Source organism: Triturus cristatus, chromosome 2_1, assembly GCF_964204655.1.
Source record: "Triturus cristatus chromosome 2_1, aTriCri1.1, whole genome shotgun sequence".
NCBI classification, from domain to species: Eukaryota; Metazoa; Chordata; class Amphibia; order Caudata; family Salamandridae; genus Triturus; species Triturus cristatus.
The window spans coordinates 679,292,626-679,869,341 of NC_140581.1; the positions used below are offsets into that span (position 1 = coordinate 679,292,626).

At 45.5% G+C, this 576,716-nt stretch overlaps 2 protein-coding genes and 1 long non-coding RNA gene across 12 annotated transcripts in view; 2 read left to right on the top strand and 1 right to left on the bottom strand.

Annotated features, from left to right (window-relative positions):
* Nucleotides 1-50,450: 50,450 nt before the first annotated feature.
* On the top strand, nt 50,451-348,669 carry ACE (angiotensin I converting enzyme). Its single transcript, XM_085632599.1, has 25 exons — nt 50,451-52,160; nt 149,808-149,975; nt 190,760-190,853; nt 191,365-191,508; nt 198,051-198,242; nt 198,745-198,842; nt 202,737-202,909; nt 205,480-205,703; nt 210,081-210,225; nt 210,683-210,781; nt 221,986-222,108; nt 222,332-222,543; nt 242,282-242,418; nt 244,618-244,776; nt 248,044-248,137; nt 255,458-255,601; nt 265,357-265,548; nt 296,387-296,484; nt 297,206-297,375; nt 325,188-325,411; nt 327,130-327,274; nt 330,675-330,773; nt 335,225-335,347; nt 342,147-342,328; nt 347,268-348,669. Exons 1-25 carry the CDS (start codon nt 51,945-51,947, stop codon nt 347,462-347,464), a joined length of 3,852 nt encoding a protein of 1,283 aa, XP_085488725.1. The 5' UTR covers nt 50,451-51,944; the 3' UTR covers nt 347,465-348,669.
* A 91,002-nt stretch (nt 348,670-439,671) lies between these two features.
* On the bottom strand, nt 439,672-514,215 carry LOC146865751 (uncharacterized). The gene is made up of 4 exons (XR_014976694.1): nt 514,118-514,215; nt 449,703-449,778; nt 443,772-443,847; nt 439,672-439,866 (listed from the first exon to the last, which is right to left on the bottom strand). It is a non-coding gene; the product is annotated as an uncharacterized LOC146865751 (long non-coding RNA).
* Nucleotides 514,216-537,165: 22,950 nt separating this feature from the next.
* APC (APC regulator of Wnt signaling pathway) overlaps nt 537,166-576,716 on the top strand; it is an 858,190-nt gene continuing 818,639 nt past the window's right edge. For 7 of the 10 annotated variants that reach the window (XM_085632601.1, XM_085632600.1, XM_085632606.1 and 4 more), the window contains exon 1: nt 537,166-537,260. The gene's annotated coding sequence lies outside the window, so the exon portion shown is untranslated. The remainder of the gene's footprint in view (nt 537,261-576,716) is intronic. The other 3 variants (XM_085632603.1, XM_085632609.1, XM_085632604.1) reach the window with 2 other exon arrangements.

Consider the following 576,716-nt stretch of genomic DNA (forward strand, 5'->3'; position numbering starts at 1 on the left):
AAGAACAATAAGAAACATGCCAAAATTACAACAATCAGAAACCATTACGACAACAATGTCTGAAGAACCTGTAAGAGAAAACCTGCAAGAGAAAAAGTAAGGTTAAGTAAAGTTAAGTAATCAGCCAGTAGCAGAAGTGGAGGTATCCATGCCAGCAGTGGACTGAATATGAATAAAGTTCTTGAGCTCAGCGGGATCATGGAAAGTCCAGGTGTTATTTTGGTGGGTAACTTTGAAGAGGCATGGATGAAATAAACCATATCTGGCACCGAGAGAATGCAGAGGAGCCCGGAGATTCAAAAACTCCTTCCTTCTCGCAGCAGTAGCAGCAGAAACATCTTGAGAAAAATATAGTCTTTGACCCAGCCAGGAAACTTGGCGTTTAGCTCTAGCCGCCGAAAGAACCAGAAGGAGATCCGTAAATTTCAGAAAAAGAATAATGACTCCTCGTGGCTTAGTTGAAGATGACGAGCGAGGACCAAGTCTGTGAGCTCTCTGGATAGTCAAGGAAGTAGTAGGAGAAATATCTACAAGTTTCAGCAGAAAGGAGGAGAAAAACGAGACAGGATCATCTCCTTCCAAAGATTCCGGCAGGCCACAAATACGTAGATTGTTCCTCCTATTTCTGTTTTCCAAATCCTCAGTGTGTTGTTGGAGGGATAGGACAGATTTCTCTAAAGAGGCAATGCGCTGAGAGTTGACTTGGACCTCCGCGACCTGTTGCTCCACAGAAGATACTCTATTGTCCATAGTTGACCATTTTGCCTCAAAAAGCTGCATTTTAGTATTGGTTTCCTCCACAAACGGACGCAATGCGCGTATTTCCTCCAGCAGAAGTTCCATGGAAATAGGAGGAGACGGCTTATCAGGAGGAGGAGGGGAATTCTGTTTCAAGCGTTTCGATGAGACGGTGGAGGGGGAAGATTTGTGTGAATTTGGCTGCTGCAAAGAGGAACGGTAAGGAGCTGCTGCCGCCATTTGGTCCAAGACAGAAGAAGAGTCAGATAATGAAGAAGAGGGAGACGGAACCATGGAAGGACTCTTCGAGGGTACAAAAACAAATTTAGGAGTACGTAATTTCCCCATAGATATCCAGGAGCTCAAAAAATGATAAAAAGCAGTCCAAACACAGACTTGACCAAAGCGATGAAATTCTCACAGGAGGGTTGAAAGAGATAACAAAAATATTGCCAAAAAATGACAGCCAGGAAAAATCTTGAGGCACATCAGGATTAGGATAGACGCAAGAGACGCCAAAGCAAGAGCATCACTCACAGGAAATGGCAGGAAAAAGTCATTGAACGCTGTAAAATGGTGAAGGTTAGAGCCAACAAGATAAAGTACAGAGTCAAATGAGCAAACCAATCAGCAACTGCACTTCTTTTCCCCTGACGTATACATGAAGGAGAAAGAAATTCTTGACAACCCTCCTAAGGCTTCAGTTTGAACTGAACGAAGAAAAATGTGAGGCATATTTAATTTCCAACAGGCTTTCCGCAGACCAAAGCATAAATGTTCAGCAGGTAGAACTTACAGCCTCAGGAAGAAGCAAAACGGAGAACACGCATTGAGAGACATATGGGATACATAGCGTGGGTAATCCGCCACTTCCATAGGCGCGATACAAGCGTTGCAGCATTAATAAACAAGAGGAAATGCAGCACGTTCCATTCTCACAGAAGCCCTTCATCGACTACAAGATGGCGGCCGCGCTGAGGCGCTAAATCAGCAAGGAAAAAACAAGGCATTTTCATGTAGTTCAAAAGTCACCTTAGGCTCAACAGGGGCACGGCATATTCCGCTGCTGGGACACGCGGAGAATACGGTGCCGAGGGTCTAAAAACGCCGCAAAAGCAGAAGATCCGTCCCGTCACGGCGGAGCTCCGGAATCAGGCGGCCATCTTAGACGCCGTCCAAGCCACGCCCCCCAACCTTCTTGAGTAATGGACAATTCATCTTTCACATTTCTGAACTTTTGATATTCCTTGTCATGTGTGAGAGTTCGAGTGTGCTATTTCCTGGATTGATGTGCAATAATGTCTTTTAGTATCAACATGTCACTATCTTTGCTCTTTGCAGCAATGGTTTGTTCCAATTAAATAGGTGCAGGTGTATTGGACTTTTCGATGAAGTTAACGTAGGCTTCAGCCGCTTTGGAAGAGGTACTGTGGCAATATACGGGCACATGTGACAAATAGTCAGCAGGACTTTGATCTTACCCTGGTCTGTGCACATAAGTGCAGTCATATTGCTGTAGTCGCAAATCCCAGCCTTCAATTCTAAGAGGCATCTTGGATTTTGGGTTGCCAAAGATAGTAAGAAATGCTTGATGATCCATTGCAAGAGTGAAAGGTTTTCCATATAGGAATACATGGAAATGTTCACAAGCCCATACAACTGCTAAACTTTCTTTCTCAGGTTGGAATAGACCTGTTAATTTTGTCATAAACGTCTGCTTGCATATGCCACAATATGCCTTTAAGCATTTGGGTGTTCATTGTGTTGGGTAAGGATCACGCCCAAACCCACTGGGCTTGCGTCAACAACAACCTCTGTAAGGAGCTTGGAGCTTCAGATCAAAGTAGGCAATTTTAATGGCGTTCTGAATTGCATGCTTGATTTTCTTAAAACTTTGATCACAGTTGTGTGAACAATAAAATTAAGCATTTCTTTTTTGTTAAGTATCTTAAGGGAGCATTTACTGTGGCAAAGTCAAGTATGCCTCTGGAATAGTAACTGGCCATGCCAAGGAATGAACTTAATATGGTAACATCGTGTGGTGGATTGGTGGCTGGCAAAGCTTATTTTATCTGAATCCGGTGCCATACCCCCATCAGAAAGGATATGGCCAAAGCATTTGAAGTCAAACCTGCATCAGCAACTATACAAAACACTTATGTAAGAGCTTTATCATGTTCCTTTTGGGTAGCTCCGAAAACTAATATGTCATCACTGTAGTTGAAAGCATTCATAACAGGTTTGTATGATAGATCAAAGACATGCTGAAAAACATTGGCAGCTGATGGCACACCAAAACCTAATTGTTTATATCTAAACAAACCAATATCGGTAGAAAAGGTGGTAATGTACCTGCAATTTTCTTTGAGTTACAATCAATAATAACCTTTGTTTAGATCAAGGCGAGAGAAGACTTTGGCACCATTTACCTGTGTGATCATGTCGGCAATGTGTGGGCCAGGATGTCATTCTCTTTCAATAGCCTTGTTAGTTTGACCTATATCAACACAGATGTGCACAGCTCCTTTACTGGCACTACCACTGTGGGTGAAATCCACAGAGCTGGACTAGTAGATCGCGCAATGATATCATGCTTTAATAATGTCTCAAGCTCTTTCTCAACAGATTCTTTTAGATGAAATGCAATGCATCTATGTCTTTGAGCAGTATGACAAATGCCCTTATTGATAAGCAGTTGCACTTTCATGATCTTATGTTTTCACTTCATTGGCAAGATTTTTCAGGTATTTGATAATCTTTTCGTTATCTGTTCCTTCCAGTGCATTGAAGTAATCATCAAACGATTCTATCCAGGCAGTCCATCTGTCACCAATATTCTGCTTTTTAGTAGTGCCGAATGGACGTGGTGGTTTCAGGAAGGCGGCAGCCATATAACCAGTTGTGTAACTTATTGACACTGAGAGTCTATGCTGTTGACCTGGTCTTGCACCATTCATACCATCGACAACTCCTTGCGATGTTTTTGTTTCAGGGTTGTTGCGGCTAATGAGAAAGGTTACAGCTTATTTTGGATTGGCCATTGGAGCTTTTCAACACTTGAAGGACTAGAATTGTGCAGAACACACCCAGCACTTTCAGTGGTGTCTGCTTAAGGGATCAACAGCTCCTTATTCACAGCCCCGGGTATTCTACTTGGGTCACTGTGCCCACAGAGGTGGTATGATGACTCTCTTCACCCAGCTTTTGGTAAGTACCACAATAATCTCTCAACCTGCTTTTCACTTCCTTTAGTGGTTTTCTGTATTGGGCTATCTTTGCTGTTAGCGTTTTCTTGCCCTTGTCTGTCACTGTTGCTTCAAGCGCTTCCCTGTACCTGGCAGTTGCTGCCTTTAACATTAACATCGGTATGTCTTGTAGCTCTGTGTTACGTTGTAGTACAGTACCTCTTTCGCATGCTTAACATCGAGTTTCTGGTCAAAGATGAGTAAACTTCTTAGCGAGGCTTTCGTTATCTTCAAATGCTTCATACTGGCTGTAGTGGTGCTTTGACTCCACATACAACAAACATCGATCGTCACTATGACTGAGGCACGTGTGGCACGCAAAAGAAGTTTGTTGGACCATGCCAAACTTTCTGGAGAGCACTGTCCATTTCCAGGTAATGTATCTCCTATCTTATTGTCCGTTGTAGCATCCTCCCCAGCCTGGGTACTCGTAAAGGAATACGCCACACACGGAGCTTAGTATTACACATCTTTATTCCTCAGAGTGTAACTGCAAACTCAACATTCTAAACATGAACACTGTACACCACACCTGACCACTTACATCAGTTCTACGGAGTCCATCAAGAACCAAAAATATTCAGTCATCGCTAACTCACAAGACACTTCTTAAAGTGGAAGAAGCAGTGGTTGTACAGCAGGTCAGTGGGTTAATATGCTTTATTCACATAAAAAGAATTCCCTACGACATTATGTAGCTGTTCCTCTGCAGGCCAATGTTCCAACTAACTTCACTGGAACACCACCACCCTTACAGGAATATGGAACCCAACACGGCATCCCACGTTCATCCCAAGGGTAAGTACTATACAAGTATAACACATCCCCTTCCCTTCCCTTATCATCACCAAACAACAATATGTTACAAAAAAAACATCCATAAGGAAAAAACATGAATAATCCTGTTAGACTTGGCATCTTTTGGCGTGTTTTCCCTGAGTTTTTGCTTTCTGACCTCCTGGTTTTGACTCTGTTTTTGCTGGCGTACTCTTTCTGCGCAATTTTCTCTCTGCTGATCAGTAGTAAAGTGCAAGTGCTCCTGTGGTAAATGGTGTTATGGATTGGTGTTTCCATGATTGGATACTTGATTTACTTGTTAGTCCCTAGTAAAGTGCACTGAGTGTGCCAGGGCCTGTGAATCAAATGTTACTAGTCGCCCTGCAGCACTGATTGTGCCACCCACGTGAGTAGCCCTGAAATAACTGTCATGTCGACTTGGCCAGTTCGCACACTTGCCAGTCCCCCACCTTCCCTTTTCTTACATGTCAGCCACCCCTAAGGTAGGCCCAAGGTTCCCTTGCAGGCCGGGTGCAGTGTATGTGAAAGGTAGGAAATGCCCTAGTGTGTGTGGCATGTCCTGATAGCGGATTACGGCCAATTTAATTTTTTGCTCTTGCAAGGCTACCTGTTCCCCATAGGACAGAATGGGGAGTTTGTTTATAACATCTTATAAACATAAGTGGCCCGGGGAATTAGGTGGGAAAATAAAGTTTAGTATGCCTGAACACAGAATCTAAAGATGCATCCTTTAGTGAAGGTGGTTTTTACATTCGGTGTTTGAAAATACCACATTTAAAAGTAGGTATTTTCTTGCTCAGTCATCCTGTGTGCCTCTGCTGGAATGAGGATTGCCTGTCTGGGTTTTAGATGACAGAAGGCAGGGGAGCAGGAGTGGCTCCAGATAGTCTAGGTGGGTCAAGAACAAGCTGAATAGGCCTGGGCTGCAATTGGGGAAAGGGATGAGATTTCCTTGCACCTCAATGGGCCTGATCTGCCTCTGACCATGCAGTCTCCACCTCCTGCCAGGAAGTCACACCAGAGAAGGCAGAACTGGTATTGGGAACAGACACTCTCTGCCTAAGAGATCAAAGGATTTTGGGATAAAAATACTGGGGCCCAGACCCCTGAACTTTAGAACTCTTTTGGATCAAGAAGACAGCCAAGAAGAAGAGCTGGAGAAGCTGTGAGGAGGAAGTGCCACATTGCTGTGTGCTTTGCTGTGTTGGCCTGCAGTGGCTGCTTCTGTCTTGGGCAGTGAAAGGACTGGACTGAACTTTCTGCAATCTACTTTTGTGAGTTTCTCCAAGGGCTTGAGGTAGAGCTTTCACCCCGTTCAAGAAGTCTCAGGAACAGCAAAGACTTCAAGCTCTTCTGCCCGTGGCACTGGGGACTGTGTTTTGTGCTGCAACTGAAGAGAAAGCAACCCGACGCCGTCTACGACGCAGCTGCTGACTCCGTGTCCTAAAGGCACCACAGAGGGCAACGTCGCACCATGATCCTAGTCTCACAGACGATGCCTGCTGATGCCGCCACCGAGCTGCTGCTCGCAACGCGACCTGTGAGCACCGCACTCTGCACCGCCTCACTTCACTACAACGCCTTGGTATCCCTGACGTCGCCACTCCATGCCAAAATCTACGCCGCTGCTTGCACCGTGGTTTGAGGGCACCACTCGTAAAGTTACACGACGCACCGCCCTCATCCCGCACCGCAGCCTTGACCTAACGACACCGGCGCCATCGACTCTAGTTCGTCAGCCAACGACAGTGCTTCAGCAACGACGACACTGCTGCTTGCACTGTGACCTGCCAGCACCACAACGAGCACCACATTCACCTTGCACCGCGACCCTGGTCTCACCAATGACACCATCTCACGCCACCACAGAGCCGCTGCTTGCACCGCGATCTGAGGGCACCGCACGCCGCACCGCTGTACTTTGCACCGCAGCACCCGATACCAGCGCTCCTGACTCCAACAGAGAGGAGATAGATCTGCAACGCGTGTGACTCCGAGGGCCCCGACGACTCCTGCACCGACCTCCGGAACCGACGCCTGCAGACGCCGTACTTTCGGAAGCTCAACGAGTGGTCACCGATGCCCTGCAATGCGAAAAGGTACTGTTTGCGGGTCTTCCCGACACCGTAGCTGGCCTGCGAACTGTTTGGATTTGTTTGTTCACGACACCATGATAGCCCTGGACAGAGCTATCGGCATCAAGGAACTGTTTTTCAAGCATATTTTGATAACTGAAGATTTTTAATGACTGTGTTGTGGATTTTTTAAAAATCATTTTTGGTCTTGTCTTAAGTATATGAAAATATTGGATATTTTTCTAAACTGGTGTTGTGTCCTTTTGTAGTGCTTATACTGTATTACTGTTGCCTCTAAGATAAGCCTGACTGCTCGTGCCAAGCTACCAAGGGGGTCAGCAGGGGTTATTTTAGGAGTGTAACTCCCTTATCCTGACTAGAGTGGTGGTTTCTGCCTGGCTTTGGCACTTGCCCTAGCCTACGAAAAATGACATTTCTAACAAATCCAAACTAAAACCAAGAAGTTCAAGCAAGAACATAATCATGAAGATACCTTGGAAGGTGGCAAACTCTCCTACCTCTTGTTCTTTCCATTGTGGTATCATTGTGACCCCCATTGACACAAGCATCTCCTCTGTCCAGAGAAGATGCACTTAGGCCTGAACTCGCTCGGGAAGAAAGGGTCAATTCCTCATCAGACATCATCATGTAAGCACTATCAGAAGGCTGGGTATTATGCTTCAGAACTACATCACAACTGTAAAAAAGTGGGCTCCCAGGTGTGCTAAACCCTCTGCCCCCTGGTATTCGGATAAACTTAAAACTCAGAAGCTGGCATGTAAAAAACTTGGACAGGTTTGGAGGAAGGATTACAAAACTTCGGACAAAGAAATCTATAAACTTAGTCTTAAATGTTATAAAGACTTATTGCTGGAATCGAAAAAGGATTTCTACGCTCGTGAAATCCTCCAAGCAAGATCGAATGCAAAAGAACTATTTAAAACAGTGAAAAAACTAGCGAGACCCAATACGCCGAAGACTATCAGTAGCCCAGGTTTGTGTAGTAAATTGGCAACCTGGTTTCAACAGAAGGTGGAGGGTATCTACTCCTCCTTCTCCTTAGGCCAAAATGGAACCGGAACCCCCTCCTACAATAAGAGGCAGTCAGATCTCTATACTGGGCCGACCTTCGATCAGTTTCTCCCTTTAGAAAGCATAGAAACTCTTAAACTTTTGAATTCTATCAGTTCTGGCTCCCCCACAGATCCTTGCCCGCTCCCGATTGTGAAAACTGTCTTGGAGATGATAGGGGCTGTTTTACATCCTTTGATCAATGACATCTTGATCATGGGGCACTTTCCGAAGTTTGGAAAACTGCTTCTATTCTCCCTTTATTGAGAAAGTCCACTTTGGACCATACAGATCCCGGCAATTACAGGCCGATCTCGCGGCTTCCATTGCCAGCGAAAATAATTGAGAAGGCTATGAACAGCAAGCTTAGCACCTATCTTCAAACTAATCAAATGCTGGATTCAACGCAATTCGGTTTTAGAGCCGAACATAATACTGAACTGGCTCTAATTAAGTCCTTAGTTGAAGTTATGGAAGCTTTGGACGGTGGTGGGAAGGCTGTGATGATCTTGTTGGATCTGTCGGCAGCCTTCGACACGGTCCACCATGTGGTTTTGATGGACCGTTTGTCGGAGGTGGGAGTGCAAGGGTGGGCTTGGAAACTGCTACATTCCTTTCTCTCTTACAGATCCCAGACTGTTAATTTGGATAACCATAAATCTGACTCCTTCTGTCTTCCTTGTGGGGTCCCTCAGGGATCCTCGCTAAGCCCCACCCTTTTTAACAGTTATATGATTCCGCTGGCAGGTCTTATAAAATCTCATGGCTTTCAGCTAACCTCATACGCGGATGACACTCAAATAGTGTTATCATTTAAGGATGGCAAGAAAAATGAAACAGGAGTGCGCTTTCATGATTGTATGAAGGAGATAGTTGGATGGATGGCCTCAAACTGTTTAAAACTAAACTCATCCAAAACCGAGATTATTGTTTTTGGAAATAACCCCAACGTCTGGACCCCTGACTGTTGGCCGGCAGAACTGGGCAGCTGCCCCCCACCCTCGTTGAAAGCAAAAAACTCGGGCGTAACTGTAGACTGTAAATTGACTTTTTGCGATCATATAAGCACCGTGGTCTTCGCCTGTTTTATGTGGTAACGAATTCTAAGGAAAATTAAACCTTACCTTTCCGAGGGGAATTTCAGGACGGTGGTCACGGTGCTTGTTATGTCAAGATTGGACTACTGTAATGGCATTCTTTTGAATGCCCGCATACATCTGGTCAACAGGTTACAGATGGCTCAAAATGCGGCTGCTAGGCTGCTATCAGGTATTCCAAAATTTGTTTTGTTAAAGAAAGAACTAATCAGGCTACACTGGCTTCCTGTGAAGCAGAGAGTATGCTTCTAGGCCCTTTGTACAGGCTTTAAGCCCCTCAATGGGTCCGGTCCACAATATCTGCAGGACAAATTCAGATGGTACGTTCCTAGTAGGACCCTTCGTTAAAAAGGCCAGCTGGGGCGGCAAGAGCTTTACGGCCTGTGCATCCTTGGCTTGGAATGATCTGCCTTTCTTCTTGAGGAATGCTTCTAGTCTTCTCTTGTTCGGGAAGGGTTTGAAAACTTGGCTTTTTACTCAATGATTTCTTCCCTCCCCTGGCTAGGCAATTCATAGCGCCAGGACACCTTAGGGTAACCGTTGCGCTCTACAAATTTTATTAACATAACATAACATAACATGATGTTTTGATACAACGCCACACACCTATAGTTCCATCTCTCACCATTCTCAAACACCACCACATGACGTAGTGTACGTACTACCCTGAACGGACCTCTAAATTTAGACAGACCACCTCCACACCTACCGCTCCTCAGCTTTACCCAATCACCTTGACAAATGCATTGAGACAGTCTGTCCTCCTGAACTGATACCTGGTCGCCTACTCCATGAACTATTTCTTTCATCACGTGGGAACCAACTTTGTGTCTGGCAATCTCCCACGCATCAGCTCATAGGATGTCTTGCCAATCACTCATGCCCACTTGAGCGACATGCCCACACCATTTCTGAGACCGAAATACCAACATCTCTTCTACCAGCTAACGCCATCTGAATGGCCCCTATGACCATGCGGTTTGCCCTATCAACCATACCATTCCCTTGGGGACTGTAAAGGGAGGTTGTTAGAATACAAATGTCTTAGCTGTGTTGTTTCTATATTGCCCTGCATAAATTAGCATTTGCTGCACCATTTTATGTTTGGCCGCCATTTTAAACCATGAGCGAAACTAATCTCTCTCTCTCTCTGCGAGAAGCAGCTTTGGTAATTTACGTTTTCTCCAAGGTTGGGCCTAGATGTACTAATGAATACACTGTTCTTATTAGCGCATACCTTTCCCACTAGATAGACGCCTGCTCCCACTAGTCTAGCAACGGGCACAGGCAGAACGACCTTGGCACAGAGATAGTGCATGCCTTGTCTCAGGATTGAAACTTATCCTTCTGTACCTCCCTTGTGTAGCTGCCTCCATCTGGAAATTTCCAGTCTGGGCGTGCCTTCTTTGGTTCTGAATTGTACAAAATGTATCACCATGTTATCTGATGTCAGTCCCTGTGCAGCAATCCTCAGAGACTGGGAAGGTTGGGCTTCGCTCAAGTGTACCTAAATAAATACTTGGTTTGTATTCTCTACTGTCTGACCGACTCTTCTTTTGTATGGAAGGCTGAGAGCTGGTCGCGAGTGACCCGGGTGGCCATAATCGTGTCACTTACTTCAGTTGGCACCCGAACGGGGACCCCATCGGGCGAGTGGCCCATCCCCTCCTGAGGACAGGGGAGGGAGGTAGAGGTCGCCGTTGGGTTGGACGGACGAACCATGGATCCCTGCACGAGAAAGTACCTGAACTTGCAGCTGCCCTTTCTGTCCCGCCAAACGGTGCCTCGACCAGCGGTCATCCCGACTGGGGTCCTGAACAGCAAAACCCTTGGATCTAATCGTTCAGTCTGAAGAGTCGGCAGTGGAGAATAGATTCGTTTGACATATGTGCACCAGGTGAGTTTGTTTTGGTTCTTTGCGGATATGGTACCTTTTTGGTGGTATTTGGCGAGTTCTGAGGACCGATTTTGGTACGAGGTGTTTGTAAACACTTTGCCAGGCAACATAACGAATTTGGCTAACTTTTGGAAATGCCGGGATTTAGGCGATTCAAGGTTTCTTGTTGTCGTTGTTGCACTGCAGATGCCCGATTGGAAGAAAGTCAGATAGCGCCTCCAGAAATCAACCCAAACTTTGATAAGTATGTTGAAGGAACATGGCCCAAAAATGGGTCATTAGGGTCATAAGGACCAACTCTATGCCTTCCCAAATAATGAAAAGTTAGACAGCAGAGAATACAAACCAAAGTTATTTATTTATAATCACAGCTGTGGAGCCCGGTCTGACCAGCCTTGTCAAAAGACTGCTGAGGGACTACATTTCAGCCTGAGCACAAGACATACCCACCCAGTAACTTTGCACAGAAGGCAGCAGAAAAAGAGGGGGCACACAAAGATGAGCTAAGACTCTGATACCGGACACACACTATCTCTCTGGCAAGGTCATTCTGTCCGTGCCTGCAGCTGAGCCAGTGGGGGCAGGCTCCATCTCATGGGAAAGTTATGCAGAAGTACAAACAGTGTATTAATTTATACAGCGAGGCCCAACTTACAGAGACACAGGGAATTCTACACAGCTGCTACTTGCAGTGCCAGGGAACAATTAATTGCAAACATGGCCTAGAATTAGCGGCTACGTATAAAATGACGCCACAAAGGCTAACGTAACAATGAATAAATATGGTAGCACCGATCAGACGTTTAATTTAATTCTAACAGGCCCCCGTTTTAGCCTTAGCTAAGTCATTTTATACCATGGAGAGAAACATCTCTATTCACACTAACAATATTAATACTCAGAACTGTTCAAATGTTCGTTATTAAGCAGGGAAACTATAAGAGACATATTGACCTAAAAAGTATCTACATCAACACTCATCAACCCTTCTATCTCCTTCTGAAGCCTGATCTTAGCATTTGTGTTGCCTGGATGTCCTTTCCTTAGCAGTCAATGTACTTACGCAGCAGACGCAACAAACTGGGAGACAGTGCATACAAGGACCTATTTTTCGTGTAACATACTTTTACTTTGTACCTGATGAAATGTGCGAACAAGAAAAGAAAGGCAACATGTGCAAACCATCCCCTTGGATGCTAAGTATGAATTTGTGATCCACGGACGAAGTGAACATTATGATACAGGATCTAAGACGGCCTATTGTCATGTTCAGTCTGTAAATGAAGTTATATGTTCTCACCCACCTTAATCTACCCCGCCCCTGGATACAAAAATGAACTGTCATATTAACTATCATGACAGGTGCATAATGTACACATTCATTTGCAGTGCAGAAATCAGTGAATATCATATCTGGGACTTTAGAACAGAATCGAAGGTACACCAATCTAGACACTTGTATCATTTTATGTCCTTCTGTGCTCCCCTGTGCAGGGAGCCAAAGTAACAAACATGTTCACAAGAGAAACATGTGCTGTATGTGCTTGAGAGTGCACAGGATACTTCTCATTCAGGGAGTAGGATGTTCCTAACACTGTTATTAGCACAATAACAACTAGGGATGCAACTTGTACTTTCTATGTACCGACCCCGCTCTGGACAGGAAGGTGGAAAAGGCTATTTTCCTCATCAATTTGGTGACCAAAGGGATACATGGTGATTGCGAGAGAAATGTAACACAATGGAATTGGTGACCAGGGAACAGGAGGAGGGGCAAAACTCTCCTTTCCAGTGTCTCTCAGAGAGCCATCACTGGTAGGCTCCTATTGTTCATCTGGCGTAGGCGCTATTGAGCACCGGAGGTGGAGCTGTTCATCTAGCTCAGATTCAGATCCAACGTTGCAGGGCAAGGTAATTCTTTCTATAGAATCACAGTCCCTTGCCCCGTTAGTTGACTGTCCAAACAATGCACCAATCTCTAGTCCCCTACTCTATCGCTGGTACCTTAGACAGGGTACCCGCACCCTATTCTTCATCCATCAAGTCCATCCCTACTAATGATCTACACACCTTATTCTTCATTCCTACTAATCCAACTTTCCCTTGGTGCACTGGTCCTCCATCAGGCGTATATTGTACCTTGTCACTCTAGGCACAGAGGGGTCAAGGGAAAAAGGGGGTCAAACTCAAAGGGGACCAAGGAGCAAAGTCTCAAACACACGCAAACCCACAGGCTAGGCTCAATGTGTTGGGACAAAAGCAAAGGTGGATCAGCAGGCTGGCGCTCCTGGATAGCCCCTCTTTCTTTTCTTGTTCGGTGGTACTGCCTCGTCCAGCACCTTCTTTGTTTTTTTTGCGCTGCAGCTTTGCCTTAGTCGTATTCATGTATGTTCCATAACAAGCAGCCAGGCTGTGCCTCCTTAATGTGACTGCAGGGGGTACCAGACCTATTAGTGAATATAATATGAACTTTAAGTTAACTGGCAAGGATAAAACTTTATATGATTTCTTTTTTGTCTCTCCCAACACAAAGTAGTGGGTTAAGCCTTTAATTCTTTTACTAAGCTCTGAAAAAACAATTTGGACATACTTTGGATCATTGCATATGTCCATTCCTATATTATTCATATGAAAAACCTCAAAGAAGAAAATGTGTGGTGCAAAATTATTGGGAGGCATACAGGTAGGCCTGGGCGGTAAATTCGTTCTGCTCGCGGAATTTGGGTAATTTCACGTTCCGCGGAGAACGCGGATTTGCCAAAAGTTCTGCGATCCACGGCTTTGCGTAATTTTTTGCTTGTTCACCCTTTCAAAACGCGTGTCCGCAAGATATTTCTCCCCGAGCACGCAAACAGCGTTCGCGAACAAGAAAAAAGCATCACAAACGGGCGGAACAAGCAATTCCGCATGTTCGCGGAACTTTCGCGTGCTCACGCAGATTTTTTACCATTTCGCGGAGCTTTGAGTAGCGCGACTTCGCAAATTCTACCCACCAATACATACAGGTACCCTTCCTAGTAATGTGCATCATGTGCACCATACAGAGCACAGGCTGAGCAATGTCAAATCCTGACAATGTGCCTTACATTCAATTTAGATGTCGTGACTTCCAGTACCCACCCAGCAGGGCCTGCTACAAACATTCTTTCATTTCATTTTAATTATTTTCTGCAAACGCATTGTTCCTTCCCACATCATCTATTACAACCCAGTTACTCAGGCTAACTAATAAAGGACTTGTGATGTCTCTAAAACTGTACGTAGTGTTGAGGTAACGTGAGCAATAATGGTGGTGCCACCTGGGAATTCAAACAAAAGCCACCGACACATAGTTTCCCTTAAGGCATCAGTCTAGTCTACCCATCCTTTCATCTCCATTTCAATTCCAATTCTATCAATTTTATAAAAGTGTGACACATTTTTCTAATCATGACAATTTTTGCGAATACTGTTATTTTATAGCCAATTAGACGTGCACTGGTGAGGTCCTGTGAAAGGAGTGGCTAAAGCAAGTCCAACCAACTGACTTATGGAAAAGGCCACCATCATGACCTTACCTAGACACCTCGGGCAGGCTCAAAAGACAGTAAGCGCACAACAAGCCGTCTTGTGTACTTACAACACAAAACAGCATACAACACTATATGTACCAAGCACAGAAGCCAAAGAAGAACAAAAACACAGTTTCAAGTGTTAGGCATTCAGAGTTAAAGCTCATGCACCCCATTTAATGTGTTAGTTCGCCAAGGAGCTAATCTCCTACCCCCTTCGACAGTAGGTGACCTGAGAAGGAAACCTCCTGTTGAAAATACTTCCCCCTTTTAAAAACAAACTCTCTGGTCAGTCAAAACTAAAGATAAGAAAAAATTGTTAGAAATTAGTGTCTCTGATTGGCAGAGGTAGGTACCTTTGTTCAAATAGGGACACTTCCCTCCAGTCATCGTAAGGGGAATATACACTTTGGATAACCCTTGCTCGCCCCCTTGGGAGCTTGGCCTGAACAGACAGTCTTATCCCACAGGCAATGTGTAAAGTATTTGTATCAACACTCACAGTAACACAGTGAAAACACCATAAGAAGACACCACACCAAATGCATATCCTCAGTCTCAGTCACACTGAAACCAAACCGGCAATCCACAACCAGGCAGTAACACACAGAAAAGTTGGACAAACAAATAGCTACTTTCTGAAAATGCCAGTTGCATACACAGACTTTAAAACCCATCCTTACTAAAATGAGTGTTATCAAATTCTGAGTCCAGGGATACCATACTCCAATTTTCTACCTTATCCCTATGGGAGGATATGCTTGTAAAATTTTACAATGCATTCCCCATTCTGTCCTGTGAGCAAGATAGCCTTTTAATAGTGAAGAACGAAATGGGCAGTATGTCACTATCAGGGCATGTTACACACACCAGTACATATCCTACCTTTCACATACACTGCACCCTGCCTAGGGTGGTACCGTGGACCTACCATAGGTGTGTCCTGTGTACAAACTGCGCACAGGCACTGCTGTGGCAGGCCTGAGGCATCTTTTTCCGGTTACTCATGTGGGTGGCACAATCAGCGCTCCAAGCCTACTGGTAGCAATTTATTTACCAGCCGTGGCACAATCAGTGCACTTCACTAGGGATCTACTAGTAAAACAAATATGCCAATCAGGGAGAACCAAGCACAATATCAATTTACACAGAAAGCACTTTCCCTGTGACACTGATCAACAATGGCAAAGTGCCCAACGCATCTAAGGCAGCAAAAACTAAATCCAGTACAGCATCAAAAACATAGGGGGTAGAGGCAAAAAGTCAAGGAAAACCACGCCAAGGATGCCATGTCGCACACTATTTAACTGCACTGTCCCTACAACTCTGCTGTGTGTCTGAAACAATGAACAAGTATCTACCTCCTTTTAAAACCTGTTTATGAATGCTCTGTCCTTCTTCATAGTCCTAAGAAGCACAGCAGAACCTATTACTCCTACCAGTGTATGTGAATCCGAACAAAGACCTATCATTGAAATAAATAGTACCGTTCAAAAATGTATTTTACATCAGTGATAGAAAAGATATTGAGCAGTAGAAAGAACCATTAGCAGAAGCATAGCCATGGCTAGAACAGCAGGATGTTGCAAAACCACCTTTTCATGAACTTTCCACCGTTCAGCCACAAAATTGTACACACAATCAAAATAATGGGACTATTACTGTCTACAAGTCGTCTCCTCACCAACACCTTCCTCAACCAAATCCTGTATCATACACAACAAGGCTTGTGAAATCTGTAGGAATCCCAGCTCTACATCGCCTGTTGCCCACAAAGTGGATGGCATATCCGCAAAACTCGGGGGGGGGGGCGTAAACACAATTCACTACTTACATTAAGGCCCGTCATCAGACATTCACCTGTCTGAAAGCAGTAACAGTAGGATGCCAAACCCATCACATGCTCACCACCATTGGACATTAACTAAAATGGAAAACCGAATATGCAAACAAGCAATAAACCCCACCTTTTTTTATTTTGAAAACACAAATCCTTCCCACTAAAATCTGGAAACAACTTCACTCTCTCATCTTTCCCCTTTCCCGATTAACTTACATTACCTAAGGGATCACACAAAATCTGTAGCACAGCAGTTTGTAAACCCTGCTCCTAGAAACCATGTGTTGTTATAGAAGGTTCATTATTTTACCACATTCCACTCAACTTCCTTACGAATTCACTATTACCCTCTTTCCTTCCTTTCCCACCTCAGATCACATGTACAAACCTACACGTACCTCCAATTTCAACCAGTCATCACATTTTGATGTGGCGCAAGCATGTGCGTTAGCAGAAAAGGACACTGGGGTAATAAGCGTGCCAGGGTACCAACCGTTATAACAAGGGAAGACACTTGTACCATAGCCAACACAGCCTGAACGTCATAGCAGGTGTAGAAACAGCAAAAATAGAAGAACAGCAGAATATTGAAAGCAATGAAATCAGAGTTATATTTGCAAACTGTCATTTCTGAAAACAATGCCATGGCTGTGTCCTGCTGGGCCCTTTCAAACTGGGCATACTCACTAGGAATCTGATATTTAACACCATCTGGTGTACAGCAATCTATTCTTTAAAATTCACTTATTCAAATTAATTTTTTTATTTTCCACATTTCAAGGGAGCACCTGAGCTTGAAAAACTTCTGAGCACCTTTTATTTCTGCTCGTGGAACAACACATTGTAACTCACTTCCATTCCCTGCAAGCAACTGTTTCTGAGTAAACCCTCTCGGTACCATCATTTGTTTTTCTCTTCCAAATCCGTCTCCCTCCCCCATCTTCTCACTTCTCTGTCTGCTGCTGCTTCGGTCTCCCTGCCTAATGAGCCCCCTCCTTGGAAAAGCCTTTCTTATCTCAAGAAAAAAACAGTAACCCTTCCAATGCTACGAGCGTGTATTTCACCTCTCCTACAGCCTCTTTTAAAATGTGTGTCTTCAGCACAAATAAACACCACCTTTAATGTTCACAATGCTTTTTTTTTTTTAATTAAATGCACATTCTATAACGAGGTCAAATCTACATGAATTAATTGCTTGAGCATTCCTTACACTTTCCATCAGACTACAAAAAACATCAGCATCTGAGCAAGGCTTATTCATTCATTTATTTTTTTCTTGCATGCCACTTTTCAAATGCAACTTCATGTCTGTAGCTCAAAACATCTTTTACCCTTTTATAATGAGCAAAGTAAAATGTAAGATCTGGGTGCCATCAGTGTACCTCTTCTTTTCTCTCTCACTTTTTATTATCACAGCATGCTCTTTAACTGTCTTATTTCACATTCTCCCCCATTACGCATTCCTTCGTCCTTTCTCAAACCATTCATCCTATGCACAAAACAAACATATATATTATTACTAATATTTGCGCCGGCTGATCTTCTTCCAATCATGCATCTGCAGAACAACAATGATAACAAGAAACCATTCCAGGCATTTTCAAAAAGGAGCCAAATTCATTATTTTGACTGACAAAGCAATTGCAAGTGTTTTTTTTTTTTTTAAAAGGACAGTCCTCAGCCGTACCAAAAACAAACTGATGGTGCATCATATTCATAAAACACACTCACAGACAAAAAAGAGCTCTCAAAAGCAGTCCTCAGACTGCGCCATGGCAAGTCAGTCCTCAGACTGAACCAAAAAAAGTCAGGCTCTAGCCTGAACCAAAACAAGTCAGTCCTCAGACTGAACCAAAAAAAGTCAGGCTCTAGCCTGAACCAAAACAAGTCAGTCCACAGACTGCACCAAAACCAAGACAGTCTAGAGACTGCACCAAGATAAGTAGATAGGCTCTTGCCCCAGACCTTTTCAAGAGTAAACCAAATTCCCAGGTGGCCTGGCAGAGCATTCGCAAACACTCTGTATCTCAAGGGTCCACAGACCCACCAAGTTCAAACAAGACGCCGCTGCACTTACCAAGAATTCAAGATTAACTCACCTGGTACACACAGGTCAAAGAAGATTACTCTCCACTGCCGACTCAAGTGTTCCACCTTCTCAGGACACCAGCCCGGGTGTCAGACAGGCGGGCAGCTGCGAGTGCAAAACGCTATCATGTAGGGTACCCTGATCCGCCCATCCGACCAGACAGAACCCCATCCTCCTTACACCCAATCACGTGTGAGGATGGGACACCCGATGGAGGGGCCCCACGTTCGGGCGCCAACTGAAGGAAAATGGCCCAAAAATGGGTCATTCGGGTCATAAGGACCACCTCTCTTCCTTTCCAAATAATGAAGAGTCAGTCAGACAGTAGAGAATACAAACCAAAGTTATTTATTTATAATCACAGCTGTGGAGCCCGGTCTGACCAGCCTCATGAAAAGACCCCCGAGGGACTGCCTTTCACCAGCATAAAGGTGACAATTATACATTTCAGCCTGAGCACAAGACACACACACCCAGTAACTTTCCACAGAAGGCAGCAGAAACAGAGGGGGCACACAAAGATGAGCTAAGAGTCTGAGACCAGGCACACACTATCTCGCTGGCAAGGTCATTCTGTCCGTGCCTGCAGCTGAGCCAGTGGGGGCAGGCTCCATCTCATGGGAAAGGTATGCAGAAGTACAAACAGTGTATTAATTTATACAGTGAGGCCCAACTTACAGAGACACAGGGAATTCTACACAGCTGCTACTTGCAGAACAAGGGAACAATTAATTGCAAACATGGCCTAGAATTAGCGGCTAAGTATAAAATGGCGCCACAAAGGCTAACTTAACAATCATAACATATAGTAGCACAGATGCGACTTTTAATTTAATTCCAACAATGTGAAGCATGTTCTTGGCCCTATTATATTTAGTACGCTATTGCACAAATATATGAGGGACAATGCCGAGTAGAAGCGCCGTTGATGGGCACTTTTGATTAACCAAAAATTGGGTTTTTACAGGAGAAGTTGTTAGCAAAAAGAAGTAGGCAGACTATGTTTGATTCTCTCCGAACATGGCAAAAGGAGGCTAAAAAGAGGCGAATGAAAGCAGAGAAAGAAGCCCGGAAGGGGAGAAGGAAAACATTGACTCAGAAAGCTGTAGCACATGATAGAGAGAAACAAGAGATGAGAATTGACAAGAAGATAGGAAGTTTTGAATATTGATAAATCGTATGTGACCCAAGAAGAAAATGATACGTTTGTGGAACAATTGTTAGATACTCGAACCCCACCCCCATATGCCCCGCAGAGGATATATACAGCTCTTCCCTCACAGGCCCAGCTACCCGGATCTTCTGTCTCTGGTGTTTCTGCTTCTGTTACTGTTGATCAGACTGCCTTGGCCACGACACCTTCTGTCCTTTCTTTGTCCTCGCCGTCTGTGGCCACTGTGACTGTTAGTACTCCTGCAACACCTATTGCTTCAGCATCTCTTTCAACAGTTCTTACACCTGCGACACAGCCAGCAGCAACGTTAGTGCCTACTACCTCTGTTATCACTCCCACTGTGTTCTTCCATTCCCTACATTACAGAGTAGTGGGACACCAGTACATGGATTTGAGGATAGAGACTAGACGAAGTTTAAGGAGCGAATGGGTACGTATGTGCGATCGGAGATGGGAGATGCAGAGAAAAAGGTAGTGGCTAATCAGGCTGCGCAATGGGCCCCAAACACCATTTATGGTGTGGAAAATGTATGGAGTGTGATGAAAGATTATGAGCCTTTTGTACAACCGCATTCCCTTAAGCATATGACTGCTACTTTGATCGGTCTTTAGAAGCAGTGCTTCAACGATGCAGCACCACAAATTCTATATGATATTAAGGATCATGTATATGTTACTGATATGGTGCCTGGTCAAGTTTTTGTAATGTTGCGATGTTGGTTGCTTATCAGGGTAGACTGCTTGAGAAGAGTCCCACCCCGGTATCTTAGTTTCCGATGCGGGAGGTTCATCCTATCTATCATCCTGAAATATCAGAGCTAAGGGATAAGCACAATGTTGTTACTAGACCAGGGGCAGGGGCCTTTTTCCAAGAACAATGGGTTTATACTCCGTGGAAAAGGAGTGAAGTCTTGTCTCTTAAGACTCAGTTACCTGATCCTAGGAATAATCCAACTGCTTATTATAAAAAATTGACTGAATCTGCCTCTTCGACAGTGATGACACTTGCTGATATTGAAATGTGTTTTTGGCTCACTAGTTCCGGTTGATATTTGGGGACTAGTGCACACACAGGATCATGCTAAGAAATTGGGTGGTACCTGGGATCAAATCAAAGTACGGGATCAGGAACGGAAGCCAGGTGATGTGCCTAGACCAGGAATACTTGCTTTGCTCAGCCGTATCATTACGTATATGCATTCTCTTTTCCTGATGAGAAAAGTTGATTGAGACATGTTATCGGCTTGCCGTCCAAAGAAAGATGAGAGTGTGTCTGATTTTTGCACTAGGTTTGAAGGTGTGTTTATGGACTATAGTGGACCGGATTTATCGATCGAAGGTGGCGTTCAATTGTTTGTTAATAGATTTGTTACCAATTTACTTCCTGAGATTGCACCTCGATTACAGGTTTCCGAGAGCACCTGGTCCATATCTTCCCCTTCTGTTATTTTGCATATGGCACAGTATTACGAACATAGGGAAAATGAGGATAAGGAGAATACGGAGAAGAAGCACAAGAATTTGCCACCCAGCCTTTGGGCGACAGGTGACACAAATGTGGGACTGTTACAGATTCGATCCGTGTTAAAGATAATGCTATTTTACCTCACATTCCTCAGTATAAAATACCGCAGGTCGGTGAGCGAGCTTTATCGCAAATTGTACAGGACTTTATTGAGAAAGGAGTGGTTGAGGAGATGACTGCTAATGTTTGTAAAAGCCCTATTTTTCCCATTCCCAAAGGGCACCTTCGGTTCCTCTGATGATCATGCAGATGTTTATCGCTTTGTATTTGACTTACGGGAAGTTAATAAAATAGTGATTCCCCAGCTTCTGGTGGTCCCTGACATTACGACTCTTTTGACAATGATTCCTTCATTGCTAAATTCTTTTCTGTCATTGACTCAGAAAGATGTGCGCGCTTTCATAGGTATCACTTTCTATTGCAGGCAGTGGATACCTAGCTATTCACTGTTAATCAAACCCCTGCTTGCTTTAATACTAAAAGATGTGCATGAACGCCTGGCCTGGATGCCTGAATGTCAGCAGTCTTTTGAGCAATTGAAAACTACGCTTTGTTCGGCTCCAGTACTTGGCACCCCCGACTATACTAAGCAGTTTGTATTGTAGGTCCATGAAATGGCTGGTTGCGCGCTTTCTGTTTTAACACAAATATTTGAGGATAAGCAACGGCTGTGCTCGATCCAGTCACACGAGCCCTCCTGAGCTGTCTAAGACGGTCGCTGCCATGGCTGTCTCGATAAGGCAATCAGTTGGACTCGTACTTGATACCGACCTCACAGTCATGGTACCCCATGCTGTGGATACACTTTTGAATAAGACAAAGACACAGCACCTCACCAGTGCACGTCTGATTATGAGTTAACGCTGTTTGCAAAACACATTACGATCAAACGATGTGCCACCCTCAATCCAGCCATGATACTACCCGCCCTTCTGAGGATGAGGAGATTTACATACATGATAGTATCTTCCGGACGGAAGAAGAGACGAAAGGACGGGTAGACTTGACTGATGTTCCCTTATCTGACCCTCAAGGGGAACTATATGTCGATGGCTCGTTTTAAATTATCAGATGGCACTACAACTGCTGCTTATGCTATTACTATGCTGCTTACGGTAGTTGAGACAATACGAGTTACCTATCAGTCGGCCTAAGCTACAGAGCTCGTTGCCCTTATACGAGCCTGCGAGTTGAGTGAGGGACTGGTTCTTAATATTTATACTGACAGCCAGTACGCCTTTGGAGTCGCCCATAATTTCGGGCGACTCTGGGCAGAGAGAGGGTTCCTTACTTCCCATGGTACAAAGATTCAGCACGGTCATCTTATATATAGTGTAGTGAAGATTGATATCTATATACGTACAATGCTAAGTCAGCACAACCGCGTTAGATGTTAGAAAGCCATCTTGCCGCTTTTGCTGCTTTTGCACATGACTCTATAGTCACATGTTATTAATTGAGAAATGCTTGCTCGACTTTGCTTCACAGGAGAACTGTCTGTTGTTCACATCCCGAACAGTGAGCAGCGACCTTGGTCTGAACATTGTGTAAAGAAACAGTCTGGGTCGCTAGACAGTGCATGTTGTTGGGTTCAGGTTGATCGCCCACTATTTAGCCATAATACGCACGCAGCTGCAAATACCTGAAAGTCGGGTGCTTTTAATATTGCAGTGTTGCATGTTTTTCATTACATTCGGAAGAAGAGCTTTCCCAAGAGCAGAGTCTAGCTGATCCTGTAATGTGAATCCACTAAGATGATCTTTACGGCATGGGGTTCCCCATTCAAGCCTAGAGACCTTTTATTAGTCTAATAATAACCATATTAGTTCACTAGCGAAAGGAAGGTGGTTGTCATCCACTGTCATTTTATTATGGTTACTCCTTTCATTATCTATGGTATTGTAACTATGCTGATGGTTTTGATCTTAATCATTTGTCTGCTTATGTTAGCCAAAGTACTGCATCTTAGGACACAAGGTTTATACAATAAACTCTTTAAACTTTACTGTGTCTCTGTTTATTCTGTTGTGGACTGATATGAGAATAATTACGAACAGGTATTTCTGATTCCCACCATTCCTGAGAATACCCTAAGTCGCTTGTTCTGGGTTGTCTATACATTGGGACCGCCGAGATAAAACTCGGATAACGAATGGGACACTGATGCTGGTCGGATAAGGGGTTCTGGGTTCTGAGGTGAGTTTTTGGTACACCACAATTCACTGAGGTCCTGGTTTCCTGTGCATAGTTCTGTGCATAAGCACAATCCCTGCAACAATAGGCTTCTGTCCACTTTGACACTCCCTAAGAAATTAGCAATAGTTAAGTGTAGCGCCCACATTACGGACAATGTAGGTAAAGGAAATGCTTTTGCAGATCAGACAGCGAAGGAAACAGCCTAGACTAGGATGAAAAGAATGTTCGTAGCAGGCCCCGGTAGGTGGGTGCCCTAGGTCGCCATGTTTGAAGATACACTTGAGAATTTGAAGGAAAAACAGAGTGAGGCCACAGAGGAGGAATTAGCAGTGTGGCAAGAAAGTACAGCACAGTTGAACGATGAGGGATATGGGATTGACAAGTCAGGCAAGCAAAGATGGGTGTTCCCAGATGCATATGTTCTTCCTGTAGTCATAATGGCCCATGGCCTGGCCCATATCAGTTCTAAGGGTATTTGCAAGTTTGTTAGACCCTGTATGACAGACATCTCCAAAACTGCTGCACATTTAGTGAAGTATTGCATGGTGTGCATGAGGCACAATCATGGAAAGGGTACCCCTACACCACCTGGTTATTTTGCACCACCTACTTTCCCTTTTGAAGCCCTTCAATTAGATTATATCGAATTGGACAGGGTCAATAATTTGAAGTACGTGTTCGTGGCTGTTTGTGAATTCAGTAAATGGGTTGAGGCTTACCCCACTAAAGACAATACAGCCATTGCGACTGCAGAGGTACTCCTGAAGGAGTTCTTTCCTCATTTCGGCTGGCCCCATTTGATCTGTCGTGATAACGGAAGTCACTTTAATGCCAAGGTCCTACAGTTAATTTGTGACGGTTTGCACATAAAACAGAAATTCCATGCTGCAAACCACTCGCAATCATCAGGTTTGGTTGAGAAGTACAATGGTACTCTCAAACTGAATTTAGCAAAGATTCAGGAGACAACAGGTTTACAGTGGCTAGATGCTTTACCATTAGCTCTTTTGTCTACAAGAACAACAGCACATTCTAGAACAGGATTGTCACCCTACGGGGTTGTGTTCGGACGCCCGGCAAATGTCTTAGGCGTCCCGCGCCCTCATAGGTTTTCCGATATTGAGTATCCATTGTTGACAGACTATCTTTGCCAGTTAACTGACAATTTGCGTTCTATTCACCAACAGGTCCATGAGTCCCTTCCACCTACACAAAGAGGGGCCCGGACACAATTTTTGGCCTGGAGATTTCGTATTAACTTCCAGAGGAAGAAGAGTTTGGAGCCCCATTGGAAGGGACCTGAACAGGTCCTCTTGGCCACTCAAACTGCTTTGAAAGTCGCCGGCCAAAAGAACTGGATTAACACCAGCCATTGCCGCAGGATAACCTTACTCTTGCCCTTTGATCAGTGGGTGAGGGATGGCATTGGGGACACTGAGCGTGAGAAGGTGCCTCAGTTTGTCCCCTTCAGCGACGCAAAGTTAACGTGGACCCAAATGGATGCAGAGAATAATGACGTGCTAAATGCAGCGGTCCCTCCAGAAATTCGAGCTATTAAGGAGCCGCTTTTTGTTGACCCCTCTGTGTCTGGAGTCATCAGGTATAATTTGCATCCTTGGCTGAGGCATTGTGCACCAAAGGAGAAGTCAGATTTGCCGGGAATGGACTGTGTAAGTTAGGGTGTACTTTGCTATAGTACCAACGGGGTTAGTTCAGGGTGTTGTGAGATTGCTGCACTGTTTTGACATTTTACAGGATGGATCAAACGTGCTCCTTAGGAGTGGGGTATATTATCCTGTGCGACGTGGGATTCATCATGAGCTTAGGACTGAGCAAGCTCCACTGCCGGCGCTCAAGAGCGCCAGCGTTGATGAACAATAGGAGCCTGTACCAGTGAGGGTCTGACGGACACTGGGAACACTTACTTTCATTATCAGTTTATTTGCATTCCTTTTCTTACATCATAATGTATCCATTTGGTCGACCTATTGAGGAGGAGGAAAAGTCATTTGCACCACCGCATTTCCTGCGGGGTTGGTCAACAAAGAGTAAAATAGTTTGCATATTCATTTTTGTGATTACACTAATAACAATACTTGGAATGTCCTGGTTTCTAGAGGAGATGTATCCTGTACATTCCTTGGTTGATACAACACTCACTCCCCCGAGCATGTTTTTGTCACTTTGGCTCCACACAAAGCAGTACATAGGTTGTCCTACACCGATAATGGTACAGATTTACAAGCCCCTTGCGCCACTTTTGCGTCACTTTTCCAATGCTAAAAGTGACGCAAAAGTGGCGCAAGGGGCTTGTAAATCTGCCCCAGTGTTTTTATTCAAATGTTGCATCAAGCTCAAAATGTCTGCAATACAACTAATTGTTGGGTTTGTGGGATACTCCCTTCAGTCACTCATAAGAGCGACAATTTCTGTCCCTACCATTGTCATATATCGGCAGCTGCGAAGGTTGGTTTCAATTGTTTTGACTGGTATATTTCCAATTTCAACTTTCTGCTTTAGATATGGCGCCTATTGATTCTCACACTGCGGTTGAATATATGCGCTTCTTAAGTAAAGAACACTGCATGGTTTCGAATGGAATTGGCTGATTTCCAATGGTTTAACACTTCTGAGTACTTCCAATCGTTCTGGAGTCAAAATGTTACTGAAGATAAGCCGATACCTGTGTCAGTGGTTAATACGACAGCTTGTTTTTGTGTCCAGGGGGCAGGGAAGATAAAGGTGGGTGAGAGTGAGTGTATTTTCACATAACAATTGAACACGACAAATAGTCCGCCTTTGATTCTGACCCATAATGTCTATTTCATTTGTGGGTCGCAAGCTCACGTGTGGCTCCCGAGGGGATGGTCAAGTACATGTTATCCTTCTTTCCTTCTCCCCCCTGTATATGTTGCCCCATCCAACTATCACCAAAATCATCGATTGCAATGTAGAAGTCCATTCCTGTCCCGAGTCAAGAGGATAGTTGATACACAAGACATAGATCAGACTGACATTACCGCACAGCAGTTTGAGGATGCTTTGAAGGGCCTACTACCTTCTTGGGGTCCCATAGCTAATAGCTTGCAAATTCGCAAGCTAGCAAGAGTTGTTGCAGGGGTTATCAATACGACTGTGGGGAAAATGACAAATATCACTGCTGAGCTCCAGGCTACGAGATTAGTCGCTTTGCAGAACAGGATGCTGTTAGACGTCATCCTTGCAGATTGGGCAGGGGCCTGTCGTGTCATTTATAGCAGCTGTTGTGTTTACATGCCTGATCACCCTCCCAATGTGTATGCACCTATACAAAAAGTGCATAGACTTTCCTCTGACATACACCAAGAGACAGGTACGTGGACCCTATCGGGGTGGTTCTGGAATATGCTTACAACATAGGATTGGAAGATTCTCATCTTTTTGATTGTGGTTGCTAATATTATTTTTACATGTTGCCTCTGTATACACTGTCTCCCCGCTTGTTGCTCCTATTGTGTAAGTGTTCTCACCCCTAAACAGGAAATATCAGTCCATGATACTAGTGCTGCGATCATGTTGCAGAAGGACATTGAGGACATCATGCAGATCAATGAGGGTGTCTTTGAATATTGATTATGTGAGTACCAGCTCATAGTGATGTTTCTTATCCTTGCAACATGTTATACGTTTTTTGATAGTAACATAAAATTGTTAGCATCTGCTAAAAGGAGGGTCTGATAGAATAAAAATGTCTTAGCTGTGTTGTTTATATATTGTTCGGCATAAGTTAGTATAAGCCAAGTCAGTCAAGAAGGCTTTATTTCGATATAAATATATCTTGAAAAGCAGAAAAACAGTAAAATACATTAAAATAGTAAAAAGGAACCAGAGCATGGAGAGGTAAACAAACATTTCATACTGCTACAGGTGCCAATAAGTTAACTAAAAGCCATATGTATTTGGTTAAAAAAAAGATTAAACAAGATACAGAAGCCTAGATGATCTGATACGCCAGGCCCATCCTAAGAACTTGGCTAAACCACAAGCAAAGAGGGGCCGTGGATCATTTTTTGAGATTCGTAGAGCCTCTAGATAGTGTCTGGTTCCCAAGACTCTGCATAGTGGCTTAAGCCATCTACTCCGGGGGGCTGCATAGGCCGGACATTCAAACAGGAAATGGGCAACGGACTCAGAACTTTTTACACAAAAAGGACAAGAGGAAATTGTCTGGGATGGAACCTTCCACTTGGAAGTTAATTCACCGACAGGGAGTAAGCCTATTCTAAATTGAAAGTAAAGTGCTCTATCCTTACGGTTTGAGATTATATCCAAGTAAGGTTCACAGAAGTGGACATCCTTAATCAGAAGAAAATCCATGGCGGACCTACACAGATTAGCATTACTACTTCTGGTGTCGGCTACCCAGCTCCAATAGATCTTTTTCAACTCAGACTTGGGGGGTGCAGTTCTATTGTACCAGTCCTCACCACGTCCGAGGCTAAGAAGAAGATGCTTAACTTCCCTCAACCAAGGGATCTTGGCCCAACCTGGTGACCCCAACACGTCGGTTAGGCCGTCCGCATAACTGGATAGTTCTGATTTTCTCCAGATTCTTGCCCATAAAAGAAGAGGGCGGAGCCTAGCCTGGTCACTAATTGACCGGGTTCCCGTGTCTAATAGCAAAGGAAGGGTTGGGGTACTGTTCGGGAGCCCCATTAAATCTTTAAGGAATTTGCTTTCAGAGCGGGATAAATAGACCATCTTATGAACCCCCCACAGTTCAGCCCCATATAGAGCAGCGCTAACACCCCTTGCCCTGTAGATGTCTAAAACGGGAGCGATGGGTTTCAGGGATGAAGCACGATGTTCCTTAAGGAGGGCACCCACCACCCTCTTGTGAATCAACAACATCTTTTGGTGGTGGCATTTCCAGGTCATGGAGTCACAGAGACGGATACCGAGGTAATCGAACTCTGAGACTCTCTCAAGGGCGACGGAATCCAGAGTCGGAGGTTTGGCCAACTTTTTCGGGGGATTAAGGACCAGGTACTTTGTCTTCGCTGTGTTGATGACTAACCCTCTTTTATCGCAAAAAAACTTAAAGTTAGCTAATAAACTCTGCAAGCCCGCCGGAGTTTTAGAAATCAGGAGGGTATCATCTGCAAATAGAAGGGTAGGTATTTTTCTGCCAGCCAGGGATGGTGCATCTGCAGGCTGTTGTAGCAGGTGCTCCACCACTCCATTAACATACAATGAGAACAGAGTGGGAGCAAGAACACATCCCTGGCGAACCCCTCTATTTACAGGTATGCGTGCTGTTTTTTGTCCCTGATTACCCCACCTGATTTGTGCGAAATTATCAGTATGGAGGTTTATCAACAAACCCAACAAATAGGGTGGAATACCCTGATCATCAAGCACACTCCATAGTTGGCTGCGGGGAACTAGGTCAAAGGCAGTCCGCAAATCTATAAAAGCGAGATACAGACTGCCCTTACCCAGTAGAACTACTTTCCAATATAGCATCAAAAGTCGGAAGGATTGCTCTATTGTCCCCGTGCCCGATCTAAATCCTGCCTGGAAGTGTGAAAGAATACCCTTTTCCTCTACCCACTGCAATATCCTAGTCAAGATCACTTTCCCAGCCACCTTTTGTGAAGTATCTAAAAGGCTTATTGGGCGGTAGTTGGCTGGGTCATTCCGACAGCCTTTCTTAAAAATTGGGACGACCTCAGCACCTTTCCAGGAGGTCGGGAATAATGCCCCTTTAAGACAGGAGTTCAATAGGGCAGAGATAAGTTTTCCCCATTCTTCTGAGTTGAAGCGTAGCAAATCTCCAGGTATACCGTCCGGACCTGCTGCTTTGTTGGGCACCAGACTATTAATCGCCACTACCACTTCCTTAGATGTATACAGAAGCTCGTCCTTAGGCTGAGAGGAAACATGAGGGTGTCGTGCTCTCAAACTATCCCCCTCTTCCTGAACCATTAGATAAAGTTGGGAGAAGTGGTCAACCCACGCACTCTCTGGTACGTTACATGTAATCATTGAGTCCACTGGTTTTTCCCTAGATCTTAATAGGTCCCAAAAACCCTTTGCATCTTTCCTAGAGCTTGCAGCCTTCAAGTCCCACCAAAACTGATCTTCCCAGACAACCTTAGCCTTTATTAAGGCTCTCCTATAGTTGCCCCTAGCGGTACAAACCAGGGCACTATTCTTGGATTTAACTGCCTTTAGTAGTTCCGATTTAGCTGCTCGACATGCAGCTGAGAACCACCCAGCAGGAACATTCCTACCACCTCTCTCATTAGCCCCCTTTCCCACATTGTTGGCTATGAATAACTCGCCTATAGCCTGTGTAGTTTGTACAAAAACTGCAGATACCTCCAGCGCACTGAAAGAGGGAGAATCCCGGCGGGGTATGAATTTAGCTAGTATAGATTGTACCTCCCGCATCTTACCCTCATTGCCGATGAAATTCTTCCATTTCAGGCGCCTGCCACAATTAGAGGAGCACACTTCATGTGTTGATTTCCACACATGGGGAATTAAGAGAGGGGGCTGCCCTTCCACAGAGGGGACAAAGATAGAGCTAAGGGGTTATGGTCACTATCAATGGATGGCCGGACCTCCATATCCACCAGAAAAGACCACAAACGAAAGTTCAACATAATATAGTCAATCCTGGAGGAATGGCCTATTCTATTAAACGTGTGAGCCCCCAATTGGTCTGATTTGGATCTACCATTGGTTGCTCTAAGACCGTGCTCCAGACAGAGGGCATTGAGGTCAATTGCGTTTTGAGACCACCTTTTAATTGGGGCAATTGAGAGCGGCGGAATGCCTCTCCTTACATCATCGTCACTAATACCCAACATGTCATCCACATCAAGAGGTTCAAATGTGCAGTTAAAATCCCCAGCTAGTAAAACAAGAGAATCTGGGCCACAGTTCTTGAGTTCCTCGTCAATGCCCGTTGAGGAAAGAGTAGGTAAACCACCCCTAGTGCCTCTGACATAGATATTAAATATTTCGAGCCCTCCTCCTCCACACGGGCCTCTAACTGAGAGTCTCTGGAGGTCTGGGGAAGAAGTGGCTATGCATTTGATAGAATACCGCAGGGAGATGCTTGCCCAAATTAATAGACCACCGGAGGGTCGCCCCTTACCTCCGTTCGGACGAACAGCTGGTACAAAATAGGTGGTATAACCCAGCTTGTGCTGTGGTTCCAGGCACCAAGTTTCCTGGAACAAGCAAATCCCAAAGGATTCGATAAATGTATTCCAGTCTGGGGTATTTATATTCCGAACTAGACCGGCGATGTTCCAGCTAACTACCTCCAGGGGCAACCCTCCCTGCCCTGAATCTAATGTTCTTGTAGTAGGGATAATGACAAAGGTAGTGTCTATTTCACCAACAGGTAGAGCCACAGCATGAGGGGTTTGAGAGTCTTCGACGGGCGACTCCCTACAACGCTGGGGCACCACCTGTATTTCTCCCCAAGGAGTAGGTAAAGGGGAGAGAGTAACAATGGAAGGGCTCACCTGCCGCTCTTCGTTGGGTAAACTATCAATTTGTAACTCCCTGGAAACTTCAGTATACAGTTCCCGTGTAGGGGAGATTACCTGTCAATAATTCTGCTTAGCTTGGCTTGGCTTGGCTGAGGCTATTGTTAAATAGACTAAATTTAGAGGTGCAGCCACGGGATTGTCTGCTCTCCCAGCCCTCCCACATATGGAGTCCAGTTTGCCTCACGGGCAAAGTTGGGGGATTAAAATAACTAAGGTCGGAAGTGCCTATTGTGCCCGTGCTCCCTACTAAGCTGACTTCGTTCGTAGGTCCCCTGCAAATATAGTTAACAATCCTTGGGTCTTCAAAGTTCACTATGATACAATCCCCATTTATCGATTTTTTCCTAGTGCCAATCCATCCTACTCTACGTACATGGATGATCCGGCCCTCCCAAAAGTCGGGCAAGGGTCTATTCTCTTTGAGCCAGAATAAGGTCTTGTTAAATAATTCAGTGTAAGGCTCGCGCTTATCCGGGCTAAGCACCGGTACCCCGGTCAGCACAACTACGTAGGGCTGGCAGTCAGGGGGGAGATTTATATTAAGATCCTTCCCACAAGAAGGGCCCTCACTTGGCTGTAGCACCTGGCCCTTTACCGTTTCGACTGGATTAACAATTGGGTTCTCAAGAACATTGTGAACTACTGGAGAAGTAACTACAATAGCAGAATTTTCCTTGTCTGTGCAAACTGAGGCTGGAGGGTGTGCCATCTTTTTGCCTGAAGTAATAGTTGTAACCCTAGAGGGCTTGAGTTTCTCTGCAGACTTAGAGAGAGAATGGCTAGGGTTACTGGAAGTATCTACCGTCAACACAGAGGAGCACAAAATACGATGAGTCGCTTCCAAAGCAACTGCTAAATTATCAACTATGGTGACTGAGCTAGGTTGAACAGTGGACAGTACCTGGTTGTCAAGACCCCCCCCCCCCCTAGGCCATCATCCCTTATTCTTAACTGCAGTTTTAAAAATTATTTTAGTGAAAAAAAGTTATCTAGGGTTGTCTGCTCCATTTTATCTATTCGCTCAGTTAACCCTCTAATTTTATCAAATACTGGAAGGAGTTGGGATTTCATTATTTCCTCCATTTTTGTGATCAAGGGAGAATCTACAGGGAGAGTCGCTACACTACCAGCAGTCTGGTTTTTGGGAGCAATAGTTTCAAGCCCCTCAAAAGTGCCCTCTTCGATCTCCTCTTGTAAAGGACTTGAGGCCCCCCTTACTACATTATTGGGAACACCCCTCCTAACGCTTGCTCGCCTCTGGTTCTTACATGTTTTGGATGGTCTGCTTTTTAGTGGGGAGTCAAATTTTCTCCTCTTAGTGGAGACTGGATGTATTTCTGACTGCACCCCAATAGCCGCCGGGGGGGGTGACATTGGAAGAGTGGTGGGGTCAGCCGGATGTGAAAAAGAAATGGCAGACTTAATTACTGCTAAGGCAGGGGCCACATGGTCTTGGATATTAAGTACGTGTCCGTCAGATTTTCGAGCCCTTCTATGTTGGCTCTCAAGGCCGCCACTCGAGGATGGTCCAAAGGAGGGGGGACAAAATGGAGCGGGTCCACTGTTCGCTCCGGAGAAGGTATCCGAGCTATCGGGCCAATCGAAGATCGTCTATCACAAAACGGGCTTCGAGAAAGCCGCCGCTCGGCCATAGTGATTTCTTTGTCGATGACGTTGGCCACACGGGTGATAAACTGGTCCATGGTGCCCACCATGCCCCCCTCGCTCCCCCTCAAACTTTTACCTGAACGTGTTGACATTACTAATATAAGAACAGTCCGTAAATGAGTTCAAAACAAAACCCTGTCAAAAGTTTAGACAGTAGATTGCAGTGGGGAATACATGAGGATAACAGACAAGTATCAAAGCGGGGGGTCCCAGTCACTAACAAGCCACCAATACGTGGGAGAGCTTCCTCAAATAAAGTCCAGTAAACACCACCCTAATCCGAGTCCACAACTTTAGGCAAATAACGACACAAAACTGTAACAGTACCTGGAGTGGAACAAGTGCGCTAAGTCCAGGATTAAGAAGGTGGGCCCGGCCGGCCTCCAGCGGCCCCGGACGGCCACAGACGGTCCCGCCCTTGTCCCGGGCTTCTCCCGGCGCCGCCCACGCACGATCCCGCGACGCGGGGTATGATGACGATTTTAAAGCGCCTCCGGGCGCTAATCCGGTGACGCTGCTTCCGAGGTGGGCCCGGGGATCCTGGGTAGTGTAGTCCTTTCACGCCCTCCCTCCACGCTGCGGCCACGAAGGATTGACACGCAGCGGCGGGAGGGGGGGAAGGACAGAGCAACAACAGGACACTCAGGGACAATGTCAGCTAGGCCCCAGGTACGAGCAGGGACAGCAAAAAGCCACATTCAAAAGACACCCGCTCCGCCGGGTATGATGACGATTTTAAAGCGCCTCCGGGCGCTAATCCGGTGACGCTGCTTCCGAGGTGGGCCCGGGGATCCTGGGTAGTGTAGTCCTTGCACGCCCTCCCTCCACGATGCGGCCACGAAGGATTGACATGCGGCGGCGGGAGGGGGGGGAAGGACAGAGCAACAACAGGACACTCAGGGACAATGTCAGCCAGGCCCCAGGTACGAGCAGGGACAGCAAAAAGCCACGTTCAAAAGACACCCGCTCCGCCGGGTATGATGACGATTTTAAAGCGCCTCCGGGCGCTAATCCGGTGACGCTGCTTCCGAGGTGGGCCCGGGGATCCTGGGTAGTGTAGTCCTTGCACGCCCTCCCTCCACGATGCGGCCACGAAGGATTGACATGCGGCGGCGGGAGGGGGGGGAAGGACAGAGCAACAACAGGACACTCAGGGACAATGTCAGCCAGGCCCCAGGTATGAGCAGGGACAGCAAAAAGCGACGTTCAAAAGAGAAAGTTAGTATAAGCAGCACCATTTTATGTTTGACCACCATTATGATCCATGAGCGAAACTAATCTCTCTCTCTCAGCCTCTGCGAGAAGCAGCTTTGGTAATTTTTGTTTTCTCCAAGGTTGGGCCTTCCTGTAGTAATGAATGCACTGTTCTTATTAGCGCATACCTTTCTTTGGTTCTGAATCATACAAAATGTATGGCCATGTTTTCTGATATCAGTCCCTCTGCAGCAATCCTTAGAGACTGGGTAGATTGGGCTCTGCTCGAGTGCTCCTGAATAAATACTTGGTTTGTATTCTCTACCGTCTGATCGACTCTTCATTTGTATGGAAAACTGAGAGGTGTCCGCGAGTGACCCGGGTGGCCCTAATCGGTCACTTCCTTCAAGGTGTGGTTGTGCTTAACACCAGAAGTTTCCAGAAATCCTCGCATCTCTTGAGAGGTAAGTTGTGTGCCATTATCTGTAATGACCACAGCCCTTCTTCACACCAAATCTCCTTCAGCGTACCTACAGTTGCTTTGGTTGTAACCTCTTGCATTAATTTCACAACTAGCCACTTGGTGTACACTCAATCGTTGGGCCAATAAAATCCATGCAAATGTTATGCCACAGCTTCCTAGAATCTATTATGCGTCCTAAGTCTGCCTGTGCTCCCACTTTCAAACATTTTTCACTCTCTTTGTAAACACTGCACTTCTCGACTCACCTATCAACTTCAACATCCATCCCGGGCCACCACCAGTCCACGAGCAATCTCTTCTTTGTTCTGGTTTGGCCCAAGTGCTCCTCATGCGCTATCTCTATAAGCTTATCCCTCAAGCCTCAGGGAGAAACAAGTTGTTCACCTCTCATTACAACAGCATCACCAACCACATACAACTCATCCAAAGGTTTTATGTAAGGCCTAACACCAAGAGACACAGCACTCTCTCTCCTTCTCCCCTGCACTACCAAATGCTTCACCTCCTGCAGGGTATTATCTGATTCCATCTCCGTAGTCCATTCCTATTTTGTTATGGCACGGGCACCTACAACTCTTAAAACTTGGCAACGAGCATTACACACTGGCGGGCATATTCTCAAGGAGCCATCGCCAGGTTATTGGCACTTTATCGCAGCCAAAGTCGCGATAAATTTATCACCCCATTCACAAGCTGGTTCTAACAGCTGATACCACCAGTTTACCTGCGATAGAAGCTATGAAAAACATCGCCACAGATGACCCCGGCATCTATCGCTAATGAGATGCAGTGTAGGCATTCCCGAGCAAAAATCCGCAACAACATCACTCCGCAACATTCTCAACGACCAGCCACATTGGTGATAAAATCCCAAAACAGGCGTTAAGGTGTGTTAAGAGCAGGAAATTAACACCTAGTCTGACCTAGTGTAAAGTCGGACGACAACCTGCACCATCAAAGGAAGCCCAGGGCAGAGCCACACATGAAGAACAACAGATGCCATGGAGCCAGTCACCATGCATCCCGGAGCCCCGAGAGGGCAACAACACCCACCACCACCACCCTCAGGACTGCCACCCCCGTACCCTCCCCTCCCCCCGGACCACCACAGAGGCAGCGCAGACAAAGACAGCTGACCATCTGGAAATGCACCAGCCTCACAGACCCAACATCAGATAATGTGAATGCTCACTTCAGGCTCAAAAGGACAACCATCCACCACATCCTGAACATCATTGCCCACAGGCTGACGGTACCAACACAGCGGACAACCAACATCCCTCCGCAGACAAAGCAGCTGGCTGTGCTGCACCTGGTGGCCCCTGGGACATTCCAACTAACAACCGCAAGAGTCAGAGGAGTCTCACAGCCAGCCCCATCCATGTTCCACACACCTGTCCTGGATGCCATCATCAGCTAGGTACCCCAGTACCTATACATCCCCCACAATGCACAGGAACAGCTGGAGACAAATCAAGGACTGGATTCCCGCACGTGTAGGGGGCAATCGACTGCACACATGTCCTACTTGTGCCCCCTGCCGACACTGCACACAATTACCGCAACAGAAGCACATGCATAACATCAATGTGCAGGTAACAGTGGACCACCGGGGACTCTCCACCAATGTCGTATCCAACTACCCAGGCACTGTGCATGATTCATACATCTTCCGACAGTCCAACATCAACCAGCGCTTCAAGGATGACACCTATGGGAATGCACTGCTCGTTGGCAAGTACCAAATAAACACACAACACACCTCAACTCCACAATCATGCAACTCACAACTCTGGCAATGCACATGTCACAAAATAGCATACAACATGCCAAACATCATGCCCACCCACCATACATAACAGCACAACTTACTGTGGCAACCTGGGCTAGCCATGTACATGAGCCATCAACGGCATGGCACCTCGGCCACACAGTAGTGGAATGTGGGGAGAGGTGGGAACCAGGCATGTGCAAAGGAGGCAAGTGACCCATGAATGAGACTGTACACAATCCCAAGTGTGGCGGAGATGTGTTGGACAGACTGCATTATGCAGACCACAGACATATCCATGTCTACATGCACTGCTGGTGTTTGGAGTGCAGTGGACGCAACATGTCACCCCAGCCAGTGGGGAAGGTCGCGGAAATGAGCCTGTGACGTCCCCCCCTGGAAGCGTGTGCGGAGTGGGCTGCCCCGGCGTATGCCAGGCCAGCATAGAGGTGTGAATAAAAAGCACGTAGCTCTGGGCATGGTTCTCTTCCAGAATGCCCAACGTGTCTGTCAGGGCGGCACCTCCCACCCCGCCACGAGGCCGTCATCGTGGCCATTAGCGATGTAGCCTGCGACCCTGTGCGCCTGCTGCACCCCGGTCTGCTGGTCCCCGACCCCATTCTGCCCACCCCTGCGCAGCCAGGCCTCACTGCTCACCTGCCGACACAGGCGTGTGTCAAAGAGGGCCCACCACGTGCCGGCACAAGCTCCAAGCCCGAGGCCCGCGACCTTGGCAGCCTCCTCAGACCATCCCGGCCCCCGCGACACAGGCCCGCTTTACTCCTTTCTCGTTGACGTACACTACTGCTGCCTCCGGCCTACACTACGGTCAAGTAGGTCACGCATTTGGAACTGAGTCTTGATTATGCAGTGGCAGAGTACACACTTTATGGCTGATTTTATCTCACTGTACTCCCTTCGATCTGGTGCCAGCAACTCTGTGCATAGCATTCGAACAACACCTGTCAGTTGTCCCTTGCTGACTACTGCCTTCAGCCCACACCGCAGTCGAGTAGGTCACAAATTTGGAACTGAGTCTTGATTTCTGCATGGCGGAGTTCATATCATCGTACGCAAGGAGACGAGTAAGAACGCGGTTCAGTCTGGAGGAGAAAAGGATCATCATTACGGAGGTGATCGAACACTGCCGACAACTGCTCTGGTGTCACTAACTCTGTGTATCGCGGGCCACCGACACATGGCTGTGGGCCCCTGCTGACCGCTGCCTCAGGCCTACATTGCGGTCACACATTTGGAACTAAGTCTTAATTCTACAATGGCCGAGTACACATATCAATGCAGAGTTCAAATCACTATACTCCCTTCGATGTGGTGACACAAAGTATGTGCATGGCATCCCAACCACACGTGTCTGTGGACCCTTGATGACTACGCCTATGGCCTACACTGCGGTACAGCAGGCCTCACACCAATCCAATCCAGTCCGTACCATGCAGTACACAGCATCGTCGCTGGCTAAACACCCACTCAGCTCTGGTGCTTCGACATCCGTCAACCACAAGTCATCCCCACATGCCATTTCAACGTTGTGTGTTAGAGTTCCAGGATGAGCTTGCTGAACAGTGGTTGGCCCGCACTGACCGCTGCCTTCGGACTACACAGCGGTCAAGTAGGTCACACATGTGGAACTGAGTCTTGATCATGCAATGGCAGAGTACACACTTCATGGTAGATTTTATGTCACTGTACTCCCTTCGATCTGGTGCCAGCAACTCTGTGCATATCATCCCAACGACACATGTCTGTGTGCCCATGCGGACCGCTGCCTCCCGCCTACACTGCGGTGGAGTAGGTCACACATTGGGAACTCAGTCTTGATTTATTTATGGCAGACTTGAAGTCATTGTACTGGCCTCATTGCAGACTGCATCCCCTTTCAGCTCCGGTGCCACTAAGTATGTTCCCCGACATCCATGGACACTTTTTGGTTGAACTTTGGTGGCGACTGAGTTTATGGACTGGGGGTTGTCTTCATCATCATATCGGTGATACTGACTTTGTGGCAAAAACTAAGCTGTAGCATTCCACTCCTCCATTTGCTGCTTCCGGCCGGCTTCCGCCCTCTGCATCATGCCCTGGAGGACATCTTCCACTGTCCCCAGCAAACCTCCGCTACATTCACCTTGGACATTGACGAGGACCAGCTCAGCTCGCATGGCCCTATCTCCTTGCACAGCAAATCACCTTCCCGTGGCGGTGTGCCTGTGCCGGCCACAGTGCATCTGGGGCCACTAATTCTGTGCAGCTCAAGTCATGGCCCCTGTCTGATAGCATATTGGATGGCCTCTGGGTCGATGGACTGGGGGTCATCAAGGCCATGTGTCTGTGTCCCTGCGCTGTCCACTGCCTCCGGCCTCAACTGCGGTCCACCTGGGCTCACACATCAAATCGTGCCCTGACCTGCCCGGACGCCGCATCATCGCAGAATGCACACGCCACCACCCCCAGGCAGGACCAACTCCAAACAACAAGTGGCAGAGTCGGAAGTGTCTTACTGCCAGACTATCAGAGTTGCTCACACCTGTCGTGGGTGGCATCATCAGCTTGATACCCTGCTCAGCTCTTCAGGTGCCACTAAATCAGTACACAACAAATCATGGACCAATCTGCTTGCATGTTGGGTGAACACAGTACTTTCTCCGGCTACCACCATGATGCTTCACAGTTGTTTCTGAAATGCTGGTGTTTTCTGTTTCCGCTTTAATTGTGATCACTGTCACCCCACACACATCCAGCACATGCGTCACTGTAAACATGACCATGCCAATAGAGGTGTTGAGCACACGTGCCCGTAGCCAGTTCAACTAACTATCTGAGTGTGTCTGTTTGCTCATGATGTCTGCCCAAGGGACCAGGGCCCTACAACATTACATTGTGCTGTGTACATAGGACACAGCCATGTCACCGCAGGCAGCGGGTGAGACATTGCACATGTAGTGTTGCGGGGAGTCTACTCATGCACAGAACTATGCACAGGAAACCAGGACCTCAGTGAATTGTGGTGTACCAAAAAACTCACCTCAGTACCCAGAACCCCTATCCGACTACCAATGATTAGACAATCAGGACAAGCGACTTAGTACTCTCAGGAATTGTAGGAATCAGAAACACCTTTTCGTTATAATTCTCATAACAGTCCACAACAAGAGTAATCAGAGACACAGTAAAGTTTAAAATGTTTATTTTTAACTAAGTGCTCTAAGGTGCAGTACATTGGCTAATATAAGCAGGCAAATGATTAAAAACAAAAACATCAGCATTGTTACAATACCCTAGAAAATGAAGGAAGAAATCATATTACAAATGATAGTGGAAAAGAAGTCCTATAATACTTTGTGAACCACCCTCCCTTGGCTAGTGAACTAGTTTTATAAACTAATAGAAGGTCTCTAGGTTTGAATGGGGAACCCCATACCTCAAAGATCAGCTTAGGTGAATCACATCACAGGATCAGCTCTGCTCTCTGTGCCTGGAAAGGTTTTCTCCAAGTGACTGAATCATGCATGCAAAGTGCAATATTAAAGGCATCCGAGTTTCAGATATTTGCAGCTGTGTGCATGTTGTGTTTAGAGAGTGGGCCGATCAACCTGAATTCAACAGCATACATTGTTATTTGACCTTGACGGCTTCTGCACACAGTGTTCAGACTAAGGTCACCGTGCACGTCTAGGCATGTGAATAACAGATCATTCTCATGTGAAGGAAAAGCAAGCAAGCAGTTTTACTTGTAATAACAGCTACCTGTAGTGTTGTGTGCAAAAGTAGCAAAGTGGCAAGATGGCGTTTAGCTTCTAAAACGCTTATGCTAACATAGCAATGTGTGTACATAGAACCCTGTGTCCACTACAGTAGCTTTGTCGTCCCACACTCAATACATAAGAGGAGTGAACTGGGCCGGCGTACGCCAGTCCAGCGTTGGGGTGTGGGTGATTATCTTGTGGCTCTGGGTGTGGTTCAGTACTGGGAATGTGCAACCGCATGTGTCTCTGCCACAGTGTGGGTCTCCCTTGGGGAGTGTAGGTGGTCCCTGATGGGCCTTAGACAGCCACGTATGTGATCTAGTTTGGCTTCCATGAGGTAGTATCCCACCCGCACATGTTTGGCCGCCCCCTTCTGGCAGTCTGACACCCGGCCTTGGAATGCGATGTGTGCTTTGGTAGGCTGCTGGGAGCCAGACGGGTTGGTGGGTGCGTCCAGCTGTGTTGTCTGTGCAGGGGGTGAGGTATCCACGATGCAGCGGTGCTGCCCTGCTCCTGGAGGTCGATTGCCTAAGATGTCCATGAACTGTTGTAGGGTGTTGGTGTTGAAAGTGTGGAGGTCCTCTTCAGCATCACTGTAGAGTTGTCTGGTCTGCTCTGCTGGAGGTGTTGCTTGTCCCTCTGCAATGTGAAGGGGAGATGCTTGTTGACATTGTGTTGGCACGTATGTTGACGCATTGTTCAAGTTTACATACAGACTGCATGACAATGTACATTGGGACTGTTTGGGAGGGGCGGACTATTTGATGGGGGACAGTGGACATTTGGACTACATGACGTTGGTGAGGTTGTACACGTACATTTTCATCTCACAGTTTCCTGCTATGTCAGATGTGATTGGCCATTTTCTATGCACAGGCGGACCCAGTTGTGTCCTCTGTTCTGCAGTGCAAGTGTTGCACTGTGTTCCACATTGTCGTCCATGTGGATGGGCTGTCATTGCTATGTGTGTGTGCTGCATTGTGGGAGAGTCACACCTGCAGCTGTGATTTTGCTGCCCCTTATCCCTTGGAGGCGGTGTGCCTTTGGATTTTGTGCTTTTAAGGTGCTATGATGTTGGCGACTTGGGTCATTTGTGCTCTTGGACGGTTTTTGTACTCTTGTGCATTATTTGTCTGTAGATGTATTGTTGACGTCAGTGGTTGTTTGTGCATGTGGATGTGTCAGAGTGTGACCTGCTCCTTTCCGGTTGTGGTCCACACTCAGCCACCTCAGTGTTGTGGTGTGCACAATGTTATGGTGATTGTACTCCAGCCATGCTGCTCGTCATGTGGTGTCATTTGCATTGTCAGTGTGGCTCTCACATACGCATCTTTGCTGTGTTTCACACAGGTGCATGTGTGTGTTGTGGAATTGGCGATGTGTGGGGTGTGACCCCTTTGGGCACATGGTGGACGGGAACCTACTTGATGTTTGTATGTGTGCTTCAGTGTGCCACAGTGATAAGGGACATGACCCAGGGACATTGTGGGTGTGCGGTGTGCTACACGTCGTTGTGCATGTGTGCCTTTGTGCCCATCACCCCCGGCCCCCAGTCACTGTTCGTTACTCACCCTGTTGATGTTGTGTCAGGTCATGTCGAGCAATGTCCGGACTCCCGACTCCTTGCACGGTCTCCACACTGACGACTGTGGCCACCATTTTTTCCAGCTCCTCCTGTGGCGCAGGACTCCTACCTCCATTCGCCGTTGCTGCTGTCCTGTTGGCAGCGGGTTTCTGCTTGGTTTGGCTTTTCACATCGTGCCAGCGCATCTTGGCCTCCTGGGCACTCCAGCTGCATTCACAATGGAATGCCATTTTTAGGTCTCGCCTGACCAGCGCTTTAGCGCTGCTCTGGCGAGACTTATAGTAAGCGCGTTTTGGAAGTGCAAACAGTGGCTTTGCAGGCCTCCAAATACAGTGCATGTGACCCGTCCGGGCGCGCGCACCATTTGGAGTCCTGCAACCACTTGTTTGCTTTCACTTTAGCCGTGATTCATCGCACCATTTGGCAGCCTGCGTGCCCGCCCCCACTCCCCCTCCCACTCCGTCAGCTTCAGTGCGCGCTTGTTTTCTTTCTTCCTCTTTAACTTTGCATCTTCTTTCCCCGTTCTCTTTTTGTATCTTACTCCATCCTCTTTCCGTTATATTCCACTTTCTCTATTTCTTTCCTTTCTCCGTCTCACGCTTTCTCTTCATTTTGACCCCTATATTTCTTTCTTCGCTGGTATTCGTTGTTTTTCTCTTTGGTTGTATTTCACTTTCTCCATTTTATTCTTTCTTCGCTCTCTGTCTCACACTCTTTCCTTTTTCTTTGAGCTCTATATTTGTCTTACTTCCCTTGTTCTTTTTCTCCCATTCTTTTTGCATGCCTCGCTCGTTTTTTTCTCTCTTTTCACCTCCCCTTTCTACCTTGCTTTGTTTCTCTCTCTGCCCTTCTCTGTTTAACCCATCCAGGCCCCCGTTGCCTCCATCTAAGCCTCTCTCTTCCTATTTTTTAAGTTGTGCGTCGTTGCAGTATCTGACTTCTCCCACACTCGGATACATCGCCAGGTAGGAGGCAGCACGCGCCTCCCGAGGACGTCTCGTGACCATCTCTTTGTTCCATGATATAGTTGAAATTGATATGCCTACAACAGGCTTCCTGGAAATAGCATATATTTCCAAATCTTCCTGAAATAAGACGGCATCCGCCTAGGCGCTGCATTGAACTGCATTAAAATTACAGTTATGTAGCGCTTGGCACCCCTGACGAGAGGCGGCAGCGCTATATGTTGTGTTAAGTAAATGAAGCACGTGCCGTGCTGATCAGTGTTGATCAAGGTGGGATAATGGCATTTTAATGGCAGCTGGTGTGTGACAAGTGTATGACCGGTCTCAGTTTGTTACAAACACCGATGTCGTGGTCCAGGTATATCCACACAGTGCGCACAGCCCGGCTGCCCGGGGGAGGGGTGAGGAGGGGGTGTGCTGAGCACGGCTCTGCAGCTGAGTTCTCCGTCTCACATTATCAGGTACAACATTAAACTAGGGGAAACCGTACATTAGTGCAGCCTACCAGCTGTCCTTAATCACGCGCGCCCATGCGTGCAACAATTCACTGTCCCCCCCCCCCCCACCCCGCCCCACTGCCCTCGCGAAAAATATTTCGGAGTAAAAACCTAGCACAGTGGTCAGATTTCTATCCTTGTGATATAGATTTGCCCACGTTTAATGCACACACGAGTGAACTTTTCTTACTGACTCCTGTGGGTACGTGTAGTTTCTTCCTTCTTATGTAATCACCTCACGTGCAATATTGTATATATCTTGTTTCACATATGTTATTGGGGTATCTGTCTATTAGGAAACAACTGATTCATAAAATGATAATTTATTTTTCACTGAAACATTTTAAGTGTATTAATGAGAAGAACTAATTAACAGATATAAAAACACTCTGTGTAAGATCTAGGCAAACGCAGGCGCAGAACAAAACTCTCAGCAACACCCAGGCTTCAGACAAGTCCATACCTTTTTTTGGAGAAAACCACTCCATCCCTAAAGGTTGCACTTTCTTCCTCAGTTCCATATCTGTTCTTTTCCCCTGTCTCTGTTCCTCTGTTTCATTTCGCCTGTCCCTCCTGAAGGCTTTGAGTTAATCTTACAGAGTGCATAAAGTGCTGGGCAAACATTCAGCATAACTTAACTAAACACACACACACGCAATCACTCTCTCTTTTCGCTCCCTCCCTCCATCTTCCCTCTCTCTCTCTCGCCCTAACTCTCTCTCTCTTCTTCTTCTTGTTCTCTCTTTCTCCCTGCCTCTTCCCCCTCTCTCTCCCTCTTCCCACCTCTCTCCCGCCTCTCTCCCTCCCCCCCCTCTCCCACTCCCCCTCCCACTGCACGCCTCACACTGCTGCATGCCGCACACTGCTGCACACCGCACGCTGCTGCACGCCGCACACTGCTACACACCACACACTGCTGCATGCCACACACTGCTGCACGCCACACACTGCTGCATGCCGCTGCACGCCACACACGGCTGCACGCCACACACTGCTGCACGCCACACACTGCTGCACGCCGCACACTGCTGCACGCCGCACACTGCTGCACGCTGCAAACTGCTACACGAAACACTGCTGCACGCCACACACTGCTGCATGCCACACACTGCTGCACGCCACACACTGCTGCACGCCGCACAATGCTACACGAAACACTGTTGCACGCCACACACTGCTGCACGGCACACACTGCTGCATGCTGCACACTGCTGCATGCCACACACTGCTGCACACTGCTGAATTACTCACTGCTGCATGCTGCACAACACTGCTGCACACAGCACACTGCTGCAGCCGCACACTGCTGCACGCTGCACACTGCTGCACGCCGCTGCATGCCACACAGTGCTGCATGCCTCACACTGCTACACGAAACACTGCTGCACGCCACACACTGCTGCACGCAGCACACTGCTGCACGCCGCACACTGCTGCATGCCGCACACTGCTACACGAAACACTGCTGCACGCCACGCACTGTTGCACGCCACACACTGCTGCACGCCACACACTGCTGCACGCCGCACAATGCTACACGATACACTGCTGCACGCCACACACTGCTGCACTGCACACACTGCTGCATGCCGCACACTGCTGCACGCCACACACTGCTGCACACTGCTGCATTACTCACTGCTGCATGCTGCACGACACTGCTGCACGCAGCACACTGCTGCACGCCGCACACTGCTGCATGCCACACACTGCTGCACGCCGCTGCACGCCACACAGTGCTGCATGCCTCACACTGCTTTACGAAACACTGCTGCACGCCACACACTGCTGCATGCCACACACTGCTGCACGCCACACACTGCTGCACGCCACACACTTCTGCACACCGCACACTGCTGCATGCCGCACACTGCTGCATGCCTCACACTGCTGCACGCCTCACACTGCTGCACGCCACACACTGCTGCACGCCGCACACTGCTGCACACCGCACACTGCTGCACGCCGCACACTGCTTTTATGCAAGTTTATGCTACTGACATTATAAATGACAATGCCTTTTATTTGTTTTAAAACCAAAACATAAATAAAAGGCATTGTAATTTTACAATGCCAATAGCTCAAACTCTTATAAATGCGAGACCTATTGCATTGCAAATGCTTGTTCCATCTGTGTTGCCAATGACAGGGTGGAGGTGACCGACAGTTGTTGTCAGTGCTCTGTCACCTCCGTGACGACGATCCGGTTGTCATGCGGACTGTACCCCGTCTTCCTCCTCCTCTTCTCCTTGGCCTTCCCCGAACTCGAGGTTCCTTGCTGGTGGTCTGTGGGGCTTGTGGGTTTGTATTGACCTGGGCACTCATTCCAGGTGCATCTATGTTGCTACGCAGTTTATTTGTTTATGGTGCGGTTTTCTTGTTCAGTTTTTATATTGCCTTTTTTCGCATGACGCGTGGGAATTGCAGGCCTGTCGCTGGTTATCGCTGATTTTTGTATCGCGGTTGGCCTCATCGCAACTTTATAACGTTCGTTTTTCGCATTTTTGCGGCATCGCGTTGATTTTAGCGTGGCCATTTGACGCGTTATCGGACTATCGCATGGTGCTTCCAGGTTGGGAATACTATGTTAACATTGCGTTGTTTTCCCACGATAGACTGCGATATGCAAAGTTGCATTAAGCAAAACTTGCAGTGGTTATCACACGTTCTTGAGAATATCCCCCTGGGTACGCAGCTACCGGCTCGTCGCAGGGACTGCCTCGCACAATTTGTAGCCAAATTCTTGAAGCGAAAGAATGAGTAGTTATACAGCAGGAAAGTGGGTAAAGATGCTTTATTCACATAACAAGAATTCCCAATGACACCAGGTAGCTGTTCCTCTGCCAGCCAAGCTCCAACTGACTTCACTGGAACACGACCACCCTTACAGGAATCTGGAACCCAACACAGCATTCCACATTCCTCCCAAGGGTAAGTAATATACTGGTATTGCCACACTACTATGGGGAATGTAAATTAAGAACCCTTCACTGTGTATTCTGTCCTCTGGGCGTTTTTTTATATAATTGAGGGGCCACATTGCAATGGTCTTTCATGCCAATACTCGCCACTGAACCCTAATAGCAGTGACCGTCTTCCCCTTCACAAATATACTGTACTGTGCTTTCCTCTACTCTCATGTATATTGTTCGATTGAGACGATAATTATTGCACTGCTCTACCTTTATGAGTAAATCTTGAGCTCAGTGAATGCCACTATAAAATGTGATTAGCGTACCTTAAGGAGTACTTTGCTTTTCTTTTGTGAGGCCTACCTAAAGACAGGTGGAAGGAGCTTTTACCATTGCTGGTATTAGGGTCTTCCATTGCTATACCCTTGAGCCTGCCAGCTCAGTTTCTTAAGCTGCCATCCCCATTCACCTCTCCTATTTGGAGCGCTTCCCATTTCCTTCTCCGTGTCACAGTTCTAATTTTTCCATTTATGGCCTTCCACTAAATTCATTCATTCTCAATTTCCCTCTTCCTCCTAATGCATCCACTATAGGGGCCTGTGTTTTACCTCATGGTCACAGGTTGAAATCTTGGCAGGTTCACTCAGCCTTTTATCCTTCAGAGGTCGATAAAATGAGTACTATTGAGTTGGGTAACAAAAAATATGTTATTCAGCACCACGATGCCCACGGGGTGAACGTGTGCTTTGCTAATACACGTTATGTTCTGTGTAAGACCTGGCTCTATTGGCGTGGGTCTCCCCTGCATTTTTTGCTTTTGCCTCGTGTGTTTTTGCTGTATGTCGGACTTCGTTTTGCTGGTCTAGATGCTTTGGGCACTTTTCCACTGCTGGTCAGTGCCAAAGTGCAAGTAATACCTTTGTAAATTACTGCTATGGGTTGGTGTGTCCGTGATTAGCTATTTGATTTACTAGTCAGTCCCTAGTACAGTGTACTGTGTGCGCCCGGGGCCTGTAAATCAAATGCTGCAAGTGGGCTTTCAGCCATGATTATGCCACCCACATAAGCAGTCTGTAAATGTAACTCTGGCCTGCCATTGCAGAGCCTGTGAGCAGTCTGGTACTGCCATGTCAACTTGGTAAGTGCACTCACTTGCCAGGCCCTAACCTTCCCTTTTCTTACATGTCAGTCACCCCTAAGGTAGACCCTGTGGGCAGGGTGCAATGTATGTGAAAGGTAGGACATGCCCTGATGTGTGTGGCATGTCCTGATAGTGAATTACTGCCAATTTTGTTTTCCACTATTGCAAGGCTACCTGTTCCTATAGGACAGAATGGGGAGATTGTTTATAACATCTTATAAACATTACTGGCCCTGGGAATAAGGTAGGAAAATAAAATTTAGTATGCCTGAACTCAGCATGTTAAAATGCATCTTTTAGTGAGGGTGATTTTTACATTCTGTGGTTGAAAAGACCACTTTTAGAAAGTAGGTATTTTTTGCCTAACCATCCAGTGTGCCTCTGCTAGGTTTGTGTATTGCATGTCTGGCTTTTGGATGACAGGGGCTGGAGAGGGGCAGTGGCTCCAGAAGTCTGCTGACTCAGGGCTGGGCTGAATAGACCTGGGCTGCCTTTAGAATAGGGGGAGGAGATTTCCTTTTACCTGCATGGTCCTGGTCTGCCTTCCACAATACCGTCCCCACCTCCTGCCCGGAAACTGCACAGGTGAGGACAGAACTGGTTTTGGCTGGGTACAGACACTCTCTGCCTTCAGCGAACAAAGGATCTTTGTGTATAAAAAGAGGGGCCCAGACCCCAGACTTTTAGATCACTTCTGGGAATCAAGAGGAACCTTTGCCAAGGAGAAGAGCCAGAGAAGCTGAAGAGCAATACTGCCAGCAGCGGTCCGTGGAGGGAGTTCCGTGGGGTGGAAAGGCGGGGCGTGGGAGGGGCAGGGTGGGGGGTACTAAACACCGGAACATGGATAATTGGAGGTATGTAAACAATTAAATGAAGAAAACGAATTTCGTAGCGCGCCCTGCATCACAAAATGCGGTGCAGCGCGTGATACGAAATTTGTTTTATTTATTTAATTGTTTACTTACCTCCAATTATCCATATTCCTGTGTTTAGTACCCCCAGCCCCGCCTTTCCACCCCACGGAACTCCCTCCATGGACCGCTGCTGAATACTGCCCTGGTGCAGTTTGCTGTCTGGGGTTGGCCTGCAGTGGCTACTTGCTGCCAAGGAAAGGAGAAAAGGGCTTTGATGTTTGCTTTGTCACCTGCTTGAAAGAAGATCTCCAAGGGCTTGAAACTGAGCTTGCCTCCTGTTCTGAAGTCTCAGGGGCACAAGGACTTCACCACCAGCTCCCCTGAATTTCCTTGCTGGGAATTCTAACCTGCAAATAGGTGCCTGCTGCTGTTCTGGACATCTATGGACTGTTTGCCGCTGGGAGCTGATAAAGCAATGCAACTTCGAAGAAGCGAGACGCATCCGCACCTCTTTTCAACGCATTGCCGAAGAAACCGTCGTAGCGCCTGCTGCAGCTTGAGAAATCACCGCACGCCGCATCGAGTGCGCTGATCTCCAAAGTCCGAGATCATCGCACCGAGTTCAACACAAGGCCTGCTGTGTGACTGCACGAGTTTACGCATCGTCCCGGATCGTCGCATCACATCGAGGCACCAAGTCTGTCGCATCGTTGGGGGACACAGTGCGAAACCGAAACATCACCTCCCCACGCAGTAAGAAACCGACTCATCACATCCTCTTCGGTAAGAAACCGACGCATCACGTCCTGTGCGCTGCAGTAAGAAACCAACGCATCACCTCCCCCCAAGCAAGGAACCAACGCATCACCTTCCCTGAGTGTAAGAAACTGAAGCATCCCCTTCCCCGCGGCCCGTTTTGTTTGTTTGCGTGACGCATCCCAGGTACTTTGTGAGAAAAGTGTTGATCTGCAATTTGCTTTGAACTGAACTACTACCATCTGAAAGTCATATTTTTATTTCTGTATTGTGGATTTTCATCGTTTGGTCTTCTTTTGGTTTAGATACAGATTACTTATTTTTCTAAACTAGTGTGGGGTCCATTTGTAGTGTTTTCACTGTATTACTGAATGTGTTCACAAATGCTTTACACACTGCCTGTCTGCTCATGCCAAGCTACCAAGGGGGTGAACAGGGGTAATTTAGGAATGTATCCCCCTTACCCTGACTAGAAGCAAGGGTCCCTATTTGGACAAAGGTACCTACCGTTGCCAACTAGAGACCCCCATTTCTAACATTCTGTTATGTCTCTCTCTCTTTCTCTTTGAGTCTTGTCTTCCTGTCTTTCTGCGCTATTCTCAACTCCTTCTCCTCCTCGCTCATTTATCTCTCTGTTCTACTCCCATTTTCTACTCTCTGCTCCTCTTTCTCATTCACCTCTCAATGTCTCTCTCTTTTTTCATGAGTTTCTGTTCCCTTCTTTTTTCCCATCTCTTTTTCTACCTGCTTCTTCTTTCACATATCCTTCTCTATGCCCTACTTTTTAATGGCCCTATGGTTTTTCTCCCCATTCACCTCTCTCCCATTAGTCATAGCATTCCTCCTTCGCTCCCCCAGTGTCCTTTTTCTTTGCTCTCTTCCCTCTCCTCTCTTGTATTTACACCTGGTAAGTTCTCCTCTCCTGTTTCCGATTCTCTCTCCTCTTCTCTAGCACTCTTCCGCACTCTCATCTTTCTGCCCTTTCTTCTCACTCTTTCATATTTCTGTTCTACCTCCCCGTCTGCCCATGTGAACCCCCATTCTCCCTGCTGCCCTGCTCTCTGTCCTCCTTTCTCATTGTCCACCAGTCTTTCCCCATCTCTACCAGCTGTCCTCTTCTCCTACTCTCCTTCTCTCTGGCCTTTCAGTCCTCACACTCCTCTTTTCCCCATATCCCTATTTTACCTGTACCCGCTCTTCTCTTCCCATCTCCCTTCAGTCTCTTCTTTTCTGTCCTTTCTCCTCCCCTCTCCTCGCTGCCCTCTCCCATCCATCCCACCTCTCCTCTCTACCCCTTCCCACATTCCCATCTTTCCCTCTCTCGTTGCCTGTTCTTCACTGACATTGCACTCTCTGTCCTTCTCTCGTTATATCTCTTTTCTTCCATTCTCTGCTCCTTTCTCTAAGTCTCCCGTCCCTCTCTCTTCTGCTCTCATCTCACCTCTCCGCGTTTTCCTCATTCCCATCGCTCACCCCCTTCTCTTTGAGCTCTCACCCCACTCTCCCAATCTCTTCACCTCGATGCCCGTTTACCCATTCCCATCTTTCTACCTATCTCTCTCGTTACCTCTGCTCTTTTCTGTCCTCTTCTGTTCTTCTCTTTCACTCCATCCTCTCTCTGATTCTCTCTGCCTGTCTCCTCCCGTCTATCTATCTGTTCTTTCCTCACTCCCCTCACCCAGCTGCCCTTCTCCTCTTTCAGTTCTCATCCCTCTCACTCCCATCCTGCTCTCGTTCCTCTCTGCCCTTTCACTCTCTCCCTCGCTCTCCTCCTCTTGTCATGCCTCTGCTCTCGTCCCTCCCCTCTGTCCCTCACAGCCCTCTCTCCCGCTCCCTGGCACACATGCCTCGCTTGCTCTGGAGAGGATGCTGGCTCTCCGGCAGCCTCTTGGACAGCTGCTGCCGCCGCTGCACTGACGACCTGACGTACCCAGGTGCCCGGAGCCATCAGCCTATCAGCAGCAAGAACCCGAGCTGCTGCTCCCGCCTCCTCCTCCCCTCCTCCATCACCCACTCGGCTCCTGCATCAACTCTGATCTGACCGGCTTCGTTTCTCGGTTCATTCTAACGGAATTTTCTTGTATCCTTCTTGCGTTTCATCCTTATCAATTTGCCCTTTTCACCCTTTCTTAATTGTCTTTGTTTTTTCTCACTCCATTTCCAGAGAGTCTGCTGCACATGCTCTTCTTTCTATTTTCTTTACCTTATTTACCTTCTTGGCTTTTTTTTTGTCTTCCTCTTATCGTCCATTCCCCTCTCGCTTCTTTCTTTTTCATCGATTTCTTTAGCCCGTGTTTGGTGTCCTTCGTTTCTTGTTTAGTTAATTTCTCTCTTGTTTCTTTCTTTGTCCCGTCCTTCCTTCGTCCGATCCTCATTCCTTTCTTGCTCCATTCTTCCTTCCTGCTTACCTTATTTATTTCCTTGTTGTCTTCCTCCAGCCTTACTGCACTCTATCCATTCATTCGTCCCATCTTTCTTCTTTCCCCGCTTTCCCCTGCTTCTTACCATTCTTCTTTTTCTTGTTTCTTCTTTCATTCTTCCCTAAGTCCTGTTGTTCATCGGTTTTCCTTACCTTCCTAATTTCCTCCTCTCCTTCCTTCACCTTCCTTCATCCGTGCCTACGTTCCTCCCTTCCTTTTAATTCCTTTCTCTGTTTTCTTTTTCTCATCCTTTCTTTTCTTCTTTCCTTCTTCCCTACACCCTATCGTTCTTTGTTGCCTTCCGCACCTCCTTACTTCCTCCTCTCCTTCTTGCATCCACCTACTTTCCTTCCTTCTTTTTAATTCCTTCCTCTTTTACCCTTTTTCTTGATTTTTTTTTTGCTTCTACCCTACATCCTACCTATTGTTCGTCGCTTTTGCTTCCCCTCCTTACTACTCCCTCTTTCCTTCACCTTGCCGTATCTGTCCCTACTTTCTTCCCTTACTTTTAATTTCTCCCTTTGTTTTACTTTTCTCCTATCCTTCCTTTTCTTGTTTGCTCCTTCATTCGTCTCTACATCTTATCATACTTAGTTCCCTCCATTCCTTCCATCAACCTTCCCTTATCCTTTTCCTCGTTCCTTCCTTCCTTTGTGTTAATGTGTCCTTCCTTCTTGTCTCCCTTTCACCTGTCCTGCTTTTCTCGTTTCTTCCTTCATTCTCCACCTCCTCACTCATCCCCCCCACTCCCCGTCTTTTCCGATAGGGCCGTTTAATGTCCTGCCACTAAAGTCCACTGTCCTGAAGGAAAGGAGGAAAGACGTCGACCGAACACCACCATCCTATCTGGGGCCAGCTCGCCTGGCGGGACTTTGCACCTGAACTAATCTTGCGGCGCGGTGCCCCCAGAGGGAGCCTGCGCACGAGGGCACTGAAGGGCAAGCAGATGCTGCCTTATCTGCTGGGGGAGGCCACTCTTATGGGCAGGGCGGGCGCAGGGCTACGGTTAAAAAGTCCTGGCAGCCCTGGGAGCGTCGCTTTGCTGTGGTGAGGAGGGGCAGAGCCTCACACAAGCACAGAGATTGGCAAAATGGTGTTCCCGGAGTGGGGGCTCCTGCTGCTGCTGGTGCCAGGCGCCCTGGGGCTGGACCTTCCCTACTTACCGGGTAACTACTCGACGGACGAGGCCGGGGCGCAGGCTTTTGCCAATGACTACAACAGCACGGCCGAGATTATCATGTTCAACAGCGTGTCTGCCAGCTGGAACTACAACACCAACTTGACGGAGTACAACCAGCAGCTGCAGGTGAGGGCCGGGGCGCGTGCGCACGCTCCGTGTACAGCGCCTGGCAGCGGGCCGCGCGCGCCTCTAGGTATCACAGGGAGGAACTGGTTTCCGTTCAGTGGCTCTCTTAGCCACCTGCAAATATTCTTGCGCTGTGCACCACATACAGAGACTTATTACCCCCACACATCCCTTTTCCAATTCACTTTGTACATGTGTTCTGTTTCTGGAGAGGTAGTTCAGTGGGCTGATGAGCGCATAGAAAAGATCTGTGTTAGCCAGCCCCTTCATTTGACAAAATGTTCCTGGTGGGTGAGAGCAGGTCTCACCGGGACTGTGTGGTGCACATCGCGGTTATAGCAGCCCCTGCATTCCACCTGCCCTACGCCGCACAAGCCCTCCTTAAAAAGTCCAGGGCATTAGCAGACGTTGTCACAGTGCAGCATAACGTATCATGATTTTACATACCACAGGTTGCCATAATCTCTAGCCTAACAGCATACCATACCGTAACATAATGCAGCAAAGTGTAACACGACATAATATAAACATAGCGTGTCATAACAGAAAATAGTATAACACAGCATAGCACCACCACAACGTAGCATTATTTTTTTTATAAAAGTAAAATAGAAGCTGATACCATAATGTAACATAACATTACTATTAGAAGCAGCTTGTTTTATTTTCTTAGTAGTGTGAAACTACTCAGAACGTGCAGAAACATTACGTTAGTGGAAAAAATATATCACCCTCCAATAAGGGCTAAGAAGCGCTATATCATGTAATTGGAAAACAAGCCTAACGTATGCCTCTGTATATAGCTAGGCATATGTGCCTTCTGCAGGGATTTAAAGACCCCGTACCACGAGTTTGATTTTAGAGTGTGGACATCTCAGCCTTTCATCCTTCTGGTATTGCTACATTGGGAAACACTACAGAACGATTGTGATCCTGCATAACTTTGTAAGATGTACATTATATAATTATTAAATCAAACAGACACATTTCAAGTAAAGTTAAAGGTGTATACTACAGCACCTATACATAAAAGTCTCAAAAGTACTGAAAGGCATAAGTTAGTTTTTTTACTGCTATAGACCTTTCCTCCAGTGCTTAATTTCTAAAAAAAAAAAAAAAAACAGAGGTGCCAGGGCCGTCGTCAGGAGTCCACTGCAGTTTGCACCACCTGACAAGGGCTCTGGCACTTAGTTTTTTTTTTTTTACAAATTAAGCACTGGAGGAATGGGCTATAGCATTAAAAACACAACCAAACATGCCTTTCAGTAGTTTTGAGACTTTTATTTATAGGTGTTGTAGTATACAATGACAGTACCAACAAAACTACTAACCATCACACGCCTACAAGTGTGACAATTCAGACTATTCCACGCCACCCAACGTTATAATAATAGCTAGGGTGGCAGTTTTTAATAATTTTTAATGTATATTCAATTATGAAGCAAGTGCTGTCGTGCTCATCTCTAAATTTGACAATCAGCGCCACCATGTGGCAGACTGTTATAAGTGCTGGTGTTGACAGCTAGGTGCCAGTGCCGAGCAATGGAAACCACCAGCTCAAATTAAGCACTGGTTTCCTCAAAAGTAAAGTCAATATTCCTGAAAAGATGCACAGAACTATGTCATGTGTTATGGCGTAATGGTAGTCATTCAGCACTAGGTACATTTCAAAATATGTTCGATATATATTGTTTACAGATGTGGTTAACAGCATTGCACCCTTAACTTCTGTTTCAAACTTTACAGTAAGTGTGATTTAGTGGCAATGACCCTGATTACAATTGGCCTAGTCATTTGCAATATGTGTGATATCGCCTGACACAGACCATATCGTAATTACAGATGTTCACCTAATACTGCATGTCCACACATGTATGCAGGTTAGTTTCAGCACGAGAAACCTGGGGCTAGTAAATACCAGGATATAGGGACTGGTATGGAAAGCACTCAATGCCACCTGTTATGCCCCGTTTATTGGGCAAAACCATAATTAGTGCTATTTAGAGTATGGCATGCAATGTTGTTGTTTTTATGACTGACCAAGGCTTCTTTTATGCTCTATTTATCCTGCACTGGTTTATTTGCCTCAAGTAAGTGTGATGCACATTTACTAAAGCGCATTTTATTCTGTGAATGCACATCCACTGATCTAAATAAATATTCTTTGGTGCAGTTTTACATTCATAGGTGCACATATACCTAGCGGGTTCAACCATTTATTGCTTAGATTGAATGTACAGTTCCTTTTCCCGATGCACATTCATTAGAGAAAATGCACATTTGACTGAGCTCAAGTTGACATGTGCCACATATATTGCATTGTAGCGTGGTTGTTTTCTTATATAGCCCTATACCCCTGAGGAGCCTGCAAAGCACTTCTTGGTGGATGCGTCGAAAGCTACTCCATAGGTTGCGCTTTGTTGGATGGGTGCTGGTTTACAGTGTGATCTGGATAGAAAGAGTACTGATATCAAGCCTGGGGACCTGTTCAGTGGTCCCATAGTGATTTTGCATTAACGCAGCTGTGCTTCAATGTGGATGATGGGTGCCGCATATAATTGGTAATGATTATACATGCCACTGTTGTGTCTGGTTGGTGTTGGCTTATAGTCTAAACCAGAGGAAGGCATTTTGGTGTGGGACATGATTACTGGAGGTGCAACATTATCGTATTGAAGATACACTTAATCTTGGAGTGGAGCCAAGAGGAATAAGGTATGATAATATCTACCATGAACAGAGATGTGTGCCTTCTTGCAAGGCAGGTCAATCAGTTTGGGGGCTAGTTTTGACGGGAGGTTCTAGTCTGTGTATCACCAACGATTTATTTAGATTTCCCTGTGAGCAGTGAAACATCCTTTGAAGGAGAAGCACATAGGTCAAGCGGTTGGGGAGCTGGAGTAGTGTGGTGACCTAGTTGTGGGTGCAGTAGTTGTCTTGTTGCTGCTTTTTAGGTCTCGGCTAGCGAAGGCTGCGCTTGCGCAGTCTCGCTCGCGAGACATAATGACTTGGAGAAGAGGGGCTTGAACACGCCCCTCTTCTCCCCTGTTCTCCATTGGCTGGCCTCTTGAATGCTGGCCAGCCATTGGAGAAGAGGTCCGTCACTCCGAACAGGCCCCGTCCTTTTCGGATTAGGGGGCGTGTTTTTTCCAACTTTTCTAATTATCTCCTCCAGCCAATGGCAAGAGGAGAGAAAACCAAAACACGCCCCCGAATCCGGAAACGCCGCTGCCTTTCTCCGAGGCATTTCTGCTTCGCCTCGGAGAAAGGCAGTGGTGTGCTCGTCCTCTCCCCCACTCCTTTCCGGAACAAAAGAATCTAATGCATGAATGAAATCGGCAGGCTACAATGAAATTCACGCACAACCATAGTTACAACAGGGTGCAAGCTGTTGTTTTTTTTTTTGAGATATGAGGCTATGTGAAGATTCATAATGCGCGTGTGCGGAATCGGGTTCTCAGAGAACTGACTGTCCAATGGTTTTACTCGGCGTGCGCGTGAGTGGTCAGGGCCTCAGATAGGCGGCTGTGTGGGGGCTCACACTGCAATGAAATTCACGCACAACCATAGTTACAACAGGGTGCAAGCTGTTAGGTTTTTTTTTGAGATATGAGGCTGTGTGAAGGTTCATAATGCGCGTGCGCGGACTCGGGTTCTCAGAGAACTGACTGTCCGATGGTTTTACTCGGCGTGCGCGTGAGTGGTCAGGGCCTCAGATAGGCGGCTGTGTGGGGGCTCACACCGCGCGTGAGTGAATAAGGCCTCAAACCGATGCTGTGTAATGGTTTTTACACTGCGCGCGAAAGAATTGGACCTCAGAGAGGCGGCTGTGTGAGGGTTCACACTGCACGTGAATGAACAGAGCGGGTCTCTCTAGTGGCTGTCTGGCTAAATAATCAAACCGCGCTTCTGTACAAGGAGTTTACTTCCTGCAGTAACTTGACAACAGTTACGGACAGCGAGCGCCCCGGGGAGCCTGTTCCGCTATGACATCTGTGAGAGAACGCTCCATGCCTTACTCTCATCAAGAGATCCCTCTTCACCGGCGAAATCCTCTCGGCTGTGGTCCCTCATTGGTTTCCTGTGTCGGCCTTCCAAAGCAATGCCCGATGGCACCATTGTGAGGCCTCCACTGATGCTGTCCCCAAAACTGTGCCCTCTACAGCTCAACCCGGAACTGCCCTCAGACCACCGCTTGCTTCCCTTTCCAGGCGCCCGGGCGGGATTGTGAATAGTTGGTGGCCTGCATTGCGGTTATGGCTCCTCAATGCACCCCCCACCCAATCTTTGGGGCAGCTCTTTTCCTATTCTGCTGCAGGTCGCCTCTCGGGTCCTACCGGCGTTCTGAACTAACGCCAATGATTGTAACCCGCCAGCCGTGTGACTGGGCTAGGCGTGCCCCTCACACACGTGTTTCCAATTCTGGAGTCAGGTGTTATTCAGCACGAGCCTAAAATGGCCTCCCCTTCCCTCGCCAGGTTGGGAGGAAGGCCTCAGTCTCGAGCGGAAACGGCTTTTCTCATTTCAAATACCACATGTCGTCGTATAACTGCTGTACGTTAGGGTGCCTGGAAATACTTTCCTTGTCTCTCCACTTCACATTTTCGTCTCATAAAAAGGAGACTAGTTTGGAGCCTGCTCAGGACAGGATGTCCTTCCTGTTTAGCCGTGAAAAACGAGTGCCTAGTCCCACCGTCGGGTGCAGGCAGGGCTTTGCGTAACAGTGATCTGCAACAAACACCTGCCCCAAGCAGGAAATGCGGGAAGGGGAAACGATCAGGATTCAGACACTCTGGACCTGGATATAGAACACGAGTGCCACACTGGCACCGAGGTTGGAATAAAAAGAGCAGATGCCAGAATAAAAGGTGTCACCTCAAAATGTGCAAATCCCGCCACCTAAGTTCCCGCCCAAGCAGTGTCTCAGACACTCCATTGTTGTTCATTTGTCTGATGCACAGATGGGTGCTGACGTCTTTTCTAACGTTATTAACTAGATCGTACCTTTAAAGGAACTTCCAGTAATTCAATCACTCAGTATTTGTAAAACGCACTGATCTCCACGGTGGTATCCAGGCGCTGAACCGAAATACATCACAGCGAGGATCCATGAATGTGCTATTTTCGGGTCTGTCTGTTTGGGTCTTAAACCCTCTTGTGACGTCATTCTTTCTTTAAAGAGGGACTGAGCTCAGGGTCAGCAGCTACAAGAAAGTATTTTATCGACAGCACAGTGGAGGGGCCTTTGTACATGGGTGACTAATTGAAGCACGTCATTAACACAACAAATAAATAATGAAGGTAGGGGCTGGGGGGGGGGCGTGCGCTCTCCTTGTGCACCCCAAAGGATATTTGGCGATAGCCTCATTCATTTCCGGGAAATGTAAATATATGTTTACCCCCTCAGTGGGTTTTGAGGCTCATTCTAAAGCTGGGGCGTTAGTCGCCGCGTGGTTAATAGAGCTTGGGGAATGATGGTGGGGGTAGGGGGGACTGACAAAGCAACCCTTCCTTTCTTTTCAGGGAGCTCTCTTAAAAGCGAAGAATGGAGGGCAGTAAAAGGGGAGCTTTTTTAGGTAGGAAACCTGCACAAATAATAGGTCTCGCATTTGAGAGAGATTAAGCTATTGACATTGTAAATAACAATGCCGTTTCTTTAAATGTTTTAAAAACAAAAACATAAACAAAAATAATGTCATGAGCAATGCCAATAGCTCTAACTTTAACAATGCCGAGACCATTGCATTGTAAATGCTTGTTTATAGTCGTTTGAGGAGGTAGAGTGATGCGTCCAAATAAAATCTGTTTGCATTTTCTAGTTGAGATCAAATCAGATAGATGGCGGCACTTTGGTGTCAAGCCTAAATGTGAGAAAATGCACCAGAGGGTTGGTAGGATTAGAAAAGGTGATTCTGATAACTTTGTTCGTTTGAAGGGCGACTGATAGATGCAAATCCAGGAATACTTCCAATGTCTTAATTTTTTTAAAGTCCTTATTTGTCATTTTCCACATAACACAAAAGACAAAGAAAACATTACTTTTCCACAGATCATGATATTAACTTCAGGTCGCTCACCCTCTCTTGAAAGGAAGGGTTATCAACAATCTTGGTATTGTTTACTTTTCCCTCACAACACAATCTTCATTAGGCACTTTTCTGAAGGATCCAATATTCCTTCTTACTGTGCAAGACCTCATCCTTTTTTATTAGGTTTCGCCTGCACAGAGCTTGTGCTGTGCTTGTGAAGTCAACTCTTTTTAATATAAACGTAAGAGGGGCTTACATCTCCCCCTCTCTTTTTCGTCTTTTCATTGGTTCCTGTGCTTGCCACTTACTTTTCCTCCTTCTATTGGCTGCAGCATATTTTCCCACATTTACCAATGCTTGTTCCTTGTTTGCTTCTCTTATCAGTTTCCCGTAGCCGAAATACTGTTAACATCTGCTTTGGTGGAACTATTTTTTCATAAAGTTTTGCCTCTTTCTGATTTTTCATCTTGCAGCAGATTTATATAGCACAACTAATCACTAGGAAAGATTAATCTATTTACCCAGAATCACAGGATGTTGCTCCACAAAGATTCAAACCGGGATCCCTAGCTCTTGAGTCAGCAGCTCTGGCCGCTTGCCACATCCTCTTCACTCTCTGATACTTGTAAGGGAGCTCTTTCCTTCACCCCTGACAGTGATTGATAAAAACAGCGAATTATTCATCACATAGGCAAAACCGATGCATTACCAATGCTAGTTAGCTATGCCATCAAGGCTCAGTGTCTTCTATATCTGCCCCTTCTCTAAAGATAACCATATCTGTCCTTTGGGTCTATGAATAACCGTCACCCGGAACATTGAATATAGTATTGATCATTTCAGCCTAGGCTGCTAGGGCTTCACCGCCTTTTAATCCCTGCCAGTATTTCTCATGAGGGGCTCCTCTTCGAGGGCCCTCTCTGTCATGTCTTTCACCCAGGTTTACACTTCAGGCACTCTGAAATTCAAGCAGTGCACTGCAATTCGACATTTTGCCAAGACCGATCCTAAAATCACAATCCTGCATCACATCTTATCTTTTCTGGGTTTTAGGATTATTCCCAGAGGAATTGTTTTATAGTGATTTCTGGGATATTACCCATAGCTGTATGCAGCCTCTCCACCACAATGTCCCAAAAGTCTGACACCTTGCTGAAAGGCCATGCCATGCGTATGAAGGGATGCTCCCTCTTCCCACATCTCGGATATGCAGAGAAATGCTCATTTGCTTATCTGACATCAAACCCTGGGACACTCTCCCACTACCTTTTAGAATGATTAGGGAAGAACCAAACTTCAGAAAAAATCTTACAACCTACCTATTCTGTATGTCTACTCTACTGGTACTATGTGACGGACGTGAAATTTAGCGCTGGGTGGCCCAGCGGTTAGCCATGCACTTTATTAATGCCTAGTATAATGTAGTATAGGTGTATGCTCTCAATCTTATACAAGGTCATGTATGTACTATGTAGGAAATGGAAGTGTGTCAATGGAATCTAGCTTTTCTTGACATTTTTTTAACCTGCAGGGAGGTTGCTTCCAATTTCTTATCTGTTAATGGTTCCTGAATGTGTTCCTCCCATTATTGCACTGCCTACAATGGTTGCCCTTTTCTCTTTACCTTCAAAGCCTTACATCATTGTGACATCAGTGTAGGACTCCCTCCTGAGTCTAAATCACTTCAAGTGTTGGTGATGACTCAGATACCCCAGTGAATTCTTTCCAGATCTCCCTGGCCATCCTGGTCAAATTAAGATATTACAAAAACTGGCCCGGTTGCCCTCCTAATGCTCCTGGGCGTCCTCATATTTTATGAAGGTTTCTCCTGCCACCCAGTGTGCAACACCCCTTCCTCCATTGTGTTACAGCCATGTCATGACCAATATGTTGGAAATTTTACAAGGACTAAATCTCAAGGCCTCTAGCAAATTGGGGCCATTTCAGGACTCTCTTCACTGCTTCCTCCAAGGCTCTTCCTGTTTGCTGCACCATCTATAAAACACCAGTTTGCTTCTTACTTCAGTTGATGTCATCATGGGAGGAGCACGTTTCTGCGTTCAGGTGCCTGTTAAAGGCTAATTCTTTAATATTCTACCTGTGAGGATCTTGGTTTGGATCACTTGAGTTTCACATGGTTGGTTAACATCCATAGGTCCATGGCCTAGAGAGATGGTCTATGCTGGAGCAGTCCAGGTCAAGCTGGTTTTCCAGCTTCATGGTGATCTAGGTATTAGCACTACAGTAAAATGCAAGGACTTGATGATGATGGTAATTGAGTAATGGAAGCAAAATGATAGAAGCTCGCAGCACCACAGAGTTGGTGCCGAAGGGAGCCTGTGAGTATGGCGGCTTTATCTGCCAAGAAAGTTAGAAGGAGATTCAGCCTAAAATGATTCCTTACATAATAAGATATTCTAGCCTCTGTAGTTGAGTGGAGCGATATACAGCAGATAATCCCAGAAGTAATTTGTGGCAACTCCATTCCTGTCAGCTGTGGTTTGTAGGTGGAAAGGAGGATGTATATTGTTCCTCTGCCAGGATTTAAGCCAGTTTGTCAATGAGAGCAAAGGTTGTTTTCTTCCAGGAATTGGACAATTTAATTCAATGCAGTTCTTCCAATCAGCTTGCACTGGAACCTCCTATTGGAGATTGGTCAATATCAAGCTGAATCAGTTGCATCAAGGTTCTTCTGTTTGGTTGTCTTAGCGTTGAGATGTATTGAGGTCATTTAGATTGTTTCTGTTTAGGGAGTTGTCAGTGATGCTCTGTTCTAGATAGTAGTGTTAGTGGAGAGTTGGACGTATTTGGGAGCTCAACATGAACAAATGTCTGATGGTGAACAAGCCAGAAGGCTGATCTTGGGTAGGCCCTTTAACTGCATAGAGAAGAGTTGTTTGAAAGTTGCCACAATGTGTTGTCTGACAGTGTATTTTCTCTTGTATGGTCTGAGGATAGAGGATGCTGGGTGACTGACTTCAGGGGTATATCAGTTTTCGAGACAGGGTGGTCTGCAAGGGCATTATACAGGGGATTGGTAGTTGTGTAGGTCATTTGGTGAACTTCTGAGGGGATCTTGAAAAGTTCCTGCTAAGAGGATTTTGGTTTGAAACTCCAGTGGTTGTCATGGTCCTTTTAGGTTTTTTTGAGGACCAATTAATCCTTCTGTGGTGCTGAAAGATGAGCTTGCCAGTGCAGTCATTTGACTTTTTCAGTTAATGTTCCAAGGTTCTGTTTTCTGTCTGTGTTGAACCACAGTGCCTTTGGTCCATGATTCAGGAAAAGGGAGGTCTTGAGTGGTATAAATCTATACGGGCCTTTGTAAAACCTTCTCTTCTTTTTTGCATTTGGGATACTAAGGATGTGATGAGTTTAGAGGGGAGTGTGCTGAAGGTGAGCTTGTTCTAAAGTATGTAGCAGGTATATTGCTGCCTCACAGTGCAGAGGGAAGTCCTTAGGGAAAAGAGAGAGAAGGAGAAAGGATGGGAGAATGCAATGCAGAGGGAATGGGGAAGGAGGCTTGCAGATCAGAGCAGGTCTTCCCTGGGCATTGCAATAGTTCTTTACATGCAGCTGGTCATGCGCATCAAGTCTAAATGTAGGGAGCAGCGAAATATTGAAAATGGTAAAAGCCGGAGGGATCTGGAGATGAAATTAGGTTGTGTTTTTTATGGACAAGGAGACAGTGGGAGGGATAGGGATGTTAGAGAGTTAATAATAGGCGCATAGGTACTAGGACAGGTCAAAGAAAGCTCCTTAGAGGCAGGAACTGGCCACTCACTTCATAATGTATAAAGGCATACCTCTTACGAGTCTTCCTGTTACAGTTACATTTAGCTGAAAAGAGGGCAGGAGGGAAGATGGGAGTGGTTTAACTAACGATTGAACGGTACTGGTGGTTGTTGCTGCAGAGTACCATCTAATTACTAGTGTGGAATTTGCACCTCTCCAGTACTGCTCAACATGTAATCAAACCATGATGAGCTCTTTAAAGTGCCTGGAAATAGATCAACATGGATGAAAGGACCAGCTACCAGATCCTAACACATGTACAAATACACAGCGAGGATCCTTCATCACACTTGAACTTGCGCAAAAGTCAGAGAATGCAAGAATCTATCAGAATGTAATAGAGAGAGGCAGTGATATTTTATTGTATTGTTATTTGGATAGCACTTGAGAGGCCCAAAAAGCATAGATATGGCAGAAAGATTGCTTTGTTTAATTTTTCTAGTGCTTTGAATCCATTCATAACATTGGGGCGTATTTAAACAGAAACTGAACAAAACAGTGTATATTCTGCCATCAGGGTTTATCACATATTCTATTTAATGCCCAGGCCTTCAAAGTGTTTTGTGTTCATAGGTGCTGCCTTAAGCAAAATGTGATGTGGGTGCTGTTGGCACAACTGTAGTCTGAAGTTTATATGTATTTTTGCTTACTCAGAGGCTGTTTTAGGTTGATTGAATGCCTGAATCCCTGAGTTTGCACATCTCAAGGGTAGCTCCCTTTATCTCTGTGCACTTTCTTAGCCCTGTATTCTATATTATAAATGGAGATCACTCCATAGATGGTAGGTATTTGTTTGAGCAGCCTTGTGTATTCTCACGTCTCTTCTACACCCATTAGTAAATACAGCTACATGCTTGATTATGACACAGTTTCAGCAATTTCAGATCTATCCACACAACAAAACACTTCAAACATAGGCCAGACTGCACTCACACACTTCTGTCCTTCAATTAGAATCTAATGCTTAAGCAACCTGGCTCTCAATCAATTTCTTTTGTAAGTCACTCTGAGGCATAGCAATGAAACATTTTTCTGGTCCTGACACATAAAATAAAAAAAACTCTCCATGTAGGCCACATGACGACACAAACTGTTCCATCGATAGCACTCTATGGAGTAGTGTGCTACTACTCGCCAAATGCACTTTGGTGCCTCATTAGGAGTAAGACACACTGTATAAATACAACTACAATAAAAATCAACAAACTTGAACCCTACAGCACTATGAGACCATAATAATGCCAATACAGGAGCTTGCCTTATCGCCACTGATGTAATCTGACCATAAACTAACCTATCCATAAGTTTTCTATAAACATTCATGCCCTGATTCACGAAGGTAAACGTACACAATTTGTGTAATTTTACAATTTTTCAATATTCACAAAACTGCATTTTAATGTTAAGTTTAGGACTGCGGAGACTCTGCAGTAGGGGCAGAGAACTCCAAAATTTAAAAGATAGGCGTTTTCTGCCCCGATTGCAGAGTCTTCACAGTAATAAACTTTCCATTAAAATGCAGTTTTGTGAATACTGAAAAAGTGTAAACTTACACAAAACGTGTGTGTTTACCTTTGTGAATCCGGCCCACAGACTTTAGTTAGACCCTGATTCAAAGTTATTCTGACCCATGCTCAAACGGATCTTTGCACACGGATCAGCATTTTGAGTTGCTTACCAACTACCACACTCTGCAAATTTCTCCTCACATATCTCATCAGAAAAAAAGTGAGGGAATCTCAAGATAATACATTTAGTGGGTGCATTCAGGCACAAAATGCTTGGCCGGTGGCAATATTAGAGGAAATTATTCAGAAATGGTGGGTTGTGTCTCTTGCCCTTTGGTAATGGAGCATTTTTACCGGAGGGATAGCTCTGGTGTCTGACATATGACCTATGGCTAAACTAAACTATAGCTCAGCTATGTGAAGCCTGCACAAAAAATGTAGGTCTTACCAAAGGCACACTTCTGCCGCATAAAGCAAACACCTATATGATCAGTTTCCAAGATTAAATTGTAAACCAGCTGTAAAATTTGCTTTGACATATTCCATGTGTGTTTTTTAGGTCTCGCCTAGCTATTGCGTAGCAATCGCAATGCGAGACTCTAGTAAGGGGCTCCCAAAAGTGCTCCCAAAAGTGCTCCCAAAAGTGGATTGCATGGCGAGCACGCGCACAATCACGTGCATCGTGCCGCCATGCAATCCGTTTGGCATCGTACTTCAAAGGGTCCGCTCCCCCGCCTGGAATGCGCTCCCCCGCCCCCGCCAAGCGCGCACGCCACGCTCCGCTGCGTCTCGTGACAAATTTGCTTTCACTTTCGCACGGCGGGCGCTCGCTCGCGTCCGGACCACTTTAGAAGCCGGGCTTGTTCCTGGGTGATGTAAACATTTTGAATTTTTGGCTGGGTAACTCACTGGGGAACTTGTGTGTTTACATTTTTCTCCAGCTAGCATTCTTCATAGACTCAAAGAGTTTTTAATGCATTCTGCCACGTTAGGCATTTCTCCATAATTTAGCGTGACTAACGATCTACATTGGCACTGGAATTCTATGTGTGGTTAATAGACGCTTGAGATACTGGGAAACTTCCAAAGACGTCAGCCTGTCCTAAGCAAGCGACAGAAAAGAAAAACAAGGTAAGGCACCAGAGGTAAAATGGAATCCAAGATATGCATACCATCTGAACCAAAGCTTTTCCAGTGCAACGCTCTAAAAGGCGACTGTCAGATTGACAATAATTTGTGAGTAAGATTAGACAAGTTGCATTTCTGGCAACTGTGCTTTCAATCTCGAACGAAGCCCGTCTGACGTTTTTATTTTACTATTCCCAGATGAGAACGCAGTTGTGTCCAGGCACTAAGCCAGGGCACGTAAAAAAAAACAATGCCATTGGAATTAGATGAGGTCTTTAAAAACCATCCAAGCCCTTGCCAAGATGGCAGTGTTGTGCAAGAAAGAATATTAAACAAACATAAAGGCAGTCAAGCAGACAATGGCCAGGTGCAGCCTGGTACAAGTGTATCTCTGCTTTATGGCATTATGATGGTGACTCATTGGCGCGGATCGAAGTGTACACTTTACTCGTACTATAGGAAGCCCGTCCGGTTGGAAATAAATACCGCCTCTACCCACGCCAGGTGATGTCACGTGTTCTAGTTTTTGTAAGCACAAAGCTTTTACTTGTAAAAAGTTTATTTTAACGACACGACAACCAATAAAGTTTACTTGAAGGTCTAACAGTACTTCATAGCAGACACCAAATCATCCTAGGCAAAGCCAAGCAAAGTCTTCTTGCCATCTACCAAGTCTACATTAGCCCATGTAGAGGTATGAGTAACCCAACGACAGCTCTTTCAATGCTGAAATGCTAACCTTACCTATTGCTAGACATCAGAGTACCAGAAATTGTCCTATCACTGTTCTCACAAAAGTTCTGCCCTCGCAGTCCTAATAGGCCCTCCAGCATCAATACAAACCCCTTCATTGCTCTCCTAGTGACTCTGCACGGTTACTTGTAGTTATGGTAGCTGAACTCAAATCTGATGCTATTTCTGGTGAACCAAATACAGAATTCCAACTACACTAAGCAGCCACAGGGGTTAAGCTGTCTTTAGGTTACCAGCTTTTAGAACCAAAAGTGAAACGGACAAGGACCAACCCCAAGAGCCAGCATGACCTGCTCATCCCTGAATAGCTACTGGTCATCTGGCCCGCCCAACTTGTGATGATTCACTGGCAATTATATGATGGTCACTTTTGTGAAATCAGTGTGGCTTATGGAGCGAGGAAGTGTGTTAGGAGTGCAAGAACATGTGAACACTATGCATGAACTACCACTGAAAGTATCAGACTTCAGGAGCTCTACGCAGCCATTAGCGAGTTTGCAAGAAATACCACACAGCTGTTTAACAAAAGCCTGCGGTGAGAACAGAACAATGACAGTACTAGTAAGCCTCAATTTACTTATACAGTTTTCTTTCTTGCTAGGCTTGCAAAAAATCTGCAATATCTCTGTAAATGCTCGTTCCTTTGAAGAGCCTTTTACTTTCTCTCTGAAAGCAAGTAGCTGAGAGGAAGGCAACAGTTGGGGAAATGTACCCTCAGGGTCGCCCTTGTATTTTAGGTGAAGATTCTCATGTTCTCAGTGGGATTAAGGGGTTGCAGTCTGTAGAACCCTGTAGAACTTGCCCTGCACTAGCAGTTTGCATGTCCTTCTTTGCCCACAAAAAAAAGAATGCAACATCCGCACAGAGGCTTCCCCAGAATGGGGAACTGCACAGTCTCTTGGCACTATTTTGTTCAGCACATATAGTGCAATGTGCATGTTATTTAGAATAGCAAGCACAACAAGATGATGGACGGAGTGCTGAAACTTTTCAACCACTCACCCCCAGTCACAAATCTGGGTTTAATCAATCATTCTTTTGCTCACTATGCCACCCCAGTTTGGACCCAGCCATATGCAAATCAGTCTTCATCCTGTGCCTTATGGGAAAAGTCCACCCCAAACTGCTAGACCAGGTCCTCCCTAGACCGGAAACAAGCATCCTGGGACCGGTTTCAGGGTTTCATCAGTCAGGCTAGCTTGAATCCAGTGGCACAGTGAGCAACTGACCCACGTCTTGGTATGCCCTTGGCCACTTAGAGCACACATAGAATAGGCTGCGCTGTTCAAAACATTGCATGAATAAGTAGTCAATTAGCACGTGGGCAGTGAAGAATTATGAAATATTATGCATTTGTTTTTTACTTCACTGCTGGCCTGGCCTTTACTATACCGTTTTATGGATGATATTTTTAGGTCGAGCCTGGGCAGCGCATGCGCTGCTCTGCGAGGCATACTATATTCAGGTATAACTTGAAGCTCCACCCACTCTGCTCATTTTTCATTGGCTTGTGTCAATTTCCACTGTAAACTGTGGCTTTTCATTGGTCAATAGGCTCATTAGTCCCTCATTAGTACTGCCTGGTCTCATTTTGTAACCTTCCATGAGGAAACCCCGTTACATGGGTTGTTACTCAGTAGGCTTTAATTACAGCCTCCGAGCACTATTTTTTAAAAATAGCTTTGTCCTGCCTGCTGTTCCAGGCAGGACACGCTCTCCAACACTTTAAAAATCTTTATAGCACAGGCGGTGAACGCATCTGCTAAAGTTTATGCTCTTGGCATTGTAAATGACAATGCCTTTTATTTAGCTGTTTTAAAAACACAAATAAAATGCATTGTCATTTACAATGCCACTAGCTCAAACTCAAGTAAATGCGAGACCTATTGCATTGCAAATGCTTGTTCTCCGTGGTAGTGTCCATGCAGAGGAAGTGCACCAGCTCTCCCCTTGTGTAGGCATCGTATGGCTCTGTCCTGCCACTTCAAAATAGTTACGTTTGGTAGCAAAATGCTTATAAAATCTTATTCTGCTGTCAAACTAAGTCTGGGTCTGTCAACAGAAGCATAACTCTGGTGTTGGGTGTAATAGGCCACCAATGCAAAGGCACTGATTGGGCACCTCTTGTTCCAGTGTTACAATGAAAAGCTGGTAAACATGTTGCCTGCCTGGTGTCTTTCGTGTGCTCAATTCATGGTTGTCTCTTCCTCTAGCTAGGCCTGGTCAATTGTTATAATTAGTATACACATAGTGGAACAACCAATAGCGAGAATATGGTCATTCTTTTCAAAGGAAGTTTTCAGAAGTGTGTTACAAATGTTTCATTTTTGATAATGCACATGGCCCCTGCAGGATTTAAAAACAACAATGATATTTTAGTGGATTTGGTACTTCCTGCTCTGGGGGCTTCAGAACACAATCGGAAGCATGATTGCATGTATTATTACATCTGCTATTAAGAGTCTACTTTTCTGTTTATTTGTGATTTGTTTTGAGGGCACTGCTCATCAGCCACACATTCTATATGTTCTGAAGCTTGAAGGAGTGCTTGCACCCTTTGCACTTATGAACACAAACTTATTTCAAAGCTACTACATTTTTTGCCAGTTATTTAGGCCTGGTGACTTTGTGCATGGATGTGGCTCAGCCATCCCATATGAGAACTGCTCAACGTGGAGTGCTAACATCTATTTTGTATTGATTTAGGATAGTGCAGATTCCGGCCAGAGAAATTTACAGAGGGTAACATTGCCAACTGGTTTGCACTCACCAAGTCAAACTCAGAAGGAAAGAAAGATGCATTAAGGCTCAAACCTGTGACTTGCAGTCCCACATCTCGAATTCAGGGGCATTAACCTGCTAAGCTGAAGGCTTAATCGTAGTGGGACTGGGTCTGAGGCTCCTCCTTTCAACTAGCTTTCTTCCCAACAGGACATAAATCTTGATTCCAAACTCAACGTAGTTGTCAAGGGAACCCTAACACTCTCTCCTCTGGCAAATTCACCTGCTCATACAAACTGACCACCGAATAGAGCTTGGATAGACTCTGTCAGAGCCAGACTGGACTACTGCAACATAGATTACACAGGCAACCCTAAAGGCTCAAAACACCAAACTGCAAGGAGTGTAAAATCAGGCAGCCAGAATGGCCCTGGATTTACGAAAACTTGACAACATTAAGACAGCCGTAAAAGAGCCCCTTTACTCCCTGTGGAATCCAAGATCAAACTCAGAGCACTAGGCTTTCTGCACCAATTATACTGAGGCAGAGGTCCAAAATTCCTTCAAGAACTCAGTTATGACTACACTCGAGATCCCATTCGACACTTCTGATCGAACACCGCCACTACAAAAGACTACTGCAGGAAGATCCTTGCATGTACTGATTCCACAATTAAAGCAAAGTCTTTCCCCCCCCCCCCCACCCCCACCTGAACAGAATCCTGCTACCTCCACTTCAGGAAAATACTGAAAAACACAATTTACAGAAGGCGTTCAATTAAATCCTATGGCTGCCTGGCAACTATTGAAGAGTGTCAGCTCTAGGCTCTTCTGAAGCTGATGTTTTCGTTTTTTGCATCAATGTTTTCTTTTCTTTTTTTCTGCGTGCTCTGAAGTGGCCTAAGTTACTTTATAAACCTTCTAAAAAAATAAAACACACTATACATAATATCACATAACATCACTCACTCATTTTCATTGTACGTCCTTTCTGCACATCCTGTGTGGCGGGCCGCTCTAAACAAGGATCAGGAGCGGGAGGCACAGCAAGCAGACTGCTGTCCCCTTGGGGTGATTTCCCCTATCCTTGACCCATCTCAGACCCACACATACAGCTCTAAGCATCTTATGAGGAGCGATAGCTTCAGTCTATAGGAAGAAGCAAGGTAGGCAGCAATTCAGATGAAAAAGACCCGTTTGTCAAGTGTTTACCTATTTTCACATGACAGTGATGCCAACTCCCTGCCTCTAACCACTGTACAGCAGGCGAATGTCAGAGAGAGAGAAAGTAACAGAATGCAATATTTGAGTAGTGCACGGTCTCCGGTGAATCCTTGGGATGAGTGCAGAAATATCAACGTTGCACGTTTTACACACCCGCTGATTCAGTGCCAACTTCAAACCTTCTGTAAGTTCAATGATTTTACATTATTCCCAACTAGTGGTGTGTGACTGCTTAACTCGTAAAAAAAAAATGCCAGGGACCAAGGTCTCAAAGGCCACTGCCCACTTCCACCAACGGTGCCACACACTGTCATCAGGTTGTCAGGTGGGTAGGGGGACAGCATAGACTTCGATTAACAAAAAGAACCTCAGGGGTAGTAGAAGAGACATCACAGTCTTGCCCATTTTTCCCTCAGTCCCTTGTCAGCCTCCTATTTGCTTCTGAGGAACAAAGGAAAAGGCAAGGAGTGGAAGCTTCAGAGAGTAATTTGGGCTTTAAAACCCCCGGTTAACTTTTCCTCAAGCCCCTGCTTTAATAACCCTTAAGACCAGGCGCAGCAAGGACAGTACCACCGATAGCAAAGGGCAAGTCAGTGGTAGCAACTATTACTCCTGACTACCCCTGTTTGAAATTCATGAAGCCAAGGTCATGGTAAGCCTTGGGTAGTGAATGGTGCTTCCTGATTCTATTTTTTTAGGTCTTGCCTACACCAGTGGCACGTATCTGTCGTCGGAAAGTCTATTGTGCACAACAGAATACCAATAGTTACAGTGGCCTTAGAGTCAACCCACTGTTTTTCATTGATTAGGTCTCTTGTCAATTTCATTTGCTTGCTTTCTGTGGCTTTCATTCCTATTCTTGTGTTTGTCCCTGCCTCCCCTGGACGGTAGTTTTTTTACAATCTTTTTCAGTGAATGACTTGTATTCTCCGTCCACTGTTTGCATTCAGGGTACTACTTTCAAGTTGGTTTGCCAAAAGGCCTACTGTCGGCTTGACAACAACTTTACAGCCTGCAAACCGCTTTCCATTGTTTGGCTTTCGTTGTCACTCTCATTTACTTTCTTCTTATGTAATGGCTTTTATTATCCCAGTTTGACCATCTTGTGTTTGTCCTTCCTCTGGAACCTCGCCTCTTAAGAATCTCTCTTATTGCCTGGCTTCTATCCTTCCACTGCTTACTTTAAGGGAGCTTTTTTCCTCTTTGGTTAAGAGACATCTTAAGGATTCAGGGTCGCTTGAGCAAGGTATATTTTGGGGCCCCCTGTTTGAAGCATCTTTGAATTTATACCCCCTTTTGGCTCATCCATACCTCTGCGATGCCAAACAATATTCAATTATATGTTAAACCTTCAGAAATTGGGGAGGGGAAACAGCCAATAGTCCCTACTTCTTGGTGTCCACCAGTTCAAAGTAAGTTTTAAAAAGTATTAATAAAGCCATTTGTTTTAGTTTGGGACCTAGATTTTTTTTCTTCTTGCAACAGCAACATTTAGGTGGAATTTAAAGTGTCAAATCTGTTTATTACTTTCGTTGTAGGAAACACACTTGATTTTTAGATGTTTAGTGCATAATATTAAAGACTAAGTAAGAGATATGCAGATAGAACTCGAAATTGCAGCTTTAATTGCCGAATATTTGTTAGCACAACTATAACCCCCTTCAAGATTGACATTCTTGCAGCGACAGTTATAGTCAAAGCACTGCTCTGGGGATTTTCCCAATTCCATTATTAAAAATCTAATAATGTTCTCCTAATGTTTATCTCCTTCCTTGTCCCTGAGCTCCTTATTATATTTAAGCACTTCTCTGGTTAGACAATTACATGTAATCCTGCTGAGTAAAAGAAATGGGATGGGTATGGTCCAAGAGATGTCAGAGACATAAAAAAACATGGTGAAAGATGTGGAGTAGAGGCAGAAGGAGGTAGAGTTTGAGATGATGTAGAATGATATATGAGGTAGGGAGAGAAGTAAAGTAATTGGAGAAAAGTGAAGTACCTGGAAGGAAAGATAAGGAGAGGTAGAAAGAGGAAGCTCTTAGTAGAGAAAGACAGGCAGAGAATAGGTACGCTTTGAGAGTGTGGGGGAGAGATAGAGAGAGACAAAGAGAAGGGAATGTAGAGAGAGGCAAAGGAGTAGAGTACTCCAAGGAGTAAGGTAGGAAGAGGTAATGTAGAAAAATGAGAATTAGAGTGAGGTAAAGGTGTGAGAAGTAGATAGAGCCAGAAAGGTGTAGGGCATTTACAGAGATGAAGGAAAGGGAACAGAGGAGAATAAGAGAAAGAGGAGAGATGAGGTAGTGAACTAATGGTGGGGAAAATTGAGACGTTAGGTAGTGACCGAGAGAGTGGGGAGGTATAGAGAGAGGTGAGGGAGATGTGAGATAGAGAGAAAAATGAGATGCAGAGGTGAAGTTGAGTGGAGTGGTGATGTAGAAAAAGGGCAGAGAGAGTGATTGAGAGAGGTGAGGTAGCATAGACATGGAGTGAGAGATAGATAGTTGAAGTAAAGATACAAATGAGGTTGTCTGTGACGTGACGTACATGGAGGAGAGCTACAGGGAGATCAGGTAGTAAAATTCAGTGAGGTAGAGAGAAAGCAATGGGGAAGAAAAAGAGTTGAGGTGGAGAGAGGAGATTGAGAGTGATACATATAGGCACAGAGAGTGTTAGAGAGAGGAGCCAGGTCATGAGAGAGAGGTAGAGATGAAGACGAGTGAAGTATTTTGTGTGTAATGAGGAAGAGGTGAGATAGTAAAAGGCATGGTAGTGAAAGCTGAGATAGGGAAAGAGAATGGAGGTACATAGGGCCTGATTACGAGTTTAGCAGTGTGGGAGGGGACCCCACCCCACCGCCCTGCTCCCGCACCGCCCCCCAGATTATGACATTTTTTAGTCACTAGTGGGCAGTTCTTGGCGTTCCCACAGTGGTGCCTATGTAATAGGCACCGCAATGGGATCGTCAAAGGCAGTACCTGTATGGCAAGGAATGGTGCAGTCCATGACGTGCAGGTACTGGGTGCATGCACACAAGGGACACCACGTGCCCCCCCCCCTGCATGCACCCCATGACCCAGAAGCAACAGGAGGCCCTGTAGGGCCCCCTTTGTTCCCTCTCCACCACGGTTTTCATGGAGGAGGAACTGCCATGAAAACTGTGGTGGAGAGGAAACTCGTCATATGCTTGACAGGACCGCGGCAGTCCCGCCAAGCATATGGCAGCCTTAAGACGGCTGGGCCACTGCCAGTGATGTTTGATCACTGGCGGTTGTAGCAGTGCAATGGTGGTCCGACCGACCAACTGGTGATGGGGCGGTCGGACCGCCGGTGCGGTGGTGATGCCCCCAAGAGTCTGGCAGTCCTCAGAGCGCTAGACTTGTAATCAGGCCCATGGAGAGGTGGAGATCTACTGAAAGAGAGAGAGAGGTTAAGGGACAGAGTTATGTGAGATGTGGTGGGGTGAAGTAAGGAGAAAGAATTGAAAAGGAAAGCCCGAGGAAAACCACTGACTGTCTTAGAGTGCGAGGGATGAGGCTGGGCAGGCCAGGCATGTGCACAAAGTGGCAGATTTATTTTTTAGCACAACGCAGGGCAGCAACCAAAGTTGCTGTGTTGAGTTGAGCAATGAGGAGAAAGCTGCTCAGAACCATACTATCAACAAGCATTGGCATAGCCAATAGGTCTAGCCTTTGGGACCTTATAAGTGTTTAGCCATGCAACAGTTGCATAACCAAATACTTATAAGGTCCCAAAGGCGAGACCTATTGGCTATGTCAAGCGGCCGTGCGGCCGCGAAAGTGAAAGTAATCGCGGTAAAGCGCGGCGCCCACGCACATGCACTGTAGCTCTAGGCTAGCCTGGTAGCACTCTTTGGAGCCCTCTCAATAAGTCTCGCCAGACCAGCGCATGCGCTGGGTCAGACGAGACCTAAAAAGGCCTGCTACTGCTCACTACCCATACGCTAGCATATGACCGTAACCAAATCAACGTAGTCTTTATTTCGATAACTTCAATCATTAAAGACACAGTGAAAAATACAATACATTATTCCACATACATCACTAGCAGCAAGGTTAGATAATCCAATTAAAAAAGGACAAGTTAAAATATATAAATAAAATAGAGTTAAAAATATATATTGTTTAAAAAAAAAAAAGAATTAAACATTTCGTATAAAAGCACATATGATACCCATATAACGCCCATATATGTAACAGCATGAGTGTAATGGTTGCCTAAAACTATACAGATAGTGGACCCAGATTCAGGTAACATAGGACCCTAATCTAATTTTACAGGTTTATTAATATTATTTCTGCGAATGGCCCACATCCAACTCAGGTACTTGGCCATTGCAATAGCTATGACTTCCCGAGTATTTGTTTTCAAAATGCGGAAGGCCATTAAACTTGATCTTGTGCTCAGATTAGAACAAATCGACTTTAGCCATTTGTTTCTTGGGCGTTAATATGCAAGGCATACATATAAAATATGCATTATGGTATCTTCCATCAATTTGCATGAGGCACATTTGGCATCAATTTCATTTTGCCATTTCCTAATGAAGGTATTTATTGGCAAAGAACCTACTCTGAATTGGTGGAACAGTTTCCTGTCGCTGGGACTCGTAATGAAATTCCAATAAGCTTCAAATCTCGATTCTATTTTGTGTTCCAAGAAAATACCAGTAATAGAGGTATTTTGTACTAATGACAATGAGTTTTCCTCATATTCCAATAAGCTTCCTTGTAGTCTTTTTTGGATGGAAACCTACTATTCACTGGATCCTCCTACAGGTAGCAAAGCCCCATATCGGCAAATGAGCTCTTTATCCTATGTAGCCATTTAATTTTGCATGCCGAATCAGTTTCTTTAACATATTTCAATGCGTTCGCATATGGTAGTAGCTCTGGTGTAGTCCAGAGCCTTCTCCAATACGCTATAGGTCTGTAAGGTGCTAACTCCTCCAGTGTGGTACAACCCAGATCTAAGGTCAGAGGTATAAGTGGCGTGGATTGTGGAAGGCCTGTCAATCCTCGCAAAAACGTATTTTGGCCTAGGGTTAGCGATGTTATATTTTCAAAGGACCCATAATTCAGCACCATACAGTTTCGATGCTCTAATCTTTGCATTGTAAATTGTTATAGCTGGGCCTAGTATAAGAAAGCCGAAATTCTAATAAAAGGACACCTGCAAGTTGGGCATGTCTTAAGGCCAGTATATCAATCTGTGGTTTCCAATTTAGCCTTTTTCACAAGGTTACGCCCAGGTAGGTAAATGTATCTGTTTGTTCAAGTGTGACGTTATCCATTAGTGCTCTTCCTTTTACTGATTTATATCTGTGTAAAACCATACATTTTGTTTTGTCTACATTTACCACTAGATCATGATCTTTGCAGAATACCGTAAATCTATCCAGCGCCCGTTGCAAGCCCGATTGTGTCTTAGAAAGAATTAAGGTATCGTCCGCAAACATTAGTAGTGGAATATTAGTGCCTGCTAGTGAGGGAGCGTCTGTAAATATTTAAAAGCCCTATTGATAAAAAGCGAGAAACGGGTAGGTGCCAAAACACACCCTTGGCGTACCCCTTTGCATACGGGGAATCGTTCAGTAACCTTCCCCTGGGACCCCCAGCGTACCTGGGAATAGTTAGACTCATGCAATTTAATGATCACAGAAAGGAGTTCATGCATTATGGGGCATGGGGCACGAGGTCCTTATTTTCAAACGCATGCTCGAACTTACAAAAAGCTATTTACTTCTCGCATGAAGGCCCTCATGCCCCATAATGGACAGAGGGACAAGGCATGATGCACACGCCCAGAGGGGATGGGCATGAGAAGAAACAAAGCCAGTAAAGTCAAACATGCGAGCTTCCAGTGTGTTGTTTGTGCCCAGGAAGAAGAGGCTGAATGCCTTGAAACGCGTTGGCAGTGAGAAATGAAATGCGGGGCTGGAAGGCAGGCTGCATTTTCAAGCTGGATGGCTGAACACCATCGAGTCCATTCCTAAATGCTTCAGGGTACTTTGTAGATATATATATATATATATATATATACACACAAAACTTCCAGCAACAGCAAGTTAAATTTTTTCCATATCTTAAGTGAAAAAAAAGAACAGAAATGTTGCAAAACATGTTCTGATTGAGTAATTTGAAGTGCACCAGATACAATTGACGATAGGAGGTGAGTCTCAAACAAATATAAATAAAGAGAAAAATAGTACATTCAAATGCACTTCTCTGCATCATTTGGCAATACAATGATCATTTCAGATTTGGGGATAAAAACCTTTGGAGGTCCACCCATGCAACTGTCTTAACAGTGGAGTGCATGACAAAGTTTTGTCGGCTTACTCCTATATTTTCACATGTTGTAAAATGTTTATCCTAGCAAATGGCAGCTGTTTTAGGCCTCTTCTGTCCTCCCACTGGTAGCATAGAAAGATGCATGGAGCTAAAGATGGCGTGTCCCTCGGCAGGGTACATTAGGGCCAACACTCTGGGAGATCACAGTACTGTGATAGAGCAGTCGGGATACTGGTGATCCTGACTCTTCTAAGTTTAGTAAAGTCTCAGCCATTGTCATGGAGCAACCAGCTTGCCAACCAGGCCCTTCCATTGCTTTTTACTTACCCCTTGATTTAGAGAGACCCTTCGTATGGACTACCTACGTGCCACAAGCTCCTCATACGCCCCCACCTTCTAGCGCTGTTCTGGTGTATCCCAACTTCTCACAATTCTAGTCTCTGTGCCCCCTGCTCCTCTCAGTGTAGACGTGCACAAAACTCTCCATGATGGCCATCCATGTACATGTATCTCATCATGCAGCTTTTCCAAGTGCCCCCGTCTGGGGCAATAGTCAGACGGCGCACATTGGCAGCTCTTTTGTAGGGTCATTTCATAAGCAAACTTTGAGAGTGATATTTAAGACATCTCACTAGAAATTCACAAAAATCATGCTATAAAATGAGTTATTAGTCCTTTAAAATAACATAGAGTGTTCTTAGGATGAAAATACCACCTCGACTTTAATACCCCCCTCCTGAACTCTTCTAAGGATGGTCAAACTCACATAGTGCTGAAAAGTAAGGAAATTCCATTGGATTCCAGTTCCAGCAGCTATATCTGACCCAGATGTGGGATCTGGCTGCCCCAGAGAAAAATGCTGAATTTTTCCTGGTGTCATTTTCAAACACCAGGACATAATTAAGCAGTTTCTGCAGGTTGCCTACATTCCGTTTGGATCAGCCACCTACAGGCAACAAGGGGACTTACTTATTTTAAAGTCCAGCAGGGCCAAAAACAAAGGCCTGCTTTAAAGGGCCATCAGCCCTTCTTTTGTTCAAGTATCACCCTGGCTGGGAGCCATCTGGAGCCCAGCACCTAAACACCAATGCAGTGGAGGGAAACAAAGGCACACAGCTTGCTACCGCTTCACAAGTACTTAGGAAGCACTATTGGAGGCAGCTTTTTCTCTTTGTTCATCTCTCTATGTTAGAGAGGTGCCAGCTCTGTAAGAATACAACATTTATCTGTCTGTTTGAGTAGCTACACAAATATTGATTTAAATGGTCCCTTATGTTAGTTTATTTAAATCACTTCTGGTTCTACTCATCCCAGTGTAGATTTTCAGAGTGCTTTACATTACACACAGGGGGACAATAAATAATACAAGTGTGTAAATAAATGCATAGGACATGTTACATAAGTGGATGGTTGCTATAATGTGTAGGAATCACACATCGTCCATACTTGAAGGCATTTTATGATAAACGCAGGCACAGAAGGGAGTGGAGTCCTTTACTCACTAATCTGACAACTGCTTTTCATGTCAAGTGTGTGAAATTCAGCGGCTACTGCTGGAAAACAAAACTGTAAGTGTCAAACTGATCAGAATAAACAAGGCTGAACGGATTACCTAGACATGCCGTGAAGCAGCCTGAAATCTTTGAAAGGAAGCGAACAGTCTGATCTGTCGCCGGACAAAAACATCAGGCCAGACATCCTCCTGTCTGTGACCGGCAGGACCACCTACCAGCTGCCTGCTCACACATCCATGCCATCAAAGCCCTGGGACAACATCTGCCAGGGCACGGGGAGGGGCCACGCCCGATTTCCGGCCCAGCTGCAGAAGGTAGGGCAGAGATTACAGGTTGTGAGGCAGCCGCCGGAGCGTGTAAACTGCGCGCTGTGCCTGGCGGTCTGAGGACACGTGCATTTTCACCTGAGCGCAAAACGACAGGCGGTGCCCTCTGTCTGCACCTGCAGGCAGGCCGGAGGGCGGGGGAGTGTTTGGAGGCGAGACCATACATTCATGGTGTTCTTTATTTTGGCATCACCATGCAGTACACTGTGTCCTAATGTACCCACGTGGCACGTTTGATGTTTTACAAGCATCTTGTATATACAAAGAAAAACATAAGAAACCACAACACACACGCTCCCATATCATACGACCAGCATGGTATTAAAGTGCTCCCCACCCCCTATGACGTGGCATAATACAGCACAACGTGCCACAATATAACAAAAGCTAACATACCATAGGGCTTGATTTGGATTTCAGCAGAAGGGTTACTGCATCACAACCCTGGCGGATATCCGGTCCGCCAAAATAAAAATCCCATAGGATATTATGGGATTTATATATCGGGGGACGGGATATTAGTGACCATTGTGACAGAGTAACCCATCTGCCGAAATCTAAATCAGGACTACAATATGGTATGACGTAATATTACTTAACCCAGGGCTTTAAGCGGGATAAAAATGTGGTGGTCCCTGAAAGGGGCGTGGCCTATATAATTAAGGGCTTTGCTTAAACACATACACTAAAATCGACTGGTACACGTGACCATTGCTCTGTGCTATTTGCAGAGAGGCCAAGGATTGGAAGGCTAGGACTCGGAAGACCTTTATGTCCCTGACAGGCACAGTTTTCCAAAACTCATTTGTGCCCCATTATAAAACCTGGATACGACTGAATTCCAATCATGCGCTAGACGAGTGTAATATGCTGCCTGAAAAAAAAAGTAATACAACATCCTGGAATCATGGGGAATGCAAGATTGACTAAAGCTTGTGAAATATGAGCAGCAACGACATGGATTACTGTAACGTTTTATTACACTCAATGTTCAGAATTAGATCAGTTTTCTTGCATGAAGAGTTAAGGATACAAATCAATACAGGGCCCGAAAGGGTCCCTTTTTAGGTCTCGCCTACGCAGTGTGCAAGCACTGCTTTGAGGGACCTCATGGAATCAGCTGTGAGGGACCTCATGGAATCACTCTGTACTTTCTTGGAAACTCGTGCATGTTTTGCACTGTTTCCAATGAGTACTCGTGCATGCAGAGCGTTTGCCTTGCGGGAGCGAGCAGCGGCGCCATCTGGTTGCAATTATCGGGCCTTGCTGCTCGCTCCCGTAAGGAAAACGCTCTGCATGCACGAGTTCTCTTTAACTTTCGTGGCCCAACATTTGCTTCTCACTTTGTCCTCCTACGTCTCCTCACACGGCCCACCTCAGACTGTCTCGCACGTCTAACAGCCACCCTCACCGCACACTGTGCAGGATTCTTACGCTCACACCAACATCTGTTCTTACCACTGTCTGTCCCACACATCGCGCACCACTGTCTCCTCTTGCGTCACGCTACGCCAATCTTCTCTGCCAGGCCCCTCAACTGCCCATAGTTGCCCGCTTCTCCCACTGCCCTCTAGTGGCTGCTTCTCACACTGCCTTTGCTGCCTAGATCTCGCTGCCCACCGTTTACTTCTTCTTACACACACCAGTGTCCGAAAGTCCGTTTCTTACACTGTACGTAGTGTCAGCCTTTTTAATCGCCCACCCTGGTTTTATCCTCACACTGCCCTCCAAAGTCTGCTTCTAACTTTGCCAGCAAGTGTCATCTTCATCTCTGCCCAGAAGTGTGCTTCAAACCTGCTCGCAATTGTGGAAGCGGAGTTTAGACTCTGTGTTAGAAACAGAAGTGTGTGGCGGAAGTGGAGGCCGTCCGATTCCTCGCATGCACCCATTCAGTGGCTGGCCTCACAGCTGAGTCTGCCAACAACAGTGAAGCCATTTATGTTAGGTAGGATATTGTGTGTGAAGGAAACACCCCATCACTCCCGTGACCTCACAGTTTCCCACAGGTCTAGGTAGGGCCATGGGGTCTGAGTACACCCCCTCCCATATCTGCCCCTGGCGTCAGATGAGCTCAAAGGTCCCTCAAGATAAGAGTCAGGGCGCTCGCTTGCACCGTCCGCGGAATGAGATATGCCTTGAAGAGGAAGGGAGTGTGCATGTGACGGGGTGCGTTTGCCCACATGGAAAGTGCCATTCAGTGGTAGTCCGTTTTGTGTTTTAGGCCCGTGTGCAAGAATGGATATTGTGTTTAGGGGGTTGGGGTGCATTTAGCGGCTCACATGGGCTACCTTAGCACCGAGCAGATGCCATGCTTTGGCGCTGGACGGTGGGGAAGGTGTTACACCCCCTGGAAAAAGGGATACTGGAGTCTACAGTACCGCGCCATATTCTGTAACGCTGTGGACAAAAAGGTATGGCGCGTACCGAGTGTGGCAGTTCCCGGGGAGCAGGGTCTTTGTGTGGGGGGGGTGGCGAGATGACACCAGGGCCCTCTGCCAGACGGGCGAGCCCTTTCCCTCTAGTGACTCGTATAGTGTCTCGGGACGTGGGCTTCACAGTCACGATGGGCATGCTGTCAGTGCAGTCAGTATTAGCAGAGTATCTGCAGCTTGGTGCTGGCAGAAGTTTACTGCTCAGTGCTGACATTATGACCAGTGTGTGTTTACTGCTTAGTTTCATCAGCATTTGCTGTATGTTTACCACGCTGGGCTGACAGTATCAGCAGCATGTTTACTTCTCAGTGCTGACAGTATTATCAATGTGTGTTTACTGCTTGTTGGTGACAGTATTAGCAGCATGTTTACTGCTCAGTTCCATCAATATTCGTATTATGTTTGCTGCTCAGGGCTGGCAGTATTAGCAGCATGTTTACTGTCAGTGCAGGCAGAGTGCCTGCTCCTCGGCGCAGGCAGTATTAGTAGTGTGTTTACTGCTTGTTGCTGTATCCGCAGTATGTTTACTGCTCTGTTCCATCAGCATTTGCAATATGTTTTTACTTTCAGTGCAGGCAGTACTAGCAGTGTGGATACTGCTCGATGTAGGCAGTACTAGCAGTGTGTATACTGCTCGTTGGTGTGTTTACTTAACAGCAAAAAAAATATATGGTCCATGACAAACATGGCTGCTGGCCCAATATCCCTGAATGTAGCCTGCCACGCAATCACCAATGTTTTCCCTCACAGAAAAACACAGAGCCTTATAATGATAGTGCTCTAACTCAGAAACCACCTGTGGAATACCAGTACTTGAACATATAACCTTTGCAGCAAGAATCAAGACCCTAACCACTAAGCCACAGGCCTAAAACACAGTCCCCTACACCAATGGAGATGCAGTTCTAGCCCTATGCACCCACGGGCCCCAGAAGCTACTGTAGGTCTATTTAGGGTGATAACATAGCCCCTTACCTCCCTTCAAAACACCAGGTCACAATCCCAGTCGACAGAGAGCACTCAAATAGCCAGAGCCACTCCCACAAGTACAATCAAGTGGGGCAGGTGAGTATTCATTCTACCCTGCGTGGCTACCGGCTGTGGTGTAGTACAGGTCAACCAAGAACACCTTGCTGTTGTCCCCGATCGAGGAACGATGCTGCTCCGAGGTGCTGTGCCTGCAGTATAAACAAGCATTGGCATAGCTAATAGGTCTCGCCTTTGGGACCTGATAAGTGTTTAGCCATGCAAAAGTTGCATAACTAAATACTTATAAGGTCCCAAAAGCGAGACCTATTGGCTATGCCAATGCTTGTTTTTTGGTAGGCACGAAGAGCCACCCTCCCCGTGTAATGCCAGCTGCTGCAACAGGGGGAGGGACGGAGTCTGAGGAGAGAGAGCAGAGGAGGAAAGAGCAACAGAGAACCACTCTGCCAAGTAGGTGCGAACGTTAGATTGTAAGGATGAAAGGGTTGGTTAGGTGTGGCCCAAAGAAGAATTAGAGGGTATGTTTCACTTGTGCGGCCGCTAAAGTGAAAGTAATCATTTCGCGGGCGCTTAAATGTTCGCAGTGGCCACGCGGCTCACTGAGAACTTCAAAGCGCCCGCGAAATGTACACGCAGGCTGCCAAATGGTGCGCGTGCCCGGCGCACATGCACTGTAGTTGGGGGTCTGAAAAGCACTCGTTTGCACTTCCAAATCACCGTTTTCTATAGCTCTCGCCAGAGGAGCGCTAAAGCGCTGGCTCAGGCGAGACCTAAAAAGGAAAGAGAGGATTAAAGAAAACCTCCGTCTCGTGGACGGAGGCGTGTGGAGCCGTCAGCGGACTGGCAAGGAAGAGACTGTGCTGCCGCTCCGCGCTCCTTTTATGGGGGCCATTGAACCGGGAACAAGTTCTAGCACATCCCGGCAGGATCTGGGACCTGTTTTGCCATTACTGCCCCGGAAGCACTTGAAAGCTCCTGGGGCATCTGCCCAAACATCCAATTACCACCCAGGGGTGGGGGGGCGGCCGCGTCATCAGTCGACACTAACCCTGCCACTACGAGAAGTGTCCCGGGGACTGGCACACACTGCCAAATTTGCGGCGTGCCCGAGTTCCCAGTTGGCACCTAGTGAATTGCTTTGGGTTCTTTTCACTGTAGCAGATTTTTTAAATGTTTAGTCAAGATTCAAAATGCAAGCCAGACAATGCTCGTTTGACAATGCTTGTTTGTATAGTGCTCGCTCACATAGCTTTATCACAATTTGGGGGAGTTGTTACAGATAGAGGATGGGAAAGCACAACACCCAGTTGTTCTCAGTTACAGAAGTATTAGTCTGTAATAGCTATTTTATTCCATCTTGCACATTACTGAGAACTTGATTACATACTTGAAACAAAAGTAAACGCAACCACCTACTGGAGTCAGTAGTTGAAGTGCATTAAAAAAAGTATTTGAACTGTATTGCTACACGCAATGGCGTTGTGGTCAGTGAGCATGGGGCGGGGTCAAAGGCGTGGCTAAAAAATAAATGTTATATAACTTATTTCAGTCTTTCACCTTCAGATAACTACATAGGAAATAACGCTCAGCTTAAATGAAATATAAATGCACTATTGTACATTATGAACACAAACCTCTATTAGTTAATGCACTGCACCAGAGAGCCACAGAATTAAATCCAGGTTGGTGCAGTGGAGAATAGTGACTTGTGTATGTTTAATCCTACATGGTCACAATCTATGACAGCAAGCACTGTGAATATGTACGTCATTATTTGAAACTTGCATTACAAATGGTATAAGATAGGCTGCTGCAAAATGCACAATAAGGTTTAGGGTTAAGGAACGCTCCCAAAATATAGAGTTTAGTAATACCCAGGGTGTACCTACTGCCATTTTCTTATTACTGTCCATTAAAAGCTCATACTGCGCAGCTCAGCTTGTAACTACCATGCATACCACTTAAAAATAATAAATCTGTGTCATCAGGAGGCTTTAAGTAAATCCATCAATTGAAGCCAATACCGTCTTCCAAATAACCTTTACATTTGCAGATTAACCAGATGCACATATTTACATTTCTTTCAGGCCACAAGCAGCTTGGCGAGAAGGCTTGTTTAGTTGTCTGCCTCTCCCTCGACTTCACAGCACACAAGAATCCCTATCTTACCCTTCAGCTGGAGAATTTCAACTGTCGGAAGTAACTGTCCGGGAACGGTTCTTTTCACAAAATGAAGGGGAACTGCTTTCCTTAAACAAAGAAAAAGTATGGGCATGTCAGTGGTTAATTTGTAAAACAATAAGTGCCAGGGCACTCGTCAGGAGGCAGCTTTCACCAGCCCATTTCTCCTGTTAAAGCTGCCTAAAACAGAACCACCTACTAACCATGGAAGTGGGTAGAGGATGTGGTGTAATGACCAGAGCTGCCAACTTGGGAGCTGGGAAACAATGTTCAAGTCTCGGCGTTGGCTCAACAGCCTGCGAATCTGGGCAAATCACTTCATCTCCCTGTAAATGAATTTGTCCTTAATTGCCCCCCAGATCCCAGCCCCCACTTCGACCACTGACTGCAGTAGAGCAGGGGTGCAGTCCCTCCATGTCAGTCCCAAGGTGGGTCATGGTGAAGAGTACTGTTCTCTCTGGAGGCTATTGAACACTTTGACTTGAAGTTTACTGGGAAGGCCTATACTGTAGTCAATGAGCAAACATGACCAAAGTGAGAGCCATGGCAATCTGGCGTGAGGACATCTTACTGTGTCGGATGCAAAGATGACAGACTTCTGACTTGGCTAAACTGTTCACATTATCTTCAATTGTGACTGCATAAACATAAAGAACACTGGAACCTATGATGAGAGGGTAGTTGTTTGAAAGCAGTGTACCCAACGGCAGCTCCTCCGTAATGGTGGAGGAGCGTCGCCCCGCTGCCAGCACAGCCAAAAGATGATAAATAAAACGATATGTTGTCGTTTTATTTATCTCTGTCGGAGTTAATTATGTCCGACAGGAGAGGTGAGCGTGGGCCAGTGCTGGGAGGAGTACTGTGCCTTATAAGTGCAGGAGTGTTTGGCCTGCCTTCCTAGGCCAGCCAAACACACTTGCAAGCTTATGTTTCTTCAACACGGCTGTATTGCACAGCAGAGTTGGAAAAACCAGACAGGCTCCCAGGCACAGTCTGAGCGGCAAACGAGGATGCTCAGGCCAATCCTGGCGCTGCTCTCGAGCTAGAGAGCAGTGTCTGGATTGGGTGGGGAACCTGTGCCCTGAGGGACCATCCCCTTCCTGCTTCCAGGACGCGAAGATAGGAGGAACATGGCTGCCCGCAGCGGGAGCAGAGCGGAGCGGGAGGTAGGTGTTGTGTTTTATTTTTTATTCACCAACCTCTCTTCTCCCCCCCTGCCCCTGCCACCCAATTGGTTTACCCAAGCATCAGACAGAGGCAAATCCTCAGTTTTAAGCAGACATACAATTTATCTCCATTGATAGCCAGGGATGTGCGCAGTTGAGTTCCCAACCCCTCTCCACCCTGAAGCACCGACGACGTCTTTGTTGGAATGCTCACTAAAGTCATATTCATTAACAATTCAACCAAATTATGCAACAAAAATTGGCAACTTGATACAAGTATTGAAAAAAGGCAAATAATCAACTTAACACATCAAACAATAAATCCTAATAGTCACAATACAGATACTTCAAAAAACTCAACACTAAATTCAACCCCACATTTCCATTCCATCCAGACACATCAGAACAAAACCACCTGGATATGCATCGATGGCAGAGGATCACAGACCACTCCCCAACAGGGTGGTAGTTCCAGACCCGTCTCCCTTCCCACAACAACCCAGGGAATGAGGGGTCCTACGCCCAACTGTGGAATTGGGAGTTAAAGGTCTGTGCCCTGCATAGCTACACGGTGTCTCTACCCCCTCACCCTGGCGACTGGTAAAAATGTTAGACAATGAAGAATCAGCACAGCAAAACATCAGTGTTATCTAGCCTTTGTTACAGACCCACTTTCTTGTAACAGTTAGTCACATGTTTCCTGTCCAGCCAAAATGCAACCAAGAGACATAACTGATAACAAGCATTTGCAATACAATATGTCTCATTTTAGTGAAAGGTTGTGCTATTGGCGTTGCAAATGATGAGGTTTGTTAGATTTTTTTTTTTCAAAACAAATCCCAGCAGTAGCATAAGTAATAAAAGAAAATCCAAGAAGCAAGGAAAGGGTGCAGTACCACAGGCTGTTACTAGGTGTCCCTCTGGAGTTGTAAAGGGACCTCGATTAGCGACATAAGGGATTGCACCCGAATATTATAAAAAAGATAGATTGCAGCTGAGCATATGTTTCCATGTGTTTTTATTAGAAGTAAGATTTTGCCTAGCAAACACAAACTATCAAAAATCTTCTAACTTAATTTTAACCTTCTTGGGAGTTCCAGATTTGGCCTCCTCCCTCTACCCAGGTCTTTAGCGACTGATTATTTGTATTTGGACAAATATCACCTTCTTGACACTTTGCTTCCTCCTCACATATATTTTTGGGAGTTGGTTTTCCGTTTCTGTCTAGGAAGTGCCAATGATGACACAGTGAGCTAATGGGTGAGTATCTGCCAACTGCTCCCAGGGTGTTGCTTATGTGAGGCACTTCCTCGACTCACCTCACTTTTTTGATTCAAACACTTGTCAAACATCACTTTGATACACCAGCCTGCTTTTTCATCTATTTTTGTGTTTATCAAATAGACACATATGCATTGCCGGCTCTAGGGCGGTGCCACCGCACCGGGTGCTGGCTTTTCTTCATAGCGCCGTGCTTGCAAGTTTAATATGTCTTTCAAGCACCTGCTGCAGCATTTCTTTCCTTCCAGCAATTACCAGGCCTCACAAAAATGTCAAGATAACTTGTGTGATTAGTTATCTTCCTGGAGAGAAATAACGTTTTGTATAGTTGAGTTTTTGACTTATGTAAAGTTAGTGCAGAGGGTTAATATGCCTGCTGCAAAGAATGTGTACCAAGTAGATTACAGAGTGCATATAATGTAAACAGATCAGCAGGTTACTGCTTTTAAAAGAGACATCCTTTTGTTACTTGCAATTTATAATTTAAAGTCCTAATATTCAACAGTCAGCTATTAACTTTCATCGTAGAACTGCATACACACTGCAAAGTATACATTAGAACATTGATTAATGTTGCATAAAGGGTTAATTGGGCTAGAACTCAATTCTTATTATTAAAGAAAACTCCCAACTATGCGGTTTCTTTTTCGACTCTGAGCTTGTGCTTCTCCACACCAAGCACTCTTAAACTATACTGCCCACCAGTATGGATGACATGTGACTCCTACACTTTTAGTCCTTTGGCTTATGTAACATTTCCTATACACTAATTTACACACGTATGATTGATTTTGTCTGTGTAATGTGTGTGTGATGCAAAGTGCTCTGACACCCTACACTGGTATGGGTGGCGCCATATAACTAATTCAATGCATCTGAGAGAGTGTGGTTATGGAGACTTGGTCACTGTTAAAGGGTGCTAGTGAGAGAATCCGTGGTGGAGGTGGTCGGGGGGGGGCAACAAACTTTGTCGCACAGGGCGCCACCAGCGCTAAAGCCGGCCCTGCACATATGCGGGGTATATGATTAGATATCAACCCCTGGCTCGCAAAGATAAAGAAGTTATGTGACATTCCCCCACGATTACTACGTAGCTGTGTGTTGTATAACATGGGCTTTGTATTTTGAATATGCCTTACTACCAGTCTGTCCCGCAATACGCTCTTGAAGTGCTTTTGTCTCAGGGTTGGCACACTGCACAGGCTGCAGGAATGATAGCTACGCCTATAGGTGGGAAAGCCAACAAGTTAACAGAACGAGCTGAACCAGAGAGGAATCAAGGGCCTGGCTTGGCTTAGAGGCTGTTCATGAGCAGAGCCCTGGAATTGTTTGCTAAGTAAATCATAGAACAAACATCTTGTAAAATATGATAAAGTCTCTTCATAATTCTTTAAAATGGAGAAGCTTTCACTAAAATGTCACTTTATTTCACTGCACTGAGAAGTACTTATTAAAAGTGATGGTTTTTAAACATGAACTAAGAACCACTACTGCCCACTGCCCTATGGTGACAGTGCCATTAGTGAACTAAGAGGCAAGACAGTTGTCACATGAACCCGTTATGTGGACCAGATTGACATAGAAAGCAACATTATAGTCCGTGGCACTGGAATTATGAGATTGTGCAGCCAAAGTGTTTTTTGCATAATGATGATTTGTCACATTTTCCACGTAAACCGGTCCAAGGATGCTTGGTTCCAGTCCAGGGAAGACCTGGCTTGGCAGTTCGGGCTGGACTGTTCCCATGAGGAACAGGGTCAAGACTGATTTGAATATTGTCTGAAGTGAGCTAAAGAATGATGATGGATTTAACCCAGATCTGTGCCTCGGGGTGAGTGTCTGAAAAGTTTCAGCGCTCCGTCCATTCTCTCCTTGTGTTTGCATCTTCCACTTAATCCATCATCTGCTGCATAATTGCATGACGTGTTGCCCTTTGCAAAGGTAGCCATCATATCTTAAGAGTATCTGATCTGGAGAAATACAAACTCAGGATTCAAAACATAACGTGGTGGTTGAGGTTGTATTTACTAATAAGTATTTAACATTATCCTTAGGAACCCTATTTACCAACATTAGCATAATGAAAGATTGGTGAAAATTAATGCAAGTAACACAAGCATTGATAAATGCATTAGGTTTTGCCTAAGTTAAATAATAATGAGTACTAAAGCAGTGCAATAACGTGCAATACAAAATAATGATATTACAATTGCAGTACATACAAAATCTCTGTTTTGTTGTTGGACATTAACATTCATACCTAGCATTACACATTGCCTTTTAAGCTGTATACTGCATGCCAACATTCTAGACAAGGTTTTCACACTTCCTGCTGCTGTAGAGTTTTTAAGTGAGAGTGTGCACATAGGCATTGCGTATTCTTCCAAGAGCTCACACCCGCCTTGAAATGCATGGACTCCAGTGGCACATTCTATGGTTTATTAATCAAACAATTGATGGTGGATGAGCAAGGAATACAGAACTATTTAAACCTGACAATGAGTTTGCCCTCTGAAGTGTCTTTACTTCTGGGGGAGGTGGTTCGCTGAGCACCACTGTATGTAAATCTTGGAGTCCGAGTCCGCAGTCACGGCTGTGTATTTTGGTCCTCTAGTGATCTCCTTTTGGTAGTTAACATTTTCTTTGTTCTCCAGTCGTTGATACAACCAACACGGAAACAAATATAGCATGCTCACTGGCTTGGCAACAGCACAACAGCTTGCAACAGACTCTTGAGTAAATGCCTTATTGTTAGTTTGTTACGTTCGTAATTTCCCATAGAGACTGGTTTGATGTATTGTCCACTATCTACAGAGGTAATCATATCAACATATTCTGAATATTATAGAAGTCACTGGTGAATGAAAGAACCATTTATCTTACATCACTTGACCACAATGCTTATAGATATATTTTGTTAGCAACAAGTCCAGGGAAAGCTAATTTAACTGAAGAACTAAAAAGATGTGTGTGTACGGCAGTGAGTGATGTGTGAGTGTGACAGTGAATCAATGTGTCTGTGTTTCATATTGAAGAGATGTGTGTGTACGGTAGTGAGGGATGTGTGAGTGTGGTAGTGAAGCGATGTGTCTGTGTGTTTAATATTGAAGGGATGTGTGTGTACGGCAGAGAGTGATGTGTGAGTGTGGCAGTGAAGTGATGTGTCTGTGTGTTTCATATTGAAGAGATGTGTGCGTATGGCAGTGAGTGATGTGTGAGTGTGGCAGTGAAGCGATGTGTCTGTATGTTTCATATTAAAGAGATGATGTTTACGGCAGTAAATGATGTGTGAGTGTGGCAGTGAATCGATGTGTCTGTGTTTCATATTAAAGAGATGTCAGTGTACGGCAGTGACTGATGTGTGAGTGTGGCAGTGAAACGATGTGTCTGTGTTTCATATTGAAGAGATGTGTGTGTACGGCAGTGAGTGATGTGTGAGTGTGGCAATGAAGTGATGTGTCTGTGTGTTTGATATTTAAGAGATGTGTGTGTACAGCAGCAGTGAGTGATGTGTGAGTGTGGCAGTGAAGCGATGTGTCTGTGTGTTTCATATTGAAGAGATGGTGTGTCCGGCAGTAAGTGATGTGTGAGTGTGGCAGTGAATCGATGTGTCTGTGTTTCATATTGAAGAGATGTGTGTGTACGGCAGTGAGTGATGTGTGAGTGTGGCAATGAAACGATGTGTCTGTGTTTCATATTGAAGAGATGTGTGTGTACGGCAGTGAGTGATGTGTGAGTGTGGCAGTGAAGCGATGGGTCTGTATGTTTCCTATTGAAGAGATGGTGTGTACGGCAGTAAGTGATGTGTGAGTTTGGCAGTGAATCGATGTGTTTGTGTTTCATATTGATGAGATGTGTATGTACGGCAGTAAGTGATGTGTGAGTTTGGCAGTGAATCGATGTGTCTGTGTTTCATATTGATGAGATGTGTGTGTACGGCAGTGAGTGATGTGTGAGTGTGGCAGTCAAGCGATGTTTCTGGGTTTCATATTAAAGAGATGTGTGTGTACAGCAGTGAGTGATGTGTGAGTGTGGCAGTGAAGTGATGTGTCTGTGTTTCATACTAAAGAGATATGTGTGGACTGCACTCATGATAGCAAGCTTTTTAGTGTAAAAAATAAAAATAGTTTTTCCATTTGGAGCAGTCCTCTTGTACATAAATCATATATTTCATTCCAAAAAATAAATCAAGCGACAAAGAAAACATGTGGCCGAGTAAAGAGAACAGAGAGCGCAAGTTTACAAATACCAATGTTTTGCGGCTAAACATGGTGTTGTTTGCTATTTAGTTTAAGACAGTTTATAGTTGTATTACTGGTAAACGTGCCTTGATTTCCTGTAGTAAACAAAGAGGCATGTTCGCACCTCTTTGTTTCTAGCATGGCCGACACTCTCAGTGAAACAAAAATGCCTAGACATTCCCCACCTTACTACCTTACATTGAAGGTTTCCGGGTGTGCCTTTTTGAGGGGGAGGGGCAGTGGATCTGTAGCACAAAAAATACCTTTCTGTTTCCGTGGACATACCAGCTGCCATCCTTTCAACTAAGAAAGTATGTGTCATTAGGCACTGATGAAGGCGCTGACAGTGTGACAGATTCTGAACTTTGGTAGCACTGCACCTCATGCACACGTCTTCATATCACAGAAAATGCCGCCCTCTTCTGCCGAAATGGTAACCACAGCAGGAAAAACAAAAGAATGGGGTGGAGGCGCTAACGTGGGTGCTGATTTATGTCGATGAGCTGCGTTTGACCTGCAACCTTAAAATAAATTCTTTAAGATACAGGCAAAGTCAACATTGTGCATTATTCTTCTGTCCTTCTTTGCTGAAACATTGCAAATAACAAATAGCGAAGGGCGGTAGGTGGTGGTGGATCGTACGTCCTAGAGAAATGTGATCGTATACATTGCCCATACCATGATAAAACTATAGCAGACGTGTGTGCGCACACCCAACCAAAGCTTCTAGCCAGGATTTAACGGCGCAGGCACTTCTATGAAGTGCTTGATGTGAATAATAAGTGCGCATTGAAGTGAACGCACTCCCACAGCCGAGGCAGTGTTCATGCCTGAAGGTAGATTTACTCTAACGGCATTGCACTTTAAAGAGACAGCAACAGTACTAAGGAACGAGACACTCGGAAAACTGCCTCTAACATCTGACCTCGGTCTTTGAACGTACAGCAAATGTAAGGAGATAAGACATAATTTACAAGCATGGTAGGCTCAACCTAAAAAAAAAAAGCATTGGGGGAAGCATGTCCTGCCTGCAAAAGCAGGCATGAGAAAGGGATTTGACAAAATAGTGCTCAAGGCTGTAATTAGAGCGTACAGAGTAGCAACACATGTAACAGGGAGTGTCCTCATGGGAGGTTACAAGAAGAGAAAAGGCAGTACTAAAGAGGGACTACTAAGCCTACTGGCCACTGAAAAGCCACCATTTACAAAGTATAATAAGAGGAGCCAATTAAAAAGATGGGAGGAAAGTGTGTGAAGCTTTAAGTTCATACCTGAATACAGCATGTTTCGAAGAGACAGCGCTAACGTTGCCTATGCGAGACCTAAAACTGGAATCTGCTGATTGTGCAGAAACAACTCGCTGAATAAAGAGGAGAGCTGGGAGGGTTGGAGTCACAGCAGTGATCAAACCACAGTTTGATAGGCCATGTCAATCTGATCAAGCTTTAAAGGGCCTCCAGTTTGCTTGATCCGGCTAGGCCCGGATGTCAGCATTCTCTGCTGATACTTCTGCCCACCTAAGCCTGCGACCCCAGAACCAGATGTTGCTCCCAGGTTAAGGTCACAGATCAAGTCTGAACCTCATTCGGTGTGGAGATACTCCTCAATAAGGCTTATAGCAAGGGCCAAAACATCAATAACATGAAGAAGAGGGGGGGTGGCGAATCCTCCCTCACCGCCAGATAATTCCACAGAGATGCTAAGCTGGGTACTCTTCTTCGTATTTCTGTATGTGAGAGACATGTTTGACATGCCTTGAAATTCTCAGGGTCTGCAAAAGGTTTCACAAATAGCTGTGTGACATCAGCAGACCTGTAGTAGCAGTTGTGGTGGTCCAGAACTTGTGTACAGTAACATGACACGGTTCAGAAATAATGCTGACCCTCGGAGTAGCCACTTGATGTTAGAAAGTTCCAAAATGAAGTGCGATGCAAAAGAAATGACTTGAATCAATGCAGGACAGTTCCACTGATTCCACAAACAAGAAAAGTACTGCGGTATCAAAGGCATAATACAACATAACATACCTGAAATTTGGATTTACATGTGTAACTTAAAATAGTGTAGCACAAAGAAACATAACATAACATAGCATAACATAACATACCTTAGTATCAGGAGAACTGGGTATGATCATAAATTACTGCTATAGTACTGACTTTGGTCCCAATATAGATGTATTTGCTGTTCCATTGTTTGTGGAACCTGTAGACGATTGGCTTAAAACTATAGCCTCTAATGAGGATCCGGTGACAATGCTCCTGAAATTCCTTAATCCAGAGACTCTTTGGCTACAAGGCTGCAACCTAACATAGGCTGACTGTGTAGGAGAGAGTGGAAAGTGGACTCACAGCACACCATAGCTTGTAGCGGGTAAATCCACGGCTTGTAAGCCCACATTATAGCAAGACATGCCATCACCATGAAGGAACATGCTTACCACAAATCGTTGGTGAATATCCGAAGGCTTGTTTTTTTAATCACTGGACTGTAAGTTCACCAGCTGGGCTATCAGTTTTTGTAGAGTTCATCTTGAAAAAGATTTGGTCCAACCTCATCCCATCTAGGTGGAATGTAGATCTCAGTTAACAGAAGCCAGCATATTGCTGAGGAACCACAGCTGACCATCCAAAGAACTAGATACTACTTCTGTTCCCCCCACACACAAAGACGGGCTATGTCCTCATCTTGCCAAAACTCTGCTACTGTCTTGTGGAACAAATGCCCCAAGTTCTCATAGCTTTCAGGACATTTTGCTCGAGTTAGTAGTTGGCCATTGTCAGGGGGACAGCACAGGCTACTCTGCAGCTGTGGTGCAGTGGGTCCCCACCATTCGTGAGGGCCTTTGAATAGTTACTTATTATATTGCATGGACTGAGCCCACAAGCAGCATTGTAGACAGCGGTCGACAACTTGTAGCAAAGACAGCTGTCGACAACCGGTAGCAAAAATGCAGTCCTCACCATCTTGTTTCAGCACAAACAGTTTTAGAGAGTGTACATAGGCTAATCCGTTAGACATGGCGCGTCAAGCTACTGGCCTACAGAGTCCACTTTTGAATGCACTGAGCAATCTATGTAGTGTTATTGAAATATCCTTGAACCCCGAGAACCCTTCGCCCCCTCATCAGTGAACTGAAAGCAATGCTACCAGTTGCAGGTGCAAACCCAGATGCGCAGTGGCATTACCTGGAAGCAATGCTGCTTTCCGCTTGCTTTCCCTGCTTGCCACTCTTCCATTAAGACACCTTCCACCGTCTATACACTGCTCATTTATAGAGAGGAATACAAACTAAGTTGTCCTGCAGAGCTGCATCCTGGGGTTGATTATGGTAATGAGCGAACTTATTCAAATATGGCATTCGTCTGTCGCTCTGGGGCTTTCCTTGAAGTCTGGCTGTATCTGAAGCTTGGCCTCCTGGGGGAGGACGTGTCCTTGATGGAAGGTTTCTTGTCCCCTCCAAGTGCCTGGCTGCCTTCGTGAAGGGTGGGGCCTCCACCCCGTCCAGTATTAGGGGGCTGGATCTTTCATAGTGCTCTTTTCGAAGTTAATTGGGATCAGTGTTAGCAAAAATCCAGTTATGTTTCATGTTGAAATCTCACATGCACGAGTCTCTTATTTTATTGTTTTCTTCCTATGCTCGCTTCTTTCTTCCACTCTATTTTCTTAAACTCTTTCTGTGTATTCACTTTCTCACTACCTTTGTCCCATTCTCTTTCTTTTTGCCTTTCTTTGTTTCTTTCTATCTTTTTTCACTCATTCATTTTCTGCCCTGCTTCATTTGCATTTTTGTTTAGTTCTCTAATTCTTTTTTCCAGTCCTGTTATTTTTACCGTATTCTTTCGTATTTTTGCTGCCTTTTAAGGTCTCGGCTACGCAGCGTGCATGCGCTGCATAGGAGACCTTTAGCCGTCGTTCTGCTCTTTTTCGAAGCACATACTCGTGCTTTTGGCGGCATACACCTTGCGGGACCACGCAGGAGCGTGCCACAAGCATGAGTAGGTGCTTTGAAAAAGAGCAGACTGATCAACCAAGCTCGCGCGGGCGCTGCAAGCTTTTTTCTTTTTTAACTTTTAGCGCGAGGCGTGTACGCTTCTTTTAAATGGTTGCTTACACCCACAAACATCAAACGTATATTTGCAGTGCACCCGCGCTTCACGTATGATGTTCCCCCTTCAGAGTGTAGACTGCCAGAACATAAAATTATCCACTTGTCTGAGCTCTGCAGAAACCGGTGAAAGGCGAACAGCGGGTGGCTGGACTACAGAGCAAAATGTGGTAACTGTACTTTAAAATGGTGGCACCCGTTGCTGCTTTCACCTTCCCACACAAATACAGCATTTCCCTTAAATAGAAGCCGCGCCTGTCACTGCTTCTGCTCACTCTTCAATACAAACACAGGAAACGAAAACATCAAGGTACGCCTGGATTTAACAAAGGCATACTGCCTATCTTTTTATCTTTTTCCTTTCATACACTGTCGGTTCTATTTTTGTGAAATATTCTTAATTAAATTTGCATACATGTGCGGTCGCGGTACTTCAATGTTCTTAGAGGCACATACGTCAAAAACGTTCAATGTTCACATATCACAGTGTCGTAGATGTGCTTGCATCTTTTAAAAACATCAACTGTTGTTTACTTTCATTTAAAATAAACTTGCGTTCTGTCTCTCGACCTTTGCAGTCTCTGGTTTTAATTCTTCTGCTTGGGTCACCTCCCGGAACTAAAATGCAGAGCGAAACACACACACACAATTAAGACCTCACATACAATCCAGGAGGTAGTGATGGAATCACCCGGCCCATTCACACATGCTGCTCACGCACCCACGCTTCCCAAGGGCGGGCGCGCCCGAGGGCATAAATAAAGGGGCGCAAGACCGCTCGGGGTCTTTGGCCCAGTGCAAATCTACGAGTGTGTGTGTCCAGTTATTTACTGTGGCCCAAGTCTGCGGCCTAGTTACTCCCACGGCATCCCCTAGACCGGGATACCACACTGGCGACGAGGCGGGTCTGTCCCACGCCTCGCCATACTCCTGCACTTGCTGCCCGGTACCTGTGATCCTGCCACTGCCGTTGCCTGCGCAGCTCGCGCCGGTAGCACCGTTCCAGGCCTGAAGCAGGTGCCCACCCCATGTGGAGTCATCTGCAGGGAAGCTGAACCAGGCTCCTGGTGCGCCGCCTCGGCAGGCACGCCCCCACTGCCAGCGGCATCGCGGAGGAGTTTTTGTCGCGCGCATGGAGCAGCACCCGAGGTGAGGCCTACCCTGTGCGTGAGAGCGAGCGAGCGCCGCCCAAGCCCAGCGCTGCGCCGCCTCCGCTCACAGGCTCCCTCACTGCCGCTGCCCGGCCATGCTCCCTCTGTCACGTGGTTGAGCCGGCGGGCAAAGCTCTGCACCTATCACAGCGCGCCCTGCTAAGTGCAGGCGCTCGCACGGAGGGAGGACTCGACTCCCGCGAGGAAGGGACCTTCAGGCCAGCACCCCTACCATCCTTCCGAGTTTCTGACGGCCTGCACACGTGGGGGGGGGCCTGGAGAACAATGTCAGCACCAAAGGCAACTTGTGTGGCCACACAAGGGGGAGGACACGCCCCTGCTCAGAGAAGCAGGAGAAGAAATATAACCAAGCAAAGAGACACCACCTGGCAGTCAATCACGGGTGTCAGGGAAAGGGTGCACAAAAGGGATACCTTTCTTCTGGACTAGCACCTGAGCCTACCCAGTGCCCACACGCGGCCGCGGCCACCAACCTCGGCCTGCAGACACCTGGGGTGTCCAGCGTCACTGTGCCAACGGAACGCTCCCGTACCTACCCTACTTCACCCAGCGCCTACAGCCTACTGTGCTTTGATGCACCAGGTGGCAGACCGGCTGTAGAGAATGAGCAACCCTGGCGCCAGTGGTGGGGGTGCCCCCAAAGCAGCACCGCCCCCTCAGCAGGCCGCCCAACAAGCTCCCGCTCCGCCCGGTCATGGCACGGCTGCCCCAGTGCCACCTTTCAGTGAGCTCTCAGACCCGTCCACCGCAGCGGCGCGATGGCGCTCCTGGATTGGTCGGCTAGACCATTATTTCATTGGTGTGCGGGAGGTGGACGCGAGAGTGAAGAGATCACTCCTAATGTGCTATGGGGGAGCAGAGTTATATGACCTCTTCGAGACCTTGCCGGATAGAGGGGAGGATGACGACTACGCTGGGGCTGTCGCGGCCCTGAACCGCCACTTCGATCCTCAGACCAACCCAGACGTCGAATGGTTCAAGCTCTGGCAGGCGCGACAGGGAGAGGCCGAGACCATCGACATTTTCTACGCCCGCTTACGGAAGCTTGCAACCTCGTGCACACTACCAGACCAGAGGGCAGAAATTCACGCACAGCTCATTTAAGGATGTCGGTCAGTCCAGCTATGACTCCTCATTCTACGACAGCCAGGCATCACCCTCGACGAAATTCTGGTGCTCGCCAGGTTCCACGAACTATCCAACGTGCGTGCGGACGAAATGGAAGCGGCCATCAATCGGCCCACTGCGACTCAGCGGACACCCACAGTCAAGGAGGAGAGAGTAGATGTGATTTAAAGACGGCCGTCCCAGTCAAGAGGAGCCATGAGGCCTCCGCAGACGAACGCATGCGGTAACTGCGGCCTAGACCACCCTCCTGGGGGGAAATGCTTCGGTAGAGGGAAAACGTGCTCGCAATGCGGAAGACTCAACCACTTTGCAAAGGTCTGCAGGAGCGGAAGAGGACGGAGCAAGGCCCCAGGCCCGCGTGGAGTCGCGACATAGGTACGACAGCTAACGCTGGAAGATCCAAAAGACCAAGTTGACAACACCCCGCCAGGGTTCGACTTCGGGACGGAAGAAGATGAAGCATTCTTTGTGTCATTGAGAAGGGACAAAGCGCCGACCGCCATCACCGTAGCAGGGTCCCCCGTGAGCGCCCTAACAGTCACCGGAGCATCAGTCAACGTGATGGACAGTGACCAGTACGAGAAATTATCACTGCGCCCACCACTTCTACCGTCCAAAGCATGGATATGCACGTACGACAGTGACGAGCCGCTCTCTCTACGGGGAGTCATGGAGGTCGAGGTCACCAGTGAGGGCCAGAGTTTGAACACGAAATTCCATGTCACCGAAGGGAGACGGGGCACCTTACTCAGTTGCCACACGGCGGAAGACCTGGAACTTGTGTTTTTCACAAACCAGGTACATGACCTGCATGCCCGAGAGATGCTCAAAGACTTCCCCATGCTCTTCGAAGGCCTAGGATGTTTGAAAGGGAAGGCGTTCAAGTTGCACATGGATCAAACGGTCCGGCCCATGGCGCTGAGGCATCAGAGGGTGCCGTTCCACCTGCGGCCGCAGGTGGAGGAAGAGCTGAAGAAGCTGGAGGACCTGGGGGTGATAGAGAAAGTGTCGGGCCCCACCCCATGGGTGTCCCCCCTCGTTGTGGCCCCGAAACCAAAGCAGCCGGGGACCATTCGATTATGCGTTGACATGCGCCTACCGAAAAAGGCCGTAAAGGGGGAACGTCATCTCACGCCCACGATGGATGATATCGTAGCTGACTTGAACGGCGCCAAATGGTTCACCAAACTGGACCGTAATGCGGGGTATCACCAGCTGGAACTTCACCCCGACAGCCGGAACATCACAACGTTTTCCACCCACGTTGGGTTACGTCCCTACAGGAGACTGAGTTTTGGTGTCTCGTCAGCCGCGGAGATGTTTCAAAACGCCATAAGGGAGACACTCTCTGGACTGCAAGGCATAATAAACTTAAGTGATGACATCCTTGTGTTCTCCTAGATGCTCGAGGAACACAACAAACACCTCCGAGCCACACTGCAGCGACTTGCAGACAAAGAACTCACCCTTCACAGATCTAAATGCTCATTTTATCAGGAGTCAGTGGACTTCTTCGGGTACATCTTCTCCGTGTCCACACGAAAGCGGGCCAACCATGGGCCTGGTCCGCCAAAGAAGATCTGGCATTTCAGGCAATCAAGAACATCCTCATTCACAAGCGAGTCATGGCGTACTTTCGCCCGCATCGATGCACGGAGGTTGTGGTGGACGCCAGCCCCGTAGGGCTAGGGGCCGTCCTGATGCAGGAAACCGAGTCAAGAGAGTGGGTTCCCACCACATATGCCAGTCGGGCGCTGACTGCCACCGAGATGGGGTATGCACAGATAGAGCGGGAGGCTCTGGCCATAAAATGGGCGTGCCAACACTTCCATCTGTACCTGTATGGGCACGAATTTCAGGTGATTACAAATCACTCTTCGCCGGCACCGCTCGGCTTGCCCCACCACGGATCGAGAGATGGGCGGTGCAGCTACAAGCATACCGTTTTGAAGTGATATTCAGACCAGGGGACAACAGCCCAGCTGATTTTCTATCGCGGCACCCTGGCCCACCTCAGCCACTTCATGCACCGGCGGATGAGGAGTACACGGAGGAGTTCGTTCGCATGATCTCCCTGGAAGCATGTCCTTTTGCACTCGCGCTCGAAGACGTTTGAAAGGCAACAGAATCCGACGAGTGTCTCGTCAAGGTCAAGAACGCGTTGGCCAACTGGAACTGGCGCCACTTTCTGGACGGTGTCAGCTCCCTCATGGCGGAGGAACAGCTTTTCCGGCAACAAGTGTGGAGGGTGCAAAGTGAACTCAGCGAAGACCCTCATGGGGTGATCGTGAGGGGTGCCTCCCTCATGATCCCGAAGAGTCTGCAGAAGGAGGTGGTCCGTCTAGTGCACCAAGGTCATCAGGGTATCTCCATAACCAAGGCCAGACTTAGGAGCAAGGTTTGGTTCCCAGGGATGGACGCCATGGTGGAGGAAGTCGTACACAACTGCCACTCATGCAGCATCACGCCCCACCCAGTGATCACCGAAGACCCGTGTCTTGAGCCGTGGATGGACCGAACACACTGGTGCTGGTTGACTCACATTCCAAGTTTCCAGTGCTGGAGGTAGTGTCATCAACAGCATTCTCCCATGTAAAGACAGCGCTGGATCGCACGTTCGCCATGATGGGTCTGCCGGAAGAGATCAAGTCCGACGATGGACCACCGTTACAAGGCAGAGACTTCCAGGACTACCTGACCACCCGAGGCATCCGACACCGGAAGATCACTCCGCAGTGGCCCCAGGCGAATGGCGAGGTGAAGCGGTACGATGAACCGAGCTCTCAGGATTGGGGTGGACAAAGGAGACAATGCCAAGCAGTGCCTGTCGCAATTTCTCAGCACGTATCGCCAAACCCCGTACTGCACCACCTGGTGTGCGCCTGGTCATCTACTGTTTTGACGGGCTCCGAGAGACAGCGTGCCTGCAGATCGATCATGGAGTCCACCAAAGCTAGACCAAGGTGCAGCGCAGGACGGAAGGAAGGCATCTAACGACAAGGCGAGCCAAGCTCGAAGGGCCCAGTCCATGAGTATTCAGGTTGGAGATAGAGTCCTATTAAAAGACCACCACCCAAGCTGGAAGTATCGCACTCCATTTGAAAGTAGTGGGAAGTAGTTAACATTCAGCTTACCATGGTATCGGCTATGCGGGGAACCCGTTTGGTCACAAGGAACACCTCATGGCTCAAGAGAGTCTCCAAGGACGTGCTGGCGGCTGACCAACCCATGGAAGAGCTGGAAGGTGGAGAAGGAATAGCCCCTGCGGAAGACCCGAGAAGTCAGCCGGAGGAGTTACAATCACCACCCAGAAGAGAATCAAGGGCAGTGGAGGACGTGAGGAGTCCAGAGGACGCTGTCCCCGCACCGGAGAAGGATTCCGAAGGGTCAGAATCAAGACAGAACTCCCGGAGCGAGAAGTATGGTCTCCAGCTGAATCTGGAGTCTGAGAGACTTTGCGTGGTGTGCTCAGAAGGACTGAGTGGTTTCCTGTGAAGAGTCGCTGTATCTAAAAGATTGGAGGGATGTAGTGACGGAGCCACCCGGCCCGTTCACACGTGCTGCTCACGCACCCACCCAGCCAGAAAAGGGACCTCTGTTGGTCACAAGGTTATGCACCCTTACTTATGCAACTGCTATGATATTTGTTAACCAAAAAAAACCTAATAAACATTATTATCTGCAACGCCATTAGCTCAAACCTTCAGTAATCCGAGACCTTTGGAATGCAAATGCAAGCATTGGCATAGCCAATAGATCTTGCTTTTGGAACCTTATAAGTATTTAGTTATGCAGCACAATATCCCTGGTGCAACAACATCAACCGTTGCATGGCTAAACACGTATAAGGTCCCAAAGGCGAGACCTGGCTATTCCAATGCTTGTTCATTTTTTTTCTGTTGCGTTGAATTTCTTGCCTTCTTTGTTCTCCTTTTCTTTCTTTTCCGTTTACTTTTTATACTCCTCAATCTCTTGTGAATCCTTTCAGTTTGCTTTCTCGCCGTTTGTCGCTTTTTAATCTAACATTTTTCACACTCTTTAGTTTTCACTATCATAGTCACCGTCTCTCTTTCTCCACCACCACTCATCATACCTTTTTTAAACATTTTATTTTGGATTCTCAACCTCGTCTTCTCATCCATGTCGTGTCTTCTATCTGTGCGTCGTGCCTGTATCCTTTCTACGCTCTCTTTAGCAGGTTACTTCGACTTGTAAATGCTGCGATGTTCCATCAGTGCTCAAATACGCATGCATGTGTCTACTCTAGACCCTCTTGTACCCTCTCTTTTCTGTCGTTTCCTTCCTATCAAGCGTGGTCCTTTGAGTCGCGCTTATCGCTCTCCAAAAGGCAGCGTTTGGCAAACAGTCTTTTTCATGCAAAAACATAAATTTGCTGATTGACACATAAACATGTTTTCATTTCACGCGGTGCGAGCCACGGAGCGTCCCCTGGTGCCATCTGTTGTCGGCGAGATAAGCCGCCCCTGCTGGGCCGGGGACCTAACAGCTACCCCTGGGTAGTGTTGTCACCTTTCTCACAGAAAAATAACGGCCACTTGTTTGTACGAGCTATGCGGTTAGAGAAGGGTCAGGGCGTGACCTTTGAAGTCTGTGCTTGCTTTAACGTCATTTACGAATCGTTAAGACGCGTGCACATTTAGTGTACCCCTATCTTTTAATTGTATGCTTTAAGTTTACATGTAATTGTTCAAAAATACAGATTTTGGTTATGTTTCTGGTGCTATACTGTCTTTGCCTGAAAATACTGGCCAGGTAGGTGAAATATTGGTCAAGAGGCGACCCTACCCCTCGGTTGGCGTTAGGGTTGACATTTTTCTCTGAGAAACTGGAATAACAGTGTGTATGAAACCGCCTGAATTTGCTTTTAATACACGAGTCTACCTCGTTTTGCTTCAAACCGCATGTAGAAATGAATTGTCAGTGACTCTAGACAGTATTAACATTCTTTTGAATTTTTTTCATCTTATATTTGTTGCTTTCATTTGTATTTGGAAGGGAAATTTACCCGATTCCAATGGCTGTCCTGGTTTTTTGTCTTGGCATGAAAACGCCAGTCAAACCAGTAAACTACTGGCCCAGCAGAACACTAGCTGGAAACTTCAAGTCTGCTGTTCGGTGTCATGACCTCTCGCTGACAGAGCCCCGCCTCCCTTCCAAATGACACTCTCTGGTGCAAGACTATAGCCTTGCTGCTACACAACGCTGCTGTGCGGGTCCGAAGCACAGCACCGGATGGGGTACAGTTTAGTTACTAACCTGTCTGTCGGCGAATATGGACAATACAGTTCTAGCCTCACCTAAGGGTTTAAGTGGGTAGGGTCCCTCCAGGTCTCAGACCCTTTAGTAATTAAAAATGGACATTGAAAAGGGTCCCTACCTTCATGTCCTTAACTCTACTGACAAATAACACTGATCGATTTCTGAACATTGAATGTAAAAAGTTAATGCGCACCAGCTATTTAGTTCCCGTTTAAATTTCACATGATTTACTTAATCTTGCATCAAAATACTAGTCGTGTGGCACACTACAGAGATCACAGAAATGTAGTTCAGAAGTTTAAGCCACGCCCTTAATTACATAGGCCATGCACCTATCCAGATACACACAGACTTTATCCATCCCACGTAAAGCTCTGGCCCACCTAATACTTATGGGACAACTCTGTTATCATGGGCTATCAGTTCAGTTCATCTCTTTAAAGTTAATTCCCTCACTAGACCTGCCATAATTGTGAGTGCTTAGAAACAGGACACATCTCAGTACTGAGAAGAAGGCTGATTTTAAGCCAGCATTCACATGGGTAATCAGAGCATTGCATGGGGAAAACATACAAAGCGCAAACCTGGTGTTGTACAACGAGACAGCCTACATCAAATAGCAAGTAAACAATAATCCCATCTAGTTTTATGCCACGACTCATCTCGGCCATAAAGCATGTCAAATAAAACAAGCATTGGCATAGCCAATCGGTCTCGCCTTTGGGACCTTAAAAGTGTTTAGCCATGCAACAGTTGATGTTGTTGCACCAAGGATATTGTGCTGCATAACTAAATACTTATAAGGTCCCAAAAGCGAGACCTCTTGGCTATGCCAATGCTTGTTCTAGAATGGAGCCGATTTAAAATTGATAAACTCATTGTGTTTTTTTCCTGATGGAGAGGGACTTTTCTGTGAAGAGGCTAAGACCCTCCTTCCTCCTGAAGTGAAACCCCTTAGTTTAATAGTGATACAGCACGCCCTATGTTTCAAAATTCTCTCATCACTAACCTGGTAGGCCAACCTGGGACAAACAAAAGATTACCCCCTCCCACCAGGCTCGGCTCCAGGAATTTTGATTTGGGTGGGCCAAGGGTGCATTTGAGTGGGCCACAGCGGCAGTCGCTACTCGCGGGAGGGGTTGGGGAGAGGAGTAGTGGGTTGGGGGGGGTCGTGCATTGAGGTCGAGTGGGGGGTTTAATTTAATGATATTCATTTTAAAAAACAGGAACAGAAAGCCGGCAGCCAGACTCCCTCCCCTAAGCCAATCACAACGCTGCAAGCAATGCTGTGATTGGTCAGGGCGCCACCCAGCCAGGGGCTTATGTGGCTTAACAGTCTTTACGCACTCAGGAGTGGGCACACCACTCCTCCCCTGCTCTGCTCGCCATTACAAATACTATTGTGCAAGACGGTATTAAGAAGGGGCGTCCCTTCCTAATAGAGAGCCGCATTTGTATGTATCAATGTTTTGCGCCCGCAATTAAAGTTGCATAACACTCGCAGTTTACCACCTACTTCAAATAGGTGGTAAGCCACTCGGAAAGAGGAAGGGGTCGCCAGGGGACCCCTTCCCCTTTGTGAAAGGATGTGAAAATATTTTTTAAGAGCATGACGGACCACTGCCTGCTCTTAAAAAATGAAACAGACGTTTCATTTTTCTTTTTGAAATGCATCCCATGTAAGGTCCCTTTGATGGGAAGAGGAGGTTTCTGAGGTGGGAGTATCAGGCAAGTAACACTACTCAGCCTCCCTCGTTGGCAGCCTTCAGAGAGAATCTCTCTTCATTACTACCTCCACCTGACCCAGGACTCTGCAGCACACACCCTTCCAGGCCTGATTATCCATTCTCTACCATCCATCTCTCGTGCATCTTATCTCACAGCTGACCTTGGGCCCCAGCCCCATATCAGCCACCGTCCGTCTCCTTTTTAGGTCTCGCCTAGCTATTGCGCAGCAATCGCTATGCGAGACTCTAGTAAGGGGCTCCCAAAGTGCTCCCAAAAGTGGATTGCATGGCAAGCACGTGCACAATCACGTGCATCGTGCTGCCATGCAATCCGTTTGGGGAAGCGCTTCAGCCCACTGGCACCCTCGGCATCATATACTTCAAAGGGTCCGCTCCCCCGCCTGGAATGCGCTCCCCCACCCCCGCCAAGCACGCGCGCCACGCTCTGCCGGGCTTGTCTTGTTGTCCCTGTGCCGAAGCAGCAACAATTGCTCTATTCGAAGGTGGAGACGAAAGTGAAAGCGGACCGTGCTGGTTTCAGAAGCTCCCAGTGAAGAAGAGGCTCGTATTTTAAAACCCGCATCCAGTAGCTAAATTTGACATTTAACATTTCTACATTTCTTGAAGTATCCGCCACAGTCTGAGCTTTTATTCAGTTCATTGCTTCTCCCACGAGCCTTAGAAGGGAACACTGACGTGTCATTTCAAGGAAAGTTTTGAAAACGTGTTTTCTTTCTTCTGGAATGATTTCAGGCGGCCTTTGTTTCATAACGCATGACGTTGCACAACTTCGCAGACTCCTATAATGTCTCCTTCTTTTGGGGGCGGGGCACACGCCTCGAAGCGCACCAGCTCCTTTCATGCAACCAGCGGGCCGTGGGGGGCTGATCATTTATTTAGAAGTTCACATTGAACAGGTTATTAATTATATGACAAGTGCGGACTACCCGCGGCGCAACACCTCGTCTCTGCTGAATATTTCATTTCATGAAAGCAGGCTCTCTTCCCCTCACAGTCTGTACTCGCCTCCCAGCGTTTTATTTCTTCTACACCAAACTCCCTCAGATCTTCCCCAGCACGGTCAGTTCCGCCCTCCCTCGCAACGGGAACTCTTTCTTCACTCCTTCATGGCTTTATCCCTGGTGTTTCCTCTTCACTGTCTCTCTGCACCGATGGCTCAGCTGGTTCTCCGTTCCGTCATGCCCTCTCCCCTCTCTCATCTGTCCTCTTCCACTCGCCTCCACCTCTCTCTCTCCTGCTCATCTATCTATCTATCTATCTATCTATCTATCTATCTATCTATCTATCTATCTATCTATCTATCTATCTATCTATCTATCTATCTATCTATCTATCTATCTATCTATCTATCTATCTATCTATCTATCTATCTATCTATCTATCTATCTATCTATCCTCTTCTTCTCCTCGAGCTGGCTCTCATCTTTCCCACCTCTTGCTTTCTTTTGTCTGATCCTTTTTCTTGCCCTTCTCTTCGCTCGTTCTCTCTTCCACTCCCTCTCACATCCCCTCCCCATTTACGTCACATCTTTCGATTTCGCTCTCTCTCTCAACCGCCGCATCTCACGGTCTCCCCCCATACCGCACCTCAATGGTGCATCTCAATTTGTGCTCTGTCTCCCCCCCCCCTCATTTTCTCGCCATGTCTATTTTCCTTCATCTCTCTATCGCCCCCTTCTGTTCGGCTCTTCTTCCTTCTCTCCACCCCAAGCCTCCTCTCATCTCACACTCTCCCTCGCTCCTCTTTCTCTCATTCTTTGTCTCCCACCTATTTTTCTTCCCTTGTTCCTCTACATTGTATTGTCACTTTTTCCTCATGTAACTTTTGCTTTTGTAACATGCCCACTTGTAATTTTCTCCTCATGTAACGTTACTGTCCCTATTGTGAAGCGCTCGGACACCTTCGGGTAAAGTCTGCGCTATATCAAAACGCATAAATAAATAAATTGTATGACCTCTTCGTCCCGCTCTCTCGTCTAACACTGTTTGTCTCTACATACATCTCTCTGCTCTCTTTTTATTTATTTTATTATAATTTCTCCGCCGGGCTTGTTAAACCTGCAAGCCCTTGCCACGTCTTGCATACACGTCTGCTTCCCTCTATGTGGGAATGAATAACCAAGAAGACGGTCAGTTTTATTGTAAAATTCCCTACTCTAGCACCATGAATACATTCCACGGCCCCCCAAGCCACAATTAACTTCAAAAGCACACCAGGCAGGGACTACACAGCATCAATGGATCACAGCGCATCACCTCTCCGTCTTCATCCTTCAAATACACTCGCACTACAAGAAAAGACTTAGGACAAAGGGTGTGCAAAGAGAAGAGACAAAAGCCAGCAGTTAAGATGTCAAATTATGGTTTCCTGAAATTGTATATGTAACAGAACTTCCACGAAAGCCACATGGTCTGAAACGATTACAGAATCAATGAAAAAGTAATAAAATAAAAAAAACAATAAAAGGGCTGGCACATGCACACACAAATCTTATATTTAGGTTGCTGCACTGGCCTCTGTAGATAAAAAGAGGTGAGCGGAGGTTAATTAAAGACATACTTTGAGGGGGTCATGGATGGGACTTTGCTGTCCAGCAACAGAAAGGACAGCGAGGATGTCCGTCCTGTGACTTGTGTGATTTTGTCAGATTAGCTGGTGCAATGCCAGCGCTAGGCACACGCAATGACAGTTCATGATACAATGGCGTGGAAGTGCCAGAATGCTTCTTCATTCGCCATGGTTACCTAGCATAGATGGATTGGTATGTTGTGTACTCTAGATAATAAAACCTGCTTTTCAAGGATAGAAATGTTAACGAAAAAAATTATTTCAGCGCAAAGAAAGCATTTTTATGAAAGTATGGGAAGACTGTATATATATGGCATTTTATATTAGACAAATACTGATCTTGGGTGCCCTTCATTATCCTTTTACATTACACTAGACTGTATTCAGAGGCCATCCAATGCGAGTCCATAAAATATTTCATTTCGAATCTTCCTAAAATGGTTTCCATACCACTCAACAGCTCATTTTCTTTTTTGCTTTATGAAGATTCAGTACATTTAAGATCTGATCTGCTTCGAATGAGCAGGCCTGAGAAAAGTTTAATTATGCGTTTGACAAACTTGGCGATCATTTGAGTACACGCTAACGTATACTCAGCGTAGTACTTCTATATACTTACTCCTCTACTGGATTTGTGAAGCACAAACCTAGCTACGAAGCAACAGTGCCGTCCAAGAGACCAGTTTACAATACAAGAGAAGGCTAGGAGAGGGGAAGAGTGGGGAAGAGTGGGGGGGGGGGGGATTTAGCGGATACTCGCTGGACACAGACAACACAACTGCGGGGACACTATAAAAGGGAGACCAGAGAGGAAGGAGGCACTTAAAAGAAAATGGCGGATGGTGATGGGATGAGTATGAAGAGACAAGTTAATAGTTCAAGAGATCAGCCTTGAGCTCATTCTGGAACTGCACGAGTGATGCAGAATGTTGGACAATGTGGCATAGTATTCCACATCCTGGGACACAGCAGAACTAGAGTCCATTTTAGGCGTAGGTTTAATCAATGCCGCTGTTTAACCTGTTGCTAACAATATACAAAGAGTGAGGTTTGGATTACACCTTTAAGCTATTGGTTTTCTCCAATCAGCCTCTTGCATCTACTTACCGGAGACTACGTCAAATACTCATGGGTCAGCACAAAAGAGAACTCATATGACCTAATGCTACTGGCTGTTTCAGTGTAGCCTTCAACTTCTACTCTAGTGCCTGAATCGAACTGCAAGATTGACTGCTCAGGAACTAAAGGCCTCTATTGGCCTCTCCTGCTAGCTCTCTTCCATGTGCCTCGCTCTAGTATGTAAACACTGCATGCTTTAGCACATTAAATACAGACCTACCTGCTTTGACAATGAGTGTTTCCTTACTGCAAGTCCTGGAGATGCCACTGCTGAGGGTTGTCAATGTTCCACTAGAAGTACTGTTCTTATGTGCAAGGTATGGTGGATTGTTAATAGACTTACTGACGATTTATTCTGTTCTAAATGTGATACATACATGCAGAGGAAGCCAGTGTAGAACTCTGCATCTCACAGTAATTGTATTAGGTTTGAGAAGATATCCGGTGAGAAAGTGCTCTAGAATGTACTCAGTTGGGTCTCTGAAACGCCAGCAGATCATTGCCATGGTGTAGAGGGGACAAAACCAACACCTATAAGGTTGTCCTGAGGACTTCTTAGTGGCACATCTTGGCACTGCCCCTTCCATCTTGGGTCGGGCACTCTCCCAACTATGTAATCTATCCATCAGCTCCTTTATGGTTCCAGATGGCTGGAAGCATGCTCGTGTTGTCCCTCTCCATCACAAACCAAAGGCAGACTCAAATTCGGAACAATTACAGGGCTATTTCTTTGCTCCCAGTCCAATGCAAAATTCTCAGAAAAAATGGAATTGACCAGCTCTCTATCCAAGCAGAAAAATAGCTGATCTGAGCCCACACAATCTGGTTTCTGGTCCAAGCACAGTATGGGGTCTGCCTTAGTGGAGGTCTCTGATAAACCCTACAATGCTCTTGGAAAAAGGACACTCTGCTGACCTTATCTTGCTTGATAGGTCAGCAGCTTTCAAGACCGTCTCCCACTCTGTAATACAAAGACACTTCCATATGGGTATTTGTTAGAAGACTCTCTGATGGGAAGGCTCCTTTCTCTCATAGACCTCAGACTGCGAATACACCGCCATTTAAATCCAAGTCAAACAAAGTCACATGTGGCGTTTCTCGGGGCTTGTCTATGAGAACCACTTCAACATGAACATTTTCCCACTCGCTCCCTTGTTCCATCATTCAGTTTCAATCTGGTATCTTAAGTTGACACCCAAATGAATGTATCCATTTCCAATAATCCTGATATTACTCAATCTGATTTTTGTCTCTACTTGAGTGCAGCCGCTAGTTGGATAAACAGCTGTGTCTCAAGCCCAACAGTTATAAATCGGAATCCTACTTTTTTTGCAAGGAGGCAAAAAGGCTTGAACTTCAGCTTGGTGGCCTGCTGAGCTCAGCTCTCCCAATGCCAACTCTTCCCAGAACAGGAAATTGCAAGTTCTCTTTGATTGGGACTTATCCTTTGCTAAATACATCACTTTGGTTTTCAGTACGCATTTCAACCACCTTCAGTTGCTCAGAATGTTTTTTCTCAGGATTCGTCTGCAAAACCATAGTCCATGCCTTCATTACATCTCACCTGCATTATGGCAATATCATTTATCTGGGCCTCCTGAATTACCTTACATATACTACAGATCATCCTGAACTTCACATCTAGGCTGACCCTCAGTTGCCCTCCCCTACTCTACATGTCTCCCCATCTTCAGAGCCTTCACAGGCTCTCAGTTAAAAAAACATTCTCAATTTAAATGCCTTTGCTTAGTCCACCACGCCATTTACAACACAGGCCCAACATACCCTAGACCCATTTACGCTACATCATTCTTCCTGTACATTCCCTAGAGATACATTTACACTATTTCATCCCTCATGTAGGTTGAGGTTCACTTTTTCTCTAATTGTAACAGTTCCAGTCATTAAAAAGGCCATCCATGGTGGCAGTCTATGTTGGCTTCCAAACTCTAGAATAATCCCTGGCTTTATTAAGGAGTATCCCAGATCTCAGGCTTTTCAGGGAACAACTCAAGAACTAGCATTCAATTACTTTTCTGTCATCTCTATCGCCTACTGTCACCTAACCCTTCCTGGCCCAGTTTCTAGCACAAAGGGGTATTTGAACAATTTACCAATCATTAATATTAATGAATAATTTAAACAACCATGCCTGGATGGTGGCAAGATGGTCCTCTAATTGATTAATCTCACTGCCAGGTGCGATTCCCAGGTACAGCTTGGTGTTTGTTGTCCAAGTACTGATGGACAGTGGTGTTTTGCGGCCAGCAAGACTACCAAATGCTACAAGTGGTGGTTGAGTTTACCAGTGAACGGGAGAAGTCTTGAGAAAGAACAAATGTAATTGCAATGGTTGCGGATTTGGAGTGGCTCAACTGGACCTGCTGGGCTCTCTTATTCAGTTATGCAGTGTACTGGTACACAACTATTCTATCAATGCCCATTCAAGGTCAGAGGTTGCGGAATAGGGCATAGTGATAAAAGGTGTAAAAGGTTCCAGAAAGGACTAAAACATAAAAGGTACTCATTTTCTGACATCAGAAGAGGACCACAGAGCGCTTGGAGGTAGGCTGCCTCTGTACTGCATTGTGGGCCGAGGCAGGATTAGTAATTTTCTAGGATGACACTTGTTTTGACCTTCTCCTGAATCTGGGCGACAACAGATCTCAATTCCCTGGGAATTGTAGGCAAGTGATCAGTCCATAACTAGCAACAGCATCTGGGTTCAAGTGGGCCTTCTTCAAGGTACACTGACAACAAGGTGAGGACACGGCCCTCTGCCCAAATATAACTTTAACTGGTGCTAGTATGTCACTGATAAGAAAAACTTGGTCCTACAAATTCATTGTTCTCCCAAATACATTACGTACAAGTGAGTTAGAAAAATATATATATTTTTATTAATGTTATTTGGTCCATGTAGCACAAAAACACATAAGAATCAATACAAGCATTGGCATAGCCATTAGGTCTCGCCTTTGGGACATTATAAGTGTTTAGCCATGCAACAGTTGCATAACTAAACACTTATAAGGTCCCAAAAGCGAGACCTATTGGCTATGCCAATGCTTGTTCATCATTCCCGGTAAAAAACATTAGTAAAATCTCCCTCAAACTTAAAACATTAAATATAACAGTAAATATAATTAGCACACACTTTAAAATATGTTCCACAGTGGCCCTAATGACCCGACTGCTAATTAAAAAAACAAAAACAGAAAGGCCATAGCGCTGGTGTGAAAGTCTTTTTTGGCGCCACACCACTGACATCTTTCTCGATATCTTTACTACCACCCTCCAACAATGCCCTTCATCTCTCCGAAGCCCCTCCCCCTCATGACCTTCTCCTCAGACTATCTCACTACCACTCTCCACCAGTGCCCCTCATCTCTCCCGAGCCCCTCCCCCTCATAACCTCCTCCTCGGATGCCCTCACTGCCACCCTCTACTAGTGCCCCTCATCTCTACGTAGCCCCCATGGCCTACTCCTCTGATTACCTCACTGCCACCCTCCAACAGTGCCCCTCATCTCTCCATAGACTCTCCCCCTATTTACCTCCTCCTTGGATGTCCCCATTGCCACCCTCCAACAGTGCCCATCATCTCTCTATTGCCCTGCTCTCATATGCATTTCATTTGTTGCATAGCGCTACTCGTAGTGTAGGGTTTCACAGTACTTTACATCATGCACACATTATACAGAGACAATGAATCATACAAGTGTGTAAATCAGCCTATAGGGAATGTCACATAAGCCAATGAAGATTACCAGGTGTGGGAATTACGTCATCCATACTGGTGAGCAGTATGTTTTAACAGGGTTAGGTCTGGAGAAGCACAAACACAGAATTTAAAGCCTACCCAGTGTATGTATATCTGCCCAAACAAACTCTTTATAGCAACATCAGATTAATGAAAGACTAGGGAAATTCTAACTATATCGCAAAACATACAAAAATGTTCTAATTATACCATTCCGGTTTGCATGCAGCTCTTGGATGACAGTTAATAGGTCAGTGTCCTATGTTAGGACTGTAACTTCTGATCTGCAAGTAACACAAGAATCTCTGTAACAAAGGCAGTAACCCACTGAGCTATCCACATAAGCTACAGTTTATCTGCATTTCAAAACTATAAACAGACAAAAGATTGGGCTCCAGCAGGATCATTAATCACCAGAGTTATCTGGACATTTTAGTAGTTGTCTTGCATTTGTGGCAGGGGCAGTTATGAAAATGATACAAACTATTTAAATGAAATATACGCAGCATGCACGAAGTATGTGTCTTGCTGGGCCCTCACAGAATTTAAAAATATGAACAAATAACCACACATTCTCGAAGCATACATGAAGTATGTATCTTGCTGGCCCTTTGCAGATTTAAAAAAAAAACGGACTAGCCACACATTCTCTCAGCGGCTCTATTGGAACTCTGTCTCACAGCCCGATCCGTTAATCTCCAGCGCTGAAAAGAAGGAAAAATCCACGCACCACGCAAAGGTCGCCTGGTGCTAAAGAAAGGATTTGTCCCCTTCGCTGCCCCCATTCTACCTGCACGAGTGGGCGGGGGAACAGCCCACCTTCCTAAAAGGAGATGCGTGATTGGGGGTGCCAGTGAGAGCGCCCAGGCCCAATCACGCAACTCATAGAAGAAGAAAGTTTACGTTCAGATGAACGTTTTAAATTATAGTGCCGATTTTCTGTTGGCCTTCTTGATGTCGCTGTGAAGGCCAAGGTTCATGTTTGGGTGGCAAAGGCACTTACATTAGTTAAATGATCTGCTAAGTCATGAGCTGGGGAAGAAAACAATTATAGATAGCTCACAATATTCAATCTAACATTTGAATATAAACCACAACATCCAAATTATAAATCACCAAATCTTTACTTCATTTAGACAATTTAATTACAATTTTTATTATAGTATTAGACTCAAGGTTGCTCCAGAGGGAACGTGCAATAGGTGCAAGTGCTGAAGGGTGAGTATGTGAGGAGAAGAATAATAGAGCATAGTTGTAATAGAAATTCTTTGAATTTACAGAAGTGAACGGTTTGTAATTCACCGTCACGAACAAAACCTGGTCACGTACACAAATCACAGCAATTCATGTTACATAATTAATTAGAGACAATTCAATCGTCTGGCACGAAGGAAATTGGCGTGTCCCAGGTAGGAAAAGGGGGCGTCGACGTTTCGACCCGACTAGGGGGCCTAGAGGGAGATTTGAACCTCGCCCATGCGGGTCTTCATCAGGACCAGAAGGGCAACCTGAGTGACTCCTAAAAGCAAGAATGTGCCTAGGGAAATTAAAAACAAAGAAGGTGATCAGGATGTTGGGCAAAATTAAGTTGAGTTGTTAAGGGGGGGTGGGCCTGAAGGCCGCTTACCTGAAATATCAGGGGCCCAATGTTGTTAGGGACAACGTCGACGCCCCCTTTTCCTACCTGGGACACGCCAATTTCCTTCGTGCCAGACGATTGAATTGTCTCTAATTAATTATGTAACATGAATTGCTGTGATTTGTGTACGTGACCAGGTTTTGTTCGTGACGGTGAATTACAAACCGTTCACTTCTGTAAATTCAAAGAATTTCTATTACAACTATGCTCTATTATTCTTCTCCTCACATACTCACCCTTCAGCACTTGCACCTATTGCACGTTCCCTCTGGAGCAACCTTGAGTCTAATACTATAATAAAAATTGTAATTGAATTGTCTAAATGAAGTAAAGATTTGGTGATTTATAATTTGGATGTTGTGGTTTATATTCAAATGTTAGATTGAACATTGTGAGCTATCTATAATTGTTTTCTTCCCCAGCTCATGACTTAGCAGATCATTTAACTAATGTAAGTGCCTTTGCCACTCTGTATGAATCATTAATTTAGGACCACTGTCTTTTGTATCAAGATTTTACCCAGGTCCTTAATTCACTGGGTCACCCCATTTTTGTAATGGCTACCATGTTTGGGTGGGCCTGGCCCACCCGCTAGAACCGGGCCTGCCTCCCACCATGCCATCGGAATTGAGAAATAAAAAATAAAAAAACTTTCTCAAAACCTATTAGAAGAAAAGTTATGTCAACACATTCCTCGCAATACATAATTTCATTGCTGAACAGCCCAGGCACAGTAACTCTGTGCTCAGCTCCTCTTCTCATAATTCATGTAATACTCAATCTGTTTACCTTCTCAGCCAATCCTTGCTATGAGATGCTTATTTATAATCTAAATATGCTGTTCCACGGCTGAGGGCTAGCCTCAGTCCCAGATGGTGGTCCATCTTTAAGTGGACCACCTTTCAACATGAGACTGCATCCCCAAGTCCAGGCCGTGACATGACAACAGCTGGAGTCAGGATCAGGTAGAGATCATAGTTAGGCGCGGGCACCAAACGAACAAGCATTGGCATAGCCAATAGGTCTCGCCTTTGGGACCTTTTATGTGTTTATCTAGAGCTATTGGCTATGCCAATGTGTTAAAGTTATGTTGTAGAAAAGTGTGGCTGCTGTCTAGCATATTGAAAAATTGTAATAAATAAAAAAAAATGTGTTGGTTTCTCTGGTGCACTTCGACAAGTGCAGTTTTCTACATTTATCACTATTAAATTCACTGACACTGTGGACTACATATGGATTCAACAAACCTTGGAATAAGTTTGAGCACATTAGGAGTTGCACAATTTTACAGGAAGCCGCAACGTGTGATAAAACATGGATGAGTGGAAGCTCTCAAACACACCAAAGATGGACCTGTGTGCCACAAGTGAGCAGAAAGGGCTCATTCAGAATGTTCTGCACAATATACTCCTTATACAAGACTTACCAAGAAATATACAAACTCCAACTGTAGTGCCAGAGATAAAACCCTGACATGGACCAAGGGTGTCTAATACAGTGGAAGAGTTGGATGCAACCGTGAGGGACAGATTTGAGGTGCATTAGAGAGCTGTGTGCGGCATGAGGGACAGATATGAGATGCACTGGGAGCTGTGTGCAGCGTGAGGGACCGATTTGAGGTGTACTGGGACAGCTGTGTGAAGTGTGAGGGACAGACCTGAAGTACACTGGGAGAGCTGTGTGCAACATGAGGGACAGATGTGAGGTGCACTGGGAGAGGTGTGTGCAGCGTGAGGGACAGATATGAGAAGCACTGAGAGCTGTGTGCAGCGTGAGGGACAGATTTGAAGTGTACTGGGACAGCTGTGTGAAGTGTGAGGGACAGACCTGAGGTACACTGGGAGAGCTGTGTGCAGCATGAGGGACAGATGTGAGGTGCACTGGGAGAGCTGTGTGCAGCGTGAGGGACAGATTTGAGGTGTACTGGGACAGCTGTGTGAAGTGTGAGGGACAGACCTGTGGTACACTGGGAGAGCTGTGTGCAGCATAAGGGACAGATGTGAGGTGCACTGGGAGAGGTGTGTGCAGCGTGAGGGACAGATGTAAGGTGCAGTGGGAGAACGTAATGCAACCGTGAGGGACAGATCTGAGGTGCACCAAACACCACTAGCAGAATGCCAGTGTGGGCCGTGTTTTTCCTTGTGCTTATGTTGTGCCAGGAGCTCGATCTCTGAATTAACATAAACCTAAAACTCATCATGGGAATATGTTTTAATATCATAACTGTAGAGAATAAGTGAAGCTGTTCTTTTAGCCAAACCCCAGTGTTAGGGAACCACAGCAAGGAGGAACTGGTTTGTGCAGAACGTCAGTTGAAATAAGGATGCAATAACAGTGGCAGTAATTTATTATTGACCAACCCCTTTTTCCCCATTAGTTGGCGTTTAATGTAGGGTAGTGGTTTACAGGGTAAAATAGCTTATTTAAGCACCTCACGTTCCTTATCAAACAGTCCCCAATTAAAATATAAACACACTGAAAGGCAAATACACATTAACAAAATACATAACAATATAGTGCATAAAAGCTTAGGAAATATAGGAAAGCGTCTGCGGAAACGCTAATTATAAACAGTTGGCCCCAAAAACACCACTGTGAAAGTAGCAAAAAAGGCGACTGAATTTTACTGTGTGGTAACAAACTCACACCGTGCAAGCAGAACTGTGCTGAGAAACTCACAAAGCCTCTGGGTCCTCAACACCCTCTTATTATACACACTTCTAAATTTCTGGCCTCTAACTACATAGTATTACCAAAGCACAACTGAAACTTTATTAAAAAACACGGCAAGCAGAGAAGTTAAGGAGAATGTAGCATTTAGGCAACCTTTCAAGTTGAATGTTTTAGAAATGCATTGACACCTTGCTTCAAAAAGACTACCAAGTGTAGCCGCCATCCAGTCTGGAATGGTTTGAAACGTCCCAACAGTTACTACTTGTGGTCAAATGGGAGCCTGCCCTGGCAGAATAAAGAGAACTGTTGCCTCCTTGTAAAGATCAGTATCAACGGTAGGAAATGCAAATGTGGCTTTAATGCAGTTGCACGTATGGGTGAAGTTTGAAGAGCAATCTGGGATGTTCGTACCAGTGAATAACCAGAGACAGGGCGAAAAATAAGATTTGCGCAAGCATGGGGAGCTTAACTAATTTGCCATGAATTAAAGTGTGGTGACCCGACGCTGTAACTTAAAAAAATGTTTTTAGTGACTTATTGTTTTGGTGTTGACGTAGGTGGCGCTGCGTGTTCAAAGAGAAGGGAAATCCCAAGAGAAAGTGTCTCTCTTCAAAGGATTTCCCTTCCTGCTACAATGACGTCACGCCTTAAGCAGTGCCCGCGCATGCTCACCTGAAACACCAACAAAAACCGGGACGTCTGGTCACCCTACCTTTGACCTTTGAGGCCCAAAAAGAGAGCCCCCTGAAGACCCCTTTCGAGGCCCCCCCAAAAAACTGGGGGTGCTCAGACCTCCACAGACCCCCCCCCCCCCCCACTTAAAGCCCTGGCTGAGGCTAAATCAGACTGAGGTGTGACTGATGAGCCACGAAGCCTGTACAAAACGACCCCCCCATTGCGCTGCAAAGATGCTCATGCACGTTAAGGAGCCATAAAGCTTAATGTCTGGGGCGGCTATCTTCAAGTTAATCATTGCGGAGGGTCCACAGTCCAGCTGGGTCATATCTCACAGATAAACATGGGGCCTGCGAGGATACATTAAGATTTCAAACTAAGCAAAGGCCGAAGAAACACATTTGTGACCTTTGAACCCAAAATTATTTTTGGAAACTGTCAGTTTGTTTATAAGCCACAAATCCTCTTTCTCTTGTGTATGCAATCACCATTCTTGCGATTGAGTGGCATGCTGCATCTCACTGTCTTGTTTGAAAAAAGTGCCGCCGGGGTTACATGGCACTCTGATGGGATACACTGCAACTAATGTCCTATGACCTATTAAATCATAAGATGCTCTTCTTAGACACATGGAACGACAGCAAGAAATCAACACTAGAAACATTTTGCTAACCAAATCACAATATTGGACTTTGCTTCGCCTGTGAAAATACATGTGTGAACCTCATAATTTACTCTCACGCATACAATATAATACACATATATTGGTAAATGAACAGTGATCATAATTTTTGCAGATACAGGGACCGAGGCTCAGGGCAAGTAAATAATTTGCGCAGGGTCAAACAATTGGGTTAAACACAGATTTCTGAAACCAAACTATCCAGCTTTAGGTGCACCAACCAAAGGATACTGAAACCAAAAGAAACAGGCTAGCAGAATAAACACGGGACGTACTCCTCAAAATGGATATGCACTAACTGGGCATGTGCGTGCAATTTAAAAGCTTTCACAAGTTGTGACGGGCTGGGAAAGGGACACTTTTCAAGCACTGTACTCGTGCTAGTGGCAGCATCCACCTTGCGGGAGCGAGCAGCGGCCATATGTTTGTAATTAACGTGGCCGCGCCGCTGCTCTCTACCGCATGGTGGATGCCACCACAAGCACAAGTGCAGTGCTTGAAAAGTGAAGACTGATGGCTAAAGGCCCTCCTAGAGCAACGCATGCGTGCTGCCTAGGCGAGACCTATCGGTATCCTACAATATGTCAACAGGCAAAAAGAGCACTCGTGCACAGCAAAATGCGGCACTTCTGTGTTCCCACAACAATATGATTTGTCTCTAAGTTAGACTGAATGAATAGCCATGAGCAGACTCGCTTTACTACTGAACCTTTGCTTTGATTGTGCCATAGCCTAATTTGTGGTCTGAAGGTGAGTAGCGGGTTAAAGCCTGCGCATGGCCACTAAAAAAGAGTCATGTGATTGAAGTAAAAATGAATAGATGGCCAAAAGATTTGGCCGTCAGTTCTGGAGGCTCCAGCATTCCTGTACACAAATCATGTACTAAGGAAAAAATAAAGTGAAACATAGAGGACACGCTCGGCCCCACTGGGTTTCCCAATGAGGTTTCTGTTTTTCCGCCGCCAGCCCTCTCACCCCGGCTTTGCCAATGCGGACTCTCCACGCTGGTCATTTCCACATTAAGTAATGGTGACACGTTGGATGGCACCGCAGGCGCCCGAGGGAGATTGCAACAGGAGGACGAGGCGCCGCCTGTGGTCCGTAAATAAGACTGCCGTAATATCTAATAAAAACTGTAACTTTGCTAATTATTGTGCACCTCCGGCCAGCGTGTTGCTAAGCAGTTTGCGGCTGAAACAAAATAGTGCTGACTGCCTACATATTGAGGACCATGTAACGCTGCAAGCAAACAATCCAGTCCAGATGGGCCGTCCCAAAAAGAGACAGGGCAGTAACAAAAAAGCCTAATTTTCAATCGGAGGCCAGCGTTTTTCATTGGCTGGCGTCATCCTTTATGGATGACGCCAGCCAATGAAAATGATGGCCGGGGCTTCAACTTCACTTCTGAAATATGCTTGATTACAAAAAGCCTCGCAGAGCGAGCAGCACATGCGCGTGCTATAAAAAGAAAACTATAGGAGAGAGCGTGTCCTGCTTGCAACAGCAGGCAGGACAAAGCTATTTAACAAAATAGTGCTTGGAGGCTGTAATTTAAGCCTACCGAGTAGGAACCCACGTAACAGGGAGTGTCGCCATGGAGATTACAAAATGAAACATGGCGGTACTAAGGCAGGACTACTAAGCCTTTTGACCAATGAACAGCCACAGTTCACAGTGGACAATCACACAAGCCAATGAAAAATATGGGCGGAGAGTGGGTGGAGCTTCAATTCCCTGTCTGAATACAGCATGCCTAGAAGAGCATTGCATGCGCTGGCCAAGCCAACCTAAACAACAAGGTGATGGATGGAAAGCTTGAATTAATCTCAGCCACTGGTAATTGCTCGGGCCACATTCCAAACCATCGTATCTTTTTTTTTTTGGCGAAAAATGTCCTGGATTGCTTGTCTTTCCGTTCAGGGAGGGCCTTGCTTGGTGGTTCAGGTTGGACTGTTCCCATTAGAGCATGGTCAAGACTGAGTTGCATATAGGTAGGTTCAAACTGAGGTGGCATGGTGTGCAAAATAACGTTGGACTGGGATGCGGCTCCTAGTAATAACCAGTGGCTGAGATTAAGTCACGCTTTCAATCCCTCACCTTTTGTATACTTTCATCTGCTGCCCTAGGTGGGATGTATGCCCTGACATGGGCCCCGTGCACACTATCACTGGAACTAATCTTTATCCAGATGATGAGTCCACAAAAAAAGTAACCAGTCCTGGATTGCTTGATTTCCAGCTCAGGGAGAGCCTGACTTGACAGTTCGGGCAGGACTGTTCCCATTGGAGAAGTGTCAAGATTGAATTTCATATAGCTGGGTCAAAACTAAGGTGGCATGGCGTGCAAAAAAAACGATGGACTGGGATGCGGTCCGAGTAAATAACAGTGGCTGAGATTAATTAAAACTTTCCATCCATCACCTTTTGTATACTTCCACACAAATACATATCCATTCCCATGCTATTTACATGCAATGGGGGCGATAACCATTTACTACTAGTCTTACCCTAGTTATTATTATATGATGACCGCCTTTATTAGGGAGGCAATTTAAAAAATGTCTTTTACTGTGCACGTTAAGGAGCTGGATTTGCCGGAAACCCTTTCAATACAAATTTTGTTTACTTCATGTAGAACTAGCGTGATTAAGTGGTTCAAGGCGCTACAAAGGCTTTTCCAAGAATAAGAGACACCCCTCAAAATGCCAGGGACATTATTGGTGATGTAGACGGGCCTGAACAGGCCATAAGTAAATTGTAACAGGACCAACCCTCCCATGGCCCTTAATGGATTTAATTTAAAACACTGAACCAATGCACGTGGCTGTCAGTAAAGTGTATAATGTTATACCTGTTGTTAAAACTTTTTTTTTATTTTTTTTAACACTTTTTCTTGGGTGTAATATGAGTGTGTGTTAGGCGGTCTCTCCATGTTATCTGAATCAGCTTTGAGGAGAATCAACACACTGAGTAGTGAATGTTCCGAGCTTAACTGCAATTCCAGTAGACCAATCACAAATGGTTTATATTGGTTCTTAGTTTTTATAAATTGAATTTCCATTTTAAAACTAAGAAGTTATAACCAGGCTTGTTCAAATGGGTAGGTGAAGTTGCCAACTGAAAATTATAAACAGAAAAATAAAACTTAAACTGCCAGGTCCAAGAAGCAAATGGAAATGTGTCCATAGGTGTTAGTTTAAGGCACCCAACCAATAAGCCATCACTTATGTAAAGGTAGCTTTTTCGTGGTGACCCCTGTGAAATTGTCACCGGTAATGTGCATATTGCTCTGAACTACCACGTGTAAATCCCCTTTACTCACTGGCAGCCCACCCCTCCCCATCTCTTTTACCAAACTAGCTCCACAGCAGGTTTTCCTCGCTGGATCGGCCTGGAAGCCCTTCTATAACCTGCGGTGCACACACACAGTCCCTGCAGCACAACAAACAAAACGTACAGGCAAAGAGTCCAAGTGATATTTGTTTGGCTTCAGTGAAGCATAAAAAATATACAATGTGTGCATTACAGTAAAACAAAACAATGAAGAAAGTGTGCCAGCAAGAGAGTGAAATTATTTCTTTACCGCTTTGGGCTTACTGGGTGTTTTGTGACCACATTCCGGCTTGGTGTGCGGGGATAGACTGTGCACAGACTACGCTCACTACCCACTCGGGCATACTGTGGACACCTCTCCATGCAAACAGAAATGTTCTATGACCCCTACCCCACCTTATCTCACCCAACATCGAGTCGGTCCTGACGGTATTTGAACATGTACCAGCAGCCACTACACAACCCGCTGAGCTATTTTACCTGCAAAGCAAGATTACCAACCCCAAATGCTCGAAACTTAAGATTGTTTCTTAAACAATTCTGTCTTGTTTTTTGGGGAAAAAAGATCCAACCAATTATATTTTTGCAGGAGATGTTTGAGCAAACTTCTCACAAAACAATAAAAAAAGAATGGAGTAGGGAGCAAACATTTTGTAAACTTCACGTCATAAATGTACGTAGTTTCGTCCACGAGGAAAACAGTCTGTCCCTCTCTGCCTGCGATTGGCATCTCGCTGCCGCGCTCCTGAAAAGGTGGGTGTTGTAACAGTTTACCGCTATGTCTTCGGTGAACTCCCACCCATTTCATCATCAGCGTACACTCCTTACCTGCGGTCTTCACATCCCCTGCTGCCTCGGATACCGGCTCCTACTGCCTGGGACCTGTCTCACGTCCCTGGGTTACACATTGACACCTTCTGGGGGCAGGAGTGCAGAAGCACCGCGACTAGCAAACTCAGAACCGCAGAGGAGATAGGGGACTTGTTTGTAAGAAACAGGGAACCACCCACCACTAAGTTTTATTTGCGTCATTTGAATTCATAAGTCAAAGAAAGATTTAAATGGCAATAAAACGCCCAGTTTATAAGCGGCAAAAAAGAAGCCTTGTTTTCAATGGGAAGCCAGCATTTAGCATAAACGCTGACACCAGCCAATAGGAATGATGGGCAGGGCTTCAAGTCCCCTTCTGAAATCTACCCGATTACTATAGGCTTTGCAGAGCGAGGAGCGCATGCGCGCTCCAGCGCTAGGTCTGCGAGACCTAAAAACCTCCCACCAGCTGGCCTGTGCCACAGGCCCCACAGGCAATAGCTGATTGCCCTCCCTGCCAATCCAACCCTGGCTGGATTATGCTCATCATTGGTCATCGGGTACCATCCCTTTTACCTGCACCACATGTTTTAGTTATGCAGTCTATTCACCCTTCTGGCTAAACCTGTGCTCTCTGTCATGAGAATTTGACAGTTGAAATATTCCATGTCGCCAAAGCTGGAAGAATGAGCTGGAAGAGGTATTGCTATTTTAATGTACATTGAAGTTTTAAATGATCTGCTGATGTGTGCCTCTGAACAATAGACAGGTAGCGCCACCATGTGGCTGACTGTCAGAGACAAGTGCTGGTGCTCACACATAAGAGCCGATTCTAAGGCACTGGCAAACACCGAAGTATATTGAGCACTGCCGCTCTGAAGGTTGCAGAGACTGGAGAAGTGTTGAGACTGCTATGCTTCAATGGAACCTGCCCTACCTCATCTTAAAAACTGCAAAGGCTCAGATGCTTGGAGCCCAATGACTTGCAGCCTGAGACAATGTGGCTACTTGAGACCTGATGGTACCCAGACTGAACCAAGATGGATTGACCCATACAGAGATCAGCTCATCAAGTCTCTCTCCCTGTCCCTTGTGAAAGGATCAATGATGCTGTGCCTAAATCTTAAAGAACTACGATCCCTTTAGAGCCGATGAGAATCACTTTCTTTTCTATGAGTTGCTTGAGGCAATGTTCCTCCCCTGAGGCCTAATAGCCACACTTATCACCATGGCCAGGGCGGGCGCAGACATTCCCATGCACTCCTTGTATTGGATTGGATTGCAGCAATTATATAGTGCTTGTTACCCCTATGTGGGGTGCTGAAGCGCTTGCCTCCCTGAGTAGCATGCTACACCGTGTGGGGTGTGTGGTTGGAAAGATGTTGCATTTGTTGCGAGCCTAAGTAAGAAGTGTTTCCATGTAGTGCACGATGACCACCAAGGTGCAGGTAACTATGGGAGGCAGCGCATAGCAGTGTGTTGGATGAAGAGGTGTGATAGATAGAAGCAAAGTTTTATGATTTTCAGTATGCTGTTAGCGTTGAACAACAGCTCTGCAGACCCCTTCATGGTACATCATATAACATAGTCTGCTTGGCTGGTTACTGCACTGGGTTGTCCAATCTGTGATTTTGTGTATAGGTCTGATCAAGAGCTGGCATGGTTGCGGCAAGAAAGAAGTGGAGAGATCTTTATGGGTGGACAGTTTTATTATCATCCTATATCTGAGTGTCTATGTGAGATGTAAAGAAGCAGTCAGACTTTATAGATATTTGGGACCTGCAGTGAATGGACTATATTAAAGTCCTCCAAAACTGTCTGGTAATGTGTGCCAGATCTCTCAGTTATACAATGCCTGTTCATTTGGTGATGTTTGGGTTTTTGCCTGCACAGTGCTGGCACTGGACAATCCTCATAGCAGAGATATGTTATTTGAATGTAACAGGTGTAAGTTACATTATGCTGCTGATCGCTTGCTGCTGCCTTGGTATGTCTTATTAGGAATGTCGCTTTATGAGTTTCCCCGGTCTAAGTGAAGTGGCAACCTTCATAGTAGAGATGAATGGCGTTCTTGAATGTGTGGATAAAACAGATGCTATGTTATGTTGTTCACTCTTGCATAGCACTTACTACCCTTTTCATGGCGTGAAGCGTGTCCTGTAACTAGGTTCCCTTCTGTAGTGACAGGCAGCAAAGTGATTGTGTCTGCTGATTTTGGTGTTTGTGAGAGTTCAGTAGACAGGTGTTTAGTGTTTAGTTCATAAGTGGTTTGAGTTATTTAGTGGGAATGTAAATTCCATTTGATCTGCGGAGCCATTTGCATTGTCTTGTGTGTGTGAGTGGGTTGTTCTGCTTTGGGTGTTAGGATATTCATTGCTGGCTGGAGTGTGGTGTGCTCTACTTATGCATCACATTCCAATGTTTACTTTTATTCAGTGATGGCTTTATCATTATGACCCATAGTATCTATCTGGAGGGCTTTCTAGGGGAGTGGAGGTTAGGGGCAAAGAGGGTACAGGAAGCTGTTAGGGGATTTCAGGGTCTCTGAAAAGCGGGGTTTGAGGTGTGGTGTTTTGGGGTCTTAACGGTCAAACCTGAAGGAGCCTTATGTGCCTTTGTAGAACAACTGTTCATCCATTTCTGCCTCCTACACTTCCTGAATTCCAAATCAGTCAGTGTCCACCTTGGACGCTGGAGAACTAGGGTCTCCTCGCTTTCCTGGTCAAATCAACTTGTGCCTTAATCTGTCAAAACTGCGAGCACCTGGAGGTGCAGTAAGATGTGCATATGTACCACATGTCTACATTTAAATATGGGTGTAGGGGTAAAAGTGGACTTGTTGGACTTAAAGCACTTTGTAGATACTGTAGGTATTGTCCCACAAGTATATATATATACATTTACTTTTTTTTACTTAACTCTACAAGTACATACCATGACTATATATATCTCCACATAGCTGACCAACCCTGTTACATGTGCTTGGTGGCAACTAAAAAACAACAGTTGATGGACAGAATGCAGAACAATGTCATACATTCACCCCAGTACAGAGATCTGGGCCTAAATCCATCGTTTTTCTGCTCACCATGCCATTCCAGTTTGAACCCAGCCATATGCAAATCAGTCTTGACCCTGTGCCTCATGGGAACAGTCCAGCCCGAACTGCCAAGCCAGGTCCTCCCTGACTGATTTGCATATGGCTGGGTCCAAACTGGAATGGAATGGTGAGCAAAAAAACGATGGATTTAGGCCCAGATCTCTGTACTGGGGTGAATGTATGACATTGTTCTGCATTCTGTCCATCAACTGTTGTTTTTGCATTTGTCACCCCGAGTGGGACGGGTATGCTCAGACGTGAGTCCCGTGCTCTCCATGCCACTGAAATCAAGCTATCCTGGCTGAAGAGGGGTGAAACCCCGAACCCGGTCCTAGGATGCTTGTTTCCAGTCCAGGGAGGACCTGGCCTGGCAGTTCGGGCTGGACTGTTCCCATTGGGCATAGGGTCAAGACTGATTTGCATATGGCTGGGTCCAAACTGGAATGGCATGGTGAGCCAAAAAACTATGGATTTAGGCCCAAATCTCTGTCCACGGGTGAATTTATGACATTGTTCTGCATTCTATCCATCAATAGTTCTTTTTGCATTTGTCACCCCCCGAATGGGACGGGTATGCTCAAATGTGAGTCACGTGCTCTCCATGCCACTGGAATCAAGCTATCCTGGCTGAAGAGGGGTGAAACCCCGAAACCGGTCCTAGGATGCTTGTTTCCAGTCCAGGGAGGACCTGGCCTGGCAGTTCGGGCTGGACTGTTCCCATTGGGCACAGGGTCAAGACTGATTTGCGTATGGCTGGGTCCAAACTGGGATGGCAAGTTGAGCAAAAAAATGATGGATTTAGGCCCAGATCTCTGTACCGGGGTGAATGCATGACATTGTTCTGCATTCTGTCCATCAATAGTTCTTTTTGCATTTGTCACCCTGAGTGGGACGGGTATGCTCAGACGTGAGTCCTGTGCCCTCCATGCCACTGGAATCAAGCTATCCTGGCTGAAGAGGGGTGAAACCCCGAAACCGGTCCTAGGATGTTTGTTTCCAGTCCAGGGAGGACCTGGCCTGGCAGTTCGGGCTGGACTGTTCCCATTGGGCACAGGGTCAAGACTGATTTGCATATGGCTGGGTCCAAACTGGAATGGAATGGTGAGCAAAAAAACGATGGCTATAGGCCCAGATCTCTGTACTGGGGTGAATGTATGACATTGTTCTGAATTCCGTCCCTCAATAGTTCTTTTTCCGCTGGTGGCAAATAAGGCAGTGATTGGTGCAAAGACCTTAAACCACTGTATTCTGAAAATGAATGTGTTTAGGTGATAACTTGTAAAAAGAATATTTGTATTTAGACATGGTGTTGCACTTTGTTGTGATGATATGTTTATTTGTTCTGTTGCATTTTTGTGGCACGTTATTGTATTGCTTTGTTGTTGTGCTGTATTACGATTGTTGTCTTTCATTCTATTTTGTTTTGCCTTGTTATGTTTTTCTTGTTTTGTTACTTTGCTTTCTGTTTTTTATATGTTTTGTGTTCTGTTGTGTGCTCTAGTTTCTCTAGAGACCGAAAGAAATACTGCTACATTTCCAACTAAAGCAGCACATTCCTCGAAGGTTTAATTGACAAACAACCATTTACCACTATCTGACATGGTTCTAGCTCGTCAACTATTGACAATACCAGTCAGCCCAAAACTGTGGCACAGACCAAGACTTAAGTTAGCATTTCCAGTGGTGACTTGATGTGATACTGCCTCTGGTGTTTCTGATCCCAACATACAAAATATCTACAATGTGATCCTAGCTAAGCGCAGGCGTTGACCTTCACGAGCATCGCAAGTTACCAGCTTTTCCTTCGCCTACGCCCAACTCTGATGCGTAATGTGGGTCTCAGACAGGATGTCTTCTTTTCTCGCGAGAAACGTAAAATTGTGTTGCAGCATTACCTCACAGCGTGTTGTATGTGAATACACACCTTGCAGCGATTTTTCAAATAAGTTCCTCAGTATTTGAGATGGAAATGGTCGTCAAATTGTGTACAAAAGATTTGCAAAACTGTTGATTTTCACGCAAAAGTCAATCTTGCGCAGAACTTCATAAAGTTCAGATTCATTTTTGCTAGAACTATGCAAAGGTTGCAAGAGAAGATTTTTGTAATCTTGTACACCACTGGAATGAAGTCTACAGAGGAAGGTAACACATTTCTTTGGATTTTTTTAATGCATTTTTTCCCACAGCCGAATAAGTCCTTTACGTTTATTTGTTCTTTTTTGTCGCTGCATGCAGTGACACATGTACACTAAAGAGGACGGTCACACAATAAGTGAAAACACAGATATATTCGGTGGACTTTTAATACATCACAGTAACAATGTGACGGCTAACATATTCTGCACGTCTCTGCTGCTTTTTACCATCATGTTTCTGCTGTAAGGAAATTACTATGAAACATTGCAATCATTCCATTGCAGCAAAAAAGCAGACGTAATGATAAAATGGATATTAACTGCTCCAGCGCAATTTTAACATTCCATTAACTGACCGGGGTCATCCAACTGAGAGGTTTAACTTATTTATTCAAGAAAGTGTATTAAAAGTTACAGTAGGTTTGTGAATAAGCAAAAATTCCAACAAACATGCAAGTCAGCAGTTAAGAAAGGTTGTTTGGTTGGAAAAGACCTATTGTGCTCTTAGCAGAAAGTTAAACGGGCCAGGAGCCCACATTGAGTACCATTGGTTGGCTTTCTTGTCACTCTCATTTACTGGCTTCTGTTTTAATGGCTTTCCTTATCCCAGCTTTTCTTTCTTGTGTTTGACCTTCCCGTAAAGTGTAGCCTCTTTAGCATCTCTTTGACTGGCTGGACTCTATCCTTCCACTGCTAACTTTTAGGGAACTCCTTTTTTAGGCCGAGCCTAGCTCAGCGCGCATGCGCTGCCCTATGGAGAGGCCTCTTGGAATCACTCCAGACTTTCTCAAAACTTGGGTGTGTGGTTTTCCAACTTCAACACAATCTATTGGCTTTTATGTGTGGCTTTCAGAAATGAAAGCACGCGATTGGCCAAAGGCGGGTGCATATCCTGCTTTTTCTCTAAACGTTGACTCCCATGGCCTTTGGGTCTCAGGAGCGAGCAGCGCAGCGCAGGCTGGCAGATGCATTCCTCCCTCGTCATGGATAATTAAACACAGCGCGGTCGCTTTCACTTTAGCTGCTGCGGTTGTTTTCCTTTGCTGCTTTGCTTGGTTTTTTTTGCTCTCCCGTTACACTAGCGAGCAGAGAGACTGTGACACGTGTATTAACTAGCTAGCTTCACTCATCCGCAGTGTGTACTAGTGGTAGCCTTTGAAAGCTATAAAGGGCGCTGTTAGGTGTGTTTCTACGGTATTTTGAACCAAACAGTGCACGCGCTCTGGGGGGCGCTTTTCTATCTGGCAGCCATCGGGCTTGTCCTTGTGCACGCCCAGTTCCCCCGGGCATGCATGATGGTGGAATCGCTGGTGTCCAAGCAGTGCTACCCGCCGCTGGGGCCGGAGCCTTCCAACGTGTGCGGTTCTCTGCAGAGCCGGGACAGGTTTGCGCCGGTGCGCGTGGATGAGAGGCCGTGGAGTGGCCCCTATAACCTGCGTAACTTGGACGACCGGGAGAGGTGGCCAATTAATTTCTTCAACCAGACTAGCCAGTAAGAGGCGCACAAATTGCAGAGAGCAGATGACTTTGAGCCTGAGGTACAGCATGCTTTACTTAATTCTGTATTTGTACAGGTCTTTCAAGCTTCCCAGGTCCATGCGAGTAACTCATCTGCTCAGCTTCCTTGCTTTTCATTCTGAGACTTCTAGGTCTGATCATGCCATTAATAAATCAGGACTACAAGTCCCAGAATGCAGCAAATCGGATTCAGAGGCTAATCACTGGACGCTTGGGAGCCTTGTTATTTTTCACACTCCTATTTCAACATTTATATACTTTACTACAACTACGTGTGGGGCTGACTGAGCGGGTGCCTTTGTGGGTAGCCCGCTACCATCAAAAGTCCGGTAACGCTAGATATATGCACCCCAGTTTGATTCTGCATAAAGTGGGATTGGCGTGTACATTGGGACATGATAGTCACCCACAATTGAGTGTTCATATACCCATCCTCCAAAGTACCGGCAAAGAATATAAGCAACCTGCACAAATCGATCTCCTTTGCTAGTGCCATTTTGGAGTGCGAGAGGTCTTGTGGAAATATGGATTTTCCTGGTCAGTTATGTCCCCTATCTTGGACCCCAACGGTTCTATGTGCATGTCACAAGTACATGTATGTTCCCTCCAGTTCCAGTTTTGATGACGCAAACACATGTGCGTCCACCGTCAACATGTCCTCTGTCAGATCCGCCATGAATGGGCTGGATATTCGCTTCCTAAGTATGAAAGGCCACCGACTTTATATGGCTCAGTTACTCCATTTTTACAGTTCAGGCGAGTAGGCCCGATTCTGTCCTCAAGCCTTTCCCTGCTCTCTGCCTCTGACAGCTTCAGCTTGAGCTCGCATCTGTATCCATGAACTTTGTCCTACTCCCTGTGCGGCTAACGGTGCCTGCCTCGGCCAGTTTTGCCTGCCTGCCAAGAAACCGTATTTCACCTTCGAATTATCTACTTTGCTCCTCAGCCAATGCATTCCTGCCTAGTAGTTTAAGTAAACATTCTTCCAGTTACCGAGCAAAAGACTCGGCTTCTCTGTCCTCATGCAAGTGATTCATAGCCCTGTTACTATGGAATATTCTTACCCCCTCGCATTCAGTGTAGACACTTAGACGCTTGTACACGCACGCACAGTCAGTATAGAATAGATTCTGTCCGAGAGTCCTTCTTTTGTGGATAACATAGTTCTTTAAACATAGGATGTTAGATATGATTTGGGATTAGGTTGACCTGACTCCCCAGACTTTTCGTCTCCACATGTAGAGCTAATGTCAAGTCCCCTTCACCCCCTAGTTACACGTCAATTACACGTCATACTGCTGCGCGCGCATCTATGCCAAGTATTATCTTATAGATCCACCTATACATGACATCATAACCAATCATGTTCCTTCTTACTCATTATTACACCCATTTTCGGTTACGCAGACAAACGTCAATGTCCTTATCAGTTGTTACGCCTACTGTATTTGCTTCCCTATAACGTATGTACTATAAAAGTTACTTTTTGTCAATAAAGTATGTACTTCACTTCCTGAACCCCGTGGTGATGGAACTTGAAGCATCCGATTATAATCGATTATTGGAATAAAGCCCATTCAGAAACTCTAATATCACGGATTCTGCCTCTCATTATACTGAGCTATTTTATTATGATTCTGTATCAAATTCAGTCCAGGTAAAGGAATTTTTATTTACCACATGATGGCGCCCGAACAGGGACACTTTCTCATCTCACGCGCCGGCGGTGAGTTGCAGGCCCGGTCTCCTGCCGCAGCTGGACGGACAATAACGCGTACCAGCAGGATTTCCTGTATCTCCCTCCGGTCAAGCGGGGGCGACTGAGACTGCGATGAACACCCAGACGAGGCGGTGAGAAGTGCGAAGTATCCCGACCAGAGCCTAGCTGAGAGAGCAAGATCCGAGGTATACAGAGACCCACCAGTTCGAAGTCAAGCCCAGTTTCCGACGAGGCGAGTCGAGTCCAGTCCGGTTCAAGTTCAAGTTACCGAGGCCTTCCGTTTCCGAAGCTACCCGGTGAGTACCATTACTGGGGAGGCATTTCTGACGTGCACATAGGTTGTGCCGGTCAAGACGGGTTTGGGTACACAAATCCGGTCTGCACTGTTTTAGCAGTGTATCTGTACTGTTTAGCAGTATATCAAGTATTCCGAAGTGTCTAGTAAGTGTCAAGAATTAAGCATGGTGATTTAGTTATGCAGACGATCATCATTGTTGTTTCAGTTAAAGGTTTAATGTTTTAATGTTTAATATGTTAAACGTCCTGCATATTGTGGTATGAATGGTTGTTCATTATTGTGCTTTTGTATTAAGTGTGTTCAAGAGTAAGTATCAGATCAGTTGTCAATATGCCGCTCTTTTCGAAATTAAGACAGATCACTACTAGAAAAGGGGTACTTGAAGAAGCCGTCCCTATTCCTCCTAGGGATACTCCAGGGCACTTCATGTATCACAAACATGGCTTAGACGCTATATTATTTCTTGATTTATGGGTAGACTACACCAAGGGATTACCAGAAAGTCAGAGATGGCCCGCAGCGGGAACCTGGGATGCAGAGTGCATCATGAAAGTCGAGGAAGAATTATGGAAAAGAAAGGTCAGACAGTCACAGAAAGACGCTGTTGAGTTATGGCGTAAAGAGTCTCATAGACGTACAGAAAAAGCACGTAGACAGGAAGAAAAGAGTAAAGAAAGTTCAAATAAAGTTCAAGAAAATCTATTAATTGAGGAAGGTATCCGAGTGAAATCAGAACAAGTAGATAGACAAAGAAATGCCCTTGTGAATGGTATGTATCCCCTTCTAGCCGAAGGATTACCTAAGGCTACTCCAGAGATACCGAAAGACTTGCCACCCCCATTATTTCCAATTAAGGTACATCCTAAGGGGCATCCTAGAACAGCAGAAGATGTTTTTCTTTCCTCATATTTAGATGACGTAGCTCCCGAGTATGCTAATTCCGCCCCACATAGACCGCATACCAGGGAGGTCCAACGCCAAGATCCAGCACCCGTATCCCTACAGCAACAAGTCGAGTCACAAGTTCCGGCAAGCACATCTGTTTCCGCATCCGTCCCTACAGGTACTTCCATGGCTGTGTCCACACCTATAGTTGCTGTGTCACGTTCGACGAATCCTTTCACACCCGACGCCCCAGATGGGGCCACGGGAGGTGCTAGCAATACTTTTACGCCACCTAGAATAAATAAACTTGTTTTTCAAGAGTCAGCGCATTCACGTACACCCAAATTCGTAAGTGAACGTGCGCTTAAGGAACTTCTTATAGATTGTAGATATGACCCGGTGGTCGGTAAAGAGGACGAAATGGTCCTGGCATCATTACGTATCAGACGAGCCGCAGGGTATTTAGCGAAATTACCAGGAATGACTGCGCATCTAGATAAAATATATCATTTTGTTCAAACAGGGCGAGATCCAGAATGTATTAACAGAGCTATGGAATTCCAGAAAGTAGAGATACAGGGGGAACTGTTACGTTTCCTAATAAACTGTGTGATCAGAAATCAAGACCGACCGGGGGTAGACCCGGATGCAATGCATATTCTTACAAGATGGAGCCAGAATATATCAGAAGGGAGACACGATAAGCAAAATTGTATAATAGCCATGTGCCGAAAGATCCGTAAAGAAATAGAACGGATACACGAAGAGAGATTACAGACAGACGAGTTCGAACAAAGCGAGGAAGAAGGGTCAGGACCGCCCGCAGGACAATTGGACACCATAGCCTATGTAGGTAGAGGAAGATCTTGTAATAGGGATCAGACTAGATGTCACACTGACTCAATACGTCCAATATGTCCAGAAAATAACAGGAATTTCCAAATACCCATAATTAACATAAGGTCTAATGAGCATTCGTTCCAAACCGCCGACAAGCTACTCCGAGAACGAAGGGGTTATCATTTTCTCGATTCTATGGATGAACAAGATTTAGCCAGGGCAGCTGTCCACTGGGTGGACAGTCCCGGAAAATATAGTGATGCTACAGTAGTACGCACATTTTTGAATCTCACCCCAGATGAACAGAGGTTAGCTGGGATTTATATGATTCAACAACTCATTATACTATATCGGAGTCAGCATTCGGACCCTGGTCCGTTACCTGACATATTGACTGAATTGCTTACAAATAAATGGAGAGGTCCAGGTACTGAATTAATTAAAGAAATTCTAATGTCAAGAAAGCAGTATATTCTTTTTGTATGCTCAGAGCATACCTCATTGCCCAGCAAGGAAAGAACAACGTACCACATGGATAGACAGAATCCCTTACGAGAAGTGCACCCAATAAAAGGCGAGGGCGACGAGTTTAGGCGCGTATTTGTATATACGCCCATATCAAAAATAGAACTGTTAGAAATGAAGAAAGTGGTACCTAGTCATGACAAAGACCCAGCGGGTTTTCACCGAGAAATTAAAGACATGTTACTCATGGGAGAGTATACCTATCCCGACATTATGACGATATTAAAGGTGTTGATGCCTGCTGGCATTTATGAGAAACTCAAGGAAAAAGAGTGGGAGGTAGGAGACCAAAAGATAGAATGGTCAGTGTTAGAAGCGGAAGAAAAGGCCCGAACTGCAGGAGCAGGACTCGGGGATAAAACTAAAGCACTACCAGGTTTATTAGTACAGGTACTGCCACGTTTATTAACTACGAAAAAGGAAGATTGGGGTACAATTTCAGCCTGTAAACAGAAGCAAGATGAAGACACTAGCGATTACTATGCCCGATTCGAGAAATGTTTTGGTATAAATAGTGGCATAAAAGCAAGTAGCGAATCATACCCGCATCTGTTTGTAACAAAATTAGTGGAAAATGCCCTGCCCCCAGTAAAGAATAGAGTATTAAAATTCGAGAGTACCTGGCAAGGTAACACTCCAACACAAATGTTACAAATGTTACAGTACCATCACAATAGAATTAAAGAGGAACAAGAACATGAACACAGACGCATGAAAGACACGAAAATGAAAATGCTAGTTTCCCAGACAGTACCAGCTGAAGGACATAAAAAGGGTATGACACATTCCGATTCAGCAGGACCTGTAAAAGGGACATGCAATTATTGTAAAAAGCCAGGTCATTACGTACACGATTGTCCAGTTTTAAAACATAATATCGCCATAGGTAAAACACAAGAAAGACCACGGCCACTCAGACAAGATCAGAATGAACAAGGAGCTATGCAGCATGCCCAGGCCATGCCAGCCGCACAACAGCCAATACAGTTTGTGCCAGCTGCACCACCGTTGCCTGCTGCTGCCACACAGACCACAACACGACAAATGTATCAGACTGCACAGTATGAATATCCTGAGTATCAGCGTTACGCATGAACTAGCCTAGAGAGGGAAGTTGACTTACCCCTTATTGAGATTCCTGTAGATCAAGAAGGACCTTATGTACATAGTGAATTATTAGGTCAAGATAGAAAATTCTTACTCGATACAGGGGCAAGTCGAACAACTATAAAACGTAGTGAAGTTCCAGGGGCACCCCTCTCAGGCTCTCAGAATATTTCCCTTGGTTTTTCGGGAAAACCTATTGTTAATGAAGTATCACAGCCTCTTCCACTTACGATAGGACCTTTGACACGAACTACAGATTTATTGCTTACTAAATCATGTCCAGAAAACTTGCTAGGAATAAAAACATTGAAAGCCCTAGGAGCCGTAATATGTTGTTCTCCGGAAGGAGTAAGGTTGTTTTTACGTGATTTTAAAGGTCACTATGTATCTAGAGACATGGATCCCCGACTGCAGACTTTACCTACACATCTATGGGCACAAGGCCCTACTGATGTTGGTTGCATGAATATTACACCATATCGAGTCACACTAAAGGCAGGAGTGGTGCTACCACGAATGCGACAATACAAGTTACCACCAGATGCTGTAGTGGCTTTACTACAAATCATTGACGAGCTTATTGCCCAAGGAGTAGTTGTAGAAACAGACTCCAATGTATGTAATTCACCGATAATTCCGATTCTTAAACGAACAGATCCTACAGCTCCGCCAGTATATCGATTGGTTATTGATCTGCGCGAGTTAAACAAATGTATTGTGCCACAATTTCCTGTGGTCCCAGATATCTCGTCATTATTGACAGCTATTGATTCCGAAGCAACATTCTTTACTGTAATTGATCTCAAAAATGCCTTTTTCAGCGTCCCAATAGATCCGGAAAGCCAATATTTGTTCGGATTTAGTTTAAATGGGCGTAGCTTTAAATTCTCCCGCGCACCTCAAGGATTTACAGAAAGCCCCAGCATCTATAGCCAAGCACTGAAACGAGAACTTGACAGTATCCACATGCCAGTTAATACTGCTCTGCTTCAATACGTCGATGATCTGCTGATCACCGCGAGGAGCGAACCGGAATGTGAAAAAGCATCACTGACAGTTTTACAATTTCTAGCCGAAAAGGGGCACAAGGTGTCCCCTTCTAAGCTGCAATTCTGTGTCCAGCGAGTCGTTTATCTTGGACACTCGCTGTCCAAGGAGGGAAGGCAGCTTACACCCGACCGCATTCAGTTAATAGCTAACATGTCAATACCCAAGACACAAAAGGAGGTGCGGGCTTTCATAGGCCTCACTTCATATTGTAGGCAGTGGATCCCTCAGTATGCATTTCTAGCAAAACCACTCATTCAGTTAACCACACAGGAGGCAGCCACATCGACTGTTCTCCCTTGGACTCAGGAACACACACAAGCTTTTGAAAGCCTAAAGAAAGCTTTATGTCAAGCACCCGTTTTAGCAACGCCATGTTACAGAAAACAGTTTACACTCTTTGTTACAGAACGCGAAGGTACTGCCTTGTCAGTACTCACACAGGAACAAGCAGGAGCACACAAACCATGTGCTTATTTTTCTAGTACATTAGATCCCGTAGCTCAGGCTTTGCCTGCGTGCCTGAAATCAGTAGCAGCGACAGCTTTAGCAATCAGACAAAGCGATGCCATAGTATTAGGACATCCATTAACAGTTCAAGTACCACACGCAGTAGAGGTTCTTGTAAATAGAACGCAAACACAACACTTGACTATAGCGCGACTTACAGGATACGAGCTTACATTGTTTCAGCCACATATAGAAATCAGACGCTGTAACACATTGAATCCTGCCACACTTCTACCTGTAATAGGAACAGACCCACTAGCCCATGACTGTATTGAAGTTATTACGATAACAACGAAACCCAGACAAGACTTAACCGATGTCCCATTGTCAGACCCAGACCTGACATTGTATGTAGATGGTTCATGCATGAGAACGAGTACAGGAGAGTTAGTGGCCGCTTACGCAGTCACAACCGATACTGAAGTCATTGAAGCTAATCGTATAAATACTTTGTCAGCTCAAGCCGCAGAGCTCATCGCTCTGACACAAGCCTGTATTCAAGCCACGAATAAAAAAGTCAACATATATACTGACTCACGTTATGCATTCGGAGTTGTACACGACTTCGGCGTGCTGTGGCGAGAGAGAGGTTATTTAACTTCCCACGGTGCCCACATTCAGCACGGACCCCTCATTCATGCATTATTAGATGCAATACATCTACCCACTGAAATATCAATTATGAAATGTAAGGCCCATACGAAGGTTACTGATATCATTTCCCAAGGCAATGATCTAGCCGACAGAACAGCTAAACTGACTGCTCAAACTCAAACCCCCGACATGACAAAGACAATAGTCCCGACACCGACACATTGCATGACAGTTAAAGACCCTACTCTTGACGTAATTGACATACAGACACATGCTACACCAGACGAAATAAAGAAATGGACTGAATTAGGAGGGATCCAAACGGACCAAGGATGGATGATGAAGGAAAAGTCTGTATGGTTCCTTCCTGACTCAATGGTCCAAGTTATAATCAACACTATACATAGTCCAGCACATTTAGGAGAAAAAGCTATGCTAGACAGCATTCAACACATTTGGTTCAATAAACATTTACGAGCAGCAGCAAAACAAAAGGTCCGTACATGTATGATCTGTTGCCAATTCAATCCAGGTAAAGGCATTCCGATGGAACAAGGTGGATTCCATCCACCTGACCACCCTTTTGAAGTGCTCCAAATGGATTATATCCAAATAAACAGATGTAGAGGTTACAAATATGTTCTGGTACTAATGAAGCAGGTGTCCCTTCTGTTAGGGTATACCTGGAAATTCCATTGTGTGCGACATCCTGAAGCAGCAGGCCTTGTAGAAAGACATAATCAGACATTAAAAATTTGCGCAGACAAAGGTATAGACTGGATGGTAGCCCTGCCGGTTGCCCTCTTTTACATGCGAATTGTAGCTCATTCTAGAACAGGCTTATCTCCCTATGAAGTGGTCTTTGGTAGACCACCAAATATGTGGGGCACTCCAATGCCTAAAAGATAATAACATGCTGACAGATTACCTGGCTTCCTTGATGTCTGCACTACTCTCTTGTTGTTCGCAGGTTGCTGCCGCCTTCCCTGACAACACCCAGGTCAAAGAATACTCCATCGCTCCTGGATGGAAGGCGCCAAAGTCAGTGCTCTGGACCACGGGGACGGCCGTTAAAGTCAAAAGGCGGAAAGGATGATTGCACCTTCACCACTCTTTTACAAAGGAAAAAAAACTTTGAACTTGGATTTTGGATTTTGAACAACATTTTCTAGAGGAGAATGCCCAGAAGTTTCCACAAAGCTAAATTGTGATCCAAGAAGTCAGAACCCGTTTGATCAATTAAGTCCACTAGGTGGTGAAGCGGTTGAACATGTATTCTGGCTTGCATAAGATCTTGGACAATAACATTGATAAAAAAAAAGAGAGAGAGCAAGATGTGCATCACGATAATATGTATCAGCTTAATACTACATGCTATTTTTCCTCCTATTGCCTCACTTTTACACTCCTCCACTAATGATACCATAAAGCACACATTTAGTGATCTGCCATCCTATGAGCTATCATATCGACTTGCCTTACGCAACAATACCTTTATTCAGATGCTGCACCATTCATATCAGACTAGCAATGCTACAGACTGCTGGGTCTGTGGCCGACTCCCCCCCTATCAGAACTATAAGGGAGTTTTGCCCCTCTTTCTCTATCCGTTCACACACAATGGCTCCTGTGGAGCATGGTTTAGTTTGATTAATTCCCTAGATTCGAATTCCGCAGTTTATCAAGACAACTGGGTATGGGGAAACCTGAATTTAGTTTTTGCTTAAAGTCTGCTACCCTAACAAGGAGGGACTTCCCAAAAGAACAGGAACTGATCTAAGAAATGAAGTATATGGATTAGGTAATTTTACACTTAACCTCATGATCCTGAACGTTGAATGTGAAGCTACACCAATCTTGCCCGCCATGTCCGTATTCCCAGTAAAAGGGGAATTATGTATAAGAAAGAATGGCTCCATACACATGGGCCATAGTAAATGCACCACTGTAATAAAATTCAGTGATCAAGGCAAGTCTACATTTAGAGCTTCTCGTCATTCCTACTTTATATGTGGCCAGACCGCATATATACGCCTACCTCTAGATTGGGACGGTACCTGTTACATAGCATTCCTCCTACCACCTGTTTTCCTAGCTCCTCCTGATTATCATAGAAATACTCATTTAGTACACAATAGACAGCAGAGAGATCTCCCAATTGTCGATTACACTGAAACAGCATGGGAAAAATACACAGATTTCAATAAAGGTTTCTTTCCCTATATAGGTACAGTTACCAATAGTAAGCTGATACGTAGATTAACCAGAACCCTTGAAGCAGTAGTGAACGAAACTATTTCCGCCTTAGGCAATTTAACAGAAGAGCAGTCTGCTATGCGGATTGTTGTGCTTCAAAATAGTCTTGTCCTTGACGTTATCCTGGCCGATAGGGGCGGAGCTTGTAGGGTCATCAAATCAAGCTGTTGCATTTTTCATACCAGAAAATTCGCCATCTGTATATAAAGCCATAACTCGCCTTCATAAGATTGTAAACCAGATACACCAGAACCCAGGCACTTGGACTTGGTCCAGTTGGTTTTGGAGTGTGATATCAGCCTGGGGATGGAGAGTTTTATCCTTCCTAGGTATTGGCCTTCTCATACTATTCAGTTGCTGTCTATGTCTACAATGTGGACCAGCGATTTGTGGTCTGTGTGCCACATCGTGTATTCCACCACCAAGATTTCATTTGTCACGGAAGAAGAAAGAAGAACAAATGATGCTATATGAACAGATCAATGAAGATCGGTATCTCTTGAAGGGCAAGTAGGGGACAAGGAGGGAATGTGGAAATATGGATTTTCCTGGTCAGTTATGTCCCCTATCTTGGACCCCAACGGTTCTATGTGCATGTCACAAGTACATGTATGTTCCCTCCAGTTCCAGTTTTGATGACGCAAACACATGTGCGTCCACCGTCAACATGTCCTCTGTCAGATCCGCCATGAATGGGCTGGATATTCGCTTCCTAAGTATGAAAGGCCACCGACTTTATATGGCTCAGTTACTCCATTTTTACAGTTCAGGCGAGTAGGCCCGATTCTGTCCTCAAGCCTTTCCCTGCTCTCTGCCTCTGACAGCTTCAGCTTGAGCTCGCATCTGTATCCATGAACTTTGTCCTACTCCCTGTGCGGCTAACGGTGCCTGCCTCGGCCAGTTTTGCCTGCCTGCCAAGAAACCGTATTTCACCTTCGAATTATCTACTTTGCTCCTCAGCCAATGCATTCCTGCCTAGTAGTTTAAGTAAACATTCTTCCAGTTACCGAGCAAAAGACTCGGCTTCTCTGTCCTCATGCAAGTGATTCATAGCCCTGTTACTATGGAATATTCTTACCCCCTCGCATTCAGTGTAGACACTTAGACGCTTGTACACGCACGCACAGTCAGTATAGAATAGATTCTGTCCGAGAGTCCTTCTTTTGTGGATAACATAGTTCTTTAAACATAGGATGTTAGATATGATTTGGGATTAGGTTGACCTGACTCCCCAGACTTTTCGTCTCCACATGTAGAGCTAATGTCAAGTCCCCTTCACCCCCTAGTTACACGTCAATTACACGTCATACTGCTGCGCGCGCATCTATGCCAAGTATTATCTTATAGATCCACCTATACATGACATCATAACCAATCATGTTCCTTCTTACTCATTATTACACCCATTTTCGGTTACGCAGACAAACGTCAATGTCCTTATCAGTTGTTACGCCTACTGTATTTGCTTCCCTATAACGTATGTACTATAAAAGTTACTTTTTGTCAATAAAGTATGTACTTCACTTCCTGAACCCCGTGGTGATGGAACTTGAAGCATCCGATTATAATCGATTATTGGAATAAAGCCCATTCAGAAACTCTAATATCACGGATTCTGCCTCTCATTATACTGAGCTATTTTATTATGATTCTGTATCAAATTCAGTCCAGGTAAAGGAATTTTTATTTACCACAGTCTCATGGTATATCTTGGAGGAAGAGAGTTATTCAGTGAGACTACTCACTCAAGACCTAGCTCTTCCACTGAACCTCAGCAGCGCTGATTGGACCTGCAGCACCCCAGCGCCGCGAGGCCCTAGAGGGTGAGTAGTCCCGCTTAACAAATACTGATTGATTGACCCCCTTGTATCGGGAGTGTCAGCAGGCTTTACGTTGGTTGATGCGATCATTACTGTTTTCTTTTACTGGGCATGCTGCTGGGAAAACACTTCTAAGCATTCCCAAAATGTTTAAAAACCCGGAAAGTGAGCCGAGGGGTGCACATGCTCTGTACAGGATCACAGAAATTGGTAAAATGGGGACGCTGTGATTAAAACCGTGGTCCTCCGTCCTGACATGTTCAATTCTGCCACTAAACCAATCTCCACCTGAATAATACCCAAAACATCCCGAAGAATTACTAATACCAAACAAGAGACTCTAACAGTTAATGCACCCATCGGACACCTTTCTGAATTAAACGGAAGGGTGCTGTTATGTTTTTGTTTGTTGGCCCTGGCTTCTAAATACTTAATATCTAAACATTGGCAATTCCAGAATGGCAATGTTTAATTACATAATTAAACTCTAGCCATGTTCCGAACACCAATTGCAAACCCGTTTCTTGTGTACGTGGTCAGTGTGTATCGATAGTTGAGCAGTGTCTGGCAGTCCCGCCACAGACACGTGAGAGGACGCTTTCAAGCATGGATTGTACTTTTACCTGCGCTTTTTTTAAGGCGCTTGTATCTAATTGTTATACCAATCTACAATTCGTTTTTGCCAACATTTCCAGGCGCTCGTTTATTAAAATTCGAAGTCAATTAAAATGTGTTTTTCATAAAAATGGGAGTCTGCAACAAGTGGACAAAGCTCCATCATTGAGTTCATGTCATTGTTTTAGACAGTGTGCTGTTCAGTTCCCATAGATGTGAAAAGTACAAGCATCACCGTTAGGGTGACCCGGATTTGCCGGGACAGTCCTTGTTCTCCATCAGCTGTCCTGGTAGGTTTCTGGAAATTTAACTCACGTCCAGGTTTGAGAGAGGGTCGACTGAAAACAGTGGGGGTGCCTTTTATGTTTTCAAAAGCAGGGATAGTTAGACGCTGTTATTAGAAAGCTATTTAATTCACAGGCATGCTACTGGCTTTAAAAATTGCATTTTATGTTCTTACAGTCTTCTGTAATTCTCTGCCGAGGAGCGCTGTCATGCTGTGCGCTTGGTTGAAGCAACATTGTAGTCCTTCTAATTTTATGAAACATTCTGGTTTTTGGTTTTACAATTCTGGCTACCCTAATCACTGGGTTTTCTAAGCTGGTCTGCAGAAACGGCGGTCTGTGGGCTATACTGAAATTACCTTTGACTTTTCCTACCTGTCGTTTTCCCCGGGCTGGGCCTTAGAGCTTCTCTCTTACGCGTTTTGCTACAACTCTAGACCGGGCCCACCTTGATGCCCCTGCAGGCACAGAAAATCTAACATCATTTGCAAAATACACACAGATGATGAACGTAATGCAGAGCAAATCAAACATTCATCCCCAGTCAAGAGATCTGGGTTAAATCCATGTTCTTTTGCTCACCATGCACCAGGCCCAGCCATATGCAAATCAGTCTTGACCCTGTTTCTTATAGGACCAGTCCAAGCCAGGTCCTCCTTGGACCAGACTTCAGTAGTCCACTGCAGACTGCACGAGGCGAGAAAAGCTGAACTCCTGGAGAGGGAGGCGGATGAAGAATTTTGGGGGGAACCAAATGGCACATTGCAAGACTTGGGTAATTGGAATGAGAGGGGAGATAATGTACTTAAACCATTTTATGACCGCACCCCCTCTTTAAAATCATGACGTAGATTAGAAATGGTGGAGATTATGCCGTAGTTCCATGGACGGTCGGGTAGCTGCCAGGAGACCAACAGCCACGTGCCACCTTCATCCAGTCATGGCATGTTGGCCAACAACACGTTTGTTTTAAACCATGTAGTTTAGTTCTTAATATCGTAAGTATTCAAAAATGTTACCATCCAAAGTGCTCATGAGGAAGAACCTAATGTTAGCTGAAGGTGCCACACATGAGGTGGGCCACTTGTTAGCCACACATACAAAGTGGTGTGTGTTTCATAATATCGATTTGCGAAACAATATTTATCACGTTTGCAATAGAATGCAATATTTCTTGAACAGTCTATGCCACAAAGTTCACAGAATCCAGATGCCTGGCTGGGCGTCGCTTTCGACTGGAATGGCGACGTCTAACCTCTGCTCTAGGGTGTTGTAGACATCGATGCTTTTAAAAAGCCTCCGAGAACCAACTTTGAATATATTCACACCCTTGTTTTATACTTTATCATTTTTTGCGCAAATCACGCAGTGATTATGACGAATAAACGCGAACAGCATTGGCATTTTTCCTATTTATACTCTGCCCGCTGTTGCGCTAAAATAGTTCCCTTTGTACTTAACCCCTTGAGTGCCCCGCCCTTTCCCCGCCCTGTGCCGGCCCTTTCATTAGCGGGCGGGGTTCATGACGAGATAGTCTCGTCATGGGCACAGCGCACCGCGGCCCATGACGAGCCCATCTCGTCATGGGCACTCAAGTGGTTAAAATGAGTTAATGTGCGGTGAAATACCGGATCTTGTAAACACAGTTTCACCGCGCATTATCCTCTTCCCAGCTATTTATGGAAGCTTGAATGTCTTGTGTTTTAGCCAGACACCACGCTGGTGGTTTATACTGGAAACTTTAAATGTGTGTGTGCCATCCGCTTTTGATGTGACTCTGTGGCAGAGACAGTTTTAACACTGATAGTGGCATAAAAAAAGAGTGATGATCAGTGGTTCACGATTCAGTCTTTCTTCAGCAGAAGTACATATATTTAATTAAGATTAATTTCCGGGTTCCAAAGGGAAGAAAATATAGGCATACCCGCGAGGCAGCTCCTCGAAGTAAAGAAATCAGTTATTCCTCCTTCCACAAGCTCTTCAAAAGAACAAAAACAAGCATTGGCATAGCCAATAGGTTTTGCTTAGTAGTTAGTTATGCAGCACAATATCCTTGGTGCAACAACTTTAACTGTTGCATGGCTACACACTTAAAAGGTCCCAAAGGTGAGACCTATTGGCTATGCCAATGCTTGTTCTTTTTTGCTGAAGCAGTCCATGAGAGTGCATGTGTTTTCTAGTTCTCTCAGTTGCGTGCTTCTCACACGCTGCCAGATATCACCCTCCCTGCGCTCCATGTTGCTTTCTCCATCTGTTGCAAGCTCTTTCTTGTATGCTTCTCTACTCGTCGAAACTCTTCCTCCCCTACACTACTTGATGCTTTCTCTCTAGTAGGCTCCCCCCAGCACCCTGTGTTGCTCTCTCTCACTAGCTATTTTTCCCCTCCCCCACTTAAAATCCATTGCTTTTATTCCACACCTACTCTTCCGTTGGCCCCCACACCCACCAACTTTTTAAAATGTTCATTTAGTTATTTTTGGGGTGATAACTCACTGCATCCGCACACAGGAGAATCTCTGTCCCCCATTTGAAGTGCAGGTGGGTGCTACCTGCACAGAAAAAGATGGATCGTGGGCTTCAAACAACTGCTCCAACTTTCAGTAATGCTCTGCCCAGAGGGTAGTGCGAGTTCACTGCTGCCCCGAGAGCAGCACATTATTCGTGATAGGGTGCACTGCGCTGCACAGCGCACCTGTTTAAAAGTGTGCCATGGCACAAACAGGGACAGGGCCCATTTTATAGACAGGGTGCACTGTCCCTGTTTGCCCCAGGATGCCCCTTTAAACAGTTTTACTGCTTGCAGACAGGGAGCATGCACCCTATTACAATTAATGAACTGCCTCCATGGTGGCTGGCCTGATGGAAGTGTATTCAATGAAATACAGAGTGTCTGCTTACTAGTTGCACATGATTCACAGTACACGCGACAGCCACCGGCACGTTGGAGAAGGGACATAGATCCTCCTCCAGACGAGTGCAGTGAGTAACTGTACCTGCCTGCAGGGAGATGTTTAGGGGTTTCATGGGACCCTCTTTACCCTCTCCAGAGGGCTGTCTTCAGGTGGGAACACTGGCAGTCCTCCACCTTTTTGTGGCGCACAGTCAGTGCTCCGCCTAAGTGACTGTTTCCTTCTGCACCAGCGTCCGTAATGGGTTATTGACAGAGAGGCAAAATGATTTCCACATTTGTATTGGGCCACGCAAATGAGGGAACCCCCTCTCAAGGTAGCACTGGTGTTACCTGTGCACTAGCACTATCAGTAATACAGAAGGAGCCTCACAAGAGCATGTAGCCCCTTCTGTAATTTCATAGTGCCCAGGAGGTAGATGAAGGGAGCGCACATGCCAGTACTGACCCCGGGGCAGTATCCATAATACAGCCCCTGGTGTCTGAGATTCGTGAGCACTTTGTGGAACTACACACCCAAACAGGGATTACAGTTGCCCGTTGAATGAGCACCTATCTGTTAAATTTAGTGTAAATTGGTCATTGCAAGCAACAAGCAAGCAGCGAATTTGAATTGAGGGTACATGTAAACCATCTGAAACAAATATGCACTATGTTCGACTTGGCATTCTTGGCATGGTGTCCCCAGACCTTTTGCCTCTACCCCCATTATTTGTGATGGTATAGTGGATTTAATTCTTTTTGGCTTAGATGCTTTTGGGCACTTTGCCACTGCTGATCAGTGTCAAAGTGCAAGTGCTCCCTGTATAAATTGTGATATGATTGGTTATCCATAATTGGCATTTTTGATTTACTTGTAAGTCCCTAGTAAAGTGCGCTGAGTGTGTCAGGGCCTGTAAATCAAATGCTACTAGTGGGCTTGCAGCACTGGTTGTGCAACCCACGAGTAGCCCTGTAAATATATCTCAGACCTGCCACCATATTGTCTGTGCGTGCAGTTGTAAACTGCTATGTTGACTTGGCAAATGCCAGGCCCAAATCTTCCCTATCCTGACATGTAAGGCACCCCTAAGATAGGCCAGGGTGCAGTGTATGTGAAAGGTAGGACATGTATTGATGTGTGAGACATGTCTTGATAGTGAAATACTGTGTATCTCGTTTTTCACTATTGAAAGGCTATCTGTCCCATGGGAGTTGCTTCGTAACATTTTACAAGTATGACTTTATATAGAGACAAGATAGAAAGTTGGAGTTTAGGCTCTCTGAACTCAGAATTTATTAATGGACCTTGTGGTAAAGGTGATTTTTAAATTCTGTTTTTGAAAATGGCACTTTTAGAATGTGGGCATTTTCTTACTTTACCATCCTGTGTGCCTCTGACTGTTTGTGTATTCAGTATCTTGTGTTTGAGTGACAGGAGCTGTGGATGTTCATTCACTCAAGACAATCACTGGGGGGGCAGAGGGGGTTGAGGTGTGCCCTGTCTTGCCTGGGTTACTCATCGCTGGGAAGAATAGACCTGGTTTGTATTTAGAGTGGTGGGAGGGGTTTTGCTTGCACCTGAATAGTCTGTGTCTCCTTCTCACAATGCTGTCTGCGCCCCCTGTGGTCACGCTACACCAGGGAGGACAGAACTGGTTTGGATTGGGTTCAGAGAACCTGGCCACAAAGAGAACAGTAACAAAATGGAATGTAAGGATTGGAACTAAAACCCCAGGACTTTATATAACTTCAAGTAAAAATAGGACCCTGCCAAGAAGAAGAGCGGAAGGACTGTGTGAGGAGCACTGCCTTTTCTGAGTGAGGGGTGGGTTGGCATGCAGTTGCTGCTTCTGTGTGTAGCGGAGAACAAGGACTGACTCTTTTTGCCTTGCTGTGGTATCCTACCTGTGAAAAACTCTCCAAAGACCTGTATTTGCTGCCTCCTGTTCTGGGAAACTCAGGGACATCAAAGTTTCTGCGTGCTGTGTTCTACAAGCTTTACTATGGGCAGAGCTCTGTGTACTGTGCTCTCCCAGCTTTACTTTGGCACAGCTCTATGTGGCATGCTTTGCAACCGTTAACTTCAAAGAGCTTTGTGTGCTTTGCCAGTGCTCTGTGTGCTTCACTTTTGCCAGCACGCTGTGTGCCTGGCTCTAGTACAGCACTGTGTACTTACTGCCTGAAAGTTCGGGGGCTCTATGCAGCAGGCCTTCAGGAAGGAACAACCTGCCTGGGGTGCCACCCCGTACACCGCCTGGGGCCAGAGTCTGGAGCCGATCTAGTCCTGATGCACAGGAAAACCTGTGATCCCTATGCGGCTGCTCCACCAAAGCCGCAGGGCACTAGGTGTTGCCTAGCAACTGCCTGATGCGAAGAATAGAAGGCATGACTCCGCTGGATGCCGGGCAGCCCGAGCACGACAAGGACGTGCTCCAATAACCAGGCGCTTCGCCGCTCGCACACCAGGGAAGGAAACCCATTGCGGCTCCTGCTCCGTGAAGCAGTGGCGCCGACCTAAGGAATATGCTGGCCCCAGCCAGGTGACCTGGGTGAGTGCCCTTCCCCCATCCACCTTGTCTCCCAAAGCCGTTGCCGCGGTGCTGCGGGACCACGAGCAGCCGCACGGTCATACAAGGAAGGGGGTGTACATCCAGATCAGCTACCACACAGTTGGTGGTGGCGCACCGGCCTTTGCAGCCTGGGATCCAACCCCGGGTGGCTCCAGATACTAATCCACGCACACATGCATAAATTGACCCGTTGGTGAACGGCCTGTAATGGGCTTACATTGGCTGGAGAAATCTAAGGCCCAGTGTAGAATCAGTGATGCAATTATGGTGATCTAAAGTGTTTGGCTTATATTTCCTAATATGTTTGCCTATTTTTTCCTGTAATGAAATGATGGTCATCTAATGTGTTTGGCCTCTTTTTTCTTAATGTGTTTGGCCTATTCTTACCCAGTAATGAAATCATAGTGATTTATGTCCAGTGCAAGAAATGAGTATTTGCATCCGTGCACTATATATGATATTATGATTATTGTCTAATTGTGAGAAAGTAAATATTGATTTATGTCATTGTGGTCTATGTTTTTTATATATAATACATGTGATATTTCTATAAACTGATGTGGAGTCTCTATTGTGGTGTGCCTGTGTGTTACTGGTGTGTGTTTGTTGCGCAAACACTTTACAGATTGTCTCTCTGAAAAGCCTAACTGCTCTACTAAGCTACCAAGGGGGTGAGCAGGGGTTATCTTGGGTGTGTAACTTCCTTACCCTGACTAGAGTGGTGGGTTCTGCCTGGTTTAGGTGGATACCCTAGCCAACCAGAAATCCCATTCTAACACACTACATTTGCCATTTATATGAAAAGGCAGATAAAGTTCCTATTATTTAACATTGTTTGCAGGTCGATTCTTTTCTGGAAGTTTGTAAGCAAATGAAAAATTGATTTATGACTCAAAATGCACCCTGGGCTACCTCTGTACTCGCCACTGAGAATGTAACAAGCACTCTCCTATTATGGTCGTTTAATGACAGAGAGCGGCTGTGGTGACATGAGAGCAACCACAGGACCGAAGACCAGGTGAAATACAAGTGTTATGCAAACACAGAGGTGGATGTATTGTACCCAAATCTACTCTGCCCGTTTTTTGACTGTGATATATATGACTTGTTAAAAAAATCTGGTTATTTTGATTTCCTATTGGCTGAATCTATAGTTTATTGTAATTGTCCTTCCTATCAATTATCAGAAATATTTCTTAGGAATTACATCGTTACCCTGAAAGCTGGGTTTTAAAACCATTTTGCAATATCAATTGGCAAGCATTTTAGGGAGGCTCTATTGCCTGGATTTTGCCTGTGTGCCTCTTTCCCTTACTCTCTTTTGCTGTTCATGTCTCATAGTTTCTTCCTGCCTTTCTTCATTTTGTATCTCGCCTCCTTTCCTGCTGGCCTGCTCTTAGTTTCTTGGTCCAGTTCTCTCTATTTTTAGGTCTCGGCTAGGGAAGGCTGCGCTTGCGCAGTCTCGCTCGCGAGACATAATGACTTGGAGAAGAGGGGCTTGAACCCGCCCCTCTTCTCCCCTGTTCTCCATTGGCTGGCCTCTTGAATGCTGGCCAGCCATTGGAGAAGAGGTCCGTCACTCCGAACAGGCCCCGTCCTTTTCGGATTCGGGGGCGTGTTTTTTTCAACTTTTCTAATTATCTCCACCAGCCAATGGCAAGAGGAGAGAAAAGCAAAACACGCCCCCGAATCCGGAAACGCCGCTGCCTTTCTCCGAGGCATTTCTGCTTCGCCTCGGAGAAAGGCAGCAAGGCTCAGGGCACCGCAGTCTGTCACCTTCATTTCCGGCTCCCAGAAACAGCCGCTCAATGCCGCCAATCTATGAGCCTCCGCCGTCCTTGCTTCCCTACTTTCGCGCCTAAGCAAATTAATATTATGAAGTGGCCAGGCTGACAAGCAGAATGTATCTGCGTGGCTATGGTCCCAATGTGGTGGAGGAAAGTATACATGGAGGGCGGTGGCTCTGCAAGGCGCCGGGTGTCAATATGGGATCGGTGGGGGTACACAGGGCTAAGGGTAACTATTAAGGGGGGTCTCTGCAGGTCTGCGGGTTCTATGTGTGTGGGTAGTGTCCGGGCGGCAGACTCCTCCTCCCGCCCCCGCAAACTCCTCCCTTTCATCCGCCCCCTCAGGCTTTGTGCCTCTACTGCTCAGACTGGATGCTGGAACAGGCAGAGTGTGCCTGCCACCACGGTAAAGGAGGAGTAGCGTCTGGGGGCGAGAGGAGCCCCCGCACTCCAGAGAATACTCCCGCACCGCATCCTCACCGCCATGAGGCCCCACTAGTAGCCCCACTCTCCATCACCTTACAATCGTTAGCTGAAGGCAGCAGCAGCAGATGCGAAAGGACCCCTCAAGGACAAACACCCCCCGACCCCCAGGCTCGGGAAAGTAGCGCCTAGAGACGGAATTTCCATTGCCCCCGCCCCACGAAGTGAACTCTCGTCAAGCACAACTGGACTCCCTCCATCGGGAAGAGCCCGAGAGGCAGCCCTCTCAGTCCCTTTGGACAAGGATCTCCATACTGCCTCGTATCTCCGCGCCATCAGAGGATAGCCTCGGCCCCCTCCTTCCCCGCAACCCCCAGACCCTCTGCCATTCGGCCCCGTGCTGTATCGGCTTTGTGACCGTTACTGAGCAGCGCCGGGCGCGGCTGGTAGCGACGGAATACGCCACCCGAGAGCGACAGGCCTTCGGGAAAGAGAGAGCGCTAGATTAGAAAGACGAGTAAGGTACAACGGGGAGTACCACCCCCCCCCCCATCCAATAACACCAAGACAAAGCTTGCCGTAGTGGGAGCGTGCGCCAGCGATTCTCAGGGGAGACCCCGAAGGTAAAGCATACTCCGATAGTGCCCACCTCCAGAGGAAGAATCAACTAGTCTGGTAGAAAGAGAGGACCACCTCTTTGGAACAGAGCTGTCAGTGGAGAAAGAGACTGTCCCTCCTCTTCTGACAGACCCAAGACAGCAAAGGCTCAGTGACAGCTACCACTTACCCTTCCCCGAGACCTAGGATCCTCCCTTGAAGACATGACCCATCTTCCACCAGGTAAAACATAACAGTCCCCTAGTGGTGATCTGTCCCTCCCGCCACCACACGCACCCACACACATTACCACAGCCAGCATCACCAACAGACACAAAGTGCTCATCTTCATTCAGCTCCCCTCAAAAGCACGATTCACGACGCCACGTTTCCCGCCGCATGCAGCACCCATAGGCTGCTTGTACCCAGACTGGCCCCATACCAGGAATTACGTGTGGTTACCCTCGGTCTGCGGCGTGTACGGAGATTGCCTACCGTTGCTTGGTGAATTTCAGCTCCACACAAGAAGAGACGTGACCAGTGTGCCAGGAGCCGCATGTTAATTCTACAGGTCAACGGTTCTTAACTTGTAGATTTCTGTGGCCTCCCACTTAATTACTACTGGAAGCCGGAGACACCCGCGTAAACAATTTGAACCTCAAAATACAGAAACAAGTATACATCGAACATACACAAATTAAGAAATATTTTATTTATTTCACAAATAAACGTGAGAATCAAAATTATAATTTTAATGCGAACGTTTAATCTTTTCCAAATCTAGTTTTATTTCTAGAACACTAAGCAGCATACTGGCCACTAGTATCTCACGTTGTCTTCTTTCCCCATAAGGCGTGCTCTCTTTTCGTCAACGCACAGCAGTGCTGCTTCGGTTGAGGCCTCCAGTCGTCCCTACTTGAAATCCGCTTGCTGCACTTGTTCTACTTCCACAGATAAAGAGAATACGGACTTAATTTTTAGTTTTCAGTTTCAAATGCCATCACTTTTAATGAACGTTTTAAAACTTTCCATTTTGCTTTTCATTGATCTGAGGATACTTAATTTTATAATAAATAGTGCATGCTAATCCAAAGACTACAACTCCCATCAGGAAGCTAAATGCAAGCCCAGCACTGAAAGCATGCTGCTGTGTCAACATGGGGCGATTTGGCCACCCCACCAAGTGGCAGAGGCCAGCATTTCATTACTTCTCCGCTTGCCTTTCATGGGCCTGAAGCTGCATAGGCTCGTGAGCGCTCTCAGGGAATGCACTGACCCTGTGGATAATTGCTAAGAAGTGAACTAGAACGCTGCACAGAGCTGCACAAAGTTCACCTGTGTTAATGCAGTTTCACTGCTGACGAGGAGCGACGGAAAGGAACAGACTTAGCCTGCAGCCTTACCTTCCCTTTGTTTATAAATGCCAGCCTTGATAGCAGCCATGCCCAGACATCAATGACTTTCCTGGGTACACCTTTTGTTTATTGACTTTATACCTGCCTGTTATTCATTTACTGATTTTGACTACTACATTGCTGGAACCCTGTGGAGGTAAAGCATATTCATTTATTAATCCTCAATGTCTGTTCCTCGTTCGTAAATGCTATTGGTTCTTGATCTCACACCTATATCATACCTCCCCCTTCATGTAAGGAGCTCTGATACCCTCAAGGGTCATGTTTGCGCTATATAAAACTTTATAAATAAATAAATGTTGTTTCAGGCAAAAGATAGGACCCTCAATATCTGCGCGCGTTGTACTGCGGCGACGTCAGCTATTCCACATCTATTAGTTTGCTTCCAGTAAACACGTTGCGCCTGCTCTTGTTTTTCAGATCAACGCTTCTCTGTTGGAGCAGGAGTTTTCAGAGGCCTGGGGCAAAAAGGCCAAGGAGCTCTTCAATGAAACCTTCCAGAACTTCCAGGATCTAAAGCTGAAGAAGATCATTGAATCTGTCCAGACTTTGGGGGCGTCTAACCTCCCCCTTACGCAAAGGCAACAGGTGAGTGTCAACCGATTCACTAACACCTGGCCCTGAAAGCAGGTACACTGAGAGCATCAGATCGTTAGGGATAGGAGTTCTACATTGCAAACCTTAACCTTCAGCAATTCCAGCTGTGCTTCATTTCAGAAGAGTACAAGACAAGCAGGGCGAGAGTAGCCTCTCCATATGAAAGTAGCAAGCAAAGATGAAGATTCACTTTGGTACTCAACATGGAACCGCCTCAACTGCGCTTTTCTCCTTTTCTCCTTTTACGTCATCACATTGAAATAAACCTTCCCTGCATACTTGCTCTATGATGCTCTATGGTATCATAGAACCATGTCTGGAGTACCACTACTGATTAAATGAGCGCTGCAGCTCAATCAGTCGGATTGAGAATATTCAATGGTTCCATCACAAATTGAGGGCCTCGTTTACAAGTTATGACGCAGGGCAGCCCTGCAAGTCCCTCTGCTGTGCCGCCCTGTGTCAAAACCGAAAGGGCAGGCATGCATCGTAGTTATGATATACGGTGCATTCCTGACCTTTCCCATTGGTACCCTGGTTATCTGCATTGTAGTAATGATTATTTTTGTGCAGGAAGGGGGGCCGTCTTGCACAAAAACAGCCCCTGGAGGCGTTTTTCTCCTTCTATTTGTGCTGCAGAATGTAGCACACATAGAAAGAGGAAAACATGAGGAGAAATTTAGTTATTTCTCCTCATTACTTCTTTACAAGTCCTTGTAAATCTGGGAATGCGTCAGATTCTATGGGTGTTCCGTGGGAACACAAACCGCAATGCCCATCGCCTCTTTGACGCAGAGTAAGACTCCATATCTACAAGGCCATGAAAAGGCATGCAAAGTGGCTTTGTGTGGCCTTGCACATATCGGTCTCCACTCTGCCCCGCTGGAGCATAAAAGAAAAGTGATGCACCAGAGGCTCAATGGGCTTGTAAATAAGCTCCTGTGTCTTTACATGCCAATTATTGTGTGTGCCTACTGAAAAGGACCTCACATGCAATAATTTATTGGGTACACCTGTAGTTCAAACTTTGAGGTCTGGCCATAGAAATATGTATTAACTGACATTAAGAATGTGCCACGGTGTCCATAAATGTAGAAGTAACTCAAATTTAGCAGACAAGATAAAATCAAAGACCTGTCAGTAACAGTCAGGGCTCATTTGTCTTTATATCCATTGTTTACAGAACTGATTCAATATGTTTCAGTAGTCTAAGCGGACCCTTGCATGGTCTGCATCAGCATGCAATGCTTTCTTAATTCAGTCCATCATATTCCATTGAAATGTTTTGATAGCAGGTATTTCAGTCTTTTTACTGAAAAATCAGCTTTTCCATTAACAGGTGGTAAATTATTCACCTGATCATTAGGCGTTTTACTGCGTTTCAAATAGACATCAATTTTATAGCAAATGAGCACACATTTTTTACGTTGAAATGTAATTGCAAAGGGCCTGACTTAGAGTTTGGCGGAGAGGGTACTCCGCTGCACTTGGACCGCCTTCCTGATGTACTCCGTAGCCCTGACTCACATACAGCTGTCCTCCGAACTCTAAATCAGGGTCTACGATTGTTGGGGGACTGCGAAGGAACATGCAGAAATAATGTATTTGTGCAACAAATCTCGCACTGAAATGCCTTTTGAGTGAACGCATAGAGGGTCTGTATAAAAAATCCTGAATGCATTTATGTTTTTTGCTCCACCTATGTATAGGGGTTTGAATTAACAGGGGCCATCTAGCCTTCTCCCGGTCTATCCTCAGCCGCTGGCACACCTTGCATATGGACTGAATCTAGTGCACCCACCCAACAGAAGATCCCTGTCTGTACCTCTGTATCCAAGAGTAAAAAGAAAATTCATTAGACCAATGTAACTACAGGGTTCTTTGAGTGACACATCATGTTGAAATACTTTTCAGTGTTGAAGCAAAAGGTGCAATCCTTCACCCTTTATTGGGAATCTCATCCTCAAGAGACTGACTGCCTGTTGGGATATTCAAACACAAAGTTATCTGATCTGTTACTTTCCTGACGTTTGCACTGTATTACTCAACCTCTGTACAGTGCTTTGTCATGAACAAAACAAAATAAAAGCAGCTTAAGGAAATGCCCTGCTCCATTTCTTCATATGCTTTATTGTTCGTCATTTCCTCCACACATAAAAGGAAGGCTTCTGGTGAGGGAAGCCCTCCATGTATTTAAAGGAATAGCAGGCTTCTTGCTGGCAAAGGATGACTGCCAGCGTTTACTGTCCGCTATGGTCACCCGCATTCCATTCCCTGGTCCAGGCAACGAAAGCCTAGGTTGTGAAATGTGCGAACGTCATTATTATGCACAGAGGTGGTAGGAAATATAATTTTACCAGCCTAACCTTTTAATAACTACGATGACTTCCCCAGGCAAAAACGAGCCATATTTACATGACCAAATACTTTCTAGCTATTTTCGAATTTTTTACAAAATTAATTATTGAGTTACAACTCAAGCATGGCCAAGATGTCTAGCTCCTACTAAGGCTCTCGCCAACCCTATTGCCCGCTAACTAATGATTGAGGTTCCCCAGCAGCTTTTCGACCGGCTGTCTTGGACAATAAGCTGACGTGCCCTAGAAGGTGAGGTGGCGGCCTTGATGCCAGAAGACAACTGGAAGCCTTAATGCTTGGGGGGCCTGACTTTAAGCACCTGGCCACTCCCACAACCAACCGCTATGCTGCCGCTGTGCCTTTGGTCCTGCCACTCTCACAATGGAAGGTCTCCATACATAGGGTAAGGTGAAGGAACACGACGACTGCAGACTGTGAGCTGTGACTTTACCTACATCTGTGATCATGAGGTGAAAACGAGGTACTGGAGGCAACCCTGGGCTGCAAGTAGTCGAAGCAAGAGGACTGCCTGCAAATCTTGGAGAACACGGAGGCCTCAATGAAGGAGGCACTGAGGACAGAGCCCCTATGAACCACAACTCCTTGTGGTGAGTGTAGCGGAAAATCTCACTCGTTGACATCTCTCGAGGGCTTTTGGGTTTTTCATAGAACACCCCACTCAATCCCCCCAGAAGCGTATCCAACCCGGGACACTTCTACACACTAAGCATGCAGCCATAATCATCTTCAACATAAACCCTCATCCTTACCCCATTCCCGGATGCATCGCCATTGCACTAAGATGGATGCACTGCCCTAGCCACCGTGGGTGCTAAGTGCAGCACAGTCTATCTAGTGTACCTCCCTTCAGCACCTTGATCACACATTCTGATTTGGGACCCCGATTCTGTTGAAAAGTGGTTTATTAGCGGTAGTAAATATACATTTACCACTGGCAACAAGGCTACTAACACAGTCGGCTCAGAGTAGGTCTCATTATTTCCATCAATCAATCAATCAAGGCATTTATAGAGCGCACTACTTACCCGTAGGGTCTCAAGGTGCTTGGGGGGGGAGGGGGTGCCATTACTGCTCGAACAGCCAGGTCTTCAGCTTCTTCCTGAAGGAGAGGTGGTCTTGGGTCAGGCGCAGGTCGGGAGGGAGGGAGTTCCAGGTCTTGGCGGCCAGGTAGGAGAAGGACCTTCCTCCTGTTGTCGCTCTTCGGATGCGGGGGACGGCGGCGAGGGAGTGTCTGGCTGATCGGAGGTGGCGTTTGGGAGCGTAGAAGTTGATTCGGTTGTTGAGGTAGCTCGGGCCTTGGTCGTGAAGGGCTTTGTGTGCGTGGGTGAGGAGACGGAAGGTGATTCTTTTGTTGACGGGGAGCCAATGCAGGTCTCTCAGGTGTCCGGAGATGTGGCTGTTTCGTGGGATGTCGAGGATGAGTCTGGCTGAGGCGTTCTGGATCCGCTGGAGTCTCTTCTGGAGCTTGGCGGTGGTACCGGCGTAGAGGGCGTTGCCGTAGTCCAGTCGGCTGGTGACGAGGGCCTGGGTGACGGTCTTCCTGGTCTCGGTGGGGATCCACCAGAAGATCTTCCGTAGCATGCGTAGGATGTTGAAGCACGCCGAGGAGACGGCGTTGACTTGCCTGGTCATGGAGAGGGAGGAGTCCAGGATTAAGCCCAGGTTGCGTTCGTGGTCTGTCGGTTTGGGTGCGGTGCCCAGGGCGGGGGGCCACCAGGAGTCGTCCCAGGCGGAGGGCGAGGGGCCCAGGATGAGGACCTCCGTCTTGTCTGAGTTCAGTTTCAGGCGGCTGGTCGTCATCCACTCGGCTACATCTTTCATCCCTTCGTGCAGATTGGCTCTGGCGGCGGCGGGGTCGTTGGTCAGGGAGAGGATCAGCTGGGTGTCGTCGGCGTAGGAGATAGTGTTGAGATTGTGTTGGCGTGCGATGGCCGCGAGGGGGCTCATGTAGACGTTGAAGAGGGTGGGGCTCAGCGAGGATCCTTGAGGGACGCCGCAGATGACTTTGATGGCCTCTGACTTGTACGGTGGTAGGCGGACTCTCTGTGTCCTTCCGTCGAGGAAGGAGATGATCCATTCCAGTGCCTTCTCCTGGATTCCGACGTTGCTGAGGCGCTGTACTAGGGTGCGGTGGCAGACCGTGTCGAATGCCGCGGAGAGGTCTAGGAGGATGAGGGCCGCTGTGTCTCCGTTGTCCATCAGGGCTCTGATGTCGTCGGTGGCAGCGATGCGGGCGGTCTCGGTGCTGTGGTTGGCTCGGAAGCCAGACTGTGAGGGGTCGAGGGATCCATTTGTCTCGAGGAAGGCGGCCAGCTGCTTGTTGACGGTCTTCTCGATGACTTTGGCTGGAAACGGGAGGAGCGAGATGGGGCGGTAATTCTTGAGTTCGGTGAGGTCCGCTGTGGGTTTCTTGAGTAGAGCGCTGAGTTCGGCGTGCTTCCAGCTCTCAGGGAAGGTGGCGGTGTCGAAGGAGGTGTTGATAATGTCCCGCAGGTGGGGTGCGATGACCGCGTCTGCCTTGTTGAAGACGTGGTGAAGGCTGGGGTCGGTCGGAGATCCGGAGTGGACGGAATTCATCATGCGGACGGTGTCTTCGGTGCTGATCGGAGTCCAGGCGCGGAGGGTGGTGGTGGGCGGCGTTGCTGTGGTCGTGGCGTGCGTCGGATGAATGCTGAACTGTTGTGTATGTCTGCGATCTTGTTGTGGAAGTAGGAGGCGAGGGAGTTGCAGAGGTCTTGCGATGGGGTGATGTCGTTGTTTCCTGCGCTGGGGTTGGAGAGCTCTTTCACGATGTTGAAGAGTTCTTTGCAGTTGTGTGCGTTGTTGTCCAGCCGGTCCTTGAATGCAGTTTTCTTGGCGGCGCGGATCAGTTGGTGGTGCTTCCGGGTGGCGAGCTTGAGGGTGGTCAAGTTGTCCGGTGTTGGTTCCCTTCTCCAGACTTTCTCAAGGGCTCGGCAGTTCTTCTTGGAGCTCTTGAGTTCGACGGTGAACAATGGGGCCTTCTTGCTGCCGGGTCTGCTGGGCGGGGTCCTCAGAGGGGCGAGTTCGTCCGCGCAGTTGCTGATCCACTTCATGAGGTTTTCGGCGGCCTGGCTGGGGTTCGCTGAGCTGGCAGGAGGGTGCTGGCTCAGGGAGGCGGCGAGCTGGTCGGCTGTGATCTTGTTCCAGCTTCTACGGGCAACCTGTTGCTGGTGGTGGTGGATCGTCGTTCTTTTGAAGGTGAAGTGGACACAGCTGTGGTCCGTCCAGTCAAGTTCTGTGGCGTGGCTGAAGGCGATGTCTGTGCTGGATGAGAAGACGGCGTCGAGTGTGTGTCCGGCGAGGTGGGTGGGGGTGGACACCAGCTGCTTGAGTCCAAGGTTGGCGAGGTTGTCGAGCAGGGTGCTGGTGTTGCGGTCGTTGTTGTTCTCCAGGTGGAAGTTGAGGTCCCCCAGGAGGATGTAGTCAGCGGAGGGGAGGGCATGCGGGCTGACGAAGTCGGCGATGTCCTCGCTGAATTGGGTGCGTGGTCCCGGGGGTCGGTAGATCAGGGTGCCTCTGAGGGTGGTCTTCGGGTCGGTGTGGATCTGGAAGTGCAGGTGTTCGGCGGTGGTTAGGGAGTTGTCGGTGCTGGTCGTGATACGGATGGTGTTCCTGTGGATGATGGCGATGCCTCCTCCCATCTGGTTGGCGGTGCGGTGCCTCCGGGTGATCTTGTAGCCCTCAGGGATGGCGATGGCGATGTCGGGCGCTGAAGAGGCGTTCATCCAGGTCTCCGTGAGGAAGGCAACGTCCGGGGCTGTGGTGTCTAGGAGGTTCCAGAGTTCGATGGCGTGTCTGTGGACGGAGCGGGTGTTGAGGAGGATGCACTTGAGGTGGTTGCTGCTGGTGTTCGGCTTGCCAGGTGCTGGTGGCGGGCAGGTCCGGATGCAGGTGAACTTGCAGGCGTGACAGCTGAAGGGTCCGTGGGAGCGACGTGGGGTGGCTTGGTAGCATCCTGGGAATCGGCCGGTGTTGAGTGCGATGAGGGTGGCGGCGGTGTACGTCAGGTGAGTCGGCCGGGGTCCTCGTGGGCCAGGGGTCCTGGCGCTGGGCGCGGTCCAGTCGCGGACGGGCGCAGACGGGCTTACCTTTGGCGCGCCTTCGGCGCACAATCGGCGCGCCCGCTGCGCGTGACCGCTGCGCGTTCGCACGGTCGCCATATATGGCGAAGTGCGCGGGGGGGCGGAGCAGCTGGGAGGCGGGAGCGGGAGGGTACAGAAGGAAAAAAGGGGCGTGGTTAGCGGCGGTGGCGGGAAGCGGGGAGCGGGGAGGGAAGACGGAGGGCAGCTACACGGACAGCAAACAGCAAAACAGGCAATACAGGCAATACAGAAGTCAAAAATAAACAATTTACAACAATTCTAACAGCGATGACACCAGGGTGAGAAGCGGCGAGCACGGACCACGCCGCTCGAAGGAGGGGGCGTGGTCACGCGGCGGCAGCCGGGCAGCGAGGCAGTTAGGCAGGGAGGCACACGCAGCAGCTGGTGGCCGTGCGGCGCGGGGGTGTCCTAGAACTAGGTCACACTCACCTGCGTCGCACGGTCGCCATATATGGCCAAGTGCGCGGGGGGGCGGAGCAGCTGGGAGGCGGGAGCGGGGAGGGTACAGAAGGAAAAAAGGGGCGGGGTTAGCGGCGGTGGCGGGAAGCAGGGAGCGGGGAGGGAAGACGGAGGGCAGCTACACGGACAGCAAACATCAAACAGCAAAACAGGCAATACAGGCAATACAGAAGTCAAAAATAAACAATTTACAACAATTCTAACAGCGATGACACCAGGGTGAGAAGCGGCGAGCACGGACCACGCCGCTCGAAGGAGGGGGCGTGGTCACGCGGCGGCAGCCGGGCAGTGAGGCAGTTAGGCAGGGAGGCACACGCAGCAGCTGGTGGCCGTGCGGCGCGGGGGTGTCCTAGAACTAGGTCACACTCACCTGCATCGCACGGTCGCCATATATGGCCAAGTGCGCGGGGGGCGGAGCAGCTGGGAGGCGGGAGCGGGGAGGGTACAGAAGGAAAAAAGGGGCGGGGTTAGCGGCGGTGGCGGGAAGCGGGGAGCGGGGAGGGAAGACGGAGGGCAGCTACACGGACAGCAAACAGCAAACAGCAAAACAGGCAATACAGGCAATACAGAAGTCAAAAATAAACAATTTACAACAATTCTAACAGCGATGACACCAGGGTGAGAAGCGGCGAGCACGGACCACGCCGCTCGAAGGAGGGGGCGTGGTCACGCGGCGGCAGCCGGGCAGCGAGGCAGTTAGGCAGGGAGGCACACGCAGCAGCTGGTGGCCGTGCGGCGCGGGGGTGTCCTAGAACTAGGTCACACTCACCTGCGTCGCCCGGTCGCCATATATGGCCAAGTGCGCGGGGGGGCGGAGCAGCTGGGAGGCGGGAGCGGGGAGGGTACAGAAGGAAAAAAGGGGCGGGGTTAGCGGCGGTGGCGGGAAGCAGGGAGCGGGGAGGGAAGACGGAGGGCAGCTACACGGACAGCAAACAGCAAACAGCAAAACAGGCAATACAGGCAATACAGAAGTCAAAAATAAACAATTTACAGCAATTCTAACAGCGATGACACCAGGGTGAGAAGCGGCGAGCACGGACCACGCCGCTCGAAGGAGGGGGCGTGGTCACGCGGCGGCAGCCGGGCAGCGAGGCAGTTAGGCAGGGAGGCACACGCAGCAGCTGGTGGCCGTGCGGCGCGGGGGTGTCCTAGAACTAGGTCACACTCACCTGCGTCGCACGGTCGCCATATATGGCCAAGTGCGCGGGGGGGCGGAGCAGCTGGGAGGCGGGAGCGGGGAGGGTACCGAAGGAAAAAAGGGGCGGGGTTAGCGGCTGGTATCTTGGCTTTGAGCAGGCAGGCCTAACTTGTTATGTTATATTTTGTTATGTTATGTTATGTTACAGGGTATTTGTAGAGCGCGCGGCTACTCCAGGGAGTGTCCCGGCGCTGTCTTAACCCCTAGGCAGAGCAGTAAGAAACATAACAGCATAATGTCTCTTCTACTGTTGGAAGAGCCAGGTTTTTTAGATTCGCCTAAAGCTAAGGAGATCCTGTTCCTGTCTAATGGAAAGTGGCAGACTGCTCCATAGCTTCGCGACTGCCACCTGAAAGGAGCGTCCCCCCTTATGTGGGCGAAAGAACTTTGGCACGATCGTCAGTTGCTGGGTCAACGACCGCAGGGTTCTGGACGGTTTATAGAGCTGAATTTTATTCCTGATGTAGGGGGCCCCGATGTTGTGAAGAGCCTTGAAAGTCAGCACCAGGGCTTTAAAACGTACCCTCTTTTTCACTGAGAGCCAGTGCAGGGACTTTAAGTGAGGGGTCATGTGTGACCTGAGTCCGACCATAAGTACGGCTCTTGAAAATAGTCCGGAAGGCCCACGTACAGCATGTTAACATAGTCCAGCCTGGACGTAATCAAGGCTTGGACCGCAGTTTTCCTATGTGAGATAGGGAGCAAGGGGAGGAAATTCCTCATCATTTTTAGTAACCCAAAACAAGTGCTGGCCACGGATGTATGATGTAACAACGCGTACCATTACAACGCGGTACGTTACATCGCGGTTTTAACAACGCAAGTCGTTACATCGACTGGCGTTGGAGGGCGCTGGACATAGGAATAGTGTGAATTACTATTCCAACTCCAGTCTACGTACAGTAGGGAAGGTGTTGGAAAGTAATTCACACTATTCCTTATCCAACAGCGCCCTCCAGTGCAAGTCGGTGTAACGACTTGCGTTGTTAAAACCACGATGTAACCATACCGCGTTGTAATGGTTGCGTGGTAAAGGATGTTTCCCACTGGCCACAGATTGGACCTGGGACTTCATGGGCATATCAGAGTCCAGTTTCACCCGTAGGTTTTTAGGTCTCGCCTGATTCAGCGCTTGCGCTGATCTGGCCGAGACATTTTGTAAACGGGCTTTTTCAAAGTGCTGCCGTGGCCTAAAGCTACAGTGCACGTGAACGTGCATGCGCGCCCTCCGCTGCACGCGATCGTAATCGCGATTGCGATCACTTTCACTTTCGCGGCCGCGTTGGCAACATAAAAACATTGACCTGTAGAATTAGCTTAAGTTGTTTAGTATTGTGATGTGAAGAGTCTGTGTAGGTGACATGAAGATGAGCTGCTTTCTAGTTTTTGGCGCGAATCTGTTAACGGAATGATGTACGGTTCCGTATTCAGGTGGTGGTGTTGACACACTTACAGAGTTCTTGTAGGTACTTTTCACATGTTCCCATGGAGACTAAGTAGATCTTGGCAGACGTGTTTGGAGATTCAGTCCTCTATTTTCAGTCAAGTGCCGTGTTTTCTCCTATTTTTATCTAAAATGAAGGCCTGCTGCATGGCAATTAATGACCCAGCCTAATGGAAAGGTAGCTATCAGTAGCGCCCGCATCACTGAAATAAATACAAAGCAGGTTAGATCTGCGTCGTTTCGCTTTCAACATTGTATTGAGAACCTGACAATCCGCCGCGGACACTTTTAAATGTGGCACTTGAAACACCATGATACACACTTTTAAATGTGGCACTTGAAACACCATGATACATAATGCTAAGAAAACGTTTTCCGTGTTGCTGCACTTGCCCGCAAACAATTGGTGCCTTTTTTTATCTAACGTCCAAGTAGCTGGTTGAATAGCAATTGTTTACCCCCACTCCCATAATGAAATGTAGCCCTGGCTCATCTCTGCCAGTTGGAAACGAGCCACATGCAGAGAGAAGTTGTTTGCACATGTGGATATTTTGGCTCGCCTCCAATTTTCCTTGCTACCAAGGAGCTTTTTATTGCCACAAAGACTTGCTTGTGTCTGAAGGCCTTACAATGGTTAGCTTGCGGATCATATCAAAACAGTGTGTTAATTGGCTGTTTCCCTTTGTTGCTGCGAACGAGTTTCATGGCTTAACATGGTTTGACCAAGTGGTAGGTGCATTTTAAAATCGCCCGTCTGCAGTGTAATAGTCTAAAGTGACTTGACACCCTGGAAGTTGTTTTCACGATGCTCTGTTTTTTCGTTTCCCGTATTTAGGTGATATGTGAATATTATATTGGGAATAAATGGAAATTGTGTTGACAGTTTAAAAACAATGTTTCAATACATAAATAAGACCTCGGTGGCTTTCAAGTTTAATTGTGCATTTTAGTGGTGGCTGCCACCGAGTAGCATGGGTAGGGTTGGGGAAAATAAATAAATAAAATTACCTTGCTCCAGGACTGCCGCCTTGCTTAACGTCATCCGCTTCTGTTCATGCTTGAAGCAGGAAACAGGCCCAGGCTCCCCAAAGCCAATTACAACGCTGCGTTTTGATTGGTCTGAGCACCATGGTTCTGCGCTCAGTCAGTGGGAGCCTCACCAGGCTGTGCATTACAGCCTGGTGGCTAAACATTCATGCGCACTGAAGTGGCCACCACTCTTCACCCTCACCCCCTGCTGACTGTGACACAGCCAAGCCCCGCCCAGTAAACCTACCTGACAACAGAAAAATAAAATAACCTAGTTATCATTTTATTTTTCCTATTTCTGCTGCTCAAACTGTAGAGGAGTGCCACCCAACCGCCTTAGCCGAGGAGTCTCCGCTGCTTTAAGGATATGCAGTGCACTCGCTAAAGTCTGTAGTGTTCTGTTCCCTTATTTCTGACCACGGGAGCTGTGCATGCAATTTTCACTTGCGCATATGTGAGATTATTTGCAATTCTTATTTCTGTTCCATTTAATTAATGTTTGCTTATATAAGAGGTTTCCACAGTGATCATAGTATATGAGTTTGCATTAAACTCATTTTAAGAATATTTCCAGTATAAAACCAAGAAGAGCAGGTGGGCAACACATTCGTGTTTTATATTTATTGTATGTTGAAGAGCAGCCTTTAATTTGGCCTTTTGGTGTCCTTTGGACTACCGTAGACCCATGAGTTTTCTACTTGCACCCAGGTATGATGTGCAGGTCAGCACTTGAGCAACTATTTTGCGTTTCCTTTCGCAACTTTCCTCATAAATCCGTGGCCTTCAGGATGATCTTCATCTTCAAAGCCTGGCTCCATTCAAAATAAACTTTGCATAAGTGTTCCTTAAATTGACATTGGCATCCACTAGCAGCAGCGTCAACATTGTCCTTGGTTTCTAACTTGGTGGCCTCGTTTTTGACTGGTGTGATTTTTGGTTTCTTACTTCTAATAAGAGCTGATAAAGCTTATTGCCGTAAATGGGTGGTAATCGTGACAGGATGGATTGCCTTCGCTAAGAAATTGTTAAACTGGCTGTGGCTGTAAATAGTTCAGATGTGTCCCCTGGCCTATTGTCCGTCTGTGACTAAATGTTTCACAGTGCCAGACGTGTGCTCCATTACTTGTCAATATTGATCTGGAGGCAGAGCACGCTGTGCAAAAACCGTGGTGCAGCATTTAAAAGCTGGCAGGGAACCAGCTTCATGCCAGTAGTGTGAAAAACAGCTTCTTCTAGTGCACAACTACCAGAAACCGTCAGAGTGACTTTATAATCCCGCCGGGATTCCAGTACCCCCCTCTCCTAATACAACGAAGAACGAATTTGTATTTTACGTTCCTTCGCTATGCCGTACTTTATAATCATTTTTCAAAGGGAGCGATTCGTGTCCGTTGGTAGCGCCTATTACCGCAGCGCTACAAAACCGAATACAGGAGCTGCTGGTTTACACAGAAAACAAGATATTGATATTTCACCCATGTGTTTTCTTCGTGTGAGTTGTATAAAGTAGGTCCCTGTGGCATTAAATGGGTCTTGCACAGCTTGTCTGGTCTGCCACCGTGTGCGATCTCTTAGTCTTCGTAGTTGGACTTGTTCGATTCACTGGCCCTATAGCTTCATCCCACCCCTCCCAGTCTATACTTTAAACATGAGCAGGCACACTTGGCCGGGTGACTCATTTATCCAACTGTTGTTACACGATTGTAGGAAACGTACTTGCAAGGCCACTATGATATAAAATGCAACCTGGTACCCCATTTAAAAAATAATGTACTTTTACTGATATTTACAATGCATATATTTTGAAAGCATATACGTGTTTATATTCCTCTCTTCTTATTTGTAATAGCCAGGATACCTTTATTGAAGTATATTTCACACAACACATGGCACTCCCTTTATTTTCAGTGTCGAAGCCACCTTCCACCAACACGTTTTCTTTATAAACAAACACTCGTATTTTCACCATCTGCTGTTTGATTTGACTACCTATATTTATTGCTCGATCTCACACAATTCTACTCCATGCCATTCCATGCCTTACAATCCCACACCACTCAATTCCACATCCCACAATAACATGCCACACAATTCCACGCTACACAAATCCACACCACACAATTCCACACCACAACACACTGTTCCACTACACGCCCAAAAATTATACAACACACAATTCCATGTCTCACAGTTCCACGCCACATGATTTCACTCTACGCATCCCAATTTCACTCCACTGCACATAATTCGACTCCACTCCATGCCACATAATTCCCTTGCATGCCACAGAACTTCACTGAATGCCACATTATTCCACTCCACTCCATGCCATATAATTCAAATCCTCTATACATAATTACGCTTTATTATATGTCACATAATTTTACACCACTCAATGCAACACAATTCCACGCCATGCTACACAATTCTATGTCACATAATTCTACTCCACATCACATAATGCCACTCCACATCATGCCACATAATTTGACAGAACACCACATAATTCCACAAAGTGTAACATAATTCCACTCCTCCCTACATGACTCCACTCCACACAATGGCATTCCACATCACACAATTGCACTCCAAGTTACACATCTGCCCTTCATGCCACACAATTGCTCTCCATGCTGCACAATTCCATGTCTCACAATTCGACTCCACGCCACAGAATCCCACGCAACCAAGTTCCACGCAACGTAATTCAACTCCACACCACATAATTTCATGCCATATATTACCCCTCCAAGTCACATAATTCCACTCCACATATTTTCAATCCAATTCATACCACATCATTTCACCCCATGCCACATAATTCCACACCACTCAAGGCCTCGCAGTTCTATGCCACACAATTCCACATCTCATAATTCCACTCATGCCACAAATTTCCACTCACACAATTCCATGCCACATAATTCTACTCCATACCACATATTTCCACTTCAGTGCACAACATATAATTCCACATCATGCCACATACTATGCCACACAATTTCACTCCCTACAACATAATTCCACTCTGTGTCACATAATGCCTCTTCCCTTTCGCGCCACATAATTCAGCTCAACATATTTCCACTCAACTCAACACAATTCCTTGCCATGCGACACAATTGCACATCACATAAATCCATGCCACATAATTCTACTATATGCCACACACTTTCACTCCACACCACATAATTCCACACCACGTCACATAATTCCACTACCCATCACTTAATCCCACTCCACACAATTGCACTCCATGTCACACAGTGGCACTCCTCACAATTCCATGTCTCAAAATTTCACTCCATGGCACACAATTGCACGCCATACAATTTCACACCACACAATTCCATGCCACACAATTCCATGCCAAATAATTCTGCGCCACTTAAATCCAATCCATGTAATGTAATTCGCCTCCATGCCACATAATTCCACGGCACGTAATTCCACTCAACACCACACAATTCATTACCATGTCACATAATTCCACTCCATGCTATATGATTTCCACTCCACTCAGTGACACTCCATGTCACCCAATTGCACTCCACATCACACAATTGCATTTCACGCCACACAATTCCACGTTGCACAATTCCACTCCAGTCAACACAATTACACTCCGTGCAACACAATTCTGCACCACACAATTCAACTCCATGCCACCTAATTGCACTCCACCCTCATATTTCCAATCCAAGCCACATAATTCCACTCCATGTCGCATAATTCCAATCCTCTCAATGCCGCACAATACCATGCCAAACAATTCCATGCAACACAATTCTTCTCAACATAATTTCACGCCACCTAATTCTACTCTACACCACATAATTCCACTAGTCAACACCCCACAATTCCATGCCACACAATTCAACTCCATGCCACATAAATTCACTCCATGCAACATCACATGACTCCACATCATGCTACATAACTCCACTCCATAAGACATAATTCCACTCCATACCACATAATTCCACATTGTACCACACTGTACCACCTAAATTTAATCTCCCCAAACCAACATAATTTCACACCACACAATTCCACACCACACAATTCCATGCCAGACCATTCCATGTCACATCTCATAATTCTACTCCACGGAGCATAATTCCACTCCTTGCCACCTAATTCTATGCCACACCACTTGATTTCACACCATGTCTCATAATTCCACTTCACGCCACTGAATTCCTCTCCACACAATTGCACACCACGTCACATAATTGTAGTTCACGCCACACAGTAACATGTCTATCTCAGTGAATGCAAAATAATTCCACTCCACATAATTCCATGCCACATAAAGTGCTCTCCACTTCTCATAAATCCACACCACATAATTCCATTCCATGGCACACAATTCCATGCCACATAATTCCATACCACACCCCATAATTCCACACCACACCATATAATCCTACTCCACGCCATGCCAACTAATTCCACACCACATCCCTTAATTCCACACCATGCCACATAATTTAACTCCAGGTAACATAATTAATTTCCATACAATTGCAGTCTATGCCACACCACGCCAATCAATTCCACATCTCACAATTCAGCTCCATGCCACACAGTTCCAAGCCACTCAACATACTTTCATGCCACATAATTTCACCCCACACATCATAATTTCACTCTGCATATTTCCACTCTACTTGACACCACGTAATTCTACTCCCCTCTACATTTGCAGAACAAGCATTTGCAATGCAATAGGTCTCGCATTTACGCAAGTTTGAGCTATTCACATTAAAAATAACAATGCCTTTTATTTTTGTTTTCTTTTTTAAAACTTAAATAAAAGGCAGTGTCATTTACAATGCAAATAGCTTAAACTCGCGTAAATGCGAGACCTATTGCATTGCAAATGCTTGTTTACGGTGGTGACTGGGCTTACTGGTGGGGAACAAATTCTGTGGCCACCATTGGCGCCATTCGTCGCCTGGAGTAGGTCCAAAGAGAATGATTTCAGACTTGTCTGTATTGCATAGCAGTTGATTTTGCCTGAACCAGGCAAACACTTTAGCCAAGCATGCGTTGATATAATTCCCTTTTAGCGCCTCGTCCTTCTCACAGGTAAACAACAACTGAGTGTCGTCGGCGTAAGATATAATTTTTGCCCCATGTTGTTCTGCCAGGGGTGCAAGGGGGGCCATATATATGTTGAACAGGGTTGGGCTTAGAACAGAACCCTGTGGTACTCCTACATTCAGCTGAGGAATGAGGGCTGAAAAGGGGGGGACCAGACTGTTTGCTGGCGGCTTTCCAAGAAGGAGGAGAACCACCTAAGAACCGTGCCCCAATGCCACATTCATGCGCAGAAATAGATCATGGGGCACGGCATCGAAAGCCCCCGAGAGGTCCAGTAGTATCAGCACTGCCTTTCCTCCTCTATCAAGGTTGGTCTTAATCATCTGTGAGACCTCCAGCAGGGCCGTCTCAAAAATAAAGTTAGCTCTAAACCCTGTCTAGCTCGGGTGTAGAACATGGTTTGCCTCGACAAAATCAGTGATAGTGATATTCACATACTTCTCCAATACCTTGGAGAAGTAAGGCAGCAACGATCTCAGTCTGTAATTGTTGGCTATCAAGGGATCAGCTGAGGGTTTTTTTTTAAAGTGGGACAATTTTTCTGTGCTTCCAGTTTTCTGGCATCACTCCCTCAGACAGAGATAGATTCAAGACCCAGTTGACGGCTGGATTCATTACCTCGGCAATAGATGCCAGGGTTTTAGCAGGACAAGGGTCCAAGGGAGATCCGGATTTCAAAACCTTCATAATTTTAAGTGAAGTGGCCATAGGAATAGGTGGAAACTCCAAAAGGGTTTCCTCCGAAGTTGGACGCGCAGGGGAGGGCATGTCAATGTTACTCTTGCTGTCAAGGGGCAAAACACCGAATGAATCCTGAATAGTTTTGATTTGTTAATGAAAATATTACGCAATATGACTCGTCCATTCATAGGTAGGGGTGAAGGGGCTTTTTGTTGCACTGGGGGAAGAAAAGTCCTTGACAATCTTGAACAATTCCTTGAAGCAGTTCTCAGCTTGTTCAATTTTTGTGGCCAAAACATTTTTCATTTCCTCACGGACTTTGGCATCGTGGGCTTCAGCGCTACTTTATAGGTGAATTTATTCAGAGGATCAATGTTTCTCCTCCATAGACGTTCTAGACATTTACACGCGCTTTTGCTTTTCCTTAGTGACTCAGTAAACCATGGAGCCCAGGCTCTACCGTGTTTGGCGACTCTGGTTTTGGGCGGGGCTAGTTGCATAGTCGACTCCTGGAACCAGCCTTCCAGTGAGAGTGCGTCATGCTCTAAAATGCCGTAGATGGGTATTGGATCTTGGCTAAGTATGGCAGCTAAAGCCTCCGGTGTTATCTGGTCGAAAGTTCTAAAGCTTCTGGTCCGCTGCTTACAGTAGGACTGAGACCTTCAGACAGGTATGTAAAGCATTTAAAAACACCAATTCAGTAAATGCTTAAGACACCACACGCAATAAAAATACAAAACCAATTTATAAAAATAGGAAATATTTTTATCTTTAAACTGACACTAAACCAAAAAATCTAATGTAGGGAACCAGAGATATGAATTTTCAAAGATTTAGCACTATATAACACATAGTAACCTATGGCGCCTATTGTGACATCTGGTCGCCCTAGACCGTGACAAAGTCAAAGTTTCAGACTGACCGTGATGAAGCCCTGTGTGCCTACCCCTTGCGGTAGGCCTCGGTCACAGTTTTTACCTTCTGACGTAGAAACTTTCCAGGAGCTTTTTCTGCCGGGGTCCTTCGATGCTCTCCACCAGTTTGGGTTCGGTGAAGTTTGCCTTTTGACGAGCTTCCGGTCAAACTATGGAAGTCGGACTGCCGGAACTTTACAGTAGTTCGGACCAGAGATCCAGGCCGGCTCACGGTTGAAGGTGGGTGGCTTTACTCTCATGGTTGAAGCCAGTCAAGTCTTTTACCTTTGGAATTGGAAACTTATATGGAGCTTCTTCCGCTTGGGTCCCTCGATGCTTATCACCAGGCTGGGTTCGGTGTGGGTTCGCCGGCCTGACTTTTGATGAGCTCCCAGTCAAACTCTGGAAGGCAGACCTCCAGCACTTTTCAGCAGGACGAGTCTGGAAGGTAGGCCGGCTCGCGGTTTAGGGTTCGCCAGCTTTGCTGGCCAGGTCAAGTTGGTCCACTTATGGAGCTTTTTTCCAAATTTGCTCCAACCTTCTGAAACTTTTTCTTCAAGTTCATTTTAGGGTCCCAAAGTGTCCATAACACAATCCAAGGCTCTGGAATCTCCAAGATGGTCCTTGGAAATTTGGGGCTTCAGTTCCCACAATCCACTTGAGCAAAACCCTTACAAACTCAATGGACGCACTCTACGCTGGGGATTCTTGGTGTTGATGGCCCAGGTGAGCTCTGCTAACCTGTAGCTTGCAGGGAGTCCACTCTTTAGTCTTCTTGAGGCAAGTTAGATCCACAGGGCTGTAGTTCCTGATTGTGCAGCAGGTGCAGTCAGTCAGAGTGCAGGGCCTGGTTGGTGCAAATAAAACTTCCAGCATGGACCCTTCTTCTCTAAGTTTCAAGTAGCAGATCTGAGAGGGTCTGCCCCTCTCAGATACTTATTCAGTGTTCTCTGGGGTCACACAGGAGGACACTCCTATCCAATTAGGTGCATGGCCATTTCCTCCAAAGTGTGGCACAATGGTCTCCCAGAAAGCACTATTCTTCCAAAATTCAATGTGGCTGAAGTCTCAACAGAGAAGCAAGAACTAGCTAAACCCACCTCAAGGATGGCTTATTTCCATAGCTCTCCTCCCCCCTACATCTGCAAATGCCTTCCCTAAGCCTACCATCTGGCTGGGTTCAGAGTGGAAGGGGGTGGATTGACCTGGCTGTCTCTTCCTGTCCCCTTCTACCTTTGATGCTGATGCTTTACAACCCCGCCCCCATGCTCTGCCATTCCTGTGGAGAAGGGTCCTCTTACAAGAGATAGCCTTTCTCCCTGGGTGCCCCATATCACTTTATCAAAGCAGCCCGGCTAATCCACTTAGCTCTGACCAATCAGGGCAAACCACTGGAAGGCTGAATTTTGGCTTACAGACAAGAACGTCTTTTAACTTCTTTTCTGTACATTTTAGTAAAAATACAACAGAATATTTTTGGATTTATCAATACCATTCTCCCACTCTTTGAATGATATTTTTCAGTTGTCCCTTGCAGTAGTTATGCATTGATAGACTACTGCAATGTTAACCTAAGTGGCTAGGGATCTACAATGGGGAAAATTAAATGTCCAATTTCTCCAAAACCAGGGCCTGTAACACTGCTTTTATGAGGACACTGCTTATAGCTACATGACCTCCCACCCCTGGGACACCTAGGGGTGACTTTAGGGTTTTTGAGTATACAAAAATAATGTATATCCTCACTTCACAGTGCTCCTAGCACAGTAGTCGATGTTGGGAAGCACTTTACTACAATGAGGGAAGTGGAATGTGCATTTCTTCTCCAAAGCATGTAAAAACTCTATTATCAGGGTCCTCCTAATAATTAACTGATCACCCATCCCTGGGGCACGCATAGGAGAGAACCTGGGGGTGCTTAATGTACCAAAATATTGTAGTTTATCACTTTTTGAGTGCCCCTAACACCAAAGTCGAGTTTGGGCACAATTTACATTTAAAAGCAGTTCTGCAACGCAGGGCTGCATTTAAAATGACTTCAGGCTCCCAGCAGTGCACACATGCAAGTGCAGAAAGGGCTGCTGGCCTCTAAACTGCCATGCCCTAAGATATGCTAGGGGTGTAAAGGACGTTTTAATCCCGCTGCCCTATTATGTACGAGGGCCTTATAATGGGAGGTCATGCCAATCATAGGGGTACCCTAATCAATAGTGTACCCTAGTGCGTGTAGGCGTTTTCACAGCATTTTAAATGTTAGCAGCATAGCACTTGGCCTGGTTAGGCAGAGCCCAGGGACAATCAGAGTTAAGGTACCACCAGTACCAGTCAGCAGAAAATGGGGGGCACAGGATGACTTTACAACAGTCTCCTAGTTTTAGGGTTACCAGCGATGCATTAGCCTTTTGCCAGGGCCTGAGCATCAGTGGTGGTGTATGACCCTTGACCATCATACAAGTTCACAATAGTGATAAGGCACCCTGGGCTAGGCAGCTCAACCTTGCCTTGCCTCTTGTCCAACCTTTCAACTTCTCTTCACAGTGGCAGTCACGGAAAAACCATTCCAACCCCCCACCCCCTCCCTCAGAGAGTGCACAGGAGGTTACACTGGACGCCATGCTATGTGAAGACACAGTGACAACAGCGGCTGAGGTGAAATCCATCCGAACCGACCTGCTATCCTTTCAAACAGAAATATTCCATGGGATGGAAACTCCCGTAGGGAAAACCCTATTAAGCAGCTGCTCAAAGGGTCAGACCTGAGTCAAACACTCTGGAACTTCGGGAGAAAGACAACTGACCTAGAAGACAGATGACGCAGGCAAAATGTTTGATTGTCAGCGGTGAGTTAGGAAATACGGCATGTGCACCTTTTTGGTTACATTTATGCCTGACATCACGAATAGTGGTTTAGCTAGACCTACTGCCACCCGGGGTGGACCCTAAGTTTGCCTCCCGGTGCTGGTAAGAGTAGGGGGGATGGCGGCCGATGGATGACTTTGTTCTCGGTGAGTGGGGTGATGTTGGTAGCCGACAGACACGACTTGCTCAGCTGCCCCCAAAAACAGTGCCGCCCAACACCCTCCGAGCTACACCACTGATCACAAACATCAAAAGAAATGCCTTCAACCCCCCTCTGGAGTTCCAAGAGAGCACAGAATCCGCTCACGCTGCCCAACAAAAGCTGATGCACTAAAACCCATTATTGCCTGCTTCATACGACACCACCTGGACCGTCAACGGATATTCTTAGCTGGAAAACAAAATGGCTAAGTGCTACATGAGAAATACGAAATGTATGTCATGGCCAATGTCTGCAGAGTCGGCAATGATTTCTTCATTTGGGCCGGCAAAGGACATGACCTCCACTGCGGTGACAGACAAATGGCTGCACACCCGGGTGTAACTCTGGCCCTAAATCTTTACCCCTTTCATGCTTCGCAGATCCCTGTAGCAGGCCCCCTCCACCTAACTGCCCCCCCTCCATCTGAGAAACCGTGAGACGCGACAGGCCCCGGTATTTGTGACCAACAGTGACCCCAGCAGGCCATCAGGAGATATGTTGTCCTTGTGATGGTGTGGGCCCTGGGCCCACATGCTAAGGAATAAATGACACAGACATCGTGGCTACCGTTATTCAACTGGCCCCGAGCACGTGCACTCGGGCCCCTTTATTCACCGGGTCACGTCACTCGTGACGCCGGTGATGGATGGGTGTGGGGTGTGTGTGTCCACTCCCATAGGGGAGTGGCTACTACAACAGTGTCTGTCGAGACACTAGAACGTGTCCCGCAGGACACTACATTCCTTCCCAACTTTATTGACGAACAAATAAACATTAGTCCAACCTGTGGGGAAAACAATTAACTAAACCACCACAGGGTCCATCAGTCTTCTGAGACAGGTGGCCGGAAGACGTCAGCCGTGGGCTGATGACTCTGCCTGCAGCAGGACCTTATCGGTCGGCACTCGTAGTCTAACCTGAAGGATTCAGGACATGACCGCTGCCTTGGAGACGTCCGCTGCCTAGCGTCAGTTCACTTGTGATGACATGTCCTGCATGGCTCCCCTTTCGTTGACGTCGGTGATGGTCTGTGGTGAATTCAAACAGTTCTTTCAATGGGATGCGTCATGAGCATGGATGGAGTTCACGGTGACGGTTCGTGGAGGCGTTGTCTGATCACTTGTCTCTGTGGACCCTTTTGGCTGCAACCGATGACCCGTCGGTGGGGCAAAGTCTCTTTTCCCTCTCCCGCCTGGAGAGGCCCGTTGCCGGGGTTGCTGCGGGACTGCAGGAAGGCTACGCTGGGGGCTGCTTGTGTGCCAATTGGGGGCAGCTACAGGACCACTGAGGAGCCGTTACTTGGTCGCATGCACAACCCTCTGGGGTGGAGATGTCTTGGCCGATGCTTGCTCTCGCTACCGCGGTTCTCGGGTGTGCCTGGGTCACAGGTAGCCTCTGGTCTCTTTTCTCGGCTGGTGTGGCAACAACTGGTGACTCCAGTCCATCGGTACTCTGGGAGTGGTGTTTGACGCATGTGCTGATGGCGGGCGTGATGGCGACTGCCAGCCATGTGGTGACTTGCTGGAAGAGTTGGATGTCAGGAGGGACTTGGCAACCCTGTGCCTCCGCCTTGCTGAGGTTGAGTTTCAGTGATGGCGTGACACGTAGAGGGTGTAGATCCTCTCTTGCCTGGCTTGGAGCTGCTGCCGACTTCGTCTTAAGGCGGTGTGAGGAAAAAGACACTCGATACCAATCTTCACCCATGGCATCTGCGGCCAGTGGCAGATATGCCATTTGACTTAGACTGCTGACACTCGGGGGTGGATGGTTGCCTGGGAAGACGTCGGGATGATACACAGTTTGCGTTTGCTGCTGCTTAGGTTCGGTTCTCCCTTGAGGCTGTATCCAGGGACGTCGGTTGACGCTCACCTGGGGAAGCGTTGGGATGATACTCGGGTTGCGCTTGCTGCGGCTTACCCTTGGTTCTCCCATGAGGCTGTATCCAGGGACGCCGATTGGCGCTCACCTGGGGAAGCGTTGGGATGATACTCGGGTTGCGCTTGCTGCGGCTTACTCTTGGTTCTCCCTTGAGGCTGTATCCAGGGACGCCGATTGGCGCTCACCTGGGGAAGCGTTGGGATGATACTCTGGTTGCGCTTGCTGCGGCTTACCCTTGGTTCTCCCTTGGTGCTATCGCCAGGGCCGTCGGTCCGCCTTGGTGTCTGTCTGGTGTCTTTGGAGGTGTTCTTGGGTTGTGGTGCGATGAGTCCTTGTGCTTCTTCACTCGTTGTCTTTGACACACCTGCGGGTGTCCAGCTCTTCTGGGTGACACGATTTTCACTTTTCTTCTTCTGCTTCTCCTCCGGGTGCAGTGACATGCGCGTGTTCTAACAAGGCCAACGGGCCTATTAACTTCAATGGTCTCCTGACCAATCAGGCGAACCTTCAGTCGCTCCTCTCGGCTGCATGGCGAGCAGCCATTCATCGTGGATGCTCCTTCTTCAGGCCGCTTCTTGAGACTCCTGCTCCGGGTGTTCCCTCTCCAGGGAATGGCTTCCCCGGGCAGTGGTGAGCTGTGGTGGCGGCTGGCCACTTGTGGTGTACGGCTCTCCTCTCGTCAGCCTTGGGTCACTGACGACTCCTGCTTGAGGCGGCGTGAGGGAGGACACTGTGCTGCGTTTGGCCTCTTCCGGGCTTCATTGCTGTGGAGATGTAAGGGATCTCCCTGCCGATTCCGGCAGTGCTTCTTTTCTTCAGAGATGTTTTTTCCTGGGTATTCATGCTTCTGGGCGCATGTGTCCCGCACTGCGGACTGCGCACACTGCGTCTTCTTTGGGGCGCCCTCTTCCCGCACCTGGCGTGCCTGCATTCCCTCCTTGCGGTGGTGCTCAATCACCGCCAGGGGCATGTGGCGCTCCTCTCACCTGTGGTGGCGGTGGACCGCCGCTGGTGGCGCTTTCTCTGTACCAGACTTTCTTGCGCTTTTGGCAGGGAGGGTTCCCTTGAGCCTGTGCTTGATCAGCAAACCTTGCTGAGGACGGTCCTTGCCGCTTGGTTTTTCCATGTTACTGTCACCTTCCTATGGTGTTTGTCAGTTTCTTCCCGTAGTTTGCCGATAGGTGGTAGTCCATCCTGCCTTGGTCAGAGGTAACTTTGACCTCTATCGGTGCCCTTGCATTGTCTCAGCACATTACCTTTCCACTTTCCCTTGGTGGGCTAGTGCTCCCACTGGTACCTTGCTGGCCTGTGCCCCTGTCTGTAATAATGGTCATTCGCTCCTAGGGGCCTGTGCGGCTTACGATGCACATGGGTGTGTGTGTGTGCTGGCTGACCGGCTGTGGATGGCTCCTATGGGTTTGCATCCTCCCTTGCCACATTTTATTTGTTTCACTGTGCACAAGAACAACATGGGGCTGCTTGTCCACTTTTTCTTTTTATTAGTGTGCTCCAGCAGTGTGTCTTGTTCACGTACTGCACGTATCTATTCCGTCTGCAGTGGGTGCAAAAACTGTCCTTGTGGTGCATGCATGGGCTCAGACGCTTTCCTGCGCACACCTCACATAGTGCCTTTGGTGCCTTTCTCGCTGCTACCTCATGCTGCTGTTTCTCCTGGCCCTTAATTTATTCATGCACCTACTTGCCACCCGGGCAGCTCTTTCTTAGCCACTTCTTCTCGGTGGGTCACAGCAGCCTCGAACTGTCTCTCTCCGAGTAACCTTAGGACTCTCTAATCATTCTGTCCCCGTTCTGTTGCTCGTTACTTGTTAAACGGCTGCATTACCGCTAGACGGCCACTAGATGGCAGTGTCTCTATATTTCAAGCGTGATCTAGGCTGGTTTCTAGATGCCTGAGGCCTCGCGCTGTCTTTGTTTTTTTTTCTGTCACCAGCGCGCGAAGTCTTCCCCCGGCTACATCAACTCCTTGAGACTCCCCGCGCTCTTGGTAGCGCTCATGGTAGGTGCCTACACTTTATTTTTTTTATCTACTGACAGTTGCCTTTTCTGCAGCACTCTACCTTCGTTGCAGCCAGGGCCTCCTTGGGGTGCCACGTCGTTCGTTTCATCCGGATTTACCCCCACAGCTTGGCACACGCTGTGGGCTTTACTGTCCTGCCGCTTCCTCTGTCCGGTTACTCCTCCACTTCGGCTGGTACTCCCGGTGCTAATTACACTTGCGGGAAGCGTACACGCTTCGGCCGAGTTGCTGGGCAACTATGCGGTGACACGCCGCTTACTGTGTCTTTGCCCGCCTGCACTTATTTCCGATGTGCAACCTTGCTGTTTAGCTATGCTGCGGAACTGGAAAGACTCCACTGTCGCTGCGGGCTTTCGCGACAGCCCAGTCTGATATTCGTTGCAGTCGCTCAGCTTACACGTTGCACTGGAGCGGGGAAGGGGGCCTGGCTGCAGCTCATGACGGCCGCGGGCCACCCTCTTTCTTCTCTCTGTACCCCTTCCGCCCTCAGCAGCATCATTTAGTGCGCGCGCTGCACGGGGGGCGTCGGAGCTATGGCCTGGGTGCTACGCGGCCTTACTAAGGTCTAGTGTTGACCTCAGCTCATCCGGGGTGCTTCTCTTTCGCTTTGCAGTCCCCCGCAGTTGCTCACCTTTGGCCTGCTCCTCTGGCGTCACTTGGCCTCCGGCTATCGGCGGCTGAAGTCTCAGCAGTCCAGCCCCGCCCGCCTTGTCGTCAGCTCTCCCCGGGCTTTACCTCGCCGTTTTCACAGGCAGCAGGCTCGTCTCATGCGGGGTGGACTCTTACTTGGCTTCTTTCTCACCCTCTCGGATTGGCAGGCGCGTCTAGCGCTTCGGCGCAGGGGGGCACAGTCGATGCAGGCACTGCAGGAACGGGGTGGGCTCCCGAACCCCTCTCACGTTCAGAGCTCTTCACACGCCCCGTGGGCGAGTGGGTGCTTCTCTCGCCTGCTCCAGGGGGTGCCCTCGCCACAGGCAACGTTCTCCCCCTTCCACCACCTTCAAACAGGCGGCTGCACACGCGGGATCATCCCGCTCGTCGCCACTGTGATGGTGTGGGCCCTGGGCCCACATGCTAAGGAATAAATGACACAGACATCGTGGCTACCGTTATTCAACTGGCCCCGAGCACGTGCACTCGGGCCCCTTTATTCACCGGGTCACGTCACTCGTGACGCCGGTGATGGATGGGTGTGGGGTGTGTGTGTCCACTCCCATAGGGGAGTGGCTACTACAACAGTGTCTGTCGAGACACTAGAACGTGTCCCGCAGGACACTACAGTCCTGTCTCCTGGCGCAGCCTCCAGGGACATTGTGAGCACTTAGCCCGCAACCCCCATGTTTGGGGCAGTGTACGTTTTCATGGACCCCTCAGAGTGAAACCTTAGCAAACGATAGTGCACCCGAATGGTTATAAACCGCCCTCTAATGAGGCCATCGTGATCCCCGGTGCACCTCCTTTAGTACTGCGTAACCTGGCCATATAGCTGTAAAGTTTCGCAAAAGCGAACTCAACTTATTTTACAAGGAAGGCCAGCCTACAGTTAGGGAAAAAAGGTGGCACTCTTCAGGCGTGGTTCAACACCTAGAGGTGAAGGGAGGTGCGAGAACAAACAACAGGAAACATGCCCTTGATTCTAAAAAGATTGTCACGCCCAAAAGTCTTGCACTAAAAGAGCTGCAGCTGGCACAATTAAAAATGCCAGTGGTAAAACTACCAGGGCTGCGTATTCTTGAATCTTTCGTACTGTGATTCACCAGGCACACTCTTACGCTAACCGTAACAACAAGGGTAACTAATAACAGAAAATGGAAATGAGAATTTCAGCGAGCTAGACGGCTGTTATAATTCACTGGTGATAATGCATAGCTACTTAGGTTCTGATATATGGGATCCTAATTCCTGACAAAATTGTCTGATTGTGATTTAACGAGGATATCTTTGCAGGTCAAACAAGAAGAGAAAAGGTAGCAGACCGAATACACACTGTGGGCTTCTGCGCAGGTCCCGCGATCGGCCCCCAGTTTACATTAAGCACGAATGGGCTTCAGCCTGTGATGGCTGGCTGACCCGAATCTGAGTGACTCAGAGCTTTTAAAATAAACATAACACCACACTGAAATGCGTTAGAGTCATGCCTGATGCGTGATACTTGGCAGGACTGCGTGTCCATCGGAGCAAAGACCGGGCCCGGGCTGGGATGGGGTCTGAGACCGCCCAGTGCTCAGAGCCGCTCAAATGCTAAGTTTATCAATTGGGAAGGCACGTGGGACACCCTGGGGCCAAGCCGGCCTTCCCTAAAGTCAAGCAGACGCGTAGTTAAAATGTTCAGCATCGGTTGATTGGAGCCGGCCTGCCCGATGCCTAGCATTCCTGTTCCTGACCAACAGCAAATAACTTAATCGCGCCACACAGAGCCGGACTATGCACTAGTCCATGCCACCTCCCTGCCACCCCTCAAGAGATATAGTCAGTACCTTGCGCCCAGTAACGTAAACATGTAATGGCGCCTACACCACCCAGTGCCGGACTATGCCCTAGCCCATGCCACCTCCCTGCAACCCTTCAAGATACACAGTCCGTACACTACATCACACCGGCCATATGTAAACAAAATGCCTGAAATAGGCTTACGAAACTCCCCTCACCGTAGAATAACAGTCTGTCTTCTCGGCTCACAGCCGACGATCTTCCCCAGCCGCGAACAATTCCCAGGTTGACCTGCCATGCACTTGAAACAGCTGCTGCTGTCCCCGCTCGTCCACCGGGCCCCCCCAAAACAGATGCTGCTCCGAAGTGTTGCGCCTCTACAGCCATGTCCCTTTGGACTTTCTAGCGCTGCTCATCGGCCTTCAAGCGCTGCCTCTGTTTAGGAACTGCTATCCATCCTCAGCTCACAGCCGACGATCGGATCCCAAGATGGACGAATGGATTGAAGTCCTGAAAAGACAAAAGAAAAAGAATAGTTAGGGCCTCCGCCGGAGGCCCGGACCCATCGTGCGAGGCTCCAAGGCTGGGGAGCGGCGAAAAAGAGAGGCCATCCTCTCCGCTCCCCAGCCTCTTATACCCTTAATGGAGGGCAAACCGGTCCCGACAGGCTTGCCCGATGTTGCCCGAGCGCGTGAACCTTACTAGTGCTTCCGGTTGACGCGGGCCACCAGCCAATCAATGGGAGGCCGGGGGCGCTGCGTCACTATTGAGCGCGGCGCACCCCGCCTCCCACCAATGCATGGGACCGGCGTGACCGCCATAATGGCAGCGTTCCCGAGTCCGTGCCCTACCTCGCAAGGAGTAGCATATTCTGGCTAGAAGGCACCAAGGACATAGAAGGATAAAATGAGGAGGACAGGGTCAGGCTGCTGAGTTACCAGACCCCCACATTTCACTCTTCGTAGGGCTGAACCGACATGCGTTTCCTCGCCTCAACTTCCGATACTCAAGGGGCGGGTCAGATTCTGGTCTGGCCTGCGCCATGGGCGGGAGAGTACTGCACCCTGAGCCAACGGTTAGGAAATGCTGCTATGACTCATCAGTGCTGGACACTGGCATCACCAGTCAGCAGTGGCAGGCAGTGCAATGCAGGAGTTATAAAATAAGACCAATCCCTGACCTGCCATAACTAGGGTGACCAACTGGCATGGGTGCTAATTCAGGACGGTGAGTGTAAAAATTCAGGACAAAGGGTCAAAATTCAGAGCAAAAATTCAGGACAAGAGGTCAAATAAATTTCAGGACAAAACTTCGGAACATAAGGTAAGTTTTACAGACACATCAGTGGAGGTCGCGCAATAGAATATAATTAAGCCCATTCATATCCAAACATATTCATTCATTTGCAAACCTATCCATCATGTATCCTTCCATCCATCATTTCACTCATCCATCCCTCTATCCACCCTTTCACTCATCCATCCATTATCCATCCATCAGTCCACCCTTTCGCCCTGTCCATCGGTACACTCATCCATCCACTCTTCCATCCAGCCATCCATTCACCCTTTCAGTCATCAATCAATCCTCCCTTTCTCTCTCTCCATCAACCCTTTCCCTTAGCCATCCTTCCTTCCACCCATCCATCTACTCTTCCACTCATGAATCCATCCATTGACCCTTTCAGTCATCCAGCCACCCTTTCACTCCTTCACTCATCTATCTATCCTTTTGTCTATCTACCCTCCCTTTCACTCACTCATCCATCCTTACATCCACCCGTTCACTCATCGGTCCATCCATTCACCCTTTCACTTATCAATTCATCAATCCATCTATCATTTCACTCATCCATCCACCCATTAAGTCACCCATCATCCACTCGTTCCCCCATCCATCCATCCTTTCACTCATCAATCCACCTTTTTACCCATCGATCTACCCTTCCACCCATACATACATCTTTTTACTGTTTATCTCATCCATCCTTCCACTCACTCACTCATCTATGCATCCTTTCTCTCATTATCCATCCCTTCACCCTTTCATTCATCCATTCACCCTTTCACTAATCTATCCAGCCATCCACCCATCCCTTCACTTACTCACTCTCCCACCTTTTCATATTAATTATGAGCTGAGCCTTCGTCTGCAGAGTTGCAGACAGAAGAGGCCCATCAAGAAATTCACCCTTGCTGCAGTTCCTAAAGCAATGGGTGGGGCGGGGGAGGGTTCACTGTGCCCCTGTACATAGACAATCTGAGTCATGAGTCATGCATGATCCACAATGCCATGCCATGAGGTGACTGTGACATGGTGTTGTTTCCAGGGCATTAAGTGGGATGAAAAAAACTGTGGGGTCTCGCCAAAGGGGGCGTTCGATGTAATTAAGGGCGTGGCTTAAAACACGTAATCTAAAAATCTGTGATTAATATAGTGTGCTGACTGACTGGTATTTTGCCTCTTCTGTCATTGTATCTAGATATATAACAACAAGTAACGTTACACCTGCAACAAGCCAGAATTATTGGCTTTCTCAATGGTTGTTGGTTGCGTAAAATAAAAAAGTAGCAATCTTGGCTTCCTTGAATATAATATTGAAAATGCATCAGTTCTAAAATGAAGAGACTGTGAAAGAACTCTAGCCCCTTCTTTTTAACTTCTTTCACCAGCTCCTTTTCTTGAACTGGATTCTCATGTAGCAACATTGGCGTTTTTGCACATTTCTTCTGTCTGACAGAATGCCCTGCCCTAGACAGAGGCTGGAGGAGGCCCACCACATGCTTTACCAGCCTAGACTGGACCATTGTCATTCTGTATGTGGCAATCAGCCAGCACAGAGAATGACAATGGGCAGGTGGGGCTGCTCTTGTGCTCCGAGAAGGAGTGCAAGCGGCCCCATCAGGGGGCTGAGGCTTCATGCAGAGAACAGTGCTGTTCCCCTCAATGCCCAAAATTACAGACAAAAGGCGTCCGTGAAAGGGATCCTCACGGACAACGGACATGAGGTCCAAATTACGGACGGACTGTGAAATTTCCGAACGGTTGGTCACCCTACATCATCCATAATAACATAAAGATGCACCCTCACATACACACACAGACCTTCACGCACACATGCCACAGCATATGCACAGAGTAGGAACTCACATAAATCCAATGACATCACAAGTTGCTAAAACAACACAAACATGCATACCTCTCACCGTCACAAACCATAAATTAAAATCATATATGCTTAAAACATGTGAAAATGGGCAAATGTTTGGATCCGTAAAACCTTTGTTATTGACTCCTATATTTGCTGAGTCAGCATTGTACAGTGGCAGAAGAGCAGGCAGCCCACCCAGTCTAAAAAAAAAATAAGACACCTTCCCCGCTCTGGGTGTGGTGTACACTTCGGTAAAAGTCCCTAATAAAATGAAGGCAAAAGACTTTGGAAAATGGAGCGCTTTTGCAGCATCAGCAAAGCACTATGGCGAATAATGAAAAACTGACCTCAGATTCTAAGTTTCCTAAATTTACTTGAGAACACTCATCCACAGGCTCAACTACCTCAGTGGTATTAGACCAGAGCCAGTTCTATCAAAGCTGTGTTTTGAGTAAATCTATTGCGGGCTGCACAACTTATGAACAGAGAGGAATCCTGTCCCTTGTGCGGAAGATGACACACCAGCGTCATGCAGATGCGCAGGAACACTAAAATCAGTTGGGGGGAACTGACCCTGGCATATGCATTTGTTGAATTTGCCACACTGTTCACAAATATAATGTATGTTATACCAATTTGGATTTTTTTTCATTTGTATATTTCTGGACCCTATCGGGTTTTTTCAGTGTACCTAATGGTATGAAATAGTAGCAGTATCTTCTGATAAATGTCAGACGTCTTACATTAATACCTTTGGACGCCTTCATTTATCACTAGTATCTGAACAAAAGCAGAATGCCATGAGCACCTATTACATTACACATGGTCACATTAGTTTGTAGACACCGGAGATTAAATGATGTGCCAGAATAAGATGGTGTTTAAAACTGAATTTATTTTTTATTTCATTGTGTGTGGTTTACTTTTTTGCCTTCGTAACTGCATATGACATAACAAAGACCTTACAGAATAGTTTGTTCTTCTCAGCCACCTCTTCGACCGTCACCACACTCAATGGCCCCCAGCCCCCATAACCCGATTTGTATACTTTACACTTCAAGTCTGTAAATAAAAACCGCCTGGAATTGCGCCAAATAAAGAAGGCCCCACTTCCAGACAGTCTTTGTTTACACTTCTTTGCTAAGGCATTTGCACCCCACCACCCCCTCCCCCGTGTGATTCGAAAAAAAACATAAGGCGACATCAGGGGTGCTCTCTTCTTCATGATGACGTGAAATGAAATGTGTCAGTCGTATACGACCTCTCCAGCAGCCCAAAGCATCACAGTTTTACCCACAGTCCTTGCTCGTTAGTAAACGTCTGCAAAGCGGAAGCTGCCTTTGAGGTACAGTTTCAGCTGCAAGTGGTACATGTGGGCATCGGGCGCAGAAGATAATGCGGAGCTGGAGGTCTGAGTCCCCTACAAGCCACAATCTTTGCCTTCACGTCTGATCGCAAGGTTTCCAGAGGGAAATCTTCATCATGAGTTTAGAAGAAGCAGAATTCATGCAATTCTGGCGTCCACTTAGTTTATATGTCTTATGCAACAATGATACATTCGCCACGGCACAGAGAACTAACTGGTCAGGCCGCATCGTGCAAACATAGTACTTGTATGTACCTGTACAGTTATATATTTCTCCCTTTGTCAGTTGTCAGAGAACGATACCAATGATCAGCACCAAATAATTAAAATACAACAGTGCCACTTAGTGGCCTCTGAGAAAACAGCAGTCAAGCTTGAGACATACCAGGGGTTTTTTTTATATTTATACAGCATTCAGAAGAATGGTGAAACAATAAACACTACCAACTAAATAAGAAGGGTCCTATGATGTAAAGGCGAGACCAGAGGCCCGCAAAAACTCTTTACTGCTACTCCTCTGTACAGCACTATATATAAAGCATAATATTCCAGCTACCATGGTTTCGAATCCATCTGACTGCATACCAACCCCCTACCTTCAGCCATCCCCCTTTAGAAGCTGTGCCTTGACAGTAAAGTATTTTGCATCCTAACCTCTGGGAAGCAGGGTGATTGAGTATTTTTTAGTACCACAGAAGTGTCTTAAGTGTAACAGTACGATAAAAAGGATGCGACAACACCCTCCGCACGCTTCACAGGATCTACAAGTGGATCCCGACCGAAACAAGAAGAACGGTGACACAGCCCCTCGTGAGCAGCAGGCTGGACTACGGCAACACACTCTACGCCGGAATACCAGCCAAACACCTACGACGACTACAGCGCATCCAAAATGCCTTCGCCCGACTGATCGTCAACGTCCCCCGCCGCAGGCACATCACCCCCCACCTGACAAACCTACACTGGCTCCCCGTCGACAAGAGGATCACCTTCAAACTCCTCACCCACGCACACAAAGCACTCCACGACACCGGACCAGCCTACCTGAACAGCAGACTCAGCTTCCACACCCCCACCCGCCAGCTCCGCTCCGCCAGCCTCGCCCTCGCCGCCGTCCCCCGCATCCAACGAACAACCTCCGGCGGCAGATCCTTCTCCTACCTCGCCGCCAAGACTTGGGACACCCTACCTACCCACCTACGGCAGACCGACGACCTACTCGCCTTCAGAAGAATCCTCAAGACCTGGCTCTTCGAGCAGTAGCGAAACTCCCCTCCCCCTCTCAGCGCCTTGAGACCCTCACGGGTGAGTAGCGCGCTTTACAAATACTATGATTGATTGATTGATTGATAGTGATGTTTTGGAGCATTAGGCTGAAGTTTATGTGGTTATTTTACTAATGGTAGTATTGACAGATGATCTTTAATGTATTATTACAATTTTCAAACCTGCGTGGTTCTGCGAGCTCGAGTAAGAAGTTTGGAGTGTTTTTTTTATGAATAAACAAAGCAAAATATAGGAAGAGTGAAAGTATGATAATAGATTCCATAGCCCGTTGTTGAGGAGAACGTGTGCGTGCAGGGTTTCTGCATGCGGATAAGTGCAAGCCTAAGGTGGCTGGGTGACGTGTTTTACAGGATCTCACAGGTAGGGCTATTCTGATGTTTCATTTTATCACGTATCAATAGATGGGAGTGGCAGGGAGATAAAATTTGCGATAAATATACCGCCCCAATCACAAGCTGGTGCTGACAGCCGATATCACCAGTTTTCCGGTGATAGCATCCTCAAAAAACATTGCCACGGATGACACTGGTAACTATCGCTAATGAGATGCAGATTAGGCGTTCCCGAGCAAAAAGCTGCAACACCAGTCCTCAACATTTACAACGACCAGCCTGATCGGCGATAAGAACACAAAACATGCGATAAGGCGTGTTAGCTGCAGGAAATTAACACCTACTCCGACCTGGTGCAAAACCGGACGACAACCAGCACCATCAAAGGGAGCCCATCCCAGAGCCACACCTGAAGAACAACAGATGCCATGGAGCCAACGATCATGCAGCTCGGACACCCAAGAGGGCCACAACACCCACCGCCTCCCACCCCGTACCACCCCTCCCCCCGGGGCCACACCCCGGGCACCCCCCACCTCCCCCGGATCAAGAGAATGCACATCAACATCCCAAAATCATGAACAAACTCATTCGCCTGATGCCGCAGAATCACAACAACTAACAGCCATGTGAGTACAGAAAAAGCAGAATCAATCATTCACCATTGATAGTCCAAACAAAATATCACAATCAAATTTCACACCGAATAACTATTTGTAAGAGTCATGGCGGGTCATCGCTGGACAATCTGCAAGTGACAGCCTCTAAGACAATATCCCAGATAAGAAGGTGTGTCAGGCACTATTTTTCACAGGGGTATGAGAGGCAATATATTAAGAAGCTCTGCAGTATGTACATCAAGTATAAACAATTAATGAGTCCACGTCGTTGCTTGTATTCCTTAGTTGTTTTTATTCGTGATGCACTTGAGGTTCAATACAGCCAACACATTTCACCCAGACATGGGCTTCTTCAGGGCAAGGCAAATATAAGTCGGAGCGCCTCTGGTTAAGTTTACGTCAACGGTTGGTGTGGTCCGTGTTGTGACTGAGAAAGTTTGAGCTAAAGAAACCTCTCAGAATTATAACTGAGATGATCCAAGGTGTAGGAGGAAACAGTAATCTGCCTCCTTTGGGCTGATCCGTGGTAGGGATATTGATATTTGTTTAAGAAGTGGCATTCCATGTTCGGGTAGTCATCAGTGCCGGTCCTTCCTCGTTGGTAATGGGTGAGAGGGTGTGTCAGGCACTCATCAAAGGACAGAGAGAGAGAAAGAGAGAGACTGAACAAGGAGCACAAGGCCAATCATGCCCTTGGCACATACATGCCAACTGTTGCGTGTGTCTCGCAATCGGTATACCCAAAACCTAAGGCCTGGCAACAATTTGAGCGCGAAGGACACATAACATTTCAGAAATGCAAGCACTAGTCAGACTAAAATTAGGCATGAAAGCTCTTTTGTCTCAATACACAAGGCGGAAGGACATCCGAACCTCCAACCTTGGTCTCCAATGCGCCCGGCACCCCGTGATTGAGATACCATACCAGACTCTTGCAACTCCCACACCACGAACTACGCTAATGAAAGAGCAACTTGTCCACATCCCACATACACTTGTCCCTTCTTGAGCTACACCTGCATGGCATGCCCCCAACACTCCGAGTTGTGGCATATTGTCCATAGAACTGCTGCCGGTCTGAGGAGTGCCGGTGGTACGGGACCAACAAACGCAATGACAGGCAATCCCGGGCACATGCACAACCCCAGTCACGTGAAACTGTACTGTGCACGAATGCTGCATCTGTTGGGAGCTCTACCAATGGCAGTTTTGTCAATCAGTTACTGTCTGAGTTTCCTGGTTGAGTACGTCACATGCGTCCAGCCATGGTTCCACTGTTGATCATGCACATTTGAGTGGCCCATGGAGATCTGCCTATCCAGCACAACGGTAGCTGAACTGAATTACGACTTGTGTGTGCGCCCCCTGTTGGCCCACGAACAGGAGTGCTACCGGGATACCCGGGCATGGGATGCCTTGATATGCGGTGTCTGTGCCGGCAGCAGTGGATGGGGATTTGCACAAGTCATCGTGTGCAGTGACCACATCGAGGCGCTCCCCTTTTGGGCTGTGTTGTGGATTGGTGAAACTGCGTGGTCGGAGCACATCTGTCCGGACCAGTTAATGGAGTGGCTCACACTCGCGTTCCTTGAATTAGAGAACGACGTACTTTTGGAACTGATTGCCTATGAAGCAGTGGTCGCATTCATGGCTGACTAACTACCTTCCTGAAGCCACAACTGATTGTCACCCAGAGCCCAGGTCCCAACACCATGTTGCATCGTGGAGGAATGGTCCCATGTGCCAGTACCACAGTGGACATGTCTGCATTCGCTCGGACTCAGAATGCATGTGCGTGCACCTACGCATGTTGCCACACACCTGTGCAAGGTGCTGCAGCCCCATGGGCAGAGCAGCACAGTGTCGTTTGGCAAAGTTCCTAAATCCGACATACTGCTGGAGGGAGACTACACACATGGCAATGTAGCACGACATGTGACCTTGTTGGGCCCTTTCACCTGCTCACTGTCAGCAGAGCACACAGTCGGCGCAGTCCGGTGGTACAGCTCCATGCAGATCCCATGGGCTGCGAGTCGTGTCCCCTGACACGGGGCAATGTGCAGACGCCCAACATCACATGACACGATCAGCAAAGCAAGGTGGGCTGAGACCATTGTCAACCGTAAGGATATGTGTTCAACTTCTGCCACCCCATTCCTTGCACCTCAACATGTTCCCATTCTGCCTGTAAGTGTCTTAAGCATGTGTCTACCTGTTGGGACCCATCACTTGCGCGTACTGACATGCACATGCTAATAAAGCCTACGCAACTTCACCAGTGTACAACTGTGATGAGTGTTGATAAGTATGACAAATCGTGTGCCTCAATGAACATTGTCCCTACACAGGGAGGGACAGACTGCCTCTGGTACATAGGTGGTGAATCCCTATTGGCAGCTCCACCTCTGTGAGCCACACATTGTGTTTGGGATAGTTGCTGGTAGACCTGTGCTCTTACGTGTCTTCAGCAATGTGAGTATGGTGTCCAACGTCTTGCCATGTGGATCAATATGATCCATGAAAACAGACTGTGTCCACACTGATGTCTGCGAGTACGTCATGCGAAGAGATGTTCTGTAGCCACATGCCATGGGGGACACTACTTCAGGCGGGCTACCGATTCTGACATTTGCACACACAGCCCTATATGATACATGGACGTGGGGCTACGTTGGGGGATGAGATATTGTTGTTCATGTGCAATGAGGCCACAGCTAGTTCACACCTTCACAGTCATCTAATTGGCCATGTGGGTCAGCCTCAAACATGCAAATATATGACATTTACCAGGGTGTACCTTTTAGTGCAATCAACGTCCCTACATTCATCCATACTTGTACACATGAGTGAACATAGACATGACACATCTGTGTGATTTGGTATGTTTTATTCACATTCTGGGGAGTGTCGAAGCTGGAGCAGTACATGGCCAGTTCAAGCCCACATAACATGGTTGCCCAGTGGTGGGCCAAACAGAGTCCTTGGGGGAATGCAAAGTTAATCTGAAGAGGAAGAGTACAGCCCTCAGCCAGATTGCTGGGTCATTGGTACAAGAGCAGATATGGCAGTCCATGTCGGGGTCCAGGTGAATGTCGCAGAGTGTTCCGGGGGACAGTGGGAGGCGTTGTTCCAGGGCATGATGCATAGGGCTGAAATATGCAGGGACTGGCCATGTGGCGGGTACAGATGCTTCTGCCTCCTTCCTCACACAGTCATTATACTCCACATCTTACTCGTCTGAGACGTCTTCTGTGTCCGGTGTGTCAGGTGTGTGTGGTGGTGTTATGGCCGCATCACTGTGTGCCAATGACACATCAGGGGGCGGAGATGTGTGTGTCGAAGTTCCTAGAGCAGTCATCTGGTCATGGCTCTGTGGCAGCAATGGCAAGATGAGGATCTACAAGGCCTGAAAGATCCCAGATACATGTCGCTGGTGTTCAGCCATGGTAGCCCTACTTCCAGCCTGCATCCGCTCCATGGTCTCCATTGTCCACCACATCTGTGCCAACTCTGTGCTGTCATCGCTGGAGCCTGTCGGACTAGACATTTCTTGTATCTGAGTAATGGCCCCAGCGAGGTCAGCCAAGGATTGTCGGTGAGCATGGTGCGGATTGGGGGTGTCCGTTAGGGACTGTAAGTGGTCCCTGATGGGACTCAGACACCCACATATGGCATAGAGTTTGGCTGCCACAAGGTCGAACCCCACCCGCAGCTGATCAGACATCTCCTCCTGACACGCTAACAGACGGCGTTGGAATTCCATGTGTTGGTCGTGGGGGTCCTGTGAGCCAGCCGTGGTGGTGTGTGCTTCCTGCTGTGTGGTCTGTGCAGGGTGTGGGCTCACCGCGATGAAGCTGGGCTGCCCTGCTCCTGGGGATGGGGTGCGGAGGTTGTCCACGAGCCGTTCGAGGGTGTCTGGGCAAATGTGCAGGGTGTCACCCTCATCATCACTGTAGAGATGTGTGGTCTGCTCTGCAGGAGGTGTTGATTGTCCCTCTGCAATGTTAAGGGGAGATGTAGGTTGACAGTGTGTTCCATGTATGTTGACGCATTGTAGATGTTTACATACAGACTGCATGACAATGTACATTGTGACTATTTTGGAGGAGCTGGCTATTTGCTGGGGGACAGTGGACATTTTGACTACATGACGGATGTGAGGTTGTACTCATACATTCTCATCTCACAGTGTCATGCAATGCCAGATGTGATTGTCCAGTTTCTGCGCACAAGCGGCACCAGTTGTGTCCTCTGTCCTGTGGTGTGGTGTTGCACTTTCTACCACATTGTCATCAATGTTGATGTGCTGTGATTGCTATGTGTGTGTGCTGCATTGTTGGCGAGTGTGCCCTGCAGCTCTGATTTGGCGGCCCCTCATCCCTTTGAGTCGGTGTGCCTTTGACTTGTGTGCTTTTCGGGTGCTGTGTTGTTTGCGACTTGGGTCATTTGTGCTCTTGGACATATTTTGCACTCTTGTGCATTGTTTGTCTGCAGATGTGTTTTTGATGACATGGTTGATAGGTGCACATCGATGTGTCAGAGTGTGACCTGCTCCTTTACGGATGTGGTCCACACTCAGCCACCTCAAAGTCATCTCATGCACCATGTCATGTATTGTGACTGCAGCCATGCTATCTGTCATGCAGTGTCACTTGCATTGTCCGTGTGGCTCACAGAGCCGCTGCTTTTCTGCATTCAGCACATGTACATGGGTAGGTTGTGGCATTGGTACTACGGAGGGGGGCCCATTTGTGCACATTGCGGACGGGGGCCTACTTGGTGTTTCTATGTGTGCTGCAGTGTGCCAAGGGTATCAGGGACATGTTCTACACTCATTGTGGGTGTGCAATATGCTGCGCATGATTGTGCATGTGTGCCATTGTGCCCATCTCCCTCCGTCCCTGTTCGGTACTCACCCTGTTGCTGTTGGGTCAGGTCATATCGAGCTGTGTCCAGACCACCAACTACTTGCACCATCTCCACACTGATGACTGTGGCCACCATTTCCTCCAGCTCCTCTTGTGGTGCAGGAGTCCCACCTCCAGCCGCCTTTGCTGCCTTCCTGTTGGCAGCGAGTTTCTCCTGGGTTTGGCTGTGCACTTCATGCCAGCGCCTCTTGACTTCCTCCATTGACCTCCACGACACTCCAACTGCATTCACGTTGTTGACGATGGACTGCCATATTTCCGTTTGTGTTGCCAATGACGTAATCGAGGTGACGAACGGTTGTTGGTAGTGTTCCATCACCTCCGTGACGATGATCCGGTCTTCCTGCAGACTGAACCCCGTCTTCCTCTTCCTCTACTCCTTGCCCTTCCCGAGCACGGGGTTCCTGGCTGGTCCTCCGTGGGGCATGTGGGGTTCGGGTTGTCCTCTGCATTCGGTCCAGGTGCATCCATGGTGCTACGCAGTTTGAATGGGTTTTGCTGTGGTTTTTTTTCCTTTTATAGTGCATTTTCCTGCATTACGTGTGGGAATTGCAGGCCTGTGGCTGGTTTTCGCAGATTTTTGTATCGCGCTTGTCATCATCGCAGATTTTTTTGCGTTCGCGTTTCGCATTTTTGCGGCATCACATTGACTTCATCATGGACATTTGATGCGTTATCGTGAGCCTATCACCTGGTGCTGCTGGCTTGGTAATGCCGCGTTACCAAGATGTTATTTTCCCACGATAGACTGCGATGTGAAGAGTTGCATTGAGCTACTTTTGCGGTAGTTATCACACGTACTTGAGAATATCCCCCAGTGAGTCATATAAGGTGAAGTATGTACTGGAGGTGTTTTGTAAGCAGCAGTCATGAGATGAGCTCTTGTGTTGCAATTTATCCCGATGAGGAAAGGGTATGTCCAAACGTGGGTCCCGTGCTCGCTACCCCCAATGATTTCAAGCTAGCCAGGTTGATGAGGGTTGATGCCCTGAAACCGGTCCCAGGATACTAGTTTCCGTTCCAGGGAGGACCTGGCCTTACAGTTCAGGCTGGATTGTTCCTATGAGGAGCAGGGTCGAGACTGATTTGCATATGCCTGGGTCCAAACTGGAGTGGCATGGTGAGCAAAAGAACGATGGGTTAAACCCAGATCTGTGACTGGGGTGAGACTTTGACAATGTTCTGCATTCTGGCCATCATCTTTTTGTGTTACAATGAGATGAGCTCTAACATAACTCGTGATTTGTTACAAGATGATGTAAAAGGTAAACAGAGGTAAATAGTTCAACTAAAGCAGATCAAAGGCATTAAGTAAAGTTTAGGCCACAATTTCCCATGTTCTACCTCCGTCACTCTCTCTCTCTTACGTTTTTGTCTTCTTCCCTCTGTCTATCCCTTTCTCTGCCTCTCTCAGTTCAGTTGCACTCAGCAGAGCAATGTTTTGTGGCCCTGACCTCTTCCTATCTAAGTACTGGCGCAGCTTTGCAGGTTCAAAAGGGCTGAACACAACTCACTCACCAGATGCAATACTTATGACCTCACAATATTTATACCAGTAAACGAAAAACACACAAAAAGCAGCATGTAATTAAATACCAACACCTACTCAAAAGTATAAAGAATACTAAATTCATGGCCGTCTCTTTCAAAGTGGTATGGGTAATGGATATGCTTCTCAACTGTAATATTATTTACGATATTTGTAATCGCATCTCTCACACCTGGGGTGAGAGATTAAACATTGTATTTGGTGGCACGTTATGGTTTGCAGAGCAGTTCTGTGAGTTCAGGATTTCGGTCCTAACAATTTGTGAATTTCAGTGTTTTTTCCAGGTGTAATTCTTAATCATAACTGTACTTTAATTGTATTTTTTTGAGTGAATTTCTAGTTTTTTTAAAAAAAAACATATATTCAATAGTTCTAATCAAAGCTAGCTGTAGCTTCCCTTTCCCCTCTGTTTTTTTCAGTGAAATTTAGTTTCTTACCATGTTCCACATGCAAGAGTTGCACAGTAAAAGCTGCAGCAATAGAATTGCATGAATCTACTGCCCCTGACATTTGTCTATTCTTTTATCAGTAATTTATGCATGAAAGGTCAACAAAGCCCAAACAGCTTAATTCCTATCGGAGACCATAGTTAGCTGTGGTTTCAAGACACTGCTTTTTCAAGCTATCGAAAATAAGCATGTAATATAAAAATATATGTTCGGTGACATGTGTAAGGTGGTCTTTTAATGCCATCTCAAGGCTCTGGTGACATTTAAAAACACACAGCCTTCCGGTGTGTATCACATAAAGCAGTATTTGACTTGTTTTCACTTACACTGCCCTCTCTTATCTCTGCAGTACAACACGATCCTGAGTCAAATGGACAGCATCTACTCCACCTCCAAGGTGTGCCCGCCCAACCAGAGCACCGGCTGCTGGTCCCTGGACCCTGGTAGGTCACTGTGTTACGCCCATACACAGGATGGGATTCTGTGCTTCGGTGCTGGTCACGCCTGCCGTCCCATCAGTGCAAAGGAGGGCTGATGAAGCAAGTCTGCTTCTGCAACCGCAAATTCAATGCGGTGCACTCCTGCCCAGAGCTGGAAAGGCATATAGGCAAGGTCACATCAAGCAATAGGTCTATGCCTCCAAAGCCTGGTGGGGCTGGGGTAGCGTCACTCACATTCACACTATGACTGATTTTGACTTGCCCCTTAAGACCTACCACAGACAACACCCTACCGGGGAATCTCAGATTTCCCTATACAACTGCTTTTAGCGCTAAACACTCTTGTATCAATCACAATTTAGTTTACAGAAAAGGTTCACAGGCCACACAGCATACCCACGCCCTCCTGTAATGATGGACAAATATCTTAATTGTGATCAGTTTCTTCCTATTAAAAACACTGATCCCTGTTGCCTCTTCACCATTTTTTTCTCTTTTGCATCTATCCTACCAGACCTGACAGATATCATGGCCAATTCCCGGAGCTACAAGAAGCTGCTGTATGCGTGGGAAGGCTGGCACAACGCCGTGGGCGTTCCTTTACGGCCAAAGTATGAGGAATTCGTGCAGCTCAGCAATGAAGCATACCGACCAGATGGTAAGAAGGTGATGGTGCCCGGCTGATGTGAAGGGCAGGCCTGTCAGATACTTGTGTGGGGCTTTGGTCTAAAATTTATAGCTTTTCACCTTTCAGACAGGAAAAAGAACAGGTTTTGGCAAAGCCGAAAGGTCTGCTATTGGCTGTCAGCCTTTTGGCTTTGTCACTTCTTGTCTTATTTTGTCATGGGGTTTACACACCCTTTTGATGGGTTCTCATCAACCTCAAAACAAAATGTCCAAAAGCAAAACAGTTTTTTTAGGTCTGGAAAAATCTCACATTGCCATATTAATCCCTGGCAAGGGAGGAAACAACTATGTGTCTGGGTGTGCTGTGCTTCTTGTGAAATGACAGAATGCTTGTTGCTCGCAGTGACGTTTCCCATGTCTGAAATGGGTTGACCCATTTGCCCACACTGTAATCAATCAATCAATCATAGACATTTATAGAGCGCTCTACTTACCCGGAGGGTCTCAAGGCGCTGGGGGGGGGGGGGTGCTGCTACTACCCGAACAGCCAGGTCTTGAGCTTCTTCCTGAAGGCGAGTTGGTCTTGGGTCAGGCGCAGGTCGGTCGGGAGGGAGTTCCAGGTCTTGGCGGCCTGGTATGAGAAGGACCTTCCTCCTGTTGTCGTTCTTCGGATGCGGGGGACGGCGGCGAGGGCGTGACTGGCTGATCGGAGGTGTCGTTTGGGAGCGTAGAAGTTGATGCGGTTGTTGAGGTAGCTCGGGCCTTGGTCGTGAAGAGCTTTGTGTGCGTGGGTGAGGAGACGGAAGGTGATTCTCTTGTTGACCGGGAGCCAGTGCAGGTCTCTTAGGTGTCCGGAGATGTGGCTGTGTCGTGGGATGTCGAGGATGAGTCTGGCTGAGGCGTTCTGGATCCGTTGGAGTCTCTTCTGGAGTTTGGCGGTGGTTCCGGCGTAGAGGGCGTTGCCGTAGTCCAGTCGGCTGGTGACGAGTGCCTGGGTGACATTCTTCCTGGTCTCGGTGGGGATCCACCGGAAGATCTTCCGTAGCATGCGCAGGGTGTTGAAGCATGACGAGGAGACGGCGTTGACTTGCTTGGTCATGGAGAGGGAGGAGTCCAGGATGAAGCCCAGGTTGCGTGCGTGGTCTGTCGGTTTGGGTGCGGTGCCCAGGGCGGGGGGCCACCAGGAGTCGTCCCAGGCGGAGGGCGAGGATCCCAGGATGAGGACTTCCGTCTTGTCCGAGTTCAGCTTCAGGCGGCTGGTCGACATCCACTCGGCTACCTCTTTCATTCCTTTGTGAAGGTTGGCTCTGGCGGCGGCGGGGTCGTTGGTCAGGGAGAGGATCAGCTTGGTATCGTCGGCGTAGGAGATGATGTTGAGGTTGTGTTGGCGTGCGATGGCCGCGAGGGGGCTCATGTAGACGTTGAAGAGGGTTGGGCTCAGCGAGGATCCTTGAGGGACGCCGCAGATGACTTTGGTGGCCTCTGACTTGTACGGCGGTAGACGGACTCTCTGTGTTCTTCCGTCGAGGAAGGAGATGATCCATTCCAGTGCCTTCTCCTGGATTCCGACGTTGCTGAGGCGCTGCACTAGGGTGCGGTGGCAGACGGTGTCGAAGGCCGCGGAGAGGTCTAGTAGGATGAGGGCCGCTGTTTCTCCGTTGTCCATCAGGGTTCGGATGTCATCGGTGGCAGCGATGAGGGCGGTCTCGGTGCTGTGGTTGGCTCAGAAGCCAGACTGTGAGGGGTCGAGGGATCCGTTCGTCTCGAGGAAGGCGGCCACTTGCTTGTTGACGGTCTTCTCGATGACTTTGGCTGGGAACGGGAGCAGCGAGATGGGGCGGTAATTCTTGAGTTCGGTGGGGTCCGCTGTTGGTTTCTTGAGTAGAGCACTGAGTTCGGCATGCTTCCAGCTCTCAGGGAAGGTGGCGGTGGTGAAGGAGGTGTTGATGATGTCCCGCAGGTGGGGTGCGATGACGCCGTCGGCTTTGTTGAAGACGTGGAGAGGGCAGGGGTCGGTCGGAGATCCGGAGTGGATGGAGTTCATCATGCGGACGGTTTCTTCGGTGCAGATCGGGGTCCAGGCGCGGAGGGTGGAGGTGGGGGGCGGTGGTTCGGTCGGGTTGGACGTGGCGTTCGTCGGTAGGGTGTTGAAGCTGTTGTGTATGTCTGCGATCTTGTTGTGGAAGTAGGAGGCGAGGGAGTTGCAGAGTTCTTGCGATGGGGTGATGTCGTTGTTTCCGGCGTTGGGGTTGGAGAGCTCTTTCACGATGTTGAAGAGTTCCTTGCTGTTGTGTGCGTTGTTATCCAACCGGTCCTTGAATGCAGTTATCTTGGTGTCGCGGATCAGTTGGTGGTGCTTCCGGGTGGCAAGCTTGAGGGTGGTCATGTTGTCCGGAGTTGGCTCCCTTCTCCAGGCTTTCTCGAGGGCTCGGCAGTTCTTCTTGGAGCTCTTGAGTTCGTCGGTGAACCATGGGGCCTTCTTGCTGCCGGGTCTGCTGGGTGGGGTCCTCAGTGGGGCGAGTTCGTCCGCGCAGTTGCTGATCCACTTCGTGAGGTTGTCGGCGGCCTGGCTGGGGTTCGCTGAGCTGGCGGGAGGGTGCTGGCTCAGGGAAGCGGCGAGCTGGTCGGCTGTGATCTTGCTCCAGCTTCTGCGGGCGACCTGTTGCTGGTGGTGGTGGGTCGTCGTTCTTTTGAAGGTGAAGTGGACGCAGCTGTGGTCCGCCCAGTGGAGTCCTGTGGCGTGGCTGAAGGCGATGTCTTTGCTGGAGGAGAAGACGGCGTTGAGTGTGTGTCCGGCGAGGTGGGTGGGGGCGGTCACCAGTTGCTTGAGTCCGAGGTTGGCGAGGTTGTCGAGCAGGGTGGTGGTGTTGTGGTCGTTGTTGTTCTCCAGGTGGAAGTTGAGGTCCCCCAGGAGGATGTAGTCAGCGGAGGGGAGGGCATGCGGGCTGACGAAGTCGGCGATGTCCTCGCTGAATTGTGTGCGTGGTCCCGGGGGTCGGTAGATCAGGGTGCCTCTGAGGGTGGTCTTCGGGTCGGTGTGGATCTGGAAGTGTAGGTGTTCGGCGGTAGTCAGGATGTCGTCGGTGTAGGTCGTGATGCGGATGGTGTTCCTGTGGATGATGGCGATGCCTCCTCCTATCTGGTTGGCGGTGCGGTCCCTCCGGGTGATCTTGTAGCCCTCTGGGATGGCGATGGCGATGTCGGGCGCTGAAGAGGCGTTCATCCAGGTCTCCGTGAGGAAGGCAACGTCAGGAGCAGTGGTGTCGATGAGGTTCCAGAGTTCGATGGCGTGTCTGTGGACTGAGCGGGTGTTGAGCAGGATGCACTTGAGGTGGTTGCTGCTGGTGTTCGGCTTGGCGGGTGCTGGTATGGGGCGGGTCCGGATGCAGGTGAACTTGCAGGTGCGGCAGCTGAAGGGTCCGTGGGTGCGTCTCGGGGTGGCACGGTAGCATCCCGGGACTCGTCCGTCGTTGAGTGCGATGAGGGTGGCGGCGTCGTAGGTCCGGCGGGTGGGCTGGGGTCTGCGGGGGCCAGGGGTCCTGGCACTGGGCGCGGGCCAGGCGCAGACGGGCGCAGACGGGCTTACCTGTGGCGCACCTTCGGCGCTCAGTCGGTGCTCCCGCTGCGCGGTCGCTGAGGGGGCGTCATAAGAAGGGAGCCGGGAGGGCGGGTCAGCTGGGAGGCGGGGAGCGCGTGGTCCTATCAGCAGGCGTGGGGGCGGGGTCGCGGCAAAACCGGCGCGAAAATCGAGTCGGGCGGCCCTGCGGCGGCTGGGGCGCCGGGCTGGATCGGCGATCGAGGCGGGCGGCCCTGCGGCGGCTGGGGCGCCGGGCTGGAGGCGTCAGCAGGTAGCAGGTAGGCAGCTGGAAGGAGGCAGGCAGCAGGCAGTGGGCGTGGGGGCAACCAGGCCAAGGGCACAGTGGTCGCACTGTAAGCTATAGCGGGGTATTAAGAAGAATGCAAATGACACAATAGCAATGTATGGAGAGGGCTGGTTGAAAGACCTTATAAGCAAGTTTGTTATGCATCTTATTTTGGTAAAATCAAACGGTCTTGGCCAAACCGTAAAAACACATCTTTTATCAACACCGAAACCGACCCTGCGTCAGCTGCCACATCTTCCCCATTATTTCTTATATAAATGAATCTCTTACAGGAGCGCGGAGCCCTTAAAAGCACGGGTTCCGTGGTAAAGATCCCTAGCTGCCCTCCCTTTGTGACTCCGTTTGTTATATAAATATTATGATTGAATAACACTCAGTTCACCCATTAACCAATTTATCAAATCATCTATTAAATCAGCCACCCGTCAATCAATGAAACAAGCAGTCCACGTACCAGTCAGTTCACCCTTCAATCTATACTTCATTCAACTTATTGATCCCTCAATCAATTTATATACAAATCAGTCCAAGTAGGCAGGAATTCCTCAATGGTCCATGAGTCCTGGGGATTTTGGGCAAGTGGGAAGTTTAGGCAATTTGGTCTAGAAATCTACCCATTTCTCTGGTTTGCCTGCGGAGTTGATTTGGGTGATTTTTAGGGCCAGGTTCACTCTGCAATGATCCAAAAAGAGGGTGAATTTCTGCTGATTCGCTTTTCTGCAAACATTTTCTCCCAACTCTACTCCTATCCCTTTTTAGGTCTCGCCTGACCCAGCGCATGTGCTGGTCTGGCAAGACTTATTGAGAGGGCTCCAAAAAGTGCTACCAGGCCAGCCTAGAGCTACAGTGCAAGTGCGCGTGCGCGTGTGCTGCTCTTGACCGCGATTACTTTCACTTTCGCGGCCGCAGAGCCGCTTGGCCGCTTTGATGTTTGATCGCCACCAATTTCGCGGCCGCACGGCCGCTTGGCATAGCCAATAGGTCTCGCTTTTGGGACCTTATAAGTATTTAGTTATGCAACTGTTGCATGGCTAAACACTTATAAGGTCCCAAAGGCGAGACCTATTGGCTATGCCAATGCTTGTTTGGAATGCCTCAAAATATATTGGGATGTCACCTTTTTGATAATTCTTTAATCTCTGTATAGTATCAGTTTTCTTGAAAACTTTCAAACTGCAGTGGCATCAAACTGGACATGATACACACACATCAAAATGTGTTCTATTCTGTGGTGTGACTCCAGAAAGATGTCACGTGGACCACTGCATATGCAAAAAATGGTAGTCTAAAAAATCACCAGGACCAGCAAAGTCCCCTAGACAGTGATCAACATTTCTTCTGTGTATCATGTGTAGGGCTAATCATCGGATGTGCAAGACGCTGGCAAAAATAAATGACTGTGTTTTAACTCAAACCTTTGTCTATAATATAAAAAAACGCTTTGATTCCAAAATTCCATGCATGTTCCACACTACCTTGCATTGCATTTGCAATTTGGGTGCATGTGATCTCTTGACTTCAGTTTTCAAATAAGTCTGGTCTTTTTGTTCTGAACTGTTCGGAGTGTCCTGATCAATTCAGTTCTCCAGGACAGCACCACCCCACTTCCAGCCTGCCCCCTCCCTCACACACGCTACTTCACTCCATCGTCCTCTGATATTGCATGTGGTTTGCTTTGCGTTGGTTGCTTGGGTTTACTCCTTGGGGTCATCGAAAAGGAGGAAACACAAAATGGTGCCTGTTAATACACACCACAGTCGCATACAAAAGGACTGAGTTATGGACTCTACAGAGACAAGAGATGTGTTTTTGATGTGCTTTGAGGATTTGGCTCGGCAATGACGCTCAGCATCCTGTGATTCTGGGCAAATTGCTTAATCTCCCTGTGCCTAACAAAAATGAATGTGTCCTTGTGGAATGAAACTGGTGCTCATGTGAAGCGTTCTGATACCTAATACCTTCGGGTCAACTTCGCGCTATATCAAATTCTGAGAAAAAAAATTAGTCAGTGACATGTGTGTCACTAATCATTTGACGTGTGTCATATTGTGCGCAATAAAAGTGCTACACAACTATAACAAGATGTTGATGGTGTGCCGCCGATGCTTTGACGATGCGCTGCTAATACGCTGCTGATGTGTTGTCACGTGTTGACAAGATGTTAATGATGCATTTAAGCACAGATTAAGAGTCAATATGTTGATGATGTATTGATGAAATGTGGTTGATGTGTAGATATTGGACCTAGTTCACAAAGGTAAAAGTACGCTTTACTAGCCACTAAGGTATTTTACTAGTAGTATCTTTACGACTGCGGAGCCTCTGCATATAAAAATATGGGACTGATCTATTTTATTATGTGCGGGGACTCCGCAGTCGTAACAATACTACTAGTAAAATACCTTTGTGAAAAACAAACAATCGTAAACTTATACCAAGTCTTAAGTTTACTTTTGTGATTCAGGCCCCCTGTGTCGATAAGGACTTTTATTTATTTATTTAATTATTCTTTTATTTTGGCTGTTCCTTACACACCAAACCTAGCACTAATAAACAAGAGCTTGATTAGGTATTGAGGACATGACAGTGGTCAATCATGTATTGATCTTGCATTAATGCTGCATTTGTGACATACTGACCATGTGTTGAGTTCATAATTAACATACATTGTATTTTTCTCTCCTCCCAGGATTCAGGGATACTGGTGCCTACTGGCGATCTTGGTATGCCTCCCCTACGTTCGAGGACGACCTTGAGGCGCTCTATCACCAGCTGGAGCCCCTCTACTTGAACCTTCATGCCTTTGTCCGCCGCAAGCTGTACGAGCGATACGGCGCAAAATACATCAACCTCAAAGGCCCTATTCCCGCTCATCTTTTGGGTAAGGAGCCTCGTGGGAGGGTGGTGCAGTTCAAAGCCTGTGCTATAGTGCCTGGAAGGCACCACATGAATCTCACTGCACAAGATTGACTTCTTGAGCTTATGTACTGCTAGTTAATGACCCTGACCTGGGTGAAAACTTTATAATATGCAGCACTAACATGTAGCGAGATAGTTTTCGTAAAAACAACCTGATTAGCAGTGGGCGGTGGGTTGTATGCACATTTCACAATCTATTTTACTTTAACAGCAGAAGTTTCAGCCTGATTTCTGCAGTGACTGCTCTGCTGCCTTATTGTTAAATGAAGCTCTCAAGCCCACATATGTGTGATAAATAGTCAATAAGTGGCATAGTTAGTCACCCTCACACTTAGGGATTGAAGCTGTGTTGTAATAGATGGGCTTGAGGTGCAATCAGCAGTGCTGATGGTGGCAGAGGGGTCCTCAGCAGCTTCATGTTGTTTTGTTTCCATCTTTGTGACCCCTGCTCTCCTCCCCCGCAGGTAACATGTGGGCCCAGCAGTGGAACAATATCTACGACATGATGGTGCCATTTCCTGATAAAACTAACGTGGATGTCACCGCTGCCATGGTGGCGCAGGTACAGCAACAGTATACCTTCCTGCTATTAGGTGCCCTCTTGATAACAACTACTCATCACACTTTTACCATCAAACACCAAATCTGCCCCCTCTAATGCAGACTCATGATTTGTTTCATCTTTGCTTTCCTCACTTCCTACCACAACAACACCACAACCACCACCACTACTACCACCACCAAAACCACTAATATCTCCCGTACCCAGAGGTAACATAGGTAGCACCAGTAGTCCCCTGACTTGTCATGCTGCATTTTTTAATTGTCCTGTCATGTCACATTTCTTCTGCTTCTTTCACTAGTGACTGCATGTGCTGGCAACTGTCCCTCTGTCTTGCACAAAACCAATCCTTTAAGGCATTTATCGCTTTCTATGTGTGCTGCAGAATGCAGCGCTCATGGAAAGAGGGCGTAATGAAGTGAAATAAGGTTATTTTCTTTGTTATGCCTGGTTCAGGGAGGCACAGCATTTTGGCACATTTTCAGGTTTACTCATCTCAGTACATGTAGTATTAAATCAAAATCCATTTGTGGATGCATGGGAACGCCCATGCTCCAACCATCAAACACCTCCCTGACACAGGGTAATGCACAGCCGCCCTGTGTGCTAACTTGCATTATTTTTAGGGAGAAAGTCAGCACAAAACCACCCAACTCTGATTTGCACGGTTTTGTAAATCACAGAAAACATTTTGTGTCATGGTTGCACCAAAAGAGAGGGGCATCCACTATTGCAAAATGTTAATGGGCCTAAATGAGATAAGATAATAGCACGAGAAAAACAGAGAAACAGCAAACTGCAGTTAACAATATTGTAAGAGAGAAGCTGGAAAAACAATATTGTAAGAGAGAAGCTGGAAAATGAACGACTAAACAGAGAAAGTTATGAAGCGAAAGGAGAAAAGTGGTAAACCAGATTATTGAAAATACTAGTAAATGGAAAACAGATACGTAGAAAGAAGCAAAAAATCAATAAGAAAGAAACAGGAAAGCAGTAAGAAGGCAGGTGGAAATTAGTAAGGAAGAGGTGGAAAATGGTAGGAAAGATGTAAGAATAGAAAACGGACACGAAAATGGCAAGTAGATGCAAGAAAATAGAACCCAGAAAATGGCAAAGTGGAGAGGAAGTATAAAATGGTAATTGGAATAGCCGAAAAATGGTAAGACACGAGAGACAAACAGGAAGACTACATCAAAAGAGAAAGTTGAAAAAAATATTATAAAGAAAACAGAAAATGGTAAAACAGCGAGCCATGAACAGGGAGATGGAGACATAGGAAAAAGCGAAAAGTGTAAGAGGTAAGCAGAGAAAATGTAAGAAGGGCACAAGAACACTGTTAAATGTAGAAAAGAAATGACAAAGTCAGAGAAAGGAAGATAATAGTAAGAAGGAAGCAGATAAACATTAGGAAGTAATCTGTAAAATAAAAGGAAGGCAGAAAAATAGTATGATGAGATGAGAACATTTTAAACAGACTGCAAAATAGTCAGAAGAGACATTGAAAACAATAAGAAGGAAACAGGAAGATATTGAGAAAGTGTCATGCAGATGGCAAGAAAGCATTTATATAGTAAGGCTGAAGAAGAGAAGTAAGAGAGACACGGGAAAAGAGTTAGAAGAAATCAAGAAAATTAAACAGGAAAACAAAAGTTAGTAGCACAGGAGTAAACTATAAGCAGTAAAACTAAAAAATGGAAGCAGAGAACCAAGATGGGCGCTGGAACATGATAAAGAAGTACCATGGAAATATAAGTTTAGAATCAGGAAATCTTTAAAGGAAAATCAAAAATAGAAGAAGTGGTAACTCATATAATTCATACCCTAAAAATGCATGTTCAAAAAAAAATAAACAAACAAAACAAGTAAAAGTTAAGTAAAACAGGCATATAGTAGAAAAGACGAAAAACTTGTATTTTGGAAACTTAAGCGAAGAGTGGAAAGGAAAAACAGGGATCTGCAAAATATGAGGAGCGAATAGGATGAATTCCCAACTTCTAGCCTCTAAATGGACGAGATGTTAGAGAGCCTCTTAGACAGACACATGATGTCAGTGGATAAATGGGAAGTGTGGCAGAGAAGGAAATATATGACCCGGAAGTGGATCAGAGAGGAGTTTGGAGACAATGAAGTGAGGAGCTCTGGGGTAAAGAGAGAATGGGCAGAAACAAAGTAAACCAAGCAACCCATTGAACCACGGCGGAAGCCTTTGCTATGATGTGAAAAGTAGCAGACCATAAATAATGCTTTAGAAAAAGAAATAAGAATATGAGAAACTGAAATAATGCTGCTAATAAGGTCAGTAGACAAGGAGAGCAATATGGATTAGTAGAGCTCGTTTGTTACAGCCCTTTTCAGTGTGGCCTTGGACAGTGCTTAATTTGTAAAACAATAAGTGCAAGGGCTCTCGTAGGAGGCCACTACAGCTTGCCCAACCTTTGCCCCTGCCATTCTGCCAATAATAGTAACAACATAACTACTAACCACCACACTCCTGCAAGTATGACAATTCGGACTATTACAGGCCCCCAAAGCTATAAGAATGGCTTGGGCAGCAGCTGATAGTGATTTTAAATATACATTGAATTAATAATTAACTGTCGGTGTGGTCGTTTCTGATTTAGCCAGACAGTGCCACCTTGTGGCAGATGGCCTCATCCCCCGGTGTTGACAATTAAGTGCAGGTGTCGGGCACTGGTACCCACTGGCTCAAATTAAGCACTGGCCTTGGACATTACCGACCCTCACAGAGACTCATTCTCCTGGATGTGATCTCTTTGCTGGTGTCTTGCCTCTACAGGCCTGGGATTATTCCTCGAGGGACCCATTGCTTTCCCTTCAACATCCTGACTCAGTGCACTTCGCTATTGCTTTTTGTGCTGTAGAGACAACGTTGACTGTCCCTTCATCTATCTGCTCTTTCTTCTTTCAAGCCCCCACAATCAAACTCTGCACCTTTTGTCAGGCAGGCTCCCTGCTCCAGCCTTCCAACCTCTTTCCTTCAATATCATCCTCCAACCCTCTTCCTCTCCTGCTTCCCTCCTTATTTCTTCCCATCCTCAATCACTGCCTCTCATACTCCACTCCCCTTGCCCAGCCTCCTTCCTTCCCACAATTCTACTTTCCCTCCTCAGATCCTTTCTGCTGCTTGTCCTCCACCTCTCACATTCTTTGAAACTTTCCCTCTAACTTCCTCCCTCTCTCTAGCCTCCCATGCCTTTTGACTCCCTCCAAACAGCTTTTGTTTGCCTTCATCCTCCCAGTCCTTCTTCCACATCATAACCTCCTCATTCTCCCTTCACCAATCAGCAGAAAAAGATCAGAATTTAAGTAGTAACTGGTTTACATCTGGACAAAGGCTCTCAGGAAACTGTACAAAGTCATCTTATGGGTTTTTGATAAAAAATCTAAATTCTTATCCGGGAACAAATACAATATTTATATTTGACTTTCTGTAAAATGTTATTCTAATTGACAGGTGCCCTATGGATGTTGTAGTAGCTACTTTCAAGCCCTTTTGTCCTATTACCAGCCGTGGCCGCTGCAGGTAAGAATGGTGGGGCCAGTTGAGGGAGGTTTTCAAGAGACGACCACGAGGGAAAATTAATTATTTATTTAATTTTCCCTTGTGGTCGTCTCTCGAAATCCCTCCTCACCTGGCCCCCGCCCCACCGCTCCTACCTGCAGCGGCTGCCTATTACTGTCATAGCAGGCCGAACTACTTCCCTAAAAGGATATTTTATAAGAATCATGTAATACTCTCCTATGTGCACCTGCCATGGACGTCCTCTGCTGTTCACCAATGAGTTTCCGATTCTTCCTGTTTGAAGTTGGTTTCAGGAATCCCTGCTCTCCTTGTCCTCTAATAAGTGTGTGCCTTTCTCTGTGCTTCTGCAGAACTGGGATGCTAGATACATGTTCAACGTCTCAGACGAGTTCTTCACCTCACTGGGCCTTCTGAAGATGCCGCCAGAGTTCTGGGAGAAGTCAATGCTGGAAAAGCCGAAAGATGGGCGCGAAGTTGTGTGCCATGCCTCCGCCTGGGACTTCTACAACCGCAAGGATTTCAGGTGAAGCAGTAGGAGGAAAAGAAAGGAGATCCACGCAGGAAGTGAGGGACTTGGGAAACAAGGGGGTCTTAACATGCAGTACCTTTCAAATGCAATTTCCTGAAAGTCAAAGAACTTGGGAAAGTACCTGCCTTCAGCAGGCTCAAGTGATGGCTTTCTTTGCTTCCTAGGACACAACCCCTCAAAGCTTCTGCTCTGAGCACCACAAAGCAGAGCCTGGGATGTAAAACTTTAATGGTAAATGTCACTCAGTATTAAACCTTCAAAATTGTTGGATGGTACTTCGATTTATAAAGGTTTTAGTGTAAAAATCATAAAGGAAAAGCACAGATAATACAATCAACAATCTATAGGGGGGCGCTTAGTTTCAGCTTTTGGTATGTGGGGAACCAGTCACTTATTTGAGAAGGCTGGAAAAAGTCAAACCGTTGGTCTCTTTTCTGCATGTCAAGCTGTAAAGAAGAGGTTTGCGATGAAGGTGTCTAACATGTACCTCAGACTCTTCTTTGGAAAGACTTCCATGCCATGTTTTTGCCTAGGACCTCAGTCCCACCCCTTTTATGAGTGAGGGCCTGGTTGCAGGCAGGGATCACTCTGATTGGCGATCAGTCTTTGGGTTTCCTCTCTACTTCTCCTTGCCAACCTTAGGAAGAGGGTCGTGGACCTAGAATGGCACCGATCCCGGGTCCTGCCTTAGTATAAGTCAGGCCGCAAGTCATCGGGAATGGTACCATCGTGGTGGGAGCCAGATAGAAGGGAACTTTATGGAAGAGGGAGCAATCACAGGCAAAGTCATATTTAGAAACGCAGAGTTGTTGAGTTTGGTAGTTAAATGGGCAACTGATGTTTAGTTTTTCCTGGCATCGTTATTTTACTCAAAAACTGTCCCGAGTGTGGAAACAGAAAAAAAGACTATTTGCTCCAAGAACATCAAAATGCATAAGTCCATTTTTTCGAGCGTCTCAATGCACTATTATCGCACAGGTATAGAATAATTATGGGTGGAATTCTGCACTTCTCAAAAGTCTCTGAACCACAACTAACAATGGAAGAGTACTGACACAGCGGCCATCCCATGTAAGGCACTGGCATTGGCAATGGCACCCAATGGACTTGCATTCTCTCTTTTTCCAGGGCTGTCAATGCAGCACCTGTTTCTTCTTAGATAAGAGGCAGACACTGCCATTAGCAAGAAAACAACAAGATGAGACACTGCCACTGGCTTTCTTACAAACAGAGCCATTTATAGTCACTGCGGATGCAAGGGGGCACAGTAAGTGCCAGGAAGGTCATTGCCCATTGATTCTGCTATAGTAGAGGGTAAGTTCGACAGGACATTTGTGTGACATAATTACCACAAACCTCTATACTGTTGATGAGTTAAAGAAATCGTTTTGTGGGATATCCTCTCTTCAACTCTAACAGAAGTGACAGGCCGCGTGCTGTCGAGCTTGCTTCACCTCACACCTACAAACACCCGACATGTTGCTGCTGTTTGGAGGTGTGGATATGATATTGTGAAGAATCACAGTTGCCAGAGTTGTGACTTTATTCTGGCAATTATTTGCCACAACCAAGCTACAGAGGAGAACCTCCCACCCTGAGGAATTCCACATGAAGATCAGATCCGGGACAATCAAGGGTCTAGAGCCTTTTAGCCCTAGGAATCCTGGGGTTTACCACAGGAACTAGCCAGGGTGGGGCACAAAATCTGTGGCGGATCTCTATCGCTTTCCTTGTATCACTTTTAGTAGGTAGTTACCAGGAAGGAAGGGTTGTGGCCCATCGCCCACGCAACTTGGAATTCCTCCAACGTTTACATATTTGTAGGTATGTAAAACACCAGTTTATGGAACACCTCATCCATAGAATCAGTGCCAATACATGGAGACAAATGGAAGAGGGACAATGTATTTGCTTTTATCCTTAACACTACATGTACCGGTGCCGCCAATGGTCTAGAGGGGAGAAACGGAGCCCTTCTTTTCAGTCACTCAAGAGACAAAGATTAAATAGATGTCTCACCCACAGTTTTTACCCAAGCACCTCTTTCTTCCAAAAAACAAACACTGGCAAAACAAAAAACAGAGATCTCTGATTAAGGAAGGGACTCTCCTGGACCAGATAATAACAGAAAATAATTAACAAATTGAGAGTAGATATCCAACGGTAGACAATAATACAAAGGTCTGTGAACTAACAGAGCTTTTTAATTTCACAGATGGGCCTCAAGAACAGGCGAACACTTTTCCCAAATTTTACCACAAAGATGTCAAAACAGTGGGTGCACTTCATTGGTCAAATGAAAAAGAACAGAGGGGCCAGTGAACTGTTGGAGTTCCTTGTTAAGATAATACACAGAGGTGTCTGAAATGGGGGTGGGTCCTGAGGGCCAGATGATGCGATACCCAGGTCTGACAAATCAGGAGAACCCTTTCCTCACCAAATGATAATGAAGAGAGCGGTCTCTCAAGGGGAGAGGGCAGATTCGTGTTTGGATGGTGAGAAGGCTTTCTTTTGTCAGTTGTACACTTTTAGAAGAAGGTGGGGTATGTTCCTTTTTCTTCCAGAATAAAGCAGTGCACCACGGTCACCATGGAGCAGCTCTTTACCGTCCACCACGAGATGGGCCACGTGGAGTACTACCTGCAGTACCAGCACCAGCCCGTGACCTTCCGCAGTGGGGCCAACCCGGGCTTTCATGAGGCCATCGGGGATGTGATGTCTCTGTCAGTGTCCACCCCAGCGCATCTGCATAAGATCGGCCTCCTGGACAGTGTCACCAATGACAATGGTAAGGTCTCCTGGCTGGATCATGTTGCGCGCATCGGGGCGAGCTCTTCTGATAACTCTGTGATGGCTAACCTCAGACTGTGGCCTGCCTTTCTAGCGCAGTGTAATAGAGCTCTATAGAGCTCAAGGAATCATGAAAGTCCCCGGCGGAGGTTGTATCTCAAGGGAGTTTGATTAGAGAGCGATTGGAGAAGGGCACACAAACATTTCAATTACATTTGTTAACCTCTTTGTCATATCACTCCAAAGAGGTTAACTAATTTGCTTCAACCAACATTACCAGACTCACACTGCGGACTGGACTCTAATTTCACACTGAGGAGTGAGATCTAATTTCAACTTATTGGACTCTAATGTCAATCTTATGCATAGACTATGATGTTACTATTAGGAGTGGACCGCAGCTGATCACTGAACTCCAGACTCAAACTGACAATCTCAAATTGACAGCTAGACTCTAACTTCACTCTCATGACTAGTTTCCTGTATCACACTCAGTGCAATGACCTCACATTTCTCACCTCAAACGAAAGACTGAACTACAGATTAACACTAAGGAATGGACTGTAGTCCCCCAACAAGGGGTCGACTCTTATCCCACTCTAAGAACTAGATTCAAATATCACACTGAGAGCTAGACTCACTCTAAGAACTAGACTCAGATATCACACTGAGATCTAGACTCACTCTAAGAACTAGACTCAGATATCACACTGAGATCTAGACTCACTCTAAGAACTAGACTCAGATATCACACTGAGATCTAGACTCACTCTAAGAACTAGACTCAGATATCACATTGAGAGCTAGACTCACTCTAAGAACTAGACTCAGATATCACACTGAGAGCTAGACTCACTCTAAGAACTAGACTCAGATATCACACTGAGATCTAGACTCACTCTAAGAACTAGACTCAGATAGCACACTGAGAGCTATACTCACTCTAAGAACTAGACTCAGATATCACACTGAGATCTAGACTCACTCTAAGAACTAGACTCAGATATCACACTGAGATCTAGACTCACTCTAAGAACTAGACTCAGATATCACACTGAGATCTAGACTCACTCTAAGAACTAGACTCAGATATCACACTGAGATCTAGACTCACTCTAAGAACTAGACTCAGATATCACACTGAGATCTAGACTCACTCTAAAAACTAGACTCAGATATCACACTGAGAGCTAGACTCACTCTAAGAACTAGACTCAGATATCACACTGAGATCTAGACTCACTCTAAGAACTAGACTCAGATATCACACTGAGAGCTAGACTCACTCTAAGAACTAGAATCAGATATCACATTGAGAGCTAGACTCACTCTAAGAACTAGACTCAGATATCACACTGAGAGCTAGACTCACTCTAAGAACTAGACTCAGATATCACACTGAGATCTAGACTCACTCTAAGAACTAGACTCAGATAGCACACTGAGAGCTATACTCACTCTAAGAACTAGACTCAGATATCACACTGAGATCTAGACTCACTCTAAGAACTAGACTCAGATATCACACTGAGATCTAGACTCACCCTAAGAACTAGACTCAGATATCACACTGAGAGATAGACTCACTCTAAGAACTAGACTCAGATATCACACTGAGAGATAGACTCACTCTAAGAACTAGACTCAGATATCACACTGAGATCTAGACTCACTCTAAGAACTAGACTCAGATATCACACTGAGAGATAGACTCACTCTAAGAACTAGACTCAGATATCACACTGAGATCTAGACTCCCTCTAAGAATTAGACTCAAATATCACACTGAGAACTAGACTCCATTGTAAAAGTGAGACTCAGATTTCACACTGATTGCTGATTACTTTATTGTAGGGCTTCTACGGCTGTGCTATTTTTGCCTGCAAGGAATGCTTTATGTGCATGTGTGTGTTTGTGTCTGGGAGGTAATGCTCATGATTTTAGCACCTGTGAATGATATCTGTGGAATCATGAGGTATTGTTGTAAAGTATGTTTCCTGTTCTGTGTTTAGAAATGCAGGCAGGTAAAGGAGGCATCACTTGTGTCACATAGGCACAGTCATTGGTGCATGGTTGTCTTGTGTTGGTATGGTTCATGGTGTGTTCAGTACTGATGGGCTCAGTGAGCTTCTTATTTGGGACCCTTTTAGTGTCTTGTTTTCTCAGACTGTATTGTGGCGTGGTAGATGTGCTATCTGTATGGCATTTGGAGGTGTGTTGGTTGAGTTTGATGTGGATTGAGCAGTGTGTTCCTGTGTTCTGTTGACTTGGCATTAGGTAATGTAGTTGCCCTTCTTCACGGAGCCACTATCTGCAATCTTTACCCTTTGCATATTAAGGAGCATGTTGGGGTAGGTGAACCAGGCACCATTCTCCCGATCTCAATGGGAGGCTTGCAATCAATTACTTACTTCCCATCATTAGATGCAGAAAGGACCAATACAAATGAAATGGAAAATGCATTATGTCTCTTTAAGCAAAGAAGTCTTGATTTTATTTTGTGCTGCAGAGTGATGGGCATCATGAAGAATTGTCAGGTTACAATGTGCGGGCTCTGGTGAGGACATTCTCCAAATTACTGGTTAGAGAGGAGACTTTCAGATATCAAAACAATTTCTGGAGTTTAGAATTTCAGACTTTATTTGGGTGAAGTGTTACTTACATCTAAAGCTTTATATTGATGAAATCTTAGATTTTAGGCCATGTCACCAGTACTTCCCACAACATGACCAGCATTATGATGTCAGGTTCATACATTACACTAAAATGCGAACTGTTTAAATAGTGCAAAGATTGAATTAAAGTAAAAACCCTCTATGCCAACACCGAGCTCTCTTTCTTCGCAATGTTTCCGACCAGGCTTTTTTTAGAATCTTTCCCTTGTTCACACTGTCCATATATTTTGTGGCACTTTTTACCTTTCTATGATTAATCACTACCCCCACCTTTATTGCAGTTCTATTTGTTTTGTTTCCTGTCCCTCCCCTTTAGTCTTACTTTGTTCCTCTGTCTTTCCATCTCTCCTTCACCATTTTTTCATAATATTTTCCTCATTATTCTCTTCCGATGTCCCATACTTGCCTTTCTTTCCCTTGCAAAAATTGCAAGCTACATCTTTCTTATGATCGCCCATTCACTGGATTATTCTCTCTCCTACTAAAATACACTCTTTAATCTCTCCTCTCCTCTTTTTAGCCTCTTGCCCTCTAAAGAGGCCAGTCTACCGATGCCCCACTCTGCTGTGCAAACCCCCATACCCTTTCCTATGTCAATAGCAACAGATGCAAGGTACTGCCAGAGCAACATTAAAAAAACACTATTGACAATTTAAACAAGTGAGGGGTGTCAGCTGCTTGTCAATGAGGTGGAACTACCATACTTTTTGTTCTCAATGTGAAATATTAGTTGGAGCAGTTTGCTTCAAAGTGACCAATTACAACAACCCAGGACAAGCTGGTATAAACACAGCTTTGTCCAAGTAAATGCCTTTTTCCAGCAGCTCTGGGGGTGGCGGGACACCAGACCTCATTTATGAAGGGGCGTACATCCTCCTGTACAAAGATAGTTACATATTCCATATCCTTTGCCCGCCTGGTGGAGCTTTTACCAGTGTCAAAGTTTCTCTTTAACAAACAGGGAGTGTAAGCAGGCTTGCCCCACCTAGTCTTCATGATTTATGTCAGCATTTGAGATCTCTCTCACTTGTTGTTCTTCACAGTGTTTCCGGTGCTGACACAATACCTCTAATGCCAGGGATCACAATGGAAGTGCCAGGGGTGCCAAAAGTTTTACCAGATGTTGCAGCTGAGACTTCAGTATAGCTAATGCCAATTGTCATTTGGCGTACAACACATCCACCATGTTTTGAGAGAGAACCCTGTCTGCCAAACTCTATATAGCAGTCTCTGTTGTTGAAGCTAATTTTGTACTGACTTGTGGGCTCTAGTGCTGCAAATTGGATTTAAATCTCATACTGAGAACTGTACACTATTGTTATGCAAAGGAAAGACTCCAAGTTCACACTGAGAAGAATGAGTAATTAACACAAATTGCTTACGACGACGACTGGAGTTCAAACTTATAGTGAGAACTGAACTCCTATCCCAATCTAAGTAGTAGACCTAAATCACAGCCATTGGAGTAGATATTCACATACTTATTGTAAAAGCACTATGTGTAAAGACATTCTCTAAAGATAGAACAATGGTTAAGACTTCCTGCAAGCCTTAAGATAGGAGATACTCCCTCGATTCAGGGTTTCGGGCTAATGCTCGTCTGAATGAATAATTTCTCCTACACTAAACAAGACGCGAATATTCCAACTGGAGTCTGTCTCCTCCTCATCTTAATTTCATCCTCATTCTTTTGGATACAGAGAGTGACATAAACTACCTGCTGAAGATGGCGCTAGAGAAGATCGCCTTCCTGCCCTTTGGCTACCTGATCGACCAGTGGCGCTGGAATGTCTTCAGTGGCCGAACGCCAATGAACCGCTTCAACTATGACTGGTGGTACCTCAGGTAAATTGTGGTCTTTCAATGTTACTACAGATTATTATTACAAGATACTAATCATAGCAGTTAGGAGACAGTGCCTGTGTGTCTTCACTATCACTTGAGACTTTGCTCGTCAAAACATGAAACAGTAAAGTCCAGTGTGGTATGGTGGGTGATTTTCAGGAAGAGGTAAAGAAATAAAGAATGGATATCTTGAGACAATCATCAGAGTATAGCAAACATAATTGCAAATGTATGTGTTGCTTGTGAAACACCTTTAAAAAGGAGCCTATATGGTCTTAAAAGCTAGAGACCTAAAATCTGTGATAGACTAACAAATTATCTAGCTGTCAAGTCTGAAAACTCTAACAACAAATAGAAAACTTGGCAAGAATGTTGGAGCATGATTTTATTTATTTATATGTTGTATTGTTCTACAATGTTTAATCTTACTGTGCCTCTTTGTGCCCCAATTTTTCAGAACAAAATATCAGGGAATTTGCCCACCATTGGCAAGAGATGAAACCCAGTTTGATGCTGGTGCCAAGTTCCATATTCCTGGAAACACCCCATACATCAGGTAAGTGAAGATGTCAGATTCAAGGCGGTGGAGTTTGGCCCCTACTATGTTAACTCTGGGAAGAAGAAGAAGTTTTAAGATGAAAACCCTCCTGTTAGCTGGAGATATATTTAAGAAGAAACAGGTCATATGAAGATGTTTCCTTGGGTAACCACTGAGCCTCATATATAACAAACAGAAAAATCAATTAGATAAGTTCAAATTTATTGAAGAAAATTATCGCTCATTGATGAGAGAGAAGTTCAAAAGCCATGCATATTGTATGTTGTCAACAAGAATCGTTGATAGGTTTAAAATATTCATGGTAGTAAAAAGAAGACCTGCCAAAACGTTTCGTTCCACATATTCGGAACTTCTGCAGGGCAACTGTCACTCAAAAGACCTCAATATTATTAAGGTCCAAAAGTAACATCATTTTTCTTGTGTGTTAAATGTAGAATTATACTTTGAAAAAGCATGCCTTCCATCTGAAGCATGTAATCATGTAAATGTACTACATTGAGTCAACCAAAGTATGGTAAATGTATCACTTGTTAATGCAGTGTTTCACCTGTTCTTTGTGCATTAATTCCATACCTAAATAGATAAACGTATCAACACCTCTAAGCTTGTTTCTGTTCCGATATCGACTGTGCAGTGGCTGTTTCTCTTCATAGGCAGAAGAGCAACACCCCACCTGCTCGCGCAGCGGTAAACACAGAATAATAAAATGGTAATTACCATTTTATTATGATGTGTGCCAACGGCCCGTGCTGCTGGAGTGTGAGGGAGGGGGCGAGGCAGATTCCTGCAGATTGCAAGATGTCTCCCAGGGCTTAGTGCACATGTCATATTGGCCAGCTGCCTACAGCCGGCCTATCAAACATGCACACTTAAGACCCAGCAATTCCAGGGCAGAGAAACAGCCGGGGGATTGATGGTACAGGCCCCCAGCCTCAAAGTGAGTGCTGAGTTAGTCTGCTCCAACCAATCCTGGAGCTGCTCTCATGTTTAAAACAGCATGTGAGCAGCTCCAGGATTGGTTGGATTTGAGTTGCACTTGAAAGGAAGTCCTTCCCTTTCCGTCCTGCTCCTCATCACCCCCAGGATCGGTGCGGGTAGAGGAGCATCGGACAGAGGGCCCGGCAGCCAGCAGCATTTATTGTGAGTGCCCCACCATTTATTAATATCGTCAGCTGCCACTGCGACTGTGTATTAGAAACCTTTTCTCATATCTCATAGCCTTTATTTTCTCTGTAGTAGTTGTAAGTCATTTGAAGTATCTATTAAAAATGGCTTAAAACATTGTTGCTGGTCAACACAAATTTAAATGTTTTTTTCTCAACCTTGCAGATTTTCTTTGCTTTGTGCAACTGAGTTGGTACTTCTCTCACAAACATCACAGGTGCTACAAATAAATAAGTCTTGACACAAACCTTGCCCTTGACTCAGGACATATTTCGTATTTCACTTAGTTGGTACTATACTGACCATCACAGCTTCAGCCAAAAAAGGCAATAAAAGGTTTGTGCAGGAGACTTTTCTAGCAAACATTGTTTCTGTCACTATTTTATATTTTTTTTAAATGTTTGCCAATATTGTGGACTTCAAGATCCATTAAAATTTTGGAGTTTAAAATAAAATCTCATCAAGTTAAAACCTTTGATATTGCACTTATCCCTACAATAAACCAAACATATAAATCCTTGAATACCAGACAGGTGGCAACCCTATGAAGATCCCTCCGTTTTCAGCATTCTTGGGGCCATATGTACAAAGAATAGGAAATCTGATTTTCTGATTTGCAATTCTTATGGAATCGCAATTAGGAAATTACAGTTCTGCAGCGTGAATTCTTTTCTGGATTAACATGCTGTGCATTAGTCCGCCATCTAGTGCTTGGGTCTTTTTTCTTGTTTTGGTTGCTGTCGACCACCATTTGGTGCCAGGTACGTCCCCTGTGTGACATCAGACGATCTCCTGGAGGTTGACATGCTTGGTAGCCATCTTCAGATTCTCTTTTCCACCATTGGGTCTGGAAGCAAGACGGGAAGCTCCGAAGATTTTTCAGATTTTTCACAAATAACTTCAAGAAAACCGAAAAAAGGCTACCGCGAATCCTATCTTTTACCAACACCGTAACCGGGGACAAGAGTAGAGCTCCAGCGAAGACACCACAGAGGACCTCATCAGTCCACAAATGGCGAGCTAGGGGACATGGAAAATACCCCCTTCAAGTTTTGTCCCAAGTGCCACCACAAGTACGCTCAACGCGACGTCTGCAAGCTGTGCCTGCCCAAGGATCATCAGGACAAGGACTGTGAGGCCTGCGCGGCGTTTCTGTCGAAAACACTCAGAAGCCGCCGGAACCCAAAGAGAGGCCGACTACGACATGATGTCGCAGACCACGAAGAAAACATCCCTCAAAGACCTGGGTTTCTCCAGCGACGAGGAAGAACGTGGAGTACCAGCAGAATTGACGCACGAGGATGTAAAAATTCTAGAAGGGGACTCTGAAAAAATCCACGCCCACAAAAAAGCAAGCGAAAAAACAAACAAAACGGATAAGATAAGACACCATATACATCCGTCGGAACTGAAGGGCTACGGACACAAGGCGCAGCCCAAGGCAGCCCCGACGCCGACCAAAAAGGCGATTGAACGTCAGCCGCGACTAGAAGAACCCCACGGAACCCAACCAAAGGTTACCAAGGAGGGAAAATCACTGAAGACACCGAAGCAAAGGGTCTAACGCGAACCTGAGAAGAAAAGCACTATGCTGTCGAAACCGGACGTGGCTGATAGTAAGAGAAAATCTCCGGCCTCCGACGCCCAGAGAGCTCTCAAGGTCGAAAAGAAAAGGAAAAGACTCGAGGACGAAACAGCAACGCTCCTCCAAAAGAAGGAGTTTGACACCTCTCTGAAGGATTTTTGAATCCCTAAAACCACCAAACCAGAAAATGTCAACACCGAAGAGGCGGAAGATGCAGAGGGAGAAGAAGAAGGTATCTTCGACTCACCCCCAACCCCAGAACCCCGTGACGTAGAGCCCAAGGAATACGGGGAGCTACCGGATGAAGAGGAAATCTCCAAACATTTCGAGGATTCATGGAACGACCTTGACACCGAGAGCCCCGCGGAGGAGGTATGCAGTTATCCTACGAAAGCATCACCACCGGACGATATAGCTTTCTACAATGGCTTTGTCAAAAGGGCAGTCGACAAATTCCTCGAGGAAGAAAAAGGAGACACATGTTTTCTCTTGGAAACAGTAGCCCCTGCCATCAAGGGGACTCAATACCTCCCTATGCTTCCTATCATACTGGCTCAAGGCAAATAAGCCTTCAAGGAACCAGCTTCAAGCAAAGGTGTAACACCCAGGGTAGAGAAGAAATATAAGGCCTCCTCAAAAGACCCTAAGTATATTCAAGGAAACACGGTGCCAGATTCAATTATTGTCACCACAGTCAGAAGAAGGGCTAATGCAGTCTCCAATACCGGCCCTCCACCAGAAAAGGAGAATAAGAGAATGGACATGGTGGGGAGAAAAATGGAAAAGGAAGCGGCAAAACAATGGCGCATTGCAAATTCAAACTCCCTACTAAATAGATACGGCCACCAACAATGGGACGAAATAGAGGAGATCCTCAATAAACTGCCTGAAGAGGACAAGAAAAGAGCAAGGTCTATTGTCCAGGAAGGTAAAAACATGACCAATACATGCCTTAAGTCAGCCCTTGATGCTGCAGACACTGCCAGTAGGCAAATGTGCATAGGCACCATCCTCAGAAGACATGCCTGGCTCAGAATATCTGGATTCAAACAGGAGGTTCAAATCTCTATCATCAATGGACCATTCACTGGGGACGCTCTCTTTGGGAAAGAAGTGGATGAATCCCTCCAGCAGATTAAAAAGGACAACAAGACTGCTAGGGCGATGGGAGCCCTACAGTCGAGAGGTTTTTTAAAAGAGGTGGTTTCAACAACAGAAAGACCACAGGAAGAGGTGCATTTGGTCAGGAACAGCAAATGTCACAGCAACCGCAAGGTCAAAGCCCTGGTCAACAATCAAGTCAACAGGGAAACTACCAAGGCTGGCAACACAACAGCAGAAGTAGCCCTTTCGGGAAAGAGGTAGAGGCAGAGGCCAAACCCCCAGAGGAAGAGGAAATGGCTCTAACTGACTCACTCACAGAAAAGAACCCACACAAAACACCAGTGGGGGAAGAATATCCTTTTACCTCAAACAGTGGGAAAATATCACAACGGGCAATGGGATATTAAATTTGGTAAAGTACAGGTATTGAATGGGGCTAACAAAAACACTACCTGCAAACCTACCACAAACAAGACAGTTTGTGAGATCAGAACTAACACAGCTAAATTCAGAGATCAAGGAACTATTCCAAAAACAAGCAATAGAAGTAGTACCAAAACAGGTATGTTTCAAAGGAAACTACTCGCCGTACTTCCTACTACCGAAACAGGACCTAACTCTAAGGCCAATCCTAGACCTAAGGTTCATAAACAGGTTCATACTACACAATGCTTCAAAATGTGTACTCTTCAAGAAATAATCCCACAAATTCAAAAGGGAGACTACATGGCAATAATAGACCTCAAGTCCGCCTACTTGCATATCCCTATGAACAAAGGACACAGAAAGTACCTGCAGTTCCTACATAACGAAACACATTATCAATTCAAAGTACTTCCCTTAGGGATAAAATCAGCTCCACGTATCTCCACAAAGTGCCTAGCCGCAGTGGCGGCACACCTGAGAAGGGAGGGAATCCACGTCTACCCCTACCTGGACGACTGGCTCATAAGGGCACACTCAAATCAAACATGCCACAATCATGTTCAAACAGTCATTTAAACCCTACAGGAGCTGGGTTTCTCAATAAACCACAAAACCAGAAAGGGAAAAAACCTTCCTAGGAGCAAGATTAAAGTCAAGGAGTGTGAGAGCGTACCCTACACAAAAAAAGATACAAGCTATCCATCAAGAAGTGGCTCTCTACCAGAGGGGACAATCTCTGACAGTGGGGAAGATCGTAAAATTGATGGGCATGATGGCATCATGCATCCCACTTATCCCTCACGCCCGCCTGCACATTTGCCCATTCCAGGAATGGCTTACCAACAGCTTGTCTCAAGACACAGGGAGTTGGGAGGATCTAGTGGTTGTTAAACAAAAGGTGCAAGCAGAGATACAATGGTGGACATCCAACAACATAGCACAGGGAAGACCTTTTAGGATCCCAACTCCATCTGTGACAAATCACCACCGACGCATCCCTCAACAGTATGGGAGCACATTACAACCAGCTCAAAGTACATGGTCAGTGGAACGAACAGGATTCCATAAAGCACATCAACTTGCTGGAGATGAAAACTGTCTTTTTTGCACTGAAAGCATTCCAAAAGCACATCCAGAAGAAGACTATCCTAATCCAAACAGACAATACAACAACAATGTTCTATCTGAACAAGCAGGGAGGTACAAAGTCCTTTCCCCTGAGCAAACTTGCACAAGAAATCTGGAAATGGGCAGTAGCTCAAACAATCAACCTACAAACAGTACATCTACCAGGAGTAGACAACATTACGGCGGACCAGCTCAGCAGATAGAACAACTGCTTCCATAAATGGGAGTTGAAGCAGAAAACAGTACAATGCCTTTTCAACCTCTGGGGAACACCAGTGATAGACCTGTTTGCAACAGTGCAGAACAAGAAATGCCAACTCTTTCCCTCGAGGTTTCCACACCACTTGTCAAAGAGGAATGCACTTACACTCAACTGGTCACAGACATTTGCTTACGCCTTTCCACCAATACCCCTGATGCAAAGAGTGCTAGAATAAGCAAATCAACCAGGAACAAACATGATCCTCATTGCCCCTCAATGGCCAAGGCAAACATGGTACTCAACCCTGCTGCAACAATCCAAGGGCAAGATGATCAAAATCAAAGCAGACAAGGACCCACTAACAATGTAACAAGGCCAATTCTTTCACCCGGAACCAGCAACACTGCATCTAGCAGCTTGGCACCTGAGTCGATAAAATTTGGCCACCTGAAGCTGCCTCTACGAACAATGGAAAGTCTAAAAGAGGCAAGGAAACAGTCAACAAGACAATGTTATGGAGCAAAATGGAAGCGATATACCACCTCGTGCACAGTGCACAGACATAATTTTTTTTTAACAGTTTTTATTGCTTTTCAGTAAATTAGGACGGAAAACAAATAGAAGAGCAAAAGACAATAAGGGGTTCAGTTACATACCCCAGTTGTTGAGCAGAAATACATGTCAAATCAGGCTATTTAAGGCACGTCTATGGTGCCTTAGGCTACCCATATCTCCTGCCCAGGTACTTTGCAAAAGTCACTGTCCAACCATTGAAAATTCCCATCGCTAACTATCCCCCACCCCTCCTCCCAAACGGTGCACAGACATAATATCGAGGTTTTTTTCGAACTGCAGAAATATCGAGTTGTAAATATCGGAGGGACAGAATATCGACATCAAGACTATTGGCGACCAGAATATCGACCTGAAGGTAAGAAATATTGTTTTTGTTAATATCGTAGTTAGTAATATCGTTTGCAAAAATATCGTTGTTAATAATATCGATGTTTATATTATTGTTATGTATTTTAGTATGTATTTTATATGTATGTGTTCCACATTTTTTAAGTTTTGTATTTTTTTTAATATATGTATTACATTTTTAGAAGTTAGTAATTTTTTTAAAGTAAATTTTGCATTTTAGTACCGTAGCGGGTTGTGGGTTTGTAGGGGAATAGGGTGGGAAGTAATTTAATTATAGCAAATTAAATAATCATTTTTGGAAATTAGTAATTATTTTTAATTATATTTTGCGTTTTAGTTCCGTAGTGGGTTCTGGGTTTATAGGGGAAAAGAGTGGGAAGTAAGGTATTATAATTAAGTAATTATACATTTTTATTTATTGGTATTGATAATTAATCTATTGTAAATTAATTATTAATTGGTAATTACTTTTTATTAATTGATAAATATATTAATTGTGTTCATTTAGCTTAGGAGCAAGTTGTGTGTTTATAGGGGAATAGGGTGGGAAGTACTTTATTATAATTAAGTAATTATTAATTTGTATTTATTGGTATTGATAATTAATTTATTGCTAATTAATTATTAATTGGTAATTGATTTTTATTAATTGATTAATTGATAATTATATCAATTGTGTTACTTTTCATGCGGAGCGGGTGGTGCATTTATAGGGGAATAGGGTGGGAAGTAAATTAATTATAATAAAGTATTCCTTCATTTTTATTTATTGGTATTGATAATTAAGTTATTGTTAATTAATAATTGGTAATTCATTTTTATTAATTGATTATTATATTAATTGTGTTAATTTATTTTAGGAGTGGGTTGTGGGTTTATAGGGGAATAGGGTGGGAAGTAATTTAATGTTATTAAAGTAATTATTAATTTAAATTTATTGGTATTCATATTTAATTTATTGTTAATTAGTTATTAATTTGTTATTTAATTAAAACACTATTTAATTGATAAGCATGTTTATTTTAACACTCTACTATCCAACACTTTGCCTACAGTTATACCCTCTGGAGTGGGAATAGTAATTTTTACCACTTCGCTAGCCAGCACTGCCTACTATTGCACTCTCTGAAGTTGGAATAGTAATTTTAACCCCTACGCTATCCAACACTTTCCCTACTGTTGCACTCTCTGGAGTGGGAATAGTAATTTTGACCCCTACGCTATCCAACACTTCCCCTACTGTTGCACTCACTGGAGTGGGAATAGTAATTTTTACCCCTACGCTATTCAACACTTTCCCTACTATTGCACTCACTGGAGTGGGAATAGTAATTTTTAGCCCTACGCTATCCAACACTTTCCTTACTGTTGCACTCACTAGAGAGGGAATAGTAATTTTTACCCCTTCTCTAACCAACACTTTCCCTACTGTTACACTCTCTGGAATGGGAATAGTAATTTTTACCATTACACTATCCAACACTTTCCCTACTGTTGCACTCTCTGGAGTGGGAATAGTCATTTTTACCCTCCCGCTATCCAACACTTTCCCTACTGTTGCACTCTCTGGAGTTGGAATAGTAATTTTATTCCCTCTGCTATCCAATATTTTCTCTACTGTTTTAGTTAATGTAGTGTATAATTTATTTTAAAAAGATTAAAAATATTGTTATTTTTTAATTTGTTATATATATTTTTTATATTTTTATTTATATTATTGTTGTATGTGTATATATGTATTTATAAATCATAAAATGTTTTTTACCAGTTTATAAGTTATTAAAATAATTATTTATGAATATTATTAAGTAGGTATATATATTATATTTTATATGTATATGATTAATTTATATGTATTAGCTATCATTTTTAAACATTTTAAAGTATTTTTAACTATGTTTCTTTTAATTATATGTATTATTTACTTTATTTTACATTATTTTTTTAACATTAAAAAATATATATTTTTAACAACGATATTTTTTTTCAGATATTTTTGTACTTACCATGATGTAGATAGGATGTCGATATTCTTGACTTCGATATTTTTGTCACAATATTTATGGATCTCGATATTGTGGTAGTCGATATTTTGTCAGTGATTCAGCGATGCACTGCTAATAATAAAATCAATTCCATCAACACACAAGAAACAGTCAACACATACCTAACTGACTTTTTGGACAACAACATCAACTACTCAAGCATAAAGGTGCATCTGGCTGCCACAGTAGCATATACAAGAGGGAAAATAAGCAAAGGTTTCTTCACAAGACCTGTAATTAAAAGGTTTTTAGAAGGATCAAAAAGAAGTGCCCCACCTGGAGCAACACCAGTTTCCGCAGGGAGCCTAAAGACAGTACTTGCTCAACTAATGGCAAAACTCTTTGAGCCCATGCATGCAGCAGACCTCAAGCACATTACTCTAAAGACAACTTTTCTCATCACTATTACTTCCCTACGGAGAGTAAGTGAGCTACAGGCTTTAACAAAACAAGAACCATACTTGAAAATCCACTAGGCTAATGTAATCTTAAAAACAAACCCACATTTCTTACCAAAGGTGGTATAAAAATATCACTTAAATAAAAATATCATCCTACTAGTTTTCTTCAAAAACCCAAAAACAAAAGGAGAAAGAAGCCTCCAGACCCTAGATGTAAGGAGAGCATTGCGGTATTAGCTGCAAAAGACTGAACAAATATGCAAAACAAAACAGTTGTTTGTCGCCTATGCACATACCAACACAGGATTACTGGTCACAAAGGCTACAATTGCACGATGGATAGTTCAAACCATCCAATCATGTTATGCCCATGCCAAAAAAGAACTAACAATGCGACCAACAGCTCACTCCACTAGAAAGAACGGAGCAACCCTAGCTTTCATGGTTAATGTACCCGTTGACAACATGGGCATCACTGCACACTTTTACGAAACATTTCTGTGTCTTGACATACAAATAAGTAAGGAAGCTCAAATACAAAATAGACTACAAAATAGAAATATGAACATAAAAAAGAATCCAAAGATGGCTACCACGCACATCTGTTGTCACACACGGGACGTACCAGGCACCAAATGGTGGTTGACAGCGACCAAAACAAGAAAAAAAGACCCAACCGCTAGATGGCGGAATAATGCACAGCATGTGAATCCAGAAAATTCTTTAGGCTGCAAAACTACTCCTACTGGTACGTAACCATTTTGTTCCTAATGTACAAAAGAATGATTTCCTAAACAGTGATTCCTAATAGGTTTGCAAATCGACCTACCTCATGAATACTAATGAGGTAGGTTGCAATTTATGACCCATTAGGAATCGCAGCCATCACATGGATGGTGGCCTGCTAAGTTGAGAAGACCACCATGTCTGTGATTGCTTTTTAATAAAGCTATCTTTTTTTTCTAAAAAATGCAGCCGGTTTTCCTTAATGGAAAATGGGATGTATTTAAAATTAAAAATGTTTTACTTTGAAGCTTAATGCTAAAATGGGAAGGGGTCCCAATGCAACCCCTTTCCTTTTGTGAATGGGTTACCACCTCCTTCAAGGGGTCAGTAAACTATTAATGTTTTGCGACCAGAAATCAGTCGCAAAACATTAATCCATACCATCGATATTTGGTATTTGGAAGGGATGCCCTAAACACGCCCCTTCCAAATAACGAATCAAAATTTGTTGCTGAATCGCATTATGTGCTTTGTACATATGAAAAGTCACTTTTGCAGTCAGAAACGGCCTGATTTTTTAATCGGGCCATTTCAGAATGCAAATATGATTGGTACTTTTGCCCCTAATCCCTCAAAGGGCATCACTGGAGGAATTTAGCTGAACAACGGCTTATGCGTCAGCCAATGGCCTTCTATAACGGTAGTCCAATAACTGAACGCTTGGTGGAATCCTTTATTTGATGCCAGCTAATTGTGCCTGCAGGGTTACTCATGGAGGTGAGAAATATCTGGAAAGATGTGAGTAATGGCTGGTCACAAGTATTGTGTATGAGAGGCATCCTCTATGGTATCACTTATAAAAATAATAACTGATGGATATAAATGCTTGAATCTGTCTTAGCCCCTGGTACTTACTTTGAGTAGCATTCTGTCCATTGTTTTCGTCCTTTAGTACCATTATTTATTTACTTTTTGGCAAGTGTTATATTGCGCTGTCATTGTCACCTAGACGTTACTTCAGATCACTGGTTTCTTTGTCATAGAAATGATCTGTGCAGTGGCAGCTTGCAGAGGGAGTGCTGCGGGGCGGTGGGGCAGGGGAGGGGCAGTGTGGGGGGTAGTGGAGTCGGACATACAGTGGCCAGGAGCGCAAGGTAAATAGTTTTATTTATTTATTTATGTACTTACTTTACTCCTGGCTGTCGTATGTCCAACTCCACTAACCCCCACCCTGCCTCTCCCCTCCCCCGCCCCTCCCCACCACCCCACAGCACTCGTTCTGTGAGCCGCCACTGGATCTGTGTAGTTGCCAAAACTGTGAAGGGAAGATGTGAGGTCACCATCTCCTGTACTCTTCAATTGCAGTAGTTCTCATGTCTCTAAACAGCTGTGTCCCTCATTTCTATTGAGTAAGATGTCAAATCCCCTTCACCATTCACCTGGTTGTGTTTGTCTTCCTGCACCTCACTGATGTTCATCTTTTGTTGGATTTTCAGATACTTTGTGAGTTTTGTCCTGCAGTTCCAGTTCCATAAAGCCCTGTGTGAGGCTGCAAAGCAAACTGGCCCGCTGCACACCTGTGACATATATCAGTCTCAAGAGGCTGGCCGGATACTTGGGTAAGAGCCAGGGTTGACATAGCAGGGTAGGGCCAGGGTCAAGAAGTAATAGTAGGGGAGGCAATCCACTATGGAATTAAAGCTACCAACACAAAAACATGCCATTTTACTGGTCTGACTGAAGTAGTCAAGTAGAAGAATAGTGTTTTTTGAGCGATTGCTAATTTCTGTGGTTTTATTGTAAAGCCATTGTGTATTTTATTTTCTCGGGTGCACTTTGCAGCCAGGCGATGCAGGCTGGATCCTCCGAGTCCTGGCAGTCGATCCTGAAGACCGTAACGGGAACAGATAAGATGGATGCCGGTCCACTGCTGGAATACTTCTCTCCCGTGACCAAGTGGCTAGAGGAGCAGAATAGAAAGAACAACGAGGTCCTGGGATGGCCTGATTTTGAGTGGCGCCCGCCAGTGCCAGAGGGCTACCCTACCGGCATTGGTAAGTAAGGCCATTTGACAAAAGTTGCATCAGGAACATGTGCGCAAGAGAAGAACGCCATTGAGTGCAAATGAGTCTGTTTAGTTCTAGTTTGTCAACGCATGATAGAAAGTGCTACTGAGACAATTTAAGCTTCTCAACAACTCAACTTTGCTAATAAGTGTGGAATTCCGTCTATCCGTGAAGTATTCTCTCTCTGACGGCAACCCAAGATTTCTCACAATTGATGCATATATTTTGAATAAAATAACGTTTCATTTTTAAAGAGTTCTTGACCTGCACAATTGCATTCTTTGTGAATGCCATTAATGTTTTTTTCCCCAAAGAAGCTCTTGCCAGAGGAGAGGCAGTGCTCATGAAACACTAAATTAGGCCCTGTGTCTTGTTCGCATTGTCTTCAGGCCCAGGGAAAATTAATATATTCATGTGTGGCCTTGAGCTACCGTCTCAAAGTTGAGGTGACAATTTGCCATGCATGAAATGACGGGAAGTAATTTAATCAGTACCTTAAAAGGCGGTGCTGGAATAAAACTGGACTGGGGGTAGCAGAACCTCAGAATCTTTAAACTTTAGTGAGATAAGGTCTGTTTTCAGCCCTCTGGCTGTTACAGATTTAGGTTTTTTCGTCTGGATTTTCCTGGCACGGCCCTTGTGGTCTACAATTGATATGACAATTCATATTTGAAAATCCAACGCCATATGCTAACCTCCGTTCCAAAGTTGGTGGTTCTTTTAATATTATGGAAAAATTTGGTGAGGATTTTAGAAGTCCTCTTGCTTCATTGACATCAAGCGAGAACAGAGGATAGAGCCTCTGCTCATCTACACTCTGGGTCCTTGATTTTCTAACTCATCTTGTGCAAAATAAAACCATATATTATTACAGGAGCAGTGAACCTTCACTCTATGCATGACTGCTCTATTCCCCAACTAAAACTGTAGTGGCAGTTCTTCAGGGGGGATTTCATGACCGTCTGCCTCCTGCTATAGGACTATGTTTTGCTCTGAAACTTTAGGAACAGAAGGTGCCTTGCATGCGGTTTTTGATCTACAGCAAGAGATCATGGTAGAGACAGGCTGAGCTCGAGGGCACACTGCCGGGTATCTGAACTGGAAAGAATACTGCCAAAGATCTGAGAGGGAAGACACACTTCCAAAGTTCTGAGCAGGTTAGCACACCACAAACACCTGAACTGAAAGGCACACTACAGAGGACCTGAGCTGGAATGTATACTGCCAAACACGTAAGTTGTAAAGCACACTGCAGGGGACGAAGCTGAAGGCACACTGCCAATTATCTGAACTGAAAAGTACACTTCAGGAGATCTGAGACGGAGGACACACTTCTAAAGACCAGATCTAGAAAGTATACAATCAAACACTGAGCAGGAAGACACTACATGTCCTGCTTGCATAAATGTTGTATGGTTTCATTGTGACTGTAGACTTGTTGCGGTACCCCATGCATATAACCTCTAGCATACAGGTGTTACTCTTCCCAACTTCACATACCACGGGGTACTCCATCACACAACCTCTAGCAACAGGGTGCTACTCTTTTCCCAGTTCGCACCAACACACACACAAGTGTACTACATTTGTATCTCTTGTAACAGGGTACTATTCTTCCCCTCATTCGCGACACTTTGACATGCACAACCAGCACATATTTAACCAGAAAAAATGACGCACAGATGGGTACTACACTCTCTTCCCCAAACCTCTGGCTAGAATCCATATGGAGTAGAAAGTAAATGATGAAACAGCACTCCTAAACTAAACCACAGGTGGATAATTCCAACCTGTCTTACAGTACTTAGCATTAGGAACATCATAACCAATAACATAATCTGCAATTTCCAAACAACAGAAGCCAACTTATACAGAAACTTACTAACCCAACCCACACGCATTGCCAATAAGATGTATATGGCACATGGCAATATGCCAGACTCATCAACCAACTGTTGCCCCACCCAATGAATCTCACAGTTAGTAAGAAACAGGGTACATTTCATAACAGAAACACACTGAATAATACAAACTCCTTGAATTCCAAACAACCCTGCGAATAATTAACTGAATGTCCTAATTTAACATCGCAATTGGACAAAGGTCAGGCTTGTGGTGCTTTGAATTCATATGACTTCAGGACACAGCATATCCTCGTACAACACAGTCTCATTTCTATTTCCACTGTCCTACTTCTCTTTCTAACTTAACCAGGAGGCCTGGGTAGTCTTTCTTTAACGTCCCCAGATTAGTCCCATTAACCATCAGCTTACTATCCTTTTTCATGATGTCAAAGTCTTCTACATAGTTAATGCCTCCTCTCCCACACCCAGATCTGGAATTGAACACATTGTTGAGACTCTCTCATAAGCAAGTTGTGCTGCTACAACGTTGTCGAAGGAAACCTGTGGGTTCCATGCCCTAGCTGTCCCATGAATAAGCATCCATGACTGCATGCTCAGTGTGCATAAATGTTGTATGACGTCATTGCGAAAATGCAGTCATGTGGTGCTAGGACCTCCCGTCTGAGGACCTGAAACTCACTGTGACTAGGATCTCAGCTTGAAGTCACCAAAACATCAGAAGGAAAGAACTCAACTGGGAAGCACACATATTGGGCCCTCAGCTGGAAGGCACACTGCAGGCAAGCTTCACAGATCTCACCCAGAATCAGATTCTGCTCTGTGTGGAATCCTCTCTGCCGTAAGGTATGTTTAGAACTCAGAACTTTGGACCCAGTACATTCTTAACTGACAACTGCAGGGCATGAAATGCTCTCAACTGTCATCTTTATGTGCCTTCTCTGGGCTCAAGTTTTCCGCCCAGTCGGGAGAGCAGCATGGCAAGGATGAGCCACTGGTGATTGTTCTTTCAATGGGTTCGGGGTGCCAGTTCCAACTTTCTGTTCTGAAAAGCTGAACTTCCATTTCAGCTTGGATCACTGGTTAAAGGTATTTCAATGGTGTGGTGGAAGGTATAGCAATAGGTATTCTGGGATCTACTTAGGCCTTAAGTGGGGTGAGTGCTGATGACATGCCCTGGCCCAGACTCCACACTCTCCAAAGGTGTTCAGCAAGGAGAAAAGAGATAGTGACTAATTTCAGTACAGACCTTAGAAGCTGAGTCACCAAAATGGCATGGGTAACTTAAGTGACATTACGCTCTCCTTGGCCCAAGATGGCATCCCACTTTTGACTCCTGATCCCTCCCATAGCCTCTAAACAGACCTAAAAGCTAGTGAAAGAAAATGGGGCTCTTGGAGCCTTCAACTGCTTGTATAACCCCAGAAACAGGGGTCAAGCTAGGGGAAGCGACTGCTACATCAGACTATCCCTTACGGATTTCAATTGAACAAATGATATACTCTTATCAGACATTAATTGTTGTAGGAATAAGACACTAGCTGGGAATTAAGTGAGTGAGTGGGCTTGGGTACAGTAGCGGCTGGTAAATTTAGAACGTAGTGGGGTGTAAATGATGTCTGATTTTGACAGTGAAAAAAATTTGCTAAATTGCTCCAGGTGGCCGTGGGGATCAGGGAGGTCTCTGACCAAAAAAGTTCACAAAAACAATAGAAACTGAGCATTTTCCTTCACAATTAACTCACACATTGACCTAAAAATCTATATGAATGCTGAGCTACTGCAGTTCTTCTTTGACCCTCAAGCCCAAAGCAACCTGAGCTTTCATGTTGCTTCTTCCTGCCACACACTCTCTAATTTCATGCACCAAGAGTGAAAGACAAAGCATTAACCTAAGAGGTAAACAGTAGTAAGAGATACCCATCTAGTGGATGTATTGAATACAATTACACTAGAAAACTTAGGATCAATCCTGGCTTTCCCACTTGGCCCAAATATGCGAACCTAGGAAAATATTTGAATTCAGTAACCCTCCTTTTCTTCCATTATCACATATCGGAGAACCTTCAAAAATGTAAGCTCAGGATGTGCGCTGTACAAAAATCTCTCATGTTCGATTTAATAGACTATAATATTGCTTCATGTATAATAAGAATCTAGGCCCAAATAAAGGTGGGCATTACAACAGACTTCCCTTTTAGTTCACTAATGGAATCGTCGTCAGGGGTAAGGAGGCGTATGTTTCTAAGATCATGTTTAAAAATACGGGAGGTAATGTGGCTCAGTGGCTACAGCTGCCAACAATGCAACATGGAGAAACAGTATTGAATCCTGGCAAATCTTTCTGTGCCAAAATAATTAATGTATTGTGTGTCTTTTGCCCAACTCACTTATCACATCCTCCAAGAATTAAGGACAAACCGATTAACATTTTGATGCCAGAAAGAGCTACCCATCTAGTGCCTAAATTGCACAGTGTGAACTGGAAAATCTGTGCTCAATCTCGGCTACTCTGCTTGACTAGATTGTCTTATCACAGACAAATACTTTATTTACCAAGCCACCTTATGTTCACTGTCATTCATCAGAGTACCTTCAAGTACATAAATCCAGCGTGTGTGATATAGCCCAACACCCCCCCGTCATTGGGCAATTAAAGACAACCACATCTGAGGTGCAACTGCCCCTTTACAGCATTGGGCTCTGGTACCAGAGTATCTGCTGCACTACCGATAACTCTGAAGAAGAACCACAAATGATTAATAATAGTGCCATCTGTTGTGCTTACGGGTTTGTGCTCTCGTGCTGTGGTCTCTTTTAAGTGGCAGCATCCCTCCGCCACCTCATTAACCCTTTGGGTGCCAGGGCTTTTCCCCATCCTGTGCCTGGCGATTCCCTAGTGGGTGGGTGTCATGACGAGATAGTCTCGTCATGGGCACAGCGCGACTGTGCTCCATGACGAGACCATCTCGTAATGGGCACAGAAGAGGTTAGAAGAATCTACAAGGACAGATGCTGTCACCTCCAATTCTTGTAATCCACCTTTTTCACCCAGCTAAGAACTTTAAAAACAGAAACAGACTCCAGAAGCATCAGTGCTCTACCAAACTAGACCTATTGGTAATGGTCAATATTTGATGTGAATGCAGTTCGGTTGAGAGAAATACCATGGCTGTGCAACAGGAGGTCCATTTTCCAAGGCACACTATTCACCATAGATCCTCTGGTACCTCTGAAGAATGGAATCAGAAGCTCTAAGTATGCAATTGTCCGGGAGAGCAGTCATATTTTAACAATATAATTTTTTTTAAGTGTGCATCATTTACCATGAATAGAGCTCTGTTTAGTTATCAATACCAGCAGAATGACAAAACAAGCAGGTTTGTGGTGCTGCCTAAAACCCAGCTGCTTTCCTGTACATGACAATTGTCGGCAAAATACATAGAATGGCTGATTAATGTGTAGAGTGTCCTAATGCCTGGGCTTTCTGCCAGTGACCAGGACACACAGGAATAAAACATTTAAAAGCAGTAAATATGCTATCAAATAATAAACTGGAGCGCTTGTGACAAATATACAGCTAAGCAACTGCCCAGTTGCTACTGTGTTAGAAAGCGTCAGAATACAAAATGTCTCACTTTAAACTGAACCACCTCTAGGCACTTGGGGCAACCAGGGGTATTAATTTCAAGTCTGTGAAAGATGCAGAAGTGAAAAGACTTACTAAAAATGAGATGCAACTTCAAAACTGTCCAAGCAAAGTCGCATAAAAAAAGCAACATGAATGTGGAAAACACCTTTAAGCTCCGGACTCTCACTCACCCTTCCACACGCTTTCTAGGAGGTAACTGCTATATTCCAAAAGCTGTGTGTCATATTAGCATTGATTTATATAATGGTTTCACCTTTCCAGAGGTTTTTTATTAATGATGCACTCTCGTCACTCACTTCACTACCAGTGACCTCAGTCCGGGTGGCACCAGAGCGAGGTTCACAACCCTATGCCCAATCAGAAGCTCAGATAGGAAATTTTCCCTTTACTGTGGCTTCTGATGTACCATAAGGGCACATGACAGACATGCCCCATATCTGACATATGTCAGATATGTATTGCACTGTGTGAGGATGGGCTATAAGAGCAGACGCCTGACACATGCGCATTACAGCCCTGGGAGCCCTCCTCTGGTGCAAGGTGATATTGCAGGTTTCACATGAAAACAATCGGTGAGATAATTTATTTTCATTTAAAAGCGTAATAGATGAGAAATGAGATGCATCATGAGGCAGTGATGGTTAGGGGGTTGCCACCCCTGTGCCCTCTATGGAGGAGCCACCATTGCATAGAATGATAATGCAAGTGGCCTCTATGCAATGCTGGTCTGGGAAGAAGGACGATGGGGAAAACCGCTGAGATCCAGATAGTGAGGCAGATGGGTGTGTGCTCCACAGTAAAAGGAAGATAGACTGCAAAAAGTTGGCCATCATTTGATGACAAAGCAACATCTTGCAGTTTGCTTCAGCCACCATTCAAACATATTTTAAAAATAGCGTCCTCAGAAATTGGCGACGATGATGCAGTGCTGGACAAAAAAAAGACACATAATTCAAATCCTACACACCCATCTTACAAAATTGCATAATTTATCCTTTGTAAGAGAACTAGCCCAATTTGCAGTTAAAACATCTAAAAGAAAATTCATACATAACAGAGTCCAAAAGCGGTGGATCCCATGATCGAGGTTCCAGGACAAATACTGCTGTGGTTCTCGCAACCAACAAGAAGCAATTACTAAATTACATTTTCTCTTAGATTTGCAACATTTTAAATTTAGGCTTTGCTCAACATCCTGGAAGAATACTTTAAAAGGCTTTTGAGCTGAGCAATGGTGACGGTACCCAGATTTCCTTCCTTAGCTCAAACAATCTTAGTGAATGGATAATTTTCCCATAAAACAGTGTTTTCTTTTTCTTTTTTCATTTCAAAACTTTGAGTGCACATGAAACTCCTTAGCGAATTCCCCTCACCCTTTGTCAGCCAGGATTCCCATCGGACCACACCAGCCAGAGCTTGCATACAAGTACGTTTTTGATCCGAACTCTATTCTTAGAGCATGTGCAGCTGCTAGAGGATTAAAATTACACCACTTCCTCAAGATTTGGCCTTCCATTTTTACCAGAAAGTCCCACTTTACTATATCAATTGTCTCTATACCATACAACACGGTCGGGATATTTTTGCTCGGTAGACTGAAAGTAAATGTACAAAATGTCTACGGCCCACAATATTATAAAATACATGAAGCACATTAGCATGAGATGTAGCCTTGCTAGAGCTATGGCATATATAATCTTTATCACTCAGATTGCTGTAAATACATTTCCCCAGGTAGGTTTACATTTTCACTACCTCCAGCTTCTCCATATCAAGGTGTCAACCTTTTTAGTTTATTACCCTTACAAATCAAGACTTTACTTTCAGAAATATTAATTTAAAAAAAGTGAGGGTGAATAAACTGCTTTAAAGATGATGATTGATTACTCAAACTCTTGAGTGTTAAATCAAGGATAGCAATATGATCTGTATGTAACAGACACAGGAACGAACAAATTCCAATCCTAGAAGGGTCTCCATTGACGCTACCTAGGTGTTGAGGCAGGTTGGAAATGTATAAGGAGAACAATATAGGTGCCAGCAGACAACCTTGTTTTAAACTATTCTCGGTGTTAATTATAGAATGCAAACCCTTGTCACCTCCAGAAGCACTTGGAACTAAGAGGCCCATTAGTATGTCAGGCGGATCGCCACCGCCCGCATGGCGGTGGCGATCCGCCCGACATTTTCTCCCGCCCGCCTGCCAATTCCCCCCGCCATATTACTATGGCGGGGGGACCCCGGCGGACGGAAAGACCGCCCGCCGGTTTTCCGCCGGTAGGCAATCCGCCCGATTGCCTACCGGGCGGAAAAGCTGTTGATATGGTGGCGGTGTCTGTTAGACACCGCCATCCATATCAGGATGCATGCAGGGATTTGCCTTTCCGTGGCGACAACGCCGCCACGGAAAGGCATGCGGTCTTTCACATTGGGGGCCTGTAGCGGGCCCCCAGGTAATTTTGGGTGGTGGGGGTGCACATGGGGGTACCTATGGTACCCCCCTGCATTTGCATGTGCAACGTGGCAGGGACCGCGTGGTGACTGTCACGTTGTTCATGCAAATGCACAACTTGCATTTTTGGCATTGCGGCGGGCGGTGCTTCCTGCACCGCCCGCCGCAATGTTAAAAATGCAGGATGTGCCCGCCAGTGTGGCGGGCACATCCTAATTGTATCTGCGGGACCACCGCATACATTGCGGGCAGTCCCATTTCCCGGGGCTATGGCGGGCGGACAAAGTCCACCCGCCATGCTAACGGTGCCCTAAAATGTCAGCAAATTGTCTGGCATACCTAATCTATGCAGTTTTTTCCAAAGCGTTGGATGATCCACTCAGTCGAATACCATGGCGAAATCTATACAGGTCTCTTAGGCTTGGTTTAGACTTGGTGGCCCTGCACAGTAACATACTTTATCACAATTGATTGCAACATTGAGTTATCTAAGGCGCAATGGTTTTATCCTAAAGCAAGCTTGTTCAATTGGTATTATCTTTTCGTCTTCTACTCAGAGAAGTAACTGTTCAAGAATACTTTTGGCAAAACTTTTTCTACTGTGTATCTGAGAGCAATATGATGATAATTAGAGGGTTGATTGAAAGAGCTATTTTTGTGCAAAGGAACTATATACCTCTCAGAACAGGATGAGGAATTATACAATGCTGGCAACAGTATTTGAAAACTGGGATTATAAATGACACCCATAACATGGCCTTAACCTTAATTACAGAAATGGGAATCTCTTCCAGGCCCATCGCACCGTAAAATCGCAATACTGGATTTAACCCTTGATCTGTTTCATGGAGGGGTGCCCGTATATGGAAAAGGAATTTGAAACAGGCACAGAAAGTCCAAATAGCAGCTTTGCTACGTCATTAGACACACATAACTATGATTTTTGCAGCGTGAATCTTTTTCTGGATTCACATGCTGTGCATCATTCCGCCATCTAGTGGTTGGCTCCGGAATTGTCTTTTTTGGGGTTTTATGTTCTTGTTTTGGTCGCTGTCGACCACCATCTGGTGCCAGGTACGTACCCTGTGTGACGTCAGACGGTATCCTGGAGGTCGATGTGCGTGGTGGCCATCTTCAGATTCTTTTTTCTGCCGTTGGGTCTGGAAACAAGACAGGAAGTTCCGAAAAACATTTTGAATTTCCCCCCAAAACTTCGAAAAAGAAGATTAACGAAGAAAATCATTTATCTTCGACGTCAACGAAGAAATATAATCGATCATCAACGTGGTGAGTAAGGCAGAACCAGAGGACCACTCCAGTACACAAATGGTGAGGTAGGGGCCATGGAGAATACCCCCTTCAAATTCTGCCCCAGGTGCCACCACAAGTATGCTCAACGCGACCCACACAACGTCTGCAACCTCTGCCTGCCCGAAGACCACAAGGACAATGACTGTGAGGCCTGCGCAGCGTTCCTACCAAAAATGCTAAGGACACTCCAAAGTCAAAGACAGGCCCACTACGCCACAATTTCGCAGACATCAAAGAAAACCTCCCTGAGAGTCCTGGGCTTCTCGAGCAACGAGGAGGAACATGGAACCCCAGTGGAGTCGACGCACAAGTGATCGGACGTCGAGGTCCTGGAGGGGGACTCCGAAAAAATCCATGCCGAGAAAAAGGCTAAGGATCCGAAAAAGAAGACGGAGAAGGTAAGACACCATAAAGATCCGTCGGATCCAAAGGGCCACAAACATAAGGCACACAAGGCAGCCCTTACGCCGAGCAAAAAGGCGATCGAAGGTCAGCCGCGATTGAAAGAACCCCATGGAACCCAAACGAAGGTTACCGAGAAGGGAAAATCGCTGAAGACGCCGAAACAAAGGGTCGACACAGAACCCACATAAAAGGGCACTACACTGCCGAAGACTTAACGTCGGCGTTGGGAAGAGAAGAAAATCTTTGGCCACTGACACCGAGAGGGCCCTTGAGGTCGAAAAGAAAAGGAGTAGACTCGAGGAAGAAATTGCAGCACTCCTACAAAAGAAGAAGGACTTCGATGCTTCACTGAAGGATTTTCGAATCCCGAAAACACCGGCGGCCGAACCAGAAAACGTCAATGCCGAAGAGGCAGAAGACACCGAAGGAGAGGAAGAAGGGATCTTCGACTCTACGCCGACCCCAGAACCTCGAGGCGAAGAACCCGAGGAATACAGAGACATACCTGAAGAGGAGGAAAACCCTGAAAATTTTCAGGAAGAGTGGCACGACCTCGACAATGAGAGCCCTGAAGAAGAGATTTGCAGCTAACCTTCGAAAGCTTCACCTCCAGATGACATTGCTTTTTACAATGATATTGTCAAAAAAGGCCAGCAAATCAATTTGGAGTACCCTTAGAAGAGGAAAAAGGGGACACATGTTTCTGCTAGAAACCCTGGCATCAGCTTCAAGAGGAACACAATACCTGCATATGCTGCAAAGTATCCTGGACCAAGGCAAAGAAGCATTCAAAGAACCAGCTTCAAACAAGGGGGTAACGCCCAGAGTAGAGAAAAAGTACAAACCCTCCTCAAAAGACCCAAAATATATTCTGGGAAGTACAGTACTGGACTCTATTATTGTCACCACAGCCAGGAGGAGAGCCAATGCAGTCTCCAACACAGAGCCACCACCTGAAAAGGAAAGTAAGAGGATGGACATGGTGAGGAGGATAATGGAGAAAGAGGCAGCAACACAGTGGTGCATTGCCAACTCTAATGACCTGTTAAACAGATATTGTCAAAAAAGGGCAGCAAATCAATTTGGAGTACCCTTAGAAGAGGAAAAAGGGGACACATGTTTCTGCTAGAAACACTGGCATCAGCTTCAAGAGGAACACAATACCTGCATATGCTGCAAAGTATCCTGGACCAAGGCAAAGAAGCATTCAAAGAACCAGCTTCAAACAAGGGGGTAACCCCCAGAGTAGAGAAAAAGTACAAACCCTCCTCAAAAGACCCAAAATATATTCTGGGAAGTACAGTACCGGACACTAGTATTGTCACCACAGCCAGGAGGAGAGCCAATGCAGTCTCCAACACAGAGCCACCACCTGAAAAGGAAAGTAAGAGGATGGACACGGTGAGGAGGATAATGGAGAAAGAGGCAGCAACACAGTGGCGCATTGCCAACTCTAATGACCTGTTAAACAGATATGGCCACCAACAATGGGATGAAATAGAAAAGAGTTGCTGAACAAACTCCCAGAGGAGGATAAAAAGAGGGCAAAATCTATTGTTCAAGAAGAGAAAAATGATGTGGCTAACACCTGCCTAATGTCAGCCCTAGATGCAGCAGATAGTGCAAGCAGGCCAATGTGCACAGGAACCATCCTCAGAAGGCATGCCAGGCTCAGAATGTATGGCTTTAAACAAGAAGTTCAGACATCAATTATTAACAGTCCATTCAACGGAGAAGCTCTGTTTGGCAAGGAAGTGGGCGAATCCCTTCAGCAAATTAAAAAAGACAATGAAACATCAAGGGCATTGGGGGCCCTGCAGCAAAGAGGTTCTTTTAAAAGAGGAGGATTCTCTAACAGCAAAACCACAGGAAGAGGCAGCTTTGGTCAAAGACAGCAGATGCCACAACAATCTCAGGGACAGAACCCAAACCAACAGGTGGGTCAACAGTCTAGCTAGCAAGGTAGGCAACAACAGCAAAAACAACCCTTTCGCGGAAGAGGGAATGGCAGAGGAAGAGGCCAATCCTCTAGAGGAAGAGGAAATAGGTCTAACTGACTTTATCACGGAAAAGGACCCACAAAAAACACCAGTGGGGGGAAGAATATCCTTTTTCCACACACAATGAAAAGGATCACAACAGACAATTGGATATTAAATTTGGTACAATACGGATATTGCATAGAGCTCACAAAGACACCACCTGCAAATCCACCCAAAACAAGAAAATTATCCAGATCAGAACGAACACTGCTCAACGCAGAAATCAAAGAACTATACCAAAAACAGGCAATAGAAAAGTTACCAACACAAGAGTGGTACAAAGGAAACTACTCTCCATACTCCTAGTCCCCAAACAGGACCAGACTCTAAGGCCAATCATGGACTTTATATTCATAAACAAGTTCATACTAACACGACACTTCAAGATGTGTACCTTTCAAGAAATAATCCCACAGATTCAAAAGGGGAATTACTTGGCAACAATAGACCTCAAGGACGCCTACTTACATATCCCTAAGAACAAAAGGCACAGAAAGTACCTAAGATTCCTACACAATGGAACACACTACCAATTCAAGGTACTCCCGTTCGGCATAAAATCTGCTCCACGGGTGTTCACAAAGTGTCTAGCCGCAGTGGCAGCACACCTGAGAAGAGAAAAAATCCACGTCTACCTCTACTTAGACGACTGGCTAATAAGGGGACGCATGAAATAAACATGTCACAATCATATAAAAAAACAATTCAAATGCTACAAAGCCTGGGTTTCTCAATAAACCACAAGAAATCTTCTACAACACCAGAAAGAGAAAAAACCTTCCTGGGAGCAAGACTGAACACAGCAAATGCCAAGGCTTATCCCACACAAGCCAGAATACAAGCTATCCATCACGAAACAGCCCTCTACCACATGGCATCATGTATCCCACTCATCCTTAATGCTCGCCTACACATGCGCCCATTTCAAGAATGGCTCACCAACAGCTGGTCACAAGGCACAGGAAGTTGGGCAGATCTAGTGGTTGTTACACAAAGGGTGCAAGCAGAGATACAATGGTGGGCATCCAACAACATAGCACAGGGGAGACCTTTCAGGGACCCAACTCCATCTGTTATTGTCACCACGGATGCATCCCTCAACAGGTGGGGTGCACATTTCAACCAGCTGAAAGTTCAAGGTCAGTGGAGCGAACAGGACTCCACAAAACATATACATTTTTGGGAGATGAAAACAGTTTTTCTGGCACTCAAAGCATTCCAGAAACATATTCAGGGGAAAACCATCTTAATACAAACAGACAATACAACTACAATGTTCTACCTGAACAAACAGGGTGGAACAAAGTCCTTTCCCCTGCACAAACTTGCACAGAAAATCTGGCATTGGGCAATACCCCAAAAAATCAAACTACAGACAGTACACCTACCAGGGGTAGACAACATTACAGCAGACCAACTGAGCAGGCAAAACAACTGCTCCCACGAATGGGAGTTTAAACAAACAACAGTACAGTATCTATTCAACGTCTGGGGACACAAGTGTTGGACCTGTTTGCAACAATGCAGAACAAGAAATGCCAAAGCTTTGCCTCGGGGTTTCCACACCACCTATCAAAGGGAAATGCACTTTCACTTAATTGGTCAAAAACATTTATTTATGCCTTTCCACCTATACCCCTGATGCAAAGAGTGCTAAAAAAAGCATAGGAACCAGGAACAAATATGATTCTCATTGCTCCTCATTGGCCAAGGCAAACATGGTACTCAACTGGAAGTATGACGATACATCGCAAACTAAAACAACGCATGCCTTTACATCGCAGTTTTTAGTTCGCATGTACCGTCATAACGCAAGATTTTAGAACGCAAACCATTACTTCGTATTTCCTTTGAAATGCATACAAAATCCCTTTACAACGCACCCAAACCCCCCGCATGTTTTTACATCGCAATTGTTTTCCCGAAATAATCCCCCAACAGTAATACACTACCCTATATACCACACACTCCACAACAGTACCCTACTGTACAAAACAATACACTACCCTAAAGCCTAAATCCCAAACCCTTAATCACTACCCTACAGTATGACCCCCTGACACGACCCTAAACCCTAAGCCCTAAAACAGTACCTACACAACGACCCCCTGACACTACCCTCAACCCTAAGCCCTAAACCCTAAAGCATAAAACACTACCATACACTACGACCCCCTGACACTACCCTCAACCCTAAGCCCTAAACTCTAGACCCTAAAGCCTAAAATACTACCATACACTACGACCACCTTACACTTACCTCTCTCCTCATGGTTCCTCTCTCCCGGTTCCGGTTCCAGCATCGTCTCTTCCTCATCTCTGTCCCGGCACAGGTCCATCCCAGGGTCAATTACATCACATGCTTTTTGAAGCGCATTCGATGTAATGGGACGCGTCGTATTGTGTACGCATCGTAACGTCGCTTGCGTTGTAACAGCCGCGATGTGATGGCTGTTCGCCGCTCAAATCTCCTAAAACTATCCAAAGGAGAAATGGTCAGGATCAAAGCAGAGAAAGACCTGCTGCCAGTGCAAGAGGGCTAGATTTTTCAACCGGAACCAGCAACGCTACAACTAGCAGCCTGGCGCCTGAATACATAGAATTTGGGCATCTCAATCTACCGCTCTGAACCATGGAAATTCTAAAAGAAGCAAGAAAACAGTGAACAAGAAAATGCTATACAGCATAATGGAAGCGATAAACCACATGGTGCACCGCTAATAACAATGCTAATTCTATCAATACACAAGAAACAGTTATTACATATCTTACTTACCTCTTGGGCAGCAACATCAACTTTTCCAGCCTTCAAGTGCCCCTTGCTGCCATAGTGGCATACACAAGAGGAAAATCATGCAAACTTTTTTTTACAAGGCCAGTCATCAAAAGGTTCTTAGAAGGAGCAAAAAGAATAGCTCCACCAAGAGCTGCTCCTGTACCAACATGGTGCTTAAATACAGTACTTCTCAACTGATGACAAAACCCTTTGAGCCCATGCATGCAGCGGACCTCAAACATATTACTCTCAAAACAACCTTTCTCGTTGCTATAACATCACTACGAAGAGTAAGTGAACTACAAGCATTAACTATACAAGTACCTACCTACAAATCCACAAGGATAAAGTAATCTTAAAGACTAACCCACAGTTTTTGCCAAAAGTGGTATCTAAGTATCACTTAGATCAAAACATTCTCCTGCCAGTTTTCTTCAAGAACTCAAAAACTAAAGCAGAGAGAAGCCTCCATACCCTGGATGTTAGGAGGGCTTTACTGTATTATTTGCAGAAAACAGAACAGATCAGGAAAACAAAGCAATTGTTTGTTGCTTACGCACATACCAACACAGGATCAGCTGTCACAAAAGCAACTATTGCAAGATGGATAGTACAAGCTACCCAGTTATGTTATGCCGATGCCAAAAAGGAACTAACAATGTAACCAACAGCTCACTCCACTAGAAAGAAAGGAGCAACGCTAGCCCCTATGGCCAATGTACACATTGATTCCATTTGTGCTGCAGCAACATGGGCATCACCACACACCTTTACAAAGCATTATTGTGTGGATATACAAATGAATAAGAAAGCTCAAATTGGACAAAGGGTGCTTCAACACCTGTTTGCAAGGTCTTCCTTTCACCACATCCTCCAAAACACATAAGAAATCACTACATAATCTGATGCACAGCATGTGAATCCAGAAAAGGAGTCACGCTGCAAAACGAAATGGTTACTTACCAGTAGGAGTAGTTTTGCAGCTTGAAGAATTTTCCGGATTCACATGCGACCCACCCGACCTCCCCTATAAGGAAAACAAACAGGTGGGTAAGCAAAGGACTACATCAGTATTTTTACAAAACCATCTCAAGGATTACCAAACATAAGAAAAACAGAAAAAAGAATCCGAAGATGGCCACCACGCACATTGACCTCCAGGATATCATCTGACATCACACAGGGGACAATTCCTGACCCAACCACTAGATGGCGAAATGATGCACAGCATGTAAATCCAGAAAATTCTTCAAGCTGCAAAACTACTCCTACTGGTAAGTAACCATTTCAATATATTTACTCCATTCCTCCTCTTTAATTGGGATTGGAAGAGACTTAACTCTATTCCCTCAATATTCGGAGATAATCTCCCATAATTTCTACATATCGTCTGGGACATGGCTTCTGGTTGGTCAATACATTTACGGTCATTCTCCATCTTTTTAAGGGGAGAATTTAATTTCTGTCTTCTCCTTTTCAGGAAACTGATTAATGTACCGCTTTCAACAGAGAAGGATACAAATGGATTACTAACTAATCCATTTATTACCCTGTTTAATGGACAAATGATTAAAAAGCTGACACTACTTGGCAGATTCTTGGTGTATGTTTCATTTTTGGCCACAAAATGTTTCATCTACCTTTCTTATTTATACTGTCAGAATATATGAATTGCACACATGGGTTCTTTTTAACTTATAGATCAAATTAGGTCTACAGTGCGTTCTAACATTGGATTTTCAAACTTCAGTTTATCTTCTTAAGTCTTCTAGGACCCTACTGCATCCAAAATAAAATATATCTGAAAAGAGAGAACTTTATGATCACTATAAGTATTATCAATAACATTTATTTCAGAGATCAAACCAAAAGTGGAGTGAGGGGCAATCGAATAGTCAATAATAGAGAAGTTACCTGGAGTATCATTCTTGATTCTGCCATTAACTGTCAGATATTCCTTATTTCTTGATAGATCCAGGAAAGTAAGACCTCTTTTACCTGCTTATATATCTGCAGGAAAAATGATGGGGCCATTTTTAAGGCTGCTTATTATTCCAACTTTGCAAAACTCTTAGAGCATGGTTTGATTCTTTGGCATTAAAGTCAGCAACCAGTATTACATATTTGCATTACTCGTGCTGCAAAATTCTATTGAGAAAGAAAACATTTCGATAATCAGCTGCATATGGGAGGTATCAGGTTGTGTTCTGAGAAGCACAGAGCATGTCCCGTACCATTTTATTTTACCATATAGTTTCTTTGAACGGTGTCTTTAAGGACACTGGAGGGCCAGGAAAAGGGTTTGGTAATCTGCAAATACTTGTCAGGGTTACTTGAACATGGTAGATTGTGTATTTAGTAAGTCTGAGATATACGGAGTTGGAACAGTCTACTGGTTGTGATGACCACATGCCTGTGTTTAACAGCTGTGAGTGCCACTGGTTGTCTGGTAGTAGTAAATGATAGAGCCTGAAACTGGTGCTGATGTTGAGTATCATTGTGGAGACAAGGTGTACCCCAAGGATTCTGGTTTTGCTGTATTATTTGACACAAATCTATTGGTAGGAAACTTTGAGTTTCCTACCAATAGATGGTGAGGTGCAGGGAAAGAAAATGTAGAGTGCCATTGTCCTCTAGTAAGGGTGCAGGTATTTAAATTGGAAGTGCATTTGCGTAGCAGAGTGTTAGCCCCCCCCTCTTCAAAGGACATTAGGAAATATTGCAGCCAGGTTGACGTATATTAGCAAAGCTCCATGGTCAGGACTAAAGTTTCTTGGAAGAGCTCTGAGCTGTGGTATTGTTGGAATGACAAGGTGTGATGGAAGTAAACTTTGAGGTGAATTGTCAAAGGTTAGTTCTGACCATTTGGGTTTTGGAACTAAAATCGCTTGAGCATCTATTGAAGCATGTGCTTGGGACATGAGCTCTTGCTGTAGGTCCTGACTGCACTGAAAGAAAACACATGTTTTTATTAGCCCCACTTTAGATTAGCAATTTATGGTGCAATTCAAAATGTAGATGGATCTCAAAACTTTCACTTGGTCCACATTCTCCTGCTATAACATGAGGGTCTGCACATCACCATGGAAGGCTAGTTTATAGCAATGTCCTAGGTAGCATTGGACTGGTATTTGGCATTGTAGGCCAGCATCAACGGCATTGAATGGTTGTGATTGGGATCATCTACTGGTGAAGCAGTGCAGGACTACATTTCATTGGCAGAGCAGTCTAACAGATCGCTGTACTGTAATATAAGGAACACCCTAAGTCAGGATCAACATGCATTGGCAGTACTTTGTGTTGGCACCTTCTAATGGATAAACACAGACTCTGCAGTTCAAGATAAACCTGTTGAGACAAAGTGCCCTGATGGATCACTGTGCAAGCATAAGAAGGACTCTTTAGATCATGTTCAAAGCACGTCAGCATTGTATGTGGTGATCTACTACTGGAGGGGTACTTCTGGTGTAGATCAAGAATACAGAGCTTAAGCAAATATATTTGACGGATCTTTGGAGTGAAATAGAAGGGTCCAAACTGGGGTGACGTGGCGGGCAAAATAACGATGGGTTAAACCTAGTTCTGTGACTGGGGGTGAATATTTGAAAAGTTTCAACACTCTGTCCATCAATTTGTTTTGTGATGTTGCTATGTGCCCAGACGTGGGCCCCTTGCTCGCTGTGCCATTGGATTTAAGCTAGCTTGGCTGATGAGGGATGATAGTCCGAAACTGGTCATAGGATGCTTGTTTCTGGGCCAGGGAGGACTTGGCTTGGCAGTCTAGGATGGACTGTTCCCATGGGGAGGTGGGTCAAGACTGATTTGCATATGGCTGGGTCCAAACTGGGATGGCGTGGCGAGCAAAATAATGATCAATTAAACCGAGATCTGTGACTGGGGGTGAGTGTTTGAAAAGTTTCAACACTTCGGCCATCATTTATTTTTATGAGGTTGTTATGTGCGCCCTAAGTGGCTAAGGGTATGTCGAGACGTGGGTCCCTTGCTCACTGCACCACTGGATTCGAGATAGCCTGGCTGATGAGGCGTGATACTCCAACACCGGTCCTTGGAAGTTGATTTGCATATGGCTGGGTCCAAACTTAACAGTGTTTGAAAAGTTTCAATACTCCTTTTATTTTTTAATGTTGTGTTGTGAAACATAAGGGAACCACAGACTCAAAGAGATGAATTAGATTTTAACCAATACTTCCACTCACAGGGCATTTTGAAATACTTTCCTGTTCCTTAGATTTCTTAACAAGGTCCTGTTGTAGAAGAGGGATATTCTCTGCAGTTTAGAGGGTACCTGCTGCATGTCTCTTAATGTGGTATGTACTGCTTAAAATAGGCCTCAAGCGGACGGGTTGGCTTAGATGTCAGCTTTAGACACACCCAGCAAGACATCTTCTCGGCATGGTCTTCAGACTCTGTGATAATCCATTTATTGACAGATGTGGTCTTTCTGCTCAGGTTACTGTCTTGAATTCCAAGTAGCTTGATTTAGAGTGGGTGTCACCTAAGTATGATACACCCCAGCTATACCATGTGTATTGTATCACATGACAATCATATAGCCTCAATTAAATTTTCACACACCACATTGCAAGGCTTGCAAATTCAAAATGGACCCCTCTACTGTAGCAGCAATGGGGATGTAAGTTATGGCTAAGGGGCTTTGAGTCGGCAGCCTGTTGGATCCCTGCACGGAATAGAAGGGATGCTGTCAGGATTAAGATACCGCTATGTTGTATTGGAATCAAGAGAGCACTGTAGGATAGGGGCAAGCTTTGTTGGCAGATCTTTGTAATGGATCCACAGCAGTGCGTGGACCGGATTGAGGTTTGTTGAGTCCCACTGGTTGTAATGAAATGAAATGCAATACCAGTATTTGTAAAGCGCACAGCTACCTCCGAAGTGGTGTCCCGGCGCTGGGGGCCGTAGGGAAGATTAAGCGAGCTATTGCCCAGAGTCACATGGTGCTGAGCTAACCTGCCGTCAGTACTGGGGATCGAACCGTGAACCCCATAGTCTGGTGTCAGGCACCCTGGCCGCTGCGCCACACCTCTTCCACATTGTAGTATCACTGTATAGCACGCTATTTCTTGTGTGGTCTGTGAACATTTTCCTTCCATAACACGGGACAGCAAAGACCAATTCCTCCCCATTTAAGAAAAGCTGTAGATGACACAACCCTTAAATTTATTTTCTTTTTTTCTGCTTCTCCAGAGAAAAATGCAGATGAGCAGCATGCAAAGGACTTCTTGGCGCAGTACAACAGCACAGCAGAAGTAGTATGGAACGACTACACTGAGGCGTCATGGACCTACAACACTGACATTACTGAAGCCAACAAGCAGATCATGGTAAGAGGCGCTGTGGCCAAGGCTGGGGATGTCTGGGCCTGCAGGATCAGCTTCCGGGGGATCCCAGAAGGCGGTTTGAGTGTCAGCGCACAGACTCCCTGGAGGGGAATGGGGAGCTTTTCCAACAGGCAGATATCTTCTCACTCGCAGTGGCAGAGTCAGAGGCCTAGTTATCGTTGCCTGACATCCAATGCTATTCTATGGGCTCTCGTGATGTGGGATGCGCTAAGGCCACAGCGCATTCTGCATTATACAATGTTATTAGAGTGCACACAAACCAGATGGACTCTGGATTTTATTTCAGCTCAATCAATCAATATGAGTTCTTATAGAGCGCAGCTAATCACCCATTAGGGTGTCAAGGCGCTGGGGGCTGGGTAAGCTAACCAAAACTACTGGGCTTAAAGCATGCTCTAAATGTTTTCTTACAACTCTCAATCGCAACTAGTAGCAGTAATAAAAAATCACTGAAAATCGAATCCAAAATCCAACTTTTATTTTTAGTACTGCTGTGCAGCGGTACTGGGTAAAAAAAAAGTCTAATCCACTTTGCTAGGGGACTAGAAAATAGGCAGATTTATTCCATGGATGTGGAAGAAAACAAACAATATTCAGGCTGTCTGTACCACAAAAGCATGCAAAACGTGAAACACCTAAGCGTGGGCTGCCATCATGGTTCTAACACTTGGGCCTATTTTGGTTGGTTGAAACTACCCTTTTGTGCCAGCGCACCATATTTGGTAACCGTTGTGTTTGAGAAACTAAATAATAAATCATCAAAATCAATCAGTCATTCAGCATCGGTCCAACTGTTAGGAACATTTTGATTGGCAACCGGCAGCCTATCAAAACAGCTCTTACAAAGTAACCTTTCTGGATCAAGGCTACAAAATAAAATCACAAACAAATACGTTTTTAAAAGAACAACAGTACTGAAAAATTGTGAAGAAATTTCTAAACTGTGTTGTAGAAAAATGTATGCTGTATTTGCCCACAATGATTGAGTTGCGAAACAAGTCGAGACAAAGGCCGACCTGTTGTGCTTAGCCCAAGTTCTATTGTGCTATCTCAAGCACAAATCTAAAGGTTGTTTATTCAGCAAACTCTTTTTTCCTCATCTCATCTTTCGTAGATCTTTCATCAGACAGCTGCTTCGACGAGTTGTGATAATAAGAGCTGCTCCTCTAGTCTTAAACGTCTATCCAGATCCAAATAGATCCCCAAATTAAAAGGAGTGTCCGAGTTCCCATCTCCCTGAAACAAAGCCAGAGTGCAACTAGCTTTTTTGCAACTACTAGGGCTAGGACATCTGCTTCAGTAATTGCTCATTTAGTCCTTTTATCCCCGAGAGAGCTCAGGGACAATCCTTTTGTTTTAGCATGAACACCGCCATTGCAAATACCATGGTGGCTCTCATGGTGCTGTTGTGTGGTTCACACATCCATTCTTCTCACAAATACACTAGAGCTCATCCAACAAGAGGCAGCATCTTTTCATGGCAACTTCTTGCAACCTCACTTTTGCGTGCAAAGCTTTTGGCCAGGAGTCCTAACTACAACATTAATTTAAAGTAAAAGAGAGGACATGTGATTACCTTTTTTACTAAGAGGACCACAGAACCAATCAAACAAAGCAAATATTGCATCTCAATCTGCACTCAAAACAATGTGGAAAAATATGACTACAACTTATTCATGCCATAGTTTTGGCATAGTCTAATTTAACCTCGGGGCCTCATAGCATTTCCTGATATCACATGAATAAGGTACCTGGCATAACTTGGTTATCTCATGTGATCACATGGTCTCGTAGCATTACATGATAGAGCTCCTGTGATCTCATATTGTTACATGGATAAAGGGCCTTGTCTGATTTGGGTCCCTCATATATTCTTAAGGTTTTACATGGGCTAGTTGGCCTGGCATGATGTGGTTTTTGCATATGGTCTCATGATAGTTCATAGTCTACTGGCATCACATTATATGTTTATCTCATGTGATCTCATGGAATAACTTATTCTGGCTGACTCATGTGATCCCATTTCCTCACGAGGCCTCCTGCACTTGCATAATTAACGGTGATTATAGATGGGCAAGGTCCTTGGGCCCCCGATGCGGTTCAGTTCCTTTGTTTCGTTTGTTTGCTCTGCTCCTCTGGGACATGCCATTGATTCAGTGTTTCTCCCCGCATGCTCTACAGCTGGATAAGAACCTGAAGATGGCGAACCACACCCTGCAGTACGGAATGCAAGCACGGCAGTACGACTATACAGACTTCCAGGACCCCAGCGTGAAGCGCATCCTGAAGAAGCTCAGTGACATCGAGAGAGCAGCTCTACCTGAAGCAGAGCTGATTGAGGTAATACAAAGGAGAACTAAGATAGAAGTGGGAGATGGGGTGGAGAGGAAGAAAAAGCAGTGCGGTAAGATGGTGAAAGGCGGAGCTCAGCTATTGGGACTGCAGGTGATGTAGTTCCAATTGTTGCTGTATTTTACTTTTCACAATGGGGGGGCACTCGCCCCAATTCAAACGATAAATAACACTAGAAGCCCTCGGATCCGAGCAATGGACAACCAGTTGTCCCAATGAAAGAGAGCTAGTGGACAAACAGTGCTGTGGAACAGGGGTGGGGTGTCCCTTTTTTAGGAAGGTTTCCCTCACACACCAAAGGTGTCATGCTTCATAATGGGGATACCTCCTCGTGTCACGAACCTAGTCATGATGCAGGCTACAACCCCCTCACTACGAGGGAGGAACTCAGGGATGTTTTAATGAGGAAAACAGGTATTACTAAGACCCAATGTGAGCAATTGTGTGAGTGATGTGATGCAGTGCTAACAGTGGAAAAAAACTCTAAAACTAGCTACAAGATAAACCTACCATAGTTTATTGATGCTTCCTGGTGCCAGGATTAAAACCAGAATTAGGTAGTGTGGCTGCCGTAATTAGAGACAGCTGCACTGACAAGGGATCAACATGTTTCAGCCGTATTGACCTCTAATAGTGTTGTGGCCTTCTTCAGGATCTCTTACTTAGCTACTGCAAGCGTGTGAGAAAACAATGAAAAATAAAGCAGGAAAGTCATCTTTCCTGCTTCCCAGACAAACGCTGCCGCTATCACGCAAAAGTGAGCTGGTTGGATGGGCGTTTGTACTTAGGCCATGTGCCAGGGACAGATGATGTAAGATACCTGACGTTTGCAGGTACACGGGTGAAACTGCAGAACAGCCAGATCACTGGTTTTGTATTACACTGCGTCGCATTTATTAGTGCACCCTTATTTTTCATTGTTTTCTTACACACTTGCAGTAGCTAAGTAAGAGATCCTGAAGAAGGCCACGACACTATTAGAGGTCAATACAGCTGAAACATGTTGATCCCTTGTCAGTGCAGCTGTTTCTAATTACGGCAGCCACACTACCTAATTCTGTTTTTAATCCTGGCACCATGAAGCATCAATAAACTTTGGTAGGCTTACCTTGTAGCTAGTTTTAGAGTTTTTTTCCACTGTTAGTCAGCACTGCACCACCTCACTCACACAATCACTCACATTGTGTCTTAGTAATACCCATTTTCCTCATTAAAACATCCCTGAGCTCCTCCCTCGCAGCAAGGGTGTTATAGCCCGCGTCACGACTAGGTATGTGACACGAGGAGGTATCCCCATGATGAAGCATGACACCTTTGGTGTGTGACGGAAAACGTCCTTAAAAGGGATACCCCCCCCCCCTTTCCACAGCACTGTTTGTCCACTATCTCTCTTTCATTGGGGCAACTGGCTGTATTTTTCTTCCCAGTCAATTCCAATCCAGTTTCCTATTGGCGTTTCGCCAACTTTATGGATGGTTTAATTCTGGCTCAGAGACTGCCAGCTTCATTTGATTTTGAGTCTTGCAGACATTATCTCTCAAACTTCCCACCTCATATCCTCTTAGAGAAGCTTTACTATTTATTGACACACCATAACTGGCAAATATTGTTGCTTTTTCAATTTGTTTCAGTTTTTATTCATTTAGCGAACTAAGCGAACTAAACAAGTGAAATTCTGCATACAATGGTTGAATAAGTGAAATTTTGTGGTTTCCTTTCCACTTTGCACTTTAGCATCAATGCAAAAAGTGGAAAAACTATACCTTGCAATAATGAGACTACCATTGTACGAAAATTACATTTCCAGGAACATTTTAGGCTGATTTCTCCTTGGCGTACCCTTTTGGCCCTCAATAGTGTGTCAAGGTACCAGCCACCTCCTCACAACACCCAGAAGCATTACATCAGCAGAAAACCAATAAAGTGGAACTGAACGGAGACAACTAGCTCATGCCCCCCTTAAGCGTATGTCAGGTAGAAACTGAATGGAAACCAAAAGCTCGCTCTCCCTGTAAGCCATTGGTTAGATAGGACCTGAACTGAAACCACCACCTCATGCCACCTTTAAGACTTGGTTCACATTGAAACTGAACGGAGACCACCAGCTCACTCACTTCAAGCCTTGAGTGATGTGTAACCTAGGTGCAGATACCACCCATAAAAGCTAGGTCATGTGGAAACTAACATGCGACCACCACCTACCATCTCATGCCTTGCATTGGCCTCGAGACAAGACATCTTCTGGGCTATTCTCTCACATTCACTCATGACCTGTGTTATGTGAGATCAGTTCATCCCCCCCATCGGCCACTCAGCGGTCACCAGGGGAGAACATTCTGATCTAAATTTCAGCCTCAAGTTGAAAGTCCTATGAGCCTTCTACCAAGCAGTTATCAGATATTTTATATAGCGCTTGTTCCTAAAGTTATACAGCTTCATGGCACTAGTAAATAAGAGGTATTGCTATTACCCACGTTGAAGGAGCTCAATTTACTGACCTTGTATGGATGAAAGGCTGTTTGGAGCATGCTGGGTTGTGAATATAGGTAATGCTCGACAAACAGATATCAGGAGCTATGTGTTAACTATCTGAGCTGTTTTATTAGTTTATAGACCAAGGGCTTCATCTACCGATTTAAATATGTATTTTCAAATAATTTCACAGCCCTGCATATGTGAACATAATGACCTAAATGTTTGGGTAAAACATGCACTTTTGGTTTATTCATGTCTTGGATACTGTTCAAACATTCAGTAGAAAAGGAACGTTTTCCATGGTTTGCTCACCTCTGTAGCCCTATAGCAAGGTTTGCTATTGCAGTATGAATGCACAGGTAGTTGCAAACCCATTCTCACGCCCTCTCTTGATGCACGCATTCTGGGATGAAAAACTTTCAAAAACTGTCTGTCCATGATGAGTCGCAGCTGGGCAGAGCCCATAGAAAGAGCCACCGGCTCTTCATTCCTCGATCCGGCCCCTTACTCCCTGCACCACATCACATCCTGGAACATACGTCATATATTCTGGGGTGGTTCATCAGTTCACCACCGTTGTGGAAGATGCAAACATTTGGTCAAGGGAAGAAGCTAAGTCATAGGGAACTGGTGACTATATTACCAGAGAGTAACAATAATGTTACACATTTAGATAGACCAGAGAACTTTTTTTTGCACTTCACATCAAAAGAGTATTTTTTAGTGCATTTTGATTCAATTGTTTACTTGTCCTAACTAGTCTGTGTATTATCTCTGCAGTACAACCAGATCCTCTCGGACATGGAGACCATGTACAGTGTGGCCAAGGTGTGCCGAGACGGGCAGACCACAAACTGCCTCCAGCTGGATCCAGGTGAGACACAGTGGCCAGGTCTGAGGGACCTTTCATATGCAGCTTTGGTTACTTCAAAAGTCAAAGCACCTAGGGGCAGATTTATGTTAGACTTGCCGCCGTTGCGTCACTTTGTGACGCAGCGGCGGCGTAAACCCTGCGCCACGTTGCGCCCCATTTACATCGTGACGCATCTATGGAGATGCGTCACGGTGTAAAGCCCTGCGCCACATTAAACCTGCGTCAGGTTTAATGTATGCAGGGTGGGCGTTCCATCGGAAAAAGCCTCGGAAAAGTGATGCAGTGAAATCTACAAGATTTCACTCAGTCACTTTTCCGACGCTGCTGTGTCAAAACCTTGCGCCTGCTTGAAGCAGGCATAAGGCATGACGCAGCATGTTAGGTATGGGCAGCCCCTAAACATTGCTGGAGTTGCGTCGTGCTTGCGACACGACTCCAGCAATGCGCCGCCCTTACGCCATCAGATGCGTCACGCATCTGTTTATCCTTGCACCACGATGCGCTGCATTGTAAATGCGGCGCATCTGTGGTGGCGCAAGGGTAAACTTGCGTGACGCATCTTTCCTGGCGCATCCCTGCTGATTTGCAGGGATGCGCCAGGAAACATAAATCTGCCCTTTAGTATTCTGGGACTTTGCCAGGGTCCTCAGGCCTGAGTATTGAAGAAGCGTATGTATTCTACTCTCAAGCATCCTGCGGACGGTTTATCTCCTTGGTCCTCAGGGCTAATACACCAGTAAATAAATTGGTGCAATGGTCTGCACCACATGAACGCTTGTAAGAAAACTTAACCCCTTCAGCGCTCATGACGGAACCACTCCGTCATGAGCCACGGGTGCCGTGTGCTCATGACGGAGTGGTTCCGTCATGCTGCGGCCGTTGGCCACTGCTCCTCCCACGCTGCGCTGATTCCCCGCCTGTGCGGGCGATTAGCGCAGTGGGCGGAGTCATGACGGAACCACTCCGTCATGAGCACAGCTCAACCGTGGCTCATGACGGAGTGGCTCCGTCTTGAGCACAGCGCCACAGCGCTGCCCCCAAACCCCCCCCCAGCACTGCGGCGGAATTCCTGCCGCAGCCAAGGGGTTAATAAACCATCCCCATTTATTAGGTCTCGCGAGCCAAAGGCTCGAAGAGACATTTTATATGTGGGATTTTCAAAGTGCTACGCACACTTTTGGCTGGCCTAAACCTTGAGTGCACGAGATCACATGCACGTGCACAGCTGCTCCTCTGCTAATTGCATTCCCCCCTCCCTTCTCACCCAGTCCTTTGATGCTCTGCTCGATTACTTTCACTTTCGCCGCTTTGACCCTTGCATTCCCCCCTCCCTTCTCACCCAGCCCTTTGATGCTCTGCTCCCATCTCCCTCCTCCCTGGGCGTGAAGGGAGACAGAGATATCCTCCTTAATTGCTGTTTCCCCTCCTGTGGACACGTTATTGATCAGCTCCAAACTCCGATACATTGCTCTCAAGTGACCATCTGTCAGAGGAAACAAGCAGCAGGCACTTAAATGACCTCTATACATAATTATGCTTTATTATATGCCACATAATTTTACACCACTCATTGCAACACAATTACACGCCATGCTACACAATTCTATGTCACATAATTCTACTCCACATCACATAATGCCACTCCACATCATGCCACATAATTTGACAGAACACCACATAATTCAACAAAGTGTAACATAATTCCACTCCTCCCTACATGACTCCACTCCACACAATGGCATTCCACATCACACAATTGCACTCCAAGTTACACATCTGCCCTTCATGCCACACAATTGCTCTCCATGCTGCACAATTCCATGTCTCACAATTCGACTCCACACCACAGAATCCCACGCAACCAAGTTCCACGCAACGTAATTCAACTCCACACCACATAATTTTATGCCATATATTACCCCTCCAAGTCACATAATTCCACTCCACCTATTTTCAATCTACTCCATACCACATCATTTCACCCCATGCCACATAATTCCACACCACTCAAGGCCTCGCAGTTCCATGCAACACAATTCCACATCTCATAATTCCACTCATGCCACGAATTTCCACTCACACAATTCCATGCCACATAATTCTACTCCATACCACATAATTCCACTTCAGTGCACAACATATAATTCCACATCATGCCACATACTATGCCACATAATTTCACTCCCTACAACATAATTCCACTCTGTGTCACATAATGCCTCTTCCCTTTCGTGCCACATAATTCAGATCAACATATTTCCACTCAACTCAATTCCTTGCCATGCGACACAATTGCACATCACATAAATCCATGCCACATAATTCTACTATATGCCACACACTTTCACTCCACACCACATAATTCCACACCACGTCACATAATTCCACTCCACATCACTTAATCCCACTCCACACAATTGCACTCCATGTCACACAGTGGCACTCCTCACAATTCCATGTCTCAAAATTTCACTCCATGGCACACAATTGCACGCCATACAATTTCACACCACACAATTCCATGCCAAAAAATTCTGCGCCACTTAAAGCCAATCCATGGCATGTAATGCCAAGCCACACAATTCAAATCAACATAATTCGGCTCCATGCCACATAATTCCACGGCACGTAATTCCACTCAACACCACACAATTCATTACCATGTCACATAATTCCACTCCATGCTATATGATTTCCACTCCACTCAGTGACACTCCATGTCACCCAATTGCACTCCACATCACACAATTGCATTTCACGCCACACAATTCCACGTTGCACAATTCCACTCCAGTCAACACAATTACACTCCATGCAACACAATTCTGAACCACACAATTCAACTCCATGCCACCTAAGTGCACTCCACCCTCATATTTCCAATCCAAGCCACATAATTCCACTCCATGTCGCATAATTCCAATCCTCTCAATGCCGCACAATACCATGCCAAACAATTCCATGCAACACAATTCTTCTCCACATAATTTCACGCCACCTAATTCTACTCTACACCACATAATTCCACTAGTCAACACCCCACAATTCCATGCCACACAATTCAACTCCATCCCACATAATTTAACTCCATGCAACATCACGACTCCACATCATGCTACATAATTCCACTCCATGAGACATAATTCCACTCCATACCACATAATTCCACATTGTACCACACTGTACCACCTAAATGTAATCTCCCCAAACCAACATAATTTCACACCACACAATTCCACACCAGACAATTCCATGCCAGACCATTCCATGTCACATCTCATAATTCTACTCCACGGAGCATAATTCCACTCCTTGCCACCTAATTCTATGCCACACCACTTGATTTCACACCATGTCACATAATTCCACTTCACGGCACTGAATTCCTCTCCACACAATTGCACACCACGTCACAAAATTGTAGTTCACGCCACACAGTAACATGTCTATCTCAGTGAATGCAAAATAATTCCACTCCACATAATTCCATGCCACATAAAGTGCTCTCCACTTCTCATAAATCCACACCACATAATTCCATTCCATGGCACACAATTGCATGCCACATAATTCCATACCACACCCCATAATTCCACACCACATCACATAATTCCACTCCACCCCCATACTTCCTCTCCGCAGAATTGCACTCCATGTCACACAATTGCATACCACGCCACACAATTCCATGTCTCACAATTTCCCTCAACACCCCACAATTCTAGGCCACACCACACAAATCCACACCAATTAATTCCATGCCATACCACATAATTACACTCCATGGAACGTAATTCCATGCCACATAATTCCACTCCACTATTAATGAATCCACTCAATAACATAATTCCACTTAGCGGCACATAATTCAAGTCCACCACATAATTTCATTCCATGCCACATATTTCCACTCCATTCCATGACACATACTTCCATTCCTCTCAACACAATTCCATGCCACACAATTCTATGCCACACAATTCCACTCCACACAATTCCACACCACACCATATAATCCTACTCCACGCCATGCCAATTAATTCCACACCACATCCCTTAATTCCACACCATGCCACATAATTTAACTCCAGGTAACATAATTCATTTCCATACAATTGCAGTCTATGCCACACCACGCCAAAGAATTCCACATCTCACAATTCAGCTCCATGCCACACAGTTCCAAGCCACTCAACATACTTTCATGCCACATAATTTCACCCCACACATCATAATTTCACTCTGCATATTTCCACTCTACTTGACAACACGTAATTCTACTCCCCTCTACATTTGCAGAACAAGCATTTGCAATGCAATAGGTCTCGCATTTACGCAAGTTTGAGCTACTCAAATTACAAATAACAATGCCTTTTATTTTTGTTTTCTTTTTTAAAACTTAAATAAAAGGCAGTGTCATTTACAATGCCAATAGCTTAAACTCGCGTGAATGCGAGACCTATTGCATTGCAAATGCTTGTTTATATAGTCCTCAATACTGCTATTTAACGTGAACAAGAGCAGTTCAGGAAGTGGCGCATAGTCCTCGGACTAGTCTGCAGTTTATCACAGTGTCTGCTTGAAGAATTGTAGGCTACTCTGCAAGAAAGCTTATAGTATCGGAAACAAATATCAAACCTTAAAGGGAAACTAAAAACACTTCTTGTATAAAGCTGCATGACCGTCATCCCCTGCTCCCAAGGGGTTTTTCTTCCGTTAGATTCATTTTTGGCAGGGTAGTTAATATGATCAACAAGACTGTAAACTGAACTACCACTGCCAGTTGCTACAGGAATGTATGAGTTGTCTAATTCCCCTTATAGGTGATTTTGAACTATACATGTTATCCAGGATTAAATAGCGCACAATGTAACATCCCTGAATCATCCTGTCTTCTTATTTTTTTCCAGTGCAACGTCTGTAACTTTATTCCAAGTTTAACAGCTGAAGGTTAAGTCTCGGGAACTGCCATCTTTCTTACCCCTTACATTTCTCTGACCTAATTCCAATGGAAGTGAAACATATGCCTTCATGTGTAACACCAATAGTAAAAGACACGTAAATCCTCAAACACATAGTCATATACGAAGAATTCGATGGCCACTCTTCCTAGGGGTTAGAATGTTAAGAATTGTTTTCAGCTAAGGATTAGGAAGTTAGCAACAATGGTCAAAGATGTGAATATTGGGAGACGGCCTCAAGTAAGGATTAAATTGCTGAGAGCAGACCTTAATGAAGAACACTTCTCAGCTAATGTTTTATTGTTAGGAACAGATTGTCACATAAGGATCAGATTGTTAGAGGCGATCCTCAAAAAAGGTTTACAATGTTAGGAAAATACTTTTATCACCACTTTTCAACAATTTATTGGAAAGGAAGGATCAGATCTCAACATATAGAATTATAGATTGGTAACTGTAAATAATGGGGATTTTTTTTTATTGAGGGGTTCAGAGTGACGTTAACTAGCCAACAAGAGCTTAGCTTGAGTTGTCTATGATGTGACTCAGCTGAAAAAACCTCCCCTTTAGTCACATAATTTTACCCATCAATAATGTTATTTTGTATATGGTCCCTGGATCACCTACTTCCAAGATATACACAGGGCTGAAGGAGGGATGGGGGAGCCAAAATAATAAAACAAAAGAAGCTGGCATCCTGCTACCCACCCCAACCACCTTTAAGATACCCCCACATTCCCTACAATAAAAATATGTAACTGGCCTCCTGCCACCCACACCCATTACCCTCTGAAAAACGCTTAATTTCCCTTCCCAAATCTGTGAAAATATCCCTGACCTCCTGCCAACCACCACCCTCTGGATACACCCTACAACAGGCTCCTCCCAAAACTGGACAGAAGAAATACCTGGCCTCCTGCCACCCTCCACCACCACCCTCTGCAAAACCTACCTCAACCGCCCAAATTGAAATATAATTGCCACCACCCTCTGCGCAGTCCTTTCCCGTGCCAGCCCAAAGATGCACTTTCTATTCTCACATTGAGAGCGGAGAGCCGGCACCATCCTGACAAGGGGCACTGTGGAAACCACTTGTCAGCATCACTAAATTCCTCGTCCAAGAACAGGTCAGCAGAAGCCCGCGCTGACAGGGGAGAAGACACTTGGCACAGGAGCAGTGCCACCTGCATTCTCTCATCTCCCTCGGCTCTTTGGAGACCAGGGAGAGATGGGAGAAGGTGGGAGAAGACGGGTGAGACTGACAACCACCATTCCACTGCTGCGCCTGGGCCACCGGAGACAGTTAACCACTTTGGACCCTTCTCTACAATTGTTGATATAATTCTCAGGCATAGATTATCAAAATTAAGAACACTCTTCTTAATGTATAGAATGTAGGTGGATAACTATGAACTACAGGGATGTTTTTTTACCGAGGGATTCAACAAGAGCAAAGCTCAGATTCCCTGTGTGTCGTTCAGAACCCCGAATTGAAAAGTCTCCCTCTAAGGCACAGCTTATAATTGCATCCCCCCAAATCCTCAGTCCCTTTTCCAAAGTATACTCTGGGATAGGGGAGCAATGTTTGAGCCATACGTGGTCTCTCCTCCAAATGCTAAAAAAAAAACTGGCCTCGCACATTCGCCTTCACCATTCTCAACATATACCCTCCCCCTAATGCTTGTGGAGACCCAGGAAAAGGTGGAGGGAGGTGGGTGAGACTGCTAACTGCCCTTCTACTGGCTTGCTGAAGTCGCTTGAGACCCAGGCGAGGCAGTAGAACAGAGGGAAGAAAGTGCTTCCCTGGCTGAAGTCTCAAGAGAGGGTAACCACTTTTGTTACCCACTATTGTTACGTCACAGCCGTGAATAACCAGATTTTGATGCAGTTGTTTACGGTTGAGGCTTCTAATGGAAACCGTATTTCACAAGTATTAAGTTATTAGCATTAATTCTCGATAAAGGGTTTTAAATTTAGGAACAATTTCACAACAAATTATTCAAATGTCTCCTCTGCGGTTTTACATGTTAAGAACAGATTCTCAAACAGGAATTAGAATGTTTGGGGCAATTCTCAACAAACAATTAGAATGCTTCTACTATATATCAGGATGTTCCAACACTTCTCAACACTGTATAAGAATCTATCAAAATAAGGATTGGACTCAAAATAAGGAGCAATTCTGAATCAAGGACAGGAATGTTTGCACCAGATTATTAGGATGGTGTTCGAATTCTAGGTACACTCTCACAACAAAGTGTTGAAAGGTTACTGCCATGTGCTCCAGGATCAGCTAAGCTCTGGGTCTAGGGGCAGAAACAGCAGTTCATGCTTTGCCTTCTCTTTGCTCTGTTGACAGATCTGACCGAAATCCTGTCCAAGTCCAGGAGCTACGACGAGCTTCTGTTTGCCTGGAAAGGTTGGCGGGATGCCTCCGGCAAGAAGATTCGCAGTTTATTTTCCAAATATGTGAAGTTGAGCAACAAAGCGGCCGTCCTCAACAGTGAGTGTTTTCATCCTATGTACCTGCAATGTGCATAATGTGCCCCAGTGAACATGTACTTTCTGCAACCCATGACACGTGTATCAGGAGTCACAAAGCGTCAGGGACCGACAACATATTTCCAGGATTCTGGGAATTGTCTCATTAGTTGTTCTTGGGAAGAAGTGAAACAATTTTGTTTAGGGATGAAAACGGCATCTGAGTTAATGCAGAGACACAAGCCTCAAGTGTTGGATTGCGAATATACTGCCTATTTTGACACTGCGAACGTGGGGAAATTTGACCAGGGTCCAACCCTGATTCCTCGTTCAGGTATCTTGACAGAATGAAGAGCCGTCACACCTCAAATGTTTCTCCTGTAATGGTGGATGGCCTTTTTGTTCTGTCAAATGTGCAGTGTCTCATTGATCATGTTCTGAATAATGCTGTCAAGATTCAGCTACGGTTTCAGCTTTTCAGACATAATCAGGGAAAAGTGAGAATTCCATTTTCTCAAGCAAAAACACACCTGTACGTTTTCACATAAGAGAAATAGACATAATAGGTAGATATTTAACTTTTTTCATTACAGGAAAATTATTTCTCCCTGTAGAGATCCTGCATTCTTTACACCTCCGCCAGTGTTAGGGTGCTTGCTTTCCCTTCGCACACTGGAAATGGATTTACTTTGTCCCTTAATAGGAGTAAATCTCCGACTGCTCTCAGGGCAGGAATGTCTGGCCACCCCCTCACTCCGGAGATTTACTCCCACAGAAACCTCTTTATGACTAAATCCAACTCTGTGAAGTGCCAAATGAAGCTAGTTGTTGTGTACGTCTGCCGCACATGACAAATAGCCTTGTGAATATTGCTTTCTCCTCACACCAATTTGCTGCAAACCACTGGCTCATTTAGGCACGTTTTTTGCAAAAACACTGGCAAATCTGGTGTAGATTGCATTTCAGACAAAAAGCGAAAACATGCCATTATCTGCATATTTTTCTTTAGAAAGAAAAAATTTGGGGCAAGCCCAAATCCTCTCATTAAAGTTCAAATTGGTGAAGTGCTCATTAATTTGGTCAAAGTAACATCTGCTATTTACAGTGCTTGGGAACTGGAGTATTACCGTATACAAAAGAAAGATATTATCATTATTATTATTATTATTATTACTTTATTCCTATTTATATTATTATCACATTAGAAATATTTCAAAAACATATTTCACAAAGACATAGATTCCAAAATATCTCCCTGCATAAGATGCAACTAGAACGCAATCCCACTATCAAGCACTGGTGCGCAAAGATAGTAGGAATGGAGTTAGAATAACACATTATTCTAATGGTAGAAGAGAGTTTAGCTGTATTTAATAATTAACTACAGGATTTTTGGCATGGGGATATCTGTGTACGGACAAGATTTTGACAAAATATGTTGTAAATCTATGTTTTGATGTGAAGTTAGCTGTTTCATTCACTGGCTCTTACAGGTGAATATTGTGACCCTTATTTTTCAAATATTTGCAAGCTCCTACATAAAATGCGGTGGATTAGCATCATTAGACTGCATTGTGAATGACAGTAGAATGCGGCATCACCTCAACCTCCACCCATCACGTTCCATTTTCTTTACGGTTTAGAGTACCTAATAATCATATTAATACATTTTAACAGCGCACTGCTACTTCAGAAGAAGCATCTCAGCGCTAGCCGAGGAAATAATGCCTTCTGGCACTAGAAGGGGATCAGGAGATTGATTAAAGAGAAAGGTCTTTAGTTTCGTTTTTTATGGATTCAGAGGGAGCCGCTCGTTAAGCAAGAGGGAGGGTGCACTGTGCATGAGGGTGCACGGTGAATGAGGGTGCTCTGTGCTGCAATGGTGCCGCCAAGTGCCGCTGGACGGAGAGGGGACTGTGCGATCCCTGGACGAAGACGGGAGGAGGAGCGATGCACTCTCCCCCCTGGAGCTGAATGCAGCTACACCACGACTTCGATGCCGGCTTTCTGCCTCGGAGGTGAGCGCTGTGAGTGCCCGGATGCACAGTCGGTGCGATCCTTGCACCTGGCACCTGATCCGGCCCGCAACTGTCTGGGCCCGGGCCAGGATTGCGTCTCTGCTCTCTCCCCCCACCCATCTCCGGCGACCCAGCAGCTGGCGGCCCGGGGAGCATTGGCCGTGAATCATAGCCCTCTCCCTTTGGTTGGGGGACCCGAGCACTGATCACGGCAGTGGAGCTGCGCAGCGGGCGAGGGGCGGCCTACTGCATATAAAGCATTGAAACGGCTATCTGGGTGCGGCGGCAGGCACAAAAACGGGCGAGACATGCAGGGCAATGTTTATATACTAACTCTCCTGAACTCTGAGTCAAACTGGAATCGGTGCTGCCTGACTGCTCCTGATGACCCTTGATCGTTGTTCTCTTCTTGCTGGACTGCCTTAAATATATATATATATATATATATGTATATATATATATTCACTGAAAAAACCATAGGTTTCACACATGTTATAGTTAGCGGAAATTTTACTGATAAAAAACCAATGAAATTCCCCCGTTATAGTTAGTGCAGGCAACTATAACTCACGCGACCGCAATCCTCTGCTGATGCTAATACTGTATTTAGACACTTATTTGCCCATGTCTTCTTCCATACATTTTTAGCTATACATATATTACAAATATTTTTTTTTCATAAAGACACATATGTCATCAGCAGAAGATTGCGGTCGCGTGAGTTATAGTTGCCTGCACTAACTATAACGGGGGAATTTCATTGGTTTTTTATCAGTAAAATTTCCGCTAACTATAACATGTGTGAAACCTATGGTTTTTTCAGTGAATTTGCAAGGTTTTTTAAATGCTAATTCCTAACTATAACGTGTGTGAAACCTATGGTTTTTTCAGTGAATTTGTACGGTTTTTTAAATGCTAAGTTACTTTACGCCATTCGTGGCGTGCGCGCCCACTTAACGCAGTTCGTTCCGTGCGCGCACGGTGCGCTTCGCGCACCGTGCGTGCACAGTGAGCACGCGGTGCGCTTCGCGCACCGCGCGCCCACTTTACGCAGTTAGTGCCGTGCACGCACGGTGGGCACGCGGTGCGATGACAAAGCAAGAAAGCACGTCAACAAATCTGTTTCTGCTTTCCTCCGTGACTATGGTATGGGTGCCATTTACCACAACAACTTGCGTTATGACATGCAAGACATTTATAGAGGAGATGGTGTGCACTTCAATGATGAAGGGAACAGAGTCTTCCTCTTGAACCTTAGACTCTGCATCGGTACTTACTTGTAGGTACCACTAAAAAATCATTTCATAAACACAACGGCTCTTTTTAGAGCCCCCTAATATCTAAACACTTAAATCTGATTTTCATTTTTTTTTTTTTTTTTTTCCTACCGTACGCTTACCGTAAGCTTACCGTACGCGTACCCCGTGATTTTTTTTAAAATCAATAAATGTTTTCTTTGTACTTTTCTGTCCTTCTTTGACCCCCTTACAAATGTTAGGGGGTCTGTAACTCTCCTCATTGCCCCCTTTCCTTGTTTTCACTCTTTTTTTTCAGAGTGAAATACACAAAATGGCGGCCGCCGCTTCCTGGTTTCGGCCGATTCGAATGTTTACTAAGATCTAAGAGCCAATCAGAATCGCGCTCGCGCACGCCACCGTACGCTTACCGTAAGCGTACGGTAAGCGTACCGTAAGCGGGCTCAGATATATATATTGATTTAAAGGCTATTTTCTCAGAATCTACTGAACAGATTTACACCAAACCTACAAAAGGCACTTCCTTGACCTAGGGACTACCTCTCTGCCAAATTTTGAGTAATTCTGTTCAGCCGTTCGGGCTGTAGCTCGTTCTAAAGGTCCTATGGAAAAATGCATGGGAAAAACGCGTTTTGGGACCCCCCTTTTATCTCAGCCCCCGCTTGACGGATCCCCCCGAGACTTTCAGGGTAGGAGCGGAGCGTAGCGCCCCACCTATTTTGAGAAATTCGCGAGGATTCGTCGACCGGCGCCAAAGTTATTCAAAATAGAATGTTGAGGTTTTCCTATGGAAACGTGGTCCTAACTATAACTACCTACTGGCGACCGCCAGTAGGTAATATATATATATATATATATATATATATATATATATATATATATATATATACATATATATATGTATTATATAATTGCCCAAGCCTAATTGCTGTTAAAATGTTATCCTGTGTGAATTTACTATTAGTATATATAGAACTCTAACCACTAGTATATGTAGTAGACTTTGGACATTCTACCATTCCTATGTGATTTTAGAGTTTTTCTGTTTGTATCTCTTCCTTGAGTGAACTTTAAAACTTGTACATGTGTAATTGTTTTCCTGTTCTTATCTCTTCCTTGAGTGACTTTACACCTTGTACATTTGCAATTTTTTTCTGTTTGTATTTCACATGCAACTCATGTAATCCAAAGTCCTTATGTAACGCAACTGGTTCTTTTATAAAGCGCTCTGACACTTTCGGGTAATGTTCGTGCTATATAAAATAGCATTAAATAAATAAATAAATACATTTAAAAAATGAAAGGTATGAAAAGGATCTTCCCCCTCTTGTGGTATAAATACTTTAGAGACTTGCAGCTATCTAAGAGATCTAGATTGGTGACACAACTTGAGCCTTTTCCTAATGTAGATAGAACCATTCTGGGATAAGGGTCTACAGGCAAACTTTAGGGCTTTGAATTGAGGGCATTTGATCATCACAGGGAACCAGTGCAAACGCTGTGACAGATTGCCGTAGGAGTATTTTCAGAATTAGTATTGATGCTGCATTCTGAATGATTTGAAGCTGGTCAATCAAATAAGCCGGGAGGCCCAAGTAAAATATGGATGCTACTTCTACCCAAAACAAGCAAAGCACACAAAATGTTTTATGTGTTAAGTGTTTTTTTCATTTTGACAAAATTGTTGGTTGAAATATTCTGAAAATCAGTTGGGGTTTGGTGTTTAGGCAATCTACTCGACTGAATCACTGGAATCATCAACCATTCACAGAATAATGCAGTCTGTACCAGGGCTAGATTAAAAAGTGTATTACTCTGCAGTTTGGTGAGAGTAGAATCCCACAATCACAGCACCAATTCTGCCTATAGGCAAAACATTTCACCCACCACTATCTGCTAAAAGGTCAGTTTATCTTGTGGATATTGAAACAACTCCACCCATAGCCTATCCCTAGCATCAAAGTATGCAGCTGCTAGGGATTGTATTACAGCTTCTTTACTTATGTTTGACTGCCGCTTATGGTTTCATTCCCAAACACATAGACACCACGAATGTGCCAACATGTAGAACTATTCAGGCACACCCAAACTATCCATTCTGCTAGTAAGTACTCACCTGTAACTCCAATATGTAAAATTTTATCATAGTGTCACTAGATATTTTTAAATTTGAAAGTGTTTGTTCCAACTCGACTGTTCTACTTTATATTTCACAAAACATTTCTTTGCTATGATTTAATTTCTTTAGAGAAATTGTATTTGCTTTTCATGCTGCACTGCATCCAATAGAAAGGACTCGATCCAGTATCCTGACTTGTCAAATAAATATTTCCATGTTTCACTTTTTCTGTGATACTTCTTCACTTTCAGTTATCTCAGTGGGGTGGGACATGTTAAGTCATCTTGTCAATATGCTACAAAAGAGATTTTATTTGTACTGTGTTGTTGATTCAACAGTGGCCCTAGACAGATTTAGACTGTACTATCTGGAAATCTCACGATTGCTGATAGAGAAGATAGGACTCAGAAAATCAGACACGTGGTTCTATGTTTTAATTTTCCTCAGCTCCATTCTTCTTTTCTGCTTCACTTTTCACTACCATATTGTGCTTACCATGCACTCTTCACCAAAATCACCAGAAAGGGAAGAAACCTCTACTCTAAGGCACAGCACCAATCACATTCATGAGGGCTGACTCACTAAAATGGTTGCCTGCACCTGCACTCAAGTATTTGCGTTAGTAACAAGCAGTACAACCAAATGTCTTTCGGTATAAATTGTGTGCCTTGCCTTCAGTTAGATAAATAAATGTGAGAAAGTGCCATCTTTCTTGCATGGTATGCCCACACTTTTTGCTGAATTGCTGAATGTACTTTGACTTAGTGTACCCTGGATTCCTGCCAATCAGGTGCCCAGGGCCTACGGTCCTTCCCTAAAACCTAAAACCCAAATTGGCAAACCCTGGCCATATGTCAGCCCCTGGTAAATGGTACCCTAGGTACCCAGGGCCTTGTGACCAGAGAAGGCCTCTAAGGGCTGCAGCACTTATTGTGCCACCCTTAGAGGCCTTGTACCCTAACACACATCCCTGTGTGCCATGCGCACAACCTACACTGCCCTGGCATACATTAGCCACTTGTCTAGCTGGGTGCCCTATGCCAGTGGTGTGGGCACAGGAGCATGAGTCCTGTGCCCCTACAGTACCCAGGTCCATTCCTGGGCACTGTAGGTGCAGTGCTGCCATTTAAGAGTATATGGTGCTGAAAGCTCATCAAACACGAACTCCACAGCACCATAATGGCACCACTGAAGACTGAGAAGTTTAGTATCAAACTTCTCAGCACATTAAACCCGCACTTATGCCAGTGTGGGATTTAATGTACAAAGCACTACAGAGGGTATCTTAGAGATGCCCCCTGAAACCTAACCTACAATCCACGTCTTGTCTGAGAGGCTGTCTAGGCTGCCACACAGCAGACATGTTGCTGGACCCCTGGGTGGAGCCCCTGCTCTCCTGGGCCTGCAACAATGCACATCCTGGGCAAGGTGCTAGGTCTCCTCCCCCAGGATGGGCAGGGGGAAGCTTCAAAGGCATGCCGCCTTTGTGAGCTTCTCCAGGCCACTTGCTGTACTCAGCAACTGGCCCCCACCGGTTCTGACCCCCACTCTGGCGGGAAGACTGGCCGGAAACCCCAAGTAAGGACAGGGGATGTGCCAGCTTCTGCCAACCCCACCCCTCAGGTGGGAGGGGTGAGGTGAAGCACATCTCCGGGCTCTCGCCATCTTGAAGATGGGAAGCCCTGCCCAATCAGGACTAGGCTACTGCCCCCCTCCCACAGGAGAGTGGCAGGATAGGGGGTGTACCCACCCCAGGGCAGGGTCCCATTGGTCCCTGCTCTTTACCTCCCTGTAACGCCCCTAAATCTAGTATTTAGGGGCACCCTGAACCTACCTTCCTTAGATTCCAGATTCTAAACTAGCAAAGAAGAACAAGAAGAAAGAAGGCCTGCCGTGCAGCTGCTAAGAAGAGAAAGACACCAACTGCTTTGGCCCCAGCCCTACCGGCCTGTCAACCCTCAAACCTGCTCCTGCTAAATCCCGGCACCGCTTGTGGCCAGCAACCTCACAAACCCCGGAGGACCTGGCTACCTTGTGACTCTGAGCACCTGGGACTCCCACGAGCAGTGGCTCTGCTCAAAGCAAGTTTCTAACCCCTGGTATCAACCCGGAACCGCGAACCCTGCACACTCTGCACCCACCAAGCCTGGCCTGTGCCGGAGTGAACAAAAACCCCGAGGACATCCCCCTGGCGACTGTGACCCCGAATCTGGCACCCAAGGACCTCCCTCGACGCTCCTGACTACGCCTGCAGCCTCAGAATCAGGGACCCCCCAACCGCATTTAACTGAGGGTAAGATATCCCGACATCAAAAGGCACCCCTGCACCGGGCGCCCTGCGGCCCCCTGTGCCTGACTCCTGGGTACCTACCTATCCTCCAACTAACCTCTCGAAGTGGTGGTGGCACCTGAAGAATTTTCATCCCCAAGCTTGCAGCCTTTGTTCATCCTGGAGCTTTCCCATTGAAATCCATTGAGCGCCCAGTGCTGGATCTTGGTGCCGAGTACTGACCCTGAAAAGTACTTACAACCTTACTTACCACTAACTCAATATTCTCCCATAGGAAACCATTGACTGTTTTTCTGTGAAATTTCTTCCTAAGTGTCGATTTTTGCAAACTACAAATATTCTTTAAAAATCATACCAATTGTGAAAACTTAATTACTTACCAGTTTTAGATAGATGCCCCAGTACTGAGCCTAGGAGCCCAGCCCTGGATTACAAAAGTAACAAGAACATACTTTACCCTTAACTTGAATTTTCTTCCATAGGAAACCATTGACTGTTTTTCTAAGTGTCGATTTTGCAAACTTATAAATATTCCTTAAAAATCGCCTGTATAACTAACGCAGTTTCTCAACTGCTTACAGGTGCTTACAGGTGGTACACTAGTGCTGGATCCAGGATCCAACACTGACGTAGAACAAGTAACCATAACCCCACATACCTGCTAAGTGAATTTCCTTCCAGAGGATAACATTGGCAATTTGATCAGAAAACGTTTCTGTCAACTTTTAAAATAGCAAAATATTGCTTAAAAGTCACAACAGTAACTAAATCACTGGTTTCCAAGAACTGTCCCAGGACTGAATCTAGGATCCAGTCCTGGAGTTAGAAAAGTAATCCTGAAAGTAATCAATTGCATATAACTTAAAATTCCCATTGAGCTCAATGTATTATTGTGTTTGAAATTGTGTTGCCTATTGCAACAAAACTGTAACTATTATCTGCAAAAGTCAATTGCCTATTGCAAAGTATTTAACTAAAGCATCTCATTCTGAGAAAGTATATTTTGATACCTATTGTTGGTTCTAAAATAAAACAACCATATATTTTTTATATACACCATTGGCCTAGAATTCAGTTCATGAGTGTGTGAGACCATTTGCTGACTGAGTGTGTACAACAAATGCTTTACACTGTCCTCTAATACTGCCTTACTGCTCGACCAAGCTACCACTTTAGAGAGTAAGGTTATATCTAACTTTAACCTCTGCCAAACCTCTGGGGACTGTGGACTCTGTACACACTTTACCTATTTGGGAACAGTATATACAGAGCCACTTTCTAACAATAAATACATCTATAATCATACCCTGCAGTGCTTGGAGCGGATTTGTTTTTTAGCAATCTTAATGCATGTTTTTATAGCTGATGGCTGACCTCATATCATGTCATGTGTGACAGTCTGTCCAGGATCTTAGACAACACTGCTTTACATGCTCAGGCTTTAAGGTCAGTACTTATGATCGCAAAGCTACAAGTATAACAATGCAAAATGTAGTCATGACAGTGGGCACACTGTCTCCTTAACCCTCCACCTTAGCCACACACAATGTTCATCGTCCGGTCATCATGCACTTCAAAAGTATCCACTCCACTGGCAACCATTGCTCTAATTGCGGTCAAGCAGATTTAATGTAGACAACAGCCATAATTCAGATAAACTGTTGCAAATTGTTCACTAGCAGGTGCATAAAGCAGGCCCCTGCGGTGCTGGGGTGCCTTCAGGGGCCCCCAACTTTTCAAGGGTGAACAGGCATTCAGCCCAAGGCTTAATATATCTATCAATCTATGTGAGATGCAGTCACCAATGGGTAGTTATAATTATGACCACTTTTTCATAGGAAGAGCATATTTTTGGTTTGCTTATAACTTTTGTGCAGCTTGAGATATCGTCACAAAACTTTCCCCAAAACAGCCTCATTCACCTCAGCTCCTTTCTGGAAAGTTTCAGGGTGATCCATCAAGCAGGGGCCGAAAAAAAAGGGGGCCCCAAAATGCATTTTCCCCATTCATTTTTCCTTTGGAGAATTAGACCCAAGTTCAGATCTGGATAGAAGTTCAAAAGCCTCAGCTCTCGCTCTTTTTGTTCCCTTCTAGATTATCCTGATAACGGCGCCTATTGGAGGTCTTTCTATGAGACACCTACCCTGGAAGCTGATCTAGAGCAAATTTACCACCAGCTGCAGCCCCTCTACCTCAACTTGCACGCCTACGTCCGCCGGGCACTCTACAAAAAGTATGGATCCCAGCACATCAACCTCAATGGTCCCATCCCAGCACACCTGTTAGGTGAGACCAGGGAATAAAGATACTGTGAGGGGATGGGGAGTGGGGATAAATGGGGTTATTGTTTTTTCTACAGCTCAGAAGTTGGCATATGCATGTGGACATGGATTTAATCTAGTGACTGACACTCGGTGTAAATCTTGTGTATTCTTAGGTAGGTGGAGTTGCTTCTATTAATACTACTGATACTGCATTGAATTAAGAAAACTGGTTCTGATGGTGTGTGTGCTACTCACATTATTTGATGAGGTGTTTGGTAGATAAGATTAAAGCTATGAGGGTTCCTTAAAATATGTTGCTTTGCCCTTGATCTTCATATTGTGTGGTTGAGTATGGGTTGGTACAGAAGAGTTGCATTAATAATAGCTATCTACCTGTCTATAAATATATACATATACATCTATATCTATATACACACACACATACACACACACACATGTATGTATTTCCACTGAAAAAACAAAGCTTTACAAAAATGAAAAAAACACTGATATTCGCCAGTCATAGTTTAGTTAACTAAATATAACTGGTGCCCCCTTCATGCTCTGCTTATGACTTGGGGCTAGTTTGTTCTTTTTAGGTCTCGCCTAGCGTTGCTCGCTGGCGAGAGATATTGTGAGAGAGGGATTTCAGAAAAGGGCTTGAAGCCCCGCCCCTCATTTCCATTGGCTGGCGTCATGGCCTGCCATTGGAAATGAGCTGTTTGTGTTGCCTCCCTTTCACCTTTTGGTCCAGACGATCCGGACTGGATCGCCTGCTTCACGGCTGTCGTGAAGCAATTTCTTATCTCAAGACGTGTGTTATATAAACAAGGCGTGAGATCCAGTCCAGATGGGCCGTCCCAAAAGAAGACCGGGCGCAGCGTGTTGATTTTTGCAGCGCGCTTTCGCTTTAAAGTGAAAGCGCGATGCAAAAATAAATAGTGGGAATGGCGAGCGCTTTGTTTCCTTGTTTTATTTTTTTGCGCTTTCACGTTAAAGTGAAAGCGCGATGCAAAAATAAACAGCGGGAATGCTGATCGCTTGGTTTTCTTGTTTTATTTACATTCATGGGCTGTTATCGTCTTTAGCACATGTGCATTTGCTGTATTCGCCCCTGCCCCTGATTGTACCCTGCTACCCCTCCTCCAGTTTCACATGGGGGTCGATAGGGTTACGGCTGGTTCCCCTCCATCCCACACTCCTCCCCTCCCCCTGGCTCCCCATAACAGAAGGATACATTCATTTGTTTTTTGATTCACGACCGCCCAAGTCACAATTATCATATTTATTTCTCCAAAAGGCTATCAGGACAAAGATCCCTTTCTTTCAACACCGTATTCTAAAAGCAAAGTTTTGAAGTTATGGCAACAAATATAGCACATAACGCACAGAGTGACCGTAGTCCAATGCCCTCCCTCTACTCACAGATGCGTGGCGCCCAGCAATGCCCTGGCAAACCTCCTGTAGTGCCCCTGTGCATTACTCACGGACATGATTGGTCTCCATCTTGACCCTGGTGCATGCATTAGCATTCGTGCTCTCTGCTCACTGTTCGCGTGGTCCCAGATTTTTCTCAAGTGACAATTCCACCCAAGCTACCTTTTTCCCTGCATGTCCTCTGTGGGGTTACTCTTGTCAGCCTCCTTGGACTTCCTGTCAGTTATCACTGCACGGTCTTGCGCTTTGCTGCGCCAACCTAGTTTGCCTGTTTCCCAGCATGCTCTTTAATGACCGGTGTGCACGTCTCCAGCTTTACTCCTCTACCACCCCTCTCACTTCTTGCCCACTACTTTTGATCTTGCACCGTCCCCATCTTTTGCTAAGTACTGGTGCTCCTGGTTACTTGCATGGTCTCCAGTTTATCATCGGTCCACCTATTTAACTTCCTGCTCTTTACATGCACTCCCGGACAGTGGAGTGGGAAGAGGAGGGGGGATGTCTGGCTGTGCCCCATCCATCTGGTGACCCACCAAGGCCACTGGCATTATGGTGCAGGAGATGGCTAAATTATGCAGCAGAGTGGAATGAATTATGCAGCAAGAAAAGGCAAATTATGCTGCATAATGCAGCACAGTTTTAAATAGTACTTCATTATTTTGTACTATTTTCACTTATTAAGACTGTCTGGGCATTGGGTGTACCTCATTAGCACCAGTATAATACCCAAATAAGCAATAAGCAACAGAAAGGTGACCAGTCAACCTTTGTAAATGGCCTTCCACTGCGTGATGACACGTGGTGCTGCGTTTTAGTAACTTTTGAACCGTTTGAGCTAGAAACAAATTTTGTTATTATTAAACTCTGCAGATTATGCAGCAGATGATCGATTATGTGGAAAATGCAGAAATCTATAATTATGCGAAAATTGCCTCCATATAATTGCATAATTTCAGTCGCCCTGCCTATTACTCGTGGTCGTGGGTGTGTTATTTGCCCACAACGTACGCAGTCTCTGGCATTGCCCCCGCTCCTCCACCCTGTCTGTTGGGTGATTTGGTTTGAGTGGGTACTCGGATGCTGTGCCACAGGGCGGGAGGGTGGTGGCGGCGGTGGTTTGTCCTCCGGCCGGTGCCACCCACCCCCTCCCAGTCCTCGGACTGGCCCGCCTGGTCACTCCAGCTGTGGCTTCCTAGTTTTTTTTGCCGCTTCTGTTGTTGCCGTCAATGGGAGGGGGGAGGGTCCGGAGTACAGGTGCGGGATGCACACGGGCAGGAGGGGAGGGCCTGTGTAATTAGATACAGAAAGCTCTCGCACAGGTAGCCCTGGACACAACATTATCGGCTGCCTGCGTCCTTCTGGGAGCAGCTGGGAACTTTTTAAGGGTCGCATATTCTGTGTTTTTGCGGCCCGGTTTCCTCCTGATCTGGTGTTTGGGGCACAGGCACCATGGCCAGGCAGCCCATCAATCGCCCCGTAGCTCGTCCTGGTACTACACCTTTTAAAGAGAGAGAGGTTCCTGGAGAGATCTGATTGGCTGGAAGGGCTGTCGGAGCAGGAGAGGAAGGGACACCTGTACAAGAAGCTCTGCTGTGTGAGTAGGTGATGGGGGGAGGGTTTCACACGTAGACTGCCCCCCAGGTTTTGCAGGAGTGCGTTGGCTGTGTTTGTAACTGTGGCTGCATATCCTACTGGCAACCAGGTGTCTAGGAAACGCCCCCCGGGAGAAGACTACTTGCTGCGCATGCGTGTTATTATTGCACAGGTGTGCAGATGTGTTTGGGTATTAGGTGTGAGATTGCACTGTCAGCTTATTGAAGACTTGTGGCTACACTGTACTGGTGTGCAACCAAACTTTACAGGTGTGTGTGAAATGGCTGTGTAGTTGTGGGACCACGCTGTGTAGGTGTGAGTGATTGACTGCTACTTTTTGACCCGGTTATGCAGGTACGCGACGCACCCCGATGGTGTCACTATTTCTTCGGTAGTGTGATTTGCAGTGTGTGACTACAGGTGTGTGCCTGCAATACACAGGCAAGTGACTTCCTGCCCAACTACACCATCTAAGTTTGAACCTTTGCCAGGCACAAGGGCCCTTTGTGCAGGGCTTCAACTGAAACAAACAGGAATGTAGCCATCATGCAGGTGTGTGTCGTGCACTGCACAGGTGTGTGGGGACATGGTGTAGTGTGAAAAAGGCAGGCACAAGCCTGCACAAGAGGCTCAGAATGCCCCTGCAGGTGACTAAAGATACAGAGTACCTGGTTGTCTGGACGTTGAGGCAAGTGGTGGGAATCACAGTGTCCTCAGCGGGGAGGTGAGGGTGTTGGTCACGTGACCCAGGGGTGATCTACAGTTATAGAAAGGTGTGAGGAGTTTGGTTCCTGTAGCGTGTAAGTGTTATTTCTATGTGTGTCTCAGGTTGCTTTGCAGGTGTTTGGTAGTGGGTGCTCTGGAAGGGGATACATAACTGTTTAGTGAGTGGGCGCTTCTTAGGCCTAAGAGTGGTCATGATGGACATGTGTGAGAGTAGTTCTCTGGGTTCACGGGGGTGGCTTTTCTACGGGTATGCAAGGGTGGTGGGTGCCCTGCGTGTCTGCAGGGATGCAGCTCCCATGGCCCCCCAGGATATTTTGCATGTACGGGAGGATGGGGCGTTGCAGATTTGTAAGGGTAGGGATAGTGTGACTCTGGAGTTTGTGGGTGGATGATCTGCAGGCGTGTTTTAGGTGCTCTGTAGGTGTGTGAGTGCGTCTTCCCTAGTTACATTGGTATAGGTACTTTGCAAGAATGGGTGCATGGCAGGTGTGTGAGGTGGCTGTTCATTAAGTGGTTGGTGAGGCCAGGTGCTATTCCTGTGATTGTGGGTGGGCACTCTCAAGGCAGTGATTTGACACTGTGACTCCCAGGGTATTCTGCAGGTGTATAAGAGTGGGTGTTGTCATTATGGAGGGAATGGCTCTTCACAGGAGTTGAGAGTGGTTCTTTCAGTGTGTTAGGTTGGTGAGTACAGTTGGTATGCAGGTGATTGAATGTGTGTACTTTCCAGGCAGTGAGCTGGTGTTGTGCCAGAGCGTTCTAGAGCGTTCTGCAGGTGCGTAAATGTGGGGTGTTGTTTTTGTGTGTGGGAATGGCATTGAAAATGCAATAGGTCTCGCCTTTGATTAAGTTAAAGCCATTTGCTTTGCTAATGGTATTGTATAGCACAGCAAATGGCTTTAACTTAATAAAAGGCGAGACCTATTGCATTTTTAATGCTTGTTTACTAAGGCTGCTTTTTGTTCCCAGCAGGCGCGGCCCATGCAGGTAAGAGTGGTGGGGTGAGAGCAGGGTGGGAAGATTCGACGTACGACGATGAGGGAAACTTAATTTACATAAAAAATAAAACCATGGTTTTCTCTTTTTTTATTTACGTTTCCGATGACGAGGGAAACACCGGTTAGGTCCTGACTCTGCCCTGAACGTGTGCAGGAGGTCTGCATAGTTACACCCCCTCGCTACTGCCAGGCTTGCAGCTTCCCTGCACACTAAAAACCTGAAATGGCAGCCATTTGTGCCTCCTGACAACTTTGAATTAGTGTAGCAAACAAAACTGCTCCTTGAAGAATTATGTAGTCGAAAACTACATAATGGCGATCTTATAGCTGGAGTCTCCTATTGCAACATACAGCTCCTTCAAGCACTATGAATGCTGCAACATAAAAAACACAGGGAACACACGCTCAAAAGGCAGTCCAAATTACAAACGGTTTTCAGTGGAAAATATATCTTAATTTTTGTTACTCTGGTCTGGCAGCAGCTTCCACTTCCTCTCTTCCACTAAGCACATACCTTACATAAAAAAAACCTTTAGAAAAGTTACCTGCCAATCTCATGGACAGTAATGATGCCTACCCTCCAATAATAAAATTATTTAAAATAATTTAGTTACCCTACCACTCCACAATATTTTCAAAATTAAAATTTGATAGCTAATTTTCCAACTTAACGTTCACCCGTATAGCACAAAATGTAAATAATGGTCATTGGCACCCTATACAGAGCGAGCAGGCTAATTTACAAGAAAAAACATACATTTTGGGAATTCCTATGTGAAATTTAGTCTGCTGTGTGCCAGTACATTGGTAATGTCTATGAAACTGGCGTGCTTCATTTATGCCAGTGGCAATCAAGGAAACCAATGTGATAACTGTGCAGAAAAGTAGTTGTTTATTCCACAGGCACCACATCTCAGTACTGGGAATCAACTGTTGTCACAACTGTGAGAAGTTGGCCTAATGTATGATGTCACTAGTTCTAGTGTACACCTTATATCAGTCCAAATACCCTTATGGTGATTGGTTGAAAAGTCAACCTTATAGACCAGCTATCCTAGTGGTAGCATGGACAAGAGCAGTCTTAGGCTAAACTCTGAATGGCATGTGAAGCCAGCTGTGATACCATATATAATCCCTTGAATACCAAATGAAAGGACACCACAACAGATATATATATAAAATAAAGTGTATTTATTCTAAGCAAACCCTCAGCACTCTTTATGAGATTAGAGGTAAGTACAACACAGTCTTATTTATGCATACAGTAAGTCACACAGGTAAGTAATACAGTTAGGCCCTAGGGGCCACGCAAACCATATACTAAGTAAGTGGTATAAGAACCACTGTCACGGAAATAGAATAGGCCTGGGCCTAGGGAATCGCTGGGGCTACACTACACTAGCGTTAGTTAGGAAGTGGGAGGCCCACGGGATTCGTGTGCAGAGTGGAAACACTCACGCGTAATGCGTAAAAGTCAATAGCAATATTACAGTTTGGAAATAGATAGATTTAGGACACTTCCGGAGTAGCTAGGAAGTTGAGACTTGAAAACTAGACACTAGGATAGTCACTATCCTGATGAGCACCGGAGTACCCAAGTTACCTAGCCCACAGGCTGCGGGTGCATAGGGGTGAAGATGTGTCGTTTTCGTCGTCGACTCCTATGGATGCCTGAAGAAAGATGCTGACAGGCAGTCAGGGGAGAGTGTCCGGTGGATCCCAAGGCTGGGATCAAGAAGAGAAGAAACCTGCAAGCAGAAGGGACAGAGTCAAGGTCACTAGCCAGTGACCACGTGGAACCAGGAAGGAACCAGGCGATGTCGTGAAGAGTTGCAGGTGAAGGTGAAGCTTGTCGCTGCAGCCAGGAGGACCAGGAAGCGTCGAGGACGACCAGGACCAGGAGGCGAGCTGTCCCACGAAGGCTCTTGCTGTCGGCGGCGTCGAAGTTGGACTAGGACTCACCAAGCCTTGGCAAGCGGAACCCACGAAGAACAAAGGACTTGCTTCTGGTGCAGACCAGGAAGGTCTGGGGTGCTTCTTCTTTGCAGAGAAGCGGGAGCCAGTCTGGAGGAGCCAAACCAGCGCAGAAGCTTTCAGGGTGCGTCGTCACAGAGGCCACTAGCTAGCGGGCAAGCAACCGGACAGACGCGGCAAGCAGGAAAATGCTGAAGGGCCCCACGCAGGACTCGTGGAGTGTGGGGGGCTGATCTTCGGTGCAGATGGTGCTTGGGGTTGGGGCTTCTCAATCCCCAGTGCACAACTTCGAGGGTACCTCAGAAGCTGCGCTGTAAGTTACTAGCCACTTTTCCCAGGTAGCCGGTCCCACGTCGCTCGTCGCCTCCACGGATCTCAGCTCTGCTGCAGATGTGGATGAGGGTCGGAGAAGTCTGGAAGTCAAGGCTCTGGTCGGGCTCTGCAGTCGGTTCCTCGTAGAACGGTCGCAAAGCAAAGGGTAGTCTCTTGATGGTGCCTGTTTGCACAGGGTAGCCACTCCTTGGCTACAAGGGAGATTCTTCAGTCTTCTTCTTTCGTCGAATGTCGAAGGTCCAGAGTTTCTGTTCAGTTTTGCAGGTTCAGGATAATCTAAAGTCTTGAGGCCCAACTCCCACTCTTATACTAATCTGGGGGGCTGGGATACCTGCTAGGTCACGCCTTATGGGTGGGACCTGGGAGGGGGTGGTTACACCCACTTCCCTTTGTCCAGTTTCGCGCCAGAGCTGGGGCTGGAGTGCCCCAGCGCCGGTTTGAACTGGACTATGCAAGGAACACCTTGTGTGCCCCAGGCATGTCTCATTCCTTTCAGCCCACCCTGCCCCAATACACTAAAGGCTGTCTGGGGAGGTGCTAGCACCTCCCCAAGCAGGAAACCTATTGTCCAGGCCTCCCTGGCTGGGATCACTCCCAGCTGCAGGAGGTCAGACTTGTGTCGTGGCAGCAGCATCCATTTTGTGATGCTGAGGCTTTGGTCAGAGGCTAACAGTTGAAGTATGATTTTAACATGTCTTTCCCTCTAGAAGGGGGGAATAATATTCTCATGTCCAGAAATGGCATGGGGGTATTATTCCCTAGTGGTAGACACCTTACACGACATGTTTTGATAAAGCCCAACCATAGTTACCATAACCGTCTAAGATTATAAGGCACTTTAAGAGTATATGGTAGGCTATATCATAGAACAGCTATAAGGACAAGGTTCCGAAAGCTGCAGACAGGCTCAGCTCATGCTAGAGCACCATCTCACATGTTACCAAGCACTCTGCCTCCAGGATTGTCAAGGCCTGCCATAGGAGTGACTGATAGGTACACATGTGTCTATATGTAAGTTAGGTATAGGAATACTACACCTAAGCAAGGGGTGATTACACGACCTTGCCCCAGCTGAGTGATCAGCCAGTTGTGTCAAAATGGAAGGCCAGGCCAGGGGTGGCATAATACATGCTGCAGCCCCTGGTAGGCCTAGGGTACACCTATGCCCTGGGTACCTAGGGTACACTGTACAGGGGCCAATAAGGTGATCCTATCCAAATGGGTTATGCACCTAAAGTACATAGTATTAATTTAGAGAGAGAACAGCAGGGCTGTGGGTCTGATTAGCAGGCCCACAGCCACATCTAAGTCGAAAACCAGTAAAGCAAAAGCAAAAAGTGGGGGTGAACATAGAAAGCAGACCCTACTCTCCTACACAACCCCCCCCCAAACTTAGGGACATTAAACTAACCTTGACCAGTTGAGTCTTCATGTTCTAAGTGGAAATATCTGGAGAGTCCATCTGCATTGGCATGGTCAGTCCCAGGTCTATGTTCCACTGTGAAGTCCATCCCCTGTAGGGAAATGGACCACCTAAGAAGTTTGGGATTTTCACCCTTCATCTGATTTAGCCACAAGAGGGGCTTATGGTCTGTCTGAATCTTGAAGTGAGTGCCAAACAAGTATGGCCTCAGCTTCTTCAGGGCCCAAACCACAGCAAAGGCCTCCCTCTCAATAGCTGACCAACGTTTCTCTCTAGGGGTCAGCCTTCTACTTATAAAAGCAATGGGCTGGTCTTGACCATCTACATTCAGTTGTGAAAGAACAGCTCCCACACCTAACTCAGAAGCATCTGTCTGGACAATGAACTCTTTGGAGTAGTCTGGACTTTTCAGAATAGGTGCACTGCACATGGCCTGCTTCAGGTCATCAAATGCTCTTTGACAGCTTACTGTCCACTGAACTTTCTTTGGCATTTTCTTGGAGGTCAAGTCATTAAGTGGTGTCACTATGGACCCATAGTTCTTAACAAACTTTCTGTAGTACCCAGTCAGGCCCAAGAAAGCTCTGACCTGAGTCTGGGTAGTTGGAGGAGCCCAGTCCTTTATGGTCTGGATCTTGCTCTCCAGTGGTTGAACCTGACCCCCACCAACTAGGTGGCCCAGGTATACAACCTTGCTCTGCCCTATCTGGCACTTAGTGGCCTTGATAGTGAGGCCTGCCTTTTGCAGGGCCTCTAAAACATTCCTCAGGTGGACCAGGTGATCCTCCCAGGTGGAGCTAAAGACAGCAATATCATCAAGATAAGCTGCACAATAATCATCCAACCCAGTAAGGACTTGATTCACCAGCCTTTGGAAAGTGGCAGGTGCATTCTTCAAACCAAAGGGCATTACCACAAATTGATAATGTCCTCCTGGGGTCGAGAAAGCAGTTTTGGCCTTTGCACTCTCAGCTAGTCTGATTTGCCAGTAGCCTGCTGTTAGGTCAAATGTGCTCAAAAACTTAGCAGCTGCCAGTCTGTCAATGAGCTCATCTACCCTAGGTATTGGGTGGGCATCTGTCCTAGTGACAGCATTGAGACCTCTGTAATCCACGCAAAACCTCATCTCTCTCTTACCATCTTGGGTGTGAGGTTTTGGCACAAGAACTACAGGACTAGCCCAAGGGCTCTCTGAAGGTTCAATGACTCCCAGCTCCAACATCTTTTGTACCTCAACTTTTATGCAGTCCCTGACATGGTCAGGTTGCCTGTAGATTTTACTCTTCACAGGCAGACTGTCACCAGTGTCCACCTCATGGGTGCACCAGTTTGTCTGACTTGGGGTCAGAGAGAACATATGTCTGTAGGCCTGCAGAACTTGTCTGCAGTCCTGTTGCTGATGGACAGTGAGGCTGTCAGAAAAGACCACACCATCAACTGAGCCATCATCAGGGTTCTGAGTCAACAGGTCTGGGAGAGGGTCACTCTCTTCCTCCTGCCCCTCATCTGTAGCCATGAGTAGCCCCATGTCTGCCCTGTCAACATATGCCTTCAATCTGTTGACATGAAGCACCCTGTGGGGGCTTCTGGGAGTCCCAAGGTCCACCAAGTAGGTGACTTCTCCCTTTTTCTCAACAATAGTGTGGGGTCCAGACCATTTGTCTTGGAGTGCTGCTGGGGCCACTGGCTCCAACACCCACACTTTCTGTCCTGGCTGGTAAACAGTCAGTACAGCCTTTTGGTCATGCCAAGCTTTTTGGAGTTCTTGGCTTGCCTCAAGGTTTTTAGAAGCCTTCGTCATATACTCTGCCATCCTGGAGCGGAGACCAAGTACATAATCCACTATGTCTAGTTTGGGTTGTCTGAGAGGTCTCTCCCATCCTTCCTTCACCAAACACAGGGGTCCTCTTACAGGATGCCCAAACAAAAGCTCAAAAGGGCTGTAGCCAACCCCCTTTTGTGGGACCTCTCTGTAAGCAAACAGAAGGCAGGGTAAAAGGATGTCCCATCTTCGCCTAAGCTTGTCTGATAATCCTTTTATCATTCCCTTTAGGGTCTTGTTGAATCTCTCAACAAGCCCATTGCACTGTGGGTGATAGGGTGTGGTGAACTTATAGTTAACACCACACTCCTTCCACATTGCAGTCAAGTATCCTGACATAAAGTTGGCACCTCTGTCAGAAATGACCTCCTTTGGAAAGCCCACTCTGGAGAATACTCCAAGCAGGGCCCTTGCCACAACAGGAGCTGTTGTGGTCCTCAGGGGAATTGCTTCTGGGTACCTGGTGGCATGGTCCACTATCACCAGTATGAATCTGTGCCCAGATGCTGTTTGTGGGTCCATTGGTCCTACAATATCTATGCCCACTCTTTCAAAGGGGACCCCCACCACAGGTAGTGGTATGAGGGGGGCCTTTGTGGTGCCACCTGATTTGCCACTGGCTTGGCAGGTGACACAGGAGCGACAAAACTCCTTAGTATCTTCTGACATATGGGGCCAGTGAAAGTGAGGGACAAGCCTGTCCCAAGTCTTGTTCTGGCCTAAATGTCCTGCAAGGGGAATATCATGGGCCAAGGTTAGAAGGAAGCCCCTGAACTTCAGTGGTATGACCAACCTCCTGGATGCACCAGGCTTGGGGTCTCTAGCCTCTGAGTACAGTAGCCCTTCATCCCAATACACTCTATGGGTACCTTGAGCATTCCCTGCAGCCTCAGCAGCAGCCAGCTGTCTGAGGGGTTCAAGAGAGGGGCAGTCTAATTGAGCCTGCCTCAGATCTGCCCTGGAAGGTCCCCCTGTCCCAAGAAACTCAACCTGATCAGGTTCAAGTTCTTCTAGGACAGTTCCTTCAGGGCTCTCAGAATCATCCTCCTGGGAGGGCTGATCCACCACCTGAGGCAGGGGGGAAGGCACAGCCTTAACCCTACTGCTCTTTCTCTTGGGTTGTGACTGGTCCATAGTTTCAGGATCCAGCACTTGTTCAGTGTTGCACTTTTTGGCCTGTGACCTGGTCACAGCAAGGACATGTGCATCTATCCCCAGCATTTCTGCATGGGTCCTATACTCCACTTCAGACCAAACTGAAGTTTCAAGATCATTGCCCAGTAAACACTCTACAGGAAGGTCTGAACTAACAACAACTTTCTTGAGGCCAGTTACCCCTCCCCAGGAGAAGTTAACAATAGCCACACTATGGGAGGTAGTGGCATTGCTAGCGTTGGTCACTAGGTAATTTTCACCTAGTATGATCTGTCCAGGGTCCACAAAAGCAGGTGTCACCATTGTGACACTAGCTCCAGTGTCCCTGTAGGCCTGAGCCATTCTTTGGTTGATAAAAGGTGTCTGTCTGTACTTGCCCAGGTTACTGGGGCCTACAGTAGAGGACAAAGCTAAGTCCCCATCACAGATCAGAACAGCCTGAGTAGGTACTCTGACTAGGCCAGAATCCTCCTCAGTTCCCAGGGTTAACCCTACTACACCCTTTTGCTGGGAACCACCACTTACAGCTGAACTAGGGGGTACAGTTGCCTTAGGGGCAATGGTGGCTGGGGGCTTATCCTTTTTGGTGCACTCACTAAACCAATGTGAGTTGGACTTACAATAGTTGCACCATGGTTTCTTTTGGCCATCTTTCTTATTATCCTTTTTGGAACCACCCTCCCCCTGAGCCTTTTGGGGGCCTGGTGAAGACTTCTGGTCTTTTTGTTTCTGCTCATTACCCTTCTGGTCTGCCTTTTTCTGATCACCGCCCTGGTTCTGGTTTTTCTGCTTAACTCTAGTCCTGACCCATCTATCTGCCTTCTTTCCCAATTCTTGGGGAGAAGTCAGATCAGAATCAATCAGGTGTTGATGCAATAGCTGGTTTTGACAGTTGTTAAGTATTTGCTCTCTCATGATCAAATTATACAATCCTGTATAGTCCTTAACCTTACTTCCCATTAGCCAGCCTTCCAGAGCCTTAGTGGCACAATCTACAAAGTCAGTCCAGTCCTGAGTCTGTGTCTTCTGGGTATCCCTGAACAACAACCTGTATTGTTCAGTGGTTAGGCCAAACCCATCAATCAGAGCACTCTTCGGGACAGTGTAATTATCTGCATCCTCATCACTAACTGTGAGGAGCTTGTCTCTTCCTTTCTCAGAGAAGGAGAGCCACAAGATAGCTGCCCACTGACTTTGGGGTACCTGCTGTACTTTGCAAGCTCTCTCCAAAGCAGTTATCCATTTGTGGATGTCATCCCCACACTTGTAGGGAGGGACAATCTTGCTCAGGTTTCTATTATCATAGTGCCTGTCTCTATCTCTAGGAATGTTGCTGCCACCAGTGGGTTCTAACCCACTTAACTTTTGCTCTCTAGCCAGAGCAAGCTTCTCTTTGGCAAGGGCAAGTTCTTCCCTCTGAATCCTCAGATTAGCCTCCCTCATTCTGGCTGCATGCTCCTTTCTCTCAGGTGAAGTCATTCCCCTGTGAGAGGAAGCATTAGAGATGCTAGAGACATGGGAGTGGATGGATTCCCTTGAAGGGGATCTTTCCCTCCTGCTTCTCTGTGAATGCCTACTTGTGGGTCTGTATGGGGGGACCCCATGCAAACTCCCATGTAAACTTAAGTTAGCCTGGCTAAGTCTCCTTACTTGGCTCTGGCTGTCTACCTCCCCATCTGAAGCCCCATCTGACTCCTCTGTGGTGGGTAGACCCTCCTCTGTGCCTAGGGCACCTGCCTGAGATGCCCTCTGAGCATCATACTCCTCTAGGAGTTGTCTTAACTGAAGGAGGGTAGGGTTTGCACCCTGTTTTATTCCTCTGGAGGTACACAACTGTCTCATCTCCTGGAATGTTAAGGTATCATATCTAGAGGGGATCTTTTGCAGACCTGATCCTCCTGAGAGAGCATCTACTTGATCTACTCTCAGAGACATGATCTAGTGAGGGTGTGGTGTGTGCACCTACCTACACTAGTTGTATCTACTAAACCTTTCTAGTAGTTGTAGTCAGGGTGTGTTATTCCCTTCAACCTACAACTACAAAGTCCAGTAGGACTTAAGTATAATAATCTATGTTATATGTACCTAGACAATATCTGTGTGATCTTTCAATTTAGTATCTCAAGATTACAATGGTATTACAACAGCAAGCTCAGATCCCAACCGCTGCTCACCAATGTGAGAAGTTGGCCTGATGTATGATGTCACTAGTTCTAGTGTACACCTTATATCAGTCCAAATACCCTTATGGTGATTGGTTGTAAAGTCAACCTTATAGACCAGCTATCCTAGTGGTAGCATGGACAAGAGCAGTCTTAGGCTAAACTCTGAATGGCATGTGAAGCCAGCTGTGATACCATATATAATCCCTTGAATACCAAATGAAAGGACACCACAACAGATATATATATAAAATAAAGTGTATTTATTCTAAGCAAACCCTCAGCACTCTTTATGAGATTAGAGGTAAGTACAACACAGTCTTATTTATGCATACAGTAAGTCACACAGGTAAGTAATACAGTTAGGCCCTAGGGGCCACGCAAACCATATACTAAGTAAGTGGTATAAGAACCACTGTCACGGAAATAGAATAGGCCTGGGCCTAGGGAATCGCTGGGGCTACACTACACTAGCGTTAGTTAGGAAGTGGGAGGCCCACGGGATTCGTGTGCAGAGTGGAAACACTCACGCGTAATGCGTAAAAGTCAATAGCAATATTACAGTTTGGAAATAGATAGATTTAGGACACTTCCGGAGTAGCTAGGAAGTTGAGACTTGAAAACTAGACACTAGGATAGTCGCTATCCTGATGAGCACCGGAGTACCCAAGTTACCTAGCCCACAGGCTGCGGGTGCATAGGGGTGAAGATGCGTCGTTTTCGTCGTCGACTCCTATGGATGCCTGAAGAAAGATGCTGACAGGCAGTCAGGGGAGAGTGTCCGGTGGATCCCAAGGCTGGGATCAAGAAGAGAAGAAACCTGCAAGCAGAAGGGACAGAGTCAAGGTCACTAGCCAGTGACCACGTGGAACCAGGAAGGAACCAGGCGATGTCGTGAAGAGTTGCAGGTGAAGGTGAAGCTTGTCGCTGCAGCCAGGAGGACCAGGAAGCGTCGAGGATGACCAGGACCAGGAGGCGAGCTGTCCCACGAAGGCTCTTGCTGTCGGCGGCGTCGAAGTTGGACTAGGACTCACCAAGCCTTGGCAAGCGGAACCCACGAAGAACAAAGGACTTGCTTCTGGTGCAGACCAGGAAGGTCTGGGGTGCTTCTTCTTTGCAGAGAAGCGGGAGCCAGTCTGGAGGAGCCAAACCAGTGCAGAAGATTTCAGGGTGCATCGTCACAGAGGCCACTAGCCAGCGGGCAAGCAACCGGACAGACGCGGCAAGCAGGAAAATGCTGAAGGGCCCCACGCAGGACTCGTGGAGTGTGGGGGGCTGATCTTCGGTGCAGATGGTGCTTGGGGTTGGGGCTTCTCAATCCCCGGTGCACAACTTCGAGGGTACCTCAGAAGCTGCGCTGTAAGTTACTAGCCACTTTTCCCAGGTAGCCGGTCCCACGTCGCTCGTCGCTCGTCGCCTCCACGGATCTCAGCTCTGCTGCAGATGTGGATGAGGGTCGGAGAAGTCTGGAAGTCAAGGCTCTGGTCGGGCTCTGCAGTCGGTTCCTCGTAGAACGGTCGCAAAGCAAAGGGTAGTCTCTTGATGGTGCCTGTTTGCACAGGGTAGCCACTCCTTGGCTACAAGGGAGATTCTTCAGTCTTATTCTTTCGTCGAATGTCGAAGGTCCAGAGTTTCTGTTCAGTTTTGCAGGTTCAGGATAATCTAAAGTCTTGAGGCCCAACTCCCACTCTTATACTAATCTGGGGGGCTGGGATACCTGCTAGGTCACGCCTTATGGGTGGGACCTGGGAGGGGGTGGTTACACCCACTTCCCTTTGTCCAGTTTCGCGCCAGAGCTGGGGCTGGAGTGCCCCAGCGCCGGTTTGAACTGGACTATGCAAGGAACACCTTGTGTGCCCCAGGCATGTCTCATTCCTTTCAGCCCACCCTGCCCCAATACACTAAAGGCTGTCTGGGGAGGTGCTAGCACCTCCCCAAGCAGGAAACCTATTGTCCAGGCCTCCCTGGCTGGGATCACTCCCAGCTGCAGGAGGTCAGACTTGTGTCGTGGCAGCAGCATCCATTTTGTGATGCTGAGGCTTTGGTCAGAGGCTAACAGTTGAAGTATGATTTTAACATGTCTTTCCCTCTAGAAGGGGGGAATAATATTCTCATGTCCAGAAATGGCATGGGGGTATTATTCCCTAGTGGTAGACACCTTACACGACATGTTTTGATAAAGCCCAACCATAGTTACCATAACCGTCTAAGATTATAAGGCACTTTAAGAGTATATGGTAGGCTATATCATAGAACAGCTATAAGGACAAGGTTCCGAAAGCTGCAGACAGGCTCAGCTCATGCTAGAGCACCATCTCACATGTTACCAAGCACTCTGCCTCCAGGATTGTCAAGGCCTGCCATAGGAGTGACTGATAGGTACACATGTGTCTATATGTAAGTTAGGTATAGGAATACTACACCTAAGCAAGGGGTGATTACACGACCTTGCCCCAGCTGAGTGATCAGCCAGTTGTGTCAAAATGGAAGGCCAGGCCAGGGGTGGCATAATACATGCTGCAGCCCCTGGTAGGCCTAGGGTACACCTATGCCCTGGGTACCTAGGGTACACTGTACAGGGGCCAATAAGGTGATCCTTTCCAAATGGGTTATGCACCTAAAGTACATAGTATTAATTTAGAGAGAGAACAGCAGGGCTGTGGGTCTGATTAGCAGGCCCACAGCCACATCTAAGTCGAAAACCAGTAAAGCAAAAGCAAAAAGTGGGGGTGAACATAGAAAGCAGACCCTACTCTCCTACAACAACAACAACACAGTACCACCTAGATGACATAAACACATTCAAATGCTTCCAAGGTTCTGATAAAAAATACTTGCACACTACATATTTTCTCCCCTTACAAAGCCAATTATACCACACACCCATTCAAGGGCAATGAAGGTTTGAAGATGAAATGGCAGGTAAGCATTAGAGGAAATGGAGACGGATGGGCTATTTAAAGTATATATAATAGCATAGATAATGCCCTAGGGATTTTTTGATGGATGCCCGACAGGAAAAGTATGTGGCACTGGGTTACACTCAATCAAACACACTGTGGCCTGATTATGAGTTTGGCGGATGGGATACTCCGTCACAAACATAACAGATATCCCGTATGCCAAATGAAAAGTTCCACAGGATACAATGGAAATGTAATTTTGCAGACGGGATATCTGTCACGAAAGTAGTAGAATAGGCTGCCGTATGCACCAGGTTCGATCCTACTGACTTTACAGTGTTCAATTGTCGCTTTCTCTTTCTTTCCGTTCTTTCTCTCTTTTCTTTAGCGCTATGACACCCTCGGGTATTTGTGCGCTTTATACAATTATTTTCATTCATTCATGTTTGTGATGGAGTAACCCTGTCTGCCAAACTCGTCATCAGGCCCTTAATCTTTGAATCTCTGTGGCGGCACAATTCTTATCTTAGTGTGCCCACCTTATAGCACTACCTCTGTTCCTCCACACCACCTTCATTCACGCGATTCACACTCATGCCACAACACACCACCGCTCTCCCCTTGTTCGATACTGTACCATCACCCAACTGCACATAATTCTTGCCCATTCACTTCACCACTTTAGGATCAGAAAAGGCAGACTTTCCCTCGCGTACATTCCTTGGTAATTTGAACTTGTCTATATGTTCCTCCTTCACCTTCAACCTTTCAACACACCAGGTCTGATTGAAATTCTTTATTACAACCATTGTTTTTTGTGTGCAATATGTGACATGTCCGTCTTACCCACGGTGTAAAGCCAACCTAGGTTTTCTTCAACTGAACAATTCACATGGTGGAAAGCCCGTCGTGTTCTGCTCGCCACTATATGCTGCTTCTTTTATTCCAGTGGCAAGCAAGGAAACCAATGAGATAAGGTGCAGTAAAGTAGAATTTTATTCCACTAGCTCCCTAGGGCAGTGCAAACATCCGATCTGGGCACCAGCTGCCTTCATAGTCTAACAACAACACAGCACCACCTGGATGACAAACACATTCCAATGCCTGATGCGCTTACATTTCTGATAAAGACAGACGTGTACACTACAGAAGCCCCCTGCAAGCCACAGTAAACTCAAAGCACCATTATGCGGGCGATGTGCTCACTATAGCCTGTCTCTCTGAGAGCCTGATCATGGCTCAAGTGGAGCGGTTTTTGCCGGGCGATACCGCTCTACTTCATTCCAAATGGGCCAGTGTTTTCTGATCCACATTTATCGGGTAATTCTCCGGTCTAGAATTGTCATTTTCATGTCTAGAGACACACCTGCGGCTAAAACCTGGCTGGACTGGTGTTTTCTAAGGGAAAGGCTGTGGGCAGAAGCCCGGCCCATGCCTGCCCCCCTACAACACTGTGGCGAGACTGTCTGCCTACTGCACCCCTCCCCCCACCTCCCTGGATCACAACACGGGAGAGGTGGCAATGCTACCCCCACACTGGCCCCTGGCTTCCCTGTCCCCTTGCCCAGGGTGTGACTTCCACCCACCCTGTCTGGTTGTAGCTACCCCGGCCCCCTGACCCAGGGATGCTACAACCAGAAAGGATGGATGAAAGTCCCCACCTGGCCACAGCGAAGTTCTGGGTCAGGGCACTGGCGTAACACAGGACCCCGCATCCCCAGCGGTGCGGGGGGCCCCAGGCTTCAGGGGGCCTCTTCAGCACAGTAGTCGGGCCTGAGAGCTCCGGATTCAATCCGGAGCGGAGCCCCTCTATGTACCTTGCAAGGGGGCCCCCTCAACTTTCGTTACGCCAGTGGGTCAGGGGCTGAGGACCAGAACAGAATGGGTCCCCGCAGCCCCAACACGAGCCACATGTGAGCAGAGGAGACTGCCCCTGGACTGGCCCCCTCCTCCTGAGTCCTGCTGCGGCACTGGGTCTCTCAGCTCCGAGCAGATGGCAGAAGAAAGCGGGACAAACGCCCATCTAAGAAAAGCGATGCGGATTTGGCCCAGGTAAACTGGTTCTGCATAGTCAGTCCCCATTTCGGCCATGGAAACGCATATATAGCCGGATTTTGGAGCAGTAATAAAGGCCCGACTATTTCGTCTCCCTGGTACACACGCACCCAGATCCGTTCAACTTGTACTCGGGGCCTTTAGCCAGCATTTGCCACTGACTGTGCAGTTGAGTTATGAATGATTTTCCAGGACAGTATCTTTTTGGGATGTTTACAGCTTTAACCTTCATTGACCAATGTACACCACACTTCTTCCATAACATTTTAGTGAGAAAGAAAGACCATTCGATGAAGAAGCATGTGGGAAACATTAATTTTGGGATCCGGAATCTTTTTTTCCCGACAGTCTGGACGGTGAACCCCTAGGGGGCACACACGGCCTAGATAAGCAGTGTTTTACGACAACATTAATGTGAAGCTGCAGTGTCGAGCTGCCGATGTGCCTTGTATTGTTAGTCAGTATTAAGAGCATGAGCCATATGTCTTACGTTTTTTAGGTCTGGTGTTAACCAGCACCTTTTCATTTTTAGGTTTGGGTGAGCCAAGATTTTTTAATTTTACTAAAATTGTATGTATAATAATATAATTACGTGTAGGTATTTTCAACTAGCCTCTCCATCTATTGGTCGGTTATTGTATCATTCCCATTCATCGTACAACATGGGGCAGTAAGTCATTGGCTAACTTCAGTGTAAGTGTTGGCATTCTGTACTTTAACAAGGAACAATTCAACACTAAGCTGTTCCATTAAGTGGCAGGAACTACTAAGTAAATGTGTGCTTTTAAGATTGAAAAACGATTTTTGCTTTTAGCCAATTTGTTTTAGATTGATAAGGGTTCAGCTGCATGCCCACAAATAAAGTTTTGGAAAAATCATAGCAAAAGAAAACAAGCACTGGTAAAGCCAAAAGGCTGGCCACCAACGCTTGTTTGGGTCTGACGTTAGACTAGACCTTTGGATGTTTCAAAAATTATATGGACATTATACTTATAGTGCCTTTCAGCCAGCCCCTCCCCCATCAGTCTGTTGTTGTGTAATTTACAATTTTCTTCCCCTCTCTACTGCATGGGTCGATGGTTCTGCCCTTTTCAGCCCTTGACTAACTTCACTGTGAGTTGCTGCCCTTTCACAAGGAACACATCCACACATACAGCAGTGCCCTTCAGTGCCAGGGACTACTATGGGAATGTTTGCTTTTTGACACCAAAAAGTAGTTTACGCTTTTAGCCAATTATTGTTTTTAGATTGACTAGGGTTTTTCAGCCTACCAACAATAAAGGGTTTATAAAAACCATGACAAAACAAAATAAGCAATTTAAGAGTCAAAAGGCTGGTATCCTGTGGCAGACATATTGGCTTTGCCAATGCGTGCAGTGATCTTAGGTTTCAGTTGTCCCTCTTAAGTGATCCCTGGTTCAAAACTTCCTGCTGTCCGTTTTGTTTGCTCTTACTATCGGCAGGTCTCTCCTGAGTAATATCAGGCTGCAGCTGTCACTATTGTTTGATCACGCTCACAACAAGCATTTCCAATGCAATAGTTCTCGCATTTGCAAGAGTTTAAGCTCAATGCCTTTTATTTATCTGTTTTGATAATTAACACATAAATAAAAGGCATTTTCATTCACAATGCAAAAAGCTAAAACTCTTGTAAATGTGAGACCTATTTCATTTCAAAGAAGCGGCCGCCATTCTCCCAGGCTGCTTGGAAAGTGAAAGCACTTACGGCACGCCGAATGTTGCAGGAAAGCATGTTGTGCCTGTGATCGAGTGGCGTACCATCAACAACAGATACTCACCTTGGGCCCATAAACACACACACACTGTCAAGTAAACCGCTGGACTGGGGTTTTTATATGTTTCACAATATTCAGGATTAGTCTAAATACCTTCACTAACCCTTCACAGATCAAAAAGTTCTTTCCTCTGGTCTATGGGCCATTAGTTGAACTAATTGATTGTGATAATGACATAAAACTAATTACCTATACTTTAATTAAAATGAAATAACCAGAGACTCCTTTAAGATTTAAAAAACTTTATCTAAATTTTAGAGCTAAAAATACAGTACAGTCGCCTTCACTCATTAGGAGAGAAAATTCAATTGATTAATCATCAAACACATACTTCGGACTCATGCAATGACTTCTGCACAGAAAGGGAGAGCGCAGAGAGAAAAGAACAACTACAAATACACAAAATAATAATTACCAAGAATGGTGTGAAGACCAACCCCCTGGCCAAAGGGCTGGTAAGGGTCCCCCGGGATAGTTCAGGCGACAAAGACTTCAGGACAGGATTCAGGACAGGATAGTTGACCTCTCTAATACCGACGATTGCGCCGCACCCCTCTCTGATACTCTCTTCCTCCTTGAGATTCTTCCGCGATCTTCTTATCTAACCCCAATTAAACCAGTATTGAAAGTTCTGCATTCGGCTTCTTCATCAGCTACACCGACAGTATCTCCCCTCTTCAGCATTCAGCAATTCACACTCTTGTGCTAACTAACTAAAGTTACCTTAATTATACCTTTTGTTCTGGATGTTCCACCCACCAAAGTTTCAATATCGTAAAAATTTGAAATCTAATTGGTCAGGCAAGGGGGGATGATCATCACACCATACTTACTTGTCATCTAAATCAGTCTAGTCATTGTTCATAAATCCATCCCCTTAATTTTTATTCACAAATTTTATTTCCCACCTGCATTCACATTACATTTGCAACATTTGTTAAAACTTCAACATGTACATCCATTCTGTTGAACTTTTCACCCTTCCTTCTCAGGCCAAGTTACTCTGCGACCTTGGCTGCTTTTCAAATTCAGTGCCATCGTTCCGGGTTCACTTTCAATGGACATGCGCAGTTGTACAGTTCAGTCACATGGCTCAGCTTACTTCAGTTATACACGAGAGGCCCAAATGCACACTAATAATAAAGTCAAAAAGCAAAATGTTACTTTAAAAAATAAATGGTTTAACTGCACACCACCCATCTCTACTCTATTCCCCTTTATTTATTAATACTTTCCCCGCATTAGCATTCGTTTAATAGCTTGTTTTCTTTTCAGCAAAGCAGATGCCATGCATGTGAGCCTTTAAGCCGCCATGTTAGTGCCTTCTGCTCATTCGCAAGAATGCTCATGCGCAAGAATTTCCCTCCAAGCATTAGGTCGTCATACTGCGTAGATGCAGTTGACACATGCACAGTAAAGACTCGGCGTTTAAAGCGTTTTTAGTCCTTCGACCGTGTTATTCGCATTAGTAAACACATAAGCAAGCTTCACTAACCCGCGTGTTTGTGTGGTTCGCATAAACAATTTTATTTACTTGTTAGCAGGTTAAAGGAGCGGATTGCGTCCAAGCAAGTCTCTTTTCTACGAGTCCTTGCTCCATCACCTGCAGTAGGAGAAACTCATTAAAGTGCTTACAGACTAAATAAGACGTGAAGCAACAGAAGTAGAATGGCCAGTCCTCATGGGAGGTTACAAATGAAGACACAACAGTACTAAGGAGGGACTAACAAGCCTATTAACGAATCAGAAGCCAGCATTTACAAAGGACTATGACACAAGCTAATTAAAAATATGGGCGGAGAGCGAGCGGAGCTTTAAGTCCATACTCAAACACAGCATGCCTCGCAGAGCATGCCCAAGCTCGACCTAAAAAAAACAGTCTTAAAGCTTCATGCTGTCTCATACTTCCCGATTCTACCTGCAAAAACTGGACTCCAGATTTCCGCGGCTCTGGCAAACACTTTGACTTGAATGACAAGAGGCCCTCTGGTGGACAGTGTGAAAGCTTGCATGGAAAGCTCCATGTACCATTTCTTCCCAACTAGATGGAAACTTGCACAAACACTACATTCAAACCAAAGAAAACTCTAAGCTCACTCAGGTGCCCAGTTAACAGAATGTAGAGCAGTGCTTGAGACGCATACCACTGCGGCACTTCCCCTTCCACCTTCTGCAGAGCCTGTGGCTCCTTAGAGAGAGTGGGTGTCGGAAGCTCACAGCTCAACAACCAATCAGCAGCTCAGTAACAGACTGTCCAACCCAGTGCGTTCTAAAAAAATGAGAAGTACGTCAATTATACAACAGGGCGTAATACTACTCACAGTAATAGGCCTCTGTTACACAGTTCTTTAATTCCCTATAGATGTATGCAATGCGTATAATGCCTGCAGTACCCTGCTCTATCTCACTGTGTCTGTATCCCCAATGCATCTATGCAGGGCATTACTTATAGCAATCTTAGGAAAGAATCAGCTCAGGTGCGAGTCCAGTATTATAGCTATAAGATCAGTGGTACAATGCGTGGGACCTGTACAACTGATCATCCTTATGTATTGATAAAAGATAATTTCCCAAACTGGCAGTTCTAGGACCAAATATAGTGTCTTCGTCTTTCAAACACAGCCAAGTGTTACCTGCCTGGGTGAGTGCTGCTCAGTATTGTGGTGACCATACAACGATCTTTGTGGTCACATGGCAGAGTTCTCTGTCACAGAGGTGCCCCTGCCGTGTCGGATTTGTGATGTGGCAGGCCAGATCCGTGGCAGATCCGTGGTTCACCCTCTGGGACGTTGGGGAAGTTCACAGTTGCAGTGGCAATGTCTCTGGACACAATCCTGTTGGTGGCCGAAATCAGGTCACGGTGGTGATAATAGTTAATGCCGCTTCACGTAGTTAAAAAAACATGAACTACGTAGTTAGGCCAGGTGCGATTCTAAGCTTCAGTCAACACTGAGCACACTCGCATATACAAGAAAACTGCTTCTGGGTGTCCCTGGTACTGAGAGCATGGCTGGGCGTTCACTCCTGGACAGACTCTCCTCCTGCAGGACCAGGCACTCTCCTTCCCTCTCTGAGCAGGCAGGCTTCCAGTTGCTAGGAAGCCCCAGAAAGCTGGGCAGACTAAGGCGATATCCCCTCACCTCTGGGATACAGAGTTTAGGCCGGACACCAGACTAGGTCACTCAGCAGCTTTTTGACTACTCTGCAGAGCACCCCCTTTCTTAGTCAATAAGAACTTTGAATAGGAACAAAGTGAGGTGGTTTGGATCCCACTTTATACTCATTTTTCAGAGAGGAAATGTGGATCGTCTGTTTAAGTCTTGGAACTGGTTTATGTTTGTTCCCTTTCAATTGTCATTTTCTGGCTGTAGTGCAGACAGCCTTTTTGCAAGGTGATGACTTTCACGCTAGATAGTGATGATGCTGACACTCCCCGTCCTCTGCCGTTTACTAAATGGCTGTACATAGGAAATCTAATCAGCAATCCCTTTCTCAAAGGTCTGCATAGAAATTCTAATGGTACCCCAACCTCCACCCTTACTCACTTCATTGTCAGAGTATCCACCTTCCACTCACAGGGATGCAGGGAATACATGTCCACCCTCCACCTTATCTCACGCCATATATCTTATCTCCATCTTATGCCATGTCACCCACCGGTTACAGCAACCATATTTACACTACACACACTATTCAAACATGCACTCAACTCACACATGACATGACAGCACCAGGATCATGTTGTCACATCACAGTAACATTTTAGGCAAGTGAGCTGATCTCCTCCAGGTCGGACTAACCATCTCTGCCAAGAACTATTGATCCTCAAAAATCAATTTTCTGCCACCACCACTGTATGCCAACATCCCAAGACGTAGACAGCAGTCGCGGGTCTTGGAGGGAATGCTGCGGGGCAGTGGGGTGGGGCGGGGGCGTGGCAGGGTGGGGTGTAGTAAACTCCGCATACGGCCAACCACAGTTACGTACATAAATAAATATATTAAACGAATTACATTGTGCGCGCTGCAACGCCATTTGCGTTGCAGCACGTGCAATGTAATTTGTTTTATTTATTTATTTATGTACTTAACTCCGGTCGGCCGTATGCCGGAGTTTACTAGCACCTCCCCCACACTGCCCCCGCCCCGCCTCACTGCCCCGCAGCACTCCCTCCAGGAGCCGTGACTGGTAGACAGTAGTCCATGTTGCTACAGAGGTTATGCTTGGTGGGTCCCTCTGGTTCCCCGATCAGGTTTTGGACCTAGGGTTTACCATGGTCAGGCCTAGGCATCAGTGCATGTGCTAGATTAGTGTGGTGGCTGGGCCAAAATAGCAATCAGGATAGCAGTTTCACATGCAGTCAGGAACCAAGGGCAGGGGTGCAGGCCATTACCACGTGATATTCCGACCCCAACAACACTCTTCGTTTCTTTTAATAATTGTATGTTTAACAGTTTAGGGATAGTGGCTATTTGTGTATGAAGGTTTTTGTCTTACCCGGTAGGATCTCTCCATATACACTCTTTCTTGGGATTAAGTATGAAAATCAAAAAATGCTTGTTTTAATTTAGTTTGTATTATAAAAATGATGTTTACAGTTCTATGATCAAAGGGATGAGTTCTTGTAGAAGTGGTTCGTGTATTTTTTCCTTTAGCTTTGCTCTATCTTGTAGTGCCCTTTTCAGATTTATGAGTTATTCTCTAACACCTTTCAATAACGTAATGGAGGTTCTGATGTATTCCTAAAGTGGCCATTGTTTTCCTTGGAAAGACTTACCTCAAGTGCCTAATTTGTGAAACAAGAAGTGCTTCGGTCCAAAGTTTTGATGAGAAGTCTGCATTTGGCGCTATGCATATCAGGGGTGCCAAATGCCAGAACTGAATAGTCTTGATTCCACCTCATGCCTCTTTCATCCACCACCAGACACTCCCTACCCCTTCATCTTACTCTTGCAGGTTCTTTCTCATCCCGACTTTCTACCTTTGTCCCTATTTTTCTATCTTTCTTTTCCTCTTTCTTTCCCCCTTTTGTATTTTCCTCTCTCTTCCTCTGGGTGGAAATCTGATGAGAAAAGACATGTCCCGGTCCCCAAAAATGAGTACTGGTGTACTCCACCTGCAACCACCATCTCAAACTAAGGGGCTCATTATGATGGCGGAAGGACCACCCACCCCCGGGCTGGCGGTGGCGGTCCTTCCGCCAAGGACCGCCATCACACAGGAAATTCCCACCGCCAAATTAGGATGGCGTGGGAATCCCAATGTGTCCGCGGCAGACGGAAAGTGCGTCCGCCACGGTTCTGCAAGGCGGTCCTTTTCTGCCCGCCTTGCGGAACCAGGACACAGGGCAGCATTGTGGCAGTGCCTTGCAGCCACCTCCGTAGGGATTTCGAAATCCCATTCCGCCTGTCTTTTTGCAGTGCTCATCCCGCCGCAAAAAGACAGGCGGAGGCTGGATTCGGGGTCCAGTTGCGGGCCCCCTTTGTGATGGGGGAGGTGCACAGGGGCGGTGCCCATGGTACCCCCTATATTTCCATGTACAAGGTGGCAGACACCGTGTGGTGCCTGCCACGTTGAGCAGGGAAAAGCACGACATGGCCATTTAACATTGAGGGGGGTGCTGCAGCCAGCAGCACCCGCCGCAATGTTAAATTGCAGTATGCGACTGCCACAGTAATGGTTGTATTGTAATTAGGGGTGCGGGACCGCCGCCTTTCAGGCGAGCGGTCCCAATCCCGCTACGATGGCGAGTGGACTCAAGTTCGCCCGCCATCGTAATCAGCCCCTAAGCACTGTGTTTCACCCTGTGCCAACATTGATACTTTCAGGAGTCCAGTTGGTTTTGTTACTAACCTCCTGCTCACGGGCCTAAAATACTTAATACAGAAGGACCTCCCCAACTACTGACTAGCAGGTTTATTGTCAATGGAAGTAATTTACTCCAAAAATATGTACCCGAGAAGAATGTAGACTTCTAAACAAATAGTACAACTTCCAGATTTTTGGGTATGGAAATTTATGATTTAATCTCCAAACATTTTAACTAAAGCTCTACTTGCACGCACTCCTCCACCATGAATTGAATCCCAGACTCAGATTCACTCTGCATGATGCCAGAATCACCGGCTACCTTAATCATATTGCCCAAACTTTATTATTATTAATTTTTGCAGTTTTATATAGCATAAGCTCAACCCAAAGGTACTGGAGCACTTTCACATGAGCACCAGTTACATTACACAAGGTCGCATACATTTTTTTGTTCCCACAGTAAGAATTGGTGGTTTGCCTGGAATCACAGGATGTTGAAGGGATGCTGAGATTCAAACCTGGTTCACACTTTCAAAGTTGGCAGCTCTGGGTGTAACTTCACATCCTCTCTCTTACTAAAACATCTTCTAGCCAGACACAGCACAGGCCTAGAGTCACTCCGCTGAGTGCTTATGCTCAGTCATTCGGCAGGATCCTCCCTACCCCTTTACTCAGTCTGTTGGTGTAGTGGATTAATCTATCAAGTGCAGAAGACTGAAGACTGTCTTTAATTCTATGTATGTATGTAAGTATGTATGTATGCATGTATGTATGCAGGTATGCAGAGGCGCAACTAGAGCCAAATTTCGGGGGGGGGGGCTAAGCCAAAATTTCAGGGGGGGCTGAATCTTTAAACAGTAGGCAGAGTGGCGCTGATTTCGGGGGTGGGGGGGCTGAATCTAGGCAGAGTGGAGCTGCAGGGGCTCTTAGAAGGGGTGAAACAACAGCGAGGCCTCATTAACATGCAAATGGTCTTTTTAAAGACCTGTGAAGTGCTCGGGCGCGGCTTTGTGTCTGCCCGGGAAGCGGTCTCATCCCGGGCTGCCACACACGACGGGGGGGGGGCTGAAGCCCTTTGAGTTCAATGGGTGTTGCGCGCCTGCAGGTATGTATGTATGTGGTATTTCTATAGCACAAACCTAGCCAGAAGGCTGTACTTGGTCATATGTTGGAACCTGAGCAGTTCATCATTTGAAAGTCAATAAAAAGATCACTGTATACTTGGACATCAACAAGTATCAATTATTTGTTCCAGCATCCCACTTTTGCAGCCAACTAAATCCTTACGAAAAAGATGCATGTATGTTAGCCATGCTGATACGCACAGTACCACACACAAGGTATTGCCCAAAATCAACCAGCTGCCTCGGTCTGACCAGACTCCGTGTAATGCCCAGAGCTGCCCAGCTCAGTGGATATGTCCAGGGGCAATGCCATTTCCTGAGACAAACAGCTGTCCTGATGTGCCTTGTGTCGTGTCTAGCCAATCAATTCAAGGGAGAACTGAAAGTGACTGCAGCACGTACCGCCGAGTAATCAACTGCAGAGACATCGGAAGGGGAAAGAAGCAACCCTCCACGTAATGCACTGAAGCTGCACCTGGCCTTACTGCTTGGCCCCATTAAAGAAACAAGACTCGCTGTGGTGAAGAAGGAGGTCCTGCCGAGACTGCGCTTCCCAGGAGATGTCCGTCTGAGAAGGTGCCCCGTCATGTGGCTGGAAATCCCTAACTCCACGAGGCCGGCGATCAAAGCATCGGAGGAGCTGTGCGAAGCCAGCAGCCTGAGAAACTGATTTGGTTTCTTAAAGCGGCATTGCCACCTGCCGGCTGTTGATGGGACCGCTTCTAAGAAAAGAACAGCAAAGTCGGTAGCGTGGGGAAGCTGCTGAGGAGACAAGATTTTCAATGGTAGCTCTAACAGTGCTAAAGGAGAGTGCAGGGAAAGATAGTCTGTATGCTGCTACAATATAAAGAACAATTGAGGCAAAAGTGAAAAAGACGGAGTGACAGTAGGAGGTGACAAAGCAGGCTCTACTGCAGTGGTGTCCCCGTGCTAGATGAAGCTCCCACAGGGCACAGTGCGAGAAACAGCAGCACAAGTGATGGGAGGAGAGCGCTAAAGAAAAGACTGTGCACAATAGTGAGATCACAATAAAGACTGCCAGGGCATGCAGAGACTGCAAAAAGAGAGGTAACTCCATATGTAGACGTTGAAAAGGAAAACACAACACCAAGCAAGTATGCAGCAGCACAGGAACAGCTGCTTCAGTCTCAGAAACAGAAGACTGAACAAAATGTGCAGCAAGCACTTCCAGTGGAGAAAACAAAAGTCGCAGTCGGAGGCGCGCCAAGCAGGAGTAACCAGGAAGAGGTCGAAGAGATGACTGGACAGACCACCAGGATCACGGTTACCCCGAAGAGGGCAGAAGAGTGCCAAGTCCGAGGTGCGCGACAGACGCACCCAGAAACTTGACTGCATGGGCAAGTGCACAGGAATGCAAGACTTCCTCGAAGAGAAGGAGGCATGCAGAAGGCATCAAGGAGAACCACAGCAATATCCCCGAACAAAAGATGGTGCCAATGGAAATTCCAAAGAGGAAGTACAAGTCCTACTGACGGGTCCACAGGAAAGATGAGACCGTCCAATGAAAGTTCCCAAGAGGAAGTACAAATCTTACTGACAGGACAGTTCTGAGAAGGGTCCACAGGAAAGATGAGACCGTCCGATGAAAGTTTCCCGAAGGGGAAGTACAAGTCCTACTGACAGGACAGATCTGAGACGGGTCCACAGGAATGATGAGACCGTCCAATGAAAGTTCCCGAGAGGAAGTACAAGTCCTACTGACAGGACAAACCTGAGACAGGCTCACAAGGAGGGTGAGACCGTATTGGCGCCCAACGAGATCCATGTGACACCACCACGAGCCACGCGGCAGGACGCCACCTCCAAGTGTGATCCTGGTTGAACGAAAGAGAAGAGAGTGACATGATGTCACTCCGCGGAGAGAGAAGGAACAGTGGCACAGCACCACAGGGCAAACAACCACCACAGCTGGGCAGGAGGAATGGAGCAGAGCGACAGGGCAGAAGATTCATACTACCACCGGAGGAGCACACCCAGAGACACCAGACAGCCACCAGCCGGACCGACACCCCGGGAGACAGCCCACGGAGAAGGCCCAACTGGTCGCAGCTAGCGCAAACCGAGGTTCTCTCCAAAGCGTCCCAGTGAGACCGTCCAGTCCTGATGCCAGACCAATGTCCCTGGTGACAGCCCAACGAGGAGAACCAAACATAAGCCGCCAGTGCGACGCAAGCATCTCTCCAAAGCTTCCGCGCGCGACCAGTCAGTCCCGAACACCGACAGGATAAGTCAGACGACATCCCTTTGTCTCACCACAGATGACAGAAGACAACCTAAGCAAGATAAAGGCAAGCTGCGAAGTCCCTCCAGCTTTTCTCGCTCCACAGACTCACCCAAGACAACAGACCGCCACCTGCTGCCCAACTGAGAAAGAAGTACAGTTCATCATCACCATCAAGGAGCATCGCACCACCAACGCGAATCCACACACTCCAAACAACTGGAGTTCCATGAGTGAGCCACCCAGGAACCGTCTATGTGTGCCCCCGTCAACCTGCAGCATACCGAAGTAGAGCGCACCCGGTCATTAGAAGATCCACCCCTGGGACCACACAAGACTAGACCGTGGCTCTGTGGGAAGCTCTGCAGTGGCTCCTCGATACACACAGGACGCAGGGAGGCCACAGTCGAAGACCGGAAGGCCTCACACATAGAGATCCTCCAGAGTGGACCTCACCACAGCTCCCAATGCACTGATGCTGGACTCTGTACAAAGACTTCGACACTGCGAGACCAGGCCGGTCTAAAGCACTTCGCCAAGGACAACTAAAACATCATGGCCGTGCAATCCAAACCTCCAGTGACGCCTGGCTGATGGCCTGAAGAAACTTAATCAGTGCTATTTAATGTTTGTCTATTTTTCTTCCAGGTTGGACTTTTTGTTCTTTTCTTTTCATTAAGGTGGGGGGGGGGGGGGGTTATGTCGTGTCTAGCCAGACACATTCTAGTGTTCTGCCCTCAAGTGTAACACACCTTACACACACCCACCACAGGTGTCACCAGTCAGGTGACCCTGTCAATAAAAGAGGCCGGGCACACGAGCTTGAGACCAGTCCTCAGTGCCATATTCCCCGTGTCCGTGTTGTCCTTTCTGCACCATGTGGGCCTAGGGCCCAGAACGTAACATCGTGATTACCCACAAATGCCCCTAAAGCCTCTCATCAGCGGCTTTCATTTTGGAATCAAGCCTGAAGTGGAAGCTGTTCAGATGAGCATGCTTACTCTAGCAAGCCCAGTTTCCGTTTATAGTTTCAATGACCCCAAGCAAGAGCCCAGAGTCATCTCAGTACTGCCTGTGTCAATCTTTTAGTGACTGATATCCAGAGACACTCATTCTGTTCAATAATCACAGATAAATGCCAACCAAGCTTGTTGCTTTTTACTGTAATATGCTGCTTCCCCCATGTCCTCACCCATTTTATATACTCAGAATGTATCTAAAGGAGTTCCCTTGTGACCACCCTCTTATCTTTGTTCCTCCCACTCTTTGTCCTGCCCCTCCACCCCTGCATTTTCCTGCCCTGCAGGCAACATGTGGGCCCAGTCATGGAATAACATCTTCGACCTGGTGATCCCGTACCCCAGCGCTACCAAGGTGGACGCCACGCCGGCCATGATCAGTCAGGTGAGTGAAGCACACATGGGGCAATCTGTTCTAGAGCAGTACTTTTCCAAGTCTGTGCGGTGAGTATACCTGGGAGACTTTTGCTGCTGATCCTTCCATAACACAATGCAGACCGCCCAAGGTTGTAGAACTGCTTTTAAGAAGCGGAGTGGGAGGAGCCCCATATCTCAATTACATAATGTACAAAAGTGTTGTAAGCAAATGAGGTTCTGGAACCTACCAGCCTCCCCTGTGCCTCTGAAAGGTCCATGGGATATGGACCTTAAAACATCCACTTCTTCGACAACACCTCTGAAAGTCATCCTTACAAAGCAGGGGTGATCCGCATACATTGTGCATGGGTGTAGCGCTCACCAGTGTAGCTGGCACACTATTATAGGGGGACACAGGAGTGTGAAGGGCCTACTACACTCCAATTGTGTCAGTCTTTTGTTACTTAACTAGGGCTTCATTTTCTGTACTTGCATCGGGGTTCAGCACACCATTACCACATTGCTGTTATTTTGTGATGCATTGAAGGCAGGCAGGACACTACTGTGTTCATGCTATGAATGGAATTGTTTAGTTCTCAGCATTTTTCCCAGCATGTGGTTTGAAACATTAATGTATGGTGAGGGAAAGGAAGGTTTCCATGGTATATATGTTTCTGAATGAAGTAAGTGGGTTGTTGGAGGAGTGTACAGTCGGCAGATGGTTCACAGTCCCTTCTTTTGCTCTCTAGAAATGGACGCCATTGAAGATGTTCGAAGAATCAGACAGGTTCTTCCAGTCACTTGGACTCATCCCGATGCCCCCAGAATTCTGGGCCAAGTCCATGATCGAGAAGCCCAAAGATCGAGAGGTGGTGTGCCATGCCTCTGCGTGGGACTTCTATAACCGGAAGGACTTCAGGTACTCGGGGATGGCACAGGGGGCAGAGGTACACAGCTCCTGTGAGGCAATGGTGCTAGCTGAGGAGACAACGGCAGCTGCTGTGTCACGTCTCACTCTCTGCATGGGACTTCCGTGCCCGGAAGGACTTCGAGTACCTGGGGGGGGGGGGGGGGAGGGAGGGGGGTCATACTAGGGGCAGAGGTACACAGCACCAGGAAGGGAATGGTGCTGGGCAAGGTGGCACCAAGTGGTGGTCTGCCATTCCTCTGCCTGGGGCTTCTAAAACCGGAAGGACTTGTGTACTTGAGGAGGTGACACTGGGGGAGGAGGTAGGCAGCAACAGGAAGAAAATGGTGCTGGGCGAGGAGGCACAGGCAGCTGGCATGCCGCATCTCACTCTCTGCACGAGACTTCGATAACGGAGGGACTTCAGGTAGTTGGAGAGGGTCTTAGAGGGGGGGATACACAGCACTCAGGAGAGACAGTGGGGCACTTAGACGGACTTCAAAACCTGAAGGGCTTAAGGTACTCACTGGAGGACGCTGGGGACAGGGTGTAGTGCACCAGAAAGAGGATAGGATGGGAGGAGGGAAACCGATAGGTACCTCTAGAAAAGGGAGAACTTTAGGTACTTAGGAGAGGGCCTTATGGAATGGGATACACAGCACCTGGGAGTGAATGACACTGTATGGTGGGGCACCCAGAGTGCCTTCCATAACAAGAAGGGCTTCAGATACTCAGGGAAGGGCACTGGAGTTGGTGGTGCACAGGTCGAAGAAGAGGATAGGACTGATGGAGAGGAACTGAGAGGTGTTTCTATACAAGAAAGACTTAAGGTACTCGGAGGAAGGCCGTAGGAAATGGGGTACACAGCATTGGGGAGAGGTTGGTGCTGGACGGTGGGGCACCAAGAGGGCCTTCTATAACAAGAATGGCTTTATTTACTCTGGGGAGGGCACTGGAGAAGGAGGTGCACAGCACCAGGAAGAGGAAAAAACTGCCCATGGAGGCAAGTGTAGTCTCAGACAATGACATGATTGTTGTATCTCTTGGGATTTATTTGGAGTATTCCTTCATGTCCTATAATGCACACATGAGGACCATCATTTTCTAGTCTTCATTTCCCTACAGCGTATTAAGTCTGTGATAGCTAGTTAGATAGGATGTGGTGGATATGCTTTAAATAATCTGCACATCAATAGTGTCTCCTTATTGTAATAATATAATGATTCAAAAACATAAGACCAAATATCAGGTGCAACCTTGGTGCCTAATACTCATCCACCTAGAGCATTGATTCCTAAACTCACAGTGTGTGATATAGGTGACATTTGAAAAAATGACACCAGAGCACAACATATATGTGTTACTTTCATCCTCTTTTGCATTGAGCACTCTTCAACAACACTATTATTGCATGCACAAGTGATTCAACATCGAATTCCGATTTTGATTCGGAGAATTACTTACGTTTACTTACGTTAGGACTGAGACAAGCAAAACGCTTGGATGGAACTTATCATGGCTCCAAGTGATTATCTGATGCTACTGCGTTGAGATTTGGGATACTGAACGATCATACTTTGTGCTTCAATAAACAATTTGACAAACAAAGTCAACGAATACAACTGTTTAGTATTTTTGGATTTGAGACACGTTTTGGTGAAAAGCAAAAATATTGTAAGGTTTATTGATTATACAAGAGTTGCGTAGGACTACCAGAGAGCCTTGAGAAACCCCCGCTGGGGCGAAACGCACGTCGGCTGTTGTATTTGATAAAGAAAATAATAAATTGGATTGATCTATAGCTACGCTGCCATCCAACGATGTTGAATCACTTGTGCATGCAATAATAGTGTTGTTGAAGAGTGCTCAATGCAAAAGAGGATGAAAGTAACACATATATGTTGCGTTCTGGTGTCATTTTTTCATAAGTCTGTGATAGGCACAGACTTTACTAAATCCAGACAATATATAAAGTCACACATCACTTTGAAATTCACCCCAATCTACATAGAGTGAAACTTTTTTCTTTTCTTTCACATAATCTCTCTAGCAAGACAGTAATAAAGCCCCTACCGACCAATATATTTTCTTTTTTTTTTGTTTAAATCTGGTTTTATTGATTTTAAAATTTACATCTTCATGAAAGACAAAATGCATCATATAAAGCCAACCATACATTGAACCATCTAGTAATATCAAATAGACATTTCGGTTGAGTAGAAATAGATCGAACGTGCATGTCGATGACATTATTGACACAGTTATAAGCTGAACCTCAACAGGGTAAAAGCCACCATACATTAGTGATGTGGTTCCATTAATGTATTGTACAGAGTCTTCGCAGATCATTCAGCGCGAGTAATTGCACAGCCGACCAATATATTTTCTTGACATGAAACACCCTGTCACAGTCCTGTTCCACAGAGCTATGTTTGTTCTAAGGATTAGCAAATCAACACATTGCCATCACAAACGACCATTTGTGCATTCCCTGGTGTCTGCTAAACTGTACAAATATGTTAGAAATGGGGTCTCTAGTTGGCAGTGGTCTGAACCCTGTTAAAGTGGGAACCTTCACTCTAGTCAGGGTAAGGGGATTACACAGGTAAGATAACCCCTGCTCTCCCTCTTGGTAGCCTGGCACGAGCAGTCAGGCCTATCACAGAGGCAGTGTGTAAAGCATTTCTACAAACACACACAGTAACACAGGGAAAACACTACAACGAAACACCATTTTAAGTATTGCATAAAGTGTTGCCAGTGTATACACTCGATTTGCTTGCAAAAGCAGACACACAGCAGCATCCTGCATCCTAAGGTAAAGATTTGCTAACCTGTATGTTGAATAAAGTTTTTGAAATATTATGGTTGAAAAGAACTAGAAAAAAGGAGAGACAGTCGACTATTGATAGCCATTATCTGTAAACACATAGGGCATAATTACCACTAGGCCCTGTAGGATGCAGTATTTATTGCACCCGAGGTGTTCAGGATTTATTGGGTGCAATATTTATTGCCTGAGGAATGACTTGCAGAGTTTGGCGCTTCCCTCATCAAATCTGCATGAACATGTAAATACTGGGCCTTTTCCCTCTGTTAATTTCTGGCTGTTTAGAACTGCTGAAATTTGACGAAGGGTTCAAACTTTATCACGTCCGGTATTTACCAGGTGAAATTAACATGACAAAATTCATAATTGCCATCACCGCGCAAACAGGTGTGTGCATAGGGAAGGCAATTTACTGGGCACCTAATATCGGGCTTTAAGAAGTCATGAGTTTGCGGGTTTGCTGGACCGTAATGCTTTCAGATTGTGATACTTCGTCAGATATTCCATTGACTGCGCTGCTTTCATCTAACATGATGCGATTTCATTCCATGTTATGGATTTTACTAGATTTTTTAGGAGTTTGAAGATTAAAAAAACAGTTCAAGGTTATCATATCATTTTCCGCCAGTCGTCCCAATTTTAATCCCACTTCTAGCCATCAAGTTGCGTTGATTTACGATGTGCTTTAACCTCAATGAATTCAAACCCTTAGTATATTTGCCAGAAGAGGTCGCTTCACCATATACTAAAAGAGGAATCTAGTTTACCACAAAAAGTTTGAAAGACAAAAAAAGGAGAGACAGTGATGAATGAAGCGGAAAACTCCTGAATATCTTTCCTAGTTTGAGAGAGCTTTTGATACCTAACAAATTAAAATGAATATACTACTTACCACGTAAGCTTCATTACATGAAGGGATAGCCCTCCCCATCACCGTCAACACCATCCGAGATGCTCCTGACTCCCTCCATCGGTCTATTGCTCACCACACCACCCCAGTTTGGACCCACACATATGCAAATCAGCTTGACCCTCCTCCTCATGGGAACAGTCCAGCCCGAATTGCCAAGCCAGGTCCTCCCTGGACCAGAAACAAGCATCCTGGGACCGGTTTTGGGGCATGGGGAGCAAAACAACGATGGATTTAGGCCAGATCTCTGTACTGGGATGAATGTTTGACATTTTTCAACATTCTGTCCATTAATTGTTCTATTGAATCACTCCATAACAGCCTTCATAAGGCAAGAGGCAAAATGTAAAGAATTATCCAACTCTTAATGGTAATGTTCAACCAAGGTTTCAGTGGACAGCCAGGTCGCTGCCCTGCATATTTCAAATATCTCTGCCCAAGTTGCCGACACACTCCTTATTGACTTTCCCTGAATGCAACCTGGACCTTGCATCTGCATCACTGTGTAGGCTTTTGAAATTGCCTGACGGACCGACCTGCTGAGTGTCACTGTAAATGGCTCCCCGCCCCTATTTGCCGGATCAAACGACACAAGCAAAAACATTTGTCTTCCTGAGTTCTTTGGTCCTGTTTAGAAACAATACGAGACGTCTCCTAGTACCCAAAGACAAAGAAATCCCATACTGAGCTATTCTTGATAGACTGGGAGCGCATGTGGCGCAGCGGCTAGAGCTGCTGACTCAGGAGCTGGGGATTCGTGTTTGGGTCTCGGCGCAATATCCTGTGATTCTGGACAAATCACTTAATCTCCCCGTGCCCATGGACAGCGTCTGGATACCCTCACAGGTGATAGGCCACACTTTATAAATCTACAAACTTTAACAGTTCTTGATCCCTATAAAACCGAAATCCAACCTTGGGCTTAAATTTGAGTCTAATTTAAGGATCACCCTGTCTGAGAAAAATCTAATGTAAGGAAAATAAGCTAGGAGATCCCCAAGTTTCCTCCATTCTTCAAGTTGAAGTGATTGCCACTGAATACAATTTTGACTGTGATCCACTGTAAGTGGTCAAATCTAATGGCTCAAACGGAGGCCTTTTCAGGCCTTTTCGGGTCCATTGGTAGAATCCAACTGGGAACCAACAAAGGCAGAGTTGGTCTTTTGAGTCTAAAACTTTTCAATAAACTCTTATACAAAGGAGAAGGCTTGGAAAACCTGACAAAGACTCAGCAAACTACCTAATGGGTACCTAACATGATGATAGGGTTATGGGGGACAATCCTTTCTAAAAGACTTCTTCTAGGAACTCTAGCACCTAAAAAAGGTCGCAAGTTGCAGCCACCAAACCATTCATATCATGCAATCTACTCAATATTGTGAGTTAAATACTAGGGTAAATGCCTTTCTAGACTCCTGAATAGAGAAAGCCACTTTTTCCGAACATCCAAAACTCCGTAAACCCTTCCCATCAACTTCCAAGGCAACAGATTTAAAACCTGCAATGGCTTAAGAAATAACTGAGGAAATCTGATTGGAGAAGGTGATGGTGGAAATCGAACATGTTTCAGAATTGCTGAGTGCATCAGAGTTGCAACCAATTCCCTCCTTGGCCATAAAGGAGCTACTAAGATCACCAATACCTTCTCCTCCCAAATCTTCAGACGCACCCTGGAAAGAAGAGGAAAAGGATGAAAACATATAGCAGTCCCTTCTGCCACTTGAAAGACATGGCATTCACTGCCCATGCTCAATTCTTCACAATCTCTGTGCAATACTGGTGGGTCAGTGCAATGGAAGGAGCAGAAAAGAGATCTAGTCTTGGTTACCCAAATTCCCCTACTAACTGGTGAAATCCCTCCCCAAATAAAAGTTTACTGTTCATGGAACGTTTCTGTTGAGGTTGTCTACCTGTTAGTTGTCTTGGTCTGGAATATACATTGCTGCCAGACAGAGACTATAAGCTTCCTTCCATAGTCATATATTTTGGGTCGCCTCTGCTAACATCTTCAACCTGATACTGCTTGGCGATGTTTGTGACTCTTGACACCTCATTTTCCGTTCGCACTACAACAGCTTTCTCTTAAACCAGGGGAGCTAAGGCATGACTGGCTCTTTCTACCACTGCCAATTCCCTCCAATTCGAAGAGTGACTGGATTCCGACTGTCCTTCACGTGAATCTCTCCCAGGGTAGCTCCCCACCCCATTGACTCACATCTGTAGTGACTACAATTGGAGTTGAGGGATTTAGCAGCACACCCTTGATGAAGTTGTCCATCTCAAGACAACACTCCAGATGTTGTGTTAGTGCAAGTGATACGAGGATCATGGCCTCAAAATTCTGTGATACTGGTGACCATTGAGCTAGAAGTTGGAGAAGAAGAGGTTTGAGGTGGAGGCGGTCCAAGGAACCACAGCTGTTCCGCCATTAATTCTTCTACTTGGAAAATAATCTGGCAGATGCCTGCTGACGTGGTAGGAGATGAGTCAACTCCCTCTGCAAGGAGAGGGCTCCTGATTCCAGCAGAGATATACGTGCCCTAAAAGTATCGATTTGGGTTTGAATGATAAGTTTCACTTCTTCTGGCTGCAGATTTGACCTCTGTAGGTTTAAGAGAAAACCTATATTGACAAGATACTCAGAAACACTCTTTTTGTTGTCTAGAGTGATAGAAACATAAGGAGAAAACGATTAACCAGTCATCCAGGTAAGGCATCAACTGAATACCCTCAAGATGTAATATTGAAACCACTGAAGCTAGTACTTTCGTAATCACTCTTGGGGATGTAGACAGACCAAAGGGAATGGCTCTGACCTGGAAATGGAGCCCATGCACCGCACACCTCAAGAGAGATTAACTTCTCCTGTGAATGGGAACATAAATATGGGCGTCTTGAAGGTCCAGAGTCATCATGTTGTCCCTTGTTCCAACAAAAATCACCTGTTGAAGTGTTTGTTGTCACGAAAGGAGTTTTTTCAACAAATTGGTTTAACCGCTTTAAGTCTATAACTGGTCTGAATGACTTGTCTGACTTGGGCATGAGGAACAAGACTGAACACATCTCCTGCTTCCGTTGGGGGTAAGGAACCTCCGCCACTGCTCCTTCTGCAAGAAGGTCTTCTACCCCATTCAACAGATAGTACCTTTTTACTAAATCATTTCAAACAGGTGTCTCACGAACCCAAGGCTGTGGTTCTGCTTTCAATTCTATGGAATAACCATCCTTTACTATTTTCAGCATTCACTTGTCCTTCATTAAACCCTTCAAGTGACCAGGTAGCTGGAAAGTCTCGCTCCCACCATGATGACCATGATTAGTCATGCTTTTGGATTTTGGGTTTGTGGCATCTGCAATCGGGATTTCTCCCCCAGTGCAACCTTGCAACCTCTGGCTCGAACTTAAAATGGTCGTCGAGCTTGCTGTGTAGACTGCCACCTTTCTTTGAATAAAACACCTCTGCTGTCTTCTGGATTAGGTAATTTAGCTCTAAACCAGAAAGTTTCTGACACATCAAGAAGGGACGATGAATGAATGATCTGTGATTTGCATCCAACCTCCTGGATGTAACAGTTGCCCCAGCTGCTGTCGATGGCGACCACAATAAGTCAAACATCGCGCCTGCCAAGAACGTTACTAGGAGTTACATATGCCCCATATTGCAGTGGGATTCTACCCTTTGTGAAGAGAAGACGGGCAAACACCAATTTAAAATCCTACAATAAAGTCTGATACAACACTATAGGTAAAATTCAGAGTGTGCAAATTAATGTAATTGATCCTTTATCTTAAATGACAAAGCCCCTTAAAAATGTTTATGCTGACAAGAGTATTATGGTCGAAAGTGGTTCTTTGAAAGGCATTTAAGTGGGGGGTGTTAGCTGGCTGGTCATTATTAAAATGCGCTTTTAGGGCCCTAAAATGACACGTATCTAAGCGCTCAAAGACACCGCTTTACATCCAGAAAAGAACTGACAACACCCCCAGAATTCATCACACATTCTATGACAATCACCCTTAAGCATTTGTTTTTAAAAAGGGTACAATTTAATTCTCTGGTGAAACGAATTAATTAATTGTGAAAAGCATTCAATATCATGTGCAAAGTTGGTTTTAAATTGTGTGTTGTCTAATCACTCACATTCCACAGGGATGCAAGTAAATGTTTTTTTTGATAACCAACTTTATTGATTTTTCAGAGACATATGCAATAAGATGAAAGATCAACAGCCAGCTCAGATCCCAGTGCATATGAGTAACATAGCATCCGTAAGGCATGCTCTTAATAAGCAATAGAAGTAGAATAAATAACACCCACCACATCCTGCAATTGTCTAAAGAAAACATTAGTCGTCTATCGCTCCCACCAACTTACCCCACACCCTGCGATATTTCTTCAGATATCCCCTGGCCTCGTACAAAGACCGCTCCTGCGCTGCGCACCAGTCCACCCCCGGCGCCATCGTGTCATGGCAGGGGCAGTCGAGTTCAGCCAGTTCGCCGCAATGTCTCTTTTAGCCACCATCAAGGCTGTATTCAGGAAAAGTTTGTTGGCTCCAGAGCCATCCAACCCTTCAGTAATTCCCAGGAGTGCAGTTGTGGGGTTAAGAGGTACCTCCAAGCCTAGGACCTCAGCTTCCCAAAAGCGTGTGATGACAGAGCAATGCCATACCATATGGAAGAAATCAGCCTGTGGGTGTTTGCAGCGTGGGCAAGATGCTTCGGGGTGAAGCCCAGCACGGTGAAGGCGCAGCGGTGTGAGATAAGCAGTGTGTAAATAGTATATTTGGACCAAGCAAAGCTGTGCTGATACTGTGATTAATTTGGGGACCATTAGCGCGTCCCGGCATCGTCTAAGGACCCAAGCCATCCCTCCCATCTGTCCCTGAGCTGTGAGAGTGTGTTGGGGGTGTTATTCATGAGGTAGCGATAAATATACGGGAGTTCCCTCCTTTCCCCAGATCATCACCTGGGCTTCCAGCGGACTGTATTCGGGTATAGATGTGCCCTCTGGGATGTGCGAGCGGATAGCGTGGCGCAACTGCAGGTAGCGGTAAAACTGCAAGGTATGCAGGGAGTAAAGGTCTTGGAGACCCTGAAAGGTACGCATGTTGCCCCCTTTTCAGACATCCCAAAACTGCGAGATCCCAATTAGATCCCATGCTGTAAAGCCGGATAAGCCGGCAACCCCCCTAGCTGAGCAACCTGCCAAAGTGGATTGTATTGAGTCAATGTGCCCGACCAGTGAGTGTGGCACGGAGAGGCCCGCCAGGCCAGAAGTACCCGCGTGTGACCTCGGGTAGGCTTCTGGGGACAGTGTTTCTGTATAGCATCCCCTGAATGTTGGGCAGATCTAGGGTGTGTAGTTCCAGCCGATAGGCCGGATCCGACCAGCCCCCTTTAAACATTCATGCAAGGTAAGGAGCTGAATAGCTAGATAATAAAGGTACAGGTTTGTCATCCCCAAACCGCCATCGAAGTGCGGGATACAACACTGGGCGAGGGCCAAACGGGGCCTCTGACCCCACCATAGGAATTTGATGGCCAGGCTGTCCATTTCCCGGAACCACGCACGCGAAAAGGGAAGGGGCATGTTCTGAAGCATGTAGAGAAACCTGGGCAGTATCATCATTTTGAATAAGGCGACTGTGCCCATTGGGCTCAGCGGCAGTGTTTGCCATCTGAGGAGATCAGCCTTGGCTTTCTTCACTAATGGAGTTACATTGAGCGCCCAGACGAGGTCCGGGAGGAGGGCCACCCATATCCCGAGGTACTTGGACTACCATCAAAGGGGAATTGTAGACTGCCACTCAAAGCATTCTCTCGAAAGGGGAAGGGGGACCAAGACAGACTTAGCGGAGTTCAGTCAAAGGCCAGTGGTCTGTTCAAAGAGACTCAGTGCCCGAAGGCACCAGGGTCCTGATTGCGAAGACTCCGCCAGGTATAGGAGGACGTCGTCCACATAAAGGGCTAGTTTGTCTTCCTCGCGTCCGGGCCATCTCCACCCTATGATGGGCACGTCGGAGCGTATGAGACATGCCAAAGGCTCCATTGCTAAGGCAAAGAGATGGGGCGAAAGGGGGCATCCCTGCCTCGTACCCCTTCGGATGGGAAAAGACTTCGACAGGGCTCCATTAACTAGTACTCGGGCCCTTGGTGGGCAATATAACGTCCTCACTAGCTTGCAAAAATAGTCCCCAAAACCCATTACTGCCAACACCGCTTTTAGGTATTGCCAGGCCACAGAATCAAAAGCTTTCTCGAAGTTCACGAGAAGAAGGGACAAGTACAGAGTCAGGCACTGGCGGTTCGCTAGGGCTAGGTGAAGACGCCTGAGGCAGTGTCTGGTGCCCCGCGAGGGCATGAAGGCACACTGGTCAGGATGGACCAGTTTGGCCTGGTACGGCCGCAAACGGTTAGCCAGAACGGCTGCAAACACCTTGAGCTCCGAGTTGATAACGGTAATTGGAGCAGTGCTTCAAGGGGGCCTGAGACTTAGGGATCACCATGATGGTGGCCATGTCGGTTTCGGTACGAAACGAGCATTTATCGGCCACCTCCGCATACAACTGCAACAGGTGGGGAACCAGCATGTCCCAGTAGGCTGCATAAAACTCCTGTGGGAGTCCATCTGGTCCGGGGGTCTTACCGGGAGCCATGCGAGAGATTGCCTCGTTGACCTCCTCCGGAGTGGTCGGGAGGTTTAGCACCTCTGCCTCAGACTCACTAAGACGCGCAAGAGTGTTCCGTTCTCTGTGAAGCAGTTCCGATAATAAGAGACCGGATGGCTGCGCAGTGTATTGGGCTGTGTAGTATGCAGCTTGAGCCACCACCGCCAGAGACCGGCATTGGACCTCGCCATTCAGAGCTATCACTTCGGCAATAATGCGGTTGGCCATCGGGTATGTGGCCAGCTGATGGAGGAGCTTCCCATTTTTGTCTCCACATCCGTAGACCCACGCCACCGAAGACCTCCAGAGCAGTTTGGCAGCTTCGAGGGACGTCTGCCTGAGCTCATCTCGCAGGAATGCCAGTCTCCTGTTCAGGGCCGCGGTCCTCCCCTCGGGCGATTGGTTCTCAAGTAGGGTTACCTGAGCCTCCAAAAGGGAAAGTCGGGACTCCTGCACAGCCCGTTGAAGCTTGAGCTGGCCTTTGGCGAAGCCACGAATGGTGGCCTTGCCAGCCTCCCATAGAGTACCAGGGGAAGGAACAGAGCCTTGATTAGTGATAAAGTATTGGCGGAGCTTGCTGCCCACCGAGTCTCAAATCTTTGTCCTGGAGAAACCAGGCATTCAGCCACCAGATCGGTCGTAACGCATCTGGGAGTTCACCCAACCACAGCGTCACCGGGGAGTGGTCGGAAATACCCCTAAGGAGTATAGTTGTCTCCTTGATTGTCCGACAGTCCAGAGCCGGCATGAAAATGTAGTCGAGTCGTGCGTGAGTGTGGTGGGATGCTGAGGTGTGGGTGTAGTGTCGGGCCATGGGGTGCCAAAGTCTCCAGGCGTTGCAGACACCCAGGCTAGTCGCCCAGTTCGATAAAAGCTTGGCCTGAGAAATTCTAGAAGACGAAGGGGCTCCCACCATGTCAAGGGCAGGGTCCATGACTGCATTAAAGTCTCCCCCTATCATGGTCATTCCTGGGGGCAGGGCGGCTATCAACCTCGCAAGTCGCTTGAGTGTGGGGGCCATCATTGATGGTGGGGAATATACGGGCAACAAATTTAGCTCTCAGTCTCCTACGGCTCCCTCCAGGGTGCCATAGGTACCTTGAGGGTCAGTTGTGACCTTACGCTGAGCGAATGGGAGGGTGCGGCGCACAAGATGGCTACTCTTCTCGATCCCCAAGTCAAGTCGGAGTGCCAAATCCCACCATAGCCATATCCCGCCAGGAAGGGGCATTTATTGCCCACTAGATGGGTTTCTTGGAGGAGCAGTACGTCGACATTGTGGCCAGAGCGCAGGACCGTTGTCCGCTTGACCTTGTCTAGCAGTCCGTTGACATTCCAGGACATTACATGGAGCGACCCCTTCCCACTGTGGATGTCAGTCATGGGGGATATGAGTGCAGTGGGAGACGTCTCGTGCAGGTGGCAGGCTCGAGCGGAGTGTTCGGCCTATGTGAAGCATTGGGCTTATCTCTACAAGTCTGATAGTGTGTGCATTTGTTTCGCTGTTGGTCAGGGAAGCAAGTGTGGTGTATGACATGTATCAGCGAAGAGCCGGGACAACAGACTCTATGGAACATGCGGTCATCGTGCTGTTGATCAAAGCAGTGAGTGTGAACAAATTGCAACAAGGAAAAACTAGGACAACGGTCCCCTCCCCAACCCTGCCTCCTCCCCCCTCCCTATACTTCAGCAACAGAAGCATCTGTCAACGCTAACTGAGGAAACTAGAAGAAAACCAAACTAAAACGCTTGGGAATGGGGAATCGTGGCGGACCCCTGCTCATAGCAGGATGTTCTGTGGTAGTGTCCATCGAGAGATAGAACTGATGATGAGCTGAAGTGCAGCGCCAAGGCCGCGGAACCAATTACAGCTTGAAGACATGGTGGACTCAAGGTGGCCCCTTGGGAAGGACCAGGCTTCGGGAGAGATCTGTGTCCGTAGAATCCAGTAGCGATGGCTGGAGTGAGGCTCCCCCTGGGTACGAGCAGATCGAAGAGCTAGTGTGCCGCAAGGCGAGGAGGTCACCCGGGAGTGCCCCAGATGTCAGATGATGAGCGGGACCCAGCGGTGAGTCTGATCGTGCTCGTCGCAGACCTCACCTCCTGCATGAGCGGGTGCGTGGTGGCTGCGGGTCAGGCATATCCCGGCGGGCACCCTCACTACTGTCCTTGGGAGAGGTGCTCCGTGCGTTGAGTCACAAGGGGCGCTCTTCTGTCACCCATGTCCAGGTCTCTTCAGGGGAGTCGAAGAAAAAGGTTTTGTTTTGGAACACTACCCGGAGGCGGGCCGTGAAGAAAAGCCTGTATTGGATGTTGAGGGCACGCAGCTTTTGTTTTACTTCTCCAAATGAGCGACGTTGGCCCTGGACCTCATGGGTGTAATCGGGGAAGATCATGATTGTCTGTCCCTGGTATTTGAGGTGTTGCTGCTTCCGTGCTTTGGACAGGATGGAGTCCCGATCTCTGAAGTTAAGGATCCACATTATTATCGGCCTGTGGGACGCACCCGGCGGAGGCTTGGGCGCGAGAGAGCGGTGGGCCTGCTCAATTGCGAACCATGGGGAGAGGGTGCCCTCGGGTCTCCACGAGCGCAACCAGCACCCAGCAAAGTCAGATGTCCGGCCCTGTTCCGCTCCCTCCAGAAACCCCACCAAGCAGAGGTTGTTACTCTGTGACCTGTTTTCAGCATCTTCGGCAGTTCCTGGGTATGAGTCTGAAGGCGAGCAACCTGGTCTTTAAGGTGTTGGACGTCGCCCTCTACCGTGAATATACGAGACTCAGTTTCCTTGATCGGGCCGTGGCATTATGGAGGTCTTGATGGATAAGAGTCACATCAACCCGAACCTCCTCGATCTTGCCCTCCACTGAGGATTGGGAGGTACTGATGGCTTGAAGGATAGTGGACAGGTCTGCAGGTGTGGGGGTGCCTTCTCCCGCAGTCCCCCGTCACCCCAGAATCCATGACCGTGTTTTGATCCATTTTAGTCTGGGTTTCGGCTCTCAGTCTCTTCCCATGATTGCGGCGCAGCAAGGCTTGGGGCCAGTGCCACCGCCAGGCACTCAGATGAAGGGCGAGCAGATGTGGGAGCTTCAGTCCAGGGGCGTCCCAGGGCATACAGCAGCTGGGAAGAAGAGAAGGAGAAAAGGAAGGAGGGGAGGGGGAGGGGAGAACGGTCCACCCGGTCCCCTGCCGCCCGACCGACGGCTGAAGCCCCTTCACAGCAGTCCCCCTCGACACCCCCAGGCCGGGAGTCGAGCGTGCAGGTCCCACCTCCGGGACGGGACAAGCACCGGGTCCGAGGCGCAGGATCCAGCCCAGGATAGAGTGCAAGAGTATTGGTGAGATGGGATGCAGGGAGCAGGCCGTCCGGGGGGGGCCAAGAAGGGAGGCCTCGCTCACTCCGCCGCCCGATATGGCAGCCGAACCCCTCTGAAGGGCACCCATCTACCCCAGTACCACAGCCCCATGGTGATGCCACAGAGAGGGGGAGAGGGGGGGAGAGTTCACCAGTCCCCCACAGCAGTCCAGACTGACAGCCGAGGCACTCCACACAACCCGTTGCTACCCCCAAGGAGAGAGCACGTGGGCCAAGAGAGTGCTCCACGTGGCGGCGACTGGCCCGGAGTTCAGTGACCAACGCTCAGACCAGGCGCAGGGCGGTCCCCGTCAGTAGTGGTCCTCGGTCACCAAGAGTGCGAGGGGGGGAAGGGGCAGGACACCCTCCCCCTGCCCTCCGCCCACCCCAGGGTCCACGATCAAGTGCCTCAGATAGGCCGATCCAGGCTGCCTCCCAGCTCCTCACCTCGCCAAGCGCACTCCAGAGCAGGTCAGTGGAAGGGTCCCCAGTCCACAGCTGTCCCGGTGCAGGCAACCCGCCGGGGTACGCACCCGGTACAGTCGTTCAATCTCCTCCCGTGGCCACAGCTGTCCTCGGGCCCCCGCCGAGCGGTCGGCCCCAGTGTGATGCCGCAGGAAGAGGAGAGGATGGGGGAGAGAGGAATCCCCACCACCCTCGCTGCTGTCTGTCTGACAGCTGAAGGGTTCACTGCACCACCGCGGCACCGGTGAGAAAACGAACTGGACGAGGGTGCTCCGTCAGCCAGAAGCAGGCCCGGGGTCCAGGGCACAGCAGCCGCCCAATGTGCGAGATGCAGTCTCGGGCTCGGGCGGCCCTATCCACCGGTGGGGACGAGGGCAGAACACCGAGCTCCTCGCCGCCCGATTTACGGCCGATCTCCCTCTTTGGCGCTCCGGCCCCTCAAGAGCCTCGTACGATCGTGACAGGTGGGCCACCTCAGCCGCTCTCCATGTCTCTCACCGCCACTCGGCGCAGCTCCGACCGATCAGTAAGCGAATGCGCCGTCCCCAGCCAGGGTCGGAGCCACAGCCCCTCGAGGTCTCATATCCCAGCGGGGCACACCAGGCAACTACAAATCACGGTGGCACCAGAAGAAGCCGGGACACTGCTCTGGCGGGTCCGCCATCTTTGATGTGCCGCGAGTCGGGACCGCTTCACAAAGGTGGCCTGCTACGTCCAGACGCCACCTACACCACTTCCAAGAGAGGAACTGGGGCCCAGGGCAGCTCAGCAGCAGGATTCTTAGGTAGGCACTCGTCGATGGTGGCGGATGAAGGAGCAGATGACGGAGGGGTCCGGAGCACTTCTTGAAGCTCCTGGCCACGCCCCAGCAAGTAAATGTTTTATGCTCTAAAATAAGTGGGCAAAAGAAGTCGGGGTTTAACATGGACACGCATCTACACTCCATTCATTAGATGCCTGTTAAAACCTGCCATGTTCCAGGAGTCTAAGGTTCTACTTATGTTTACATGATTCTTTAATAATTCAAGAGGCACCCTAGTTTCATCCTTACTATGGCATGATGCCACACCATTTAAGAATGTACTAATCCATCTTAAGTACCTCTCCTCTTCAGTATGAGAAGTACTAAATATATATCTGATGTTGACAGCACTAATGCAACAGTGGTCCGTGCTGATAAGCGCAGTGGGGCGGGGTGAGGGGGGATGTCAACAGACGACAGAATAGGAATTATTTATTTAATTAATTAATTTTCCCTATTTTATCATCTGTCCACTCCCCACCACTTCCACCTGCCCAACGATGCTTACCTGCAGGGGCCGCAGCTGCACTAATGTCTCTGCCATTAATATTGACTCACTCCACCGCTACTTATCCTTAAATGCTCAACCTTTAATGCCTTCTGTAGAACAACAGCATCATTGTCTGCCTGGGATGGTAATGATGGTGAATTGCCAAAGTTCTTAAAGTGAATTAAAAGGGATTGTCTAAACCTGTGTACCAGAAGTCACTTCAACATCTTCAGTAATAGCATTCTGAGTGACTTATAAGTGTCTTATATTTAGGGTACCTATTGTGCACATGTGCTGTTTGGCCACGTAAAAATTACTTACCCCACAATATTTTCCCACAAGTTTTTGGCAATAAAATTCTTTATCTCTATTGGTCCTGTACGTCTGTTCATTATGATGATAGCACAGTTTGACTGATAAAGCATTTAGAGCACCATGATAAATGGGGTGGGGCATTGCCTGGATTGTTTAAGAAAACCTCTTAATTTCCGCTCACAGGATCCCTCCCATTAATGATGCTAAACACCTAGCCCTTACTATAACTTTATCAGTCTGCACTGTGCTCAAATGCATTATCATTTATGGACCCCCGGGGTACTTTTTTACAACTTTTTGGACTGCAGTAGCCACTTGCCTATTAAATACTCACTCAATCAATCAAACAGCATTTGTAGAGTGGAGCACTGTCAACCCCAAGGGTATCTGGGCACTGTGTATCCATCAAAGAGCCAGGTCTTGAACCTCTTTCTGAAGTTTGCCAGTGAGTGGGCTGTACAGAGCTGGAGGGGAAGGTCGTTCCAATTCTTGACAGCGATTGTAGGAGAAGGAGTGGCCACTGCTATGGCTGCGACAGATGCGGGGGGGTGCGAGGGTGAGTGAAGAGGAATGCAGGTGTCTAGTGGGTTGGTGGAAGTTCAGTCGATGGTTTATGTAGGATGGTCCTAGGTCGTGGGGGCTTTGCAGGTATGCGTGAGGAACTTGAACATCTTTTCTGGATGTGGATCCAGTGAAGGTCTCTCAGGTGGGGGGCAATGTGGGTTCATTTGGGGAGGTCCAGGATGAGTCTGGCTGCAGCATTCTAAATAGTCTTGAGTCTTCTGAGTCGCTGGGTGGAGATTGAGGTGGTTGAGGTGGCTTGTTACGAGGGCCTGAGTGACGGTCTTTGGATGGAAATACTGATTGCCTACTGGTCCTAGGTGATTTCAAAGTACATTTTGATAATGTGAATAAAAGAGGGGTCCAAAATATGGTTAATTCCTTCGCTGCCTTCGACCTGCACATATTGATTACAGACAACACTCACTCAATAGGACACATTTTGGTTCTAATTTTTGGACACCTACCTGTGCTTCAATTCAAAAACTTTGTAACTTAGGTTTGGTCAGACCATAATTAATATTACTTCACATCAATTTTAACGATGTGGTATCCATAGGTAGAGCTCAGTCATTTATTTACAGGAGAGCCTAATCTAAACTGAAGATGGAATGTTTGGCACTGTCTAGCAAAATTCTAGTCCCATGGCTGACGTTCAAACACCAAACGGGTCAATGAATGGATATCTTCATCATAGGACACTCTTCTTCCCGCCAAACTCAACGAAGAACACCCTCTGCCCCTTGGTATTCTGAGACATTCAGAACTGCTAAGCAGGCATGCAGGAAACTGGAAAGGTTACGGAGGAAATAGAATATTCTGAAAAGCACCTTAACATATAAAGCCCAACTCCAGCAGTATAAAACGATGGTTAAAAAAGCTATAGCTGCCTATAATCATGACTAAGTATGGCACATCCATCAGCAATGGCCAATTGAATTGCTCCTTCCCAAGAGTTGTGCAATATTTCATCAGACTTTTTTCAGGACATGATTACTAAACTGCTGCACAGTTTAGGATAAGTTCAAATGAGGAACAATCCGGTCCACATGGATCTTAATATACCATCTTGGTCTTCTTTTAAACTGCCATCAGTTGGACAGACTGCAAGTATTCTTGCTTTTCTCATGTCAGCGTCTTAGACGTTTGTCCAATACATCATTTACAGAAATTAGCTAGCCCTATTACCCATGTATCTACTGATTTATGTAACTCCTCTCTTCGACCGGGAATAGTCCCTGCTATATGAAACAAGCATTGGCATAGCCAATAGGTCTCGCCTTTGGGACCTTATAAGTGTTTAGTTATCCAGCACAATATCCTTGGTGCAACAACATTAATTGTTGCATGGCTAAACACTTCTAAGGTCCCAAAAGTGAGACCTATTGGCTATGCCAATGCTTGTTGGTTCTGTTACAGTCTATTACCTGATGACACCCAAGCCTTGACCTTCTTGCGTTCCTTCATGCGTCACCTGTATGAAAGCACATTCTATCTCACAACCACAAAGCCCTTTCAGCCTAATGGGCATTGAGCGTCTGGCACCAGCACAGTCTTAGTAAATCTATCCTAAAGTATTTCCGGGCATGCAAAGCCTCTGCACATAGTGTTCAGCAAATTAATAACGGAAAGTTGGCCAACCTAATTTAGTAAAGGGATCCAATCACGTTGTGCTATTCCACTTCCTGTCCTAATGTATTCAATCCAGAAAAACACACATTTCTCAATTCTCTCTTGCGTCCGGCCAGTAGTGATTAATTTGTAAAAGAATAAATGTACTGGAGCCCAAAGGTTTTCTCTAAAGTCTGTCTCTGGTGCTATGGAATGTTAGGGCTGCTGAATACCACGGCTGCCTAGTTTATCCCTTGGTAATTGTTTTCCTGAATTCTCTTCCACATATTTTCTTCCTTTTCTGCCTTTCTCGCTTTTTTTCTAAGTCAAATTTTGATGATGAAAAATAAGTCCCAGTCCCCAAAAATGTGTCCTGGTCGGCCAGCAGCTCAAATTAAGCACTGCACAAACCCACCCTGGACTCAGTATGTGCTAAAAAAATACCCAACATAAAATACATTAACTATGGCTGTCTATAGCCCTTTGGTCGGTAAGAGAAAAGATACGTTTTGCGGGTCATCTTTCAAACCTAGATCAATTTCTAGCAGCTAAAATCCCTCTGTAGGGCTGGAGTCATTTTGCTTGCATAACCCAGCTGTGCTGCTGCATCGGCAGTACAAAAAACACATGTTTAATATAAAGCAGTAACCCGTGATGGAAAGTATGCTAACTTTTTGGTCGACTACCAAGAGCATCCGAGTTCTTGAATAATTAGCGTCCGAAAAGCAATCTGTTTTGATTGTTGCTGCGTTACCAACAATTTCCAACAGCCACATACGTACCCACTTAAAAGGGGAATTTGCTTTTCGCTAAACAACCCTGGGAGATTATTGATTTGTGAGCAAGTGGCGCTGATTTGCAACAAAATGAAACACGCAGGCTCTGGCCACGGCAAACCCCTACTGTCCCAGCGCAGGGAGAACGACTGTGACGTCACGGCCTCATTAGCAGGCAGAGAAGGCTAGCACAAGCCAAGCCGGGGGTCTGGAGCAGCTGAAGGAGAGGATGTGGCAAGGAGTGAGAAAGAGAAACAAGCTGGGTTTGTGAGAAGTGTCACTGGGAGCTTGTAAAACCCGTGCAGGGAGAGGGCAGGAGGCGCGGCGCTATGGCTGCAGCTTTCACGGCAGCTCTGCTTCCCAGCCCCGGTCCCGTTTGATGTGTCTGGGTCTGAGAAGGGGCTTTTGACAGAAGCTGACATCCCGCTTCAGACGGACAGCCAAGGGTGTCTGACAAGGCAGAAGGATCACAATGCCCAGGTGCACCGCAGCCTTGTGTGTGATCTTGGAGTGTGCCTTTGCTGGAGGACTGAGCTACAGGACCTAACACCCCAGACAGCGGCAGGGAACTAATCCTCGGGCTGGCAGTCGCTTCTTCGGCGAGAGGAGTTAAGAAATGGCTTAAGCTAAACCTCGGTCTGTGAATGGCACTTGGGACACAAGCCTTGGTAAAACAAGCGCTAAAAGACAAGCAGCGAAAGTTAAAGCGACGCTGAGGGCACCACTCAAAGGAGTGTCAGTGGCACGCGGCCGGAAGTCCATGTATGGCGCTTACCTTGCGGGAGCGAGCAGCAGCAGGCGCGATAATTGCTAACAGATGGCGCTGCTGCTCGCTCCCGCAAGGTAAACACCATACATGCATGAGTACTAATAGGAAACAGTGCAAAACATGCACGAGTTTCAACTAAAGCCTGGAGCGATTCCAAGAAGTCACCCAAAGCAGCTCTTGCGCGCTGTGTAGGCGAGACCTAAAAAAAGCATTGGTCACTCCACTATTGACCAAGCCCATGCTTGATCCATCTATTTTATCCAGATATCATCTCATTTCTTTACTTCACAAAGATCACAGAATCTGTGATTAACATGCAATTTATGAGTTTTTCAGAAGCCCAGCAGCATATTCACTTGGCCCAATCTGTTTTTTTGAAAGGCTTAAGAACAAAAACTGTTCTAGCAAAAGCCACTAACAATATTTACCTCATTTCTGATCATGGAGGCGTGGCTGCATTGATCTTGCTTGACTTATCAGCCGCGCTTGGTACCATCCCTCATAGCATTTTGCTGGGCATTACAGACAATTCCTATAAATGGTTTGCGCCGTTCTTACAAGATCATACGCAAACAGTCTGCCTGGCCAACTATTGGTCTCCAGCTAAACTCACCACCACATGTAATTAAGGGCGTGGCTTAAAACAAGCAGCGAAAGTTAAAGCGACGCTGAGGGCACCACTCAAAGGAGTGTCAGTGGCGCGTGGCCGGAAGTCCATGTATGGCGCTTACCTTGCGGGAGCGAGCAGCAGCAGGCGCGATAATTGCTAACAGATGGCGCTGCTGCTCGCTCCCGCAAGGTAAACACCATACATGCATGAGTACTAATAGGAAACAGTGCAAAACATGCACGAGTTTCAACTAAAGCCTGGAGCGATTCCAAGAGGTCACCCAAAGCAGCTCTTGCGCGCTGCGTAGGCGAGACCTAAAAAAAGCATTGGTCACTCCACTATTGACAAAGCCCATGCTTGATCCATCTATTTTATCCAGATATCATCTCATTTCTTTACATCACAAAGATCACAGAATCTGTGATTAACATGCAATTTATGAGTTTTTCAGAAGCCCAGCAGCATATTCACTTGGCCCAATCTGTTTTTTTGAAAGGCTTAAGAACAAAAACTGTTCTAGCAAAAGCCACTAACAATATTTACCTCATTTCTGATCATGGAGGCGTGGCTGCCTTGATCTTGCTTGACTTATCAGCCGCGCTTGGTACCATCCCTCATAGCATTTTGCTGGGCATTACAGACAATTCCTATAAATGGTTTGCGCCGTTCTTACAAGATCATACGCAAACAGTCTGCCTGGCCAACTATTGGTCTCCAGCTAAACTCACCACCACATGTAATTAAGGACGTGGCTTAAAACATGTAAACTGAAAATCTGTGTCTAGCATAGTTTGCCGCTTGACTGGTATTTTGCTGTTCTGTCATTGCATCCAGATATGATACAACAAGTAACATTATACCTACAACAGGCCAGTACTATTAGCTTTGTCAATGGTTGTTAGTTGCATAAGATAAATAAGCATCAACTATGGCTTTGTATAAAACATTGAAAATGCTTCAGTTCTGAAATGATGAGCGTGTTGAAGTTACATCTAAGTTTTGAGCAGTGGTCCTGTTGCAAAATTGAGATTTTTTTTCAACCTGAGTGTGAGGGCAAAAATAGAGAGCCCCATAGGGACCTCTCCCTGCACCTGCTTTTAAGAACGAGACCCGGACCACTTAAAGCCCTGGGTGAGTGGGCACTGTATAAAAACTGTAGCATAACGTATGGCTACTAAACACACTGGTGGGTGTCAGAGTACTGCATGGCCTCTAATTGGAAGTGGTGCCTAGACTCAGTGGGCCATTGAACCTAAGCTGGGAAGGAAGGACATCAGAAAGATGGGAGGGGCGAGGTGTCACTAAGAGAGATAAGAGGTACACTCAGAGCGGAATGTGCAGGCAGCAGCGAGGCTCAGTCACTGCTTGCTCCGCTGACATGTTGCTCTGCCACAGAGGCATGAGTCAGCCGGCCCCTGGGAGCACTGGACCACTAAGCCTGCTGGAGTCGTCAGTGTCATGTGATAAGCACTAATCCTCTCTCCGCCGCTGCAGTCAGTCACAGTCCCTCCTTGCTCAGCAGTGGTTTAGAAGCTGCTCTTATGTTATCTCAGCAGCAAAAAAGGGTTGACCAGTCAAACTGCCAATTACATTTCAGTTTCTAGCTTCTTCCCTTCCTTGCTTCCCTTCTCCCTTCCTCTGTTTGTTTTTCTTTCTTTCTTCTTTACTTTCTGTTCTTTTTTTTATATTTGTTTCTTCATATTTTCCTTTTTAGGTCTCGCCTAGCTTTGCAGCGAGCATGCGCTGCTCGCTGGCGAGAGATATTGTGAGAGGGATTTTCAGAAAAGGGCTTAAAGCCCTGCCCCTCGTTTCCATTGGCTGGCATCAACGTTTATGCTAAATGGTGGCCTGCCATTGGAAATGAGCTGTTTGCATTGCCTCCCTTTCGCCTTTTGGTCTGGCCCATCCGGACTGGATCGCCTGCTTCACGGCTGTCATGAAGCAATTTCTTATCTTTATGAGGCTGTTATACAAACAAGCCATGAGATCCATTTCGGATGGGCCGTCCCAAAAGGAGACAGGGCTCCGCGTGTTTACTTCTGCATCACGATTTCACTTTAAGTGAAAGCGCGATGCAAAAATAAACAGCGGGAATGGCAAGCGCTTGTTCCGGACTGTGGCTCGGTGAAACCTTAGGACTGGAACAGACGAGAGCCATGCAAGTCAGTGCTGAAATACAGCAATAAGCGCAGGGGTCGAGCAGCTGATGCTGGGCGGAGCTAAAGGACAGAAACAGAGCAGGATGGAGATCATAGCAGGCCAGGAGTCCACTGCTACAGCTTAATATGAGCTCCAAGCTGGATGGAGCACGTAGCGCAATGCAGCCCCGGGCTGCGGCACTAGGCGGGAGGCAGGTAAAAGCAGAAGCTCTTTAGCTGAGTGCCGACTTCCGATTTGATCAACAAAATACACACCTACGTGACGTAAAAGCTGTGGTGGTTGACTTTTACAAAGGGCATTCTGAACAGTGTGAAGCACTTATCTGCAGCAGGAGGGAAGTATGTTGGGCTGTAGGCGCTATAAGCAGTAAGCGCATAGACTCACTATTGGTGCAGAGTGGAGGTATTTGAACTCCCTGTCTTCGGGGTCTGTGTGCTGCACGAGTACACAGATGCACATTCTCTGCAGCCTGCCGCCTCCTTGCAGCTGTGCGACCTCGAGGCACTCTGGGTATTCCAGGATATTTATGTAAAAAAAAAAAATCAAGTGCACCCTGGAGTGAAACCAATGTCTGGGCACGCTGTGAGACGGGAACTCGGGCTGCTGCAACTTGTTGCAGAAAGGATCAGGAACAATTATTGGTAAACATTTTTAAATCAATATAATAGGCAAAATGTGAATACTAATTACATACTACGAACAACAACACAAAACTAATTCGCTATGGACTAGCACGTGAGGCATTGCTGTTGTCCAATGCCTTGGTACTCCTTTTATCGACCTTTGAGGAAGGAAAGGCTGAGTTTGCCCTGCCAGTAGTTGAAATCATGACGCTGCTCTCGTTGACCTCTAGGTGGCTGCTTGGAACTTCTCGGAATCGGCTGGAGAGGTGCGTGCTAGGCTGGGTCAGAGTTTATCCGCTGGTGGTTTAGTCGGACTGTGGTCTGAATATTCTGGGTCCACCTCAGGTCGATTGGACCACATATTGCTGATCGGGTCCAGCAATATCTGCATTTTTTTGGGTAGGTCATGGTACATGCAATTAGATAACTATTTACAAGGAGGATCAAAATATCTCTAGCCGCTTGAGGTCCTCACGGGTGATTTGCCACGCTTTATAGATCCTTGATTGATTGATTAAGAAATGCAGGTCTGTTTAGAAAGCTTTGAATCCGAATTAGCGGATCTAATTTAAAAATAAGGAAGGTAAAATGCCAGATCACTGGAGAAAAGTAAATACTTTTGACACCCTCCAGCTACAACACTGCAGCTCATGCACTAGTCATTCATGGCTCGATTAAACTGTGCCAGTGCCACCCTATCTGGAGCTCCCTAAACATCTCTGGCTCAGATGAAGGAGTCTTGCATGGTGGGGCCCAGCTCATAGCTTCAAAGAGTAGAGTCCGGCATTGTTCACTGGCGCAGAAAGACCGACTCTGGCTTCTATTCCGGCCAGACTAAAACTCCACGTCTGCTGCCTGACATGCACGGCTCTGCACTAGGGCCCTCCACCAGGGCCCTACACCAACGCCCACCACCTGGGCCTACCATCCACCAGGCCTGGCGGGGCTCTCACCCATCTCTGGGGGACGGAAGGGGCCGTGGAGCAACAGCACACTTCAACTTGTTCAGCCAGAGACCCTGAAATGTAAAATATTCACAACACACATTAATCTCCCACTGGTGCTGTGTCCCTTCTGTAAACCGCTCTTCCTCCCACTAGCAAGACTCAACCAGAGCGTCTCCTTTCTAGAAAACAGATGGAGACGCATCTCTTCTGGTTTCACTAAAGTTAATTGGACATCCATTTACTCTCTCGTGATCCCCCACGGCTCCTTTCAATTCAGATATGACTCTGGACTACACCATCCAATGACTCAAACATTTTTTTGCCTTGTGACTTTTACTGCTGGATGTAAAGCGCACTGAGTCCCTACAGGTGTAGCAGCTCTATAGAAACATGAAAAAAAAATAAAGGCTGAAACACCAGGATGGGTGGAAAGTGACGTATGATCTTCTTCGGACCTCCTCCTACAAAATGCATGGAAAGCTGCCTCTTGGGCCACGTGTGCGCTACGCACCCCCCCCCCCCCACCCCTCCCACCCAATAGAAGAAAATGAACCCAAATGCCTGTGACGTATTTCTCGCTGGTTGCTCATCTACTCCGAGTCTTAGAAGAGAATTAGTTCATATTGTGAGCGCTACAGGCCACCTAAGAAGGAAATCAAAATAACATGGTTTTAGGATCAGAGATAGTGCTGTGGTGTAGCAAGTGTGTCGTGGTCCCTAGTGCAAGGAAGACAATGGGCCCCCTAGCACGTGAACCCTGAAATACAACAATAATCAGGGTTCAGCGGGCCCTTCGTGCCTCTAGGCCGGTGCCACTGCACCTGCTGCATCAGTGGAAGCTACGCCCTGCTTGGCGCAGCTGCTGAAGAGGGGAAGTGAATGATCTGCACCGTGCTAATGCAGCTTATGCTAGGATGGGGAAGTGCCTGGGAGCTTTCCCTGCTGAATTACCGAGAGCTGCTGTGAGAAGCAGGACTTCCTGCATTTTTAGGTTTTTCTTGGAGAGTCACGCAAAATTTGTTTTCTTAAAAACTTATAAATAAATCAAATATATATATAAATGCATATCTCGCTGGCCTTTTGATAAGCCATGTTTATCCGTTGGTCTGTTGAGCTGTCACTCACATTTTGTTTCTGCCCACCACAGCATACAGCCTGGGGCAGCCAGTCGGCTCACTTCTGCTTTTGACTCCCCAGACTATGAGTAAATGCAGCAGTAAGCACACCAATCACACATCCATCACAGCTCAGATGTTGTATTATTTTGTTTTGCAGCATTTGTATAGCGCTTACTATCCCAATGTGGGATGCTGACGTGCTTGTCTATGTGAGTAACACACTACACCATGTAGGGTGCCTGGCTGGAAGTATGTATTCTTTGTTTTGATCCTGTGTGTGAAGTGCTTCCATGTCATGCATGATGACCACCGAGGTGCGGTTATCGTGTTATGGGACGCTGCAAGTAGCAGTGTGATGGATGATGAAGCGTAAGAGATTGATGCTCGGTTTTATTATTTTCAGTATGTTTGTAGCTTTGAACAGCTCTGCAGATCCCTTTATGATATTTCTTATGATGTAGTCTGCTTAGCTGGTTGCTGTACTCGGTTGACGGATCTGAGATGGTGTATAGTTGTGGTCCTGAGCTGGCATGGTTGGAGGGAGAGCGAAGTGGAGAGATCTGCTGGGATAAGCATTTGCATTATCATTCTATATCCGAGCGTCTTCGTGAGATGTAAAGAAGCAGTGAGATTGTATAGATATTTGGAACCTGCACTGAATGGACTATATGAAGGTTCTCCGGATTGTCCACCAGTGCGTGACAGATCTCTTCAGTTATTCCATACCTGTTTATTTGATGATGGCTCGTACTTTGGCTGCAAAGTACTGGTGATGGACAACCCTCATAGCAGATACGTCTTATGTAAATTAAAGAGGCATAAGTTACAATTTGTTGCTGAACACTGTGTATTATGGTTTTAGTGTTATTGTAGACCATAACTGTTACATATTGGGGTACATAAATATATAATGCCATAGCGAACCGTAGGTCACTCATTTTTGTTTTTTGCCTACCTGCATAAGTCTGTTGACAAAGAGGGTGCAGTTGCTAATGTGTGTGATATAACTGAATGGAGTACAGAAGCTATTTCTAAACAAGAGTGGTACCAAGGTATGAATGAGGATTAAGTTTTATAAAAAGTCCTATTGTTTTTTTCGAAAGGTTGCAGAATAGAACATTCCATACCAGCTTCGGTCAGAACGTATGTAAAAGTATTGGGTGAATTATCTGTGTTAGATAATAACAAAATATCAAGGGAAGGAAAACTTGTCCATTTGGAGGGTTTTCATTTTAACCTTTTCAAAATGGCACATTAACCATTTAGGGCAAACCTTGACTAAGAAAAGGTTGAGAGAAAAGGTTTGGTGTCAGGCATGAACAAGGAGATTTCTGAGGGGGCTGAGAGATGTTTGGATATTTACACTTTAAAACTGAGCAGATGCAAGGACTATGAGGACTGTCTGAGGTAATTATAACAAGTATATGCAATGCAATAGGTCTCGCATTTACGCGAGTTTAAGCTATTGGCATTGTAAGCCTTTTATTTATGTTTTAAAAACAAAAATAAAAGGCATCGTCGTTTACAATGCTAATAGCTCAAACTCGAGTTGTCGTGAGGGTTTGGGGTGCCAGCGGACATGTCTAAGTTAGCATTAGCCCGTGCTTTGCATCACCGCCATCTTGCCGCTACTGCACACGACACTACATGCCTTGGTTCCCGTAAACACTTTTGCTCGTGCTGCTTCACATAGGAACTGTCTGCCTTTCACTATTTCTGTTGTCGTCTGTACATCGTGTTCAAGGCCAGAAAACAACTCCACTTGGTTAATCGACTTAGGTCCGTCCCACACACATATAGACATAACATGGAACACAGCTGCGCTTCTGAATTTTCAGGTGCTTATAATATTGCACGGGATGCAAGTTAACAACACTTGGAGAAAACCTTTCCAGATGAAGAGTTGTGCTTGTCCGGAGATGTAAATCCTATCATCTAAGACTTGAGGTAGGGGGTTCCGCTGTCCAAGCTCAGAGGTCTTCCACTGATATAATAAACATAGCTTGTAGCACAGGGAGGGTGGTAAAGCGCTACAAGGCTTCATCCACTGTCATTATAATATGCTATTCCCGTTCGTATTATATGGAATTGTAACCATGCTGATTATATTGTTTTTATGCATTTCTTTGCTAATGTTAGCACGTGTACTGCATTACAGAGCATGTTAATTGAAATAAACATTTTAAACTATACAGTGTCTCTGGTTACTCACATTGTGAACAGGTATGAGTTTCTAAGCGTAAGAGTGTCTTGTTTCCACAAATTCTGAGAGGCCCTGAGTCACATGTTCTAGGATATCCAATCATTGGTAGCTCCGCTGTAGTACGGAGAACTAAATGGGATACTATAGCTAGCCGAACAGGGGTTTTGGGCACTGAGGCGTGTTTTTGGTACACCACAATACACCGAAGTCCTGGTTTCCTGTGCATAGTTCTGTGTATGTGCAGAATCCCTGCAACAGAGTAAATCGCAGACCTGTTGCATTGCAAATGCTTGTTTATATTTATCTTCTTTCTCTTTTTTGTTCATCTTCTTTCTTTCTTCTTGATCCCTTTTCTCCCTCCCTCTCGCTCTCTCTGTGCTTCCTCCCTTTCTTTCTTTCATTCTTTTTTCTTTCTTTCTTTTTCTTTCTTTCTTTCTTAGCTATTTTTCTTTCTTTTATTCACATTCCATACTTTCCTGCTTCTTTCTTATCTCTTGTATGTCATCCCTGTATGTTTTGTGTTTCCTTCTCTCTCTTGGGTTCCATTGCTCCTTTTTATCTGTCTATGCATATTGATGTACTTTTACATTCTCTTTGATCACTGTAGGATCAAGCAGTGCACCGTCGTTAATATGGATGACTTGATCACTGTTCACCATGAGATGGGACACGTCCAGTATTTCTTGCAGTACAAAGATCAGCCTGTTTCCTTCAGGGAAGGAGCCAACCCTGGCTTCCACGAGGCCATTGGTGATGTCTTGGCGCTGTCCGTCGCCACACCCAGCCACCTGCAAAGCATCGGCCTTCTGGACAAAGTGGAAAGCAATACAGGTGCTGACATTGTGCCTTAGGGGATAGCAATAATCCTAATTGTCATTATCCATTGGAAGCATCCCTCAGATTTGAGCGATAAAGGCCTATCTGCAGTACCGACTATCATTTAAGCACTCACTTCTAGTAGACTGCAAACTTTGCGCCCTTAATAAATTCTGCCGGATTATTGGTGTATCCCTTCTCAAGAGGAAATGTCAAAACTTGAATGGCCACTTCTAAGATGGTCAGATGGATGGACAATGTAATCTATTATGATGAGGTCTGATCTCAGAGGGAAGAAGGGTGATGCCGTGGGGACTAGAATAGGTTTGCATTAGGAAGGCCCACTCTTATACAGGTTTGATGATGAGGTATGATCTTGGAGGGAAGCAAGTGATTACTGATTGATTTATTGATTGAGTGTGATGTTACGGGGACTAGAATAGGTTTGCATTGGGAAGGACTACTCTTATACAGGTTTGGTGTTCTGGTCAAAGAGAGAGCTTGGTTTTGGAGCACATTGATCCCTGGATAAGATGGTATTGCGTTGAAGAGAGGGTGTGGTACTTTATAGGAGGAGATTTGCTTTTAGAATGAGAAGGTGATATTACAAGGAACTGGTATATTCTTGAAAGAGCAGGTTTGTACTTTAGGATTGGAGTTGTGGTTGTGACGGGAAGAGTTTTCATCTTGAATGAAGGATACAATCTTGATGAAGGTGGTGTTGTTATGAAAAAAGAAGATTTTGCGGTGTCTTCTTTGTCAAGATCAAACTTCTTACTTCATGGCAGGAATCAGTATGATCTTTAAGAGGTACTGTGACCTCAAAAAGATTACTTTAATGGGATCATGATCATGACAGAGGAAAGTTTGACACATTTTTAGGGAGGAGTGATCTTAATGGTTGAAGTTGGGTTTTAATGAATGTTTAATAATCATAGGAGTAGTACTGAAGGAAGAGGTGTGATCTTGAAAGATGAGGAGAGGTAACATTGAATAAAAACATGGGTTCTTAAGGTAAGAATGGGGTTATGGGTGTGGCGTAGCAATGAGGGGAAGAGATGTGATCTTGAAACACGAGGATTAGTAACAAATGAATATGTTTAATGCATGGATGCGATGTTATTTAAAAAAAAAACAAGTGTGATCCGAAGGGGGACATGTGATAACGAAGCAGGAGGTGTGATCTGAAGGGAGATGATGGTATATATCGATGGAGGATGGGAGATCTTGAAGGAGGAGGCACAATCTTAAAAAAGGAGGTGCAATAATTAATGGGAAAGTGTGATCTTAAAGGAGGAGGTGTAATCTTAAAGGAGCAAGTGTTATCTTCTTGACCCAGGTGCTGTGATCTCGGTAGTGGACGTGTGATCCTAAATGAGGTATGATCTCAATTGTGGAGATGTAGAAATTAATAAAGTGGTGCAATTTTAAATTAAGAGGTGTAGTCTTAATGCAGGAGGTGTGATCTTTAAACTGGAGTTGTACTCTTGAAGAAAGAGGTGCAATATTAAATGGAGGAGCTGAGACCTTGATGCTTTGTTGTGGTTTCATAAGGGCAAACAGTGATCTAGTAATTGGTTAGACACTGGTCGTGATGTCGGGTGGCCATTCCCAATATGAGGTCACAACTGCTTGTGTGAGGTGGTGAATGAAGACAGAGAAGGTTAATTTAATTTCTTTGCTGCATTTGTGTTCATACATGTTATGCCTCATGTGTTCTTCTCTAACGGCAGAGAGCGACATTAACTACCTGATGAGCATGGCCCTGGATAAGATCGCCTTCCTGCCCTTCGGGTACCTCATGGACCAATGGCGGTGGAAGGTGTTTGATGGGCGGATCCCGGAGACAGAGTACAACCAGCAATGGTGGAACCTCAGGTGAGCCTTTGTCTTTGAGTATAGTGGGACAAGTAGAAGTGTATTTGCATCTTGAAACCACTTGTTCCTCCAGAAAGAACCATGATATCAAGTTCAGCCAATCGAACCCTCAAGCCTGATCAATGAATTTAGTTCAGGAGTGAATTGAGTAGCATGCTGCCTGGTTCTCCGATACTCATCTTAGTGTCCTACTCAGCACTTAATGTGGTGTATTATCATGTCTAACCAAGAAGTGAAGCATTAGCTTTTGAGATTTCACAAATTGTAGACTCAACCTTTGGAATATGTAATATTTGTGTTTAATTGGAAGTATCTGAAAGTGTAGTCATGGAATGATCAGGTGAAGTTTAATTATTGTCACATCCTAACAAAATATATTCACCTTGAAAAGATAAGTGAAGTCAGTTTATTATTAATTATAAATAATTTAAGTGATGTCTTTATGGAGCTGATGTGCACTGCTAGATGAGAATCAAAACTTGAAGTCTGCGTTATCTCTGAATGAAAATATTTCAGAATGCACGTGTCAGCGTGTCTATGGAGTCTGCAAACAGAGTAAGACCTCAGCTGAGAGTGAAAAGTGCTACTCACATGACAATTGCAAGTCAAACGTTGAGTGGTGCAGGTCCAAACATACCTAAAAGACGAGTATGAGCAGGGCAGGTCTCATTTATATACAAACAAGTTGTGAGCACTAACAATACCTGTGATTCAAATGTGAGATGATATAAAAAAAAATGGACCCAGCTGTCTCTCTCCCTCCCTACTTGATTGACTGAAGAGAAGGTGATTTGTCTAACTGGCCATGGTGCCACCCTATATTTAATATACACATGAAAGGTGCCATATGCCTCATTCAGAGGGTCCAAGCCAGGCGAGAAAAAGCCATTATGAGCAGAAAATACCTCCTTGCCAATATTTGAAGTTCTTGATCGAAGATGAAGAGGTTTACAGGCACTGGAAAGCAAGACACTAAAATTACCCTGAGCCAGAGTAAGGTAAGGGACGTGCACATAGTCTTCCAGGCAAACAAAGACAATAGAAAAATAGCAAACATCAGGGAGACAAGGCAACTAAGGTTGGTGATGAGCACAATGGGAAATAGGGAATTTAAGAGCACTGCTGATCACCCGTCTCAGACCAAAGGCTCTTTATATATGGGTTAGGCAGGAAATTAAATAGAAGGGATATGGTTAGGCACCGTCTCGGACAGGAATATAGGTTACTACTGTAAAACCAAACACCACATAGTACACTTACCATGTGTCCACTACCACGGCTACACATACAATGCATTCACTTTTATCATTTCAACGTATACCACAACAGCGCATTAAAACACACCTCCAACACATCTATTCACATTCACTAATATATATGTACATGTGTACATATATATGTGTGTGTGTGTATATGTATTTAAATTGACTGAGAAAAACAAAGGAAAAAGTAACCTTCTATTTAGTTGAAAATGTCAGTTAAAAGTACAATTTTTAGCTAAAAAAACAAAACACAGTTAAGTGAAGTAATTATAACTTGGGCACCCCACCTTGCACAGTGATGTAATTAATAATTTAATGTCAGATGTCGTCAGTGATATTATCAATGATATCTACAACTTGTCATGAATAATGTAATTTGTGAGGTTATAAGCAGTTCCTGACAAGTGTGCATGTTATAGTAACTTCTGTTAAATGTAACTAGTGATTTTCAGTATTTTTTTTAGTCCAAAATGGTATTTTCTAACTGAAGTTTTCACCTAACTATAACATCACTATATTCTTTGAGGTTTTGTTCAGTGACTTTCTTAGGTTTTTTAAATATAAAGTAAGGTATTGCCATGCCAGACTATAACGTCCATTTTACCATTTGTTTAAGTACATTTCTAGGTTTTTTTACTGTGAAGTAATATTTTATAACCATACTTAACAATCCCAGCCCCACACAGTGCACAGCCCTTGGTTACTGAAGGTGTGGGGGCCGGCGCTGAAACCCCACAGGCGACCAAATCGGGAATGACCCATAATGCCCCTCATTGCTGGCCAAATCCAGACCGCCGCGCAAAACCAACAGACGCCCACCCAGCTTATTTTTGTCTTTTGTTTTGGTCACACGGTAAACTTGTCTCAATCCTACTGTAATTTTGTGGTATTCCAGCAAATTTGTGAAGAGTTTGCTGATTACCACGAAAGCACCACGAGTCCACTGCAACATGAAATTTTTTTTTTTACTTTGACTCTGAGGAGACTCCTCTAGGAACCCTCCATAAGAGCCAGGGGGTTAAGGGTACCACTACCCTTCCCTCTTATATGTTGTTTGATTTTAATATTCATGACACAGGGGCTGAGCCCCTGCATTCTAAAATGGTGGCCACAACATTTCACTTCTTGATTTAACTATCAGACCCTGGCGCTCAGTCTCGTGGGACTGGTCCCAGTCGTGTCGGACCAGTCAATCAGAATGCTTAATTTTTCCTTTTTTTCCCCTTAATTCTCACTCAGTACACTAGATATCTATACATTTTGAATCTTGAATCTTTTTTTTAGCATTTCGTGAAGATGCTCTAAGGGTGCCAAAGTTACTAGCAAGACAAAAAATTCCTGCCCAGTGGCTACAGTCACTGTGTAATGTATATATATTGGTACAGTGGTGTTTTCAATGAGGTCATAGAACATACCCATAGTGATGTAATATGGGAGATTATTAGCACTGCATGACGATAACGTGAGTTATAGTTACTTTTGGACACGAGTAAGCAGTTCTTTGATGTCATCTGCCATTCAAGTTTGAACAGCCGACATGCCTCTGCAGGGGCCGAGCACAGAAGTGTCAGACTCTGGAAGAATTGAAAGCCTACTTGATTGGCCAGCTTCTCCTTCCCATGCAGTCAGAGAAAATTGTTCTTTTACATCCCTCCAGCATTACTTCCACCGTGATATGGTGGTTTGAGAAGGGCACGACGTTTCACACATTTTGACAACAAAGATCTCCTTTTGAAAATACCTTAATTTAGGGAAAACACATCAGGTTAAGACTGGTTCTTGGCAAGGTAGTTCTTTATAATCACCTTGGACACTGCAGTAAAAGGCATCAGTGTTCCTACGTGAAGTAAATTTAGACCCGTTTTCAGCACATTCCCCTGGGTGCAAAATGTGTGCAAATTCACAGAATAGTAAAAGGGACTAGGCTAGGGATCTTCGTCAGTGAATAATTAACATAAAAACACCTTTCACCAATACACTCATATTACTAGTCACTATGTTAGTTTTCTTTGACCATCAGAATGCTTGTGCTAGGCAGCAGTTTCAAGAGTATGGTCTAAACAAAGCTGCGAGTGCAGACAGGAGAAAATCACTTCTTATCTTCATATTCACTGCTTGTGTTCCTCTGCTCCATCCAGGCTGAAATACCAAGGATTGTGCCCACCAGTGCCCAGGTCAGAAGAGGATTTTGATGCCGGTGCAAAGTTCCACGTTCCTGCCAACGTCCCCTATGTGAGGTATCCTGATATAATACCATATTGTGCATGTGCGAAAAATAAAACTGCACCGGACACTCATGTGATTGTCACAGTATATACATTAAAATGGTCATACTTACAGGTGACATTGAATACTCGATGACTGACTATGGCATCATGAAATACAATGAAGGCGTGTCTACTCTTCTCCTTCGTAAACCTAAAAGGGTCCTCCAGTGAATAATATCACAATATGTTTGATAACCCCATTAGGTAACCTTAAATACAGAATGATCAAAATTACCCTTACAAAAGACACTGTTCACATCAAACACACATGGATCTCTAACCCCGGCAGCCTTATGCATTCCAACCCAATGACATGCACTATTCACCTTCAAAACAGGCGATCCATCGCATTCTCATCTGTGCACAATTCATGCTTCGCCTTGATGCAGATTTCACCGACACCATAGCCATTCACATCCTTTACTACTAAACAGGTTTAGAATAATATTACAATTTGCAATGAGTTCAATTATTCCAACTATGTACTGAGAAGAGAAGGTGTGAGAGCTTTTGCAATGGTGTTAAGGCTATAACTCCAGGTATGGGTCTAAATATGTGTCCATGTATAAAGATACAGAAGGGGGTGTACACCACCTGTATATAAATGGTGAGACTCCCCACACTACAACCTTGTTATTGTGAACTACTTAACTTCGATCATTGGTACATAGAAGTCGCATTTCTTACACTTCAGGTTGAGTGGAAACAGTTGCCCAGTAAATAAGCTCTTTGTTAAGCACATTTAGACTCATGCCTGGAGTTATAATCCTCCATCTGTTGCACAGGTCTCTCAAGCACTCTGCTTCTGGCACACAGAATTAATATCTGGACTGAATACATCTATTGTTAATCCAGTAAGTGCTTCATTATTTAGGTCCCGTCGATACTTCTTGACTGGGCTATTAAGAATAGTGTCTTGAATTTGTCATATGGACACCCAAACCACTTGACAAATGTAAAGAGCACAACACAAAGAACCGAAGAGTGCACTAACATTGCCAAGTCTCTTGGATCCAGTCAAGACACCAACCTCACCCTTAACGAAAACAGTGGCAAGAATACAATGAATGCAAAAAGAACAATTGATGGGCAGAATGCAGAACAATGTCATACATTCACCCCAGTACAGAGATCTGGGCCTAAATCCATCTTTTTTTGCTCACCATGCCATTCCAGTTTGGACCCAGCTATATGCAAATCAGTCTTGACCCTGCACCCAATGGGAACAGTCCAGCCCGAACTGCCAGGTAAGGTCCTCCCTGGACTGGAAACAAGCATCCTAGAACCGGTTTCGGGCTTTCAGCCCTCATCAGCCAGGATAGCTTGACTCCAGAGACATGCAGAGCACGGGACCCACGTCTGGGCATACCTGTCCCACTCGGTTTGACAAATGCAAAAAGAACAATTGATGGACAGAATGCAGAACAATGTCATACATTCACCCCAGTACAGAGATCTGGGCCTAAACCCATCATTTTTTTGCTCACCGTGCCATTCCAGTTTGGACACAGCTATATGCAAATAAGTCTTGACCCTGCGCCCAATGTTAACAGTCCAGCCCGAACTGCCAGGCCAGGTCCTCCCTGGACTGGAAACAAGCATCCTAGGACCAGTTTTGGGCTTTCACCCCTCATCAGCCAGGATAGCTTGACTCCAGAGGCATGGAGAGCACGGGACCCACATCTGGGCATACCGGTCCCACTCGTGGTGACAAATGCAAAAAGAACAATTGATGGACAGAATGCAAAAAAATGTCATACATTCACCCCAGTACAGAGATCTGGGCCTAAATCCATCATTGTTTTGCTCACCATGCCATTCCAGTTTGGACCCAGCTATATGCATATCAGTCTTGACCCTGCGCCCAATGGGAACAGTCCAGCCCGAACTGCCAGGCCAGGTCCTCCCTGGACTGGGAACAAGCTTCCTAGGACCGGTTTCGGGCTTTCAGCCCTCATCAGCCAGGATAGCACGACTCCAGTGGCATCGAGAGCACGGGACCCACGTCTGGGCATACCTGTCCCCCTCGTGGTGACAAATGCAAAAAGAACAATTGATGGACAGAATGCAGAACAATGTCATTCATTCACCTCAGTACCGAGATCTGGGCCTACATCCATCCATACAAAGAAGGCATGATACCAGCTCTATCTACTGAATAAAATTAAACCATTCCTCCCAGATGGTGACTTCAGAACTGTTGTTTAAGCCCTCTTATATTTGGATGGTGGTAACACCCTGCTCCATGACCCCCTAGACTCCAAACTGGCTCCTGTTCAGGACATCCTACATGCAGCAGCAGCATGTCTCATCCAGGGCCTGGTGAAATATGATCACATCATGCCACAGCACCATCTTTCAAACCAGCTGCCAGCTGATTCATTTACAAAGCCATCCAGATCAGCACCCGGTGTATCTTGAGGACAGGTTCACCATCGCTAAAAGCTGTTGGCACACCTCCAGCCAAGACACCTCTTAGAATAGAGATAACAAAATGTGAAAAAGAAAAAAAATCAAGATAATGGGCTTATTCCATCTATGCTTTCAGGATCTAGAACAACACCCCAATATCTATCAGGACCGTCCCAACTCTGCTCCAGCTCAGGAAAGGCCTAAAAATGCACCTCCTTAAAGAACACTTCATCATAACACACAGTTCTCAGATCAGCAATCGGTCATATCACTTGTTGAAGATTAGCAACTGAGAAAATCGGGTATTTACAATCTACAGATGACATAGTCATTCTGAGTCAGGCTCCCATCAGGCTATGAAGGGCAATTAATGCTTTGGTAGAATATAAAAAGCAACAAAGCTTAGAGAGGAACTTAAACAAAATACAAATAGTATGCCTGGTTGATAAAAAATTCAAGTCATTCACTTGGCGTGCAAAGGACAAATGCACAGAAGTAGTATTTTTCTACAAGTATCTTGGCATCTACGTCAGCTGACAACAACAAACAACACCTGGCCTCCTTACAAGCTAAAGCGCATTGACGTTGTTTCAAAAAATATTTAACTGCTCTGCACATCTGCACCTGTAAACAGTCATGGCAGCCAAGCTTTTACCTGCGGTGGCATAAGGATCAGAAATTATGCATAGAAAGGAGGCAACCGAGCTGAATTCATTACAAACAAAGTGTATACAGCTGTCTTTCGCTTGCCCAAGTCAAACTCTCCAGCTCAAGTTCAGCCAGAATTCAAGTTAAAAAAAAATCAAGAAACACAAAACTTGAATGCCTTCTTCAAGCTATGTTTGTCATTTCGTGCTGCGGACAGCGGAGTTCTGAGCAACTTATGCTGGCATTAAATATAGGCACAGATGTGGAAAAAAAATAAGCAAAATCACGGGAAGGCCACTTACATTTGGCAATGGAAGGCCTTGGCTTTAGAGAAGCATGGGCCATCCCCATGGGAAGGGCAGCCTTCTCCCGGATAAGCAATGCCGCAACATAAATCCTGTCATTACTGCAGGATAAATCCTCATTAGCAAGGGAATGTTATGCTTGGCCAGTCACCAACACTTATCAGATGCTGGAGCCCAAAGCATATCTGACAACTCACTTTTCATTGGCTTTAAAATGTCACTTCATGATGTTTAGCTTTGATACAAAGGATCTTATACCATCTTGGAAGAGTTGCCTGATCAAATCGAATTGCCGTTTATGTAGATATAAACAAGAATCAATCACTCACATATTCTGCAGTCTTCCAGACAAAAAAGGAAGACAAGCAGTCATCACCTGGCTGAGCACAGCCTCAACCCCCCTAACTTGCCGGGTACAAAATTCCTGACCTGGGTCAAGAAGTTACTGGGCGATTTATAGTATTAAGGTACTCTGAGGAAAACTAAATTGGGTCAAAATGACTTATAACTTAAAGCCTTCGCTCCCTCATCTGTATCAATGAGCTGATGGAGGTTTTACCAAATCACAAAAACTATGGTTTTGTACATAAGTGAAACTGGGAAGTTGCCAGGTACTACATGGCTTCGATATTTTACTTTGCTGTAGTTTCTTATCTCATGTTAAGGTAACAAGTAACTTATACTTGTAATTAATTTTACCCAAAATAGTGTACACCGAGTGGAGTGAATTGACACCACGATTTTTTTTATAGTTTTTATCAACTATGCAATAAACTTACTGACACTTGTTGACTGTTCCCTTGCATTTGACCGTGTACAACCGTTTACTGCTTTTGGCTATGTTTCACCAATACAAATACTCTATACATACATACATATACACATACATACATACATACATATAATCATACATACATATTCTTTGCTGAGATCTGTGCAGTGTTTTTGATAAATATGCTTACCGGGGGCAATGAGGACCCTAGAAATTGCATCTGCGGTCTTAATGATGTATGGGTCTTGTATCAGTCACCGTGTTGTGTTTTATTCAAACTTCAGGTACTTTGTCAGCTTTGTGATCCAGTTCCAGTTCCACGAAGCCCTATGTAAAGCAGCCAACCAGACAGGGCCACTGCACAAATGCGACATCTACAAGTCCAAAGAAGCAGGAAAGCTTCTTGGGTAAGTAATGAGAAGGTGCATCCCTGAGTGTGTGCTCCGAGGGACCACTCCATCTCGTATCATGGAGCTTATTCTAGGGACACCATACAAACATTAAAGGGTAGGCAGGATTTTTAGGGCTCGGGGAAGGGTGGTGTTAAGAGTTAGTAAAGGGATTTTAGGATTCAGGCAAACATGAGCAAAGGGGTAATAAGAGGGGGGTAGAGCTAGCTCACGGCGAAGATGGCCGCTTAAGTGCGCAGCTCTACAGGACCGCCAATATATCCGGCAGGAATCTGGCATCTGAAATGCCATGCTGACACTAGGGCTGGTTGTCGCTCCGGAGGAGCCACAGCACGAAATGCGCTGACTCCGATCTCCGTAGCTGCCTGCGAGGAGAAGTGGCGACCCTCAAACACGGCAAGACGAGAGTAGGCTGTAATCCCCGGACTCTCGTGTGGATGCGAGGTGGCCTGACGTCCTGAGCCGCAGCGCCTTTCAGTGCCCAGCGACCGGCCGGAGTGTGGGGTGTCATACCGGCACACAAGGGGACTGGAGTGGAGACGCCTTCGGCCAGAAGTAGGTGGGCGGTGGGCACACGACGTGTCGCGGTATGCCAGTATGCTGCAAGACCTGGGACTGCGCTGGAGACTGCTGTGGAGGAAGGCGCGGTAGCGGTTTCCAGATGGGAGTTGTGGTGAGAGGGAGCGCTGCTGCTAGGTAGAATCGAGGTGTCCTTGCTGAGTCCCTGCCAAAATTCGGTCGCTGCGCTGTACAGATTGACATTGAGACTGCCTGCCTTCTGGAGGGCTTGGTGCACTGCTTCGAGTGCGTAGAGTCCCGCCATTTTGACTGTTCACGTCACTTGGGCTGGACTCAGTTAGGTTACTGCTTGGAGGCCCCCAGCTACCCTGCATGGTTTAACCTCTGCACACGTTACTGGGGAGCCAAGCGCAGATCAACCCAGATAACAAACTGGCAGTCCCAGAGATCTAGTAGCTGCTTCTGGGGTGATAGTGACGCACTTTGCAGGTCTCTCTACTACCTTATCCTGTGGGTGCGCTGTCGTTGTACATACAGACATGAGCTTCATGGAGAGTTGGACACTGGGCAGCACCAGGATCTGGTCATAAGCTGGATGCACTTACCTGTGAAGAACTGAGTTGCACGTTGGATCCTGTGTCAGTCGTGATTGCGCTGTCTCCCTGGTGTGTATGTCATCCTCGTTTATAGAGTAGTGCAGGCTCCTGGTTGGTGTTGCGATACTCTAGTTTCCTCTCTGCTGCTTAAAGACTCGACTTGGATTAGGAATTGAGCACTGGTAGTCATAGTTGCTGCAACGAGAGCAGATTGGATTGTTAGAATTGGCAGGGGAGGTGGAGTTAGTTACCCACAATTAGATACCACTTGGTTTAAAGACTGACACAGTAATACCCCCCCTCTGACGCGATGCGCAAGGTGGACAGAACACAGCCGAAACTAACGTTTGACCAGCGGAAAACTAAAGGGTGCAATCCCACGACAGACAAAGGAGATTTCACTTCTGATTCCCCTCAAGAAGAAGCGGAAAGTGATATTCGCACAATGCTTGCTGCGATGGAGAAGGGTTTACACGGTAGTCTATCGTCCTGGGATCCAAGATAGACTCTCTCTCCTACCGTATGGACAAAATGTCCGAAAGGCTTGACAAGCATGCAGAACGGTTGGATATGTCGGAGCGCCGGATCACAGAAGTTGAAGAGGCCCAGACTACGTTAGATACATAACATAAACAATTGAGACGGGTGATACAGGTTCTTCAGGACAAGACAGAGGATCTTGAAGCGCTGTCTCGGCGCAGTAACCTTCGGAATACAGGTTTGCCGGAATCGACCCACACTGGCAACATGCAACAATTAGTTGAGAAATTACTAGTTTTGCTGCTTGGTAGTGACACTTTCTCGCCTATGTTTGTAGTCGAAAGGGCACATCGATCCTTGGGACCTCAGCCGGCGCCTGGTGCAGCCCCGAGACCGATCATTGTGAAGTTGCTTAACTACCAGGACCGGAACGCGGCACTGAGGGTCACCAGAGACAAGCAACCGCTTCAGTACGAGGGTTCTATCATCTCGCGGTTCCTGGACTTAACGCAGCGGGTACAAGAAGCACACCAGCAGTTTGCCCCCTTGAAGAAACAACTTCGGGATCTAAACCTAGATTGCCCCATGTTGTACCCGGCTAGAATCCGAGTCAATCGGCAGGGCCAATCGCGAATTTTCACCGACCCCAAAGTCCTACAGAAGGCCCTGAAAGACTGGGCTGGGGACAATCGGCGTAGTCCGGAGAGGAACTCTAGTGAAGGCGCAGTTGGTGGCCTACTGGACGAACAAGATTGAATTTTGGCCTCCAACTAATACAGATAAGCATGTCATCCAAGGGGATATAACTGAAAGAACAATTTGCACCTATTACGAGGGCTGTAATTTGCAGTGATTGTGTTATTTACAGTAATACTACAGGCATGGTCTTGAATTTATGATAAGATATATGATCGTGCGTCACTCATGTCACTCATGCTTTTCCGAATTTACAGATAGCTATTGCAGTTTAACTTGTTGGCGCATGAGGGGTTGGAGTTTTCACTACAGTTTCAGATGTTTCATATTTGCTGACGGAATGTAGGGCATAGGCTGGATTGAGACTCATTACTCCAAGCTTATAAATATTTTGGGAACGAGTTACCTCTGCCCCCGAGTGAAGCACACACTTGGGGAACTTTATTTGAGGGGGTTGGAGAGGGGGGGGGGTTTCAATGATGGTATGGGGGGGTGGTCTGTATTTTTCTCGTCCGGGCGTGGTTGGGGATTGCCTGGCGTGGGTGGGGATGGATGGGAGTTAGTTCTGTTTGACAATAGAGTAGGACACTACTTACTGCATATGACAAGTACGAGTGTAATATATTCCTATGGCTAATATAAGTAACCTGACTACGCCTGATCACGTCATGGGCTATAGAACCTCTCAAATAATGGGTGAGATGGGTAGAATACGTGCTCTTACATGGAATGTAAGGGGTCTTAATGATCACAGAAAATTGCGAATAGTGCTTGCGCATTTGTCTAGACACAAAATAGATATTGCACTACTGCAGGAAACGCACCTCGCCCTTGACAGTCCCATGCTACGCAATAGAGGATTACAGGGTTGCACCCATGTGGCGGGATTTACTACGCATGCCTGGGGAGCAATTACCTGGGTTTGCCCCCGTTCAACCTTCATACTTGAACCCTTGGTAATGGACGTGGACGGACGGTACGTTATATCTAAATGTCGAGGGCTGGGAATGGAGGTAACTGTTGTCAATGTTTACGGCCCTAATTTTGATAACCCCAGCTTTTATTCTGCCCTGTTCGATAAGGTACGACACTGTGGGACGAAGCAACAACTTTGGGGTGGCGACTTCAACTTAGTGTTGGACCCACACCGAGACCGCTCGGGAGGCCCTGTAAAGAAAACCACAGCAGCAGCTAAGCTGCTGACAGATATTATGCTTCAAGATGACTTACAGGATGTATGGAGGCAAAGATTTCCTGATAAAGGAGGTTACACGCCCTATTCAGCGTTCCACGACCTACACATGTGAATTGACTAATGGCTGGCCACTGGCCAGCTGTATGACCATGTGCGAGAGTGTGAGATATTTCCCCGTAAGCTCTCAGATCACTCTCGGGTGTTGCTGGCCTTAGATGTCACAGCTGTCTCAGAAATTAAATCTGCTGAGCGAGAGATACTCCCAACAGATGTATCCATAGCAGAACAGTTCAGACAAATTTATTCTAACCTATACACCGTGAATCCTTGATGCGCCCTCTAGAGAAAGATGAAATTCTTTTGGCAATCGCTGATATGAAGATTGGCAGTGCCCCAGGGGCTGATGGTTTGACAGTTGCCTTTTACAAGGCTTAATTGGACTTGCTCTTGCCACACCTAATTGCCCTCTTTGACGGTATGTGCGTGTCGGGAACGATGCCGCCCTCTATGAGAGAGGCGATTATTGTCACCATTCTGAAAACGAACAAATCCCCTGAGGAATGTTGATCATATCGACCTCTCTCTTTGCTTAACGTCGACACCAAAATTTACACAACGATACTGGCAAATAGACTAGTCCCTTTGATCCCGACATTGATTGCTCCGGAACAAGTGGGGTTTTTTCCGAGCCGTAACCTTACCTATAACATTTGCACGGTGTTTGGGGCGATCCAACATATTAAATCGGACGTCGCAGCAGTCGCAGTCTTCCTCGACATAGAGAAGGCCTTCGACTCTGTTGAATGGCCCTTCATGAGACAGGTACTTTCGAGGATGGGGTTGGGTGAAGTCTTTATACAGCTGCTGGGAGTACTGTACTATAAGCCTACAGCCAGAATTAAGATTGGTGATCTAGTGACAGACTCGATAAATATCACTAGAGGTACAAGGCAGGGTTGCCCGATTTCTCCGCTTTAGCGGAGTCTCAGGACTGCGCGTAAACTGGTCGAAGTCCATCATATTTCCGCTCATCCTGTCCATGGCTCAATTCGAACCGGACTTTCCACTACAATGGACGATGAACCTGGTGCAGTACCTGGGTATACAAATACACACAAACTCGGATGTTGTCATCAAGGAAAACTATGGTGTCCTGCTTAGCAGGTTGGAAGATAACGTGGAAGGCTGGATCAGACTCCCATTGTCTCTCCTGGGTAGAATTTCTATAATGAAAATGGTTGTCCTCCCTGGCCTTCTGTTACTTTTTACCAACATCCAAATGGTCCTCCTGAGTGTATTTTTAAGACCCTCACAACATTGATGATTAGATTGGCGTGGGCGGGTAAACAACCCAGGGTTAAATGGCAAATAATCACGCTGCCTCAGCACATGGGAGGACTAGGAGCGCCTGATCTAGAATTATATTACAGAGCGGCGCACTGTGCGAATGCCCATCACTGGATTCACGGCTCACCTGATATTCCTCACTTGCGTATTGAGAGAGCGGTGACTTCCCCTCGCCCATTGCCCAAGCTTCTCTTTTCCACCCCAGATCGTAGGACCAGTATTCTAGACTCAACCAACACGACGGTACATGCATGGCACCACCTTTTAAAACTGCAGGCTGGAGCTATCTTGTACTCGCCCCTGACCCCGTTGGAATGGTGTCATTGGTTACCTCCATGCCGAGACATGGGTGTTATACGTTCGCCTAATGCTATGAAGATTAGCACAATAGGAGACTTATTTGAGGAAGGCATAGCCAGGGGATAGGACAGTTTGGACAGGGAGGGCTATACGCCCACACTCCTAGACAGGTTCCAGTTCCATAGAACCAGAAAAGTGCTATGTCGCCTTTTGGGCAGCGATCTGGCTGAGCTTCCAGAGTTGGTAGCCCTTACACTCATCATAAAAACTGACAAACAATTTACAATCTTAGCATGTCCTACGGGATGAATTATTATACTAAAGCCCGCTTGGCATGGCAGAGGGACCTAAATAGGGACATTGATGATCAAACATGGAAGTACTGCTGCACCAGCACGAAACGTGTCTCTCTCAATGGCAGACACCGGTTGATACACTTTAAATATCTTAATAGGGTTTATTATACTCCGGAACAGCTTTGTACATACAGTTTGCGGGAAAACCCAGGATGTGAGCATTGCAGTGTCAGTGTGGCTGATTTTATACATCTAGCATGGCACTGCCCAGTGATTGCGAGGTTTTGGATAAAGGTATTCTCAGAGATAGCAGAGATTACGGGGCACGACCTTGAGCCAGAGCCAGCTCTGGTGCTGTTAGGACACTCTAAAACTGTACCTAAAGGAATACGCAGATTGATAGACATGGGACTGCTGATGGCCAAGAGTAGAGTTGCTATTTGTTAGATGCATGCTGTGCAGTATTGTATTTTGTGGTCAGTGATTAACATTTAGCAATTTGTGATGATCTGTGTCTTTCAGAGTGTGTTGTGAAGTTGAGGCATTCACTATTTTGCGTGCTGTGCTACTCCCCTAACTGATCCATTACATGAGCTTGTGATGTTGTAGCACCTTCTAAACCTGTGGACCAGCAGTGATGTACCCCAAACATGTCCATGACAATAACATGTTTAGTTGGCAAAGCTCGGGAAAACCCTTTCTGGGCAGCCATGCGCTATATAAATCCTATTAACATAACATGAAGCGGTACATCTCCTGAGTCCAGACGTGGACTTGCAACGCAGTACCACCTAACAACAATGCCAGCCTGCAGTACAGTGTCCCTTAACATGTGCATGGCATGACCCAGCAATGCAGTGTCCTTTACTGGGCCATGGCATGGACTGGCTGCAGTTTCCCCGAACGTATCCATGGCATCAAACTGCAGTGCAGTATCTTCTATCTCGGATGTGGCGTGGATCTGATATGTAGTACCTTCAAACGGTGTTACAGCATCCAGCTGCAGTACCTTCTCAAACAAGATGTGGGCCTGCAGTGTTGGTCCCCCAAAAGTGTCCATTGCACGACCACAATGTGGGCTTGCAGTGCTGAATCTGCACTAATGTACCCCCAAATGTATCCGTGACATGAACAAGAAGTTGACATGCAGTGCTGTGCCCTTAAACAGAGCCACGGCATCAGCTTGCACTGCAGCACGTCCGAACATCCGTAATATGTACCTGCGGTGCAGTAATATTTAATGGAGCCATGCAGTGGGCCTGCAGTGCAGTGCTTTCTCAGAGTGTGTGTGATTTCCAGTTTTGCTTACTGCATTGCCCTTTGCCAACCGTACTAAACTGCCTGATGTGCTCTTCCTCCCCCTGCAGGGACGCCATGAAGTTGGGTTACAGCAAGCCCTGGGCAGAGGCTATGCAGATGATCACAGGCCAGCCCAACATTTCTGCTGAAGCTCTGATGAAGTATTTCCAGCCACTGACCGACTGGCTCATTCAGGAGAACAAGAAGAACGGGGACAACATTGGCTGGCCTGATTACAACTGGAGCCCTGGTAAGCCATGTCACAGGGAGCCGGTCTAAGCAGACACGTCATCTTGACTTCTGGGTGATCAAACCACCATCAGGGCTCCCCTGGGGGAATCTAATACTACAATTCATCCATTAGTCTATGGAGAGGGAGGGCCACTGAGGTGTACCAGTACTACATTACCTATGAAAATAAATGTGTGGCATTTGGCTAATTCCTGCTGATAAAGCAGGATTCTTATCTGTCTTACCATCACCAAGAATCCTCTCAGGTCGCCAGGATCTTTCTATCTGCTACATAGTGTAAAGGGAAGAAATTCCAATATTAACCCATAATCAAACGAATCGAATTTGAACTCTAAAGGACCACTGACTCCGAATCACAAAATGTAAGGGTTTATTACAAAGCCAAAAATAATTGCACATACAAGCACCTCATCACGAGGTTAAGGAAATAAATGGGCACTAATACAAAAAAGATTCTACGCAGGAGTCTCATCCGACTCAGAATAAGAACAGTAGTTAGCTCCAGAAGCATTAGGCAACCAATAACTGCTCCAATCTCTATATTAGAATTCATCAAACTAAAAAGGAAAACCGATTAATCTATCACTACTCTATCTCTAAGGTGACATCCCTACTTAGCATTTTCCCCAGGCAAGAGGGTAAAAAGGTGTCAGAAGTGAAGACTTCCTTAGAAGTGCACTCACCTTCTCAGAGCTCGTTCTAAGATGCTCCTGCTAGCTTCCCATCTAATCCTCAACTGCTCAACCCACGGGGCACTGTCCATAATTCAAAATCCCAAAATCGTAGAAAACGCCCTCCATCACACCTCTCCAGCCAGGTCTTCCTCCGGTACTTTTCCACTGAAACTTGTCTTTCATCCAAAGACGGTTAGCTTGACCTTTGGCCCCAGGCACTTTCCCTGCCAAAAGTATCATCCCTACATTCCAGTATACTCCCATGTTGGCTTCTCATGCCATCCTAACTCCTAAAACAAAGGGTTAGTCTCCCTAACAAGCTATGTGTCCTTGCACCTGCAACAGAAACATGGGAACGAGAAACTTTCCACTTCACTGAGATTTTCTAACATCTCTGAAACCCAAAGCCTTTCCAAGGGAAACAATTTTCGGCTTACATTATTTAGCTAACATAAGAAACGAATGGGCCTTTCTCTTAAACGTATATGGCATCAAGCCTTTACACATTTAAACACACATCTATAAAATCACACTATAAGCATTGATATTCATTAAATTGCATACATGAATAAGCAAACCCACACGTGCAGACTTTAATATGGTGCACGTTTAAATCCTAACACATTACAGTATACGTGAACTAATTTGTTATGCATTATCTAGCATACATTCTAGACTTAAACATTTCATTAACTTCATAAATGACTTGGTTACATTTCTATTCGCACTGATATATGCTGCTTTTAGTACTACATCTCTAGGCCACCCGTTAATAAAATGCCACTAAATATATGGGTGCGGACTACCAGTGATTATGATGCACCCCTACAAATTTCAGAATAACATGGCGCTCTATCACTGCCCTCTACTGGTTAGCTATAGTATTGTATTTCGAAATCAATCACAGGATATTTTTGTTATATGCAATTGTATTGCATCGTCACATGTATATATCTCTTCATACCCTATTGTGGGGTTCCGCGTGCATATTTTGACAGGTAGCTCGCCATACTGTGGGAGTTGTGAGTGGTTTGCAGTGTTGCATTTGTTGTGACCCTCTGTGGAAAGTCTTTTGATGTCACGTGTGAGGGACCAGAGAGGTGCTCTTGTCTTCTTGGGGCATTGCTCGCAGCTGTGAGATGATGGAGGAGGTGTGTAAAACACAATGATTGTCCAAATCCGGACTTTGACAAACCCTATATTGAATCTCGCATTCCCACGCCATCCCTCTCTGTGTAATCCTTTCCCATCCAATGTATCCATTAGATTTAATTTCAATTTTCTCCTGTGGGACAATAATTAATTCACCTGCACATCCACATCCCGGCACGTATGGCATCAATTACGCACTCACGCAGTGACCTAGCTACTCACTTATGTACTTGGGGTGGGCGGAACTCACAGAGTTTCACTTCGCAGAATTCCATGGAGTAATAAAAAAATCCCAAAGTAGCTATGTCAGGGGTGTCCAATCTTTTCTATAATGAGATCTACTTTTTGTCAATGAGCTACTAAAAATATAACTTTTGCAGTAGCAACCACATCAGGCAAGATAGCATCATTTATCAACCCAAACAGGATTAGTTGTATTTACTAACCCAGAATTCCATGCAGAGTTACCAATCGTAACATCATAAAATGTTCCATCAATAGGAAATACTTCCACTCGAGTCACGAAATAGCAGCCATAGCAGCAAGGACTTTTGCCACCAAGGAAATACTATCAACAGTAAGTCTCTATAAGTCTGCAAGAATTGTCATTCAAATATCATATGACTGTGAGTTGGCTTGTGGACCGCTAACATACTGGGACAGCCAAGCCCAATGCCTCAGTGGAGGACCCTACACTATGGAGATCCCCACTGGTAAGGCAGGATCAGTTTGATGAAAGTGCTTCCACCTACATGACACTAGCACTTTCATAAAATGTTATAATGCCATGACAGCCATGTCATGTATTTCAATTACAAATTCACTAAGCAAAGATTTGTTCTGCAATGCAAAGATACAATGGCCCTGATGAGCAGGGAGTTTTCTCCCTCTGTGTTACACCTATGATCATTTTCCTTCTAGTCACGTAATGCCAGCTACCTCTAATCCTTTGCATGGTAGTCCTAGGCCGGGAAAATATGCATCTGAAGCCCCCACAACATAGGGAGTGGTTTTCGATACATGGACCTGGTGGTCTGTGGCAGCTGGGCTTCTAGGTCAGGGGTTTCTGTCATAGGATCTCAAGTCTCTGAATGAGGCTTAAGATCCTATGACGGCAGGGCTCTCACACTCCCAGCATTTAAATTACACCCTTTGTCTCCAAATAACACCTTATTCTGTAACATATAAATTATGCTAGCAAATGTAAGATTTTCATTTTTAGTAAACACTCCATTCTATCATACCCAAGCCTTACACTTGCTGAAAAATACAAACACTCGTTTTTCCTACTTCTAGATGAATGCACAGTTGGTCTCTACACATCAGTTTGTCATTTTCATCACTGCCTCAGATGGGCAGAATCTGCCTCACATGCCCCTGAGTAATCATCAGATGTCTGGGATGTCCAACATAATGCAACAGATGCCCAGAATGTGGCAAAGGGGCTGTCATTATGGGAAGGGTGCCCACAACATGCCAATGATGGTCAACCATTGGCCAAGGTCACTGGTGTGCCATAGGCTGGAAAGAGGGGCCTTTTTTGCCAGGGAGAGTCACCACAGAAAGAGTACACGCTCACAACCTACAACTACAAACCATGAAATGTGATTGTACTCACATACACTAGCATGTACACACAGATACGAACATTTGTGGATGCTCCATATCCATGCTTCAATGGCAAGAGGAACTTACCTATCTCTGTTTCAACTCTGAAACCTTCTCTTCTCCGCTTCTGGACTGATCCTTTTCAGCTCATCCGCTTGTGCTCCCTAACCTTGTACTCGAGATGCTGATGTTTTCTCTGCATTCTCTCTCACACACACACACTCGCGCATGCATGCCCGCACACATGCATGCACGCACACACACACACACACACACACACACAGGATGACACCAAAGTGCTGCGCAACAAGACCAAATTGACTCTTGCAAAATTTAAGAGACATCACCTTTCAGCTTCAGACCCTCTGAATGACCTACCGGGTTGGGCTTCATGTCATGAGCTACTTATTGACACCTGGATAGCTACTGGTGGCTCACAAACAACTCGTGGGAGAACCTCGACCTAGATAAATCTATCAACTGTCTCCTTTGGATACCCTGTACAAAGTCCCTATGCCATCTGTGCTCTCATGACCTAGGTAGATGACAGGCTAGTTTGCAAGTCAATTATCTTAAGGGAAAATGTCCTCTTCTGTCTTCTCTAAAGGGAACAGGCTTGGGAAATAGACTATCTTTGATGCCCGCTTCTACTGTGTCTAGGCTGGTGCCTAGCACACCATCAGGACTGTGAACATACTCATCCTGGCCAGAGGGACTGACCTGACATACATACATACATACACACACAAACGCCCACACACACGCGCACACACGCCCTCCCTCCCCTGCCTACTTAGTGGCAGTAAGGCTGATTTCCACATATTGACCATTTCAGTGCCTCTGGAATGGTGAGCGTTAACTCACTAGTGCTTATTCTGAGCCTAATACTCACCTCTCCAGATCGTGTGATGGTGCAGGGTGCAGTGCAGCTCCCACACCAAAGCCTTCATATCACTGCAAGTCTGTCTTCACAGCCTCTCTCTTAAACAGAACACTCACTCAGTCAGGCCTCACCAATGTACATCAACCCACAAAGTCAGCCACTCTTTCAAGTAGATTGGTAGCTAGAACGTGCACACCTAGATCTTAAACTCCCCCTTCCATTGAAAAGGGGTAGGTGCCACTTACCTCGGTCCCACTAGGCTCTGTCTCCTATCTTAGGGAGTCTACAGTAGCATGCTCTGAGTTCACAATCACCCTTCTATTACTGATGTGAAGCCTAGTCACTGCTCACACTTTCTGAAGGGAAGAACTATTGCCCCATCCCTTCCCTTACTTGCTCCACTTCCATGGACCATCTTTGTGATTAATATCTAGGAAACCTGGCACCATTCTTTGTGAATAGAGATTTCCCAAGTCATTTTTTTGTACGTTGTTTCAACTTAAGTTGTGTCTGTGGAGCTCCGAGGGCCAACTATCACAGTTAATTTACTCAACTCAGACCAGTCATCCCAAAAGCATATTGAACATTAACTTTCACCTCCCACCCCACTTGTTCTCCAGCTCAAGCAATGGCAGACAGTAAAGTCGGTTTCCTGGGGATGTCCCTGGACAGCAACCAAGCCGCCGTGGGGCAGTGGATACTGTTGGTGCTCGGCGTAGCTCTCGTCATTACCATCATCGTATTGGCCGTCAAATTCTCCTCCATCAAGCGGAGAGCCAACAAGTCAGCGTCGCAGACGGAGCTGAAGAATTACTGAGTTGACGTCAAGTGGTGGACGTGAGCTCTTTGGGGGCAGGTGGACTTGGTGTCTACCAAAAGGCTCAGCCAATCAGAGCACAGGACTCTTTCTCTCAATCAGGTCCTACCTTTTTGACTATGCAAGAGCCAAACTACATGTTGATTATTTATTGCTAACAATGCTGATTCCATGCAGGCCACATACCAACAAACGGTTCTAGTCAATTACTCTGTGGTATATGACTAGAATGGGCATCTGAGCTTTTGACCCTGTACAGTCCCTAATTTAAAATGTATGTTTTCTTAGGGGGGCAGGGGTTGGGAGGATGGGGTACTTGACACGTTGGCTTTTATTTTGGCAACCTAGAAATCACAGGAAAAGTATGTTTGTTTTGATTTACATAATATTGTCGATGCTTCACCAGCGGCTGTAAATGACTGTTAAACTTGAAATGCTATAAAAAAAATACCCAAATGTGCTTTTCCTTTCAACATCAGCAGTTCCCTGTTCCCTCTTCAGTTTCCTTGCTCCTGTGGAGAAAACAATGTTTGAAATGTTCAAAGGTTCGTCCAGTTTAGCTGAAAGTGCTACTCTCTTGTTCATTGCTGCATTTCCGCCGCTTATATAAGTTCATAATTTCAAGAACAGCATTCCCAGTAACAGAGACTGGAAAAAAAGGGTCTGGCCAGACAGACCCAATGGGGCCTTCTCTTCAAACCCGTTGAGTTTCAAGCTCCATCCTGTAGACGGTAATACACTGAGCTATTCCCACTGAATATGCAATCACTCTGCCAGTAATAACTGACTCGACGTCATCATTAGTGGACCGAGTGACATCATCAAGCAGCGCTGCTGATGTCATCCGGAAACAGAAACGTGCATAGTAGGCAGTGATTCCCGGATGCCTGGAACCAGGAAAAAGCCACGTTGGGCCTCAAGAGAAGAAATAGAAGAGTTTCAAACATTTCATCTTGATTGCAGGACTGCAAATGTGCTCGCCCGCTGCTAATGTTGCATTATTGGGAACAGACAGAAAATACCATACATTTTCCATATGTTTTTACCAATGTCACTGAAAAATTCTGCAATGCAATTTAGAAACCAGAGGTCAGTAAATTCCAGGGGGGATCAAAAGCAGAGCATCTTCGAACAACATTTGTGATACTTTTTGATTTGAAATAAATACACAAAACAGAGTGCCAAGAAAATTGTGTTAAACCGTATATATGCTTTGAGTTTTTTTTTTTTTATCCTTATGAAACTAATGAATAGGATTGGCAAGTAGTGTATACAAAGTAACACTGGGTCAGTACTGGAAAGTGGCCCATTCCTGCTGGTAAATTTAGAGGAAGTAGATTTGGGATATGAGTCACAGTGGGAAAGAGTCCTTGTGTGGAAGTCATGCCTCAACAAATCACGACCTGTTCTAATCTCTTCTCACTAGTCCTATGTACATATGCAATTTGCCCTAAGTGGGTTTAACTTGCCCAACTCAAAACTAGGATAATATTTATGATCTTGGCCTCCAAGAAAGAGCATTGGACATCGCACCGAGGAACAAAACGGGTGGTGCAGGCCAGACAATATGGACAGTTGTTCAGAATGTGTGCACGTTGGTTCTGGCTGTTTGTGGTGCCCAGTGTGAATATAGTCTAATAGATCATCTCACAGAGGGACCATCGCTGTACGTGATACATGGCACCATGATGAAATGGGTTTGGGCAATCTAATCTCTATTCTAAGCTCTGAGCACATGTACACTTAGGGCTGGTGGAAGTGTTATGACTGCCATGTATGGGGAGACCAGGTTCAGGGGTGTGTAATTGGAACTCTAGATCTCCTGTTAGTACAGATTCACCCAGAGGACACTGCCCTGTCTTTGCCACGTAAAAATGTTGTCTCTTGCCCGTCACCCTACTAACTGCAGTTGTTGCAAAAAACACTAGGTCTTGGGTTTGTCCATTTTGAAGAATTTGCTTTTCCTTTACCTGAACACCTCAACTGTTGTCTGGTCTCCGGTCAGGCTCTGTGCCCAACTGTCTGTGGGTGGACTACTCCGGCTGTACCTTACTTTCAGGAATGGGGTTGGCCACAGGGCCTGGCCAGGGCCTGCACTTAGCTCTTCGTAGGAGGTCAACTTCTTTTTTTACACAGCCGTCAGCAAATGGTGAGCCACAGGGCCTGGTTTCCAGCCAAGCCATGTGCCCAACTCTCCATGGGTGGCCAACACCTGCAGCTCACAGTCTTCAGGTGTGTGCAGCGAAGTTTTGGCTGCAGGGCCTGACCGCTGGCAAGCCTTGCACTGAACATTCTATGGGCTGCCAACCACAGCTGCGATTGGTCTCTAGCCATGTGCAACAGAGAGTTGGCACAGGGCCTTGCCTCCAGCCAGGCCCATCGCTCAGACCTTGGAGGGCGGCCAACACCCACAATACACATACTTTGGCTATGCACAGTGGGGGTTTGCCACAGGTCCTGGCCTCTGCTCAGACCCCGAGGTCAACCTCTGCTGTGCTTGGCTATTATCCTTGTTTAGTGGGAGTCCACAGACATCCAACCTCTGTTGTGCATGATATTCGACTGTATACAGAGGGGTTGGCCACAGGTCCTTGCCTCAGCCAGCCCCTGCACCCCAACCCTCCTGAGGTGGCCGACATAATCAAAGCATGGCCTATGCTCTTTTTCTTTACATTTTCCCAAACAGTGTGCTCTGTGCACCATGATGAGTAATGGAGGCTGTCAAAAAAAAAAATTCTGTGCTGACCAGTCAATTAGTGCACAGCATATTTGAAAAACCACAGCTGGATTCGCGAATCTGCAATAGAAAACAGGAGAAAAAAACTCCAATATCCAATGGTGTGATTTATTTTTTTTAATTGGATTCACAAATCCACAGCAGTTCTATGAATGAAAGGTCCAAATAGTGATAAAATGTAACCTCTATATGTCCCTTCTGAGCACTGGTTTGAAATGCTAATTTCTTGAAATGTACCGAGGACATTTACGCCTATCGAAGCAAAGCACTTCCTTGAGTAATGTCTACCTCCGTGCTAAATTTGAAGTAATTCCATATAGCTATTTTTCCTATATTAATGAGCAAATCATCCTATAGGAATTACAATGGGAAATGCCACTTTTGGGACCACTACCTTTTTCTTTGCCTGCTTGATGTGTCTGCATGAAACTTGCCATAAAGAACCTAAAGTGAATATACTTTTTTGTAGAAAGTTTTGTGCAGAGTTGGCAAACGGTGCCAAAATTATTCAGAAAACCAAAAATTGCTTTTCCTACGGAAGCTCTGACCTATTACTGCACTGATAAAATGGCCAGTGTATGATAGATAAATACATGCTAATACTCTTTCTTAAAATCTATTTTTTCTTTCAACATTTTCCTTTAGTTTTCATATCACATTTTATATCATCACAATTCATTATAGAATTGTATCATAACTTGTATATATTAAGTCACATTTTCATATATATTTTAAATAAATAACAATATTTTAACATTGTAACAATTATCATTGAGTTACATTATCAAATACAACATATACCTAACCTTTTATCTTTCTACGTGCAGAGACACATACACAAACAAATATATGTGTGTGTTTGTGTGTAGGTGTAGGTATCTTCTGAAACCACCACTACTATATTCCACTAGAAACAAAATTCCTTCCCATCTCTACAATTTGCCAAACCTTTAAACAGTTAGGCCCCACCTAGGAGCATTATGGTCCCACAGTAATTGTGACCTGAAGTTGCATCCTTTCACTGCTGACTTAATTGGATTATTTTTCCTTCTGGCTTTTTCATTAGCCCTGTAAAGGTCAACACTTGATGGGAGGGCATCTGTGGGTTTCACACTTCCGCCCCTTTATTTGTGCGTGCTCCTTTTCACTCTCTTTGGTCCAGTGCTTAATTTGTGAAATATTAAGTGCCAGGGCTCTGACAAGGAGGCCACTGCAGCTTGCACCACCCATCCCCCTTGTCATCACTGCCAAAACAACTACCAACCATCTCTCTCGCATATAAATGCGACAGTTCAGATTATCCCAGGTCCCCAAAGTTAAAGGAATGGCTGGGGAGGTAGGTATTAGCAATTTTAATGTACATTGTATTCCTAAACAACCCTTGTTCTGCTCATCTCTCAATTAGATGAGCAACGCCACCATGTGGTTGACTGCTCTAACTATGGTTTTGACAATTAGGTGCCGCTGCCAAGCACCGGAAACCAATGAAGCGCCGGTGCTGAGCACCAGAAAGCACTGGCTCAAATTAAGCACTGCTTTGGTTCCTCCTGCTTCGCTTGATGTGTTCATACTTTGCGTCGCCTCAAACCAGTGATTAATTTGATCTGGTGATTGCAGGTGGGGCCCAGCACTGATTTCTGGGGTCCGGCGCTGATTTTGTATTATCAGACTTTAACCCAGAGCAAGAAAGAGAAAAACACAAACAGGGGAAAAAGAAAGAGGAAGAGAAACATGAAAAACAGTGACATTGGGAGAAAGCAGGGATGAAAAAGAAGCTGTAAGAACGAGATACACGAGCAGGAGGTGTCTGGTGGTGGATTAAAGAGGTAGGAGTTGGAATCAAGACTCTGCAGCCTTGATATGCACCATGCAGAGATTTAATCACAGAAATCGTGTGTTTCCAGTAAAGGCTGCTACCGAACCCGGGTGGTGGGGCGGGGGCTGGAGGGGGGGAGGGGTAGGGAGACAAAAAAAGTAAAAAAACACTTACCTGTGACAGCTGGCCAGCTTCCGCCTCTCCTCTGTCCTCTTCTTCCTGACTCCGGTCCCGCAGCAGGATGCAGGAAGCAGCAGGAAGCACCCAGCTCCCACCTTCCCGACAGCTAATCACAATGCAGCGTTGTGATTGGTCAGAGCGCCCTGGATCAGCGCTCAGCCAGGGAATGGGGGCCTGGGTATGTTCTCCATGCAGGCTGTAATGCAGTCTGCATGGAGAAGATGCGAAGTGCGCATTAATGGTTGGCCGGCCCGATAGGGCCAGCCAAAAAGTCATGTGCACTTAGGAGTGGGCAAACCACTCCTCCCCTGCTCCTCTGTCATCGGAACAGCCCCGCTCCAAATTCAAAGCTGCAGCAGAAGGAAACATAAAATGATAACGTGAATTATTTTAATTTTATGTTTCCTTTTCTTCACTGCTGTGAAGGAGCCATCACTGTGAGTTTCCCCCATCAAGACAATGTTACCAGATTTTGACAAAAATAACAATCACAAATCCAAGAGCCACCATGTAAATCACCCGGCCTACACTGCAACGATCCATCAATGTTAAACCAGCAGGCCAGGAGGTGATCTATGCTGGAGACACCCACACTGTCCCTTGGCACAGAACAGAACTCTTTTTGAATGGACTCAAGTTTCTGGCAAATTGCCTGTTATGTTTTTCTAAGCACAGCTATAACCTTGGCAGACAGAGCTATGCGAAGCAACTCACAGTTGTGTATGTGGGTGAGGAGTTTGGTGAGTGAAGCATGTGCTGCTTTGGCATTTGCCCCACCTTACGTGTGTGTGATCCCTGCACTGCTGCTGCTGTTGTGTGTCCATTATATGAACAAAGTTTACACTTCTTTATTAGTGCTGAGTGTTAAGTGGGTGAAGCTTGCACTACCACTGGTGGTTGTATTTGTGTTATCTTCGCAAGGCTTGTGGTGCTTGTGTTAATTGGTAAAGGAGTGAGTGAAGGTTCAAGGTCTGGCTCTGCCTCGGCCTTTGCTTCATTCTCTGCATATAGAGTGCTTTCTACCATTTCTTTTTATACTAAACTGAATAACCAGGTGCATTTTTAATTTATGCTGTCTGCTAAAGTCATGTAAACTCATGTTCTGAAAATTAATCCTACTTTGTTTAAGCTGTTTGTGTTTTTAGATTGAATCTTGGTATGACTTTCTATACAGTTCTAAGAAATGTTTCTTTTTGAGCTCTTGACCACAGACAACCTTTTTGGCAGGCCGATTGTTTCAAATAAAAAACATATTCTTAGAGTGGGCCTTAAGTCAGCCCCTTGCTCATGACTGGGTGGATTTGTTGTCTATCTCAGGTGTCTGCTTTTGATTCAATGTCTTTCTTCCATATCTTTGTCTTTATCCTGCCCAGTAGCATTTAACTCTCGCAGTGTTCTGACTGGATGAGTTATATCCTTCCACTGCTAATTTAAAGGGAATGTTTATTAAATTTTGCATTCAACACGCTCCCATTTCTGCGCACCCTTTTAGCATTTCACTCCCCCTTCCCTGGTGCTTCCTGTCCCACTTCCTATTTTCAATAAAAAATATATATTTTTTCTTCTTTTAATGATCGCATCTCAACTGCTTATGTTTTTTGTGCTCATGCACTTAGTTTCATTGTTTTTATTTTTTAATATCTGGTCTAAAATGGCGGTTGACTATTTTAGATCAGCAAATAAAAAATGGCCACCATGCATCACGACACGGATGTGTGTAAGTGTCCCTACTCATGATTGCGCATATGTTACCACAGAGGCATGTGAATACATCACAAAGCGACCCTTGCGCATGCATCATGATGCTTGCTGATGCATCAGAAGCCATCTTGGAACGGGTATTGTTTAATAGAAAAGCCTTTGTAAAACTGCCAACCATGCATGAGCTTATGTCATGACACATGCATGTGGCCAGTGTAAAAGCATTTACAAAGCCGATGGCCTGGCCTTTTGGAGCTGGAGCCAGGTAAGCTTTGCCTATGGTGCTGTTGTGCTTTGAGTGATCCTCCAATCCAACATTCAGTTTTAATTTCTATGCGATTTAGAAACAGAATGCCTGTTTCAAGTCGACATTTTAAAATTATTCAAACTTTTGCTTGTTAAGCTTTTTAAAAACGAGGTGCTACTCTCATGCCTTCTTGCCTCTGGGGCTCACTTGCCTTTTGGACAATCTGGCATTACCCGATGTGGTGCAGACTCAGGGGTGACCTTCAGGGATGGACAGGAGGACCTGCTACATTTTCTGAAATTATGTTTTTTTTTTGTTTCAACTCTCTTAATTGAATATAAATTTCACAGTGAAAATCAAAAGAAAACATGCACTAGAGTACATCCCCAATGAAACAGTGTGCAGATAGAGTTCTGTTCAAATCAAAGCTGAAATGTGTATCGAGGATGTGTAGGGACACAAGATAGGCAGAATAATGTGCTATTTCATTGATGTGGGAAGGATATAGAGTTAGTCCCAGTGCCTAAGGAACGTAACTGGGGTGCGTGTATCTCCGTATAGTTTTGCACTCTGAAGCTAAGAGCAACATATTGTTGTTGGAAGGGTTTGGGAATGATGAAAATAGAACCTAGCTTCCGAACAGGGGAGGGGAAGACAGAACATAGGGAGAGGGAACACTGGAAGGAAGATTGCGTTCAGATACTCACAAGATAGAGTCGTGAAAGCCTGTTTGGGGGTGTGGGGGGCAGCTCTGTTCGAGTCTAACGGAATAGGGGAGGTCTGATGCACACCTCTTGAATAAGGCATAATGGGATCATCAAAGAGCTGTAAAGCTCTCAGGCGGGGGGAGCCAGGTGAGAGTGCTTTATCTGGGAGAAGTGCTGGATTAGTGGCTGTCAGGTGCGGCTGAATTTGGTGTCTGTGTGGTTTATTCGGGCAGTGAGCAGCTCCAGGGCTAGGACTTGTCATAGGCGGAGGAATCACGTGGCCATAGAAGGGGGGTCAGGTTTCTTCCAAAAGAGGGCAATGGATTGTCGTGCTACCCCTAACATATGTGTTATTAAATGCCAGTCTGAATGGGTCATGGTTACCAATGTTGAGGTTCTGATGCCTAGAAAGGCTACTTTCGGAGAGCTAGGGATAGGGAATCCAACTGTATCTTTAATGTGGCTAAGGATTTCCATCCAGAATGATGTCAGGGTGAGGCAAGACCCCCAAATGTGGAGTATGTCTCCTCTATCGTTCTGGCATCTCCAGCAGGTTGTGGGAAAGCTTGGGACCATTAGCTGGATGCGAGTAGAGGTAAAGTACCATCGTGTCATAAGCTTATAGGCCGATGCACGTTGTGGGATGCTTTCGTAAATTTTGGGGATGTCCCACTATAGCCGATCCCAGTCCTCCGGGGAAATCACCTCCCCAAGATCCTCATTCCTTTATTTTTGACTGAAATTATATTTGAATATCCCCCCCCCTACCCCCCCCCCCCCCCCGCCTCCCAAAAAAAATCTAGATGCGGGCAGCGGTTTTTGTAAAGAGGGAGTGCTTGCACAGTTTGTCCAGTTTGTTGGTCTGTGTTTGCCTGTGATGTTGTGGAGCACAAGGCTTTCTTTTGCCCATCTTCAAAGACTCTTCTTTTCTCCTCTGTCAATCATGGCCAGCTAATCAGGATTCTTCTGATGAGATCCAGGCTGTGGAGTTTGGAAGAAAGAAAACCCGTGCACTTCTGCTGGCCTAAGGGAACCAGCCAAACGCTATACATTTCCTCCGCTTGTCTCTCAGCTGGGCAAAGAGTCTCCAATGCCTAAGAGCAACATCCCTGTTTCCGACCACCCTCAGCAATCATTATTCCTTGCATAGGTAGTTGTGTCCCTGCTACAACACTCACCGACAGGAGCACAAGGCCAGACTCCTCTCATGTCTGCATGTGACTTCTATAGGAATCCGAGACAGTCATTATCAAAAACTTTGAAGCTGCAAACATTTCCCCCACAAACGTTGTGAAGTGTTTTACAAAATTTCACAACCATCGTGAACATTAGGATTTAAATAAAAAAGGTTTCGGTAGTCAAGTTCTGAAAGAGTAGGTTTTGATGGGAAGAAAAGCCCACTGGCCGTTTCTAGAGAGGAAACTGTCCTGCAAAAAAAAGTTTCAAAGCTGTGGGCCACATTTACATTTCTGAAAACTGCTGCGACCTGAGATGAGATCCTGTCCAATGCCCTGACATTACTCATCTTCCTCGCTGTCCCACCTCAGCATAGCGCCCCATGACACTCTCTTTGAAGTACAACTGTACAAGAGACATCCATCAACAGCGGTGGAGCACTCTCGACTGGTCCAGCACTTCCCTGAGCTGCAGCTCACCGCAGTGAAGGCTAGACTTTTCTTCTCCCACATGGTCCTGGTTACCACAAGCAGAGACTGCTGTTGTTTGCGGGGGTGTCACTTGTTGCATCTGTTGGGTGGCAGCCTTGTCACGGTGCCCAGACGCTAAGGCAGCAGACTGCCGGATCCCATCACGCCCATGGTTCTTCCTTGTTGCTCCAAGCAGAGGACACATTGGATAAAGACGTTAACCTGTTGTTTTCCCTGCTGAGTATTTTAACAGCTCTTTAGACCAAGGCATGCTTATGAAATCTCTAAACGGGATTACTGACAGATTTTCCTTTAAAGCTAGATCGTGTAGGCTCTCTCATACTAAGCGCATTTTGGGTATTCTAACTACCTATGTATTATGTTATTTTTCACACCGACTTCTTGTGCTCGGTCATTCACTGCATAGAGACAGGAGTTGTTTTGTGATTTCAACAGTCGTCTTCTCTCCAGCAGAGCCGATCATTGTATTTTTCTATGGTGCGGGCTCACCGTACCAAACGTTTAAGGCTCCTTAGGGGCCCCAGTAAGGACGATGGGGTTCAAATAGGCAAGGGAAAGCCAGGTATGGCCATTGAAATGGACGTTCCGCCTTCCATGCACAGGCTCTAGGGGCCCCAGAAAGGGGCCACACCATGAACCTCCCTGGCATAGACAGGCTGTCGACAGTGAAGCGGCCAGTCATGACCAGCGAGATAGGAAAGGCAAAATAATGGGCCTGATGGACATTAGAGAGTAGTCGTGTTTTAGAGAACAAGCACTTGCAATAACAGCATGGCACCACTGGGTTATAGTACACTCACCTGTTATTCAAGCCTAATTTGTGCCGGTGGTTGGATGTGGTGGTCACCGGCATTCTTTAGTGGGAAACCAGGACTCATTTTTCCTCCTCGGGCTTAGACTCAGACCCAGAGCAAGAGACAGAAAGGCAGAAAAGGGTGACCGAAACAAAAGAGCGATAGGAAAACAGTGACAAAGGAATACAATGAATGGAATTGCGCAATTGCAGCTGCAAAACACTCGCTGTTTACTACCCATTATAAATGGGTGGATAGCCACTCACAAACAGGAAGGGGTCCCCAGGGGACCCCTTCCCCTTTATGATTGGCAGTGAAAATATTTTTTAAGAGCAGGCAATAGTCCCACGTACTACTGCCTGCTCTTAAAAAATGAAACAGAAACATTTGATTTTTCTTTTTTAAATGCATTCTGTTTTCCTTTAAGGAAAACTGGCTGCATTAAAAAAAAAAAAGTACTGCTTTACTTATCAAGCAATGCAATCGGTCTCGCCTTTGGGATCTTATATGTATTTAGCTATGCAGCACATTAGCCTGGGTGCTGAAACATCTACTGTTCTTTAACATGGAGGGAAAGTAAGCACCAAACTGCGCGACACGCCTGGTATGGGAACACATGGAGAAAAATATTGCCTTTCAGCGGAAAATGGTCTACGGGTTCTCGTGGAAGACAATTTCTATGGACTGGAATCTAGAGAATGCTAAAGTGATTCTGGTATTTTACTAACCTGTGCTGGTCGTTTTCTATCAAGAAAGTTTAATAGAGGCAGTTGCCAGAAAAATGAAAAAAAAGAAAGTCCCTAAGCAGAAAGCAATTCTGGTATTTTACTGACCTCTGCTGGTCGTTTTCTATTAAGACAGTTAAATAGAGGCAGTTGAACAGAAAAAAAAAGTCCCTAAGCGGAAGTATACAAGTCCTAAGGCTGATATCCAGAGCCCACAAAGTACATACACATACAAGCATTTGCAATGCAATCGGACTCGTCTTTGGGACGTTATAAGTATGGACTGTGAGACACAGATCATGGATCTGGCAGTTGATTTGGCAACAGACAAGTGAACGACAAACAATATTATATTGTATTTAACTTTTCACACAAAACAGCTGAAATGTCTCTTTGTAGAGGCCCAAAAATTATTAAAATGACACTGAATAGAGAGAAAGTCAGAAGTAGGAAGAGAAAAGGAGAGACATTCTGGTGGAGAAATTAGAGAAAACAAAGCAAGAGGAAGAAACTGAGAAATATCATTTTACCAGGGGGAATTTAGAAGGTTGGGGCCCTGGGCTGTTGCACACGCTGACTATGCCTTAAAACGACTCTGCGTGACTGTAATATAAACTGCTCACAGCAACTCTCCTGAATTGTGCTTCGAGTACTATGATTCTGAACAATTAAAATACGTAAAATATGGTTTGGTTGGCAGGTACAAAGTTAACTAATTTTCTTGGTTTGTTGAAAATGATGACGACCTCACGGATAAATAAAGGCACCTCGTTGTAAGCCGATTACCTCACTATAATGCAGTGCCTTTGGACCCTGTTTCCCCAGGCAAGACATGGCTGCAGTGAGAGTAGTGAGAGCTCAGGGCCTTATTATCCCAGAAGGCTCTTGTGTGTCTGAATCTTTTGCTTTTTGCCCATGAATTCATGAGTTGAATAATAAAAACCCTTGTAATGGCAAGGAAAAAATTTAGTTTGCGGTGTGTGTGTGATATAAATAATTGAGGCTATTATAAAAGTGACAAAGCCTTAAACTTTTAAAGTTGAAAAAAAGTAATGGCTTTTGCGGAGCTGTATTTTGGGCACTGTGCTGTGCTTATGCAGCCCTATATAATAACTACAACGCAGCTAAAAGAATGTTCTGTGAAAAATGCTACATGCGGGTAAATCGATCCTTAAAATGTTTCCAATTTTGTATATTGTACATGTGTGTATATTCTAATGATATTTGCTTGTAACTTGTTTTCTACGGCGCTCTGTGGTCAGCATGATATGGTTTATAATAAAGGAATCCTTAAATCAATAAACTGATAAAAAAAGAAATTTAAGCTCCAGAACATCTTGGTGACTTACATAGGCCCTGAGCCACTTGTCCGCTATAATCAAAATTAGATATTAAGACCCCAAAAAAAGACAATGTATCTAGTTTTTCCAATTTTTCATATTAAAATTAATCATTTCATGAGACGGGGTGTAGCCGAAGGGAGTCCTGCCAATCCCTAGTGCCAGAATGCACTACTACAACTCTTTCAATGAGAAACTAGATACGTCTGAGAAGCATCCTGTGCGTCCATGACTGTTTCTCTTAAGTAACCTCTCTAAGCACCTTTCCGCAACATGGAAATGTGCCCCCCCGAAATAAACATAGAAAAAGTCAGTGAGTGGCCACCGACCCATAATCTGTCATAGTTGCTCCTTTCACTTTAAACTCCTGAGGCTAAGCTTCTCCAGCAAGAATGGATTTCTTGCATTTCTGTGTTCCCTTTTCCCACGCTACTATCAGTGCAATCCTCTCCGTTAATTTTCCATTCATTCCACACATGGTGATTTTTGCACATATATTTGAGTGTGTTTTTCGGAAAGCTCCTTCTCTGAAACCAATAATAGGCATTTTGCTTGTCTATTAGGAATCCGGTATGTGTCCCATTCAATAGAAAATTTGATATTAATTTGTAAAACCCACGAAGCAAAGTTCCCATACTGAACCCTACTACAAGAAAAAAAAATATCAAAAATAAAAAGGGGTGTTCTCGCGATAGAAAACAATAACAGAAAAAAATGCCTGTTTTCTAGGCTGTCTAGCTCCAGTATCTGCAAGACACACACAGCCTTCCAAGGTTGGAAATGGTTTGTTAAACAGTGATTGTTAATTATACACGATATACGGTAAAAAGCCAATATCCATAAATCACCAGTATATTAACAGAGAGTGTTGTGGTCCAAGCCAAGCCCTAGGAGCCCCCACAAGGCAGTGCCCCTCGCAACTACTTTCGCAGAGCCGCCTCACGTATAGCTCCCGGAGGCACTTCGATATAATGCGGCCCGCTAAAGAGCCTCTGAACCAAAGTTTACATTTCACTTGCAGCCTTTTACTTGGCTACACATAAAAGGCCCGCTCTACAAAGAGAAGAGGAAAACAAGCAGTGACAAATTCACCCTTATTGGTTGCTCCCTGTGCCCTCCTACACCCCATGCACCAGGTCCCTTCCCCCACACTAATTCCCTGTACCTTCAGGTTAACCGCTGGCAGCTGCATGGCTCATCTGTTGTTTCACTAAAGTCTAAATTTCACGTGATAGTGAAGTGCGGGCCATTATGTCAGCAGAGCTAACAAGTGTTCTAGTAAGCAAAACAGAACACAACACTTTCTAAGGGGGGAGGGGTTCGAAAGCAGATCCTCAGCCCACTAGTCACCATAAGCCTTTTCGCCCCCAATGAACTCTGTACCTGCAGCATGACTCAAAAGCAGAGCGAGGGGCGGCATTTTATCTTCAGCACAGCGCTAGTTCACGGTGAGCGTGCCTCAAAGAACAATAATTGGGAGCTGCTCCAAAAGCGCTGAGTTGCGAAGAGTGCATCTGGTGGCCCAGACGTGCTCTCTAAAGTGATTTACAAGTTGCATGTCATTCAACCTCACAAGCGCGTGCCGCCAGTGAAACGCAGCTTGAATGTAAAAAAAACAAAAAAACTAGGAGCACACCCTCCTCCGTCACGGCAAACAAAGATGGCGTCGGCCTCTCCACATGGGCTGTCCTAAAAGTGGACAAGGCGGTAACCTAAATGCCCGATTTTCAATCCGCGCCAGCGTTTAACATAAACGCTAATGAAAGCCAATTGAAAACAAGGGCGTGGCTTAAAGTTCGCTTCCAAACTGTATCGATTCCAAAAGGCCCTCACAGAGATTGCAGCGCATGTGCGCAGCACGCCAGGCGAGACCCAAAAAGCAGTCACAGACATGGTGGTCTGCTGATCCCAGCAAATTGCACCTTCCTCATGAATATTTATGATGCAGGCAATTTGCGACCCCATTAGGAATCGCAAACAACGTCTGAGACACTGTTGTAAATTCCAATTTGCAAATTGGAAGGGTCGTACATTTGGCCCCCTGTCTCTTGTAGGTTCTTTTCAATCCTTAATTTGCCACTCATTTCTACGGCTACTGGAAAATGGACATTTGATGGCATGTTGTGGCGGAGGGGCGATATTAGGAGGCAGGGTACACAATGTGAATTCTGCACTGTGCATTCTGGGACTTGTAGGTTTCCTTTTCCTATTATGAGTACTAACTGTGAAGTGTCAGCATACAAATCAGTGTTGTCTTAAAGCCTGGATTGACTGATAGTGCCACGCTTGATACGGGGCCAGTTGTCAGCTATAAGAACATGCAGAGGGGTAGTTAAAAACAAAGCCGCTCACAACAGTCCTGGGTCGAATTATATATTATTTTATGTATGTGTTCTGGCATGACTTCGAATTATGCCTTTCTATAAACAAATGCTTGACAGCTCACAGTTTCCGCACTAGCAATGGTACATGATTTCAGGCACCAGGCACTGATTAATAAATCCGCAAAGCTAAGTAGAACTTTCGCTGCAAATCAAATTATCAGTGCTCTGTGAACCGGGGCCGCCTGAATATTGGTGCTGGTCAGCAACTCTTAAATAATATTGCAGTGTTCTGGACTGTGAGCACAAACAACTTGTCACCACCCAATTAGCCAACCCTTATCATCAGTGTAAAATAATTCGCTACCAGTCTGTTCAGCATAAAGTGAGCCGTGAATTGTACAATCTTTAAATGCCCGACCGAAATCTTAACTGAACAAAGCTTAAAACTCAAATATCCAATCCAAAGACTTTATTCAGATAACACTGTGTCCATAAAAGTAGAGCACATGCAAGATTAAAATCACAATAAACAATTAAATAGCATAATTAGAATTTATAGGATATGAAGCAAGTAACAAAGGAGGTACACAATAAAGACAGTTACAGAGACATGATAAAAAGTTTGTAATATTAGAGCAAGGGTGCAAATAGACTTCATGGGTTGCACATTGATTTGCGAGCCCTTGTGGCTATTCGTAAGAAAGTACCAACACGCATAATCAATTCCTCATTTTCCAATTTAACTATACTGCTGACTGCATCCACCAATAGAATAGGTGAAAGATTTTTAAAAAATGGGATTAACGGGGGGCGTGGCTTGGACGGCGTTGGTGATGGCCGCCTAGCCTGTTCTCTGCCGTGCAGGAGAGCGATCCCATTGATTTTCGGGGGCAGAAAAACACCTCTTCACCCGAATGCACCGCGGAGCTGGACTTTAGAACCTCTAAGGCACACTCGGTGCGAAGCTCGGCTCTTGATATCGGCCGGACGCACCTTTTTGTCGACATGCTGCCACGACGCTGATCACAGAGCGGAGCGGAGCGCTGTCAGCCTGCACGTCTCCTGGCGGGAAGCGGCGGACCTAGGAGACGCGCACACGGAGAGAAGGTGAGCCTTGAGGGAGGCGCCGGACAATGTATGCTCACAGTTTTTAAAATTGGTGAGCTTATCGGCGTGGTTCAGGCTTGCCAGTAACTCCGTGTGTCCGCCTGCCTGTCCCTAAGATGGCCGCCCGCAAGCTACCTTACAAGCAACAACAGCGCTAATACAGTTGCTAAAGCCCTGCGGAATGTTTCAAATGTCACGGTGCCTCTGCCCTACGCCTTCCTGAGGGGTGCCCTTGGTAGCGAGAGCGCAATTTCAGTGGCGATACAGCCGAAAAATAGTGAGAACCTTCCTTCACTGGTGCCTGACCCCAAGATGGCGACTCTGTTCAATCTTCCACCTTTTTTCGGCGCGAAAAACGGGAAAGAGATGCAATAATAGTGCTCTGTGCACTTTAAACAAATGGGAAGTTTGCTCAATCAGTCCTGCAGACCCAAGGTGGCATAATCTAATGTCATATTATCTTTTGGAGTTGCAGCCACAAATGGTAGTACAGCCACAAGCAGAGCGTGACACATGAACACTAGCCAGCACCGACACCATCTGCTAGTTCTCTGAACCTTAAGATCACAATACTGAGATCTCTGTTGGACGACCTAACTCGACCAGCGCTTTGACATCCTTCAGACCACCCTGTCCTTTCTCGCAAACTGGAGGGCCGTCGCAATAGCGTCCTCCACACACGACCCGCCTGCAAAATGTCGGACAGGGATGAGAAGAAGAACAACAAAAAGGTAAAACCGGAACCCTCATTATCAGACTCTCCTATTAAATCGAGGGCGGACGTCAACAGTACCCTAGAGGTAATCCTGAAAAAACTGGCAGAGGTACACGACCTAGCAAAATCAACCAAATCCAACACCGACTCTATGCAGCTGGAACTTACTGCAATTAGAGCCGACATGAGCTCTGTACACAAAAGCATAGATGAAGCGGAACAGAGAATTAGTGACTTAGAAGACAAATCCAATATTGCATCCACTTCCATACAGCAACTCCAGGGATCAACGGTCCACCTTAGACGCCAGGTGGCGGAATTAGAGGACAGGAACAGAAGGGGCAACGTGCGCATTTTTGGAATCCCAGAGAATGCGGAGAAAGATGCGAATTCCTGCGTGGACTTTCTAGAAGCTTGGATTCCGAAGATAACAGGGATTTCCTTCCACCATGAGTTTGAACTCGACAGAGCCCACAGAGTTCCTAGCTACATCCCTCATGGATATAGAGGCCCGCGTCCACTGATATGCAAACCACTGAGGTACCAACATACGGAAGCTATACTTCAATTCGCAAGACGCAATCACAAAATTTCCTGGGAAGGCCATAATATAACTTTCACCCAGGACTACTCAAAGGACACACTCGAAGTCCGGAAAGGATTCCTGGCCCTGAGAGAAAAACTTAGATCAAAAGGCATTCAATACTCCTTTGTTGGCCCGGCGAAATTCAGGATCACCATACAGGGCAAACCGAAATTCTTCACGGACCCCAATGCACTGGCGCAATTCATCGGTGACTCTCCACCGCAGAACATGGACTTGTCCAATGGCTCTTCAAACAAACGGAAGACCAACTCGCAAGAAAATATAAACTCGGGCTCTGGTCATGGGTGACTCTAACGGAACAATTTCAAACCTCTAATTTGAAGTGCATAATGTTCTCATTGTTCAGTATCTCCTATGATAAATAGTTAGTTGAAATAATCTTCACCCCGGAGCAGCCGAACTTTCTGCTGTCTCTTCTGTTTTCAGTTTCTGTTGAAGCTTTGATTTGAATCGACTCCGTCAGGTAAGACCGCCCAGTATTCATACCGTGGTCCCCTGTACTTCTATTAATATCATTAACAAGTGTTTTAGAATGGATCTTGCTTGATGCTCTCTAATCCGAAATCGGAGCATATGCTCTGTTCCTTCACTCTCTACACCATGATCATACCGGGGTCTCAGCTGTTCCTCAGGGACTTTCTATATATGTATCTGCAGAAAATCCCCTCATGTCATCTTGTCTTCTATTTGTGCATACCTTTTGTTTACGCATGTCTTACACGCATGTATGCACACGGTGTGCGGGGCTAAACGGTCATTACTCTTTTTGAATATGTTCTTAAACTTCACTGGTTGGTTAAGTTTTATGTTTACAAAAACTATCAGTGTATCAAACACTACTATATACTGCTTACTACTTACAGCTATCGAATATGGTTAATTACCTGTTCCCTATTACATCCATCAGTCTAACTCCTTCCTGCGCTGCAGATGGATGGCAATGCCGTCGCAGTTCCCAAGTTCTGTTGAGAAGGGAGGGGGGAGGGGGGAGGGTAGCAGAGGGAGGGAGGGAGGAGGGAGGGGGGAGGGGGGAAGGGGGGGGGGGAAGGGGGAGGAAAAATCTGGTTTGTTTCAGCATGCTTTTTCTATTGGAGGTTAATGTTCTTTCTCAACTATATGTCAGCAAAAGGACTGCTTTCCGATATGTCATGGGGGCCCTCGCAGCACACATGCGGTGACCTAATCTCTTGTGCTACTAGCCTATCCACAGCAATAGCCTCCAGTACCATGTTCACTACAAACCCGAAATGCGCCTGCTCTAACGTCACCATTGTAACAGCGCTACACGCGAGACAGAACAGATCCAATTACGCAGCTTACTCATTCATACTCATCACACACCTACCACCCTTTAACGTACTCTTCAACAACAATACACCAGAACTAGAGCGACACCATAGTAACCAATGACTCGTAATACATCCATCTCGGAGGGCCTTAACATTGTTTCCCTCAATGTCAAAGGTCTCAACCACCCGGTCAAGAGGAGAAAAGTTCTAGATTATCTGGCAAAATCCAAGGGCGACATTCTACTCCTGCAGGAGACTAAACTATCAAAGGATGACGCTGTCTTTATAAACCAACATTGGATATCTCACAACCTTTGCTCCCCAGCAGTTGGCAAAAAAAGGGGGGTTCTCACACTTATAGCTAAGAAATCCAACATCTCCGTAGTTTCACACACTCACGATGATAACGGCCGTTTCATCATGACACACCTTCAGAGAAACGAAGATCAGATCCATGTCTTAAATATATATGGCCCCAATGCTGACGATCCAGAGTTTTGGGATTCACTAGCCCCGACCCTAGATTGTATTCCCCAGGGAGAACTACTAATTGTGGGGGGCGATTTCAACCTGCCACTTGACCCAATCACCGATCGACATTCGAATTGCGCCTACCACCCCACACGATCACATACTAGTTTACAACGCCTATGTTCCAGATTCAACTTACACGACTCATGGAGACTCCAACACCCTGATGGCCGTGATTACACTTTCTATTCGCATCCTCATAATTCCTACTCGAGGATAGATTATATCCTCATTAATAGCCCCTTCACCCACCTCATCGAAGAAACCAGTATTGCCCCTAAATTGATTTCCGACCACTCCAGCATTCAGACCAAACTAGTGGGTTCCAGTTCCATTCTCCCCCCTAAAAGATGGAGATTCAATGACGAAATATTCTCCGAGCCAGATAACAAACGAAAAATCGAGGAGGCCATCCTTGATTACCTCAAACATAATGACACCCCCGACTCAGACATAGCGAGTGTTTGGGAGGCACTCAAAGCCACTTTGAGAGGAGTAATAATAGGCATCCGAGCCCACACTAACAAAAAACTAAACAAAGACCTATCCACTCTGGAAGACAACATCAAAAAGCTGGAAACCGCCCATATAGCAGATCTCCAAAACTCGAATATTTTAAACGACCTCACCAAACTCAAATATGAATACAACTCGATACTCAGCAGAAGGGCAGGGGTCTGGATCAATAAGTTTAAGGCTCTAAGAACATGTGAGGGCAACAAAGCTGGGAAGATCTTAGCATCATTTCTAAAACATAAAAATAAGCAATTCAACATTGCCTCAGTTAAAGATAGCGACAATGTCATCCAAACAAAGCAGAATCTCATTCTTAATACGTTCAAATCGTTTTACCAAGACTTGTACAAAAACAACCTAGACTTTGACTCGGAAAAATGTGACAGGTACCTAACCTCACTGGGTCTTCCTAAACTAAACGGTACTGACAAGGACACACTGAACTCTCCGATTACCCTTCAGGAAATATCAGCGTCCATTAAGACGCTTAAAAGTAAGAAAGTACCGGGTCCTGATGGGTTCTCAGCCAGCTTCTATAAAGAACTCACAAACTCCCTGAGCCCAACTCTCCTAAAACTATTCCAATCCTTTAGTGTAACAAAAAGTATTACCAATTCCATGAGTGAAGCTACCATCATAGTCATACCTAAAGATGGTAAAGACCCTCTGCTAACCAAAAATTACAGGCCAATCTCCCTAATTAACTTAGATTGCAAAATTTATGCTAAAATCCTCGCCACACGTCTAAATCTACAACTTCCAAAGCTAATCAGCACATCACAAGTAGGCTTCATGAAACAGCGCATGTCTAACGATAATACGAGGATCCTCTGTCACGTCATTGAAAAAGCCAAAATGCTCGCAGCCCCGGCCGTAGCCATTACCCTCGACGCAGAGAAGGCGTTCGACAGAGTCTCCTGGTCTTTTCTCAAGAGCTGCATGTCCGCCTTTAATCTGGGAGAAACTTTCACTGATTTGGTTATGGCCCTATACCGGTCACCTTCCGCACGCATTGCTATAAATGGTTAATTGTCGGACGCCTTTTCCTTAGAACAAGGGACTAGACAGGGATGCCCCCTCTCCCCTTCACTTTTCCTCTTGGCAATGGAGCCCCTAATTGCACATATAAAAAAAAATGATAACATCAAAGGGGTGGAATTCGGGGATAAGTGCGTCAAACTCGCCGCCTATGCGGACGATATCCTGATTGTAACGGAATCACCAGAATCTTCAATCTCTGCACTAATGTCCACCATAGACAGTTACTCTTCCCATTCAGGATACAAACTTAACCGGGATAAATCGGAGGTCAAACCACTCAATATTTTAACCACCAAAGAGGTGCTGGGAGTCTCAGGGCTATGCTGGCAACCAGAGTTTGTGAAGTACCTGGGTATCGAGTTTGGTGACTCCCTCATGGAGACCCTCCATCGAAATGAAAAAATCACTTTAAATAAAATCAAGACGCAACTAGAGGGGTGGTCCCCCCGTTTCATCACTTGGTGGGGTAGGGTGGAAACCATCAAGATGATGATTTCACCTCTGGTTAATTACCTCATATCTATGCTCCCACTAACCCTCACACCAGACTTCTATCACAAATTAGACATGGCCATCTCTAATTTCCTATGGAAAGGGAAAAGAGCTAGAATCAGCATAAAAAAGCTTCGCTTAGACAAATCCGCGGGAGGGGTCAATTTACCAGACTTTAAGAGATATGAGACCGCTTTCCTAGCCAAACAAGGAGCCCACTGGCTCGCTCCCTCACCTGACTACACCCCAGTATGGCTCGAAATTGAGGAGGAAATTCTTAACGGTATCTCCCCTAGCGCGGCCCTCTCATCCAACCTGAACCAACTGACCCATTCTAAATCGATATTTCATAACACAAAATCTGCTCTCCTAAAGTTTGATAGAATCCTAGAATTCAACATCAGGGGCTCACGTTGGGAATCCCTCTGGGACAACCGTAACATTTTATACAAGGGTAAGCCCATGCACAACGAGGCATGGATCAAAAAAGGCATACTGTTCCCACACCAGCTGTACGCGGGGGAATACCCTATTCCCTTCAGAGACCTACAAATCAAATACGATCTTGCACCAATTGAATTCTATAACTTCCTCAATGTAAAAACGGCTTTGTCCAAACTCAAACTCTCCCCGACACCGCCCTCACTCCCACCATACCTTGCCAGACTAAACAGACTAGGACACCAGGTTTCCTTTCTCTATAAACTCAGCCGTCCCCAACAATCTGGCCTTACTGCCCCAATCACACAATTCTGGAATAACCTTTCATCTAGGCCAATCACAGACTCAGATTGGACCAATGCATGGATATCCTGCACGAGACACAAAATCAGCCCTACACTATCACAGACGAAATACTGGCTCTTGCACAAAGCCTTCTGGACCCCTGCACGATTATTTGCACACAACCTCTCCCAAGATGCCTACTGCTGGAATTGCAAACGCGCGGAGGGTGACTTATCACACATCATCCTAGACTGCGACTGCGTGGCGCACTTCTGGGAGAATATATTCGACTTGATCTCAAAGCTATTCCACATCTCACCGGTGAAAGAGCTCCCTTACCTAGTTTTCGGTTTCACCCAGAACCCATCCCTTGATGCAGATGATAGGGCATTACTTGACCTCCTCCTCTCAGCTGCAGTTAAGACAGTCCTCAGCAACTGGAAAGATACCAGCAAGGCTAACTACGCAGGGTGGTTAAATTGGATAATTAGCTTACGTGGAGCAGACAATATTACACTCCTTCAGACACCGTGGCGGCCTGCCACGAGAAAACTATGGTCGACTCTTGATAAATACTTCACGACACGTAAGCCACCTTAGATGGGCCCACACACCGCCCACGACTCACCAACACATGCTGCCCGACTGCCTTCATTGCACTCCTAACCACCGTAAATACTTGTCCTTAATGAATGAGTAAAATGCTGTTGAAATACAATGTCTGTTACTGAATTGTTGTGAGTATGTTATACGTACTCTACTGTTGTACTTTTGTACTGTCATTTACTATGATGTACTGTAGCGTACAGTAATTTTGATTCGTAAATTTATGACTCATATTACACTACTGGACTTGCTTTATATATGTCTATGCTGTAACAACCAATAAAAAACTTTTGAAATAAAAAAAAAAAAAAAAAAAAATGGGATTAACAGCCATTGTGAATATTTAGTATAATACTTACAGAAAAATAAAACGTGTAGGTGTGTTAGTCCACTCTGGCCATCACATGGACATGGTAGGGAATCATGTTTAGCATTGTACCCATGGGGGAAACAGAGCAAATATTTTACCGTCCCAGCACGTAAACGAAAAAGAAGTCCTCTCTCCCAATGTGACATTGGTAATATGATATAGCTGGGCAAGGAAAGCTCAATTCACTCAATGGGTACAAAATTAGCAATGGTTTGTTTCTTTAATTACCTCTCGGATCTTTCCCCACTGTAAAGTGCATATAGTGCTGACCTGAGGACTTTATTATCAACAGTCTCTGCTGTGTCCGGATTTAAAAACAATCCTTCAAAGTTGACACTTTTCAGGCTCTTTCTATTCCCGGTGAGCCATGGGATATCCATCCCTTTCTCACAGCCAGGACAATCATCTATTATCTTCCTAGTAAGTAATGCTGCACGGTTTTTCATAATGGCTAGCCAAAACAATGCGGGACGTGCCCTTATAAAATCTTCAATATAACTTAATTTTAATTCACTGTGGCATATATACTGAGCAGTGGAAATTGGTGCGCCCACTAGCTTCCTGCAAAATCTTTTTTCCTCTTGTTGGATGTTAGTGTTTTTAGCGATACCCCAAACCTCTGCACCATAAGTTGCTATAGGTATGCACTGTGATTTAAAAATCTTTAGGATTGCCCCTGATCTTTTTGGGCGGGGGAGACTGAGAATAAAATTGGTGGCCTTTGAAAACTTATTCTTGTAAAACCCCATATGTTCAGTCCAAGTACCGTTTGGAGTAAAGATCATCCCCAAATATGGGAAAGTAGAGGTGCAAACTATAGTATCGGTGAAGGGTTTAGCTTAAGTTGAGGAAGAAATGGCGCTCAGGCATGTACGCTACAATTGTAAGTAGAGACTGAGTATGTACGGTGCTGACAGGTCAGGGGAAACAAACCCAAATGAAACAACCCCTGCAAGTGTGTAGGTCAAGACCTGCACAATCAATTTGAAACAAGGTCCTGTGCACACGTATGAGGATAATGGTTTAAGTGTACCAGACAAGTCATGGAACAAATATCAAACATTCTTTGTCTTTGAAATTATGGAGGTCGACATCAAGTGTATCATAAGCATGGATTTTTTATGTCAATCCAGATCAATACAGAGAGAAAACAAACCAGCCGACACGTGTTTCGTCACAACGTGGTACAATTGTGACTCTTCAGGGCTGTATGTTAATCGCAAGGGTTCTGTAAACGCTAAGCCTGTGATACTTCCGACCCGGTTGCGACACGGGTTTTAATCAAAAGAAAAAGGCGGAAGGGTGAAAGGCATCCTTCCATCTGTCCCCCAGGTATGCGGGATACCAGTAGAAAGACGGGTAAGTCTTAGGATAGGAGGCGGTCTGCGTACCAGAATCTCATGTACGAGATTGGCCCGGAAGTATCACCGGCTTTCCACTGAAGATCAGAGGCCTACCTCATCCCGAGTGACCGTGGGCTCCTGTGAAGCGAATCCTCACGAGGCGTCTTTGCGATCCCTTGCCCGTTGGCTTGTGTGTCCCCTGAAGACTTTCTCATCAAACCAAAGGGCTCCCCTGGTTGCTCCAGGCCTGCCCTGACTTACCCTCACTGGGTGATTCCCTCAGACCTTGCTGGTCTGCACCGCTGACTTTCTTCACTTTCCACAAGACTTGCTGTTGCCAAGGCTTGTTGGCTCCAATATGGTTGCCGACACCTCAGTAAGCTGCAGACTTTGTGGGACACTCCTAATCCAGCTCCTGGTCATCGTCAACACCTCCTGGACCTCGTGGCTGAAGAGTCAAGACACCCATGAAGCACCTGAAATCACCCGACTACCGTGGGTATCCATCTTCCTGGTCCCGGGTCACTGGCAAGTGACTGTGAACACGTCCCTTCTGCTTTCAGGTCTTCCTTTTTCTGAATCCAGCCTTGGATTCCATCAGACACTTCTCCAGTCTTCACAAGCAGCAAATCTTCTTTGGCTCCCATTGAAAACGACGCCGCGACCCGACACCAAAAGACACCTATGCACCCGCCTTCCCTGGGTGAGGTAACTCGTGCACTCTGGTGCTCCTGTGTGTGTTGGCTCTCGAACTACTTACCCTGTAAGTGACTTGCTTGTAGACTCTCTAGAAGTACCCTAGAACCTTAAAATTCCAACCGCGACTTGCTCCATTGAAATCAATAGGGAACCCGCGGCTGTGTTCTCACACTGCACGCGTCTCCCGTGGGTCCTTTACTTATCTGCCTTGGGTGGGTTAGTGAGGCCCCAGTGATTCTGAAGGCCCTAGGCCTTGTACCCTTGCAAGTCGACATTCCTAAACCTCTTTTTTAGTATATGGTCTGGTACACCCCTTGGGCCCCAGCCATATTTGTGCTTAACTTATTGTGAAACGTTGATATTTGCATATGTTCCTGACTTCTAATCTCATAAAGAGATTAGTAGAGTGTGTCTAGTAATAAATGCATATATATTTTATATATATACCTGTGTGGTGTCCTTTCCTTTTGTAATTCAAGAGATTATAAGGTAAAACAAGCTGCTTTATATTCCTCAGAGAATTCAGATGAAGGCTGCTCTCCACAGCTACCACTAGGTTAGCTTTCTTTAAAAGGTTGTCTTAAACCTATCTACCATAAGAGTCGGATTGGACTGGTGCAAGGTGGCCACTATAACTAGTGACCAGCATATGCCAGGCCAACTTCTCACATTGGTGGGCAGCGTATGGGATTACAGTTTGCCATTGTTTTACCAGAAAATCTCTATTTGAATTACTAACTGAAAATCACTAAAGGTACTCAAGGTACATATAAAGTCAAGCTTAGTATCAATAGGTTCTACTGAACTTAGAGCTGTGAGTGAAGGGATAGCACACCATTGCTACAGCTCAAGCTAGGATCAGTAGGCCACAAACTAGTGTAGGTAGTACAACACTGCACAACACTAGAATGTCCTCAAGGGATGGAGCCAGTGGGTCCACCCAGCCTCAGTATAAGGACATGACCTTCTTTGACTTGAAGGCCATGTGTGTTGCAAGACACCTGAAGCTAGGACAGAGTCCCTCCACACTAGGCCTAATAGATCTGCTGACAGCAGATGATCTGAGGTTAGCTCTAGGAGCTAACAGATCTGAATCAGGGGGTGGGTCAATTACAGTGTCTGGGTCAGATGATGAGAATCAAGATGACCAGGACTCTGTGGTTGAAGGGCCAGACCCACATGGGTCTGAAAAGGGCAGAGGAACTCTCCCTAAGAGAACTGACAGAGTCGAGGAGAGGCCTAGGTCCCTTTCTAGGGACTCTGACCACTCATATCACTCTGGCAGAGAATCTGTCCAGCAGAGGAGCTCAAACTTTAATAGAAGAGAGACCTCCACTGAAAGAATGTACAAACTGCTGCAGTATGAGGAAGCAAGAGTTGCCCTTAAGGCCAAGCAGTTGGCATTAGACAAAGAAGCCTTTGAGCTCCAAAGAGCTTCTAGAAGAGAGGGTTTAGAAACCCCTGGTGGCAGCAACAGTGTCCCTAGAGGCAGAGATTATATTTCAGACTATAGGAACCTGTCCAAGGTTGTTCCTCCCTACCAGAGTGGGGATGATATTGTGGTAAATAAAAATTCCTTTACCGGGACTGAATTTGATACATAATCTTAATAAAATAGCTCAGTAAAATGAGAGGCAGAATCCGTGATATTAGAGTTTCTGAATGGGCTTTATTCCAATAATCGATTATAATCGGATGCTTCATGTTCCATCACCACGGGGTTCAGGAAGTGAAGTACATACTTTATTGACAAGAAGTAACTTTTATAGTACATACGTTATAATGAAGCAAATACAGTAGGCGTAATAATTGATAAGGAACTTGACGTGGTACCTGCGTAACCGAAACTGGGCGTAATAAGGAGTAAAAAGAAACATGATTGGCTATGATTATCATACATAGGTGGATCTATAAGATAATACTTGACATAGATGCGCGCGCAGCAGCATGACGTGTAATTGACGTGTAACTAGGGGGTGAAGGGAACTTGACATTAGCTCTACATGTGGAGACGAAAAGTCTGGGGGTCAGATCAACCTAATCCCAAATCATATCTAACATCCTATGTTTAAAGAACTATGTTATCCATAAAGAAGGACTCTCGGACAGAATCTATTCTATACTGACTGTGCGTGTGTACAAGCGTCTAAGTGTCTACACTGAATGCGAGGGGATGGGAATATTCCATGGTGACAGGGCTATGAATTACTTGCATGAGGGCAGAGAAACCGGGCCTCTTACTTGGTAACTGGAAGAATGTTTACTTAAGCTACTAGGCAGGAATGCATCGGCTGAGGGGGAAGCAGATAATTCGAAGGTGAAATACAGCTCTTGGCAGAGAATAGGCTGATGTCAGGCTTCGTGAGCCGCGCAGAGAATGAGACAGAGTTCATGGTCACAGATGCAGGCTCAGACTGGAGCTTTCAGAGGCAGAAGGCAAAAGGAGTTTGATGACAGAATCAGGGCCTACTTGCCTTGGACTGTAAAATGGCATAAGTGAACCATATAAAGCCGGTGGCCTTTCATATTTAGGAATGGAATATCCGACATATTCATGGCGGATCTGACAGAGGACATGTTGACGGTGGACGCACATGTATTTGCGTCTTCATAACTGGAACTGGAGGGAACATACATGTACTTGTGACATGCACATAGAACCGTTGGGGTCCAAGATAGGGGACATAACTGACCAGGAAAATCCACATTTCCACATTCCCTCCTTGTCCCCCTACTTGCCCTTCAAGAGATATCGATCTTCATCAATCCATCGATCTGTTCATATAGCATCATTTGTTCTTCTTTCTTCTTCCGGGATCTTGAATGAAATCTTGGTGGTGGAATACACGATGTGGCACACAGACCACAAATCGCTGGTCCACATTGTAGACATAGACAGCAACTGAATAGTATGAGAAAGCCAATACCTAGGAAGGATAAAACTCTCCATCCCCAGGCTGATATCACACTCCAAAACCAACTGGACCAAGTCCAAGTGCCTGGGTTCTGGTGTATCTGGTTTACAATCTTATGAAGGCGAGTGATGGCTTTATATACAGATGGCGAATTTTCTGGTATGAATACGCAGCAACTTGATCCGATGACCCTACAAGCTCCGCCCCTATCAGCCAGGATGACGTCAAGGACAAGACGATTTTGAAGCACAACAATCCGCATAGCAGACTGCTCTTCTGTTAAATTGCCTAAGGCGGAAATAGTCTCATTCACTACTGCTTCAAGGGTTCTGGTTAATCTACGTATCAGCTTACTATTAGTAACAGTACCTATATAGGGAAAGATGCCTTTATTAAAATCTACATACTTGTCCCATGCCGTTTCAGTGTAATCGACAATGGGGAGATCTCTCCGCTTTCTGTTGTGTACTAAATGAATATTTCTGTAGTAATCAGGAGGAGCTAGAAAAACAGGTGGCAAAAGGAATGCAATGTAGCAGGTACCATCCCAATCTGGAGGTAGACGCATATATGCAGTCTGACCACATATGAAGTAGGAGTGGCGAGAAGCTCTAAATGAAGATTTGCCTTGATCACGGAATTCTACTATAGTATTGCATTTACTATGGCCCATAGGTATGGAACCAACCTTTCTTACACACAATTCACCCTTCGCTGGGAATACTGACATGGTGGGCAAGACTAGTTCAACTTCGGATACGACATTTAGAATCATGAGATTAGGTGTAAAATTACCTAATCCATATACTTCATTTTCTAGATCAGTTCCTGTTCTTTTGGGGCGACCCTCCTTGTCAGGGTAGCAGACCTTGAGTAAGACTAGGTTCAGGTTTCCCCATATCCAATGATCTTGGTAAACTGCTGTGTCTGAGTCTATGGAATTGATTAAACTAAACCATGCTCCACAGGAGCCATTATGTGTGAATGGATGTGGAAAGAAAGGCAGGACTCCTTCATAATTCTGATAGGGAGGGAGTCGGCCACACACCCAACAATTGGTGGCATTACTAGTCTGATGGGAATGATGTAACATACTAATGAATGTGTTATTGCGCAGCGCAAGTCTATAAGATAATTCATGCGGAGGTAAGTCACTAAAAGAATGTTCAGTAGTAACATTATAAACATGTCTAGAAATAGGGTAATATATGTGCAACAACATACTTGTAATAATTATTAAAAGACTCAATAAAAACAGAATTAATAATGTCCCCATACAATGGCTACGCAGTGATTTACAATACGCCTGTCGTTTCAACATTTTCCGGGTATTTTCTCTACTCAGGTCCAAGGGATACATGTCAGAGACAATTCAACCGCTTCACCTTGGAGAGGACTTAAACAATCAAATTGCTCGACTGTTTGGGCCTAAGCTTTAGTTTATAGTTCTTAGAGTCATTTTGTTCAACAAAGGGAAGTTCTGAATCAGTCTGTGAGGGAGTGCAGGGCACAATGTCTATATCCGAGGGTAGTCCATGAAATTTCTTGACGTGGCTTGAATGAATCCAGCCCTTACGGCCCTCGATCTTCACGGCTGTCCTCGTGGTCAACAGGACCAACTTGGGTGCTTTCCACCTGGGCTCCAGCTGGGTCTTTCGGTCGAAATTCCTTACAAACACCAAATCACCCGGAACAACGTCATGGGGTTTCACCTCGGTGTTGTCGGGAAAAGCTGCAGCTACCTGTGAACGACAAGATTGTAGTGCAGACATCAAGGAAGCCAAGTAATCTGTCAGCATATTACAGTCAACATCAGTTATTTTGCGAGGTATAGGCGTCCCCCACATATTCGGTGGTCTGCCGAAGATCACCTCATACGGGGATAGCCCTGTTCGAGAGTGTGCTACCATTCTCATGTAAAAGAGTGCAACGGGTAGCGCTACTACCCAGTCGACACCTTTTTCTCTGCATATTTTGGACATTCTGATTTTCAGGATCTGGTTATGTCTTTCTACGAGGCCTGCTGCCTCGGGGTGTCGGACACAGTGGAATTTCCACTGATATCCTAACAGAAGGGAAACGTGTCTCATTAATTCGGATGAGAACGGCTGGCCGTTATCTGAGTAAACAGCACGTGGTAAACCGTATCGTGGGAAGAATTCTCGAACCAACTGTTTGGCAGTAGTCGGGGCAGTGTAATCTGAAACCGGGTATGCCTCCGTCCAACGGGACAGAGCGCAGACAACTACAAGAACATATTTGAATCCTCGACATCGTTCCATCTGGATATAGTCCATCTGGAGTACTTCAAAAGGATGGTTAGGAATATGAAATCCACCCTGTTCTACGGGAACGCTTTTTCCTGGGTTAAACTGACAACAGATCATACAGGTACGGACCTTTTGTTTTGCTGCTGCTCGTAAATGTTTATTGAACCAAATGTGTTGAATGCTGTCTAGCATAGCTTTTTCTCCTAGATGTGCTGGACTATGTATAGTGTTGATTATAACTTGGACCATTGAGTCAGGAAGGAACCATACAGACTTTTCCTTCATCATCCATCCTTGGTCCGTTTGGATCCCCCCTAATTCAGTCCATTTCTTTATTTCATCTGGTGTAGCATGTGTCTGTATGTCAATTACGTCAAGAGTAGGATCTTTAACTGTCATGCAATGTGTCGGGACTATTGTCTTTGTCACGTCGGGGATTTGAGTTTGAGCAGTCTGTTTAGCTGTTCTGTCGGCTAGATCATTGCCTTGGGAAATGATATCAGTAACCTTCGTATGAGCTTTACATTTCATGATTGATATTGCAGTGGGTAGATGTATTGCATCTAATAAGGCATGAATGAGGGGTCCGTGCTGAATGTGGGCACCGTGGGAAGTTAAATAACCTCTCTCTCGCCACAGCACGCCGAAGTCGTGTACAACTCCGAATGCATAACGTGAGTCAGTGTATATGTTGACTTTTTTATTCGTGGCTTGAATACAGGCTTGTGTCAGAGCGATGAGCTCTGCGGCTTGAGCTGACAAAGTATTTATACGATTAGTTTCAATGACTTCAGTATCTGTTGTGACTGCGTAAGCGGCCACTAACTCTCCTGTACTTGTTCTCATGCATGAACCGTCTACATACAATGTCAGGTCTGGGTCTGATAATGGGACATCGGTTAAGTCTTGTCTGGGTTTTGTTGTTATCGTAATAACTTCAATACAGTCATGGGCTAGTGGGTCTGTTCCTATTACAGGTAGAAGTGTGGCAGGATTCAATGTGTTACAGCGTCTGATTTCTATATGTGGCTGAAACAATGTAAGTTCATATCCTGTAAGTCTTGCTATGGTCAAGTGTTGTGTTTGCGTTCTATTCACAAGAACCTCTACTGCGTGTGGTACTTGAACTGTCAATGGATGTCCCAACACTATAGCATCGCTTTGTCTGATTGCCAAAGCTGTCGCTGCTACTGATTTCAGGCAGGCAGGTAAAGCCTGAGCTACGGGATCTAATGTACTAGAAAAATAAGCACATGGTTTGTGTGCTCCTGCTTGTTCCTGTGTGAGTACTGACAAGGCAGCACCTTCGCGTTCTGTAACAAAGAGTGTAAACTGTTTTCTGTAACATGGCGTTGCTAAAACGGGTGCTTGACATAAAGCTTTCTTTAAGCTTTCAAAAGCTTGTGTGTGTTCCTGAGTCCAAGGGAGAACAGTCGGTGTGGCTGCCTCCTGTGTGGTTAACTGAATGAGTGGTTTTGCTAGAAATGCGTACTGAGGGATCCACTGCCTGCAATATGACGTGAGGCCTATGAAGGCTCGTACTTCCTTTTGTGTCTTGGGTATTGGCATGTTAGCTATTAACTGAATGCGGTCGGGTGTAAGCTGCCTTCCCTCCTTGGACAGCGAGTGTCCAAGGTAAACAACTCGCTGGACACAGAATTGCAGCTTAGAAGGGGACACCTTGTGCCCCTTTTCGGCTAGGAATTGTAAAACTGTCAGCGATGCTTTTTCACATTCAGGTTCGCTTCTTGCGGTGATCAGCAGATCATCGACGTATTGAAGCAGAGCGGTGTTAACTGGCATGTGGATACTGTCAAGTTCTCGTTTCAGTGCTTGGCTATAGATGCTGGGACTTTCTGTAAATCCTTGAGGTGCGCGTGAGAATTTAAAGCTGCGCCCATTTAAACTGAATCCGAACAAATATTGACTTTCCGGATCTATTGGGACGCTGAAAAAGGCATTTTTGAGATCAATTACAGTAAAGAATGTTGCTTCGGAATCAATAGCTGTCAATAATGATGAGATATCTGGGACCACAGGGAATTGTGGCACAATGCATTTGTTTAACTCGCGCAGATCAATAACCAATCGATATACTGGCGGGGCTGTAGGATCTGTTCGTTTAAGAATCGGAATTATCGGTGAATTACATACATTGGAGTCTGTTTCTACAACTACTCCTTGGGCAATTAGCTCGTCAATGATTTGTAGTAAAGCCACTACAGCATCTGGTGGTAACTTGTATTGTCGCATTCGTGGTAGCACCACTCCTGCCTTGAGTGTGACTCGATATGGTGTAATATTCATGCAACCAACATCAGTAGGGCCTTGTGCCCATAGATGTGTAGGTAAAGTCTGTAGTCGGGGATCCATGTCTCTAGACACATAGTGACCTTTAAAATCACGTAAAAACAACCTTACTCCTTCCGGAGAACAACATATTATGGCTCCTAGGGCTTTCAGAGTTTTAATTCCTAACAGATTTTCTGGGCATGATTTAGTAAGCAATAAATCTGTAGTTCGTGTCAAAGGTCCTATCGTAAGTGGAAGAGGCTGTGATACTTCATTAACAATAGGTTTTCCTGAAAAACCAAGGGAGATATTCTGAGAGCCTGAGAGGGGTGCCCCTGGAACTTCACTACGTTTTATAGTTGTTCGACTTGCCCCTGTATCGAGTAAGAATTTTCTATCTTGACCTAATAATTCACTATGTACATAAGGTCCTTCTTGATCTACAGGAATCTCGATAAGGGGTAAGTCAACTTCCCTCTCTAGGCTAGTTCATGCGTAACGCTGATACTCAGGATATTCATACTGTGCAGTCTGATACATTTGTCGTGTTGTGGTCTGTGTGGCAGCAGCAGGCAACGGTGGTGCAGCTGGCACAAACTGTATTGGCTGTTGTGCGGCTGGCATGGCCTGGGTATGCTGCATAGCTCCTTGTTCATTCTGATCCTGTCTGAGTGGCCGTGGTCTTTCTTGTGTTTTACCTATGGCGATATTATGTTTTAAAACTGGACAATCGTGTACGTAATGACCTGGCTTCTTACAATAATTGCATGTCCCTTTTACCGGTCCTGCTGAATCGGAATGTGTCATACCCTTTTTATGTCCTTCAGCTGGTACTGTCTGGGCAACTAGCATTTTCATTTTTGTGTCTTTCATGCGTCTGTGTTCATGTTCCTGTTCCTCTTTAATTCTATTGTGATGGTACTGTAACATTTGTAACATTTGTGTTGGAGTGTTACCTTGCCAGGTACTCTCGAATTTTAATACTCTATTCTTTACCGGGGACAGAGCATTTTCTACTAATTTTGTTACAAACAGATGCGGGTATGATTCGCTACTTGCTTTTATGCCACTATTTATACCAAAACATTTTTCAAATCGGGCATAGTAATCACTAGTGTCTTCATCTTGCTTCTGTTTACAGGCTGAAATTGTACCCCAATCTTCCTTTTTCGTAGTTAATAAACGTGGCAGTACCTGTACTAGCAAACCTGGTAGTGCTTTAGTTTTATCCCCGAGTCCTGCTCCTGCAGTTCGGGCCTTTTCTTCCGCTTCTAACACTGACCATTCTATCTTTTGGTCTCCTACCTCCCACTCTTTTTCCTTGAGTTTCTCATAAATGCCAGCAGGCATCAACACCTTTAATATCGTCATAATGTCGGGATAGGTATACTCTCCCATGAGTAACATGTCTTTAATTTCTCGGTGAAAACCCGCTGGGTCTTTGTCATGACTAGGTACCACTTTCTTCATTTCTAACAGTTCTATTTTTGATATGGGCGTATATACAAATACGCGCCTAAACTCGTCGCCCTCGCCTTTTATTGGGTGTACTTCTCGTAAGGGATTCTGTCTATCCATGTAATACGTTGTTCTTTCCTTGCTGGGCAATGAGGTATGCTCTGAGCATATAAAAAGAATATACTGTTTTCTTGACATTAGAATTTCTTTAATTAATTCAGTACCTGGACCTCTCCATTTATTTGTAAGCAATTCAGTCAATATGTCAGGTAACGGACCAGGGTCCGAATGCTGACTCCGATATAGTATAATGAGTTGTTGAATCATATAAATCCCAGCCAACCTCTGTTCATCTGGGGTGAGATTCAAAAATGTGCGTACTACTGTAGCATCACTATATTTTCCGGGACTGTCCACCCAGTGGACAGCTGCCCTGGCTAAATCTTGTTCATCCATAGAATCGAGAAAATGATAACCCCTTCGTTCTCGGAGTAGTTTGTCAGCAGTTTGGAACGAATGCTCGTTAGACCTTATATTAATTATAGGTATTTGGAAATTCCTGTTATTATCTGGACATATCGGACGTATTGAGTCAATATGACATCTAGTCTGATCCCTATGACAAGATCTTCCTCTACCTACATAGGCTATGGTGTCCAACTGTCCTGCGGGTGGTCCTGACCCTTCTTCCTCGCTTTGTTCGAACTCGTCGGTCTGTAATCTCTCTTCGTGTATCCGTTCTATTTCTTTACGGATCTTTCGGCACATGGCTATTATACAATTTTGCTTATCGTGTCTTCCTTCTGATATATTCTGGCTCCATTTTGTAAGAATATGCATTGCATCCGGGTCTACCCCCGGTCGGTCTTGATTTCTGATCACACAGTTTATGAGGAAACGTAGCAGTTCCCCCTGTATCTCTACTTTCTGGAATTCCATAGCTCTGTTAATACATTCTGGATCTCGCCCTGTTTGAACAAAATGATATATTTTATCTAGATGCGCAGTCATTCCTGGTAACCTCGCTAAATACCCTGCGGCTCGTCTGATACGTAATGATGCCAGGACCATTTCGTCCTCTTTACCGACCACCGGGTCATATCTACAATCTATAAGAAGTTCCTTAAGCGCACGTTCACTTACGAATTTGGGTGTACGTGAATGCGCTGACTCTTGAAAAACAAGTTTATTTATTCTAGGTGGCGTAAAAGTATTGCTAGCACCTCCCGTGGCCCCATCTGGGGCGTCGGGTGTGAAAGGATTCGTTGAACGTGACACAGCAACTATAGGTGTGGACACCACTGTAGAATCGACTGTGGAGACAGATGCGGAAACAGATGTGCTTGCCGAAGCTAGTGTCGGGACTTGCTGTTGCACAGGGACAGATACCTGATCCTGACGTTGAACCCCCCCGCCAGACGGTCTATGTGGTGCGGGGTTAGTATACTCGGGAGCTGCGTCATCTAGATATGAGGAAAGAAAAACATCTTCTGCGGTTCTGGGATGTCCTCTAGGATGTACCTTAATTGGAAATAATGGGGGTGGCAAGTCTTTTGGCATCTCTGGAGCAGCCTTAGGTAATCCTTCGGCTAGAAGAGGATACATACCATTCATAAGGGCATTTCTTTGTCTATCTACTTGTTCCGATTTCACTCGGATACCTTCCTCAATTAATAGATTTTCTTGAACTTTATTTGAACTTTCTTTACTCTTCTCTTCCTGTCTACGTGCTTTTTCTGTACGTCTATGAGATTCTTTACGCCATAACTCAACAGCGTCTTTCTGTGACTGTCTGACTTTTCTCTTCCATAATTCTTCCTCGACTTTCATGATGCACTCTGCATCCCAGGTTCCCGCTGTGGGCCACCTCTGACTTTCCGGCAATCCCTTGGTATAATCTACCCATAAATCAAGAAATAATATGGCATCTAAGCCATGCTTCTGGTACATAAAGTGCCCTGGAGTATCCCTAGGAGGAATAGGGACGGCTTCTTCAAGTACCCCTTTCCTAGTAGTGATCTGTCTTAATTTCGAAAAAAGCGGCATATTGACAACTGATCCGATACTTAATTTTGAACACACTTAATACAAAAAGCACACTAATAAACAACCATTCATACCACAATATGCAAGACGTTTAACACATTTAACATTAAAACATTAAACCTTTAACTGAAACAACAATGATGATCGTCTGCATAACTAAATCACCATGCTTAATTCTTGACACTTACTAGATACTTCGGAATACTTGATATACTGCTAAACAGTACAGATACACTGCTAAAACAGTGCAGACCGGATTTGTGTACCCAAACCCGTCTTGACCGGCACAACCTATGTGCACGTCAGAAATGCCTCCCCAGAAATGGTACTCACCGGGTAGCTTCGGAAACGGAAGGCCTCAGTAACTTGAACTTGAACCGGACTGGACTCGACTCGACTCGTCGGGAACTGGGCTAGACTTCGAACTGGTGGGTCTCGATATACCTCGGATCTTGCTCTCTCAGCTAGGCTCTGGTCGGGATACTTCGCACTTCTCACCGCCTCGTCTGGGTGTTGATCGTAGTCTCAGTCGCCCCCGCTTGACCGGAGGGAGATACAGGAAATCCTGCTGGTACGCGTAATTGTCCGTCCAGCTGTGGCAGGAGACCGGGCCTACAACTCACCGCCGGCGCGTGAGATGAGAAAGTGTCCCTGTTCGGGCGCCATCATGTGGTAAATAAAAATTCCTTTACCGGGACTGAATTTGATACATAATCTTAATAAAATAGCTCAGTAAAATGAGAGGCAGAATCCGTGATATTAGAGTTTCTGAATGGGCTTTATTCCAATAATCGATTATAATCGGATGCTTCATGTTCCATCACCACGGGGTTCAGGAAGTGAAGTACATACTTTATTGACAAGAAGTAACTTTTATAGTACATACGTTATAATGAAGCAAATACAGTAGGCGTAATAATTGATAAGGAACTTGACGTGGTACCTGCGTAACCGAAACTGGGCGTAATAAGGAGTAAAAAGAAACATGATTGGCTATGATTATCATACATAGGTGGATCTATAAGATAATACTTGACATAGATGCGCGCGCAGCAGCATGACGTGTAATTGACGTGTAACTAGGGGGTGAAGGGAACTTGACATTAGCTCTACATGTGGAGACGAAAAGTCTGGGGGTCAGATCAACCTAATCCCAAATCATATCTAACATCCTATGTTTAAAGAACTATGTTATCCATAAAGAAGGACTCTCGGACAGAATCTATTCTATACTGACTGTGCGTGTGTACAAGCGTCTAAGTGTCTACACTGAATGCGAGGGGATGGGAATATTCCATGGTGACAGGGCTATGAATTACTTGCATGAGGGCAGAGAAACCGGGCCTCTTACTTGGTAACTGGAAGAATGTTTACTTAAGCTACTAGGCAGGAATGCATCGGCTGAGGGGGAAGCAGATAATTCGAAGGTGAAATACAGCTCTTGGCAGAGAATAGGCTGATGTCAGGCTTCGTGAGCCGCGCAGAGAATGAGACAGAGTTCATGGTCACAGATGCAGGCTCAGACTGGAGCTTTCAGAGGCAGAAGGCAAAAGGAGTTTGATGACAGAATCAGGGCCTACTTGCCTTGGACTGTAAAATGGCATAAGTGAACCATATAAAGCCGGTGGCCTTTCATATTTAGGAATGGAATATCCGACATATTCATGGCGGATCTGACAGAGGACATGTTGACGGTGGACGCACATGTATTTGCGTCTTCATAACTGGAACTGGAGGGAACATACATGTACTTGTGACATGCACATAGAACCGTTGGGGTCCAAGATAGGGGACATAACTGACCAGGAAAATCCACATTTCCACAATATCCACAAATGGATAACTGCTATGGAGAGGGCCTGTAGAGTACAACAGGTCCCCCAGAAACAGTGGGCAGCAATTGTGTGGCTCTCCTTTTCTGATAAAGGTAGAGACAAGCTCCTCACTGTTAGAGAATAGGATGCTGATGATTATGAAGTCCTGAAGAGTACATTAATAGATGGGTTTGGCTTAACCACTGAACAGTACAGGTTGAAGTTCAGGGATACCCAGAAAGCACAGACTCAGGACTGGACAGACCTGATTTTAAGGGATTGTATAATCTTATGATGAGAGAACAGATCCTTAATAATTGCCAAAAACAGTTGTTGCATCAATACTTGGTAGACTCTGATCTGACCTCTCCCCAAGAATTGGGAAAGAAGGCAGACAAATGGGTCAGAACCAGGGTGAGGCAGAAAACCCAGAACCAAGGGGGTGACACTAAGAAGCAGGATCCTAAAGGCTCAGAGAAAGGTGGGATAAGTTAAAAGACCAGAAGTCTTCACAAGGGCCCCAAAATTCTGCATCTGGTGGGGATTCACAGTCTAACAAAGGGAAAGGCCAAAAGAAGTCCTGGTGCAAATTCTGTAAACAGAAAGGGCACTGGACTTCTGACTGTAACAAGTCCAAAGACCAAACCACCACCACTCCTGCCCCTAAGGCAACTGTTCCCTCTAGTTCAGCAACTGGTGGAGGTGGTAAGCAGAATAGGAGTGTAGTAGGGTTGACCCTGGGTTCTAAAGTGGACTCTGGCCTAGTCATAGTACCCACTCAGGCATTGCTGATTTGTGATGGAGACATTGATATGTCCTTCCTAGTGAGCCCCAGTAATCTGGGCAAATACAAACAGCAGCCTGTAATAAATGGCAAACAGGCTTTGGCATTTAGGGACACAGGTGCTAGTGTCACCATGGTGGCAGAGGATCTTGTGGACCCTGGACAGATCATACTGGGTGAAATGTACCAGGTTACCAATGCAAGCAATGGCAGGACCAACAATAGTCTGGCAGTTGTGAATTTCTCCTGGGGAGGGGTAACTGGCCTTAAAAAGGTTGTAGTCAGTGCAGACCTCCCTGTCGAATGTCTATTGGGCAATGATCTAGAGACTTCAGCCCAGTCTGAAGTAGAGTTATGGACTCATGCTGAGATTTTGGGCATACCTGCAGAGGTATTTGCTGTGACCAGGTCACAGGCCAAAATGCATAACACTGAACAAGCTCTGGATCCTGAAAGTATGGGAGCAGTAGGGTTAAGGCAGTGCCTTCCCCTCTGTCTCAGATCTCAGATTTCCCTCCTGAGGGAGGAGAAGCAGATCCTGGTGAAGGAACTGCCCCAGAGGGACTTGAGCCTGATCAGGTTGAGTTCTTGGGGGCGGGGGGACCTTCCAGGGAATATCTGAGTATGGAGCAACAGTGCTGCCCCTCTCTTGAACCCCTCAGACAGCAGGCTGCTGCTGAGGCTGCTGGGAGTGCTAGTGGGTACCATAAAGTTTATTGGGATGAGGGGCTCTTATATTCTGAGGCTAGAGATCCTACCCCTGGAGCCACCAGGAGGTTGGTAATACCTCAGTAGTTTAGGGGGTTCCTCTTGACCCTAGCACATGACATCCCTTTAGCAGGACACTTGGGCCAAAACAAGACCTGGGATAGGCTTGTTCCACATTTTCATTGGCCACATATGTCAGTGGACACCAAGGAGTTTTGTCACTCCTGTGTCACTTGCCATGCCAGTGGCAAGTCAGGTGGCACAACAAAGGCCCCCCTGATACCACTACCTGTGGTGGGGGTTCCCTTTGAAAGGGTAGGGATTGACATTGTTGGTCCCCTTGACCCTCCAACAGCATCTGGGCACAGGTTTATCCTGGTGGTAGTGGATCATGCCACCAGGTACCCAGAAGCAATTCCCCTGAGGACCACCACAGCCCCTGTGGTGGCAAGAGCCCTCATTGGAGTTTTCTCCAGAGTGGGTTTCCCAAAGGAGGTTATATCTGACAGAGATACCAACTTCGTGTCAGGGTATCTAAAAGCAATGTGGAACGAGTGTGGTGTAAACTATAAATTCACTACTCCCTATCACCCTATCACCCACAATGCAATGAGTTAGTTGAAAGGTTCAACAAAACCTTAAAGGGAATGATTAAAGGCCTCTCAGAAAAGCTTAGGCGAAAATGGGACCTTTTACTTCCCTGTCTTCTGTTTGCATACAGAGAGGTCCCACAGAAGGGGGTTGGCTACAGCCCATTTGAACTTCTGTTTGGGCATCTTGTAAGAGATCCATTATGTTTGGTGAAGGAGGACTGGGAGTTACCTCTCAAACCTCCCAAACAGGATGTGATGGACTATGTACTTGGTCTCCGCTCCAGGATGGCCGAATACATGAAGAAGGCAACCAAAAACCTGGAGGCCAGCCAAGAACTACAAAAAGCTTGGCATGACCAAAAGGCTGTGCTGACTGTATACCAGCCAGGGTAGAAAGTGTGGGTGTTGGAGCCTGTGGCCCCAGCAGCTCTCCAAGATAAGTAGAGTAGCCCCCATACAATTGTTGAGCAAAAGGGAGAAGTCACCTACTTGGTGAATCTTGGAACTCCCACGAGCCCCCTTAGGGTGCTCCATGTCAACAGATTGAAACCATATGTTGACAGGGCTGACATGGGCTTGCTCATGGCAACTGATGAGGAACAGGAGGAGGAGAGTGACCCTCTCCCTGACCTGCTCTCACAGAACCCTGATGATGGGTCAGTAGATGGTGTTGCTTTGGCAAGCAGCCTCACTGATCATCAGCAAACTGAATGCAGACAAGTTCTGCAACAGTTTAGACATATGTTTAGCCTGACCCCTAGTCAGACTTCCTGGTGCACCCATGAGGTGGACACTGGAGACAGTCTGCCTGTCAAGAGTAAAATCTACAGGCAACCTGACCATGTCAGGGACTGTATCAGGACTGAAGTCCAGAAAATGTTGGAGTTAGGTGTAATTGAGCCTTCAGATAGCCCTTGGGCTAGTCCAGTAGTCCTAGTGCCAAAACCTCATGCCCAGGGTGGTAAGAATGAAATGAGGTTTTGTGTAGACTACAGAGGCCTCAATGCAGTCACCAGGACTGATGCCTACCCAATTCCCAGGGCAGAAGAACTGATAGATAATTTGGCCTCTGCCAAGTATCTTAGTACATTTGACCTAACAGCTGGCTATTGGCAAATCAAGTTAGCTGATGATGCCAAGGCCAAAACAGCATTTTCAACCCCTGGTGGGCACTACCACTTTGTGGTGATGCCCTTTGGTTTGAAGAATGCACCTGCCACTTTTCAGAGGTTGGTGAACAGAGTTCTGACAGGTATGGAAACGTATTGCTCAGCTTATCTAGATGATATTGCTGTCTTTAGTTCCACCTGGCAGGATCACCTGGTCCACCTCAGAAATGTTTAGGAGGCCCTGCAAAAAGAAGGCCTCACTATCAAGGCCACTAAGTGCCAGATAGGGCAGAGTCAGGTTGTTTGTGTACCTGGGCCACCTTGTAGGTGGAGGCCAGGTTCAACCTTTGCAAAGCAAAATCCAAACCATAATGGAATGGGTTGCTCCAACCACCCAGACACAGGTGAGAGCCTTTTTAGGCCTGACTGGGTATTATAGGAGGTTTGTTAAGGGATATGGATCTATAGTGACCCCCTTAAATGATATTACCTCAAAGAAAATGCCAAAAAAGGTTCAGTGGACAGCTAGCTATCAGAAGGCATTTGAAGACCTAAAGCAGGCCATGTGCACTGCCCCATCTTACAGAGTCCAGACTACACCAAAAAATTCATTGTCAAAACAGATGCTTCTGAGCTGTGTGTGGGAGCTGTACTGTCTCAACTGAATGATGACGGTCAAGATCAGCCAGTAGCTTTTATAAGCAGAAGGCTGACCCCTAGAGAGAAACGTTGGTCAGCTCTAGAGAGGGAGGCCTTTGCTGTGGTGTGGGCCTGAAGAAGCTGAGGCCATACTTGTTTGGCACTCACTTCATAGTTCAGACTGACCACAGGCCCCTCCTATGGCTCAAATAGATGAAAAGTGAAACCCCTAAACTTTTAAGGTGGTCCATTTCCCTACAGGGGATGGACTATACAGTTGAACATAGACCTGGGACCCAACATGCCAATGCAGATGGACTCTCAAGGTATTTCCACTTAGAACACGAAGACTCAACTGGTCAATATTAGTTTAGTGTCCCTGCGTTTGGGGGGGGGGTTGTGTAGGAAAGTAGGATCTGCACTTATGTTGCCCCCACTTTTTTTCTGATGTTAACACTGGTTTCTGGCTATAGTCTGGCTGGGTCCCTGCTAATCAGGGCCCCTCTGCAGCTGGCAGAGTCTATTCTGTTTGTGGATGCTGTTAAACCATATAGTCTTAAGTGCATTATAACCTACCGATAAACGCTAACTTTGGAATTACTGCATCAAAACATGTCGTGTTTGGTGTCAAACAACTTGGAATCATACCCCTACACCAGTAACTGGTGTGGGAGTATGATCCCACCCTTCTAGAGGGGAAGACATGTACCCACTGTGGAAAAACGGTAGAAATCTGAAAGAGCCTAGCATCACAAAATTGATGCCACCAGCACAGACACTGGGCTGCCCTCCTGCTGCTGACTGAAACTCGCAGTGGAGGAGGCCCAACAATAGGCATCCTGTCACAGGGAGGTTTCACCACCTTCCAGACAGGATTTAGTGTATTGGGGCTGGGTGGGAGCACTCCTAGAGTGCTTTGAAGTCCTGCACTGGGGAAGCAGTAGGCTCCTCTGTGCATATGCCAGCTCAAACCAGTTCAGGGGCTAACTGCCCGTGCTCTGGCGTGAAACTGGACAAAGGGAAGTGGGTGTAACCACCCCTTCCCCTGACCCTCCGATAGGAGTGGTCATAGGGCTAGTCCCTCCCTTTCCTTTAGTATAAGATATGGAACCCTTGCCATTGCCAACTAGATATCCCTGGACGAAGATCTACAAGAAGAATCCTGGACCTTCAAAGTTCCACTACCTGTGGAAGACTGAAGAATCTCCCTTGGAGTCAAGGAGTGACTCCCCTGCTTGGCAGGCACCAAAACTTTGAATCAACGGTCGCAAACTTTCCCGCTGGAGCCCGAAGTCACTGCAGCCCCAGAAGTGGATTTCCTGACTTCTCGACGGCCATTCTGAGTCCCCAGCAGAGCTGAGGTGAGTGGACCCCACGAGTGACGAGAAACAACAATACCCGGGTACCGTGCACTATTTTCGAGTGCAATCCCTTTATGACGTTCTACGAACTTGTGCATTGGACCACGTGTGATCCAAGCCTCCAGCGGGATTTCCACCGAAGTTCAGAGGATCAGAGGCCTACCTCGTCCCGAGTGACCGTGGGCTCCTGTGAAGCGAATCCTCATGAGGCATCTTCGCGATCCCTTGCCCATTGGCTTGTGGGTCCCCTGAAGACTTTCTCATCAAACCAAAGGGCTCCCTTGGTTGCTCCAGGCCTGCCCTGACTTACCCTTGCTGGGTGAGTCCCTCAGACCTTGCTGGTCTGCACCGCTGAGTTTCTTCACTTTCCACGAGACTTGCTGTTGCCAAGGCTTGTTGGCTCCAATCTGGTTGCCGACACCTCAGTAAGCTGCAGACTTCGTGGGACACTCCGAATCCAGCTCCTGGTCATCGTCGATGCCTCCTGGACCTCGTGGCTGAAGAGTCAAGACACCCGTGAAGCACCTGAAATCACCCGACTACCGTGGGCATCCATCTTCCTGGCCCCGGGTCACTGGCAAGTGACTGTGAACACTGTCCCTTCTGCTTTCAGGTCTTCCTTCTTCTGAATCCAGCCTTGGATTCCACCGGACACTTCTACAGTCTTCACAAGCAGCAAATCTTCTTTGGCTCCCATTGAAAACGACGCCGCGACCCGACCCCAAAAGACACCTATGCACCCGGTTTCCCTGGGAGAGGTAACTAGTGTACTTCAGTGCTCCTGTGTGTGTTGGCTCTCGAACTACTTACCCTGTAAGTGACTTGCTTGTAGACTCTCTAGAAGTACCATAGAACTTTAAGATTCCAACCGCGACTTGCTCCATTGAAATCAATAGGGAACCCGCGGCTGTGTTCTCACACTGCACGTGTCTCCCGTGGGTCCTTTACTTACCTGCCTTGGGTGGATTAGTGAGGCCCCAGCGATTCTGAAGGCCCTAGGCCTTGTCCCCTTGCAAGTCGACATTCCGAAACCTCTTTTTTAGTATATGGTCTGGTACACCCCTAGGGCCCCGGCCATATTTGTGCTTAACTTATTGTGAAACGTTGATATTTGCATATGTTCCTGACTTCTATTCTCATAAAGAGATTAGTAGAGTGTGTCTAGTAATAAATACATATATATTTTATATATATACCTGTGTGGTGTCCTTTCATTTGGTAATTCAAGAGATTATAAGGTAAAACAAGCTGCTTTACATTCCTCAGAGACTTAGCCTGAAGGCTGCTCTCCACGGCTACCACTAGAATAGCTTTCTTTAAAAGGTTGTCTTAAACCTATCTACCATAAGAGTCGAACTGGACTGGTGCAAGGTGGCCACTATAACTAGTGACCAGCATATGCCAGGCCAACTTCTCACATTTATTATAAAAATTAATTAAGAGGAAGGAAATCCCCCTTTTAAATAATGTGGCTTGAAAGCTATTGTTGTTAGTGCATATGGTTTTAATGCAGCCACTTGCGGCAATCTTAGTCCAAATCGATAATCCCCCAGAGGGTCGACCTTGTTTAGATGTTGTTGCTAAGATGTTATGACATTCGAACCCATCAATGAATACGTTTTGAGAGGCCCAGGTTTCTTGAAACAGGAGAATATCCTGCTCTCTTATACATTTTAACCAATCCAGTTGATGCCACTTTGAATGCAGCCCTGCAACATTCCAATTTAGGATACGGAGATCTGAGTTGGCTACAGCCTTAGGTGTATGACTGGACTAATGAGCTCAGTTACTGAGGGAAGGGATGGGGGTGCAGCATCTAGGCCGGGGAGTTTCGCAGGTGGCGGTAGTCAATACTGGGCCTCCACCCAAACCTGTTTGTAGTGGTGAGTCGGGGTATCTCATTGGGGTGGGGCCCATGATTTGGCTTGTAAAAATAACCTAATGGTAATAAACATATGTTAGTGATGTGAAAAGTTGTAGACTCACATGCTCTTAATAAATGTCCCACCAAGGAAGATGTACGAAAATTAATCACAATACAGTCCCCTTCAATATTCTTTGAGGAAGAACCAACCCACCCAACTCTGCGTACCATAATAATGTCATTCATATCGGATGGGTGAAACGTCTTATTCCTTGATAGCCAATCCACACATTTGTTGCGTAATTGGTCCCATGACTCGTTCTGGTCTCTTTTTAGGGTTGGTACACCACTTAAAACCAACACATAGGGACAGACAGCATGTGGCAAACTCAGGACATCCTTATTTGCTTTCGGGAGACTTGTATTGTATTGTATTGTATCGGACACTTGTAAAGCGCACTGTCGTCCAAAGGGTATCCTGGCGCTGTTGAACATGTGCTCCGGTCAGCCGTGGATGGACAGAACGGCCCTGAGTAGACTGATCGAGGCGAGCCGATATAATTAATTCTCTTGGAAAGAGCCAGGTTTTAACTCTTTTCCTAAATGGCATCAGATCCTCTAACTGTCTGATATTGGTGGGAAGTGTATTCCAGAGCTTTTCTGCAGCAATGCTAAAAGCTCTCCCACCAGATGTTATCTTTCTGAATTTGGGCACCTTAACCAAATTGGCCGAAGATGAGCGTAAACTCCGGGTGGGGACATACCATGCAAATTTGTACTGCATGGGTTTGGGTCCAACACCATGCAGAGCTTTGAACACTAAGCAGAGAGATTTAAACTTTATCCTTTCTGACACTGGAAGCCAGTGTAGCTTTGCCAGCGCTTGTGATGCGGATGAATGTCTCGGCCTTTCTAAAACCGGTTTGGCCACCATCGTCTGGACTCTCTGCAGTCTCTCAATTAGGTACTTTGGAGACTCTAGCAGCAGTGCGTTACAGTAGTCAAGTCTTCTCAAAATAACGCTTCTAACTACCAGTGCTCTGGCCTGTGATGGTAGCATTGGTAGATTCTTTCGGAGCACCCTGATGAGGGCAAAACAGCAACCAGCAGTTTTGTTGATCTGGGTTTCAAGGCTCAGTTTATCATCGAATATAACTCCTAAATTACGCACCGACTCAGAAGATCTCAAAGGAGTATCAGTCGGTATAGGCCAGAAGTCATCTGGTAGTGGATGAGGCACTTTACCTGCTGCGCAGCACAAGATCTCTGTCTTGTCTGCATTAAATTGAAGAGAGTTTTCTCTCAGCCAGCCAGAGGCATCCTTCATGCAGGTGTGGAAATCTTCCAGTGAGGTGAAATGGACTTCTACTCTGAGTGGCTAGAGCAGTGCTGCTCAATTTACCAGGCAATAGGTTCTGGTCTGAGCCGTTGGGTCTGTCAACAATACCCATGATGGAATTGGGCTTTGAGGTGGTGACCAAGCCTATGTTAGATGTATTACCATAACCGTTAAGAGGCAGTTGGGAAGATCCCCTGATTTGTCCACAGTTGGTTCTCAAATTACTTACGGGGACTCTAGCGGTAGGGGACCGCGTGTCACTAATTGAAACACTTGTGGTGGCAATATACCTTCCCCTTCTCCCACCCCCTTCATCTACGGCAATTTGAGCAGTCCCTATTGATTGACAAAGTTGACCAGAATCCCCTATCAGTGAAACCAAATTCTCTAAACGGACCTGTAGTAGGGCGAATTTTATATCTAAAAGTTCATTAATTTGTTTAGTCACCCTCTCAGAACAATAGCGTCCCCAAGGCTCTCAAGGTCCAATGTCATATCAGTCTGTGTGCCGATTGAGCAACTCAAATTCGTGTTAGGAGCTGTTGCTAAGGGTTTGGGGATTCCAGAGGTGCCAGTACTTGGGGGTGGCTGTATCCAAGCAGAAAGGAAGGTTCGAGAGGGACCGGTGTGAGTGGGCTGTTTCCTTTTAGTGCAAATAGGCTTCCCACTCAAACTCTCTCGTTTAGCAACAGGGATTACCACAGGTGTGACAATATCTAAATCGGACTGTGCATGTGCCCGTGCCTCAGCAGTCTCGGGCCCAATTACGCTCCCGCTTTCAATAGGAGATTTATAACATTTGCGGGTGCTAGATCCCTGAGGCTGTGGCAGTGGTGAGTCTTGTGCACAGATATTAGAAGCACCTCTAAATTCAACAATATCTGCTCGCCCCTCAATGCTTAAAGACATGTGCCGGTCCGTAACTTCAATTTCACCGGAGACAATATTAACCACCCTCTCGAGCATGCTATTGATACTGTCATTTATCGGGCGTTCAGGTGGTATTGTGGTACGCTTTCCAGTGATAACAACTCAAGATTCAATTGCAAAAATGGGAAATACCAAGCTAGCCTGTGGGCTTTTGGGGGGTGAATACAACAACACTCACCCCATATTCTTGCTGAATCCCAGGTTCCGCTTGAAACTTGACAGGAAGGTGGTGCAGCCCAGCCTCCTCCGGACTTTGACAGGTGCAGATGGGCCTGCCCTTGGCCCGGGCTTTGCCCGGGCGCGGTCCAGGCACGCCCGCACGCGTCCCATGCTGGGGGAGCTCCATCCCCCTCTTGAGTGCCTCCTGGCATGAAAGAACGTGTTGGCGCCTCACCTGCGCTTGGAACTATGGGGATTGAAGTCCCCTGATGTCAGCTGTAGGCTGGTGTCCACTGGTGGCACTGGCGGCAAGACAAATACGGGCTCCCGCGCTTTGGGAGCCCAAGCCCCCTTTTGAGCACCTCCTGGCGCAAAAGAACGCGTTTGCACCACCCCGGCGCTCGGAACTATGGGGATTGAAGTCCCATGATGGCAGCTGCAGGTTGGTGACCATTGATTGATTGATTGATTGATTGGCGGCATTGGCAAAGACAAATATGGGCTCCAATAGTTAGAGACCAAAGACTCAGAAATTCTACCTGAACCAAAAAAAAAATAATATATATATATATATATATATATATGTACATATATAAATACAATTAAATCCTAAGTGGGAAAGCTCATCTAAGGGTAACAAAGAGCAAAGCGAGGAAGCTTTTGGAAGCAATAAAGCAAGAAAAATTCTGGTACGCAATCCAAAATCAAAAAAATTAAAGCAAGCCTCCCAGACATGTAAGACACAAGTGGCAATATTTAAACCTGAACCAATGACATTCCGGACATAGTCCACTCCTTCAATAAAAATATATATAACTCAAATGAAGTGATGTCTCTGGAAACGTGCAATAAATACCTGAAGGAAATCCAGCTACCCATGGATGCTCTATTATTCTCTCTTACTCCTTGTGCGTTTTGACAATTAAACAAATTAAAGCAGAGCACTCACACTTAGAAAAACGGACAGAAATCTTGAGCATAAAATGCATGAATCTTACCTCGCTTCTCTGTGGCATAACTGCCTTTCTGGTGAGAAAAATGCATAATCACAATTAAAGACCTGGGCACACAAGAAAACCCGATAAAATGTGCTGAACTCCAGCATAAACACAACCAGACTTTTTCAACTTTTTAAAACTTAAAGCCTGTTAACTAAACTATCCTGACCTTCTTCCCATATGAATCGATTCTTTAAATCTAGAAACCTAACCTCTAAAGCATTCAAAACCTTGGCGCCTATAAAGTGATCATATTGTGCCCGATTCACAGAACTAACATAAAATCCTAAACTTACTACCATTTTGGTATTAACACAAGGCACTTACTCATTTTGGTATTCACAGAAGGCACTTACTCATTAATGAGTAAGTGCGTTCTGTGAATACCAAAATGAGTAAGTGCCTTCTGTGAATACCAAAATGAGTACATGGTAGTAAGTTTAGGATTTTGTCTTAAGTTAGTTCTGTGAATCGGACCCATTAGTTGGTAAAACACTAATAGGTAAAGGGATGCAATTCTCTCTCAATCTAAACTCCCTCTGAAACCTAAGACCAATTGGAGCAATATATGGAACTCTTCTTTTACAGCTAAAATTGCACCACCTTTAACTCAACCCAGATTTTAGACAATACCTAATGCTTTTTGAATTCTGGCAAACTATTGAGACTGGGTCTCTTAGACTCAAGCAAACGGTGAAACTGTGGTGAAGCGAGAAGCCACCGCTAACGCGTGCTATATTAATGCATGCATGGGTATCTTTTCTGCATCAAATTGACTTATTGCTAATCAACCAATTCCTGGCCCTAGGGATCAAACCCAGCAGGACTGACTGGAAAAATACACCCCACACCTGATGGGCTTGGCTTTGCTTCACGCGAAACTCAGACAATGTACCTGTGGTATTGGGGAAGCCGGAATTACTGAGGCTGGGAAGAAGCTTAGTTAAATAAAGATTTATTGCAGGAAGTCCAGATACAGGAACCCACAACTAGGGAGCTGCTGAATAGGCAAAGCACTGAGGCAACTGACCCTCACCAGGCAACAAGAGAGCACATTCCAGAGCACAAAAATTCTCAACGACAGACACCAATTCCATTGCATACTTAAAAAGACAATGACATAAAGTTACCCACATACCGCAATATCCTTTTCAAAAACTCACTCAATCATTACCCTCCAAACAAATTCGGAATAAACTTGATCTCCGTCTGCAGAAGAGTGAACCACTGTGAACTAAGCACAGAGCAAGCACTCCTGCTTCCCCTAAACCTGCGATTGCACTCAGAGGCCAGACATGCAACCACTTCACCCTCCTCCATAGGGCCACACACGAGAATTGTATTTTGTGAGTTAGGTTAAAGGTCAGAGTGGGTCTTCCTTTATTTCTACACTCTCGTCTTTAGTTTCTGAACTCTCTCTACTCTCCCGAGACAACAGAAACTCGAACACCCTGAAACTGTCTGTGGCCTAACGGCTAGATCAGTCGACCTTGATGCCGGGGAACCGGAACCCGGTTCGGGTTTCGGCAGGGGCGCTCAACATCCTGTGATTCTGGGCAAATCACCTAATTTCCCCGTGCCTACCAAAATGAATGTGTCCGTCTGTAACGCAACTGGGACTCATGTAAAGCGCTCTGATACCTTCAGGTCGCGTTTACGCTATATTTCCCCCCCCCAAAAAAAATCTACAGAGGGCTCAAGCAGACCACCCTTTCATGAAATGCAAATGCAGGCGCCACATATTAGCACGATCTGTAGTGTAGCCATCTCTTCTGTTTTTCATTCACTTTAGAAAATCCTTAAATATTTGTGAAATCAAAAACACATTCCTGTTCCCCATGAGGGAAGGCAGGGAGTGATGCTGATACGACCGGATTCTTGCCTACCTGGTTATCTCCAAGAATCCTCACAGGTCGCTAGGATCTTTTTATCTGCCAAATAGCGTAGAGGGGACGAACACAATTATCAAAATATATTTACCAAAATTAGATTTCATTTGGAAAGGACCACTGACTCCGAATCTAAAATTTATAAGATTTTATTACAACCAAAAACAGCTGAACATACAAGCACCTCAGTACAAGGTGTAAAAGGTAAATGGGCACTAAAACAAAGGCAAGCCTACGCAGAATTCTCATTCGACTTAAGACAAAAAGAATCACTGATTCCAAAAGCATCAAGAAAATGATGGTTAGGCTAATATCTAGTTTAGGAATCATTAGTCAAAGGAAAAAAATTTCTATCCCTACACTGTCTCTAAGGTGACATCCCTACTTAGCATTCCCATCCCAGGCAAGAGAATCAAGAAAAAGGTGTCAGAAGTGAAGACTCCCTTAAGAAGTACATTCACTTAGTCAGAGCTCAATCTAAGATGATCCTTCTAGCTTCTCGTCTAAACCTCATCTGCTCAACCCAGGGGGCAGTGTCCCTAATACAAAACCCCAAAATCACAGAACACGCCCTTCGGCACACTTCTCCAGCCAGGTCTTCTCTCGGTAGTTTTCCACAAATCTGTCCTGCGTCCAACGACGGTTAGCTTGACCTTGGGTCCCAGGCACCTTCCTCGCTGAAAGTATCATCTTTGCATTCCAATGCACTCCCCCGTTGGCTTCTCACAGCATCCTAACTCCTAAAACAAAGACGTAGTCTCTCTAACAAGCTAAATGCCCTTGCACCTGCAACAGAAACATGGGAACGAGAAAAACCATTTCACATTTTTAAGATTTTACATTTCCCTGCAACCCAAAGCCTTTGCCAAGGGAATAATTTTCGGCCTACAACATTAGCTAACATAAGAAAAGAACATGCCTTCTCTTCTAACGTATATGCGATCAGGCCTCTACAAAATTAAACACACTATTAAATCACACTCTAAGCATTAGTTCATTATTCTCATGTGCGTGAATAAACAATCTACATGTGTAACTTTAAAATGGCACACGTTTATCCTAATACATTGCATTGTACGAAAACTAATCATTATGCAATTACTAGATACATTCACGATAACCTGCAACGTTGATCTTCACAAAAGCATTTTTACATTGCTAATCACCTCTATGTTAAACAATTACAGCAATACATTTCTATGGCATTTCTAAGCCTACATCGATTAATATGCGGGTGCTGACTAACGGTGAATATGATGCACCCCTACAAATTTCAAAATCTCATGACGTTCTATCAGTTCCCCCCTTTGATGACAATTGTCATCACACCATCACAAACTCATTCCCTTGGAGAAAGAACCGACCTAAACAGTGCACGTTGCCATTCTCCCCTGTCGGAACCTCTCCATTCTCTTAAGATTCTGATATTGACTGTCCTGCAGTCTAGCCATTCGCCTCTCACTCGCTCTGAGAGCTCTTTCAACTGTTTCCTCTGCACCACTTACAGGCTCTGATGAGACCCCACAAGCAAATCACACAAACCACAACAATAATGAGAGGCTTCAACACAAATCCAAGGAACCCCTTTCCCAATCTCGCAAACCAATTTCCAACACGACCAAATCCTTTTCCAATCTTTTCCCACATACCCTCTTCAGTCAGATCCTCAATCTCTTGATGAATCGTGGTAATGTTGTCTATATATTCCTCCAGATCTTTGCTGTTGTCTGGAATATACGTACAACATTCCTGAACTTTCAACAATTTACAGACTCCGCCCTCTTTTGCCAATAATACGTCTAAAGCAAGACGATTTTGCAAAACCATCCTTATCGACAACATCTCTCCATCCACCAACAACAAAGACCTTGCAGTATTCATCGACAATTCATCAACTACAGTCGCCAACTTTCTTATCTTCACATCATTCAAAATCACGCCCAAACTCGGTATCATCGCTCCAAAGATATCACCAATCACTGCTCCTGCACTTGCAGCTCTCCGTACTTTAGAATGATGTCCAGTCTCCAAAAGATTTAAATCTTCTGCATGATAGATCTTCGGAAAAATGATAGCCAAATAACATGTGCCATACCAATTCGCAGGCAACCTCACATAGGCATTCCTTCCTCACACATAATACACCATTAGAATCACTTGCACCGGACCTTGCAAAAAGTTCTTAGCAGAGTCCTCCATAGTAAAGGTATGGTCACACGTACTCTGTCCTACCGAAACCTTTTCATAATAGGTCTGAGGACGTCTCACACACAGTTTCCCCTTCTGCGTCTGATCTAAAGCTATGGGTCCATAACTTCCCTTAGATCTGTGCAATCTCTCCTCATCAGTCCAATCCACTGGACTCTCACCTGTGTGTCGTGTCTGGGTTAGTTTTCTATATCTATCTTCTACTTGACCTATAGACTTCTTCTCTGTATCTGACAATGAACATGTCAAATTATGTCGGTGAGCATAAGCCGTATCCAATTCCAAAGTCGGTATGAAATACTTCCGAAGTCTGTCCTCTGATTTATAATAGTCGTACTTATTCAAATGCTTATAGGCTGGAACTTCAGGAAGTACTGCATCATAATTAGAAAAGAAATATTCAAACTGTCTTCTCTCATAAAAGATGCTAAGCAATAAGCTGCAAGAAATCCCATAGGTTAGTGGGAGATGATGGTATCTAATACCCTCATCTACTGAAGAAGGTAGCTGCATGCACACATAACAATCTTTCGCATCCATAGCATCAACATACTCATACAACATCTTCGCATAGGCATTAAGCTTAAAGTCACTTCTAGACAGATCTATGTGAAACCTACGACTCTCTTCAAGTATCAAAGCTCTTTGAGCTCCTATAGTAACCTCTTTCTGGCTAGAGGTGGTAGGTGTAGGTGTCCCCTGTACCTCCCCCTCCTGCTCATGAGAAACGATATATGAGGCCACAACTATAGCAACTATAGCAACTATCACTACCCCTAAAAGTGCACCTATCACTAATTTAGCCCTACGGTGAGTACTTCCAGCATCTGCCATCTTTGCAAAATTCTCAAAATTCAAAGTTCAACAGCAACATGTAAGAGTCTCTTTCTCCTCCGGGTATTTCTTGTCAAACCAATCCACACAACGCCTTGAAGCTGGAAGTCCCCTAACAATTCTCAGTTCCCTATTTACACAGTCCACGAAAAGACTTCCCTAGCCCTCTTTCAGTATCTTGACGGAAAGTCCCTAACTTTATTCTCCTTCCACTCGGGCCTAGGTTATCTCCTTCTTTTGGACCTTTATGTACAACAAAGGGTTTACTTTCAGTCCAGAAGGATATTCGCTCCCAAAAGCTCTAAAACCCCTTGCAAAATTTCAAGACGAAGTATCACCAACTCCTGATGTGGTGGCACGATACCAAAAGTCGGAAAAACCAGCGTCTCCAAAATCAACTCTCGAACTTTACTCAGAAGCGGTGGATTCGGAATAGTGAGGGTCAATATTCCTTCAATTTCCAATCCTGGAACTCTCAGCAACACTTCTATTTTCAACTTCGGAGAATTGCTGATCAACGTCAAGGATCTCAGCCTCCCTGTGCTCGGTATGCCTGGCATCAGTCACAGCGTACGTCCACTCTGGTGATGCGTACCTTTGACACGGCACTCTTGCTCTCCTTGACCTTCTCAGATTGACTCGATCTTGCTCTTCGTCACTTTGCTCAGATTCAGACATTTCAGAAAGTGGGGCAAGGTCTCTTCCAGGTGCCAATCTCAAGTTTAGCCGTCTCTGATTCACGGGCCAAACTCTTTCCGCTTCTGCGACACCTCTGCTCTCCCTTTGACTACCCTGTGCACTACTTCCCTCTTCAGCAGAATTTGACTCTACTCCACCCACAGCAACACCTTCTCCGTCTGAGTCAAATTCGGGGCCTCGATTTGCACAACCCCTTTCAGCTCGATCTAGTGCACAACCAACTGCATCAGCAACCCTCACAGCTTGGCTTGTCCTCTCAGATGGCCCTGCCACCTCAGCTGGATTTTCATTCACGAGAGGGGCTGTATCTTCCAAGGGTGCTTGAACTCTGCGGGCATGGGAGGCTTGCACCCAGTTCAGCAATCCTCCATACTTCACTGCCGTGTTCGTGACCAGTATTACTTGGTACGGACCACGCCAACAAACGTCCAGGCAACTCTTCCTCACGTGTTTACGCACAAGCACCCAATCGCCTGGGCACAAGTCATGGCACAGGTCACTTGCGGCTGGAACGGCTGCTGCTTGCACCTGCTGAGACACAGAACGGACTACGTCAGCCAGACCCTTACAGTAGTCGAAAATCAAGTCATCAGTGATGTTAATCAAGGCAGTAGCAGGTATCGCTGGTAATCGCATTGCTCTCCCCATGAGTATCTCATGAGGTGACAACCCAGTCCTCCTATCAGGAACACTACAGAGGCTCATGAGAACTAAGGGTAGTGCGTCGGGCCATTTCAGGGATGTCGAAGAACACACTTTTGCCATCCGTGCTTTCAAAGTCCCATTAATCTGTTCCACAATACCAGAAGCCTCTGGTCGATAACTGCAATGCAGTCGCTGATCCACATTCAAGGCAGCACAAAGCAAATTCATGATCTCACTATGAAAGTGTGTCCCTCTATCTGACTCCAAAGAGGTCGGAAAACCGAACCTCGGGATGAGATCTCTCAGTAACAGCTTAGCTACAGTGAGTGTGTCACATCTGCGTGTTGGGTAAGCCTGCACCCAACTTGAAAAGACACATACCACCACTAAGATGTACCTCAACCCTTTGCACTTTGGCATCTCAATGAAATCCAACTGCATCCTATTGAAAGGCCCTCCTGACCTCCCAATCTGGCTTAAAGTCAAAGCAGTTCTCTTTCCTGCATGCATCTGCTGACATGTGACACACCTCTGACACACAGCTTCAGCTACTGCACGAAACTTCGGATTATACAATGTCTGCCGAAACACTCGCATCATCGCATCTCTACCAAGATGTACAGCACCATGAATCAATCTGCCATTGGACTCAACAGACATTCTGGCAATACAGCTCGTCCATCGCTTGAAACCCACACATCCACATCTCCCTTCTCACATCCTGCTCGTATCCAGCTATCTCGTTTCTGGTCAGTAACTTCATCCTGCAACCGTTTTAGCTCCTCCCATGTATCAGCCATGGTCAACATCATGCTGAGATCGGTTCTTTCTTGGCTTTCTCCAGTATACCCTCCGGTAAATATACATCCTTGTTCTGCACAAAACCGGGCAACCTCATCCGCATAGCTGTTTCCCAGCGACACAAAGTCATTCCCCTTGCTGTGCGCAGAACATTTGACAACAGCAATTTCTTTTGGACATTGCAATGCTTCCAACAACTGAATCACATATTCCCCGTTTCTGATGGAGGAACCAGAAGACGTCATGAACCCTCTCTGTGACCATAACTGTCCAAAGTCGTGAACGACACCAAGCCCGTATTGACAATCGGTATAAATCGTTATCCGAATCTGGTCAGCAGCCAAACAGGCACGGGTCAAGGCGAGGATTTCAGCCACCTGTGCGGAGTGTACTCCCTCTAAACAAGGCGCTTCAACCACCCCTGTGATGGTACATACAGCAAATGCTGCTCTCAGTCGACAGCACTGTCTCTTAGACATGAACCGTCCACAAAGAAAACTTCATCAGGGTCAAGGAGCGGTTCATCAACAATGTCTGGTCTCGGTTTGGTGCACAGTTCAGTAACATTGAGATAATCATGATCCTCACAATCTTCATCGTCTATATTTGGAATAGGCATCAATGTCGCAGGATTTAAAACAGAACACCTCTTCAAAGTCACATTCTCTGCAGCAAGTATAACTTGCTCATAACGAGTCAATCGATTGTTTGTGAGGTGCTGTGTTTTAGTCATTGTCATCAACAGTTCAACAGAATGTGGCACATAGACTGTAAGCGGATGTCCCATTACAATGCTCTCACATCTTTCAATACTGACACCTGTTGCAGCAACGGATTTGAGACATCCGGGCAACGCAGAAGCTACTGGATCTAGAATAGCTGAAAAGTAGGCAACTGGTCTACGGACACCTCCATGAGTCAAGACTGCCAATGCGCAACCTTCCCTCTCGCAGCAGAATAGTGCAAATGCCTTGCTGTAATCAGGCATCCCCAAAGCTGGAGCGCAACACAAGGCTTCTCTCAGCCTCAAAAATGATCTCAAACAGTCTTCGTCCCATGGTACCGGATCACTCACATCCTTACGCGTCAGCCGCTGCAAAGGCTTCACTTCAAAGGAGAAATTGGGAATCCATTGGCGTCAGTAGTCAACCATCCCCAAGAACATTCTGACTTCTCTCTGAGTGGTAGGCACAGGCATGTTCATAATAGCCTCAATGCGATCTGGTGACACCTTTCTCTTGCCTTTCTCAATTCTGTGACCCAAATACTGCACTTCGCTCAAACAGTAATGCAATTTGTTCGGAGACACCTTGTGTCCATTCTCTGCCAGATAATTCAGTAAAGCAATGGTATCGATCCTGCAAGCGTCTTCAGTCTCTGACGCAACAAGCAAATCGTCAATGTATTGCACCAGAATGGAGTTCTGCGGCAGCACAAGTCCTTCAAGATTCTTCTTCAAGATCTGATTGAAGATCGATGGGCTCTCCGTATACCCCTGTGGGATATGACACCACGTTAACACACGATTCTCCAGCCAGAAAGCAAAAAGATATTGGCTCTCCTCATGTAGAGGAATCGAAAAGAATGCTTGGCACAAGTCAATCACTGTAAACCACTCAGCTTCACATGGGATCTGGAACAAGATCACCAACGGATTTGGTACCACTGGACAACATGGGACAACTATCTCATTAATCTTTCGCAAATCTTGGACAATCCTGAATTTCCCACTCGGTTTCTGTAGTCCCATGATAGGTGAATTGCATGGGCTACCCATGATCTCTTTTAGAATTCCCTACTTGATCATAGACTCAATTACAGGCTTGATCCCTGCAATCGTTTCAGGTGACAGATTATACTGGGGCGTCCTAGGAAATTCTACATTTGGCTTGACCTGAATCTTCACTGGATCTATGCCTCTGACCAATCCGATCTCTTCTCCACTGAGGTCCCACACATCAATTGACACAGAATCCCTCAGATCAAGTGGAAGTTCCTCCACTGTCAGCGCTGGGTACATTTCTATGCACACACGCTGATTTGCAACCTTAAAGGTCACATCATCATCTCTCGTCTGTACTTCTACTCCATTTGGGGTACAATAGATGGTGCAATTCAGCTTGCACAACAGGTCTCTACCTAACAGGCAAACTGGACTTGAGTGGCACACCATAAACTGGTGTCGATCTCTGAAAGTTCCTATTTTCACCGGAATTGGTTCTGTCAATGGACTAGTCAGTTTCTTATTCGCTACGCCAACAACTTGGATTGATTGTCCCGAGAGGGGTAGGTCAGGGACTACTGCAGATCGTACAGTGGACCGGGTAGCACCAGTGTCAACCAAAAAGGTTGTAGGGTGACCATCAATGTCTGCTTCCACAAATGGCCCCCTCTGGTCTACCTCTAAGACTGCTCCAAGTGTGCAGTCCTCCTCCCCTCTCAGGCACCGTCATGCCAACGGATCTGGGTCAAATTCCTCACTCCCCTCAAACATAGGCATCTGCAGGTAAGTTCGGACTCCCTGTTGCATGTTCTGAACCCTAGGTGGTTGAGGAACCTGCACCTGCGGAACACTAGTCCCCCTTTGACCATCTTGGGTCTAGTCACTGTGGGAACCATCTCGGACACAGGTATCTGAACTACCTCTCCTTCCTGCTGTGTCTGATTCAACGGGTTCAAAGGACACTCGTGTTTCCAGTGTCCAATCTGGTGACAAAGATGACACGCAGTGGTCTTTTTCAATGTCGCCACATCCATCCCTGTCTTAGGATCAATTGACTTTGGTCTTCCCTGACCTTGGGCATTCTGATTTCCACCTTGATTATTTCCCTGTTTTCATCCCAACGTCCCTCCATTAGGCTGTCCCTGAGCTGTTTGCACCTGAACAAGCATCAATTTGTCTTTCAACTTCCTGTTCTTCGATTCTATCTCATCACTACAGTACCTAGCATACCGTAAAATCTCATCCACAGGCTTGTTCTGCCAACAAATCAAATGTTGCTGTATCATGAGACTAACCTCTGGCCTCAATCCCAACACAAACTTCGAAACAAACTGTCCCATGTTCTTTGTATCTAATACATCTAGTCCACTGTACTGTGTAAAAGCCTGCAAAAGTCTATCATAAAACTCATGCACTGTCTCTTTTGGCTCTTGCACTGTCCGATCTATCTTCACCCAATCAATGTCCTGAGGTGAAATTTTCGACTTCAACCATGTCATCACCTGTTCGAACTTTTTCATCACTATGGGCGACGGACCATTCGAAATTCGGTCCCTGTCAGGCTTTGAGGTTGGCCACTCTTCAGCAATTTTACATGCTGACCATAAATCACTCAGAACCACAATGTCAAACAATGTATTCAAGTCGACCCACAACACCTTCGAAATCTTAACAAACCGATCAACTTGCTTGTACCATTCCACGGGCTTCTCCCTTAACCGGGAAAAATCATTTGTAAATGCAGCCAAGTCACCCCTACTCCAAGGTACATGTACGTATCCTCCATTCTGTACCTCTCATAAAGGGAAATTCCCTACCTCCGTCATCCCTCCACCTGGAGGTGGCGTCTCTCCTATCGTTCTCCTAGAACTTTTCTTCTTGGACCATCTTTCTTCCCACTTATCAAGCATGATCCATGCACGCATTGCTATGATCAAATCCTTGATATGAGTTCTCAATCCCATGACCCTTTTCTCTTCCAGTTCCTGATCACTGTACTGCAATCTATGACTTCCCTGCAATGATTTCGTTTTGGACAAATCCACATCGTACTTTTTGGCCAATTCTGACAACTTCTCATGTGCAGTTCGTGCCTTGCGAATCACATCCTTTGCTACAAAGAGTAACTCATCTTGTTCATATATGTATGTTCTCTCAAGAGGCAAGTTTCCACTTATTATCTCATCTACTTCTGCTTTCAACTTCCCAACATCTAACATTCTCCCTTTCAGGGCTCCCTTCAATACTTCTCGACACGCTGCTCCATCTCGTTCATCATAATCGCATTCCCATTCCTGAGACCTACTCTCTTCTGACTAACTCATAGGAACTGAACAATTCACTATTGTGCCTCGTTCGCTTTCTGCTGTTCTCACACTCTGATTCTGATTCCTCACTGGCGGTGCCCACATCCGCAAATCTGATCTTGACTCAGCCAAAGACTTCGGCCTCACTGGTCTCGCCTCCCCCTGTCCCCTAGAGGAGTCTGCTGTAGCTGGCAATGGCGTACTCCATTCTATAGGCTTTGGAATTTGCTCCATTCCACTCACTGATCCATTTCCTTCAATCACACTCCTCGCTCCTACAACTGACTGCACTGAACTCCCAACCTTCTCTTGATCTGGGTCGTAAACAGAAACAATAGGTCCAATGGTGACCGGTACCTTTACAGCATCCGGTAACCGCGCACCTCTCCCAACCTCTGTGTTGGCTACAGGCTGATTTCTAGTACCCTCAGCTCCTGTCGAGATCTTCCCTTCTATTCTCACTTCAGACTGAGTCGGTACTCCACTAGTCCCTTCTGACTGAGCCAAATTTCCCTCGCAAAGATCGGGATTGTATGGAGGTGGTCTCTCGGACAACAACCTGTCTAGTAGGCTATCATCTGAATCGCTGTCATCATCATCATCTGCACTCTTTACTTTTGAGCCATCAGTCTTTACCAATAACGGATATAACCTGTCTCCTTCTATTGTTTGCAATCTCCACCTTTTCTCTTCTGCCTCCCATCTTGCATTCTGAAATGCCTTAATCGACTTTTTCACCCTCTCCTGACTTCGATCCCTTTTCCTGTCATGTGCTGCTCTAATCTATGCATGCAATGCTTCAAACTGGGTTGGTCTCGGCAAAGGTCGTAATGCCGCCATCACAGATTTCAACTGATACAACACTTCCAATCTAAATGAGCCATATCGCGGGAAAGCTAATTCTCCTTCACTCTGGGTCATCTTATGCCAATTTTCAAGCCAAATTATAGTATGCAACCCCACATTTCTTACCATGTAATGCGCTGGAGTATCCTCGGGAGGGGCCTCTTCTCCCCCACGAGAAACCACATGTTTGTCACCTCTGCACAATTCTCGGAAAACCTTAAAACACTTCATGATGAACAAATTTTGATCGCACATAATGTTTTCGTTTACTTCCTGATGTCAAACCCACCAATAGTAGCGCAACTCACACCAACCGACCTATCGCAGCGCGGCACCTTCTGACGTCACTCTTCCTCCGCTCGCAGCAGTTCCCCTCCTTCACAACTCACGTCTCACCCTTGCATTCGTCCCATTCATACGCTGAAATAACCGTTTGTCCCAAACAAGTTACTTCGCTGACTGTCCGTCCACAGTCTCTCAAAGTTGTCGACCTCGGTTGTCTGTCCATGATCGGCCAGACAATCACCTCTGATAGGTTACATATACTCAAATTCCACGAACAACAACCCACGACCAGCGTCGGTTCCTCACGCACTCACACATTCGCTCCCCCTATCTCGGTCCAGGTGATCAATAACGTCTCACGATCCCCTTTCGGTGGTCAACAAAATCTACCTCGGGTGTCTTCTACACCACAATCGCTTAAGCTACTCGTCGAGCCTCAGACTTTCCCGGGCTGCGCGCGCTCACAGCCTGATCTCACAATCACTCAACACTCACTCCAACTCCGCAAGACATCACACAACAAAACATCACCGAAATCTACAAACATCTCACCCTATTCATACTCACTCCTCCACGAACTGCTGCTTTCTGCCACACTGCTACTCTCCGTCAGTCTCCATCAGCCGCCGTCGTCCGCTGCTCGTCATCCAATGAATCGCCATCACTTGACTTCTATGGGCCTCAAGAATCTCTTATCCTAATTTAGATCTCCCCTCGCTATCAGAGATAACCATCCTACTCTGCTGCCAACTGATAGGACCGGATTCTTGCCTACCTGGTTATCTCCAAGAATCCTCACAGGTCGCCAGGATATTTTGATCTGCCAAATAGCGTAGAGGGGACGAACACAATTATCAAAATATATTTACCAAAATTAGATTTCAAAGGACCACTGACTCCGAATCTAAAATGTATTAGATTTTATTACAACCAAAAACAGCTGAACATACAAACACCTCAGTACAAGGTGTAAAAGGTAAATGGGCACTAAAACAAAGGAAAGCCTACGCAGGATTCTCATTCGACTTAAGACAAAAAGAATCACTGATTCCAAAAGCATCAAGAAAATGATGGTTAGGCTAATATCTATTTTAGGAATCATTAGTCAAAGGAAAAACATTTCTATCCCTACACTGTCTCTAAGGTGACATCCCTACTTAGCATTCCCATCCCAGGCAAGAGAATCAAGAAAAAGGTGTCAGAAGTGAAGACTCCCTTAAGAAGTACATTCACTTAGTCAGAGCTCAATCTAAGATGCTCCTTCTAGCTTCTCGTCTAAACCTCATCTGCTCAACCCACGGGGCACTGTCTCTAATACAAAACCCCAAAATCACAGAACACGCCCTTCGGCACACCTCTCCAGCCAGGTCTTCTCTCGGTAGTTTTCCACAAATCTGTCCTGCGTCCAACGACAGTTAGCTTGACCTTGGGTCCCAGGCACCTTCCTCGCTGAAAGTATCATCTTTGCATTCCAATGCACTCCCCTGTTGGCTTCTCACAGGATCCTAACTCCTAAAACAAAGACTTAGTCTCTCTAACGAGCTAAATGTCCTTGCACTTGCAACAGAAACATGGGAACGAGAAAAAACATTTCACATCTTTAAGATTTTACATTTCCCTGCAACCCAAAGCCTTTACCAAGGGAATCATTTTCGGCCTACAACATTAGCTAACATAAGAAAAGAACAGGCCTTCTCTTCTAACGTATATGCGATCCGGCCTCTACAAAATTAAACACACTATTAAATCACACTCTTAGCATTAGTTCATTATTCTCATGTGCGTGAATAAACAATCTACACGTGTAACTTTAACATGGCACCCGTTTAACCTAATACATTGCATTGTACGAAAACTAATCATTATGCAATTACTAAATACATTCACGATAACCTGCAACGTTGATCTTCACAAAAGCATTATTACATTGCTAATCACCTCTATGTTAAACGATTACAGCAATACATTTCTATGGCATTTCTAAGCCTACATCGATTAATATGCGCGTGCTGACTAACGCTGAATATGATGCACCCCTACAAATTTCAAAATCTCATGACGCTCTATCAATGCCTTCTGTTGTAATAACAAACAAAGTCTGAAGGCCAAGGTGTACCTTCTGTAGGATGGGTTATGTATCCTAGTTGCAGGTATATTAGATTGCTCCAGCGCGTAGGGGCAGATTTACATATCCTCCTGCGTCCTAGACCCGTCGTCACACTAACTCATTCACACATGCATCCATTGGTGGGGCCCATAACACTAACACTCATACGTCTCACTTCGAATCTGTACACAGGAGGAAGAGAAGCGCTGGACATGTGGGGGGGTACCTTATTACCTATAGGAAAGGAAGTTCATTACAGTATATACATATATATTTACATCAATACCTATAGAATCCTAACCTTAACATCAAGGCACTCCACCACTTGGTCGACGGACCAATTAGTTGGACTGGTTGATGGTGATTTAGAACCAGCTAAAACACATTTAAAGTTTTGGAATCTTCTAATCAATACCTTACTTCAAGAATCACAAACTCATTTTTTTTTTGTTAATCAATGTTTAGTTTTATCTAATTAATTCGCTTTCATTTGCATAATCAACTTTGGTCAACACAAAGTTCAAATTTGATTATTCAGCATCAATTTACATGACAATTTATATTTACCTAAATCTCGATATCGATGACCCTCTCTCAAACCCTGTTACCTCTGCGTAAATCAAATCCCTTCGGGTGAAATCATCCCAACCGAATTCAGGCTAATACCCAAATAAAGCCGGAAAAGTTATTTTCGCTCGGCACGACACAGTCCCAAAGATATCCAAAGGACCAGACAATCGTGCAAGCAATCGATCACGCAAGTTCGGTACATGCTTCTGGAACGCACTAGTCTACACCCTTCTTTACAAACCCCTTTTTATAATAATTTCTGTATAACATGCTACATTTGCTACTTTGGAGACGGCTTCCGATTGGTTGAGCCATCAAATTTGCAAATTCAAGAGTCTTTTCGACAAGTTCTTTAGTTCTTATGCTCTACGGAAGATGTCACCTACGGCTGGGACAGTTCTCATGTGAAAAGGTCCAAAGTATCCATCTTGTAATAGGTGTCCTTTGTTTTCATTTCAGTCATACTAGTCATACCTTGGCAGTCCTCCATATTCCTATCCTTGACAAGGAACACTGTGACTTGGGCAAAAGGACGCCTGGAGATCTTCGGTGCCATCCGAGTCTGCGCAGTAGACATCGCGCTCACACGACGGTGGCCACTTCCGAACTCCATTTTGGATTTTTGCAGCCTAGTAGGCCCAAACGCCAACTTAAGCGAAACAAACACAAAAATCAATTAATATACGGAAATGAAGATTCTAATGTTTAAACCCACACAAATCCCTTTGTATATTAGTATTGTCCTAGCTTATAGCAACATTTAAAGAAATATTACTCACCATTTGGTCCTAGCAGGAACGCAAAACATCACAAAAAGCAATATAAACATGCAATTGTCTATATTAACAGAATCTACCGTTAATATGCGTTCCACCATCATTGATTAGGGTTATTTGCCATGCAATTTGCCTTTAGTCCCGTGTGTAATTCGTGTTTACTAAAGTGCAAAGTTGGTTAATTTAAACACTGCACACAATTAATATACGTTACTAATTAGAGAGTTACGTAATGAGTATTTTCATCCAAAATAGAAAAGGTATACAATTTTTTTGTTTTTTTGTTTTACCTGCTCCACCAATCCGCCCTTTTGGTGATTTTTAATATCACCACAAATCCCACTAAATTTTTGATTGAATTTTTATGGAAATGATGTCTCAGTTCCCTTTCAACACGTTATGTTACATCACCGTTTCTCCCATCTCATCCTCTTTCGCCTTCTTATGCATACTTTCTTTCCATTCTTCTAGTTCTATATCTCCTCTTTCTCTTTCCTTTCTGTCTTTTTCTCTCTTTCTTGTTACTTCTCTTTTTATTTTATTTTGTAACTTTCTTCTTTTTATACATACACAACCTAATCTTAATATTAATACTAATATTGCCACACAAGTTACGGGAATTAGAATCTTGCCTATAAATGTACTGCTTAATTTTACTAAAAAGTTCTTAACAGTAGAAAACCCCTTACCAATTTTCTCCCAAACACTTTCAACCTCCAATGGAACAATCTCCTCATGCAAGTCCGTTATGTTCTTAATATATGTCTTTAAATCTTGACTTTCGTCAGGAATATAAGTACAACAATGTTGCACCTTCAACATTCCACAAACTCCTCCCTCTTTGGCCAAAATAATACCAAGGGCAAGTCGATTTTGCATCACCATGGCTCTCATGGCAACCATTTCTGTATTTACCAAAAAAAATCCTCCAGCAGTGCTTGTCAATAAACGATTCACTACTGTAGACAATTTTCTGATTTTATGAGCATTCAGTGATATTCCAACGGCTGGTATCAGTGCTCCAAAAATATCTCCTATAATTTCTGACCAACTTTCCCTCCTTCTACGTATTAGTTGTCTACCTATCTCATGTGCACCATCTTTTCCCCTTCCCACATGAAATATCTTTGGAAAGACCAGGCCTAGGTAACATGTGCCATTCCAATGGTCCAGTAACCGATAATAAGCTTTGTTCCCACAGATAAAATATAACCCAGGGAATACCGGATCGTTTCCTCCTTTAAATCCCCATCCTTCCATGATTTTATATGTATCATGGCATTCACTCGCACCTATAAAGTAATTATCATACACCTTCTCATTTCTTCAAATATACAATTTGCCTTTCTGAGGCCAGTCCAAAGCCATAGCTGGACTGGTTTCTCCTTTCAAATGTTTTTCTCTTTCTACATCCCAAACTGTCTTCTCTCCTTTTCCCTCAGGTATCTTTCTTTGCATCTTAAATCTTCTTTCTTCTACCATGTCCAAAAGTTATTTTCTTCTTTCTTTAAACTACAAGTAAATTATTTTTAAACACTGCCTCTAAAGTTAATTCTTTAGTTTCTAAGAAATATTCACCTAGAACTTTACCAGGTTTTATCTTATTCAATTCAGGGACTACAGGTACTTGTGAAAAGATATTATCTACATCAGAGAAATTATATTCTAATGTCCCTGTTTGGTAAAACAGACTTGCTAACACACTACATGTTATTCCATAAGTCACAGGAAGGTGGTGATATGTCACACCGTCTGACACTGATGCAGGTAACTGCATGCAGACATAACAGTCCCTAACAGCCATAGTTTTCACATACTCATACAGTAATTTTGAAAAAACGTTAGAAAAATCAGTTATGGACCTGTCCTTATGTAAATCAGTTCTATCTGCTAACCTAGTTGTGTGAGTATCATGAATCTTTTCTACATTAGTCTTATTCTCGGTATGACCTTCTATCGTTTCGAATGTTACTTTAAATGAGATTATTAAAGCTAATACACTCCATAGAAGCATTAGTAATCCTGTACAACAACAACACACTTTGCACCATCTTCGAAGGAACACACATGTAGATTTTCTACTGTCTGTGTTAGCCATTTCGGAAATGATCAGTATCTTTTGACTTAGCCTCTTTTATTTCCACTAGCTTTCGTCTAAACCCAAGGCTCTAAGCACCTACTTGGTTCTTTCAGTTATATGTCTTTATCCGATGATTCAATTTCTCCGCAGTCTTTCCTTTTCGCTTCAATCTGGCATTTGATCGTCTTTTACTTTGTTTTCACAATCTTGGTTCAGAACTTCCTGTACATCCGTTTCTTCTCCGATATCGGCCAAGATAACTCTCAGGATTTCCAAAACTTCTTCCACCTCAACCACTTCCGGTACCGTCACACCTAGACCTTCCTGGCTATCTGCTTCCACTTGTTCTTCAGGAAGTACCACGTATGTCCATTCTGGTGACTTATACCTCTGGTTGGGTTTCTTAATTTGTTTTCCCTTTTCCAGGTGTGTCTGAGCAGTATCTTTTGAGTTTTCTTGGCTAGACACTTCATTCACTTGTTCTGCTTTAGATGATTTTACTCGTGCCAATCGATATCTAAGTCTTTTTTACTTGGTTTGGCCAAATGTCTTCCTTTGCTGGCCTTTTTACCTTATTCACCTTTTCACTCCTTTCGGCTCTCCAGGCTCTTTTTCTCAAGACTCGTCCTTCTTGTACTTCTCTTTCACTATCTTCAGACTCTGTCTCTACTTGACTTTTACCTTCTGCAGATTCTCCTTCCACAACGTCCTGTTCTCCATCTAATTTTGTCCCTCCTCGTCTTTCTTCCACGCAATCTTCCTGCTGACTAACTGTCCCTTCTTCTACCTGGATGTGTGGTTTTCCTACACCTCCTCGGGGGTCTTCCACAACAATCTTGCCCTCTCTCTCTGTATCTAATTCCTCACCTTCTACGATCTCAGGTGGAATTTCTCTTGTACTTGCACTTGGAGCTTCCTTTTCAAGAATTTCCTTAACAGTTTCTTCGATATTCTCTGATAACGCCTTTTGATATTTTCTCTTGTTCAGGATCTGACTCTGAGCTGGTATCAAAGATTTCCAATCGCCTTCTTAATGGTAAATTCTCTGGACCAGGTTCCAACTCTTCCCTTCTTGAGGTTGGTCTTGCTCTGCTTTCTTCTGAGTCCGACTCGGAACTGGTATCGGACTCTCCAAAATATTCTTCTTCAGGTCTATTCACTGGACTAGGAATTCGCAGAATATGGCTTTCATGAATCCAATTCTTTACTCTGGCACACTTCACAGCCGTTGTCGTGGTCAGAATCACCTGACGGGGCTTCCCCCAGCGTGGGACCAGGCAATTTCTTTTTATGTGTACCATAATTATCACCCAGTCACCTAGACTCAAATCATGATCTGGCTTCTTGTCAAGGGTGGTGGCATCCGATCCAACCTGATGAAACACAGAATGAACGGAATCAGCAAACCCCTTGCAATAATCCAAAATAAAGTCATCAGTTATAGGCAGTAGTTTGTTGACAGGAATGAAAACATGTCTCATCGCCCTACCCATGATTATTTCGTGAGGACTCAATCCCGTGTTCCTATCGGGGATAGATCTAATAGTCATGAGCACTAGAGGCAAGACATCAGGCCATTTCAATCCTGTGGCCAAACACATTTTTCCCAATCTGTTCTTAATGGTGCCATTCACTTGTTCCACCACTCCAAAAGCCTCTGGACGGTAAGCACAGTGCAGTTTTTGTTGTACATTCAATGTTTCACAAATCAATTTTATAATTTCATTCTCAAAATGCTTTCCTCTGTCTGACTCAATCGTAACTGGAAAACCGAATCTAGGAATGAATTCCCTTAACAGGAGTTTGGCTACTGTAACCCCATCACTCCTTCTGGTTGGGTACGCCTCTACTCATCGTGAAAACAGACAAATCACCACTAAGACATATTGTAGTCTATTACATGGGGCATTTCAATGAAATCAATCTGCATTCTGGTGATAGGACCTACTTCCCGTCCTATTGTTCCCAAACTCACCACTGTCTTTCTTCCTGGATTGTATTGTTGACATGTGAGACATCTTTGACAAAGGCTCTCCGCTACAAGCCAAAACTTAGCATTATACCATGTCTGTTTGTAAAGTCTGATCATAGCATCCCTTCCTATATGTGCTTGCCCATGGTACATCCGTGCCATGGTAGAGACCATGCTATCAGGCATGACTGGTCTTCCATCCCGATAAACCCAAACTCTGTCTGACTCTCTAGGTGCACATCCTGCTTTTATCCACTGTTTCTTTTCCTCATCTCCTGCCTCATCCTGCAATTGTCTCACTTCTTCCCACATATTAACGGTGTTAGTAAAAAGTAAGGGACATGAGTTCATTTCCTTTTCCCGGTTCCTGTTTATCGCATTCTGATTGCGCACACAATATTGCGCTATGTCATTTGCAAACTCGTTTCCTGCCGACACATAGTCAGTGGTCTTCGAGTGAGCCGCACACTTCACCACTGCCAATTGCATAGGCAGCTGTATCGCCTCAAGCAATTTTCCGACCATTTCAGCATTTCGTATAGGAGTTCCACTTGTAGTCAAGAACCCCCTTTGGGACCATATCTGACCAAAGTCGTGCACAACTCCGAAGCCATACTGGCTATAGATAATCACAGTGACTCTCAGATTCTTCCCCAACTTGCACGCCCTTGTTAACGTAAACAGTTCAGCAACTTGAGCTGATCTCACTCCTTTCAAACAAGACGCTTCCAACACAGCTGACACAGTACACACTGCATATGCTGCACTCAAAATCCCTTCATCAGTTGGCAAACATGACCCATCCACAAACATCACATAGTCACTTTCTTTCAGAGGCACATCCTTTATGTCTGGACGTGGCTTGTTGCAATAGTCAAGCACTTCCAAACAATCATGATCCACGTCATCTTTCACTTCCACGTTTGCAGCATCAGGCAACAATGCTGAGGGGTTTACATTGAGACACCTCACAAGGCTCACATTCGTTGCTCCCAAAATGACCTTCTCATATATAGTCAGACGACTATGCGTCATAAATTGGGTGTGGCTCCTGGTTAAAAGGATTGCCACAGCATGGGGTACAAACACTCTTACAGGATATCCCATCACAATTCCTTCACTCTGTTCCAAACTCTTACAGGTAGCAGCCACTGCTTTCAAACAACCAGGCAGTGCCACAGCTACAGGATCCAACACAGCCAAGAAATATGCAATAGGTCGTCTTAACTTTCCATGTTTCTGTACTAATACAGAAAGTGCACATCCATCTCTCTCACCGCAATAGAGCTCAAACTCTTTTTCATAGTCAGCCATTCCAAGAGCTGGGGCTTCGCACAGACTGTCTCTTAATTGTTTAAATGCCTTCAACTCTTCTTTGTTCAACTCAAGAGGGTCCTTCATATCACTCTTCGTCAATCGTACCAATGGTTTTGCAATCAGTGAAAAGTTGCTGATCCACTGACGACAATATCCAACCATTCCAAGAAACATTCTCACTTCTCTTTGTGTCATTGGTGCTCTCATTCCTTTTATTATTTTATTATTCTGATCCTGTCTATAGTCACTTTCCTTAAGCCCTTTTCAATTTTGTGGCCTAAATATTGTACTTCCTTTCTACAAAACCGTAATTGCGATGGGGATACTTTAAGTCCTCCATCGGCCAAATGATTTAACAATGCAACTGTATCTCCTACACAGGCTTCTCGGGATCTCGATGCCACCAGTAGGTCATCGATGTATTGAACTAGTACTGAGCTTTCGGGCATTTTTAAATCTTCCAGGGATTTCTTTAAGATCTGATTAAATATTGATGGACTTTCTGTATACCCCTGTGGGATTCGGCACCATGCCAAGGTACGTTCCCTGAACCGGAACGCAAAAATCTTTTGGCTGTCAGGGTGCAATGGGATGGAAAAGAAAGCATGGCACAGGTCAATGACCGTGTACCCTTCTGCATCGTGAGGAATCTGATATAATATCACTGAAGGATTCGGCACTATGGGACAACATGGTACAACAATTTTATTCACCTTTCTCAGGTCCTGCACTATTCTGAAGGTTCCATTAGGTTCTTTAGACCCATGATTGGTGAATTACATGGACTACACATTATTTCTCTCAAAATACCTTGTTCAATCATTTTGTCTATTATAGGGGTAACTCCTGCAATTATTTCGGGTGTCAATTTATGCTGAGGAATATTTGGGTAACTTAATCTTTCCTTTACAGTAATCTTTACAGGGTCTACATTTCTCATTAACCCCATATCTTCTCCTGTGAAATCCCATATCTCAGGTTTCACTGTTTTCTTCAATTCCTGAGGCAATTCTTCTGGATCAAATACCGCAAAGGCTTCAGTAATCTCAGGTTCCAGATTGGCCATGGGCATTTTGTATAGTACATCCTCATCAGGAGTCTCAAAAGCTATGCCATCAGGAGTACAGAAAATCGTGCAATTCATTTTGCACAACAAATACCTCCCTAACAAGTTTACAGGACTGGTATCACACACGACAAAGCGGTGCATGTCTGAAAATTTCCCTATTTTAACCTTAACTGGTTCAGTAAAATATGTTTTTATCTGTCTGTTTGAGACTCCGACTACTTGGATTGTGTCGTCCAAGAGAGGAAGATTTTTAACATCAGCTGATCTAACCGTTGAACGAGTAGCACCAGTATCTACCAGGAAAGTAATATTCTCCTCATTTATCTTTCCATCTACAAAAGGGCCTGTCTGGTCTACTTCCAGAGTTGCGCCAATTACGCACTCTCCTCGGCACCGTCAATAACTCTCTTCTGACTCACTCTCATCGTAGTGCAGCCAATACTGCGAAACAGCACTAGCGCGCGGTAGCTTTGTTACCTGTTCTTCGGTGTAGAATCCTGTCTCATTACTGTATCTCTGAGGGTTTACCTTCTGTGGAAAAGGTGGCTTTGGCACCTGACTCTGTTGGACAACAACCTGCTGCTGTCACTGTGTTTGACAACTCACCTCACTCTGCACCTGTGGATTTAATGAGGCATTATCGCCATTAGCACTTGGGGGTAATTTACACTCGGATTTCCAATGCCCTACCTTTCCGCAATTATGACATGGCCACTTTTTTTTGGCTTCTTCTAAGCTAATCTGCCCTTTTCCCTTACCAATATTGGGTTTTAATTTTACATGGCCCATGCCATTTGCTTTTTCAATCAGTTGGGCTTCCTGTCTTTCCGCAACCTTAACCTGAGCCCACATGGCTTTTTCTTTCAACTTTCGCTGTTTTGCTTCAATTTCATCACTAAAATATTTTGCATGCCTCAATACTTCATCTATCTTTTTATTTTGCCAATCGACAGTATGTTGTTTAATCATTTCGCTTACTTCAGGTGTCAATCATACACAAGTCTATACACAAAATGACTTAAATCCTTCTCACTCAATTTTTCATCCCCACTGTATTGCTTAAATGCTAATAATAATCTCTCATAGTATGCATGTACAGATTCCTTTACTTCCTGGTGAGTTCTATCAATCTTTACCCAATCCGTTTCTCTTGGAGGCACTTTATTTTTCAAAACGGTGATTACTTGTTCATATTTTCTCATTACTTCTGGATCAGAGGCACCTGTTTTAAGGTCCCTAGGATGCTCTTGAGTAGGCCAACCAATTGTAATCTTACATTCTGCCCATAAATCTGCCGGTACAATTATATCAAACAGACCATTTAAATCTATCCACAGTACTTTTGATAATTTTACAAATCTTTCTACCTGTCGGTACCACTCCACGGGCTTCTCGCGTAAACGGGAAAAATCATTTGTAAATGATAAAATGTCCTGTCTAGTCCAAGGAACATGCACATACCCTCCTCCTGGGATCTCTCTCATAGGGCATTCTGTTACCACCGTTTCCTTTTCTCTTATTGGAAACGCTGAAAAAGTCTTATCAGTTGCTTCTTCTCTCTTCCGGAACCACCTATTTTTCCACCTGTCTACATCACCCCATTTCCTGAGTAAGGCAATCAGTTCTTTTATTTGAGTTAATCTTCCTGCAGTATTTCGATTTTCAATATCTTTTTCGGAGAAATCTACTCTATATGGTTTCTGTAGGGTTTTTATGTTTTTGAAATCAATACCCATTTCGCTTACGGTCTCTTCTAATTTCTCATGCAAATTTCTAGCTCTCCAAGTTATACTTTTACATAGAAACATTAATTCCTCATCCTGAAAGGCTTTTAATGTTTCAGTTGGAATTGTCCCTACTATCAGTTCTTCTAGTGTTATTTTTAGTTTTGCCACATCCAAAGGTTGAGGTTCTGTATCTTTTCGCTGTAAGTTTCTTAACCACTCGCTTAACTCTTCAGAAGTAGGACCTAGAGGAATCGCTTCATCCCTGATTCGCCCTACGCTTCTCTCTGGGGTCCCTGGGGCTGATTCTGTAGTCATTAGCGTTTTACTTGCTGGGCTTTGATTCAGTGTCAGATTTTTCGGAGTACTTAATCCTGAAGTCCCCACTAATTTTCCCCATGGATTTTCTCCCGAACTTCTTGCTTCTGTCTCAATTTGTTTATTATTATGGTATGAAATGGTCAAACAATGCTCGCTATCTTTCTGCTTATCAAAGAAAGGCATTACTGGTCCTATAGTTACAGGCACAGTTACAGCTTCCATGTTTTTTGTCAATTCCCTAATTTTCTCAGTTAGTTCGAAAGTAGTTCTAGCTAATTCTGCTGAATTTTCATTTACCATCCTAACAGGTTGGGATATATCAGACTCTCTAAAGGGATTATTTTTCCCTACATCAGGGGGTGTTTGTTCATCTGGTTTACTTCGCGGAATTTCTTTTACTGGCGTACTCGGCGTCAGCAACGTTGAATTTGGTTGGTACGGGGGAGGATTTTTATAAAACATGTCCTCAAGCACATCATCCTCTGATTCATTCACACCATACTTGGAACCTTCTGACCCTGTATTGTTTTTCTTTTCTGGTACATTTTCTACCACTGCTCTCTTCCGCATTTCTTAACTGAAATATTCCATCAGCCATATTCGCACTCCGCCATCTCCCCATTCTATCATCATGATTCTCCTGTCCATATGGTCTACCAAACCTACAACTGTACCTTCCGCCACTCCGCTGCCGTTCTCTCTCGTACATCTCATCTTCCCATTCCGTCAAAGCTTCAAACTGAGTAGGTCTAGGTCTCGGTTCTAATCTCATCATTTTTTCTCTTAAATTCCTCAATACAGCTAGATTGAATGAACCATTTTTTGGAAAGGCTAAAACCCCATCATCTTTTGTATACTTGGCCCAATTATCTAACCAGATACATGTGTGGTACCCATATTTTGCAACCATGAAGGATGCGGGTGATTTTGGTGGAGGAAGCAATTGTCCCTCTCTAGTCACAATCGGCTTATCCTTTTTAAATAGGCTCTTGATATTCCCAAACCATGACTTTTTCTCTTTCTCGGGTGGATCATAATACATCATTTTCTCTTAAATCTGTAGTCTCGATTTGCTAGACTTCTCGAATCGGTCTATTACAACTACTCTGTTTGCTGTCCAATCGCAGCGCGACTTAGACTAACGCACCAACCGGGAGCGTTCACTTTGCTCCAAAATTCTCCAGTCGCAGCGCGACTTGCACTAGCGCACCAATCAGGAGCGTTCACGTCACACTGGAAATTCTTCACTCCCAGCGCGGCACACACCAGCGTACTAATCCTGTGCGTCTACGTCACTCCACAGCTGGCCAATCCCAGCGCGGTCTTACTGACGTCAGCTTTTCCCTCGCTACTCCGGTTTCTGCTAACCCCTCCTTTACAAAATTTATCGGCAAAATTTCTCTTACGTTCTCTTCACTCAAACATCTGTTAGTAACGACATAAAAACACCACCATTGCCAGTTTCGCTAAACCAAAGGGATAGTTTCGTCCAATCACACAAGAATTCCGTATTTCTCGAGAGCAGCGCTTACCTCTGCCCTTCCACGGAATTATTCAGTTTCGCCGATAAAGTAGCACTTCCCTCTACCTTACCCTTCTTCCAAGCAACAAGGCTAACCGTTTCTCTGGGGATAAAACACATGTGGACCTGAGAATTAAGGCCAGAGTTTCACGAGAGAACCTGATGCTATTTCACCCACGCTCTTACACACAGAAATGTCCCTAACGATAACACACAGCGATGTTACCAATTCGAATCCAGACAATGCGTCGTGCGACTCCAATCGTCACACGTTTTCCCCATGTACCTACAGGGCAACAAGACAATAAAACCATCAGTCTGCTACCAGAAAAACTGCTCCAGCGTGTAGGGGCAAATTTACATATCCTCCCTGCGTCCCAGACCCATTGTCACACTAACTCATTCACACAGGCATCCATTGGTGGGTCCCATAACACCAACACTCATACATCTCCCTTCGAATCTGTACACAGGAGGAAGAGAAGCGCTGGACATGTGGGGGGGTACCTTATTACCTATAGGAAAGGAAGTTCATTACAGTATATACATATATATTTACATCAATACCTATAGAATCCTAACCTTAACATCAAGGCACTCCAACACTTGGTCGACTGACCAATTAGTTGGACTGGTTGATGGTGATTTAGAACCAGCTAAAACACATTTAAAGTTTTGGAATCTTCTAATCAATACCTTACTTCAAGAATAACAAACTCATTTTATTTTGTTAATACATTTTTAGTTTTATCTAATTCGCTTTCATTTGCATAATCAACTTTGGTCAACACAGAGTTCAAATTTGATTATTCAGCATCAATTTACATGACAATTTATATTTACCTAAATCTCGATATTGATGACCCTCTCTCAAACCCTGTTAGCTCTGCGTAAATCAAATCCCTTCGGGTGAAATCGTCCCAACCGAATGCAGGCTAATATCCAAATAAAGCCGGAAAAGTTCTTTTCGCTCGGCACGACACAATCCCAAAGATATCCAAAGGACCAGACAATCGTGCAAACAATCAATCACGCAAGTTCGGTACACCCTTCTAGAACGCACTAGTGTACACCCTTCTTTACAAACCTCTTTTTATAATAATTTCTGGATAACATGCTACATTTGCTACTTTGGAGACAGCGGCTTCCGATTGGTTGAGCCATCAAATTTGCAAATTCAAGAGTCTTTTCGACAAATTCTTTAGTTCTCATGCTCTATGGAAGATGTCATCTACGGCTGGGACAGTTCTCATGTGAAAAGGTCCAAAGTATCCATCTTGTAATAGGTGTCCTTTGTTTTCATTTCAGTCATACTAGTCAAACCTTGGCAGTCCTCCATGTTCCTATCCTTGACAAGGAACACTGTGACTTGGGCAAAAGGATGCCTGGAGATCTTCGCTGCCATCCGAGTCCGTGCAGTAGACATCGCGCTCACACGACAGTGGCCACTTCCGAACTCCATTTTGGATTTTTGCAGCCTAGTAAGCCCGAACGCCAACTTAAGCGAAACAAACACAAAAATCAATTAATATACGGAAATGAAGATTCTAATGGTTAAACCCTCACTAATCCCTTTCTATATTAGTATTTTCCTAGCTTATAGCAACATTTAAAGCAATATTACTCACCATTTGGCCCTAGCAGGAACGCAAAACATCACAAAAAGCAATATAAACATGCAATTGTCTATATTAACAGAATCTACCGTTAATATGCGTACCACCGTCATTGATTAGGGTTATTTGCCATGCAATTTGCTTTTAGTCCCGCGTGTAATTCGTGTTTACTAAAGTGCAAAGTGGGTAATTTAAACACGGCACACAATTAATATACGTTAGTAATTAGAGAGTTACGTAGAGTATTTTCATGCAAAATAGAGAAGGTATACAAAAATGTTGTTTTTGTTTTACCTGCTCCACCAATATCTCAAGATCGCTTCTATGATAAGCTCCCCAGGAGCAATCTACCCGCTGCTCAGCCCATCTACCAAATGACACTCCAGCACCAACCAGGCCCTAACATTCCAACGCATCACCATGCACCAACATTTCACACAGCACACTCATACTGGCTGAGCAGCAGGTAGAACGCCCTCTAGAACTGTCATGTGATGACCCTTGCAGGTTTGGGCAGACCGGAGGTGCAAAGGATGCGGCAACAGAGTGGAGAGAGCTCTGTAAAGAAGAACATTATCAGTGTAAAACGTAATCAGTGCTCTAGACTTATCGATGGCCGAAGGGACGTGATGCAGAGCACTTTTTCACAAGAATAGTGAGGTGCCTCTGATGTATGAGGATGTCTGTCACTTCTGTGCCTAGCACCGGCAGTTTTTTAAAGGAGGCCTCGAAACAGGTCTCTATCGGGCTCTGTTTTGTGCCCTGGCACAGGCGGTCCGTTTTTTTCTGGACTACAGTAACAGCAGCACATCATGTACGCGTGCTCACACTGCTCACTTCTGACTAGAAGAGTTACGGCATGACGTCATGCCAGGTGAGTGTTGTAGTGGAGGGGAAATCCTTTGAAGAGAGTCATTTTCTCTCTGAATTTCTCTTCTCTTGTTGAAACTCAGGAGCAGCAACATTGTCGTGGATTCACCAGGGCTTTAAGTGGAAGCCTTTTAGGTCTCGCCTAGCGTGGCAGCGCATGCACTGCTCTCTTGGCGAGATTTATTGTTAAGGAGGACTTTCAGAAGAGGACTTGAAGCCCCGGCCCTCATTTCCATTGGCTGGCGTCACCGTTTATGCTAAACGTGGCCTGCCATTGGAAATGAGGGTTTTGGCCCTTTCGCCTTCGATCTGGACTCGGTGGCCTGCTTTGCTGCTGTCGCAAAGCACTTTTTTATCTTTATGGGGCCATGTGTTTCTGATTAGAAAAACATGGCCCCTTCAAGACAAGAGATCCCTATACTCCGGCTGCAGCGCAGTCCTCTTTCACTTTCTGGACCACGGGTTTAGCCCGGAGCATGGAGACCTTTACAAGACACCCAGTTACATAGCATGAGCCACTCTCACTGCAGGCACGATGTGTTTTTTTTTTTATTAACGCAGCATTGCGCTTTAATGCGCTTTAAATTTTAAATGCAGTACGTATTTTAATGCTGTGCGTGCGCTACATGAACGGATATAATAGGCTCTTGCTCTACAAGGTCTGCTGGCTGTTTGTTTAGCAAATTCATACAGCGCAAACTGAACTCAAGAGTAGTAGAGACCTTTACAAGACACCCAGTTACATTACACAAGAGCACATTCACACAGGAACACATTGCCTTTTAGAAGGCACAGGATTAACTAATTTGCCCAGAATCACTCATTGTTAAGCCAACGCCGTGACTCGAACAACTGCGATCATCATGCGTTATTAATCAATCAATCGCACACGATCATCATGCGTGATTAATCAATTAATCTCCCCATGGTCCCCCTGTTTACTATAAAACGGGGTGCTAAGGAACATTCGCATAAGCTATAAGAAGGGACCACCCCGTTAAATCTGTTTCGTGTTCTATCTACTTGCCGTTTTTTTTGTTTATAATATTCGGCCTCTTTCTGTTCTCCCATGTGCTCTCTTTGAGATCCTCCTCTCCTTCCGCATTCCGCCAGCACCCTCCTACCCAATTGTCATCCACCACCATGTCCACCCCCACCACCACGTCCACCACACCACCATGTCAACCACGTCCACCACATCCACCACCACCACGTCCACCACCACATCCACCACCATGTCCACCACCACCGCCATGTCCACCACCACGTCCACCACCATGTCCACCACCACCACCATGTCCACCACCACCACCACGTCCACCACCACCATGTCCACCACCACCACCATGTCCACCACCACATCCACCACCACCACCAGGTCCACCACCAGCACGTCCACCACCACCACGTCCACCACCTCCACGAAGACCACCACCACCACGTCCATCACCACGTCCACCACCACCACCATGACGTCCACCACCACCACATCCACCACCACGTCCACCACCACCATGTCCACCATCAACACCACCACGTCCACTGCGTCCTCCATGTCCACCACCACCACCACGTCCATCATCACCACATCCACCACCACCACATCCACCACGTCCACCACCACCATGTCCACTACCACCATGTCCACCACCACCACGTCCACCACCACCATGTCCACCACCACGTCCACCATCACCACCTCCACCACCACTACGTCCACCACCACCACCTCCGCCACTGCCATCACGTCCAGCCCCACCACCACCACGTCCACCACCACCACCACCATGTCCACCACCACATCCACCACCACCACCACGTCCACCACCACCATGTCCACCACCACCACCACCACCACATCCACCACCACCACCACATCCACCACCATGTCCACCATCACGTCCACCACCATGTCCACCACCACCACATCCACCACCACATCAACCACCACCACCACATCAACCACCACCACCACATTTGAGGTCGGTTTCCAGGTCCTCATGGCCACACATTCCCACTTGGCCAACATTTATACATGAGTCTTTCATTCAATCGATCAATCAATCAATCAAACATTTGTAGAGCGCACTACATACCTGTGAGGGTCTCAAGGCGCTGGGGGGGCGCTACTGATCGAAGTATTTTAGGTCAATAAACAGGATGGCTATTAGGACGTTTCAATAAGTATTTATTGGTCTTGTGTGAAACATATTTGCTGCGACAATCAGGAGACAGAAGCATACGAAAGATATTGCAAGTACCAATATAGTAAATAGTAGATACATTTCTTCCATAGTGCTAATAAGATGAACATAAGCAGTTCAGATAAAAACAGTAGCACTTGCATATTCTTAAAATGCGCGCCAAAAGTAATTTGCCTAAATGTACCTAGCCTAGATTTTTATGTGGACCAAATATATGCATATATGTAGCCAAGAATCCCGGAGGGAAGTATCATCCCCTCACCTGATGGTAGAGAATGAAGGATCCCGTTTATGCTACGAGGATGAAACCCCGCAAGGCATGTCAGACCGCTGCGTGTCGAAGATTTAGCCTGCAGTGACCCGTGTCAGCTTGGAAGGAATTCTCCTCTGCTTTACAGGGGGAAATAAGGGTGTTATATACTAGAGTGGTCACTCCAGGGTTTCTTCTAGAACCAATATGTTTTGAATACAATCCAAATGCGATCATGCACAGCGGGTGTTTGGCCAAGGATGAAAAAAGTGGTGACCCTTATGCAGAATAATTATTCCGTGCCTGAGGACATGTTTATGTCCTCAGGTACAGGGGTTATGATAGAATACAGGTCTTGAGTAGCCTCCTGAAGGTCAGCAGGTCTTGGGTCTGCCGTAGGCTCAGTGGGAGGGTGTATCATGTCTTGGTGGCGAGGAGTGAGAAGGACCTCCCGCCGGTGGTTGTTCTTCAGATGCGCGGGACGGTGGCGAGTGTGAGGTCGGCAGAGCAGAGCTGGCGGTTGGGGATGTAGAAGGAAAGTCATTTGTTGAGGTAGGCTGGGCCGGTCTTGTGGAGTGCCTTGTGTGCGTGGATGAGGAGCTTGAAGGATATCGTCTTGTTGATGGGCAGCCAGTGCAGGTTTTTCAGGTGGGGGGGTGATGTGGCCGTGGCATGGTACATCGAGGATCAGTCGTGCCAAGGCATTTTGGATGCGTTGCAGTCGTTTGATGAACTTGGTCGGGGCTCCCGCATAGAGGGCATTTACGTAGTCGAGTCTGCTGCTGATGAGGGCCTGGATGACTGTTCTTCTTGTATCTGTCGGGATCCACCTGTAGATATTGTGGAGCATGCAGAGGGTGTTGAAGCAGGAGGAGGAGATGGTGTTGACTTGCTTGGTCATGGAGAGCGTTGAGTCGAGGATGATTCCCAGGTTGCGTGCATGGTCGGTGGGTGTCGGGGCTGCCCTCAGTGCCGTCGGCCACCAGGAGTCGTCCCAGGCTGAAGGGTTGGAGCCGAGGATGAGGACTTCCATTTTGTCCGTGTTCAGCTTCAGTCGGCTGGTCTTCATCCAGTCGGCGACGGCCTTCATTCCTTCGTGGAGGTTGGCTTTGGCGGTGATGGGGTCCTTGGTGAGGGGGAGGATCAGTTGACTGTCATCGGCGTAGGAGATTATGTTGAGGTCGTGCTGTCGGGCGACGTGTGCGAGCAGGGCCATGTACATGTTGAACAGTGTCGGGCTGGGGTATGCCGTAGATGATCTCGGAGGCTTTGGATCGGAATGAGGGAGGCGGACGCTGTGGGTTCTGCCGGAGAGGAAGGAGGTGGTCCATTCCAGGGCTTTGTCTCGGATTCCTACGGCGTGGAGGCGTGCGCGTAGTGTACGGTGGCAGATGGTGTCGAAGGCAGCGGAGAGGTCCAGGAGGATGAGGGCTGTGGTTGTCCTGCAGTGTCCTGATGTCGTCGGTGGCGGCGATGAGGGCAGTCTCGGTGCTGTGGTTGCTGCGGAACCCTGACTGGGAAGGGTCCAGGGTTCTGTTTTCTTTGAGGTATCGGGTTAAGTTGTCTGTTGACGATCTTCTCGATGACCTTGGCCGGGAACAGGAGCAGCGAGATAGGCCGGAAGTTCTTGAGGTCTCTTGGGTCTGCCTTGGGTTTTTCGAGTAGGGCATTGATCTTGGCATGTTTCCAGCTCTCTGGGAAGGTCGCAGTCTCGAGGGAGAGCCCAAGCAGAGGTTTCTAGGTTGTTTTCCAGCAGACACTACATTGGAATTGCAAGGCTCACAGCTACCTTCTTCAGGCCAGTAACCTCTCCCCACTCAAAAGGTGACCATGCCATGGCATGAAACTTCGGCTCATTATCAGTACTGACTACCCCATTGAGAGTATCTGGAATAATCTGCTCTGGGAAAACAAGCCAGTTCACCACTGCGGTCATGCTGATTCCTGGATCCCTGAGTGCCTCTACCATGGTTCCGTTGATGATCGGTCCTTGCTTATACTGCACCATGCTAGTAAATAAGGCGGCCGGGCTACAACATCCACCCCACCCATGGGGACTTAGGTGGCTTCAGTCCAACCCCTGGTTTCCCTTGTGCAAACGTCCACCCCAATTCCTACGCTAGCAATCCCTTGGGACTTCCAATCTGTGGGGGGGTTCTTGGAACAGGCTGAGTCTCTCTTTTTATGTACTGACTCATGACAGTTCACCCTTCCCAAGGTGAAAAGGTTTCTTCCCCTTGTATCCTCCCTCTTAGGGTTGGAAAAGGCATCAGACTCAACCTCTGAGTAGACTTTTGGGACCCTTTCGAGAACTCATTCTTTTTATCCATGTTACTCCTCTCTTTCCCATTAGGGAAAGAGGGGAGCCACAAGGCTGCACTAGGAGGAGCTTGGCGAGAACTAGGACTTGGGCACCCTTTTCCCGTGACTGATTGTGAAGTGAAGTCAGGTAAGTGTTGCCAATTCAACCTGGTGAAAAGGTTTAGCCTTCACATATTGAAAGTTTTCTGGAGGTCAGAAATCTTTAGTTGTGCAAGGCTGGAAGCTATAGCTCAGCAAGGTTTCACCCGGCCCGGTATTTATTTTTTTAGTCCAGCAAGAGGTTTGATCTTTTCATTTAAAAGCTGGAAAATGAAGTCTGTTCCTCTAAAGATTAAAAACATTCTTTAATTTCTTACCTGTTACTCCAAAATGCTCCAAGCGTTCAAGTAATTCTTCTTAGAAACAAAGCCGCCGGTTTGATTGATGAGAAGTCTCCTCACGGTGTTTAGCCAAAATATGGAGTTTTAAATTTCGACCTACAATAATATCGTGTTATTAATATCGTAGGTACAGAATATCGAAGTCAAGAATATCGATGGACAGAATATCGATCGCAAGGTAAGTAATATCGAAGTTAATAATATCGAAGTAATTAATATCGATGTAAGTAATATCGTAAGTAAAAATTTCGATGTCAATAATATCGATATTTATTTAGTGTAATGTCATTTAATATGTATTTTATTTGTATGTTAAAGATTATTGTAATGTATTTTAATACATTTAAAAATAAATGTTTAGAGATTTATAATTATTTTACATTGAATTTAGCGTTTTAGTATCAGAGCGGGTTGTGGGTTTATAGGGGAATAGGGTGGGAAGTAATTTAATTATAATTAATGAATTAATATGTATTGTTTAATTGGTATTTATGATTAATTAATTGGTAATTAATTAATAATTGGTAATTAATTGTTTAATTAATTGTTAATTAATTATTAATTGTACAATTATTTTATTAATTGGTTAATTATATACATTATAATTAGTTTATTATTAATATTTATTTATTGTTATTGTTAATTAATTAATTGTTAAATAGTAATTAATTGGTGATTTAATTTTATTAAGTGATTAATTGATAATTAAATTAATTATGTGAATTTTTATGTGTAGTGGGTTGTGGGTTTATAGGGGAATAGGGTGGGAAGTAATGTAATTATAATTAATGAATTAATATGTATTGTTCCATTGGTATTTATGATTAATTAATTGGTAATCAATAATAATTGGTAATTAATATGATTGATAGAATAATTAATTTTTAATTAATTATTAATTGTAAAATTACTTTATTATTTGGTTAATTATATAAATTATAATTAGTTTATTAATAATATTTCTTTATTGTTATAGTTAATTAATTAATTGTTAATTAGTAATTAATTGGTGATTTAATTTTATTAAGTGATTAATTGATAATTAAATTAATTATGTGAATTTTTATGTGTAGTGTGTTGTGTGTTAAAGGGGGAATAGTGTGGGATGTAATTTAAATTTATTTATTTAAATATTTATTTTACATAATTGGTATTTAATAATATTTTTTTTTTTTAAAACATTGTTAACATGCAATTTTTTTATAAGAAATTATTGAATTGGTTATCATGTTAATAGAATCACTATGCTATCTAGTGGTTTCCCAACTGTTTTACTATCTGGAGTGGGAATAGTAATTTTTACCCCTACGCTATCCAGCGCTTTCCCTACTGTTGCACTCTCTGGAGTTGGAATAGTAATTTTTACCCCTACGCTATCCAGCGCTTTCCCTACTGTTGCACTCTTTGGAGTTGGAATAGTAATTTTTACCCCTACGCTATCCAACCTTTTCTCTACTGTTGCACTGTCTGGAGTGGGAATAGTGCATTTTACCCTTACGCTATCCAACACTTTCCCTACTATTGCACTCTCTGGAGTTGGAATAGTAATTTTTACCCTTACGCTATCCAACACTTTCCCTACTATTGCATTCTCTGGAGTGGGAATAGTAAATTTTACCCTTACGCTATCCAACACTTTCCCTACTATTGCACTCTCTGGAGTTGGAATAGTAATTTTTACCCCTACGCTATCCAATGTTTTCCCTACTGTTGCACTCTTTGGAGTTGGAATAGTTATTTTTACCCCTACGCTATCCAACGTTTTCTATACTGTTGCACTCTCTGGAGTGGGAATAGTAAATTTTACCCTTACGCTATCCAACACTTTCCCTACTATTGCACTCTCTGGAGTGGGAATAGTAAATTTTATGCTTACGCTATCCAACACTTTCCCTACTATTGCACTCTCTGGAGTTGGAATAGTAATTTTTACCCTTACGCTATCCAACACTTTCCCTACTATTGCATTCTCTGGAGTGGGAATAGTAAATTTTACCCTTACGCTATCCAACACTTTCCCTACTATTGCACTCTCTGGAGTTGGAATAGTAATTTTTACCCCTACGCTATCCAATGTTTTCCCTACTGTTGCACTCTTTGGAGTTGGAATAGTTATTTTTACCCCTACGCTATCCAACGTTTTCTATACTGTTGCACTCTCTGGAGTGGGAATAGTAAATTTTACCCTTACGCTATCCAACACTTTCCCTACTATTGCACTCTCTGGAGTGGGAATAGTAAATTTTATGCTTACGCTATCCAACACTTTCCCTACTATTGCACTCTCTGGAGTTGGAATAGTAATTTTTACCCCTACGCTATCCAACGTTTTCCCTACTGTTGCACTCTTTGGAGTTGGAATAGTTATTTGTACCCCTACGCTATCCAACGTTTTCCCTACTGTTGCACTGTCTGGAGTGGGAATAGTAATTTTTACCCTTACGCTATCCAACACTTTCCCTACTATTGCACTCTCTGGAGTGGGAATAGTAATTTTTACCATTACGCTATCCAACACTTTCCCTACTATTGCACTCTCTGGAGTTGGAATAGTAATTTTTACCCCTACGCTATCCAACGCTTTCCCTACTGTTGCACTCTTTGGAGTTGGAATAGTAATTTTTACTCCTACGCTATCCAATGCTTTCCCTACTGTTGCACTCTTGGGAGTTGGAATAGATATTTTTACCCCTACGCTATCCAACATTTTCCTTACTGTTGTTTTTGTTGAAGTTGGACTAGTAGTTTTATTGTGTCTGATATTAAATATGTTTTGTAATATTTTAGCTATTGTAATATATAATTAATAATAACAAAAATTCTAATTAAAATTAATGATTATTATTTGCTATATGTAATTATTTAATATTTATTAATGTTATTGTTTTATGTGTATAGATGTATTGGTAATTTAAATAAATATTTAATAATTTATATGTTACAGAAATTATTATTAAAAGTAATTATTAAGTAAGTGTATATATTATATATTATATATATGTTTAATTAAAGTTTCATTTAATTATATATATTTATTATAAATTTTACATATTATACAATATATTTAATTATGTTTCTTTGATTTATAAGTATTATTTGGTTTATTTTACATATATTTTTAAACTAAAAAAAAAACGATATTTTTGAATTACGATATTTTTGACATCGATATTAAATTATCGATATTTTTGTACTTACCATGTTGTAGATAGGATGTCGATATTCTTGACCACGATATTTTTGTTGCGATATTTTTGTAGGTCGAATTTTTGTCTTTCGAAATTATGTCATACAATCCTCATCACAACTACCAGACAGGTCCATAGCCAGAATGCCCAGTCGCAGCTGGTTTTCTATTTGTCTTCCAGGTGGGCATACTGCTCTTTGTCTCCAGGACTGTGAGAAAGTGGATTATTAGCTGGAGTGGATGGTAGTCCACTATAAGTAATAATGATACTATTCTTGATAGGGCCAGTAAAGTGTTCAGTATTTTAGACCTAAGCTCCACCCCTGCTAGCTATGGCACAGAACAAACAGGCTTAATTTACGAAAATGTTTAAAACAGTTAGAAATACCAAAACAGTTAGATGGTCAAAAACACAACACAATAGAAGTCCCACTCCAATTTCTAATAAAGACTATTCTAGTGAACAAAATAACACCAGCACAACAAAAATCCAATAAGGGCAACTGGAGATGTGACTGTTTAAACTTTTAAATAAAAATAGTACCAAAAAGTGGAAAGCTCTAGCTGCAGCAACTAGACTCGCTAGACCGAGGCAAGGGTGCGATTTGAGGCCAACCAGGATTGTGCACGGGTTGGATACGCGAGATAGGTTGTCCCTGGGCAAAGTGTGACCCTATTTTCTTAGAACAGTTCTGGACGTCAACAGGTCATCCATGGGTGTGTCTGCATCAAAGGCAGTAGGTGGCAGCCAAAGCAGGGCTTGACGATGATGGGTTGCAGGAGGATGGGCTCCCAGAGGTCACTGATGGAAGCCAGAAGGCCCAGAGCAGGAGTAATCCATTATTTGTGCCCACAATGTCCTCGACATCGACTGGGTGTTGGTTGGCCTCAAGTCTAGAGTAGTCAAAGGAGGGGTCAATCCTTGACACTTCTCTGGATCTCGGAATTCCTTCAGTGGAGCAAGGCTGCAAGCCAGAGCTGCGGTAAGGTTTCACGTTGCCGAATGTGGCTTCAACATCGGTCTCGGTGAAGAAAAGTTGTCAAACAGTTTCTAAGTCCCCGATTTTACGGAGGCAGGAGGAGTATATTATGACTCACTGCAACAGAAGCCAGTAGAAGGGTCCAGAGCAAGTCCAGAAGAAACTGGTCAGCTGGGTTCTTTCAGGAAAGTTGGCTTCTTGCAGCTTTTATGACCATGTAGCTTAGCAGAAGGTCGGCCAACTAACCCTTGGAGTACATTTGTTTCTCCTGGGACCAATTGGGAGCAGGTCTAGCCTTTAGGGTTCTCCTCACAGGTCTCAACAGAAAGTGAAGTCCTTCTTCTGTCATCCTCAGGTCCAGTAATGTTCTGAAGAGGGTGACCACGGGTGCCATATGTAAGCCTGGCACTAGCCTGAGAGTGGAGGTTCCTCCTGGTCGTCCCCATTCAATACGGAAGAAATATTTGCTGCAGTCCACTAGTGGCAATTAACTTACAGGCCCTTGTTAAACTTTGTACTATATATACACACCGGGGACTTATGGGTAAATTAAATTTGCCACTTAGGAGTGCAGCCAACGTCAACATGTTTTAGGAGTGAAAGCACAGGCACTGAGGCCAGAAAATCTGCAGCATCAGTACACAAAATGGAGGGATCATGAAAAAAGAGGAGTTTTCCTATTAGGACCTTATCAGCTCTCTTGCCTATGAAGAGCACTGACAGCACAGGACAGAGAGTACCCATTGTTATTGTAGGCCAGTCTCAGAAAAAAATCAGAAGGCAATTCTCTGAACTGTCCTATATCAGCCAGATAGCAAGTTGTACAGCAAACAGAAGGCAATATACTATTTTTCTGTTCTTGTCAGCTCTTTTAATTCAGAATATTTTAAAACAGGTTAACGTAGCTGTGATTGGCGACAACCCCAATGTAAATCAAACTAAAGTTCATCTAAATGTAATCACAGTGACCCAGTTCCTACCTCAAAAGGGTGATTTACTATAAAGGTTATGCAAGAGTTCCTTCTAGTCCAGCAAATAAATATGGCAGCATTAAGCTTTTCCTAAGATTCCTTTATGTTTTCCACAAAGTCTGCAAAAATGTCTGGCAACTTGTTCCTCAAGAAGATGAAAGAAAACACCTACCTCTCCAGGACACATCACATTCTCACAGCTGGCTGGGAAGTGATCAACTGCAACCAGGAGGTTTCTTTGTACAAAGGAAGCAAGTTTCTTATCTACTATTGCCAGGGAGCTGTGGCATGGAAGTGGGAGAGGCCTCTCATAGACCTCATTGTGATACAAGCCTTTACAGCTAGGCAGCAGACTTTAATCAGTGGCAATGAGGTGTTAGGTACAGCAATACTCTCCAAGCCACATGGAAAGCTGCTACAGAAAAAACATTAGGCTTTTTGCTCACACTAAAGTTTAGACAAGTAATATATCACTGTATAAAACGGATATAAGGAGTGTAGATAATGAGGATGCAATGCTTTCATTGATTTTGTTCTACTTATTTACCCCATGCTCTGCAAATGAAGCCTGTAGAGATGTTTCCTATCAAAAGATAAAAAATTGAGTTGTCAAAAATGTCCCACTTTAAACAACTCCTGTTAACCTCTGGTTCACCTTTTTTTTTTTAATTGTTTTTATTATTATTAAAGTCAGGGCAGAGCACAATCACAGGAATATCTATACAAATGCAGTCTTTTGGTACCTTATCAGACGTCAACGCTCATAACACTGTTACATCAGAATATTGGTCAGATCTCACCTACGGACCCATAGATAGCGCCTCACCCCCTCCCCGCTTCAGATGGAAATATCCTCATTCGGCAACTCCGGTGGTTCACAGATAAAGCCCCTGTACTTGTTCCAGGCACCCCAAACCTTCCCCCATTTCTGCGGACAACCTCGGTTAACATATGTAGTTTTCTCTGCCACCATTGCTTCATCCATGTCCCCACACCATGCCCTGACCCTCGGCGGGCGTCTGGAGCCCCACAACCTGGCTATATTCCGTTTGGCGACCATCATGCCTAATGTGGCCCCTGGGTAACCTTTTTAAATGTAATTTGGAAAAACTTCTTACATTTTAGATGTAATTACTATGCAGATATGCAAAGCGTTTGGTACATATTTATGACTAACTTATGAAAGTGTTAAGTCTGTCATTATAATTACAAAAACAGCTTCAGATTTTATTTTAAAAATAGGCCTACTGCCTTGTGCTCCCTCGTGTGTTCTTTAAGCACAGGGTATTTTTTCTCCAGATATATCTGTGGAAATGATCTGCTCTTCGCTTACAACTGAAAGGTGATGTTTGTACAGCCTTGCGTTCACATTACGGCTGACATATCAAAGTATCAGATATGCAAATTTGATCAAAAAGTGTTTTTTTCATTTTTAGGAAGTGCCCATGCAGGTGTGAGCTATATACTAGGCCACAGCTGCCTAGTGGGCCACATATCCAAGGTCCAAAATTTAAAATAAAATAGAGGAAATAACTGAAATATGTGGATTTTCTACAATCACTTAGCACAGAGATCCTCATATCGAGTTCAAGGCAAAGTGCAAAAGTAGAAAAGTTTAAACAACTACACCCATTATTCATGCTATCCCATTCGTATTTTGCAATAATTTTACAACCATCCATTAACTGACAATAAACAAGCGTTGGCAAAGCCAGCAGGTCTCACCTATGCGAGAGCTGTGGGCTTGTCAATGTGTTTTAGCTATGTTGTATAGCATGCTGTATGGCATGGCTGAAAGTATACAGAACAAGCATTTACAATGCAATGGTCTCGGCATTGTTAAAGTTAGAGCTATTGGCATTGCTCATGACATTATTTTTGTTTATGTTTTTGTTTTTAAAACATTTAAAGAAACGGCATTGTTATTTACAATGTCAATAGCTCAATCTCTCTCAAATGCGAGACCTATTGCATTTGCACCCACACACAGAGCCACACACACAAAGCCACCCACACAGAGCCATTAAATAAAGCATGTGAAATGTAAGCAGGAACAACTTAACGCTTTTACATTTATGCAGAAATCAACAAGTATTTTTGCCTGAAAACTACAGGGCCCAGAAAGGACCCATTTCAATGTCCACTGCTTATATGCTTACAAAACGTAAGCAGTATGGCTTAAAAACACCTTGGAACATATTATCAAGGAGCGGCGATAATGTTATCGCTGTTACTTGATAATATGGCCCCACATTCGTGAACACAAAGCCGCCCTACACATTTTGTATTGCAATACCTCCAGGTTTGGCGCACTTCCCCAGGGGGGCGGGGGAACAGCGCTTCACTGGCAAACTCGGTAAAATGACGCTAATGTTTTTGGGGTTTGAATAAAACCAATCTGCCCACTTTAAGAACACTCCGTCTTGCTTTATTTAGTTATTGTTAGGCTGATTTGTTGATTTATTTATGTCAATAAATAAAAGCATGTGTGTGCCTCCTGACTAACGTGTGATGTTATTGTGTGTGTGCCGAGAGAGAAGTCCTCTGTTTGGTCCTTGGGTAGAAGGAATAAAGGAAGGAATGAGAGAAGGAAAGAGTTACAGAAGTGGTAAAACGAAGGAATGAGTTAAGGAAGGGATAAAGGAAGGAAGGACAGAAGGGAGGGATAAAGGAAGGAAGGAGAGAAGGAAAGTAGAAAGAAGGGAAACTGATAGAAGGTATGAGAAAGAAACTGTAAAATGAAGGGAGGAAGGACAGACGGGAAGAGAAATGAACTAAGGGAGATGCTGATTTGTTCTAAAGGCAGCTTCCATAAATACCAGTAAAGTCCCAAACAAACTCCGAGAACTTCAGGGCAGGGATGAACTGTGGAGGCAGAGATGAACTGTGGAGGCAGATACCTATGTAACTCCCACCCCTCAGAAATCCTTGCTCAGGAAACATAGTAAGGGTACAGAGTACCTTCAACTGAGCCCCGCCTTGCTGCTGCACCAGGCTTCACCCGGTACCCCGTCTCGGGACCGGGACATCAGGATGGGGCCCGCGAGGCCCCAGGCTGCCTCCTTCGTTGTGGGTGCTGTCCAGTGTGGGGTGGGCTCCCATCTGGACTTTCTTCAGCGCGCACCGGGGCTCCCAACAGCTCACGGGAGCCCCATTTGAGCAGACACTTCCTGCTACTCCGCAGGCTCCGCCCAAGTCTCGGGCAAGGATGCCTGGCTTCCTGTGGGCCGCGGCGGTGATTCTGTTGCTTTGGCAGTAAGAGGGGTAGGCACCCTCGTAATTTGAATATAAAATAAGCGGGGTGGGCACCCGCCATCATCAAGAAAGCAAACACCAGCGGGGTGGGCACCTGCAAACGAAACAGCGAATCGTCAGATAAAATAGCGAGGCCACCGAAATTGCACTTGGAGTTCTACATTTAAGAACAGATTTCACTGAAAGTTACAGATTGTCATGAACATTACTCGTTCGTGAACATTCTGATTTGCATAGAGCACAGTCTTCCCGCGTGAAGGCACACAACGGACATTGTGTTTGGCCAAGGTTTGGCAAATAATGACGCGCGCACCTTTTTTTTTTTTTTTACTTTTACAAAACCCGCCCTGCTAGTTCCAGACGGACAAAAATAGAACATGGCTATTCTGTGTGTGGAGTGATCACAGCAAATGTTTTTAGCCTTTATGCAGGGACGGCTTTGTGGTACTGCGAGCGCAGGACTGTTGCTGCTACGTTCCCAGTCCCGCCGCGCACGAAATGGCCGAACCTTCGGATGCAAAAAAAAAAAAAAAAAACACGCCCACCAGCGAAAAAAGGGCCAGGCTGCCAAAATGAGAAAAGTAGCAAAAAAGACGCCCCCGAATCCGAAAAGGACGGGGCCTGTTCGGAGAGACAAACCTCTTCTCCAATGGCTGGCCAGCATTCAAGAGGCCAGCCAATGGAGAAGAGGGGAGGGTTCAAGCCCCTCTTCTCCAAGTCATTAAATCTCGCGAGCGAGACTGCGCAAGCGCAGCCTTCGTTAGCCGAGACCTAAAAAGCACTATGACGCAGTCAGCACTGGCCACATCAAGTCAACAGCTTTCACATAGGCGAGACCTATGCTTGTTGTACACATTCATCATACACAGTCCAAAGATAACATCAGAGCAACAGAGGCAAAACACACATGTGCACACAAAGAGTGGTGGGCACAATTCAAACAAACCCTGGAATGGTTTTATGTTTTTTAGCTGCGTGGGAAATTCGCGCATCATAGTTACAATGGAAATATGTCAATCAAGTCTTCTGGAAAATATATCTGGAATTATTCTGGTAAATACGTTTTTTTTCCTAAATTGTGGAACAGTGTATTTCTTTATCAGGAATTGATGGATGTCACTTCAGCTGGATAGTTCTCTCATCAATAGAAACATATTTCCTCTGGTGAAGAAATCTGAACATGCAAACCTAATGAATAACGCTTCCAATTTTAAACAACAGGCAACTGAGTATTATCCAACCAAGGGGTATATCATCAAGCACGGCATTAAAATTATCGCCGCTTTAGCGGCAGAAAACTGCCGCTAAAGAGGCGATAATGGGCTTGATATTATGCCCTGGAGAATTCCAATAGAAGCCCATGTTGACACCAGAACATGGGCTTCTATGTGAATTCTCCAGGGCATATTATCAAGCCCATAATCACCGCTTTAGAGGCATTTTTCTGCCGCTAAAGCGGCGATAATTTTAACACCGTTTCTTGATAATATGCCCCTTAGTGTGGCAACGACTATATCAACCTAAATGGATTAAAGTTCAGTCACCCCGGCGTGGGATGCTTGCACACAGATGCCCAAGTCAGGCCCATTCACCCACCTAGCTATGGGCCAGATGTACGATGCTTTTTTTTTTGATTGCTAATGACCCGATTCCGTTTGCCACTGGAAAAAAAGCAGTTTTACACGAATCAAACCCTATTTTGGAACTCTGTAACTTATTACTGAATTGCAGAATGGGTTTGCAATTCGGTATATGGAAGGGGCATGCCTAAAGCGCCCCTTCCTAATTGCGACTCACAGTGGTAAGTGTGAGTCTTTTGCGGCTGAAATCGGGTCGCAAAACATTTACATTTTACCTCCTACTTCAAGTAGGTGGTAACTCATTTGCAAACAGGAGTGAGTCCAAAAGGGACCCCTCCCCTTTGTGACTGTATGTATATACGTTTTTTAAGAGCAGGCAGTGGCCCCAGGGTCCACTGCCTACTCTTAAGAAATGAAAAGAACACGTTTCATTTTTTCTTATTTTTAAAGGCATCCATTTTCCCTTAAGGAAAACAGGCTGCATTTAAGAAAAAAACTATTGCTTTATTTAAAAGCAATCACAGACATGGTGGTGTGCTGACCCAAGCAGGCCACAATCCCTGCTATTTTAGCAATTCCCAAAGAGTCGCAAACCTAGACCTACATCATTAATATTAATCAGGTAGGTCTATTTGTAACCCATTGGGAATTGCAAAATGTGTGAAATAAACATTAGTATATGGGTGTTTGTGGTTCCCAAATAGAGAATTGCAAAAATTCGCTATTTGGTAATCTCAAAATCAAACCAATGTACATTTAGCCCTATGTCACCCAGCGTGATTTGCAAATTGTCAAAGAGCCCTCTGTGAGATGTTAAAGCTGGAAGCTCCCCCCACCAGCCAGGTACTCCACCCCTGTCTAACAAAGACCAAAGTTCAGTGGTCACCAGATCTCTAATCGCATTATGTGAGCCATCCTCTGCCCTCTTTCACTAAATATGTGCAATAATTTACATGCAGTAGATCCAATAGAAGTCCCATCTTTAGAAAACCACTAACTAAACAGAAACTGTAAGCACAATTATAGCATTATTAGCGCTCTCAGGACAGGTGTGTGAAGCAATTTTTTTGTAGTTTAGAAGTAAACATTTTCTTCCATGCCAAAAACTGCCCTTTGCAGAAAAGAGCACACTTGTTTATGGACAAGTATATAGCGTATTTTTAATATTGTATTGCTGAGTGAGTGTTGAAACGAATCTCATAAATTGCCCCTTTTTATTTGATATATCCCTGAAACGTGTTCATAACAACCATAAAAACAATGAATGTAAGCAATACAATAAATAAAACAAGCATTGGTAATGCATCGGTTTTGCCTTTGTGATGGATAACGAGCTGCTTTGATCAATCACGTCTGGGACGACGGAAATAGCTCCCTGACAAGTATCACAGGAGTGGAGAGAATATGGCGCAGCAGGCTGGGATGCTGACTTGAGAGATGGGGATCCTGGTTTGAGTTTCGGGTGGCGCAACATACTGTGATTCTGAGCTTATCACTTAATCTCTCCAGTGATAAGTAGCGCTATATAAATCTGCTGAAAGAGGGAAAAGCAGAAAGAGGCAAAACTTGATAAAAAATAGTTCTACCAAAGTGGATGTTAACAGTATTTCGGTTACAAGAAACTAATAAGAGAAGCAGATAAGGAACAACCATTGGTAAACACAGGAAAATATTCTACAACCAATAGAAATGGAGGAAAGGTAAGTGGCAAGCACAGGAACCAATTGAAAAGCCAGGAAAGAGAGGGGGGAGATGTAAGCCCCTTTTAAGTTAATTTTAAAACAATAGATTTCACAAGCACAGCACAAGCAATGTGCAGGCGAATCCTAAAACTAAGGTAGCCTCCTTTGATGATGCGGCCTCATAGATTTTCTAACCGATTAACTTTCTCGTCTGAGGTTACGTAATTGAACAAAGACGTTCAATCGTTGGGAAGTAGATGGAAGGCAATATAATGGCACTTTACAAAATCAAATACATGGATAAACTGTTTTATTAAAGGACGATTTGTTTACATAGAACCTTCAGACACGTGGTATCAATAAGCACTATGCAAAACAAGTGTTATTGCACACCACGCCTGCTCAATGGACCTCTCTTTAAGGACCTCAGAAAAAAAGAGTTTGCGCGATCCCTCTATGTCTCAGTCACAATACTTGAAGACTACATGAACATTTATTTACTTTTCAGTATAGTGATATTTTACTGAGTGGCTGCTTCCAAGCGCTAGAGCAATAAATGGGCATTTAGAATGAGGTTGAGAAAGGGGAAGATTAACATCCAGTGCTACACGTGATATATTCAGCTATGACAGGTGAAGCATCGACGACGGGGAAGAAGGAAAAATAAGTACCTCAAGCAGGAGCAGCGGAAGGATAACAATAAAAAAGGTAATCAGTACTTGGTTCACTCTCCATTGAAGAGACAAACACACAAAGAGGAATTGATGGTGACAGGTGTTGACCAATGAGAAGCAAGGAAATAAGAGTGACGATGAAGCCAACCAATAGTGAATATGGGCAGGCTCTAAGCCCTTTTCAACCTTTTAAGTTCGGGTGTCAGCCAATGGTTGGCACCCCCACTACCTTCCTAGTGCATGTGTTTGCCATTGGCTGACACTGGGGAGGTATTTAAAGACCCGCTGGTGCTCTGCACCAGAGAGAGTACTTTATTGTTTTTTTTTGCATCAGGCTGCTCGGGAAGAGGTTCCTGAGAAGTCCATTTTTTTTTATGTTCGCTATAATGACGATGAGCACACAGGACATGCTGACCTCATTACAGGAAAGAGAAAGTAGAACTACCCAAGAGGCTCATTGTACGTACACTGAATCAGTGCTCAGAGTTTATCTCAGCACCTCAAGCACTGATTTTTGGGAGAGGTAGCATTGAAAAGAGGATAATCTCCCGTTTCGAATCCTACCTCGGCCCAGGGGATCCCTGCTTGGGCGGTGGCATAACAAAACTTCAAGAGGCCCCCTGCAAGGTACATGGAGGGACTTCCGTCTGGACTCAATCAGGAGCTCTCAGGCCAGGGTACTCTGCTGAGGGCATCCCCATGGAGCTTGGGGGCTACAGCGCCGCAGGGGCAGCGGGGGCCTATGTTATGGCATTGTGCTTGGGTATCACCACAGGAGAGCGACCCTTAAGCAGGGTTCCACCCACTAGACACCAGGGATTGGGGGAATGGTCCTTTCCCACAAAATGGTCCCTTAGGCAAGGGTTTGTGCTCACCCCCAGCACATTTGAATATCACAGTCTTTCTGCCCTCCCCGGGGGGGGGGGGGGTGCGAATGGGGGTAATTCCCCTGATCTGCCATGTGGAGCAGAAAGTCTACTAGATGCCAGGGAAAGATTTTTTTTTTTAATAGAGGTTGGGACTGCCTGCCATGGCATCAGCCTTTCTGCCTCACCTGGGTCCCAGTTGGGGGTAATTACCCCCAACTGCCCCCTTTGAGAGAGAAATTCAACTATATGCCAGGGAAAGCTTTTCTTTAAAAAAAATATGGCTGGGGTGAGCAGCCCACCCCCATGGGCATGGGACTGTGCTCCCCCACCCCGGGACACAATAGACTTTCAGACTTTATGTCCCTCCTGGGGATTGGATAGGGTATTCACCCCCAATCTGCCCTCTCCTCCCAGGTGGGGGCAAAAAGTCCACTAGACAAGGATTTCAAAATGTCACCAAAACAAAAAAAAGGATGGGGAGGTCTACCCTGGCATCCTGCCATACTCCTGCCCCAGTGGGGTCAATAGTATCTTTCTACCCCCCCCTGGGGGCAGATAGGAGGCTTGTCGCAATTAGTGAAGTTTCCCTAAATTTGCCATCAGGGATTGTGCATTTGGGGCAAAACAAAGTGCTGTGGCTGCTGCACTCTGGAATTTTTCCACACCCCAACTTCAAAAGGGACAAACAAGTCTTCCTCCGTACCCCCCCAGGGGCAGACAGGAGATGTGCCCCCAATTTGCTCCTTGGGGGGCAGAAAGAATACACTGTATGGTAGGAATATATCTGTTTACATAAAATAATGGAGGGAGTCTGACCCATCCTAACATCAGTCCCCACCCTCGCCCCTAAAGCCTCAACAGTCTTTTTGGTCCCCTGCGAACTAAAGCATCCCATCCCAATGGCAAGCCAGAGGACATTTGATTATTTTGGGTGTTGTTTTTCCATATGAGCCAGGAAAGTGTAGCCAACTCCCAGAATGGTGCATTGCTGCACTCACTTTTTAGGCTTGGGTAAGCTGACACTTGGAAAAGCCTTCCAGACACAGACAGTTCTGAAATTTAGACATATGGAAGAGTCCAGGGCAGTGTGCTTCACATGGACCCCACACCATTTTCATACCCACAATGCCCTTCAAACCTCAAGATTCAACTAAAAACACACATTTTTTTCTCACATTTCTGTGAGGAAAATGTCTGGAATCTGTGGGGAGCCACAGATTTCTTACCACACAGCATTCCCCCAAGCCTCTCAATAAAAATGGTACTTCACTTGTGTGGATGGGCCAAGAGATCTTGACATAAAAGGTCCTATTGTGCTAAGTTGATAGATCAGCAGTAGGGGTAGCAGTGCTTTTTGAGGCCATGACCGGCCGCCACCCATGGATACCTACCAAACACAGATATTTTTGAAAACTAGAGAATCAATGAATTACTGTGTGGTGTCTTGCATGGATCCCATGAGTTTTTCTTACCCACAATGCTCTGCAAACAGCACACTTTGCCTGAAATCACTAATTTCCCTTACATTTCTTTGATGGAAAGTTACAAAATCTGCTGGAATCCACAAAATTCCTACCACCCAGCATTGCCTCACTTGTGTCGATAAAAATGATGTGCCACTTGTGTGGTTGGACCTGGTGCCAACGGATCAAACAGGGGTCTATGGGAGTCCCCTCATGTCATGAATCCACAACATATTGTCATGAATCCACAACATGTTCCCAGTAGAAAACCCACCCCTATCCCGTGCATCCTGCACTCCAAAGATGTAGGTGCTTTTAGTAGTGTTTGTGATTGTGCAACTGTAGAAGTGATTGCTGTTGTCATTGTTATTGTAACTTGCTTTACCAACTTGCTTTTACCAATGTTTGTTTGTTTTCATGCACTTTTATTCTATGCTTGGGCTCCGCTCGCATCGCGGATGTCAGGGAGAGAATACGGATCAAAACGCATTGGTTTCACAAGAGCCCAAGCGCCCGTGTACTGTCAGCCTGCCTCGCGTCTGTGTAAACAGAACACGGCGCGAGAGCAGGAAAACTCCGATTCAGTTTTCTTCGCGTTGCTCCTCACGGCGCGTGAGCACGCACACGCGCCCCTTCAACGAACGTCTCTGGGTGTGGCTGGAGTATTTAAGCCACACCCAGGCTTTGGAAGGTGCTTAGCCTTCAGTTCCAGCATCAGGAAAACATCGCGCTGAACTCGTTCTTCACTTACCTTCTTGCAAAGCGCTCCAGCTCCTCGAGACTTCACTCCTGCTTCCTGAATCTTCCATTTCTCAGCATGCTGCAACCTGAAAGAAAGGAACTTTAAGTTAAGTGAATCAATCTTATTAATGCTCTTGGCGCCCATCGCAAGAAAGACTTCTTAGTAAAGACTTTACAAATTTTTGGACAATTGATTTCTAAAGAGGAATCAGTACTTGGGACTCTTTGCGAACACGTTATAATAGTTTTAGGAATGTATATTTTTGCATGTTCTATTTGTTTCTGATTTAGAAGACGCATAGTGAAAATACAGCGAAAGAACAGGAAGGTTACACAGTAAGGTAAACAAGGCGATAGTATAAAGATAACTAGAAAAGAGTGGTAGAGTCACTGGTTAGTGGTACAAACTGTTAATTGTGATACTTGTTTGCTCGCAGAAATTCAACATCTTATACACGTCGAATACACGTCTAACAGAGAGAAGGGGAAGAACATCGGACTCCTATCATCTCGCAACTACTTCCTGGACGCGAAGCCTTACCGTGTAGAATCGCAGGTAGGAACTTAATTACAGGAAATGCACAACACTACTCAGAATAAAAACTAAAGTATAGTGCTTATAGTCTATTAGAGTGCAGAATACATTAGCTAAGGAATCTTCTTGTTATCCCGCAGGTCGACTACACAGGAACTTCATTAGCGTCGATTCCGGCCCTCCTCCCTTAAATCCTATAGTCAACCTGAAGAGTGAAATGTAAAATCTTTGGTTACTGAATAGAGTTATAGGGAGTTTGGCCCATAGCGTCTCTGCGAAACATCACCAAGCACCTTACAGGTAAGAGTCTGGAGACTTCAGGTAAGAGTGCTTGGTATACCTGACAGAAGGCTAAGCCCACGTACTCTGTTTCGCCCAGACGCTATGGATCAAGCCTCACAGATATCCTTGCAGGACATAGCTGCTATGTTATCAGACATTAAATCCGAAAACGCAGAGTTGCGTAGAGATATGTCGGCGCTACAATCTGAAGTGCAATCATCTAGTGCATCTCAGTGGTCTTTTCCTTCCTTGAAAAAACCGTTGTTAAAGCCTCCAACTTTTCAACCAACCTTGCAAACCGTGCCCACTGCTTCGTCTACAATGCCTACTCAAATCCAAGTAGTTACACCGGTCTCAGTTCCTCTAGCACCCCCAGAAAGATTTCATGGCGATTGTAACAAATTTACCATATTTTTAAATCAGTGTCATTTGCATTTTGTGGCAAAACCCACTGCTTTTCCTGATGATTCATCTAAAGTTGCTTTTATTTTATCTTATCTAGGAGGGGATGCAGCTTTATGGTCTGTACCTTATGTAGAAAGAAATGATCCGATCTTGTATGATTTACGACAATTTAAAGATACTATGAAAAAATTATTTGCAAAACATGTGTTTGTGCAATCGGCAGATCATGAACTATTAAATCTAAAACAGGGATCGTCAGACCTTCTTCATTATATATCAATGTTTAATAGATTGGTTATTGAAGCAGAGTGGCCAGAGGAGAAACGTGTATCCTTATTTTATCGAGGTTTGAAAGACGACCTAAAGGATATGGTCACGCAAATTCTGGACCCCCCTACCAATAGCGAAGAATTCATAGATTTAGTTGTAAAATTGAATCATCGCATCGTCGAGAGAAAGGGGGAGAGGGGGAAATTGGATCATAGGATGTATTCATTTAAAGACAGACCTATCATAAAAAATGAGTCATCTGCTAAACTAGATTTGGTGGAACCGATGCAAATTGGAACCATTAGAGGGCCTTTAACTACCGAAGAGAAAGAGAAGCGCCGAAAGTTAAACCAATGTCTTTATTGTGGTAAGAAGGGACATTTTGTAAAAGAATGTCCAACTCGACCTAATAGACCTAAAACAAAAACTACAGAGGTTGCAGCTACACAGCAGTCGGAAAACTAAAAAACTCGATAGATAGCGAGGTCATTTTATCGAGTGTTCAAACCAGTTTGGCCTCTACAAATCCTGTCACTTCGCATTGTCATCTTAGTATCAAGGTTTTCTTACAGTCCCAAAGAGATAAAACTAAAACATGGTCAATAGATGCATTGATTGATTCTGGGGCTACAGGTAATTTTGTGGACACTCAGTTGTTTTCTGAACTGGGATTGAGGAAAATCATAAAAGAGACGCCTGAAATAGTACGAGCCGTTGATGGGAAAGAGTTAACTTCTGGCCCCATTCAATACCATACTGAGTTGTTAACTATGACGTGTGCCTCTAAACACACTGAGGATATAAGTTTTGATATAATCGATGCTCCTCAGTTTCGGTTAATTTTAGGCATACCATGGTTAGTGCTTCATAATCCCTACATAGATTGGACTCATCGTACTATATTGTTTAAATCTGACTTTTGTCACACTACTTGTTTACGAAATAATCCTGACACAGAACTTCTGATTCAGGGTTATGATTTTCCAAAGGAATCAAAAAGTATTCTAATTCTTGATGGAGTTCCAGAAGAATATAACGATCTGATAGATGTGTTTGACAAAAAAAAGGCCAACACCTTGCCGATTATGATTGTCAAATAGATCTAGTACCTGGTGCGACCCTACCATGTAGTCGCATTTACGCACTAACAGAAAAGGAGAATGAGCATCTACGAGACTATCTTGATGAATATTTACAGAACGGTTTTATACGGCATTCAAAGTCCCCAGTCTCTTCTCCTCTCTTTTTCATTCCTAAAAAAGGGGGAGAGTTACGTATGTGTATCGATTATAGAGCCATCAATAATGTGACTGTGAAAAACAGGTATCCTTTACCATTGATCCCAACATTGCTTGATCAAATTAAAGATGCAACCATTTATACAAAACTAGATCTACGGGATGCATATCACTTGGTGAGAGTCCGAGAGGGCGATGAATGGAAGACGGCCTTCCGCACCAAATTTGGTTTATATGAATACCAGGTCATGCCTTTCGGACTTTGTAACGCCCCCGCAGCATTTCAGTTTTTTATAAATGAGGTGTTAAGGGACTTTTTGGACATATGCTGTGTTGTTTATATAGATGATATACTCATTTATTCAAAGAACAAATCTGATCATGTAAAACAGGTAAGAGCCATTCTTCAACAGCTTTTAGACAATTCCTTATTTGTAAAATTGGAAAAAAGCATGTTCCATGTAACAACTGTAGATTTTTTAGGCTATATCCTTAGTCCTTCTGGGATTGAAATGGATCCAAAAAAAATTAAAGCAATCACAGAATGGCCTAGTCCCACCACCATCAAACAGGTACAAAGTTTCTTGGGGTTCGCCAATTTTTACAGGCGTTTCATCGACAATTTTTCCAACATTGTTAACCCCATCACAAAGTTGTTGAGAAAAAATACCAAGTTTGATTGGACGTCAGAAGCTGAAAAAGCCTTTCGCACCTTAAAAGATCAATTTACTTCTGCCCCTGTTTTAAAGCATCCAGATCCAGCCCAACCGTTCATTGTTGAAGCGGACGCTTCACAATTGCCATAGGAGGTATTTTATCTCAAAGGGACAAAAGCACAGGCCAAATGCATCCTATTGCATATTATTCAAGGAAATTGTCTCCCACAGAACAAAATTATGCCGTTGCTGATCGGGAATTATTAGCTATAAAAGCTGTATTTGAAGAATGGCGTCATTATCTGTTAGGTGCCAGACATCCTGTAACTATATACACTGACCACCGGAATTTACAGTCTTTAAAATCTGTCAAGGCTTTGTCAGCTCGCCAATTGCGCTGGTCGCAGTTCTTTAATGATTATGACTTTATTATCACTTATCGCCCAGGAAAAGACAATAATAAAGCGGATGCTTTATCTCGCATAGGTATAAGTGATGATTTGAATTCAAGACACGAAAAGATACAATCAATAATTCCTGCAGAATGTTTTCACATTGGCCTTTTAGACACTAACTTCTTACCAGATATTACAGTGGCACTTAAAAATCAGTCTAAAGAAGATTGGAGTGTCGAATATCCTTCACTACAATGGAGAAATGACTTGCTGTACATGAGCGACCAAGTTTTTGTACCCACTGTATCTATCCAAAGACGTATTCTGGAAACATATCATGATTCTTTGTTGTCTGTTCACCCTGGGGTCACTAAAATGTACCAGATAATCAAGAGAAACTATTGGTGGCCTACCATGTTCAAAGATATTCAAGAGTATGTCACTACATGTTCTATTTGTATTCAAAACAAAACTACTCACCATGCTCCCAGTGGGTTGCTTTTACCCCTACCCGTACCTCCTCAACCTTGGCACACTGTTTCTTTGGATTTCATAGTGGAGTTACCTCGTACGAAAGCAGGTTTAACCACAATTTTAACAGTTATAGATCAGTTTTCGCGAGAAGCTCATTTCATCCCACTTAAGAAACTTCCTTCTGCATTAGAGTTAGCTAACATTTTTGCCAAAGAAATAGTGAAGTTACATGGAATACCATCTATTGTGCTTTCGGACAGAGGGCCACAATTCGTTTCACACTTTTGGCGCCATTTAGGGAAATCTTTGAACATGGAAGTGCGAACTTCGTCCAGTTATCATCCTCAAACTGATGGTCTAACGGAACGCACAAATCAAACCATTGAACAATTTCTAAGATGTATGTTAACTACCAGTGACCAAGAGTGGTCTGATATTCTGTGGGCTATGGAATTTGCGTACAATAATTCAGAACATTCTGCTATAGGGATGTCTCCTTTTTTCTGTAATCATGGTTTCCATCCCAAAGACACCATAGATTTAAAAACGGTACGAAGTGATATCCCGTCCGTCACAGACTTTGTAACTCGCTTAGTAACAATACAACAACAAGCACAGGTATCTCTAGCTCAAGCAAAAGAATCTCAAAAAAGGTTTGCTGATAAACATAGGACAGAAAATCCTTCCTATACAGTAGGAGACAAGGTTTGGTTATCTACCAAAAACTTAAGAATTAAAAGTCATAAAGCGTTTCGTCCTCGTTTTATTGGTCCTTTTGAAATAGAAAAAATTATTAATCCAGTCAGTGTAAGGTTGACTCTTCCATCTAGATATCATGTTCATCCAGTCTTTCACGTTTCCTTAGTAAAACCATTTAATTCCAACACTAGACTCACGTCTGGACCATCAGCCATTGAAGTGGAAGGAGTTCCAGAGTTTGAGGTGAAAGCAGTTCTGGATTCTAAACGCATTAAGAACAAACTGCTTTATCTTGTAGACTGGAAAGGATACGGTCCAGAGGAACGTTCTTGGGAACCCCTGGCCAATTTACAAAACGCTCCTAAGTTGTTGAAACGATTTCATGCTCGGTATCCTGAGAAACCAAAACCTATTCCCGGAGTTTTAGGGGGGATTCTACGAGGGGGGTACTGTCATGAATCCACAACATATTGTCATGAATCCACAACATGTTCCCAGTAGAAAACCCACCCCTATCCCGTGCATCCTGCACTCCAAAGATGTAGGTGCTTTTACTAGTGTTTGTGATTGTGCAACTGTAGAAGTGATTGCTGTTGTCATTGTTATTGTAACTTGCTTTACCAACTTGCTTTTACCAATGTTTGTTTGTTTTCATGCACTTTTATTCTATGCTTGGGCTCCGCTCGCATCGCGGATGTCAGGGAGAGAATACGGATCAAAACGCATTGGTTTCACAAGAGCCCAAGCGCCCGTGTACTGTCAGCCTGCCTCGCGTCTGTGTAAACAGAACACGGCGCGAGAGCAGGAAAACTCCGATTCAGTTTTCTTCGCGTTGCTCCTCACGGCGCGTGAGCACGCACACGCGCCCCTTCAACGAACGTCTCTGGGTGTGGCTGGAGTATTTAAGCCACACCCAGGCTTTGGAAGGTGCTTAGCCTTCAGTTCCAGCATCAGGAAAACATCGCGCTGAACTCGTTCTTCACTTACCTTCTTGCAAAGCGCTCCAGCTCCTCGAGACTTCACTCCTGCTTCCTGAATCTTCCATTTCTCAGCATGCTGCAACCTGAAAGAAAGGAACTTTAAGTTAAGTGAATCAATCTTATTAATGCCCTTGGCGCCCATCGCAAGAAAGACTTCTTAGTAAAGACTTTACAAATTTTTGGACAATTGATTTCTAAAGAGGAATCAGTACTTGGGACTCTTTGCGAACACGTTATAATAGTTTTAGGAATGTATATTTTTGCATGTTCTATTTGTTTCTGATTTAGAAGACGCATAGTGAAAATACAGCGAAAGAACAGGAAGGTTACACAGTAAGGTAAACAAGGCGATAGTATAAAGATAACTAGAAAAGAGTGGTAGAGTCACTGGTTAGTGGTACAAACTGTTAATTGTGATACTTGTTTGCTCGCAGAAATTCAACATCTTATACACGTCGAATACACGTCTAACAGAGAGAAGGGGAAGAACATCGGACTCCTATCATCTCGCAACTACTTCCTGGACGCGAAGCCTTACCGTGTAGAATCGCAGGTAGGAACTTAATTACAGGAAATGCACAACACTACTCAGAATAAAAACTAAAGTATAGTGCTTATAGTCTATTAGAGTGCAGAATACATTAGCTAAGGAATCTTCTTGTTATCTCGCAGGTCGACTACACAGGAACTTCATTAGCGTCGATTCCGGCCCTCCTCCCTTAAATCCTATAGTCAACCTGAAGAGTGAAATGTAAAATCTTTGGTTACTGAATAGAGTTATAGGGAGTTTGGCCCATAGCGTCTCTGCGAAACATCACCAAGCACCTTACAGGTAAGAGTCTGGAGACTTCAGGTAAGAGTGCTTGGTATACCTGACACCTCACAAGGGCACCCATTGACCAGGGCTTGATCCATTCCTGTCACTGAAAATTGAGGTTTGCAAGGGATTCTAGGTAAAAAAAAACCTGCTAAAAGCCATTAAAGTCACCCCACCTTGGATTCCCCCGGGTGTCTAGTTTTCAAAAAATGTGCACGTTTGCTAGGTATTTCTATGTGCCAGCTGAGCTAGGATCCAAAATCCACAGCTACACACATTGGGAAAAAAGGGTCAGTTTTCAGTTGAAAAATGTGATGAGTCCATGTTGTGTTTTGATACGTTTCCTTTCGCTAGCACTCGGCCTACCCACACAAGTGATGTACCATTTTTATCGAAAGACATGTGGGAGCACAGAATAGTAGAACATTTGTTATTACCAATTGTATTTCGCCGAATTTGTAGTTTCCGAATGTAAGCCAGTGTGAAAGTAAGAAAGAAGAAATGTTGAAAAATACCCTCTAAATCATATGCTAGTATGGGTACCCACAAATTCTGAGATGTGCAAATAATGACTACTCCTAAACTCCATATCGTGTGCCCATTTCAGAAATACATAGATTGCCTTGATACCCATTTTTCACTTAACATATTTCACCACATGACTTGGTCTATACTCGGTACATAATAAAAAAACATTGTACAGTGCAGCTCAGTTGGTTGCTCGGGGTACCTTGGGTTCTTGAAGAACCCACAAGCCGTATATAAAACTGCAACTAGAAGGGTATAGCTGACGTAATGGTATCAGCCAACTAGAGACATGTCAGACTCCTCTAGTGGCATCCCTCCTATGCACAGCCAATCCTTAACTCAACACACATGGGAAGGACACAGATGGACATTGGGGGGATTTTGGCAGGACCCTCACACTACTCAGACATCCGGAGTGAGGGTAACCTGCTTGCAGGAAGATCTCGAAGCAATCCATCAAGCCAGTTCATGCTGGACTTTTAGCTTCTGGAGGGGCTCTGGCCTGGATGCAGATTGTGTTCAGCAAACACAGAAGGGTGTAATTGCCAAATGATTTCTGAAGCACGTGACAGGTACAGTCCAAACAACAAAGAATGTGACATTGCTTGAACCGGGACAGGAAATCAGTAAATCCATTTTTGGCACTGTGTGCATAGGGTCCCTGTAGAGAAAGGTGTGCAAGCGATCCCAATTATGGAAGACTGCATTGATTTGCAGAGAGCACCAATGAACAACAAACCAAGGGTATCAAGAAAAGGTGTGTGACCCGGTCAACCATGAAAGACCAATGCGATTGGTGTGGAGATCAAGGCTCTTCCTCAGCAAAAAAGTGTGGAACATTGTCAAGGAATTTGCTTCTAAAGTAATGTGCACTGCTCGGGTCCTTGCCTCTAACGAAGCAAAGTGCTGTTGAGGACAAATTCAGGCTACTTCTTTCGGCAACTCTCTTCACCTTGTAAAGGATATCCTGGAACCCTATTTTGTGACCACTTGAGTCGTCAGTGTAGGACTTAATGTCAACCCACGCGGCCTGAAAGGGCCTGAAAAGGGAGCCGAGGTGTACATAACAATGGGCGGTGAAAGGGAAGTCCCTGAGGCGCATGCTCCCTCTGTTTCCCTAATTACAATTGCTTGTTGAAAAGATTTCACATCAAGCAACTGTCAGACCACAAGTGTGACTTCCCAGGACAGCCATGGGCGTAACATAGGCCCCCGCTGCCCCCGCGTTGCGGAGGGGCCCCCAAACTCCAGGGGCCCCCTCAGCACAAAGTGCAGTCATTGACAGACAGCAGGGTCCACTGGGATGTAGTTTCAAAGTTATTTTCCCGTCTGCGTCGTGCGCTCTGCACGCAGCTTAGTTGTCTTCAGCTAGGGAGGGGAAGGGCTGGGCTGGAATTGTCATGCCCATTGTAAGCTACACGCGAGGCGTCCGGGGCACTGAGACTGTGCGGCCATAATTAAAATTGCTAGCCACGGTATTCTGCCGCCCACATGTGCCTGCTGCTACCGAACCTGCAGGTGACTATCAAGAAAGTGGTTGCATGTTGTCTTCTTTGTCGCACTTCACCCGGGTGACTTTTTGTGTAGTAAATAAACATATTACACTGATCATCCTTTCGACGTGTGTGTCCCTTTGGTGTGCGATGAGCTGTGCTGGATCCACTGACAGCATCACAGCCTGCCCCTGACTGTCCTCCTTCCCGACCTCCCCTCTTTTTCCGCTCCGTCTTTTGTACTCTTCATGTCACTGAAAAATCAGGCCTTCGGACTGTGGCATCAAGAAAATAAGCATTTACAATGCAATGGTCTCGGCATTGTTAAAGTTAGAGCTATTGGCATTGCTCATGACATTATTTTTGTTTATGTTTTTGTTTTTAAAACATTTAAAGAAACGGCATTGTTATTTACAATGTCAATAGCTTTAATCTCTCTCAAATGCGAGACCTATTGCATTTGCACCCACACACAGAGCCACCCACAAAGCCACCCACACAGAGAGTTCCGGGCAACAAAGGAAACCTGTAGATAAGGACGAGCTCTCCCACCCCACTGTAAAAGTACCCCATTGCACCCCTGCTCTTATTACACTCGGTGCTTAATTTGTGCCGGTGTTTGCAAGTAGTGAGCACTGGCACTGACTGGACCAGAGCAGAAGCGAGATATAAAGTGGTGAAAGGAGATAGGGAAAGGGAAATAGTGTGAGGGAGAGACAGCAGGGATGGAAAATAACCTACAAGTATGAGGTAAACACATAGGACAAGAAGGGTGGTGGAAGAACAACCAATGTGGAGAAATCAAGACTAGGCAGCCGTGGGAATGGGCAGCGGCAAATTCACAGCAACACTACTGTTTTGCTCTAGGGAGTCTCCGTAACCCGCCCTTCCACAGTTCTGTCCAGTCACTCTCTCATGCCCTGAGTGCCCTCTCGCGCCACAGGATCGCTCGGCACCGCAGCACGAACTCTTCTCTTGATTCGATGGGAAATGTTCTGCTCGCTTCTCCTGTGTGTGCCTCTTAGTCATCAGCACGCCCGGCTTCTCTCTCTCCCTCGCAGGCCCGGCGTTTCCAGTAAGAGAGCGTGCTCTCCCGCGTGAAGCGCCCCGCGCTGCAGTGCAGCAGGCTTCTTTCAGCCATTGTGAATGGATGTCTCTGTGAGGCATGCTGAGTGAGTGGGAGCGCCGAGGGAGGGGTAAACAAAGGCATGGCGGAGGAGGGGGCCGGCGATGACAAGGAGGAACAGAAGCGGAGGGAACAGAGAGAGGAGAGGCATAGGTAACTGGAATGAGGCACACATAGGACAAGAAGGGTGGTGGAAGAACGACCAATGTGGAGAAATCAAGACTAGGCAGCCGTGGGAATGGGCAGCAGCAAATTCACGGCAACACTACTGTTTTGCTCTAGGGAGTCTCCGTAACCCGCCCTTCCACAGTTCTGTCCAGTCACTCTCTCATGCCCTGTGTGCCCTCTCGTGCCACAGGGTCGCTCGGCACCGCAGCACGAAGTCTTCTCTTGATTCGATGGGAAATGTTCTGCTCGCTTCTCCTGTGTGTGTCTCTTAGTCATCAGCACGCCCGGCCTCTCTCTCTCTCCCCCTCGCAGGCCCGGCGTTTCCAGTAAGAGAGCGTGCTCCCCCGCGTGAAGCGCCCCGCGCTGCAGTGCAGCAGGCTTCTTTCAGCCATTGTGAGTGGATGTCTCTGTGAGGCATGCTGAGTGAGTGGGAGCGCCGAGGGAGGGGTAAACAAAGGCATGGCGTAGGAGGGGGCCGGCGATGACAAGGAGGAACAGAAGCGGAGGGAACAGAGAGAGGAGAGGCATAGGTAACTGGAATGAGGCTTCCAGACATGAACAAAACGAGAGAGGCAGACATGAATGGAAGCGCGGAACGAGAGAGACAAAGTCAAGTCAATAATGACCGCGAAGTCTACCGATTGCAGCAGAGTGTGGGCGAACCACGGCTTCAGTCCCCGTGAGGCACGACCAGGGGGCAGGTGGGCAGGCAGAAAGTTGGCAGAGGTGGGCAGAGGTGTCGAGAGTAATTCTTACTAGCATTCAAGGCCTTTCATTCATAACATGCCCACGAACTGAAACCGCACACCACCGCCTTTCTCCGAGACGAAGCAGAAATGCCTCGGAGAAAGGCAGCGGCGGTTTCGGATTCGGGGCGTGTTCTCCTCTTGCCATTGGCTGGAGGAGATAATTAGAAAAGTTGAAAAAAACACGCCCCCGAATCCGAAAAGGACGGGGCCTGTTCGGAGTGACGGACCTCTTCTCCAATGGCTGGCCAGCATTCAAGAGGCCAGCCAATGGAGAAGAGGGGAGAAGAGGGGCGGGTTCAAGCCCCTCTTCTCCAAGTCATTATGTCTCGCGAGCGAGACTGCGCAAGCGCAGCCTTCGCTAGCCGAGACCTAAAAAGGATTCCCAGGACCGAAACCAAATCACTTTCACTCCCTCATACACGCCTTTCACCGGCACCTGAATGCGCCTTGTGGCCTAATCTGACGCATCTACACCTCTGGGCCGCCCTTTGTGCCCCTCTCCCTGCCATTCCCCAGTGGATGTAACAGCCCCTGTCGAAGAGAAGAGCAAGAGTGCAAGCACCCACCTGGAAGCTCTTTGGCAACAGAGGCAAGTCACTCTTACATTTGGTTTGCAGTGTGGTTTAAACTTTATTTAGCGCCTCGCCACGGGTTGGTTGTAAGCACTAATGTTCTCCTCAGTCTCTCTTCATTTCTCTGTGGTGGGGGCAGCTTTAATTCGGGTCCCCAGAGCAGGCCTGCTGCATGTGCTGTAAGACTCGAGCCATAACACCGTTACCTTACCGTGCAATATTACGAATGTATTGCGAGCCTGCATGCACCCTGAAAGGGCATTGGATTGATTGATGTTTTTTAGGCCGAGCCTAGAATAGCGCAATGCGCTGTTGCTCGACTTTTAGTAAGGGGATTTTCAAAGTGCTGCCAGCCGCTGGCCTCAAGCCTGCATGCATGTGCGCGTGAACGCGCGCAGCCGCCATCTGTCTTTTCTCCATCAGGGTAATATTCCCTGTCTGTCTCTCATTCTCTGTTTAGACCTCTCTGCCTTGCCTTATTCGTCTCTTGCACTGTCCTGCTTTTTCCAGGTCTCTCTTACTCTTCAGCACTATGTGGTCGTCTCTCGCACTCTCATGGTCTTTGGCTCTATCTGCCTGTCTCTCACTCTTTCTTCTCGCCTTCGTTTCTCTTCTGAGGCTTTGGATTTCTGCATCTCATGCGCACTCTTTACTTCTCTCTCAGACTCTCTCTCTCTCTCTCTCTCTCTCTCTCTTACTTTTGTTTGCACTACCTGTCTCCTCCCCTCTTTGTCTCTCGCCCACTCTCTTTCGCTCTTACTGTCTGTCTGTCCCTGCCTCTCGCCATGGGGCTCCCCCTGCCAGTCTCCGATTGTCCTTAGCTGTCACGGTCTGTCTCCTCCGCTCTTTGTTTCTCGTCCACTCCCTTTCGCTCTTACTGTCTGTCTCTCAGCACCTCTCGCCATGGGGCTCCCCCTGTCAGTCGCCGATTGTCTTAGCAGCAGCAATTAAACCGGTTACTGGTAGTTTTTACGCGGTTCGATCACACTGCTGTACTCTCAGCATCATTGATGACGTAATGATTACACCACTGAACACAACACTACACAACACTTCACAAATAGTTTTAAATTGTTTTAACCCCTGTGTATAATTGCATGTTTGTAACCTCGACAAATTTTGGCACACACTGTGACTTGCAGCATCTGAAGGAAAATGATTCATTGCTGCCGCATAATATTTGTGTAAAACTTTAGCTAGCATACTAGCCTACTATTCACATTTAACTCTGTAAACCATATGCTATGTTACTCTACTGGGTAGCTGTATAACACAGCAGGTGGCTATTACTTTGCCTCCGTGCGTCTTCTGAAAACATTTGACTACTTGCGATTCTCTAGAGCAGGTTCTCCGTTAGGCATTTGTTCCTGAACCACAGTGGTGTGGGTGTGTGGTTTGAAGGGTGTGTGTTTTGAAAGGCGTGTGTTATTTTTAAAGAGGTATTTCCTGAAGGGCCGAGAGACGAGTGGGTCTTACAAAACATATATTTGTAAAGAGCACAAATCAACCCTTGGGGCTTTTTGGTGCAGGCTACACGTGTATTGTTATCCATCTCAGTGGTACTAATTTTATCAACCTCTGAAGGATGAAAGGCTGAGTGGACCCATCGAGATTAAAATCTGTGATCATGAGCAGTTCAGCAAGCCAGCAGACTTAATTAGACCATCCATTCTAGTCCGTCTGATAAGTGTACAGTTTATCGTCTCTTCATGGTAGTTTGCAGTAACGCTTTGGGTCTTCAGCCACGCCGCCTAACCTGTGTCAGGTCTGGTAGTGTTACCGCTTAGGAGTAAAATATCTTGTGCCCTGACAAACAATCTGTGACTGTATGTCAACCTTCCTAGTTCAATGTGTGTGGGTCTTCTGGGGAGTAATATGTCCGATCAAGGTACCAACAGAAATATCCCATCTATAGTACTCGTTTCCCAGTCACTTGGAGAAAGCCTGTCCCTTTCTTGCACTGCTTCCGCTGCTCATGGGTACAACCTCCCTGTGAGGTTATGGCTGATGTTTCCCCGCCCTATATTCAATAGAGAGATCTCCGAGACCCACATATCGGTAGTTCCCAGTTCCCATGTTTACCCTGTTCCATCGGTGTTCGGCGCTCTGTTTCCTGGCCTCCCTGGTTATTGTTGTTTTCTTTTTTTTTGCCAACATCTCTCCAGATGTACACACTGTTGGCTAAAAAGAGGAGAAAGCCCGGTTGCAGCTAGCGATGGCTGTTTTGAGAGGCACCTGGTTTCTTTCATCTCCTCCTGGTGATTTACAGTCTTTCCTCTTGAACTGTTATAAGGCTGTGAGTGACCAGTTTATTGCCACGCGTTTGCCTGTTCTTTCCCCAGCCTGTGTAATCAGTGCTTGGGTACGCTCCAAACTTGCACAAAACAAGCATTGGCATAGCCAATAGGTCTCGCCTTTGGGACCGTATAAGTGTTTAGCCACGCAAAAGTTGATGTTGTTTCACCAAGGATATTGTACTGCATAACTAAATACTTATAAGTTTCCAAAGGCGAGACCTATTGGCTATGCCAATGCTTGTTTTAAATGGGTCCAGTGACTCCGGTCGCTGCAAGGGAGGGACAGGGAGGGGCGGGATTCCTATGGGGATTGTGATGACCCAGTGCTTTTTTTTTTTTTTTTTTTTTTAACTCGGGTGGCTGTTGTGCATCTGAGGATGTTAGCAGTTTTTGACCTGCAGAAAATCGTTTGTTAATTATTCACATTGTGATTTCCAAAAAGGCAGGACATTTACTCCAAGATAAGAATCAGTCTAAGGATGTAAATGTCCTACTTTTCTTCTTAATGAAATGTAAGGTGGTGAAGTACTTAAAAGAATGCTTATTATCATCTTACTGCAATAGCCAATACGAGAGGCATGATTTAAGCCTAACATGATGAAATAGCAGGGAGTTCTAAAATACCAGTACGATGAAGATCGAAAATATAAAAGGCTCACATTTTAATAGCTATCAAGCTTTCATATTTTGTACATACAAAGACACAAAAGTGGGATTTTATTTTAGAGGTGCTGTTGTTGCTAACTTGCATTTCACAAGTTAGAAACGGGGTCACTTAACTGCGTATTACCCAAAATGCACTGAGTTGCAGAATGAAAACCCAGCATATATTTGACAGATCATCAGTTACTTACAGTTGGTATAATTCCGAAAATGCTTCCGTGGTCAACCTGTAGGCCAAGCTCTTCTCTTGGGTGCAAATTGTAACTGTACTGAGTAAGATCAAGGCTGGCTTTAGGGATGTCTGGCTGGTGCCACCACATCAGGCGCTTAACTCAAGGGGGGAGGACTGTGTTTTTAAATATCCTAACTTTGCCAGGCTGAAGATATCACAGCTCCTGTGGGCGTGACCATCTCAGCCTGTCAAAGCACCTCAATGCTCTACCCTCGTAATGAGGGGGAGCTTCATTGGTAGCCTCAGACCTGGGTGCTTCAGTTTTAAGCCCTGAAGTGCCCAGGGTCGGTTGTCTATCACTGCACTTCGTCACAGAGTATGGTGGGGTTAGCAACTCTCACTAGCTTCATCCTAATCCATTTGCATGCTGCAAAGCATGTATACCATGTAGATCATTGAATTGCATTTTATGAAGTTAGCTCCATGGGTTATTGCTTCCTTCTGAGACATCCTTTTGTTACTTGCAGTTCTTGAACTACAATCCTAATAAAGCACAGTGAGCTTTGTACTATCATCAAATAGCTGAACAAAGCAAACACAAGTAGATGATGGATGGAGAGCTGAAACATTTCAGACACTCACCCCAGTCACAGATCTTCTTGGCTGAATCCATCATTGCTTTTAAACTTACTTGCCCACCCCAGTTCAGACCCAGCCAAATGCAAATCAGTCTTGACCCTGTTCCTCGTGGGAACAGTCCAGCCCGAACTGCCAAGCCAGATCTTCCCTGGACCGGAAACAAGCATCATGGGACCGGTTTTGGGGCACCACCCCATATCAGCCAGCTAGCTTGAATCCAGTGGCAAAGTGAGCAAGGGACCCACGACTGGGCATACCCTGCAAACCTAGGATGAACAAAGTAAACACAAGTAGATGATGGATGGAAAGCTGAAACTATTCAGACACTCATCCCCAGTCACAGATCTGGGTTGAATTAATCATCGTTTTTTTGCCTCACTTCGCCACCCCAGTTCAGACCCAGCCATATGCAAATCAGTCTGACCCTGTTCCTTGTGGGAACAGTCCGGCCCGAACTGCCAAGCAGGTCTTCCCTGGACCGGAAACAAGCATCCTGGGACTGGTTTCGGGGTAACACCCCTTCATCTGCCAGGCTATCTTGAATCCAGAGGCAAAGTGGGCACATGATTAAGACTGATTTGCATATGGCTGGGTTCAAAATGGAATGGCACGGGGAGCAAAAAAACGATGGATTTAGGCACAGATCTCTGTACTGGGGTGAATGTATGACGTTCTGCATTCTGTCTGTCAATTGTTTTTTTTGCATTTATCAAATAGCTGAAGGCATACTGCAACCTATAAGTTAAAAAAGTATGTTGTTTGTTATCCTAATGTTGCTAAAAAAGAGTTTAGATAGCAATAAATCTGTTTTAGTAAAGCCATACCTAACCCCTGTGTTAGGTTTTAAATCCTGAGTTTCTCCCACTCCAGGCCAAGCACTCTTAAAATGTACTGCGTACCAGTATGGGTAACATGTGGCTCCTCACCTTTTAGTCCTCTTTGTCATATTTAACATTCCCCATACATTGATTTACACATTGTCGCTGTATAATGTATGTGTGGTGAAAACACCCTACAATGGTATGAGTAGTGCTATAAAACAAATGAAATATCTGTGAGAGAGGGGCTATGGAGAGTTGAAGGAAACTGTTGAGCAGGACCGGACTGGCTAACACAGCACCAGGCGTTTCGGTGGGCTGACAGGGTAGGATCCAGTTTCACTGAACGTGGGCGGCGGTTTTGTTGTTGAGGACATATCGGCCATGTTCCGCTTCTACATAAACAATGCAAAACAAACGGTTTAAAAGTAAGTAATAAACACACTTTAAAACCACTTGCTTTTGCATTATATATAAGCTCTGCAAGTAAAAATGTGACCGGCAGGTCCCTAGCAACAAAAATGGCCCCCATGGCAGTATAAAAGGACACCATCCTGCCAGCCCACCGAAATGCCCAGTAGCCAATGTGAGAGGGAGGTATTAAGTGAATCTGTGGAGAGGAAGGACATTGGGGGGCGCCAACAAAGATAGTCACACCGGGTGCCAACAGCACTAAATCCAGCCCTGCGTGATATGTATTGGTTATGGGTGCCGCAAGGTTATATTTTTATCATATGTGCATTTTATTGGGTACAATAAAAGCAGATACTCTAATTTAGGCCCATGTACATGACTTGCTTGGATACTGAGATATTTTCGAGGATGCCTTTTCACTCAATGTAGAGATTTAAAACCTTGACTTTTCTTCTCTTAGAATGCAGTACATTTTTCAAAGGGAGCGAGAAATCCTTCTCCTCTGATCACACTCTGAGGATGCAGCCCAGCAGTCAAACCTATACTCTAGGCTCTATGTTATATTATGAATTAATATTTTGCCATCCTCGTTTACCCTTTTTCTCTCTTTCCTTTATCAGCACGAGGTCGCTAGTCCAAGTGGCTGACTCATGCTAAATTGAATTTAGTGACTAGGTCTTCTGCAACGCCTTCATAGGTAACACCACTTTGAATTCTGGGATATGAAATCTCATTGCTCACAATACAGGTGTAACTATAGCACTTACTGTCGCTAAAAGGGCAAAACTCATTGAAGGTGTCACACATTACACAGGCAGCTATGTTTAGATGCGTACATTTATGTGCAACTATTTGCCAATAGTACTGAGTGTGCCCTCTGAGTACACTGAAAATGATAAATAAGATCTCCTTTCAAAGAGGATCAGCTGATGATGAGTTGCCCACAGTGGCATAACAAAAGCTCCCCTGATGCGGGGGGGGGGGCAAGCTTCAGGGGCCATCTTTGGCCCAGGCAGGTCCCTGACCTGAGAGATCCGGACTGGGTGCAGAGCATGGAGGGCCCCCTGCATGTACTTTGCAGGGGGCTGTAGTGAGGACTGCTATTTATATATGTACATTGCTAAGTTAGCACAACCGTGTTAGATGTTAGAAAGCCATCTTGCCACTTTTGCTGCTTTTGCACACGTCACTGCAGTTACATGTTATTATTTGAGAAATGCTTGCTCGCCTTTGCTTCACATGAGAACTGTCTGTTGTTCACATCCCTAACAGTGAGCTGCGACCTTGGTCTGAACATTGTGTAAAGAAACAGTCTGGGTCGCTAGACGGTGCATGTTGTTGGGTTCAGGTTGATCGGCCCACTATTTAGCCATAACACGCACGCAGCTGCAAATACCTGAAAGTCGAGTGCTTTTAATATTGCAGGCTGCATGCTTTATACACATTCGGAAGAAGAGCTTTCCCAGGAGCAGAGTATACCTGATCCTGTGATGTGATTCCACTAAGCTGATCTTTACGGTATGGGGTTCCTCATTCAAGCCTAGAGACCTTCTATTAGTCTAATAATAATAATATTAATTTACTAGCGAAAGGAAGGTGGCTGTAATCCACTGTCATTTTATTATGATTTCTCCTTTCATTTTCTATGGTATTGTAACTATGCTGATGGTTTTGATCTTAATCATTTATCTGCTTATGTTAGCCAAAGTACTGCATCTTAGGACACGAGGTTTATCAAATAAACTCTGTAAACTTTACCGTGTCTCTGTTTACTCTTGTTGTGGACTGGAATTAGAATAATTACAAACAGGTATTTCTGATTCCCACCATTCCTGAGAATACACTAAGTCGCTTGTTCTGGGTTGTCTATACATTGGGACCGCCGGGATAAACTCGGATAACGAATGAGGCACTGATGCTGGTCGGATAAGGGGTTCTGGGTTCTAAGGTGAGTTTTTGGTACACCACAATTCACTGAGGTCCTGGTTTCCTGTGCATAGTTCTGTGCATAAGCAGAATCCCTGCAACATGGCGCACCTAACGTTTGGTCGATTGATTTGAAATGCCTTAGTAGTGCTTATTTTAGTCCACGACTCCCTCACTCTTGTATCCGGATAACGGGAGTGACGGGTTTAACCTACCTGTTTCTCGACTAATAGGTTCTTTCAAGCTTGATCATTAAAAACGTTTCTTCTGAACCCTAGTGCTACTGTTAAAATTGTTGTTAATCTTTTGTGTGTCCTTATGGCGGTTGACATTGCTGCACATAGCCGTGCACCTCTGCGCCATCATTTGACGACGTATGGGATGCCGGATGATGGGATGGCTGTTATTTTTGTGGTGAGCGCTTATGCGTCTTTCCCTTATGAGTTGTTTTACTCTTGGGTGACTTTTCCGGCGGTGAATGCGGACGATGATACGTTTCATCCCTATACTCCCACGCAGCTACCTGCAATCTATACGCCGTATAGGACACAAGAAATTCCTATTTCTGCCTGGCAGCATACCATTTGGTTTAATGGCGCCCTTCCCCATGCGGTTGCACCGGCTAGAATGGGCCCGTTGTCGATTGCAGGGGCCACATGGCCGGTGCTGGCCGGATTTACGCCTCATCCCCGCTATCTCACGGTAGCGGTAGCTGAGTTGCGGGTACTACACACAGCCCTGATTACAGTGCATAGGGCTTTGGTGCAGTACGTGTCACGCAACGTGCAGGTGGGGCACCTGCTGTTGCGGGACAACCAACGGACCACCACGTGGTGGTTATTAGTCCTGTTATGGTTAATTCGGTGATGGGCAAGCGCCCCCAAAATAAGGATGAATTACCTTATTGGCTTGCTGAGAAATTTGACCAACTGGAGGCGGTTTTTCCACATACTACTCCTGTGGAGAAACACAGGATTCTCACCATTAGTTTGCCGAAAGACTTAGTCCCAGATATGACCGATTGTGACAACTGGGGCAAGGTCTTTGCCGCGACCTACTCGAAGTGCTTCGGCACTCCGTCTATGTCTGTACTACCCTCCGTCATTAAACGTGTTTAAGAGAATCACGGTGCGGATGCTGCTGTTGAATTAGGAATGCGGCTTGTCGGGGTGTTCGATGTGGTTGCTTCCATGGTAATGGGCAACCTCAAAGGCGATGCCATGCAGTTCCAAGTGGCTAATAAGCTGGACCGCGTGGACGAACTCGACAGGCCTAAGGAGTTCGCTAAAATAATTGCGGAAGCCTATAGGACCATAGGCCGCAGTGCCTTAGGTGTTAAACGAACTGTAATAATTCCTGCTATAGTACAGCAAACTAAGGTGAGCTCGTCTGGTAAAGACGAACGCCCAAAGTTTCCTAAACAAAATTGGCGGGCAAAGTAACAGGGGAAGCAGCAACAGAAACAGAGGTCTCGTCCTGCCTCACCCGTACAGTCGACTAGTGAACGCACATATGATCTGCGCGATCGATCTAGTATTAAGTCACCTGATAGGTTTCAGGTTTCTGAACAACGTTCTCCTCGTTCTTCACAGGAAACATCGGCTTCACAGTCCGGTGGCGGAGACCGTGGGAAAGGATGGGGTGCCCAAGGACGTGAGCAACCCTGTCAGACTGAAGGTAAAGGCAAGCAGGACGAGTCTGCACGTCAACGACCACAGTTTCAAAAGAAGAAAGTTGCTGCGCTAACAGCGAGGTATGCCACAGATAGTGCGGACGCAGGTTCAGAACCTGACATGGGCACTAACGCTGCTCGACAGCACGGCGGAAGTTACAGTAGTGCGACAAACACTGCGTCCATTTCTGGTGGCGACAGCAACTGACACGTTCATTACTGTAGAAACAGCTGACACTAGAGTGGCTCCCCCTGACAGACTGTATAATATAGTCCTTTTAATTGAAGGTGACATACAACGTACGATTCAAGGGATTTTTTGGGATAATCTGACCTCTTCGTACGATATTCTATTGACAGAGGCAGACTGGCCCCGGCTTTCATTTTGGATGCTCCTAGAGGGGAGGAGGTAATCCTCCCGTCCTTCGCGCACACAGTGCCAAAGGACCAAGCTAAAAAGTTTGCTGAGGAGTGGGCTCTGGTGCTAGCACCGGCTTTGTATCGTAATCAGGTAGGTTGGGATAAATTGTCCCCCAGCCATGAGATTCCGTTGCGGTCCACGCCCCAGCCACAACCCCAATATCCCATGCGTCGCGAAGCAAGACCTCACGTTGCGGCTGTCCTTGAACAATTGGAATATCAAGGTGTTATTGAAGCATGTGTGTCACCAATGAATAATCCTTTATTCACTGTGACGAAGCCTGATGGGTCGTACCGCCTGGTTTTGGATTACTGGCATTTAAACTCTCATTGCCGGACATGCGCAGTACAGAATACCCACAGTTCTGCTCTCATCGATAGTCTCGTGAGAAAACGGTTTAAAACCACACTTGACATTTCCAATGGATTTTACAGCCATAACCTGTCCTCTCTCAGTAGTCAATGGACGGCATTTACCACGGGCGGAAAACAAAAACATTTTAAAAGATTACCGATGGGCTATAAAAACAGCCCTGGAGTCTTTGCCGCTCGTGTAGTCTCTCTGTTAGAGAGCATTGACCCTGATGCGTACTCGTATGTGGATGATATTTATCTCACAGATGACGAGTTATGGCCGCATCTGTGTCACGTTTATCGCATTATTGTTTTGTTTGCAGACTTTGGTTACAAATTCAACTTTGCGAAGTCTCACATTGCAGAATATACAGTGTTGTTTTTGGGATACGAACTCAACAAAGAAGGTCGAGGGTTGGCTCCGCACTTCCTAGAGAAATGCGCATGCCTACGTGCTCCTACGACACTGAAGAAATTACAATCTTTGCTGGGCTTTCTGAAATTCGGTCGCACGTACATTCCTGATTATGCCGCTTTATGCCTTGGTACAGCCTACTTTTTCCAAATCATGCTGGCTGCCGGAGCATTCAGCTATATTGCAATCTTTGCAAGCTGACCTTCTTGCTTCAAAATACTTACTGACGCGTGATAACCACACTAACCTGGTAATAAGAATTGTGCCAGGCGCAGTGGGTTTCACGTACCTAACGTTCAATGAGGGCGACACCATCCCCATTGCCTACAAATTGCACCTGTACACTTCGGCTGAACTGCGATTTTCCGCTGTCGAGAAAGTTTTGACGGCAGTGCAGATGGCGATTCTTAAAGAACGAGCGCTATCGCAAGGGAAACGCATGTTGGTGGTCACACCATATCCTGCCCTTGAGGCTGTGACCAAAGTGAGTGTACCAAATTCTAAAGCTTTGCATCCACGGTGGATACAATAGGCCACTTCCTTGACATCGCCCGATGTCACCTATATCTTTGACGCAGCACTACAGACTCAGGAGTTCTTACAGTATGAATTCGTTCATCCAGCTCCTCTGTCCTTGCGCCCGGTCGAGGATTACCACTGTGTCATTTACACTGACGGTTCTGCGCAACCGGCGACTGGATCGAAGCATGCCTATTCAGCGGCCTGCGCAATTGTGGGCGGTACTTTCATGAATGGTGAATTCCAATCAGATGTCGTGCATACACAGTCATTGGGTGATTGTACCACACAGTTGGCAGAGCTCCGTGCTCTGGTTCTCGCACTGGAGTTTGCTGATTCTCGGGTCACCACTCTTATCGTGAGTGACTCGTTTTATTGTGTTCAATCTTACAACGACAATCTACATTTTTGGTCTCAAAATGAATACCGTGATTCCAAAGGAAGCACAATTAAGCATAAAATGCTTTGGGTTCGAGTGGCAGAACTTAAAGAACATCTGCCTCTCGTGAATGTTATTCACACTCTTGGTCACCAACGAGTTGGTGTCCATGCTGTCGGCAACAGCCTAGCTGACGAGGCAGCAAAAACAGCAGTGGCGACATACTTAGTAGCAGCAGTTACAAGATCGCAAAGTAAGTTCGATGATGACATCTTGGCAGCTATTGCTGCTACAGAGAAGGGAACAAATTACCTGAGAGGTTTCCCTTCTCGTTACCATTATCGCTTAAGTCCTGATAACATCCCCAGACCCCCCAGGATATAGCGGCATGGATTAGCAAATTTAGCGGCACATATATGGAAATTTAGCGGCACAAATATGAAATTTAGCGGCAATTTTGCGGCATTTTAGTTTGCAGTTTTTCCTACAACAAACACAGATATCTTAGTTTTTAAAAGTATTTAACAAGCTGAAGCTATGTATATTTGGTTTATTTACAATGTAGACACTTTGTTTGGCTTCAAGGCTACATATATGTGTTTAAAAAAAAAAATGATGCCCCCGAGGCGCTGCCGTGTGCCCCGTGTGCGGCGGGCCCAAAAAGAAGGCCACCTGGGCCCGCCGCACACCGGGCATGAGGCGGGCCCAACATTTGTTTTTAAAAAAATGATGCTCCCCAGGGCCTGCCGCATGCCCCGTGTGCGGCGGGCCCAAAAAGAATGCCCCCCCCGGGCCCTCCGCACACCGGGCACACAGCGGACCCACAACCATTTTAAGAAAAAAAACAATGCCAGGAGGGGCCTGCCGCGTGGCCAGTGTGCGGCGGGCCCCAAAACATTATGCCTCTGGGCCCACAACACACTGGGCACGTGGCGGGCCCACAACCGAAAAAAGAACAAAAAATTCCAGAAGGGGCCCGCCGCGTGCCCAGTGTGCGGCGGGCCCCAAAAACATTATGCCTCTGGGGCGTGCGGCGGGCCACTCCTGGCATTTATTTTTTTTAAATGTGTTTGTGCCCGCCGCGTGCCCAGTTTGCGGGGGGCCTCAGAGGCATAACGTTTTTGGGGCCCACAACCATTAAAAAAAAAAAATGCCAGGAGGGGCCCGCCTCCTTCTATTGTGACAGGTGTAAATCTAGGAGATGCTGCCTACATTCTCATACATACAAATCTAGGTAATATTGCAGACTGTCACACTTACTTTACTATAATTGTCTGTATGCCTCATACAGATGATTCAAGGAGTGAATTAAGAACATAAAAGTATTAATGTTCTTAGTTAGAATACCTTGATTGCAATCATCTTTTTGAAATTGACTTTCCAATGTACAGCATACTGGTAAAGTCTTGTATTCAACAGAGATAAGAAGTGAGCTTCATATTGGCTTTGCAGAGCACACCTAGCACAACTCAAGAGGTTCCATCTTCGTTTAATAAAAATGTAATTCCATTCTCTACATAACCAACACAAACTCCCCCTGCATGCGTTCTGAATGGAGTCTCATTCTGTTGTCTGCACTTGGTTGCTATGTGACCTGCTGTGGGCTCATGGACCACCAGGGAGATACTCCAGTGAACTACTGTAGGAGGGCACTTTTGTAAAACTCGCGCATCTTTTTACAAAAGTGCCGATTTCGCGTGCACTTTAGTAAAAATGGCGGCATTTTTGGAAAAGTGCTGATTTCGCGGATTGCCACGAAATCGCGATATCACGAAGGGTCTGGTTAGTGAGGATTAACGACGTTGGTGACAGATTGATTCCCAACACTGACTGCAGACCATCTTTGATATTAGCGGCTCATGAGGGCATGGCGCCTGCCCATGCCAGCGTTGCAGCTACTGTATCTCTGTTACAACAACGTTACTGGTGGTGCGGTTTATATAAACAAGCTCGCGTTTATGTTCTTAACTGTGACATTTGCCAGCAGATTAAACCTTCAACTGCGGCGCGCCCACCACAGACTCAGTTGTACATATCTAATAAACCACTAGGGTGCGTTTATTTAGATCATTGCGGTCCATTCACCTCTGATACTGCGTACAAGTACATCTTGGTTGTAGTGGATTCGTGCACACGTTTTCTGGGGGTATGGCCACAAAGGAGTGCTGATGCCCGTACTGTCATCAGGGATTTGCGTGTCTTTGTGGGAAGTTTTGCATGTGGTACCTTTTATTCTGGTCAGGGCCCTACCTTCGCCTCTAAGGCGTACAAAGAAGCCATGAGAAATTTGGGGGTCCAAGTCAAATTTTCGTTTCCCTACCGACCTGAGGGTAATAGTGTGGTGGAGCGAATGAACCGTGACTTAAAGCAATCTTTGACAGCTAGGGTTTTAGGCACTGGCCCTCTTGTATAACGTACAACGTGCACTTAATAATCTCCCTAGAAGGTCTCTGGGCGGGCAGACCCCATACATGATGCTCTTTGGCATACAAATGTTTGTCCCGGACCTTGATGGTCTAGACATGGCGGCGTCAGCCGCACCCTTTGACGTAGATGATCACTGTGCTGTATTGCAGAATCTACAAGAAGCCAGAGACAGTCTATCGAAGGAACACGTGCCCTCCACATCTGATGCGGCGCTTCAGATTCCGGTAGTCGGCTGGCTACCTCGAGTTGGTGATCTGGTCCGTGAGAAGGTGGAGAACAAGAAGGAGTTTGGCCCCTCTTATCGTGCACCAGTTCCGGTGCTTGGAGTGCAGGGTACACGAACAGTCATTTTACCTCCACTTCCTGGTCGCAAGGATAACAGGTACATCTCTATTGACAATGTCAAGTTACAGTGAGTGGCCGATTCTTCTTAGTATGACTCCAGAGGTTTCTTGCCCTGCGATGCTGAGAAATTCTGTTTTGGCCCCAGCTTCTACCACCTTGCCTGATGTTGCCATCAAGATGCATACAGTTACTGGTCCTTTGTTGCCACCGACGGCTGCTGGTCTACCTGAAGATATTGAATATGCTTATCTTGCGGATGTCCCGTTGCCTGTTTTACAATCCACCACAGTTAACCAGTCACGCTTCTCCTTTGACACTAATTCAATGTCTTCCATTGCCCCATCAAAAGTTTCAATTTTTGCTGTCTGGTTTAAAAGACATTTTTTAATTCTCCCTTGGACTTACATTTGGCTGGTGCTCATATGTATTTTTCTGTTTATGTCCATTGGATATGTGGTAGTGTTTTTTAGACTTATAAATGGACACTACCTGAAAGAAAGATCTACAATTAGACTAATTGATGGAACTTTGGCCCCCCACTCCTCATCACATATCATTAAAAGGGACCAGACTTTTGTGAACATTACTGCCTGGCCTGTACTGGATGGGATCGCGTGGGATGCTGTTAAATTTCAAATTCATGGTCCCACTGAAGTAATCAATGTGCCAAATGTATTTTGTGTTTCTATGGGTGATGCAAAACATCCACTCGGATGATTGGGATGTTTAAGCCATAGAAGCACTGTTTTCTGATTTGAAATATTATGCTGCATTTGATGCTGAGGATTTGTATTTAGATACTGCTAATTATCATGAGCAGTTTTGCTATCAACATTATGGCAATCATTTCCTTCACAAAGCAAATACGCTTAGAAATTTTGTAAATTATACGCAATGGGAACACTGTCCAGCACCTAGGCTGGGCTGCTCCACCACGTTAGTGGACAAATTCACATCTTTTTCTGATTTCAGTGTGTTGAATCCTGCCTCCTTTTACTTTAAAGTGGCGGCTGAGTCTACCTCGAAAGTTAGGCGGACACACACTAAATTGTTGTATTCCAAGTCCTTTATGGATGAGTTGGCAATCGGAGGTTATGATCTGTGGAAAGCTACTGTCGATCTTAAATCGGTTTGGGGTTCTGAACCGTGGCAGGTACAGGGAACGGAAGCTTTGCATCGTGCCTGCCTCATCCCGAACCACATGTTATTTTTAAATTCGTCAATTTTTCAGACCACCTGTTTTGGATTGGCTTCTTCTAAAAAATTAAATTCTCCCTCTACTCCGGCTCTGGGTGCTTATCCTAATTGGGATAATCATGTGGATCTGTCCTTTGCTACGTTGCAGTCATACATTTCTAACACATCCTTCAATATTTCCAAATTGGATCCGGAGGGGTGGTTAATATGGCAAACGAGCTCGGATTCCTGTCAACATCGGTTTCTGGATTTGAAAACGGGGTACACGCAAGTTCGTGTGGACCCCCGTATTGAATCCTCTCACACTGTAACTACCTACTCAGTAGGGAAGTTATGCCAATCTTGGCTGCAACATTCCACTTTAGCATCTGTTAAACTTCATTTATCACAATTGAACGACAAAATAGATTTGAATGATTTTGTTAAGGGTCCTGCGGTTGGCAGGTCCAAAAGATGGGTATATACTGTTTATAACGAAGTTTGGAAGCTATCACAGATTGAAGCAGCATCCAGATTACGAGCTATTGATCAAGCCAATATGGAGAAAGTATTGGCTGTTATAGATAATAGCATTAACACCCTGTCTTCCAGAATTTATACGTTAGATAATATTGTTTCATCTGTTGTTGACATTGTGCAGGATGATTTGTCTGTTTTATATCATGGTCAAAATCAGTTGCGTTCTATTATGCAGTTTGCATGGACATTGAAAACGTTAAAGGCTGGGAAAGTCCCTTGGGATTACATGAATACTTCATCTTTGTTCCTTCCTTTTAATTTAACTGCAAAACAACAGTTCATGTCCATGAAGGATGCAACATACTCATTGCTGCACATTGAGAAGTTAGAACCTTTACCTTTTTCTGTTGCCGAATTAAACTCCGCTGTGTGGCTTATCCACGGGTTAATCACATTACCGTTTCCCCTGTTTAAGTTCAGTTCCTGCATGAAACATTATGCGCTAGGCAGATATGAACAACTGGGTACTGCCTTCCTGCATGAAGTTTGGTCACTCCCATTCATGTACAGATGTGTGAGGGACGGAAAAGAGGTTTACTTAAAAGGTGAAGAGTGTACTTCCACTCCGGATCACTCTGTGGTGTGTCGGCACATTCAATTGCATGGTGCATGTAATGTGCACGCTCCTAATTTAGCTTGCGTCCTAAAAGGGATCCTGGTGCCAGTTATAACACCGTCTTTTACGCTGCTGGCTAACGGTAGTTATTTGCTATTAAATAATGAAGCTTGCTGTGGGATGTTAGTGGGAATTCCCTACATAGTGACTGTATCACAGAGAGTAGTCTGCTGTAATAACGTCCTTTTCCCACCCCCGCATGGACGGCTCGATGTATCCATCTGGCCTTCCATTCCAACCTTGAAAGCAGAGTTCAACAAGATGAGCAGAATAAGGGCTCTATTGTCTCAAAAAGAAGTCGCGTTGACTTCATCCCGGGAAACATTTGTCCTTCACGTAGCAAACACGCGCACCAAGGTGCAGGCGCTTTTAAATACTGATCTCCCACTTCATTTTGGGGCCCTAATTCAGACTATCTTTAATGCCTCGTCAACAAGTGGCCTGGCACATTTTTTCAAAATTGTGGGCTCCGGCCTCCTGACCTCCTTCCAAACTATTTTTGGTGTGATCCCGGCATTTTTTCATTCTATTTTTTCCAGCGTCTTCGGAGGTCTCCCGCTGATTCTCGCCCTCGTGGCTGGGGTACTGTTGTTGGTCTGCATACTACGCTATGGATGCACAACTTGCGTCACACGACAGCATGTCCCGGCTGCTCCATCTTCGTAACCGGATGCTTGAATACTATGGAACACTACCATTGGCAACATTGAGCATAGCCTATGGGTTGTCCTTCCGGATTCCCTACTTTACTTGCGTACAGCCTGTCTTTCATTGCCTAGAGTGTCCGTTCCAATGGACTCTGGATTTGTGCTTGTCGAACTCGGTGTCTCCCGCCCCGGATAATGATCGACTAATGAGCCCCTTAGTGGCTCATGAGTTGGACTGTTCTGGTGTCAGGATTATGGCCTGTGGAGCAGCACATGGAGTCCTAGGGAATTGGGACATCGGAACGGCTGCCGCTGAATTCTTGGCAAGAAGTTATCTTGAAGAACACGCCAGTTGTCCTCTGATGGTACTAGAGGCTCCAGTTGTCGAGGAACATGTGTTTTTCATTTCCCTTGCTGAATTGGATGGTGGATAATTTTGCAGAACGTTCCAATGATTTCCTCTTGGAAGCCGTTGCAACTTATTGTGCTTATACCTTGATGGATTAGTTTGGATGTCATCCAAAATTACTGTGGAATGCCTTTGTTTTTTCGTTGAAAATCCATCGATGATATTTTTTTCCCCTTTAAGTGGTTTTTTTTTCCTCTCTCTTTTTCTCTTCGAACTTTTCACTTACCTTATATGGATTCACAATTTGTGCCCTTAGTTCCGTTCTATCGAACTTGAACTCTGCCTTCTTAAATTGCGCCCCTACTGGTTAGTGGTCCAATCAAGGGGGGGTGTAGTGAGGACTGCTATTTATATACGTACATTGCTAAGTTAGCACAACCGCGTTAGATGTTAGAAAGCCATCTTGCCACTTTTGCTGCTTTTGCACACGACACTGCAGTTACATGTTATAATTTGAGAAATGCTTGCTCACCTTTGCTTCACATGAGAACTGTCTGTTGTTCACATCCCTAACAGTGAGCTGCGACCTTGGTCTGAACATTGTGTAAAGAAACAGTCTGGGTCGCTAGACGGTGCATGTTGTTGGGTTCAGGTTGATCAGCCCACTATTTAGCCATAACACGCACGCATCTGCAAATACCTGAAAGTCGAGTGCTTTTAATATTGCAGGCTGCATGCTTTATACACATTCGGAAGAAGAGCTTTCCCAGGAGCAGAGTATACCTGATCCTGTGATGTGATTCCACTAAGCTGATCTTTACGGTATGGGGTTCCCCATTCAAGCCTAGAGACCTTCTATTAGTCTAATAATAATAATATTAGTTTACTAGCGAAAGGAAGGTGGCTGTAATCCACTGTCATTTTATTATGATTTCTCCTTTCATTTTCTATGGTATTGTAACTATGCTGATGGTTTTGATCTTAATCATTTGTCTGCTTATGTTAGCCAAAGTACTGCATCTTAGGACACGAGGTTTATAAAATAAACTCTGTAAACTTTACCGTGTCTCTGTTTACTCTTGTTGTGGACTGGTATTAGAATAATTACGAACAGGTATTTCTGATTCCCACCATTCCTGAGAATACACTAAGTCGCTTGTTCTGGGTTGTCTATACATTGGGACCGCCGATATAAACTCGGATAACGAACGGGACACTGATGCTGGTCGGATAAGGGGTTCTGGGTTCTGAGGTGAGTTTTTGGTACACCACAATTCACTGAGGTCCTGGTTTCCTGTGCATAGTTCTGTGCATAAGCAGAATCCCGGCAACAGGGCCCCCTCAAGTTTCGTTACACCACTGAGGACAGCTAGTGTGGGCAGAAGTAGATGTCCCACCAGATGAATGTGAGCAGTCATGAAGGGGTAAACTGCATTGTACTGTTTGAGCAGGCAGGCTGGCAACTTCCAAAAAGCTGTGCCTCCTTTGTGAATCCCGAGGGCCTGAGACATCCTTGCTGTGTCTTTCCTTGCCTCGGGGGCTGTTTAAATGATCCAACCTGTTGCGTAAGTGTGTGCTTGTGGGGCACCCGGTGTCATCAGGTGAAGAATTTCAAGATGGTTATGTTCTGCTGAGGGTTTAAAACTCGGACCTCCTTTGTGTCAGGGCGGGGCGTAGCCCGCGCCACAGTGACACCCAGTGGTGGCTGGCATGTGCTCCAGCGGATAAGGGCAAATTTACATATCCTCCCTGCGTCACAGATCCATCATCACACTTACTCATTCACGCACGTATTCATTTGGTGGGGCCCATAACACCAACAGTCATACGTCTCACTCGAATCTGCACACAGGAGGAAGGGAAGCGCTGGACATGTGGGGGTACCTTATAACCTATAGGAAGAAGATTATTTAAAATATATACATTTTGTACACTATATATACATATATTTCTGCACCTCATGGATCCTCACTTTAACATCAAGGCACTCCACCACTTGGTCGATGGACCAATAAGTTGGACTGGTTGATGGTGATTTAGAACCAGCTAAAACACATTAAAGCTTTAGAACCTTTGACAAATCGATAACTCATTAAAGAATCACATACTCATTTGTTAATCAATGTTTAGTTTATCTAGTTAATTCGCGTTCGTTGGCATGGTCGATCAAATCAGAAACTTCAATTAATATTTTTCATAAATTTGGATACAATTATATTTACCTAAATTCTTACATTGGCGACCATTTCCAGAAACCCGTCAACCCAGCATAAATCGAATCCCTTCAGGTAAAATCGTCAAATCATACGCAGGTAAAACCCAATTGAGTCCAGGAAAAGTTTGTTGGCTCAGCACGATACAGTTCCACAGGTAGTCAAGGGACCAGGCAATCGCGCTATCAAACCGAACTCCACATAAACAGACACCAATGGAAAATATGGTACCAACTCTCTTCTCTACTAACTATCCCTGTTTTTATACTAGTTCCCCCTACTTCTATAACAAATCTGCGACAAAATTTAAAACAGGCATCTCCTGATTGGCTGAATCCCCCTGAATTTGCAAGAAGTGGTGACTTTCTCAAGAGTTTTTTTATTTCTCAGGGAACAGAATACGACATCACCAAAATTTGTTCGTTGTCCTCGGGTTCCCAAGCGAAAGTTCCGAAGTAACAACATGTAGACCTCCGGGTACAGGTCCCCATTGTTTTCTCCAGTCATTCACAGTAGCTGGGCCTTGGCAATCCTCCACGTTCCTATCCTTGACAGGGAACATGTAGTTTCACGGTTAAAGGTCTCCTGGAGATCTTCAGAGCCATCCGAGACTGCGCAGTAGACATCGCGCTCAAATGACGGTGGCCACTTCCAAACTCCATTTTGGATACTGCGGCCAAGTAGGCCCGAATGCCAACTTAAGCAAAACAAACACAAAAGGTAATTAATACACAAAAATGAAGGTTCTAAGGTTCAAACCCACACTAATTCCCAATATTTTAGTATTTTCCTAGCTCATAGCAACATTTAAAGCAATAATACTCACCATTCCGCTATACCAGGAGCACAAACCATCACAAAAGCAACATAAATCATGCAATTCTCTATTTTAACACATTCTACGGTTAATTTGCGTACCACAGTTATTAATAAGAATTATCAGCCATGCAATTAGCAATATAGTCCCACGTGTAATTCGTGTTTATTAAGGTGTAATGTTGGTTCGTACCGAAACTCCACCCAATTAGTACAGGTTAGTATTTAGAATGATTACGTAATTAATATTTGCATGCAAAATAGAGAAGGTATACAAAATTTTGTTTTACCTGCTCCACCACAAGCAAGGAGGGTGGTGAGGCAGTGGGAAAAAATAAATTAAAAAAACAAATAATTTCACCTACCTTCTTCCTGGCCCAATGTCCTCCTTGCTCGAGTCTTCTCTCCAGGCAGGCAGGCAAGCTCCAGGATTGAAGGGCGTGACTTCTCCCGCCATTGCCAAGGGCACTGGAGCCCTATGCTGTCTATAACCCAGCTGTTTAAGACAGCTTGGTTAGAGAGGTTTAAACTGCACATGTCTGGCTGCCCGTTGCAAGACGGCTGGCCAAAAAGACATGTGCACTTTAAACTTAAAGTGCCCTGCCTAGCACTACTTTCTGCTGCTGCCTGATTGGCTTGGCTCTCGGCGGGGTTTTGAAAAATAAAATGGTGATAAATTACCTTTATTCACATTTTCTTTTTCCAATTTCTGGGGGCAATTTACTAGTGGGGCGATGCTCTTCCGATTTAACGGAGGATCGGCCCTGGTAAAACCATACTAAAACAAATTTCTTTTGTTCCCTTTTGTGTACCATGTTCTCTTTAGAGCATGGTGGTAACTGAGAACACTTTCCCAATGAAGGAGGTCATACAGCAAATGAATTCTGCTCCATATTCAGAGTCTCCAAGATAGATTCAGCTCTGACCCGGAGCCTATTGTCTTGTGGTGGCCACTGAAGTAAAACAATGGCATTCATCGATGAACTAGTTCTGGGACTGGCCTATGTTTAGCCCAGCATGGGCTCAAAGCTCCATTAGGGCAGGAATGTGCCGCGCTCTGGGAGCAGAGGGACAGAATGGAGTTTCAGAAGGTACAGGCTGATGTGGGGTTGGATCAGAGGAGGTTGACATACTCTACATTCTGCAGCCACGCGCTGAAGAATAATGCCGACGATGACAGGTATAAGATAAGGGTGGGTGGCGGCAATGAAACAATAACAGGGACACGTCCATGCGCTGAGCAGACTGCACAGTTCAGCACATTTGCCGTGGACAAGACAGTGCAGAAAAGTAGGAAGAATTCTTTGGACTAATATCAAGCCGCCTAGATTGTAAAAAAACAGAAGAGATTACAAATTCGTTTTTTGAGTGAGCTGCATTCTCGATAACGGTCCACGCGCCTTGCTTGTCTGCTGATGCACGCCTCAAGATTTCTTTCCCTGAAATGTCGCTCTCTGTTAAAACCAAATGTATAAATGTCTGTGGGAAGGCAAACGAAGGTTAAGGGTTGCCACTTGCACATGTGGATATACTGGAACCAGTTGCAGCTGCTACCTCCCACCTACAGTGGGGTGGGTGAGGTGAAAAGGCAGAGGGGATCGGGTATGAAAAGAAGAAAAAATAGTCACTTACCTCCCGGCCAGCTGGCTGGCCGGCCGCCGCCACCTCTCCTGCGTCTTCTTCCTTCTTGGAAGAAACAGGAAGTGCCAGCGCTCCCACGCTCCCCTGGACTGAGCGTCGTGACACGGCGCTCAGCCAGGGGCTGGAGGGGTGGGCATGTTTTCCATGCAGGCTGGAATGCAGCCTGCATGGAGAACAGGAAAAGTGCGCATGACTGTTTTGGGTGGTCCGAATGGACCAACCAAACAGTCATTGAGCACTTATGAGGGTTGTACCAATCCTCCCCTGCTCTGCAGCCACACCCCTCATACAAGCTGCTGCAGCAGGAGGACAAAATAAATGATAATAACATTGGTTATTATCATTTTATTTTTTCCTTTCTTTTGCTGCATCAAGGCAGTGGGGCGACGCTCCTCTGCCTTAGCAGAGGAGCCACTACTGACTGAAACTTTGTAGTGAGTAGTTAGCTTGGGAAAGGAGTATACATTGTCAAGATAGTGGAGAAGTATTCAAACTTGCTTCACCCCAACCAATACGGTTTCAGAGCTCATCATTCAACAGAATCAGCCCTATTGTACACGGCTGAATCCCTCAGGCCAGCCCTTGATCAAGGAAAAAATGCAGTGTCGGTTCTTCTAGAGCAGTCGGCCGCGTTCGACACTGTCTCACATGCCATTGTCCTAGACCATCTTGACTCCTAGGGCATCTCCCATATTGTCTTGGCCTGGCTAAAGAATTTCCTGCAGAACCGCAGACGAGTTATTACGCTTGGTCAATTTACATCTAAAGAAAAAACACTGCTCTCTGGTGTCCCTCAGGGTTCTAGTCTTAGCCCCACACTTTTTAATGCCTATATAGCCCCGCTGATCAGCCTGATATCGACCATCTCATATGCGGACGATACGCAGTTAATTCTGGTATTGGACAAGAACACCACTCAAGCGGAAGAAAACCTCTGCCTATGTCATACCGCCACTTTCCAGTGGATGAAAACCAATCATCTAAAGTGTATCTTGAAAAAGACGAAAATACTACCATTAGGGCAAGAGAATACCTTTCCCCGAACATCTGGTGGCCAGCCGACACCACTCCACTGTCCAATACAGTTACAGTGGTCAGAAACCTAGGAATCAAATTTGATGCCTCACTCTCCTTCAAACAGCAGTCACTGGCAGTCGCTGGAACCTGTTTCCAGATTATAAAATCACAAACATTCTTTTTTATTTACTTCACATCTCAGCCAGACAGACAGTAGCAGTGGCCCTTGTCACATCCAGATTAGACTACTATAATAGCCTCTACGCAGGCAAAAACAAGTCAGTCTTACATAAGCTCCAGATGGTCCAACACGCAGCAGCACGTCTAGTGCTGAAATGGCCAAGGAGATCTTCTGCCTCAGTGGCCCCAGAAACTCTCTACTGGCTGCCAATTCACAAAAGAGTTTTGTTCAAGATCCTGATAATTTCAGGATAGTCCACTCCTCTGGCCCACTCTAACTCCGAACTGGATTCACGCGGTACATACCATCCAGGAATCTCAGATCGGCTAACGCAAATTTGTTGAAAATACCAGCATTCAGATAAGTCTCAAAGGGAAGAAAATCTCTTGCAGTGATAGGCTCCAGGGCATGGAACAAGATCCCTAACCAGCTCCGACAGTTTCAATCTAAAACACTTTTCAGGAAAGCCCTAAAGACCTGGATTTTCTCTGCCCCAGAAGACCTATGTAGAACCCTTATTTAATTGCCTTACTGCTCTCACAGCCACCCAGTACCATTCCTTCTCTGGGATCCGCTTAGCGCCATGATGCTCCTTGGAGTGAGAGTCGCGCTATACAAGTGTATAAAATACATTACATTACAAGATGATAAGCAAAATCAGGGAGGGAATAGGAGTTCTCTTTAAACTATGATCTTTGGGCAAAGGGAGTTTGGAGCTTTTTTTGGTGACAGATTCAGTGCTTCTTGAAACAACTGGATTTCAGACCCATTTTGGTGTCGCTTACTAGACAGCGCATATGCTGTCTGTTGCGAGACACATCGTGGGCTTACTAGGAACATACAGGGGGTTAGAGCCTGTCCATTGCTTACTGTTGGATGGCTTTCCTGTGACTCTCATTACCCTTCTTCTTATTTGTTTCCAAGCTTGTCAATCTTGTGTTTGTCCCTCCCATGGAGCATTACTTCTTTACCATCACTTTGATGGCTTGCTTCTGTGCTTCTACGCTTGCTTTACAAGCACTGCTTTTTTCTTTTCAGTTAAGCACTTCATGAAAGTGCATGATTATCCAGCTGTCTTCCCCATGTACTTCTCTCCCCCTGCACTCTTTGTTGCTCTCTGACATCCGGGTGCTTCTCCCACCCACTTCCTTCTTGCAGTGTATTTCCCCTTATTGCTTCCTTTCCTGTGGGGTTTTTCCCAACATACTGCACTTGGCTGTCTTGCTAGTTGCCTCTATTCCCAACCCCTGCCTTCCGTGTTGCTTTCCCAACCCACGCCTCCGCTCCAATTTTTTATTTATTTTTTGCAGATTTTAAATAGCGTGAACTTGGCCCGAATCGGGTATCAGAGCGCTTTACATAGCACCAGTTACGTTACATGTGGACACACATTCATTTTTGTTAGGCACGGGGAGATTAAGTGATTTGCCCAAAATCACAGGATGTTCAATGTCAATGCTGAGACTCGAAACCAGTTCCACAGATTCGAGGTCGACCGCCCTAGCCGTTAGGCCAACTCCTCTCATCTCAGCCTCTGCTTCTCCTTCCCCACATCATGCTCCCACCTTTGCCTGTTCCACGTTGATCTCTCACCTGTAACTTCTCCTTCTCTCACCTGTGCCCTCCATGTTGCTTCTTCCCCCGCCTCCCAGTCTCTATATTGCCACAGCCACCACAGTTAATCCACCTGCCTTACAAATAAAGAACACTTTTGCACATTAGCTCCCACATCACCTACATCATTTTGTAGGCACGCTCATGCATGGCACACACCTGAACTAAAAGACATGAGTGGTAGCATCAAAATGATTTGTTTTCATTCTTTAGCCATGCTGCACAACATCCAGGATGCTGTACCGCATGGCTAAAAACCATTGACGAAGCCGATAGTTCCCAAAGATGAGACCTATTGGCTTTGCCAATGCTTGTTGGAATGAAGTGGTGAACGCGTTAGCCTCAACTGTGGCAGGCTGCTGCACATTCTTGGTGTGTAGTTTGAGGCATATCATCTGATCTTCTGCTTATTGCACTTCTTGATTTTTAGCTTGGTGATGTTGTCAGAGCAGATTTATTAATTAAAAATGTAACGCACATTGTGTATGCGTGAGTTAGCATGTTTTTCTCCCTACAGTGCCTTTCTTTTCGTAAAATAGTCGAAATTGGATCTGTTCTGTGGTGCCGTGATAAAACGAAAAATAATTTCTCTTATAGCCTCCTCTGACACTGGGTTTTCAATTAATCAATTAAACACTTATAAACCATGACAATTAACCCGTGAGGGTCTTGAGGTGCTGGATGTTTTAAGAGCATTCAATTGTACAAGAAGTCAAGAACTCTGAAGGGAACATTGCATTTAATACACAGATGAAATGTAGTTCTCTTGCATTAGGTTAAAGGATGACGTTAATTATGCATTCTGAAGGTGTCTTTAGCAATGTTACAATTAATGTATCATGCAATTATGAAACTCTATTGGCTGTTGTCATTATTACTTCATTATACACCATGTCATAATTATGGCTTCCACTGCTTGAAACCCAATAGGAAATGCCTTGTCTGGGATGTGTACCAGACCTTTTGAGCATTTCTAAGAAGGCAGTGTCTATGACCGTCTGAAATTTGATCTATGCTGAGAGCTTTATGCCTATTCTCCAGAGGCAGACTTCATGTCAGTTCTCTCACTGATTGTGTACTTTGCGTTTTCTCTTGAGGTATGATATATATTAATGGCGATCTGAATGTATTAATCTATTGACCTTCTGCTTCATGTTATGAGTCTAAATTGTATTTATAAATTCATGGTTTTCGCTTTGAATCGTGTCTTGTGTAGATTTACTTTATTTGCCTTGGGCTCAAGTCCTTCGGGACTCACACAGTCCCGGTCCATCCAATTGGCCATTTGGTAATTAATTAGTACAAAGCAAGAACACTGTCATGTAGTAGTGCATCATGTTGATGACCTGAGGATTGTCTACCTGACAGAAATGCTTGTTGTTGCTGCCTTGTAAATGTTGAAGCAGGTTTTAAAAATAATGTAGTACGGATTATCTGTTCCAGATATTGTAATGTGTTCATACTTCTTTAGCCCTTTTAAGAGTTGTGTAGCAGTAAGCAGGATGCTCTTTGTTTCAGCCAATAGCAAGGTTACAAGCTGACAACTCAGCTGTGCTAACGTCTGACTGGGAATACTAAAGTTCGTACTTCAAGGTATCAAAAGAATCATTGCATTAAACCTGATTTCATGCCCAAGTCCAATTTAATGTACCTTTTGAGTGAAGGGCAACTTTATAAAGTTGCCATTCTGTCGCAAACAGATTTCCAGTGACTGTTTACAGTTACAAGCCACGAGACAGCCTTCTGCTCTCCTAGGGGAGGAGAACGACTCTCAGGAAGGAACACAAAGGGATTACCGCTGGAAGAGGAGTTATCTCTCCCGAGCAGAAAGGACAAACAGGGTGTAAGCTCATAGGCATGCTTCAATGCCTACAAGCAATTGAAGGCAAATGGTGGACACACACAAGAGGGGTTGCTCTTTCGTTCTGGTAGACAGGTTGGCGTCAGGGACAGAGAGGGGGAAGCAGTTGCCAAATCTGTTTCCGGTGGACATGTAGCCTTCAGGCAGCCACACCTCTATGAGAGAGGTGCTCTGCCATCTTGGGAGTGGGCAGGATATTGCATTCTAGGATAGCTAGATGCCACACTTTGCAGAAAGTCATTTGGTGGGAGGGGCCCAGTAGCCTATTGGCTAGTAGTCACTGCATCCCGAGGGCAATTTCTGGGCACAAGTGTGGCACCCCTGGCACCCACACCACAGATCACATTTGTACTAAAGAGATGACCAAAGGACTTTCCTACTGTTTCCTGGGCCAGGCAAAGATAGCTGCAGCAAAGGCTGGACTGCACCGGCTGATCCTTGGGCTAGCAAAGAGAGGCTGTGCCTGTGGTGCCCTGCTCAAGTAAAAGTCATTCCAGAGCCTCAGACAGAAGAGATGACTCCAAGAGTTGATTGGCTGACTTCCTGCTACTGCCCCAAGGCCACAAAAGCTGGAGAAGCCTTCCTGGGTGAGTCGGCAGCCACAATCACCTCATAACCACTGACTGCTGAAGCACAGCCTGAAAGACCGAGTCTTGACACTCAAAAGTTGCACCCGGGTCTGCTAGACTTTGAAGAGTCATAATAGTGCAGGTTGGTTACCCAAGAGTGACACTAACCACAGTTATATATATATTTTGTTATGATCAGAGACAAGTGCACCAGTGGCAACTTATGTTTTAGCTGAACTTAGAAGGACGTTGACTTTTATGGCCAAAGTCACCGCACCACGTTCGTGGTCTGAGGAGTGGCCCCAGGAAGACCCCAATCACCAGATCAGCATTCAACGCATCCTTCAGCATCTTCAACATCCTGTATCCCTTGCATCAAGACCACTCTCTTGATGTCTATGGCAGTTCGACCATATACCCTGAAACCGGACTGAAGACTGCTTTGACTACAAGGTAACTGTCCTGCCAAGCCGTATTGGCCCCAGTGACTTGCTCCCTGCCGGATTTGGTTGCCCAAAGTGGGTCTGAGTGACCGACCAGAACGGTTTTCTAAGTAACCGCTAACCGTGTTGACTGTCTATGCTTGTTTGCAATTTGAATGAAAAGCTGCATTTTATTATTTGCCTAATAATTCATATCTCTGAAGGCCACCACTGGATTCTGTCCATTTAGGTTTTTTAAAAATTCAAAAAAAGAGGAGCTATTTTTATCTATTGGTGTAGGATTACATTTGTGTTGTGTTTCGTCCCTATTCAACAATGTTGGTGCTTCCAAATGCTTTACACTAGTTCCTTTGACAAAGCCTGGCTGCCAGAAGCCACAGCTACGAAGGGTTAAGCTGAAGTTTTACAAACAAGCCTGACAGGACCTAAGACTGTATTGTGAGTTAATTACACAGTTTTGTCTCACAACCACACCTTATAATAAACTGCATTCCTCACAGTGTACCTTGAGCAACCAGTGCCAATAATGAAGAATTTTGAAAAAAAATAATTTTTGTTTGGCTTCACCAAGGCCTTTGTGAAGAGTTGCTCGTTAGTCCACCCATTCCTCATCAGTATACACTCTTTGAGTACCATTTACCGCTAAGCAAGGGGGTCATCTGCTTAGACGAGAGCTCTTCAATCAAAATTCAATAGAGGTTGGAATCAATTTCTTGTAATTGCCCCACTACTCCTGATAGGACTGGAGGGTGGAGTTTGAAATGGCTGTCATATGGTTACCTCCTGCCTTTGTCAGACTATGTTTTAGAGGGTGATAGTGCAAAAACTGATCAGGGGGCAAACACTATTCTTTACAGAGATCTGTAATCAGTTGAGAGAGCAATTGGAGAGCATATATCATTGTAATCCCTCTCTGGCTCCAGAGAGGCTAGCATAATGGGTAAAATACACAAATCATCGACCCTGGTGTGAAATATATTGGTACCAAAGGGATCACCTTGGAGATTATTCAATTTACGGTGCATCAGTAAAGAATCCTCTACTTTGTGTCAGAACAGGCAATTCACAAAATTGAAGGAGAACTCTTACAAACCTATCTAGTTCTCATGCTTGAGCCTAAGGTCTCTTCATTTGCCAAGAATTCTTATCATGGTGAATGTGCTTCTTAAATGAATAGAAGGCACTTAATGGAGGGGGGGGAGGGCAAAAGGGAATCCATCACAATGAGCTGAAAACCACCTATATATCTCTTGGAGTACTCCTACATCGTATTATTTATGTAATTCTCAACAGGCCTCCCAAGAAGTACCTCTAATTGTGATTATATATGAAATCTTTATTTGGACAAATACTTGCAATGACTGTATAACTGTGGTTTGAATGAATGTGGTATTCACATTAAAATATCAGGGATACTGGTCCTAATGAATGCTGCAGACCCCTATGGGCCACTAGGAAGAAACATGTCTACCAGAACGATGCAGGAGCACCTACTCTACTATACATCACCACATTGTTTTTAATCATCCCTTAGATACTCATAACAGTAAATGGTACTAGAGACATTAAATGTGCCAATTGGGTTTATGTCGATTTTATCACGTTTAAAAGGAAGATCATGTGCATGTACACTGCATGGCCATGCACATGTTTGGCCAATAAAAATACAGGTTCACCAGCAGAAGGCAAAAAACTGGGGTGAGCCTGCATAAAAGGCACATTTCCAACAAGTGCGCTTCCTACAGCTATTTGATGAGGGGGTGCAATCCTTTCGGGAGGCTATGAGTCACACTGCGAGAGTCAAGTATATGGTATTATCAAGCAGAATAAACAGACTTCCAGAATGGAAAAAATGAGGCAAAATTAATTAATAGGATTATTAAAAGAGAGTATTAGTTTCACATCACGGAATAGCATTAAGTCAGACATGAAGCCTTGAGTGGTGGTCTAGATTTGTTTCTTTCCCAGGGGGGTATATTAGTTTGGGGAGGCTCCCTGCAAAGGGCCAGCGTATCGGTTGTAGTATGCTGGGATCTGGCTTAGAGAGGTCTGTTGGAACCTGAGGCGGTTCCATGTATAGGTTATTTATCCCCAGTGATCTAGTGTCTCTAGGGGAGATTCCAACTCCTGTAGGTCACAAAATTCTCAAGTTTCCCCATTCACTGTCGCTACCATCACCGCTAGCTCTAAAAGAACATACTTTTTACTCTCTCTCCCTATCTAGACTGGCATGATTCCAAGGGTCCTTGGGCCGTGGGTGTCTGTTGCATGGTGTGTGGGGTGCAGGGCTGGTCCCATATCTCCTAGAGCACACGGTATGGTCCAGGCAATAGGCCTGCCGCCTGTTCTGTCCAGATCAGTGCTTAATTTGAGCCTGTGGTTTCCAGTGCTGGGCACCTACTTCATTGTCAACATACCGCACTTATGAAAGACTACCATATGGTGGCGCTGTTCATCTAAATTAGAGATGAGCAGAACAACTGTTGTTTGTTAATACAATATACTATAAAAAAAACACTAATACCTACCTCCCAAACCATTATTTTAGCTTCGGGGACCTGGAATAATCTGCACTGTCGCACTTGCAGGTGAGAGAGATGTAGTTGTTTTGGCAGCGATGACAGGGGTGATGGGTAGTGCAAGCTGCAGTGGCCACCTGGTCAGAGCCCTGGAAATTAATATTTTACAAATTAAGCACTGGCTCAGATATAATCAAGCCGTCTGAATACGGCCCTCATTGTGCCATGTAATAGCAGTGTGGCTAGTTGTGGGGCTCACTCGAAAGAGGCCATCTTTATTCAAAGCCGCACTCTGCCCCGTAGTGATGAGAACTCGGGGCAAGTGGTCATGAGGCCTGATCAGTGATTGTGGTCTGTGAATTTGAAGTCAGAGCAGGGCACGAGTCCGGGGTACACACGGGTAGACGGCGTCAACCCACTCTTTTCACATGGTGGACGCCGTCCACCCTGCCAAAAAGTATGGCCCCACAGAAATATGTTGAACTTGTCCAAGTGTAATTATGGAACACCGGACACTTTCATCAGCTCATGCACGCTGTCTGCTTTCCATTCCCAGCAGCAAAGTGCAGGCAGGGAGGGGGCTTTTTTTCCACCTCCAGCTGGGTAACGATATAGACAGCAGTTAAGGCGCCATCAAGCCTCTTTTTGATCGAGTGCAGGACTGAGGGCCTCCTGGAACCTAGCAAATACACCATGGAGAAAACAAAAGCACGCAGCTTGTTATCTCTTCACAGATACTTAAGATAGCCTTGCTTTTGACTTTGTTCAGTCCCTGTATATAAGAGATGCATGCACTGTAAGAATGTCAGATGGGTTGGTCTGTCTCAGTATTTACACAAATAACAATTTAAATAGCTCTATTTTATTTATTTTATAGCACTACTCATCCCAAAGCAGAGTGTTAGAGCGCTTTACATAACAAACACATTATTCATTCCAAATAAATAATGTAAGTGTGTAAATTAATGTCCAAGATGTGCTACAAGAGACAGTCTGGGTTACAAGGTGTAGGAGTCAAATGCCCTTCATAGCTCAGTGGGGTCTACTAGAAGGATTACAATTTATGAACTGCAAGTAACAAAAGGATCTCTGTGTTCAAAGCAATAATCCACTTACCTATGTACATAAAATAAATATCTGTGTTCTGCATGTTACGTGATATGCTTTGCAGGGGCAAACTTTTTTAAAAATCATTTTTTATTGCATTTTCAGTTGGCATAGGTTATAACATACACATATCAGAGCATCACTTCCAGTCAGGTCACTTCCTGTGATGCCACTGGAATGTCACACGTTGTGATGTCATGTGCTTTGATAGCACGCGTCATGATGTCACTTGCATACTGCCTGATTTGGTCAGTCCCCCCACTTCTTTTTTAGGTCTCGCCTAGCGAAAGCAGCACATGCGCTGCCCTCGCTATTGCGAGTACCTTTTGGAATCGATTCTGCCAAGGGCTTTTATGCACGCGCCTGCATGGACAAACATGGCTGCTCTTGCCATTTGTCCATAGAATCGATTCTACCGAGGGCTTTTATGCACGCGCCTGCATGGACAAACATGGCTGCTCTTGCCATTTGTCCATAGCAGACAGCATGCACGTGTCCATAGAGACTGTGGACAGTCCCACGCCATTTTGTTGCTATGGCAACGAAACTGCCGTTCGCTCATAGCTCTGAACCAGCGCGCACCCTGCAGTTCCCCCGGGGCACAAGCAGGCATCCACTTCTGTCTTTTTGCTGCGATCAGCTTGTTTAAATTGTTTACATCCCGCTGGACACTGATAAGCTTTCACGGCGCTTTGTTTTTCGGTAGGCAGCTGCATCAGTATACTATTGGGGTTATATGTTTAAAGCTGTCATAAATGTTGTCCGCGGCGATATCATTTCACCGGACAGCATAAAGCTTTTCACCAAGGAGGTGACTAGGGCAAACCCAGCGGGCAAGAAGAGTGCCGCTTTTCTAAAGACTACAAGAAGGTGATACCAAGAAAGGAGCCAAGAAAAAAGTGGGCAAGCAGACGACATTACTGTCACCGATCCCAGCACAGTGCCAAGACCGAAAAGAAAAAAAAAGAAGGCAGGGGGAGTTCCGTCTCTTTTCTCATCCCATAAACCCTTCCAAAGCACAGGATCCACAGGCCACTGGAAATACCTCTCCCCCCGCCCTCCCCATAGACCTTAAAGACTACGTGTGTCATTCGGGGACCTATGGGTAGCTCTCATTGAGGCCATGTGACTTATCTGTAAGGGGACCTCTGTCTACCTATCTCCCCCCCCCATCATTTCACCGGACAGCATAAAGCTTTTCACCAAGCTTACTTTTCCTGTAGGTTTGCCCTTTTAAATGCGCTATCACAAGCATATATTTTTTACATTGCTCATCTTTTCACAGTGCCTTGTTTTTCTGTAGGTTTTTAAAGATGCCCGCACACACGAGCATAAGCTTTTTGTACTTTTTACGTGTCGCTGGGCACTGTGGAGCTTTTCACAGAGTTTTGTTTATCGGTATGTTTTTTAAGAAGCGCACACACAAGCGTGTGTTTTTTGTACTATTTTGGTGCTGTTGGACACTGCTGAGCTTTTCGCGGTTCCGTGATGTTATTACACTGGACACTGCTAGCTTTTAAGGCATTTTGTCCTACGGTAGATTTTCCTTTTTAATGCGCACACACCATTGCAATGTGGAAACGTAAGGGACAAATGGAGATCAGCTCACACAGGATCATGTACATGCCCGGGGGCAGGTTGGAATTGTGGGCACCACAGTGCTCTCTGCTGAGGGTTCAAGTCCTGTATGGGGCAAAACTTGATACAAATGCATAGGCATAGGTATCACAGGCGCAACAGCTGCAGTAGCACCGGGACCCAGGAGTACGGGGCGTTTCATGCCCCTACCATGCATGGATTCAAGGGTGTGGCCTAACGGCTACAGCAGTCGACTTCGAAGCTGAGTAAAAGGCTTCAAATCTCAGCAGGGTCGCTCAACATCCTGTGGTTCTGGGCAAATAACAAAATGAGTGTGTCCATCTGTAACGCAGTTGGTAAAGCGCTCTGATACCTTTGGGTCGAGTTTGCGCTATATGAAACTCCCCCAAAATTTGCTGTCTAGTGAGTTGGGGACCATTGCTCTTAAATTACGCTATAGTTCGTGACTGCCTTGTTACGTGACTAGAAATCTAGGCGGACAAACGGGGTACTGGATGGGTGGTCACGTGAGAGTAGGTAGGAGTGTGGGCAGAGGGCTTTCCACAATCTGAAGGGCCAGGGACAACAAACATGTAGGCATTGGAGGTGTTGCAGGGATTCTGCTGATACACAGAACTATGCGAAGAACCCCAGGACCTCAGTGAATTGTGGTGTACCAGAAACTCACCTCAGAACCCAGAACCCAGTATCCGGCTAGCATAAGTGTCCCATTCGTTATCCGAGGTTTAGCTCGGCGGTCCCAATGAATAGACAACCCAGAACAAGCGACTCAGTACATACTCAGGAATGGTGGGAATCGGAAATACCTGTTCGTATATTATTCTCACATCAGTCCACAACAATAATCAACAGAGACACGTTGTAAATAAAAGGGGTTTATTTTTATAGACCACGTGTCCTAAGATGCAGTACTTTGGCTAATACAAGCAGACAAATGATTAATATCAAAACCAGCAACATAGTTACAATACCATAGAATATAAAAGGGGTGATCATATTATAATGACAGTGGATACTACCACCTTCCCTTTACTAAGAAGCTAATATTATTATTATGCTAGTAGAAGGTCTCTTAGGCTTGAATAGGGGACCCCATACCTCAAAGATCAGCTTAGTGAAATCACATCACAGGAGCATCAGGAGTCTTCTCGCAGGAAGGCTCGTCTTCGGTCTGAATAATAAACATGATGTCTGTGATACTAAAAGCACTAATTTTCAGGCATTTGCAGCTGCGCGTGTGTTATGGCTAAATAGTGGGCCGATCAACCTAGAGTGAAAAACATGCATTGTGTAATAATCCAGACTATTTGTCACACCGTGTACAGACCAAGGTCGCTGCGCAGAGCTTGGGATGGTAACAACAGATTGCTCTTGTGTGAAGCAAGTCTCGAGACAGCAGTTCGTTTTAAGAAATAACATGTAAACGCAGTGTCGTGTGCAAAAGCAAAAAGATGGCTTTCTAACATCTAACGTGGTTATGCTAACTTAACAATGCCTGTACATATTCAGAGAGAACTCACTACACGCCCCCTTGATCGAAGCACTATTTAGTAGGCAAGAAAAGAGAGAACGCAGAGTTCAGTTTCGTCAGAGCAGAACAAGGCGTAACCAATCCAAAGGTTCAGAATGAGTTAAAGTCTGAAACGAAAAAATTGAAAAGCAAAAGGGGAAACTGTGGTGTCCGAAAAAAAAATATAATCAATTAAAAAAACTCAAAACAACCATCAGGGAGAAAAAAAAAAAAAAGAAATGCCACGGCAGGGTGCTGTCCAGGAGCGTCAGGCGCCAAGGACGACAGTGCAGTCAATCCATGAATGTATAGGCAGCATATGTGGCAACCGCTTCCAACAAAAAATCATTTGCAGGGCCAGCGAAAGTCTCAGCCATCCAATCCATCAACGAAAAGGAGCACACGTGTTCTTCAATCAGCGGAGCTTCCAGCACGATCAGAGGGCACCCGGAATGTTCCTCCAAATAGCTCATAGCCAAGAAGTTGTAGGCAGCTGTAGAGATGTCCCAATTACCCAGGATCCCATGTGCTGCTCCACAAGCCATTATCCGGACACCAGAACAGGTCAACTCGTGAGACACTAAGGGCCTCATTAGTCGATCGAAATCCGGCACCGGAGACACCAGGCTGGTCAAGCACAAATCCAAAGGCCATTCAAAGGGGCAATCCAGGCAGTGAAGCACAGGCTGCACGCAGGTGAAGTAGCAATACCGGAAGGATAATCCATATGCCAGGCTTAATGTCGCCAATGGCAGAGTTCCATAAAAGTCAAGCATCCTATCCCGAAGAAGATGCAGGCGGGACAGGTGCACGTGTGGCACAGAAGGAGCAGCCATTCCGTAGTATGAAAAGGAAAAGCAGCACACCTGCCACCAGCGCCAGAAGCAGCGGAACACCTCCAAAGATGCTCGAGAAAAGTGAATGAAAAAATCCCGGAACCACACCAAAAATAGTTTGGAAAGAGGTCACGAGACCCGAGCCCACAAGTTTAAAAAAATGAGCCAGGCCGGTCGTGGACGAGGCATTGAAAATAGTTTGGATCAAAGAGCCGAAATGTAGGGGGAGGTCAGTATTCAGAAGCGCCTGTACCTCAGTGCGCGTATTAGCAACGTGAAGGTCGAATGTTTCACGAGATGAAGTCAAAGACACCTCTTTTTGGGACAATAGGGCTCTTATTCTGCTCAACTTGTTGAACTCTGCTTTCAAGGTTGGAATCGAAGGCCAGATGGAAGCATCCAGCCGCCCATGCGGGGGTGGAAAGAGAACATTATTGCAGCAGACCACTTTCTGCGAGACAGTTACTATATACGGGATTCCCACTAACATCCCACAGCAAGCTTCACTATTCAAAATTAAATAACTACCGTTTGCAAGCAGTGTGAAAGAAGGCGTAATCACAGGCACTGGGATACCTCGTAGGACGCAGGCTAAGTTCGGGGCTTGTACATTGCATGCGCCGTGTAATTGAATGTGCCTACATACCAAGGAATGGTCTGGTGACGTGGTACATTCCTCGCCTTTCAAATAAACCTCAGTCCCGTCCCTAGTACATCGATACGTAAAGGGGAGGGACCAAACCTCATGTATGAAAGCGGTGCCCAGCGGTTCATATCTACCCAAAGCATAATGTTTCATACAAGACGTAAACTTAAAAAGCGCGAAAGGTAGTGTTATCAATCCGTGTGCTAGCCACGTAGCCGAATTGATCTCTGCTACTGAGAAGGGCAACGGTTCTAACTTTTCAATATGCAACAATGAATATGTAGCATCCTTCATGGACATAAATCGCTGCTTGTCAGTAAGGTTAAAGGGAAGGAATAACGATGTAGTGTTAAGATAGTCCCAAGGGACTCTCCCTGCCTTTAAAGTCTGCAATGTCCATGCAAACTGCATAACAGAACGCAACTGGTTTTGACCATGATATAACACAGACATATCATCATGCACAATATCAACAACCGATGAAACAATATTATCTAATGTATAAATCCTAGAAGAGAGAGTGCTAATGCTGTTATCTATAACGGCTAAAACCTTTTCCATGTTGGCTTGGTCAATAGCCCTCAATCTGGAAGCCGCCTCAATCTGTGACAACTTCCAGACTTCGTTGTAAATAGCATACGCCCACCTCTTGGTTCTGCCACCCACAGGACCCTTAACAAAATCATTCAAATCTATTTTGTCATGTAATTGTGATAAATGAACTTTGACAGACGCCAAAGTGGAATGTCGCAGCCAAGATTGACATAACTTGCCCACAGAGTATGTAGTTACAGTATGTGATGACTCAAACCGAGGGTCTACGCGTTCCTGAGTATACCCCGGTTTCAGTCCCAGAAAACGTCGTTGACAGATATCTGAACTGCTTTGCCAAATTAACCAACCCTCACTATTAACTTTCGAAATATTGAAAGATGTATTTGAAACTAAGGAGTGCAAAGCAGCAAGGGACAGATCTGTGTGGTTATCCCAATTGGGATAAGCGCCCAGATCCGGCACAGAAGGTGATTTTAATTGTTTAGAAGTAGCCAATCCAAAACAAGTGGTTTGGAAGATGGATGAATTTAAAAATAAAATATGATTCGGTATAAGACAGGCACGATGTAAAGCCTCTGTACCCTGTACCTGCCACGGCTTGGAACCCCAAACCGACTTTAGATCAATAGTAGCCTTCCATACATCATAACCTTTGATTGACAACTCGTCCATAAAGGACTTGGAATAAAGTAACTTTGTGTGTGTCAGTCTAACCTTTGCGGCAGACTCAGGCAGCACCTTAAAATAAAACGCTGCCGGGTTGGAAACACTGAAATCGGTAAAATATGAATACTTGTGAACTAGTGTTTGTGAACTTCCGAATTCGGGAGTAGGACAGTGTTCCCATTGGGTAAAATTTACAAAATTTCTAAATGTATTTGTTTTATGCAGGAAATGATTGCCATAATGTTGAAAACAATACTGTTCCGCATAATTAGCCGCATTTTCGTACAAATCTTCAGCATCAAAAGCGGCATAATATTTCAAATCAGAAAACAGTGACTCAATGGCGTGTACATCCCAACCATCAGAACGTATGTTCTGCCTAACCACATCACCCATAGAAACACGAAATACATTAGGTACATTAATGACCTCTGTAGCCCCATGAATTTGGAATTTAACAGCATCCCATGCGATTCCATCCAAGACGGGCCAGGCAGTAATATTCACAAAAGTCTGGTCCCTCTTCATGATGTGGGACGAGGAGTGGGGGGCCAAAGTTCCATTGATAAGTCTAATTGTCGATCTCTCACTCAGATAGTGGCCATCCACAAGACGGAAAAAAACTATCACGAATCCAATGGACATAAACAAAAAAACACTGAAAAGCAACAGCCAAATGTAAGTCCAAGGGGCAATCAAAAAATGTCTCTTAAACCAGCTGAAAAAAACTGCAATGTTCGATGGGGGGCTTGAGGGCAATGAGTTAGTGTCAAAGGAGAAACGGGACTGGCCAAGTGCCGTAGATTGTAAAACAGGCGAGGGACCACGTGTAGGATAAGCATACTCAGTTTCTTCGGGCAAACCACCAGCCGATGGTATCAACAAGGGATCAGTAACCGATTGCATCTCGATGGCAACATCAGGCAAGGTGTTAGAAGCAAGAGTCAACATTGAATTCCTTTGCATCGTCTGGCATGAAACTGCTGGAGTCATGCTAAGAAGTATCGGCCACTCGCTGAAGTTTGACATTGTCAATAGAGATGTACCTGTTTTCTTTGCGACCAGGAAGTGGAGGTAAAATGACTGTTCTTGTTCCCTGCACTCCAAGCACTGGAACTGGTGCACGATAAGAGGGGCCGAACTCCTTCTTGTTCTCCACCTTCTCACGGACCAGATCTCCAACTCGGGGTAGCCAGCCGACTACCGGAACCTGAACTTCAACTTCAGATGTGGAGGGCAAGTGTTCCTTCGATAGAGTGTCTCTGGCTTCTTGTAGAGTCTGTAAAACAGCACAGTGATCATCTACGTCAAAGGGTGCGGTCGACGCCGCCATGTCTAGACCATCAAGGTCCGGTACAAACATTCTGATTCCGAAGAGCATCATGTACGGGGTCCGCCCACCCAGAGACCTTCTAGGGAGATTATTAAGTGCACGTTGAACGTTATACAAATGGGCCAGCCAGTTCCGGCCTGTGCCTAAAACACGGGCTGTCAATGATTGCTTTAAGTCACGGTTCATTCGCTCCACCACACTATTACCCTCAGGTCGGTAGGGGGACGAAAATTTGACTAGGACCCCCAAATTTCTCATAGCCTCCTTGTAAGCCTTAGAGGCAAACGCAGGGCCCTGATCAGAATGGAAGGTACCACACGCAAAAGTTCCCACAAAGACACGCAAATCTCTGATGACAGTCCGCGAGTCAGCACTCCTTTGTGGCCATACCCACAGAAAACGTGTGCACGAATCCACTGCAACCAAGATGTACTTGTACGCAGTATCAGAAGAAAAAGGACCGCAGTGATCCAAATAAACACAACCAAATGGTTTATTGGATATGTACAACTGTGTTTGTGATGGGCGCGCAATAGTAGAAGGTTTAATCTGTTGGCAAATGTCACAATCAAGAACATAAGCGCGCGCTTGTTTATATAAACCAAACCACCAGTAACGTTGTTGTAGCAGAGATATTGTGGCTGACACTCCGGCGTGGGCAGACGCCAACCCCTCATGAGCAGCCAGAATCAGTGCGGGTCTGCAGTCCGCGTTGGGAATAATTCTGTCACCAACGTCGTTAATCCTCACTAATGGGACATTATCAGGACTTAAATGGTAAATGTAACGAGAAGGAAAACCCTTCGGGTAATCGCCTCCCTTTTCTGTAGCAGCAATAGCTGCCAAGATGTCATCATCAATCTTACTCTTTGATCTGGTAACTGCTGCCACTAAGTATGTAGCCACTGCTGTTTTTGCTGCCTCGTCAGCCAAGCTGTTACCGACAGCATGGACACCAAGTCGCTGGTGACCAAGAGTGTGAATAACATTCACTAGAGGGAGACGTTCTTTAAAGTCTGCCACTCGAACCCAAAGCGTTTTATGCTTAATTGTGCCACCTTTTGTGTCTCGATAGTCATTCTGAGACCAGAAGTGTAAATTGTCATTATAGGACTGGACACAGTAGAAAGAATCACTCACAATTAGAGTAGTGACTCGGGGATCAGCAAACTCCAGTGCAAGCACTAGAGCCCGAAGCTCCGCCAATTGCGCGGTACAATCGCCCAATGACTGCGTATGCACTGCATCAGATTGGAATTCACCATTTACGAAAGTACCTACGACAATTGCGCAAGCCGCTGAGTAGGCGTGCTTTGATCCAATTGCGGGCTGCGCAGACCCGTCAGTGTATATGACACAATGGTATTCTTCGAGCGGGCGCAAAGACAGAGGAGCCGGATGAACGAATTCATACTGCAAGAACTCTTGAGTCTGTAATGAGGCATCAAAGATGTAGGTGACGTCTGGCGACGTCAGTGTTGTGGCCCATTGTATCCACCGAGGATGCAAAGCTTTAGAATTTGGTACACTTGCCTTTGTCACCGCTTCTAAGGCAGGATAGGGTGTTACAACCAGAATCTGTTTCCCATGTGACAGTGCGCGTTCTTTAAGGATCGCCATCTGTACAGCAGTCAGAACTTTTTCGACCGCGGAAAAACGTAATTCAGCAGAGGTGTACAAGTGGGATTTGTACGCAATGGGGACTGTATCGCCCTCATTAAACGTCAAATACGTGAAACCCACGGCGCCTGGCACTATTCTTATTACCAGGTTGGTGCGGTTATCACGTGTCAGCAAATATTGTGAAGCAAGAAGGTCAGCCTGTAAAGACTGTAAAATTTTAGAATGTTCCAGCTGCCAGCTAGACTTCGAAAATGTGGGTTGTACCAAGGCGTAAAGCGGCTTGATACGCTGGGCATAATCAGGAATGTACGTACGGCCGAAATTCAGAAAGCCCAGCAGAGATTGTAATTTCTTTAGTGTCGTTGGCGCACTCAAGCATGCGCACTTCTCCAGAAAGTGGGGAGCTAACCCCTTTCCTTCATTATTGAGCTCGTAGCCCAAAAACAACACTGTATATTCCGCGATGTGAGACTTCGCAAAATTGAATTTGTAGCCATAGTCAGCAAAACTCACTACAATATTGTCGACTCGAGACAGATGCGGCAACAGCTCGTCATCCGTGAGGTAGATATCGTCAACATAGGAGTATGCCTCGGGGTCTATTCTTTCTAAGAGAGAAACCACGCGAGCGGAAAAGACGCCAGGGCTATTTTTGTAGCCCATGGCTAATCTCGTAAACTGTTTTTGTTTTCCGCCCGAAGTAAACGCTGTCCACTGGCTACTCAGTGTGGACAGGTTATGGCTAAAAAAGCCATTGGAAATGTCAAGTGTCGTTTTAAACCGTTTACGCACGAGACTGTCTACTAGAGCCGAGCTATGTGTATTTTGTACCGCGCAGGTCCGGCAATGGGAGTTTAGGTGCCGGTAATCCAAAACTAAACGGTACGAGCCGTCAGGCTTCGTTACAGTGAATAAAGGGTTATTCATAGGGGACACACAGGTTTCAATTACACCCTGATATTCCAATTGTTCAAGGATCGCCGCGACGTGAGGTCTAGCTTCACGACGCATGGGATATTGGGGCTGAGGCTGGGGCATAGACCGCAATGGAATCTCATGGCAGGGGGACAACCGGTCCCAACCCACTTGAGTACGATATACCGCTGGCGCAAGCGCCAGCGCCCACTCACCAGCGTACATTTCAGCTTGGTCCTTAGGCACCGTGTGCGCAAAGGACGGGAGGATTTTCTCCTCCCCTCTAGGAGCTTCCAAAATGAAGGCTGGGGGCCAATCTGCCTCCGCTAGGAGGATATCATAGGTGGTGGTCAGATTATCCCAAAAAATCCCTTTTATAGTACGTTGTATGTCACCCTCTATTAATAAGACTATTTCATAAAGTCTATCAGGGGGAGCCACTCTGGTGTCAGCTGTCTCAACAGTAACCAATACATCAGTTGCTGTCGCCGCCAGAAATGGACGCAGAGCTTGACGGACTATGGTAATTTCTGCCGCGCTGTCCAGTAGCGTCAGCGCCCATGTCCGGTTCTGAAGCTGTGTCCGCACTATCTGAGGCATATTTTGCCGTCAGAGCCGCCACTTTCTTCTTCTGAAACGGGGGTCTTTGTCGAGCAAACTCGTCCTGCTTGCCTTTACCCTCAGTCTGTCGGGGTTGGTCACGCTGTTGTGGAGCACCCCGACCTTTGCCACCGCCTCCGCCACCAGACTGTGTAGCCGATGTTTCCTGTGAAGAACGAGGAGAGCGCGGTTCAGAAACCTGAAATCTATCAGGAGACTTAATAGTAGCACGATCTCGCAGATCATAAGTGCGTTCACTACTTGACTGTACGGGAGAGGCAGGCCGAGAGCCCTGTTTCTGCTGCTGCTTTCCCTGTTGTTTAGTCCGCCAAGGTTGTTTTGGAAAAATTGGCCGACCATCCTTACCAGAAGTTTCTGCCTTACCCTGCTGCTTAGAATCGGGATTTTTGATCACAGGCTTAACTCCTAAAGAGCTACGACCCAAATCACGATATGCTTCTGAAATTATTTTTGCAAATTCCTGCGGCTTGTCCTCTTCAGCAACTTTCTTCAGTTCATTACGAACCTGAAAGTGCAACGCATCACCCTTAAGGTTTCCCATTATCATGGTAGCCACCAGGCCAAAATCTCCGAGGAGCCGCATCCCCAATTCTATCGCAGACTCCGCTCCATGGTCCTCTTGAACCTGTTTAATTATGGAGGGCAGCTGTAACATAGACGGAGTGCCGAAGCACTGCGCGTACGTCGCAGCAAAAATCTTACCCCAGGATACACAATCATCTATATGGGGAACTAAGTCTTTAGGCAAACTAATGGTGAGGATCCTGTGTTTTTCCACAGGAGTTGTATGCGGATAAACCGCCTCTATTTGGTCAAATTTTTCAGCAAGCCAAAAAGGATAATCATCCCTTGTGAGGGGGCGCTTGCCCACAACAGAATTGACCATAACAGGACTAATGACCACCGCGTGACGATCACTAGGTTGTCCCGCACTAACAGGCGCCCCCGCCTGTACAGTGCGCGACACATACTGCACCAACGCCCTATATACTGATATAAGGGCAGTGTGTAGTACACGCAATTCAGCCACCGTCACCGTGAGGTAACGGGGATGAGGCGTAAATCCGGCTAGTACCGGCCAAGTGGCCCCTGCAATTGATAAAGGGCCCATTCTCGGCGGTATAACCACATGGGGGAGGGCGCCATTAAACCAAATCTGATGTTGCCAAGCAGATATTGGTATCTCCTGTGTCCTATACGGCGCATAGTTAGCAGGCACGGCAGTAGCAGTGTAAGAATGAAAGGTATCGTCATCCCCACTGACTGCCGGAATCGTCACCCAGGAATAGAACAACTCAAACGGGTGAGCCGCATCGGCTCCCACCACAAAGATGACGTCCATGCCCGTGTCCGGCACCCCATACTGCGTCAAATGACGTTTCAGAGCTGCACGGCTGTGCGCCGCAATGTCTACTGCCATAAGGACAAGCTATACTTCAAGTATTTAGTAGCACAAGGGTTCAATAACCTTTTTAATGATCAAGCTTGAAGGAACCTATATCAATAGAACTAGGTAGGTTTAAATCCGTCAGACTTGTTATCCGGAAACAAGAATGAGGGTGCTGTGGACTAAATGTAAGCACTACTAAGGCGTTTCAACTCATAGACCAAACGTTAGGTGCGCCATGTTGCAGGGATTCTGCTGATACACAGAACTATGCGAAGAACCCCAGGACCTCAGTGAATTGTGGTGTACCAGAAACTCACCTCAGAACCCAGAACCCAGTATCCGGCTAGCATAAGTGTCCCATTCGTTATCCGAGGTTTAGCTCGGCGGTCCCAATGAATAGACAACCCAGAACAAGCGACTCAGTACATACTCAGGAATGGTGGGAATCGGAAATACCTGTTCGTATATTATTCTCACATCAGTCCACAACAATAATCAACAGAGACACGTTGTAAATAAAAGGGGTTTATTTTTATAGACCACGTGTCCTAAGATGCAGTACTTTGGCTAATACAAGCAGACAAATGATTAATATCAAAACCAGCAACATAGTTACAATACCATAGAATATAAAAGGGGTGATCATATTATAATGACAGTGGATACTACCACCTTCCCTTTACTAAGAAGCTAATATTATTATTATGCTAGTAGAAGGTCTCTTAGGCTTGAATAGGGGACCCCATACCTCAAAGATCAGCTTAGTGAAATCACATCACAGGAGCATCAGGAGTCTTCTCGCAGGAAGGCTCGTCTTCGGTCTGAATAATAAACATGATGTCTGTGATACTAAAAGCACTAATTTTCAGGCATTTGCAGCTGCGCGTGTGTTATGGCTAAATAGTGGGCCGATCAACCTAGAGTGAAAAACATGCATTGTGTAATAATCCAGACTATTTGTCACACCGTGTACAGACCAAGGTCGCTGCGCAGAGCTTGGGATGGTAATAACAGATTGCTCTTGTGTGAAGCAAGTCTCGAGACAGCAGTTCGTTTTAAGAAATAACATGTAAACGCAGTGTCGTGTGCAAAAGCAAAAAGATGGCTTTCTAACATCTAACGTGGTTATGCTAACTTAACAATGCCTGTACATATTCAGAGAGAACTCACTACAGAGGCACGGTGAGGGACATCTGGCAGCGTGGAAAGTTGAGGCCCAGCAACTCACAAACAGATAAGGCTTATGCGGGCACAATCAGATGAGGTAAAAAGAGGAAGAGCAGGATTAGGTGAGGCGTAGGGGATGACACGTTGTCATGTCAACGGTCGTCTCTCTCTCCTAACCTTGGAATTCCCTGGAAATGGCACGACTTACCTGCCCAAAGAAGGGGGGGGAGTAGTGTTTCTAAAGAGATGCTAATGATTGAATGGCCTGGATACACTCATATTTGCCCCTCCAGCTCATAACTTGGAGGTAACTAGGGCAAACCCAGAGGGCAAGAAGAGTGCCGCTTTTCTAAAGATTACAAGAAGGTGATACCAAGAAAGGAGCCGAGAAAAAAGTGGGCAAGCAGACGACATTACTGTCACCAATCCCAGCACAGTGCCAAGAAGACTGAAAAAAAAAAAAGAAGGCAGGGGGGGTTCCGTCTCTTTTCTCATCCCATAAACCCTTCCAAAGCACAGTATCCGCAGGCCACTGGAAATGCCTCTCCCCCCCGCCCACCCCCATATACCTTAAAGACTACGTGTGTCTGTTGGGGACCTATGGGTAGCTCTCTTCGAGGCCATGTGACTTATCTGTAAGGGGACCTCTGTCTACTGATCTCCCCCCCCTTCATCATTTCACCGGACAGCATAAAGCTTTTCACCAAGCTTTCTTTTCCTGTAGGTTTGCCCTTTTAAACGCGCTATCACAAGCATATGTTTTTTACATTGCTCATCTTTTCACAGCGCCTTATTTTTCCGTAGGTTTTTAAAGATGCGCGCACACACGAGCAAATGCTTTTTGTACTGTTTATGTGTCGCTGGGCACTGTGGAGCTTTTCACAGCGTTTTATTTATCGGTACGTTTTTTAAGAAGCGCACACACAAGCGTATGTTTTTTGTACTATTTTGGTGCTGTTGGACACTGCTGAGATTTTCGCGGTTCCGTGATGTTATTACACTGGACACTGCTAGCTTTTTACGGCATTTTGTCCTACGGTAGGTTTTCCTTTTTAATGGGCACACACCATTGCAATGTGGAAACGTAAGGGACAAATGGAGATCAGCTCACACAGGATCATGTACATGCCCGGGGGCAGGTTGGAATTGTGGGCACCACAGTGTCTCTGCTGAGGGTTCAAGTACTGTATGGGGCAAATCTTGATACAAATGCATAGGCATAGGTATCACAGGCGCAACAGCTGCAGTAGCACCGGGACCCAGAAGTACGAGGGCGTTTCATGCCCCTACCATGCATGGATTCAAGGATGTGGCCTAACGGCTACAGCAGTCGACTTCGAAGCTGAGTAAAAGGCTTCAAATCTCGGCAGGGTCGCTCAACATCCTGTGGTTCTGGGCAAATAACAAAATGAGTGTGTCCGTCTGTAACGGAGTTGGTAAAGCGCTCTGATACCTTCGGGTCGAGTTCACGCTATATAAAACTCCCCAAAAGTTTGCTGTCTAGTGAGTTGGGGACCATTGCTCTTAAATTAAGCTATAGTTTGTGACAGCCTTGTTACGTGACTAGAAATCTAGGCGGACAAACGGGGTACTGGAGGGGTGGTCATGAGAGAGTAGGTAGGAGTGTGGGCAGAGGGCTTTCCACAATCTGAAATGCCAGGGACAACAAACATGTAGGCATTGGAGGCACAGTGAGGGACATCGGGCAGCGCGGAAAGTTGAGGCCCAGCAACTCACAAACAGATAAGGCTTATGCGGGCACAATCAGGTGAGGTAAAAAGAGGAAGAGCAGGAGTAGGTGAGGCGTAGGGGCTGACACATTGTCATGTCAACGGTCGTCTCTCTCTCCTAACCTTGGAATTCCCTGGAAATGTTATACACGGGTTGTATAACGCTCACGAGTGATTGTGGTTTCATCTTCTGTCACTGGGTGACATTGGTGCTCTTAAACTATTTAGATTATGTACAAATAGATTTAAATTCATGCACATCGTAACTACAAGGGTGAGAATATTAAGTATCTTTATAATGGAACATCCCCAGACCTTAAATGTGACTACATTTGTTTGTGTTTAAAAAATCAGGCCTTCACTTTTATGCATGTATCTGCACAGTATGATATAAGAACCTTTCACAGTGGAGTGTCTTCCACAATGAATCTACGTTACTATTACATAACCATTACTGAGAATATATTAGTGACTATGTAGCATATCTTTATTTAGCCTTGAAAAAGTCGCATTTACCATCATACTGAAGCGACGAAACACGTGTTGGCTCTGAATCTATTCACGAAGTAAAGCTCGAAGAAAGAAATAAAGAGCAAAGAAATACTGGGATTGATCATTTGTGTAAATTTTGTATGACTAATGATTGTAATTCGTCATTTACTTATCACATGTGCTGAGGATGAAGAATGACGTTCTTGTAGCTTAGGCCACATTTTTTAGAGAGGCTAGTGGTTCTCTCTACTTTACAGCACCGTTACTACTATGTGTGATATTTCTAACAATAAGTGGAATTACCCTTATAGGCGCTCATTCCCTATAAATTATACCACCTTCCCTATATATATTCCCTGGAAATGGCACAACTTGCCTGCCCGAAGAAGGGGGGGTTAGTGTTTCTAAAGAGAGGCTAATGATTGAATGGTCTGGATACACTCATATTTACCCCTCGTGCTCATAACTTGGAGGTGACTAGGGCAAACCCAGCGGGCAAGAAGAGTGCCGCTTTTCTAAGGATTACAAGAAGGTGATACCAAGAAAGCAGCCGAGACAAAAGTGGGCAAGCAGACGACATTACTGTCAACGATCCCAGCGCAGTGCCAAGACTGAAAAAACAAGCATTGAAAATGCAATAGAAGAGGTAGCTCAAAATGTTGCTGGGGGCACGGATTTGATAATGTCTAATGAGACTGATGTGATTGAAGCTGGGGGGGTTGAAACTAGGAACAGTGTGGCCGCTCCAGGATTTATAGGGAGGGCCATGAGCAATAATACTGATCAAACTACTAAGATGATTAGCCCCCTTGTGACAGTCGAAATCCCAAACAAAAAACAAAGCCTGCAGAGATACAAAAAACTCTCTCGCTCTCAGACTCAGATTCTGTCTTAAAAGGGCATCCTATCGCAGCCAGCCAGCACGATAAAAAGAGTGAGAATGAGAGAGAGAGCGAGCAGGGAAAGGAGTTCGGCGAGGCGTTTGATGAGGCATGGGCTGGCAATATACCATACACAGAGAGTACGGTTCTTGAGCAGCCCATATTTAATGCAAACTCGAAGAAGGAGCTACTATTACTGATGCTGCTAACGCTACAACTGCCACAATTGCCACAGTCACTGCTACAGTTACTGCTACTGCTACATTTCTGCTACATTTCAAGAGGACGGTCAAGTTCAAAATCTGGCCTCAGCTGACGTACGAACGGAGCAGCAACTCCAGGCAAAAATAAGGGAAGATTTAACGGCCTTCCCGGTAACATCAAAAAAGAAAAAGAAAAGCCCGAAAATTATAAACGCAAAAGACACAAGGAAGATGCATAGTATATCAAGTGTAGGGTCTGCTAGTAAGAAGAAGCTACAAGTGTCTGCTAACAGCCCCATGCAGAGATGGGTTCAATCAAAAGGAGGGATAAAAACTGTTATGTCCAGACTATCTGATGGAGGGCTGACGGATAAAGTGGATAAAGCGGCAAATGCCAATAGCGCCACTGAGAATGCTGCAGTCGTAAGGGGGGCAAGCTGTTCAGAAACTGACTTAGAGTCAGAGTTATGCATAACACCAGAGAGATCTGGGGTTCTATACTAAAATGGATTACCCATGGCCTCACTCAACTCTCTTCAAGTGTCGTACCAGTCAAGTGCGGGGGAAGATTATCAAAGAAGAGGCTCTGAAGAGAAAGATACCCCAACACTTTCCCTAATACTGCAAGCTTTAAAAGAGCAGAGAGAAGAAACACGAGAGCTCTTTGCTCAAATTAGGGCAGACAATCATAGTATTCAGCATTCCCTGAAGGAGGTAACAGGGAAAGTTGGGGAAATGACTGGCGAGATCATAGAATGGCAACAAAGAGTGGTTACAACTGAGGAGGTTACTGCTAAAGTGGCAAATCTAACACAACAACATGATGATCAGATAGCCAGTGTGCAACTTAAGCTCGAGGAATTGGAACATCGGCAGAGGAGACACAATCTAAAATTATTTGGCATTCCGGAGGGGCAAGAGGGATCGGATTCCAGAACATTCATTGTGCAACTGATGCAGAAGGCCTTCCCGGACCTGGTAGACTGGGACTGCCAGATTCAGAGGGCCCATAGACTTCCCTTGGTCCAACATCGGAAGGATGATCAATACCCGAGGCCGTTTCTGATCTATTTTGGAAACTATTTGCTGAGACAAGCAGTTTCTCTAAAAGCGGGCCCTTGAACACCGGTTGCCGTGGGGTCCTTTTAAAAAAAAATTCGATCTGATTATTGTAGGGCGACTGTGTACAGGAGATGGAGGCTGAAACAGCTAATTGACTCTTTAGAGGCAGCAGGGGCACAAGCCTTCTTACGGGAGCCAGCTCGTTTGAAGATTATAAGGGCTGGTCAAACGTATTCTTTTTTTTCTGAATTAGAGGCAAAGGGATTACTATTAAAATGGCAGAAAGATGGGGCTGCTTAAGGTAGAGAAGAATTCAGGAGTCAAGAATCAGGATCTAAAATGGGCTAGAGAGAAAAAGGAGCCCTTCTACAGCCATCGCTTTCTATTTAATTTACTCTCTCTGTGTAAAACATGTTATGTGTTATTTTTTTGATTGAGAAATATAGCTGTTTAACAGGGCTTTTTCCCCTATCTTCAAAATACTCTCTCTGGTTATTAATATAGGGGTTGGGATAAGTCGGCGGCCGCTGTGGTTGTAGGCTTCCAGATAGCTGCCATTCCATCGGCAGCAGGGAAAAGGGGATGATTCCTTCTTTAGAATTCGATTATTACGGGGTGGGTTGGGGGTCTGGGTGGGAAGCTGGTGGAGGGGGGTGTGAAGAAATAGGAAAACTCACCACAATTGAAAGGATAAAGGAAAAAAGCAAATATACATGTAAGAGGGAAAGAAAGCAATAAGGTATCCAAAGGCTAGCGGAGGTAGATAACAGAAAAGGCAGGGAAGAACTAATATCGGGATGACAATGATAAAGTGCTTAGCTTGGAACGTGGCTGGTCTCAACAGCAAGATTAAGAGGCAGCTAGTGGCGGAGGAATTAAAAATGTACAACCCTCATATTGTTATGTTGTCAGAAACACATCTTTCTTATAAATATAGAGGCTTTTTGAGACATTTAGGTTTTGAGGTAATAGTTAGCTCGGCTCAAACGGTCTCTATTCGGGGTGTAGCTATTTTAAGGAGTAAACGATTTTGAGTGGAAATCTGTAGGACACTGTCCGACAGTGGGGGCAGATGGGCAATCGCTCAAGTGAAAATAGCCGGTAAAAAATATGTTTTTTGTTCACTATATGGCCCCAATGTAGATGATCCTACCATAATAGAAGCAGTGACTTTGGAATTATTAAATTGGGAGGGGGAGCGATTGGTGATGGGGGATTTTAATTGCATAATGGATTATGGAGTAGATACTACACGGAAGGGGGCTTTTCAAAGGATGCGGAAGACACAGGCAGCCATATGGGAGTTGGGGCGTTTACAGACTATTAAGGATGTTTGGAGGACTCTCTATCCCAACATAGCAGGTTATACGTACTATTCTTCCCCTCACACTCACAAGCTATATTCAAGAATTGATATGGCTTGGGCATCAGATAATATCTTACAGTCATGTAGTATGGAAATATACCAGAGGGTCACGTCAGACCACAATCCTGTTCTGCTTACATTTAAGATCTCCCCCGAAAATAAAAATTCCCGCTCTTTCTCCTTTCCCAGATATCTGCTTACCGATGATGTATTTGTGACTCAGACTAGGGCACATCTTAAGGAGTTTTTTTAAGCAAATATAGGGACAGCTTCTCCCATAGTAGTATGGGATACATTTAAAGCCGTAACTAGAGGTTTTACACAGCAATTTATCTTGAGACAAAATAAAGAGCAGAAGACGAAAATGGAAGCTATTATATCAGTCATACAGAAGATAGAAAATGAGCACATCGAGGGAGTTACTAGAGGTTTTCAAAATGTAGGTGAGTTGGGGTACAGCTTAGTGGACCATAGATCAGTGCTGAAAAAACATTCAGAGAGAGGAGTATAGCGAAATTAAATAAGTATCACCTGGCGCAGTACGAGTCAGGGGAGAAGATAGGTAAAATATTAGCATTTAGAGTAGCAGATGACAGGGCTAAGACAATTATAAAGAAGATTAAGGGGACTGACAACAAAATATACGAACGTCCAAAGCAGATATTGGAACAATTTGTGGCTTATTATCAAGTGCTATATACTCCGGAATACCAACTTAAGCAAGACGAAATATCTAATTACATACAGATAATTCCTTCTTATGTGTAGAGAATGAAACATCTAATTTTTTAGCTAGTGATATAACAATGGAAGAAATAAAATTAGCAATCCCCTCCCTCCCAACGGGTAAAGCAGCGGGAGACGATACCATTCCTTTGGAATTCTATAAGCGGTTTGTGGAAGAGCTAGCAATACCTCTCAGTCAGGTTATAAGTTTTATTGGTGATGAGGGTAAGGCTCCTGACTCATGGAAAATAACGCAAATTATTTTCTTTCTTAAAAAAAAATAACGCAAATTATTTTCTTTCTTAAAAAAGGTAAACCGGCAGAGGAGTGTGGGTCGTATCGGCCGATCTCGTTCATCAATGCCGGCGAAAAAATATTTGCAAAGATCCTTGCAAACGATTATCTCTCGTGCTACCTAGCTTAGTGTCGCCTTACCAACATGGCTTCATTCAAGGGAGAGAACATTTTTAACACCATCTTCGGTGCTACTTCAAGATGCACAGCCGATGCTGGAATGAATCCAATCAATCAAATACTCTTATTCCTTGCTTTCCTTTTTATCCATTATTTACTCCTTGTCTTTTATTCTTCTCTTTTAATTCAATCCATTTTACTCATTCCCAAGAACCGTAGGAGGCGTTCTGATTTTCAAATGCCACTTTATTAAAATCACCCAATGCATTTCGGGAATAAGATCCCTTCGTCAGGGGTATCTAGAATACAAAATTGCATCTATAAGAAACTAATACCATCTTCTTTACTCAAACGGAACAAAATTGTACTGTGAAACATGATTATCTTTGCATTATCAACATGCCCCCTTCCTCAACCCGTTACATCTAAATATCTGGCACCCTCGTGGCTCTGAATAATCCCTGTATTACAAAGTTAAACACTGTTTACGTTGTTCAGCATTCTGCAGTTAACCCTTCACTTTGACTTTCCTTACGCTAATGCGCGTGAGCCAACGCTTACCGTGACAATTGAATCATATCGTGTTTAAAATGCAGCTAGCTCATTGAAAAAGCCAAGCTCCTCTGCGTATTTCAAAAGCGCGCCCCAGCGTCAATCTCCTTCATTATTCAGCCAAGTCAACTGCTGGTAACTCGTGCGATTTTTATCTATCACCTCCCTGATTTCACGCAGGTGCGTAATCACTTGTTAACCGCACTGCGAGTACACCAAACACTATAGACGGACTAAAAATACCAAACACCTCAAGCCCTCTTTCGTGATACAATCATTGCACTACACATCCCATCACCACCCAGGGTCTCTGTCCCGTTGTTGCCAGCCTCTATTCAAACCAACTAGGTCTTGTGAATTAATAATAGCAATCAACTGATCAAAAAACATGTAATAATACAATTCGAATTATTTAAATTGTTTAAATGTTAATGCTCCGCTTCTAGCATAATCCCATGAATACTCCGTTTTTTTAGCAGCAATTCATCGTGGCCAATAACGCACTCCTGCGTTCAGTATCCAATTCTTTCATGCCATAGATACTTTCTCCGTTGTCCTTGCACGCCAAAACTTAGTAAATGAGTACATGACTTGAAATTTGGAGTACGCCGGTGTGCATCTCACTACTTTACTGATGTTTATAAATTGACACTGCCCACTTGTGAGTTTGCACCCAGAGTTAACCAGCATGAGTACAAGGACAACGGAGAAAGTATCTATGGCATGAAAGAATTGGATACTGAACGCAGGAGTGCGTTATTGGCCACGATGAATTGCTGCTAAAAAAACGGAGTATTCATGGGATTATGCTAGAAGCGGAGCATTAACATTTAAACAATTTAAATAATTCGAATTGTATTATTACATGTTTTTTGATCAGTTGATTGCAATTATTAATTCACAAGACCTAGTTGGTTTGAATAGAGGCTGGCAACAACGGGACAGAGACCCTGGGTGGTGATGGGATGTGTAGTGCAATGATTGTATCACGAAAGAGGGCTTGAGGTGTTTGGTATTTTTAGTCCGTCTATAGTGTTTGGTGTACTCGCAGTGCGGTTAACAAGTGATTACGCACCTGCGTGAAATCAGGGAGGTGATAGATAAAAATCGCACGAGTTACCAGCAGTTGACTTGGCTGAATAATGAAGGAGATTGACGCTGGGGCGCGCTTTTGAAATACGCAGAGGAGCTTGGCTTTTTCAATGAGCTAGCTGCATTTTAAACACGATATGATTCAAGTGTCACGGTAAGCGTTGGCTCACGCGCATTAGCGTAAGGAAAGTCAAAGTGAAGGGTTAACTGCAGAATGCTGAACAACGTAAACAGTGTTTAACTTTGTAATACAGGGATTATTCAGAGCCACGAGGGTGCCAGATATTTAGATGTAACGGGTTGAGGAAGGGGGCATGTTGATAATGCAAAGATAATCATGTTTCACAGTACAATTTTGTTCCGTTTAAGTAAAGAAGATGGTATTAGTTTCTTATAGATGCAATTTTGTATTCTAGATACCCCTGACGAAGGAATCTTATTCCCGAAATGCATTGGGTGATTTTAATAAAGTGGCATTTGAAAATCAGAACGCCTCCTACGGTTCTTGGGAATGAGTAAAATGGATTGAATTAAAAGAGAAGAATAAAAGACAAGGAGTAAATAATGGATAAAAAGGAAAGCAAGGAATAAGAGTATTTGATTGATTGGATTCATTCCAGCATCGGCTGTGCATCTTGAAGTAGCACCGAAGATGGTGTTAAAAGTGTTCTGTTATGTTGTATCGCGCAACTGGGCAGAGCGCAAATCATGCTTGCACGCCAAAACTTAGTAAATGAGTACATGACTTGAAATTTGGAGTACGCCGGTGTGCATCTCACTACTTTACTGATGTTCATTCAAGGGAGAGACACGACCGCACACGTGAACATGGCTGTCTCTGCTTTTGATGCAGCAAAAACACAGTCGACCCCACTCGGGATGATATTGTTAGATGCTGAAAAAGCATTCGACCGAGTGGGGTGGGACTTTTTATGGGCCATACTCGTCACCTTCGGCATCAAAGGTCAATATCTTACGTGGATAAAAGCTCTATATGACAAACCTAACGCTAAGATAATGTATGCTGGTTTACAATCAACTGCCTTTCCGATCCTTCGGGCACCAGACAAGGGTGCTCCTTATCACCACTTTTATTTGCTCTTTACATAGAGTCTTTTGTCTCGACCCTTCAAAATCAGCAGCTAATTTGTCCCTATATGCTTGGGGATAACTCCCTTAAAGTCATAGCATACGCTGATGACATAGTGGTGTTCTCAACGGATCCGAGGGGGGCCATGCAAGAGATCACAGATGAAGCGCGAGAGTTCGGCTTGATATCTGGGTACAAATTGAATATCAATAAAATTCAGGTTTTGCTGAATTATAGATCTGCACTTCCGATACAGGGTGTGTGCTCGGCGGCCACATATTTGGGAATCATGATGGCGGCCCAGATTGAAAGAATAATCCCTTTAAATTACGAGACCTTACTGAAAGAGACGGCTAAATTACTGAAGAGCTGGCATAGGCTATCTATTGGTATTATAGGGCGTATAAATATTGTAAAAATAAAGATTCTGCCAAAATTTCTGTATTTGTTTAGATCTATCCCATTGCGATTGACTATGTCTTTTTTTAAATGGGGCTATAAAAAAGCGAGAAAAGCCCTGGAACTGTTAAAACTTCCCTTTAAGCACGAACGCTTAGATTTCCCGGATTTTAGAACTTATTTTTGGTCTGCTTTTTTTGGGCGTCTTCGCAGTTTTATTCATACTGAGAAGAGTACTTATTATCATAAATTTATGTCGGCAGTAGAGAGCAATCTAAACCAGTTCAGAACTAACGACCCGAATTATTACAAAAGGGTCAAATTTAAGATGATTCGAGATTGCATAACTATATGGTGTGCTATCTCTCTCAAGTATGGCTTCACATTGTTGAATGACAAACTTCCTCTTTGGGGCAATCCAGGGCTGCCTAGTATTTTTCATGATCCGGCGGGGAAACACTGGGCCAATTATGGGGTAACATGTTTGGGGGACCTATACGATTATGGTGGGTTTATGGATTTCGGAAAATTGCAGGTTGTGTTTAAGTTGACAGACAACATGCAGTTTAAATATGTACAGATTTGTGACTATTTTGTTAATTATCTTAAATTGATGATATATATACAAAAGGGGAGGGTGGAGGCTGATTAGAACCGCACCAGACAAATATTAGTGGTTGACGTAGACAATTCAGATAGTGCACGAAACCAGAGAGTACTACCCTCTTTACTCTCAACAATGTAGGACTAAGTCCTACAACAACATATGAATACACAGGAGGTTCAGCACTATGTACTATGGTAAGATCTCCAAGTACCTATATACTTTTACCCGCGATAAGTGAGTGGGACACTCACTTATCGCGGGTCGGGACTGTGCGGCCAGCGGCACTTCGACAAAACCTGAATTGTGGAAACCATACCCTAAAGAACGACACGATAGAAAAGAATTAGATTCACCATAACATTGAGCCCTGAAGAAGTCTCATGGGAGACGAAACGCGTTGGCTATGGCTATGAAAATATGAAATATGACATGGAAGAAATCTTCATTCAAAATCAATAAAGAAGAAAGAAAAAACTTATATGTTAAATGTGTCGTATGCTTTATTAGAAGTTTACTCGTTACCTGTTAAAGATACAAAAGTATATAGGTACTTGGAGATCTTACCATAGTACATAGTGCTGAACCTCCTGTGTATCTTAAATTGATGAGTTTATCTCATTCAGATATATGGGACTGTTTATATGATTCTAATGATAAATCTTTGATTAGTAGAGCATACAAAAGCTTGTGTGTTCACAGATTGGAGGATAGGCCCAGAATAGCTGTTCGTTGGACTAGAATTATGGGCGTACCAGTCTCGGCTAAAAGTATATCGCACGTACTTAGTAAAATTGCTGGGGTAGTTTATTCCTCCAGTCTGCGAATGCAACAGTTTCGTACAATCTGTCTACTATATTATACGCCGGATCGGATCGCAAAATGGTCACTTAATGACCAGGCAAACGATAGGGCAAAGTGCCCCAGGTGCGAACTATATGCGGCAGATATTCAACATATGTTTGTTACATGCCCAGAACTTTCGTTATTTTGGCAGAAGGTGGAACATATTCTGTTGCAAAAATTGGGGATTCAAACACCATTAACGGTTATGGAAATATTGCTGGGGGGAAGGGAACTGGGATCTGACAATGAAGATCTTTTAATTATTTTGCTTGTCTGCGCAAGACTCACAATCGCACGGGTCTGGATATCGCCAAAAGCCCCCACAGTAATGGATTGGTGGGCATTAGTCAGGCAAATACATGATATGGAGGAAGCACTAGCCAGATCGAGGGGTGTTCAATCCATGCGTAATTTCAATTTGATCTGGGGATCATTATTTTTTTTTAAAAAAACAAGGAAAAGTTATGCAATTATATAATTGACTGCTTTCTGCCTCCTTCCCTCTATTTCTTTTCCTCAATGCAACGTAAAAGATTTGATTATTATGATTATGTTTGTGATTATGATTCAGTTTGTGCAAATTAGCTTTGTATTTCATTTTTGTGTTGACAAAAAAATAAAAAAAGACTGATTAAAAAAAAAAGAAAATGCAATAGGTCTTGCCTTTAATTAAGTTAAAGCCATTTGCTTTGCTAATGGTATTGTATAGCAAAGCAAATGGCTTTAACTTAATGAACTGCGAGACCTATTGCATTTTTAATGCTTGTTTAGGACTTGCGCCCTGAGTTAGAGGGATTGCTATTGTCGAGTTGAAGGTGGGGTAGCAATAGGAGCTATTAGACTGCAGTTGGGAGTGTGTTTTAGTTAGCAGCGCAGTAATTTTTGCCTGAAGAACCAATCCCATGAAATGATAAGCTCTGCCATTTTATGGGCATCAAAGAAAGATTCAGGGGTCGGGCCTGATACTTCTCAAACTCTGGAAATGCTGAAGGCAGACAAATGTAGGCATCCGTCACAGCCGTCTGCCTGCGCATCGCTTCCTCTGCGGTGACGGGAGACCTGACACGGGTATATAGGCGTCCATCTGCCGTCCCAGCTGGTTGGAACCAGGTCAGGGATTGGATGTAGTTCGGTAACCACAGCAACAACTCACTGGGGCATGGTAATTAGGTTAGGCCCGACAAGTGTCGCCATGTCAAGGTATAATTGTTTTGCGGCTTGTTCTGGGGCCTGTCGGAGGGGACAGTGCCAGCTAGAACAGTCCCTGGCCAGGCCCCGTGGTCTGCAATTGGCATCGTGCACTGGAGCGAGCACATCTACTTTCTGCTGCGCCAGCAGATGCCAAGACAGTGCATAGAAAGGTGGACAGACATTTTTGATGGCAGCATCGCTGGTGGACAGAATTAATCTATTTAGTTTTGTTCATCACCCCAGCAGCTGAGCCTCCTCAAATGTAAGTTTGCAAATACTTATCAACTTATGCAAACCCCTTTAAACTTTGAAATCAGACCCCATCGATAAGAAACACAACGTCATGGTACTCTTACTAGGATAGGGTGACCAGATTTTCAGAATGAAAACCGGGACAGGCACAGACATAGAAATAGAAATAGGACTATAGGTCTCAGCGCTTCTTATATCTGTATATATATATATATATATATATATATATATATTCACTTAAAAAACCATAGGTTTCACACATGTTATAGTTAGCTGGACATTTCCCTCGTAAAAAAACAATGAAATTCCCCCGTTATAGTTAGTAAAGGGAACTATAACTCACGCGACCGCAATCCACTGCTGATGACGTCAGATATTACATCACTGTATTTATTCACTTATTTACCCATTTTTCTTTCCTTTAACCTTTAGCTATACATATTTAATAAATATTTATTTTACAGAAAGACACATATGTCATCAGTGATGTAATATCTGACGTCATCAGCAGTGGATTGCGGTCGCGTGAGTTATAGTTCCCTTTAAATGCTAATTCCTAACTATAACGTGTGTGAAACCTATGGTTTTTTCAGTGAATTTGTACGTTTTTTTAAATGCTAAGTTATGTATTTATTATTATTTTTTTTTTTTTAAGGTTTTTCACCGTGCGCGTACCGTGCGCACCGCGCGCCCACGTTACGCCATTCGCGTAATTTTCACGTTTCTACCGTGCGCGCACGGTAAGCGCACTCCGGGATTTTTCGTAAAAATATTAAAAACATTTATGGCCCTTGGGGGTCCTTTGGGGACCCCCTGACAATGGTCAGGAACTGTCCACCCTGCCCCCTTTTCATGTTCTCCACCTTTATTTTTCACCTCCCTCGGACTGCGAGAGACAAAATGGCAGCCGACACTTCCTGGTTTCGACCGATTCGAATGTTTACTAAAATCTAACAACCAATCAGAATTGCGCTCGTGCACGGCAGGGTGCGCTTACCGTACGCGCACGGTGCGCGCCTATAGATATATATATGCTTTTAAATGCTATTTTCTCAGAAAATACTGAACAGATTTACACCAGACCTGCAAAAGGCACATCCCTGACCTGAGGACTACCTCTCTGCCAAATTTCAAGGTTTTCTGTTCAGCCGTTCGGGCTGTAGCGCGGACTAAAGGTCCTATGGGAAAATGCATGGGGAAAACGCGTTTTGGGACCCCCCCTTTTTCTCAGCCCCTGCTTGACGAATGCCCCCGAGACTTTCAGGGAAGGAGCGGAGCGGAGCGCCCCACCTATTTTGAAAATTTCGCGAGGATTCGTCAATCGACGCAAAAGTTATTCCAAATAGAATGTTGCGGATTTCCAATGGAAACACGGTCCTAACTATAACTATCTACTGGCGACCGCCAGTAGATAATATATATATATATATATATATATATATATATATTACCTACTGGCAGTCGCCAGTAGGTAGTTATAGTTAGGACCTATTATCCATAGGAAATCCGCAACATTCTATTTGGAATAACTTTGGCGCCGGTTGACGAATTTTCGCGAAATTTTCAAAACTGGTGAGGCGTTCCGGTCCACTCCTATCCTGACAGTCTCGGGGTGATTCGTCAAGCGGGGGCTGAGAAAAAAGGGGGTCCCAAAACGTGTTTTCCCCATGCAATTTTCCATAGGAACCTTTAATCGCAGCTACAGCCCGAACTGCTGAACGGAATTACACCAAATTTGACAAAAAGGTAGTCCTTGGTTCACACTCGTGCCTTTTGATTAAATGGTGTAAATCTGTTCAGTAATTCCTGAGAAAATCAAAAGTAAAATCATAGATATATCTGGGCGGAGCCTAACACCACATCTCATCGTGAGATCTGATTGGCTGTCAGCACTTCATCCAAGAAGTGTTGGCAGCCATCTTGGGACCAATATACATGATAGCACCTCATTAAAAACGCATTGCAGTTAATAGAAGGTTTTAAGACTTTAGTTACATTATAAATCATTTGTTGATGGTACCATACTCATTTTAGGAATTGTGGTATTTTCTAAGGTTATTTTACCACGTGAAAAAGCCTTCTGCTGGGATATCATGAATCATGTTTGAGAGAAAACTATGTTCTCACGCTTTTGCCACAGAGGTTTGGAAGGTGATCTATAAGCTAAACTGAGAGCATATTTTCTGTAAATTCACATTATCTTTCTCAGTCATGTGATAATGAAGTCTGACATTCTCAGTAAAACATGTACATCCAACAAGGGCAGAGTGTAACATGCTGTGACCCTTCCCTGTCTTGTCCCTTCCCCGCCCCCGTCCTGCCCTGCTGTGTCCGTGCGCATGGCCCCCGGCACGCATTTAGAATGTTGTGGGGACTTGTGCGTAAACCGTTATTCCAACGGCATTCCGTATCTCCTATTCAATAAAGCTGGTTGCTTACTTCATTTCTCTCTGTCGTCCCGTCATTACATTGCAATTTTTCCGCCGAGGATGGGATCAAGACCTGTCACTGCATCACGGCAGATCACCAGAGGCTCCTGACGTCCCACCGAGTGTTTTGTGAGGCGGAAGTCTCTCTTCGCTCCGCCTCTGTGTGACGCCCATTAACCCCTCCGCCTAACACCATTTGTCTTCCTTCAACCTTGTCAGCCCGGGGCAGGAGCTGCAACCTAAACGTGAGTGAAATTAAATTTGTCTGCCAACTTAAAAAATACCATAAACGGCCACCGGAGGGAGCCTGACGCCTTCTTAATCTTTGCTTCATGAGATTTAAAGCATCTTCCTAACTAATACTTGCACTGTGTCAGAATGACTGGAGTAATTAATGCGGTGGCAATGCCCAGCACCTTCCTAGAAGTCCCTGGGCCACCCGCGGAAAATTGGACACAGTGGGTAAAATGTTTTGAGAAACATTTGGAGGCAATTGATGGGACTGAATATAATCCTACGATAAAACAAGCAATGATGTACAATTGTTTGGGGGCAGAAGGAAGGAGATTATTCGACCACATAACTCCAATTGAAAAAGAGGAAGGGGATGAAGAATGGGATGTATTTAAGGAGGCCAAATCGAGAATGAAATACTATTTTGACACCACTATGAGCGTGATAATTGAGAGATATAACTTCTACTACAGGTACCAAGCACCAGGTGAGGCGATTGAGCCTTACGTTGCAACATTGAGAATGTTAGCTACAACGTGTGCATTCAAAGATGCAGATGAGATGATACGGGATCAGGTGGTGATGCGTACCACGTGCGTGAAGGCGCAGGAGAAATTGTTATGCCACAAGAATCCTAAATTAGAAAAAGTGGTTTCTACCATCAAAAGCATGGAAAGATCGGCCAAAGGTATTAAATTGCTGCGCAAACCAGATAATCAACAAGTGAGTGTAAATCTTGTGCAAAAGAAGGAGGAGTCCGCATCCAACAAACCACGTAAGAATTTCACTTGGCCTAGAAACCCCAGTACCCATGTTGGAAGGCCGAATTGTTATCGTTGCGGATCCAACGCACATATGGCAACTAGCAAAGAATGTCCTGCGAGGGGCAGGATCTGTCAAGGATGTGGAAAAATGGGACATTTCCTTAAGGTTTGCAGAACTTCACGCTCTAAGAAAATTTACACGGTAAGCGAGTCAAAGACCGATGTAGACTCAGATGAGAGTGAGCTACTAGAGAACCTGGTGCTGCTGGTCGCCCTCATCAACGGTGAAGATGTACAAAACCAACCCAGGTGTGATGTTGGTGTGAATGGCAAAGATGTCAAGATGTTGGTGGATACTGGGTCAAGAATAACAATTCTGTCTAAGGACACATACAGCGGACTCAAATACAAGACTCCGTTGGAATCTAGCAGAATCATTCTAGGTGCATATGGCGGATACAAGATAAAATTAGAAGGTGTCTTCAAGGCAGATTTGTCGTTTAAGGGAAAGAACACCTCCAGAAAGGTTTTTGTAGTGGACTACAATATGAACATTCTGGGTTGGCTGGAACAACAAAAACTTAAAATGATGATTAATCCTTGTCAACCACCGTATGTATTCAGCATTCAAGAGGATGGCCTGGAGACTATTCTCAAGGAATTTGAGGGGGTGTTCAACGAACAATTAGGATGCCTAAAGAACTTTGAACATCAGATTATCCTGAAGAGTAAAGCATACCCAGTGAAACAGAAAGTCAGGAATATACCCGTATCAGCCCGCGCCAAAGTCAAGACAATCTTGGAGAATTGGTGCAAGGATGGTATTATTGAACCAATCAACGCATCTGAGTGGTTGTCGCCAATGGTTATCGCAAGGAAAAGGAACGGAAAGATCCGTTTGTGCATTGACCTACGTGAGCTGAACCGCCACGTAGTAGCTGATTGCCAACCTCTGCCTTTGATTAACAAAATGGTGATGACGTTAGGTCAAGCGAAGATCTTCACAACACTAGACTTCAGCGCCGCCTACCATCAAATACAATTGCAAGATGAATCGAAAAAATACACGGCGTTCATCACACCAGAAGGAGTGTATCAATTCCGCAGGTTACCCTTCGGATTGAGTTCGGCTTTGGCTGTATTTCAACGCATAATGAACCAGTTATTCAAAGGCATGGAAGGAGTCAGATCATTCCAGGACGATGTTCTGATTTACAGCAAGACAAAAGAGGAACACCTGGTCATCCTGAGGAAAGTTTTTCAGAGGATTCAGGACAGTGGTCTTACACTGCAAAAAGACAAGTGCAAATTCCTAAAAGAAACTGTAGAGTACATGGGACATCTCATCGATGGAAATGGGGTACGACCAAATTCCTCCTTGATTTCTGCAATTTCCTGTTCACCAAATCCAAAAAATAAGGATGAACTGGCATCTTTCTTCGGTATGTGTGAATTCCATTCCAAATTCATACAACATTATGCAGCCAAGGTCGAACCGCTTCGGAAGATGGTAAGGAAGGATACGGAGTTCATTTGGAATGAAGAATGTGACCGAAGCATAAAGACCATTAAGATGGAACTTGAGCAAGCACCGTCTCTGCAGTCCTTCGACGAGAAGTTGAAAAGCACTGTAACAACAGCTGCAAGCCAAGTCGGGTTGGGGGCTATGCTTAGCCAAATGACTGAGAACGGGGAGAAAATCATCGCATTTGCGTCCAGGAAGCTAAGGGGCCCGGAGACAAAGTACTCAGTAATTGAACATGAATTATTGGCTTGTGTTTGGGCTGTAACAAAGTTCAAAAGTTTCCTGTGGGGCAAGGAATTTACTATCCGCACTGACCACAAACCGTTGGTCAGTATACTTGAAGGAAAAGGTTCTAGCCAGCCTTCGCCAAGAATTGCAAAGTTGGCATGCAAATTGCAGGAGCATCAAGTTAAGATGGAATACATACCCGGCCGTGTGAATATATCGGCAGATTATTTATCACGTGCCCCGTGCGAGGATGATTCTATATGCAAAATGGATGATGATGATGTACTTGTTGCATGCTTATTTGAAGATCATGATTCAAATGGTACCATCACCAAATCAGAATGGTTAGAAGCTATAAAAGATGACACAGTGTTAGAAACACTTAAACAATATGTGATCAAAGGTTGGCCACGCGAGAGGGCACTTGATGAAGCACTCAGACCCTACTGGAAAATTAAGGATGATATTGGTGTTGTTGAAGATGTCATTCTCCGGGTTGGAACTTTAATAGCACTAATGTCCATGAGCAGCAGATTAGTGGCTTTATCCCACGAAGGACATGTAGGAATGACAGGCACCAAACAGAGGTTGAGGGAAGGGTACTGGTGGCCCTCCATGGATCGTGACGTCGATATGTTTGTTACTCACTGCTCCATGTTCAATGAAGCTGACAAAACTTTGACGACACGCCATTGCCCCATGAACTCCGTTGAACTACCAGAAGGTCCTTGGATCAAAGTCGGCATTGACTTCATAGGTCCCATGAATGCCTTGAGTCTAGAATTGTGTTATGCCATAGTGCTGATTGATTATTTCAGCAAGTGGGTGGAAGTCAGGTTTGTGTCTCAACCCACCACACGTGAGGTAATTGACTTCCTGAAGGAGTTATTTTGCAGAGAAGGTTTTCCCCATCAACTGGTCTCCGACAATGGAGTGCAGTTTGAAACCTCTGAGTTAGTCTCATTCTTTAAAAAAAAATGGCATAGAGCATGTAAAATCCTCTTTATATCATCCGCAGGGCAATGGTCAGGTAGAACGGGCCAATCGCCTGATTAAAGAAACCATCCAAATGCCCTTGAAGACTCATATTCCTGTTGAGGCAGCACTACGCACCAGGTTGTGGTCATACCGTACCACCCCCCACAGTACCACTGGCACAATCCCATTTGAACTCATCAGGGGCAGGGCAGCGATCACACGTTTGCAACCACATTGGTCATTGGCTTGGAAAAAATGGGAAAATGAAAACCGTAAAGAAAATGAGAAGTCTGGTAGATGAGCACCAGAATCGCATGCGCACAAATTATGACACGAGGAATGCTGTACGAAAGATGTCCGTGAAAGAAGGTGATGTGGTGAGAGTGAAGTATCCCAGGAAGGGGGCCAACATGAGCAAGTATAGTGAACCCAGGTGCGTGGTCAAAACAAAGGGTACTGCCGTTCTCCTAGACAATGGTCAATGGCTGAATGGGTCGAAAGTTGCAAGAAGCAGGATATCTAAGCCTGTGAGCAGGCCCAGTGGCTAACAGGACGATGGTCTGGTGTCCTCAGCTGAGTCGCGCCTGGGTGGAGCATGTGGGAGAAAACTACTCCTGTGTCAATAGATGATATTCCCAGAGTATCTCTTCCTGGTGTGGCCACTAGTCCTGTTGATACCATTCGTGATAGGAGAACAATTGTTCCGCCCGTAAGATTCAAGGATTACGCAGTGTATTAGCTCTTCTAGGGAAAGCAGAAAAGTATGTGTTTCCTTTGCTTGTTTTGAAACTATGTATTCCAGAGTTACTTCCCTGTCTTGTCCCTTCCCCGCCCCGGTCCCCGTCCTGCCCCCCTGTGTCCGTGCGCGTGGTCCCCGGCGCGCATTTAGAATGTTGTGGGGACTTGTGCGTAAGCTGTTATTCCAACGGCATTCCGTATCTCTTATTCAATAAAGCTGGTTGCTTACTGCATTTCTCTCTGTCGCCCCGTCATTACATTGCACAGAGACTGTCAGTTGATTCCTTTGTGTTCTACTGCAGCTTCCCAGAGTGTTCTAAAAAACAACTAGAGTGCTAACAGTCCTACTTACGACACACGTATGGCACACCTGAAGCCATCTTGATTGGAATAAAGTGGTAACTCTTAAAACATTTAATTTAAAAAGGAACAAAATGAGGGGGTTCATTTTGCAATAGAAAGTATGATTAGTGCTGCAGCAAGAAAAATTAGGGCACATTTTGAGTGACTTCTCAAATCCTCTTCCATTTCATTAAAAAATTCTGACATGCAGACTGAAACATGCACTTTCAATACCAGCAACAGACTTCCCTGGTGAGCAGTAGCTTTACTACAGTGATCTAATGAGCAACTAGAGTGCTAACATTCAGAATTTATGGCAAATGTGTGACATATCTGAATGCCTTCTTGATGGAACCAAAGTAAACAAGCACTGAAAATGCAATAGGTCTCGCCCTCGTTTAAGTTAAAGCAAATCTGTTTATAATTAGGTGGCTTTTTAGCTTTGCTTGTATTAGTGTTTTTCAAACTTCCATGTACATAACATGCATATGTATGCATATATGTATATGTATGCATGCATTTATGTTTGAATTTATATAGATATGCATATTATATATATGTTTTTATATGTGTGTGTATATATATATATATTACCTACTGGCGGTCGCCAGTAGGTAGTTATAGTTAGGACCCCTTTTCCATAGGAAATCCGCAACATTCTATTTTGAATAACTTTGGCGCCGGTCGACGAATCCTCGCGAATTTCTCAAAATAGGTGGGGCGCTACGCTCCGATCCTACCCTGAAAGTCTCGGGGGGATTCGTCAAGCGGGGGCTGAGATAAAAGGGGGGTCCCAAAACGCGTTTTTCCCATGCATTTTTCCATAGGACCTTTAGACAGGGCTACAGCCCGAACGGCTGAACAGAATTACTAGAAATTTGGCAGAGAGGTAGTCCTCAGGTCAAGGAAGTGCCTTTTGTAGGTTTGGTGTAAATCTGTTCAGTAGATTCTGAGAAAATAGCCTTTAAATCAATATATATATCTGAGCCAGCTTACGGTACGCTTACCGTAAGCTTACCGTACGCGTACGGTGGCGTGCGCGAGCGCGATTCTGATTGGCTCTTAGATCTTAGTAAACATTCGAAACAGCCGAAACCAGGAAGCGGCGGCCGCCATTTTCTCTCTCGCACTGAGAGCTAGGTTGTTAAATAAAACCAATAAACATATAAAGGGGCTGTTTAGCCATGTTGAGGGAGTCCCCAAAGACCCCCCAAGGCGTTAAGTGGGCGCGCACGCCACGAATGGCGTAAAGTAACTTAGCATTTAAAAAACCGTACAAATTCACTGAAAAAACCATAGGTTTCACACACGTTATAGTTAGGAATTAGCATTTAAAAAACCTTGCAAATTCGCTGAAAAAACCATAGGTTTCACACATGTTATAGTTAGCGGAAATTTTACTGATAAAAAACCAGTGAAATTCCCCCGTTATAGTTAGTGTAGGCAACTATAACTCACGCGACCGCAATCTTCTGCTGATGACATATGTGTCTTTATGAAAAAAAAATATTTGAAATATATGTATAGCTAAAAATGTATGGAAGAAGACATGGGCAAATAAGTGTCTAAATACAGTATTAGCATCAGCAGAGGATTGCGGTCGCGTGAGTTATAGTTGCCTACACTAACTATAACGGGGGAATTTTACTGGTTTTTTATCAGTAAAATTTCCGCTAACTATAACATGTGTGAAACCTATGGTTTTTTCAGTGAATATATATATACATATATAAATGCATATGCATATATATATGTGCATTTGTGTGCGTGTAGAGAGAGGTAGCGAGGTAGAGGTGTAGAGGTAGAGGTGTAGAGGTAGAGGTAGAGAGGTAGAGGTAGAGAGGTAGAGAGTAGTAGAGAGAGATGTAGAGAGAGGTAGAGAGGTAGAGAGAAGAGAGTGAGTAATAGAGAGTAGAGAGTGAGTAGTAGACAGTAGTAGAGAGTAGTAGAGAGTAATAGAGAGAGTAGCAAAGAGTTAGTAGTAGAGAGTAGTAGAGTGAGCAGTAGAGAGTGAGTAGTAGAGAGTGAGTAGTAGAGAGTAGTAGAGAGAGATAGTAGAGAGTGAGTAGTAGAGAGTAGTAGAGAGTGAGTAGTAGAGAGTGAGTAGAAGAGTGAGTAGTAGAGTTAGTTGTAGAGAATGAGTAATAGAGAGTAGTAGAGAGAGAGTAGTAGAGAGTGATTGGTTGAGAGTAGTAGAGAGTGAGTAGTAGAGAGTGAGTAGTAGAGAGAGAGAGTAGTAGAGAGTGAGTAGTAGAGAGTGAGTAGTAGAGAGTGAGTAGTAGAGAGAGTAGTAGAGAGTGGTAGAGTAGTAGAGAGTGAGTAGTAGAGAGTGAGTAGTAGAGAGTAGTGGAGTAGTAGAGAGTAGTAGAGAGTGAGTAGTAGAGTGAGTAGTAGGGAGTAGTAGAGAGTTAGTAGTAAAGTGAGTAGTAGAGAGTAGTAGAGAGCAAGTAGTAGAGAGAAGTAGTAGAGAGTGTGTAGTAGAAAGTGAGTAGTAGAGAGTAGTAGAGTGAGTAGTAGAGAGTGCGAAGTAGAGAGAGTAGTAGAGAGTAGTAGAGAGTGAGTAGTAGAGAGAGAGTAATAGAGAGTAGTAGAGAGCGAGTAGTAGAGAGTGAGTAGTAGAGAGTGAGTAGTAGAGAGTGAATAGTAGAGAGTGAGTAGTAGAGAGAGAGTAGTAGAGAGTGAGTAGTAGAGAGTAGTAGAGAGTGAGTAGTAGAGAGAGAGTAGTAGAGAGTGAGTAGTAGAGTAGTAGAGAGTGAGTGGTAGAGAGTAGTAGAGAGTAGTAGAGTGGGTAGTAGAGAGTAGTAAAGAGTGAGTAGTAGAGTAGTAGAGAGTAGTCATTCAGCGTCAGTCAGTCAGTCAGTGTCAATCCGTGTCAGTCAGTGTCAGTCAATCAGTGTCAGTCAGTGTCAGTCAGTGTCAGTCAATCAGTGTCAGTCAGTCAGTCAGTGTCAGTCAGTCAGTGTCAGTCAATCAGTGTCAGTCATTGTCAGTCAGTCACTGTCAGTCAGTCAGTGTCAGTCAGTGTGAGCTAGAGCAGCTCTGCTGACCTGGTTCTCTGGTTCTAAAGCAGCTCTGCAGACCTGGTTCTCTCCCTCTACAGCAGCTCTGCTGACCTGGTTTCTCTTGCTCTACAGCTGGTCTGCTGACCTGGTTCTCTGTCTCTAAAGCAGCTCTGCTGACCCGGTTCTATGGCTCTAAAGCAGTTCTGCTGACATGGTTCTCTGGTTCTACAGCAGCTCTGCTGACCTGGTTCTCTCCCTCTAGAGCAGCTCTGCTGACCTGGTTCTCTCCCTCTAAATCAGGTCTACTGACCTGGTTTCTCTGGCTCTACAGCAGCTCTGCTGACCTGGTTCTCTTGCTCTATAGAGCAGCTCTGCTGACCTGGTTCTTAGGCTCTAGAGCAGCTCTGCTGACTTGGTTATCTGGCTCTAGAGCAGTTCTGCTGACCTGTTTCTCTGTCTCTAAAGCAGCTCTGCTTGCCTAGTTCTCTGGCTCTAAAGCAGCTCTGCTGACCTGGTTCTCTCCCTCTAAAGCAGCTCTGCTGACCTGGTTTCTCTGGCTCTACGGCAGCTCAGCTGATCTGGTTCTCTGGCTCTAGAGCAGCTCTGCTGACCTAGTTCTTAGGCTCTAGAGCAGCTCTGCTGACCTGGTTCTCTGGCTCTACAACAGCTCTGCTGACCTGGTTCTCTGGCTCTAAAGCAGCTCTGCTGACCCGGTTCTATGGCTCTAAAGCAGTTCTGCTGACCTGGTTCTCTGGCTCTAGATCAGCTCTGCTGACCTCGTCCCTTGAATCTAAAGCAGCTCTGCTGACCTGGTTCTCTCCCTCTAAAGCAGCTCTGCTGACCTGCTTCTCTCGCTCTAAAGCAGCTCTACTGACCTGGTTTCTCTGGCTCTACAGCAGCTCTGCTGACCTGGTTCTCTGGCTCTAGAGCAGCTCTGCTGACCTGGTTCTTAGGCTCTAGAGCAGCTCTGCTGACCTGGTTCTCTGGCTCTAAAGCAGCTCTGCTGACCTGGTTCTATGGCTCTAGAGCAGCTCTGCTGACCTGGTTCTCTGGCTCTAAAGCCGCTCTGCTGACCTGGTTCTCTCCCTCTAAATCAGCTCTGCTGACCTCGTTCTATGGCTTTAAAGCAGCTCTGCTGACCTGGTTGTCTGGCTCTAAAGCAGCTCTGCTGACCTGGTTTTCTCCCTCTAAAGCAGCTCTGCTGACCTGGTTCTCTACCTCTAAAGCAGCTCTGATGGCCTGGTTCTCTGACTCTAGAGAAGCATTGCTGACCTGGTTTTCTGGCTCTAAAGCAGCTCTGCTGACCTGGTTCTATGGCTCTTAAGCAGCTCTGCTGACCTGATTCTCTGGATCTAGAGCAGCTCTGCTGACCTGGTTCTCTGGCTCTAAAGTAGCTCTGCTAACCTGGTCCTCTCCCTCTAAAGAGCTCTGCTGACCACCCGGAGGGTCTCAAGGCGCTGGGGGGAGAGGGGTCCGTTACTGCTCGAAGAGCCAGGTCTTGGTTTGCTTCCTGAAGGAGAGATGGTCCTTGGTCAGCCGAAGGTGGATGGGGAGGGAGTTCCAGGTCTTGGCTGCCAGGTAGGAGAAGGATCTTCCTCCGGTGGTGGCTCTGTGGATGCGTGGTACGGCGGCGAGGGCGAGGCTGGTCGATCGTAGCTGGCGGGTGGGCGTGTAGAAGGTCAGGCGGCTGTTGAGGTACTTGGGGCCCAGGTCGTGGAGAGCCTTGTGTGCGTGGGTGAGGAGTCTGAACGTGATCCTCTTGCTGACGGGGAGCCAGTGCAGGTCTCTCAGGTGGCCAGAGATGTGGCTGTGTCGGGGGATGTCCAGGACTAGTCGTGCAGAGGCGTTCTGGATGCGTTGGAGTCTTTTCTGAAGTTTGGCTGTGGTTCCGGCGTAGAGGGTGTTGCCGTAGTCCAGTCGGCTGGTGACGAGTGCCTGGGTGACCGTCTTCCTGGTTTCTGTGGGGATCCATTGGAAGATCTTACGGACCATGCGTAGTGTGTTGAAGCATGATGATGAGACAGCGTTGACTTGTCTGGTCATCGAGAGGGCGGAGTCCAGGATGAATCCCAGGTTGCGTGCGTGCGTGGTCCGTTGGCTTGGGAGTGGCGCCCAGGGAAGGTGGCCACCAGGAGTCGTCCCAGGTGGAGGGCGATGAACACAGGATGAGGACTTCCGTCTTGTCTGAGTTCAATTTCAGGCGGCTGTTCTTCATCCATTCCGCGACGTCTTTCATCCCTTCCTGGAGGCTGGTTCTGGCAGTGTCGGGGTCGTTGGTGAGGGAGAGGATCAGCTGGGTATCGTCGGCGTAGGAGATGATGTTGAGGTTGTGTTGGCGTGCGATGGCAGCGAGGGGGCTCATATAGACGTTGAAGAGGGTTGGGCTGAGGGATGATCCTTGTGGTACGCCGCAGATGACTTCGGTGGCCTCGGATCTGAACGGGGGGAGACGGACTCTCTGAGTTCTTCCGGCGAGGAACGAGATGATCCACTTCAGTGCCTTCTCTTGGATCCCGATGTTGCTGAGGCGTTGTACTAGGGTGCGGTGGCAGACAGTGTCGAACGCTGCAGAGAGGTCCAGGAGGATGAGGGCCGCTGTTTCCCCGTTGTCGAGCAGGGATCTGATGTCGTCGGTGGCTACGATCAGTGCGGTCTCGGTGCTGTGGTTGGCTCGAAAGCCGGACTGCGATGGGTCGAGGGATCCGTTCGTCTCGAGGAAGGCGGCGAGTTGTCTGTTGACGGTCTTCTCGATGACTTTGGCAGGGAAAGGGAGGAGCGAGATGGGGCGGAAGTTCTTGAGGTCGGTGGGGTCCGCTGTAAGTTTCTTTAGGAGGGCGCTGAGCTCGGCGTGCTTCCAGCTCTCTGGGAAGGTGGCGGTGTGGAAGGAGGTGCTGATGATGTCCCGTAGTTGGGGTGCGATGATGGAGTCGGCCTTGTTGAAGACGTGGTGGGGGCAGGGGTCGGTTGGTGATCCGGAGTGGATGGTGTTCATCGTGCGGGTGGTGTCTTCGGTGCTGACCGGGGTCCAGGCGCAGAGGGTGGTGGTGGAGGGTGTAGGTGCGGCGGTTGGGTGTGTGGTTGGTGCGCCGAAGCTGTTGTGTATGTCGGCGATCTTGCGGTGGAAGAACGAGGCGAGAGAGTCGCAGAGGTCTTGTGAGGGAGTGATGTCATTGTTTTCGGCGCTGGGGTTGGAGAGCTCTTTGATGATGCTGAATAGTTCCTTGCTGTTGTGGCCGTTGTTGTCCAGTCTTTCGTTGTATGCTGTCTTCTTGGTGGTGCGGATCAGCTGGTGGTGGCTGCGGGTGGCGTGCTTGAGGGCGGTCATGTTGTCTGTGGTCTGGTTGTGGCGCCAGGCTTTCTGGAGGGTGCGGCAGTTTTTCTTGGAGTCCTTGAGTTTGTCGGTGAACCAGGGGGCTTTCTTGCTGCCGGGTCTGCAGGGAGGGTTCTTCAGTGGTGCGAGGTCGTCGGCGCAGGCGGTCAGCCACTGTGTGAGGTTGCTGGCTGCTTCGTTAGAGTCCGTTGTGCTGGCGGGAGGGTTCCGGCTGAGGGAGGTGGTGAGCTGCTCGGCGGTGATCTTGCTCCAGCTCCGGCAAGGAACCTGTTGCGGGTGGTGGTGGGTCGTGGTTTTTCTGAAGCTGAATTGGACGCAGCTGTGTTCAGTCCAATGAAGTCTGGTAGCGTGGCTGAAGGAGATGTGTTTGCTGGATGAGAAGACGGGGTCGAGCGTGTGGCCGGCGTAGTGGGTGGGGGTGTTCACCAGTTGCTTGAGTCCGAGGTTGGCGAGGTTGTCCAGCAGGGTGGTGGTGTTGCAGTCCTTGTTGTTCTCCAGGTGGAAGTTGAGGTCCCCTAGGAGGATGTAGTCAGCAGAGGCGAGGGCGTGCGGGCTGATGAAGTCTGCTATGTCTTCGCTGAATTGTGCGCGAGGTCCCGGGGGTCTGTAGATGAGGGTCGTCTTGGGGTCAGAGTGTATCTGGAAGTGGAGGTGTTCGGCGGCGGTGAAGGTGTCGTCGGAGTTGGTCGTGATGCGGATGGTGTTCTTGTGTACGATGGCGATGCCTCCTCCAGTCTGGTTGACGTGGTCCCTCCGGGAGATCTTGTATCCGTCCAGGATGGCTGTGGCGATGTCGGGCGCTGATGAGGCGTTCATCCAGGTTTCTGTGAGGAAGGCGACGTCTGGCGATGTTGTGTCGAGGAGGTTCCAGAGTTCGACGGCGTGTCTGTGGACGGAGCGGGTGTTGAGCAGGATGCACTTGAGGTGGTTGTTGCTGGTTTTCGGCTTGGCGGGTGCGATGCAGGTCCGGAGGCAGGTGAAGTTGCAGGCCTGGCAGGTGAAGGGTCCGTGGGTGCGTTTCGGGGTGGCTTGGTAGCAGACGGGGTTCCGGGCGGGTTTGAGTGCGTTGAGGGTTGTTGCGTCGTAGGTCCGTCGTGTGGGCTGGCGTCTACCGGGGCCAGGGGTCCTGGCGCTGGGCGCGGTCCGGCCACGGACGGGCGCAGACGGGCTTGCCTTAGGCGCGCCAGCGGCGCGCCCGCTGCGCGGCCTCCATATGAGGGGGAGAGGGAGGGAGGAGCAGCTGGCAGGTGGGAGCGGGGCGGCCAATGGGAAGCAAGGGGGCGGGGCCGCAGGGACGCAGTGGCGGGAAATGAGCAGCGGGGGACACAGAGGCAACGGGACCGGGGAGAGGGGGTCCTAAGGAAAAAATAACGGGCTCAGTGGGTACAGAAGGAAAAAGGTGGCAGGGGCAGTGGGCACAAATAAATCAAGGGTACAGCACGGAACAAGGGCACAGTGGTCACAGAAGGCAAAAGGTGGCAGGGGCAGTGGGCACAAACAAAATCAAGGGTACAGCGCGGAACAAGGGCACAGTGGTCACAGAAGGCAAAGGTGGCAGGGGCAGTGGGCACAAACAATCAAGGGTGCAGCGCGGAACAGACGGGCACAGTGGTCACAGAAGGCAAGGGGGCCCAGGCAGAGAAGCAGTAGTCAGGACACAGTGCTTACGAGCGGCAGCGAGATGCAGGCACACACAGGGGGCTGCGTGGCGGTGAGGGGAGCGACCTACCTGGTGGCAGGGTCAAGGTCGCTCTCTCTACCGCTGCGCGGCCTCCATATGAGGGGGAGAGGGAGGGAGGAGCAGCTGGGAGGTGGGAGCGGGGCGGCCAATGGGAAGCAAGGGGGCGGGGACGCAGCGGCGGGAAATGAGCAGCGGGGGACACGGAGGCAACGGGACCGAGGAGAGGGGGTCCTAAGGAAAAAATAACAGGCTCAGTGGGTACAGAAGGAAAAAGGTGGCAGGGGCAGTGGGCACAAATAAATCAAGGGTAGAGCACGGAACAAGGGCACAGTGGTCACAGAAGGCAAAAGGTGGCAGGGGCAGTGGGCACAAACAAAATCAAGGGTACAGCGCGGAACAAGGGCACAGTGGTCACAGAAGGCAAAAGGTGGCAGGGGCAGTGGGCACAACAATCAAGGGTGCAGCGCGGAACAGACAGGCACAGTGGTCACAGAAGGCAAGGGGGCCCAGGCAGAGAAGCAGTAGTCAGGACACAGTGCTTACGAGCGGCAGCGAGATGCAGGCACACACAGGGGGCTGCGTGGCGATGAGGGGAGAGACCTACCTGGTGGCAGGGTCAAAGGTCGCTCCGCTGACCTGGTTCTCTGACTCTAAAGCAGTTCTGCTGACCTGGTTCTCTGCCTCTAGAGCAGCTCTGCTGACCTGGTTCTATGGCTCTAAAGCAGCTCTGCTGACCTGGTTCTCTGGCTCTAGAGCAGCTCTGCTGACCTGCTTCTTTGGCTCTAAAGCAGTTCTGCTGACCTGGTTCTCTCCCTCTAAAGGAGCTCTGCTGACCTGGTTTCTCTGGCTCTACAGCAGCTCTGCTGACCTGGTTCTCTGCACTCACGATGCATGCACACAACTTTGCGAAAATATATTTAAAAATAATATAAGTTTATTTTAATTACAAATCTATTATTTTTATGAATATCTTCGATAATCTCTTGCCCTAATATGTATATTAATCCCTTCAGCGCGGCGTGGATTTCCGCGCCACGCTGAAGGTTCCGTGCGCGGGCCATGACGGAGCGGTTCCGTCATGCGCACAGCGCAACCGACGTGCATGATGGAACCGCTCCGTCATGCGCGTCGAAAGGGGTTAAAGACACATACATATCATTTTGGAACATAATTTTTTTTCGCTGGAGTCGCGCACCCAGCGCGCCCCAGCACGTATATGAAATCACGCGGGACTCGCCACCGCGCAAGTATCTCGTTCCATAATGCGCATGTGTCGTGAATGCACGGGAGCAGGAGTCGCGGACTGGTCGCATACCAATCGTGCACATCATGTAATATTAAACGTATATGATGTAACTGAAAAACACCCAGCCGTCGCACACCGTACGCGGATCCTTCACGACTTTTCTAAAATGGCGGCTAGAATCCGCGCACCCACCGTGATGTGTACGCTTTGAGTGCTCGACTCCGGAAAAAAAATTGAAAATTGTTTTTTAAAAAGAAAATAATATAAATATATTAAAATTAAAAATGGAAACAAAAAATTAATCAATATTTCAGTTTGAATTTTTGTTTTTTTTTATTCTGCAATTTTCAGACAAATATATAATGTTATTTAATGAATAAAGTATTTATAAATAAACAGTTAAAAAAACTGTAGAAAATCAGAACAAAAAATTAGGTATAACTACTATCACACTTAGAAATTAGCATTTAAAAAACCTTTGAAATTCACTGAAAAAAACCATAGATTTCAGAGACGTAATAGTTAGAAATTACCATTTAAAAAACCTTTGAAATTCACTGAAAAAAACATCAGAGACGTTATAGTTAGAAATTAGCATTTAAAAAACCTTAGAAATTCACAGAAAAATACATAGGTTTCACGGGTGTTATAGTTAGCTGGCCATTTCACTCGTACAAAACCATAGAAATTCCTCCGTTATAGTTAGTTCTGCTAACTATAACTTGCGCGCCCACAATGCATTGCTGATGATGTCACATATTGCATCATTCATGACATGGTCAGTGACATCACTGATGACATCACTGATGACATCTCAAATGACATCACTGATGACATCACTGATTACATCATCCACGTGACAATCTGATACACCTCATCATACACTAGTATAACCTTTCATCACTCACTGTAAAATAGAGTATCATATTTGAAACCATTGACACACCAATACCATTTACTACATACCCACTCACTGATTCCTAAGTCTACACACACAACTACCTATTCAACAACAGAATCATTTATACATGCAGTCACTAATTAATAGAACACTATCAAATGCACTTATACACATATATAGACATTGACACATCAGCAGTCATTAGTCGGTTATGCAGTCATCCTACTCACTCATGAAAAAAATTAATCACACTTACATTTTCTCACTTACACAATTATCCAACAACACCTCATTTATTCAAACACATAGTAACTCATAGTTAATATGTTAAGAAATCACCATTACAATTATACATTCATTCATATAGTTACTCTCACAATCACTGACTCTTACACATACTTATTTATATACACCAACTCTCACATACAATGCCTTTTATTTTTTTACTTTGTTGAAGATGAACAACTAAAACATATATTCGTTCACCAACACACAAATAAATACACTCAGTCACCCAAACAACTGTTTCCACATGCACTCTTAAACCTATACACCTAGTCAATCAACCATTCACACATCTATGCATAGAGTTACACACACCCCATCCAACGACACACAAACTCAGTGTCTCATACAAATACTCACCCAACTAATCAATAACTAATATACACACTCATGTAGTTAGTGACCAACTGATGTAGCATGTTATACAACAACAGAGACAGTGATGCACACATTCACTTAGTTTAGTTACTAATCCATGTATTAAGTGAGACACTTTTAATTACTCATTTAAACAGACAGTCAGATAGCTACTAAATCCTCCATCCAGAGAGTTATATATATATAATACATATTTAAATTTCAAACTAAGCCACATTCACTGGATGATGTCATCAGTGATGTCATTTGAGATGTCATCAGTGATGTCATCTGTGATGTCACTGACCATTTCATTAATGATGCAATATGTGACATCATCAGCAGTGCATTGCGGGCGTGCAAGTTATAGTTAGCAGAACTAACTATAACAGAGGAATTTCTATGGTTTTTTACGAGTGAAATGGCCAGTTAACTATAACACCCCTGAAACCTATGTTTTTTTCTGTGATATATATATATACATATATGCACATATATATGTGTGTGTGTGTGTTGTTTAAAAAAATATATTTTCACTTTACTTCATTACTTTACCGCACGTTCTGGGAAGAGCTCCAGAGTCGGGCTGCTGGTGGGCCTGGACATGGCCTATGGCCTCTGCAGAACCGATTCACACCTCATTAAATCCTGCTGTGCTGCTTAAATGAGGCGAAGCAGCACAGCAGTTGATAGGAGACACTACCCAAAAACTGGAACATTTGTAAAATTTGGAGAAAAGTGTCGGGACATTGGGACACTTCTCCAAAATGGGGACCGTCCGGTGAAATCCGGGGCTTCTGGTCACCCTATATTAGGAAGAACTTCAAACAGTATCACACTATAGAAACTTACTGCAGCAACATGCCATGTCCTGCTAACTCTTCCTCTAAGCCAGCACCCTCCGGTGAGGAGGCATCAGCACCACAGGGAGGAAGCTTGAAAAAGGCGGCACATCTTTTAACACAGTATGACTTGGGCAAGCCGGGGCAATGGGCCCCAGAAAAGTAAGGAACTTTGAACTATGAAACTAAACAGTAAATGTATACTTACTGGGAAACGTTAGAGCGTCAGTGTGGTGACGCGCTTTAGTTGTTGTAGAGCGCGAAGCAGGCATGCCGGGAAGGGGCGCGGCCATGTGGATTTTTCGCCGCACGGCAACGCAAGCAGCGGACGCATCCCGGCGCTCGGGGAATTAATAAAGTTACTGTTGAACTCTCAATTGTCCTGAGAGTCATTTATTGCAACCAAATCTCCACAAAAAGTGGCGACGAGGCCGGGAAGGCACCACGGCCGTCAACTGGGGGGCACGTATCCTGATCTATCAAGCCCGACTACAGCACCGAGCGCGGCAGTGGAGCGCTCCTCACCACGTGCGCGGCCCTAGCCCAACCGGTCCCCAACAGGTCATCCCACGGGGGCCTGTGAAAAACTGCCAGTGTCTCTGCTGCCCAGGAAGCAGGTGAGGTCCCACCGAGGCAGCTGACAACCGAGCCTAGGAGGCGAAGGTACTTTAACACCACACGAGGGGGTCAATTGGCAGCATAAGGAAGCAGACACCCCCTAGTGGCACCTTTCCGGAAAACCCAAGAAGAAGACTAGCAGTATCGCCCGCAGTGAGTACCCACGGGAACGATTGGGCACTGCAGGGCAGAATAGCACATCCCCACGCACGCCAGGGGAAGGCTTCACGGTAGTCATCACGCCCAAAGGGACCAAAACAGCACTGGCGGCCCCCAGTTCATCACGAGTAGGGCAAAGAGGCCCTTCACCCACGCAATCCGGCGAGTCAGGAGAGCGGCAAGCGCCAGGGAGCCCGCCAGGGGTAGACACTAGACAAGCCCCTGCCCGACGCAACGGGGGCAGAATGTGCGCGCAGTCGTCTTCGCTCACCAACCTAGTCCCCTTCCTACCCAAGAGAGGCGACCCGGCTATGCCATGGGAAGATTGGAAGCAGTATTTCATGAATTACCCAGCAGCCTTAGAAGAAGAAAGCGAAGGGGCGTTCTCCAGCTCAAGGAGAAAGAAAATACTTCTCCACAACCTAGGTCCAGAAGGCATCAGAGTATATGACAACCTGGTGAAGACGACCAGGGCCGCAGATGACACCGACGAGTTCCAACACGCACTGGAAGATCTAGACTCTCACTACCGCCCAGTAGTGTGCACAGCCATAGACAGATGCAATTTCTTCCAAAGGAAACAAAGCAGCGGAGAATCGATAGACGAATATGTAGCAGCACTACAGAAATTGGCGGTGACGTGCAAATTTGGCACCCACCACGGTGAACTCATCAAAGACCAGATCATAATGCACACCGCCAACACGGAAATCCAAGAGAAGTTGTGGGTCAATGGTGATGCACCCCTGAAGGAAGTTGTAGCACTGGTGAAGAAGGCGGAACTATCAAAGAGATGCGTAGAAGCGGCTAAAAGAGAGAGCGCAGACAGAGCGCCTGTATGCAAGGTATCAGACAAAGACAGGCCGGTAACAACTCGACAGCACACACCGTCCAACACGAGGTACCAGAAGAAATACACTCAGAAGGCCACGAGAACCCAAAGACCACAAGGAGAGAGCAAACACATGTGCTACAGATGCGGTAGTCAAACACACACAAGCAATGATAAAGCATGTCCGGCATTCAGAGCCAAGTGCTCCTTCTGCGGAATAATGGGACACTATGAAAAAGTGTGCCGGCACAAGCTCAGCAGAACAGAGGTGAAGTACGTCACCCAGGAAGTGGACGGAGGCGAAGAAGTCCACGCAAGAACCAAGAAACCGGCGTCACAGATGTCGATCGGAGGAGTACAAGTGAATATGATGGCGGATTCTGGCTCCCCGTACATCATTATTCAAAGAACCATATGGGAAGACGACTTCAAACCCAGAGTAGGCGAAGATCTACTCCCCACAGACATACATCCGGTTACGTTCACAGGAGAACCCATACCCATGGTGGGGTATCGACCTTTAATGTTCAAGTTCAAAGGACTAACTGCAGAAGGAAAACTGTACGTGGCAGAGACAGGTCCCTCCGTGCTGGGGTGGATGGATCAAGGAACTCTAGGAATTCAACTCAATCCAGGCGGAACCACCCAAGTGTTAATGGTAGATGCCGCCCAGGTACATGAAGAAAACAGGTGGAAGAAGGAATACCCAGAATCTTCAAGGGGACGATAGGGCGGATGACGAAATTCACGCACAAGATATGCCTGAAAGCCGGGGCGATACCGGTAAGCCACAAGGTTCGCAACATTCCATTCAGGAGCAGGGAGGCAGTTCAAGAAGAACTACAACGCCTAGAGAGAAACGGGGTCATAGAGGCCATCGAAAGTGCAGAGTGGCTTGCACCATTGGTGGTCGCACAGAAACCCAATGGGAAGGTGTGCCTGTGTGTGGATTTGAGGGAGCTCAATAAGAACATCCTGGTGGATAAGTTCCCGCTACCCCGGATAAACGAGATGCTGGCGAAAACGAAGGGAGTCTAGTGGTTCTCAACAGTGGACCTCACCTCCGCGTACCATCAAATAGCGTTGCACTCGTCCTGTAATCACCTAACATCATTCATCACGCCTTTTGGATGTTATAAGTTTCTCAGGATGCCGTTTGGACTAGCCTCAGCTGCTGCAGTGTTCCAAAAGCTCATGCACCGACTGTTCCAGAAGGTGGAAGGAGTGCAGTACTTTCAGGATGACATCCTCATCATGGGGAAATCAAAGGAAGACCACGACGGAAAACTACACACCGTATTGACTATACTGGCACAGAATGGTCTCACCGCCGAGTGGGAAAAATGCAGATTCGGCGTGGGATCGGTGACGTATTTGGGCCATGAAATCAGCGGAAGGGGGATACAACCGAAACGAGCCAATGTAGCGGCCATCAAAGAAGCGCCTACACCCAAAAGGAAGGAAGACGTTCATTCCTTCTTAGGCATGGCGGAGTTCTACAGCAAGTTTGTCCCTCACTTCGCGTCCAAAACACACGTCTTAAGACAGCTCCTGAAGGTAAAGAACACCTTCAAATGGACGTACGAAGAGCAAGAGGAATTCGAGATGTTAAAACTAGACATCTGTTCCGCCATTCCTCTCAAGGGGTTCGACCAAGCAGCCCTGTCCATACTAATCACCGACGCAAGTGACAAGGGACTATGGGCGGTGCTAATGCAGAGATCCCAGGAAGGAGAAGTCACCAAGATCAGCTTTGCCTCGCGGTCCTTAGCAACCAACGAGGAGAAATTCAGTGTGATTGAAAAGGAGATGTTGGCAACCGTCTGGGCCATGGAACAGATCAGACAGTTCTTATGGGGTTCGAAATTTCTACTCCGCACAGATCACAAACCACTGGTGAGAGTCCTGACATCTTGTGGACACGCCCATGCGACCCCCCGCATTGCGAGGATGACCCTGAGACTACTGGATTACGTGTACGAGGTGGAGTACCTACCTGGGTCCAAAAACAAAGTTGCTGATTTCTTGAGCAGAGCAGCCGCGATGGAGCCAGCGGCAAAACAGGTGCCCTCGGAATGGGTAGGCTACATGGTGGCACTCACACAAGACCACGAAGGAGTGATCAGGGCACAGGAATGGGAAGAAGCGTACGCAGCGGACGAGACCTTAGGAGCGGTGAAGAGTTATGTAACACAGGGTGGCCAGACAAGAAGCAACTCAATAGCGATTTGAGGAAGTACTGGGAAGTCCGGGAGCAATTATCTATTGGAGACAATCCTGTGTTCCTGCTGAGAGGTGATAAGGTGGTTCCCCCGCAACCTTTGGTGAATCATCTTCTAACCATCCTACATGAAGGACATCTCAGCATCATGAAGACCAAGGCAAGAGCGAAACAGGCCTACTGGTGGCCAGTAATGGATGGTCAACTGGAGAAACACGTCAGAACGTGCGAACAATGCAACCGGGCAGACAAAACACAAGTATTACTACGCCCGCCACTTGGGAAGTTCACCTGCCAATCCAGTCTGTGGGAAATGCTTTCGGTGGACATACTGGGGCCCATTCTGAAAGCCGAGGGTGTGCCCAAATAAGCCATAGTATTAGTAGACAGGTACTCAAAGTGACCAGAGGTGGAAGTGTGCGAAATGGCTGACACCGAGGCCGTGCTGTCTTTCCTCACCTCCACCTTCTTGAGAGAAGGAATTCCAAAGGTGATTACCTACGACAACGGACCACAATTCGTTTCAGCAAAATGGAACGCGTTCATGGACCGCAATGGAATAGAAGTCAAACACACCCCAGTCTATCACCCGGCGGGGAATGGACTAGCAGAGAGGTTCAATCGAGTGATTATGGGGTCGGTACAAGCAGCGATAAGCGCAGGAGAAAACTGGGAAAAGGAACTCCAACGGATGCTGTGGGCCTATCGTATCACCCCGACAAACACTGGTTACATCCCATTTAAAATACTCCGTGGGCGCGACCCTTTCACAAAGGACAATCTGGCGTGGAAACAACTTCTCGTACAAAGCAGGTGGTCTCCAGCGGTGGTGCGACGTAACATTGACAAAGCGCAAGCCTTGTACACCGAGTACTACAACAAACGTTGAAATGTCAAGGAGGTAACCCTAGAAAGGGGAGAGTGGGTTAGAGTGAAACAAGCATTGCTGAAGAGGAAAGGAGACAGTAAATTCAGTCCTCCGTTACAAGTAGTGGAGCTTTACTCCATGTCAGCCCTGTTGAGCGATGGGAAGATATGGTCGCAGGATAGGATGGCGAAGTGCAACCGAATCATGAAGTGGGAAGATCCGGAGAATAGAAGGATGCCCATTGCAGAGGAAGGAAATGAGCCCGAGAGGGAACAGGAACAGGAGAACACAGCGCAAGGGCCCGCCACTCCCAAGCAGGGTAGGGAAGGCCAAAGCACCTCAGGGGAGAGTGGAAGCGTTGAAACGACCAGTCAGCTCACACCGAAGAACGTAGACGTCGGAGTAAAGGGGAGAGAGACACAAGGGGAAGAGAAGGTAGGAGGAGGGCTTCCAGCAAGGGACCAGAGTGCGGCCCCCGTTCCTACACAACCCCGGACAAGGCTGGGCAGACTGGTCAAAGCGCCCAAGAAGTTTGAAGACTTTGACATGAGAATCAAGTAAGACTGTATATGTTTATGCTCACTGTTGCTCAATTGATTGGTGTGTCCAAAGGGGGGAGATATGTGGTAACGCGCTCTAGTTGTTGTAGAGCGCGCGGCAGGCATGCCGGGAAGGAGCGCGGCCATGTGGGTTTTTCGCCGCGCGGCAACGCAAACAGCAGACGCATACCGGCGCTCGGGGAATTAAAAAAGTTACTGTTGAAATCTCAATTGGCCTGAGAGTCATTTATTGCAACCAAATCTCTACAGGCAGTTATAAAGAAATAGCTGTTTGGGCTGCTTTGCACATGGACGGCTCCTTTGTAAGAAACACACAGGTTTACACAGGTGCTCATCTTCCAGCGGTGCTACAAATTGCAGGAGTTTGCAAGGAGTTGATCTTTCTGTTACTCCATACTGCTTGTCACTCATGTGCCGTAAATAAGCCCAATAGAACAATATATATCATTCCACAGACTCTCAGGGGCTTTTTACAAGCCCTTTGCGCCACCCGTACGTCACTTTTCCCATGTTAAAAATGACACAAAAGTGGCTTGTAAATAAGCCCCTCAGTTTGTAGCCCAGCCCATCCCTCTGACATTCTTGTGAACTTGATGTGAAAGGGAAGGAAGGGTGTCGTTGTATTTGATGATATAAGCCTTGTCCCCATGGATGTCAAAATCTACAAATCTGTGGGGGGAAATTTACTAAGAGTTTGTGCCCACAAAAGTGACTCAAATCGGCGCAAAATCCTTTTTTCCCAATTTACTTTCTAGCACTAAACTTATTAAGCGCGGAAAAGTAATGTGAAGCAGCGATGCGCTGCTTTGTATTTGGCAAACCAAGGCTGGTGCATGGGCGTTCCCATGCAACCACCCAAGGTTTTGCACGCTAAACCCAATTTACTAACTAAAGTAGATTAAGTTTAGCGTGAGAACACTGTGCCCTTTCAAAGTAGGCGCAAAGAAGGAGAAATACTTTAATTTCTCTATCCTTTCCGACTTTGTATGTGTGCTGCACTTCACAGCAAACATACAAATTGAGAAAATGGTTAAAGTGAGGCCCCGCGGCCCACGGTCCACGCAGTGGGCCCCCATAGAGGGGGCAGCCACCTTAGTGCCACATGAGGGCACAAACCCGTCCCCAGAGTCTAGCGTTTAGAACCGCTCCGGCCCGGTGTCAAGAGGAGGGATACGAGAAAGAACGTGCGAACTCTACAGCCAATCGTCACTTTGAAAGCCTCCATGGGCACTAGGATTGGCTAAGATGCCACCAATAGGCTGCAATCATCGGCCACATTAGGCATTAACATAACCGCCCACTCGTAGCTGACGCCCAGAACATGCTTAGCCCTGGGATTGGTTCGTATACGACCCGGAAGTATTGTAGATACATTAAATGACATCCGTTTAAAGATTAGCAAAAGAAGACGGACATGAAGTTGAGTTTACGGACGGTCCGTGTAAGTAGCGGACTTATGTTTACCGTACTTTTGACCAGTCACTTAAGTAAATGTTCTCTCCACCTCCCTTTGTATACTTATTAATCATCGATTTATGCTCGGAGTAACCATATCTGTGGCATCTACACTTAACGCGGAGTCTTAATTCGTGTACTTTGTTGACCCGTACGACGCTGTGATTCTTATGCAAGAAAGGGATTTAAATCAGCCAGGACTCACCATTTGAATGAGTCGATGAAAACAGGCGATTCATGTAGTGTTCATCTTTACACATTCTGAAATAGTTTAAAAGTCATGATTGGAGTTGCATGTTAGTTTGTAGTAAGAGGAAAGTTACCCAGGGTGTTGTATCATTGCCAGGTGACCAGTGGTTAGCGATGCTGCCCACCATGCTGTGGTATGAGTGAGATGCCCACCCAGCTGTTAGGAAAATGAAACCCGAATAGGGAGTACATAGCCAGCTGCCTGGTACGCAACTGTACAGGCATTTGGTACACCCAGATGAATGGAATACAAATGGAAACCCGCCTGTGCGTCAGAAGATGCCTATCATTTGAAGGATTGAGGTTGCTTTTGATGGCACTGGCCTCTAATACCACAACTCGAATTTCATATGTTTGGTTTAAGATGACATTGTAACTAATACATGTTGAGCTCCTGTACCATTGCCACTTATGACTTTAAATATGATGCGTTGTTTGAGTGGTGGGGTACAAACCGCATTTTCACCTCCAAACGGTTTGATTACCCATTAGTTAGATATCTTTTTACTGCTACGCTTGATCTCAATTTTAAATGGTTACAAAGGTGGAAGATTCCCAGTTTGATGCTTTGGCATCACCGGTAAAGACTGACCAACAGAGCTGTTCTTACTCCATTTTCCATTGCTAAGTATTCAGAAAATGCGAACCGAGGAGACAACAGCCTCTTTTTCACTACACATTTCTTTAATTCGACAGATTGTTGTGGTTTAGTATAATTACAGACTTAGTTGAGAGACCAAGAATAATGTTATCTAGAGTTTTGCAGGCTTCCAAAAGTAAATATCTTGTCGAGGATGTTCACTATGTGACCATTTGAAAACAACTTATCCATTTTAGTAACATCTGGGGGTAGATTCAGAGACAATATCCTATTTGAGCTGCAACTCTGCCCTATATCTCTGGGTTACTATAAGAGTGGGGCAATGTATTAACTAAACTGTTTCACGTTGTAATTCGAGTAACAATATATTATTTATTGTGGCATTTTTATATACGCGAGCCTGTAACAATCACTTTTAACTAGCATCAGTGTTCAGCCTTTGTTTCACATTTTTGAATGCTAGCAAGGACCTGTCGATCTTTACACTTAAGATTTTAATAAGTTGAGTATCATCGAGTTTAACTCTAGCACCTTCAAATTACAGTGCTACAAAATGGCATTTATGGTTAAAATTAATACATAAAACCATGTTATGAAATGTTTCATCATGTATATTGTCTCCATTTTTGCATGAAAATGGGGTCTTTTAAGAGAAACCCATGTCTTTTTGATCTAATACGTTCATGACCTTCACAGTGACGCTAAAACACCAAGAATATTTAAAACATGTCAAAGGACGCACGAGCAAGAAGTACAAGGGGTCCTCCCTGTTACAGCTCTGTAATCTGAAGAGTTATCCTATTCACAGAGATGCCAGACCTTCAACATGGTTAGAGTGGATCAGAAAAGTGAGCATTTATTAATACTTTTTGGAATCTTCAGACCTGAAAGACTAAAACTTCACCGGGTTAGAGGCGTGATATTTTACAGTGTAAATTAATGATTGGAACATAATTGGGCTGCATCTTTGACTCAGGCGTCTAGGTCATCTGTACAATGGTGACCCCCTAAAGAGGTCTTCCTTAATTTCATTTTAAATATCTGTATATGGGTTCCACACTACTTTCTCCCATGGCTTCCTGTTTTCACACTGGTATGTAGCCCATTTGTCAATTTTTCCTTACAGTTCGTAATATGTAGATATGATTTTGGATCCATCCACCTGGCCTGAGACACTCCAGGTTATTCTCTTAGCGCACATGGCATCGTCGTCATATTTAGCCAATTGACGTTCCATGTTTCTTTCACCAAGGAAATGACTCTCCATATAAAGTCATTTTTTCGTTTATTACCTCCAGTCTGAGGTGTCAGCGCTCAGCGTTCACATTTACATTTTTCATGCTATACAAAATTGTATGATCTACGGCTGTCCAGTAAGTCATCATGGTTGACCATGCATCGCAGTGAATATTTTCTCATCTCTAAAAAACACAAAGCCAAACAATTTTTTTTATTGATTTATACTGTTTTAGGCTAGCTCGCACTACTTGTTCCCACAAGACTTCTATTTATTGCATTTTTTACATCTTTTTTTAGATGTTTAGCTTGCTGTAACTAGGTGTATTTTTTTCTACTTTTGTGTTTGTAGATCTGTATATTTAGTTTCACAAGAGACTGAAATGTTCATTCTATATCAACCACAATAGATATGTTAAATCATTCTGTTAAAATACTATAAACTCAGGTAAAAACATTGTTTTATTGTTGATTAAACTCACTTGAAGGTATCTCGTAAACTTATGTAAATTGATTCTAACCCTTCAGTTGTCAGTAACCTGAGGGACCTGCCACAATAAAGAGAATTGTACATTAATGAATGACAGCTATATGGGTTGGCTGACGTGTCATCTGGGAGTTCAGCTGCAAAACCAGCATATGCAGCCACAAATTTGAGACCTCTGGATTTTGTATGCCAACTTATTTATTTTCCAACCCCTTTTTAATTTCATTTTGAATTAAACTTACACCCTAATTGCTGGCGTCTGTCGTCCTATTCAGACAGACAATTCAGTTTGAAAATACATATGTTTATACGTTTTTCAGAGATCGTTATTTGTACTTCATGTACTAGAAATAATGATTATCACAGTAGATAGCTATAACAATATGGTTGGTCTTTATGAGGAGTTTACTTCGGGAGAACTCCAAACGTCTATTTGACTTGTAGTTTTTTTTTTTTTTTGTAGCCAATACATTGATACTATGCTAATATATGATGCAAGAAGTTTGCCTTTACTTGTGGTTCTAATGAATGTTTTGTAAAGTAAGGACATCTGTCTTTTAACATGTTGTTATGGTCAAGAAAAGGTAGCTACTCAAAGAAGTTGGATGTTGTAGCTTGCCACTGCTTCAGTAAAGGTGTGATTTAAGGATTTTTATGGACAATGCTATTGGCTTCGATTTTAGTACGCATGTTCTTTTTGTACCGTTTCTCTTTTAATTCCAATTAACTTTCTAATGTATTTTGGTTTTGTAAGAACACTACCATTTTTTTTGGGGGGGGGGGGCTTCTGGTTTGCGAAACGTTTTCTTTTAAATGGGCCATGTGTAGTTTAAAATTTTGGCTCGCCTTGTTTCATGTTGTGCATTTATTGCTTTGACCATACTAACAGTTACTAGTATTGACTGAACATACTTGCCATCATTATCAAAATGCTCGAGATACGCACTCGGAAAAGTACAGGTGTGGGTTCCTTTTTAATTTTTGCTTTTCAAACTGAATCAGCCCATCATGAGATTAAAAGCTCCTATTCTTATCGCGGCCCACACAGTGTAGGGTCTAGTGCTAATATGCTGCATTCAGCCCTCTTGTTACCTGCTGGTTTGTTAAAACAGTTCTTTCTTGGATGTCGAAGTGGAGCCACCAGGTTTCTCACATATGCAAGAAATTGGCGCCACTGTGATGAAGCTTCATAGAGAATGGATAACCTTTTAGAGTTTTACTATAAGGGAGTTCATTATTGTTGTAAAATTGTTTGTAAAAGCTAACTCAACTTAAAAAGAATGTGTTCACTTCACACTATCTGCATCGCCCTTACTATAACAAGCCATGACCTTCAACTTCTGTGTGGTTGGGTTGTACGATTCTCAGCGAAACCATGTTTTGGATACTTATGATTTTTTTTTATAGCCTGAATTAGCTCATAGGTGTCAGAGCACTTTACACACACAGCTTCATTGGATAAAGAAAGGCGCATAACAAGGGGTCTGCAAACGGGAGGAAGGGCGGGGAGAGAAAACCAGTAAATAAGACAACTACAATGATACCGCTATAGATAGTGCAAGATTTGTAAAATCTGACAAGCGATATGGATAATTGTTTCTGTATCAGTGGTAGCTTCTAAGTAGATTTGACCAGTTCTGGGGTGGTGTTGCAGAGGTGCAATTGTAGAGATTCTAATCCGGATTACTAATATAGCCGGAATGCAGTCCCTGTGGGAAAGTAATAGTAGACCCTTGTCCTTCTGGTAGAAGATGTCGGAATTAGAATGTTTTCAGTTCCTTTTTTGTTGTATATTTTGTATGCTTGTATAAACTTATTAACTTCGGGTATTAGGTTCTATAGCGTAAGGGGCACTTTTAGAGAAAGATTGCTTTAGTGTTTCGGTTTTTCTCATAGACGAAATCTCGAGTAAGAGGTTGTCCGAGATTCTCAACTGTTGAAGTGGTAGGTTGGTTTTCCCCCATGGGCTGCTTTATTGGTGATGCATGCTAGTTTAAAAGTATTCCTAGCTTTTGTATGTAGCCAGTTTAATTAGATGAAGACCAGTGAAATATGCTCAAAATGTCTTGTTGCCGTAACTAATATGGCAGCCGTATGAAGGGTAGCTTTAATGGGGCCTAGATGTGCACTTGGAATCCCTACTAATAGGAAATTTTTAAAATCTAATCTCAACAGAACTGCAGCCTGGACTACATGTTTGTAGTCAAATTCCCAGGACAAATTGTTTTGAAACCTCTGAGTAGACTGAGCTGAGCTCTTTTCACACTGTTTTTGATATGTACATTTGTAGGTTCAGGTGTTTGTCAGGAGCGAATCGACGATTTTGCAAAATCAACAAAGGTGAGTTTTTTTGGGTCAGTTCTGGATCAGAATGTTTCAGCTCAGGGGACATTAGGAATAGTGGACCGATTTCTTGGTTACCCTTGTTGTAGATTACTTCTGTGTCTTTATTTAATGCTATTGAGGCACACTTGGATGAAAGAGTGTCATATTTTTGACATTTGATATATAATGTCTCTTCTGTAAAGCTTTGTGTAACACTGTGTATCACCAAAGCATTCAAATATGGAAATAGCAGATCTTAAAAGGGCGAGATTTATGATGTGAAGGCTCTTATTCTTCATGTGCATCCCAAAACATGAGTGGTAATCAAAATAAGTTGGTAGCGGATGTAGCTGTAGACCAGCAAATCTGAGATAGGTTGAGTGCATGCCAGAAAATTATCTTTTTAATGTCAATCTAGTACAACTGCAACTAATAAACTCATGCATTCATCAGTGCACCTTAGTGCAATAATATATAATGTAGTGACCGTTCCTCATTAACACCTATTTTACTGAAATTGTAAAAGGTGGCTTGAGGATCTCAGGGAATAGTATCTATGTAGGGCCATTGAATACAAGAGCCGTAGCACAACAGAGATGCATGTAGCACCCTACTGTCTACATCACCGCCATGCCCCACCCACATCAGCATTTAATATTACAGCCTCTTCATAGTATTTATTGCACTGTCTTTAATTTGTTGATATTTAATTGCAGCTTTTGTTGTGCACCGTTTATATCTTGCTTTTGATGACGTGCTCTAAGAAAAGCTTAAATGAATTAAATGATTTTGCTGGTCTTTTCGATATCGGCCATTGTCCCTCATTGCAGTTTTTACTCTTCATTCCTCCTCCCTTCACTCAATATACTTCAGAATATAAAGGTCCCTTCAACCACCTAGAGTGCATATAGTGCATTGGCGCTATATATTTGTGTATGTTTATGTATGTATGTTTTTTTTGTCTACCATTAAGACTTTTGACTGGTAGCACCTGCCTTCAAGTTATAGTGTTGGGTGGTAGACAGAGGGTGGTCAGAAAGGCCTTTGACAGACAAAAGTGAACTATAGAGGTGTGAGAGTCGACCAGGCAGGAAAATGGTTCTTGTGACACTTGGCCCCACCAGCCTATACATCTTGTTTTGCATATAGAGCAGTCCTTAAAACAAAATACCTTTACGTTAAATAGACGTATGCATTTTTCACCCAGTGAGTTTTGCCCTGACAGCAAGTGTCTTCTAATTTCTCCCCAAATGTTTAATACTGCAACACAGATCATCATTGCCAAATTGACCAGAAACACTGGGGTCGTATTATACATTGTGCCCCAGGGATGCAACGGGTGTGTGTGTTCGCTTTGTTCGCCCCTAGGGCACAGTTGTATTACAGAAGAGGTTTTAGACGATTGTGCGTCCTTTTCTGTAGTATTGATAGTGCTGGCGAACATGTGGGGACGGCGCTATCATGAGGGCGTTTCCTCATTTGTATTTGGGCGTCGCCCCATGCAAATGAAAGAATCTCTTTGCTTTTGCACCTGCGTCGTATTATGGACAAAAAAAGTGGCACTCTTTCTGTGTGCCTCGTAAAGGTAGCCCTCTGGAGGGGGTCCCATGGGTGCACCCCCAAGACAGCCCCCTGCAGGCTTGTACAATCACTTGCTGCACCTGTCTGCAAGGGGATCTCTGCCCTCTTGAAAGTGCAGGCGGTATGCCGTGCGTACTGTGAATAAAGGAGCGTCTTTGAAGCAGCCGCTCCTTATTTAGCTTAAATGTGCTGCCAAAGTTTGCGGTCGCCCTGGGGGGCAGCGATTTCTGCATAAAAGGGTTTCATTTCCCTGTTTGTGCTTGTCACACCTTTTGAATGGTGCACCGGGGCACAAAACAGGCAAAGTGCATATTGTGCTTCTTCTCTGAATAAACAACATACACTTGTTATGGGCTGATTATATTGAGTTTATTTGAGCAGAGAAAACATGCGTACATATAGCCCAGCCCCACAGCTCTAACCTCCAACCGCTGTGGAACCCTCCTATGTCTTCGACCCCCTACATTCTGCAAGACAAGACACATACAGGACAGACTTCAACAGACTACAACACCATGCACAATATAACACATCCCCCTTTCTTCACTATAACATGAGAAACACAAAGCGCACCTTGCAAGGACAGGACACAGGCGACTACACGAAACACAGGGACTCTCAACACAATACACCACAACACCAGACGCCATATACCCCACTCCACCCCCCTAGATAACTTACACATGAAATCATCAAGCCATTTTGGGAGGTCTAGGACACCTTCTTGCCACCCCTCGTGCACCACCTGATTGTTCAGCGCACTCTGCTATCCCATCTGAAGTAGCTCGAAACACCTCCTTCTGACCATCCTGATTGCCGTTTGCCAGCGTCTCCTGGGACTCTTCACCATCCCAACCTGACTCGCTACTTGTGAATCATGATGATTCCACTTCCCCACCCCTTTGAAGCAGCGCAACCCTCCTGATATTCCATGTTTGCCCGTTGTCTAACCTTAACCGATTTGGACCCACAACCATCACCCTGTAGGGCCCCTAAACCTTGACAAACCAGATCTCACGCCACCTGGCTTAACTTTGACTTAATCCCCCACACCAATCGCACCATCCCTGTCCTGGGTCAAATTTGCACCCATTGTAGGCTTGGCACTCCCTTTCCATAACCAGGAGGGAAACTATTTTGTGCTTGGTCTCTTACCCCTCATCATTTCAAAGGGAGACTTCCCTGTTGCCGCATTGGGTGTTGTGCGGTAAGCCCACATCATGTCTCTTATCACACACTGAGACCCGCCCTACCAGCCAATTCCATGGTTCCCTTCACCAGTCTGTTTATCCTTTCCACTTGGCCATTGCCCTGTGGGTTATACAAAGACCTACGCATGTGTTGTACTCCTAAGTGTGCTATAAAGGTTCTCATCTCACCCGAAGTAAGCTGTGTGCCGTTGTCAGCAACCAGTTTTGCCGGCACCCCTTGCCTACTAAAAATTTCTTTTAACATTGCAGTAGTAGATTTGGTACTTGCATTTCTCAAAAACACAACCTCAAACTACCTTGACTTAGCATCCATCACCACAGCCACAAAGCATTCTCGCTGAGGCAAAACATGAAAGGACGAATAAAATCCAAACTGATTTTCTCCCACACTGCACCTGCATCAGAAATGTGCATATGGGTAACTTGGGCACCCACACCAACTTTCAGCCTCTTCTCCGAATTCTTACACTCCAAGTACTTCTCAACACACCACTTAACAATCATCTTGGGCCACCTGAAATTCTCTTTCAACCTTCTTATTGTGAACGTTTGTCCCATGTGGCCTCTGTGTGCCAAACGTACCAATTTACTCCTTACTGCTACAGGGGTAACAAACCTTTCACCCCTGACATCAAGCCCGACTCATTTACGGACAGTTCTTGCACAAGTTTAGAATATAGCCTGACCGTACTTGAAAACATGCTTTCTCTTCTCAAACCCCTTCTAATCATCATCACTACTGCCTTAAGCTCCTCCTCTTTATTCAAGGACTCCATCCATTCCTCTTTTGATACTGCACTCTGCATGTCTGCTAACACATCCTCCACCCCTGCTACTACTTCTTCAGTGATGAGGTCGTTCTCCTCACAAACTTTGTCAGGTAGTCTTAAAGGACAATCAGCAATTTTATTTTTCCAACCGAGTAGGTATTCCACAGTAAAATCTCACTCCTGCAGCTTCACTGCTAACCTGGCCAAGCGCCCCGAACAGTTCCGAATGCCATTTGGAACCAACACCTTAAGTAAAGGTTTGTGATTAGTCCCAAGAATTATCTTTTAGCCCCAAATGAAGGTACGAAAATGGCTTGTTCCCAGCTGCAACCAAGGCCTCCTGCTTAATGACAGAGTAGTTCCTTTCTGGCATGTGGGAGTGGGATGCGAAAGCTACTGTTCTCCCCACCTTGCAATGGAGCTGTGAAAAAACCACACCCAATCCAAAAGAGATGGCATCTACAGTAAGTACAGTCTTAAGGTTGCACTGAAATGTTACCAGAATCTCTGAATTTGCAACCTCCCCCTTTATTCCGTCAAACACTCTTTGCTGTAAACTCTTTATTAAAATGATTCGGGAACTTTGAGACATTGCGCACCCGGGTGGCACGCGCCGGGAGCTATTCAGGATTGTTTCGGATCTTCCGTGGGACAAGGCAGGGGTGCCCACTATACCCCCACCTTTTTGCCTTGTATATTGAGCCCTATTTACAATCCCTCTTTAGGAATTAAGATATCCAACCATGGGCTCTCAGGGGCCAACAATTGACACCAAATGCATATGCCGACAATGTGGCAATTTTCTCCTCCAATCCTGCTGTAGCAGTGACTCACATTGCTCTTGAAGCTTGCATATTTGGCCACTTCTCTGGCTAGCAACTGAATCTATCTAAAACCCAGGTTCTTCTGAATTTTTCTCCTGATGTTCCTGTTTCTGGGACCACCACTTCAGCGGTTTACCTAGGTGTTAGGCTTTGCCCTGTGGTCTCCAACATAGTCAAATTAAACTATGAACCTTTATTAGCAGCAACAATTGCTAAATTCAAATCATGGAGTAAGTTACCACTTACTGTATGAGGACGGATAAATATCATTAAAATTAATATTCTTCCTACATTTCTTTACTTTTTCTGGGCAATCCCACTGAGGGTTCTGGACTCTTTCTTTAGAAGACTTGAAGGTGCAATAGGTAGATTTATCTGGACCTACAGGTGGTCAAGGCACGCTATTCGACTTTTAAAAACTTATTTTAATAGAGGAGGGATCTCACTTCCAGATTTTAAGCTTTACTTCTGGGCCACTTTTACTGGAGGATTCCGTAGCTTACTGACTCAGTGAGCTGGATTCTGTACCATTCTGCTATCGGCTTGCCCTTGGTCCCGACGTTATTCTTTCTTTTTTTTTTTTTAATCGATTGAATGATCCCAAATACTATAAAAGGGTGCATTTTAAGATACTTAAAGATATTACTTTCATATGGAAGGCGATATGTAAGAAATATTCTGTTCGTTTTATTAACGAAGACACTCCCATCTGGTACAACCCTGCTTTTTCCCATTTTTTCCAGGACTTAACTTGGAGAGTCTGGGCAGATTGCGGTATTCTAACGATGGGCCAACAATATGATCTAGATGGTTTTAAAGCTTTTGCTGAGTTACAAGATTCTTTTGGGCTACCCCATCATTCTTTTTTAAAAATATCTTCAATTGAGGGATTCCTTGTGGATGAATGTTAAACAAGCACAGGATATCGACAGATCCGATCTCTCTTCATATTTTTTTAAGCCTGGTATTAAACTCACTATAAGCATGATGTATCAAGCATTTCTATAATTTGCTGTGGAAGATACTCTATTATTAGCATCAAAATGGAGCATTCTGAAGTATCGGCTGAAGAAATTCAGCGGGCTTTCGATCTGCTAGATCGCTCGGTACACTCTGTCAACCTTAAGTTACAACAGTGGCGCACGCTGTGTCTTTATACCCCAGATGTCATTGTTAAATGGGGAGCAACTGCTTCAACAGATAGTACAGACAGAACAAGATGACCTGAGTGCAATCTCTTTGCGGCTGATGTCCCATATATGTTTGTACTCTGCCCCTGTGTGCAAAAACTCTGGGAAGGGGTGATAAATTATGTCATTAATTTTGCACGTGCATGTCAATTTATCTGTTAAGGAGAAAATGATGGGTTTTAAGTATGATTTTGTTGGGGGTTCTCAGAAATTTATTACAATCATGATGGCCTCTGCCTGACTTTGTATTGCGAGGGCATGGATCTCAGGGAGTGCTCCGGAGGTCTCTTGAGTGGCGAACCCTTATCTATCAAATGTATGAATTGGAGATTGCTTTGGCTAGAGTAAGGGGCCTCACTGCACTCCACAAATTTAATAAGATATGGAAAACGTTTAGACTGGATCTTTTATATGTCGATATTGATTAATTGGAAGCTGAAATGGTTTTATGCATGTTTATATCCCTGTTGTGATATGTCATGTAATTTAATCTAATCTTAACCAGTTTTCTAATTTAATCTCTTTTTGTAATATTGGTGAATTTATGTATGAACCTTCTAATGATTAATTGTGACCGCTGACACTGTTCTTATTTTTTGCTACTATAATTTTATCCTTTTTGAACTGTCATAAATTGTCTATCTTATGGTCAATAAAAATTTTATAAATAAAAAAAAAGCTGTAAATTTTCCCATTCAATTTTTTTTTCTTCCTTTCCTGAGCAACTCTTTCTAAGGTTCCGATTTAATTGCAAAATCCTTCACAAATTTAGCGTAGTATTCTACCATTCTTATGAATAAACATAATCTGGCTTTTTCACTAGGAGTTTCCGCATTGGCTTGAAATGAGATACCCTAGATACTCCACCTCGCTTACCAAAAACTTGCATTTCTCTTTGGGCAATGTTGGACCAGCTTTACATAATTTTTCCAACACCTCCCACAACGTCTCATTATGTGTGTCCATGCTAATTCCAAAGAGCTAAAAAATCATCTCGAAAAAATACAACATTTTTCACTCCTGCCAACACACTGGAGATGAGCCTCAAACAAGCTTGCCGCAGACGACAACCCTAAGGCTAGTCTGTTGAATTGGAACACTCCCTCAGCGCGACAAAAGCAGTTTAGTGTGTTTAGAGTCTTGGTGCAACATTGTCTGGTGGTAGGCACTCTTACGATCTAGTTTGGAGAAAAATTGTCCCTCAGCAGTAAGAAAATCAGCTCCGTTATGTTAGGAAGTGGAAATTGATCCATCACCACATTCTGGTTTAGGCTGCTGAGGTTAACACAAAATTTCAGATACCCATCAGCCTTAATCTCCCCCTTTATTCTGCACCGTATAAATAATATGGCCCATGGTGTCAAAAGAGCCTCAAATGAGCAAGGAGCAAATGGATGTCTTCTAGGGATATAAATGATTTTTGTTCTGTTTAGGTCATGTTCTTTGTCCACTCGTCCATCCTGTGAGGTCTACAGACCGAGTCCTGCAGAGTCACCACCACCACTATCGGACAATTCTTACAGTCCACTGGAATTTTTTTTTTACCTCTGTTCGTTTCCCAGTTTTTACTTTCTTCCATCGTTTAAACTTGCATTCTTGTCTTTGGGAGTAGTCATTTGGATTTCACAGGAGGGGAACTATTTTGCTAGTGTTAACCACCTACCAGCTAAGGTAAAGGTTGAACTTGACATTTGTTTAACCGTGTTTTTCCCCCTTAATTGTAGACCCTCAGGCATTTTTATGAGCAGGGCATTACATGTTCTAGTTGCCAAGTAAGGAAAAGGCAGAGTGTGTCCGAAGTCCCTGTTGGGCACTTCACTTGGATGATTACACAGGGCTATGTACTACTTGTGAAATTTAAGCAAGCAAAAAATTTACAACTTGCAAAATGGTTTTTGTCGCACTTACCTTGTCTACCTTGATTTAAGGTACTTGCATGAATTGTAATAGTTTTAATTTGTAAGTGAAGCGATTTTCCTATTTAGGTCTAGTCAATCTTTGTGGGATGATGCTGCGTATAATCCGGTCTTTATCTGATATTAACCCTTGCCTGTGTTTTTCGGTTTGTTGACAGCAGGCTGAAACTCATGGCGGCTTTGTAATGAGTATATAACGTGAAACAGTGGCCTTTCTTAAATTGTAGTTATAACTGCTGATATTTTTAATGTTTGGTGTGGGGCTGAAGTAGAATTGAGTGTATTCTTAATATCTTTTTGCCACGTTGTGGGTGATCATCTGGTAGAACTGCTCGGTCGTACATATGACACTGGGTGTCAACACTGGGCACTAGTTGCAAAGAGATTGCTTCTAATCATGTAAGGGGGAGAGCTCATTGAGTTTTCCCCGCCTTAAGTTCGATTATTTACATTTTGGTCAGTACTTCATGTTCCAGACTCGTACACTGTTTTTTGTCTTTGTTAATGGCAGTTTGTCTTTGTCTCGCATTGACTGCCACTCTTCGTGTGCATGTTATCAGCTGTAGTTGAAATTTATTAATGTGAAAGTACACTTTTTACTCTGCGTTTTTCTGGTGGATTTTAAATTGAAACCTTGTCCTAATTTAATTTTACAGAATGTATTTTCAGTCTGTTACATGTGCTCGTTCTAAGCTGTCTGTAGGTAGTGGCTGCTTAAATTCAGAATTAAAAGGTTTTCTTGCTCTTATTCATTCCCGAGTTGCCTGGAAGCAGAGCTGTGCTAGTCTTCCCTTACAATTTATATATTTATTAATGTCACCCATAACAATGCCCCTTTCAGTGCTGACCAGCATGCGGTCGTCTGCAATTAGTCGTTCGCTAAGTGTCTAATTAAGGCACGCTTAGCTTCAAAAGCACTTTAGAAACTTTCATGTTGTTGGTTGGGGCTTTGAAGTTTTCCTTTGTAATTTCCATGAGGGCATCTGACGGCTTGGTGTAACTTCTGTACATTTGATGCGCTGCTCTTAGCTAATGCTTTTGTGAAATCCTTAGTTTGCTCACACTGCGTTGTGCAATGGGATCAGGTTTAAAGTGAAATACAAGGTGCACACAGGAACTCAAATTCTTCAAATGTAAGCATATGCATCGCCCAATAATGTTCTCGCAAACACTGTCCTTGTCAAATTTTTCGGGATACACAGGAATTTGTGAGGCATGCAAGATAGTTTTCAAGGCGATATTGCAAGATACGTTGCACATAGTGACGTGAGACTGCAGTATATGCTAGCTTTAAAGTAAACCTATATCTTGCAGAGCGTTATTATTAAGCCGAATAAAAATGAGGTGTTTATACCCATTTGTTACTTGTTGACATGGCTGCTGCTTGGCAGACTGCCTGTAGTTGGACATGCTGGAGCAGCTTTGATTACATCTAGGTAAGGGTATACGATGCTCATCTCAGCCCTTGGTAGGAGCGTGTACATCGGCTGGTTCTGCCGGTATAGTAGTGGCTGCACTGATAGCGTTTGCCAACTTCGCATGCAGAGCTTAAGTTTCAAAGTCTGATACTGCACCTCTGTATGTTCTACAAGTTCCCTCGCATATTGCTAATCCATTGGCAAAGATCTCCCCCTTCAAGATTCTCAACTCGGTATTTTAGGTTTGGAGGAGAGCCAAGCTGTTTTGGCCAGATTGTGGCATGTTATGTTAGCCAGTTTTCTAGAGCGCACAGCTGCCTCTGCAAAGAGGCGTACCAGCGCTAGTTCTACCTAGTGGTGGTCCGTTAGCATCCAGTGGTTAATAGCTAGGAGGCAATGGCTGATGGAGGTTTACGTTTTAGAATGATTTATGTGTCTTCTGCACAGTTGTTGTGTTGTAGCTGACAGTGGCGAAGGTGAGCTAAAGTGGTGGACTTTGACAGATGAAACACAGGAGAGTGGCAATAGTGAAAACTTGAGAGACTGCAGCTGTTTAGGGAAAACCTGCAGATCAGAAAAGGGGAAGAGTTAGTTTTGGGAAGAAAGCAATCCAATGAAGAACAGTAGCCCTACTGTATCCTAAATGCATTTATATAGCACACACTACACCTGAAGAGCTGTTTAAGTGCTTTACAATGAGTAGTTTGAGTGGGCTCTATTCCAATAACTGCAAGCTTCTTCTGTCTCTGTGGCCCTTGTGGGGGGGGGGGGGGGGTTGAGGGGGGCGCAATCCTAGGTATCAAAAGGTTTACTGATAGTACAGTTAAAGCACTGATGGATAAGGCTGAGAGATGAGGTATTGTGAAAATTCTATTAGATCATTTATTGATTACGCTTATCTTGCTGTACGGGTTGACTCTGGATTACCCAGATTCCATATATGAACTGTCTGTCCAGTTAGCTGGATTTTCGAAATTTATCATGTTTGAAGGTGATTTCAACTTTGCTAAGGCTTTAGAACTGGGCTTCAGTCAGCCGTGGGGTATCCTGAGAAAACCTAAAGTGGCAAAGGCTATTAATAGATCGAGCAATGAGTTAAGTTTTAATGGAACTTGTTGAGTGCTAAATCCCTATCCAAAACAGTTTCTTCTCTGCTCATATTTAAAGCACCTCAAAGAAGATTTTTTTTCCCTTTCTTATATTGGACTCCAGATCTAAAGCTATAACACAGCATATTACTATTTTTTTTCCAGACATATAGTTATCAGCCTTGAAATTCTTCTACCGTCATTAGCTGGCCCATTTTATTGGTGGTCACTAAATAAGTCTTTATTCTCATAAGGGTAATTTTTTAAAGAAAGTGGGAACAAAACTCTAGATTTGGAGGAGAAACTGCTCCTCATCATTGGAAAATATCTGGTAGGGCCTATAAAATGCCAATGAGGGGCGAGTTTATATCTTTTCAAACCAACTTCAAAAAGATTGAAAACAAAAATAATTTCATGAAAGCTCTGCAACTAACCAAGATTAGATTAAATAAATTAAATGATAAACAAACTATTTAGAGAGATGGTAAAAAAGGAGCGCCAGAGTCTTCTTTGCAAAGGAGGTTATCAGAGGTCAGCTATGATCAACACCTATATGAAGACGACTTTGGAAGCAAGTTATTAGCATGATGGGCTAGGACTTGAACTGTTGGAAATAATGTAAAGATCCCAGAACTGGAATCATAGAGGCAGATAGTCAGGCGATTTATTCTATAGATATTGCATTCTTTCCTAACATGGGGGGGCGTGGCCTAGCGATCCATCATGGTGGACGCGCGTTAGGCGAGCTTCGCTCAGCCTGAGCTGTTTATCCTTTAATTATCCTGCTTCTCCGGAACTTTTTGGTCCTCTAAGTAAACCATACTGGCAGCACAGCGGCGTGCTTGAAATCGTGGCTTACGAGGGAGCTCCAGTGGCAGTAGACTAGGTGGTGGCCGTGGCGGCCTACAGTCCGGACAGTGTGTGTGGACGAGATTGAGGCGGGACCTCCTGGGCGGCAGCCGTGGTGTAGACTGCTGTGCCCGATAGCACTGGAGTGCTCCGATTGAAGAGAGGCTGCTTGGGGTCTGGATCGTCAGCGGGCAGAGGCAGTTGTGGAGGAATCCCCTGTGCGGTTGGGAGGAAGTCGTTGGCGGTCCGGTGAGTGCTCCCTGTGATATCCCTACCTCCGTTGTCAGCACTGTGTCCCGGCAGCTAGATCGGGCCGCACGGGGGGGGCTGATAGAAGAGCTTTGGGCACGGACCAGTGGTCGAGTGGGCGTACCCTGGGCCGGTGGCGGTGAGTGCCTGGAATTGTGCCGTACTCGGTCTGGATGTGTGCGTGCCTTTGTGGACTCCCACGCCCCTGGGCTGATATGACATGCTGGCCGGCTGGGTGCGGCTAGAAGCTCAGCAGTTGGTCCTGTGAGGACGCGCCTTTGACTTGGAAGGGCGCAGCCCTGTGCAGCAGAGTAACATTAAGGCAACAGCTATGTGCAGGGAGCTGAGGGGTCACATTGTAGAGTGTGGCCGGTTATTGGACTTGTACTGAGGCAGTCGTGCAGTGAATACCAGCCACGACCAACAATACGTACCCGCATTATCCCTCTGGAGGATTGCCCTCTGCGGCCTGGTGGCAACAGCGGGCGGCTTGGGATTGATTGGTCCCAGTCACGGGCATCAGCATAACAAAGAATCAGACCTAGCATACACTCTCGAGGCTGGACGTCCGTGTGAATTGGGCACCCTAATACCCTTGGTTGGCAGGAGTAACTGGCGAGTGAATGACGGGGCACCTATTGGGGGTTGGAGATGCGTCTGTCTGCGGAGGCAGTCGGGATAGTGCTCGGTGCGGCTTGTGGGCAGGGGGTCTCCGCCCAAGTCCGGGCTTTCGGACGGGCACTACCTAGAGATGATTCTGACCAGTGAGTCAGGCAGGACGCAAAGCTCCTCAGGATGCAAAATCTACTAGTGTGAGGTATTCAGTCAGATTGAGCCGGGAGTTGCTGAGCGGCCATTTTGGGAGGGCAAGATCTGAAGGCAACTATGACTATGGATAAAACTGCGGGAGGCTCCACCAAACACAGCACGCTGGATCGATTCACCGGGCTGGCGACAGCAGCGCCTGAGGGCATGCAGGACAATGCAGCTCTCATGGCAGCTATTACGCAGTCCAGGGATGTCCTGGATGCCAAAATCGGGGCAGTTGGCTCTGATGTTATGCTGCTCAGGCCAGATTTGCGTAACACAGTGTAACGTATCACAGAGACCGAGATTAGGGTCTCAGAGGTGGAAGACTCTGTTACTACCCTGCAGAAAAAAGTCGCCTCGTTAGAAGTGGTCCCCAGAGTCCAAGCGGCACGAGTGGAAGACGCAGAAGGCAGGGCCAGGAGGAACAACCTCCGCTTTGTTGGATTCCCTGAAGGTTGCGAGGGGGGGGGGGGGACATGGAACAGTTCCTAACCCAATGGCTCACAAGCTGGCTGCATCTGGGGTGCCTGTCCCGCTGCTTTGTGGTTGAACGGGCTCATAGGGCCTTGATGCAGAAGCTGCCCCTGGGAGCCAGACTGAGGCCTGTCATAGCCAAGATGCTCAACTATCAAGACAGGGACGTGATCCTGAAGCAGGCCAGAGCTTAAGAGCCCCTGACCCATGAGAATGCCCACATCTTTGTGTTTCCAGATTACACATGGCTTGTGCAGCAGAAGCGGCAGTCTTTCCGGGCAGCCAAGGCTCGCCTGCGTGACTTGAAATTTCCGTATGCATTGCTGTACCCCGCTAGATTGCGGCTGGTGTATCAGTCACCTACCCTTTTCTTTGAGTCGCGGGAGGAGTTCTTCCAGTGGATGGATGAGACGGTAAAGCTTCTGCCCGCACGCTGCCCAGGAGGGAATCGGACTCGTCGTCCAGTGATGTGGTCCGGAAACCGCCAAAGGAACTAGAAGGTCAAGGTCCAGACGTTAATCTCAATCCTGTAGTGATCCTAGCAGGCCTGCATCGATGCCTCAGCTGGGGACCTAGGCCTCATAGCCAGTATGGTACTCCCCCGGACTGGGTGTTGCTCGGTCTAACTGTGAAGACCGGAGAAGCACAAGGGGGGGGGGGGGTGGCCCTAGTACCTTTGCCAGAACTCGATAGACAAGGGGAAAGCCCGCTGTTTATGGGCCAGTTACTGGGGATTCATTGGCGGGCGTGGGCCGAGTACTCTTGTTGGGGTCTGCCGGCCGCTTCCGCCGCAACAGATACTTCAGCTGTTTTGATGTGTTGGAGAGAGAGGGGGGGGGTGGAGGGAAGTTGGGGTACTCATGTTTCACGCCTGCACTATGTTGCTGCTATATAGTGCCACTGTGCACACATTGGTTGCTAATTGTCCCACACACCAACACCACAGGTTTATAGATTGTGGTTCCAACAGATAGGATGCATCCTCTGCAGGGGAACTTCGGATAGTGAGCTTGAATGTTAGAGGGGCGCTAGATAAAGTTAATAGAGGGGCCAAACTTCAGCAGGCCAAACGCTATCGGGCTGATATCCTAATGCTGCAGGAGACGCACTTAATGGGGACAAAGGCCTTGTGCCTTCTTAGATATGGTTATATTCAGGTATTTTATTTTGGGTTCAAAAGGGGATCCTGTGGGGTTGTGTTTCTCATTCACCAAAGGGTTCCCTATCAACACTCCCAAGGCGTGGACAGACACTCGGGGGAGGTACGTCTTTATCAGGGGTACCATCTACGGGGAACAGATGGTGCTGGGTTGCATCTTTGCCCTCTAGCCGCTGTCTTGGACACTGGTCGAACGCCTTACGACTCTGTGGCTGGATATACTGGAAGGGCTGTCCAAATTAGGGGAGACTGGAACGATGTCATGGACATGGCCAGGGATAGGTGGAGGCCGGGGGGGGGGGGCAGTCTGATATTTGTCAAACTACACACTCTAGTGACGGGATTAGGGTTGGGGGGGACCCCTGGCGTAGATTACACGGGGAAGAGCAGGGATGCACATATCTGTTGGTGGTTTATGACTCCTTTTCCCGACTTGACTACATATTTGTGCCCACAGGCGCAGCTGTAGGGTGAAGGCAATAGAGATCCTCCTGAGGGGCGTATCAGATCATTCTCCGGTCGTTCTAGAGATGCAGTTGGGTCTTGCGAAGCCTCCCTTTCATTGGCGCCTCTCCCCCTGGAACTTGCAAGATGAACTATAGGGAGCATATTGGCCAGGCAATCGAACAATACCTAGACCTTGACGTGGGATCGGTGTCGGGCCTAACCCCTGTGGGAGGCAATAAAACCTACCTACGGGGAGTTGACATATCGTTTTGCACAGCGGCGCGCCGAGCCCGGAAGGAATCCCTTCTGATATCGAATGCCCACATTATGGAACTTGAGCGGAACAGCTGGGAGGTTTGGGGGAAGCATGATTCGCCTTCAACTGCAACTGGCGCGACAGACCCATGCTGACCTTCTGATGGATGAGGCCCGTTTGGCGTCCCGCAGTAGGATCTATCAATGGGGGGATAAGTCCAGCAAGCCGCTGCATCGACTGTGCCAGGGAGCCTTGTGCCGCAAGGTTCTCCCTTGAATACTGGGCCCTGATGGAAGGATTCTCGGGACCCCTCTCTGGTTGCGGAGAGCTTCGCAAATTGCTTTGCAGTATTATATACTCCCGAGGAACTAATACAGGAAGACATGATACATCGCTTTCTAGAGGATTTACCACCCCGGGCCCTCTCAGATGAGGCATGTGCGGAACTGGATCTCCCGCTTACGGAGGAGGAGCTGAGTGCAGTGTTGGGAGATTTGAATTCGGGTAAAGCGCCGGGTTCCAATGGATTTCCCTGTGAGTCTAAAAAAATGTTTTTCACAACTGGGGCCCCACTTTCTTAGGGTGGTGGATGAAGCGAGAGAGTGCGGCTGTCTTCCGCGAGATCGGAGACAAGCGGATGTAGTTGTATTCCACAAACCGGGGCGACCCCCCCCCCCCCCCCCCCCCCCCCAGACCAGCAATTTCATTATTGAACGTAGAGGCGAAAATCTTGGCTAAAGTGTTGGCCAATCGTCTCCAACCCCATATAACCACCATGATACATCCCGACCAGGCCAGCTTCATGCCCCAGAGAGCTACACGTCACAATATTCGCCGTACACACATTGCTATAACCACTATCCAGGGATTGGGGGGAACAAGCCGCACTCTTACTGGCGGATATGGATTGGGCATGTGATTCCCTTAACTGGGTATATCTGTTTGCCCTTTTAAATCACCTAAATATGGGCCCGTGCTTTTTGGCATATTTAAAATTGTTATACACTGACCTTACGGCATTGGTGCGTATTGTGGGGTCCACTTCCTTCACGTTCTCTATTGGAAGGGGTACCCGTCAGGGTTGTCCTTTGTCACCATATCTTTTCGTATTGGCAATGGAGCCTTTGGCGGCATGGGTGCGAATCGACGCACAAGTGACAGGCTTTGAGTGGGCGCATGGGCTCTCGGATAGCATTTCATTATATGCTGACAATGTCTTATTCTTTTTAACAGATATCAACAGGATGGGGTCGAGGCTGCTCCTCATCATGCAAATATTTGGGGAATCATTGGGTCTCTTTATGAATCCCCGTAAATCTACCCTATGGGTTCTGGGGGAGGAGACGAGACTGGGGCCTTGTGCTACAACAGTGCAGGTCACTACAGTGGGGGTGAAGTATCTGGGAGTTTTCTTATCGGGCTCGCTGGGCGTGTCATCGGACAGAAATATTGTTACGATATGGGCGCGGGTGTGAGAGGAAATGAGGGCTTGGTTGCACATGCCCCTCTCCATATATGGCAGGTTGGCCATCTTTAAGATGGTCTTGTTGCCGCGTCTGCACTACCAATTGCAGAATTATCCATAGCCAGTCCTCCCGACATGGTTTTGTCAGGTTAATGTGGCGTTGGATCAGTTTCTGTGGGCGGGAGGGGCGTCGAGTTGCATTACAAACCTGCTTTCAGCCGACGTACTGTGGGGGTGGCTACCTCGGATGTCCAATCATATTATATGACTTTGCACCTGCTGATATTGAATGAATGGTGGTATGGGGACAGGTTAGACCTCTCCTATGCAGTGGAGCGAAGATGCATGGGGGACTCTACTGTACACACCATTTTGTATTCGGCACCCCTGCGTAAGTCTTTACTGCCGGCTACAAGGGTGGTATTCCAAGTGTGAAAACAGAGTTGTCCGCACCATGTTGGATAAGCTCAGAGATGCATGGGATTGAGAGCTTGGCCCCTTAGGCGGTGATGATTGAACGGAGGTGCTGGACTTCCCTCGTGAGGCTGCGATTGGAATGCGGCTACGCCTCATTCAATTTAAATACCTACACGGGTGTATTATACCGGGGTCCGGTTGTGGAGGGCGAGCCTGGTGGCATCTCTGACGTGTCTACGGTGCAGGCGGGAAGAGGGTTCTCTCATTCATACGATCTGGCAATGTAGAGCACTGACCAGATTCTGGCGGAGTTCTGGCCTGTCTTGCGGAGCTATTGGTGCGGGAGCTCCCCTTTTCACCAAAGTTGGTAATCTTGCATATAATGGAAGGTATGGGGGTAATATCTACAAAAGACATCTAATGTTGTTGGGGCTCACACTGGCTAAAAGGGACATTCTAAGGATGTGGAAAGCAGTGATCCCGCCTTTACTGTTAGCATGGAAGAATGGCCTTGACTTTTGCATGGGGTTGGAGATTCCAATTTTTAAAGCCATGGGATGCCCGCAAAAACACCCGAAGATATGGAAGTGATGGGCGGACTATCGAGGCCTCTACCTGGAACCGGTACAACCTATCGAGGTCTTGGTCCCAAGATAACCGGCAGGCCTCTGGAGTGCGGAACCACAGACAGTACTGAACTCCATTTGGTGGAATGGGTGTTGGATGGTGCTGGAGACGTAGTGACGAAATAGTGTGACGGGCGGGGGGGGGGTTGTTTTTTGTTTTTATTATGCAGCAATAGTACATTACTTAATTCAGAGACATACCATTGAGCACAGATACACATTATAACACCTTATTTCCTTTGAATGAGGCAGATACAAAATAACATAAAATAATATAATCACCTCACAGACCCACCGGGGCGAGTGATTATTCCATCATTGGCCCCCAAATTTTTTGAGCCCTTGCCATCCCCCTCTTACCCTTACATTTATACAAAATCAACTCTAAATTAAAGATATGATATACTCTGGCATACCAAGCCTGGTATGTAGGGGGATCAGAGTCCTTACACCTAGTGGCTATAAGTAAACGATATATAGCAGTTACCATAAAACAAAAATAAACTGAACGACGATTTAAATGTAAGCTTTCATCAAATCCAAGAATCAACAACGTTGGAGTAGGAGATACTGATTGCCCCAAACTTTGACATACAAAGTATTCAATACCTTCCTTCAGGGTAATCAATTTGTAACAATCTGCAAACATATGGCTTAAATCTGCTGGCCCCTGATCACATCTAGGGCATTTATTATTATTGCTTCTCCCCCATGCCCAGAGTTTCGCCGGAGTAAAATAGAGACTAAACACTGTTTTAAAGGTTTGGGCTTTAAGGTTTGCCGTCCCAAAAAGTTTTTTTGGACAGCTCAAGTGATCGGCTAATATCTACATCTAAATTATTTAATTTGTCTGCCCAGGTACTTTCCACTTTAAGGATATCATCACTATTAGCCTCCATCAAGATTGTATATATATCCCTAACTTTATATTGTTTTATTGTCACATAATCTAAAAGGGTGATTCGAGATAATTATTTAGTTGTGGGGACAGATGGCTTAATATCGCCTTAATTTGCATATACTTGAGTATCGTACCTGTATCTACTCCGTATCGTTCCTGGAGATCTCCAAACGAGATTATCCCATTTAAATCCGTAATATCGCCTAAATTTGTTATACCTGCTCTATCCCAATTTCGGGCGGGGGGGGTTGTAATGTTTGTTTTTCTTGTTTTTTCTGAAAATGTATTATCTAAATGTCAAGGCAATTATTCAGCTTTATACAATGGCAGAAGTCTTCTGGGATACAGAGCTCTGCATTGTATTTGATGCTTGACACAATACATTTGTTTCTAAATAAAAAAATAAAAAGGGGACATAGAAATTTAAAGATTTTACATCCAGCAATAGAGGGAGATTTGTTATGAGAATATTATGTAGTCTCCTAATTTCATTGTGCTTCCTTAAATTGGAATTATTTAGAGAAGTGTTTTCAGTCATGTTTCTTAAAGCATTCCCATTCAATATCGTTGTTTAATCCCTGTTTGTGTGTGGCCAATTTGTACACCAATCTCTGTTCTTTAAGCTGTAACAAATGAGTTTGTTCTGGTGTAAAGTACCTGCCTGCTCTATTCATCATAATTCATATCTGGTAATTTTCTTTGTGGCCAAGGGCCTTGTAATGGTTAACCAATTTAGTTGTTAGGTTGACACACCTAATGCTACTACAGAGTTCTGTGGTCGTTCCAGTGTACCCCCAGTCACAATGACATGAAAAGATAAATCACAAAAGGACCATTATGTTCAGTGTGCAATATGTTTCAAGAAAAGTTGACATCCGAATGTTTTTTAGAACTTTTGGTGAATTTGTATACATTGTTGTTCCCACAGGGGTAGTAGCCTGTTTACGGTGGGGGCAGGACTTGTCCCGCCAGAATGAGTAGTTCTGTATCTCATTTATCCTAAGATAGGATCAATGGATAGGCAACTGACTGCCCTGAAGCCATCCAGTGCCGCCAATTAGAGGTAGTTGTATCTATGTTGAAAGTGTTGTGAAGGATTGCCAATTTAGCTGAGATCTGAAATATTTGGTCACTAACAATTGACAGTGTACACCAAGTGCTTGGCCAATAATTAGAGAGATGGATACAGTGCCATGGTGCACGGAGCGTATCCCAAAATAGGCCTGTGTGTCCAACTAAGATCCTTGGGCATCAAACGAGCTTTATATAGTCAGTAAGGAGTCCAGTTACTGTTGTTCAAAAATTTAAAATGGATAGATTTGAGGCACGTCTTCTTTAATGCTTTATCGCTTGCATCTAATAGCAGTGAACGTTCATTCCACCGCTCGTTTATGGTGTCATGAGTTGATAGCACAGAGTACATAGGGAAAATAACCATGCCATACAAATTTGACTCTTTTCCTGATTCTAACTCACTTTGACAAGTATGTCAATATGAGGGAGTGGGACATGTCTAGCAGTAATACTGTTTCTGATGCAATGCAATGTGTGCCCATACCTCCATTTTTGAGACACAGACAAGCTGAATTCTACACGTAAAACATCAGAGGACTTCGGTGTATTCAGAACCTCACCTTTATCTTTCCCGTGGGAGGACAATTAAGCCCACTGCGGAGAAGCACCACCTAGCCTTATGGCTGAAGTCTTCCGCAGTGGTGCACCAACATGTATGTTGTTACATATCTTTAATTTCCTGCCCCTAACTCCTGCATTGCCCCAACTGACGGGAGTAAGCCAGTATCACTAGTGGTGTCTTCGCTGTACATTATGCTTTGTCCTGGTGAGTCCAAAACATATTTTTGTTCAATTCATGTCCACATAGAGGGAGGAGGGGAGTCATGATATTCAGAAGCTAAATAGATCAACTGTGATAGTTGGGAGTGTTCGATGAATTACTTCTGTTAATCTAAGGGCTGTAGACCTAGTTGGTGGCATGCAATTTAGTGAGTTCAGTCTGGGCCACCTGCCCACTAATGCAGACTTTCTGATCTCCTTGTTCTTCATTAGGAGTAGTCGTTTTTAGATGTGATAGGTAGCATGGCCAACAGACAGATATACCCTGGTGCCACTACCATCTTAATCACTTGGACTCAACCCCATAGAGATATTTGCAATGAAAGCTATGTGTCATTGTTGCTCTTTGTCTCCATTATGATAGGTAACAGGTTGCTGATGGCCATTCCTTCTAGACATTTATTCACTAGGAAGACTTGAGTATTTCAGTTATGATGGTAACAAACAAAAACATTGGGCTTTCACTCCTTGTACTTCTGGGTAGGTTCAGGACCTTGCCCGTATCACAGTTTATTTAATAGCTGAAACATTTGGCAATTGGGAATATGAGTGCAGGTAGTGAAGACCTAGGATTCCGGAGGGTGTGTTAAATAATCTATGTTAAGTAGCATTTTAAAGAATTCTGTTGCGATATACCCTCCATGGATGCTTACATTATGTCTAATGGCTGCCACCAATGGTTCTAGCACCATCAAGAACCGCAGAGGGGGGAGTTTGCATCCTTATCTCGTTCCCTTGATTTCCTTTTTTCCCCCAGTAAATTTTTGAAATTTGTATTGATAGTTTCACAATTGCCATATAATAAAGCACATTGTAGCTCACATCTGAGTGAATTGTTCATTATTCACGATATAAACACAGGTAATAAGATCTCCTCTCATTTTGGAGCGAAGGAACATTTTTTCGAGCTACATACTCAATAACAATGAGAAATAAAAGAATGAACATTCAGAGTAGGGTGTATCCACCACCACCACCTTACTTTCCTGCATAGAGTGTATCTGCACACACATCAGCACATGATATCTCAAATCTCCGTAGAGCATTCAGACATAGAATCCGATTTAATTGCCTTATCCCTCTGATAATCTGTGGAGGAGATAGCCTCACAATAAATGTGGCCTAACCAGTCTGAATATAAACATTTCACTATGGAAATGGTGTCGTCATCATCTAAGGCCTTCTCTCTAATGTCTTTTCAACCTCTCGGACAGCAACTGTTGCCCCATCATTCCTTGCTTGACAGCGAATATTGGAAAGGAGTTGTTTGTGGTTATATGCGTGTCCAGGTACAAAGCCCACTTGGGTATGACCCTCAGCCTCATTTGCCAATTTTTGCCATTTCTTCATTTCATGTCTGTATTTCTTAAAGTGATCGGCCTGTAGCAGAGTAGTGGGTTCCGACCAGGTTTCAGTAGGAGACTATTGCTTTTTTGAACTCTCCTCAGAATTATACCCATCTCTTGACTGTATGGCAGTCAACTGGCACTAATAGGGACTTGTTGATTTCACAGAATGTACCAGGGAGTCCATCACCTGCCGCTTTATTGTAGGGCGCAGCTGAAATTGTTGATTCTGTTTTGTCTAAACTATTTTCTCCTTCCCACTGGGGTCTACCTTAATCTGACAATCAATGGATGGGAGCCTTTGATCCGAAAACCAACTTCTTTTGAGGGGTATCTGTGGTCAGAGTGATACAATAGTTTAAAGTAAGATGCAGAACTCAGTTATGTCAAAGCGGTGTGATAGAAAAGTGCCCGAGTTATGAGCGATAGCAGGTATGGTAGAGAGCTCCCACCTCTGTCGCACCCGTGCTCTCTCACTTTGCTCATAATGTTATTTCAAGCTCATTAATGTATTTTCTTCCTTTGACATGAATAAAGAGTTAAGATCGTACTTCTGTTTTCCAAGTAACCACTATTTGTCACCAGTGAAATGCTCACGGGGAGACTTTGTTGAGACTTTGTTGAATGTTTAATTGCCCTCTTGAGAGACAATTGCTTGTCCTTGAAGTGGGATTTACCCTGGCTGAATCCCTCATAAATTTCTCTCCAATGGTTGCTTTCCCAGCATCCCATAATGTTTGAGACAAGGATACTGATTTCTTATTCAGAGTCAAGTAGTTGTTTAGATGCTCCTTTTGGGATGGTTCTCGGTCTAAAGTTTGTATTTGCTACATTAATTCTCCAGTGGTTGAAGTGATGCGTCACGACCCAATTCTTGGTCCAGCATAACCGGGGAGTGGTCTGACATGCTGCCCTACAGTTTTAAGCTTTGAAACTTGCATGGTAGAAGAAATCCAGCTGCGAGTGAGTAGCATTTTTTTTTTGGAACATATTTTATTGCATTTCTTATTTACCTTTGCATCTTTACAATGTACATAGCTTGTAAAATTTTATATTTCCAGTTTAGTACTAGTTATTCCTTTGCATCCTCCCTCCACAACAGCTGCGAGTGAGTAGCATGTATGCAAAAGTTGAAGATATATTCTTGGTCTTGTGGATGTATCAGATGTGGATGTCTGGTAGTTCAAAATAGTAGAAGTCCGAATTGAAAGACATGAGAGCAGTGACCTAAAAAAAATGACATGAGAGAAGGGTTTTGGAGTTCCAGTACTTAAAACACTGGAGGTGGGTGGTGGGCGGGGTGGACAGGGGTGGATCTTAATTTGCCTCTGTTCCAATTCGGATCATGCTCTTCACTGGCAGTCTTAGACAGCCCACTTCATGACGTATTCCAACCTGTCCAATAACTTAAGGGTACGAGCAGGCGTCCAAGTGACCACTAATGACCTGTAGACTTGGCTCATTTTCTGTGGGGACAGAGAGGGTTTGGAAAGTTTCTATTCGTGATGGACCCAAAGAGGCCAGAAAGACCTTGAAACCTTTGCGCTCATGAAATTCCCTGTGTTTCCCCTCAAGAGTAATGAGAAAAGTGGCTGGTGACAAGAGGCCATACCTAACGTCTCACTTATGGAGAATGGGACTCAGTGCCAGGTATTTACTCTGCTTCGTGTTGATATCCTGCAAAATTTCAGCCCCAATGAACATCCTAAAGTTTTGATGAGTATAAGGCCATTCTTTGTCTGACAAACGATAATAAACTGTCTGGCTTGATTGTTGTGCAGGAAATACGCAGTTATAGTCATGGATGTGTCAGATCATCCATTGCATTGAAAGCAATGTGCAAGGGCGCCAAATCTGATCTTAATTATTTGACATTGTTACTGTAGACATAGTTGTTTATCTGATAGCACATACAGAGTTCCATCACTAGTGTGTCCAGTGTGATCTCTGGGTTGCCGTCCGAGACCGCAATTGTAGTAGGCATGGCTGCCTTTCTGTTTGCCGCAAAGTGGAGCTGAATGGACGGTTTTGACTTCTACATTAGTTTATATAGTGATAGTCCCTTCCGAAGTGTGTACTGATTTTCAGTGTAGTGTTCCAGGTTGACAGCAGATTTTCATACTGTCCTGCAATTTCAAGTTCAGGACAGTCCAACTACTCTCATTGTTAAAGACTACTGGGAGGTTTACAATGGCAGCAATGAAATACCCCAGAAACACCGACACAGATTCCTTCAGGTCCAAACAGAGTGGACAGGAGGGAGTAGAGGCCAGAATTGTCTGATCAGTCCACCCCATCAACTCTTGACTTCACCTGGGGCGCAGGGAAGGAGGGAATGCCCTCTGCATGGCTCAAGATCCTGTGGTCGTCTTCCCATGTTCAGCCAGTGCCCACTTAAGATGCCTGAGAAGGCCCCTGTCAGATGCATTGGGGGCTCAGGAGCAGTAACGGAGTATGTTCTTTCAGATTGACATACTTTTGTAGACCCAGGCATCATCATGCCAGGGCACGGCGCTCCCATTTTTAGTAGCAGTCAATATGAAACTTGCCTCTTAATATACTTCTTTTTAACGTGTGCTTTTTCCCCGCACGGAATTACATCGCAGTTGTTACAAAGACTGCGTTGTAACCACGCATACCATTACCCCGCAAGTCGTAGCAATGACTTGCGGAGGGGGGGGGGGGGCGCTGGAATTTGGAATAGTATAATTTACTATTCCAACTGCAGTATGTCCAACAGTAGGGAATTTGTTGGATTTTAATTCCAACACCTTCTGCCCCCTCTGCAAGTCGTTGTTCTGACTTGCGGAGTAATGGTATGCCTGGTTACAACGTGGTCGTTGTAACAACCGCATTGTAATTCCCTGCGGGGAAAAGTTTTTGTGGTAAACGATGTTTACCCTCGCCACTTGAAGGATCGTTGTCTTTCGTACTTTTTCATCTCTGGTATTTTGCTCTGGGACAGTGGGGGCCCAAAACCCCACCTGTGAGGTCACAGATGGCCCTACATGGCCTCAGCACAGCAGGACTCTGGTGCCGTTGACCACAGCAGACTGTGAGAGTCACCTATTTGCCGCAGTGTCACCCTTCAGTTTTGATGCACCACAACTTTCTTCCTCTTTTGCAGACCTGCCACTGCTGAACGTCCTTTCCAAAAGAATGCACCTCAAATTTGGTTCAGAGACAAAGGTCAAATCTGCATTGTTTACGTAGTGGGTCGCGACACTGCTCGTCATACTAGCAAATAGCCCCAAAGAATTCTGGATAATGTAGTGGCAGCGGTGAGTACGCCTATGCCACGAGTATGTGAAATAATGCCATCCCTGGACACGTGTTTCGAGGTAATTGCCTCTCGTCAGCAGGGAGCAGGTAGGTATGCGGGGTGCCAAGTAGACTGCCAAAATATATAGGTAAAGTACCTTTCAAGGCGCGCAGGTGCAGACACCAGGCTCGTCAGCCCAAAGTCGCTCGAAAGAGCTTTAAATAGTTTACGTAGTGGGTCGCGACACTGCTCGTCATACTAGCAAATAGCCCCAAAGAATTCTGGATAATGTAGTGGCAGCGGTGAGTACGCCTATGCCACGAGTATGTGAAATAATGCCATCCCTGGACACGTGTTTCGAGGTAATTGCCTCTCGTCAGCAGGGAGCAGGTAGGTATGCGGGGTGCCAAGTAGACTGCCAAAATATATAGGTAAAGTACCTTTCAAGGCGCGCAGGTGCAGACACCAGGCTCGTCAGCCCAAAGTCGCTCGAAAGAGCTTTAAATAGTTTACGTAGTGGGTCGCGACACTGCTCGTCATACTAGCAAATAGCCCCAAAGAATTCTGGATAATGTAGTGGCAGCGGTGAGTACGCCTATGCCACGAGTATGTGAAATAATGCCATCCCTGGACACGTGTTTCGAGGTAATTGCCTCTCGTCAGCAGGGAGCAGGTAGGTATGCGGGGTGCCAAGTAGACTGCCAAAATATATAGGTAAAGTACCTTTCAAGGCGCGCAGGTGCAGACACCAGGCTCGTCAGCCCAAAGTCGCTCGAAAGAGCTTTAAATAGTTTACGTAGTGGGTCGCGACACTGCTCGTCATACTAGCAAATAGCCCCAAAGAATTCTGGATAATGTAGTGGCAGCGGTGAGTACGCCTATGCCACGAGTATGTGAAATAATGCCATCCCTGGACACGTGTTTCGAGGTAATTGCCTCTCGTCAGCAGGGAGCAGGTAGGTATGCGGGGTGCCAAGTAGACTGCCAAAATATATAGGTAAAGTACCTTTCAAGGCGCGCAGGTGCAGACACCAGGCTCGTCAGCCCAAAGTCGCTCGAAAGAGCTTTAAATAGTTTACGTAGTGGGTCGCGACACTGCTCGTCATACTAGCAAATAGCCCCAAAGAATTCTGGATAATGTAGTGGCAGCGGTGAGTACGCCTATGCCACGAGTATGTGAAATAATGCCATCCCTGGACACGTGTTTCGAGGTAATTGCCTCTCGTCAGCAGGGAGCAGGTAGGTATGCGGGGTGCCAAGTAGACTGCCAAAATATATAGGTAAAGTACCTTTCAAGGCGCGCAGGTGCAGACACCAGGCTCGTCAGCCCAAAGTCGCTCGAAAGAGCTTTAAATAGTTTACGTAGTGGGTCGCGACACTGCTCGTCATACTAGCAAATAGCCCCAAAGAATTCTGGATAATGTAGTGGCAGCGGTGAGTACGCCTATGCCACGAGTATGTGAAATAATGCCATCCCTGGACACGTGTTTCGAGGTAATTGCCTCTCGTCAGCAGGGAGCAGGTAGGTATGCGGGGTGCCAAGTAGACTGCCAAAATATATAGGTAAAGTACCTTTCAAGGCGCGCAGGTGCAGACACCAGGCTCGTCAGCCCAAAGTCGCTCGAAAGAGCTTTAAATAGTTTACGTAGTGGGTCGCGACACTGCTCGTCATACTAGCAAATAGCCCCAAAGAATTCTGGATAATGTAGTGGCAGCGGTGAGTACGCCTATGCCACGAGTATGTGAAATAATGCCATCCCTGGACACGTGTTTCGAGGTAATTGCCTCTCGTCAGCAGGGAGCAGGTAGGTATGCGGGGTGCCAAGTAGACTGCCAAAATATATAGGTAAAGTACCTTTCAAGGCGCGCAGGTGCAGACACCAGGCTCGTCAGCCCAAAGTCGCTCGAAAGAGCTTTAAATAGTTTACGTAGTGGGTCGCGACACTGCTCGTCATACTAGCAAATAGCCCCAAAGAATTCTGGATAATGTAGTGGCAGCGGTGAGTACGCCTATGCCACGAGTATGTGAAATAATGCCATCCCTGGACACGTGTTTCGAGGTAATTGCCTCTCGTCAGCAGGGAGCAGGTAGGTATGCGGGGTGCCAAGTAGACTGCCAAAATATATAGGTAAAGTACCTTTCAAGGCGCGCAGGTGCAGACACCAGGCTCGTCAGCCCAAAGTCGCTCGAAAGAGCTTTAAATAGTTTACGTAGTGGGTCGCGACACTGCTCGTCATACTAGCAAATAGCCCCAAAGAATTCTGGATAATGTAGTGGCAGCGGTGAGTACGCCTATGCCACGAGTATGTGAAATAATGCCATCCCTGGACACGTGTTTCGAGGTAATTGCCTCTCGTCAGCAGGGAGCAGGTAGGTATGCGGGGTGCCAAGTAGACTGCCAAAATATATAGGTAAAGTACCTTTCAAGGCGCGCAGGTGCAGACACCAGGCTCGTCAGCCCAAAGTCGCTCGAAAGAGCTTTAAATAGTTTACGTAGTGGGTCGCGACACTGCTCGTCATACTAGCAAATAGCCCCAAAGAATTCTGGATAATGTAGTGGCAGCGGTGAGTACGCCTATGCCACGAGTATGTGAAATAATGCCATCCCTGGACACGTGTTTCGAGGTAATTGCCTCTCGTCAGCAGGGAGCAGGTAGGTATGCGGGGTGCCAAGTAGACTGCCAAAATATATAGGTAAAGTACCTTTCAAGGCGCGCAGGTGCAGACACCAGGCTCGTCAGCCCAAAGTCGCTCGAAAGAGCTTTAAATAGTTTACGTAGTGGGTCGCGACACTGCTCGTCATACTAGCAAATAGCCCCAAAGAATTCTGGATAATGTAGTGGCAGCGGTGAGTACGCCTATGCCACGAGTATGTGAAATAATGCCATCCCTGGACACGTGTTTCGAGGTAATTGCCTCTCGTCAGCAGGGAGCAGGTAGGTATGCGGGGTGCCAAGTAGACTGCCAAAATATATAGGTAAAGTACCTTTCAAGGCGCGCAGGTGCAGACACCAGGCTCGTCAGCCCAAAGTCGCTCGAAAGAGCTTTAAATAGTTTACGTAGTGGGTCGCGACACTGCTCGTCATACTAGCAAATAGCCCCAAAGAATTCTGGATAATGTAGTGGCAGCGGTGAGTACGCCTATGCCACGAGTATGTGAAATAATGCCATCCCTGGACACGTGTTTCGAGGTAATTGCCTCTCGTCAGCAGGGAGCAGGTAGGTATGCGGGGAGCCTGGAGTCTGCACCCGCGCGCCGCCACGAAAGGTACTTAAACCTCATATTTTTTGGCAGTCTACGGCACCCCCCACACAGTCCTGCTCCCTGCTGACGAGAGGCAACTACCTCGAAACACGTGTCCAGGGATGGCATTTATTATTACACTTTGTAGCATAGGTGTACTCGCCGCTGCTACTCTATCATCCAGAATCCTATGGGGCTACTTGCTAAAGACCAGCGGAGTGCGACCCACGTGAAAATAATGTTTGAAGCTCCCTGAGCGATTGGCTGACGAGCCTGGAGTCTGCACCCGCGCGCCGCCACGAAAGGTACTTAAACCTCATATTTTTTGGCAGTCTACGGCACCCCCCACACAGTCCTGCTCCCTGCTGACGAGAGGCAACTACCTCGAAACACGTGTCCAGGGATGGCATTTATTATTACACTTTGTAGCATAGGTGTACTCGCCGCTGCTACTCTATCATCCAGAATCCTATGGGGCTACTTGCTAAAGACCAGCGGAGTGCGACCCACGTGAAAATAATGTTTGAAGCTCCCTGAGCGATTGGCTGACGAGCCTGGAGTCTGCACCCGCGCGCCGCCACGAAAGGTACTTAAACCTCATATTTTTTGGCAGTCTACGGCACCCCCCACACAGTCCTGCTCCCTGCTGACGAGAGGCAACTACCTCGAAACACGTGTCCAGGGATGGCATTTATTATTACACTTTGTAGCATAGGTGTACTCGCCGCTGCTACTCTATCATCCAGAATCCTATGGGGCTACTTGCTAAAGACCAGCGGAGTGCGACCCACGTGAAAATAATGTTTGAAGCTCCCTGAGCGATTGGCTGACGAGCCTGGAGTCTGCACCCGCGCGCCGCCACGAAAGGTACTTAAACCTCATATTTTTTGGCAGTCTACGGCACCCCCCACACAGTCCTGCTCCCTGCTGACGAGAGGCAACTACCTCGAAACACGTGTCCAGGGATGGCATTTATTATTACACTTTGTAGCATAGGTGTACTCGCCGCTGCTACTCTATCATCCAGAATCCTATGGGGCTACTTGCTAAAGACCAGCGGAGTGCGACCCACGTGAAAATAATGTCAAATCTGCATTGGCTCATTCGTCCTGTTCTAAGTGGCCAATAGAATTCTGACGTTTTTCGCCATATGTACTGAATATTAAGCATTATTGAATGAGCTTGCTTAAAATGTTTTTGTCCTCTATCTTATTTACTGTTCGCTAATTTTCCCAGCGTACCAGGTTTAGATCCATTAAGTATTTGTTGAAAGTTTTCTAACATTTCTACCCATTTGGGACAACTCTTGACCATACTGGCTTACAGAGTCTTTTTTTGGGACACACACAATCGCTTTTGTTAGCTTGGGATTTGCTGATCACAAGCAAAAGAAATTTAGGCTTAACCTTTTTGCATGCCGCGTTTGCCAGGTTTGAGGTGTAAAGCCTTCACCAGTGTAGCCATTGGAAGAGATAATGAGTTATCTTGGCATTTATCCTCTAGTTTTGAAACGTCATTGTTAATGTTCAAGCATTGTAACCAGGAAATAATATAATTGAGAATATGCTGCTCACATAAGTCTTTGGTAAGGACAAAACCTAAGAATCGCTATAAATGCGGTGAAACTGAGCTCTTATTTGATAGTGCCTTAGTAAGGACTGTTTCCCAGTTTTGTTCCCCAAGACATCCTTGTCACGAAAACAAAGACAAGGTTTTATTGAGATTAATTTGATAGCCACTCTTCGGAAGACTAACAACTGTAGTGGGCTGAAAGGAAAAAGGAGGGAGAGTTTGACATCTTAGTTGAAAATTGTGCTGGACTTTATTTGACCATCCCTGCCCACCCATGAATGAAGAAAATTATTTTCCACATAATGGTTTTCCAGTTTGCCTATCCTTAAAGATCATTGTCTCTTTTCTCCCCATAATATTTTTCTGTATGCATATCCTTGCAATTCTTTGGAAATGCAGACAGGCTTTACCAGACACAGAGCCCCCTTACTAATGCTGGATGGTCAAAGCCCTACTTAATGAACAAACCTAAGAAACCCAATATTTCGTTTTTTACTTTTAGCTAAGTAACCACTTTTTAACTCCCTGTATTATTTCTTGCTAATATATGTATTCCCTTTTGACAAAAAGGCAGTGGATATCACGACCCATTCTTTTGTTAAACATTTTTTCCGTCCCTAATGAATGAGTAAAACAAAATGCAATGGCTTGTCAGTGCATACTAAACACCATTTCCTTTGAGGAATGAAGCCGAGTGGTGTCAGCACTTGGAATTTCACCAGAATCCGTAACTGTGCAATCATTGTGTAAACCAATCCGAGGGGAAAAAATGCATTTAGTTTTCAAAAACAAATGTTTGTAGTTGCTAACCTAAAAAAGCAATAAAGGTAAGTTTCACGCCTCTGAAATCAGTCTAACTTATTCTCGGTCAAATGTGTGTGACTTTTTCTGTGGCCTTTCCTACAGTAGTATAAATTTAGTGATGAGGATCTGCTCTTAAAAAGGCTCCTTTCCTTTTGGCAAAATCTCTAACCGAACGCATATCTTTGCTTGTCTTTCTAGTGAAGTTAATGCATACATCACATGTATCTACCGTTTCCATGCTTTTTACACTATGGATTCTCAGTGTCTTACTGTAGTGCAGATCCATTAGCTCCAACCAAAGTCGTGGCTAATTGCAAGCCCTATTGTTTGCAGTATATTCTCATTTTTTGACAGGTTCTTTTCTCCTTTAGGATTCCTAACAGTGATGTCCCATTCGAACAGCATATTCTTTAATTTATTGAAATAACCTACATTCTTGTGAGGTGGCCTCACACTGCAATAAAACTTAGCCAGTCATAGAAGAAATAGCAAATGCATGGGCGTCATTGCCATTTGTGGTAGTAGTTCCTATTCAGAAGCGCAGACAAAGAGGAGTAATTTTGATTTGAAACCAATTATATAGCTACAAATAAAAAAAAAAAAATCTGTCTGCCTGCCTGCCTGCCTGCCCCGGTTGACGAATCCTCGCAAATTTTTCAAAACTAATGGGGCGCTCCGCTCAGCTCCTACCCTGAAAGTCTCGGGGTGATTCGTCAAGCAGGGGCTGAGAAAAAAGGGGGGTCCCAAAAAGCGTTTTCCCCATGCATTTTCCCATAGGACCTTTAGTCGAAGGTACAGCCCGAACGGCTGAACAGAATTACTTGAAATTTGGCAGAGAGGTAGTCCTCAGGTCAGGGATGTGCCTTTTGCATATATGGTGTCAATCTGTTCAGTAGTTCCTGAGAAAATTGCAGTTAAATGTACATAAATATTTATATGCGCGCACCGTGCGTGCACGGTGCCGTGCGCGAGCGTAATTCTGATTGGTGGTTAGATGTCCGTCAACATTCGAATCGGTCGAAATCAGGAAGTGTCGGATGCCATTTTGTGTGGCAGTGAAAAACAAACGTGGAGAACGTGAAAAGGGGGCAGGGTAGAGAGTTCCTGACCCCCTAGCCTTTGTCAGGGGGTCCCTGAAGGACCCCGAAGGGTAAAAAAACATTTTTTTTTTCTTCAAAAAATTGCGGGGTGCGCGCACGGTGAAAAACCCTTAACAAAAACATTTTAAACGAGCCATTCCATATTACAGGATACAGACAATCGATAGCTATATACATAGGTAGTTTATTGTAAAATAAATATATAAAAAATATAATACATACATAAATTAGCATTTAAAAAACCTTACAAATTCACTAAAAAAAACACAGGTTTCACACATGTTATAGTTAGCTGGACATTTCACTCGTAAAAAACCATTGAAATTCCCCCGTTATAGTTAGTTCAGCTAAATATAACTCGTGCGACCGCAATCCACTGCTGATGTCACATATTACATCACTGTATTCACTAAGATACTGTTTATAAGTCAGTTATACAACTAATTTTACAAAAAAAACATCCATTTAGACACTTATTTACCCATTTATTCTTCCATCAACCTTTAGATATACATGTATAAAAAATATTTATTTTTCAGAAAGACACACATTCACTGGATGTTGCCATCAGTGATGTCATTTGAGATGTCATCAGGGATGTCATCAGTGATGTCACTGACCATGTCATGAGTGATGTAATATGTGACGTCATCAGCAGTGGATTGCAGTCGCGCGAGTTATATTTAGCGGAACTAACTATAACGGGGGAATTTCAATGGTTTTTTACGAGTGAAATGTCCAGCTAACTAACATGTGTGAAACCTATGGTTTTTTAAATGTGTGTGTGTATGTATATATATATATATATATATATATATATGATTAATCTGGTGTTTATTGCTACTATTTATTTTTAGGTATTTAAATAGCTTAATCTAAATGAATAAATCAAATAGTATCTAAACATCGATTTAGTCACATTTACAACAATCTCCTCAAAAATAAAAGTCATCATGAAATGAGAGAAAATATTTTTGCGAGGCCAAAGTATAGACAGGTGCTACTAGGCCCTGTGGTTTACCACTGGTGTCCTTGGATCAATTCTAGTATGGCATGGCAAGCTGGGCCGAGTTCTTTCTTTCTGCAATTGACTCTCAGGGTTGCCGAGGCAAGCAGTTAAAAGGCTTCTCAGGGAGGCAAAATGTCCAACTCGCTGCATAAAAAGAAATTGCTTTAATTACACGGCATAATATAATACTGCACAGCACAAACCTATGAATCTGATGCAGGGATGTGGAATTCCTTTAGCCCAATTCCCAGGACATATTGTTTGTGGTCAAGGGCAACAAGTTTTAATGTGCATTTTGTCCTTGGCACAGGTAGGCCCAACCTCCTGCAGCACAAACCTTTTGGCTGCCTGTTTGCAGTACCCCATTATGGACCCGGAAAGGGCATTGTCTGCAGTTAAGGTAATATCTTTATCCATATGTTAATGCTGTTCAAACTTCTATTTATTGTTCATTAATTGAAAGCCTTTATAAGGTCTTGGCTAGCGAAGGCTGCGCTTGTGCAGTCTCGCTCGCGAGATTTAACGTTTTTCAGAAGAGGGGCTTGAACCCGCCCCTCTTCTCCATTGGCTGACCTCTTAAATGCTGGTCAGCCATTGGAGAAGAGCTTTGTCTCTCCAAACAAGCCCTGTCTTTTTCGGATTCGGGGCGTGTTTTTTACTTTCTTTCTCTCCTCTGGAATGTAAACATTCCAGCCAATGGCAAGAGGAGAGAAAGAAAAACACGCCACGAATCTGAAAATGCCGCTGCGTTTCTCCGAGGCATTTCTGCTTGACCTCTGAGAAAGGCGGCGGTGTTCATGGCTCTCGCCAGGTAAGGCGCTGGGACTGATTTCTTTAGGTTTTAATTTTTTTCTTTAAACATTCCTAGAGGCCCCCAAGGTTATCGCGGTATAAATGTCAAAACTTACAACCTCCAAACCTAACATTTGCAAGGGTCCACTGCCCCCTACTAAGGCAAGCTTTTAATACGAAACCGGGGTAGGAGGGCGGCATCTTCCTTGAATGTATTAGACCGATGGCACCATTGCTAAGCAACTGCTCCAGATAATAATGCAGTAGACCCCACACCGAAACGGCCAACCAGTGCCCTGCCAAAACAGAGGGACTACTTCCTCGTAGATGCAGAAATCTGGGAATAATGAAGTGGGGATTTATTGAAGAAAAAAACCCAGGAAAAATGTATTTGCTCATTACCTATCGCACCAGCTGCCTTGGCTATATTCTACGCATGAGCTGCCGACCAGGAAGTGTATTCGGCAATCCATTGACATCCGTCCTCTGAACACAGATCCAATAAACAACTAGAACGCTAAATGGGCTTTTGGTAAACGAGTAGCGGCCGCCATGCTGCAGGACAAAACAGATTTCCCAATTCCTTCCATTCAAGACAGTGGAGGAGGCTGAGTTTGGCTTAAAAAATCGCTAGTCACTAGTCCTGTCAGAAACAGAAGCTGGGGAGACCAGAAGCGTTTTGTCATGCGTCGTACATTTTAAAATCGATTTTAGTTTCCAGTTTCCTTGCATTTTCAAACTAAGGAATTCATTAGTCTTTTCTTTCAAGTTTACAGTTTGATATAGCGCGAACTTGTCCCAAAAACACCAGATCGATTTACATGAGCATCTAATTACATTACACACGATCAGCCGACATTGGAAGATGTGATTTGCCCAAAATCACATGGGTTGAACCGACGCCATGACTTGAATCTGAATCACTAGCCCCAAAGTTGGCAGCTGTGGTCATTAGGTCCAGGGGTTTAAGTGGGATGAAAAAACTGGGGCGTCTCTCATAGCGGCGTGGCCAATGTAATTAAGGGCGTGGCTCAAAACACATAAACTAAAAATCTTTGCTTACCATAGTGTGCCGCCCCATTGGTATTTTGCTGCTTCTGTCATTGCATCCACAGATATAATACTACTCATTTTATGGAGAATGTCCTTGACATTTTCTTACTACTAAGTACATATCTGATGACAGCAGCTAACAGACCTCTGTGTGGTTAACATTACAATATATCCAACCCCAGGTTCTGCTTGCACAGATATATGTCTCAGAGACATTGAAAGACACTCTTTTGAATTGTAAGGATGCCACTCCTCTGAAATCAACAGGATAGATTGCATCCCTCCCTCACTCACCAAGTGGACAGGCCTGGGCCAGATGAAGTGTCTTTGAACTAGCTGAACAAGATCAGAACTGTCAGTGTCTCTCACAACAGACTTGTGCACAATGTTTCAGTTGTTTTCGCGTGGCCTTTATTACCTAGGAGGATCACTAAGTGTATTTTTCTAAAACTGTATACTTATGATTGATGTTTAATGTTCTTACTAGAGAGAGATCGGAGTTTTGTCTAGTGGAAGTTTTGACTCCCGGAAAGGTAGCACATAGGGTTAATGTGCCTGCAGCAAAGAACATGTACCTTGCAGATCACAAAGTGCACATAATATAAATAGGTCAGTGGGCTACTGCTTGTGTGTGTGTGTGTGTGTAGGTGGCTCTATTTGTGTGTGGGTTGCTCTATGTGGGTGGCTCTGTGTGTGTGGGTGGCTTTGTGTGTGTGGGTGCAAATGCAATAGGTCTCGCATTTGAGTGATTAAGCTATTGACATTGTAAATAACAATGCCGTTTCTTTAAATGTTTTACAAACAAAAACATAAACAAAAATAATGTCATGAGCAATGCCAATAGCTCTAACTTTAA

Excerpts from the sequence above, each read along its gene's own strand:
- ACE (XM_085632599.1), top strand. The coding sequence starts at position 51,945 with ATGGTGTTCCCGGAGTGGGGGCTCCTGCTGCTGCTGGTGCCAGGCGCC. Across the intron at positions 248,138-255,457 it reads CTGCCTCCAGCTGGATCCAG|ATCTGACCGAAATCCTGTCC; the intron begins GTGAGACACAGT and ends CTCTGTTGACAG. Across the intron at positions 297,376-325,187 it reads TATAACCGGAAGGACTTCAG|GATCAAGCAGTGCACCGTCG; the intron begins GTACTCGGGGAT and ends TGATCACTGTAG.